Source organism: Scyliorhinus canicula, chromosome 1 (assembly GCF_902713615.1).
Source record: "Scyliorhinus canicula chromosome 1, sScyCan1.1, whole genome shotgun sequence".
NCBI classification, from domain to species: domain Eukaryota; kingdom Metazoa; phylum Chordata; class Chondrichthyes; order Carcharhiniformes; family Scyliorhinidae; genus Scyliorhinus; species Scyliorhinus canicula.
The window spans coordinates 295,138,777-295,715,492 of record NC_052146.1 but is presented as its reverse complement, the minus strand read 5'-3'; the positions used below and the strand labels follow the sequence as shown (position 1 = coordinate 295,715,492).

At 45.7% G+C, this 576,716-nt stretch overlaps 7 protein-coding genes across 18 annotated transcripts in view; 5 read left to right on the top strand and 2 right to left on the bottom strand.

Annotated features, from left to right (window-relative positions):
- tarbp1 (TAR (HIV-1) RNA binding protein 1) overlaps positions 1-230,412 on the bottom strand; it is a 243,973-nt gene extending 13,561 nt beyond the window's left edge. Inside the window, exons 1-30 of one of the 4 annotated variants that reach the window (XM_038815663.1) lie at positions 229,419-230,412; positions 216,239-216,336; positions 214,369-214,438; positions 205,435-205,583; positions 204,734-204,786; positions 204,548-204,645; positions 201,124-201,259; positions 195,554-195,650; positions 189,050-189,139; positions 175,884-176,022; positions 160,730-160,829; positions 157,731-157,909; positions 137,461-137,555; positions 127,418-127,579; positions 120,289-120,482; positions 117,892-118,153; positions 117,436-117,618; positions 98,388-98,587; positions 92,580-92,651; positions 87,841-87,961; positions 84,435-84,545; positions 83,360-83,509; positions 80,046-80,132; positions 74,873-75,075; positions 71,766-71,828; positions 70,294-70,375; positions 68,189-68,363; positions 50,136-50,330; positions 37,334-37,458; positions 26,791-26,927 (exon numbers count right to left, since the gene is read on the bottom strand). In XM_038815663.1, coding sequence (XP_038671591.1) covers positions 26,791-26,927; positions 37,334-37,458; positions 50,136-50,330; positions 68,189-68,363; positions 70,294-70,375; positions 71,766-71,828; positions 74,873-75,075; positions 80,046-80,132; positions 83,360-83,509; positions 84,435-84,545; positions 87,841-87,961; positions 92,580-92,651; positions 98,388-98,587; positions 117,436-117,618; positions 117,892-118,153; positions 120,289-120,482; positions 127,418-127,579; positions 137,461-137,555; positions 157,731-157,909; positions 160,730-160,829; positions 175,884-176,022; positions 189,050-189,139; positions 195,554-195,650; positions 201,124-201,259; positions 204,548-204,645; positions 204,734-204,786; positions 205,435-205,583; positions 214,369-214,438; positions 216,239-216,336; positions 229,419-230,388 — 4,796 coding nt within the window. In that variant the 5' untranslated portion in view covers positions 230,389-230,412. Of the gene's footprint in view, positions 1-26,790; positions 26,928-37,333; positions 37,459-50,135; positions 50,331-68,188; positions 68,364-70,285; positions 70,376-71,765; positions 71,829-74,872; positions 75,076-80,045; positions 80,133-83,359; positions 83,510-84,434; positions 84,546-87,840; positions 87,962-92,579; positions 92,652-98,387; positions 98,588-117,435; positions 117,619-117,891; positions 118,154-120,288; positions 120,483-127,417; positions 127,580-137,460; positions 137,556-157,730; positions 157,910-160,729; positions 160,830-175,883; positions 176,023-189,049; positions 189,140-195,553; positions 195,651-201,123; positions 201,260-204,547; positions 204,646-204,733; positions 204,787-205,434; positions 205,584-214,368; positions 214,439-216,238; positions 216,337-229,418 lie in introns of those variants that run through there. The other 3 variants (XM_038815672.1, XR_005462805.1, XM_038815680.1) reach the window with 3 other exon arrangements.
- A 35,479-nt stretch (positions 230,413-265,891) lies between these two features.
- Positions 265,892-311,267, top strand: c1h1orf198 (chromosome 1 C1orf198 homolog). 2 transcript variants are annotated; one of them, XM_038815649.1, is made up of 5 exons: positions 265,892-266,755; positions 274,786-274,902; positions 281,989-282,039; positions 307,094-307,684; positions 309,471-311,267. In XM_038815649.1, the coding sequence occupies exons 1-5, from the start codon at positions 266,429-266,431 to the stop codon at positions 309,525-309,527; spliced, it is 1,143 nt and encodes a 380-aa protein (XP_038671577.1). In that variant the 5' UTR covers positions 265,892-266,428; the 3' UTR covers positions 309,528-311,267. The 2 variants fall into 2 exon arrangements, with proteins under 2 accessions (XP_038671577.1, XP_038671580.1); XM_038815652.1 differs by lacking the exon at positions 274,786-274,902 and having other exon boundaries at positions 265,910-266,755.
- Positions 311,268-316,593: 5,326 nt separating this feature from the next.
- ttc13 (tetratricopeptide repeat domain 13) lies at positions 316,594-390,635 on the bottom strand. Of its 5 annotated transcripts, none has more exons than XM_038815590.1 (23): positions 390,408-390,635; positions 379,960-380,054; positions 378,009-378,084; positions 373,513-373,583; positions 373,077-373,142; positions 371,438-371,530; positions 371,191-371,307; positions 367,592-367,702; positions 365,887-365,969; positions 362,344-362,485; positions 358,481-358,655; positions 350,771-350,927; positions 349,944-350,074; positions 347,300-347,432; positions 345,609-345,701; positions 343,941-344,024; positions 342,259-342,358; positions 340,763-340,872; positions 337,788-337,923; positions 335,593-335,672; positions 334,409-334,487; positions 321,449-321,528; positions 316,594-318,084 (listed from the first exon to the last, which is right to left on the bottom strand). In XM_038815590.1, the coding sequence occupies exons 1-23, from the start codon at positions 390,595-390,597 to the stop codon at positions 317,970-317,972; spliced, it is 2,517 nt and encodes an 838-aa protein (XP_038671518.1). In that variant the 5' UTR covers positions 390,598-390,635; the 3' UTR covers positions 316,594-317,969. The 5 variants fall into 5 exon arrangements, with proteins under 5 accessions (XP_038671518.1, XP_038671526.1, XP_038671536.1 ...); XM_038815598.1 differs by having other exon boundaries at positions 340,763-340,869; XM_038815608.1 differs by having other exon boundaries at positions 342,274-342,358.
- A 111-nt stretch (positions 390,636-390,746) lies between these two features.
- Positions 390,747-410,655, top strand: arv1 (ARV1 homolog, fatty acid homeostasis modulator). The gene is made up of 5 exons (XM_038815637.1): positions 390,747-390,973; positions 404,982-405,101; positions 405,614-405,767; positions 407,501-407,725; positions 410,082-410,655. Exons 1-5 carry the CDS (start codon positions 390,878-390,880, stop codon positions 410,186-410,188), a joined length of 702 nt encoding a protein of 233 aa, XP_038671565.1. The 5' UTR covers positions 390,747-390,877; the 3' UTR covers positions 410,189-410,655.
- A 3,824-nt stretch (positions 410,656-414,479) lies between these two features.
- LOC119978144 (U6 snRNA-associated Sm-like protein LSm4) lies at positions 414,480-415,043 on the top strand. Its single transcript, XM_038819583.1, has one exon. It carries the CDS (start codon positions 414,506-414,508, stop codon positions 414,890-414,892), a length of 387 nt encoding a protein of 128 aa, XP_038675511.1. The 5' UTR covers positions 414,480-414,505; the 3' UTR covers positions 414,893-415,043.
- A 2,549-nt stretch (positions 415,044-417,592) lies between these two features.
- On the top strand, positions 417,593-451,741 carry LOC119978128 (synaptojanin-2-binding protein-like). Of its 4 annotated transcripts, none has more exons than XM_038819569.1 (5): positions 417,593-417,717; positions 439,765-439,901; positions 443,114-443,212; positions 445,694-445,755; positions 451,565-451,741. In XM_038819569.1, the coding sequence occupies exons 1-5, from the start codon at positions 417,639-417,641 to the stop codon at positions 451,572-451,574; spliced, it is 387 nt and encodes a 128-aa protein (XP_038675497.1). In that variant the 5' UTR covers positions 417,593-417,638; the 3' UTR covers positions 451,575-451,741. The 4 variants fall into 4 exon arrangements, with proteins under 4 accessions (XP_038675497.1, XP_038675469.1, XP_038675487.1 ...); XM_038819541.1 differs by having other exon boundaries at positions 445,694-445,759; XM_038819559.1 differs by lacking the exon at positions 443,114-443,212 and having other exon boundaries at positions 445,694-445,759.
- Positions 451,742-454,051: 2,310 nt separating this feature from the next.
- On the top strand, positions 454,052-538,337 carry desi2 (desumoylating isopeptidase 2). Its single transcript, XM_038815576.1, has 5 exons — positions 454,052-454,378; positions 502,726-502,798; positions 503,825-503,918; positions 507,566-507,707; positions 534,920-538,337. Exons 1-5 carry the CDS (start codon positions 454,340-454,342, stop codon positions 535,160-535,162), a joined length of 591 nt encoding a protein of 196 aa, XP_038671504.1. The 5' UTR covers positions 454,052-454,339; the 3' UTR covers positions 535,163-538,337.
- The last annotated feature ends 38,379 nt before the right edge of the window (positions 538,338-576,716 follow it).

The window sequence follows — 576,716 nt, the reverse complement described above, 5'->3', positions numbered from 1 at the left end:
AAAAGAGGGAATTTATGCATGGAGTTAGAGGAAATGAGTGAGCTTCTTAATGAGTACTTTGCATCGGTATTCACCAAGGAGAGGGAATGGATATTGAGGCTAGGGATGGATGTTTAAATACTCTAGGTCATGTCAGCATAAGGAAGGGGGAGGTTTTGGGTATTCTAAAAGGCATTAAGGTGAACAAGTCCCCAGGACCGGATGGGATCTATCCCACGTTACTGAGGGAAGCGAGGGACAAAATAGCTGGGGCCTTAACAGATACCTTTGCAGCATCCTTGAGCATGTGTGAGGTCCCGGAGGACTGAAGAATTGCTAATGTTGTCCCTGTTTAAGAAGGGTAGCAGGGATAATCCAGGGAATTATAGACCTGTGAGCTTGACGTCAGTGGTAGGCAAACTGTTGGAGAAGATACTGAAGGATAGGATCTATTCACATTTGGAAGAAAATAGACTTATCAGTGATGGGCAGCATGGTTTTGTGCAGGGAAGGTCATGTCTTACAAACCTAATAGAATTATTTGAGGAAGTGACAAAGTTAATTGATGAGGGAAGGGCTGTAGATGTCATATACATGGACTTCAGTAAAGCATTTGATAAAGTTTCCCATGGCAGGTTGATGGAAAAAGTAAAGTCGTATGGGGTTCAGGGTGTACTAGCTAGATGGATAAAGAACTGGCTGGGCAAAAGGAGACAGAGAGTCGTGGTGGAAGCGAGTGTCTCAAAATGGAGAAAGGTGACTGGTGATGTTCCACAGGGATCCGTGCTCGGAACACTGTTGTTTGTGATATACATAAATGATCTGGACGAAGGTATAAGTGGTCTGATGAGCAAGTTTGCAGATGATACTAAGATTGGTGGAGTTGCAGATAGCGAGGCGGACTGTCTGAGAATACAGCAAAATATAGATAGATTGGAGAGTTGGGCAGAGAAATGGCAGATGGAGTTCAATCCAGGCAAATGCGAGGTGATGCATTTTGGAAGATCTAACTCAAGAGCAGACTATATGGTCAATGGAAGAGTCCTGGGGAAAATTGATGTACAGAGAGATCTGGGAGTTCAGGTCCATTGTACCCTGAAGGTGGCAACGCAGGTCGATAGAGTGGCCAAGAAGGCATACAGCATGCTTGTCTTCATCAGACGGGGTATTGAGTACAAGAGTCGGCAGGTCATGTTACAGTTGTATAGGACTTTGGTTAGGCCACATTTGGAATACTGCGTGCAGTTCTGGTCGCCACATTACCAGAAGGGTGTGGATGCTTTAGAGAGGGTGCAGAGGAAATTTACAAGGATGTTTGCCTGGTATGGAGGGTGCTAGCTATGAAGAAAGATTGAGTAGATTAGGATTGTTTTCATTGGAAAGACGGAGGTTGCGGGGGGACCTGATTGAGGTCTACAAAATTATGAGAGGTATGGACAGGGTGGATAGCAACAAGCTTTTTCCAAGAGTGGGGGTGTCAATTACAAGGGGTCACGATTTCAAGGTGAGAGGGGAAAAGTTTAACGGAGATGTGCGTGGAAAGTTTTTTACGCAGAGGGTGGTGGGTGCCTGGAATGCTTTACCAGCAGAGGTGGTAGAGGCAGGTACGATAGCATCATTTAAGATGCATCTGGACAGATATATGAACGGGTGGGGAACAGAGAGAAGTAGACCTTGGAAAATAGGCAACAGGTTTACATAAAGGATCTGGATCGGCGCAGGCTGGGAGGGCCGAAGGGCCTGTTCCTGTGCTGTAATTTTCTTTATTCTCTTTGTTCTAAGCTCCGCTGTTTTAAACCTCTGTGCTCCCTAGTATCGCACCTCCAAAACACAATAGCAATATTACCCAATGCTGGAGATCGATGGCTGTTAATTGAAAAAGAACGTAAAGGCTTCACTTAAACAATCTGGTAAATATGGATATTTATTGTGCAAAAACATAAGAAATAAAACCTGGCATTTCAGACAAATTGAGGGCATTAAAAATAAATAAAGATCAGCATGATACAACACACCTTTACCGGTTTGGAAGCCTATTTTGTGGGAAAAGTGAAAAATTGACTTCTCAAAGGTTTACTAAACAGTGTGTTTGTAGGATAAATGGGGGAGTTGATAACTGCTGTTTGCATAACTAAAGCTTGCAGATGGTCCACATACATCTATTTTCTGGAAAGTCAAATTCCCCATTTTTATCCGCCTAATTAACCTCTTCCTTTTTCCATTGTACATGACGTACACATCGCCTGAACTCAAATTACCTTTCCAGTTTTCCATCCAGCAACGCTGTTTGTCCAGAGACTGCTGAGTCATAACCCTGCCAGCAAATATTGCTGAGGACAGCCAGGAGCAACTTAAGGCATGGGCTTAAAATTAGATTCATAAAAGGGGACAATACGATGGGGTTTAATTTCTCCCGTGCGCCATTTTTATCACATTGATTCATACCTCTGCTCGGTGAATATAATTTGTTCAACGAAAAGCATAAAATGCTGGTAAAACTCATTAGGTTAAGCAGCATGTAGAGCAACACAGGGGTTAGTGCCTCAGGTCGATGACCTGAGATAAGACCTAAAACTTCAATCTCTACTTTTCTGCTCTCTGCTGACTTGACCTGCCGAGTGTTTAATGATATGTAGGAGTCGCTGGCTGGGCTAGTGTTTATTGTCCATCCATGAGCGCATTTAAGAGTCAACTATATTGCTGTGGATCTAGAGTCAGATGTAGGTCAGGCCAGGTAAGGATGGCAGATTTCCTTCCCTGAAGGGTATTTGTGAACCAGATGGGTTTTAATGACAATCAACAATGTTTCATGGTCATCGTTAGACTTTTAATTCCAGATTTCAACTGAATTCAAATGTCACCATTTAGAATGGTGGGATTCAAATCCAGGCTCCCAGAGCATCACCTTGGGTCTTTGGATTATTAGCCCAATGACAATACCATTTGGCCACCACCTCCCCGGTTTTTTAAGCATTTTTTGTTTATATTTCAGATTTCCAGCATTTGCACTTTTTGTTTTCAAAATCTGTATAAAATAAAACAGGTGTTAATACAACATGTGTAAGAGTCAAACATACAAACTAGTGCACTAAAAATAGTGGAGATTCTTGTAAATCTGTTACGACGAAATTATGGATTTTGGCTCCGGCTCCAGTTCTCCTTGCTAATCAGGGCACCCCGAGGATAAAACTAGTGACCCACTAGCTCGCCCCAAATAATAAGCATCATGTTGTTGTATGCCAGACACCAATGTGCAGCTGAAATTGCAAAATAAAAGGTGGTTTTACTATGCTGTTGAGATCAGAGCTGTTGGTGTCAATTGACGAGATTTGAACTCACTGAAAGCCCATTCGCTTACACAGAGTAAAAATCGTGTCTCCTTCTGTGCAGCAGTGTCCCTAATTATTAGAGGTTTCTGCAAAAGTGGGTGTTCTGATCCAGAAAACCTGTGGGTGGATGATAGAACTGGGCCAACCTTTACACATTATTAGAATTATTTACAGAGTTATACATAACAAGCATATACCTCCAATGCCCCTATATTGCATTAATATTTCATTGGCTGTAAAGCACTTTTGAGACATCTGGTGCTCATGAAATGCACTATATTAATGCTCTCTTTCTAAATCCAACAACCAGAGTTTTTAGTCTGGGTCCATCTTTAAATCGGTGTTAAAATGAATATTAGTTAATGCCCACCGCCTACATACAAGTAATGGCCAATAAACAACAGGTTCAGCAGAATGGTTGCAAAAGGTTGGCGGAGTTTCTCAGGAAGGAATCAAACCAATCCATTCATTTAAAAACATCATGTGGGACAATGCACCATGACCCGTTTGCTTGGCAGTGGCATTCAAAATGTTGCCAAGTCATATAAATGTAGTTATTAACAAAAAAAAACATTGTTAATTTTATTTGTTCTGGAATTTCTTCAAAGACAATATTGTTATATTTCGGCCGCAAATGCGAAGGCTCTCGGTGCGAGTACAATTAGAGGACTCAAGTAGCCATGGAAGTATTGAGAAATTATTTTTATCAAGTGTCTGCCTTCTGAAACAAAATTCTTGCACTTATATATCATTTTTAGCCAAGGTGCAAAAACAGTAAAGAGACAGATGACTAGATAATCTGTTTTATTGGTGCTGGCTGAGGGATGAATGTTGGCTAGGACACTGCTATTGCTTGCTTGCTCTCTTGTTTTTTATTGGTGCCTTGGAATCTTTTAAATATACCGGAGACAGCAGATGTCTTAATTTAACATCTTGCCCAAAGGTTTGGCACCTCCTAAAGAGCAGCAAACCCTCAGTACTAAGTTTAACCACAGAGCAAACTGAAATAACTTTCTGACTCATGGAGAAATTAAGATTGTAAATTTTGAAAATACATTGCTTATACTCGTTTTATACACAATAAATATGTTCAGATATTTATAGCCTGTTCCATAGTCTGATTTTTAAAATATCTGTTCAAGGGATGTGACCGTCGCTGGCTAGGCCAGCATGTTGCCCATCTCTAATTGTCTTTGAGAAGGTAATGGTGAGTCACCTTCTTGAACCACTATAGTTCATCTGGTGTAGATATGTCTATAATGCTGTTAGCAAAGTGTTCCAGGTTTTTGAGCCAGTGACAGAGAATGACCAGCGCTGGAGTTCTATAATGATGTGTCCCAGACAAGAACCCAGACAAGAATTTGTAAAACTGTGAGGAAATGATATTGCATCACAGGAGTAATAATCCAGGTATATTTTGCATTAAAGCAAACTTTAATTTAAAACATAATTGACCACATTTACAACAGAGAAACAGTTTTACGGTCGGCAGTTACAACAGTCCTTAAGTAAAGGGAGAAACTTTAATAACTTACTTCCTAAATCAGCCTCTGTATTCCAATTAAGCAAACCAACATGATCCAAATACCACTCATGACTACTTGCTTTTCTCTGTGCAGAATCTTTGAAGAGAGTATCTTTCAGGACCAAAACTTAAACACTCTGTTCAGATTAAAATCCTAGGAAGAACTAACCTTTCAAATAGACCTGGCTCCTCCCTTTAATAACATAACTTGAACCCAAAGCCTAAGGTATCCTTTTGTCTCCTCCCACAAAATGTCCCATGACCTGTTCAGACAGGACCAAACACAATACCCCTCAAATTATCAACACCCCAGTTGTCCTTTAAACATGAACAATATTACATTAGCAGAACACTTCATCTGCAAAATCAAAGATTACCTCACTTTTATGATTCCTTTCTCACAAGGTTTAGCATACTGTCTATATGTATCTTAACGCAGGTTTTAATAACATTACTGCAAAAAAATATAAAATATAACAATTTCTTACATTCATCACACCCGGCGGGGAACTTGCAGATGAAGGTGTTGTTGCTATGTTTTTCTAGGTGGTACATCTGGCTTTTCAGGGTATTGTTGAAGGAAGCTTGGCAGGTTTCTGCAGTGTACTCTGTAGCTGGTACACATTGCTGCCACTGTGCGCTGGCAGTGGAGGGAGCTCTTATAACTACAGTATTACAGCATTTACCTGGCTGGTTCAATCAAGTTTCTGATAAATGGTAACACCTAGGATGTTGACATTGGGAGATTCAGCAATGGTAATGTTGTTGAACATCAAAGTTGAACATCAGGGGCTGGTTTAGTATAGTGAGCTAAACAGCTGGCTTGCAATGCAGAAAAATGCTAGCAGCGCGGGTTCAATTCCCGTACCGGCCTCTCCGAACAGGCGCCGGAATGTGGCGAATAGGGGCTTTTCACAGTAACTTCATTGAAGCCTACTCGTGACAATAAGCGATTATTATTAAGTCAGATGGGCAGAATCTTTTCTTTTTGGAGATGGTTATTATCTGGCATTCATGTGGTGCAAATATTTCTTGACACTTATTGGGGGTGCATGTGTGTGTGTGTGTGTGTGTGTGTGTGTGTGTGGGGGGGGGGGGGGGGGGGAGGGGTGGGGGTGATAACTCTCAGTAAATGTCCTGTAAAATCCTTCAGAATCTTGTGTGTTTTAATTAGGTTACCGAAAACCCAGACGGAGGCCTCTGATCATATGACAACCCTCTCATCCCAGGAACGCATTTAGTGAACCTTTGCTGTACCGCCTCCCATGCAAGTACATCTTTCCTTTGATATGGAGACCAAAACTCCACATTGTGTACTCCGGAGTGATCTCACTATAGCAAGACTCCCTGAATATTAACTTTAAGAAGTTGACTTGCTTTTACAAAATATTCTGCTTTTCTATTCTTTCAAATTGAAAAACCACACACTTGCCACATTATACTCCATCTGCCACCTTGTTGCCCACTCTCTTAACCTGTCTACAGCCCTAAATATTGGGCAAGAAAAGAAACATCCTGTTTCTGTACAAGACACAAGGTATGGTTATGAAAGTGGTTAAGGACTCCCAACTTAAAAAAATAATTCATGGGATGTAGGCGTTTATTACCAACCCCTAGTTACCCTTTAAGAAGGTGGTGGTGAGCTGCCTTCTTGAACCACTGGAGTCGCTGAGGTGTAGGTTGACCCACATGCTGTTAGGGAGGGAGTTTCAGGATTTTGCCCCAGTGACAATGATATATTTCCAAATTAGGGTGGTGAGTAACTTGAAGGAGAACTTCCAGCTGGTGGGTTTCCCAGGTATCTGCTGCTCTTGTCCTTCTAGATGGTGGCGATCATGGGGAAGAAGAATATCTTGTGCGAAGCCCAAAAATGCAACATAAGAATGAAAAAAGTATTGAACTATTTGCTTTTAAATTGTGATATTAAAGGATGACCCAACTAGTTCTGATCTGTCTGTTATAATCTCTGGAACACATTACTATAGCATAAATTAAATAAATTATTTGAGTTTTTAGACAAAATGACCCGAAGCATTTCTTCTAGTGAAATCTTGTTCAAATCAATTAACCTATGGAGCTTTCTGTACAGGAAGAATTACATTAAAGTGTCCTTTATTTTCCATTACACCATTGTTTAATTGGTGTTGAGGCATACCTTTAGTGGAAGTAATAAGTAACTGCAGGAGTGGATCCCAAAAAACTCTAAAGCACTACTGTGTGATACAAGATAGGGAACACTCCCAAATGAGCAGTATTACACTCCCATATTACATCATTGGTGTATTCACCTCCTTTCCTTACCTGCAAGAAGACCAAGACTATGATGATTTTACAGAAACAAGCCCCCCCCCCCCCCCGATCGCCATCCTGCACCAGATCAAGGACATTGACCACTTTCCCCTACCTAGTCAGCAACATCTTATGGGAGAGTGATGTAGAGATGGATGCCCACACAAGAATCAGCAAAGCAGCATTGGTCTTCCAATGGCTCTATACATGCTAAGCATTCAACACCGTCAAAATAGCCATGAAGCTGTGACTCCATATGTCCACAGTAGTACAAATGCAATCTAAGTGGTCAGACATGGTAGTAAACAGCAAAGGTCTCGTACAAGCTGCCCATCTAAGATCTTGCACATTACAACATTGCCAACAAGTGGACAGTGTGATGAAGAGAGGACTGAGGTTGGCATATTTCTCCAATTGGCATATGCAGTAGAATGGACATCACCAGATGGACGACGATGAGAGGGCTGGCCAAAAAAGACCGAGTGAAGAACATTTAAGGAGGACCTGGACTGGAGCAGAGGAGATTGCAATGGACCAGGGTGGAGTCTTGCTGTCCATTGTCCCATATGAGATCAGAAGAACAAAGGCCAAATAAGTAAGTAAGCCTTCTCTGGTTCAAATATCCACCGGCCCCGGGTGACCCTCCGTGTGGAGTTTGCACATTCTCTCAGTGTCTGCGTGGGTCTCATCCCCACAACCCTAAGATGTGCCACGCTAAATTGCCCCTTAATAGGGAAAAAACAATAATTGGGCGTAAAAACCCAAATATTCAGCTCAGCTATAAAACAAATGCAGTATAACTTCTATAAAAGAACACCATTAACCTGGGCTATTCCAGCTCTTAGATTCATATCTATGAATCTCCATTTTGTGAAAATGTATATGGGCAGTCCTTGACAAACTAAATAAAACTGGTTCAATTATCACAATAGATTTAAAGTATTCAATTCGCACATCTAGATTTGGCCTTTTCATTCAGCAACATATAACTGCTGAATAGTCATCTTCAGCTGAACCTTTCTGTTGCTTTGTTTCCAGCTCCTTATCTTCCCAGTTCCCCATCCTTGCTTACTTTAAAAAATTGCCAATGGTCAGAAGATTCAATAATTCTATTATTTCATGGGCCAGCATTTGTCGCCTATTGCCAATTGCCTTTGGACTGCTATGGATCTCGTGTCACACAGTGGATATGGATGGCAGATTGCCTTCTCTGTAGTTCAGTAGAGAAGCAGATGGGTTCTTAAGAATAATAAATGATAGTCATCATACTCACCATTACTGAGACTAGCTTTAGATTCCAGATTCAGTAATTAAATTTAAATTCCGCTAGCTGCCATGGTGGGATTTGAACCCATGTCCTCGAAGCATTAGCCTAGTCCTCTGCATTGCTAGTCCAGTGACATTGCCAATACACCACCATCTCCCCCTATTGATCTCACAGTGGTGCACTCACATGGAAAAGGTAAGAGGTAGAACCAAAATATTGCTTTAAATTAAATAGAGGCACGAGGTTCAACCTATTAAAATAAAAATTCAGGAGAAATCGGGAGGATCTTCACGGTGCAACTCATACAAGAATAGTAGAGCTAAAACCCTGAAATTGTTAAAGAAACAATCGCTACAATAGGGGGTACTTTCATTTTGGAGACAAAATAAGATGGGTTGAATGGCCTCACTCTATTGGTTATCTCCATGCATTTCAGATCCTGCCAATGAAGAACTGTCAGAGAAACTAGAACATGTCTTATATCGTTCACCCTGATGCACTGATCTATGAGATTATTGAAGTGAGGGTCCAGCGATTATACCTCTTAAAATTGAATAGCTAGGGTGCCACTAGAGTAGTTTTACATAAATTAGTTTATTAAGGACTGAGATGAATTATAGGAAGTGTACTGAGTAATCATCAACCATTAAACATGTATTTTTAGGGCATAGTAGAAATAAGTAATCAAATGGGATTTAGGATAGCTAACTTGACCATGCTTTATTACTAGTAAACACAAGTTGTTATCAAGTGGCCCTAATATCCTCTGGAAGTAAATGGACATCACTTCTAATATCCTGTCTTCCTGAAACAATCCATGGAGTAAAGAGAATGCCAGTTCTGCCATCCTGTTTCTCACAAACAATGAGTGCACAGGCTGCTGCGATTGTAAACACAGCTGACAGGACGAGGCTCAGTCATGGGTTGCTCGCAATTCTATTGTATAAGTTTAAACATGGCAGCTTCAGGGATTGGATCGCATTCAACTGGGATGGGCTATTGATTTTTGAAAGTTGTTCAGTGCTGTGTTTTTGTATTTGTTCAGCAGATCGATCTTGGCATTATTCAGGTCCATCTCCGTATACACGTAACCAAGCTTGGATTATTAAATAAACCATCTTGTCCAGATTGTTGATGTATCTTTTGCTCTCTGTACTGAGTTGAACCACAGGGAATAACCCCACGTGGAAGCTGACTCAATACACAGGTCTTGAAACCGCTCCCACAATTTACTGCTCCTACAATTATGCCTCCTCACCTCAGGCGGTGAAGGTGTTTGACTCAGAACAAGTGGGCACTAAAATCAGATAGCTGCATCATCAGAGTGGCAGCAGTTCACAGCAACCTTTTAGAAGAGTATGTTACAGAAACTTCTCTTTTGAGCCCTTCTATCCACTTCTCATTCAATACTTCCCAACTAAAGGGATGGGCAGCTAAACGTTTCACAGGCTCATGTCATTACAATTAGGTAGCCTACCACCAGGAGGTGTGTCGGAACAGACAGGCAGTTTTTGCCTTCCCTTGGAGACCATCTGAGACCAGGAATTCAATTTGACCAGGCTTGGTATGAGTTATAAGCAAATCGCATACTCTACTGCTCCATGGTGCCAGCACAATATTTTCATTTCTGCAGTGTGTTTAGTGTAGAGAAACGTTTCACGGTGTTTCACAGGGGGATAATAGAAAAGAAGATCGGTGACAACATATCTCCTTACACTTTGATCTGCATGTGTAATGTGCATCAATCTCTGCCAAAACAAAGATAATAAAATGTTGCTAATCACATTAATGTTCAATACCCAGGTCAGACTTTTTTTTAAAGCAGGCACAAGTAATTTTCCAGTGTTTGAAAATTTCAATTTGGGATTTGTGAAGATATTGATATTTCCTTCAGAAAATGTACATTACTCGAATCAATACTTCTTACACAAGGTCAGAAACTGTACACAGAAGCCCTCAAATTAAAATGATTAATCTATTTGATGTAACCAAAAATTTTATGATTTATTGCACCATATTTCTGAGACTTCCCCCGCCCTTTATATTAACTGAATATATAATTATTGGCCAAAATACTCTATGCACCATTAATAGGTTATTTTTCCCAGGTAGTAATCCACCATCTTTGAAAAAGCTTAGATACACCTCTGCTTCTGAAAACCCACTCTAGTTATTCCCCCCCCCTCCTATTCGGTCCATTGAGTCTGCTCCGCTATTCACTGAGACCATGACTGATCTGATGTGAAACTCCACTATAAGTACTTGTACATGTATCTCCCAACCCTTTTTTAAAATAAATTTAGACTACCCAATTATTTTTCCAATTAAGGGGCAATTTAGTGTGGCCAATCTACCTATCCTGCACATCTTTGGGTTGTGGGGGTGAAACCCATGTAGACACGGGGAGAATGTGCAAACTCCACACGGACAGTGATCCAGGGCCGGGATTCGAACCTGGGTCCTCAGCGTCGTAGGCAGCAATGCTAACCATTGTGCCACAGTGCTGCCCCTATGTATCTCCCAACCTTGAGCCCACCACCCCCAAGACTCTCCTTAATCCAGCCGCTTCTCACATTTCAAAGTCATAAATTACTTCCTTTACAGTACACCATCTTCCTTTAACTCTCTGTAGAATCATTCTGTGAGCAACAACTTACCTCTGGTCTAGAATTGACTGGCTAATATCTTAAAACTTCTACTAAACCAGAATTAATACTATATCCACAATGCGTTCTCAGTCCTAATATCAGTGTTTTGGAGAGCATGTAGAAGTTGTGACTCAACAAATGGAGAATCCTAAACAGTTTAAAATCACATAATTGGCCACTGCATTGAAAAGAAATACCTCTTCAGCTTTTGAAAAGTAGCTTTGAAGTATAATCATAAGGTGACCGAGTGCAAAAGATGTGGAACAGTTGTACTACATAAGCAGTTAACTGCAAGAGCCATTCAGCCCATTAAGCTATTATGGTTGACCTGTACCCCACCTTTCCTTTGGTTTTATGCCCAGACTTGAACATAGGGGACTTCCTGTGCGGATTTTTTTTATTGCGATACAGTCACTCTCCTCGATGCTCAGGCCTTGCATTTTTGCGATGGCCTGCACACTTTCTGCCTCGTGGGAGGCAACTTTTGCATTTTCTGCCGCCCTGATGCGGGAGTAGTGATTCCTGGCATGCTCATGGACAACGCACGTTTCGATGGTGACGGAGGGAGTCAGCTGTTTGATTTTGAGGAGCTGCTCCCGCAGGGAGTCGGACTGGACCCCGAAAACGATCTGATCCCAGATCATGGAATCAGCCGTCCAGTCATAATTGCTAGAATGCGGAGATGGGTCAAGAATTTCACAGAATTTACAGTGCAGAAGGAGGCCATTCAGCCCGAGTCTGCACCGGCTCTTGGAAAGAGCACCCTACCCAAGGTCAACAACTCCACCCTATCCCCATAACCCAGTAACCCCACCCTATCCCCATAACCCAGTAACCCCACCCAACACTAAGGGCAATTTTGGACACTAAGGGCAATTTATCATGGCCAATCCACCTAACCTGCACATCTTTGGACTGTGGGAGGAAACCAGAGCACCCGGAGGAAACCCACGCACACACGGGGAGGATGTGCAGACTCCGCACAGACAGTGACCCAAGCCGGAATCGAACCTGGGACCCTGGAGCTGTGAAGCGATTGTGCGATCCACAATGCTACAAAGGGCTGAAAAGGTTCATCCTTCCCCTGAAGCCTCTGTTGGTAGATGTACCGTTCAAAGCTCTCATTCACATCAATGTCGCAGTGGTTGTCGAATTTCAGCAGAACCGTCTTGAACTTCGTCTTGTCTTCGCCATCGGCAAACGTGAGCGAGTTATAGATGTGGATGGTGTGGTCCCCCCCCGCAGTTGGCAGGAACAGCGCGATCTTTCGGGCATCCGATGATGCCTCGAGGGCTCGATATAAAGGAGGAACTTCTGTTTGAAGACTTTCCAGTTGGCGCCGAGGTTGCCGGAGATCCGGAGTTGTGGAGGAGGTTGGATCTTTTGCATGCCGCTGAATGGCTGCTTGCTGGTCGTTGCAGATTCACTCGAGGTAGGTTCGTTAGAGTTAATAGCACTCTGGTACCATGATGTGTTATCTGTGTTGGTCTAACATCGACTGTAACTGGATGCAGTAAAATGAGAAACAGGCTTCTGACACAGGAGATGGTACAACACTTTTTATTGAACCTGTTGATTGCTGTACATAATCTGCTGTGGGTTGACACTCTATTATCCTAACTGATAACCTCCTACTGGCTTGACCAGACTAGCTCTCTATCACATGGTGATGATGTTCATCGACCTGCATACTGCGACTATCTCCCTAGCCGTGTCCTGTGAGAGAGGGAGAGCCTTAATGCCCTGTGGGCTTTATTGTGGTGGTGTCCTGTCTGGTGATTGGTTGTTCTGTGTCGTGTGCGTTCATTGGTTATCCTGTGTGTCAATCACTGCCTGCCTGCATCTCATGATATACATGAGTGGATATTATGACACTGTACCCCACGTTTACTTTGCTTTTATACCCAGACTTGAACACAAGGGACTTCCTGTGAGGATTTTTTTATTGAATTCATATTTTGCCATCTGCTGGGGTGAGATTTGAACCAGGGTTCCTCAGATCTTGCCCTGGGTCACTCATCCAATGACAATAACACCATGCCACTGCCTCCCCTGTCGGATAAGCGAGTACCTCAGGACTTCTCAGCTCACTAACAAGAAATCAGCGTGCTACAGTCAACAGCACATACACTCCTACACTTGAGACAACAGACAAGGCCAAGAAAAAATTCTACAAGGTCCTTGAGAACTCCCGAGGCTGAATCCCAGCTGGCGACAAACTCATCCTTCTCAGAGATGTCACACCAGAGTTGGGAAGGACGTGAATCTCTGGGAGGATGTGATTGACAAGGAGTCATCCTCCACCTGACGAAATGTGTAGAACTTGACCTTGCCATAACCAGCACCCGATTCAGCCAGTAACACAAGCAAAGATCTCATGGCAACACCCTTGGTCCAAACACTGGCACTTCGGCATATCAGCATTTGAGCAAGGAACCAGAGAGAGGTCCACATCGCCTGCATCTTGATGGGTACCGATGGCTGCTGGGCTGATCCTGACCGTATTATATCTACCATCTCCATCAGTATGGCCCCCTAACACTGGAGACAACAGAGGCAATTCTGCAAGAAAATTATCAAAATCCTCAAATGCCTCAGTTAGTGCCTCACTCCAAACAGAGGGTAGAGGGTGCCCATTGTGTCAAGTCTACCCTACAGTTCACCATAACAAGCATCTGTGAAGAGATCCTTGGTCTCCCTATCAGGACACATGGTGATTGGTTTGACAAAAACGAACATCAGCTACCGGAGCTAAGTGCATGCAAATGCAGAGCTTTTGCAGACTGGAAACCTCAACACACTTCAAGAGAAAGGCATCAGTCCTACAGTGGCTGAAGGTAGTGGCACAGCAAAAAACCCATGGCATGAAGGACTAATGGAGAACCAACAATTCCTGGACAGTAAAGGCATGCAAGGTTTCTTCAGCGTTGTCAAGATGATCTTTGGCCCAAGCATTCAAGGGCCCAACCCTTTTGAGAGCCCAGCAGAGAGGGGAGCTCATCAAGGACAGTGAGTGCTTGCTGGAGGGCCCATTTTAAAGAACTCCTGAACTGAGAGTCTGTCCTTGGCTTGAATGCACACAACTCCACTCCTCAAGAGCCGATCCGTCTACCTTGGCGCTACCCCAATCCACTGCAAAGTAGAAAAAGCCATTCAACAGCTGAGAAACAACAATGTCTCTGAAGCAGATGGAACCCCTGCCAAAATTCTGAAACAGAGATGCACTCCTGGCATGGCTGCAGCACCTCATATCCTCATGCAGGGCGATCTCAGTGACAATGTGATCACGACCAAATTCAACAAGGGAGACAAGTCCAATTATGGCACATCCTCCAACTCTCCTACTTTTGGTTGATCACCCATTTACATCTGTTTGAAGAATGATTTCAAGGCTTGAGCTGGCCTCTGCCAGGGACCCACGGTAATGGTCTTTGTTATACAGTAATTATTGGGGGGGGGGGGGGGGGGGGGGGGGGGTGTTACCCAATGACAGCTTGCTCAAGGAGACCAGTGATGCACTATGCACTCGTACTCTTCCTGGACCTCAAGGAATCGCGCAACAAATAACTACAAAAAGAAAAGTCACTTATTCTGGTCAAACCAGATCTCATTGATGGGTTTTGATGAGTTGCAGGCGTCCCACAATTTGAAGTTACAATCGCATTGTGGCAACAATGAAGCGACTGGGACATGACTTTCACACTTCAATTAGGCCCCTGCCTAATTCAGCAGCCTCTGTTCTGGCGTGTCCGCTGGGCTTTGTAGTCAGTCAAGTAATTTTAGATGTAGTGTTACACTTGAATTATATTTGTCAGCTGCAGTTAAACTTATTTTGTTTTCCGTCAACATTTCTTTTCAGTACATACTAATGACGCATTTATTAAGAATGCTGTATCTGCTGACTTCTCAGATCAAGTCGCTGTATGTTTCATAAGATGTTTGCTCAGAACTCCGCTAACCAAATGTGACATTTATCCGTTGCATGGATGCATCAAATCTCACATATGCCATCTGCTTCACTCTTCAGATTATATAGATAAAGGCATATTCACTTGCTACCAGGTTAATGGATTATCAATCTAGTTGTTTGCTATCCTTTATGACTTGCTGTAATTTCTAGTGTTAAAAATCAAAGTGAAGTGTAATTCGAAACTACAACATAGCAAGTATATCGTCACAAAAGCATTTTGTTTTTCAGTGGTTTCTTGTTAAGCATTCTGAAATGGATGCAACACACGTGGGTTTATTTACCTGTGATCAGTTTTCTTTCTCACTTAATAATATCAACCCCCAGCTCTTACGGTGTGCGTTCCAACAACCTCGGTCCTTCTACTTAACCTCTACACTCAATAAGTCCCAGTGTTGTCAAAAGTCAATGTGGTGACTTTTATATTGGTATGAACAAAATCTATTGATACCATAAAACCTATTCAAGCTAGACGTTAAAGGGAAAGTGCACCTTCATCTCACCTTTCTCTCTCTGCCAACATTTTTTCTATCCGTTTCAATTTACTGATCCACTGCAGTTGGCACTCCCCAGATTTTAAGTCTTTCTCTTCCCTACGTGGGTAGGCATGTCTTCTCTAACAGTGTTTGCACTGGGTCGAGAAATCACGGGATTAGCTTGAACCCCAGTCATTTGCCTCTTTGGATTCCAACGTCTGCCATTTTACCTCTTCTTCTGAGCTGGCAACAAGAACATTGCCCCAATGACAGCAGGCGTCGTCTTTAGATACACAGGCTGCGTCGCAATGACATCAACCGTTATTCGGTGAGCAATTCAATGAATTGGGATTGGAAGCAAATAAAATGGAGGCAAACGGCTGGATACTGCCGTCCCGCCCACCGCAAGATCGCCATGGATGAGACGCAGACAATAGAAAAGTCCATTGACCTCCGGTTGCCAGGCGGGCGCGGCCGGAGAATCCCGTCCAAAGTCAAAAAGATTATTTACATTTTTTTTGTTTACTTAAGAGTTCTCATCACCTGGAATGCACCGCTCCGAGGTCCCCATCTGCTTCAAGAACACCACCATCATACCGGTGCCAAAGAAGAGCCAGGCAACGTGCTTCAATGTCTACCGCCGGTGGCCCTGACATCAGTCGTAATGAAGTGCTTTGAGAGGTTGGTCATGAAGCGCATCACCTCCACACTCCCAGAACCCCTTGATCCACTGCAATTCATATACCACCGCAACTGATCCAGTTTCCCTTTCCAAAAGCACTTTTGTGAATCAGATGGGTTTTACAACAACTGATGTTAACTTCATGGTCACCATTAACTGAGACTAACTTTATATTCCAGATCAATTAATTGAATTTAAATTCCACCAGCTGCTGTAGTGGGATTTGAAACTATATCCACAGAGCATTATGGCTTGGGTCACTCGATTACTGGACCAATGACACTATGCTGCCATCTCGCCCATGCTCATTTTTTGATTGCTTATATAGGACTATTGTATATGGGTGGCACGGTAGTACAGTGGTTAGCACTGTGGCTTCACAGTTTGGTGGACCCAGGTTTGATTCCCGGCTTGGGTCACTGTCTGTGCAGAGTCTGCACGTACTCCCATCTGTGCGGAGTCTGCATGTTCTCCCATTGTCTGCGTGGATCTTCTCCGGGTGCTCCAGTTTCCTCCCACAAGTCCCGAAAGGCGTGCTGTTAGGTGAATTGGGCATTCTGAATTCCCCCCTCAGTGTACCCGAACAGGCGCCATAGTGTGACAACTAGCGGATGTTGGGGGGGGGGGAGGAGGAGAGAAGAAGAAGGAAGACAGAGAGAGAAGATGAGCACCGTTGCTTCTGCTGTGGTGGAGGGAGGTATCCCCTGATGCTTTTGGGGGGGGGGGGGCGTGCTCCTAACATTTATGGGGGGGGGGGGGGGGGGGGGGGGGGGGGGGGTGGCTTGTCAATTGTTTGCTGATTGGGGCACCCCTTAAAGATGGCACCCTGATTTGTGTGGCGTCTCTATTAGGCCCCACCCTGCCAGAATGATGGCACAAACCACGGCCACTTTTTTTTTTTTTTACTCAGAGCGAATCAAGTTATGGAGTGTACGGCTGGAGAACTACATGCTAGTTTTCAGTGTGAGCCTGACACTTTGGGAAAAAAAATATGGTAAGATTCCACACAAGAGAGTTGCTGGACTTTGGTACTCTGTGCCTCAGGAGGCGGCGGAAGCGGGTCACTGAATATTTTTAAGGCAGAGGTAGATAGGTTCTTGTTAGGCAAGGTAATCAAAGGTTATTGGGGTGTAGATGGGAATGTAGAACCCGAAACACAGACAGATCAGTCATGATCTAATTGAACATTGGAGCAGGCTTGAGGGGCCGAATGGCCTACTCCTGCTGCTAATCCGTATGTTCATAACCTCTATTACAGAAATGGTACCAAAATCAGTAAGAGCATAAACTGATTCATCAAGAAGATACTAGAAATGAGAAACCATGGTAATGCGAACAAAGCTGAGATACTGGGCAGAGAAGGTTAAATAGAGATCGAATCAAGATTTTAAAAATATTGTGGCAGGCTTTGAAGTCTATTTCCTCTCGCTGCAGAGGCTGTGACAAGTGACCAAAAATTAAAATAGAGGATGACAAGAAAGGGGGGGGGGGGGGGGGGGGGGGGAGGAATGCTCCATATGCAGAGGGATAAAACACCATGGTATATTTTACCATAATCGTTGAGGCAGAGGAAACGGAAGATAAACATTTGAAACAAAGGAATAAGACCAAGGGAGAGAATGCACTGCAGTGGGTTTAGTTTTGGATTGCTCTGACAAAGAGGTTGCACTGACACAGAATGGCCTTTTTCTTTACAGTAAATCTCTGCGGTATGATAGCATTATTACAGTAAATGGAAGATGATAATAGGCTGGATAAGTCAGTGCCTTTTTGACAGGTCAATTTCGCGTAGTACTTTCTCTCCAGATTTTCCAATCCCATCTCTCAACAAACCCATTGAATTGTTTCTTCAACCCAAATATACGGTTTGCTTTCACCACATCTCCTGGTGATATATTTCAGAATCCTGCATTCTCTAAATGGGAAAATACATTTTGGACGTTGCACTGTACGCTTGTATATTCCAGCAATTTGAAAGCAATGGTGCCTCCAGGAATAAATCCACTCTGCATTTATTACATGCCCAGGTAAGATACAGCAAATACTCTTAAATGCGACTTGGGGATTAGGAGCAGAAGTAGGCCATCCGGCCCCCGAACCTGCTTCGCCATTTAATAAAACCCAAAGGGGGTGGTAGTTGGGGGGTTTGGCCCTTCTGAACTTGTTATACTTGTGGCGACTGGGGGCTTTTCACAGTAACTTAATTGCAGTGTTAATGTAAGCCTACTTGTGACAATAATGATTTTTTATTTATTTATTTATACTATTACTGGGTGGCAAATGCAGAGAAGGTGCTGAGCTGGAGTAGGGAAATGGAGGCTTGTTGGGTGCGGATGGAGGCGGGTTCCTGTCAGGTGTCAGGGACATTGGCTAAGGCACTGCTACCTTCTGCCCTGTAAATTCTATCATTCTATGATACTGTTTGTCCCAGGGTAGCCCTGCTAGTAGGAGCCAGGCTGAACATTTGTAGGAAGTTCAGACAGCACTTTAAGTTGAGGGCAAGCTTGAGGGTAATGCTGATAAGAGGGAACCATGGGTTTGAGCCAGAGAGGATGAATGGAAGGCTCTGGAGAATAGAAGGAAAGAGGGATGAAGGATTTGATTTTAGAGGGGTGGTTCACAAGCTTGGAGGAATTGGGGATGAGGTTTGGGCTCCAGCGTGAGGAGGGCTTCAGATATCCGCAGATCCAGAACTTCGCGAGCAAGGTCTTCCCGATCGTTCCGGTGGCACCGTCCTGTTCGTTGCTGGAGGAGGTGATGTTGGTGATGGGGCTGGAGGATGGGGTTGATTCGGTGATTTACAGTGGGATCATACAGGATAAAGTTCCCATGGAAGAGATTGAGGCCAACTGGGAGCAGGAGCAGGGGATGGTGTTGGAGGAAGGATTATGGTGCGAGGTGCTGTAGAGGGTTAACGCCTAAACCTCGTGAGCGAGGCTGCGGTTGATTTAGTTAAAATTGGTGCACTTAACGAAGGTGAAAATGAGCCATTTGTTTGAGGGGGTAGAGGGTAGCTGCGAGTAGTGTGGGAGGGGCCCGGACAAACATGTTCATATTCCAGTCCTGCCCGACGTTGGAGAAATTTTGGGGGTTGTTTGTCAGCACCATGTCTGAGGTTCTGCACGTGGATGGAGCCTGGTCCCCTGGACACAATATTCGGGGTGTCAGACTGGTTGGGGTTGCAGACGGATGCAGGGGTGGATGTCTTAGCCTTTGCTTTGTTGATCGCTCGCAGACGAGTCCTGACGGGGTGGAGGTCAACCAGAGGATTGGGAATCCTTTTGAAAGAGAGCACAAAACAACTAAAAAAAGCTGTAAGTGGGGAATGGAGTGAGGTGGAAGACAGGAAATGTTTGGTCATTTAGCCTGACTTCGGTCATCATTTAGAGTCCATTATTAAAATGAGATTGCACAGTACTTGGTAAAATAGGACTGAGTCAGTACGGCTTCGTCAAAGGGAGGTCGTGTCTGACAAATCTGTTAGAGTTCTTTGAGGAGGTAACAAGCAAGTTAGACAAAGGAGTGGACATGATTTATTTAGATTTACAGAAGGCCTTTGACAAGGTGCCGTTTAGCAGAAGTTACTCCAACTATTTGGGTAGCGTACAAATTTATTTATTGAGATTGATTCATACTATTTAGTGAAAAGAGCAAAAGGGTGGCTCGACAAATCAAATTTCTCGCTATTTCTTCCCCTCAGTTACTGAAATTTCTAAGAGTTTTAACTTGACTAGAATGTAACAATGTTACTCACATGCATGATTAAACCTAACCCAAAGTTGCCCTGCAAGTCTGAATTATTTCACTGATATTCTTATTTGAAAGTTTCAGCCTCTCAAAAAAGCCAGGATAATACTTCGGAGTAGAGCTATCAGTTGGTTAACTTCAGGGAGGTGTCAAAATTGTCGGGTGGAATTTAATGTCCTCCATCATGACGACTTTGGTGGTGGTGGTGGGGGAGTAAATCAGTTGGGAGAGTGAGGACCCCGCTGCCTTCCCACCTCTGCCCTGATAACGTCAGTGGTGGTAAGGCCTGTAGACAGCAACTGAGGCACTTAAGTGACAATTATTGCCACCCCCTCTCGGTGACGCTGCTGAACAACAAAGACGCAGCAATTTTCCATGTGTGAAATTTCCACCCCGTAGCGCTCGATGCCAGGTGTAGGTCTCCTCCTGCCAGCCTCCAGCCATTGGTCGAGGCCTTGTGGCCTACATTAAATCCTGCCTGCAAAGTAGATGAGTACAATTTTCTATTCTGTATCAGGATTCTTTTTATTTGCTTATGGCAGGACTTTGGATTAACTTTCTTCCAAATAATTTCATAGTACAACGTGGTATAATTCTGCTCCCTTTGCGAATACTCACATTCTGCCATATGAACTGCTTAAATTTCACCCATAGAGGAAAACAGTAGCTGTCCATTCTGTCAGTTGTACTGCAACATTAAGCGACAATGTTTCATTTTTCTCAATCCAAAACCGTTTCAATTTAATTATAATGAAGAATCTGCATTTTCAGCCAAATAAGATCAATGTTGAGTTAAAACACTGGCTGGGATTTTATGGAGCGTCCCGCCCCCTCCCCAAGCAGACTTAATGATGAGCGGGTACATATAACATGGGAGACAGTGTGGCTCATTCCTTTTTTCAAATAAATTTAGAGTACCCAATTTTTTTTCCGAATTAAGGGGCAATTTAGAGTGGCCAATCCACCTACCCTGCACATCTTTGGGTTGTAGGGGTGAAACACATACAGACACGGGGAGAATGTGCAAACTCCACACGGACAGTGAGTGTGGCTCATTCCTGCTGGTGGGAAAACTGACACCCATTTAATTAGTGGTGGGAATGGACCAACGTGGGGAAGCTGTCTGCTGGCTAATTAGGTTCAGTATTGAGACACAAAGTCATTATTCCCAAGTCCACTGGGATTTCATAGTGGCTCAGGGATTCTCCAAAACTTGCATATACCCAGAGCCTCCTGAAGGCTGCCCAACAAACCCTCCTGCAACAGCCTGCTGGGGGTGGGGGAGGGTCCCACTTTTCATGGCGCTTCAGTGTCCAACCTGACATGGCAGTGGGGGAAAGGGAGGTGCCAGCCACTCCCTGCTTTTGCATTCGATCATCCTTCGCCCTGGGGACCCATTCTCCATGACCCCTAACCCACCTGCACTCGCTCTAGCAATGATCCCCGGTGAAGGCCTCACTGAATTACTCCTGGTGGTGTTATAGATAATATAGTGGTGTCAGTCTGATTTGCTGGTAGCACTTGGGACTGGATTTCCACCCTCTTTGGGACTCAATTCAGTGGGTGCCCCAAGGCTGCCCGCTAAAGTGACTGGTTGTATTCAAATAGCATTGGTTGCCCTTTGGGGAGTGAATACAGGTTTCCCAACACATCTCCCACATGTGAACTGAACCCGTGTCGCCTATGTTAATTTCAAACTATCGTTTCTTCATCAAGCTGTAGAATTGTTCCAACCCCCGACTAAAACTGGGTTGTCTGTGTGTAATGAGAGGCAGCCAGAAAAAAACATCTCTAAAAAAACAAACTGACCTATTTTTCACTTCAACTTCCTGACCAGTGGGTAAAACAATTTGTTGCATGATTAAAATGTCCTGGAGTAATATATTGAAGCCTTTTCACTTGTAGGACTCAACCTCTTTCAAAAGCCTGGAATTCAAGTTATCACCGCCACCGTTACCCACTTTCCCTAGAGGTAAAGGGTCGGCTGAAGAAAATGCCAAAAATGCCGCATTCAGTGTGTAATGTGCAAATTTTCATTTTTTAAAAATGATTTGAAAACAAGCAGCAAATTTTAACATTTGTGGTCAACTTAATAGAATGGTTACTGTTCGGAAGCAGGCCATTCAGCCTGTCATCTCCATGCCAGCTCTCTGCAAGAGCTGCTCAGCGTGTCCCAGGCCCCTTTCTTTTCCCCAGACCCCAGCAATTTTTCTTCTCTTCATGATCAGGTGCAAGGGCAATATCCCTGCTCCTTTTTACCATGTACCTGCAGTTCTCTTAACTCCCACTGCTCCTTCTCATTTACTTAATCAGATCAGTCCCTGTTTCTGGAAGCTGGTACTTTACAGGAAAAAAAAGCTTTGTGGTTAAAAATAGGGCCTTTTTAACCACTCTTTTTGTCATAAGCTCTAGCCATTCCCTTTAATGTTGAATTCTGATCCACTTTCGGTTAGCAAACCTAATTGACTTGGCAGCTATGAACAGCAAGCTCCATTCATGTTACCTTTAAGCATTCTGCGAGTTAGAGAAGTGTTATTTGTCGCGCATTCTCCTCGGCTGCACTTTGCAGTGTATAGAACAGTGCTTGATCACTTTGAAAACACTAGTGAGCACACATACACACGTGAGCATATACGCATGCGCGCACACGCATGCACGGGTACACATGCGCACGCTCAGACACACCAACAGAATACTTACCACCCTCCATACTCTGTTTCGATAGCATTAATTGCTTTGTGATTGCTTCATTCAATCTCGTTAAACGGATTCTTTTGACTGTAAGGTAACGTAATGATACCTCATCCCAACCAATTACATTCTGAAGACTCGTTGGCAGCAAGTTACTAATAAAAACATTATTCATTACGCAGCAAATAAAAGGAAGAAAGGGTTAATGGCTTGGCTCAAAATAGTTACAGAGGTGAAAGAAAGACACGGCAATTGATAATCCACTGGAATAGATAAATGTCCTGATAATTTTCGTTAAGAAGAACATTCCTCTGTTTTCTGAAGGTTCTAGGGTTATTTCAGCCAAACACATGTGCTGATGTAGCATCGAGGAACACTATTAGGAATCTCAGGCAAAAATCCAATTATCATAGTCTCTGCTGTGCAGAGAAATAAAGTTTAAATAATTCAAAAATTCTGAAAGTTGTGAAGCAAGCCAAAAGGAGTACACATTTTTGTGAACATATAACCTTCCCTGTCACCTGAAGGACTTTGATGCAACATTCTCTTAGTGACTGGGCCTGCAACTTTACCAGGCTTTCTCTGTAGCTATCTGTTAGTATATGCACAACATCTTAACCTCTGACCCTACGTTTAATAATAATAATAATAATAATCACTTATTGTCACAAATAGGCTTCAATGAAGTTACTGTGAAAAGCCCCTACGTTTAACTAGGTTTGTACAATGCTGGGGTAGCAAACTGCTCCAAGTCAATATGCTGTTACAGTCATCATTCACACAATTTATTATGATGGTCCTTAGCTTTCCCAATGACACAGGCCATGTTTCTTTTCCTCATCAACTATTTCTCCCTCATCCAGAACTCAAGGCAGCAACTCCCCTGCTGCATTGCTGCAGCATCAATGCAGAACCCAGGGCTGGGCTTTGGGAACAGGTTATTGCAGGGATTCACCACCTCCACACTGGGAACTCTAAGGGCCTGTTGCGTGGATACACCCAAGCGATGAGCTGGCTGAGGGTTAAAGCTCTGCTGTTTAACTTCCAGGCAGAGCCTTCCATAGAAATAGCACAAAACCAGTTTTCCTGTCAGCTTGGAGGTTAGAATCTGATTGGGCGGCAGTGCACTGGATGTCACTGTTTTGCATTGCCTCACAATAATAGGAGTTGGAATTTCTTACCCCTCAGTCGACGACATATTGTGGGGCTGATTTGTTTAAACACTAGGTTTCGACTCCAATTTTTTTTTAAAGAAAAGGCCACCACCCACTCACCCACAACATCTTGCTGCCTTTGGCGAACGCTTAGTTTGCCTTGTGGTAGCAATGGCACTGTAGGCGCAGTAACGGCCCAGGGCGGCACGGTGGCGCAGTGGTTAGCACTGGGACTGCGGTGCCGAAGACCCAGGATTGAATCCCGGCCCAGAGTCACTGTCCGTGTGGAGTTTGCACATTCTCCCCGTGTCTGTGTGGGTTTCACCTCCACAACTCAAAGATGTGCAGGTTGGGTGGATTGGCCACGCTAAATTGCCCCCTAAAAAATAATTGGGTACTCCAAATTTATTTTTTAAAAATACAACAACAGCCCAGATGTCCCTGCAATGAAATGAATGAAATGAAATGAAAATCGCTTGTCACGGGTAGGCTTCAAATGAAGTTACTGTGAAAAGCCCCTAGTCACCATGTTCCGGAGCCTGTTCGGGGTCGCTGGTACGGGAATTGAACCGTGCTGCTGGCCTGCCTGGGTCTGCTTTAAAAGCCAGCGATTTAGCCCAGTGTGCTAAACCAGGTGAGATTGGTAACATAATATAACAAATATCGCTGCTGCTAACTTGTTCCAGATCTTTCCAGCTATTCACATAAGAGTACATCACAGCAACACAGCAGTGAATCAGACTCTACCAGATGCAGGAAGTAAATTCTCAAAATATCCTATTCGTTCAATCCTTCCAATAGTCATGTTTTTAATTGGAAGATAAACTCAGCGTTAAGAACAATAAACTCTCACACTCTAAATGGCAGTGCTGCAAAACCTTGTTTGAATGCAAAAAATTGGGTATTAGATGGACAGGGCGATGATAATTCCTGTCTGTTTTCAGAGTGGTGCAGAAACCTCAGAAAAATATAGATCAGTGTAGCTCATGGCGTAAGTCATTTACTCCATAATTCCTTCTTTTGTTTTTTTTTACAAAATGGTTTTTAAAAATATTTTTTTTAATTTTTTTAATAAAAATTTAGTGTACCCAATCATTTTTCCAATTAAGGGGCAATTTAGCATGGCCAATCCACCTAGCTTGCACGTTTTTGGGTTGTAGGGGCGAAACCCACGCAGACACGGGGAGAATGTGCAAACTCCACACGGACAGTGACCCAGAGCCGGGATCGAACCTGGGACCTCAGCGCCGTGAGGCGGTTGTGCTAACCACTAGGCCACCGTGCTGCCCTACAAAATGTTTTTTATTGAGTTTTCATATTTTATATCCAAAAAATTACAAATTATTAGAGAGAGAAAAAACACGCAAAAATTAACATGTATATTTACAGGTAAGCATCTTCATAATAACAACTGTGGCCGCCCCCTTTAGCCGGCATACATATTTTACATTCCCCAATATGGCCGAGGCACATTTCCCCCGATTTCCGTCCATTTTCCCCTGATTCTTGGCCACCCGACTATTCTTCTTGTACGTTGACCGCCAGCCAAACAGGATTCTACGGCGGGCGATCAGGGAGGCAAAGGCAAGGGTGTCCGCCCTCCTCCCCAGGAATAGATATGGCTGGTCTGAAACCCTGAAGACCGCCACTATCGGGCATGGCTCCACCCTCACCCCACCACTTTGGACATAGTCTCGAAGAAGGCTGTCCAGTACTCCACAAGTCTGGGGCAAGACCAGAACATGTGGGCGTGGTTGGCCGGGCCTCTTTGGCACCGTTCACATCTGTCCTCCACCTCCGGGAAGAACCTACTCATACGGTTTCTTGTTAAGTGCCCTCTTTCTTTTGTGCTGTATAAACACCAGTGTACAGCCCCAGGAAAATCTGAGCAATTATCTTACCCAAGTGAATATCGTTCTGTTGTGTGCCTTGGGTGAGCGTATGCAGGCTTTTAGATGATATGAGAAAGAAAGGAGGCATCACAGTTGATCCCAATCTCAGCATAATCCAAATTTCCCATGTGAAAGCACGATTGTGATGAAGAATGAGGCCCTATGAAAGCACTGAGTAGTCTGTTTCAGAGCCCCTGTCACCGTGTAGCTGAGATTGACTAACCCAATCAAACCTTAAATCCAACTCAGCCATAAATTTGAAGTCACTTGGGGGCACCAATAATAAACTCTTTTATTATTGGCAGCACTAGCTGTGGTGGTAGTGGGGTGGAAGGGTTGTGGAAGAAGGCAAGCGCAAGGCCGAAACAAAAAGACACTGAAAATCAAGGTTCCATCCGAGCCAAAGTATCAAGAACCTCAGCCACCAACCTGTTGGGTATCATGCATCCTGTAGATTCCACATCTTTCCACACAGAGAAGCCAGCCCTGTACCTTTTTCAGTGGGTCCATGCCAGACCTTTGAGCTACACAGCCGAGGGTTTCACATCTGCTGGCCAGCTGGATGCAAACGCTTTATGCTGCCAACATACCAGCTGCTCAGCAGATCCCAGAGGGATGGGGAATCTCCTGGCCTGAGTGTCTGCCAGCCCTTTTGATGCACACTTGAGCCAGAGGGATGTTCTGCTGCAAACAGGGCACCCCTTAAACCCGCAGTAGGCGTCAGTACTTGGCTTATCGCGCTCCCATTCTAACCTGCTGAGTTTTTGTTGCACTCCCAACTTGACTCATGCGCTGCAAAGCATGGAAATTATCGGGACATCTACTTTGTCTTTTGCTAGTTCCATATCCAATAAGCCAAAACGCAGAAATCAGAAGTGAAATTGTCACTCAGTTATATGATTGATGAGGTACATTGGGCTGTTTTTAGATAGAAGAATAAAACATCCCTTTCACGTGAGAATGTGTATAACTGCAGCTCAATTATCTTTTGTAGCTTACCTTTGTTAGTGAATCACTGGTATATGAAAGGAGGGCACATTTAATCATTTCTGTTAAGTTCAACTAGTTATCAGTTCAAAAACATATCTCCTTGAAGCATGTTTGAGGGACCAGCTGCCAAGATTATTTTTAGTAAGTAACTCACCCTAGCAACAGCAGTGTTTTTTCTGGGAAGCTGTAGTGTGCAAGATTATGGCTGTTGGCTGTCTGTTCCACTCCAATTATTGTGTAACCTTCGGTTTTCTTTCGCTGCAGATACTCAACCAACTGAGCAGGTCTCACCTGTAAAATGAGGGGATTGAAGATGAGAGGAAACAAAGTAAATTTATTGCAATTTTAATATTGACACGGGGAGAATGTGCAAACTCCACACGGACAGTGAACCAGAGCCGGGATCGAACCTTGCAACCCGGCGCCGTGAGGCAGCAGTGCTAACCACTATGCCACTGTGCTGCCCCTGCACCCTCCTTTTGACTCAGTTCCTCAAATTAACAGATCCCAGTTTCAGCTAGTGCCAGAAAACTGCCAAGAAAAAGCTGTCTAAAAAAATTGTAGAATTTCCATGAGGGATATCAGTAAATGCTAAGATAAGCAACTGAATGCCTTTGCTATGCAAAATCAGCTATTTCCAACTATCTGATTACCCACGAACTCTGAAGCTGAGAGATCTAGCTAGCTTTACGAGTGTACATGGCACATATTCAGTGCATCTGGAACGGGTATCACAGAAGATTTATTTTAGTTCAAAGATGAATAATGAGAGTAAACCAACCATCTGGTGATACCATTGAGTCATCCCCGTTAGCTTTAGTACGGAAATATGTTCATCACCTCCATAGATTGGAGGCTGCATGATTGTCATAAAATGAGAAAATACATGAACAATTTTACATTGAAGCTTCCATTTTCCTATTTAAGTAAAAACAGTCTCAACCTCTCAGGACATGCGCTAAAAAATGTGTTTCTTTTATGCAGGGTTAAATTATATTTTGCTGACGAGAAAAGATAACTGCGCTCTTCAATGCTGGCCTTTTGCACATCCCCAACATTAATTGTGCCACCTTTGGCGGCTATGCTTTCAGCAGCTTAGGCCCCATATCTGGAATTCCTGTCCTCTTTCCGCCTTTAGCATGATCCTTAAAACCTACCTCTTTGACCCCTGTCTTCATATTTCTATACATCATTGGGTGCCATGTCTTTTGTTTTTCCTGTAAAACACCTTGGGATGTTTTGCTATGTTAAAGGCGCTATATAAATTTAAGTTGTATCGAGTTTCTCCTGTCAGATTTCAGATTTCCTCAGGGCCATACACCGGTTGCAGCTGAGTGCATGCCTGGCCTGCGTCAACAATGCTGTAAAATAGGCTGCAAGGCTGACTTTTCCCCCTTTTCCAGCTCTCTCTGTGACAAGGTAACCCGGCTGATTCACACAACAGAGGTCCGCAATGCTGCATTCGGGTTGGGAACATCATTGGCACAAACCTTTGTCCCCCACCCCCATCCACTCCTACCCAGATTGTATACACATTTAACAGTGACGCATCCCAACAGAGCTCATCTTTTATTTTTAAGTGAGCTGTAAAAACAAGGTGGTGTCACCAAAGGTGCCGCTTTGACAACCTTTAATTAAAAAGTCACGATGGGAAGTTTGAACTCCCAGTAGCCATATCTTTTGGCCCCTCGAGCAACACAAATCTGTGAAACAGAAAGAACTGCAAGTTTCAAGGTTCAGACAGTTCACTTAGCCTGAGGTTTTGTCATGGCTAGTTTGCATCAACCTTCCCCTGGAAAGACACATGGCAAGAATACAAAAGTAATGCGGGTTTGTTGGAACTGCATTTGCACGGGTATGATTAAGCATAATTTATTGCGTGTTGCTGAATCTTCCCAGCATGGCAGATTAAGTAATTGGAAACAGCACCATTGACATTGGAAGGGTTTCTGGAACATAAGCGGAAGGCAAGATCACCTATATTCTTTGTACTAGAAAATATTTTTACAAACTTCTTTTTGCTTGGGTGGAAGACGAAACAATAGATGCCAGCATCACTTCCATGTCAATTTCAAAGAGCAGTGACTGTAGATCAGTTTTGTATTCATGCATCTTGCTGTTTAATATATTAATGAATTTTTGTAAGCATTCATTTATTCTTTGTATAATTTCCAATGCACAGATCTCAATGCTGGCAAAAGTTGTAAACCCAGTCCATCACACAAACCCGCCTCCCATCCATTGACTCTGTCTACACCTGCCTTGAGAAAGACACATTCCACCCAGCTTATTCACTCTTCCAACTTCTTCCATTGGGCAGGAAATACAAAAGTCTGAGGACACGCACAAACAGATTCAAAAACAGCTCCTTCCCTTCTATTACCATACACCTAAATGATACTCTTATGGACTAGCTCTTCACACATCTTCTCTACTGAGTAGTACCACACTCCTGTATGCTTCAGCTGATGTCTGTGTCTATTTAAATTGTGTATTTTATGTTTGCCCCCACCCTATGTATTTTCTTTTCATGTATGGAATGATCTGTCCAACTGTACGCAGACAATACTTTTCACTGTACCTCGGGTACACGTGACAATAAACAAATCCAATCCAATTCAGCGAGACAATGATTCATTTCAAACGTTCTGTTTAACGGAGATAGGAAGAATCCAGCGGCTCCCAGACATCACTGCAGCTGGAAAGTTAATGCTCAGCAATGGAGTGACCAATTTCACAGCTCAAATTTCTTGAACATCATTCACCCCACAACATTAAATTGACTGTACAGTGTCATGATACATCTGCAATGAGGCCTCAAGCTGCAGATACTGAATGGATTGCCCGTCTTCCTCAAGGAACATTGACAGTGAGAGGTTTTTGTAGATTAAGGAAACTTTCGGAGAATGGAAACTGCAGCCTTGAGAGGGACCTTGATTTAAACGAATTAGTAAAGAGATCATGTTCATGACGAAAAAAGGTGCAATCCTTAAACCTGGTAAAAAAGCAAAATATTTGGCTGGGCGCTGTCTATCTTTGTAATAATAATAATCTTTATTGTCACAAGTTGGCTTACATTAACACTGCAATCAAGTTACTGTGAAAATCCCCCAGTCGCCACACTCCTGCGCCTGTTCGGGTACACAGAGGGAAACTTCAGACTGTCCAATTCACCTAACAAGCATGTCTTTCAGGGCTTGTGGGAGGAAACCGGAGCAACTGGAGGAAACCCACGCAGACACAGGGAGAAGGTGCAGACTCAGACAATGACCCAAACTGGGAATCGATCCTGGGATCCTGGCCTGTGAACCAGCAGTGCTAACCAATGTGCTTCCGTGCCGCCCGGCTGTGCTACTCGTATCCCAAAATGTATTGTATGCTTGTTTTATATCCCAACATAACAAGCTCCCTTGCACATGCCCCCTAATAAAGAAATGAAAGTCACCGTGCCAACATTTACATCTCTTTTCTTAATGCAATTTGATTGATATTATGAATGGAGCTGAGAGAAACATCTCCTCATTTGGTCACCAAATGTAACAACACATCAGAGGGATGTGCTTGGTTGCAACTAAAAAGCAGTTTTAAAGCATAAAAGACAACTACAAAAGACACTGGCAAATTTATTGGTATTTTCTAGTGGCCAGGTTCAGGAGCTTTCCTTCTTTATACACTATAGAGAGGCAAAGTTTAATGGTGAGGAGCCATTTATCTGCACAAATGTTTCTTCACTGGTCCTCTTTAAAAAGTAAGCCAATGAAAATGCTTGAAATAACTGGAATTTTAGAAACTAAAGCCAACGATAAACAAATTAATAAATAAAATTGATTTCCAACTGTTTCTGTTTATATTTCAATAATTAATGGATTTACTTGCAACTTGATTGCTGTTGGAATTCAAAATAATTTTTATCACCAATTTAACGCCACAAATAATGTGGTCCTCATAAGGTTAGTCAGTCAGGAAAGCAACATGATTTATGGGGAGTCCAAAGCTTCATCCGCTATATTAAACTACCAGAAAGTGGAGCTGGATTTTATTTTTACAGCCCCCTGCCAGGTGTGTCAAATATGAGGGGTGCCCAGTTTACCACCTTTCCCAACCACTCCAAAGCTCATCCCCATAAAACATTAGGTGGACGGGGCGCTGAAATTGGCAACAGGGTAATCAACACCCTGTGAAAAATTGAAGGGACATGTTGGCATCCTGGCAGCCCTGTGCCACTGTCTGTGTGGAGTTTGTGCAGTCTCCCCATGTCTGAGTAGGTCTCACCCCCACAACCCAAAAGTATGTGCAGGGCAGATGAATTGGCCATGTTACCCCTTAATTGAAAAAAAAAGAATTGGGTACTTTAAATTTACAAAAGAAAATTTCAAACACTCAAAAATTACAGTATCTTAATTGACCTGCACCAGATATAATACTACTCTCATAAATCTAATCCAACTTCCTTAGCAGCTGCCAGACATGCATTCCTAAAATAAAACACACCCTGTGGCAGATTTACATCGACTTCTCTCCTGGCGGTTACTCTTCAGGCATCCTTAATGTCGACACCTGCTCCAAAAGCCCTACTGCACCGGTATTTAAATTGCCAGAGTCAGACGAAGAATGAGCAGTTCAGTCTGCTGTTTCCTGAAGGAGGTGCTGCTAAGTGTCAGGAATGCCTTAATGTCTACATCAATAGCTATCTATATTATGGATGGGAAAACAGAATGTGCAGGTGAATGGTATTTTTACAAATTCCTACCCCCAGATCACCAGATTTACAGAGGACTTTAGTGAACACTTTTAAAATATATAATCTCCAGCAATACAGTTTGTTTTAGAATTGAAATGCGATGTTCCCAGATGGCATTTCCCAGTACTACAAAATAAAATTACTGCGATACGGAGCAAGAGCATCCATAGCTAATCACTTCAAATCTACAGTGCATCTTTGTGGGATTCAGTGAGGATATCAGAAGTCTCACTTCAGTGTGTTTAAAAAACTGAATTTTGGAAAGTTGTACTAACGTTTACTAAAATCAATAAAATAAACTCCAGAAGTTGTTTATTCCTATTTGGCACAAGTGTAGAAAGGGGGCTGTGACCAAACCATGGCTTATAAGGTAAATTAGAGATAGTATTAGATTCAAAGAAGAGGCATACAAATTAGCAAGAAAAAGCAATCGACCTGAGGATTGGGAACAGTTTATAATTCAGCAAAGGCAGACCAAGGGATTGATTAAGAAGGGGAAAATAAGGGCAGCACAGTGGCGCAGTGGTTAGCACTTCTGCCTCATGGCACCGAGATCCCAGGTTCGATCCTGGCTCTGGGTCACTGTCCATGTGGAGTTTGCACATTCTCCACGCGTTTGCGTGGGTTCCGCCCCCACAACCGAAAAAAATGTGCAGGGTAGGTGGATTGGCCACACTAAATTGTCCCTTAATTGGAAAAATGAATTGGGTACTCTAAATGTATTATTTTTTTTAAAAGAAGGGGAAAATATCAGAAGGGGAGGCAGTGGCGCCGTGGTAGTGTCGCTGGACTGGTAATCCAGAGACCAGAGTAATAATGCTCTGGGGACCTGGTTTTCAATCCCACCACGGCATATGGTGACATTTGAATTCAAGAAATATCTGGAATTAAAAATCTAAAGGTGACCATGAAACCATTGTTGCTTGTGGTAAAAACTTGAGCTGTTTCTGCAGTTTGAATTACAAATAAAATTATGTTTTTGTTTCTTTTTGAAATTTGTCATTCTTTTGGTCATGTCATTTTTAAAAAACATTTGCATGGGGGAACGTGGTGGCATAGTGGTATTGTCACTGGCCTAGTAAGCCAGAGACCCAGAGTCATGCCCAGGTTCAAATCCCGCCACTGCAGATGGTGAAATTTGAACTCAAATAAAAATCAGGAATTAAAAGCCTAATGATGGCCATGAAGCCATTGTCAATTGTTGTAAAAACCCATCTGGTTCATTAATGTCCTTCGGGAAGGGAATCTGCTGTCCTTACCCGGTCTGACCTACATGTAACTCCAGACCCACAGCAATGTAGTTGACTCTTAATTGCCCTCAGGGATAGGCAATAAATGCTGGCCCAGCCAGCGACATCCACATCCCACGGACAAATATTTTATTTTAAAGTAAACTAGCGGGGAACATAAAAACTGACTGTCAAGATTTATATGGTTATGTGAAAAGAAAAAGACGAATAAAAACTAATGTAGGCCCCCTTACAGTCAGAAATGGGGAATTCAAAATAGGGAGTAAAGAAATGGCTGAGGAACTAACTTCATACTTTGCTTCTGTCTTCACAAAGAAAGGAAGACATGAATAATGTCCCGGATGTTCTGATAAATACAAGCTTTAGTGAGGAGCTGAAGGAAATCAGTATTAGTAAAGAAATGGTTTGGGGGAAATTAATGGGATTAAAGGCAGACAAAACTCCAGAGCCTTATAATCGTCACCCCAGAGTACTTGCGGAAGTGGTCCTAGAAATAGTAAATCCATTGGTGGCCATTTTCCAAAATTCTTTGGTCTCTGGATTGATTCCTACAGATTGGAGAGTAGCGAATGTAACCCCGCTATTCAAAAAGGGAGATAAAGAGAAAAAAGGGAACTACAGACTATGAGCCTAACGTCGGTAGTAGGGACATGGCTGGAGTCAATTATGAAGAATTCATAACACAGTCTGGTGTAATCAGACAAAGTCATGATGGATTTACGAAAGGAAAAACATGCTCGACAGTTCTACTAGAATTCTTTGAAGATGTAACTAGTAGAGTTGACCAGGGAGAACCGATGGATATGGTTATTTAGACTTTCAGAAGGATTTTGACAAGGTCTCACATAGCACATTAATATGTAAGGTAAAAGCACATGGGATTACAGGTAGTGTCTTGAGATGGATAGAAAGCGGGTTAGCAGAAAGGAAGCAAAAAGTTGGAACAAATGGGTCTTTTCGGGTTACCGCAGGGATCTGTGCTCGGACCCCAACTGTTCACATTATATATTAATGATTTGGATGAGGAAACTAAATGTATGATTTCCAAATTTGCAAATGATACAAAGTTGGGTGGGAGGGTGAACTATGAGGAGGATGCAGAGATGATTCAGCGGGATTTGGAGAGGCTGAGTGAGCGGGCACATGCATGGCTGATGCACTATAATGTGGATAAATGTGAGGTTTTCCGTTTCGGTAGCAAAAATAGGAAAGCATGGGCGGGATTCTCCCCTACCCGGCGTGACGGAGGGTGCCGGCGTAGGGGAGTGGCGCCAACCACTCAGGGGTCGCGCCTCCTCCAAAGGTGGGGAATTCTCCCCACCTTTGGGGGTCAGCCCCGCGCCGGAGCAGTTTGCACCGGTAGACTGGCGCAAACACCCGGCGCAGTCGGTAGCGGGGCTGGCCGAAAGGCTTTCGGCGGTCGGCGCATGCGCCTGCAGTGACGTCAGCGGCAGCTGGCCGCTGACCTCACTGCCGGCGCATGCGCGATGCGGGGTTCTCCTCCGCGTCCGCCATGGCGGAGGCCGTGGCGGCGCGGAAGGAGAAAGAGTGCCCCCACGGCACTGCCCCGCGGAGTGAGCGGGGGGCCCTGATCGCGGGCCAGGCTTCCGTGGGGGCACCCCCCTGGGTCCGATCGCCCCCCGCCCCCCCCAGGACCCCGGGGGCCCGCTCGCGCCGCTGAGTCCGCCGTTTCTGAGGTGGTGTACACCTCGGCGGCGGGAGAAGGCCTCCCAGCGGCGGGACTTCGGCCCATCCGGGCCGGAGATTTAAAGGTGAGTTTAAAAAAAATGAAATCCCGCCGGCGCCAGCTGTTTTCACAGGCTGCCGGCGGGATTTGCACAACGCCGGTTTTTTACCGGCGGGAGAATTAGGAGACCTGCGGGAGCGGAAATCACGCCGCTTCCCGCCAATTCTCCGACCCTGCGTGGGGTCGGAGAATCCCGCCCCATATTTTTGTTTGAATGGGTGTAAATTGAGAGAGGTAGATACACAGCGAGAACTTGATGTCCTCGTGCATCAGTCGCTGAAAGTAAGTACGCAGGTAAGCAGGCAGTAAAGGCGGCAAATGGTATATTGGCCTTCATAGCGAGAGGATTTAAGCATAGGAATACTGCAATTGTATAGGGCATTGTTGAGGCTACACTTGGAGTACTGTGTGCAGTTTTGGTGTCCTTATCTGAGGAAGATATTCTTGTTACGGAGGGTGTGCAGCGAAGGTTTACCAGGCTGATTCCTGGGTTGGCGGGACTGACATATTAGGAGAGACTAAATCAGTTAGGATTATATTCATTGGAGTTTAGAGTGAGAGGACATCTCAGAAACTTACAACATGCTGACAGGATTAGACAGGGTAGATTCAGAAAGAATGTTCCCAATGTTGGAGAATCCAGAACTAGGGGTCATAGTTTGAGGATAAGGGGTAAACCTTTCAGGATTGAGCGGAGGAGAAATTTCTTCACCCAGAGAGTGGTAAATCTGTGGAATTCGCTATCACAGAAAGTAGTTGAGGCCAAAACATTGCGAATTTCAAGAAGGAAATAGATATAGCTCTTGTGGCGAAAAGGGATTAAGGGATATGGGGGAGGTTGTGTTCAGGGTATTGAACTTGATGATCAGCGATGATCATAATGAATGGTGGAGCAGGCTCGAAGGGCTGAATGGCCTCCTCCTGCTTCTATTTTCCATGTTTCTATATATCTACTTACCCTGGATGATGGCAGAGCGCCAGAATTCCTGAAATACCACAAGTAAACAACAGAGATTCAATATAAACGTAAACACTAACGATACCCAATAGAGCCCGAGCTACATATCTTGCCGTATAACTCAGTTCTGTGGATGGCTTACTTACTGGTTTTGATCGAAAGCCTGGAATGGGATCAACACGTAATTCAGACATTTTTTTATCAGACTATAATGAAGCGCCATAAACCCGGAGGCATTATATTCTTAGACAGTCACATTAAGTAATATGAGAAATAACTTGCTCTATATACATAGAGCGTGCCCTCCAAACCGTGATGTTATAGCCCTCAACTGTGTCTGTTCTACTTCGTCTACTCCTGTTCGGACCTCTTCCCATCCCTCCCAGAGCCTCGTTCCTCATTTCCTCGTTCTCACCTCCCACCCACCAAACTCTGTGATCAGTTGTGCTTTTTCTGTCACCTCCAGCATGTTTCCAGCTGCTCCCTCTTCTTTCAGCATTCATCAGCGATACCCCCGTCCAGTCTTCAGTCACCTCCAACATCCCCCTGCCTATCCTGCAACACCGTTCCAAGCAAGTGCACACTTTTCCAGGTAAATCGTGACTGTATACTTTTCAATTCAGTATACTGCATTCACTGTTCACAATGCGGTCTCCCCTTCATTGGGGAGACAAAGGAAAGACTGGGAGATTACTTTGTAGAATTCTGCATTTTAGTCTGCAAGTGTGACCCCAAACTTCCAACCACCTGTCATTTTAATCATCTACCCTACACTGACCTTTCTGTCCTGCTGTCGTGTTTGAGTGAAGCACAATGCAAGTCCAAGGGTTTCAATTGGACATTTTACAGCCCTCTGGGCTCAACACTAAGTTCAACAATTTTAAACCCTAACCTCTACCCCCAGTTTGTTCCAAATTTCTTTGTTTTTTTTTTTACCCTCTGTTGTTTCTCTCTTGCGTCATTTACTTTCAAATGGTAGCTATTCAGGGTCCTGCCACTTGTACATCCTCTGGACACATTTTTTTTAAAACTTGTTTTTATTTTTCCCATTATCACTCCATTTGGACTTGCACAATGAAACCTTTTGTCATTTAATCTCTCCTGTCCTCAAACCGGTCACAGACCTTCCCCTTCGTTCTTTTTCTCACCCTCCTCCCTTTCACTCGTTGAAAATGTATGACATTTCTAACTTTTCCCGGTTTTGACAAAAGGTCATGGAGCAGAAACATGAACTCAATTTTGCGCTCCACAGATGCTGCTGGATTTAAATATGAAACAAATCCTCACTCCGATCCTTTCATTGAAAGCTTCCATGTTAAACTCCCTAAATCGGCCTCTGTCGCAGTACAAAGCTGAACTCATGTGGCTCATTTCTTTGAGATTCGACTTAATTTACGTGCCACTTTAGATTGAAAAGAATAACTTGGGTATTCTCTGAACCACTGTGAGCTATGACCTTCTTGGTTGACAACAGAGATGCATGAAGTGCATTTCCTAAACATTATGGGCAGCACGGTAGCAATCACTGTGGCTTCACAGCGCCAGGGTCCCAGGTTTGGTTCCCGGCTAGCATCATTGTCTGTGCGGAATCTGCACGTTCTCCCCATATTTGCGTGGGTTTCCTCCGGATGCTCCGGTTTCCTACCACAAGTCCCAAAATACGTGCTTGTTAGGTGAATTGGACATTCTGAATTCTCCCTGTGTACCCGAACAGGCGCCGGAATGTGGCGACTTGGGGGCTTTCACAGTAACCTCATTGCAGTGTAAGCCTACTTGTGACAATAAAGATTATTATTATTATGAGTTGATCAGATCTTGTGAATCCTGTCTTGGTGCCTGCACCCTGAATAGACAGGATTCCACATAAGCTGTTGCAGGGATAATCAGCTGGCCTGCATCCCAAGTCCACTTCTCTGCCTGGAGTTTTGCAGTATGGGACCGCTCTTTCATTTCTATCTATGAAACCCAAAAGAGGACCAACACATTGCACCTTTCACCCACCTCAATGACTGGCAGCCACTGCTCAGCAGACACACTGAGGGCCTGAAACTGCTTGTCGTCCACACAATGCACATTGTTCACAACTAGTGCAGAAGCCCCAAATATCTCACTTGTCCGACACAAACCTGGAAAAAAAAAACACACATTAGGCTATCAAAGACAACACTGAATCAAAATAATGAACACCCAAGTATAGGGGGAAATTTAATTAACCGCTTTCAGCTCATCTCTATTAAACATGCATCAAAAATAAAAGCTCAAAGCGTTTTCACTCAAGATGAGCAGAAAACCTTGAGAGTCTAAAAAAGAAACTAAAAAATCAAACCTGTCAGTTGATTGCATTGCATTGAGTTCAAAGCTTCATGAAAGCTAATATGTGGTTCTCAAATTATTTCAGACATTTACACAGGCGGCACAATGCCCTGAAGCACCAACATTTAGTGCCAAAGGCAGAGTTTGATTCCTCATTTCACTGGGCTCCTGATCTCAAGCATGCTGTATGAGAAAATAAATAAATAACCTGTATTTACAAAGTGCTTTCCACAACCTCGGGCACTCCAAGGTGCCAAAGAAGTATTTTTGAAGTGTAGTCACTTTATATGTAAGAAATGTAGGAGCCAATTTGTGTACAGCAAGATCCTACAAACAGCAATACGGTAATGATCAGATTATTTGATTTAGTTCTCTTGTTTGAGGGATAGAGAGCAACCAGGGTGCAATTTCCTTGCTCTTCTTCAAAATGCTATCATGGGATTTTTTATATCCACCCAGAAGAGCAGATGGGTCCCCAGTTTAACAGCTCATCTGAAAGATTGTGGTACGCCTCGAGTGCTGCACTGGAATGCCTTCAACTGACAAGCTTCTTACTGAGAGGCATAAGTGAAAGATCAAACAGAGGACACATTCTCCATGGTTGGGATGTATTGCAAGTAGTTATCAGGCAGTTATTTGTGCACAGTTCAAGTGTGATGGAGCAATGGGAGCAGGTCTCCTCTCCTTCTTAACCACCTTCAGCAAATGGGATAGTAGACCTAAGCAGCTGGGAGTGAGGTGCAGGAGAAATAATGCACAAATATATTGCATGAGAACATTTTTAGCAGCCGGTGTGCTCCCAGAGTTGGGCATTTTTATTGCACTAGCCAATTTTCCTTCGCTCTTCCCAAGCCATCACACAGGCACCTAGTAAGTGAGCATTATGCAAGCAAGAGCTTTGACTGTGAGTGTCAGTACATCATTCCGTTCCACGGAGCATTCGAGCCAACACTAAAATTCACGTCCATCTTTCAACAGGGATGAGAAACTGGAACCTTCACCAACTTTCACTTGCATAACCAAGGGCAAGCAAGGACCATTGAAGCATTCCTACCATTGGTTTGGCTGGAATCAGATAAAGAAACACTGAAAAACAATGAAATCCTAACATTCCAAGTGTGCACGACTCAGCTACTCAATGGAAAACCCCACTGGGGGCTTCATTTCGAGAATGTGATGGCATTTTCAATGTTCAGGATATTATAACGTTACACTAGCACAATGTTGGCTGAGAGCAGAGGATTAGAAAAGTTGACATGAAATAATAAGATATATAAATGATAAATGATTTCAATGGTTCATTTGAGAAAACGAATGCAGGTCAAGTGTCCATAATAAAACAACACGACCTAAAATTTAATTAGGGTGATGATTGCTGAAATAATTGAATTCAACTCCATATTTCAACAGGTCAGTTTTTCATGACAGACATAGCTAAGCCAATAGATAAACCAATCGAGTGCACTCTCCATCAGATTTTAAAGTGGTCAGGACCTCCCTGGACTGCAACACCAATGACAATTCCTGTAAATGAACTGTAAAGCAATAGAATAATAGAAAAGCAAACCGCCACCTGCAGTGTTACCCAACACAAAAAAAATCAAATAAGCTACACATTGCTCAAATAATACTGCAGTCCTGAGAAATAAACATATAGTTTCACTCCTCTCCCCAGCTTACTCCTGGCAAATGTCCAAGCGATTGAGAACAAGCTGGATGACCTCAGCACTAGACTCACCTCCCAGAGTGAAGTAGAAACTGCTGTGTGCTCTGCTTCACCGAGACATAGCTCACTCCAGCCACACAAGATTGTGCCATCCAACCCGAGGGGTTTTTCAATCCATCGAATGGATCGCACGAAGACCTCAGGCAAGTCGAAAGGCGGGGGTGTTTGCCTCCTGATCAACACCTCCTGGTACTGTGATGTGGTGTCCCTCGCGTGCCATTGCTCCCCAGACCTAGAATACCTAACCGTGAAGTGTCACCCCTTCTACCTCCCACGTGAATTCATCTCTGTACTCATCACAGCAGTCTACATCCCACCCCAGGCAGAAGTGAAGAAAGCACTTGACGAACGACATTCCACCATCAATTTGATTTGGTTTATTATTGTCACATGTATTAGTATACAGTGAAAAGTATTGTTTTTTGCATGCTGTACAGACAATGCATACTGTACACCGGGAAGGAAGGAGGGACTGCAGAATATAATGTTACAGTTATAGCAACGCGTAGAGAAAAGATCAACTTAATACAATACGAGGTAGGTCCATTCAACAGTCTGATGGCAGTAGGGAAGAAGCTGTTCTTGAGTCGGTTGGTACGTGACCTCAAACTTTGGTACCTTTTTCCGAACGGAAGAAGGTGGAAAGGGAGTATATCCTGGGCGCGTGGGGTCCTTAATTATGCTGGTTGCCTTTCCGAGGCAGAGGAATTATAGACAGAGTCAATGGATGGGAGGCTGGTTTGCATGATGGACTGGGCTACATTCACAACCTTTTGTAGTTTCCTGCGGTCTTGGGCAGAGCAGGCTCCATACCAAGCTGTGATACAACCAGAAAGAATGCTTTCTATGGTGCATCTGTAGAAGTTGGTGAGGGTCGTAGCTGGCATGCCAAATTTTCTTAGTCTTCTGCGAAAGTAGAATCGTTGGTGGGCTTTCTTAACTATAGTGTCGGCATGGGGGTACCAGGACAGGTTGTTGGTTATCTCTACACCTAAAAACTCCATTCCCCGAACACACTTTGGCAAATCCGACTACAAGTCGATATTCCTAATTCTGGCTTACAAACAGCAACTCAAGCATGCTGAGCCAGTTAAGAAAACCATGCAGTGCTGCTCCAAGGAATCTGAGGACATCCTCCGCGACTGCTTGGAGACTGTGAACAGGTCCATATTCAAGGCCGCGGCAGCTAACCTGGACGAGTACGCAACCACCGTCACAGGCTTCATCAGTGTGTCGAGGACGGTGTACTAAAGAAGACAATATGGGTATTCCCCAATCGGAAACCCTGGCTCAACCAAAAGCTTCACTCCCTGCTGAAGCTCCGGACGGAGGCGTTCATGTTTGACGACCCTGACCTATATAAGAAATCCAGGTACAATGTACAGAAAGCCATCAGGGATGCAAAAAGACAATACCACATCAAACTAGATTCCCAGGCTAACGACACTAACACACGACGACTATGGCAGGGCCTACACAAGTTCACAGGCTATAAAGCAAGGCCAGGCTAGGGCTGGAGCATCCCTACCCGATGATCTGAACAAGTTCTATGCCTGCTTTGAGCAGTCAGCCAATGTATCAGTGCCACCCACCCCAACAGCCCCGGACACACCCATACCCACTATCACAGCCTCAGAGGTAAGACCTGCCTCTTGACAGTGAATCCGCAGAAAACGACGGGCCCCGACGGAGTTCCTGGGTGAGCACTCTGAACCTGCACAGACCAGCTGGCGAGTGTATTCACAGATATCTTCATCACCTCACTCCTCTGCTCTGAGGTCCCCACCTCCTTCAAGAAGGCCTCCATAATACCAGTACCAAAGAAGAACAAGGTAGCCTGCCTCAACAACTACCGACCGGTGGCCCTAACGTCTGTTATCATGAAATGCTTCAAGCAGCTAGTCATGAGACGGATCACTGCCAGCCTCCCAGACGGTCTTGATCCACTGCAGCTTGCCTATCACTGCAACCGGTCCACAGCAGATACTATCTCACTGGCTCTGCAATCAACACACAAACACCTCTACAACAAGGACACCGATATAAGACTGCTGTTCAAAGACTACAGCTCCACCTTCAACACCATTATCCCAATAAGACTAATAACCAAACTCCGCAATCTTGGACTTGACCCCTCCCTGAGCAGCTGGATCCTCGACTTCCTCACCAACAGACCGTAATCTGTCAGGATAGGCAACAGCATCTCCTCCACAATAGTCCTCAACACCGGAGCACCGCAAGGATGTGTGCTCAGTCCTCTACTGTACTCCCTGTACACACATGACTGTGTGACAAGATTGCGGATGATCAGACTGTGATGGACCGCATCTCAAACAACGACGAATCAGACTACAGGAGGGAGATAAATCACTTGGTTGCATGGTGTACCGAAAACAAACTCTCTCTAAATGTTGGAAAGACCAATGAACTGATCATCAACTTCAGGAAACGTAGCACGACACACTCCCGTCTGCATCAATGGCTCCGAAGTGGAGATGGTGGATAGCTTTAAGTTCCTGGGGGGTCACCATCACCAACAGTCTGTCCTGGTCCACTCACGTTGATGCAATAGTCAAGAAAGCCCAACAACATCTCTACTTCCTGTGGAAGCTAAAGAAATTTGGCATGTCTGCATCGACTCTCACAAACTTCTACACATGTGCCATAGGGAGCATCCTATCCGGCTGCATCACAGCTTGGTATGGCAACTGCTCGGCCCAAGATCGCAAGAAACTGCAGAGTGTGGTGAACTCAGCCCAATGCATCACACAAACTTGCCACCCCCACATTGATTCTGTCTACACCTCCCGCTGCCTCAGGAAGCAGACAGCATTATCAGAGACCCCTCCCACCCAGGCACTACCTTCTTCCAGACCCTTCCATCAGGCAGAAGGTACAGAAGTCTGAAAACTCACACATCCAGACATAGGAACAGCTTCTTTCCCACAGCTACAAGACTCCTCAACGACTCCCCCTCGGACTGATCTGTTCCCTGTAAGAACTCTATTCACGACGCCCAATGCTGCACTTGCTCATGTATTTGCTTTGTTTGACCCCTTGTTCCGCACTGTAACCAATCACTGTTTTGTCGATGTACCATTTGTCAATGTTCCCTGTTGATTATTCTGGTGTCTACTATGTACGTACTGTGTACGTTTCTCGGCCGCAGAAAAGTACTTTTCACTGAACTTCGGCACATGTGACAATCAAATCAAATAAAGTCCAAAGAAGTGCAGGTTAGGTGAATTGGCCATGCTAAATTGCCCCTTAAGTGTCCAAAAGGTTAGGTGCACTTACAGGGATAGGGTGGAAGCCTGGGCTTAAGTAGGGTGCTCTTTCCAAGGGCCGGTGCAGACTCGATGGCTGAATGGCCTTCTGGACTGTAGGGATTCTATTCTATCTACACCCCCATACTCTGATAAAGCAACCACCCCAAAAACTTCCAGAACTGCAAAGCTAATTTAATAACGATTTAATAATTTTCGAATGCCAAAGTCAGAATTGCCTGAATTTGACTAAATACAGAGTTTTTAATATTATATCAAGTAAATGAAAAGCTCACTGAACTGTGGTAGAACTATTGAGGCCTGCAAATTCAATTCAGTACCCTTTACAAGTGTTTCAATGATCAACTAGCTGCTGCAGCAGGGAGACATCATCTTTTCTTTTACCGGGAAATAGCACACATGATTTTAACCGTCTTGTGTTATGTATACAATCTGAAATAATGCTCACTCAATTTAAAAATGTAACGATTTTATATACATAACTGGACTTTTGATGCTTGTTTCATAATGGGGAGTAGTTAACTCATTAATGTAGCTTGTGGCATGAGGAATAAGATTAAAAGTGAAATTTAATACACGTAGATATTTTCTTAGTAGCTGCCTGTCCTTTTCCAGCGTTGCAGGCTGATGGGCATTTATTGCCCATCCCTAATCTCGAGGGTGCAGTTAAGAGTCACATATAGGCCAGATCGGGTAAGGACGGCAGATTTCCTTCCCTAAAGGACATCAGTGAACCAGATGGGTTTTTACGACAATTGACAATGACTTCATGGTCATCATTAGGCTTTTAATTCCTGATTTTTATTTGAGTTCAAATTTCACCATCTGCAGTGGCGGGATTTGAACCTGGGCATGACTCTGGGTCTCTGGCTTACTAGGCCAGTGACAATACCACTATGCCACCACGTTCCCCCATTTAAAAATGACATGACCAAAAGAATGACAAATTTCAAAAAGAAACAGAAACATAATTTTTTTTGCAATTCAAACTGCAGAAACAGCTCACATGTGAATAAGCTGCATGGTCTCTACCCCTCCTGCGGCATCTCCTGCAGATTTCTAGATCTTGCAGTTTCCTACCGTTTCCCTTACATTTTTCTGGACTCAAATCCAGAATCAGGTTTGAGGTTACATAGTTACATAGAACATACAGTGCAGAAGGAGGCCATTCGGCCCATTGAGTCTGCACCGACCCACTTAAACCCTCACTTCCACCCTATCCCGGTAACCCAATAACCCCTCCTAACCTCTTTTGTCACTAAGGGCAATTTATCATGGTCAATCCAACTAACCTGCACGTCTTTGGACTGTGGGAGGAAACCGGAGCACCCGGAGGAAACCCACGCAGACACGGGAGGAACGTGCAGACTCCGCACAGACAGTGACCCAGTGGGGAATCGAACCTGGGACTCTGGCGCTGTGAAGCCACAGTGCTATCCACTTGTGCTACCGTGCCGCCCGTGGCCAGGAACAGCTGTTTGTACTGGCTGTGCATTTCACTTGGAAGAAATGGCAGAGATGGGAGAGTCGGGAGACAGTGTTAGATATGAGAGCCCGAGCCCTTCCTGAACTTGCCTCATCCCCCGACTTACACCGCTACCCTGAGGGCTGCCGTGCAAAGCAAAAGACTGGAATGGAAAGTAAACAAAAATAGATACAGATAAATGTACCTTCTATTTCTGAGCGCAAAGGACGTCTAAGGGACGCCTAACTTTGCACACAAAGAACACCCTCTAGCTATTCCTTCCCTTTGGGAATAAAAGTTACATTAATCTATATCTATCTTGGCGTACTTTTTTTTCCACTTTTACTTTCTTAATTGAGAATTAGGGCACAAACTGGCAATCAGTACGAAATAGGGTGGCCAGAAGAAATGGGGCAGGATTCTGCAATAATGGGGCTATGTCCCCACGCACGCGAAAAACGCACACGAATCACTCTGGACTTACCTGGAGAAAGTCCAAAGTGATTCGCCGATTTGCAGGGGGCTAGTAGGGCCCCGGAGTAGTCCTCACAGCACTGGCTGCCGATATGGGGCCCTGTACGTCCGATCGGGGGTCCGCGCATGCGCACGGTGGCAGCCTGGGTCGGCCGCCCCGTGAGACATGGCCGACCCACACCGTAGACAGGCACCAAGAAGATGCCCCCCCAAGATGGCGCGCGCCCGCGGATCGGTGGCCCCAATGCCAACATCACCACTCGTGACTATTGAAAAATAGCATCCGAGAGAGAATTAGGCACCAAAATATAAAAGGCTGCAGGAGAAAATGGGATTGTAGCAGATAATACAGCTGGCAATAGTACAGGCACATTGGGCCAAAATTTCAAGGTAACACAACTAATTTGAGAAAGTAATATTCGATTATCCAGTCTCTTTAAGCATTTTGCTTTGTTTGCGAAGCCAGAGTTAAACTGAGCACGACAAAACCACTGAAGAGAAAGGACAGATGATGGACTTTATTGCCTTGTTGACACAGATTCGAAAGTTGGAGCCAACGAGTGGCAAGAGTTCCACATGTTGTTCATTTGGAATAAAGATAACACGGGGTCTGGGTTTGTCCTTGCGGGAAGTCGGAGCGAAATGAGTGGCCTGGGAGGGCGGGGCCTGCGGGCTTTTCAACAGCTTTCACAGCGGACCTTCAGCACTGCAGCCTGCAGACGAGTGGCGAACAAGGTTCCTGAGAAGCAAAAGATATTCCAGGCGGACAATGGGATGCCGGTCCATTTAAAAGGCGGTGTGATGGATGCACTGCTCTACAGGCTAACCATGGGCCTCACTGTTGCGGGTACAGTCTATGTTGTCTACGAACTCTTCACAATTGCCCTGCCCAAGAAGAAGTAACATCAGCTCTTGGACATGCCTAAATCTTCGTTTTATTCCAAAACCCTGTTATACTGTAAATTATCTGGGGACCTGACTGTTCACGGTTTATGTGAACAGTTGTTTATTTGATGATGAGACTTGTATAACAATAAATAGTGATTTATCACGGGGGAAAAAAGAATAAAGATAACACATCACAAAGGGCGGGCATCAGCAAATCGAGGGACCTGTTTATTGGCGGGAGGTTTGCGGGCCTGGGGGAACTGGAAGATAAATTTGGCCTTCCCCAAGGGAACATGTTCAGATACCTGCAGGTAAAGGCGTTTGCTAGGCGACAGGTAGAGGGATTCCCTTTGCTGCCCTCGCAGGGGACGATGGACAGAGTGCTTTCGGGGGTGTGGGTAGGAGAGGGGAAGGTGTCTGACATCGATAAGGTAATGCAGGAGGTGGAGGAGTTGTCAGTGGAGGAGCTGAAGGCTAAATGGGAGGAGGAACTCGGGGAGCAGATAGAGGACGGGACTTGGGCGGATGCCTTGGAGAGAGTCAACTCTTCCTCCTCATGTGCGAGGCTTAGTCTCATCCAATTTAAGGTGCTGCACCGGGCCCACATGTCCGGGACTAGGATGAGTAGGTTCTTCGGGGGTGAGGACAGGTGCACCAGATGTTCGGGGAGTCTTGCGAACCACGCCCATATGTTCTGGGCATGCCCAGCACTGGAAGAATTCTGGAAGGGGGTGGCGGGGACGGTGTCGAGGGTGGTTGGATCCAGGGTCAAACCAGGGTGGGGACTCATGATTTTTGGAGTTGCGGTAGAGCCGGGAGTGCAGGAGGCGAAAGAGGCCGGTGTCCTGGCCTTTGCGTCCCTAGTAGCCCGTCGAAGGATTCTGTTACAATGGAGGGATGCAAGGCCCCCAAGCGTGGAGACCTGGATCAGTGACATGGCGGGATTTATAAAATTGGAAAAGGTCAAATTTGCCCTGAGAGGATCAATACAAGGGTTCTATAAACGATGGCAGCCTTTTCTGGACTTCCTGGCTCAGAGATGCGTTGTTGTTAAAATGCTGGGTTGTTCATGGGGATGGGGCGAATGTATATGATTGTTAATATTATTGTTATTTTCGGTATTTTACTAAGGTGCGTCAATGTTGTATAAAATCAAAATTTTTCAATAAAAATTATTTTTAAAAAAAAGATAACACAACACAAATTTACCAGGTTTGCGATTATTTAGCAACAGCCGGATTGTCTGATTTATAATTTTAACTGGTCAGCTCCAACCCTGAGCATAAGCAAGGTAATGATCTGTTACATTCTACTGATCAGCTCCCGTGGCCACGATAAATCAAACCAGGTCATTTAGTGCAACATAATATTTGAAGCACTGAGAATAATGGCATCTTAATCTTCAAAAGAGTCTGATTTATTTTACTTGGATGCTGTTTGGCTATCAATTAAAATTGTTTTTAATTTGATTAAGATAAAATAGATGACCGAATAACTGTGGATTGCAATTATTAGCATGGAGAATTCTATTGGAAGATGGAGAGATGGGCTACATCTACATCTATTGAATCGAGTTCTTCTCTATGTAACAGAACTGAAAAGGGGGGAAAGAAAAACCCATCTCTGGCAAAGCTTTCGGTTACCTCCTTAATAACTTCATAAATGGTTCAATGTCAAATTGTGCTTGATAACACCGCTGTGAAACGCCTTAAGTCATTTCATTATGTTAAGTGCGTTTATATAAATGCAAGTTGCTGTTGTGCTCCATTCTTGCCTCCAATGGAAGAAGCATTAACAATGAAATGGCCACCTCAGAGCCCCCAACGGGGAAGGCTGGGATGAACCGGTTCCTTGATGGACTGGACATAAGGCTAGAAGACTGTGTACCTGAGGTGGTCACAGAGGACCAGACGGGCTTCGTCAAAGGTAGACAGCTCACCTCGAACATCAGGCGCCTGCTGAACGTGATAATGACCCCCTCCGGGGAGAGAACACAAGAGGTGATCGTCTCCCTGGACGCAGAAAAGGCCTTCGACAGAGTCGACAGAGTCGAATGGAAATACCTCATAGAGGTACTGGAGCGGTTCGGGCTTGGAACAGGGTTCGCCGCGTGGGTAAAGCTCCTATACAACGCCCCCATGGCGAGTGTACGGACCAACAATACCAACTCCCAATACTTCCAGCTGCACAGGGGCACCAGACAAGGATGCCCACTATCCCCGCTGCTGTTCGCACTAGCAATCGAACCGCTAGCAATTGCGCTCAGGGCAGCAAAAAATTGGAGGGGGATCCGAAGGGGAGGCAGAGAGCACAGAGTCTCACTCTATGCAGATGATCTGCTCCTCTACATCTCGGACCCACAAAGCAGCATGGACGGAATCATCGCGCTCCTGAAAGAGTTTGGAGCCTTCTCGGGCTGCCGTTCAAACAAGCCCGACATAAATTCCGCTACCTGGGGATCCAAATAGCCCATGACTGGAAAGGGATCCACAAATGGAACCTCACCAGCCTGGCGGAGGAAGTAAAAAAGGACCTGCAAAGATGGAACACACTCCCACTCTCCCTCGCGGGGAGAGTCCAGACGATCAAAATGAACGTATTGCCCAGGTTCCTCTTCCTGTTTAGATCCATTCCGATCTACATCCCCAAGGCCTTCTTCAAAGCGCTGGACAAACTTATCATGGCGTTCGTATGGGGGGGGGGGGGGGGGGGGGGTGAAAATCCTAGGATCCCAAAGAAGGTCCTACAGAAAACAAAATCCAGGGGGGGGGGCTAGCCCTCCCGAATCTACAATTCTACCACTGGGCGGCAACAGCCGAGCGAGTAAGGGGATGGATCCAGGAGCCAGAAGCTGAGTGGGTGCGTGCGGAGGAGGCCTCCTGCATGGGGACCTCCCTCCGGGCCCTCACCACGGCAGCACTCCCATCCCCACCCAAAAAACACTCCAGCAGCCCAGTGGTGACAGCCACCCTCCAATCCTGGAACCAACTGCGGCAGCAATTTGGCCTGAACAAAATGTCGGACAAGGCTCCCATCTGCAACAACCATAGGTTCAAACCAGCACTGACTGACGCCACCTTCAAAAGGTGGAGGCAGGACGGGGGGACACTGACAGTCAGGGACCTATACACGGACGGCAGGATCGCAACACTGGACGAACTGACAGAGAAATTTCGGCTAGCTGGGGGGAACGAGCTACGGTACCTGCAGCTCAAAAACATCCTACGAAAGGAGACAAGGACGTACCCACAACCGCCACGACAGACACTACTGGAAGACCTACTGGACGCAAGTATCCTAGAGAAAGGGAACTGTAGCGACATGTATGACCGACTGGTAGAAAGGGACGACACCGTACTGGACGCAACAAGAAGGAAATGGGAGGACGACTTGGGGATGGAGATAGGGTGGGGACTCTGGAGCGAAGCACTGCATAGGGTCAACTCCACCTCCACGTGCGCAAGGCTCAGCCTGACGCAACTAAAAGTGGTACATAGAGCCCACTTAACGAGAAACCGTATGAGTAGGTTCTTCCCGGAGGTGGAGGACAGATGTGAACAGTGCCAAAGAGGCCCGGCCAACCACGCCCACATGTTCTGGTCTTGCCCCAGACTTGTGGAGTACTGGACAGCCTTCTTCGAGGCTATGTCCAAAGTGGTGGGGGTGAGGGTGGAGCCATGCCCGATAGTGGCGGTCTTCGGGGTTTCAGACCAGCCAGATCTATTCCTGGGGAGGAGGGCGGACGCCCTTGCCTTTGCCTCCCTATTCGCCAGCCGTAGAATACTGTTTGGCTGGCGGTCAGCAGCACCACCCAGAGCTGCAGGCTGGCTGTCCGACCTCTCGGAATCTCTCCAAATGGAGAAAATCAAATTCGCCATCCGAGGGTCGGACGACGGCTTCCACAGAACGTGGGAGCCATTCGTGCAACTGTTCCGGGACCTGTTTGTGGCCAACGTACAAGAGGAAGAATAGTCGGGGGAAGGTAGCCGGGGGGGGGGGGGGGGGGGGGGGGGGGGGGAGGCCACAGTTATTACTACGAAGATGCTTACCTGTAAATATATATGTTAATTTTTGCGTGTTCTTTTTTTTTCTCTCTCTCTAACAATTTGTAATTTGTTCAATATAAAACATGAAAACTGAATAAAAAACATTTATATAAAAAAAAACAATGAAATGGCACTGCCTTCTTCAAAGGATAATAACAGAATAGAACCCCAAGACATGATCCCCCTACATATTTGGTATGGGCCTCCTTGATGCTCAAATGTGGTGTAATCTCCTCGTGCAAAAGAAAGAGCCTTCATCTGAATGGGGCCAAACAATGGCTGCTAAACAGGTAGTCTTGCCTTTTATGTCCTGGCATTGTTACTGAGACCTTTTACTAGCATGAGCATCGAGGAGTTAACAAAACAAAAAGTCCAAGCAGCCCATACATATGTAGATGGACAGGGTAGGTTTTCTCTTTGGCAGGCAATTTAACCCTCTTCCTCATGCGTTTCACCTCCCCCATTACAATGAATGCGCTCAAGTGGCAAAAGAGATGCAAGATGATCGGCAGCTTTGCGGCAATTGAAATCAAATTCACAGCTGGGAAATGCACCGAAATACTGCAAATATAAATACCCTTTTAAAACTCAAAACATTGCTTACCTCCCAGGTTAGTAGGCTTATCAATAAGTGATGCCACTATAATCAGGCTGCTGTTGGATGATTTTCCAAACATTGTGGTTCTTTCCTGACAGATCAGCTCCAGATCTTGGTCGGGAATGTTATTCTTCCATGGCATTATCTTCTTTTGTACGTCAGTCCACTCATTATCTTGATCTACTTCGGCAAGGCCATAACCTGTCAAACATTGGCAACCAACAATGAACTTAGGAAAGACCACTGATGTATTAAATATAGATACTGGACATAAAAGCTTTGTTTTGTGATCACTATTAATAGTTCTTTACCAAAACAAAAGATATAGGGTTAACTTGCTCCTTTGTTGGAAACCCCAGGTTGGCAGTTAAAAGAGAAATAAACTAAGTTCACATTTGAGGCATCGGTCTCTCTCAGCAGACAATGAATTGTGCCCAGGGAATATGTCACTTCTAGATTGAAAGGACACAGGGGTCGATCTAAACTCATAAACAATAGAAATACTGCCAACACTTCATTATTGAGATTAATGCTGAATAGTTACATTTTCTTCTACATTTTCCCAATACTTGCACTTCTTTTCAAGATTTCAGCCTCACGAGCAGCAAATAGCTTTTATATACAAATCTAACCTCCTAAGATTTATTATTGTATTTTAGTAAATCATAACACTTTCTAAAAGGTCAGAATCAGCTGGATTTTCATTTTACATGTCCCAATTATTCACGTGGGATTTATAGGCCATTATTTATTGGAGTTTGGTTTTTAAATTTCACTGTAAATCTTTCCCTCCATTAAAAGGGTAAATTGGGACCTAAAGTCACCAAATATGCCAACTAAAAACATTCAGGCTGTTTTATCTGAATAAAGGAGATTATTAGGTGATTTGAATGTGAAGGAATGGGAGAAGATGGATAGAACTGTTATAATTATTGATACTTATTGAAAGGTTCATTTGAAAGATTGAGTGCAAGAAATTTATGGAAAAAAAAACATAATTTTGTTTTTTAAATCTCAACTCCAAGGGTTGCAAAAGTTGTGGAATACAGTGTTGAAGTTGTGGTTAGATGGATGATTGACAAAAAGAGGAATGGTATGGGCACATGAGATCGGCACTTTTGCTTGTGGAGGCTAAAGATCAACAGAGACTCTTTGGGTTGAATAACCCATGATGTAATTCTATGTCAACCTGGACATTATACACCTGAGGGCATCGAGAGATGTTTGTGTGTAGATAGAAGTGCCAACATTTTTTTGCAATGGGACGTAGAAATGACTCACCAACATTTGGCCAGTATCAAAATCTAATCACCCACAAACCGCTATCCCGTGCTCCATTAGGTTTTTTGACACTATTTGCCTCCCTGAGCAAACATTTAGCATGTTCGCCTCCCATTGTGTGTAGAAGTCAAATCTAAATTGGCAGCGCACTTCTAATTGATCTCACCTCCCAATTCTAGAGTCTGAAGAAATCCTACACGTATCAGTAAAGGAATTGTACCAAAGAACTGAAGGGGCTACATATTCCATGAAATCTTACTGAAAGCCTCACATCCGAAGAAAGTGGTGATGTTCGCTGATGATTGCACCATGTTCAGCACCATTTGTGACTGAATACTGAAGCAGTCCATGTACACATGCAGCAAGTATCCAGGCTTGGGCTGAGAAGTGGCAAGTAATATTTGCACCACATAAGTACCAGGCAATGTCCATCTCCAACAAGAGAGAATCTAACCATCGTCCCATCGCATTCAATGGCATTGCCATTGTTGAAACCCTACCATCAACATCCTGGGGGTTACCATTAACCAGAAACTGACCGGATTAGCCACAGAAATACTGTGGCTAAAAAAGAGCAGGTCAGAGACTGCGAGTCCTGCATGAGTAACTCACTTCCTGACACCCCAAAATCACCATCTACAAAGCACAAGTGAGGAATATGGGGCGCGATTCTCCGCAAATGCGGCGAGTCGTAAAGGCTGCCGTGAAACTGGCCGTGTTACATGGCAGCCTCCGCGCCCCCTCCCGGGACCCGATTCTCCCACCTGGGCGGGGCTAGCAGCGGGGCCCCGTGAACCACGGCATCACGGCCTTAGCAACCGTCGCTAAGTCCGCGCGCCAAGCGTCACGCCGGCTGACGCGCACGATGACGTCAGCCGCGCATGCGCGGATTGGACGGCTCCAACCCGTGCATGCGCGGGGACGTCATCTCCCTCGGCCGCCCCGCGGACTGATCCTGCGGGGCGGCGGAGAGAAAGAGTGCGTCCGTTACGGACGCACTGCCCGCGATCGGTGGTACTGCAGTGCCAATCGGGGCCCTGGATGCCCAGAACGGGCATGTTGCTGCCGTTTTTACGACGGCAGCAAGCAGGTGTGTTTGCTGCCATAAAAACGGCCGTAAAGGCCTGGGGAGAATCGCTGTTCGCCGTAAAAAACGGCGAGCAGCAATTCGTGTCGTGGGGCGGCCGTGGGGGTGGGGGTGGGGGGGGGGGGGGAGAAATGTCGGGGATGCCGTCCCGCTATTCTCCGACCCGTCGTGGGCAGCGGAGTGTGTACCATCTACAAGATGCACTGCTGAAACTCACCAAAGCTGGGACTGGTTTAGCACGGTGGGCTAAACAGGTGACTTGTAAAGCAGAACAAGGCCAGCAGCACGGGTTCAATTCCCGTACCAGCCTCCCCAAACAGGCGCCAGAATGTGGCGACTAGGGGCTTTTCAAAGTAACTTCATTTGAAGCCTACTTGTGACAATAAATGATTTTTTATTTTTTTCAAAGCTCCTCAGGCAGCACAGTCAAACCCAAGACCACTGCCATCGAGAAGGACAAAGGCAGCAGACACATAGGAGCACCACCACCTGGAAGTCTCTCCCTAACAGCACCGTGACAACACCACATGGACTGCAGCAGTTCAAGAAAGTGGAGGCCAGCACGGTAGCACTGTGGTTAGCACAGTTGCTTCACAGCTCCAGGGTCCCAGGTTCGATTCCTGGCTTGGGTCACTTTCTGTGCAGAGTCTGCACGTTCTCCCAGTGTCTGAGTGGGTTTCCTTCCGGTGCTCTGGTTTCCTCCCACAATCCAAAGATATGTAGGTTAGGTGGATTGGCCACGCTAAATTGCCCTTAATGTAAAAAAAAAGGTTGGGTGGGGGTTACTGGGTTAGGGGATAGGATGGAGGTGTGGGCTTGGGTAGGGTGCTCTGTCCAAGGGCCGGTGCAGACTTGATGGGCCAAATGGCCTCCTGCTGCACTGTAAATTCTATGAAAGCAGCTCACCACCACCTTTTCAAAGGCAATTAAGGATGGACAATAAATGTGGGTCTGGCCTGCGACAGTCACATCCTGTACATGAATAATTTTAAAAAAGCAATGTAAGTGATATAATTTGTAACAAATTAAAAATGAGTGCCAGCGAAGAATAATTTGTAAAGGGATGGTCATGCTTTAATTATTCAATAAGCTGCAGGAGAAAAGCACTGAGTGAACAGACAAAAGGAATATAGTGGATGTGATGGATTTGAACTTTCAAAAAGTATTTTCGAAAATGTGATAGTAGAAACTTCTAAAGGTGCAGCTGGATGTGTTAAAAAGGTAAAGTGGTGCTGTGGAGACGGATGGCTGATGAAAAGAAATCACTGCAGCAGTCAAATGGATTTTTCTCTGCATCGGTAGTATGTAGCTAGTAGTGTGTTGTTGGGACTTTGTTTACCACATAAACATTGATAATAATAATCTTTATTGTCACAAGTAGGCCTACATTAACACTGCAATGAAGTTACAGTGAAAAGCCCCTAGTCGCCACATTCGGCCCCTGTTCGAGTACACAGAGGGAGAATTCAGAATGTCCAATTGATCTAACAGCACGTCTTTCGGGACTTGTGGGAGGAAACCGGAGCACCCGGAGGAAACCCATGCAGACACGGAAGAACGTGCAGACTCTGTACAGACAGTGACCCAAGAAGGAATCAAACATGGTACCCTGGAGCTGTGAAGCAACCATGCTACCCACTGTGCTGCCCTGATTTGGTCACAGGTATTGAAGAACTAATATTAGCCAAGGTGATCTGATGTACAATCATGAAAACATAGGAAACAGGAGCAGGAATAGACTGTTTGGTCTACGAGCCTTTTCCAGCACTTAATACAATTAAGCTTATTCTTCTACTACCTGACCGTCCCGCATTATCCCCATTTCTCTTACTACTCCCGAAAATGTCTGTCTTAAACCTAAGTTTCATAATAATCAATGCAAACCAGAAGAAAAGAATGCAAAAGAAAAAAAATCACAATCAAATATTAAGGTAAAACAAAACACAGACAGGCATCTGTATGATTCCATACATTTAATAACACAGAGGATTCTTAGGACATGTGATGCATTGTCATGTTGGTGTCCCTTTAAGAAAGATTTTGCTTTACCACATGGCTTGTAGCATGGCTTCAGTGATGTCATTTGTGGGTGGAGCTGGGCTGTGGCTGTCAGGTGAGAGGGGGTTTAGTGTTTTGGTTTCATTTTCGGTTTGCACTGCAGAAGAGATGCAGTGTTTCCCTGTTTTCTGTTTTAAATATTTTAAAGCTGTTCCAGTGATCTGAAAGCACATTGGGTGTGGCAAACTGCCTTGTTAACTTTAAAGATAGAGTTGCTTTCCGGAAGGAGTTTTGAATCTGCTGGTTGGAGGCTGGATCTCAGGGAAAGGACCAGTCCCATTCAAGTGAGAATACGGTGTGCTGGGCCACGCCCTTGAAAGGGGCTCTGGTTTTATTGGATTTTGTATTGAATTGGAACAGCTACTAAGGGGGATTCATTCAGAGTTATATACATAGATTAAGAACAAAGAACAAAACCGAACAGGCCCTTCGGCCCTCCAAGCCTGTACCGGTCATGATACCAACCTTTACCAAAAGCCTCAGCACTTCCTTGTGTAGTATCCCTCTATACCCATCCTATCCATGTGTTTGTCAAGATGCCTTTTGAACGCCTTTAATGTATCTGCTTCCACAACCTTCCCTGGCAATGTGTTCCAGGCACTCACCACCCTGTGTGTAAAAAACCTGCCTCACACATTTCCTCTAAACTTTGCCCCACAAACCTTAAATCTCTGCCCCCTGGTGTCTAACCCTTCCACCCTGGGAAAGAGTGCCTGTCCATCCACTCTATCCATGCCCCTCATAATCTAGTAGACCTCTAACAGGTCAGCACTCAACCTTGGATTTTCCAATAAAAACAGTGAGTCTATTCAGCCTCTCCACATAGCTACACCCTCGAGACCAGACTGTAGGTATTACTGTAGGTGTTGTGTGTTTTTTCATGTTTGTAATTGATCACAAACTCTTGATAAGAGTTTTATATATGTTAACTACATTCTTACAATAAACTTTGTTTTTGATAAAAGTGCCGAGGACGTCTGATGAATGACATCTAAAGTGAAGGCTCTTGTACTCATTCTAGCCAAATTCAACATAAAGGTTATAGGTCAGGTGAGCGTCAAAATACACTTTGGAGTTTCTAAGCCCTGGCCCATAACAGCATTGCCACAGGGAATGGTGGAGGATTTTTAAATGTTAAGCAAAAACTGAAGGAAGGTAGCAGAAGAATAAAGTGGCGTAGTGGGATTAATTTTACACTGCTCTAGTAAAGGTAAACAAAAGTAGTTTCTTTCTGTATAACCTTGTATGGTTTTGAAATTTATCCAACTTCGCTCTGCACAATGACAAATTTGACACAAAGCACACCTGACTGAAGAACCTAGAATCCATTTAATGTTCTTTACCAGATTTGTTTTAGGTCTGAAGTTCTGCATTTACTATTTGGATTTGGTGATTGTTGCCAGAACTGGATAAACTGAAATGTGTCTCCGACACAAATATTTTAATAGGCAGAACGGTCTTGTCAAAATAACCTGCTGCAGTGCTACCAAGTTCTATCTCCATGTTCCTATTTTGAGAGTTGATCTCTCTTTGCAATAAGGAAGCTGATTTGCATTTCACATTGTTTGATTCTTATATTGCTCGAAGACTACTAAAGCATGTCTTAGTCTGTATTTAGCATTTTGAATATTACAGCTCAGCGAGATCATATCAGCGGGAATGAAAAGTGAACACGCACTACTGAGCCTGGTAGGAAGTAAAATTACAATTTACAAAGTCGTCTTAAAACATCTAGCTATGTACAGAACATCAGTGAAGAGATTAAGCTGACATTCAAAGAAGCACAACAAAATCAAAGTTTAAACTAAGATATATATTTAAATGTTAAGGAATGGAATTTATTTCAAAAGAACGCAGCAGAAAATGTATTCAAGTCAAACTGATAATCGTCAAATATATCAAGCCGGAGTGAAATTGCAGAACGTTTCAGCATCCAAGGGTATTGGAGAGGTCAAACAGGACTCATCAGCAAAAAGGACTTTCATATTAACTCCATGGTTTCCCCCTCCACTGTTCCCTCTGGACGCCGACACAAGAATTTAAAAGAAAGCAATAATCAGCCCGATTTCTTGCTCCTGTTGGCCACCCTGCTGGAAAATGAGCATATGTGGCCCTGGGGAGGGTTTGGCCACACTTCCATCTCTCCACCCCATCCACCATTGGAATTAACAGTCAATACCTCGGGCCAGGAACGAGCATCAGGCAAGTTAATCAATGCTCATTGAACTGCACCACAACCACAGATAATGCTTCAAGAGAAGAGTGGGAGAAACCCGGGCGTAGAGAGGGGGGGAGGAATAAAATAGCTCTCCCATTATCAGCCATCATTTTAACTTAAGAGTAATTCTTGTGGGATAGAGAGAACTCCAATCACTCATTCTACAGCAGCCACATTTTGTGCTACTACATTCCCCCTCTCTGTAGTCATTTGTTTTAAAAGATTGAACTTCAAAATGTATTCAATGGTGTAAAACCTTGCTACATATTCATAGACTCAAAAGACTCTATAAATTTGGAGACAAAGAATTAGAAATATATTAGAATGCCTGAGCATACACCATCAAGTTCAAGGAGTGATAAGTTACTGGCGGTTGTACGACCTCAAATGGATGTCAACGGCCACACAGCTTTGGAAAATAAAATTCAGTTATCATGACACAGCAAATATCGCTGCTGAGAATCAAGTCGCCCTCTAACTACGCCTTTGCCAGAGAATTATGCTGGATAAGTTGGTGGAGTAACCCCATTTGCATTGCTTCTGTAACCTTATGAATCTTGGGACATTCAAGTTAATTTACCTGTACATTATTTATGTAACATTTATGTTCCAAGATAAGGAGGTTATTGGGCCCCTCGAGCCTGCTCTGCTATTTGATAAAGCCGTGGCGGATCTAATTGTGGGCTTTACTCAACTTTCAGCCTGTTCTCCATAAAGCTCAAATTCCATGTCCGCCCATCTAACTCAGCATTGACCCAGCCTTCACTGCTCTCTGTGGAAGAGAATTCCAAAGACTATCAACCCTCTGAAAGAAAAACATTCCTTCTCATCTCTGTCTTAAAGGGGAGATTCCTTATTTTTAAGCTATGCCCCCTAGTTCGAGATTCCCACGAGAGGAAACATCCTCCCACCATTTAGCCCTCCCAGTCACGTAGCACAGTGTTTAGCACTGTTGCATCACAGCGCCAGGGTCCCAGGTTCGATTCCCGGCTTGGGTCACTGTCTGTGCAGAGTCTGCACGTTCCCCCTGTGTCTGCGTGGGTTTGCTCTGGTTTCCTCCTACATGTTCTGAAAGACGTGCTGTCAGGTAAATTGGACATTCTGAATTCTTTCTCTGTGTACCCGACAGGTGCTGGAATGTGGCGACTAAGGGATTTTCACAGTAACGTCATTACAGTGTTAATGTAAGCCTATTTGTGACAATAATAATTATTATCTCCTCTCATTCTTCTAAATTCCAATGAGTATAGACCAACCTGCTCAACCGTTTCTCGTCGACAATCTCTTCATTTCAGGAATCAGTTGAGTGAATCCAAGATGCTTCCAATGCAAGTACATCTTGCCTTCATTCAAACTGTGCATATTACTTCAATTACTCCAACTGCAGTCTCACCAATGCTGTAGCAATTCTTCCCTACTTCCTCACAATAAAGTACATTCCATTCGCCTTTCTAATTACTTGCTGTTCCTGCATGCTAACCTTGTGTTCATATACAAGGACACCCAGATCCCACTGTACTGCAGTATTCTGCAGTCTCTCTCCATATCTTCTGATCCCTCATTATTCTCCCTCGGCTATTTTAGTTGCTTGCTCACTTAGATTTAGATTTGTCACATGTACTGAGGTACAGTGAAAAGTATTGTTCTGTATACAATCCAGGCAGATCGCTCCTTACATAAAAACATAGATCATATGATAAATACACAATGTAAATACATAAACATAGACATCGGGTGCAGCATACGGGGTATAAGCTACAACTGTAGTAAACATGCAGAGAGAGATCAGTTTCAGCCCATAAGAGGGCCATTCAGGAGTCTGGTAACAGCAGGAAGAAGTTGTTTTTGAACCTGTTAGTGCGTGTTCTCAGACTTTTGCATCTCCTGCCCGATGGAAGAGGTTGGAATAGAGAATAGCCTGGGTGGGACGGATCTTTGATTATGCTTCCCGCTTTCCCAAGGCAGCGTGAGGTATAGACAGAGTAATGGATGAGAGGTGGGTTTGCATGATATACTGAGCTGTGTTCACAACTCTCTGTAGTTTCTTATGGTCTTGGGCTGAGCAGTTGCCATACCAGGCTGTGATGCAGCCAGATAGGGTGCTTTCTATGGTGCATCTGTAAAAATTGGTAAGAGTCATTGTGGACATGCTGAATTTCCTCAAATTCCTGAAGAAGGCCTTTCTTAGTCATAGCGTCGATGTGGGTGGACCAGGACAGATAGGAATTTGAAGCTGTCAACCATCTCCACCTCCGCACCATTGATACAGACAGGGGTGTGTACGACACTTCGCTTCCTGAAGTTGATGACCAGCTCCTTAGCTTCACTGACATTCAGGGAGAGATTTTCTGTGCTGTACTGTTCTATGTTCTATGTTGTAATTGCACCACGAGGTTCCCTATCTCCCCACTGCACTCTGACTTATCGTTGTTCAAAATCCGACCCACTAGATGGGAGTTGGAGTCGAATTTTGCCACATAGGCTTGTGTATAAGGAGTATAGTAGGCGGCTAAGTACATGGGAATACCGCCACCTGGAGGTCCCCCTCCAAGTCACTAACCATCCTGACTTGGAAATATATTTCCATTTCTTCAATGTCGCTGGATCAAAATCCTGAAACTCACTCCCTAACAGCACTGTGGGTGTACCTACACCACAGGGACTGCAGCGGTTCAAGAAGGCAGCGCACCACCACCTTCTGAAGGGCAACGAGTGTACCTTTGTTTTGTATTACTGCCTTTCTTGTTGAGTGTTTTACCTGTTTTTAAACCTTATTTTCTTTGAGTAACTGCAAGACTGGACCTTTCCCTCACTGGGTTGCACATCTATCCTCACATTATATCAATTTGACAAAACACACACTTAAGAACCCATCTTCTCAGTTATCCTTCCGGATTTGGATACCCTCTCATCCAACGTCAGCAGGGTTTTTAATATCACCTCAGGGGCAATTAGGGACAGGCAATAAAAATGAGGGCCTAGCCAGCCAAGCCCACACCCCATGAAAGAATAAAATAAATACATTTTCTTTTGTATTTTTTTTTGTACAGAAAACTTTTTTTGAAAACTAGTTGCAATGGTTATCAAATGCTTTCAAAAGAATGACGTACCATATTTTGTTGCACTTCACCACATCTTAAAACTTCAACACCAGAACTGCCATCTTAGTAAGAGGTCCAGAATGGCTAATGCAAAATTAGCACCAATTGAACCATGCGTATTATTCCCCTGCATGGACTGCCCAAGAACTACCACATCGGTGACACTTTGCTGTGTATTTCAAGCATACTTCCCAATGCCTACTCTTTTGCTTCCGCTTAAATACTCATGTGCGACTGTCTGAAGGAACCTATACACGTTAAACTGAAGCAGTGCCAGGCTGGTGATTGTCCTTTGAAGGGATGGTTAGAGCTGTGATAAATTTAATTTCTTTACATTGAGAGGAGAAAAGGTGAATAACCTTACAAACTGTAAATACGCCAATATATGTTTCCCTCCAGTCTCTCACCATTGTTACTTAGTGAGAATATCGAGAGATCAACAGAATCAGTATAAAGTATGGACTTAACAGGTACAAAACATAGGTCATACCATGTAATATTTTGTGTCTTCAAGCATTCCGGGTTCTTGGAAAGAGGTCAAATGAGGTCTGTATTTGAAGTTGCGTAGTGTGCATCTACGACCTAGAGCATTTTAATATCACAGTGATTGTTTTGCTTCGATCCATCCAACTGCTCTAATAGGTTGCTACCTTCCAAGTTACTTTCTGCCACCCCCATGGCCCTGGTAATTGTGATCACTAGGTGATAATGTAAAAGTCACCAGGGTGAATCACAAGGCTTGGATCCTTCACCTCTATTTTTGAAATAGGAATTTGGCTATTTTAAAATTTATTCATCTGTGCTTTATGGACATTGCTGGCAAGGCCAGCATTTATTGCCTGTCAGCAATTGTCTTTTGAGAAGGTAATGGTGAGCTAAAGTTCACAATGGCAGCTGAGTGACTTGCTCAGCCATTTTCAGCAAGTCATTAAAAGTCAACCTCATTGTTGTGGGTCTGGAATCACGTATATATTAGACCGGGTAAGGGCAACATTTGTTGATCAGTTAGGCTTTTACGGCAGTCCTTCACTTTCATACTTATCTTTACTGATAAATAAATTGGAAATTAAAAGCTTGTTAATTAACCAGCTGGTGCGGCGTGATGCAAACTCATATTTCTAGAGTATTAGCCACTTAATGGCTAATCCACTAACAAAACCTACAATGCTACCATACAGTACCAGAGCAGTTGATCCTTTTATGAGTCCTGTTGCCAAATTCGCCTTTAAGGCCTGTACAAATTTTATTGCAGAAACAAAGCATAGAGTCGAAAAGCACCAGAATCCCGCAACAGCCAATTAAGCAGCAATGTTCTATTTAATGCAAAACCCAATGCATAAAATTAACACTGGCATTTGACTGCAGATATGTCATCAACCATCTGAAGTGTTACCGAATGTCATTTGTCTGGTCTACAAAATGTGACTGTGTTGTTCAACTCAAAATTAAATAAATTCAGAACAAAGAACAAAGAAAAGTACAGCACAGGAACAGGCCCTTCAGCCCTCCAAGCCCATACCGACCATGCTGCCCATCTAAACTAAAACCTTCTGCACTTCCGGGCTCTGTATCCTTCTATTCCCATCCTATTCATCTATTTGTCAAGATGCCCCTTAAATGTCACTATCGTCCCCGCTTCCACCACCTCCTCCGGCAGCGAGTTCCAGGCACCCACTGCCCTCTGTCTAAAAAGTGAACAATAATATCAAAAAGTAGCACAATTATAAGAAAATTACAAACGGGTATGAAAATGTCTCAATTTGCAACATGTTCACCGAGTATCTCAGTCAGAATAATTGCCAGGGCTTCACAAATCTCCAAACTTGTCTCTTAGCAATATGGAATAAATACCATCTAAATACAGGTGGGTTTAAAATAATGTGGCAAGGGGTTGGGAATCAGGACAGTAAGCCAGCAAGTGCAGAGACTGGTAATGAGCATGGTGCCAGGTCTGGAGTGCATCTGCTTCAATGCATGGAGTATAACAGGTAAGGCAGATGAACTTAGAGCTTTGATTCATGCATGGAACCTGGATGTGGTTGCGGTAATAGAGACTTTGTTTAAAAAAGGGGCAGAACTGGCAGCGAAATATTCCGGGATATAGGTGTTTCAGGCGAGACAGAGGGGAAGATAAAAGAGGTGGTGAAGTTTCAATACTGGTTCAAGAACATATCACAACTGTACAGAGGGAGGACATCATGGAAGAATCAAGTAATGAGACACTGTTGGTAGAACTCAGAAACAAGTAGGGGGCAGTTACTATGAAGCGGGTGTACTACAGGCCTCCCAACAGCCCACAGGAAGTTGAAGAACAGATACGTAAGCAGATTCTGGATAGTTGTAGAAATAATAGGGTTGTTGTTGTGGGAAATTTTCCTCATGTTGATTGGAAATGCCTTAGGGCTAGGGGTCGGGTGGTGAAGAACTTTTTAAGTGTGTCCACAAAGTTTTTTTGGAACAATATAATAATGATCTTTATTGTCACAAGTAGGCTTACATTAACACTGTGAAAAGCCCCTAGTCGTCACATTCGGGTACACGGAGGGAGAATTCAGAATATCCAATCCACCTAACAAGCATGTCTTTCAGGGTTGTTGGAGGAAACCGGAGCACCCAGAGGAAACACACGTAGACATAGGGAGAACATGCAGACTCCGCACAGACAGTGACCCAAGCTGGGATTAGAGAGGGACATACTGGACCTAGTACTAGGGAACAAGCCCAGCCAGGTCATCAAAGTCGCAGTGGGGAACCCTTCCAACCCTCCCCAGAGCAAACCGATGATTCTCACATATCAGACGGACAGTAACCACCATTCCTTAAGCTTTCAGATACTTTCGGATGGAAAAGGACGAGTGCTGTCCTAGGGTTAAGGTATTAAATTGGGTAGGATTTAGAGGCTGTTGTTTGGGAGAGGCTGTTTGAGGGTAAATCCACATTTGGCATGTGGGAGTCTTTTAAGGAGCAGTTGATGGGAGTGCAAGACAGGCATGTGCTGATGAAAAAGAAAGACATGAAAGGCAGGATTCAGGAACCATGGATGACAAGCAAAATTGGGAGTCTCGTCATCAAGAAAAAGTATGCATACATGAGGTCTAGGCAACTAAAACAGATGAAGCACTTGAAGAATGCAGGGAAAGTAGGAAAGAACTCAAACAGGGAGTTAGGAGGGCAAAAAGGGGTCACAAAATGTCCTTGACAGACAAGATTAAACCGTATCCCAAGGCATTTTATACGTATGTTCGGAACAAAAGGGGAGCTAGAGAAAGAGTTGGTCCACTCAAGGACAAAGGAGGGAAATTATGTGTATAACCAAAGGAAGTAGGTGAGATCCTTAATGAATACTTTGCATCGGTATTCACAAAGGAGAGGGACATGTTGATTAGTGGTGTCTCAGAGGATATGTAAACATTTTAGAACAAGGAGAAAGTGTGAGATGTGTTAAAAAGCATTAAGGTAGACAAATCCCCAGGGCCAGATGGCATCTATCCCAGATTACTGAGGGAGACAAGAGATGAAATCACTGGGCCTCTAACAGAAATCTTTGTTTCCTCATTGGCCACAGGTGAGGTCCCAGAGGATTGGAGAATAGCCAATATTGTCCCGTTATTTAAGAAGGGTAGCAAGGATAATCCGGGTAATTAAAAGCCAGTGAGCTTGACGTCAGTGATAATGAAATTGTTGAAAAAGATTCTCAACAATAGGAGCTATGCACATTTTGGAAGTGAATGGTCTTATTAGCGACAGGCATCATGGTTTTGTACGAGGGAAGTCATGTCTCATTAATTTGAGTTTTTTGAGGAGGTGATAAAAATGATCAATGAGGGAAGGGCTGTGGATGTTGTCTACATGGACTTTAGTAAAGCATTTGACAATGTCCCTCATGGCAGGCTGTTGCAAAAGATTACATCACATGGAGTCAGGGGTGAACTAGCTAGATGGATTCAGAACTGGCTTGTCCATAGAAGACAGAGGGTAGCAGTGGAAGGTGTTTTACTGAATGGAGGTCTGTAACTAGTGGTGTTCTGCAGGGATCAATACTGGGACCTCTGCTGTTTGTAAGACATATAAATTACTTGGAAGATAATGTAGCGGGGTCTGATTAGCAAGTTTGCGGCTGATACTAAGATTGCAGGAGTTGCGGATAGTGATGAAGATTGTCAAGAATATACAGAAGGATATAGATAGGCTGCAAAATTGAGCGGAGAAATGGCGGATGGAATTTAACCCGGACAAATGAGAGGTGACGCATTTTGGTAGATCCAATTCAGGTGGGAGCTATAAATTAAATGGCAGAACCATCAGGAGCATAGAGACAGAGATCTGGGCGTGCAGGTCCACAGATCCTTAAAAGAGGCAGCACAGATGGAAATGGTGGTAAAGAAAGCATATGGCATGCTTGCATTCATCGGACGGGGCATCGAGTATAAAAGTTCGCAAATTATGTTGCAGTTATATGAACGTTAGTTAGGTCACATTTGGAATACTGTGTCCAATTCTGGTCACCACACTACCAGAGGGACGTGGAGGCTTTGGAGAGAGTACAGAAAAGGTTTACCAAGATGTTGCCTGGTGTGGAGGGTATTAGCTATGAGGAGAGACTGAATAAACTGGGATTGCTCTCCCGAGAGAGATGTAGGCGGAGGGACGACCTGATAGAAGTTTATAAAATTATGAGGGGTGTTGATAGGGTGAACAGTTTAAGGCTTTTTCCCAGGGTGGAAATTACAAGGAGGCACAAGTCCAAGGTGAGGGGGGATAGGTTCAGTGGAGATGTGCGGGGAAAGTCTTTTACACAGAGGGTGGTGGTGGCCTGGAATGCACTGCCTAGTGAGGTGGTTAAGGCAGATACGTTAGCAACCTTAAAGACTTATCTGGTCACATGAACAGACGGGGTATAGATGGATACAGGTGGTTGGTCTAGATAAGACACGTGATCGGCGCAGACATGGAGGGTTGAAGGGCCTGTTCCTGTGCTGTATTGTTCTTGGTTCTTTATACCTAGTGATTATTTGTTTTGAGTCCGACCAACCTAAGATTTCAGATTTGCATTTATGTTACTTCAGAATTTTTTCTGACGTAAGAAAGATTTTCATTTCTTCGTTGATTGCCCTCTTACGTTGGTGGTAGTTAAAAATAATTAGAATGGATGTTTAACACCTGCTGCAATGCTTATAGATGTAAGTCTTTTCAACATTTAGATGATAATTCCGTTCTATGGACACACAATCAGAGCCACAAGCAGCTTGCAGTATGACAATTTTTCTAAAGAAGTGAGAGTCTGGCAATAGAAACAGATCCAAGGAAAGCCACTGGGACTGCGCAGATGGGCTGGAGTGGTATTTTTAAGATGCTATAAATTCTTATGCTTTTCATGACACAAGTATTTCCCAGCACAATCACTTCTGAAGCGAATCCAGTAGCTCATGACAGGAACTTATTAAAATCCAAAATGATCGACCAGGTATTTACATGTCATAGCAAGGGGAGCATATGTAGACTATTTCGACCACATCCATGGGAAAGAATCAGGTTATTTCATGTCAGATGCTCATTTAAGAGAAGAAAAAAGTGAGTTAAAATTTCTGAAAAGCCCAAGGTCATTGACAATCAACCTATTAAGGAATTGAATATAATTAAAGAATGTGTTCCTTTAATCTGGCCTACTTTTGAATCTGACCCAGAATTAGTTGATGAGCCAAACAGCGTCTGTCATTTTACTGATTTTTTTTGGTGAATGAAAGATTCTTCTGCCAAATGGAATGGCCTCAGATGAATGCAGTTAAGGATCATTGTGAGAGCATAAAATCTGGAAACAATTTTGTATCAATTCAATAACAGCCTCATTGCTGCCTTGGTAAGCTTTACACTCCATTATCCAACTGGCCTACTATTATCTGCCCTCCATAACCTTCAACCTGTCCAAACCTTGACTGGCTGCATCCTATCCTGCACCAAATCACACTCACCCATCAGTCCTATCCACCCTGACTTACACTGGAACTTTATTCCCCTTATCACTGACAATTGTACCTCTAGCTGCCTGGGCCCGGTACTCCGGTTCTCCTTGCTTAAATAATCAAGATGTAGGCAGGTAGTACCTGATGTTTACTAGAAGTGTGAAAAACAATGCAAAGTGACAACACATTGAACATAAGACACAGGAGCAGAATGAGGTCATTTGGCATCCCATTCATGATCTGCCAAATGATAAGATCATGGCTGATGTCTGTGGCCTTAACTCCACTTTCTTCCCATAACTCAACTCCCTTATAGATCAAAAATCTGACTAACTCAGTGTTGAACAATGGCCCAGCGTTCTCTGTTTGTTGTGAAGAGAATTCCAAAGACTAAATGACCCTCCGAGAGAAGAAATTCCTCCTCACCACCACCGTAAATCTAAGACCTCTTATTTTTTAACTGAGTTCTACATTCCCCCACAAGGGGGACATTCCTCTCAGCTTTCAGCCTGTCAACACCCCTCAGAATTTTATGTTTTAATAAAATCACCTCTCATTCTTCCAAATTCCAATGGGTGTAGACTCAACCCGCTTAACATTTCCTCATAAGACAACCCCTTCATCCCAAGAATCAACCTAGTTAACCTTCTCTGAACTACTTCCAATGCAACATCAAATCAACCATATCACATTGCAGATATATTCTATATGCCTCACAACTTGCTTTCCTAAATCAGCAGAAAATATGGCCACAATACAAGCAGTTCCTTCATCAAAGTCATTAATATAGATTGTAAATAGTTGGGACCCCAGCAATGATCTCTGTGGCATTCTACTAGTTAAATTTGCCAAGTTGAAAATGGCTCATTTATTCCAGCTGTTTCCTTTCAGTTAGTCAACATCTATCCATGCTAACATGTCACCCGTAACACGATAAGCTCTTACCCTGTGTAGTTCTCAGTGACAGGGAAATGCAATTCTTGGCCATTCTCAGGATACTGGAGCTAGCTCCCTGGTAAACCACCAGCAATGAGATGTATTCTGTGCCTCAATGATGGTTGTTATGGGCCAGGGTTTAAAAACTCCAACATGTATTTTGGAGTTCACCTGACCTACAACTTGTGTTGAATTTGGCTCAGGCGAGCACACGAGCTACCCTTAGGTGTTATTCAACAGTCTTGTTAGACGCTTTAATCAAAATAGCTTTATTCGAAGAACCTGGTTAACATATATATATATAACTAAACAGGAATAATTTTTATCCATTACAAACATAAAGATACCCCACAGCTACAGTAATCTATGTGTAACATTTAATGAATTCCCCCTTAACTGTTCCAATTCAAAAACAAAATCCCATAAACCAAAAACCTCTTTTCAAGGGCGTGGCCCAGCACTTGGCATTCTCACTTGAATAAGACTGGCTTTCCCTAAGATTCTGACCCTGTCTCACCAGCAGATTTAAACCCTTCTGGAAAGCAAACCGCATCTTCAAAACCACCACCAAGGTGATTTTTATTGGAACAGCTATTTAAAATGAAACAAGAGAGAGACAGGCCAAAACACGCCTTTCTCCTATCTGAGTCCACAGCAGTCAAATCTTAAAAAACCAAAAACAGCTCACAGAGCCACAGCCCAGCTCCACCACACAATGATATCACTGAATCCATGTGATAAGACAAACCTTTCTTAAAGGGATACTCACATGACATGGTAGCCACCAACACAGGCTAAATATTTTCTTTCGGAATAAGCGCAGCCTTTGGTAGCTCCATCCATATGAGGGGCAAGAATGTTGCCCTAATAAAGAAACACCACTGCATGCTGATGTGCTACCTACTGGTCTCGAAAGTGGTTTTGATGAGATCTGTCCTAGTGGCACTACAGTTGCAAAATCAGTGTCTTACACAGCCAACTGAAGTAAATTTGGGGGACTTTTTACAAATGGGCAACCATGAAACCCAATTTTTACCATGGCTGCCTCACTGCTAGTTTTGCTGAATCAATCCCAGCAAATTCACTTTCATGGTAAAGTTGGTCACGCAAGGCTCAGATAATAATAATAATCACTTATTGTCACAAGTAGGCTTCAATAAAGTTACTGTGAAAAGCCCCTAGTCGCCATATTTTGGCGCCTGTTCGGGGAGGCCAGTACGGGAATTGAACCCGCGCTGCTGCCTTGTTCTGCCAGCTATATAGCCCAGTGTGCTAAACCAGAAGCCATTAGTACAATGTGGAAGTCTCCTGGCTGCAAAAGGAAGTATAAATAGACTGCCCACTGGAACACACATACATATTCAGATTGAAAATATACTATTTATTATTAAAACTACAGCAGAGAAAATAAACTTTACCTTTGTCTCGTTGAATCCAGTCTGTTAGTTTCACATCACAAATCTGATTCCTGGGATTAAAAACATTAATTGAAGAACTGGAGGGGAGGAGATCCATAACTCGATTAAACTTCCAGGCAGGAATCCATTCATCTTCTATCACATCTGATAAGCTTGGAAAGATGTAAAATATTGTCTGTGAGAGAAAGAGAGAGAAATATGAACTATGAAAAGAAGATCAGCAACCAGGGTTGTAATATCATTTTTTTTAAATTACCAAGTTAAGCTATGGAATTGGAAATAATGAGAACTTTATCAATTAAAAAAAACTTATACTTTATTAATCTTAAAAAAAAATGTTGTAGTTTATCTTTGGTTAATTATCAGTGAAACATTGATTGCCAATTAATAGCCTTACTTTCCACCAACAGTAGAAGATGGCCTCAGTCAGCACTACTGACAGACTTCAATTTGTTGATTCTTCATAAACAAACCCAGAAGATATGCTTTTACTATTTGCAAAATTGAAATTAGGTACTTCCAATGATACTTGAGCATGCATTTTCTAAGAACATAAGAAATAGGGCAGGAGCAGGCCATTCAGCCCTTTGAGCTTGTTCTGCATTCAGCAAAGATCATAGTTGACCTCTATTTTACTCTACTCTCCTCACTAATTTTTATATGGAGGATTGAAAATGTATAACTATTTTCTTGTTGATTTGGACAGCACACTTTTTCTTCCTCTCAGCAATGTGATTATTTGATGTGATTCTGCAGCAGCTATAGTCTCCAAGTATGAGGGAGACAAAGTTCAAGTATGGATCATTCATGGTGAGCTTCTGCCTCTATCCAATTGTTTAAATCATTCCCATTGCATCCAGCAGACTAAAAAAAACACGCCAGCAAAGGAGGAGTAGTTTTAAAAAAGAAAGTAAAAAAAGGTAAAAATGCATGGACTGTAGTGTGCAGAAAAAAAATGGGGAGTTTGAAGCTATTATTTTATAAGAAGGTCGAGATTGATGTGCAGTGGTGTGCTGGAGGAGTGGGAAGGAACTCCAGGGGTGTTGCAGGTTGGGGGGAGGAGGGTTGAGGAGTTGGTTGACCGAAAACAGATAATCGTTGTTTGTGATGTTGATTGAGATATTGGCCACAATACTGGAGCTATTTCTCGAAATAGTGCCTCGAGATCTTTTGCATACATCAGAGAAAGCATATGGGGCCTCCGACAGTGCAGTACACCCTCAGTATTGCACTGGAATGTCAGCCTTAATCTTTGAGCTCAAGTCCTGGATTTTTATGCTGATGTCCTAGAGTGAGACTTAAAATCAGAACTTAAAAAAAAAATTCCAATGGAGGGCAGACGGTGGCGCAGTGAGTTAGCCCTGCTGCCTCACGGCGCCGGGGTCCCAGGTTCGATCTCGGCTCTGGGTCACGCCCCCACAACCCAAAGATGTGGATTGGCCACGCTAAATTGCCCCTTAATTGGTAAAAATGATTTGGGTATTCTAAGTTTTTTGTAAAATTCCAATTAAGAGGCAATTTAGCATGGCTAATCCACCTATCCTGCACATCTTTGGGTTGTGGGGATGAGACCCACGCAGACATGGGGAGAATGTGCAAACTCCATACGGACAGTGATCTGGAGCCAGAATCAAAACTAGGTCCTCGGCACCGTGAGGCAGCAGTGCTAACCACTGCGCCACCGTGCTGCCCCTGAAATCGGAACCTTCTAACTGAAGCGACAATGCTACCAACTGAGTCAAAGCTGACACTGACTCAATAGCAATGGATGAATGCCTTCTGATCTACCGGCTTGAACAACCTTACATGAAACACACTTGGACAGTATAAACTCAGGCAAAATTGAACAAAGAGAGCCCACTGTTGACTGAAACAGGGAAACTAGAATATATCAGAGTGGTACCATAGGAGGTGCCTGTTTTAAACTGAAGGCAAGACACATTTTTGAAGAAAAGCAGAGTAAGTCTTACTCTGCATTTAACTGGTGCTAAATTTAACCCAGTACTAATATATGCCGATTAAAATGACAAAGCCTCAACAAATGTTTTTGTTTTGCAAAAGATAGCTATTAAATAAAATCTGGAATATTTTCAGCACCTCTATACCTCCAAACTGTAGTCTTCTAGTGGTTGAAATTTTCCAAAAAAGAAATGGTCCTGAATCCTCTGCCAGTTCTTTCCAGCATTCCTTAACAGAAGAGAAAATAAAACATTTGAAAATCGTATTGTCACGAGTAGGCTTCAAATGACGTTACTGTGAAAAGCCCCTAGTCACCACATTCCGGCGCCTGTTCGGGGAGGTTGTTACGGGAATCAAACCGTGCTGCTGGCCTGCTTCGTCTGCTTTCAAAGCCAGCGATTTAGCCCTGTGCTAAACAGGCATTTGTCTCAAAGAGGAAATCTAAAACATTAATAAATCTGTTTAACCCTTCAAAGGACTCAGGACCTGAAATTGTCAAGACAACAGAATTAGAATTCAAAAATACACAGTTAATAGAAAAGGTAGAAAACATTTTATAGGCCATTCGGCCCGTTATGCCCGTGCCAGCCGATAACCAATCAGCATAATCCCACTTCCCAGTTCTTGGGTCATCGTTTTTTGTTTGTATTAAGAGAACTTTTTCAACGTAACAGTGTAAAAACCAGATTACACAACAAAATAAAATTACAATTCTAGATACATACACCAACTCTTCTTCACCCTGACAAAGAAAAACAGCCAAGACAAAAGCACAAACTGCCCCCCCCCCCCCCCCCCCCCCCCCCCCCCATGATGGTGACCAGCTGCCTGAAATCGGAAATGAAAGGCTGCCGCCTCGAATAGAACTATTCTGTTGAACCCCTCATGATATACTTGACCTTTTCGAGGTGGAAGGACTCCATAAGGTCACTTGACCGTAAGGAGGTGGAACCGGACTCGGGTGGAACCGGAGTCCTCAAGCCATGCAGAACTTACCTTTGGGCTATCAGTGAGGCGAAGGCCAGACCACCCCCTTTGCCAATGTCTGCAGCTCTGGCGAGTCTGAGACCCCAAAGAAGGCCTCCAAAGGACAAGACTCCTACTCAATCCCAATAATTCCTGACATAGTACTGAAGAAAGAGACCCAAAAGCTCACAAGCTTAGGGCAAGATCAGAACATGTGCGCATGATGCACTGGCCCCATGAACAATGCTCGCACCTAACCTCTACCTCCGGAAAAAAGCCACTCATCCGAGCCCTAGTCAGACATGTCCGATGAACCACCTTGAACTGAATCAAGCTGAGCCTTGAACACAAGGAGGTGGAGTTGACTCTGTGTGGAGCTTCACCCAGCACCCCCCAACCTCAAAATCCTGACCCAGCTCCCTCTCCCACTTCCCTTTGACCTCATCCAATGGGGCTTACTCCACCGACACCAGCTGACTATAGATTTCTGATATCTTCCCTTCCCCCCCAGCTCAAACATTGAAAGAACCCTATCCTTCAACGAGGGCGAGGTTGGCATGGGGACGGAAGGAATCTCCTTACACAAAATGTTACGCACTTGATAATACCGAAACAGATTAGTTCTTGGAAGTTGGAACTTGCCCAACCATACCTCCAAACCAGTGGACTTCCCTTCTTTAAACATGTCCCCAAAACGCTCCAACACCTCCTTGCCCTGTTATATTACAGAGATGTAATATATATATTACTCATTTGTCTTGCCGAGTTGTATTTAACTTGATGATAAACAGTCAAAGGCTTCCAGTTGATGACAAATTATTTATTGAGTAACAAAATAACATACTTGTGAGTTATTTTACTTTAATACTTTGACTAGTAATAGAATTAACTAAGATTAAATTAAATTAATAAGAAAGAGCGGAAAATTCCTTATATAGTTCCTGTTAGTGTTGCCATCGAATGATCATCTGACTGTATTGACTGCACATTAACTAATCTGTATTAACATATACAGAGATCACTACACTACCCAAAACAACAAGTCCAAGTTTGTTGGAATAAAACGGTGGTTACCGCAGAATGGGACTGACAGCGGCATGGCGCGCCCAGCATGAAATGTTGCCTAAACTGTCTCCATATTCTCAGAGTGGCCACAATCACCGGACTTGAAGTCCACTTTGCAGGGGAAAACAGAAGGGGAGCCGTAACCAAGGCCCTCAAACTATGCTTCCACATGCACTCCTCTCCATCTGACCCAACATGGAAGCCCTCCCATAAACCACCCCCTTACCGTCTCAATATTCGCCATCCAATAATTAAACAATAAATTGCGCCCCCCCCCCCCCCCCCCCCCCCGATTACCTTTCCCTCTGCAAAAACGCCCTGCGAATCCGTGGGGTCCTCTCTGCCCAAATAAAATATATTATTTCACAAAGAATGATTTGGGAAGTAGAAACCTTGGGAGAATATTCATTTTTACCGACTGCGCCCTGCCCGCCAGGAACAGAGGGAGGTGATCCCGCTTCCTCAAGTCAACCTTGACCTCATTTACCAGACCTACAAAATTTAGTTTGTGGAGCAAGGCCCAATCATGGACCACCCCGATTCCCAGATAATGGAAGCTGGACCTGGCCAGGTGAAAAGGCAACCTCCTCAGATCGGTTCCTCTCCTTGGGAGGTTCATCAGAAAACATTTGCATTTGCCCATGTTCAATTTATATCCCAAGAAGGAGCCAAAACTCTTAAGTAGCTTCCTTGTCCCCTCAACAATGGGGAGAGGGTTTGTCACATACAACAACAAATCATCCTATGCTCCCACCACCACCCCGACCCCTCCACCTCATAGATGACCTCAACGCTATGGCCAAAGACTCAATTGCCAAGACAAACAAGAGCAGAGACAATGGACACCCCTGCCTTGTGCCTCTCCCGTACCAGCTTCGCTGAACAGGTGCCGGATGTGGCGACTAGGGGCTTTTCACAGTAACTTCATTTGAAGCCTACTTGTGACAATAAGCGATTTTCATTTCATTTCTTCAGCTGGAAACGTTTCGAGCTCAAGGCATTAGTACGAATGCTCTCGGTGGGGGCCCTATATGGGAGCTGGATTCAAGATATAAATCTAGGTCCAAAACCAAACCAAGGATCTTCCAAGGATCTTAAACAGATATCACCACTCTGCCCTATTAAACACCCTTTCAGCATCCAATAAAATAATTACCCTGGCTCAGGAGCTGAAGAGGGGGACAGAACAACATTAAACAGTCACTGAATATTGGCCGACAACTGTCTACCCTTAACAAACCCAGTCTGTTGTTCCTATATAACCTCTGGAAGGCAGGGCTCCAAGTGCATTGCCAAAATATTCGGCAATAACTTCATATCTACATTCAATAATGAAATAGGGCGATATGACACACACTTTGTCGAATACTTATCTTTCTTTAAAATCAGAGAAATCGACGGCTATGCTAATGTGGCTGGCAACATCCCTCCAGACATAGAATTGATAAACATCTCTAACAATGATGAGACCAGCTGATCCACAAATTTCTTATAAAATTCGATCGAAATTCTGTTCAGGTCCAGCGCCTTACCCGACTGCATCAAGCCCATGCATTTCATGACCTCCTTCTGGGTCAGCGGGGTCTCCAATTCCTCCCTTCTCTCTTGTTCTACCACTGGGATAGACAAACTGTCCAAAAACTCCGACATAGACTTAAAAATTTTTTTAAAATGATTTTGTTTTCCAACTAAGGGGCAATTTAGCGTGGCCAATCCACCTACCCGGCACATCTTTGGGTTGAGACCCACGCAAACACGGGGAGAATGTACAAACGGACAGTGACCCAGGGCCAGATTGAGCCAGGGACCTCAGCACTGTAGGCAACAGTGCTAACCACTGTGCCACCATGCAGCCTTAAACTTTGACATAGACAACCCGTCCTCAGAGGCCTCCTGGTCCATAGTCTTGTCAGATAGGCACTTCAAAAGCTTAGCAAGTACTTTTAAATATTACGAGGGTTTCCACCTCTACCATCCTTCCAGACACTGAGTTCTAGATCCCCAGAGCTCTCTGGGTAAAAATAGATTTCTCTTGAATCACTTCTAAACCTCCTATCTCTTATCCTAAATCTTTGTTCCTGGTTACGGACTCTTCAATCAACGGTAATCAATCCTTGCTATCCACGTGATCTAGACCCCTCAATTTTATATATTCCAATCGGTCTCTCCTAAGCCTCCTGTTTCAAATAAAGAACTGCAGCCTACACAATCTTTCCTCATAACTAAAATTCTCCAGTCTAGACAACGTCCTCAGGAAACCTCCTCTATCCTCTCGCCAGTGCAAGAAAGAGTACATCAAAACTATAAAAGTGCCTAAGTGCGCTTGACCGTCCCTGGGCTTTTGTTAGCTCGCCGCCGAATGTGTGTACAGATAAACAATTCCTGCAAGTATTCATAATATGAGACAGCACAGGAGGCCATTCAGCCTCTTGTACCCATGTCTGTTCTCTGAAAGAGCTATCCAAATCCAGTTCCTTGCTCCACCTGTAAATACCTCCCCTTCATGTATCTATTTTGAAAGTGACTACTGAATCTGCTTCCTTTCAGGCAATGCATTCCAGAAAACTGTCTGCTGCGTAAAGAAATGTATCTTTTTGTTACCTCGAGACCAACAATGGATAATCCCTCAGAGCTTTTGAAACTAATGGCAAATAACTTTACTGAGAGTAAAATGTGCTTTTGCCTCATACTGACCCAGTGATCTGCTTGTGTCCAACTTGCTCCAGACAGGATTCAATAATTGGTGCCAAAAATTGCAGCTCCTTGCCCTCTAGCTTAGACACCAGACATGCCTCCCAGACTTGTTGTAAAGCAAGCAGGGCATATAGCCGTACACTGAAGTTGTGGTTTAAACACCATGGCAATATCACACTCAGTGCCTTCTTCAGGTATTGATCCTAGTTAATAAGACAGTAAAAAAAAACAAAGTCAACAGAATTTGGATCAGTCACCAACATATTACAGAATATAAATTTTAAGGAATGAATTATTTTAAACTAGTGGATAATCTGGAGTCTGGCCATGCTTCTGTTTTTAAAAACAATATTTATATCTGGTTTGTTGCGGTTTTAAATTTAAATATTTGTAAAAGAAAAATAAATTTAAAATTAAACCAACAGAATAATGCCAATAATTCTCTGCACATTTAAAAAAATTAGAAGTTGGGTACCAGGCACCCATCCAAGTCACCATTTTCAATGAGCAAATGCCAAAGACCAAAGTCTGCACTACCTACCCACTTCACCTTAGATCCAGTTTCCATAGCTAAAAGAATCACCTACTTCTCGTAAAGTCAGTCAGGACTGACAAACTTTTAAGAGGGCAATGCTCAAGCGGAGTCGGAAGGAGGGCGGGCTGGCACTGCCGAATGTCAGCAATTACTACTGGGCGGCTAACATCGTCATGGTGAGGAGCCGGCATGGGGGGGCATGTAGGTGGCTTCTTGTAAGGGCACAGCTCTGGGGGCGTTGGTAACGGTGCCTCTGCCTTTACCACCGGCACGGTACTCCACCAGCCCAGTGGTGGCGGCAGCCACGAGAGTCTGAGGGCAGTGGAGGAGACATGTGGGAGCAGAGGTGTGGTCCCCAATCTGCAAAAACCACCGGTTTGCCCCAGGGAGGATGGACAGGGGCGTTCCAACTTTGGCGGAGAGCGGGGATTGAGGGGATGGGGGACTTGTTTATAGAAGGAAACTTCCCGAGTAGGAGGGCGCTGGAGGAGAACTTTGCATTGGCAGGGGAAATTAATTCCGGTATTTACAGGTACGGGAATTTTTGTGGAAGCAGGTGCCAACCTTCCCACTCCTGCCGATAAAGGGGATTCAGGATATGGTGGTTTCTAGTGGATGGATAGGAGAGGGGAGCGTCTTGGACATATATAAAGAGCTTATGGGTTTGGAGGAGACGCAGACTGAGGAGCTGAAGCAAGTGGGAGGAGGAGCTGGGGGGAGAGATAGAGAGGGGTCTCTGGGCGGACGCGTTGGGTAGGGTAAATGAGACCGCAACATGTGCCAGGCTCAGCTTGATCCAATTTAAGGTTGGTCACCGGGCTCACATGATAGTGGCCCGGATGAGCAGATTCTTTGGGGTGGAGGATAGGTGTGCAAAGTGCGGAGGAGGGCCAGCGAACCATGTCCACATGTTCTGGGCATGTCCAAAACTGAGGGGTTTTGGCAGGGGTTTGCCGATGCCATGTCCACGGTATTAAATATGAGGGTGGCAATGAGTCCAGAGGTGACGATTTTTGGGGTGTCGTAGGATCCGGGAATCCAGGAGGAGAAAGAGGCGGACGTTCTGGCCTTTGCTTCCCTGGTAGCCCAGAGGCGCATATTACTAGCATGGAGGGACTCAAAGCCCCCGGAATTGGAGACCTGGCTTTCAGACATGGCAGGCTTCCTCTGCCTGGAGAAAATTAAGTTCACCATGAGAGGGTCTCTATTAGGGTCTGCCCGCAGGTGGCAACCATTCGTCGACTTCCTCACAGAGAATTAATCGTCAGCAGAAGAAGGGGGGGTTAGGTTCGCATAGATTAGGGGGTAAAGCAATGGTGGGACCTGTGGGAGAGGAGGTGGTATTTGCACCATGTTAATATTTTCCTTTTTATGTACATTCTTTATCTTGTTGCTGTCACAATGCCAAAGAAAAGCCTCAATAAAATGCTTATTTTAAAAAAAAGGACTAATGAACTTTTTAATGAAAAAATGTGCAAATGGGGTTTTCTGTAAGAGAGATAAGCCCTATTTTGCCAGGATTGCTATTTTAAAATTAAGGCTCCAAAATCAGCCTTACATCAAAATAAATATGTTATTAATACCTATGTTAATTTTTAAAAGTTAAATTGATATACTCATTCACTTTACCTGGGTTATACGGTGGTTGTTTTTAACCAGCGATCGGCTGATGGGCCTTTTGTGCTGTACACCTTTATGTCTCTATTTGCCTCTATGGGGGAAGTGAATTTAAGTGGGTAGGCACGCAATTGCGTGCTGCTGGCCGGCAGGCCAGTACCATCCCGGCCGTGGATCATTTTTCCAGAGGCAGGAATGGGGTAGACTGGCTATCCACCCACAAGTAGAGGTTGGCCTATTAAGCCAAGTGAAGGCCAATCGTCAAGGGCCGACATGAATGCTCTCATCAGTCTGTGTGGCCCTTGTAGTTATGGCAAAGCCATTAACAACATTACTTTGCAGATTTACTTCCAGGGTAAACCACTGAAACGAGAGCAGAGGGAGGAGACATGAAATTAGTCAAATGCCCAGTTCAAAAAATAGATTTTTGGAAAGTTTAAATGTAGGGACTCACGTAGCAAGTGGAAAATTATACAAAGGAAGCCCCACAATGTATGCGGTGGGGTGGGTGGAGGAAGATGTTGGAAGGCTCTGCTGGTGGTGGGAGAATCATAAAATTTACAGTGCAGAAGGAGGCCATTCAGCCCATCATGTCTGTACCGGCCCTTGGAAAGAGCACCCTACTTAAGCCCCACACTTCCACCCTGTCATCCCCTTTATCCCCGTAACTCAGTAACCCCACCTAACCTTTTTGGACACTAAGGGCAATTTAGCATGGCCAATCCACCTAACCTGCACATCTTTGGACTGAGAGAGGAAACCGGAGCACCCGGAGGAAACCCACGCACACACGGGGAGAACGTGCAGACTCCACACAGACAGTGACCCAAGCCGGGAATCGAACCTGGGACCCTGGAGCTGTGAAGCAAGTGCTAACCACCATGCTAACGTGCTGTATTAAATGAGCTGTGTGGAATGAACAGTAGACCAGAGTTAGAAGATACCATGGGCTGCACGCAGACAGCTCGTCCCCTCAAAGAAAAGACGGCTAGAAATTGACTCGTTCCATGCAAAACCTGCCCTAAAGCCTCAGCCTACTGCGGGTGGGCTAAACGGGATAATGGCGAGACATCCGCCCCTCATTGAGGAGGAAGCCCTGCCCTTTGGAGCTGTAGGCCAATTCAATTCACTGAGAAATCCCAAAGAGAAGGCTCAGTGGATTCAAGAGTGGGTTACGTCCAGGGTATCGGTCAGGGAGGGCTTGACTAGCTGAGGGAGAGAGGAGGGGGGAGCTAGAGGGGCGGCGACGGTTTTGAGAGCAAATGGGCAGCAAGAAAAGGGGGGGATGCTATCTTTGGGGGAGGGGAGGGGAGGGCTATGGCCCTGATGAGCAAAGAGCACTCTCTGAAGATAGTAACCATCACCACCCCTTCTTCCCACACTTTTAAAAACTTTTATAGAAAATCGGTCTGCAGTACCAAAAATATTATGGCATTTACGGCATACTATTGGGGTCAATTGGTTTCCCACCCACCTACCATGTTATGGGGGTGAGCTTGGGGGTGGCTGGAAAGATGGGGGCTGGACACTCACCCTACTTTACACACCTTCCTGTCAAAAACACCGAGCGGGGGCACATAAACCTATATGAGCAGGGACAAAATGCTGGCGGAAATTGCGAAGGATCAAGCAAAGCCAATGAGGTATTTATCAACAAAGGCAGAGGTGTTGAAATCAGCTTCTGTGGGATAGAGAGCTCCTGGGTGGCAATTGTAGAGGTAATAAATGGGTGGGAGATTTTGTACAGGATAGAATGCAAGAGGCAGAATTTGGAAGGATAATTATAATTAGCTATCGTCCATGAAGGACCATGGAACCAAACTGTGGGGCAAGGCAAGGAGGCAGGTATCCATAAACTACCGAAGAGGATTGAACCCGTGCTGTGCCACCACATTCTAGCCAGACAGCAAACAGAGCTAACCGATCCTCAGAGTTCTGAACAGACATATCTATCTAGAACAACGATTTTGTGACATCTTGCAGGAGAAAAAGAGACTGTGTGCAGCACATGGAATTCAAGTTCCCCAACAGAAACTTGTTTATTCCGATTTGATTATATAGATACATGCTAACACATTTGGCTACAAGAGGGTGCTAATACAGACTTTTAAATGGAATTTGAAAAGTTGAGGATCAGAACATTGTAAACATGGTGCCTGGAAGCCATGAAAGGGTGGATGGGGTATATTTGCCTTCTCCTTGGGCTGCTCAACTGCAAATGAAAGATCAGGTGGTTAATCCAGCCTAGTCTCACCAATTCATTTGTGTTCACTTGTTATATGGAGGTGCAAAACAACCCAGTAATTACACTCACTCTAACTTGTCCCTCTTACCCACTTTCTCAGATCGAGAAATGTCTATTTCTCTGCTCCCCAACATAAAGATCAGCAGAGATCGAAAAAGGTGAATGAACACAAATGTGCACATCATCTCTCTATGAAACTAATTTTTATAATATATTACACACACATACATGAGCATACATACAAGAGCGCACGCACACACCTAATCAGAGAATAGGGTTAGTGCAGAAAGGTGTAGTTGATTGAGGTAGGAGACCAATCAAGATCTCATTAAATGGCAGAGCAACCTCAAGAGGTCTAATGACTCACTCCTGCTCCTATTTACATGTTCCTCTAAGGCAATTAGACATATTCATTTTCGATTGACTGTCTTTGGGCTTTCAGCTATATACTCAAATGCTGGCTCCAGAATTACAAGTACATTCCTGTAGCTGCTGTTAATTTTTCATTCATAGCTTAATACATAGGGCCTTGACAACTTCTCTTTTGGGATTTACCGGTATGAATACATAAATGGTATAAGCTTTATGAGAGCACTTCTGGTTTTGTTTTTACAGTGAATGTAATTCCTCATGGCCACCAGGACAATGGACTCCGTCAGCATCATTCATCAAACACAATTAGGTAATGGCCACGGAGGTTTCGTGTAAATTCCAATAATTCCATATATTCCTTCTGAATATTTAACCTGGTCAGTTCTGAAAATAGAGATGCTTACCTGCTTTGAAACGCTCCGAAGGATCACGTTAATATGAACTAATACAGCCAGGAACGTACAGATACTGGTTTTTGTACTTTCTGGATTCTGCAGAAAAATTAACCAAAACGATTTATTCAATTCAATTTAACTGAGCAAATGAACTACAAATCCATATGTTAAAGATAGTTTGTAATCGCTCCAATGCTTGGGACAAAGTCATTTCTGGATTTTCACGGTTATAAAATGACATTAGAATGCCTAACCACAAATGTGAGCATTAGATATAAATACTTGAAGCATAAGATAATGATAAAACGTTATAAAGCAGTATTAAAAATTGTTTTACCTAGGTCTACCTTATTTTAGCGCCCAGAATACTGTACTAAAATTATGCTGAGGGTAGCTTGGGTACGCGCAAGAAATTTACAGACAAATGGTGTTTCTGAAAATAGATTTCCGGACTGGAGGGTTTATGGTGTACTTCATTATTTTCCACCAATTTATTTTCTCACAGCTGCCTTTCCCAATGGCACAGATTCCTTCTAATGATGTTATTCTGCTAGCAACCAGCATCCTCTGGTACACTGTCCAAAAGGTTTGAGCCTATACAGTGAGTAGCATAGTTTTTGTTTTGACTATTGGAGGTACCGGAACTAAATCAATCCTCATTCCCAAATGATCCACTCTCAAAGGACCATTGAGTAGCAATCTGCAATGGCAGCCAAGAAGACCAACATTTTTCCGTTCATAAGCCAGGTCACCGAGGCCAAATTGCAGGCCCATTAATACCACTCCATTGTGATCAGAAAAGTCGGAACAGTCTAGGGACTTCCAATGTGTAGCACAGCTTCTCAATCCTTTAACCAATTCAGCAACCAAGAAAACTTGAGGCCAGAACAGGCTGTTTTCACTGTATTCCTGATATAAAACATTAAGTGCTTTATACATCAGAGCAAAGTCCCCCAAAAAGTTAGCTCAAGCCTCCAAATATCATATTGTCTTCCATTAATTTGCTATGAAGAATAAACAGAAACTAAGCCTTAATTTTAAATTCCACTGAGGCAAATTTACACCTTTAGAAGTCATAATACGCTGCAATAAACAGCTGTTAATTTAAATAGGAAGGAGTGCTAATTCGGTCGCTCTGCTGAACTAGTCACGTAAATTAGGAATATTGCACCGAGTTTCAATTAACTATAAAAGGATTTTTACTTTGAGCCATAATTATAACTCTGGAGATTCTTTTTAAAGCTCTACTTACAAAACAATTCCCTACACAATGAGTCTACACTAATTAGAAAAAATAATGAAACTGTCCTTCCTTTTATGCAACCATCAATTTACCATTACTCATCGCATTCTATCATTTTGCTTTTAGGGCACATGATATTAGAGCAATTAATTCTGTTATAATGCAACATCTGCAGTAATGATCAACAGTAATGAAGGCTCAAGCATATCTTTAGCCAATTTCTGGGATGTAGCTTAAGTTTGAGGATTTAGAGTAAGGATAATGAAGAGGACAATTATTTGTCAATTGTTCTATATAAACTGAGATTCACAAAAGGCACTTTTACTCTGAGCAAATGCGTGCAACAGCAGGCTTGCTTCTCTTACTGTCCTTTGCCCTCGCCATCCATTCCATTGCTCGCCCCAGTAACTGTCCCAGTCTAAAACAGACTTCATAAACTCAGTGGCCTAGTCAATCCTGAGCTTCCAACCTCTTATCCTCTCAAACATCAAAACCATTTATTTCCATTTGCTAAACAGCTCTCAACTGCACCGTTGTCACTTCCAGCCACCGTTATTTTAATTCTTGCCTTTTGGTTTCCCATCCCTAATCTTCAGTTCATCCTGAACTCTGCTTTCTCATCCTTTTTTATAACATGTGCCACTTGCCCATCTATCCTGTCCTTGCTGGCCTACATTGACTACGTTTCCAGAGAGCTGAAATTTAAAATGTTCAATTTCCAATTTAAACCCCTTGCACGACCCCATCACTGTATCCTTCTCCAACAGCATAACCGAAAGCAAACTCTGACCCAAGCCTCTCGTGCACCCCATCTCCCTTCACACCATCACAGAAGACCATAACCTCTTGATGAAAAAGGCTATAAGCCAATTATTTAAGGTTTCCCCATAAAGTTGAACAAGGAAATTGGGACGGAAATGATTTGCCATCCTATTTACAATGACATCATTGTTGTGATCCCAGGTGATGTTACTACTGGACAAGTCAGATCCTAGAGTGGAACCTGGCTTAATCGATCCTAAATGTTATTATTTGTTTAGAGACATGGAGGGCTGTTACTAAACAGAGTCACAGAAACGGTTGATGAACGTTTAATAAAAGAATACAACATTTATTAAACAAGAGAAGATTAACTATAATACACTACTCCTTCACTCACAACTATACCTTTACAGATATATATATATATATATATATATATAGATATAGATATATATATATATATAGAGAGAGATTGGTAAGGACAACAGGAGTTACAAAGACTATCTTAACTCTAGTTTTCACAGTAAATGTAGAGTCCACATAAATCAATAGGTGAACCGTGGTCAGGCCCACCACACTTTGAGACCATGTGGCAGATGTCACCCTAAAAAACTTTGAATGGATTTCTTTCTCGATTCCTGAACCCCCAGATGTTTGTCACACTGGGCCAACGGGTCTCACTGGACACTGATTTTCACACGAAGGTCTCATCCACCCCACCCTATCTTTGTAACCCCAGAATCTAACCTGCGCATCCCTGAAGGGGCAATGTAGCATGGCGAATCCACCTAACTCGCACATCTTTGGATGGTGGGAGGAAACCGGAGCACCTGGAGGAAACCCACGCAGACACTGGGAGAACGTGTAGACTCCGCACAGACAGTGACCCAAGCCGGGAATCGAACCCGGGTCCCTAGTGCTGTGAGGCAGCAGTGCTAACCATTGTGCCACCGTGCTGCCCACATTTCTGCAGCAATTATTAAGACTTGATAAATGTCAGCCAAAGCGCATAGGGGCTGTTCTATTTTCTACACTTGATTTCTTCTGAAGGCACGTAATAAAGAGGATATTACAGAGGTGACAGTGATCATATTTAGCTTCAAGTACAATGGATCAATACTGGAATGCCATTGGTAAATGGAAATCCTACAGGAAAGTAAATTAATGACAGACATCTAAATTCTTGCAGTGGTGACATTTCGAGAGGTAATAATCTTACTGATGTCCCTTTACTCTTTGGTACATCTGAATGGATTTCCAAGAAGGGCACAAGACTATATGAGGAATGATTAGATTTAATTAATACTGTTTTACTCACGTAACTGAAGCATCGCCAGAAAGAATCAATAAATTCAGGACACTTCTGGAGTATCAAGATGATAAACCATTCAATTAAGTATTTTACAGATGCCTGATTATCGCTCAAACCAGACTGATAAACAGTTTCAATGATGCTGCTCAGGAAAACCTGTGGAATAGATTGACGCAGTTTTAGTGTAAACACATGAGCACTCCATCAATTAGAAGATGCCATTATTGTGCCGCAGGTGATTGCAACATGAAAACAAACCTGCTCACGAATATATGAATGAAGAACAGGAGTAGGCCATTCGGCCCCTCGAGCCTGATCCGGAAATCAATAAGATCATGGCTGATCTGATTGCAACCTCAACTCCACATTTCCTGCTGATCCCCGATGACCTTTCACCCCCTTGCTTATCAAGGATCTATCGACCTTTGCCTTAAAAATATTCAGAGACTCCTCTACCACCTTTTGAGGGAGAGAGTTCCAGAGACTTAGAACCTCATCTCTGTCTTAAATGGGCGACTCCTTGTTTTTAAACAGTGACCCCCCCCCCCCCCCCCCACCCCCTTGTTCTAGATTCTCACACAAGAGGAAACATCCTTTCCACAGCCACCTTATCAAGACCCCTCAGGATTGTATGTGTTTCAATCAAGTCGGCCCTTACTCTTCTAAACTCCAGCGGATACAAGCTGGGGAATCGCTGATGGATGGTGGAGAGGAAGAGCTGGTCGAAATGGGCTATAATCAGCCATTGATCCAAGTGAATCTCAATAGGTTTACTTTGAGATTATTTTTTAAATTCAGCAATCCTCCGATAAAGTATTCACAATGCATCACAATTACATTTTATCTTAACGTGCAAAAACCATACAATTATCTGTGCTATTATCTCCTCCAACAACCAGAACGACGAGAGAAAGAAATAGAAAATTCACATCAGAAAAGTGCTTTTCGAATGGCTACAGGAAAAATAAGAAATGTTGTTTTCAGATACTAACATTTGGAAAGATGAAAATGACTTCACGGCCAATTCGTTTTTGTGTCCTTGCGACTGTAAATTATAGTCAGCAACTTATAATATTTCTACCTGGTCCATTTGAGGAAGCAGTACAAGTAGCGTCTGCCAAATTCTGTTCTTTAGTCGATGCAGCATGGAGTTCACATAGTATCGGCCTTTCGAGTTCCTCAGCTCTTCATCCTGTGAATAGGTGAAATACTGATATGAGACAAGGTGTCAAAGAGGTTTAGATGAGGAATTCTAGAATTAAATCCCAAACAAGATAGGCAACACTACTTTTTGTGTAAATGCTTGGCTGAACATTGATGAAACACCCATTGTAAAAATAAAACCCCAAGTCTAAGAAGCATCAGTATTAACATTTTGGGCAGCTTTTATGATCAAGTCTCACTACTAAATTACAAGTTCTAAAAATACACAAGAGTTGGAAAGATTACATAATTCTCTGCAAAGTCATCCGGCAGCTGCTATTATAGAATTTTGGAATCCTACAGCGCAGGAGGACATTTGGCCCATCGAGTGCCCTGACCCTACGAAAGAGCACCCAACTCAGGCCCACTCCTCGCCCTATCCCCGTAATTATGAGATTGTCCACCTGCAAATACTTAAAGACTTTAAATAAATCCAACGACACTAACATCCATTCAATTGTCAATGAGAGGAATGGTAGAGGGAAACAAATGCTGCCAACATATCATCTAATAGTCAATCTCTTGCAGCACTCTCACGTAGAAATTCATGTCAGTTTCATTTTTAAAAATAATTTTAAAAGTGCCCAATTCTTTTTTTTTTCCAATTTAGGGGAAATATAGTGTGGCAAATCCACCTACCTGCACATCTTTGGGTTGTGGGGGGTGAGATACACACACAGACACGGGGAGAATGTGCAGGCTCCATACCGCCAGTGAACCAGGGTCGGGATCGAACTGGGTCTTCAGTGGCGTGTGGCAGTAGTGCTAACCACTGCACCACCTTGCTGCTCGTTTCATTTTTTAAATTGTTTTTCAGGTTTCCTATATACAAACAGGCCATTCAGTCCAAACGAGATTGATCTTCCCCATGAGCAAATATTATCACCTGCTCATATCCATTTATCCTCATTTCTTTCATACACCGTATCCAACCTTACCTTGACTGTTGCTATTGGTTATGCCTCAACTATCAAGCCTGGAAGTGAATTCTACAGCTTGACAACTCTCCTGCTGTACTAATCATCCTACTTTTGAACTTGGACTCTCATTCTAGGACCTTCAACTACTGGAAATGGTCTGCCTGTCTCCACCCTACCCCATCCTTTCAAAATTATTGTTTCAATGAAAGAAAACCACTTTTTTCACATTAATACTTATTCATTGTGCCTTCACTGAGGCCTAAAATTCTTCCTATAATGTGGAGCCAATGTAGTATTCAAACCATTATCATGACTTGCATAATCAATGGGCCTAAAAACTTGTTTCATCTGCAAGCCCTCACCATCGTTTTTTCCTGGCTTTAACGACAGGCTGTGTTTGCTGCCAATGCACACTCCGACTGTTTTACTCAATTACGTTACTAACAGGTGTGGTGCAGGCAGTGACCAGGTCCAATGATGGCGCTGCATCACAGCTGGGCAGCAGACTCTCACAGGGAGCAGTTAACTAAAATGTATTTCTTGTTGGCTTGCCGGGCTCAAACTAACATTCACACAGTCACATTTTCAAATTCAAAGATTCAGGTCATCAAAGTGCTGCAAAGGTCTTTTTCTTCCTATACCAGTTTAAGTTTTTCAAAGTTCCAGTCTTTAAAGAGTGGAAGCATCTAAGGCACTGAGGGATAGAAAAGGGTGGAAATACTGCTTTATTTCATGGAGTTACAAGCAAAGCTTGCAAAGAAAAAAAAAAGAAAAAAAAAGAAAAATGTCAATAACGGATTAAGGTGGTCACATTAAGGCAAACCTGTGACAGGCCATTCAGCTTTTTAGTCCTTGTCCGCAGAATAACTTCTTATTCTTTCACTTTACGCTGCCTCTTTTGGGGGGGGGGGGGAAACAGGGTGGAGAAGAAGGACAGGGTCATGGGGTGAGGAGATGGTAGAGGGTGAGGAGGAGTGGATGGGACATCCCATAAATAATGCCCAATGTTCCCCGATGGACATCCTGTGGGAACCGCCAAATTTTGAAATGCGCACCTGCACGCTCTTTTTACATCACCATGTCCTTGCCACCCGTAAACGTGCATGTGCAGACGTCTGCACAGGTCTAGAGTAATACTGCCAGGTTGGGCACAGCAGAATGACATCGCTAGGCTTCTGCACCTGTGTCGACCAATGCAGATGCCCAGGCCGCCATCCTGCATTAGTAGGAGACACAGTGTTAGCAAAAACGTCACACTTCCAGCGTTAAATGTGGATTCACATGTTGCCTACCACATTGGATGCTTTGACACTTGTAACAGTCAACGTATTTATGGGCCTGCCTCTATCTATGTGTGCTAGAGGTGCAAGCCTTCTGAATCTCAGTCTCAAGTGTAAAAAATTATCAATTACTTTTTAAATTGCCGACGGACAGATGGATAATTAGTTGGCTTCAAAATTCAAACTTGGGTGTTAAGTTAGTTCCTCTTTCTCACCCAATTCAATGTACTTAATGTTTACAGAAATCTAAATTGTATGCAATCAGAAGTCGTTTTTTCTCATTTTTAACAGGTAGTTTCCCTTCAAAAAAAGACTCAATAGAACAGTACTTCCTTTTGTTTGGAAATCAGTTGAATAAAGCTATAAATAGAAAGTGCTGGAATCTAAAGATATATCCATTAGTATAAGTAACTGAAGATATCTAATGCATCAGATAAATTAGCCATATTGCACAGGCTATTATTGAATAACCCAATATAGCACTGGGCAAAAACACAAAGGTTTTAGGAGTGGCCAGGTCCTGAAATAAAATCTGAATACATGAGTTGAAAGAAGTAAGCACAATTCAATGACTAAGTTTGACAGTATGGTTATAATTTCTTTTTAAATTGAGCGTAAGTCTATATTTTGAACATTACCAGTTTAGGTTGGGAGAAACAAAATGATGGATGAAAAAAATCTCAAAGCATTTGGAGTGATTGGTAAGAACTGCTGGCCAAACTAAGCAACCACAGGGTGATATATTCTCAATACAGAAAAGCAGACATTATGTGTCAACCATTATTAACATTTAAAAGCCCATCACAGCATCACCTATTGGAGTAACAGTTAGTTAAGTTTTTAAATGAAAGATGCATAACAGACACAAAATACGGATATAAAACTCAATTTTCTCAGCAGAGTAGTCACATGATCCTATGGTCAAGACAATTTCTGCTATTATGCTGAACATACTTTATTTCCTCGTGTGATCATAACAGTGTCAGAATTGATCCTACTCATTCAGTAATGAATGACCATAATGCGTACATAAATTATGCCAGTAGTACGTGTCCTCGGAAGCTATCAGAAGATAAATAATTACCTTCTCAAGGAGTTTGCTGACAACATTCTCGATGAATTTCTTGTGCAACAAATTCGACCCATTCAATTGACAAAGGAAGTTAATTGCCCAAATCCGCACAGATTGATCATCTCGGTTTTCACTACAAAGGTGGTCAAATGAAAAAAAAAATGAAAGTTACTAAGTGCCATCCAAAGAATGGCTCACAAGAACGTTACTATTTCAATAATCTGATTCCAGTCCTTACTTAAGGAATATAAAAAGTATTTATGGGTGACTTTATTCTGCATATGGATTGGGTGACTCAAATTAGTCATAGTAGGGGGCAGCACGGTGGCGCAGTGGATTAGCCCTGCAGCCTCACAGCGCCGAGGTCCAAGGTTCAATCCCAGCTCTGGGTCACTGTCCGTGTGGAGTTTGCACATTCTCCCCGTGTTTGCATGGGTTTTGCCCCCACAACCCAAAGATGTGCAGGCTAGATGGATTGGCCACGTGAAATTGCCCCTTAATTGGAAAAAATTAAGTGGGTACACTAAAAAAAATTTTTTTAATTAGTCATAGTACAATGGAGGAGGAATTTCTGGAGTTTATACGGGATGGTTTTCTGGACTAGTATCTTGAGGAACCAACAAGGGAACAGGCCATCTTGGGCTGGGTGTTGTGCAATGAGAAAGACAATCTGGTTGTGATAGAAGCCTTGGGGTTGACTGACCATAATATGGCAGAATTCTTTATCAAGGCGAATAGTGAGGTAGTTGATTCTGAGACCAGGGTCCTGAACTTCAATAAAGGTAATTATGATGGCATGAGCTGGCTAGGATGGACTGGGAAACATTACTGAAAGGAAGGACAGCGGATAGGCAATGGCAGGCATTCAAGGAACGAATAGGTGAACTCCAAAAGCGGGATTTGGACAGGCTGAGTGAGCGGGCACATGCATGGCAGATACAGTATAATGTGGATAAATGTGAGGTTATCCGCTTTGGTAGCAAAAATAGGAACGCAGATTATTATTTGAATGGGTGTAAATTGAGAGAGGTGGATAGTCAGCGAGACCTTGGTGTCCTCGTGCATCAGACGCTGAAAGTAAGCGAGCAGGTAGTAAAGAAGGCAAATGGTATGTTGGCCTTCATAGCAAGAGGATTTGAGTACAGGAATGGGGATGTTTGGGCAGCACGGTGGCGCAGTGGGTTAGCCCTGCTGCCTCACGGCACCGAGGTCCCATGTTCAATCCCGGCTCTGGGTCACTGTCCGTGGGTAGTTTGCACTTTATCCCCGTGTTTGCGTGGGTTTCGCCCCCACACCCCAAAGATGTGCAAGGTAGGTGGATTGAACACGCTAAATTGACCCTTAATTGGAAAAAATGAATTGGGTACACCAAATTTATTAAAAAAGGAATGGGGAGGCATGGAATAGGGCATTGGTGAAGTCACACCTGGAGTAGTGTATGTAATTTTGGTGTCCTTATCTGAGGAAGAATGTTCTTGCTATGGAGGGAGTGCAGTGAAGGTTGACCGGCTGATTCCTGGGATGGCGGCACTGTCATATGAGGAGAGACTAAATTGGTTAGGATTATATTCATTGGAATTTAGAAGAGTGAGAGGGGCTCTCAGAGGGGTTTATAAGTTCTAACAGGATTAGACAGGGTAGATTCGGAAAGAATGTTCCTGATGGTGGGGGAGTCCAGAACTAGGGGTCATAGTTTGACGATAAGAGGTAAATCTTTTAAGACTGAGCTGAGGAGAAATTTGTTCACCCAGAGTGTGGTGAATCTGTGGAATCTACTACCACAGAAAGTAGTTGAGGCCAAAACCTTGTGTAATTTCAAGAAGGAATTAAGTATAGCTCTTGGGGCTAAAAGGATCGAGGGATTTGAGGGGGAAGGTGGGATCAGGGTATTGAACTTGATGATCAGCCATGATCATAATGAATGGTGGAGCAGGCTCGAGGGCCTCCAACTGCTTCCATTTTCGATGTTTCTGAGAACTTTTACCAAGCAATTCCTGTTCACTATTTGTTTCTATGTGCCCTCCCCAGGTCAAACACCATCTATGCTAAAGGTGCCTTCTAACGTTGTTCTAACCCAGCTGTCATGAGGTATGCAAAAAAGGGTTCCATGTGCTCCCTGCTCTTTCATTCGATGCCTTCTGGCTACCAGTCAACTAAAACCACTGATCACGTGAACTTTTTCAGTGTGTTAAAATAACAGTTTAAGGAAAATAACACAAGCAATGACTGTGAAAATCATTCTCACAAAGATTTCAAGAAAACTTATAAGACTGTCGAAAACTGGTGCATACTCTAGCTTCTGAGTATGTATTTCTTTTAAAAAGAGCCAAAATGTCAAACTTGTAAAATACAACGACAGGCCACATGGCTGCACTGCCATTGCGGACAATTAACCATATTCTCAAACTTAAAAGTCACTGATACTCCTCTCATCCATATGAAACAGAGCAGCTAAATTTCCTCACAAGAACGTGGTCCTTCAGAATTTAGGAAAAATATATTTAAGGGGAAATAACAAAACCTAACAGTTCAGCTCCCTATTAAACACTGACTGGTTATATGGTTAACAACTACTTACGCATTAAGCATCATTTACAACTATCAAGTATCTCTGTTGTAAGGCAAACTACTTTTTCATGGAGCAAATTAACCAAGTTACGCTGGTTTTATGCGTTTCAGTCTTGCCTAACGTACTGGAACAAGCATATTTATTTTACCCTACGCTAGAAAGATAGGAGATGTAAATAAGACATTTCAGTAACAATTACAAATGATCCAGGTTTGGGCGTGGGGAAGGTGTCCTTGATGCAATATCCTTGGTGCAAGACAGATGATGCTGACCAACTGGGGAAGCATCTAATCCTATACAACATGGATGGGAAATTTTCTTGATTCAAATAAAATACCAGTAAGCGTTGATCAAGTTTGTCCACTCTATTCACTGGAAAGTGAGAGGATTTTAACATTGAGATTTCAACCTATTTTTAAAAAATGAATTTGAAGCAGGATCACAATCTACCAATCTAATGGACTCAAGTTAAGCACATGACATATTCCTTCAATCAGCATGATAGAATTGTCATTATCACAATCTGATTACCAGGAAAAGTGGTTTCCCCCAAACAAAGGGCTCACTGTGTGTTTTTTTAATATTATCCAGCCCGCCAGTTCATACAGAACAGGGCTTTACCCAAGTACAATCCTCCATTATTCCCGCTGACCTTCTGTCCAAAATGTTACCCCCATCCATCCCAAAACAATGCCATCCCAACCCTTCACTCGCAAGCCTCAACTGCTTCCAATTCTTTTGTTTGACCCTGCCTTCCTCCGCAATGCTCCCACCATCATTCCGAGAACCATCTCCATCCCATGGACATTAATTGTAAGGGTAGAGTTCTTTCTTTTCCAATGTTCTCCGAGTCAGTTTATTTCTTAGTTACATTAGTTCCCGAGCTCCCAGCCTCACAGGACACTATCCACATGTGATGCCTGCCGTTATTTTGCAACATGCCTTGAATCTTTAAAAAAAAAGCGTAAATCAAGGAAACATCTGTGACAAGTGGAAAGGTTGTTTATGAGATTTACAACAGAGGGAATACAAGGAACTTGCAGAAAGAGCAACTAACAGATGAAAACAAAGAGGTCCAGAGATGGCACAATGTACGAGAGGACCAAATAGAGAGAAAGTGGAAAGTAGAAGGACTGGTCAACTAGCAGGTCAGCTACCTGCTGGTGAATAAGCAGGAGACAGCAGGCCAGATCCCTAATCCCGGTGCATTGCCACATGCACTGCTGGGAGCTGCAGCCTGGCATTCTTTATTAGAGATAATACTAGGAATGTGGTAATGCCAAGAGTGTTAGTATCTCAAATCAACACACTTTCATGGTCCACCCCGGAAGGCACAGTGGTTAGTCCTGCTGCCTCACAGTGCCAGGGACTTGGGTTCAATTCCAGCCTTGGGTGACTGTCTGTATCTGCATGGGTTCCTCTGGGTGCTCTGGATTCCTCCCACAGTCCAACGGTATGCAGGTTAGGTGGGGTTATGGTGTTTACAGGGATGAGGCGGGAGCCTAAGTAGGGTTCTCTTTCAGTGGGTCGGTGCAGACTTGATAAGCCGAATGGCCTCTTTCTGCACTGTAGACATTCCATGATGCTATGGAAAGTTAGCATGGCTTTGTCAAGGGGAGATCATCTCGAACAAATTTGACCGCAACGTCAAACTTGAGAGAGATATGCTGGAACTTGAGCTTCAACAGTCCAGCCAGGTGCATCATAGGATTGGGGAATTTCCGTGAGATACTATGGGACTCTTGAGGTTTGAATACTTCCAATCCATCTGCAAGCAACATGCTAAATGGTTCTCGAAATAAATGTTACTGATCTTTTCTATTTGTGCTCTCAAGCTCAAGTTTCCTGTTGGCATATTGCGAAAACAGGATTTAAACAAATCCACAATTAGGAAATAGTCAAATGCATCAAACAACCAAGTCACATAAGGAGCAGATTTTAAAAAGGTGTAAATTCAGGCAGCAAGGTAGCGCAGTGGTTAGCACTGCTGCTTCACAGCACCGAGGCCCCGGGTTCGATCCCGGCCCTTGGTCACTGTCCATGTGGAGTTAGTACATTCACCCCGTAACTGCGCGAGTCTCACCCCCACAACCCAAAGATGTGCAGGGCATGAATCATTTCTCCACTCTCATCCAAATCAACTCTGCCCATTCCTGCAACTAATCCAGAATCCAGCTCTTACTATTCAGTCGCTCCGTTGGCTGCACATTCATCTCCCAGTAGCTCAATATGGATATGTACATCTTGAATTAGCCTGGACAAAAAGAAAAATAATTGACACTTCAATCCCTTTAAAAACCCACCAGAAATTTACAATACTTAATAAAAAAAACAGACCAACTTGTGGCAAAGTACAACAGAAATGTTTAAATTTACATTTGATACTACAACTGAAAAACAAATAACTTTTCATATTTCCAACAACTATCGGAAATAAGTACAAAGTTTGTAAAATGACAAAAGCGCAAGATTAAAACTGACATTATTTTTTTTAAATATACATTTTATTGAGGTATTTTTGGTATTATAACAATAACAAAATAAACAATGTACATGAAACTATAAACATAGTGCAAAAGCCCTCTCCCTTCCTTACAGATCCCACCTCTATTAACCCCCTACTCGAAGCTAAACTAAACCCCCCCCCCCCCCCCCCCCCCCCCCATTTTGCTGACGATTTATTTTCCGCAAAGGAGTTGACGAACGGTTGCCACCTCCGGGCGAACCCTAACAGTGACTCTCTCAAGGCGAACTTGATTTTCTCCAAACAAAGAAAGCTAGCCAGGTCTCCGACTTCGGGGGATTTGAGTCCCTCCAAGCTAATAGTATCCGTCTCCGGGCTGTCAGGGAAGCAAAGGCCAGAACGTCTGCCTCTTTCTCCTCCTGGATTCCCGGGTCTTCCGACACCCCGAAAATCGTCACCTCTGGACTCAATGCCACCCTTATTTTTAACACCGTGGACATGGCATCTGCAAACCCCTGCCAAAATCCCCTAAGCTTCAGACATGTCCAGAACATGTGGACATGGTTCGCTGGTCCTCCCGCACATTTTGCACACCTGTCTACCACCCCAAAGAATCTGCTCATCTGGGCCACTGTCATGTGAACCCGGTGAACGACCTTGAATTTTATCAGGCTGAACCTGGCACATGTTGCGGACACGTTGACTCTACTCAACGCGACTGCCCATAGACCATCCTCTATCACTCATCCCAGCTTCTCCTCCCACTTGCGCTTCAGCTCCTCGGTCTGCATCTCCTCTGACCCCATAAGTTCCTTATAAATGTCCGAGACGCTCCCTTCTCCTACCGACCCTCTGGAAACTACCCTGTCCTGAATCCCCCTTAGCGGTAGGGGCGCTGTCTACGTAGGAAGTCCCGCACCTGCAGATACCTGAATTTGTTTCCCCTCGCCAACACAAATTTCTCTTCCAGCGCCCTCATACTCCGAAAGCTCCCCTCTATAAACATATCCCCCATCCTCTCAATCCCTGCTCTCCGCCATATCCGGAACCCCCCATCCATACTTCCCGGGGCAAACCGGTGATTATTACAGATGCTCCATCTGCTCCCACATGTCTCCTCCATTGCCCCAGACTCTCAGGGGCTGGTGGAGTACCGTGCCGGCGAGAACGGCAGAGGCGCAGTTACCAACGCCCCCAGACTGGCGCCCTTGCATGAAGCCGCCTCCATACGCTCCCATGCCGACCCCTCCCCCACCACCCACATCCTGATCATGGCTATATTCGCTGGCCAGTAATAGTTGCTAAAATTTGGCAGCACCAGCCCGCCCTCTCCCCAACTCTGCTCAAGCATTACCGTCCTTACTCGCGGGGTCTTGCCCGCTCAAACGAAGCCAGTGATCACTTTGTTGACCCGTTTAAAAAAGGACCGCGGAATAAAAATGGGGAGAAACTGAAATACAAACAGGAATCTCGGGAGGACCGTCACCTTCACCGACTGCACCCTCCTAGCCAGTGACAACGGAAGCGCGTCCCATCTCCGAAAATCGTCCTTCATTTGGTCTACTAGTCGGGCCAGATTTAATTTATGCAGCCGGTCCCATTCCCGCGCCACTTGAATGCCTAGGTACCTAAAGCTTCCCCAATCGCCTCTCCTGTCCCCTCGCCTTGACCATAAACATCTCACTTTTCCCCATATTTAGCTTATACCCCGAAAACTGGCCAAATTCCCCGAGAATCCTCATGATTTCTTCCATCCCCGCTATTGGGTCCGATTAATACAGAAACAGGTTGTCTGCATAGAGCGAGACTCTGTGCTCCACCCCCCGCCGGACCAGCCCCTTGAGGTTCTCAGAGCAATTGCCGATGGCTCTATAGCTAGCGCGAACACCAGTGGGGAGAGGGGGCATCCCTGTCTCGTCCCCCGGTGCAGTCCAAAATAGCCTAACGTTGTCCTATTTGTCCGTACGCTTGCCACGCCCAAATCCGAACCGTTCCAGTACCTCCCAAAGATAATCCCATTCTACCCGATCAAAAGCCTTTTCTGCATCCATTGCGATCACTACCTCCACCTCCCTACCTCCCGGGTGCATCATGATCACGTTTAACAACCTTACATTGGCCATCAACTAGCTACCCTTAACAAACCCCGTCTGGTCCTCCCCAATAACATCCGGAACATAATCCTCAATCCTGGAGGTCAAAGTTTTGGCCAGAAATTTGGCATCCACATTCAACAGGGATATCGGCCTGTAGGACCCACACAGCTCCGGGTTCGTGTCCCGCTTCAGAATCAGCGAAATTGTGGCCTGTGACATCGTCGGGGGCAGCACCCCTCTTTCCCTTGCCTCATTGAACATCCTCATCAACACAGGCCCCAATATCCCAGATAACTTTTTATAAAACTCCACTGGGTACCCGTCCGCCCCCGAGGTTTTACCCGACTTCATGGCCTTCAGACCCTCCACTATCTCTTCCAACCTGATCGGGGCCCCCAGCCCTTCTACCAGCTCCCCGCCCACCTTTGGGAAATTCAGCCCCTCCAAGAAGTGCCTCATTCCCTCCATCCCCGTAGGGGACTCGGACCTGTACAGCCTACTGTATAAATCCCTAAATGCCTTATTCACCCCTGTTGAATCTCCAACCAGGTTCCCATCTCCGTCATTTAGTTTCCGTATCTCCCTGCCTGCCTCCCTCTTTCTAAGCTGCTGTGCAAGCGTTCTGCTAGCCTTCTCTCCATGCTCATAGATCGCCCCCCTCGCCTTTCTCAGCTGCTCCACCACCCACCCTGTAGTTAATAAGCCGAACACCGCCTGTAGCCTCCACCGTTCCCTTAAAAGCCCTGCCTCTGGGGTCTCCGCATACCTCCTATCGATCTGTAGTATCTCCTTTACCAGTCGGTCCGTCTCTGCCCTGTCCACCTTCTCCCGATGAGCCCAGATCGAGATCACCTCCCCTCTGACCACCGCCTTCAGTGCTTCGCAGACCAACGCTGCTGAAATTTCCTCCGTGTCGTTGACCTGCAGGTAGCTCTGAATACATTTCCTCAGCCGCTCACACACCCCTTCATCAGCCAAAATTCCCATATCTAACCTCCATTGCGTACGCTGGTTACTGTCTTTACTAACCTGCAGATCAACCCAGTGTGGAGCATGGTCTGAGATTGTTATTGCCGAGTCCCCAGTGTCCACTACCCCAGCCAGAAAGACCCTGCTCAAAATAAATCAATCAATCCGTGAGTACACTTTATGCACGTATGAGTAAAAGGAGAACTCCTTCACCCTCGGCTGCCCAAATCTCCATGGATCCACCCCCCCCCCCCCCCCACCATCTGCTCCATGAATCCTTTTAGTACCTTTGCCATTGCTGGCACCCTGCCCGTTTTCAAGCTTGACCGGTCCAAGCCAGGGTCAATAATTGTGTTGAAGTCCCCTCCCATGACCAAGTGCGAGTCCAGTTCCGGTATCTTCCCCAGCATCCTCTTTATAAACTCCACATCATCCCAATTTGGTGCATTCACTTTTACTAATACCACCTGCACCCCCTCCAGTTTCCCACTGACCATAATGTACCGACCTCCCACATCCGAGACCATTCTACCCGCTTCAAACGCTTATTGATCAGGATCGTGACCCCTCTAGTCTTTGAATCCAGTCCCGAGTGAAAGACCTGACTGACCCAGCCTTTCCTCAATCTAATCTGGTCAGTTACTCTGAGGTGCGTCTCCTGCAACACTACCACTTCCGCCTTCAGTCCCCTAAGATGCGCGAACACACGTGCCCTCTTGACCGGCCTATTTAACCCTCCAATATTCCAGGTGACCAGCCTGGTTGAGGGGCTCATTGCCCCCCACTTCACCAATCAGCCATCCCCTTTTTTGGGCCCGCCTCCAGCCCATGCTCCGCGCCTCCACCGGTCCGCCCCCAGGCAGCCTCCACCCCAAACCTCCTCTCTGTCCCTTAATCCAAGTCCCTCTCTCGTCAGCAGAACATTTAACCCCCCAGTAACAACACTCTGTAACCCAACCCCTTTAATAAACCGAATATATGCCCCCCCCCCCCCCACTGTGCTTCCGTGAGCTAGCCCGCCCAGCTAGCTTGGTGGGCCCCATCCCTGGTGCTGGATAGTCTCCCACCTATTGTTCCCTCCCCACTCCGCCCCACCGCTCATACAATCATACTCCAACATCAAACAATCCCCACACAATTACCCAACAGAAAAACACCAAGATCTAAACAAGCACACCTCCATCCCCCAACAGTTCAAATGAAAACTTTAACTCACTCAGCTCTAATCAATACAGAAGGCATTACAAACAGCTTCCACAAAACGAAAAAAGAGAAACTTCTTTTTTTTTAAAAAAAAGGACAGAAAAACAAAAAAAATCAAAACAAGAACATTGCAGCAAAGTTCAAAAGTTCTCAGTCCACTACCAGTCCTTTCCTTTTCGCGAAGTCCAGCGCATCCTCAGGCAACTCAAAATATAAGTACTGTTCCTCGTGCGTGATCCAGAGACGGGCCGGATACGACAGTCCGAACTTCACCTTTTTCTTAAAAAGGATCAACCTAATCTAGGTAAAGCCTGCTCTTCTCCTGGCCACCTCCACACTCAGGTCTTGGTAAACCCGCATGATACTGTTGTCCCACTTACAGCTCCGTGTCTGCTTGGCCCACTGTAAAATGCGCTCCTTATCCAAATACCTGTGGAATCTCACCACCATTGCCCTCGGGGGGTGGGGTCTCCCATTCGCAGCTTCCTCGCGAGCTCTCTGTGAGCCCTGTCCACCTCCCAACAGTCGGGAGAATGTCCCATCCCCCAGCAACTTCTCAAACATACCCGCTATGTATGCCCCAGCATCCACTCCTTCGGACCCCTCCAGGAGCCCAACGATTCTCAAGTTCTGCCGGTGGGACCTGTTCTCTAGGTCCTCCACCTTCTCCAGGAGCTTCTTCTGCTGGTCTCTCTGCATCCCCACCTCCAACTCCACCGCAGTTTGATGTTCCTCCTGCTCAGCCAGCGCCTTATCTACTTTCTGGGTCGTCCGATCTTGGGTGTCCAATCTAAGCTCCAGCCGCTCAATTGACTCTTTTATCGGGTCCAAACAGTCCCGTTTCTGCTTAGCAAAGCCTTCCTGAATAACTTGCATCAGCTGCTCCGTTGACCGCTGGGTCGACAAACCAGAGGTCCAGTCCTCCGCCATGCTGTCTCCGCCATGCTGTCTTCTGCTGCAGCTTCAGCCCAAGCCTTCTCTGTCTTACTGTTTATGCGTTTACGAGCACTTCTAGCCCTTCTCTCCATGCACCGATGTGGGAATTCAGTACACAATTGCCTCTGTCTTCAGTTTTACAATTCAAGTCCGGTAGAAAATCGGATGAAAAGGTCCAAAAGTCCGACCAGAGCGGGAGCCACCAAATGTGCGACTTACTCCTTCATAGCCACCACCGGAAAACCTTAAAACTGACTTTAATGTGAAGATACAGCATTAATTTTAAAAATTAAGCTTGTTAAAACATTTTACACCATTTTACCTTTGATCCTTCCTAAAAACAGGTCCAAATAGGCACGCCTCTACAAAAAGATCCACATGGTTTTCAGCACTTGCAAAAGAATCTGGTAGAAAATCTTTAGCAGCAGAAACAGTGGGCAACCATGTATGGCAGCAGTGAGTAATTAACACGTTGAAGACTCCCGTTTTGGTTTGCGACATTTCAAGCAGCTTGTTTGTAGCCTAGAAAACAAAACCAAGAATTCATTTACATTTTTGCAATATGTTTTTTTTACCTCCCAAAGCACTTCATAGTCAATCAAGATTTAGTCACTGCTGTAGAAAGCATAGCAACCAATTTGCACACAGCAAGGCCGCACAGTGAGCGAGATACATGACCGGGTAACCACTTTTTCCAATGAAGCTGGTTGAAGGATAAACATTAGCCAGGATACCAAGAGAACTCTGAAAACAAACTCTAAAAGCAGAAGTGCTGGACATACTCAGCAAGTCAGAACAAAGAACAAAAACCAAACAGCATAGGACCAGGCCCTTCGGCCCTCCAGGCCTGCGCCGATCACATGTCCTATCTAGACCAACCGCCTGGATCCTTCTACACTCCATCTGTTCATGTGTCTATCCAGATAAGTCTTAAAGGTCGCTAATGTATCTGCCTCAACCACCTCACTTGGCAATGCTTTCCGGGCCAACATCACCCGGTGTAAAATACTTCCCCTGCCCATCCCCACTGAACCTTTCCCCCCCTCACCTTGAACCAAGGCAGAACCAATGGAGCGAAACAAAAGGGCTTAAAACGTACTACATTTCTATCTTCGGTCCTGGTGCAAGGTCATTGATCTTGTGATACCCTGACAGGGCCTAGTTAACACGACTAAATTGGATATCTTAAAAGAATTTAACACTTTAAATTGCGGTAGCACAATGGTTAGCACTGTTGCTTCACAGCGGCAGGGACCTGGGCTTGATTCCCGGCTTGGGTCAGTGTTTGTGTGGAGTCTGCACGATCTCCCCATGTCTGCGTGGGTTTCTTCCGGGTGCTCTGGTTTCCTCCCACAACTCCTGAAAGATGTGCTTGTTAGGTGAATTGGACATTTTGAATTCTCCCTCAGTGTCCATAAACAGGTGCCATAGCGTGGCGATTTGGGGATTTTCGCAGTAACTTCATTGCGATGTTAATGTGACACTAATAAAGATTTTTTAAAAATTAAACTGCAGTCCAAATCTCAGGCAGGATCATGGGAATTCGGACTTGGCCAAAGTCAAATACACAACCCACAGACAAACTGCCAGAACATGTCTGGACCTGCCCCTGTCAATCACACATCAGGAAATCTTCGATCCTATTGGTATGCATCCATTTGAGCAAGACTCTGAGGCACAGAGTTCCTGCCGTTACCTATATGGCAACAGGTTATGTGCGACCAACACCACCGGAGATGGGGGTGGGCACCGGTGTCCTGTCAAGTGGACATCAAGAAATCCATTGGGTGCTGGGAACCCTTCCGGAGACCTTATTGGCCGGACGCCAGAGAAGTTTCTGGAAAGACGGGGAGGGAGGGGAATAAAGGTAGACGCTCAAGACACAACAACAACGAAGATTCCAAACAGAGGCAATCGAGACATCTTTTTAAAAATATTTTTATTCTCCTTTTTCACATTTTCACCAAAATTTATTCCCACCAACAATAAACAATAATCAGTAACAAATACAATGTCAATCCCCATATCAATAACAACGATCCCATCCTCCCACCAAACCCCTAACATTAGCGCGCATGTTAACATAAACAAATGACAAAAAGGAATCAGGAATCACCCATAGTCACCATTAACACACACAGCCCCCTTCCCCCCAACCCTCCCACCCACCCACCCCAATTAATGTTTGATGTTATCCAGTTCTTGAAAGTGCACAATGAATAACGCCCATGAATTGTAGAATCCCTCCGAGCTTCCCCTCAGTTCAAACTTAACATTCTCAAGAGTCAAGAATTCCAACAGGTCCCCCCGCCACGCCAGGGCACAGGGTGGAGAGGCTGCTCTCCATCCCAGCAGGATCCGCCTTCGGGCGATCAACGAGGCGAAGGCTACAATATCTGCCTCCGCACCCGTTTCCAACCCTGGCTGGTCCGACACCCCGAATATGGCCTCCCGGGGGCCCGGTTCCAGTTTCACGTGCACCACTTTAGAGATTATCCGAAAAAACTCCTTCCAGTAATCCTCCAGCTTTGGACAGGACAAAAACATATGAACGTGATTAGCGGGCCCACCCCCCACAACGTTCACAAACATCTTGTACTCCTTCAAAGAATCGGCTCATCCTCGCCCTCGTGAGGTGTGCTCTGTACACCACCTTCAGCTGTATCAGCCCCAACCTTGCGCACGAGGTGGAAGCATTCACTCTCCAAAGCACCTCACACCAGAACCCCGGCTCCATAGCCACTCCCAACTCTTCCTCCCACTTTGCTTTGATCCCTTCCAGTGGTATCTTCTCCTCTTCCGAAATAGCTCCGTAAACCGCTGACAATACCCCCTTCTCCAGTCCCCCTGTCGTCAGCACCTCCTTCAGCAATGTGGAGGCCGGCTCCTCCGGGAAGTTCTGTATCTCCTTTCTGGCAAAATCTCGAACCTGCATGTATCTCAACATTTCCCCCTTTCCCTAGCCCATACTTCGCTTCCAGCTCCTTCAATCCTGCAAACCGACCCCTAAGAAACAAATCTTTTAGTGTCTTAATCCCCTTCTCTTCCCATTTCCGAAAATTTCCATCCCACTTTCCTGGCTCAAATCTGTGGTTCCCCCGAATCGGCATTTCCCTTGACCCTGCCCCCAACCCGAAGTGTTGGTGAAACTGCCCCCAAATTCTCAATGAAGATATTATTACCGGACTCCCCGAGTATTTCCCCAGAGCTATCGGGAGCGGTGCTGTTGCTAGTGCTTTCAATCCTCAACTCCTGCACAAACTCTCCTCTATTCTGACCCACTGGGAATCAACCCTCTGACCCAGCTCCGCACCTTCTCCACATTCGCCGCCGAGTAGTAATACATCAGGTTCGGAAGACCCAAACTCCCTGCCTGCCTTCCCCTCTGTAGCAGCACCTTTCTAACTCTGGCCACCTTCCCTCCCCATATGAACGAAGTAATCATTCCCTCAATCGCTCTGAAAAAAGCCTTTGGCAGGAAAATTGGCAGGCATTGGAAAATAAACAGAAATCGCCGTAACACATTCATTTTAACCGCCTGTACCCGACCCGCCAGTGACAGAGGGAGACCATCCCACCTTGCCAGTTCAGCTTTCACTCTCCCCACCAAACTAGAAATGTTGTACCTGCGAAGCCCCCCCCCCCGGCAACCTGCACCCCCATGTACCTAAAGTGCGTCCCTGCAATACGGAATGGCAGCCCCTCCCCTGCCCCCACCCCCGGCTGAGACACCAGAAAATACTCACTCTTGTCTAAATTTAGTTTGTACCCCGAGAAAGACCCAAACACCCGAAGCAGCTCCAATATTCCCCCTATTGACACACTCGGTTCCGACACGTATAACAGCAAGTTATCGGCATATAAGGACATCCTATGCTCTATCCTCCCCCGCACTATTCCTTTCCATACCCCCGAACTTCTTAATGCGATGACCAATGGCTCAATCGCGGGTGCAAACAGCAAGGGGGACATAGGATATCCCTGCCTAGTCCCAAGGTGGAGAGAAAAGTATCTCGAGCTGGTATTGTTCATGCGGACACTCGGCCTCGGCTCCTTATATAGTAGCTTTACCCAGTTCACAAATATTGGTCCAATCCCAAACTGCACCAGAACTGCCATCAAGTACCCCCATTCTATCCGGTCAAATGCCTTCTTGGCATCCAGTGCCACAACCACCTCTGTTTCCTTCCCCTCCGCCGGTGTTCAATACCCTTCAATAACGACGTTCAATACCCTTCTAACATTTGAAAAGAGCTGCCTCCCTCTCATGAACCCCGTCTGATCTTCACCTATCACCTTCGGGAGGCACTCCTCCAGCCTACCCACCAGTACCTTCACCAATACTTTTGTGTCCACATTCAAAAGCGATATGGGCCTATATGACCCACACTCCGTCGGATCCTTATCCTTTTTTGCAACAGGGAAATCGATGCCTGCCCCAAAGTTTGTGGTAACACCCCCTTCTCTATCGCCTCTTCAAACATCCCCACCATGAGGGGTGCCAGCTTATTCTTGAATTTTTATAATATTCCACCGGAAACCCATCCGGCCCTGCCACCTTCCCCGACTGCCTCCTCACAATCGCATTTTTTATCTCCTGCTCCACTATCGCTAATTAAGACCATAAGACATAGGAGTGGAAGTAAGGCCATTCGGCCCATCGAGTCTACTCCGCCATTCAATCATGGCTGATGGGCATTTCAACTCCACCTACCAGCATTCTCCCCGTAGCCCTTAATTCCTCGCGACATCAAGAATTTATCTATCTCTGCCTTGAAGCCATTTAGCGTCCCGGCCTCCACTGCACTCCGCGGCAATGAATTCCACAGGCCCACCACTCTCTGGCTGAAGAAATGTCTCCGCATTTCTGTTCTGAATTTACCCCCTCTAATTCTAAGGCTGTGCCCACGGGTCCTCGTCTCCTCGCCTAACGGAAACAGTTTCTTTGCGTCCACCCTTTCTAAGCCATGTATTATCTTGTAAGTTTCTATTAGATCTCCCCTTAACCTTCTAAACTCCAATGAATACAATCCCAGGATCCTCAGCCGTTCATCATATGTTAGACCCGCCATTCCAGGGATCATCCGTGTGAATCTCCGCTGGACACGCTCCAGTGCCAGGATGTCCTTCCTGAGATGTGGGGCCCAAAACTGGACACAGTACTCCAAATGGGGCCTAACCAGAGCCTTATAAAGGCTCAGTAGCACATCGCTGCTTTTATATTCCAACCCTCTTGAGATAAATGACAACATTGCATTCGCTTTCTTAATCACAGATTCAATCTGCATGTTTACCTTTAGGGAATCCTCGACTAGCACTCCCAGATCCCTTTGTACTTTGGCATTATGAATTTTCTCACCGTTTAGAAAGTAGTCTATGCTTGGATTCTTTTTTCCAAAGTGCAAGACCTCACATTTTCTCACGTTGAATTGCATCAGCCATTTCCTGCACCACTCTCCCAAACTGTGTAGATCCTTCTGCAGCCTCCCCACTTCCTCAGCACTACCTGCCTGACCACCTAACTTTGTATCATTGGCAAACTTCGTTAGAGTGCCCCCAGTCCCTTCATCCAGATCATTAATATATATGGTGAACAGCTGCGGCCCCAACACTGAACCCTGTGGGACACCGCTGGTCACCGGCTGCCATTCCGAAAAATAACTTTTTATCCCAACTCTCTGCCTTCTGTCAGACAGCCAATCCTCAACCCATGCCAGTAGCTCACCTCGAACACCATGGGCCCTCACCTTACTCAGCAGCCTCCTGTGTGGCACCTTATCAAAGGCCTTTTGGAAATCCAGATAGACCACATCCACTGGGTTTCCCTGGTCTAACCTACTTGTCACCTCCTCAAAGAATTCTAACAGGTTCGTCAGGCACGACCTCCCCTTACTAAATCCATGTTGACTTGTTCTAATCCGACCCTGCTCTTCCAAGAATTTAGAGATCTCAGACTTAACGATCGATTCTAGAATTTTACCAACAACCGAGGTTAGGCTAATTGGCCTATAATTTTCCATCTTTTGTCTTGATCCTTTCTTGAACAAGGGGGTTACAACAGCGATCGTCCAATCGTTCGGGACTTTCCCTGACTCCAGTGATTTTTGAAAGATCTCAACCAACGCTTCCGCTATTTCTTCAGCCACCTCCCTCAGAACTCTAGGGTGTAGCCCATCGGGGCCAGGAGATTTGTCAATTTTAAGACCTTTTAGCTTTTTTAGCACCATCTCTTTTGTAATGGCAACCATACTCAACTCAGCCCCCTGACCCTCTATAATTTTTGGGATATTACTCATGTCTTCCACTGTGAAGACAGACGCAAAGTACTTATTAAGTTCTCCAGCCATTTCCTCGTCTCCCATCACTAGCCTTCCGGAATCAGTTTGAATTGGCCCAATGTCTACTTTGGCCTGTCGTTTGTTTCTTATGTATTGAAAGAAACTTTTACTATCATTTCTTATATTACTGGCTAGCCTGCTTTCATATTTGATCCTCTCCTTCCTTATTTCTCTCTTTGTTAACCTCTGTTTGATTTTGTAGCCTTCCCAATCTTCTGATTTCCCAGTGCTTTTGGCCACTTTATAGGATCTCTCTTTTTCTTTGATACATTTCCTGACCTCCTTTGTCAGCCATGGCTGTCTAATCCCTCCCCGGATAATCTTTCTTTGCTTGGGGATGAACCTCTGTACAGTGTCCTCAATTATGCATACAAACTCCTGCCATTTTTGCTCTGCTGTCTTCCCCACTAGGGTCTGCTTCCAGTCGATTTTCGCCAGTTCCTCTCTCATGCCCTCGTAATTACCTTTATTTAACTGTAACACCATTACATCCGATTTAATAATTCTAATGTAGGCCTGTCCCCCTCCCCTAACCTCGGGTACTCCAACCCATCACAAAATTCCTGCATCTCCTGGTCTCCCCCAGGTGGCTCTGACCTGTACAACCTCTCATAAAATTCCTCAAAAACCTTGTTAATCAGCTCCGGAGCCACCACCAACTTCCCTGCCCTATCCCTCACCTGAAGAATTTCCCTTACCGCTGCCTCCCTCCGGAGCTGACCTGCTAACATACTTATCTCCATGCTCGTAAACTGCACCCATGTTCATCTCAGTTGGCGCACCGCCTTCCTGGCATATAGTCGGTCAATGCTCGCCTGTAGTTCCTTCCTCTTTTCCAATTTCGCTGGGTCCCCATCTTCTGCATAACTCCTATCTACCTCCAGCATCTGATCTATTACCCTCTAACGCTCCAACCTCTCCTCTTTGTCCACCCTGGCCTTAAACAAGATCACCTCACTCCTCACCACCACCTTCAGAGTCTCCCAAATAATTGCCTTCGACACCATTGTTCCAATTGGGACCGTATGCACTTAACAGCGCCATTAACCTCCCCTCCAGGGCCCCTGTCACAATCATATATCTATCCCCCTGATCTGCCATCACATTTTTGCAGGCATCTGAGCTGAATATCCCATACTTGCTTTATGTTATTTTTGCGCACCCTTTTGCTGACCAGCACCGCTACTCCTCGAGCCCTTCCGTCAAATCCAGAGTGAAACACCTGACTAACCCAGCCCTTTTTAAGTCTCACCTGATCCTTCACCCTCAGGTGAGTCTCCTGCAGCATTGCTACATCGGCTTTCAAACTTTTAAGATGCGCAAGCACCCTTGATCTCTTGACCGGACCTCCTAGCCCTCTCACGTTCCACGTGACTATCCTAACTGGGGGTCTCTCACCCCCCCCACCTTTCTTATCCACCATCATCATACAACCGGCCCCTGCCCCATGAGCCTGGCCCACCACTATCCATTGTTACCATTGAACCCCTCCCCCTCCCCTCCCAAAACCACCCCCCCTACATTTCCTCTCGAAAAAATATTTCCCAGCATTGATCCCTTCCCCCCCACCTCGCTCGCCTCGTAGGCCCATCGAAACCTGCTAACCAGGCTCCAATGTCCGCAGCCCTCCTCTCACTTCACCTCCGTTCACTAGCCAACTTTAGTTAGCTAGGGCAATCAAAACATCTGAACAGAGGCAGAAGCAGGCACCCACCTTCAAAACGATAGACCTGAGAGACCCACAGCTCAACTGAAGTCATCTTTACAGGTAATAAAACAAATCTTGACAATCTTCAGTAAATATCATTGGGTTAATTTGAGGGTAAATATTGTTGTTGTTAAATAAAGTTGGTTTGATTTTATACTTGTGTTGTCTTTTGTTTGCCTCTTCAATAAAGACATCTGGGAAAAACTTTTGATGAATACACTGGTCGAAAGTATCTGAGATCTTACAGATACAACAGCCTGAAACATTAACTCTGTTTCTCTCGGGCAGCACGGTGGCGCAGTGGGTTAGCCCTGCTGCCTCACGGCGCCAAGGTCCCAGGTTCGATCCCGGCTCTGGGTCACTGTCCGTGTGGAGTTTGCACATTCTCCCCGTGTTTGCATGGGTTTCGCCCCCACAACCCAAAGATGTGCAGGGTAGGTGGATTGGTCATGCTAAATTGCCCCTTAATTGGAAAAAATGAATTGGGTACTCTAAATTAATTTAAAAAAAAAAAAAAACTCTGTTTCTCTCCACAGATACTGCCTGACATGTTGAGTATTTCCAGCACTTCCTTGTTTTTATTTCAGATTTCCAGCATCTGCAGTATTTTGCTTTTGTATCGGGGGAGCTCACTCCCTCTCCTTTGGATAGTGCCCCGCAATTCTTGACATCCACCAGAAATGGCTGACAGGGGCCTCTGTTTAATATCTGATCTGAAAGATGACTCCTCTCGACAGTGTAACATACTGCAATGAGATGTCAGGTTGTGTCTCCAGTGTGGGGCTTCCAGTTATTTGACTCAGTAATACATGTATCCATCATGAATGGAACACAAACAGCCTTTAAAAGAGGAAAGGAATAAAGGGGCAGACCGGCTGGTTTCCATGCTATAAAGGTCTATGAAATAATTACCACTCAGTGGGGATACCAATCTGAGTTATGCAGCATTCTGAATTAGCTGCACAATATCTTTTCAATGTATTTTTTGGACATCTTACTGTCTTGCACTATATTGCCCAAGTTCTACAGATCAATCAATTTTCTCAACTAGTCTTCTTTCCTGTCACTATTAGAAATTTCAGAACTACACATGGGTAAATATTTACTTTGAAGACGGTGCCAGCTCATTGTCAGGAAAATTAAAAACTGCAAGAACCTGTACCTACGTAGCTTTTGTTTGTTGAGCAGGGTAAAGGTTTTGACTTTCAAAGTTCCCCTTTGGCAATATAACTCAATTCACACAAGCCCAATGTCACTGTCGAATACATATAGCTTAATGTGCAGAACGTACATCTCCCATCTAAATGTTGCAGGTGAGTTATACATTGCTGCTACTATGCGTTGTGAAGGAGGGAGTAAATGTTTGTGGAAGGGGTGCCAATCAAGCAGACTGCATGGATCTGGATGGTGTCACGTTTTGTGAGTTGTTGGAGCTGCACTCATCCAGGAAAGTGGAGAGTATCCCACCACACTCCTGACTTGTGTCTTATAGGTGCTGGGCAGGCTTTGGGGAGTTAGGTGAGTTATTCGCCGCAGGATTCCTGGCCTCTGACGTCCTGTTGTAGCCTCAGCATTTATATGGCCAATCCAATTCAGTTTTTGGTCAATGGTAGCCCCCAGGATGTTGATAGTGGGTAGATTCGGTGATAGAAATGCCGTTGAACGTTAAAAGGTGATGGACAGATTGTGTCTCATTGGAGATGGTCATTCCCTGGCACTTGTGTGACAAGAATGTTACTTATCAGCCCAAGCCTGGATATTGTCCAGGTCTTGCTGCATTTGATCATGGACTACTTCGGCCCATTGAGTCTGTACCGACCCACTTAAGCCCTCACTTCCACCTTATCCCCGTAACCCAATAGCATCTCCTGACCATTTTGGTCACTAAGGGCAGTTTATCATGGCCAATCTACCTAACCTGCACGTCTTTGGACTGTGGGAGGAAACCCATGCAGACACAGGGAGAACGTGCAGACTCCGCACAGACAGTGACCCAGCGGGGAATCAAACCTGGGACCCTGGCGCTGTGAAGCCACAGTGCTATCCATTTGTGCTACCGTACTGCCCGGTAATGTCGTGGGAATGTCACTCAACATGAAAGATATACTCAATATGAAGAAGGTACTTTGTCAACACAAGGGCTGTGTGACAGTCACTCATAGCGATATGGTCATCGGCATCTGCGGCAGGTAGGTTGGCAAGGATGAGGTCAAGTATATTTTTCCCGGCCCTCGCCACGGCAGCATTCCCATCCCCACCCAAAAAACACTCCAGCAGCCCAGTGGTGACAGCCACCCTCCAATCCTGGAACCAACTGCGGCAGCAATTTGGCCTGACCAAAATGTCGGACAAGGCTCCCATCTGCAACAACCATAGGTTCACACCAGCACTGACTGACGCCACCTTCAAAAAGTGGAGGCAGGACGGGGGGACACTGACAGTCAGGGACCTATACACGGACGACAGGATCGCAACACTGGACGAACTGACAGAGAAATTTCAGCTAGCTGGGGGGAACGAGCTACGGTACCTGCAGCTCAAAAACTTCCTATGAAAGGAGACAAGGACGTACCCACAACCGCCACGACAGACACTACTGGAAGACCTACTGGACGCAAGTATCCTAGAGAAAGGGAACTGTAGTGACATGTATGACCGACTGGTAGAAAGGGACGACACCGTACTGGACGCAACAAGGAGGAAATGGGAGGACGACCTGGGGATGGAGATAGGGTGGGGACTCTGGAGCGAAGCACTGCATAGGGTCAACTCCACCTCCACGTGCGCAAGGCTCAGCCTGACGCAACTAAAAGTGGTACATAGAGCCCACTTAACGAGAAACCGTATGAGTAGGTTCTTCCCGGAGGTGGAGGACAGATGTGAACGGTGCCAAAGAGGCCTGGCCAACCACACCCACATGTTCTGGTCTTGCCCCAGACTTGTGTATTACTGGACAGCCTTCTTCGAGGCTATGTCCAAAGTGGTGGGGGTGAGGGTGGAGCCATGCCCGATAGTGGCGGTCTTCGGGGTTTCAGACCAGCCAGATCTATTCCTGGGGAGGAGGGCGGACGCCCTTGCCTTTGCCTCCCTGATCGCCCGCTGTAGAATCCAGTTTGGCTGGCGGTCAGCAGCACCGCCCAGAGCTGCAGACTGGCTGTCCGACCTCTCGGAATCTCTCCAAATGGAGAAAATCAAATTCGCCATCCGAGGGTCAGACGACAGCTTCCATAGAACGTGGGAGCCATTCATGCAATTGTTCATGGACCTGTTTGTGGCCAACGTACAAGAGGAAGAATAGTCGGGTGGCCAAGAATCAGGGGAAAATGGACGGGAATCGGGGGAAGGTAGCCGGGGGGGGGGGGGGGGTTACAGGTTCGTTATGGGGGTTTGATGGCAAGCTAAGGCCCAAAACCAAACTATAAATAAATAAATAAATAAATAAAACCAAACTATAAACATGTGCCACGGCCATATTGGGAAATGTAAAATATGTATGCCGGCTAAAGGGGGCGGCCACAATTGTTGTTATGAAGATGCTTACCTGTAAATATACATGTTAAATTTTTGTGTTTTCTTTTTTTCTCTCTAAAAATTTGTAATTTGTCATATATAAAATATGAAAACTCAATAAAAAACATTTATTAAAAAAAAGTTTATTTTTCCCTCTTGTTGGTTTCTTCATCATTTGCCGCAGACCCAATCTAGCAGGACTCGACCAGCTTGGTCAGTAGTGGTGCTAGATCAAGTGATGTTCAAATGCAGGAGCACTGATTCATTAGCTGAGTGTGGGGGGGGGGGGGACGGATGTGATTATCAGCGGGTGTCCTCACCCACGTTTGACCCTATGCCATGAGATTTTATGGGGTCCAGATGAGATGTTGAGGACTCCCAGGGCAACTCCCTCTTTACTGTATATCACTGTGCTGCTATCTCTGCTGGGTCTGTCCTGTTGGTGGGGCAAGGCATACCCAGGAACGGTGATGGTAGTGTCAGGAACATTGTCAGTAAGGTTTGATTCCGTGAGGATCACTATGTCGAGCTATTCCTTGATTATCCGTGGGAGAGTTCTCCCAATTTTGGCACTATCCCCCAGATGTTAGTAAGGAGGACCTTACAGGATTGACAGGGCTGAGTTTGCTGTTGTAGTTTCCGGTGCCTCGGTCAATGCTGGGTGGTTCATCCAGTTTCACTCCTTTTGAGGGGACCAGTGTAACATGACACAAACCAGACGGTGCACTGATGCGTCAAAGCAAGTTATTTGGAGGACTGTCCCTTTACGTTGTCGCCAACGTTTAAACATTTACATTCTAGAACAGCACACAAATTCTTATTCCTCAACATGGAGAACTGTGATTAGTGACATACTCGACACTTAATGGGCAACCTGGTTATTTGAACTAGGTTGCCTCCAGAAACTGCAGCAAGGTTAGCCCATTTCGTATCGAGTGGACGTGAATTTTGCATCGCCCCATCCACATGCAGGATTTTGTACGATTGCAAAATCCTGGGCTCTCTCACTTCTACATAAAGAGACTTTCACCTCTTTCCAAAAGGTCACCCACCAATCATCTTTTCAATCCCATTTGCAGGGAATAAAGTTAAGCTAGAACAGCTCCAGCCAGATACATTTGTATTGATTTCAATTGCTGCTTTAATTATTAGCACTCAAATCAATTTTATGTGCACCCTCTTCTTGACCTCAGAAATATCATTCCCTAACTAACTCTTTTATTTTATGAAATATCATTTTAGAATGCACAGAATCTGCTGGGGACCAGCTGTTAAATTATTTGGTTTTGGCACAGTAACAAAGCAGACTGGGAACTTGGTCCCAATTTCTGTACCTCCAAATGTTCCCAAAAATAGCTCAATTCTGAAGGTATACCCCTCACTGAATAAAGTATTTCCCATCATATATGTGAATACATTCTCTCGCTCTTAGCACAGTTCTTAACAGGTAAAATAAGCATAACAGTGCTACTTTCAATATCCATTGCCAAATAGTAAAATGGCCAGAAAACTCAGGTGGATCCTTTCAACTTATTTATTCGTGCCGTAAAATCTTAGTTCTGATCAGTTATAATGCCGATCAGTTTAAGAAAAACTTCAACCTTTAGTAGATCATTATGATTCCAGATCGTGATCTTCGTAATTTAATCCGCTCTGCTAGTCTATGACGAAGAATATGCTAAATAGTTGCCAAGTGGGATACAAGGTCAAAAAGGTGATGGTGGGGAGGGGGCAATCTAGAGCATGCACACTCCTCTGAAGTGATTGGTTATGAAGCAACATCAGTAGAGACCTGGGAGTAGGTGGCTCAACCATTCTCTTAGCTCATTAATCAATTAAATGACTGTGTCTCTACAATGGTGAATAATTCACAAATAACCTCCCAAAAAGAATCTGTAGTTACGTTTGTGGGTGTTTAATTAGAGTCAACAGACAGTATTTAATGGCGGCAATGGGGACCTTGCCTGCTGGCTGGAGAGCTTGTGAAATCCCCTCATTGTTTCTTTCCAAGAAGACCCATTACAACGTGCGAATCAATTAACTGGGCATGGCTTATCTTCCCTGGGATCAAGGACCCAAGGGGTGTGAGTCCTGCCTACCATGAACCGTTGGCCAATCAGAGGCCAGCACTTCTTTGTTGCTCGACAGCACCACTGACGAGGTAGTGGCTTCTGCTTGTACTGCACCCTCCTGAGGCCAAGGATCACCATGGACCCAGGTACAGGTGAGTGATGGTGGTAAGGGGATGGTGGGGGAGGGAGCAATCAGCAGCAAGGGCATGAGGTGGCTTTCAGCAGGCCCCCTCCTTCCCAATGCCAGGCCCCTCAATCAGGCAACAAGTATCTGACAATGCGGGACCTCCCCTGGAAACCCACAAGCAAATGTGCCAGGGTTTAGGTGCACATAATAGCTAGTCCGTAAATAGATGAAAGGAAAAGATGCTTCATTCTGACCACTGTCATGCACAAACAACCCATCAGTGTATGGAAATCTATGTTTATCCTGAAAGAAGAATAGGCTGCAAATTAGTCAAGAATAAATATTTAAGACACTAACTTTTTCAAATCAACTTTAAGTCTTAATGATTGTAGGCTCAATTAATACCAACAAGCTATTATATAAATTCTGACAGCATTACCTTAGCAATTATCTCAACATGTCATTTCCTAATAATCACTTGGTTTGAATTAGTTTCCCTTTGCTCAAAAGCCATCTTGTCTAATTTCATATCATTATACCTGACAACAAGCATGTTTCAACTAGACAACAGCTACTGAAATTAAAATTCAAGATATAATACTTGAGCTGTAGGAGAAAAAAATAATAATTTAAAGGAAATAATGTGAATTTTAATCTGTAGATTGAATATGCGGACTAAAGAATTGTTTATTTAATCCTGAATCTATCTAACAAACTGGCCTGGCATCCTTTGGATATCATACACTCTATATCCAAAGCAGAACAGAAATACCTTGCTTCACTTCTGAAATTAGCTGTTTCCACTGGATTCATTATTCTCCTATTAATGCAATCATGAATTTAAAAGGTTTGCATTTCCAACAGGTCTTCAAACATCAATGTCTGTTTTGACTTGCTGAGCATTAAAAACCAACTAAGACCGACAGCTTTGATCCATTACTTCCATTAAAATATGGATCTCTGCTTGTAACAAAATTGCGCACGGCTTTTGTTGCTGAATCTGATTTTTTCCAATGCTGAGCATTCATCTTGACAACTAAATGAGGTTCTGGGGCTGAATCACAATGTGTGTTTGCTGGCAATTTTTTTTTTTTAAGTTTTATGTCATTTGTTCTTCTTCACAGCCTCCTGGGAGATTAAATACCCAACCAGCAGGTGATAAATGCACATAACTTTCTGCTTATTGCTGCCAGAACATTGAGAGTATGATTAGATTCTTTCAAATTTGTGGGGTTTTTTTGCATTGCAATCTAATTACTAGCACTGCGCACCTCACAGCACCACTCACAAACTGAATATTAGATAAGAAAAATACTGCAGATGCTGGAATCTGAAACAAGAGCAGAGAATTCTGGAAAATCTCAGCAGGTCTGGCAGCATCGGAACATCAGATAGTCGGGAGTGAGCCATGAACGAGCTATGGTGCCAAAGAAGAACCTGGCAACGTGCCCCAATGACTACCGTCCGGTGACCCTGACTTCAGTCATAATGAAGTGCTTCGAGAGGTTGGTCATGAAGCGCATCACCTCCATCCTCCCAGAACCCCTTGATCCACTGCAATTCGCATACCGCCGTAACAGGTTCACAGCAGATGCCATCTCCCTGGCCCTACACTCATCTCTAGAGCATCTGGACAACAAGGACTCCTACATCAGACTCCTATTTATTAACTACATCTCCGCCTTCAACACCATAATCCCAGCCAAGCTCATATCAAAGCTCCAAAACCTAGGACTTGGCTCCTCACTCTGCAACTGCATCCTCGATTTTCTGACCAACTGACCACAATCAGTAGGAATGATCACCAACACCTCCTCCACAATAGTCCTCAATACCAGGGCCCCACAAAGCTGCGTACTTAGCCCCCTACTCTACTCCCTGTACACACACGACTGCATGGCAAAACTTGGTTCCAACTCCATCTACAAGTTTGTTGACGACACGACCATAGCGGGCCGGATCTCGAATAACGACGCATCAGAATACAGGAGGGAGATAGAGAACCTAGTGGAGTGGTGTAGCGACAACAATCTCTCCCTCAATGCCAGCAAAACTAAAGAGCTGGTCATTGATTTCAGGAAGCAAAGTACTGTCCACACTCCTGTCAGCATCAACGGGGCCGAGGTGGAGATGCTTAGCAGTTTCAAATTCCAAGGGGTGTACTGTCCTGGTCCACCCACGTCGACGCTACCACCAAGAAAGCACAACAGCGCCTATATTGCCTCAGGAAACTAAGGAAATTTGGCATGTCCACATTAACTCTAACCAACCTTTACAGATGCACTATAGAAAGCATCCTATCGGGCTGCATCACAGCCTGTTATGGCAACTGCTCGGCCCAGGACCGCAAGAAACTTCAGAGAGTTGTGAACACAGCACTGTCCATCACACGAACCTGCCTCCCATCCATTGACTCCATCTGCACCTCCCGCTGCCTGTGCAAAGTGGGCAGCATAATTAAAGACCCCTCCCGTACGGCTTACTCACTCCTCCAACTTCTTCGATCGGGCAGGAGATACAGACGTCTGAGAACACGCACTAACAGACTCAAAAACAGCTTCTTCCCCGCTGTTACCAGACTCCTAAATGACCCTCTTATGGACTGACCTTATTAACACTACACCCTGTATGCTTCATCCGATGCCGGTGCTTATGTAGTTACATTGTATACCTTGTCGCCCTATTGAGTATTTTCTTTTATTCCCTTTTCTTCCCATATACTTAATGATCTGTTGAGCTGCTCGCAGAAAAATAATTTTCACTGTACCTCGGTACACGTGACAATAAACAAATCCAATCCAATCCAACTGATAATCCAACCTGCAGCAACCGACAATAATCCAAAGTAAAGCTTAAGCGTGTGTTTAGATCAAAGCTTAGGTCACCCTCAAGTGTCGCTATGGTAGCTGCTATATGGAGGGAGAGACAGCTAGCATCACTGGTCACTGACTCTCCTTAGCGATAGTGAATAGTTCGAGCATGATGAGATAATCATTTCCCACTCTATCAGGCCGGTAAAGGGAACGGGGGCAACAAAATGTCTCCAGCTTGGAACATGATGGGTGAGAGGAAGAGAAAAGAACAGCAACCTGACAAACTGACGGTTATTTTTCAAAAGTAGAAACAAATCATACTCCAGCCAGAAATAAACTGAAAGCCATATTTAAAGCAAAGTTCATCGCTTCATCATATCAAACATTAGAATTAAATTACCATTAGTTAAAAATAACTCGAGGCCAGCATAGATTGGCAATGAAAAGAAATTATAATATAATGAAGATACCATTGCAACCAATCTGCAGAAAAATACATCTAAGCCTAAGACTGAGTAAATGAATAATTCACCAGCAGCAGAGAATTAGGTCATACCCAAAGCTAATTTGTGGAGAGATTGATAAACGCTCAAATATCCTCCAGTTATAGCAGATGGTTATAATCTGCTTTTAGAAATCTAAAACATGAAACGATAAACACTGTGAATCCAAAATCATATCTCAGATTACATCATCAAGCTTTTCTCAAGGTTACTTAAATCTAATTGCATAAACTTCAACATTCAATTTTAGTCATCTGGAAGGAGACAGCATTTTTAGAGATTAAATGTGCGGTGGGAAAATAAGCTTTCATTATTCAGCTGCTGAACAGTTTAATGCGCAAAATTAAAAACAACAGCAAGAGACCTTCAGTAACTGACATGTAACAAGAGGATGTCGGCTTCATCTCTTCTAATTATAATATGAAGTGATCGTATAACCCTTGGATCTTTCCTATCTACCTAATCCACATGGAAACACTTGCTCTGGAAAATTCTTCACCACCACAAACATTTTTCTTATATTTGTAGTGGAGGATGGGGAGTTCAACTTACTGCATTACTATCATTTTGCAATAGTTTCCCCTTCCTACAGGGAAACATCTGACCACAAATGGTTACCTGCTTATGGCTGGGACTGCTCAATCAAGGCAGTAATGCTTCCTAAAAGCATGCAATTTCAATTTTTACAATACTAATGATATATTTACAGCTTAAAATACAATTAAGAGTCAGGTCAACTGACTGAAAAGACAAGCTATCAGAGCACTGTGCTTATTTGCTAAGTGTACCAATTGACAGGCAGTCAATTCCAAACAGGTCTACAGCCAGCATAGAGTCACTAAAATATCTACTGACCCTTCCACCCAAAAGATGAGAGACATAGTGCTGGTTAACCAGGTTGTGTAATGATGAAAGAGTATGGTTGGCAAGGATGAACTATGAGTGTTATAACCACAACACAAGGGGGGGTGGGGGGGGGGGGGGGGGTGGAGGAGAGAGAGAGATAGAGAGAGAGAGAGAGAGAGAGAGAGAGAGAGAGAGCGAGCAAGCGAGAGAGAGAGAGAGAGAGAGAGAGAAAGAAGAAGAAAGAGACTGGCCATCCCACTGTGGCCATATTTGAGATTCAGTTCCACTCTGGCACTTAACTGGGCAGTGTCGGACTTCCTGTTGAATTAACTCTGGTGCATGGTGTAAATCCCACCCTAGAGAACTGCTGGTCAATCAAAGGCCATGAGTTCTGCAGTACTGGCTGCGCCACAGAGAGTGAAGGCCGCTGTCAGTACTGCTCTTGGGCCTTCAACAAGAATCACAGTTCGGGGTGCACAGGGTTGGGGGGGTGCAGGGGTTGGTCAACAGTAAGAACAAGGGTGCCCTTTTCTGGATGATTGGACCTATTAATTGGGCACAGAGTGCCTGAGAACGAGCCTGATCCCCAAAGGAGGATTTGCTTTGGTGTTCTTCCACATGACAAGTTTCTTGCCCGCCGCTGGTAGAATACCAGAGGTGGGGGATGAGGCCCTTGAGTGGCAACTTATGGGCCTCAAGTGACCTTAGTCATCCCACCCTTCCTGCCCCAGCTTGATCAGGTAGAGTCGGGGAGGCAGTGGGACCTTCACCCTGCACCCATCCACATGCCCCCTCAAACTCATCTAAGGGGATGGTTATTAAATTCCACCCCTCAAAAGCTTTTGATTTAAAATACCCATATGCCTTATGCCTTGGTGCTCGTCTATGGCTACATCCTGAAACTTTCCTTAGGTTGGAAGCTATATTTGATCCCAAGGAAAAACGGGATTATAGTTATTTATTCGCATACTTCTAATATCTTGTCTGGTACCAGGCTGATACAAAGCATGGGAATTATTTTGATGGTCAAAATTAAGAGGGATTTTGATAGGAATAAATGAGGATCAATTTCCACTGGCAAGAGAGTCAATAACCAGAAGAACACATCTTTAAAGTAATTGGCAAAAGAGTCAGAGGAGAAATAAGGAGACATGTTTTTATGGAGCGAGTGGTTATGCACTGGCACGTATTATATAAAAGGGTGGCGAAAGCAGATTCAGTAACAATTTTCAAACGGGAATTGGATATATACTTGAAAAGGAAAAACTTGCAGGGCCACGGGGAAGAATTGGGGAGTTGGACTCGTCAGATAGCTCTTCCAAACAGCCAGCATAAGATCCAAAGGGCCGACAACAGCACTCCTTCAGTGCTTCCATAATTATATGAATTATCTAACTGTAATAATTCACAAGAGTGGATCTCACTAAGTGGCAGATGCTAAAGCAAATCTTACCTCTTTCACTTTTATTCCAATGGCACATTCTCCAGTTATGCTAAGGAGCTGATGGTGAAAGGCAATCTTTATGTAAGCACTAAAAGTAGGCCAGAAATGTAGCTGGTTGCTGTTTAACTCCAGAACTGTTTTCCAAGCTAGATCAAGAGATTTCACGCACAAAGACTCTTCTGACCTGTAAAGCTGAATAAATCAACAAGTTATAATGCAGAGTGAAACATACTCAGATAAGATTATTAACATTTCATTACAGTTTACATATATTTTGTCACAAATTGGCAGGAGAATTTATAGACCTCCAAAGATTAAAAATACTACAGCTATAGTGATAAATATGTAACTTTTGGTCAGCGTTAGCACACAGGCTAGATTTTATATTTGCAAGAAAAAATTTGCAAAAGTATTTACTGCAGGAATAAATGAGAAATGTTTTAGGTTCCTACCAGTCCCGCTCACCTTAGGAACGAGAATCTTCATGCATTGCAGTATGGGAAGTACTCGGTCCGATGGAACAATGTTCAGCGCTTCTATACAGGCACCAAGAATGAGCGCTGGATTTTCTACAACAGGCAATGAAAGTTCACAACTCTTGAATGCTGCACTTTCAGATGACTGCTCAAATTTGTTCAAAATGAAATAGATGCAGGCCCACTGATCATGGACATACTGTGCTGAGATCTTTCCCCAGCCCTGAGCTGAAGATCCATCCTCTAAAAGACTGAACCAAAAAAAAAAGATTGTGCTTCTTTAAGCCAGTACAGCACTGACCCAACATTTTACAGCAGTATAAACAATGAAAGTGTAGTGAAATACAATGCCACCATACAAAAACATTCTGCTTCTTTCACCTTTAAGGTCCGGAAATGCCACACTGTTCACCCAAGAATCATAAACTGCCTCAGACCATCAAACTCATACAAGGAGTTTGAAGCACAGGTGCTTCAGTTGCAACTTTAATCATTAAATCACTAAATGCGGGATAACTGGACTATTCTGAAGAACTTTACTGTAAATACGCAAGGTTAGCATTTTTCCCTCATGACAAAACAATATGCTTTGGAGTTTCAACACCTAGAATTTGTTGTTCCCTTATTCTCAAAATGGCTGCTGGAGAAAGGTAAAATACTAATGGTTAAATATTTGACAGTCAGTAGAAAGCTTTTACTATAATGAACAAACGTTACTCCAAACCATTTCCAATCCTCAGGGAGCTTCGTGTCATAAAAAATATATTTTGATTTATTCAGTTACCATAAACTGGTGCACCCAAGGAGCTGAGGCGGATTAGGACTTGAGATTTTAACTGTTGTACAGTGTCACACACATGTGTACTTGTAAAATCAGCAGTGTTTATGCAGTAACAAATAATAAAGGCCTCATAATTATTAACCCTGGCTACCATTGCATCTGACTAAACGTCAGACCGCCTGGCTTACTCGCCCTTTGCTCCACTGTATCAAATTTGGTTCAACTACCAATTCTTCCTCAAGGTGTTGTAGTTCCTGACAGCTTTTTGTTATTAAAATTCCAGCTTTCTGATTGATGAAACTTTAAAAGAGGAAAAAAAGACGAATTTGCAGCAGATGGGATAATGCTTTGAAATGCATATGAAAGCTGCAGGCTTTAATGGCAAAAGCAGTCATTGTGTGATTATGTTAATTGCAAGCATACTCTTTGTTTATTAATAGATTGCATTTTTGTTGTTTAACAGAGCCATCCATTCTGGAGCGTGTTGTCGTGGTGGGTTGACAACTTGGCATATTTATTTCTGATAAGGTGAAATAAAGAGTTGTTGGCACGAACTCAGAGCTCACATGCAACTTAGTTGATTATTATGGGCAGAATAATATTGTTCCAGTAATGTTTAATTATATAAAAAGAACAGTGTTGACTTCATAGTCATGCGTGCTTTTACTATAACCTCAATTTCTGATTAGCTGGCAAATCACCAATTCAATTAACACCATCTGGTCTGCAGGTTGGTCAACACAAGAAGAAAGCAGAGAGAAAGCTTGTTCCCGATCCACTATTTATGCTGCCCATTGTCGAGCTGTCTGTTAGGATGGGTATGACCAGGTCTCAGGGAATCTCACTCACCAGTTTTCATATGGGAAAAGGAACTAGCCTTCACACGGCACTTCCCCAATATTAAGTCAGGTGTCTGACAACATTTGAACAATTTGCTCGAAATTCCTTAGAGACAGCAAGAAATTAGCCAGGCAGAAAAACAAACACGTGCTAAGATTGGCTATTTTTAATAGTATATGGACGGTTCTCCCAAACCATCATCTAGTTACAGTTCAGTTTTCTTTCCAAAACAACTACGGCTGTTACTTCAGTGTTTCAACTTGGACACTTCCCAAACAGAGCCAGAAAGGGTTTTTAATCCAAGCTGGACAACAGGGACAACAGTCGTTGTGTGATTATGTTATTGCAAGCATACTCTTTGTTTATTTATAGATTGCATTTTTTGTTGTTTAACACAGCCATCCATTCTGGAGCGTGTTGTCGTGGTGGGTTGACAACTTGGCATATTTATTTCTGATAAGGTAAGGGAGAACAGTGGCTTACATATAGCTGGTAGCTGGTGTCAGCTGAGCTGCTTTCTGAAGATCTGAAATTAGGATCTGGGAGAACAAAACTGCAAGTAAATATTAGGAGCTGTTTAGACTTTTGTTTGAAGCAGGTAGAATAATACTTCTTGGACGGACGAGTAAGTTAATACTGAAACTCCAGACCGCCTGGGAATTTTGAATCACATCTCTAATTTTCACTGAAAACTTTAATATTAAGATTGGACTTCCCTACACAATAGTTCCACATTTTAAATTGCAAATTGCTTGCATTACTTACCCATTGTCTTGCGTACTGCAGAATGGTTTCTCAAGATTCTGGTTGAAGGGACCAATTAAAACAGATCTAACCAGTGTCTTGACAGCTTCAAGGGAGTCAAGCTCCAGCTCTGGATACTGGGCAGTAATCTTGCAAACCCAAGCTAAAGAAGCGCGAGCAACCACCATTTGTATCTGTTGTCCTAGCTTCAGAACCTGTGAGACAAAACAAATCTGAATTTATGTACCTTCAGATTAACTCTACAGACATTCAGATTTCATAGTTTTGCATGTTGGATAACAGTGACAAATTTAAACATAGTGGCACTTTAAATTTCCATAGCTTTAGAAAGCAGAGATAGTGGTGCATTAGACACAGGGCATATAATCCAGAGACTCAAACTAATGCTCTGGAGACATGGGTTCAAATAACACCACAGCAGCTGGCGGAATTTAGAATTCATTGAATTATTTTCAAACTGGAATTAAAAGCCAGTCTCAGCTAATGGTGCCACAAAACAATGATTGATTAATGTAAAAACCCATCTGGCTCACTGTCTTTTAGGGAAGGAAATCTGCCACCCTTTCCTGGTCTGGCTTACACATGATTCCAGGTCCACAGGAATCTAGTTGACTCGGAACTGCCCTCTGCAATGGCCTCAGAAGTCACTCAGTTCAAGGGCACTGAAGAATGGACAAAATATGCAGGCGCAGCCCGTGACACCCAGGTCCCATGAAAGGATTAAAAAAACTAAGTTTGGCAAGTGCTTAAATAAAAATAACAATTTATATAAGTATACCATCCTTAAGATTAAAAAACACCAAGGTGGAAGCCCAAAACAATACTTTTGCCGTCCCCGTGTACAGTAGGGGGTGGTAACAATTTGGAAGTTGAGCGCTCAAATGGAACGGAATTTGATAAATCTGCTCATTATGTGTTAGCCAGATCACCAGAAAAAGCTGACCATGATCACTGATGAATATTAATTAAAAACTTAACTTGTTCACTTCAGGAAAAGCAATATGCTACCAAATTCCATCTGGCCTATAGGTGGCTCTAGTCCACACCATACAGTTGCTTCGAAATGCTCTCTGAAGTAGAGAAGTGAGCCACTCTGGTAGCTATTCAAGGTGAACCACCACATTTTCAGAATAACTACTTCTGTACAAGGGTCAGCGGAGTCAAAAGATAAATCTGTTTCTCTCTCTCCACAGATGCTGACACAGAATCATAGAAAAATAGTGCTGAAAAGGCCTTTCGGCCCATCGAGTCTGCACCGCCTCTGCCAATCCCGCTGAGTTAATCTAGCGTTTTCAGTTTCCATTTCAGATTTTCATCATCTGCAGTATTTTGATCTTATTATTATATCATTATAACTACAAATGGATATCACCATATCTCAAGAGCAATATTTTAAAATAGAAACGTTCAAGTTGTTTTCATGGAAGAAATGCAGAGTCAGAAGCGACATTTGCTAAGATTTTAAAAATAGATTTTATCGAATTTAATGGCGAACACTGGGTGAACTGGGTCATAATTATATCATGCACTAAGATGCTAGGAAACATTTTTGCCCCCCTCCAGAGAGCCCAAGGCAAATTATGAAAACATATTGCAAGTACAGATTTCCTACAATCCTTCCTAAAGGGAATAAGACAAGTTCCTGAGGAAGAAGATTTTAAGTTAGAAATGGTGGTTGCAAATAAGGTAGATATGTGAAGCACCATATTCGCTTGGAAGGTTACTTGATTGCATCCAGGGTCAGGGTGAAATGTCTTGGGAGATTTTTCCTACTAAACTGAGGTTTTTCAAAGTTGTGTTACAAATGATGCAGATCTAATAAAGCCAATTTAGTTGATTTAAAGAGGACGAGGATGAAGCCAAAAAGGTCAAGTGACATAAGCTGCTGGCTATACTTTAGATAAACGTGAAGCTATGGCCTCTGAATAAACTTGGGAGAAAATAATCCACGCAATTCTCACTGCCCACTGAAGGACAGCTCCAAAAATAACTTCACAGAAGTTGGAACAAAAACAAATTAATCTCAGGCATTTGAAGAGACCAGGTGATTGAGAAGCAGAATTTTTATGTGCAATAAGCAAAATATTTTTAGGAGAAACAAAAATAGGCCTGATTAAACCAAGATGTATAATGGGACTCACAGGAGGGAAGAGTGGAGGTATGATAACTGTCATGCCAGCTGGAAGAATACCAGTTACTTCACTGCTACAGGTAGAAAGGTCAGAGAAATAAATGTAACAGTTGAATCAAGCAAAGGCAGTAAAGAATTCTCAAAGGGCAACTCAGTTGGCTGACAGAGTCAAACAAGATGGTACTCAAGAGTGTGATTTGTTGGGTGGTATTTTGCAGGAGGCATCCAAGCAAGGGGGTTAAAAAGGGATTCAAAGTTAATAAAGGGGCAGCACGGTGGGGCAGTGGTTAGCACTGCTGCCTCACATCGCCGAGGTCCCAGGTTCGATCCCGGCTCTGGGTCACTGTCTGTGTGGTGTTTGCAAATTCTCCCCGTGTTTGCGTGGGTTTCGCCCCCACAACCCAAATGATGTGCAGGGTAGGTGGATTGGTCATGCTAAATTGCCCCTTAATTGGAAAAAATGAATTGGGTACTCTAAATTTATATTTTTAAAAAAGAGTTAATAAAAAAGACAAGGAAAATAACAAGGAGGTTAGCTGAAATAGCACGGCCTTCAGGATTATTGGCAGGACATTTTTAAAATAAAAATTCAAAGGCCTTTTGTGCAACAGTGAAAATTTTTAAAACGTAGTCATCCACCATAGCCCATCATTCCCAATCTTGGCTGTGTGCCAAGTAGAGATGCAGAGTGATGATAGGAGAAATGAGGGGGAAATTATCCCAAGCTTCACTTATGCTCCTCGCGCGTGTTAAGAACAGGATTCTCAGAGATCGGAAAATACTTCAATGCTCTCAGCTCAAATCTTGGCAAAGGTCAAAAAAGCTTCAGCTGAATTAAGAACATGTACAAAATGCTTGAAATATATGCATTTACGTATACAGACGTCATTTGATGAATTGCAAAGATATTGGGAAGTTCTTTACCATGAAAGGGCCACAGTCAAGGGATTTTTGAAATAATTTATTTTAAATAAAGAGGGCATGATATAATAAATCTGCAGTGGCAAACGACTGCCAAAATAAGGACCAAATAAATAATGCACGAATTATGCTTTGCAGAGTTCAATGAAACACTTAAATGTTTCTAGGTGTATTGTCCTTATTCTTTTGGACTACATCCAGCATGGTTTGTTTGCTGTCATTCTTCGAGGTTAAGATGAGTATGTCCATCATCTGAGGTGCTGGGGAGGGTTTTGGTGGGCAGATAGGTGAGTGTTAATAGAGACCTGCGCCCAGAAGGTTCTGCTGCAAACAGAGTTGTTTACTGCAGACGACTGAGTTTTGGATGGGTTGCTGGCTCAGGATTTTATTTCCTTAGGTTTTCTCTCTGCCGCTGATGTATGCTCTCTGGGAGGCTGCACCCTTTTTTATTTGGTTGCGTCAGGTGTAGCAACCCTGGGCGAGCTTCCGACAGAACTCTTGTCGATATCAAAGCTCCGAAGTAAAGCCTTCGCAGTGTCCTTGTTGTGCTTCTCTGAATGCCATTGAGAGTGCAACCCAGACACAAGGTCACCAGAGAAGATTCACTTTGGGATCAGGTATTCTGGCTGCATAACTAGCCAGAACTATTGTGACTGTCACAATACGGTGGTATAGATGCTTGATATGCCAGCTCGGGTGACACCTCATTGTTTTGTCCTGCCATCTAATCTGTTCCTGCACCATTTTAAATTTTTACCATTCCGTTTATATCTTTCTTCTCCTCATTCCTTGCACCAAAATATATCATTTCACACATTCCCTACTCTCCTACTCCAGCTCATCCTTTGTAAGGACCTCACTATTTAAAAATATTTAAAAATGGGAAGATCTTTACCATGAAGGGGTCACAGGCAAGGCTGTTTTGAAATTATTTACTTTGAAAAATGAGAGGGGATGATGGAATAAATTTGCAACGGAAAACTGAACAACTGCCAAATACAGGAGAGTTTGAGGTGTTTTTACATGTTTTTAGGTGTTTTGTTGGACTTCTAAACATAATTTTCTTACACTTACTTTATAATAATCATAATAATCTTTATTATCACAAGTAGGCTTACATTGCAATGAAGTTACTGTGTAAATCCCCTAGTCGCCACATTCCGGTGCCTATTCGGGTACACAGGGAGAATTCAGATTATCCAAATTAGCTAATAGCACGTCTTTCGGGACTTGTGGGAGGAAACCGGAGACCCGGAGGAAACCCACGCAGACACGTGGAGAACGCGCAGAGTCCGCACAGACAGTGACCCAGCCGGGAATCGAACCTGAGACCCTGGCACTGTGAAGCCACAGTGCTAACTGTGTTACCATGCTGCCCTACTTGTCCAAAGAGAATAATGTGTGTGTAACACAGTAGAAAAGGCAAAATTCTAACTCTGTTACAATGTCCTCCAGGAAGCCGCTTAAGCTTTCGTGTCAAAAGCTAGAATTTATCCACATTGTTTAAACAAAACTCTTGCCCCAATCCTTATTTAATCCTCATCAGCTTTCCCAGTAAGCAATGCCTTGATTTTAAAATTCTTGTCCTCATTTTCAAATTCCCCCCCATGGCCTCACCCCTCCCTATCTGTGTAATTTCCTCCAGACCCACAATGCTCCAAGATATCATTATTCCTCTCATTTTGGCCTCTTGAGCAACCTGATTTTAACTGCTCCATGGCTGGTGGCCATGCCTTCAGTTGTCAAGGTTCTATCTAAGTTCTGAATTCCCTTCCTAAACTTCATCGCCTCTTTATCTCTCCTGCCTCTTTCAGACCGTCTTTAAACCTACCTCCTGAACATGTTATTGGCCATCTGACCTAATGCATCTCTTCATGTGGTCTGGAGTCAAACTTTGCTCAGTCACACTGCTGAAAAGTACCTTGGGGAGTTTCATTATCTTAAAGATGCTACTTAAATACAAGCAAATTCAAAATCGCATAATCACTACTCTCTGATTTACCTCATCTTTTTTATCTTCTTCAATTTTTGTGGAGTCCTACACTACGGGGGCTTCATTGTTTATCATGATTTCACAAATAAGTAGTTAACAAAGAAGTAGTTAACCATAAAGAGTTAGATTGTAACCGTCTCCTCTTGTACATGTGCTGCTATGATCAATGGTTTAAATCATAGAATTTACAGGGCAGAAGGAGGCCATTCGGCCCATCAGGTCTACACCGGCCCCTGTAAGGGCACCCTACCGAAGCCCACCTACACCTCCATCCTAACCCCGTAACCCAGCAACCCCACCTAACTCTTGGACATTATGGGCAAGTTTTAGTGAACCAATACACCTGACTCGCACATCTTTGGACTGTGGGAGGAAACCAGAGCACCCGGAGGAGACCCATGCAGACACAGGGAGAAAGTACAAACTCCGCACAGACAGCGACACAAGCGGGAATCGAACTTGGGACCCTGGTGCTGTGAAGCAACAGTGCTAACCACTGTGCCACCGTGCCGCCCAGTCTGTTAAAATACTCATGATTGTGCACTGCATAAGATTAAAATAGTGGTTGGGTACAATGATCTGTTAAAGCAAAAATACTTGATGGGCAAAAACAATTACAGGCCATTAGCTAAAGGTGCAGGCGAGTGCAACTAACTGACAACCGACATAAGCCAAATAGCCTCCTTCCGTACTGCATCGAACTCCTAAATTTGTGCACCTGCCAATTATTTGTTGAAATGAATAAAGTTTGTAAAATTTATAAGTGAAATATTTGGAGGGGGTAATTTGGCTGCTCCAGACCTTCAAGGCTTTCATCAAACAATACCAGTTTTATTGTAGTGTGCAGTCAAGGTGTGCTCCAGAAATATCACTGAATTCTTGCACAAGGGAAAACAAAGGAGGGTGACAGATATCAAAATTAATTATGCAAAAGTAAATTAACATGGGAAGTTTAACCACAGCAAATACCCATACCAAAATAAAAACATCTGTGAATAAAAGTCAGTAAACGTTTGAAGTTAATACTATCAGTCCCAAACACATGGCATCTGCTGAATTTAAAAAAAATTTTTAATTTAAATTTTATTTTGAAATAGACTGTTAAATTGGAACTCTGCTGTGGCTTCTGGCGTCTGCCAATATTTGCAAAAATAAATAAATAAATTATTAAAATTACGTAAATGTATATGGAAAGGTCACATAGCTACTAACACCTTTTTTTGTAATAAACTGCTGAAAAAGTCTCGTTTTTTTTCCTCCTGTGTCTGCGTGGTTCTCACCCCCACAACCCAAAGATGTGCAGGGTAGGTGGGTTGGCCACGCCAAATTGCCCCTTAATTGGAATTTATTTTTCAAACTCTCATTTTTTTGGCAGAGGTATTTGAAATTGTTTTTATATTTTGAGTACATGAATATTATTTCCACGAGAAACTGTTTCCATTAACATGAAGGATGGTAACCAGAAGATACATATTGAAGAGAATCTGCAAAAAAGGAGGGCATGGGGATATTCTTCTCTCATGCATTGTATATGATCTGTAAAGTACAGTCTGAATTAATGGTGGAAGCTAATTTTCAACATTAACTTTCAGAAGTGAATTGGAAAGATTTAAAGGCTTTTACGGAAAGAGCAGGGGAAAGTGTGACCAATTGGTTAGCTTTTTCAAAGAAGGGCGACATGGCAGCTAGCACTGCCTCACAACACCAGGGGCCCAGGTTAAATTCTGACCTCAGGTCACTGTCTGTGTGGAGTCTGCACATTCTCCCGTGTCTGCGTGGGTTTTCTTCGGGTGCTCCGTTTTGTCCAACAGTCCAAACATGTGCAGGTTAGGTGGATTGGCCATGCTAAACTGCCCCATTGTGTCCAATGGTTAGGGGAGATGATGGGATGGAGCAGGGGAGTGGGCCTGGGTCAGTACAGACTTGATGGGCCGAATGGCCTCCTTCTGCACTGTCGGTATTTTATGATTCTATCAACTGGCATCAGAAGGATTCTGTTCGTAAGATGTGGCAGGGAAGGTGTGGTTGTGTAAAAGTGTTCTGATACATTAGATAATATACATTGGAATAGAATGCGAGAGTACCCCATTATCATTGGGTGCCTGAAGATATCGAATTGAAACCTGCGACAGGGAAGAGATGTAGCTCCAGATGCAGGAGCCTCTCATCCGGCCCTCTGTTGAAAGTGTCTTCACTATCTCATTCATCACAGCAAGGTAGAGTCGACATCTGTCAAGGTCCAAAACCTCAAATGAAGGAGAAACGTAATGGGTTTAGAACGACTGAGGGGAAAAAATGGATATCAACGTTTCCAAGTTCAAAGATCACTGCAGAGCACAATTAGACAATAATCATACCAAAAGAGTCTCTAATCATACTTTAAATTTTTTTTAAATCTTCAGACAGTGTGCATTTTAAAGGATTTCTGTGCTCACTAACCGAACAGAAGCTCACTAAACACGTGTTTATAATATCACCACAAAGTTGCTAACAGAAGGAATTATCTCGCAGTCCCAAACAATTGTTGCCCCTCCCTAAGTATCAACGCCAAGACAACACACAGGGAATCATGCAAGAAACTTGGCAGTATTTTTCAAATCAAAACATCTAGCTTGGGATTAAAATTTGGCAACAACCAGGTTTTCTGGAACCTTCTAGCTGCATTTTGAACCCCAGAGAACAATAATATCAGAGGGCACCATTTTTCCAAAACATGCTGCAAATGCCAAAGTGTGGCAACAGATTACAAAAACGTTTTATCGTTTGTCAGTGTTTATCAATTCTTTAAGAACTGATATTTTGATAGTTTTAAAACATACATACTTGCTGTCACTAAATAATTTTGAGGGAGATGATTAAAATATTGAGGCATGGCAAACCGTTTAAAAAGCCTCAACATCAGTTCACCAAGGATTCCAAATGTGGACGGTTATTCACATCTTTCTACCAGAGAATTGTATTTAGCTCAAATAAACCTAGTGGAAATTATATATTTTTACATTTTCCAATTAAGGGGCAGTTTAGCGTGGCCAATCCACCGAACCTGCACATTTTTGGATTGTGGGGGTGAAACCCACGCAGACACGGGGGGGGGGGGGGGGGGGGGGGGATGTGTCCATGGGGGGGATTCGAACCCGGGCCCTTGGCGCTGTGAGGTAACAGTGCTAACCACTGCACCACCGTACCGCCCAACCTAGTGGAAATTATTTGATTTTGTTTTCACTGGGGAAATTAATGTACACCCCGTTTATACCAACTTCTAGTGCCTTGGTAATTACATCTACAAGGTCCAATTAGATGGTGCTTTCATATGCACTACTGATTCTCAGCAGAGAACTTGTCTCGGCTTAATTATTTTATCGTTATGAATTTTACATTTTTCTTTAAATCATTGAACAGGCAGGACGCAAGGCACACTGGAGTGGAATTTTATTTTCAACAGCGAGCGCACATATCAAATGCTTTTTATAGAACTTGCATAATTTTCACTGCATTGAAGGGCCAACCTAATTAATCTGTTTAGACTTTGTAAGAATACAAGTAGTCCACTGAGCTCCTTAAACCATTCACTCAGATGAAGGCTGATCTTGGAAATTTAGTATCTACAGCCTTTGAGATTTCTACTACCCATTGTGAAAAATTGTTCCTGATTTTACTCTTAAACAGCCTAGCTTTAATTTTAAGCTTATTCCCCCGTGGTCTACCCTGCCAAATCCCTTTGTCAACATCTCGATTAGATACTCCTTAACTTCTAAATCAATACAAAACACATTTATTACACCCTGTCCTCAAAAGTTAACCTTTGGGACTCTGAAATTCTACTGAAACCGTGCTGTTCCCCTCTAATCTTTCCTGGGGTTAACTGACCAAAATCGGAGCTGTGGCTCAGGTCGATAGCACTCCCCTCTCTGTTCCAGAATGTCCAAGTTCAAGTCCCAGCTCCAGGGGTTCAAGTGCATACAAGATCCTCGCAATGTAACAGTGACTACACTTCAAGAGTACTTCACGGGTTGTAATGAATGCACTTTGGGACATCCTTTAAATACAAGTTTTTCCTTCTGGAGAGGTGCAAGGCATCAGTCATGATTCGGGCATCAAATTTTACTGCTTCATATATTATCTCCACATATATTAAAAGGGGGAAAGTGTAAGGCAGGGAAGCCATTGTCAAAAATCAAAAAGGACGACAGTACAAGGTACAGTGACTGAGGAGAGCTCAGTGAATAGGCCCAGTAATACTAAAAGGAATAAAACGGGAAGTAAAAACATAAATGGTAAGCGACACGGCAGGTTGTTACATGAAGATATGGGTTCAACAACAAGGAAAATTAGGAGAAAAGTTAAGAGGAAATATAACTTAGGAGAGGTTACTGATCGAGGTGTTAAGATTCAAAACAGAGGTATAAAAATCAACATAAGTGTACTTCAACTGAATGCTCGTAGTATTCGGAATAAGGTAAATGAGTTGATGCCGCAAATCATCGTGAATGACTATGATTTAGTGGCCATTACTGAAACAAAGGATGGTCACGACTGGGAGTTAAATATCCGAGGGTATCAAACTATTCGGAAGGACAGAGTGGATGGTAAGGGAGGTGGTGTTGCTCTGTTATTTAAGGATGACATCCGGGGCAGCACGGCGGCCTAGTGGTTAGCACATCCGCTTCACGGCGCTGAGGTCCCAGGTTCGATCCCGGCTCTGGGTCACTGTCCGTGTGGAGTTTGCACATTCTCCCCGTGTCTGCGTGGGTTTCGCCCCCACAACCCAAAAATGTGCAGAGTAGGTGGATTGGCCACGCTAAATTGCCCCTTAATTGGAAAAATAATTGGATAATCTAAATTTTAAAAAAAAAAGGATGACATCCGGGCAATAGTAAGGAATTACATTGGTGCTATGGAGGATAAGGTTGAATCCATTTGGGTGAAAATCAGGAATAGTAAGGCGAAAAAGTCACTGACAGGAGTAGTCTATAGGCCACCAAATAGTAACATCATGGTGGGGCAGGCAATAAACAAATAAATAACTGATGCATGTAGAAATGGTACAGCAGTTATCATGGGGGATTTTAATCTACATGTCGATTGGTTTAACCAGGTCGGTCAAGGCAGCCTTGAGGAGGAGTTTACAGCATGTATCCGCGATATTTCCCAGAACAGTATGTAATGGAACCTACAAGGGAACAAGTGGTTCTAGATCTGGTCCTGTGTAATGAGACAGGATTGATTAATGATCTCATAGTTAGGGATCCTCTCGGAAGGAGCAATCACAATATGGTGGAATTTAAAATACAGATGGGAGGGTGAGAAGGTAAAATCAAACACTAGTGTTTTGTACTGAAACAAAGGAGATTATAATGGGAAGAGAGAAGAACTAGCTAAGGTAGACTGGGAGCAAAGACTTTATGGTGAAACAGTTGAGGAACAGTGGAGAACCTTCCAAGCGATTTTTCACAGTGCTCAGCAAAGGTTTATACCAACAAAAAGGAAGGACGGTAGAAAGAGGGGAAATCGACCGTGGAAATCTAAGGAAATAAGGGAGAGTATCAAATTGAAGGAAAAAGGGATACAAAGTGGCAAACATTAGTGGGAGACTAGAGGACTGGGAAATCTTTCGGGGGCAACAGAAAGCTACTAAAAAAGCTATAAAGACGAGTAAGATAGATTATGAGAGTAAACTTGCTCAGAATATAAAAACAGATAGTAAAAGTTCCTACAAATATATAAAATAAACAAGAGTGGCTAAGGTAAATATTGGTCCTTTAGAGGATGAGAAGGGAGATTTAATAATGGGAGATGAGGAAATGGCTGAGGAACTGAACAGGTTTTTTGGGTCGGTCTTCACAGTGGAAGACACAAATTGCATGCCAGTGACTGATAGAAATGAGGCTATGATAGGTGAGGACCTTGAGATGACTGTTATCACTAAAGAGGTAGTAATGGGCAAGCTAATGGGGCTAAAGTTAGACAAGTCTCCTGGCCCTGATGGAATGCATCCCAGAGTGCTAAAAGAGATGGCTAGGGAAATTGCAAATGCACTAGTGATAATTTACCAAAATTCACTAGACTCTGGGGTGGTCCCGGCGGATTGGAAATTAGCAAACGTGACACCACTGTTTAAAAAAGGAGGTAGGCAGAAAGCGGGTAATTATAGGCCAGTGAGCTTAACTTCGGTAGTAGGAAAGATGCTGGAATCTATCATCAAGGAAGAAATAGCGAGTCATCTGGATGGAAATTGTCCCATTGGGCAGACGCAGCATGGGTTCATAAAGGGCAGGTCGTGCCTAACTAATTTAGTGACATTTTTTGAGGACATTACCAGTGCGGTAGATAACGGGGAGCCAATGGATGTGGTATATCTGGATTTCCAGAAAGCCTTTGACAAAGTGCCACACAAAAGGTTGCTGCATAAGATAAAGATGCATGGCATTAAAGGTAAAGTAGTAGCATGGATAGAGGATTGGTTAATTAATAGAAAGCAAAGAGTGGGGATTAATGGGTGTTTCTCTGGTTAGCAATCAGTAGCCAGTGGTGTCCCTCAGGGATCAGTGTTGGGCCCACAATTGTTCACAATTTATATAGATGATTTGGAGTTGGGGACCAAGGGCAATGTGTCCCAAGTTTGCAGACGACACTAAGATGAGTGGTAAAGCAAAAAGTGCAGAGGATACTGGAAGTCTGCAGAGGGATTTGGATAGGTTAAGTGAATGGGCTAGGGTCCAGCAGATGGAATATAATGTTGACAAATGTAAGGTTATCCATTTTGGTAGGAATAACAGCAAAAGGGATTATTATTTAAATGATAAAATATTAAAACATGCTGCTATGCAGAGAGAGATGGGTGTGCTAGTGCATGAGTTGCAAAAAGTTGCTTTACAGGTGCAACAGGTGATTAAGAAGACTAATGGAATGTTGTCCTTCATTGCTAGAGGAATGGAGTTTAAGACTAGGGAGGTTATGCTGCAATTGTATACGGTGTTAGTGAGGCCACACCTGGAGTAGTGTGTTCAGTTTTGGTCTCCTTACCTGAGAAAGGACGTACTGGAACTGGAGGGTGTGCAGAGGAGATTCACTAGGTTAATCCCAGAGCTGAAGGGTTTGGATTACGAAGAGAGGTTGAGTAGACTGGGACTGTACTCATTGGAATTTAGAAGGATGAGGGGAGATTTTATAGAAACATATAAAATCATGAAAGAAATAGATAGGATAGATGCGGGCAGGTTGTTTCCACTGGCGGGTGAAAGCAGAACTAGGGGGCATAGCCTCAAAATAAGGGGAAGTAGATTTAGGACTGAGTTTAGGAGGAACTTCTTCACCCAAAGGGTTGTGAATCTACGGAATTCCTTGCCCAGTGAAGCAGTTGAGGCTCTTTCATTAAATGTTTTTAAAATAAAGATAGATAGTTTTTTGAAGATAAAGGGATTAAGGGTTATTGTGTTCGGGCCGGAAAGTGGAGCTGTGTCCACAAAAGATCAGCCATGATCTCATTGAATGGCGGAGCAGGCTCGAGGGGCCAGATGGCCTACTCCTGCTCCTAGTTCTTATGTTCTTATTATCTTCACATTATATATTAAAAATAAAGAAAGACATACACTTCTGAAAATGGCCAAGCATCTACCAATCTACAATTTTTCTTCACCCACTGACTAACATCAGACTGTGTTTAAAAACAACAATGTGAGGGCAGGACGGTGGCGCAGTGGTTAGCACAGCTGCCTCACAGCGCCGAGGTTCCAGGTTTGATCCCGGCTCTGGGTCACTGTCCGTGTGGAGTTTGCACATTCTCCACGTGTCTGCGTGGGTCTCACCCTCACAACCCAAAGATGTGCAGGGTAGGTGGATTGGCCACGCTAAATTGCCCCTTAATTGGAAAAACTGAATTGGGTACTCTAAATTTAAAAAGAAATAGCAATGTGACTTTCTGGCCTTAAAGAAAAAGACAGTTTAAATACAAATTTGCCTGAGCAGCAGCAGAATATATTCTGCATTATATGGCATAACCCTGCTGTCTTTTCAAAACAATGTTACAAAACATTGTGCGATTTACTACGAGCTATATCATGGAAGATTGCTGGCATCCAACAAAATCCAAATCAATGTTGTGTGTTTAATTACCACTGCTAGAGTAACACAAGACGTTCTCATCAAATTCACAAGTGACTTCTCCTGTCACCGACACAAGGTAATTCCTCCCTCCCCATTCCTCTTACCTGTGTCTCCCTGGAAACAATCTGAGATTACGCCAATCCGTTTGCAACCTCGGTGTCACATTCGATCCCAAGATGACCTTCCGACCTCATATTTGTGCTCTCACTGAAACACTTATTTCGACCTTTGTAACATCTCTTGACTTTGCCCCCATCTCAGCTCATCTGATGCTGAAACCCTCAACCATGCCTTTGTTACCTCTCGTATCACGCCTCACAAACCTTATCGAGTTCTTTGAGAAGGTGACTGAACAGGTAGACGAGGGTAGAGCAGTTGATGTGGTGTATATGGATTTCAGTAAAGCGTTTGATAAGGTTCCCCACGGTCGGCTATTGCAGAAAATACGGAGGCTGGGGATTGAGGGTGATTTAGAGATGTGGATCAGAAATTGGCTAGTTGAAAGAAGACAGAGAGTGGTAGTTGATGGGAAATGTTCAGAATGGAGTTCAGTTACGAGTGGCGTACCACAAGGATCTGTTCTGGGGCCGTTGCTGTTTGTCATTTTTATAAATGACCTAGAGGAGGGCGCAGAAGGATGGGTGAGTAAATTTGCAGACGACACTAAAGTCGGTGGAGTTGTAGACAGTGCGGAAGGATGTTGCAGGTTACAGAGGGACATAGATAAGCTGCAGAGCTGGGCTGAGAGGTGGCAAATGGAGTTTAATGTGGAGAAGTGTGAGGTGATTCACTTTGGAAAGAATAACAGAAATGCGGAATATTTGGCTAATGGTAAAATTCTTGGTAGTGTGGATGAGCAGAGGGATCTCGGTGTCCATGTACATAGATCCCTGAAAGTTGCCACCCAGGTTGATAGGGTTGTGAAGAAGGCCTATGGTGTGTTGGCCTTTATTGGTAGAGGGATTGAGTTCCGGAGCCATGAGGTCATGTTGCAGTTGTACAAAACTCTAGTACGGCCGCATTTGGAGTATTGCGTACAGTTCTGGTCGCCTCATTATAGGAAGGACGTGGAAGCTTTGGAACGGGTGCAGAGGAGATTTACCAGGATGTTGCCTGGTATGGAGGGAAAATCTTATGAGGAAAGGCTGATGGACTTGAGGTTGTTTTCGTTAGAGAGAAGAAGGTTAAGAGGTGACTTAATAGAGGCATACAAAATGATCAGAGGGTTAGATAGGGTGGACAGCGAGAGCCTTCTCCCGCGGATGGAGGTGGCTAGCACGAGGGGACATAGCCTTAAATTGAGGGGTAATAGATATAGGACAGAGGTCAGAGGTGGGTTTTTTACGCAAAGAGTGGTGAGGCCGTGGAATGCCCTACCTGCAACAGTAGTGAACACGCCAACATTGAGGGCATTTAAAAATTTATTGGATAAGCATATGGATGATAAGGGCATAGTGTAGGTTAGATGGCCTTTAGATTTTTTCCATGTCGGTGCAACATCGAGGGCCGAAGGGCCTGTACTGCGCTGTATCGTTCTATGTTCTATGTATTGATTATTCCAATGCACTCCCAGTTGGTCTCCCACATTCTACCCGTCATAAACTTTAAGTCATACAAAGCCACACTCTACATCACTTAACTCAAACTAAACCCAGTTCCCCTAGCACCACGTGCTCACTACATTGGCTTCCGTCAAGCAACACCTGGATTTTAAGTTCCCTAACCTTGTTTTCAAATCTCTGCATGGCCTCCGCCTTCCCTATCTTTATCTCCTCCGCCAGCCCCACAAAGCTCCAAGATACCTGCGCTCCTCTAATTCTGACCTCTTGTGTATTCCTAATTTTTGTCGCTGCACCACTGGTGGTCGCACCCTTAGTTGCCTGGGCCCCAAGCTCTGGATTGCCCTCTCTACCTCGCTTTCCTCCTTTGATGTGACTTTAAACCTCCTGCTTTGTCCAGGCTTTTGGTCATCTGACCTAATATCTCTTTATGTGGCTTGGTGTCATTCTTTGTTTTATAATGCTTCTGTGGAGCATTTTGGACCATATCATTATAAGGTGATATATAAAAATAAATTGCTAATGTTGTGTTCATTTGTTGTTGCACCAATTTGCTTTTTGATGTTATTTGCATAACACTAGATACCAGTTGTTGCGATAGTAAAATGCTAATCACACATCAGTATGAATAGGGAGTTGGAGACAAATATTCTATATTGAGCCGAAACTCAATGACAGGAGCTGAATTTATATACTTAGAATTATAGAATGAATAATAGAATTGTTACAGCACAGGAGGCCTTTTGGCTCAATACATCTCTGCTGGCTCTCCAAAGAAATTCACCTTGTCGCCCTTCCCATTTCCATGCATTCGTCCTGTTCAGATAATAATGAAACTCCCCCTTGAACACCTCAATTATACCTCTATCCACCACACACCCAGCCAGTGACTTCCAGATCCTACCCACTCGCTGCGTGATAGAGCTTTTCCTCATATCGCAACTGTTTCTTTTGCCAATTACCTTAAATCCGTGCCTGGTTCTTGATCCTTCCACCAACTGTTCCTCCCTATCTACTCCCTGATCCCTCATTATTTTGAATACCTCTATCATACTCTCAACCTTCTCTTCTCAAGAACAGTCCCAAACTTCTCCAATCTTTCTAAAGAACCACACCTCCTCATCACTGAAACTATTCTCGTGAACCTTTTCTACATCCTCTCTAATGCCTTCATATCCTTCACAAAGTGTGGTGCCCAGAACATAGAATATACAGTGCAGAAGGAGGCCATTCGGCCCATCGAATCTGCACCGACCCACTTAAGCCCTCACTTCCACCCTATCCCCGTAACCCAATAACCCCTCCTAACCTTTTTGGACACTGAGGGCAATTTATCATGGCCAATCCACCTAACCTGCACGTCTTTGGACTGTGGGAGGAAACCAGAGTACCCGGAGGAAACCCACGCAGACACGGGGAGAACGTGCAGACTCCGCACAGACAGTGACCCAGCGGGGAATCAAACCTGGGACCCTGGAGCTGTGAAGCTACAGTGCTAATCACTTGTGCCACCGTGCTGCTCACGGTAGAACTGGACACAATCCTCTAGTTGAGGCCGAACCAATGTTTTGTACGGGTGACTCGACCTCCTTGCACTTGCATTCTATCCCCTTATTGATAAAATCCAGGAATGCCAAATACTGTTCTCTCATCATGACCTGACATCTTCCTTGATTTATGCAGATATACATCCCGGTACCTCTGTTCGTAAAGCACCTTAAGAGTTTTATCCATTATTTTATATTGTCTCTTTGCGTTCTTCCGACCAAAATGAATCACTTCACACTTCCCCACGTTAAATCTCACCTGCTACTTGTCCACCCGTTCCAACTACCTGTATACGTCTTTTTAATATTCCACACCATCTTCCTCAAAGTTTGCAACACTTACTAGTTTTGTACCATCTGCAAACGTTGAAATTTGCCCACTACATCAAGATCTACATCATTACTACACATCAGGAAGACCAAGGTTACCAACACTGACCCTTGGGGAACTCCAATATAAACCTTCCTGCAGTCTGAAAGCCAACATTAACCTCTATCTTCATTTCCTGTCACTCAATCAATTCGGTGTCCATGTTGCTACTGTCCCTTTTTTTCCCATGAGCTATACCGTCTCTCAGTCACTTTATCAAATGCTTTTTGAAAATCCATGTACAGCATTACCCTCATCAATCTTCCCCGTTACCTCATCAAAAAACTCAAAGCACAATTTTCCCTTAACAAATCCATTCTGGCTTTCCTTAATTAAACTACAATTGCCCAAGTGACTCTTCATTTTGTGCCAAATTATCGTTTCTAGAAGCTTCCCCACATCAAGGTTAAATTGGATGGCCTGTAGCTGTTGGGCACATCTTTACACCCTCTTTTGAACAAAGGTCTAACATGTGCGATTCGCTAGTCCTCTGGCACCACCCCATGTCTAAAGAAGTTTGGAAAATTAGAGCCAGTGCCTGCACTTACAGTTTGTAATTCACTTGTCAACCTCCTGAGTGTGTACTCCAAGACTTGCTCCACTGAAGACATGACACATTCGCGTAGTGCATTCAGTACCCTATCTACAGACAAAGATAACAAATGATTTACACAAGTTAATCCACCGGATGCAGGTTGTTTTCTGTTGTAATTCACTATTGGCCTAGTAACAAAAAAATTAGTAATCTAAAAAAAGGATTGATAATTGAGAAAATGTTCTCTAAATTGCTAAGCATGATATATTCTGAAAAGCAGGTAATCAGTGTCAACCTCATTTTGCAGAATGCTTGACAGCAACCAATTAACGTCAGACCCAGAAAGGCAATTACAAACGCAAATCTTTCAAGTCAGGCCTATTCAATACATTTTGCAGCTTCGATAACAAACTCTCTTAGTGCACTGCAAAATATACATTTGGGTGATTTTGTTTCCTGAAGTGGCGGAGGGCTTTTTACGAGTTGCAACCATGGTCTCACCTTACAAGTTATCAATTTCAGTCATGACATTGGGAAAAGATATTCAGTGGAAGTTTTCCCAAAGCCTTGGGGGGGGGAATTTCTCATTTACAAAGAGCCCCGTCACATTCTTAGAAGCATTCAAAAATTATGTGATTAACTGCTTCGAGGTAAAAATAACAAACATGCAAATAAATACAACACTCATTTTGTGCACAGTGAGGTCCCACAAGCAAATCAGGTGAATGACGACTTGATTTTTTGGGGGGGTTAAAGAAAGGACATCAGGAGAACCCGTGCAAAATGGTTTAGAAACTAGCATTTTGAATTTGGATTAGATTCTTGTAATTCAAAAGGAATGTGGAAAAAAAACCCAGCTCCAAGTAAACCCAACTTTTGAAGACGAGCTGTGGTAAATATTGTAAGGATTGTTTTGTTTCTCCCGGAGAGGACAGGAGGCTCGTATGGTTTAAACAGTAAGTGTCTATTGGTAACTCATAACTATATACATCTCCAAGGCACAGACAGCCCTGCTTGATGCTGTCTCCATATTAGCTTCTGTTCGACTACTGCTATACCCAGTCTACCATTGTGTGACTCTCCAAATAACTATGGCAGCAGTACTGTTTTCTCGGTGCCACATCAGCTCTTGCTCTGCCGAACACCCTTACACTACATCTTCCCCCAAGTCTTAAACCAAATATATTTACTCCACTTGCAACCTGTCTTCCCCCACCATCCCGCAGTGCAGAAAATCTAGAAATATTGCAATTCTTCTAGATCTTGTTTTAGTAGCATTCGGAAGGGTGGTAATCTCAGTTGCTTTGGGCTTTCTATGTTGGTTCAAAATTGAAATCATAGTATTTTGCATTTCCAGTACTTTTCAAATGTAACCATTTGAGTCACTTTTCTGCGCTGCTTCAAGTGGTTTGATTGGATTTGATTTATTGTCACATGTAACGAAGTGCAGTGAAGAGTATTTTTCTGCGGCCGAGGGAACGCACACAGTACGTACATAGTAGACACAAGAATAATCAACAGAGTACATTGACAAATGGTACATCGACAAACAGTGATTGGTTACAGTGCGTAACAAGGAGCCAAACAAGGCAAATACATGAGCAAGAGCAGCATAGGCCGTTGTGTTCTTACAGGGAGCAGATCAGTCCGAGGGGGAGTCGTTGAGGCGTCTTGTAGCTGTGGGGAAGAAGCTGTTCCTATGTCTGGGTGTGCGGGTCTTCAGACTTCTGTACTTTGTGCCTGATGGAAGGGTCTGGAAGTAGGCAATGCCTGGGTGGGAGGGGTCTCTGATTATGCTGTCGGCGGAAGGTGTATACAGAATCAATGTGAGGGTGGCAAGCTTGTTTGATGCGTTGGGCTGAGTTCACCACACTGCAGTTTCTTGCGATCTTGGGCCAAGCATTTGCCATACCAAGCTGTGATGCAGCTGGATAGGATGCTCTCTATGGCATATCTGTAGAAGTTTGTGAAAGTCGATGCAGACATGCCAAATTTCTTGAGCTTCCGTAGGAAGTAGAGACATTGTTGGGCTTTCTTGACTTGCATCAACATGAGTGGACCAGGACAGACTGTTGGTGATGGTCACCCCCAGGATCTTAAAGCTATCGACCATCTCCACTTCGGAGCCATTGATGCAGACGGGAGTGTTTGTCGTGCTGCACTTCCTGAAGTCGATAATCAGTTCCTTGGTCTTTCTGACATTTAGAGAGAGGCTGTTTTCATTACACCATGCAACCAAGTGATTTATCACCCTTCAGTAGTCCAATTCGTCGTTGTTTGAAATACGGCCCACCACAGTCGTTTCATCAGCAAACTTATAGATTGAGTTGGAGTTAAAACTTGCCACTGTCATGGGTGTTTAGGGAGTACAGTAGAGGAATGAGCACACATCCTTGCGGGGTCCCGGTGTTGAGGACTATTGTGGAGGAGGTGCTGTTGCCTATCCTGACAGATTGTGGTCTGTTGGTGAGGAAATCAAGGATCCAGCTTCACAGGGAGGGGTCAAGTCCAAGATTGCAGAGTTGTGTTGCTCTTTATCGACAACTTGGGAACAAAACAGCATAAAGATGATTGCTTGAGGTATGGTTTTGTTAATTGTGCCAATGCAAATAAGGATGCAAAGCCCATGTGAGTTATTGCATAATAATAATAATCACTTATTGTCACAAGGAGTCTTCAATGAAGTTACTGTGAAAAGTCCCTAGTCGCCACATTCCGCTGCCTGTTTGGAGAGGCCGGTACAGGAATTGAACCTGCGCTGCTGGCCTCGTTCTGCATTACAAGCCAGCTGTTTAGCCCATTGTGCTAAACCAGCCCCTGGGGGCTGCCTATAACAGGGCCAGCCGATCACAGGGAAGTACTGGCAAATCCAAAGAGAAGTTTCATATTTTGAAACAGAAGTGGTGGTTTAAAAACTCCTTTTGATGTTGAGAACCCAGAGTCAATTATAAACTTATAGCTGACTCCAAATTAAAAGACAATGCTGACCTGTGGTACCACATTAAAAACCCGCCAAAACCCCATGAAGCTGTCAGCATTCTGGAGTAGCATCGCCCAGGAGTATCCAATGCGGAACAAAACAAGCATTTTGTTGCCATTGCCCTTCAAGGTGACCTAGATATGCAAAGTTCGATTTTCCGTTTTCATAAAGATGAAAACGGCACAAAGGAACTGGTTGAAATCTGCACCTAATTTGCACATTGCCCGCTCCTCCTTTGAACCTGATTCAAGTGAGATAGTGAGGACCAAGCATGCTCTGCTTTCGCATTAAAGTGAACGTGGCGGGTGTCGCAAAGGTCGGCCGGCGTGGGTCCGGAAGTTCAGCTGGGTGGCAAAAGTGGGTCTTGGAAAAAAAAGTTTGAAAAACACTAGTTCAGAGTATTTGAAAAATGAAAATGAAATGAAAATCGCTTATTGTCACAAGTAGGCTTCAATGAGGTTACTGTGAAAAGCCCCTAGTCGCCACATTCCGGCGCCTGTTCGGGGAGGCTGGTACGGGATTTTTACCTAATTCCTGGAACGGCTGGGTTGCCTTATGAGGAAGGGTTGGACAGGCTAGACTTATATCCACTGGTGTTTAGAAAAGTAAGGGGCGATTTGCTTGAAACATTTAGGATCCTGAGGGGCCTTAACAGGGTGGATGTGGAGAGGATGCTTCCTCTTGTGAGAGAATCTAGAACTAGGGGTCACTGCTTAAAAATAAGGGGTAGTCCATTTAAAATGGAGATTAGGCCAAATTGTTTCACTCAGAGGGTGTGAGTGTTTGGAACTCTCTTCCTGAAAGGTGGTAGAAGCAGAGTCCTTGAATGGATTTAAGGCAGAGGTGGGATAGCTTCTTGGTAAGGTTATCAAGGGTTATCGGGGATAGGCGAGATGTGGATTTGAGGTTAGCTTTATAGATCGACCATAATCTTATTAAATGGCGGAGCAGGCTCGAGGGCTGAATAGCTTACTCCTGCTCTTTGTTCGTATGTTTATGTTACATCACTATGTAGGTGAGCCTGTTTCCCTAGTCCCTCATTTGCCCTTGATCTGTTGAACACCCTAAAACTACAGCAAACTATGTTGTTTTTAAAAGAAGCAGATAATTGCCATTCATGTATGGCTAGTTCTTTGCTAACTGGCATATTATTGCACTTAATACTGACTGAAATCTGGATTGAAATCCTCATGTGGGACCAATCCAATCAGACAGCTACAATCTGAAAGAATAAAAAACACTTTTGTGCGTGAAAGGTGCGGTGTACATGCATGTTTGTTCTTTACAACAGAGACAGAAGGGAGCCATTATATTTTCACACCACTGCATATTTAAACTGATAAATGTTACAACTAAAAACATATGAAGATTCATGCCAACTATTCAACTCCATTTCTAAAACTGCAGAACCAATGTCACAAGAGACTAAATAATCCACAAAATATCAAGTTCATTATAAAACTAATGGTTATTAATTTTTTTGTACATGCAGCGGCACGGTGATACAGTGGTTAACACTGCTGCCTACGGCGCTGAGAACCCGGGTTCGATCCCGGCCCCAAGTCACTGTCTGTGTGGAGTTTGGACATTCTCCCTGTGTCTGCATGGGCTTCACCCCCACAGCCCAAAGATGTGGAGGCTAGGTGGATTGGCCACGCCAAATTGATCCTCAATTGGAGAACAAAATAATTGGGCACTCTCAATTTATAAAAATTAAAAATGTTTTCTACATGGAACGTGAGCAGCAATAGCAAGAAAGAATAGCCGCTATCAACAATGATGCATGGTGATTGTGCTGTTCCTCATGCCTGAACAATAGAAACTTCAGAGATCAATAGTTACAGCGTGGAAAGAGTAGCCTCACAATCAAGGGGGAAATCTTTATGTCTGGGGCATGGGCAAACATTTAAAGCTTTGATCTGGAGTCTCTCCCTCTTTTTATTTGAACCCCACAGTAGAGCCTGTCTCCATCCCATGCCTATGTTGGAAGCTGGGTGCTTTACTATGACTGTCAGAGTTACGTTTCCACAGCTATTTCCAATTACTTTTGAAACTTGACGCAAACTGGAGGAACAACATCCCATCTTCCGGTTAGGCACACTACAGCCTTCCAGCCTGAACATCAAATTCAACAACTTCAGATGATCAGCTCTACCCCACCTGAACCCATGTGTTTTTATCCCATTTCATTTTAACTGTCTTTTACCATTTCTTTCTTTCTTAATATATATTTAATCCCCCCCAATCTTATCCAACTTTCCTTCACCTTTCTCCTCTTTGCTTCCTCCTTTCCTCGCCCCCCCCCCCCCCCCCCCCCCCCCACATCTACAGTTCATCCTCTGATGTTAGTTTCCCTGCTGTTTGACCTATCACATCTTTTGTCCTCTCTGGGGACTGCCATTAGCACTCTTTCCCCATGGTTTCTGTGGCCATTAGCACCAGGTTTCCCTGGGTTTCTGTGGCTATGACTCATCTTTCATTCTCACTCCTCAGTATAAATATTTCCCACTTTCTCTGTCTGTTAGCTTTGACAAAGAGTCATCGGACTCGAAACGTTAGCTCTTTTCTCTCCCTACAGATGCTGCAAGGCCTGCTGATATTTTCCAGCATTTTCTCTTTCGTTGCTTTTGAAACTTTGAGAGCAGGGACTTCAGTTGGGATTGTTTTAGAAAGCCAGGTGAGCTGTTTATATTCTGCGCTGAATCACTGAATGGTTTGAAAAGGATACACAGAGGTTAACTAGGTATTTCCCAAATAAAACACATCTCAATCACAATCATATCAACCTGCTGACAACTATAAATATTCTGATTTGTTTGGATTGGATGGCTATGAGTGAGCTCTCAGTCACAGAACCCTGTTAGTGAGCTATAGAACAACTGGTCTACTTGGAATTTGGCTGCAACAGGAGTATTCCAGGAGAAAACGGAAATGTTTCAGCGATGTCCTCAAAGCATCCCTGGAGAGGTCAAACGTCCTCGCCAACTCCAGAGAGCCTCTGGCATGGTTGAGAATGTGGGAACGTGCAACGGTAAAGTTGAGGCATCGGAGGGCGCGCAGCATGAAGTTTTTGGGAAGGAACTGTAAGATCAGGAACTATGAGTGTGCCTGCAGCGCAAGGACTCCAGAGGTTCAAGGTGGTAGCTCACCACCACCTTCTCAAGGCCAATAATGCTGATCTAGCAGATGACACCCACATCCCGTGAAAGAATAAAAAGATCTTCAGCAGCAGAACTGCACATGCTGTTAAAACAATGGATTCCTTTATTCTCTTTCCTGACTCTCCTGGGACATCTGTGTAGTAGCCTTAAGGGGGCAATGTGAACAATGCAATTCTCAATAAATTACACGCAGAAACTCCAGACACCTCTTCCAAACCACCCCCAAGCACTACCTTGTCCTGCATGAGGGGCTGGTTTAGCACACTAGGCTAAATAGCTGGCTTGTAATGCAGAACAAGACCAGCAGTGCGGGTTCAATTCCCGTACCAGCCTCCCCGAACAGGCGCCGGAATGTGGCGACTAGGGGCTTTTCACAGTAACTTCATTGAAGCCTACTCGTGACAATAAGCGATTATTATTATGTGACAGAGTTCACAGATCATATGGACATCAGTCATCTCAGAGCCCATTGAATTGGAGTGGAAGCAAGTCAGCCTCGATCCTGAAGGCTTGCCTAAGAAGATCAATCATATGCTTTCTGCCAGATCGATGTATTAAGCCACACAGCCACCATTCTGGTAACAGAGATACAACTGGCATGATACTGCAATTGCACTGCTATATGTCATCCAGTTGAGCAGTTCTTTACTGCACAATGTACTCAAGGTTCATTTTGATAACCAAGGTTATTTTGAATTTGATATTCTTTGCAAAGAGAAGCTATTCATAATTCTGTCTTACATGTTCTTTCTACATCTGTCTTTCAGGGTGTTGTGATTGTTTTCACCCTGATCGTTTCATTTTCTTCAATGTTGCTTTCATCTCTCTCACTAGCCCCACTCTAATATCTATCATCTACAAACCAGTTTAACGACTTTATGCTGCATTTATGGCTATTTCCCTACAGCTTCATAGCTGTCTGCTTAAATTTTATGAATGTTGTTTGTTTGTTTCTCTGGCTTTTTTTTTATGGCCACTTACTGGTCTCTGCTGTAATTCACTATCTTTTAACAACTGATCTCCAATCCCTTGGATGTCATGTTCCCATAAACGCTGTTCATGTTAGCAAATACAAGTCAAGGGTCACTATTGGCTGATCTGCCCAGTGAATGGCAGAAAACGCATTCCGAGTTTGCTCGAAGAAAAGTAAAACCATCCTTCGGTCTCAACTGATTTGGAGATTATGGAATTAAACAGACAGCTAAATTTGGGACCACATACCAGCCCCCTTCTGAAACATCTCACACTGGAGGTGACAATTTGGCGTGTTATGTGCATTTTTGAGCATTCGAGATGGGGAAGGATAATCATAAATGAATCATAGAAACATATAAAATAGGAGCAGGAGGAAGACATTTGGCCCTTCGAGCCTGCTCCGCCACTCATTATGATCATGTTTCATCATCCAATTAATCCCGCTTTCCCCCCCATATCCTTTGACCCCTTTTGCCCCAAGTGCTATATCTAACTGCTACTTGAAAACAGGCAATGTTTTGGCCAAAACTACGTCCCGTGGTAACGAATTCCACAGGCTCACCACTCTCTGCGGAAAGAAATGTCACCTCATCTCTGTCCTAAATGATCTAGCCCATATCCTCAGACTGTGAACCCTGGTTCTGGACACACCCACCATCGGGAAGACCTTCCTGCATCTACCCTGTCCAGTCTTGTTGGAATTTTATAGGTTTCTATGAGATCCCCTCTCATTCTTCTAAATTCCAACGAGCACAGTCCCAGTCTACTCAACCTCTCCTCGTAATCCAACCCCTTCAGCTCTGGGATTAACCTAGTGAATCTCCTCTGCACACCCTCCAGTGCCAGTACGTCCTTTCTCAAGTAAGGAGACCAAAACTGAACACAATACTCCAGGTGTGGCCTCACTAACACCTTATACAATTGATAAGGTTCCCCACGGTAGGCTATTGCAGAAAATACGGAAGCATGGGATTCAGGGTGATTTAGCAGTTTGGATCAGAAATTGGCTAGCTAGAAGAAGACAAAGGGTGGTGGTTGATGGGAAATGTTCAGACTGGAGTCCAGTTACTAGTGGTGTACCACAAGGATCTGTTTTGGGGCCACTGCTGTTTGGCATTTTTATAAATGACCTGGAGGAGGGCGTAGAAGGATGGGCGAGTAAATTTGCAGGTGACACTAAAGTCGGTGGAGTTGTGGACAGTGCGGAAGGATGTTACAAGTTACAGAGGGACATAGATAAGCTGCAGAGCTGGACTGACAGGTGGCAAATGGAGTTTAATGCAGAAAAGTGTGAGGTGATTCATTTTGGAAGGAATAACAGGAAGACAGAGTACTGGGCTAATGGTAAGATTCTTGGTAGTGTGAATGAGCAGAGAGATCTCGGTGTCCATGTACATAGATCCCTGAAAGTTGCCACCCAGGTTGAGAGGGTTGTTAAGAAGGCGTACGGTGTGTTAGCTTTTATTGGTAGAGGGATCGAGTTTCGGAGCCATGAGCTCATGTTGCAGATGTACAAAATTCTGGTGCGGCTGTATTTGGAGTATTGCGTGCAATTCTGGTCGCCGCATTATAGGAAGGATGTGGAAGCATTGGAAAGGGTGCAGAGGAGATTTACCACGATGTTGCCTGGTATGGAGGAAGATCTTATGAGGGAAGACTGAGGGACTTGAGGCTGTTTTCGTTAGAGAGAAGATTAACAGGTGACTTAAATTGAGGCATACAAGATGATCAGAGGATTAGATAGGGTGGACAGTGAGAGCCTTTTTCCTCGGATGGTGATGTCTAGCACAAGGGGCATAGCTTTAAATTGAGGGGAGATAGATACAGGACAGATGTCAGAGGTAGGTTCTTTACTCAGAAAGTAGTACGGGCATGGAATGCCCTGTCTGCAACCGTAATGGACTCGCCAACACTAAGGGCTTTCAAATGGTCATTGGATAGACATATGTATGATAAGGGAATAGTGTAGATGGGCTTTAGAGTGGTTTCACAGGTCGGCGCAACATAGAGGGCCAAAGGACCTGTACTGCGCTGTAATGTTCTATGTTTAACTAGCTGCTCCCGTTTTTGAGTCCATACTATATATTTTTTTATAAATTTAGAGTACCCAATTCATTTTTGCCAATTAAGGGGCAATTTAGCGTGGCCAATCCTCCTACCTTGCACATCTTTGAGTTGTGGGGGCGAAACCCACACAAACACGGGGAGAATGTGCAAACTCCACACGGACAGTGACCCAGAGCCAGGATCGAACCTATGACCTCGGCGCCGTGAGACTGCAGTGTTACCACTGCGCCACCGTGCTGCCCGAGTCCATATTATATTTTAAACTTTATTATTTTTATCTATTAAAGAAGTTTAACTTATAACACACTTTTAACTGCGTTTTTGTCGTTACCACACTCGCCATCCAAAGCACCAGACATTCCTTCCAGGTGAAACAGTGATTTACTTCATTCAATTTGGTACACTATGTTCTCTGCTCACAATATTGTCTCTTCTACTTTGGAGAGACTACAGTTACATTGGATGACTGCTTTGCAGGACACCTCTGTTCAGTTAATAAGCATGATCACGGGCTTCCTAATGCCTGTCACTTTAATTCTTAGCTCCATTCCCACTCTGACCTTGGCCTCCTGTGCTGTTCCAATGAAGCTCAACGTAAGGTCGAGGAACACTGCCTCATCATTCAGTTAGGCACTTTACACCCTTCTGGATTCCAGAGAGTTCAATATTTCAGATCCTGACCTGTGCCCCAACGTTGTTTTATCTGTTTTGGTTTCGGACAGCAGCTGTCAGTAATGATTCTGCTTTCCCATTTATATCTCCTCCAGGCAGGTCTTTTGTTTTACTTGTCCCAATAGCAAGCTTTTGCCTTGCACCATCATCCCTTTTATAGAACATAGAACAAACAGTGCAGAAGGATGCCATTCGGCCCATCGAGTCTGTACCGACCTACTTAAGCCCTCACTTCCACCCTATCCACATAACCCAATAACCCCTCCTAACCTTTTTGGACACTAAGGGCAATTTATCATGGCCAATCCAACTAACCTGCATGTCTTTGGACTGTGGGAGGAAACCGGAGCACCCAGAGGAAATCCGCGCAGACACGGGGAGAACGTGCAGACTCCGCACAGACAGTGACCCAGCGGAGAATCAAACATGGTACCCTGGCGCTGTGAAGCCACAGTGCTATCCACTTGTGCTACCAAATATTTTTACAAAATTCTAAATTTTGTCATTTAATCTGTTTTGTTCTATTCACGCCTTGCCCTTTCAATGCCTCTCTACTTGTTGTAAACTATTTAGATTGCTAATTTTTTCCAGCTCTGATGAAAGATCATCAACCTGAAATACCCAATTCTTTTTTTTCCCAATTAATGGTCAATTTAGCGTGGTCGATCCACCTACCCTACACATCTTTGGGTTGTGGGGGTGAGACCCACAGACATGGGGAGAATGTGCAAACTCCACACGAGCAGTGACCTGAGATTAGCACCATGAGATAGCAGTGCTAACCACTGCGCTATCATCACAAGCACTGGGCATGCCCCATCAACCTGAAATGACAGCTATGTTTCTCTCTCCACAGATGCTGCCCGACTTAATGAGTATTTCCAGCCAGCATTGCCTGTTTTTATTTCAGATTGAGTACCTGCAATACATGTCTCCCAGCGCTCTTTCATTTTCTGCACACATTTACATTTTTTCATTTAAGTAATAGTCACTTGACATAAGAGTTCTTTTGGCTGCGTGCGAAACACTTTGCAAATTTCATTTCAAAGTCCTCACTCTGTCCACTTATCATTCTGTTGTGCCAGAGCCCTGGGTTAAATTACGAGGGCCGAATTAAAATCAATTTCTGTGGCCCAGTGTCAATTCTTTTCTAATAATGCTCCTGTGAAGTGCCAAGGGAATTTGTTTTCTAACCATTTTAAAGGTAGTACATAAATACATGTTGTTGTGATTGTATAAACTTGGTTTATTGTCCATGATCATGGAAGAATGATCCAATTGAGAATTGTGAAATGTTAAAAGCATTTAAAAGGCTAGATACAGAGAAACTATTTTCTCTGATGGGGGGAAATCCAGAACAAGAGGGCACAAAAGTAGATTTCAGAAAGCATTACTTCCCTCACACAAAGTGTAGTCTAAATGTGAATTGCTCCCTCAGAATTTTATCCAAGTCAATCAAAATTTCTAAGACCGAGACTGCAAGATCTTTGTTAGGTATGGGTATTAAAAAGGATACAACCAAAAATATCTGAAAGGCTGTAGCTACTGGTGCTTCTTACTTCATGACATTCCAGAATTTTGCCCCAGCGACAGTGAAGGAACGGCGATATATTTCCAAGTATGGGGTGGTGAGTGACCTGGAGGGGAACTTCCAGGTGGTGGGGTTCCCAGGTATTTGCTGCCCATGTCCTTCTGGATGGCAGTGGTCGTGGGTTTGGAAGGTGCTGTCTAAGGAACCTCGGCGAGTTAGTGCAGTGCATCCTGTGATACACACGGCTGACATTGTTCGTCGGTGGTGGAGAGTTTGAATGTTTGTGGAAGGAGGAGCAATCAAGCAGGCTTCTTGAATGTTATTGGAGATGCACTTATCCAGGCAAATGGAGAGTATTCCATTATGCTCCTGATTTGTGCCTTGTAGATGGTGGACAGTCTCTGGGGGGTCAGGAGGTGAGCTACACGCTGTCGGATTCCTAGCCTTAGACCTGCTTTGGTAGTCACAGTATTAATATGGCTAGTCCAGTTCAGTTTCTGAGCAATGGTAACCCCCAGGATGTTGATTGTGGGGGATTCATCAACGGTAATCCCATTGAATGTCATGGGCGATGGTTAAATTCTTTCTTGTAGGAGATGGTCATTGCCTGGCACTTGTGTGCTGTGAATGTAACTTGCTACCTGTCAGCCCAAGCCTAGATATTGGCCACGTCGTTTGAACATGGACTGCTTCATTATCGAGGAGTCGCGAATGTTGCGGAACATTGTGCAGTCATCCGCAAACATCCCCACTTCAGACCTTATGATGGAAGGGTGGTCATTGATGAAGCAGCTGAAGATGGGTGGGCATAGGACACTACCCTGAAGAACCCCTGCAGCGATGTCCTGCAGCTGGAATAATTGACCTCCAACCACCACAACCATTTGCATTTGCGCTAGGTATGACTCCAACCTGAGTTTTCCCCCTGATTCCCATTGACCCCTGTTTAGCTCGGCCTCCTTGATGCCATACCCGGTCAAATGCTGCCTTGATGTTAAGGGCAGTCACTCTCACCTCAACTCTGGCCTTCAGCTCTTTTGTTCATGTTTGAACCAAGGCTGTAATGAGGTCAAGAACTGAGTGACCCTGGCAGAACCCAAACTGAGCGTCCGTGAGTAGGTTATTGCTGAGTAAGAGCCGGTTGATAGCACTGTGGATGACTCCTTCCATCACATTGCTGATGGAGAGTAGACAGATATGGCTGGGGTGGATTTGTCCTGTTTCTTGTGTACAGGACACACCTGGGCAATTTTACACATTGCCGGGTCGATGCCAGTGTTGTATCTGTACTGGAACAGCTTGGCTAGGATTGGTGTGTGTTTTGGAGGACAAGACTTCAGTACTATTGCCGGAATATTGTCAGGACCCATAGCCTTTGTAGTATCCAGTACCTTCAGCCATTTCTTCTTATCACGTGGAGTGAATCGTCTTGGCTGAAGACTGAAATCTGTCATCCACTCGGCACTTTTGGCTGAAGATTGTTGCAAATTCCACAGCCTCTTCTTTTGCACATATGTGCTGAGGTCCTCCATCATTGACGATGGGGATATTTGTGGAGCCTCCTCCACGAGTTGTTTAATTGTCCACCACCATTCACGGCTGGATGTGGCAGGACTGCAGAGCTTATATCTGATACGTTCATTGTGGAATCGCTTAGCTGTCTATTACTTGCTGCCAATGGTGTTTGGCGCACAAGTAGTCCGGTGTTGTAGCTTCACCAGGTTGACACCTCATTTTTCGATATGCCTGATATTGCTCCTGGCATGCTCTCCTGCACTCTTCATTGAACCTGGGTTGATCCCCTGGCTTGGTGGTAATGGTAGAGTGGGGGATATGCCAGGCTATGAGGTTGCAGATTTTGGTTGAATACAATTCTGCTGCTGCCGATGGTCCACAGTGCCTCATAGATACCTAGTCTTGAGCTGCTAGATGTGTTCAACACCTACCCATTTAGCACGGTGGTAGTGCCACACACGATGGAGGATATCCTCAATGTGAAGATGGGACTTTGTCTCCACAAGGACTTTGCAGTGGTTATTTCTACCGTTACTGTCATGGACTGATGCATCCGCATCAGGCAGATTGGTAATGATGAGGTCAAGTATGTTTTTTCCTCTTGTTGGTTCCCTCACCACCTGTTGCAGTCCCAGTCTAGCAGCTGTGTCCTTTTGGACCCGGCCAGCTCCGTCTGTGGTGGTATTTCCGAGCCACTCTTGGTGATGGATATTGAAGTCCTCACCCAGAGCATATTCTGTGCCCTTGCCACCCTCAGTGCTTCCTCCAATTGGTGTTCAGCTTGGAGGAGTACTGATTCATCAGCTGATGATATCCGGAGCGTGGTAATCAGCAGGAGGTTTCCTTGTCCATGTTTGACCTGAAGCCATGAGACTGCATGGGTACAGAGTAAATGCTGGGTAGTCCCAGGACAACTCCGTCCTGACTGTATACCACTGTGCAGCCACCTCTGTTGGGTCAGTCCTGCCGGTAAGACAGGGCATCCCAGGGATGGTACCCAGGAATGGTTATAGTAGTGTCTGGGACACTGACTGTAAGGTATGATACTGTGAGCATGACTATGTCAAGTTGTTGCTTGACTAGTCTATGAGACAGCTCCTGGGCCGATGACGAGTGGTCCTGCCATGGTGGGATTCGAACCCTGGCCCCCAGATCATTATCCTGAGTCTCTAGATTCCTGGTCCAGCAACAATACCAATACGCCACCACCTCCCCCTTCTTCTTTTATGTGCATGCAGCGATTTCACCAACATGAAGGAATATGGCAAACTGTGACGATTATTTGGACTGGTTTGACAAACATTCTGCAGCATAATAGAAATTGCTCTAGAAGATTTGTGGAACAGCCTCCATCTCTATTGCAAAAGAGGAACTTGTCAAGCTGGCGCCAAAATGTTTAGCAACGTTAATTTGGGGCTGCTACACTGATCAAGGTGCTGAAACATGGAGCCTGGATACATTCTTATTTGAAAAGTGCACTGGGTTCACTGCTGGCAAATCTCCTCTCCTGTTAAACATAGTGCCATGATGTAAATGTTATGGAAGCAAATCATGTTACTTCATCTTGATTTCACGATACTCCTGCCTTTCATCCTTCTCAGCAGTTTCCAAAATACATTTGGCAGGGGGGGGGGGGGTTAAACCAAACAGTGACATGGTTGATCACTTCATGTAAAAGGAACTCAGATTTCAGATGCACAGCCTAATGCTGTAATAATGTTAAGGAAAGTGAAATTCGGCAATAGGAAATCTTACACAGATTCCACATATTGCAACCAGGAGGAAAGGTGATTTACTCTGCTCCTTCAGCCATTAACTGTACTTAAAGCACATAGCAAATAATTAAGTACAAGAGTTCAACTGGCATCTGCCTGCTTATTAAACTGAACTATAATGGACAAAGCTACCTTTAAACATGGCTTGTGCAATTAATCCTGGTGGCTCAGTTGGTAAAGCCATTCAGCTATTCTCCCAATTGCCACCTCTTGTAAAAATTAGTGCATCAGAGTCCTGGATAAAGCCATGATCAGACGTGGCAACGTTTATTCCCTGATCCCTAATTATTTAAGGAGGAGCGAAAGCAACTGGATTCTTCAAATTGAGTTTAGCGTATCCCAAAAGTCAAATATGTTCCAATCTATTGGGTGTTGAGAGAGTTGGGGTGGACAGCGGTGAATGGAGAGAGAGAAAAAAAATGGGGGCCGAACAAAAAGCTAGATACCAAAATAAACCATATTTATATATTCTCATTTAAACTTCGAGAGAATTAATTGGGCTGCATTCATAAATGAGAAGCAGCCACATTAAAGTACATTTTTACATCTGTGGGTTCTGTAGGGTTTCATTAGATTTGAATAAGACTACTCACTCTTCAACACTGCCTGCAGTAAAATATTAACAGCTGCATTTTATACAAACTTTGCAATTCAAATGGCCTAGGAGTATAAAAGAAGCCTCTCAGCAGATTTCCTGCATCCGGTAACCTTTTATATCTGAACTCTTCCAAAAAAAAAAGCAAAACTTGATGAGTACAGTACCTTGAATTAGCATAATCTCTTTCTAGTGCAGGAAACAGCTAATGAGTCCATCTACAATTTAGCCTCTTAACAAATCAAATATAGAATCCCAACAATTATAGTTCCTTAAAATAGAAAGCATTACAATTATCCTTCCCTGCTTCATTAATACTTTGACCTCTCGTTAAATCACAAAGAAGAAGCGACTTCCCAACTGTTTGAAAAATTGGTATCCAGGGACAATAGCGAAAATGTAAAATGGATGAGTTAAGTATGCGGTGACAGTTATTTGCGTTATCTCCTGTCCACACATTTTAGGGGAGGGGCAGGATATTTAAGAATATTAAAACAACTTGTGAATTTTAAATAGCACAGTCCCAGAGGAAATATTAGTTCCGGGCATAATGGAAGAAATTTCGCCAAAGGCTGGGAAATGCTACTGGCAAGACAGGACTGGCTCTCTGGGAAACTTTGCTTCTTCTGTCAATACCCTTTTCATGCCACATTCTTATGTCTGCTGCAACTAAAATCTCTACATCTCTACCTCATGGAGACAGGGGCAAGGGCCATCTTCAGTGCGGTGCATGATACCAGAGATGATACTGGATGCTTTGTCACCCCGCACAAACCCACCCCAACTCTCGTCAGATGAGTGCAAGTGAAACAGTGGGAATAAGAATCTAAGAACGTAAGAAGTAGGAGGAGTGGGCCATTACGCCCTTTGTGCCCACTCTGTTAGACAATGTGCGTAGCTGACCATCTACTTCCACACCATTTTCTTGCACTATCCCCACATGGAAAGCAGTGGTATAATCAAAGAACAAAGAACAAAGAAAAATTACAGCACAGGAACAGGCCCTTCGGCCCTCCAAGCCTGCACCGATCCAGATCCTCTATCTAAAACTGTCGCCTATTTTCTCAGGATCTGTATCCCTCTGCTCCCTGCCCATTCATGTATCTGTCTAGATACATCTTAAATGACGCTATCGTGCCCGCCTCTACCACCTTCGCCGGCAATGCGTTCCAGGCACCCACCACCCTCTGCGTAAAGAACTTTCCATGCATATCTCCCTGAAACTTTATCCCTCTCACCTTGAACTCGTGACCCCTAGTAATTGAGTCCCACTCTGGGAAAAAGCTTCTTGCTATCCACCCTGTCTATACCCCTCATGATTTTGTAGACCTCAATGAGGTTCCCCCCTTAACCTCTGTCTTTCTAATGAAAATAATCCTAATCTACTCAACCTCTCTTCATAGCTAGCACCCTCCATACCAGGCAACATCCTGGTGAACCTCCTCTGCACTTTCTCCAAAGCATCCACATCCTTTTGGTAACGTGGCGACCAGAACTGTACGCAGTATTCCAAATGCGGCTGAACCAAAGTCTTATACAACTGTAACATGACCGGCCAACTCTTGTACTCAATACCCCTTCCGATGAAGGAAAGCATACCGTATGCCTTCTTGACCACTCTATCAACCTGCCCAGCCACCTTCAAGGTACAATGGACCTGAACACCCAGATCACTGTACATCAATTTTCCCCAGGGCTTTTTCATTTACCGTATAGTTCGCTCTTGAATTGGATCTTCCAAAATGCATCACCTTGCATTTGCCCGGATTGAACTCCATCTGCCATTTCCCCACCCAACTTTCCAATCTATCTATATTCTGCTGTAGTCTCTGAAAGTCCCGTTCACTATCTGCTACTCCACCAATCTTCGTGTCATCTGCAAACTTGCTAATCAGACCACCTATACCTTCCTCCAGATCATTTATGTATATCACAAACAACAGTGGTCCCAGCACGGATCCCTGTGGAGCACCACTGGTCACAGTTCTCCATTTTGAGAAACTCCCACGACTACTCTCTGTCTCCTGTTGCCCAGCCAGTTCTTTATCCATCTAGCTAGTACACCCTTGACCCCATGAGAGTTCACTTTCTCCATCAGCCTACCATGGGGAACCTTATCAAATGCCTTACTGAAGTCCATGTATATAACATCTACAGCCCTTCCCTCATCAATCAATTTTGTCACTTCCTCAAAGAATTCTATTAAGTTGGTAAGACATGACCTTCCCTGCACAAAATCATGTTGCCTATCACTGATAAGCCCATTTTCTTCCAAATGGGAATAAATCCTATCCCTCAGTATCTTCTCCAGCAGCTTCCCTACCACTGACGTCAGGCTCACTGGTCTATAATTACCTGGATTATACCTGCTACCCTTCTTAAACAAGGGGACAACATTAACAATTCTCCAGTCCTCCGGTACCTCACCTGTGTTCAAGGATGCTGCAAAGATATCTGTTAAGGCCCCAGCTATTTCCTCTCTCAATTCCCTCAGTAACCTGGATAGATCCCATCCGGACCTGGGAACTTTCCACCTTAATGCCTTCTAGAATTGCCAACACATCCGCCCTCCTTATGCCGACTTGACCTAGAGTAATCAAATATCTATCCCTAACCTCAACATCCGTCATGTGCCTCTCCTCGGTGAATACCAATGCAAAGTACTCGTTAAGAATCTCACCTATTTTCTCTGACTCCACGCATAACTTTCCTCCTTTGTCCTTGAGTGGGCCAACCTTTTCTTTCGTTACCCTCTTGCTCTTTATATATAAATAAAAGGCTTTGGGATTTTCCTTAACCCTGTATGCTAAAGATATATCATGACCCCTTTTAGCCCTCTTGATTCTTCATTTCAGATTGGTCCTACATTCCCGATATTCTTCCAAAGCTTCGTCTGTCTTCAGTCGCCTAGACCTTGTGTATGCTTCTTTTTCCTCTTAGCTAGTCTCACAATTTCACCTGTCATCCATGGTTCCCTAATCTTGCCATTTCTATACCTCATTTTCACAGGGACATGTCTGTCCTGCACTCTAATCAACCTCTCTTTAAAAGCCTCCTACATATCAAATGTGAATTTATCTTCGAACAGCTGCTCCCAATCCACATTCCCCAGCTCCTGACGAATTTTGGTATAGTGGGCCTTCCCCAAATTTAGCACACTTCCTTTAGGACCACTCTCGTCTTTGTCCATGAGTATTCTAAAACTTATGTAATTGTGATCACTATTCCCAAAGTAATCCCCGACTGAAACTTCAATCACCTGGCTGGGCTCATTCCCCAACACTAGGTCCAGTATGACCCCTTCCTGAGTTGGACTATTTACATACTGCTGTAGAAAACCCTCCTGGATGCTCCTTACAAATTCTGCTCCGTCTGTGCTGAGACCCCAAGTGTTCACATTATATTTAATGATTGGACGAGGGAACTAAATGTATGATCTCCAAATTTGCAGATGATACAAGTTGGGTGGGAGGGTGAGATTTGAGGAGGATGCAGAGATGCTTCAGGATTTGGATAGGCTGAGTGAGTGGGCACATGCATGGCAGTTGCAGTGTAACGTGGATAAATGTGAGGTTATCCACTTCGGTAGCAAAAATAGGAAGGCAGATTATTATCTGAATGGGTGTAAATTGAGGTGGATGCCCAGCGAGACCTTGGGTGTCCTCGTGAATCAGTCGCTGAAAGTAAGCATGCTGGTACAGCATGCCAGTAAAGAAGGTAAATGGTAAGTTGGCCTTCATAGCGAGAAGATTTGAGTATAGAATAGGGATGGTTTACTGCAATTGTATAGAACATTGATGAGGCCACATCTGGAGTAGTGTGTGCAGTTTTGGTGTCCTTATCTGAGGAAGGGTGTTCTTGCAATGGAGGGAGTGCAGCGAAGGTTTACCAGGCTGATTCTTATGGAGGAGAGACTAAGTCAGTTAAGGATTATATTCATTGGAGCTTAGAAGAGTGAGAGGGTATCTCATAGAAACTTATTAAATTCTAACAGGATTAGGCAGGGTGGTAGATTCCGAAAGAATGCTCCTGATGGTGGGGGAGTCCAGAACTAGGGGACAAAGTTTGAGGATAAGGGGATTAAGACTGAGGTATGGAAAAATGTCTTCACCCAGAGTGGTGAACTTGTGAGATTCACCGCCACAGAAGTAGTTGAGGCCAAAGTTGAGGTGTGTAATTTCAAGAAGGAATTAGATATAGCTCTTGGGGCTAAAGGGATATGGGGGTAGGTATTGAACATGGAAGATCTGTCATAATCATAATGAATGGCGGAGCAGACTCGAAGGGCCGAATGGACCCCTCCTGCTTCTATTTTCTATGTCTGTTTCTATATATCCAGATTTTTTTTTAATATGTAGAAATCGATTGATTTCAATCTTAAACATACTCAACGACAACCCCCACAGCCCTCTGGGAGAGAGAATCCCCAAGATTCACCGCCACCCTCTGACTGAAGGGATTCCTTTTCACAACAGTCCTAAATAAGAACACTGTCATGCACACATTCTGGCTCTGTCCCCAACTCCACTCCTGCACAGTGGTTCTGAAGATCAGCCAAATTTTACCATCCCAGCTTTGCCATAAGGACTGGACTGGGAAAGTCCCTTATTCAGTCAAGCCTTATACAGTGCTGAGTCTTCTGATTTCAGGCAGAATGGTGAGAGGACAACTACAAGTGCACCTTCAGGCTAAGGAACAGGTAGGAAAAAAAAAACAGCCAGACTCCAGCTCTTGCTTGCTAATTGCCAGTCTGTTGGAAATACACTTAGGTGGATGGCAGATGATGCAGGAACATGCTCTCGCATGAATCATGGTCACCTGCGAGCTATGGAAATGCAATCCAACAGGACAGCAAAACATTCATCAGAATGGGAGAAAGAGAAAGAATGTGTGAGAGAGAGAGAGAGCGCGAGCGAAGAAAAATGGCAAGGAAAGCACATTATTTGAAGTCAATGGAAACTGTTTATGTCTGCTAATGTAGCACAAGATTTTAAAGTAAGGGGTTAACCAACCTTCTGGTTTCTTTGTGCACTGTTTTGAGGAGGATGTCTCCAACAGCTTCAACAGCAATTGCAGGCTCTTGTCTGCTTTCAGTACAGGTAAGTAAGCATGAGTATTCAGTTTCCATAAAACATCTGTAAGGGGATGCAAGAAAGCAGACAAAGATTTCTGATCCCCGCTGTCAAAGACACTAAATTAAATGCAAAAAAAACCAATTAGGGTCATTAATAGGCATAGCAAGGAAAATCCCATTTCCGACAGTTTAACTACTTTCATGCACAAAACTTTCAAAAGTCAAAGACTTTACTCTAGCCTCTTATCCATCTTCTGTATTAGTTGTGCGACACTAAAAGTTTGAGAATTAAAGTTGTGTAGCAATCCCTCGACAAGTCACACAAATAGAAACATTGCTTTTGTTTTTACATTTCATTGCAAGGCATTTTTTCATTTTAAGACATGAAGACACAGTACAATAGAGGAATTTCTAGAGTGTATATGGGGTGGTTTTCTGGACCAATACGATGAGGAACATTGGGAACAGGCCATCTTGGACTGGGTGTTGTGCAATGAGAAAGACAATCGAATTGTGAGAGAACCCTTGGGGATCAGTGACCATAATATGGTAAAATTCTTTATCAAGGTGAATAGTGAGGTAGTTGATTCTGAGACCAGGGTCCTGCGCCTCAATAAAGCTAATTGTGATATATAAGGCATGACTTGGTTATGATGGACTGGAAAAATTACTGAAAGGAAGGACAGCGGATAGGCAATGGCAGGCACTCAAGGAATGGCAGGATCAGAAATCATTATCTCAGATAATGAACTCCAAAGGTTGTTTATTCCTATTTGGTGCAAGAGTCGAAAGGGAACTGTGGTCATACCATGGCTTATAAGGGAAATTAGAGATAGCATTAGATTCAAAGAAGAGGCATACAAATTAGCAAGAAAAAGCAATAGACCTGAGGATTGGGAACTGTTTAAAATTCAGCAAAGGCGGATTAAGGGATTGATTAAGAAAGGGGAAATACAATTTGAAACTAAACTAGTGGGGAACATAAAAACTGACTGTAAAATTTTCTACAGGTATGTAAAGAGAAAAAGATTGATAAAAACTAGGGGAGTTAATAACAGGGAACAATGAAATGGCTGAGGAACTAAATTCCTACTTTGCTTCTGTCTTCACAAAGGAACACATAAATAATGTATCAGAAGTTCTGAGAAACACAAGTTTTAGTGAGGAGCTGAAGGAAATTAGTATTAGTAAACCAATGGCTTTGGGGAAATTAATGGGATTGAAGGTGGACAAATCTCCTGGGCCTGATAATCTGCATCCCAGAGTACTTGAAGAAGTGGCCCTAGAAATAGTAGATCCATTGGTGGTCATTTTCCAAAATTCTTTGGGCCCTGGAATGGTTCCTACAGATTGGAGGGTAGTGAACTCTGCTATTCAAAAAGGGAGGTTGACAGAAAACAGAGAACTATAGACCTAGTGAGCCTACCGTTGGTAGTAGGGAAGTTGCTAGAGTCCATTATCAAGGATTTCATAGCACAGCATTTGGAAAGCAGTAGTGTAATGAAACAAAGTTAGCATGGATTTACGAAAGGAAAATCACACTTAACAAATCTACTAGAATTCTTTGAAAATATAACTAGTGGGATTGACTAGGGAGAACTAGTGGATATGGTTTATTTCGACTTTCAGAAGGCTTTCGGCAAGGTCTCACATTGCAGATTAATATGTAAAGTTAAAGCACAGGGATCGCATGTAGTGTCTTGAGATGGATAGAAAGTTGGTTAGGTAAAGATACTGTGAGATATGGAGTTAAGATACAAATCAGCCATGATCTAACTGAATGGTGGAGCAACCTGGAGGGGCTGTTTGGTCTCGCCCTGTCCATATGTTCTGAAATTTTAAAAAAATGAACCACCCTTGCTTCCCTTGAAAATGGTTTTCCCGAACCTCCAAATCCCTCCAACCAGTGCCTCTCTTTTCTCCTTTATTGCTCTCTCTGTACTTGCAGCATTTAAAAATTATATTTTTGTATTCCATTCTTTGGACTCTGGAATGGTTCCTACAGATTAGACGGTAGCGAATGTAACCCCTCTATTCAAAATGGTATTGCATTACATAAATATCTGATGTTTAACTACAGAATGACTATCAAGTTTAGCATGTCTTGTCTTGAGCTGGGGGTTGGCACAGAGGGTAAGGTGTAGAAAAGAAGCTAAGTACAATGGGAATGCAAGTGGGAAATGTCGCACAGACTGTTAGAATATAAAGCAATGGGCCACTTAAACTCCAACTATTTAACAATGTAATATTCACCTCATATGGTACGGTGAACAACCAAGATTTTTCCCTCCACTATATCCACCAAGATGAGGAGATGCCGGCGTTGGACAGGGGGTGGGCACAGTAAGATGTCTTACAACACCAGGTTAAAGTCCAACAGATTTGTTTGGAATCACTAGCTTTCGGAGCGCAGCTCCTTCTTCAGGTGAGTGATGAACAACCAAGAACCAAAATTCAGAATGATAATAATCTACAATTATGCTGCAGGGTGTATTTCACAGTTCAATTTGACACAAGGATGCATCAAACACTGCACTAATGGGGTGGCATGGTGGTTAGCACAGTTGCCTCATGGTGCCGAAGACCCGGGTTCAATCCCGAATCACTGTCTCTATGAAGTTTGCACATTCTCCCCGTGTCTGCATGGTTCTCACCCTCACAACCCAAAGATGTGCAGGGTTGGTGGATTGGCCACACGAAATTGCCCCTTAATTGGATTTTTTTTTTTTTTAAACACTGTACTAATACATTTTAATCACCAATGAGCTTTAATTCTACCTCCTCTCTGCAGCTGCCTAACTTAGCCTAATATCAGATTAATAAAATAAACTGAATACAAAAATTAAATACACAAATACAAAAATATTGAAATGGGTTTTGTTTTTGATTTGCGCTTCAGATTATTGCTAAATACACATTGAGAATAACAAACTCTACCCTTCAGTGCTATATTGTTCTTCAATGTCGGCAGCAAGGAGAATCATCCGAGCAACAAGCTGGGCTTCAAACCAGTCTGGCATGAAACTGGCATTTTCTCCTAGAAAGCACAGCAAATGGATGTTAATTGTAATGTCTGTTGTATGGAACATACCTGCAGCATTCAAATTGGTTGGTCAATAAGGTTCTATCTTCAAATAAAGCGTCCTGGTGGCTCACAGAACTTCCGACCACTCAGCTCTCATCCAATCGTGTCATTAAGTACCCATTTCGCATTTGTATCCATGCAGCCATCAGGGAAAAGGCCAAACTGTTGTCCCCCATGGAAAAGTAGCAATATAAATCAGGGCAAGCAAATGACATTCCACATCTGTAGTATCCCAGACTCTACAGATTGCACCCTATACAAATTTATGGTGCTGATATAGATCCTGTATTGACATTGGTCAAAAGAGGAAACCATGGGTTACAAAACGCTTGCCATTTCTGCTCTGTTTGCGTTGACTATGAGTTGAAACTCACATCTACAGGGACTACAAAGTGCTGTGCCTCAGGCTTAACAGTCCACCATTTGTTACAGTCTAACATTATGGGATCTCATTGTATACTACCGATTTCCCAGAGAGGCTGAAATGCACTTATTGTAGAAAATAATTATATAGAAACAAAAGTAAATTCACAGGACAGTAAAGTGCCCGAGGCTCTGACTCTTCAAGTGTACTCTTTTGATGAACTTCTGCAAATAAACCCATGTATCTTACTACGATCTCAGTAGAGATCAGAATTTTTTTTTGAATGAGGAAACACAAAATCCCAATTCTTGAATATAAGAATGAAACAAACAGATTCCACAGTTAAAAAAAGACTTTTCACTGTACAAGAGTCAAACAAAGCAAACATTAAATATTACCTTAGGTAACCCATACTCTAACATCCAGAATCAATGCAAGTTAAACATGAATAGGCAAATTGTGATTGAATATAAAACTATAAACTACACATTAAATTGCAGATACAACCAAGACAGATCTTATGAATTGACTGAGCAGTCAGTTCAGCATATAAACCATCAATCTTCGTCACAAAGACCTTCAAAACCTGGTCTTCCCCATGAAGAATTTCAGCTCTTCTCATAGAACTTAGCCCAATTCCTCACAGACAGCAGTGCACAACCAGAATTCCATGGGCATGGTCTTCACCAAAAATGGCACACATCTGCAGAACCTTCTCAAATCAGGCATAGATCCACCACTGTTATCTTTAAGTGACAGAAACAGCTAAAGCAACTTGTTCTTAGCTTCTGAATCTGGACTGTCTTCTTCAGTCTTGCCTCTTCTGCACCACTGGACTCATCTTTATATCTTTCAAACAGATTCCATTTGCTTTTGGTTTCCAAATCTCAGTTTGTCTTTGTTTTCTTAGAAACTGGGGGGGGGGGGGGGGGGGGGGGCGGGGGGGGGGGGGGGGGGGGGGGGGGGGGGGGGGGGGGGGGGGGGGGGGTGGGAATCTGTCTCCTTTTCTATTTCTTTTTTTCAGTTATGATCTACCTCAAAATATACAACAAACTTTAAAAGCACATATTCTCTGACAGTTTATACAATCATACTGCACAGAGCAGCCAGTCGGTCAACTATATCGGTGTTGCCCATTTGATATATAATTCCAAAATTAATAGCATGCCTTGGTTTCTCCACATGGCCACTTATCATCTGTTTCAAATATTTATCCAATTTTCGCTCAAAAGCTGTAATGATCTCTGCCTCAACCACTCTTTTTTCTTTCGATGGGGGTGTGTGATGGGGAGGGGGAGGCGGGTGCTTGGGACAGTTAGGAGAGGACCAGGTGATGAAACACCCAGGAATGCGTCCAATCATAGTTTTCTTTTGATGAATTTAGAGGACCCAATTTTTTTTTTTCCAATTAAGGGGCAATTTAGCGTGGCCAATCCACCTAACCTGCACATCTTTGGGTTGTGGGGATGAAACCGACGCAGACATGGGGAGAATGTGCAAACTCCACACAGACAGTGACCCAGGGCCGGGATTCGACCCCGGGTCTTCAGCGCCGCAGTCCCAGTGCTAACCACTGCGCCACATGCTGCTCCTGCCTTAACCACTCCTGTTGCAAAGGATCATGGAATGGTAGAACAGTTACAGCATTCAGGCCGTTCAGCCTGCCATGCCCATGTTGGCTTGCAAATCAGTACGTCCAATTCCGCCCTCTTTCCTCACAACCCTCCAATTATTATCCCTTAAGAGGCTTATCCAATTCCCTTTGAAAGCCATGATTGAACCCACCTCCACCAAACTTTCACGCAGATCACACCAGATCCAGCCACTTGTTGCATATTAACAAATTCCTCATGTCATTGTTGCTTTGTTTGCCAATCACGTTAAATTGGCGTCATCTGATTATCAATCTTTCAGCCAATAGAATGGTTTCTCCCTATCTTTCTGTCTGGACAGTTTACCATTTTTAACATCTCTAGCCATTCTCCACTCAACCATCTCCTCTCAGGGAAAACAATCCCAGCTTCTCCAATCTATCCATATAATGGAAGTCCCTCGTTCCTGCAGCCATACTCATGTATCTTTTCTGCAGTATCTAACGCCTTCATGTCCTTCCTAAAGTGTGGTGCCCAGAATTGGACACACTACTCCAGTTGAAGCCAAAGCAATGCGCATATACCCCCAGGTCTCTCTGTTCCCGCACCCCCTTAAGAATTACATCCTTTATTTTACATTGTCTCTTCTCGTTCTTCCTGCCAAATTATATTGTTTCAAACTTCTCTGTATTAAATTTAATCTGTTATGTGCCCACCCATTCCACTAACTGGTTTATGTCCTCCTCAAGGTCCACCATCATCTTCCTAGCAGATCACAATAGTTAGTCACCTGCATATTTTAAAATTGTGTCCTTTACATACAAGCCCAGGTCACTAATATATAAAGAAAAACAGTAGTCCCAGCACCGACTACATAACACACGTTCCTCCAGTTTGAACAACAACTGTTCACAACAACATTGTTTCCTGTCACTCAGCCAACTTTGTATCCATGATTCCTTATTTCATCGGCTTCAACTTTGCTGGCAAGCCCAGTCTGTGACGTTTATCAAACAATTTTGGAAGTCCATATACACCATATAAACTGCATTACTTTACAATCCTCTCTGTTACCTCATCAAAAAACTCCAGCAAATTGGTCAACCAAGAGTTACATTCAACATATCCTTCATAATCTGCCCTGGTCCAGGCAAAAGGAATGGAACTGATTAGTCTGCTCTACAAGGAGTCGGCATGGACTGAATCAACTGAATGGCCTGATTCTGTGCCATATTGACTCTATGACTATTAATTTATTCCTGGATTATTGTTTGTAAAAGGTTCTCCATCAGCACGGTTCCAACGACAGTCTAAATTTATTCCTCGGAATCTCTCCTCGGGCTGATGGCCTACTCCTGCTCCCATAGATAAGCAAGTGCAGGTGAATCTGCATTTTATACTCCCTATGACTTTTTAAATATCAATTCAGAGTACCCAATAATTGTTTTTTCCAATTAAGGGACAATTTAGCGTGGCCAATCCACCTAACCTGCACATCTTTAGGGTGTGGGGGTGAAACCCACGCAGTCACGGGGAGAATGTGCAAACTCCACACAGGCCGGGATCGAATCTGGGTCCTCAGCGCCGGAGGCAGCAGTGCTAACCACTGGGTCTCCGTGCCGCCCCTTTACTCCCTATGACTTTACCTTCTTTTCTATAATGTTCTGTCAAAACTGCATGTGGAACTCAAAATAAGGCCTCATTAAAGTTTTGGAAAAATCCATGTCATTTTTTTGCTACTTCACACGGTTAAATCATTTTAAATTGTCGGTTTAAATTGAATAGTCAGTACTAAAATCTAAGATTTTTTACATTTTATATGTAAAGATATTCCTTTTTCTCTCTATGATTTAATCCTCACAGGACATTGTTAAAAAAAAAATCCAACATCATTTCCAATTTTGGTTAATGCTCCCCTGCTGGTTCAGGTTATCGTCACAGCTCCCAGCCTCACCAGTCTGGCTGCAACTCCACTTGTTTCAGGTTATAATTAAAGAAAGCATACCTTGCTGGAATTCTTCACTATTTTCTTTTTTTTTAAAACATTGAGGGTATTTGTAGTTTTTATAATAATAATGATAACAGCAACATAAACATGGTACATAAAATATTTCCATCCCTGTCATATTCTTCGCACCCCCAACAATGAAACAATAGCCTAACTCCCCCCCCCCCCCCTTGATTTCTGCCTCTCCTGACATTTTAATTTTCTCCGAGAAAGTCGACGAACAGCTGCCACCTCCGGGAGAACCCCAACATTGACCCTCTTATGGAGAACGTTATTTCCTCGAGACTGAGAAACCCAGCCATGTCACTAACCCAGGTCTCTAATTTTGGGGGCTTCGAGCCCCTCCACATTAACAGTATCCGTCTCCGGGCTACCAGGGAGGCAAAGGCCAAAACGTCAGCCTCTCTCAACCCCTGGACCCCGGCTCTTCCGACACTCCAAAGATCGCCATCTCTGGATTCGGCATCACCCGTGTTTTAAGTATCGTTGACATAGCCGTAGCAAAACCCTGCCAAAACCCTCCAAGCTTCGGGCATGCCCAAAACATATGGGCATGGTTTGCTAGCCCTCCTGTGCACCTCGCATACCTGTCCTCTACCCCAAAAAGTTTGCTCATCCGGGCCACCATCAGGTGTGCCCAGTGGACTACCTTAAATTGTATCAGGCTAAGCCTGGCACATGATGAGGATGTGTTAACCCTGTTTAAGGCATCCACCCACAGACCCGCCTCTATCTCTCCCCCTAGCTTATCTTCCCACTTGCCCTTTAGTTCCTCTATCTGAGTTTCCACCGACTCCATAAGTTCTTTGTCGATATCTGATACCTTCCCCTCTCCCACCCATGTTCTGGAAACTACCCTGAACCGTATCCCGCGTAGTGGCAGGAGCGGGAAGGTCGGAACCTGCGTTCCCAAAAAATCCCGTACCTGCAACATCTAAACCCATTCCCTGCTGGCAGTTCAAATTTCTCCTCCAAATCCTTCAAGCTACGGAAGCTCCCGTCTATAAATAGATCTCCCATCCTCTCAATCCCTACTCTCTGCCATCTCCAAAACGATCCATCCAGTCTTCCCGGCACAAAATGATGGTTGTTGTAAATCGGGGCCCAGAAAGACGCTCCCTCCACTCTCCTATATTTCCTCTACTGCCCCCAGACTCTCAGAGCTGCCACTACCACCGGACTTGTGGAGTACCAGGCCGGCGAGAATGGCAGAGATGCAGTTATCAGTGCCCCCCACACTTGTGTACTTACACGATGCCACCTCTACTCGCTCCCCCCCCCCCCCCCCCCCCCCCCCCCCCCCCCCCCCCCCCCCCCAACAACATCCATCCCACACCCCCACCCACTTTCTGATCACGGCGATATTAGCCACCCAGTAGTAGTTACACAAGTTCGGCAGCGCCAACCCACCCTCCCCCTGACTATGCTCCAACAACACTTTCTTCACGCGGGGTTTTACCCGCCCAAAATCACCTTATTCACCTATTTAAAAAAGGCCCTCGGGATAAAGATGGGGAGGTACTGAAAAACGAACAGAAACCTGGGGAGGACAGTCATTTTCACGGTCTGTACCCTCCCCGCCAGTGGCAGCGGAAGCATGTCCCATCTCGTAAAGTCCTCCTTCATTTGTTCTACAAGCCGGGACAAGTTTAACTTGTTGTCTCCCATTCCCGTGCCATCTGGATTCCCAGATAGCGAAAGCTACTTCCTACCATTCTAAACGGCAGCTCACCCAGTCTCTTCTGCCCCCTCGCCTGGATCGTGAACATCTCGCTTTTCCCCTTATTCAATTTATACCCCGAAAGTTGGCCAAATTCCCCTAAGATCCGCATAATCTTCCCCATCCCTTCTAGCAGGTCCGAAATGTAGAGGAGCAGGTCATCCGCGTAAAGCGAGACCCGATGCTCCACCACCCCCCGGACCAGCCCTTTCCAGCTCTTGGAAGCTCTCAGCGCCGTAGCCAATGGCTCGATGGCCAGAGCAAACAACAGCTAGGACAGGGGACACCCTTGCCCTGTCCCTTGGTGCAGTTTAAAATAGCCCGACATCAGCCAATTCGTCCGCACACTTGCTACTGGTGCCTGATACATCAACCGCAACCACTCAATGAAGCCTTGACCAAACCCGAACCTTCCTCACACCTCCCACAAATAATTCCACTCTACCCGATCAAAGGTCTTCTCCGCATCCATCGCATTACTTCGCCTTCTTCATTATTTTCATTGCGAAGGAATAGCTTTTGTGACTTGTGGGCCCAACCTTTACACCCCCTTGACCTCCCAACCTCAGACTTCTCGGTCAGCTGAGGGTATCAACAAAGGGAAGCACGACTTCCGGTGGCGGCGATGACGTAGGAAGCCACACATTTGGGAGCTCCCGTTTTAAACTGACTTTTCGGCTCTTTTTAGAGCCCAAAACGGAAATTTTTCGACGTCTCCCGGTGGGAGAAGGTGTATTGATCGACTTTCCCCGCAGTCCATGACTCGAACTCGGAGTGGAAAGGGGGAAAAAACGGCAGCTGCTCCCCAGAAAAAATGGGGGAAGGAATCCAAGATGGCGGCCGGCGGAGCTCCAGAGGAGTGGAAGCAGTGGGCCCAGGAGCAACAAGCTGCTCTCCTGCGCTGTTTTACAGACTTCAAGGCTGAGGTACTGAGCTCTCTGCAGGAAACGAACAGAAGGCTGTCGGAGATTCAGACGACCCAGGGTGCTGCCATCAAGGAGTTGCAGACGCAGGCCACCGAACGAGAGGAGGAGGCCGGGATCCTCGTGAGTAAGGTGGAGGGACACGAGGCACTCCACAAGTGGCAGGAACGCTTCGAGGAGCTTGATCACCGCATGAGGCGGAAAAACCTGCGGATCTTGGGCCTTGTGGAGGGGTCGGACCTGACAACCTACGTGGCGACAATGCTGAACTCGCTAGTGGGGGCCGGGTCTTTCCATCTGCCCTTGGAGCTGGAGGGAGCACACAGAGTACTGGCCAGGAGGCCTAAGGAGAATGAAACCCCGCGTGCGGTGCTGGTGAGGTTCCACCGGTTCAGTGATCGGGAGTGTGTGCTACGCTGGGCCAAGAAGGTGAAGAGCAGCAATTGGGAGAATGGGGTAGTACGGATCTACCAGGATTGGAGTACGGAGGTGGCTAAGCGGCGGTCCGGATTTAATCGGACGAAAGAGGTGCTTTACAGGAAAAAGATAAAGTTTGGAATGTTGCAGCCCGCGCGCCTGTGGGTAACTTATTCGCACGATGATTCCCCGATGGCGTTCCCCGATATTCGCTGATTCCCCGATGGCGTTCGGTGGCCTGCGTCATGCCCGGAGGAGGCATGGGCCTTCGTGCGGACGGAGAAACTGGACTTGAACTAGGGGTTGGGGGTTGCGGGGTCGGTTGTAATGCTTTATTGCTGGTTTCTGCTGTTGCTGTGTTCTTTTTTTGTACTTTTGCAATTTTGACATGGTTATTTATGGGGGTGTTGTTCTGTTATGTTTTTTCTGCTATGGGGCATTGTTTGAGTTTTGTATCTTGCGGGGAGGGTTGGGGGGGTTTGTTGTATTCTATGTCAGGTTGGGGGTATGGAGTGGGGCTGGTATTTGGGAGCTGCGTCAGAAGGGTGTGGTGGGGCAGTGCGAAAGCGCGGGCTTTCCTCTGGTTTCCCGTGCTGCGGGGCTGGGGGGGCGGAGACGATGATGGGGGGAGGCGGGGCCTTAACTGGTTCTTCCCAGCGCTGGAGCGGTGCCTGGAGGAGGGATAGATTGGGGGATGATCCCACTTTGGGAGGGGTCGGGTTATTGCCGGGAGTTTCCGGGGTCAGCAGAAGTTAGCTGACCCACGGAAGTACAATGGAGGACAGTTCGCGGCTGGGAGGGTTCCTAGCCTGGGGGGGAAGGGAGGAGGGGAAAGGGGAATACCGGGTTGCTGCTGGTAGGGTCAGGAAGGAGCTGGTGGGGGCTGGGGGGACAGAGGTGAGGTGTTGTCGCTGTGGGGACTGGGTCGGGCAGGGGGTGCTGGCATGGGGCGGGCAGTCGACGGGCTATGGCTAGTCTACGGGGGAGGGGGGGCGGGACGCCCTCTGATTCGGTTGGTCACCTGGAATGCGAGAGGATTGAATGGGCCGGTGAAGCGGTCGAGGGTACTTCCTCATCTGAAGGGGCTAAAGGCAGATGTGGCAATGCTTCAGGAGACCCACCTGAAGGTGGCGGACCAGGTCCGCCTGAGGAAGGGATGGGTGGGGCAGGTTTTCCACTCTGGGTTAGATGTGAAGAACCGGGGAGTGGCGATTCTGGTGGGGAAAAATGTGCTGTTTGAGGCATCTGAGGTGGTGGCGGATAAGAGGGGTAGGTATGTTATGGTTAGGGGCAGGTTACAAGGAGAGAAGGTGGTACTTGCTAGTGTGTATGCCCCAAATTGGGACGATGCGGGCTTTATGAGGCGTATGTTGGGACGGGTCCCGGATCGGGAGGCGGGAGGTCTGATCATGGGGAGGGACTTCAAGACTGTGTTGGATCCTTCACTGGATCGGTCCAGCTCTAGGACGGGTAGGAGGCCGGCGGCGGCCAAGGTACTGAGAGGGTTTATGGACCAGATGGGTGGGGTGAATCCATGGAGGTTTGTGAGGCCGAGGGCACGCGAGTACTCTTCCTTCTCCCACGGACATAGGGTCTACTCTCGGATAGACTTCTTCGTGGTGAGTAGGGTACTGATTCCGAGAGTGGAGGAGGCCGAGTATTCGGCCATTGCAATCTCCGACCACGCTCCGCATTGGATAGAGTTGGAGATGGGGGAGGTGAGGGACCAGCGCCCGTTGTGGCGGTTGGATGTGGGGTTGTTGGCAGAGGAGGAGGTGTGTAGGAGGGTCCGGGCAAGTATTGAGGGGTACCTCGAGGTGAATGATACGGGGGAGGTTCAGGTGGGGATGGTCTGGGAAGCCCTGAAGGCAGTGATTCGTGGGGAGCTGATATCCATCTGGGCACACAGGGAGAGGAGCGAGAGGGATAGACTGGTGGGAAAGATGCTGGAGGTAGACAGGAGGTATGCAGAGGCACCAGAGGAGGGACTGTTGGGGGAGAGGCGTAGCCTACAGGCTAAATTTGATTTGCTGACCACTAGAAAGGCGGAGGCACAGTGGAGGAAGGCACAAGGGGCAGTGTACGAACATGGTGAAAAGGCGAGTAGGATGCTGGCTCATCAGCTCCGCAAGCGGGATGCGGCTAAGGAAATTGCTGGAGTGAGAGACAAGAGTGGGAATGTGGTGCGGAAGGGGGTAGAGGTGAATGAGGTCTTCAAGGACTTTTACGGGGAACTGTACCGGTCGGAGCCAACGGGGGAGAGGAGGGGAATGGAGAGGTTCCTCGACGGGCTTCCTTTCCCGAAGGTGCAGGAGGAGCAGGTGGAGGGGTTGGGTGTGCCGATTGTGCTGGAGGAGCTAGTTAAGGGGATCGGGCAGATGCAGTCAGGGAAGGCACCGGGGACGGATGGGTTCCCGGTGGAATTTTATAAAAAGTTTGTGGACCTAGTGGGCCCCTTGCTGGTGCGGACACTCAATGAAGCGTGGGAAGGGGGGACTTTGCCCCCGTCGATGACGCGGGCGCTGATCTCGTTAATTTTAAAGAGGGACAAGGGCCCCCAGCGGTGTGGTTCATACAGGCCCATATCTCTCCTCAACGTGGATGCCAAGGTGCTGGCAAAAATCCTGGCCACCAGGATAGAGGACGGTGTGCCAGGGGTTGTGCACGAGGACCAGACAGGTTTTGTGAAGGGAAGGTAGCTGAACACGAATGTGCGGAGATTGTTGAATGTCATCATGATTCCGGCGATTGAGGGGGAGGCAGAGATAGTGGTGGCGCTGGATGCGGAGAAGGCCTTCGATAGAGTGGAGTGGGGGTACTTATGGGAGGTGTTGGGGGAGGTTTGGATTTGGTGAAGGGTTCATTCGATGGGTAAGGCTGCTATATGAGGCCCCGATGGCGTGCGTGGCCACGAATAGGAGGAGGTCGGAGTACTTCCGGCTTTACTGAGGGACCAGGCAGGGTTGCCCCCTGTCCCCCTTGTTGTTTGCACTGGCAATCGAGCCGCTGGGGATGGCGTTGAGGGATTCAGAGAGGTGGAGAGGTTTGGTGCGAGGTGGGGAGGAACATAGGGTGTCGTTGTATGCCGATGACCTGTTACTGTATGTGGCGGACCCGGAAGAAGGGATGCCGGGGGTGATGGAGCTGCTAGCTGAGTTTGGGACCTTTTCAGGTTATAAATTAAATTTAGGCAAGAGTGAGGTGTTTGTGGTGCACCCTGAAGACCAGGAGGAAGGAATTGGTAGGCTCCCGCTTAGGCTGGCAGGGGAGAGCTTTAGGTACCTGGGGGTGCAGGTGGCCAGGGACTGGGGGACTCTTCACAAACATAATTTCACCAGACTTGTAGATCAGATGGAGGAGGAGTTCAAGAGGTGGGACATGCTGCCATTGTCGTTGGTGGGGAGGGTACAGTCCGTCAAAATGACGGTGCTTCCAAGATTCTTGTTCCTCTTTCAGTGCCTGCCAATCTTTATCCCCAGGGCCTTCTTTAGGAGAGTGACCGGCAGTATTCTGAGCTTTGTGTGGGCACATGGGACTCCGAGAGTGAGGAGGGTGTTCCTGGAGCGAGGAAGGGATAGAGGCGGGCTGGCGCTGCCCAACCTTCTGGGGTACTATTGGGCGGCCAACGTGTCAATGGTGCGGAAATGGGTGATGGAGGGGGGAGGGGTGGCGTGGAAAAGAATGGAGATGGCGCCATGTAGAGCTACGAGCCTGGGTGCCATGGTAACGGCGCCGTTGCCGCTCTCCCCTAAGAGGTTTACTACGAGCCCGGTGGTGGCGGCGACCCTAAGAATCTGGGGACAGTGGAGACGGCATCGGGGGGAAACAGGGGGCTCCACTGGGTGGCAATCATCGGTTCATCCCAGGGAACAAGGATGGGGGATTAGGGGGTGGCAAAGGGCGGGCATCAGTAAAATGAGGGACCTGTTATTGGCGGGAGGTTTGCGGGCCTGGGGGAACTGGAAGATAAATTTGGGCTTCCCCAAGGGAACATGTTCAGATACTTGCAGGTAAAGGCGTTTGCTAGGCAACAGGTAGATGGATTCCCTTTGCTGCCCTCGCGGGGGACGATGGAGAGTGCTTTCGGGGGTGTGGGTCGGAGAGGGGAAGGTGTCTGACATCTATAAGGTAATGCAGGAGGTGGAGGAGTAGTCAGTGGAGGAGCTGAAGGCTAAATGGGAGGAGGAACTCAGGGAGCAGATAGAGGACAGAACTTGGGCGGATGCCTTGGAGAGAGTCAACTCTTCCTCCTCATGTGCGAGGCTTAGTCTCATCCAATTTAAGGTGCTGCACCGGGCCCACATGTCCGGGACTAGGATGAGTAGATTCTTTGGGGGTGAGGACAGGTACACCAGATGTTCGGGGAGTCCAGCGAACCACGCCCATATGTTTTGGGCATGCCCAGCACTGGAAGAATTCTGGAAGGGGGTGGCGGGGACGGTGTCGAGGGTGGTTGGATCCAGGGTCAAACCAGGGTGGGGACTCGCGATTTTTGGAGTTGCGGTAGAGCCGGGAGTGCAGGAGCCGAAAGAGGCCGGTGTCCTGGCCTTTGCGTCCCTAGTAGCCCGACGAAGGATCTTGCTACAGTGGAAGGATGCGAGGCCCCCAAGTGTGGAGACCTGGATCAGTGACATGGCGGGATTTATAAAATTGGAAAGGGTCAAATTTGCCCTGAGAGGATCAATACAAGGGTTCTATAAATGATGGCAGCCTTTTCTGGACTTCCTGGCTCAAAGATAGATATCTTGGTCAATAGCAGCAGTAACCGTGTTCCTTATTGTAGTTTCTATTCTGTAACTTTATATTGTGTTAAATTGCGTTGTTGTTAAAATGCTGTGTTGTTCATGGAGGTGGGGCGAATGTTTATGATTGCTAATATTATTGTTATTTTTGGTATTTTACTATGGTGCATTATTGTTGTATAAATTCAAAATTTTTCAATAAAAATTATTTTTAAAAAAACAAAAACAAAGGGAAGTACGTGTTCGGTTGAAAAGCACACGTGCTGAAATGAACTGAAGTTGCAGCTTCAGGCCAGATTTGAGCTGGAATTGCCAGTCCCACAGAAGCTTGCTAGGGGTTAGTTACATATTTCCCAGCATGTTGAAAATACGTTGTTTTTAAATTAAGAATTACTTCACTTTTTTAAATAAGTACAGTTTGCATCTCTGGGAGAGTACTAACAATAAAAGAACTAATCCCCTTCCAACCATTAAGATCCATTTAGAATTTGGGCTCTTTTACGGTTGACTGGAGTAAGAAAAATGTCACAATGGTGCTCTTTCGAGACTGTAGCTCTGATCTATTGTTGAGGTTTCACTCTGCATCTGACTCATGCTAGATCTCACCTGGGAGTGCTCACTACTGACGTTAAATGCCCAAAATAGAAAAATGTTCCACTTTTCAACTTTGCCATCGCTTAGAGTTGAGGGAGAGAAAATCAGAATACACAAAACACTGCTGCCTGATGAATGTATCATGGCAGGTTTGGAAGGATATAGATTATGCATAAGCATAACCTCTAGATTAACGCAACAGGCTTATCCTGAAACAAATTTTCCTTCATACTTTATATGGCAGTGTGGTGCCTGGCCTCCAACGTTGCTGTACTTCATGGATGCCTGTGGCGATGAGATCCGAAGTAGAGTATAGAAATACTATTGGTCAGCGTTCCAGTCTCAAAAATGGAATACACATCACCATGTGGAAAGCGTCATATGATAATTAATTAAATTTGAAACAAGAACTGTGATATTTGCCACAGATTTAAATGCACAACCCAGTACTGGAGCCAAAAAGCAAAAGAGCGACGATGAAGGATATTCAGTACTTTATAGTGCAGGTGTGGCTTGGTATCGCTCAATGTGTTTGAATTGGTTAAGGTGCTCAAAATGGTGCCATTTGGATTCCAAGAAGCTTGGACGTGGTTACAAGAAGGTTGTGGGTACAAAGGTGAATAGTTTGGTCGGAGAGGGGTGAGGATTGGAAAGGTACTAGGAAGACATAAAACTATAAGAAATAGGAACAGGAGTAGGACATTCAGCCCTTTGAGCCTACTCCACCATTTAATAAGATCAAGGCTGCTCTTATACTCATTAAGTCCACTTTCCTTCCTTATCTCAGTAATGCTCGATTACCCACCTGAATGAAAGGCTATTGATTTCAGGCTTCAAAATGTACAAGGACTCGTTCTCTGCAGCTTCCTGGGGTATAGTCAAAGTGGCGAAGATACAGGTAATGGCAATCAGTAGTTTAAACAGGAATATCAGAAGGAAGCACAAAGTAACGGAAAGATATTGGATTTGAGTGTGGAAGCCAACAGAAGAGAATGGTAAAGGAGGAAATGGGATGCCATGGGAGAGAATGACATGATAGGCGGCATCAAGTGGAAGGGCACAAACAACTTGCCCAAAGGTTTACAGAAGGCCTTGTCCAGTGTCGAGCTTGGAAACCTGCTATTCAAAGCACCTTACAGCATTTGCATTTGATCTCACTCTTGCAGTGCTAAAGTGACAACAAAAGCACACGAGTATCTGAACAATTTAAATACATGTTTCCTCCAGACATCCTCCCAGAAGACATCCCAAAAGTTAGTAATTCCAAGGTACATTATTGGCTTGGCCAGGTGATGGGTTAGGACAGTAGATAATGAAGTGACTTCTGATGTCCCACTAGGATCTAAGCTGGGCCCTCAACTTATTACATAGACTTGGGTAACATATTACCAGACCCCAAAATGTTTCCCACTGACATACAATTGGTGATATAATATGTAGCGTAGACAAGAAGCATAGAATTATAAATATCGGATAAAGCCAAACGAAGTAGTTCACCAGAACATTACCGCGGTTCAAAAAGTCAGATTATGATGAGAAATCACAAACTTGGCTAGTCTTCCTTGAAATATGGCAGGTTAATGGATAATTTGAATGAGGTTTTTAGTTTTTTTTATTCATTCAAGTCATGTGGGCTTCACTGGCTAGGCCAACATTTATTGCCCATCCCTAATTGCCCTCGAGAAGGCGGTGGTGAACAGTCTTCTTGAACTGCTGCAGACCACGTGGTGTGATATTTTGAAATGAATTTTGACGAGTTAGAAAGAAGCTTCTTCCACGCGTTGGCGAGCCGAAGACGAGAGGATCTTAAAATCTGAGGCCAGGTCGTTCAGGACAGAAATGATAAAACATCAAATCTTTCACGCAAAGGATGGTAAAAGCGCATTGGGTAAATGGGTAAAAGCGATGGTAAAAGCGCATTGGGCTAAACAGCTGGCTTGTAATGCAGAACAAGGCCAGCAGCGCGGGTTCAATTCCCGTACCGGCCTCCCCGAACAGGCGCCGGAATGTGGCGACTAGGTGCTTTTCACAGTAACTTCATTTGAGCCTACTTGTGACAGTAAGCGATTATTATTAAGTCTTCCCCACAAAAAAAATCAAGTCAGTAGATTCTAGCTTAATTAATTTTAAATCTACAGTTTTGATTTGCCAGACAATGGTATGAAAGAGTGTGAAGCCAAGGTAGGTGGTTGCAGTTGATACAGGTCAGCCACTGTCTCATTAAATGGCGGAGCAGACTTGAGAAGCTGGTTCACCCTCTGGTGCATTGAACTATATATTTTAAAACATACCTGTATCTTTATTTCCTTCCCATGTCTAGTGGAACATAAGGCAGACAGAGCACGTGCTTATATCTGTTTACAAAACTTATTTTCCCGGAACAGAGACTTAGTAGGCACCCTCCACATCAATCATGGCTGACCAGGAGGCTCTCCCATCGAGCCTACTGGAAGGATTTACAGGTTGATACTCAACCTGTTTGGCCACATTATGAACGCTCGTTCGTTGGCCACCAAGTCCTCAATGGGACTCAAACCCAAAACACCTGGCTTAGAGGCAGGGACATTATCCACTGCGCCAAAAGGACTCCCATTAAAATACTGGAAACAAAATGCAATTCACAAACATACTCCAAGTAAGTTTTACCTTCAGTCGCTGGAACCTTCAGGTATTGTTCCACTAGATTCAGAATGTAGACACTTAAAGCAGATCTCTTCAGACACACTTCAGTGGCATCTTCTTCATTCCTAAAATTTCTGTCATTACTGTGTAACCACTTGCACAACTAAAATAAAAATTGACAAGAACCAAGAAATTAGATTCAAATTGGACAAATGATCTCAATGTATGCACCTGTAATATGAACAGATTTATCAAGAAATTACTTATTCAAGTTCAAACTTGGAGAGGTTGTTTTCACTTGTAGGAAAAACTAGAAGCAGAGGACACAATCCCAGACTAAAGGGACAATCTTTTAAAACAGAGATGAGGTGGAATTTCTTCAGCCAGAGGGTGGTGAATCTGTGGAACTCTTCGCCACAGAAGGCTGTGGAGGCCAATGAATTGAGTGTCTTTAAGACGGTGATAGATAGATTCTTGATTAATAGGGGGATCAGGGTTTATGGGGATAAGGCAGGAGAATGGGGAGGAGTAAAATATCAGCCATGATTGAACGGCGGAGCAGACTCGATAGGCCGAGTGGCCTAATTCTGCTCATCTGTCTTATTGTTTTATGTTTAAAAAGGTCCACCACTACCATCCCAAGTTAGAAAAAAGTAAAAAACAGGCTAAGTCCCTTCGCTTGATGGATCAGAGACCCGCTGGACAGTGAAAGATGTGGATGTCAGATGATGCAGGATTGGGCTCTACCACTCACCTTTCAGTTTCATGTATAAAGAACAAGCGCATTGACCAGGTATTAGAATGTTCCCAGTGACAATGTATCATTCTCCCACCACCAGCAGGGGAGGTGGGAAAAGAGCAAGAAATCAACAGAAGAAAATGGCAATTAAAGGTCCAAGTTCTTTACCAAAGCGGATAACTTCCCACCTCACTATATATGCCATCCGGCACCTTCTTACCAAACCACTTAATTGATCTACATTCCTTTCCAGCCTCTTTACATCCTTCTCACAGAATCCCTTCTCACCTAACTTTGCATGTCAGCAAACCAGAATATGTTTATTCAGTCCTTTCAGTCATTAATATAGATTGTAATAGGCGGTGTAGCACTGATGCCTATGGCGCTGAGGACCCGACTTCGATCCCAGCCCCGGGTCACTATCTGGATGGAGTTTGCACATTCTCCCCTTGTCTGCGGGTGTCTCACCCCCACCATCCAAAAATGTGCAGGGTAGGCAAATTGGCCACGCTAAATTGTCCCTTAATTGGAAAAAAAAATGAATTGGGCACTCTGAATTTATAAAAAATATATACATAGATTGTAATTTCTGAAGCCCAAGCACTGGTCCTTGAGGCACCCCACTAGTTACATTCCGCCATCCCTAAAATTACCAGTTTATCCTTACTGGTTTCTATTAACCATTCATGTCAATGTAGTGCCCCATCCTGGCTCCTAATCTTGTGTAACAACATTTTATGTTGCACCTCATTGCTTGCCTGCTGAAAAGTCAAATATGGAGCATCCCTCAAAAACTAAACAAATGGGCAGCACGGTGGCTAGCACTGCTGTCTCACAGCACCGAGGTCCCAGGTTCGATCCTGGCTCTGGGTCACTGACCGTGTGGAGTTTGCACATTCTCCCCGTGTTTGCGTGGGTTTCGCCACCACAACCCAAAGATGTGCAGGGTCGGAGGATTGGCCATGCTAAATTGCCCCTTAATTGGAAAAAACGAATTGGGTACTCAAAATGTATTTTAAAATTTTTTAAACTAAATTAATTTGTCAAACAAGATTTCCCTTTCACAAAACCATGGTGACTTTGCGTCATCATATTGATTTTCTAAGTACTTAAGCACTAAGTACTTCATAGGTCTGAGTATTTTGCTACTACTGATGTCAAACTAGCTGGTCTGTCGTTTGTTTTCTCTCTTCATCCTTTCTTGAATGCCAGGTTCCATTTGCTATTTTCCAGTCTCGGCAATTCTGCAAGTGAAAACCTATGCATCTGTCCTTTAGGATAGCTAAGCAATGGCTGAAGCCATTGAAAAGGACAATTCACAATTGGCATCAGCGTCAGAATAAAACACAACTTTTGCTTTCCTGCCAACAGGAAAAGCAATGCATCCTTGAGAGTTCAGTTCATCGAAAGAAAAGTCCCTTTGTGTCATTTAAGGGTCCCGCGTTTGAGTACCGCTTGGGTCACTGTCTGTCCGGACGGTCTGCACGTTCTCCCCGTGTCTGCGTAGGTTTCTTCCAGGTGCTCTGGTTTCCTCCCACAAATCCCAAAAGACGTGTTTGTGATGTGAATTGGACATTCTGAATTCTCCCTCAGTGTACCCGAACAGGCGCCGGAGTGTGGCGACTAGAAGCTTTTCACAGTAACTTCATTGCAGTGTTAATGTAAGTCTACTTGTGACACTTAGAAAGATTATTATTATTAATAGTAATATTTCAGCCTCTGCATTGGAAGGCCATGGGTTCAAATCTCATTCCAGAATCTTGAGCACGTAGTCTCCTGCAAGACCACTCCAGTACTGGAGGAATTCTGCATTGATGAAGGTGCTGTCCTTGTCTGAAATGTTAAAACAAAGCCCTGGATGGCCTCCACCAACAACATTTCTCACACACACAAGATATGAGAAAAAAAAAGAAACACAGGAAATGCTAAACGAAAAAAAAACACAATCTAACTAGTTCACCTTCTACTATCCTGGTAGTTAAACAAGGGCAGCAAACACATGTGAACACCACCATACAGAAGTTCCCCTCCAAGCCACTCCCCAACCTGACTTGGAAATATATCACCATCCTGTCACTGGGTCAAAATCCTGGAATGCCCTCCCTAACAGCACAGTGGATGTACCTACACCCCATGGACTGCAGCAGTTCAGGAAGACAACTCATTGCCACCTCCTCAAGGGCAATTAGGGATGGGCAATAAATGCTGGCCTGGCCATAGATCATAGAATTTACAGTGCAGGAGGCCACTCGGCCCATCGAGTCTGCACCGGCTCTTGGAAAGAGCACCCTACCCGAGGCCAACACCTCCACCCTATCCCCATAACCCAGTAACCCCACCCAACACTGACGGCAATTTTGGACACTAAGGGCAATTTATCATGGCCAATCCACCTAACCTGCAGATCTTTGGACTGTGGAAGGAAACCGGAGCACCCGGAGGAAACCCACGCACACACGGGGAGGATGTGCAGACTCCACACAGACAGTGACCCAAGCCGAAATCGAACCTGGGACCCTGGAGCTGTGAAGCAATTGTGCTATCCACAATGCTACCGTGATGCCCAAATCCCATTAAACAAATGATCATATTGGAGTTATTGACAAATCTTTGTTAATTAGCCTACAACAACATTTTGCACTCAAATAGCACCTTTAACACAGTAAAACATGTCAAAGAGTTTCACAGGAACATAATCACATGAATATTGACAGCTGGCCAAAGGACACATTATAACAGCTGAACAAAAACTTGCAACTCCTAGCTCCAATTATTAAACTTTACACCGATGGAAGCAAATCTGAGCATCACACCAGTTACATTTGTACCAAGTTACATTTTCCTGCCCTCTCTCCATATTTATTTCAAATATTTATGCACTTCCCTTTAAAAACTCCTACAGATTTAGCTTCCACCATTGTTTTTCATTGGTGTTTCGGATTTCAACAACCTTATGCACAAAAATATCATACTTGTCAGCTGGGGTTCAGTTGGTAGCACTCGCACCTGAGTTACAAGATTCTGGTTCAAGTTCCATTCCAGGACTTGGACACATAGCACAAGGTTGGCACTGTAGTGCAGTACTGAGAGTGTGCGGTGCTCTCTCTCTCTCTTTATATTTAAATAGTTATATTTAAATTAAGGCCATCACAATCCCATGGCCCTCGCTTTGCACTAACACGAGTAGCAGAAACAGCTCGTGCTTCGTAAAATCTGTGCAACAAGTTTTTTCTCCATTTTTTTTATTTTTCCAATTAAGGGGCAATTTTTAGCGTTGCCAATCCACCTATGCTGCACACCTTGGGGCTGTGGGGGTGAGACCCACGCAGACACAGGGAGACTGTGCCAACTCCACATGGACAGTGACTCGGGGCCGGGGTCAAACCCGGGTCCTTGGTGCCATGAGGCAGCAGTGCTAACCACTGCATCACTGTGTTGCCCATTGTCTCCATTTTTTTTTTAACTCCCTGCAGCCAGGGTCTTGCTCTGTTCTGTGCAGTCATTGTACTTTGATCTTGTTATTTCATTTGTCAATGCTCATGCACCCATGTTTGCAACCCAAACAGGATGTTGTCAACACCCAAACAGCGTATCGGTAACTTTTTCCTGTATAACCGTTTGCCAAACCTGATACAAAACATATGTGCACAAATGGACCACTGCATTTCCTACATTACAACAGCAACTACACTTCAAAAGTATTTCACTGGGCATATGGTGCTTTGAGGCCTCTGGTGTTTGTGAACAGCACTATATAAATGCAAGTTAAAAACAATAAATGCAGGAAAAACTCAGCCAGTCTGGCAGTACCTGTGGGGAGAGAAACAGAGTTAACGTTTCGAGTCCAATATAGCTCATGTTCGGAACTATTTCAAAGTCACTGCTGAAAACGCCGTGGGGAATGTGGAACATTCCCTGACCAGTCCTACTCCAGCCCCATCCCACAACTCTTTTATCGGTTCATTGATGACTGTTTTAGTGCTGCTTCATGCTCCTGTCTGGACCGGGAAAAATTTATTAAATTTGCTTCCAATTTCCACCCCTCTATCAGCTCCCCATTGTCCATCTCTGACATTTCCCTTCTCTTCCTTGATCTCTCTATCTCCATTTCTGAGGATCGCCTGTCCACTAGTATCCATTTCAAGCCCACCAAATTCTACAGCCACCTCTACTGCAGCTCTTCACGACCCACACCCTGTAAGGACTCCATCCCATTCTCGTAGTTCCTTTGCCTTGGTCGCATAAGGGGAGGCGGTGGCGTTGGGGTATTGTCACTGGACTAGTAAACCAGAGCCCCAGAGTAATGCTCTGGGGACCCAGGTTCAAATCCCACCACTGCAGATGGTGAAATATGAATTAAATAGAAACCTGGAATTAAAAGTCTAATGATGACCATGAAATCATTTTCGACTATCATAAAAAAAACCCCCATCTGGTTCATTAATCTCCTTTAGGAAAGGAAGTCTGCTGTCCTTACCCGGCCTGGCCTACATGCGTCTACAGACCCACAGACTCTTAACTGCCCCCTCAAGGACAATTAGCGATGGGCAACAAATGCTGGCACAGCGTGTGACACACAGCTCCCATGAACAAATAAAAATAAATCTTTTCTGATGATGCCACTTTCCTAAACCATGCTGCTGACATGTCTTAATTCTTCCTTAATCGTGGTTTCCCATCCGTGCCCGACCCATCTCCCACACCCCTGCTCTTACCCCTTCCCCTCCCTCCCAGAGCTAGCATAGGGCGCCCCTTATCCTCACTTTTCACCCCGTCAGTCTCCTCATTCAAAGAATCATCCTCCTCCAGTTCTGCCAATTCCAGCATGATGCCACCAACAAACGTATCTGCCCCTCACTCCCCCTGTCAGCATTGCAAAGGACTGTTCGCTCCGGGATATCCTGGTCCACTTCATCGCCAACATCTCACCCCCTTCCCACGGCACCTCCCCACGCAATCGTAGGTGTAACATCTGCATCTTTACCTCCTCCTTGCTCACCACCCAAAGGCCTAAACACACTCTTCAGGCGAGGCAGCACTTCACCTGTGGAGGGAGAAGGGAGCTAATATTTTGAGTCTGGATGACTCTTTGTCAAAGCTGAGAACTGGAAATAGGGAAATAGATGACCTCCTTCATCTGGTCTGTGGCATTCGCTGCTTCCAATGTGGTTCAACTGTGAACTCCCTCCTACACCTTCACCCCATTTTTATTTCTATCAATTCATTTCTTCCATCCATCCGTTTATTCCTCACCGTTGTCGTTCCCACACTCACCCCGGCCAGCTGTTTCTGCCATTAACACATCATCATTACTGGCTTAGAATATGTTACTATCAGCACCCTTCTTAACCTTGATCACTCCCATTTACATTCCCTTTGTCTTTCTGTCCACTACATCTTTGTCAATCTCCATCTACTGCTGGCCCTCGATCCAACCCCACGTCAACAGTATAAATCTGACCCTATTTCCAGTTCTCAGCTTTGACAAAGAGTCATCCAGACTCAAAACATTAGCTCCCTTCTCTCTCCACAGATGCTGTCGGACCTGCTGAGATTGTCCAGCATTTTCTGTTTTTGTTTCAGATTATAATTTGCTTTCATTTGAAAAAGTAGCTTCGTACTCGAAATGTTAAATCGTTTCTCTCAACATATTCTGCCAGATCTGAACTTTTCCAGCACTTTGTTTTATTTCAGGTTTCAGCATCCACAGTATTTTGCTTTTATCTAAATGCATGTCTTTTTTACTTGAATGTGTGTGATTTAGTCACCAGCAGAGTCGATTTTTCCCTCGCCGCTTTCTCAGAATACTGAACATCAAGAGTTGTAAACTCTCAGAAATCCATATATTTTGTATCAATACACTGCAGAGATTTATAATGCGGGGGCCACAATCTGCGAACTCCGACTAGGGGATTTTCACAGTAACTTCATTGCAGTGTTAACATAAGCCTATTTGTGACACTAATGAAGATTATTATTGTTATTATTTCAGACCTGCAGTACCATTCAGAACCTACTGGTGGTGTCACTAAGAATACTGATGCTCAGCAGGTCAGCAGCACCACCAGCAGGAATATAGTGGTACAATTGGTTTGTAAGCCACGTTAGGGATAATTCTGTTTTGCCAGGAGCAAGAGATAGATTGAATCTGCAAGCCATTTTCATTTGGAGTCTCGAACAGGCTAGCAATATGCTATCACATGCTTTGCCTTACCACCGAACACAGCAAGTTTAATCTTTTAGTGGTAGTGCTGGCAAAGGCTGTTTGTGTGACATGAGGTCAGTGTCCAGTGGCATACCATATCAGTGCTAGGTCCCTTATATAGGACATATAGGATGCAGATGAGAATATGGGGGGGGGGGGGGGGGGGGGGGGGGGGAGAGAAATGATAAGTAAGCTTGTGGATGACACGAAGATTGTAAGGGTGATTAATAGTAAGGAAGAAGGTCTTAGGTTGCAGGAAGATATAGACGGGTTGGTCAGATGGGCAGATCAGTGGCAGATGGAATTTAAGCCTGAAAAGAGCACGGCGATGCACTTTGGAAGGAGTACTCAATGAATGGCAGGACACTAGGAAGCTCAGATGAACAGAAGGATCTTGGGGTGCTTATCCACAGATCCCTGAAGGCGGCAGGACAGGTAGGGTAGTTAAGATGACATTCAGGATTTCTGATGGCGGCCATGAGTGAGTGGTCGCACACAGGGTGGCTAGTTTTGGTTTCTTCTACCCGAACTTGGATAATATCAGTGGAAAAAGTGCGCTGAGAGAAGAGGGGGATTAGTTCTATGGGTTACCAAACAGAAGGCAGCGCGAGCCCTGGCTAAAGAGTTGGAGGCGTCTTGTGGCTAAGGAGTTGGAGGAGGCTCACGATGCAGCATCAATTGCAAAAGTGGCAGAGGGGGAAGATCGTCACCGAAAAGCTGCCAATGGAGCAGTTGGTGAGCTTCATTAAGGATGAATTTCGGCAGCTGGGTAAACAAATGCAAAGTGACTGGTCAAAGGCAATTAAGGGGACAGCGGCACCTCTGCACGGGACTTTAAAACGGATGGAGAAGAACCTGGAGATGCAGGAAGTGACGGTCCAGGAAGAGGAGAAGGTGATGTGTGACCGGATTGTGACGCTGGAAGTGGAGATGGCGATCCTGGGGGACATGTTTAAGGTGCTGCAAGCAAAGGTGGAGGACCAGGAACACAGGTCCAGGCGGCAAAATCTGAGGATCACGGGCCTTCGAAGGGAGTGAAGGGAACCAGATTCGGTTTGAGGCGTTGTACCCAGCCAGACTTTGGGTCACTTTCAAGGGCCAAGAATATTACTTTGGGACACCGGTGGAGGAAAATGACTTTATTACGGAACATAAGCTGGGGGGAGGGCTGAAGAGGGAACGTGGGGAGAAAATCTATCTGTGTTAAATTTTATATGTTTCTGTTTACCGATTGGGAAAGGTTGTTATGGAATGGTTACACCCCCATTTTTGTGTATCTTTTTGTATTTCAGGTAAATTGCTGCTTTTTCATCGGGGGCCCTTCGGTGTTGGGGGTATAGTGCTTAAGTGTATTGCACTCTGTTGGCTATGCACTCTGCAGTGCGGAGTGCTGTGGTGTTTAGCCAGTATGGTAGGAGGGGGATGGGAGGAGGGAGGTATTTGACCGGGGGAAGAGAGAGAGAGAGAGAGAGAGAGAGAGAGACGCCGGGCCACGTTGCAATTATGGAAGGCGAGTTTGGTCATGGACGAGGCGGGGCCAATCTTGGGTGGGTTCCTCTGGGTGTTCCAATTTCCTCCCACAGTCCAAAGATATGCAGGTTAGGTGGATTGGCCTTGCTAAAATTGCTCCTTGGTGTCCCGGGATGTGTGTGTTGGGTGGCATTGTGAGGATAGGGTGAGGGAGTGGGCCTAGATAGAGTGCTCTTTCAGACGGTCAGCGCAGACTCAATGGGTCAAAGAGATTCTCTCTTCTGTACCATGTGACTAAAGGACAGATTTTCCTGAGACTTGCGCCAATGTCATGGCCGATCTGATATGGCACAAAAGAAAGTAAATTATGGTGCAAGTGACTTATGCCATGAATCACATTGTCCAATACTTTCCTGGGGCTTCTGCAGCATTCTGATGTTACCCACACAAAATAAGTTAGAAACTAATTGCAGCTGTGCCCCTATTAAAACCAATGATTATTATTTCCCTGCATGTAAGCTGGTTTTCATGCTGCTTCCAGTTGAATGTGAAGAGACATGTCGAAGTTTTTCGCCTGACACTGATCATGACACTTTGCAAGAATATCAGTATATTCTTGATGAGTGTAAGACGAAAAGCTTTGACACATCTCTTTTTTCAGCAATACTCAAGTTCTGTACTATCAAAGGACTATTAGATGTAAAAACAGCGCTGGAGATCTGGCAGTGGTGATTTCTAAGCGTATATTGGAGGGAACATAGGAACAGAAGTAGGCCATTCAGCCACTTCAGCTTGTTACAGCAGACATGGCTCAGCTCTACGTATCAACCTTGGTTCTGTAACTCCGAATAACCTTGCCTAACACAAAATTCACCACTTAGTTATAAAATTTCAAATTGATCTAACATCTACAACTTTTTAGAATCATAGAATCACAACAGTGCAGGAGGCCATTCAGCCATCGGGTCTGTAATGACCCTCTGAAAGAGCACCCTACCTAGGCCCACGCCCTCACCCTTTCCCCGTAATCCAATAACCCCATCTAACCATTTGGACACTGACGGGCAATTTACCATGGCCAATCCACCCAACCTGCACATCTTTGGACTGTGGGGGGAAACTGGAGCACCTGGAGGAAACCCATGCAGACACGGAGAGAAAATGCAAACTCCACACAGTCACCTGAGGCTGGAATTGAACCCGGGCCCCTGGTGCTGTGAGGCAGCAGTGCGAACCACTGTGCCACCGTGCCACCCTTTTAGGAGAGTTCCAGATGTCCACAATCCTGAGTGTGAAGAAGTGCTTTCTGACATCAGTCCCGAACAGCCGACCTCTAATTTTCAAGTTAAAGCCCCTTCGTTCTGAAACCTCCCACCAGAGGAAATAGCTTCGCTGTATCTACTCCAGCAGACCCTTTAAACATCTTAAGCAACTCAGTAGATCGCCCCTTAATTGATTTGATTTATTGTCACATGTACCAAAGTACAGTGAAAAGTATTTTTCTACGGCCGAGGAACGTACACAGTACCTACATAGTAGACAAAAGAATAATCAACAGGGAACATTGATAAATGGTACACCAACAAAACAGTGATTGGTTACAGTGCGGAACAAGGGGCCAAAAAAAGCAAACAAAGCAAATACATGAGCAAGAGCAGCATAGGGCGTCGTGAATAGTATTCTTACAGGGAACAGATCAGTCCGAGGGGGAGGTGTTGAGGAGTCCTGTAGCTGTGGGGAAGAAGCTGTTCCTCTGTCTGGATGTGCGAGTCTTCAGACTTCTGCACCTTCTACCTGATGGAAGGGTCTGGAAGAAGGCAATGCCTGGGTGGGAGTGGTCTCTGATAATGCTGTCTGCCTTGCTGAGGCAGCGAGAGGTGTATACAGATTTACAATTGATTTACAATTCTCTGATGGAATACAAAGTTGAAGGCGATTTTACTTCCCAGTGTTTGAGAGCCCTTGCCGAGCTTGGCAGAGGCCACACACAGGCTTTTGCCTTCTGAGCCAAATTAGCGACAATGGAACATTATTGAGAAATAATCTAATTTGGATCTTTCTCTTTGTCAACACAAAGCTGGAGATTTGAGAGGTTATCTTATCTTTTGTGAATTAGAGTCACTGACTTGACAAATCCAAAAAATTCTTGATCGCACAGGCATTTTTACACCAGTGACCATTTAAAACCCTGTCCTTAAAAAGACCTCAGGAGCAGCATTGTTACAGCAGCTTTCACGTAAAACAGCCCAAGGGAGCTGAATGCGCCGAAATGCAAACAGAAAGAAGTTAAGTGAAGGGGGCAGAAGTGTTCTCCAAAAGGTGGCCCATCATAAGGATCTAGAAGATGGAGGAACGAAGAAGGTTTCCAGAATTTGGGAGTGAGCGAACAAAATTTCTGCTTCCAACCATGAAGCAGCTTGTGAAGAAAGCACATAGTAGACCAAGGTGAAAGAGTGGAGGTTATAGTTGGAAATAAGTAGTTCAATGGAACGAGGAAATGGGTGGCAGCATTTTTTTTAGAAAAAAGCATTTTCAAATTGATGCACTATGGAAAAAAGGCAGATTAACACCGACATTGATAGGGGTGCAATACATGACACACAGAGAAAACTCAGGACAAGTTCAGCTGGATGTTCAACCGTCCACACAAGCAGCTCTTGATCTGAGCCAACCTGATTTGACATCAATGCCCTGCCAGCAAGAGAGTGAACAAAAAAAGAGGGGAAATAAAAGATAATAAATAGCATTATCCCATCCTTCCCACGGTTGGCTTAATGTTTACAGAAGCTTTGGAATATTCTCAGTTCTTAGCACGGGAAGGTGCATTGAGTGAAACAAATAGAAAAATATCCCTTTAAAAATAAAACTTCAAATCCACTGTGCATAAAATAACAACCTGCCTTCTGCATTGAGTGAAACAAATAGAAAAATATCCCTTTAAAAATAAAACTTCAAATCCACTGTGCATAAAACAACAACCTGCCTTCATAAAGCAGTTTTAACATGGTAAAATATCCTATGATATTTCACAGGAACATTATAAAACATAATTTGACGCAATGTCATTTAAGGACATTAGGACAGATCAGAGGAAGGTTTTAAGGAATGTCTTTAAGGAGGAAAAAGAGGTAGAGAGGCAGAGAGCTTTCATGAAAAAATTCCAGAGCTTAGAGTCTCAGCAGTTAAAGGCACCACAGTCAATAGAGTAGCAACTACAATCAATGTGCAAGAGGCCAGAATTGAGACTTTTAAAAACTGAGATGATGCTGAACCAGCGAACAGAGGGTTGAAGGATGGACGGGGCTCGCCGTATGAGAGAGGCTGGCCATGATTGCGTTGGAATGGTCAAGTCTAGACTCAACAAAGGCGTGAATGAGGGTTTCAGCAACGGATGAGCTGAGACAGGGATGGAGAACAACAACATTAGAAGATGAAATAGTGATACAGTAGTCCCCCGTTATACCGCGCTCCGCGATATATGGCGGGGGGGGAGGGGGCTTATGGACCCCAACTGTCAGTTTCCCTCTCCGGATCAAAGTGAGCCGGCCGCTGAAATTGACACTGCCGGCTGATTGGAGGGAGATTCAGTGAGAGAGGAGCAGCATTCCTGGTAAGTTTCTGTGGGTTTCCTAATATGAGCTAAGGGAACTAGGTGGTGGGTTATGCAGATTCTATTCATATAGTTTCAAGGACCAGGAGAAATTGATGCTGTCAGTTTATTATAGCAATCAAACCTGCAGCCACTGCTGCATATTGGCTCTGCAACTTGTTTTTTGGACCGGAAGCATTGGATAAAACCTTCGATCAGAGTTCTGATAAGAACTTACTTTAGTTGACTGCAGAATTATTACATTATGCTACCATAAGTTAAATATAAGTTAAAGTAAGAAAGTAGCACTTCTAAATTTATTTTAAAATCTATGCATGCGCTTCCCATTGAGAGTCTACGGGGGTCTGATCTCTCCCCCCGCCCCCCGTAGACTCACAATGGGAAGCGCATGCATAGATTTTAAAATAAATTTAGAAGTGCTACTTTCTTACTTTAACTTATATTTAACTTATGGTAGCATAATGTAAGTTAAAGTAAGAAAGTAGCACTTCTAAATTTATTTTAAAATCTATGCATGCGCTTCCCATTGTCAGTCTACGGGGGTCTGATCTCTCCCCCCGCCCCCGTAGACTCACAATGGGAAGCGCATGCACAGATTTTTAAATAAATTTAGAAGTGCTACTTTCTTACTTTAACTTATATTTAACTTATGGTAGCATAATGTAATAATTCTGCAGTCAACTAAAGTAAGTTCTTATCAGAACTCTGATCGAAGGTTTTATCCAATGCTTCCGGTCCAAAAAAAAAGTTGCAGAGCCAAAAAACCCCCATCGTGGATATCCGCGGCTCGGATGCAACGCGGGTGACTGTCTTGGACCCCAACACCCGCGTTATAACGGGGGACTACTGTACTAGTGACTGTGGTCAGAAGCTTATCTTGGTGTTAAATATGACACCAAAGTTGTGAAAACTCTGTTGCAGCCTCAGACATGTGCCAGGGAGAGGGGTGGAAGTAGATTAATCTCCCTCCTCCGGTTTAAGCAGCTACAGTAAAACTACCTAAATCTGAAGAATCTTTTTTTTTTAAACACTGCAGGGTTTAGTGACTTTGAAATGTTTTTTTTAAAAGTTGCCAGAAACTATATGGGCAGCTGAATCACTAATGCATGGTTTCTGCTCTTCACATGTGGATCTACCCCATAATCGGCTAAATGTTTTTCTCCTACCTCCATCCACAATTTTGTACCCCGTGATAAAGCCTCCTCAGTTCGAATGGAAGCCAGGAAATTTGAAATGTCAGACAGTGTCACTTTTTCCTAAGAGGATAAAAAAGCATTTGCTTGTTATTATTCACTGGCAGAAATACACTTGTGCAATATTACAGTGACAACAACTTACGAACTAAAGTAATTGCTTTCAACTGCAATCATTTCCAGATCTCACTTATCTCCTTAAAGGTGGAGAGGGTACTTGAGGAAAATTGAAGTGAGTATTGAAAATCAAAACAGATCAACAGAGGAGACAGAATTTCAACTAAAGATAAAAGAAAAAACTATGGGAAAACAATGAGCAGCTGACAAGAACAGAAAAATCTTCAGCTGCGCAATCTTTTCAGTTTCCAAATACGAAGCAGAGTAAAACATATAATAATAATCTTTATTGTCACAAGTAGGTTTACATTGACAGTGCAATTAAGTTACTGCGAAAAGTCCAGAGTCGCCACATTCTGGCGCCTGTTCGGGTACACTGAGGGAGAACTCAGAATGTCCAAATTACCTAACAGCACCTCTTTCGGGGCTTGTGGGAGGAAACCGGAGCATCCAGAGGAAACCCACACAGACACGGGGAGAATGTGCAGACTCCGCACAGACAGTGACCCAACCGGGAATCGAGCCTGGGACCTTGGTGCTGTGAAGCCACAGTGCTAACCACTGTGCCACCGTGCTGTCCTTTGAAGCTGAGCAAACACAAGCCAGTAACTCAACTGAGAATTCAACTTCTAATTTGGTTGTCTCATCTCATGGCACTTCTTCTGATGTGGAGATGCCGGCGTTGGACTGGGGTGAGCAACTTCTGATGACTGAGACAAACAAAATGGGGCCAGAAATTATGATCTGGAATTGCTAAAAGAGACATAGCAAAGCATTTCATCTTGCATACATCAGGACATTTTGCAAGAATAAGGGGAAACAACAAGTAATGCTATATGAGGCCCAAGATAGAGCAACCATTTATATGAGATGCGATTGAACAGATTGGTATTAGGGTACCAATTTACAACATGTCCTACGCTGTAGTTGGTCATTTTTCGAATTGAACCGCTTATGGCGCTATATTGCTTCAATAGATGACCACACCATAAATAGTACCTATTTGAAGCACATCAGCATTGCAAACTCGCTTGAGAAGCGGTTTGACAAGCGAATTAACGACGTCACTGTTGGCGGAAGAAATTGCTTTATGTGTGTCAGAATTGGTATAAGTAATAATAAAGTTTCTCAAGCATTATAACAGCACAAGTCAAGGGAAAAACCAGCAGGCAAGAGGTTAAAATGTTTAGAAGTCACCTGCACTGGAGATAATTCAATCATCTCACAGTGCATTAGCATAAGAAAGGGGAACCACGTCATGGCTTCAGCCTGTCTGTAAGGGATTCATTGTCCAGCCCAGTGCAGGGGATGAAAACACATTAACACCCCATCCAGAAGTTAAATATGTTGAACAGAATCCAGGGATTGTAAAGAAACACTGTATTAGCTGATCGTTTTCCCATTAAAAGGACCAGAAAATATGCATACTGATCACCTTGTATTGTTCCGACTGAATTAATGACATCAATGCCTACTTGTAAATCTGAAAGAACATTAAAATGAATGAAAATTGCTTATTGTCACGAGTAGGCTTCAATGAAGTTACTGTGAAAAGCCCCTAGTCGCCACATTCCGGCACCTGTCCGGGGAGGCTGGTACGGGAATCGAACCGTGCTGCTGGCCTGCTTGGTCTGCTTTAAAAGCCAGCGATTTAGCTGAGTGAGCTAAACCAGCCCTAGTATAATATATATGCATAATACGCATAAATATATATGCGTGTAATTCTGACTATGATCAGAGCTGACTTTTGCGAGCTAAGGCGAGCAGCAGAACTTGCCTCTCCTGTGTGCACACAGCAATACCGAATAGACCCAACTTTTACAACTCCACGCGGTCGAGAACAGACTCTGAGCTTTACTTCCATCCAGTCACTAAACACGTAACAAATTAGGGGCTGGTTAAGCACAGTGGGCTAAACAGCTGGCTTGTAATGCAGAACAAGGCCAGCAGTGTGGGTTCAATTCCCGTACCGGTCTCCCCAACAGGCTCCGGAATGTGGTGACCTGGGCTTTTCACAGTAACTTCATTGAAGCCTACTTCTGACAATAAGCAATTATTATTATTAATCTCTCTGACCACGTACTCTCATGTTTTCCCCTTATGTTGGTATTCTTGCAAAGTGTTCTGATGAGTGCAAGACGAAAATCTTTGACATGTCTCTTTCTTCAATAAGACTGAAGTCCTATAATACGAAATAGCTACTTGCTCAATTCAATGTTGATTCCAGAAGGCTTAAAGTGCCTAACTCAAAGATGTTCCTGAAGCTGATGTTCAGCTTCCCTAGAACAATGCAGTTGTTTGAGGGCAGAAATGCCAGTGTGAGAACAAGGAAAATTAAAATGACAGGCCAGGATAATTCATAGATTCATAAACATTTACAGCACAGGAGGTCATTCAGCCATCATGTGACACCGGTCAACAGAAATCTGACTGCACTAACTCATTTTCCAGCACTTGGCCCATAGCCTTGGGGGTTATGGCAGTGTCAGTGAATACCTAAATACATTGTAAATATTGCGAGGGTTTCTGACTCAACCACCCTTTCAGGCAGTGATTGGGTGAAAGGTTTCTCCTCAACTCTTTGCCTTCTACCTATTAGCTTAAATCTATGCCCGCTGGTCATTGACCCCTTTAATAATGGAAAGTGTCTTCCTATCCAGCCCTTCTATGTCCCTCATAACCTTGATGTGGAGATGCCGGCGTTGGACTGGGGTGAGCACAGTAAGAAGTCTTACAACACCAGGTTAAAGTCCAACAGGTTTGTTTCAAACACGAGCTTTCGGAGCACGGCTCCTTCTTCAGGTGAATGGAAAGGCTTGTTCCAGAAATGTTTATATAGACACAGTCAGAGATGCCCCGGAATGCGAGCACCTGCAGGCAATCAAATCATCAAAGATGCAGAGAGAGAGGTAACTCCAGGTTAAAGAGGTGTGAATTGTCCCAAGCCAGTTCAGTCGGTAGGCCTCTGCAAGTCCAGGCTTGTTGGTGGGGGCCGAATGTAATGCGACATGAATCCCAGATCCCGGTTGAGTCCGCATTCATGCGTGCGGAACTTAGCTATAAGTTTTTGCTCAGCAATTTTGCGTTGTCGCGTCTCCTGAAGGCCTCCTTGTAGAATGCTGACCCGGAGATCAGAGGCTGAATGTCCTTGACTGCTGAAGTGTTCCCCAACTGGAAGGGAACAGTCCTGCCTGTTGATAGTCGCACGATGCCCGTTTATTCGTTGTCGCAGTGTCTGCATGGTCTCGCCAATGTACCACGCTTCGGGACATCCTTTCCTGCAGCGTATGAGGTAGACTACATTGGTCGAGTCGCACGAGTATGCGCCGCGTACCTGGTGGGTGGTGTTTCCACGTGTAATGGTGGTGTCCATGTCGATGATCTGGCATGTCTTGCAGAGATTACCCTGGCAGGGTTTTGTGGTGTTGTGGTTGCTGTTCTGAAGGCTGGGTAATTTGCTGCAAACAATGGTTTGTTTGAGGTTGCGCGGTTGTTTGAAGGCCAGTAGTGGGGGTGTGGGGATGACCTTGGCAAGATGTCCATCCTCGCTGATGATGTGTTGGAGGCTGCGAAGAAGATGTCGTAGTTTCTCCGCCCCAGGAAAGTACTGGACGACGAAGGGTACTCTGTCAGTGGTGTCCCGTGTTTGTCTTCTGAGGAGGTCGGTGCGGTTTTTTGCTGTGGCGCGGTGGAACTGTCGATCAATGAGTCGAGCGCCATATCCCGTTCGTACGAGGGCATCTTTCAGCATCTGTAGGTGTCTGTTGCGCTCCTCCTTGTCTGAGCAGATCCTGTGTATACGGAGGGCTTGTCCATATGGGATGGCTTCTTTAATGTGTTTCGGGTGAAAGCTGGAGAAGTGGAGCATCGTGAGATTATCTGTGGGCTTGCGGTAAAGCGAGGTGCTGAGGTGACCGTCCTTGATGGAGACGAGTGTGTCCAAGAATGGAACTGAATTTGGAGAATAGTCCATGGTGAGTTTGATGGTGGGATGGAACTTATTGATGTCATCGTGTAGTCGTTTCAGTGATGTCTCGCCGTGGGTCCAAAGGAAAAAAATGTCATCGATGTATCTGGTGTATAACATCGGTTGAAAGTCCTGTGTGGTGAGGAAGTCCTGTTCAAACTTGTGCATGAAGATGTTGGCATATTGAGGTGCAAATTTGGTCCCCATGGCTGTTCCGTGCGTCTGGATGAAGAATTTGTTGTCGAAGGTGAAGACGTTGTGGTCTAGAATGAAACGGATGAGTTGCAGAATTGCGTCTGGAGATTGGCAGTTGTCGGTGTTGAGGACTGAGGCTGTTGCAGCAATGCCGTCGTCATGGGGGATGCTGGTGTAGAGTGCCGAGACATCCATTGTGACGAGGAATGTTCCTGGTTCAACTGGTCCATGGGTGCTGAGTTTCTGTAGGAAGTCCGTCGTGTCGCGACAGAAGCTGGGTGTACCTTGTACGATGGGTTTCAAGATGCCCTCGATGTGGCCAGAGAGGTTCTCACACAGGGTCCCATTGCCTGAAACGATAGGACGGCCTGGTGTGTTGGCCTTGTGTATTTTCGGGAGGCAGTAGAGATCTCCAATGCGGGGATTACGTGGGATGAGAGCACGTAGGGTGTTCTGAAGCAAAAAACCGCACCGACCTCCTCAGAAGACAAACACGGGACACCACTGACAGAGTACCCTTCGTCGTCCAGTACTTTCCTGGGGCGGAGAAACTACGACATCTTCTTCGCAGCCTCCAACACATCATCAGCGAGGATGGACATCTTGCCAAGGTCATCCCCACACCCCCACTACTGGCCTTCAAACAACCGCGCAACCTCAAACAAACCATTGTTTGCAGCAAATTACCCAGCCTTCAGAACAGCAACCACAACACCACAAAACCCTGCCAGGGTAATCTCTGCAAGACATGCCAGATCATCGACATGGACACCACCATTACACGTGGAAACACCACCCACCAGGTACGCGGCGCATACTCGTGCGACTCGACCAATGTAGTCTACCTCATACGCTGCAGGAAAGGATGTCCCGAAGCGTGGTACATTGGCGAGACCATGCAGACACTGCGACAACGAATAAACGGGCATCGTGCGACTATCAACAGGCAGGACTGTTCCCTTCCAGTTGGGGAACACTTCAGCAGTCAAGGACATTCAGCCTCTGATCTCCGGGTCAGCATTCTACAAGGAGGCCTTCAGGAGACGCGACAACGCAAAATTGCTGAGCAAAAACTTATAGCTAAGTTCCGCACGCATGAATGCGGACTCAACCGGGATCTGGGATTCATGTCGCATTACATTCGGCCCCCACCAACAAGCCTGGACTTGCAGAGGCCTACCGACTGAACTGGCTTGGGACAATTCACACCTCTTTAACCTGGAGTTACCTCTCTCTCTGCATCTTTGATGATTTGATTGCCTGCAGGTGCTCGCATTCCGGGGCATCTCTGACTGTGTCTATATAAACATTTCTGGAACAAGCCTTTCCATTCACCTGAAGAAGGAGCCGTGCTCCGAAAGCTCGTGTTTGAAACAAACCTGTTGGACTTTAACCTGGTGTTGTAAGACTTCTTACTGTCCTCATAACCTTATACACCTCTATCAGATTCTCTCTCAACATTTGCTGAACATTCCAAGGAAACAAACCTGACCTATCCAATCTCTCCTTATAGCTCTGACACTGCAGCCGAGACAGCATCTGGTAAATCGCCTCTGCACCCTCTCCAGTGCAAGCACATTCTTCCTATAAGATGGTGAAGAGAACTGCACGTACTTCTCCGGTTATGGCCGAACCACTGTAAATGTTGATGTGTAAACGGAGATATACCAGGAAGCGGTCACACCTTTAACTTTTCCCAGTTCTGATGAAAGATCACAGACCCGAAATGGTAACACTCTTTTTCTCCACACATGGTGCCATAATGGTGGCACAGTTGTTAGCACTGCTGCCTCACAGGGCAAGGGACCCGGGTTCAATTCTGGGTGACTGTCTGTGTGGAGTTTGCACATTCTCCCCGTGTGTGCGTGGGTTTCCTCCGGGTGCTCAGGTTTCCTCCCACAGTCCAAAGATGTGCAGGTTAGGTGGAATGGCCATGCTAAATTTCACTTTCCAAACGTTAGATGGGGTAATGGGAATAGGGTGGGGGAGTGGGTTTAGGTAGGGTGCTCTTTCGAAGGGTTAGTGCACACTCGGTGGTCCGAATGGCTTCCTTCTGCACTGGTTATTGAACCTGCTGAGTGTTTCCAGCATTTTCCGTTTCTACATCTACAGGTTAAGTTTCATTTAAGCTGCAGCACCAGCTGTTGCATGAAGAGATTCTTTACAAGTGTGAAGTTAAAGGAGTCATAATTTCTTACCACATTAGTCAGGTGCATTGCAGTCTGTAGAAGGTAACACTGAGCTGCTCCTCGCAGCAACACTTGGTGATTGGTCATAGTGCAGCGTATTACTTCTCTGTGATGCAACAGATATAAAAATAAAGGACAAATAAAGGACGGGTAAATAAAGGCTCTTAGTTAAAGATGATCCTTCACAGACAAACGGCACATTACAATGGTTTCATACTGTATTCTCGTTGCAAGTGTTAAGCACATTCTGCAACACAACAGAAGTCTTACATCATAAGTGTTCGCTGCAATGAAATAGTCTTGTGTATTGTTACAAGATCACGCACCAAAGTGCACCATTTTTCAGTAAGCTTCTGTCTTTTAAACCTTTGTTTAAAAGGACAAATAAGTCTCAGTCCAATCAGCCAATGTTGGCATTTACCCCATTATGTGAGCAAACATTTCTCATAACATTGACACACCCAGTTCCCTTCAGCCCTTTTTCATTCATCCAACTATTATATTCCAATCTTGACTTCCGGTTGCGGTGATGCGGAGCTAAGCCGCACGTTCAGTAGCTCCCGCTATTTTCGGTCTTTTGGGCTCTTTTAAGAGCCCGTAGCCGTACTGGTTGGACTTTTCCCCATGTGGGAACACTTCCTCTAAGATTCTCCACCGGTGGATGGCCTGGATCAGGAGCGGAGCGGTCAAAAAATTGGCTTTGGAGCAGAGAAAGGTGCGAGGCAGGAAAGGCAAGATGGCGGCGGGCGGGGAATCAGCAGCGTGGCGGCAGTGGGGGCGGGAGCAGCAGGAGCTGCTTCAGCGCTCCTTCAGGGAGCTGAAGGCAGAGATCCTGGAACCGCTTACGGCCTCCCTGGACAAGCTCATGGCGATCCAGACGGCTCAGGGTGCGGAGATCCAAGAGCTTCAGCAAAAGGCCTCGCAGAGCGAGGACTAACTCCTGGGCCTGGCAGTGAAGGTGGAGTAACACGAGGCGCTCCATAAGAAGTGGTCAGCGAGGATGGAGGAGATGGAAAACCGCGCCCGTCGGAAGAACCTGCGGATTCTAGGCCTCCCAGAGGGGCTGGAAGGTTCGGTTTTGGGGGCCTATGTGTCTATGATGCTGAACTCGCTAATGGGCGCGGGGTCGTTCCAGGGACCCTTGGAGCTGGAGGGTGCCATCGGGTGCTGCTGAGGAAACCCAGGCCAAATGAGCCGCCTCGGGCGGCGCTGGTCCGTTTTCACCGCTTTGTCGACCGTGAGTGTGTGCTGAGATGGGCAAAGGAGAGGAGTAGTAAGTGGGAGAATGCTGAGATCAGGATCTACCAGGACTGGAGTGCGGAGGTGGCAAAGAGAAGGGTTGGTTTTAATCGGACGAAGGCAGTGCTCCACAAGAAGGGGGTCAAGTTTGGCCTGTTACAGCCGGCACGCCTCTGGGTCACTTATAAGGACCACCAGGTCTACTTTGACTCTCCGGTGGAGGCCTGGGCTTTCGTCCAGGCAGAGAAGCTGGACTTGAACTGAGGACTGGGGGCTGGGGAACGGTGTACACAGCCCGGAGGCTTTGTCCTCCTTGGTATCCTTTCGCTTTTATCGGTTTTATTTGATGACGTCTTTTTGCTGTTCTGCTTTTGGGACTGTTATCTGTTTATTTGGGCGTTTTGTAACGTCTGTTTTTTTCATAGATTGAGAGTTTGGGAGTGGTTCGCGGTCCTGTTGGGTCATGTGCCCGTCTTTCCCCTCGTGTTGGGTCGGGGCTCGGGATGGAAGCGAGGGCTTCTCTCCCGCGCTGGAGGGGCAGTGGGCGGGGCCGGCATCTGGGGGGGGGGGGGGGGGGGGTGTTGAATTGGGGAGGGTCATTGGGGTGGCGAGAGCAGCCGGGAGTCGGCTGACTTACTGGAGTACAATGGAAAGGGTTACGCAGCTAGGGGGGGCCCTAGCTTTGGGGGGGGGGGGGACCGAGTTGCTGCTGGAATAGAACATAGAACAGTACAGCACAGAACAGGCCCTTCGGCCCTCGATGTTGTGCCGAGCAATGATCACCCTACTCAAACCCACGTATCCACCCTATACCCGTAACCCAACAACCCCCCCCTCACCCTTACTTTTTTAGGACACTACGGGCAATTTAGCATGGCCAATCCACCTAACCCGCACATCTTTGGACTGTGGGAGGAAACCGGAGCACCCGGAGGAAACCCACGCACACACGGGGAGGACGTGCAGACTCCGCAAAGACAGTGACCCAGCCGGGAACCGAACCTGGGACCCTGGAGCTGTGAAGCATTTATGCACCATGCTACCGTGCTGCCCCGAATGGCCAAGAAGGAGCTGGAGCATGTAGAGGGGGTCGGGATGGGGGTCTGTCGCCGTGGGGAACGGACTGAGTGGGGGACGCGGGCACATGGCGGACTGAGGAAGGGTAATGGCTAGTCGACGGCGGAGGAGGGCAGGTAGCCCCCTGATCCGACTGATAACCTGGAATGCGAGGGGACTGAGTGGGCCGGTCAAACGGGCCCGCGTGTTTGCGCACTTGAAGGAGCTGAAGGCGGATGTGGCTATGCTTCAGGAGACGCACCTGAAGGTGGCGGATCAGGTTAGATTGAGGAAGGGATGGGTAGGCCAAATGTTTCATTTGGGGCTGGATGCAAAAAATCGGGGGGTGGCGAACCTGGTGGGGAAGAGGGTGTCGTTTGAGGCGCGAATGTGGTGGCAGACGGCGGCGGGAGGTATGTGATGGTAAGCGGCAAGCTGCAGGGGGAGCGGGTGGTGCTAGTCAATGTATATGCCCCGAATTGGGATGATGCGGGTTTCATGCGGCGCATGTTGGGCCGGATTCCAGATTTGGAGGCGGGGGGGTCTGATAATGGGGGGGGGGGATTTCAACACGGTGCTGGATCCGCCACTGGATCGATCCAGATCCAGGACGGGTAGGAGGCCAGGTGTTTATGGACCAGATGGGAGGGGTGGATCCATGGAGGTTTGCGAGGCCGAGGGCCAGGGAATTTTCATACTTCTCCCATGTGCATAAGGCCTATTCTCGGATTGATTTTTTCATTATGAGTAGGGCGCTGATTGCGAGGGTGGAGGATGCGGAGTATTCGGCGATAGCCATTTCCGACCATGCCCCGCACTGGGTGGACCTCGAGCTGGGGGACAAGAGAGACCAGCACCCGCTTTGGCGCTTGGAGGTGGGGCTACTGGCGGACGAGGAGGTGGGTGGGCGGGTTCAAGGATGTATCGAGAGATACCTGGAGGCCAATGACAATGGGGAGGTCCAAGTGGGGACGGTCTGGGAGGCGCTGAAAGTGGTGGTTAGGGGGGAGTTGATCTCCATTCGAGCCCACAGGGAGAGGAGAGAGCAGAGAGAGAGGGAGAGACTGGTGGGGGAGATGGTGAGGGTGGACAGGAGATACGCGGAGGCTCCGGAGGTGGGATTGCTGAGGGATGGCGTAGTCTCCAGGCTGAGTTCGACTTGTTGACCACCAGAAAGGCGGAAGCTCAGTGGAGGAAGGCACGGGGAGTGGTGTGTGAATATGGGGAGAAGGCGAGCAGGATGCTGGCGCACCTGCTCCGCAAGCGGGATGCGGCCAGGGAGATTGGTGGAGTTAAGGATAGGGGAGGAAATGTGGTGCGAAGGGGGGTAGACATTAATGGGGTCTTCAGGGACTTTTATGAGGAACTGTATCAGTCCGAACCCCCAGCGGAGGAGGGGGGGATGGGGGCTTTTTGGACCGGCTGAGATTCCCAAGGGTGGAGGAGGGACAGGTGGAGGGACTGGGGGCGCTGGTTGAGCTGGAGGAGCTGGTCAAAGGGATAGGGAGCATGCAGTCGGGGAAGGCGCCGGGGCCGGATGGGTTCCCGGCCGAATTTTATAAGATGTATGCAGACCTGTTGGGCCCCCTGTTGGTTAGGACCTTCAAGGAGGCAAGGGAAGGGGGGCTCTGCCTCCGACGATGTCTCGGGCGCTGATTTCCTTGATCCTTAAGCAGGACAAGGATCCCCTGCAGTGTGGGTCATACAGGCCGATCTCACTCTTAAATGTAGACGCCAAGCTGTTGGCGAAGATTTTAGCCACGAGGATAGAGGACTGTGTGCCGCAGGTTATCCACGAGGATCAAACGGGGTTCGTGAAGGGGAGGCAGCTGAACACTAACATACGGAGGCTCTTGAATGTTATAATGATGCCGGCAGTAGAAGGGGAGGCGGAGATAGTGGTGGCGTTGGACGCGGAGAAGGCCTTCGAATGGGTTGAGTGGGGGTACTTGTGGGAGGTGCTGGAAAGGTTCAGATTTGGGGAGGGGTTTGTCAGGTGGGTGAGGCTGTTATATGAGGCCCCGATGGCGAGTGTGGCCACGAATAGGAGGAGGTCAGAGTATTTTCGGTTATACCGAGGGACGAGGCAGGGGTGTCCCTTGTCCCCCCTGCTTTTTGCGCTGGCAATTGAACCCCAGGCCATGGCGTTGAGGGAGTCGAGGAACTGGAGGGGGCTGCTGCAGGGTGGGGATGAACACCGAGTGTCGCTCTATGCGGATGACCTATTGTTATATGTGGCGGACCCGGTGGGGGGAATGCCGGAGGTGATGAGGATTCTCAGGGAATTTGGGGATGGATTTCTCAGGATACAAGCTCAACTTGGGGAAGAGCGAGCTGTTCGTTGTACACCCGGGGGACCAGGAGGGGGGGATTGGTAGGCTCCCACTAAAAAGGGCGGAGAGGAGCTTCAGGTACTTGGGGGTTCAGGTGGCCAGGAGCTGGGGGGCCTTGCATAAGCTTAACCTCACAAGGCTGGTGGAGCAAATGGAGGAGGAGTTCAAGAGATGGGACATGTTGCCACTGTCTCTAGCGGGTAGGGTGCAATCAGTCAAGATGACGGTGCTCCCGAGATTTCTGTTCCTGTTCCAGTGCCTCCCCATCCTTATCCCGAAGGCCTTTTTCAGGCAGGTTAACAGGAGCATTACGGGGTTTGTGTGGGCGCACGGGACCCCAAGGGTGAGAAGGGTGTTCTTGGAGCAGGGCAGGGATAGGGGGGGGCTGGCAATGCCCAACCTCTGTGGGTATTATTGGTGTGTAAAGGTTGCAGTGGAGCCGGGAGTGCAAGAGGCGAAAGAGGCCGGTGTTATGGCCTTTGCGTCCCTATTAACCCGGCGGAGGATTCTTCTTCAGTGGAAGGATGCGAGGCCCCCAAGCGTGGAGGCCTGGGTCAACGATATGGCGGGGTTTATTAAATTGGACAGGGTGAAATTTGCCCTGAGGAGATCAGTGCAGGGGTTCTTCAGGAGGTGGCAACCATTCCTAGATCTCCTGACAGAACGGTAGAAAAAGGCCAGCAGCAGCAGCAGCCCGGGGGGGACCGTCTCTTTGTTTTGGGCTGAAGGGACATGTATACATGTTCTTTGCTAATGACGGGCGTTAATTTATTTTTTATTTTTTGTATACATGGGGGTATTTTGTGAAAATTTGAATAAAAATTATTTTTAAAAAAAAAATTATATTCCAATCTCCAATGTTGACATAGCCTCAACCACGAACTCCATTCCGTGGAAAACAAGGAGTCTTTGTTGTCAAGAGAGACAAAATTAATCTGCAATAATCCTTACCGAAGAGCGTGAAGCCCCTCTACGCCCCATGTTTTGCGTGATGGGATGTGCACTAGAGCTTGAGAGATGAAGAGTATAGGGACTGCGCACCAGTGCTTGGCAGCCATGCTCTTAATCAACTTCATGAGAAAGTCACCTAATCAAAGGAAATAGGCATTTGTTTGGCTTTCAATACAAAGTAGTTCAAATGATGACAACAAGCAGCACCTCTGAAATAAACTGGAAATTATTTCCAGGCTCCAAGGTTTTGATCACAAACAAGGCAAGATATAATGCATTTATAGTAAAGAATTTCAATATACATTTGTACAGACACATATGGGGGATTCAAGAAATCTTTAAAAAGGGCGTTCAAAAGGGCAGCACGGTGGCCTAGTGGTTAGCACAACCGCCTCACGGCGCTGAGGTCCCAGGTTCGATCCCGGCTCTGGGTCACTGTCCGTGTGGAGTTTGCACATTCTCCCCGTGTCTGCGTGGGTTTCGCCCCCACAACCCAAAAAATGTGCAGAGTAGGTGGATTGGCCACGCTAAATTGCCCCTTAATTGGAAAAAATAATTGGGTAATTTAAATTTATTTTTAAAAAAGGGCGTTCAAGCAAATCACAACCAAGTCAAACTGAAAAACATTCGCAAACCATACTAATTTTTATACTAATAATCTAGCTATATAGTAACTACAGGTATTTATTTTATATTTAGCCGTAAAGTAATTACAATTGTTTCTTTCTATTCTTTCACAGGACATGGATGTCATTGGCTAGGCAAGCATTGTTTGTCTACCCTTGAGAAAGTGGCGGTCAGCCACCTTCTTGAACCGCTGCAGCCATGTGGTGTAGGTACACCCATAGTGCTGCTGGAGAGTCCCAGGATTTTGACCCAGCGACAGAGATGGAACGGCGATATATTTCCAAGTCAGTTTGGTGTGTGGGAGGGGAAACTGCGGGTGGTGATGGTGTTCCCATGCATCTGCTGTCTTCTAGGTGGTAGGGGTGGTGTGTTTGGAAACTGCTGAAAGAGGATGGAAGAGCTGCTGCAATGCATCTTGTAGATTGCATACATTGCTGTCATTGTGTATCAGTGGTGGAGGGAGTGCAAGTTTAAGGCGGTGGGTGGGGTGCCAATCGTAGAATCATCATAGAATTTACAGTGCAGAAGGGGGCCATTCGGCCCATCGAGTCTGCACTGGCTCTTGGAAAGAGCACCCTACCCAAGCCCACACCATCACTCTATCCCTGTAACCCAGTAACCCCACACAACCTTTTTTTTTGGACACGAAGGGCAATTTATCATGGCCAATCCACCTAACCTGCACACCTTTGGAATGTGTGAGGAAACCGGAGCACCCAGAGGAAACCCACGCAGACATGGGGAGAACATGCAGACTCCATACAGACAGTGACCCAAGCCGGGAATCGAACATGGGACCCAAGAGCTGTGAAGCAACTGTGATAACCACTATGCTACCGTGCTGCCCAACCCTCAAGCGAGTTGCTTTGGCCTGAACAGGTCAACAACCTTCTTGAGGTTGTTGGAGCTGCACTCATCCAGGCAACTGGGGAGTAGTCCCTCACACTCCTAACTTGTGCCTTGCAGATGATGGATGCTGTAGATACTCCTTACATACTAATTATACACTAATTATTTAAACAGTACCAAACAAACAGAGAAAACAAACAAGGGATTTTTAATTGCTCTGGTTGCAAAATAATTATATCCTGCTGATTTATCAAATTAAAGTGATGAATCATAGAATACCCTGGAATGGTCAAATCGGTAAATATGCTAGTATAAGGCAATGCATCGGCGAGAAAATTCACCAAGTTCAATCCTCAATTTGTGTCAATGCTGGATCACAGCTGAAATGTTAGTGGGAGTGAGATCAGGGAATAGTGGCAGGGAGGAAAGGAGAATACTGAAAGTCAGTGCGGGATTGCATTCCTGATGACTATCTGGTAACCTATTCATGGGTATCCGATGAAGACCAGGATCAATGCACAGCTGTCATGTTTTCCTTGGTTAAAAAAAACCTGCTTATATTCCTGCTAAAAAAGTACTAGACAACATTTGGAAAGTCTTACTCCAGCAAAAGCCATACAAGGACATGAGAAAGCTTGAGAAACCAATAACTGCAATAGGTTTTGGGTTAAGATTCATGTTCACAGGACCCTGATTATTATTCAAATTGTGCCACAAACATGATGAGCATGGCTCAGGTTATCATTTCAAAAAGCGATCACATTCATTGCAAAATGTTGCCTGTGCAGTACATCAGCAGCAATAGTATCACTTCCAATGGGGACCAGACATGCCTCTCTTCTATAAATAAGTGTTGCAGAATTTTCTGACTGGCATTTGGTTATGGATCGATATATGGCAACAGTCACGCAACTCCTGTACAACAGCTGTGGTAGCACAGTGGTTAGCACTGTTGCTTCACAGCTGCCAGGGTCCCAGGTTTGATTCCCGGTTTCAGTCACTCTCTGCGCAGAGACTACACGTTCTCCCTGTGTCTGCGTGGGTTTCCTCTGGGTGCTCCTGTTTCCTCCCACAAGACCCGAAAGATGTGCTGTTAGGTAATTTGGACATTCTGAATTCTCCCTCAGTGTACCCAAACAGGCGCAGGAATGTGGCGACTAGGGGCTTTTCACAGTAACTACAGAAGTCTGAGAACACGCACAAACAGACTCAAAAACAGCTTTTGCCCCACTATCACCATTCCTAAATAGCCCTCTTATGGACTGACCTCATTAAAACTACACCCTGTATGCTTCATCCGATGCCGGTGCTTATGTAGTTACATTGTATATCTTGTGTTGCCCTATTATGTATTTTCTTTTAGTCCCTTTTCTTCCCATGTACTTAATGATCTGTTCAGCTGCTCGCAGAAAAATACTTTCCACTGTACCTCGGTACACGTGACAATAAACAAATCCAATGCAATCCAATCCAACGTTAACGTAAGCCTACATGTGGGGCGGCACGTGGCACAGTGGTTAGCATTGCTGTCTATGGAGCCGAGGACCTGGGTTCGAATCCCAGTCCTGGGTCACTGTCCGTGTGGAGTTTGCACATTCTCCCCCGTGTCTGTGTGGGTTTCACCCCCACAACTCAAAGATGTGCAGGTAGGTGGATTGGCCAGGCTAAATTGAAAAAACAAATAATTCGGTACTTTAAAAAATTTTTTTTATAAATGTTAGCCTACTTGTGACAATAAAGATTATTATTATTATTATTATTATTAAGATTGCAGCTATTTTAGCAGATTAAATGTTTAGTTGTTTACTTCAGCCATAGAATGATGTAGATTATTATGGATCTAAATCAATAAAGCTTTGACTTTTTCACAAAAGGTAAGTTTAAATCGAATTACGATGGAGTTAAATCAATCTTTTACAGACAGGTTATCGGGATCACAAGAACCTACCTTTGAATTCTTCAGCCACATTTTCCACTAAATCAACAAAAAATGTCTGTAACTTCACAGCTAGAACAGGACAGCTGCCAATGACTTGATCTGGAGATCTTAAAAGTAGAAATGCAATTCCATATCAGAGCAGATAAAGATCAAATTGCACAAATGACTGTCAGATTAAGGAACTAAAGTATTTACCTGCTGTAAAATGTACTTTCAGAAATGGCATCCATCACTGGCCCACAGATAAACTTAAATTTTAAAAAAAAGCTTAATTAGTATAGTTTGAAACCCGAAAATAAATTGTTTGATTGGAAAGAAGAAAAGCAGAGAAATGAAAAAACGGGGAACAAAAGAAGAAAGTTGAGAAGACACGTCAGAAAGGATTAAAAGGTACATTTTTAATAGGAATACAGGATTGTTTGCATTCAAGTAAAATTATCCTTCATATTATAAATTAATTTATTATTATTAATAATAATAATAATCGCTTATAGTCACAAGTAGGCTTCAATTAAGTTACTGTGAAAAGCCCTAGTCGTCACTTTCCGGCGTCCGGGGAGGGTGGTACAGGAATTATTAAGAATATTAGCAAATCAAAGCAATTTCAAAGCTACCATATGGCAGCCATGTGACACCCTTATGTCACATAACATACTAAACAGCATTCTTGAATGTTGCTCACTGAAAATTTCAGTAGCAGGACATTCAGGCTTTGAAACAGGATGCCATTATCTAATGCTGACCCAGATCAAGAACCTTTATTGAAGCAACAACACCCAGCATCCCCCATCGTGACCAAACATGTGACCTTTCTCATTATTTTTGTTGTCGGCAAACCAGGAGACTGCTGCCGACTTGCTCTCGCTTGCCAAATGTAGCAAATTTCAGAAACCTACCTCGCACAGTTCCCGAGTTCTGAAAGGATATTTCATGACACCAAGATCCAGAAACTGGAACAGGCCTTCTTTCATTGCAGTTTTGTTTTCACTTTCAAACATTCGCTTATAAGCACAAAGGAGCCAAGATGTGTGGAAAGGTGCACGACCTAGGTGACATATAAATAATTCATTTAATCTCTGCTTTTCTTCCACAAATCTATTCCCCAAAATAAAACAACTATCTATTCGGAATCTAAAGCTAGATAACTCAATCCTCAATACATTTAAATATATGATGTTTCAAATTTGATTGAACGCTCTTCACTCCCATACCCCTTTCTGTCGCTATCAAATAGTCATCATTTCCACACTGTCCGAGGCGAAGACAGCCAGTTGAGTTTTGTATACTAGCGAATAATGAAACAGCTAATGACTTCCATTTGGGGGAAAGAAGTCTGCGAACAATTTGCTTGACTCACAAACATGGATGACAGTTTAACCCATTCAACAATTCCACCATTTAAGAGTTTGTTCTAAATTTGAAGCCCCATAATTGGGAGATTTTTTTCAGCTCAGATTTTCTTCAATACTCTTGTTGATTGACCCAAACTCAGTCAGACTGTTCAGATACACATACCTCCCCCTCCTACCAAGGGTGATTCAAAATAGTAAATTTAAAAAATAAATCAGACAAAAATGCATGTTCCAACGAGGTGACGTTTATTTTAATATAGAATAGAAGAAATGCCTGTTTTTCTCTGTATTTACAACATACCGAGTTTATTAAAGTGATTGATCTTTTAAGGCTTTGGTTATAAACAACAGAGCATGGATTAGCTCTTGCAGCGAGCAGAACTTATTGGTAATAGTCTATTTAGGAATAAACGACATGGAAGCAAGGGGTCTCGAAGTGCTTAAGAGCTTGGGTATATTGCCTGAGTTACGCACTTTTGAAAAGTTCGGTAAAGTTTGATGTGCTGCAGCCATTTTTTCCCTGCAGACCTTGTTTTAATATAACCGCAGGAATTTACACTTATATCAAACCTTTAATGTAGAAAAGCAGCCCAAAGCACTCTGCAGACTAAAAACTGATGCCCAACCAAAACAGGATCAAAAAGGGCCTCAACTGAGGGGAATGAGTAGAGATGTGGATGGATTAAAGAAGGGGAATACCAGTATGAAGCTTAATTCGCTCGGGCAGCATGGTAATGCATTAGTCAGCACTGCTGCTTCACGGTGGCGAGGACCCGGGTTCAATCTCGGCCCCGGGTCACTGTCGGTGTGGAGTTTGCACATTCTCCCCTTGTCTGCGTGGGTCTCACCCCCACAACCCAAAAAGATGTGCAGGGTAGGTGGATTGGCCATGCTAAATTGCTGCCTTAATTGGAAAAAAAAGAATAGGGTGCTCTAAAATTAAAAAGAAAGAACCTCACATAGCTGAGGCACAATCACTAATGGTGGGGCAAAGAGAGGGTACGATGTAGAAGGAGCCAAAAATCTAAGGAACAACGGTCATGTGGGGAAAGAGAGTGTGGTTGTAGGTGGGGAAGAGGGTGTTGGGGCTGAATAAGAATAGAGGCATAGGGGGGTAGGAGTACTAAAATTTAAAAAAATTTGAAATTTGAGGTTTTGAGGTCCAAAAGGTCAATGATGTTGAGTGAGGACTCGGGTTACGGTTGAGCAGTGCTATATACTATTACAGGCCAGAGTTTAGAGAACCCCAAAGTGTATCATGGAGTTCACCTGACCCACAACCTTGAATAGATTTTGGTTATGACCACAAGGACCTACTTTACAGGTGTGATGCAACAGAGATCGAAAGTACTTTTAAAACAAAACAATGTTTATTCTATGAATCCAGTTAACATTTTATAAACACACAGTAAACATTTCAACAACTATCAACTCAAATACTCCCCCCAAAGAATACAGTACTCTATAAGTAACCCTTAATCTTTCCTAGCAACATCCACAAGTCAAATACCCTCTTTAACAAAGACAGCAGATTTACATTATCTACTGAGAGCAGTTATCACTTTTAAATTAGCAAGTGATCTGAAGACATTCTTTTCATGCAGAGAGATCAAAATTACACCTTGTCTGGCTAGATGCAGCTCCAACTCTGAAAACTAAACTAAACACACACTGTAGCTGCCAGCTCAAAAACGAAAGTAGAAACAGACAGACAGCCCAGCTCCACTCACACTTTGACATCACTGCAGCTATTTGATAAACACCCATTTCTTAAAGGTACTCTCACATGACAATACAAGATAGAATATGGTGCCAGAGTTTTGAATGAGCTACAGTTTAAGAGAATGGAGGATGAAAGGATTGAAATAGTCGAGTCTGTGGAGCTGGATGAAGGTTTCAGTAGCAAATGGGATGAGGTGGAAACAGAAGTGTAGGTATATGGATTTGGGTTAAATAGGGCCCAGAGGTTGCAAAGAGTTTACATTCATCTATGACAGGAAGCAGAGGGAGGAATGCAATTTGCAGCAAAAGTATGCAGTTTGTGCAGCAGCTAAATATGGTCACCTCAGTCGTTCCATGTTTAACTGGAAGATTTTGTAGCTCAGACTAACACTGAATATCAGACAAGCAATCTGACAGAGGTGGTGATGATTCAAGCGAAGGGGTGGGACAGGATGCTAAAAGCAAATTACTGTGGATGCTGGAATCCGAAACAAAAACAGATAATACTGGATAATCTCAGCAGCTCTGACAGCATCGGTGGAGAGAAAAGGGAGCTGTGGTTAAGGTTTTGGATGACTCTTTGTCAAAGCTTTGGGGTTGCACCTAAACTAGAGAGGCACCAATATCCTGGGTGGGAGGTTTGCTAGAGCTCCTCGGGAGGGTTTAAACTAGTTTGGCAAGGGGATGGGAACCAGAGCTACGGATCAGAGGATAGGGTAGCTGTTGAATGGGCAGAAATAGTATGCAGCAAGTCTGTGAGCAAAGAAAAGTTGCACTCTCTGGGATGTGTTGTTTCAAGAATAAGGGAGATGAACTTAGAGCATGGATCAGTACTTGGAACTACAATGTTGTGGCCATTACGGAGACATGGATTTCACTGGGGCAGGTATGGTTGTTAGATGTTCCGGGTTTAAATGTTTTAAGAAGAATAGGGAGGGAGGTAAAAGAGGATGGGGAGTGGCACTGTTAATTCGAGAGTGCATCACAGCTGCAGAAAAGGAGGTAGTAGAGGAGGATTTGTCTACAGAATCAGTAAGGGTGGAAGTCAGAAACAAGAAAGGAGCAGGCACTTTAATGGGAGTTTTCTATAGACCCCCAAAAAGTAGCAGAGAGATGGAGGAACAGATTGGGCGGCAGATCTTGGAAAGGTGAGAAGTAACAGATGTGTTCTCATGGGTGACTTCAACTTCCCTAATATTGACTGGAACCTCCTTAATGCAAATGGTTTGGGTGGAGCAGATCTCGTCAGGCGTGTCCAGAAAGGATTCCTGACTCAATATGTAGATAGGCCGACTAGGGGGAGGCCATATTGAATTTGGTACTTGGCAACAAACCAGGCCGGGTGTCAGATGTATCGGTGGGAGAGCATTTCGGTGACAGTGCCCACAACTCCTTGAACTTTACCATAGTCATGGAGCGGGATAAGAACAGACAATATGGGAAGGTATTTAATTGGGGGAGGGGAAATCATACTGCTATTGGGCAGGAGCTGAGGAGCATAAATTGGGAACAAATGTTCTCAGGGGCATGCATGAAATGAATGAAAATCGCTTATTGTCACGAGTAGACTTCAAATGAAGTTACTGTGAAAAGCCCCTAGTCGCCACATTCCGGCGCCTGTTCGGGATAACAGTAATGGGGGGGGGGGGGTCGTTTGAGGAGCAATTGCTGTGAGTGCTGAATAGTTTTGTCCCACTGAGACAAGGAAGAAATGGTAAGGTGAAGGAGGCTTGGATGACAAGAGAAGTGGAGCTTCAAGTCAAGAGGAAGAAGGAAGCTTACGTAAGATTGAGGAAGCAAGGATCTGGCACGGCTCTAGAGGGTTACAAGGTAGCCAGGCAGGAACTTAAAAATTAACTTAGGAGAGTGAGAAGGGGGCATGAAAAATCCCTGGCGCGAAGGATTAGGGGAAACCCCAAGGAGCTGGTTTAGCTCACCGAGCTAAATCGCTGGCTTTTAAAGCAGACCAAGCAGGCCAGCAGCACGGTTCGATTCCCGTACCAGCCTCCCCGGACAGGCGCCGGAATGTGGCGACTAGGGGCTTATCACAGTAACTTCATTGAAGCCTACTCGTGACAATAAGCGATTTTCAAGGCATTCTACACTTATGTGAGAAATAAAAGGATGATCAGAGTGAGAGTAGGGCCGATCAGGGATAATGGAGGGAACTTGTGCCTAGAGTCTGAGGAGGTAGGGGAGGCCCTAAATGACTATTTTGCTTTAGTATTCACTAGAGAGAGGGACCTTGTTGCTCATGAGAACAGCATGAACCAGGTTAATAGTTTTGAACAGGTTGATATTAAGAAGGAGGATGTGCTGGAAATTTTTTAAAGCTTCAGGACAGATAAGTCCTCACGGTTATTACGGCATGTGAGGGAGGAGATTGCTGCGCCGTTGCCGATGATCTTTGCATCCTCACTCTCCACTGGAGTAATACGGGATGATTGGAGGGAGGCGAATATTGTTCCCCAGTTCAAGAAAGGGAACAGGGAAATCCCTGGGAATTACAGACCAATCAGTCTTATGTCTTTGATGAGCAAAATACTGGAAAGGATTCTGAGAGATAGGATTTATGATTATATAGAAAAACATAGTTTGCTTAAAGATAGTCATCATGGCTTTGTGAGGTGCAGGTCACGCCTCACAAGCCTCATTGAATTCTTTGAGGATGTGACGAGACACATTGATGAAGGTCGGGCAGTGGATGTGGTGTATATGGAATTCAGTAAGGCATTTAATAAGGTTCCCCATGGTAGACTCATTCAGAAAGTCAGGGGGCATGGGATACAGTGAAATTTGGCTGTCTGGATACAGAATTGGCTAGCCGAAAGACAGCAAGTGGTAGTGGATGGATAGTAATTCCACCTGGAGGGCGGTGACCAGTGGTGTCCCGCAAGGATCTGTTCTGGGACCTCTGCTCTCTGTGGTTTTTATAAATGACTTGGATGAGGAAGTGGAAGAATGGGTTAGTAAGTTTGACGATGACACGAAGGTTGCTGGAGTTGTAGATAGTTTTGAGGGCTGTTACAGGTTATAACAGAACATTGACAGAATGCAGAGCTGGGTTGAGAAGTGGCAGATGAGTTCAACCTAGAATAAATGTGAAGTGATTCATTTTGGAAGGTCGAATTTGAATGCTGAATACAGGGTGAAAGGCAGGATTCTTCGAAGTGTGGAGGAACAGAGGGATCTTGGGGTCCACATACATAGATCCCTCAAAGTTGCCACCCAGGTTGATAGGGTTGTTAAGAAGGCGTATGGTGTGTTGGCTTTCATTAACAGGGGGATTGAGTTTAGGAGCCGTGAGGTTTTGCTGCAGCTTTATAAAACCCTGGTTAGACTACACTTGGAATATTGTGTCCAATTCTGGTCGCCTCATTGTAGGAAGGATGTGGATGCTTTGGAGAGGGTGCAGAAGAGATTTATCAGAATGCTGCCTGGATTGGAGGGAATGTCTTATGAACAAAGATTGAGGGAGCTTAGGCTTTTCTCACTGGAGCGAAGAAGGAAAAGAGGTGACTTGATAGAGATGTACAAGGTGATGATAGGCATGGATAGAGTGGATAGCCAGAGACTTTTCCCCAGGGAGGAATGGCTGTCACGAGGGGACAATATTTTAAGGTGATTGGAGGAAGGTATAGGGGAGATGATAGGGGTCGGTTCTTTACACATAGAGTGGTGGGTGCGTGAAATGCACTGCCAGCAGAGGTGGTGGAGTCAGAGTCATTAGGGACATTTAAGCGACTCTTGGACAGGCACATGGACAGCGTAAATTGAAGGGGTGTACGCTAGGTTGATCTTAAATTAGGATAAATGGTCAGCACAACTGTTATAACCTGCCTGCTTACCAATGGCTGGGGACTAATGATAATCCCACAATCCTGTGGGAGGATGAGCTTCCCCAATGAGGGGGGGCGGAGAAATCATTAGCAGACTCCCTGCATAAATAGAGCTGGCCAGTTTGGAACCAGCAGAGAGAGAGAGGAGTGAAAACTCGTGCTGGATTCTTCGTGGCCCTCACAAAAACAACATTGTGGGCCGAAGGGCCTGTACTGTGCTGTACTATTCTATGTCTATGTTTGCTCCCTTTTCTCTCCAAGAATGCTGTTAGAACCTCCTGAGATCGTCCAGTATTTTCTGCTCTGGTTTTGGGACAGGATGGATTTCCTCTATGGGGAGCCAGCGTGGACTCGTTGGACCAAATGGCCTCCTCCTGATCCACAAATGACTCAGAGTTGAGTCATCACGCAAGTGAAAGTTGACCCCATATCTGGAAATAATTAAGTGCACTCTCAGAAAGTTCACACTTCCAAGCAAATCGTGCTAGTTGTAGAGAAAACAGCCAACCTCTGCCACCAAACCATCTTCCTTTAAAAGAATAATCTCAGGAACTGAATAGAGTAGCAATTGTGAATGGTTACCATACTGACACATCGAACGGCAACACAGCTTGGTGTTCAAAATAATTAACCATAACAATAAGTTGAGAGTTCTGAATCAGGATATTAGGTGCAACAGTTCTGATCAATGAAAGCATTTTTCTGAAGGGATATGAAAAAGCATGCACGAATACAGGGACCATAAACAATGACGAAAATTGCCCCCATTGCTGTTCAATTAGATTATTTTAGTCTATTGATGGCAACTAAAGAGTAATCCAAAATCAGTTGGGTGCCCCAGTTAAGACATATTTATAACAAGGAATCATGCAGGACAATTAACAGTCCATGAGTAGACTGATCCGATAACTCTCAAAGTTAGCAATTTACTATCATCCGCAACCTTAATGAATGACTTTAACCTATTAGTCTTCATCTGAAGAATCACAGACTCCAAATGTTAAACTCTCTTTTATCTCAAAGGATGCTGCCAGACCTGAGATTTTCCAATTTTTGTTTCAGGGTCCAGCATCCACAGTATTTTGCTTTTATTTTACTCTTCATCGTGTAATGAGAACATAAGAAAAAGGAGCAGGAGTCGGCCATCTGGCCCCTCGAGCCTGCTCCGCCATTCAATTAGATCATGGCTGATCTTTTGTGGACTCAGCTCCACTTTCCGGCCCGAACAACATAACCCTTAATACCTTTTTTCTTTAAAAAACTATCTATCTTTACCTTAAAAACATTTAATGAAGGAGCCTCAACTGCTTCACTGGGCAAGGAATTCCATAGATTCACAACCCTTTGGGTGAAGAATTTCCTCTTAAACTCAGTCCTAAATCTACTTCCCCTTATTTTGAGGCTATGCCCCCTAGTTCTGCTTTCACCCGCCAATGGAAACAACCTGCCCGCATCTATCCTATCTATTCCCTTCATAATTTTAAATGTTTCTATAAGATCCCCCCATATCCTTCTAAATTCCAACGAGTACAGTCCCAGTCTACTCAATCTCTCCTCATAATCCAACCCCTTCAGCTCTGGGATTAACCTCGTGAATCTCCTCTGCACGCTTTTTATGGGCAGCACGGTGGCACAGTAGTTAGCGCTGCTGAGGTCCCAGGTTCGATCCCGGCTCTGGGTCACTGTCCGTGTGGCGTTTGCACATTCTTCCCGTGTCTGCGTGGGTTTGGCCCCCACATCCCAAAGATGTGCTGGTTAGGTGGATTGGCCACGCTAAATTGTCCCTTAATTGGAAAAAATACATTGGGTACTCTAAATTTATTTTTAGCAACAAGCGAAGTCAGCTTTTTTTGCCAATCACTAATTGCTCAATGTGGTAGTGAGCCACCTTCTTGAACTGCTGTAGTCCGTGTGGTGAAAATACTCCCCCCACAGTTCTGTGAGGAAGGGAGTTTCAGATTTTTGGCCCAGCAACATTGAAGGAGGGGTGAAATATTACCAAGGTGTGAGATTTGGGAGGAAATTTGCAAGTGGTGGTGTTCCCATGTATCTGCTGCTGCTCGGCTTCTAGGTGATAGAGGTCTTGTATTTGGGAGGTGCTGTTGCAAGAGTTCATTTAGTTGCTGTAGTGCATTTTGTGATGCACACTGCTGCCATTGTGCGTGGGCAATAAAGGGAGTGAATATTTAAGGTGGTGGATGGGCGCCAATCAAGTGGATTACTTTGCCCTGGGTGTGTTGAGCTTCTCTCAAGTATTGTTGGGGCTGCATTCATCCAGGCAAGTGAAGGGTTTTCCATCACATTATGCCTTGTAGATGGTAAAAGTGCTTTGTTGAGTCAAGACGTGAGTCACTCCACACAGAATTATCAGCCTCTGACTTGCCCTTGCTGTATCAATATTAATATCCAGTTACATTTCTGGTCAATGGTGACACCAGGGATGTTTGTAGTGGGAGATGCAGCAATGATAATCCCATTGCATGTCACAGGGAGGTGATTGGACTCTTTTGAGATGGTCATCACCTGGCACCTACGTGGCAAAGTGTTACTTGCCATTTATCAGCCCAGGTCTGAATGGGCAAATGTTACCCTGGTTTTGCTGGATGCGGGCTTAGACTATTTAATTATCTGATGAGCAGTGATTGATACTGAACACATTATGCCTCATTAATTGATACTGGAAATGGTATTTCAAAAATTAGTAACAAGGACAAATGGATTGCAGCGTTTCCCCTTTCGCTGCTTTCAAACATTAGATATTGTGCGCTAGGAACTGTCATTAGTGTTCTGTAACTGGAGAGCATTAAGGGATGTGAAAACAACCTGTCAATACGTGTGAATGATTTCTTGTGTTCTGTATTAGAGGACTAGGTAAAACTAGTCAGGAAACAAAATTACACCAAAGTGTCATAATTACCTTGATCATTGCAAACAGTGGCATCCATTAAGCTCTTGAGCCGTGGAAAAATTGGCCTTATGACGTGAACCTAAAATACAAAACTACAAGGATTCATTTTTTATCTTACTCACGACGACCAGCCCCAGAAGAGGTTCCCAAAAAGTTGTTGATCTGGGCAAGACCACTCGATTTGTCACTGTCCGATGGGGATACCCCAAAACTGTACAAACCTGGGTGAGGAGGGATGACTGGCTCTGTGTCTTTCTTCAACACACTTTGTTGGTAGCAACAAAGGGTTAATCTAAAATGGTTGCCTTTCCAAACCCTTATGTTTAAAAAGGAGCCAAATTAACCAAGCTTTCTTGAGTCATGATACAGTAAGTTTATTAACTACTAAAAAGGTAAGTTTAGGAGTAAAGGAGTAAAAAACACACACGCAATCTCGGTGATTATACCCAGGATCTTTGGATGAGGTAGCCATTATGTTCCTTTGTCTTTCCCGGAGATGTTAATCAGTCTTTGGGTGATTTCACAAGTACCTTGCTTGGAAGTACAGGGAGGGGTTCCATTGCTCCTCAGAGAAGCACCCTGCAGCCATTCCTATCAGTGGCTCTGCTCTCTGTCCATTTTGAAAATATAAACCTCAGATCTTAAATCCAATATTTCTGTTTATAATTCCAGGACTTAGGGCAGCACGGTGGCCAAGTGGTTAGCATAACCGCCTCACGGCGCTGAGGTCCCAGGTTCGATCCCGGCTCTGGGTCACTGTCTGTGTGGAGTTTGCACATTCTCCCCGTGTCTGCGTGGGTTTCGCCCCCACAACCCAAAAATGTGCAGAGTAGGTTGATTGGCCACGCTAAATTGCCCCTTAATTGGAAAAAATAATTGGGTAATCTAAATTTATAAAAAAAAAAAATAATAATTCCAGGACTTTTCTTTCCTTCATCATCATAACAGTACGCAGTTATTCCTAAAAACCACAAACACTTAAGCATTGTGTCTAAAATTTTGGCTTGGCATTAGCTTAATTCTGTCACGACGCAAAGACAAGAACACAAAGAAAAGGGAAGAAAAGAACATCTGGTCCATTGGGCCCGCCTCATCCAGAAATGGGACTGCCAGGTACACCAGTCACTCACATATACACCCTCGTTTCCCAATCTCCTGGGAGAGTGAAAAGGACAAAGGAGGAAAAATTGGGACTTTTCCCTCCAACTCACAAAGGCAATTCAGTCAAGCTCCAGGAGACACAATAACCCATCAACCTTTCCATTTAATCTACAATTTATCTTCTATAAAGGGAAATTAACTCCCTGCACAGGAATTGTTGAAGAACTGCACATTTGCAGAATGAAGAAGAATTCATACTCGCCACATGCCTTGGCCGTGACTCGCTACTCAAGGTCATGTGTAATTGCAGGAGTTAATACTTATGATCCATATCATATTCATTCCAATTCATTCATCACTTTTCAAACCTTTATCATATTTCCACTAGACTCATGTTTCTCCACTGAAAATTACTCAAATGATATAGCTTATTGTGACGCCTAAAAGCCCAAAATCTAGCTATCATGTTGGCCATGGTCAAAAAGGAGCTGAAATTGCTTATGCATCTTTAATGGTTTATTCATAATGACCTCTGAGTGCAACTTTGCACAGTGGGTACCCGGTACTTACAGGGGAAGTGAAAATACTCTCAAGAGCTAAGATTCACTTATGAAAGTAGTCTGAAACACATACACGGAATCCTAAAGTTTCATCTTAAACATCAATTCCATTATTTAGCTCAGGGTGATGCTTGAGAATGGGACACTTATATCCATGATACTGATGTGGCAATTTTCAAAGGGACAGGTATATATAAAGTAGACATGGAACTACTCACTTGATTTTCTTCCAGTGTTTCCATTATTAAAATATAATTTTCCCATAACTGTATAAGTTGTTTGCCTTTTTCACCTGACCACCAGAAAAGGCACGTGTCTAAAATAAAAAGAAATTAAATTAGAATGGGACTAAGAAATTGGCATATTTTTATCAAACAGTTGTCAGGAAAATTCAAATGTTAAAATCTGCAACCCATTGACATACAAACTTTCGAAAAGGGAGTAAGCCATTCAGCCCATCATTTCACTGCCATTCAAACATATCATGGTTGATCAATTACATCTTATGCCATTTTCCTACTATTACCATACCTCCTGCTGTCATTTCATAGAATTTACAGTGCAGAAGGAGGCCATTCGGCCCATCGAGTCTGCACTGGCTCCTGGAAAGAGCACCCTACCCAAGGTCAACACCTCCACCCTATCCCCATAACCCAGTAACCCCACCCAACACTAAGGGCAATTTTGGACACTAAGGGCAATTTATCATGGCCGGGCAGCACGGTGGCGCAGTGGTTAGCATTGTTGCCTACGGCGCTGAGGACCTGGATTCGAATCCCGGCTCTGGGTCACTGTCCGTGAGGAGTTTGCACATTCTCCCCGTGTCTGCGTGGGTTTCACCCCCACAACCCAAAGATGTGCAGGATAGGTGGATTGGCCACGCTAAATTGCCCCTTAATTGGAAAGAATAATTGGGTACTCTAAATTTTTTTTTAAAATAAACATTTTAAAAAAAAATTTATCATGGCCAATCCACCTAACCTGCACATCTTTGGACCGTGGGAGGAAACCGGAGCACCCGGAGGAAACCCACGCACACACACGGGGAGGATGTGCAGACTCTGCAGACAGTGGCCCAAGCTGGAATCGAACCTGGGATCCTGGAGCTGTGAAGCAATTGTGCTATCCACAATGCTACCGTGCTGCCCTAAATTGTAGCCAGAAATCTATCCATTTGCGTCTTGAATGTGCTCAATGATTGAGCTTCCACAGCCTTCTAGGGTAGGGAATTCCAAAGATTCACCACCATCGGAGTGAAGGAATTCCTCCTCTTCTCAGTTTTAAATGGCATGTCCCTTATTCTGAGACTGTGTCCCCTGGTTCTACATTTAGCAGCTAGGAGAAACATCCCATCTACATCGACCCTGCCACACTCGATAAGAATTTGTTCAGGTTCAACAAGATCACCTCTCATTCTTTGTAACTCTCGAGAATGCAGGCCCAGTTTCCTCACTTGCTCCTCATCTCAGGGATTAGTTTGGTGAACCTCCATTGCACTTCCTCCATGGCAAATACATCCTCCCTTTGGGAAGATCAGAACTGTACACAATACTCTAGATGTGGTCTCACCAAGGCTCTATACAATTGCAGCAAGACATTTGTACTCCTGTACTCAAATCCCACTGTGATGAAGGCCAACATACCATTTGCCTTCCCAATTGCATGCTGCTCCTGCATGCTAGGTTTTAATGACCTCTAGTGACAAGGGTACCCAGATCCCTTGGGACATCAATACTTCCTGACCTTTTACAACATGCTCAGTCTCTCTGTTTTTTTCTACCAAAGTGGTAACTTCATACTTATTCACATTACATCCCATCTGCCATGTTCTTGCCCATTCACCAAGTCTGTCTACTTGAACCCTTCTTGCAACCTGCTGACAACTCACATTCCCAGCTAGTTTTGTCTCATCAGCAAATTTGGCAAGATTACATTTGGTCCCTACAGCCAAAGCATTGTTATAGATTGTGAATAGCTGTGGCCCCAGCCCTGATCCTTGCGGTACTCTACAAGCAACAGCCTGCCATCCTCAGAGTGACCCTTTTACTCCTACACCCTGTTTTCTGCCTGTTAACCAATTCTCAGTCCATCCTTTATATTAATCCCAATCCCATTGTTTACTGACCTCCTGTGTGGGAACTTTACAAAAGCCTTCTGAAAATCCAGATCCGCAACATCCATTGGTTCTCCTTTATCAGACTACAAGTAACATTTCAGAGAACTCATTTCAGAGAATGGAGCATCCTTTAGTTAAGAAAAGGGTAGCATTGTGGATAACGCAATGGCTTCACAGCTCCAGGGTCCCAGGTTCGATTCCGGCTTGGGACACTGTCTGTGCAGAGTCTGCACATCCTCCCCGTGTGTGCGTGGGGTTCCTCCGGGTGCTCCGGTTTCCTCCCACAGTCCAAAGATGTGCAGGTTAGGTGGATTGGCAATGATAAATTGCCCTTAGTGTCCAAAATTGCCCTTAGTGTTGGGTGGGGTTACTGGGTTATTGGGATAGGGTGGAGGTGTTGGCCTTTGGTAGGGTGCTCTTTCCAGGAGCCGGTGCAGACTCGATGGGCTGAATGGCCTCCTTCTGCACTGTAAATTCTATGATCTATGATCCTCAAAACACTTCCAACAGGTTTGTCAAACATGATTTCCCTTTCATAAATCCATGATGCCTCTGCCCAATCATATCATTATTTTCCAAGTATTATTATGGGCCAGGGTTTAGAGAACCCCAAAGTGTATCATGGAGTTCACCTGACCCACAACTTTTAATAGACTTTGGTTATGGGGAGCACAAGGGCCCACCCTACAGGTGTGATGCAACAGAGATCTAAAGTACTTTTTAAACAAAACAATGTTTATTCTATGAATCCAGTTAACATTTTATAAACACACAGTAAAATAGTAAATTAGCAACTATCAACTCAAATACTCTCCCCAAAGCATACAGTACTCTGTAAGTAACCCTTAATCTTTCCTAGCAACATCCATAAGACAAATACTCTCTTTAACAAAGACAGCAGGTTTAAATTCTCCACTGAGAGCAGTTATCACTTTTAAATTAGCAAGTGATCTGAAGACATTCTTTTCATGCAGAGAGATCAAAATTACACCTTGTTTGGCTGGATGCAGCTCCAACTCTGAAAACGAAACTAAACACACACTGTAGCTGCCAGCTCCACCCACACTCTGGACATCACTACAGCAATTTGATAAACACCCATTTCTTAAAGGTATTCTCACATGACAGTACCCAGTTATCACAACTTTTATAATAGATTCTAACATTTCCCTTCTTTGGATGTCAAACTAACAGATCTTTAGTTTTCAGTTTTCTCTTTCCCTCTCTTTTTAAATAGTTGGATTACATATGTTACTTTCCTGTCTATTTTTAAAGTCTGCCTTTATGTTACTTGCTATATCGCAGTCATATTCTTTTACCTTTCTTTATCAGTTTCTTGGGCATCCGTTGCTGGATTTTAAATTGTTCCCAAACCTCTGGCTTAACGCTATTCCTGGCAACCTTATAAGCCACTTCCTTTGATCCAAGTATTTTAACTTTTATGAATATTTAGCCTTTCCTATTATGTTTTGTGTCTTACAGGAATATATATATCCTGGAGGCCGTGTAATTACTTTTTATAAACACACAGGAATTAAAACACACCTTTTTAATTATTCGCCCCTGTCCGTCTACCATCAGGTGTATTTTCCCAATCTACTGCCATTATACCATCATAATTTCCTTTGTTTAGATTTAAGACCCTAGTTTTAGAATGAACCAAATAATTTTCAAACTTAATGTGAAATTATATATTATGATCATTATTTCCTAATCACTCCTTTACAGCAAGGTTATTAATTATCCCTTTATCATTAGATGATACCAAATCTAAAAATAACCCGATCCCTAGTTGGTTAATCCTTATGGACAAAGTGTTTTTAATAGTCTTCAAATCCAGGGCTTTCCTGTCACTGAATTTCTATCCTCAACTCCATTCTACAATTAGCCTCCGTTAATTTCCGTCTCCCACCTTCCTCACCTCCATCAAGACTTTCATAAACCCCCATCACTTTGATCAAAGCTTTCATCAGTCCTCCCTCTTTGGCTCAGCATTCATTTCCTTATGCCTCTACGAAACATCTTGGGATATTTTTCTAGGCTACAGACAATATAGATAAAGGGATAAAGAGAAATAGAACCAAAAAGTGTCATTCTAGCATTATTGACACAGTATATAACTTTAATTTCTTTGAGAATTAAAACCTACATGGCAAGTATGTTTATGACATAGGAGTAGTAGTTTCTGACCTGTGCTGAATTTAAGCCTCTCTGGTGTTGATTTTGCATAGTCTAATTTTCCTGCTGTTTGTCCATTATTTTGATATTCCACTTAAAAATGAACAAGTACGCTTTTAAATGCAGTAACCAAGCCAGCATCAATCATCACTTGTGGCAAAGTATTTTGATCACTCCAACTCAGTTTATCATCATCATAGATTATCATAGAATTTACATTGCAGAAGGAGGCCATTCGGCCCATCGAGTCTGCACCGGCTCTTGGAAAGAGCACCCTACCCAAGGTCAACACCTCCACCCTATCCCCATAACCCAGTAACCCCGCCCAACACGAAGGGCAATTTTGGACACTAAGGGCAATTTATCATGGCCAATCCACCTAACCTGCACATCTTTGGACTGAGAGAGGAAACCGGAGCACCCGGAGGAAACCCACGCACACACGGGGAGGATGTGCAGACTCCGCACCGACAGTGTTTTACTTGTCCCAATAGCCCCTGCTTTTGCCTTGCACCATCATCCCTTTTATAGAACATAGAACAAACAGTGCAGAAGGATGCCATTCGGCCCATCGAGTCTGTACCGACCTACTTAAGCCCTCACTTCCACCCTATCCACATAACCCAATAACCCCTCCTAACCTTTTTGGACACTAAGGGCAATTTATCATGGCCAATCCAACTAACCTGCATGTCTTTGGACTGTGGGAGGAAACCGGAGGACCCGGAGGAAACCCACGCACACGGGGAGGATGTGCAGACTCCGCACCGACAGTGACCCAAGCCGGAATCGAATCTGGGACCCTGGAGCTGTGAAGCAATTGTGCTATCCACAATGCTACCGTGCTGCCCTTAAGAACAAATTAATCTACACTCCATTATTCTACCGTAAACCATGTACCTATCCAATAGCCGCTTGAAGGTCCCTAATGCTTCCGACTACTTCCACAGGCAGTGCATTCCATGCCCCCACTACTCTCTGGGTAAAGAACCTACCTCTGACATCCCCCTATATCTTCCACCATTCACCTTAAATTTATGTTCCCTTGTAATGGTTTGTTCCACCTGGGGAAAATGTCTCTGACTGTCTACTCTATCTATTCCCCTGATCTTATAAACCTCTATCAAGTCGCCCCTCATCCTTCTCCGTTATTTCTATTTCCTTTTCCACGTACCTTGTACCTGCATTGGGACCTCTTCAATTTATGCCCCAATGCTTATCCTGTTTTTTCTCAGCATTTTGAACATATCTATTAAATCCTGCTTCAATCATCGCGTTATGAGAATACAAAGCGCTAAGCTTTATTCTAATTCCAGCTATTATTCTTGTAAATAGTCACTGCATGCTCACTGGGGCCATTCTATCCATCTTAGAGCAAGGCACCCAAAATCACGTAGAGTACTGTCGGTTTACTGCAAGCATCATTTCGGACATAGTTATCTTGACAGCTTTACTTTTGTGTTCACACATTCTCAATATAAGTCCTCAAATCTAACTTGCTTATGTTTCCATCTGCATCCTTTTTGCTTCATTAAACCATCAGACATAGGAGCAGAATTAGGCCATTCGGCCCATTGGGTCTGCTCCGCCATTCGATCATGACTGATACGTTTCTCATCCCCATTCTCCTGACTTCTCCCCATAACCCCCAATCCCTTTATTAATCAAGAACCTATCTATTTGTCTCTGTCTTGAAGATACTTCACACTCAAACACATTGAGGAATGTATTTAAGTTATACCTCTACCTTTTATTTTTGTTGACAATTGTAATTCCGTTCATTCCCCATATTGAACAGCGTGTGTTACTTATCTCCCCATTCTCCTCACCAGTTTACGTTCTGTTTTTCAATCTTTTCAGCATTTTGCTACCCTTCCCGCTTTGGTACCCACAAACTTTGAAAATTAACCTTTTATTGCCAAATAAAGATCATATACTGACTCTGTACACACACAAATCGGTCCAACACTGAGACACTTGTCAATTTTTTTTAGCTATATCTATCTGCATGGCCACTTTTGCAACAGAAGTCCTTTCACAGTATTTTATCTAATGTTTGCAAAGTCTGCATAAACCACATCCAACATATCCCCTAATTTATACATATAATGATTCACTCAAAACATCCTACAATTTCAGTCAAACAAAATCCTCTGCACAGTTAAGAATCTTGGAAAACTTTCCACTGGGTTTCCTTGCAAATTAACAAAGAAAAACTGCAGCTGGAGGCAGCACAGTGGTTAACACTGCTGTGTCATGGCGCTGAGGACCCGGGTTCGATCCTGGCTCACTGTCTGTGTAGAGTTTGCACATTCTCCTCATGTTTGCCTGGGTCTCATCCCGCAACCCAAAGTTGATTGATTGACCATGCTAAATTGTCCCTTCATTGGAAAAAAAATTGGGTACTTTGAAATTTATTTTTAAAATTAACAAATACTGCAGCTGGTTGTATTTTCTTTAATTTCATTTTTGTATTTGTGAATATAGGAAATTGTCATACTTTATAGTTTGTATTTTTGCAGTAATTTAAAACCTAGGTTAATATGCTTACAGACTGTATGTCTGCTGTGGTTGTGATTAAAAGTGAGATCATCAGTGATTTTTTGCAGGGGAGGTTTTTTGCTAATTAAATATTAAAAGCCATTTTACCTGTTTGCAGATAGAGAGCTAATGGAATGTTGTAACAGTTTGAGCCTGGCTAACAGATCAAGAAATATCTTGGAACAAAAGACAAAAAATGTTGTATGCTTTGAGTGCAGCTGGTGTAGCTAATGGGAGAGGCCAGGTCTGTCTCAACAAAGGAGTTGCTCCTTGAGCTCTCAGCTGAGCAGGTTTTCAGCTTGGTGCTAAAACAAGGTTGCTCTCTCCAAAGACTCTCACCAAGATAAGTAAAACCTGGTTGTTAACTGTATACATCCAGCAGAGGGCAGCAGAGCAGAGCTACTGATCAGCTGTTCTGGGGAAATTTGCATACGTGCAGTGCGGTCAGCCTAAGTTGAAGGTGGTTTGTGGAAGGGCTGTTGGCAACTGACAGTTAAACCCGAAACACTTTGTGAGTGTTTCCCACCCTACCTCCTCCTCTAACCAACCCCCCCACCCCACGGTGGTTGGGAAGCGGGAGCAGGGACCTGTCGTGAAGGTGAGTGAGTGCCTTTAAATTTGCTTAACTTTCAGCGGGAGCAGGGTTTGAGGTAATATCAGGTAAGCTCTTCCTTTCTTTTACTTTTTCTTGTTTTTTTTTTAATCTAGAGGTGATGTCAGGGAAGGCAGTACAATGCTCCTCCTGCAGAATGTTTGAGGTGAGGGACGCCGTCAGTGTCCCTGCTGATTTCATCTGTGGGAAGTGCACCCAACTCCAGCTCCTCAAAAACCGTGTTAGGGACCTGGAGCTTGAGCTGGATGAACTTCGGATCATTCGGGAGGCAGAGGGGGTCATAGATAGGAGCTTCAGGGAAGTAGTTACACCAAAGACTGGAGATAGATGGGTAACTGTAAGAGGGACTGGGAAGAAGCAGTCAGTGCAGGGACCCCCTGCAGTCGTTCCCCTGAGTAACAAGTATACCGTTTTGGATACTTGTGGGGGGGACGACTTACCAGGGGTAAGCCATGGGGTACGGGCCTTTGGCACGGAGTCTGTCCCTGTTGCTCAGAAGGGAAGGGGGGAAAGGAGTAGAACGTTAGTAATTGGGGACTCAATAGTCAGGGGCACAGATAGGAGATTTTGTGGGAGCGAGAGAGACTCACGTTTGGTATGTTGCCTCCCAGGTGCAAGGGTAAGTGATGTCTCGGATCGTGTTTTCCGGGTCCTTAAGGGGGAGGGGGAGCAGCCCCAAGTCGTAGTCCACATTGGCACTAACGACATAGGTAGGAAAGGGGACAAGGATGTCAGGCAGGCCTTTAGGGAGCTAGGATGGAAGCTCAGAGTGAGAACAAACAGAGTTGTTATCTCTGGGTTGTTGCCCGTGCCACGTGATAGTGAGATGAGGAATAGGGAGAGAGAGCAATTAAACACGTGGCTACAGGGATGGTGCAGGCGGGAGGGATTCAGATTTCTGGATAACTGGGGCTCTTTCTGGGGAAGGTGGGACCTCTATAGACAGGATGGTCTACATCTGAACCTGAGGGGCACCAATATCCTGGGGGGGAGATTTGTTAGTGCTCTTTGGGGGGGGTTTAAACTAATTCAGCAGGGGCATGGGAACCTGGATTGTAGTTTTGGGGTACGGGAGATTGAGAGTATAGAGGTCAGGAGCACAGATTTGACTTCGCAAGAGGGTGCCAGTGTTCAGGTAGGTGGTTTGAAGTGTGTCTACTTCAATGCCAGGAGTATACGAAATAAGGTAGGGGAACTGGCAGCATGGGTTGGTACCTGGGACTTCGATGTTGTGGCCATTTCAGAGACATGGATAGAGCATGGATAGAGAATGGTTGTTGCAGGTTCCGGGGTTTAGGTGTTTTAGTAAGCTCAGAGAAGGGGGCAAAAGAGGGGGAGGTGTGGCGCTGCTAGTCAAGGACAGTATTACGGTGGCGGAAAGGATGCTAGATGGGGACTCTTCTTCTGAGGTAGTATGGGCTGAGGTTAGAAACAGGAAAGGAGAGGTCACCCTGTTGGGAGTTTTCTATAGGCCACCTAATAGTTCTAGGGATGTAGAGGAAAGGATGGCGAAGATGATTCTGGAAAAGAGCGAAAGTAACAGGGTAGTTGTTATGGGAGACTTTAACTTTCCAAATATTGACTGGAAAAGATATAGTTCGAGTACATTAGATGGGTCATTCTTTGTACAATGTGTGCAGGAGGGTTTCCTGACACAATATGTTGACAGGCCAACAAGAGGCGAGGCCACATTGGATTTGGTTTTGGGTAATGAACCAGGCCAGGTGTTAGATCTGGAGGTAGGTGAGCACTTTGGAAACAGTGACCACAATTCGGTGACCTTTACATTAGTGATGGAAAGGGATAAGTATACCCCGCAGGGCAAGAGTTATAGCTGGGGGAAGGGCAATTATGATGCCATTAGACATGACTTAGGATGTGTTGGTTGGAGAAGTAGGCTGCAAGGGTTGGGCACACTGGATATGTGGAGCTTGTTCAAGGAACAGCTATTGCATGTTCTTGATAAGTACGTACCAGTCAGGCAGGGAGGAAGGGGTCGAGCGAGGGAACCGTGGTTTACCAAAGAAGTGGAATCTCTTGTTAAGAGGAAGAAGGAGGCCTATGTGAAGATGAGGCATGAAGTTTCAGTTGGGGCGTCTGATAGTTACAAGGAAGCGAGGAAGGATCTAAAGAGAGAGCTGAGACGAGCAAGGAGGGGACATGAGAAGTCTTTGGCAGGTAGGATCAAGGAAAACCTAAAAGCTTTCTATAGGTATGTCAGGAATAAAAGAATGACTAGGGTAAGAGTAGGGCCAGTCAAGGACAGTGGTGGGAAGTTGTGTGTGGAGGCTGAGGAGATAAGCGAGATACTAAATGAATACTTTTTGTCAGTATTCACTCAAGAAAAAGATAATATTGTGGAGGAGAATGCTGAGACCCAGGCTATTAGAATAGATGGCATTGAGGTGCGTAGGGAAGAAGTGTTGGCAATTCTGGACAAGGTGAAAATAGATAAGTCCCCGGGGCCGGATGGGATTTATCCTAGGATTCTCTGGGAAGCCAGGGAAGAGATTGCTGAGCCTTTGGCTTTGATTTTTAGGTCATCATTGGCTACAGGAATAGTGCCAGAGGACTGGAGGATAGCAAATGTGGTACCTTTGTTCAAGAAGGGGAGTAGAGATAACCCCAGTAACTATAGGCCGGTGAGCCTAACGTCTGTGGTGGGTAAAGTCTTGGAGAGGATTATAAAAGATACGATTTATAATCATCTAGATAGGAATAATATGATTAGGGATAGTCAGCATGGTTTTGTGAAGGGTAGGTCATGCCTCACAAACCTTATTGAGTTCTTTGAGAAGGTGACTGAACAAGTAGACGAGGGTAGAGCAGTTGATGTGGTGTATATGGATTTCAGTAAAGCGTTTGATAAGGTTCCCCACGGTCGGCTATTGCAGAAAATACGGAGGCTGGGGATTGAGGGTGATTTAGAGATGTGGATCAGAAATTGGCTAGTTGAAAGAAGACAGAGAGTGGTGGTTGATGGGAAATGTTCAGAATGGAGTTCAGTTACGAGTGGCGTACCACAAGGATCTGTTCTGGGGCCGTTGCTGTTTGTCATTTTTATAAATGACCTAGAGGAGGGCGCAGAAGGATGGGTGAGTAAATTTGCAGACGACACTAAAGTCGGTGGAGTTGTAGACAGTGCGGAAGGATGTTGCAGGTTACAGAGTGACATAGATAAGCTGCAGAGCTGGGCTGAGAGGTGGCAAATGGAGTTTAATGTGGAGAAGTGTGAGGTGATTCACTTTGGAAAGAATAACAGGAATGCGGAATATTTGGCTAATGGTAAAATTCTTGGTAGTGTGGATGAGCAGAGGGATCTCGGTGTCCATGTACATAGATCCTTGAAAGTTGCCACCCAGGTTGAAAAGGTTGTGAAGAAGGCCTATGGTGTGTTGGCCTTTATTGGTAGAGGGATTGAGTTCCGGAGCCATGAGGTCATGTTGCAGTTGTACAAAACTCTAGTACGGCCGCATTTGGAGTATTGCGTACAGTTCTGGTCGCCTCATTATAGGAAGGACGTGGAAGCCTTGGAACGGGTGCAGAGGAGATTTACCAGGATGTTGCCTGGTATGGAGGGAAAATCTTATGAGGAAAGGCTGATGGACTTGAGGTTGTTTTCGTTAGAGAGAAGAAGGTTAAGAGGTGACTTAATAGAGGCATACAAAATGATAAGAGGGTTAGATAGGGTGGACAGCGAGAGCCTTCCCCCGCGGATGGAGGTGGCTAGCACGAGGGGACATAGCCTTAAATTGAGGGGTAATAGGTATAGGTCAGAGGTGGGTTTTTTACGCAAAGAGTGGTGAGGCCGTGGAATGCCCTACCTGCAACAGTAGTGAACTCGCCAACATTGAGGGCATTTAAAAGTTTATTGGATAAGCATATGGATGATAAGGGCATAGTGTAGGTTAGATGGCCTTTAGTTTTTTTCCATGTCGGTGCAACATCGAGGGCCGAAGGGCCTGTACTGCGCTGTATCGTTCTATGTTCTATGTTCTATAAGTGGCATTTGAACTATATGGGTTGCTTGATTGGAATGTTGAGACAGGTTTCAGGAAGCAAGTTAAGGTGTTGTGCCTGTAAACTGTAAAGCTATTTTTTTTGTTGCTAATGTGCTCAATTGTGTGTTCAAATTAAAGTTTGTTTCAATACAAAAGCTATATTCCCAGGTTCGATTCCCGGCTGGGTCACTGTCTGTGTGGAGTCTGCACGTCCTCCCCCTGTGTGCGTGGGTTTCCTCCGGGTGCTCCGGTTTCCTCCCACAGTCCAAAGATGTGCGGGTTAGGTGGATTGGCCATGCTAAATTGCCCGTAGTGTCCTAATAAAAGTAAGGTTAAGGGGGGGTTGTTGGGTTACGGGTATAGGGTGGATACGTGGGTTTGAGTAGGGTGATCATGGCTCGGCACAACATTGAGGGCCGAAGGGCCTGTTCTGTGCTGTACTGTTCTATGTTCTATCTACTGGCCAATGTTGTCATTCCTGTGGTACAGTAAAATTCCCTCAAAGTTTTACCAAATGCAAATAGTTGGCTTCTTAACCAAAATTGGGGTTCTGGTCCGGACCCATAACAACCTGATCTGTTATAGAACTATTTTATTCCTGCATCTGATACACACTCGATAAAGACAACTAAGAGGTGACTCGATTTTCACAGTAACTTCACTGCAGTGTTAATGTAAGCCGACTTGTGACACTAATAAAGATTATTATTATAATGTACTAACTGTGATTTGGGCCTTCATTGTCCAAGTATTTGGGTTAAGCTAACCACTGTGCTGCCTCTAGCTGCAGTATGTTAGTTTTTTGTTAATTAGCAAGGAAACCCAGTAGAAAGAATTTCCAGGATTCTTAACAGAGTGCAAAGGATTGGGGGCTGGTTTAGCACAGTGGGCTAAACAGCTGGCTTGTAATGCAGAACAAGGCCAGCAGCGCTGGTTCAATTCGCGTACTGGCCTCCCTGAACAGGTGTCGAAATGTGGCGAATAGGGGCTTTTCACAGCAACTTAATTGAAGCCGACTTGTGACAATAAGCAATTATTACGTATTATTATTTGGGGCCCTGAAAGTTTGGAAAAGGGAATTGTGAAAAGGTAAACCAGCAGAAATCTAATCGTGTGTATGAACAGACAGCTAGCTGTGTGGGAACAAGGAGAGGAACTACAGTGTCGGATCTCAGAAGTCCAGATGCGAGTTAAAACTGAGACAGAATAACTGGCTGCCGGGGCCACCACATTGCCCTTATTTTGGCCAGCCACTCGTATTGGAATATTTAGGCGCTGATAGGTCTCAAGACGTGGGAAGACAGAGTTCCTGAGGGTTTTCCCAGGTTTGAGTGGACAGAGATGGTTCAATTACATTTATAATTAGAGCCTTCAAATAACAGCAAGGTAATGATTGGATTAAATTAGTCTCCATAGGCTTTGCATTTTACAGAAAATATGAGGCAATTTCCCAAGCACAGACAATCCAAAGCCATGTTGCACTGGTACCTGGGGCACGACCAGGGGTAGTAATGTGAAAAATGAAAATCGCTTATTGTCACGAGTAGGCTTCAATGAAGTTACTGTGAAAAGCCCCTAGTCGCCACATTCCGGAGCCTGTCCAGGGAGGCTGGTACGGGAACCGTGCTGCTGGCCTGCTTGGTCTGCTTTAAAAGCCAGCGATTTAGCTGAGTGAGCTAAACCAGCCCCAGTGAGCTAAACCAGCCCCTGGTAATCACGCTTCTACCTAGGGCCTAATGGTAATGCTGTTGTGGTTTGATACCACTGCTCAGACATTGCAGATGTCAAATCTTACTTATGCTGAATAAAATATAAACATTGTCATCAGTAACGGTTATCATTTCAGAGTTTAAGAGTGGATAAGTAGTTAATTGGCTCCTTTGTCTCCATCTCCGACAACAAATCACTATTGTCAATTCTTACAAGTGATTAAGAAATCTTCAACGCACCAGATTCAGCCTTGTACTCTGAGCAGATTTCACTCTGCAATGTGTTCGAAGCATCCACAGCTCTTTTCAAGAGGTACATTGCTCTCTTGCGCGACGTGTTATCCGGCTGCACCAGTCCCCTCTGCACCACCTCCCAAAACTCTGCGCTAGTTCGGAGGTCGAGGGTCTCGGACGGTGACTGGTCTCCGGTGCAAATAAGCAGATGATGAGGAAGCGAGCTCAGAAGCAGCAGGACTCTGGACACGGTGCCGGTCCTTTCCCAACGCTTCACTCGATCCCAGATGTCTTCGACGGTCGGGTACTTGTGGAGCGAGCTGCCCGGGTTCGGAAGCAGAGCCGGGATTAGCCCGGTGACCATCCTGGATGCCACGCTGTCCTCTCCCACCTTCACGGCAGTCAGAGTGAGCGACAGCAGCTCTTCTACCCCAATCCCTCCTTCCAGGAGCAGCGGCGCCAGCTTGACCAGCACCTCGATGGCCACCTGAATGTCCGACAGCTCCAGGCTTTGGGGCTCCTCTTCACCCTCGGCCGAGGCGACCCTGCCCCGCTCCTCGATGTACCTGCGCAGATCCCGCAGGGGAGCGCCGGCGATGTCCTGCAGCAGGGCCGGCGGGGCCTGCCGGCAGCAGGCGTGTAGCAGAGCGCAGAGGGAGTGCACCAACCTCCGACCCGGCTCCTGGAACTGGCCCCCCGGCCCTTCCAGCCGCAAACCCCGCAACAGCGGCAGGCACCAGCCGACGGCCAGGTCCCGTAGGCAGCTCGTCCGATCCGCCTGGCTGGCCCCGGCATCGCCCGGCTGGCCGCTGGGGCTCAGCTTCTCCACCAAGAGGCGCAGCATCTCCACTCGGCCGGCATCGGGCGGGCCCCGGTTCTCTCCCTCCCGGCACCAGCGGCACAATTCCCGCAAGGTGGTGGATGGCGGGCCGTGGCCGAGCCGCAACAGCAGGTCCGCCACCAGCAGCGGCTCCATGCTCCCTGTCACAACCCGGCACCAACCGCCGGACGGACCACTTCCGTGGAGGCGGCGTCACATCCTCAACCGTCCGTCGGAAACGCTTCCGGTCCCATTCTCTGTGGACAATAAACCACAGCGTTCAGAAATCCAGTGTCCTCGTCCATCACCTCCTCCTCTCCTCAGTACAAAATGAGGGGATGCAATCAATGTAATTAGTAGGTGAAAATGCTATGATAAAGATAAGGATCACAAAATAATGTAAAAGACTAGAAGTTTTACTTTGATTATGATTATTTAATTGAGGAAAGTGCACACCAGGCATATTGGTGAGGACTAAAAGAAAACAATGTAAGAATTATTTTCTAGGTTGAGTGCAAGCACAAATGAAAAGTAGAATATGAGTATTGATGCACCATCAATTGGACTTGAGTCGTGAAGAAGTTCCAAATATCAGGCTTTAATTAACTGGTTGTGTGCCGGGCAGTCGACTTACCAAGAAAGGCCGACCGCCGGCTTCTACGGGTTCTTATACCCCGCCTTGTAGGAGGGGCTACCGTCCTCTCGGCCAATCGGCGAGGAGTCACATGACTGACCAGCCAATTGGCAGAGACACATGACCTGCCTGAGTCAATGGGCAGCAAGTCCTCTGCACCAATGGCAGCACTACTCTGAGGTACGGTAAACCTCCTAGTCATACCACCACACGCATAAAACGATTCAAAATAGTTTCATAAAGCAAAGTGACTTGAGTCAATAAGAGAGCTTAGTCATTTTTTGGTTATCAGGAACCAACATATTCAGTTAGCTGGTATGAAAACATCTTGGTAATTGTGACCATATTACAAGTGAATTCTGTATTGGACTTGAACAGGGAACAATGTATTAGACTCAAAGCAGTACCTTTGAAGGGATGGGGTAGAAATTGACTCCAGTACGGTGCCATTAATTATTAATTCATCCATTGGAGAAAAGCTTTCCACTGTTGTTACTTGTAGTAAAATCATTAAGTTTATTTGAAAGCATTTATCAAACAGCAGAAATAGTTCATCTTCGGTATTTATGTTAAAATTTAAAAAAAATCAAGTCCCATATGACTTAGTCAAAATTCACGGTTCTTCAGAATAAAATTACATTCATTTTTTTAAATAATTTTTAATGAAAATTTTGAATTTATACAACAACAAACCATAATAACATACCAAAAATAACAATAATAATAGCAATCATAAACATTCGCCCCACCTCCATGAACAACACAGCATATTAACAACAACGCAAATTAACACAGTATTAAGTTACATAATAGAAACTACAATAAGGAACCCCCCCCACCCCCCGGCCCGGGTTGCTGCTGCTATTGACCAAGATACCTATCTTTGAGCCAGGAAGTCCAGAAAAGGCTGCCATCGTTTATAGAACCCTTGTATTGATCCTCTCAGGGCAAATTTGACCCTTTCCAATTTTATAAACCCCGCCATGTCACTGATCCAGGTCACCACTTGGGGGCCTCGCATCCTTCCACTGCAGCAAGATCCTTCGTAGGGCTACTAGGGACGCAAAGGCCAGGACACCGGTCTCTTTCGCCTCCTGCACTCCCGGCTCTACCGCAACTCCAAAAATCACGAGTCCCCACCCTGGTTTGACCCTGGATCCAACCACCCTCGACACCGTCCCCGCCACCCCCTTCCAGAATTCTTCCAGTGCTGGGCATGCCCAGAACATATGGGCGTGGTTCGCTGGACTCCCCGAACATCTGGTGCACCTGTCCTCACCCCCAAAGAACCTACTCATCCTAGTCCCGGACATGTGGGCCCGGTGCAGCACCGTAAATTGGATGAGACTAAGCCTCGCATATGAGGAGGAAGAGTTGACTCTCTCCAAGGCATCCGCCCAAGTCCCGTCCTCTATCTGCTCCCCAAGTTCCCCCTCCCATTTAGCCTTCAGCTCCTCCACTGACAATTCCTCCACCTCCTGCATTGCCTTATAGATGTCAGACACCTTCCCCTCTCCGACCCACACCCCCGAAAGAACTCTGTCCATCGTCCCCCGCAAGGGAAGCAAAGGGAATCCCTCTACCTGTCACCTAGCAAACGCCTTTACCTGCAAGTATCTGAACATGTTCCCTTGGGGAAGCCCAAATTTATCTTCCAGTTCCCCCAGGCCCGCAAACCTCCCACCAATAAACAGGTCCCTCAATTTACTGATGCCCACCCTTTGCCACGCCCTGAATCCCCCATCCTTGTTCCCCGAGATGAACCGATGATTGCCACCCAATGGAGCCTCCATCGAGCCCCCTGTTTCCCCCCCATGCCGTCTCCACTGTCCCCAGATTCTTAGGGTCGCCGCCACCACCGGGCTCGTGGTAAACCTCTTAGGTGAGAGCAGCAACGGCGCCGTTACCATGGCACCCAGGCTCGTACCTCTACATGACGCCATCTCCATTCTTTTCCACGCTGCCCCTCCATCACCCATTTACGCACCATTGACACATTGGCCGCCCAATAGTACCCCAAAAGGTTGGGCAGCGCCAGCCCGCCTCTATCCCTCCCTCGCTCCAGGAAAACCCTCTTCACTCTCGGAGTCCCATGTGCCCACACAAAGCTCAAGGTACTGCTAGTCACTCTCCTAAAGAAGGCCCTGGGGATAAAGATGGCCAGGCACTGAAAGAGGAACAAGAACCTCGGAAGCACCGTCATTTTGACGAGTGCACCCTCCCCGCCAACGACAATGGCAGCATGTCCCACCTCTTGAACTCCTCCTCCATCTGATCTACAAGTCTGGTGAAATTATGTTTGTGAAGAGTCCCCCAGTCCCTGGCCACCTGCACCCCCAGGTACCTAAAGCTCTCCCCTGCCCGCCTAAGCAGGAGCCTACTAATCCCTTCCTCCTGGTCTCCAGGGTGCACCACAAACACCTCACTCTTGCCTAAATGTAGTTTATAACCTGTAAAGGTCCCAAACTCAGCTAGCAGCTCCATCACCCCCGGCATCCCTCCCACCGGGTCCGCCACATACAGTAACAGGTCATCGGCATACAACGACACCCTATGTTCCTCCCCACCTCGCACCAAACCTCTCCACCTCTCTGAATCCCTCAACGCCATCGCCAGCGGCTCAATTGAGAGTGCGAACAACAAGGGGGGCAACCCTGCCTGGTCCCTCGGTAAAGCCGGAAGTACTCCGACCTCCTCCCATTCGTGGCCACGCACGCCATCGGGGCCTCATATAGCAGCCTCACCCATCTAATAAACCCTTCACCAAATCCAAACCTCCCCAACACCTCCCATAAGTACCCCCACTCCACTCTATCGAAGGCCTTCTCCGCATCCAGCGCCACCACTATCTCTGCCTCCCCCTCAATCGCCGGCATCATGATGACATTCAACAATCTCCACACATTCGTGTTCAGCTGCCTTCCCTTCACAAAACCTGACTGGTCCTCGTGTACAACCCCTGGCACACAGTCCTCTATCCTGGTGGCCAAGATTTTTGCCAGCACCTTGGCATCTACGTTGAGGAGAGATATGGGCCTGTATGAACCACACTGCTGGGGGTCCTTGTCCCTCTTTAGAATTAACGAGATCAGCGCCCGCGACATCGTCGGGGGCAAAGTCCCCCCTTCCCACGCTTCATTAACTATCCGCACCAACAAGGGGCCCAATAGGTCCACAAACGTTTTATAAAATTCCACCGGGAACCCATCCGGCCCCGGTGCCTTCCCTGACTGCATCTGCCCAATCCCCTTAACTAGGAGCTCCAGCTCAATCGGCGCACCCAACCCCTCCACCTGCTCCTCCTGCACCTTCGGGAAAGAAAGCCCGTCGAGGAACCTCTCCATTCCCCTCCTCTCCCCCGTTGGCTCCGAACGGTACAGTTCCCCGTAAAAGTCCTTGAAGAACTCATTCACCTCTACCCCCTTCCGCACCACATTCCCACTCTTGTCTCTCACTCCAGCAATTTCCTTAGCCGCATCCCGCTTGCAGAGCTGATGAGCCAGCATCCTACTCGCCTTTTCACCATGTTCGTACACTGCCCCTTGTGCCTTCCTCCACTGTGCCTCCGCCTTTCTAGTGGTCAGCAAATCAAATTTAGCCTGCAGGCTGCGCCTCTCCCCCAACAGTCCCTCCTCTGGTGCCTCTGCATACCTCCTACTACCTCCAGCATCTTTCCCACCAGTCTATCCCTCTCACTCCTCTCCCTGTGTGCCCGGATGGATATCAGCTCCCCATGAATCACTGCATTCAGGGCTTCCCAGACTACCCCCACCTGAACCTCCCCCGTATCATTCACCTCGAGGTACCCCTCAATACTTGCCCGGACCCTCCTACACACCTCCTCCTCCGCCAACAACCCCACATCCAACTGCCACAACGGGCGCTGGTCCCGCACCTCCCCCATCTCCAACTCTATCCAATGCGGAGCGTGGTCTGAGATTGCAATGGCCGAATACTCGGCCTCCTCCACTCTCGGAATCAGTCCCCTACTCACCACGAAGAAGTCTATCCGAGAGTAGACCCTATGTACGTGGGAGAAGAAAGAGTACTCCCTTGCCCTCGGCCTCACAAACCTCCATGGATCCACCCCACCCATCTGGTCCATAAACCCTCTCAGTACCTTGGCTGCCGCAGGCCTCCTACCCGTCCTAGAGCTGGACCGATCCAGTGAAGGATCCAACACCATATTGAAGTCACCCCCCATGATCAGACCTCCCGCCTCCAGATCCGGGACCCGTCCCAACATACGCCTCATAAAGCCCGCATCGTCCCAATTTGGGGCATACACACTAGCAAGTATCACCTTCTCTCCTTGTAGCCTGCCCCTAACCATGACATACCTACCCCCCTTATCCGCCACCACCTCCGATGCTTCAAACGACACATCTTTCCCCACCAGAATCGCCACTCCCCGGTTCTTCACATCCAACCCAGAGTGGAAAACCTGCCCCACCCATCCCTTCCTCAGATGTACCTGGTTTGCCACCTTCAGGTGGGTCTCCTGAAGCATTGCCACATCTGCCTTTAGCCCCCTCAGATGATCAAGTACCCTCGACCGCTTCACCGGCCCATTCAATCCTCTCGCGTTCCAGGTGACCAACCGAATCAGAGGGCGTCCCACCCCCCCCTCCCCCGTTGACTAGCCATAACCCGTCGACTGGCCGCCCCAGGCCAGCACCCCCTGCCCGACCCAGTCCCCACAGCGACAACACCTCACCTCTGTCCCCCCCTGGCCCCCATCAGCTCCTTCCTGACCCTACCAGCAGCAACCTGGTATTCCCCTTTCCCCCCCTCCCTCCCCCCCAGGCTAGGAAACCTCCTAGCTGCGAACCGTCCTCCATTGTACTTCCGTGGGTCAGCTAACTTCTGCTGACCCCGGAAACTCCCGCCAATAACTTGACCCCTCCCAAAGTGGGATCATCCCCCAATCTATCCCTCCTCCAGGCACAGCTCCAGCGCGGGGAAGAACCAGTTAAGGCCCCGCCTCCCCCCGTCATCGTCTCCGCCCCCCCAGCCCCGCAGTGCGGGAAACCATAGGAAAGCCCGCGCTTTCGCACTGCCCCACCACACCCTTCTGACGCAGCTCCCAAATACCAGCCCCAGTCCATACCTCCAACCCGACATAGAATACAACAAACCCCCCCAACCCTCCCCGCAAGATACAAAACTCAAACAATGCCCCACAGCAAAAAAACATAACAGAACAACACCCCCAAAAATAACCATAGCAAAATTGCAAAAGTACAGAAAGAGAACAGAGCCACAGCAGAATCCAGCAATAAAGTTGATGCGCCATCAATTGTACGAGAGACTAGTTGCTTTACAAAAGTTAGGCTTTAATAAACTAGAACTTTAGCCCTGCGGTCGTCTACAATAAAATGGACGACCGCCGGACGTTTCACTATTTATACCTCGGCAAGGAGGCGCAGTTAACTCAGCCTCTCGACCAATCGGTCGAGAGGCACATGACCGACCAGGGCCAATGGTAAGCCGGTGTTCTGCCACAATGGCAGACAGGTACGCAAATCATATCACCACATTCACCCCTTGTGGAGAAAGAAGCCGGGGTGGGGGGGGGGGGGGGAGAGAACTGGTGATATGAGTAGCAGCCGGGAGGACAAAAAATTTCTCTCCTTTTATCGAATTTGGGGGCTTCCCACTGGCCCAGACAATAAGCTATATTACACAAAAGTCCATGGAGCTGTCGAAATTTAGAACGATTCGATCAGTCTTTTTGTGGCCCGTGACATTCTGGCAGACCGCCGCAGTGGAGGAGGTGACGTCAGGTCGGCCGATGGTGGTGGTTCCGCTGATGTCCTGGAGTCCGGGAGCGATGGTCCTTGAACAGTCTCCGTCACCCGAGCTGGCTGTGAAGACGCCATGTATGGGGAGGGGGTACCCGAGTGGGGCGCTGGGGGGAAAAAAACGGGGGGGGGGGAGGGGTCTGTGGTGGAGGGGGGAAGGCCGCACGCCGGCGGGTGCCAGGTCCTGGAGGGAGACCGTCCTGCCGACCGTCGGGGTATTCCACATACGCATAATGCGGGTTAGCGTGGAGTAACTGGACTTGTTCCACCAACGGGTCGGACTTGTGTACCCACACATGCTTCCGGAGCAAGATGGGTCCGGGGGTGACCAGCCACGTCGGGAGAGGGCCAGTAGTATGGTCTTCCAGATGGTACCATTCTCCCGCTCGACCTGTCCGTTACCCCGGGGGTTATAGCTGGTCGTCCTGCTAGAGGCAATGCCCCTGTTGAGCAGGAATTGACGTAGCTCGTCGCTCATAAAGGAGGACCCCCGATCGCTGTGTATGTACGTGGGGTAGCCGAACAGGGAGAAGACGGAGAGGAGGGCCTTAATGACGGTCGATGTCGTCATGTCGGGGCAGGGAATGGCGAAGGGGAAGCGGGAGAATTCGTCAATTACCGCCAGGAAATAAATGTTGTGGTTGTTAGAGGGAAGAGGCCCCTTGAAGTCAATGCTGAGACGTTCGAAGGGGCGGGATGCTTTGATCAGGTGTGCGCGCTCGGGGCGGTAGAAGTGCGGTTTGCACTCTGCGCAGATGTGGCAGTCACGGGTTACTGACCTGACTTCCGCGATGGAGAAAGGCAGGTTGCGGGCCTTAATGAAATGGTAGAGGCGGGTCACCCCTGGATGGCAGAGGTCCGCGTGGAGGGAGCGGAGGCGGTCTATCTGCGCGCTGGCGCAGGGCATCAGGAGGCTCATTGAGCTTCCCAGGATGATACAAGATCTCATAGTTGTATGTGGACAACTCGATCCGCCACCGTAAGATCTTGTCATTCTTGATCTTGCCCCTTTGTGCATTATCAAACATGAAGGCTACTGACCGTTGGTCTGTGAGGAGGGTAAACCTCCTGCCGGCCAAATAGTGCCTCCAATGTCGCACCGCTTCGACTATGGCCTGGGCTTCCTTTTCCACAGAGGGGTGGCGGAGTTCGGAAGCCTGGAGAGTTCTGGAAAAGAAGGCCACGGTCTGCCCGCTTGGTTCAGGGTGGCCGCCAGAGCAACTTCTGATGCGTCGCTCTCGACCTGGAAGGGGAGGGACTCGTCGATGGCACGCATCGTAGCCTTTGCGATGTCCGCTTTGATGCGGCTAAAGGCCTGGCAGGCCTCTGTCGACGGCGGGAAGGTCGTGGTTTGAATGAGGGGACGGGCCTTGTCAGCGTAGTTGGGAACCCATTGGGCGTAGTATGCGAAGAACCCCAGGCAGCGTTTGAGGGATTTGGAGGTACTGGGGAGAGGGAGTTCCATTAGGGGGCGCATGCGTTCAGGGTCGGGGCCTATCACTCCTTTATGCACTACATAGCCGAGGATAGCTAGACGGTCGGTGCTAAACACGCACTTATCCTTATTGTATGTGAGGTTAAAGGGTTTTGCGGTTTGGAGGAATTGCTGGAGGTTGGCGTCATGGTCCTGCTGGTCGTGGCCGCAGATGGTGACATTATCAAGATACGGGAAGGTAGCCTGTAATTCGTACTTGTCGACCATTCGGTCCATCTCCCGTTGGAAGACCGAGACCCCATTTGTGACACCAAATAGAACCCTAAGGAAGTGGTAGAGGCGCCCATCTGCCTCAAACGCGGTGTATTTGCAGTCACTCGCGTGGATGGGGAGCTGGTGATAAGCGGACTTAAGGTCCACAGTGGAGAAGACTTTGTATTTAGCGATATCGTTTACCATGGTGGAAATACGGGGGAGAGGATACGCGTCCAGTTGCGTAAACCGGTTGATGGTCTGGCTATAGTCGATGACCATCCGGTTTTTCTCCCCAGTCCGGACCACCAGCACTTGGGCTCGCCAGGGACTGTTGCTGGCCTCGATGACCCCTTCCGTCAGCAGCCTCTGGACCTCGGAACTGATGAAGGACCGGTCCTGGGCGCTGTACCGTCTGCTCCGTGTCGCGACGGGTTTGCAATCGGGGGTGAGATTAGCAAACAAGGAGGGGGGGTCCACTTTGAGGGACGCGAGGCTGCAGACAGTGAGGTGGGGTATAGGGCTGCCGAATTGAAAGGTCAAGCTCTGCAGGTTGCATTGGATGTCCAGTCCTAGGAGTGCCGGTGCGCAAAGGTCAGGGAGGACAAGGAATTTATAATTTTTAAAAACCTTCCCCTGGACCGTGAGGTCCACGATGCAGCAGCCGGTGATGCAGACAGAGTGCGAACCTGAGGCTAACCCGATTTTGTGTTAGAACATAGAACATAGAACGATACAGCGCAGTACAGGCCCTTCGGCCCTCGATGTTGCACCGACATGGAAAAAACTAAAGGCCATCTAACCTACACTATGCCCTTATCATCCATATGCTTATCCAATAAACTTTTAAATGCCCTCAATATTGGCGAGTTCACTACTGTTGCAGGTAGGGCATTCCACGGCCTCACCACTCTTTGCGTAAAAAACCCACCTCTGACCTATATCTATTACCCCTCAATTTAAGGCTATGTCCCCTCGTGCTAGCCACCTCCATCCGCGGGGGAAGGCTCTCGCTGTCCACCCTATCTAACCCTCTGATCATTTTGTATGCCTCTATTAAGTCACCTCTTAACCTTCTTCTCTCTAACGAAAACAACCTCAAGTCCATCAGCCTTTCCTCATAAGATTTTCCCTCCATACCAGGCAACATCCTGGTAAATCTCCTCTGCACCCGTTCCAAAGCTTCCACGTCCTTCCTATAATGAGGCGACCAGAACTGTACGCAATACTCCAAATGCGGCCGTACTAGAGTTTTGTACAACTGCAACATGACCTCATGGCTCCGGAACTCAATCCCTCTACCAATAAAGGCCATCACACCATAGGCCTTCTTCACAACCCTATCAACCTGGGTGGCAACTTTCAGGGATCTATGTACATGGACACCGAGATCCCTCTGCTCATCCACACTACCAAGAATTTTACCATTAGCCCAAATATTCCGCATTCCTGTTATTCTTTCCAAAGTGAATCACCTCACACTTCTCTACATTAAACTCCATTTGCCACCTCTCAGCCCAGCTCTGCAGCTTATCTATGTCCATCTGTAACCTGCAACATCCTTCCGCACTGTCTACAACTCCACCAACTTTAATGTCGTCTGCAAATTTACTCACCCATCCTTCTGCGCCCTCCTCTAGGTCATTTATAAAAATGACAAAAAGCAACGGCCCCAGAACAGATCCTTGTGGTACGCCACTCGTAACTGAACTCCATTCTGAACATTTCCCATCAACCACCACTCTCTGTCTTCTTTCAACTAGCCAATTTCTGATCCACATCTCTAAATCACCCTCAATCCCCAGCCTCCGTATTTTCTGCAATAGCCGACCGTGGGGAACCTTATCAAACGCTTTACTGAAATCCATATACACCACATCAACTGCTCTACCCTCGTCCACCTGTTCAGTCACCTTCTCAAAGAACTTGATAAGGTTTGTGAGGCATGACCTACCATTCACAAAACCATGCTGACTATCCCTAATCATATTATTCCTATCTAGATGATTATAAATCGTATCTTTTATAATCCTCTCCAAGACTTTACCCACCACAGACGTTAGGCTCACCGGCCTATAGTTACCGGGGTTATCTCTACTCCCCTTCTTGAACAAAGGGACCACATTTGCTATCCTCCAGTCCTCTGGCACTATTCCTGTAGCCAATGATGACCTAAAAATCAAAGCCAAAGGCTCAGCAATCTCTTCCCTGGCTTCCCAGAGAATTCTAGGATAAATCCCATCAGGCCCCGGGGACTTATCTATTTTCACCTTGTCTAGAATTGCCAACACTTCTTCCCTACGCACCTCAATGCCATCTATTCTAATAGCCTGGGTCTCAGCATTCTCCTCCACAATATTATCTTTTTCCTGAGTGAATACTGACAAAAAGTATTCATTTAGTATCTCGCTTATCTCCTCAGCCTCCACACACAACTTCCCACCACTGTCCTTGACTGGCCCTACTCTTACCCTAGTCATTCTTTTATTCCTGACATACCTATAGAAAGCTTTTAGGTTTTCCTTGATCCTACCTGCCAAAGACTTCTCATGTCCCCTCCTTGCTCGTCTTAGCTCTCTCTTTAGATCCTTCCTCGCTTCCCTGTAACTATCAAGCGCCCCAACTGAAATTTCACGCCTCATGTTCACATAGGCCTCCTTTTTCCTCTTAACAAGAGATTCCACTTCTTTGGTAAACCACGGTTCCCTCGCTCTACCCTTTCCTCCCTGTCTGACTGGTACGTACTGATCAAGAACACGCAATAGCTGTTCCTTGAACAAGCTCCACATATCCAGTGTGCCCAACCCTTGCAGCCTACTTCTCCAACCTACACATCCTATGTCATGTCTAATGGCATCATAATTGCCCTTCCCCCAGCTATAACTCTTGCCCTGCAGGGTATACTTATCCCTTTCCATCACTAATGTAAAGGTCACCGAATTGTGGTCACTGTCTCCAAAGTGTTCACCTACCTCCAGATCTAACACCTGGCCTGGTTCATTACCCAAAACCAAATCCAATGTGGCCTCACCTCTTGTTGGCCTGTCAACATATTGTGTCAGAAAACCCTCCTGCACACATTGTACAAAGAACGACCCATCCAATGTACTCGAACTATATCTTTTCCAGTCAATATTAGGAAAGTTAAAGTCTCCCATAACAACTACCCTGTTACTTTCGCTCTTTTCCAGAATCATCTTCGCCATCCTTTCTTCCACATCTCTAGAACTATTAGGTGGCCTATAGAAAACTCCCAGCAGGGTGACCTCTCCTTTCCTGTTTCTAACCTCAGCCCATACTACCTCGGAAGAAGCGTCCCCATCTTGCATCCTTGCTGCCACCGTAATACTGTCCTTGACTAGCAGCGCCACACCTCCCCCTCTTTTGCCCCCTTCTCTGACCTTACTAAAACACCTAAACCCCGGAACCTGCAACAACCATTCCTGTCCCTGCTCTATCCATGTCTCTGAAATGGCCACAACATTGAAGTCCCAAGTACCAACCCATGCTGCCAGTTCCCCTACCTTATTTCGTATACTCCTGGCATTGAAATAGACACACTTCAAACCACCGACCTGAACACTGGCACCCTCCTGCGAAGTCAAATCTGTGCTCCTGACCTCTCTACTCTCAATCTCCCGTACCCCAAAACTACAATCCAGGTTCCCATGCCCCTGCTGAATTAGTTTAAACCCCCCCAAAGAGTACTAACAAATCTCCCCCCCAGGATATTGGTGCCCCTTAGGTTCAGATGTAGACCATCCTGTCTATAGAGGTCCCACCTTCCCCAGAAAGAGCCCCAGTTATCCAGAAATCTGAATCCCTCCCGCCTGCACCATCCCTGTCGCCACGTGTTTAATTGCTCTCTCTCCCTATTCCTCATCTCACTATCACGTGGCACGGGCAACAACCCAGAGATAACAACTCTGTTTGTTCTCACTCTGAGCTTCCATCCTAGCTCCCTAAAGGCCTGCCTGACATCCTTGTCCCCTTTCCTACCTATGTCGTTAGTGCCAATGTGGACTACGACTTGGGGCTGCACCCCTTCCCCCTTAAGGACCCTAAAAACACGATCCGAGACATCACTTACCCTTGCACCTGGGAGGCAACATACCAAACGTGAGTCTCTCTCGCTCCCACAAAATCTCCTATCTGTGCCCCTGACTATTGAGTCCCCAATTACTAATGCTCTGCTCCTCTCCCCCCTTCCCTTCTGAGCAACAGGGACAGACTCCGTGCTAGAGTCCCGTACCTCATGGCTTACCCCTGGTAAGTCCCCCCCCACAAGTATCCAAAACGGTATACTTGTTACTCAGGGGACGACCGCAGGGGGTCCCTGCACTGACTGCTTCTTCCCAGTCCCTCTTACAGTTACCCATCTATCTCCAGTCTTTGGTGTAACTACTTCCCTGAAGCTCCTATCTATGACCACCTCTGCCTCCCGAATGATCCGAAGTTCATCCAACTCCAGCTCCAGTACCATAACTCGGTCTTGTAGGAGCTGGAGCTGGCTGCACTTCCTGCAGGTAAAATCAGCAGGGACACTAACGGCATCCCTCACCTCAAACATCCTGCAGGAGGAACATTGCACTGCCTTCCCTGCCATCCCACTTAATTTCAACCAAGTTCTGGTAAACAAATATAAATAAATAAAAAATAATAATATAATATAGCACTTACCTGCTCACACCAATGGGTCTTATTATTAGGTTAGAGGAGGAGGGCGGGTGGGAGGCACTATACGTGTAGTGTCTAGGGTATCCTCTCCACCAGAATTTATTGGCTAGGAGAAAATCCTTCCCAGAAGTCCGTGGGTCGTACTTCCGGTTCCCGCCTTATATTATCTTTGCTCCCACTGGCACCCCGCCGCTCTCAATGTGTTCCCTCGCGCTCTTTCACTGACTCACCGCCGCTCTCCTCGCGCTCTTTTATCCTGTGTCCCTCTGAACTCCCGCTGCTTTATGGGCTCTCTGTCTCTGAACTCCCGCTGCTTTATGGGCTCTCTGTCTTTGAACTCCCGCCGCTTTCTGGGCTCTCTGTCTCTGAACTCCCGCTGCTTTATGGGCTCTCCCTCTGTCTCTGAACTCCCGCTGCTTTATGGGCTCTCTCTCTCTGAACTCCCGCTGCTTTATGGGCTCTCTCTCTGTCTCTGAACTCCCGCCGCTTTCTGGGCTCACTCTCTCTCTCTGAACTCCCGCCGCTTTCTGGGCTCTCTCTCTCTGAACTCCCGCTGCTTTATGGGCTCTCTCTGTCTCTGAACTCCCGCCGCTTTCTGGGCTCTCTCTCTCTCTCTGAACTCCCGCTGCTTTATGGGCTCTCTGTCTCTGAACTCCCGCTGCTTTATGGGCTCTCCCTCTGTTGTACAGGATGGACAGGGAGCGCGCAGCGTCTTACTGTGGCAGGGTGAACGAAGCTTTCCGTGCTCCCGGAGTCCAGCAGGCAGCCCGTCTCGTGGCCGTTGAGGTGGACCAGCGTTGTCGTTTTGGCGAGCGTGCGTGGGCGTGACTGGTCGAGCTGAATGGCCGCGAGCCGTGGAGAAAATCCATATTCGTCGTCACCGTCTGAGTAGCTGCTGGAAGAACCTTGTGTGCCAGTCCCGGAAGGCAGTGGCCAGGATCCGCACGTGGAGTCGGGATCCCAAGGTGGCAGCGCCCAGGACCCGCACGTGGAGTCGGGGCCCCAAGATGGCAGCGCCCAGGACCCGCACGTGGAGTCGGGGCCCCAAGATGGCGGCGCCCAGGACCCGCACGTGGAGTCGGCGTCCCAAGATGGCGGCGCCCAGGACCCGCAAGTGGAGTCGGCACCCCAAGATGGCGGCGCCCGTGGGGCCCTCGTGGTTGCTGGGGGCGGGGCTAGCGGTGCCGGCGAGCCGAGTGGAGCGGCTGCGAGCGGGGGCGGTGAGGAGCGCAGGCCAGGCGCGGGGGCCCGGGGGCGGGGGAGGGAGTGTTGCGCGGCGGTCAGGAAGGGACCGGGAGGGCCCGGAGAGGCGTGCAGGTCGGGCGCCGAGGCCCGGGGGTGGGGGGGGGATGACTCGCGCGGCGGATAGGAAGGGACCGGGAGGGCCCAGAGAGGCGTGCAGGTCGGGCGCCGGGGCCCGGGGGCGGGGGGGGAGACTCGCGCGGTGGGTAGGAAGGGACCGGGAGGGCGTGGAGAGGCTTGCAGGTCGGGCGCCGGGGGGCGGGGGGGAGACTCGGGCGGCGGTTAGGAGGGCTCCGGGGAGCTGGAGCGGCCCCAGAGGAGAGAGAGAGAGGCGAGCAGGCCAGGCGCGGGGGCCCGGGGGCTGGGGGAGAGAGTTGTGCTGCGTCTAGGAGGGGACCGAGAGGGCCCAGAGGAGAGAGAGAGGCGCACAGGCCCGGGGGCGGGGGGGGGAGAGTGTTGCGTGGCGTCGAGAAGAACCGCAGCCACTGTTTTGGCCTGGCAGACCGTGGAGAAGTGGCCCTTCTTCCCGCAGCTCTTACAGAGGGCGGAGCGGGCTGGGCAGCGCGGGCGAGGGTGTTTCGCGAACCCACAAAAGTAGCAGCGGGGCCCCGTGGACTTGTCAGGGCATCCCACGGCACAGGCCTGAGGGAGGTGGGGAGCGGCGGATGGCGGTGGGGAAGCGTGCCAGGAGGCCTGGCTGGGGTCATAGGCGCGGGCGTTTTGATCGGCGACCTCCAGGGAGGAGGAGAGAGTCCGTGCCTCAGTTAAGCTGAGGTCGTCTCTCTCCAGCATCCGCTGGCGGATAGCGGGGGGACTGCATCCCAGCCACGTAAGCGTCTCTGATCAGTAGTTCCATGTGCTCCGTAGCTGAGACTGCGACGCAGGAGCAATTCTTCCCCAGGATAGTGAGGGCCTGGTAAAATTGGTTTAGTGACTCACCGGGGAGCTGGCGTCTGGTGGCCAGCAGATGTCGGGCGGATACCCTGTTAACTGGTTTAATGAATTGTCCCTTTAGCTTTAGTATTGCTGCATCATAATCCGTTTCTTCTTTGATTATTGCTTAGGCGTCGATACCCATGCTGGAGTGCAGCTTCTGTGCCACGGTGGGGGGGGGGGGGGGGGGGGTTGTAGATGCAAGGTATCCTTCGAGGCATGTCAGCCAAAGTTGAAAAAGTTCTGCAGAGTTCGGAGTTTGCGGGCTGATGCGGAGGCATTTGGGCTTGAACCGGAACTCCATCTTCAAAATTGTAGTTGATTAAATTGATGCGCCATCAATTGTACGAGAGACGAGTTGCTTTACAAAAGTTAGCCTTTAATAAACTAGAACTTTAGCCCTGCGGTCGTCTACAATAAAATGGACGACCGCCGGATGTTTGACTATTTATACCTCGGCAAGGAGGCGCGGTTAACTCAGCCTCTCGACCAATCGGTCGAGAGGCACATGACCAACCAGGGCCAATGGTAAGCCGGTGTTCTGCCCCAATGGCAGACAGGTATGCAAATCATATCACCACAAAAGTATTACAACTGACCCCGCAACCCCCAACCCCTAGTTCAAGTCCAGTTTCTCCGTCCGCACGAAGGCCCACGCCTCCTCCGGGGAATCGAAATAATAATGCCGGTCCAAATAAGTTACCCACAGGCGCGCAGGCTGCAACATTCCGAACTTTATCTTTTTCTTGTAAAGCACCTCTTTCGTCCGATTAAACCCGGACCGCCGCTTAGCCACCTCTGCACTCCAATCCTGGTAGATCCGTACTACCCCATTCTCCCAATTGCTGCTCTTCACCTTCTTGGCCCAGCGCAGCACACACTCCCGATCACTGAACCGGTGGAACCTCACCAGCACCGCACGCGGGGGTTCATTCTCCTTAGGCCTCCTGGCCAGTACTCTGTGTGCTCCCTCCAGCTCCAAGGGCAGATGGAAAGACCCGGCCCCCACTAGCGAGTTCAGCATCGTGGCCACGTAGGTTGTCAGGTCCGACCCCTCCAGCCCCTCCGCAAGGCTCAAGATCCGCAGATTTTTCCGCCTCATGCGGTGATCAAGCTCCTCGAAGCGGTCCTGCCACTTCTTGTGGAGTGCCTCGTGCCCCTCCACCTTACTCACGAGGATCCCGGCCTCCTCCTCTCGTTCAGTGGCCTGCGTCTGCAACTCCTTGATGGCAGCACCCTGGGTCGTCTGAATCTCCGAGAGCCTTTTGTTCATTTCCTGCAGAGAGCTCAGTACCTCAGCCTTGAAGTCTGCAAAACAGCGCAGGAGAGCAGCTTGTTGCTCCAGGGCCCACTGCTTCCACTCCTCTGGAGCTCCGCCGGCCACCATCTTGGATTCCTTCCCCCGTTTTTTCTGGGGAGCTGCTGCCGTTTTTTCCCCCTTTCCACTCCGAGTTTGAGTCATGGACTGCGGGGAAAGTCGATCAGCACACCTTCTCCCACCGGGAGATGTTGAAAAATTTCCGTTTTGTGCTCTAAAAAGAGCCGAAAAGTCCGTTTAAAACGGGAGCTCCCAAATGTGCAGCTTCCTACGTCATCGCCGCCACCGGAAGTCTCCCAGAATTAAATTACATTCATAACTGCTTTTTGTTTGTTTATTAGTTTGTACAGTTACAAATTAAGGAACTATATTGCAGTTATTGACTACAGCCATCGCCTGCACTGTTCACATCAATGTTAGTATTCATGATTTTATAGTAATTGTTAACGTTAGGATTCAGGAAGAATTAATAATTTTGTGGGACTTGTCATTCATTTCAGTTCTTCATGATCTTATGTGGTGTACATTGTTTAAACCAGATATGACCATAGTTAGAACTACTTAATTTCAGGAAGTGGCAAACTGTGTCAGCTTGTCTCAGCTGCTAACGTTCATCTCAGTCAGAAGGTTGAGAGATAGAACATAAAAAGGAGCAGGAATAGGACATATAACCCTTGAGCCTGATCTGTCATTCAGGAGGATCTTGGCTGAACTTCTGCACTACCTCTAATTTCCCAATATTAATTGACTGGAGTATAAAATTCCAAAGATTTTCACAATTTTCTCCTCATCTCAATTCTAAGTGGCTGATCCCTGAAGCTGAGCAATGCTAACTAATCTAGCTATGATTATGCCCCCTAGTTCTAATAATAATAATGATCTTTATTGTCACAAGTAGGCTTATATTAACACTGCAATTATGTTACTATGACAATCCCCTAGTCAGCACATTCTGGCACCTGTTCAGGTACACAATGGGAGAATTCAGAATGTCCATATTACCTAATATGTAGCACATTTTTCAGGACTTGTGGGAGGAAACTAGAGCACCCGGAGGAAACCCACGCAGACACAGGGAGAACATGCAGACTCCACACAGACAGTGACCCAAGCCAGGAATCGAACCTGGGAGCCTGGCGTTGTGAAACCATAATGATACCCACTATGCTACCGTGCTGCTTCTAGACCCTTCAGCTGGGAAATAGCCTCTTAACCAGCTGGATTGAGAACACCTCATTCTTCTAACTTTCAAGGATTGTTGGATCATTAATAAGGACACGGGGCGTCCACATCGAATGAAATAAGAAGAATGTTATATTTTTTTAAAAATAAATTTAGATTACCCAATTATTTTTTCCAATTAAGGGGCAATTTAGCGTGGCCAATCCACCTACTCTGCACATTTTTGGGTTGTGGGCGTGAAACCCACGCAACACGGGGAGAATGTACAAACTCCACACGGACAGTGACCCAGAGCCGGGATCGAACCTAGGACCTCAGCGCCATGAGGCGGTTGTGCTAACCACTAGGCCACCGTGCTGCCCAAGAAGAATGTTATATTTACACAAACGATATATATACACTGTCCGGTAGATCCCTACTGGGTTCATCTCTGGTCGGTGCCTTACTAGCCAACCTTATATACATTGACTAATTGAGTTACCCTGCCACAGCGGGGGGCTCGGGGTTAAACTCCTCCAGGAGCACGGGGAAGACAAACATTCCCACCCCGTAGGTCCCAAGAGGGATATTAAAGGGTCATTCAGTCTCTACTTTCATGAGCAGCACACTAACACAGTGGTTAGCACAGTTGCTTCACAGCTCCAGAGTCCCAAGTTCGATTCCCGGCTTGGATCACTGTCCGTGCGGAGTCTGCACGTTCTTCCCGTGTCTGCGTGGGTTTCCTCCGGGTGCTCCGTTTTCCTTCCACAGTCCAAAGAAGAGCAGGTTAGGTGGCTTGGCCATGCTAAATTGCCCTTAGTGTCCAAAAAATGTTAGCTGGGGTTACTGAGTTGCGGGCTTAGGGTGGATGTGTGGGCTTGAGTCAGGTGCTCTTTCCAAGAGCCGGTGCAGACTCGAGGGGCTAGGTGGCCTCCTTCTGCACTGTAAATTCGATGATGACATTACTATCACTTCAGTCTAACAAACGATTATTGCACCCTGTCTATGGTAAGTATACCCTTCCTTCGGTTAAAGAGACCAAAACTGTACATAGTATATCCAGATGTGGCCTTATCAAAGTTCTAATTGTGGCAAAACCTCCACACTCTAAACATTTAAACTCTAAGCTGACACACCAGTGTAATACTGAAGGAGTACTGGGTAGTCAGAGGTGCCGACATTTGGAAGAGGTATTGTAAAGCTCAGGCATATTCAGCCTATTCAAGTTTGTTATCGATGCAAGGCACTATTTGATGCACTATCAATTACGACGAGACGAGAGGAGAGAGTAATCAAGGCTTTATTACGCAGAGATGTGGAGCCTCCCGCAGCTACTGCCGAAATGGCTGCAGCTCGGAGAGCCGACACATTTATAATCCGCCTACTGGGAGGAGCCAGCAGGCAGGGGTCTACCCCCATACATGTAGTACAGGGGCCTTATCGTAATACCCTCGTATGCAGGATACACAATACAACAGTGGTGAATACCACATTCACCCACTGTTAAAAAAGAGTCCAGCGGGCGTGGTGGAAAAGTATTTACATATAGGTTGTTTAAAATTTAAGCACGAGGTTACAAATTTAGACGATCGGGCACCTTGATCCGTCGTTGCGGGTGCCGCAGTTCTGGTGACGATTCAGGCGTCAGTTTGGTCGTCGGTGACTCCGGGAGCGTGTCGACCACATCTTCATCCCCAAGTGGGACCAAAGGGAGGGCGGATCTCCTGGAGCGGGGGCTGTGGTGAGGTGCGCCGGGGCAGGGAGGGTGGCGCCGGGGCAGAGGGGGGGGGGGGGGTGTTGGGACCCAGCTGGTGCCAGGTCCCTGAGGGAGACTGTCTTGGCAGCCGTCGGGGTACACTACATATGCGTACTGCGGGTTCGCACGGAGTAGCTGTACTCTCTCAACCAACGGGTCCGCCTTGTGGAACCGCATGTGCTTGCGGAGGAGAACGGGTCCTGGAGCTGCCAGCCATGTTGGGAGCAAAACCCCAGAGTGGACTTCCAGGGGAAGGCAAAGAGATGTTCATGGGCAGTTTCGTTAGTCGCAGTGCACAGGAGCGACCGAATGGAGTGAAGGGTAGTCAGGGAGGACCTCCTGCCAGCGGGAGGCCGGGAGATTTCTGGACCGTAGGGCCAGCTTGACGGCCTTCCAGACCGTCCCGTTCTTCCGCTCCACCTGCCCATTTCCCCGGGGGTTGTAGCTGGTCATCCTGCTTGAGGCAATGCCCTTGTTGAGCGGGTACTGGCGCAGCTCATCGCTCATAAATGAGGATCCCTGGTCGCTGTGGACGTAGGCGGGGAAACCAAACAGGGCGAAGATGGTGTTGAGGGCTTTGATGACGGTGGCAGATGTCATATCGGGGCAAAGGGGAATCTTGAATATTCGTCGACCACACTAAAAAAGTATGTGTTGCGGTCGGTGGAGGGGAGGGGCCCTTTGAAGTCCACGCTGAGGCGTTCAAAGGGGCGGGAGGCCTTCACCAGGCGCGCACGGTCTGGCCGGTAGAAGTGCGGTTTACACTCCGCGCAGACCTGGCAGTCTCTGGTAATAGCCCTGACTTCCTCGATGGAGTAGGGCAGATTGCGGGCCTTTATGAAATGATAAAAGCGAGTGACCCCTGGGTGACAGAGATCGTCATGCAGGGTGCGGAGTCGGTCCACTTGTGAGCTGGCACATGTACCTCAGGATAGGGTATCGGGGGGCTCGTTGAGCTTCCCGGGGCGATACAAAATCTTGTAATTGTAGGTGGAGAGTTCGATCCTCCACCTCAAGATCTTATCACTTTTGATCTTACCCCGCTGTGTGTTGTTAAACATGAAGGCAACCGACCGTTGGGCAGTGAGGAGAGTGAATCTCCTGCCGGCCAGGTAATGCCTCCAATGCCGCACAGCTTCAACGATAGCTTGGTCCTCCTTTTCAACAGAGGAGTGCTGAATTTCGGAGGCATGGAGGATGCGGGAAATGAATGCCACGGGCCTGCCCGTCTGGTTGAGGGTGGCGGCCAGAGTGACGTCTGATGCATCGCTCTCGACTTGGAAGGAGAGCGTCTCGTCAACCGCGTGCATCGTGGCCTTGGCGATGTCCGCCTTGATACAGGTGAAGGCCTGGTGAGCCTGGGCCTTCAGGGGAAAAACTGTGGAGTGGATGAGTGGGCGGGCCTTGTCCGCATAGTTAGGGACCCACTGGGCGTAGTACGAGAAGAGCCCAGGCATCGTTTAAGGGCCTTGGGGCAGTGGGGGAGGGGGAGTTCCATGAGGGGGCGCATGCGATCGGGGTCGGGCCCCAGAATTCCGTTCTGAACCACATAGCCGAGGATCGCTAATCGGTCCGTGCTGAACACGCACTTCTTGTTGTAGGTTAGGTTGAGGAGTTTGGCGGTGTGGAGGAATTTGGAAAGGTTAGCGTCATGGTCCTGCTGGCCGTGGCCGCAGATGGTGACGTTATCCAGGTACGGGAAAGTGGCCTGCAGTCCGTACCGGTTAACCATTCGGTCCATCTTCCGTTGAAAGACCGAGACCCCGTTAGTGACGCCGAAGGGACCCTAAGGAAGTGGTAAAGGCGGCCGTCCGCCTCAAACGCGGTGTACTGGCGGTCCGCCTTGTGAATGGGGAGCTGGTGGTAGGCAGATTTCAGGTCCACTGTCGAGAAAACCCAGTACTGGGACTTCCGGTGTGCATCATGGAGTGAGTGTGCACACAGAGGCAGCTCCTGCCTAAGGTTGCAGAAAAGAGCTCTTTTTTGGGCAGCACAGGTTGGAATTTCGATGAAAAGGCGTGGGTGAAGGTTCAAGGAGTATTTTCCCCCAGGAATAGGATGTTTCTTGGTTATCAGACCCTCAGAAACAGTGCAAGATTTGTCTGAACAGCAGCAAACAAAAGCCTCTGCAAGGATGCAAGCGGGGGAAGGGCCAGCTTATAGGTCTCAAGCTGACCTGAGGGCCTTTATGAAAGCTGAATTCTAGCAGCAGAGGGAAGAACTGTGAAAAGATCTCACCAAGGCCATTGAAGAAGCGGAGACGGACTTCCGGTAGCGGTGATGCGGAGCTAAGCCGCACGTTCAGTGGCTCCCACTATTTTCGGACTTTGGGGCTCTTTTAAGGGCTCGTAGTGGTGCTGTTTGGACTTTTCCCCGTGTGGGAACACTCCTTCTCAGATTCTCCACTGGTGGATGGCCTGGACTAGGAGTGGAGCGGTCAGAAAATCGGCTTTGCAGGTGCGGCAAGCCGCACCGCAGCTCCCGCTACTTAAGGACTTTTGGGCCGATTTGAGTGCCTCAAACGGCGTTGTCTCGACGAATCCCGGTGGGGGAAGGTGTCTAGAGGAGCATTCCCCATAATTTATGGTGCTCACCAGGAGTGGGGCAAAGGAAAAAGCTGCAGCAGCTCCCCAAGAAAAGCGGGGGAAGAAGGACAAAATAGCGGCCGGCGGAACACCCGAGGACTGGTGGAAGTGGGCGCAGGAGCAGCAGGCCTCTCTTCTGCGCTGTTTTGCAGAGCTGAAGGCTGAGTTGCTGGACTCCCTGAATGCGACTACCAACAAGCTGCTTGGGGCTCAGGCGGCTCAGGAGGTGTCCATTCGGGAGTTGCAGCAGCAGGCTGCTGAGCGGGAGGAGGAGGCCGTGGTCCTCGTGGGGAAAGTGGATTTGCACGAAGCACTTCACAAAAAGTGGCAAGACCACTTGGAGGAGCTGGACGTTCGCACGAGGAAAAAGAATTTGAGGATCCTGGACCTGGCGGAGGGGCTGGAAGGGTCGGATCTCCCGTTGTACGTGACCACGATGTTGAGCTCGTTGATGGGAGCGGGGTCCTTCCATTTGCCTCTGGAGCTTGAGGTAGCTCACAGAGTGCTGGCCAGGAGGCCTAAGGCAAATGAACCCCCGCGGGCGGTGCTGGTGCGGTTCCATCGATTTAGTGACCGGGAGTGTGTGCTGCGCTGGGCCAAGAAAGAGAAGAGCAGCAAGTGGGAGAATTCGGTAGTGCGAATCTACCAGGACTGGAGTGCGGAGGTGGCAAAGCGGCGGGCCGGGTTCAACCGGACGAAGGCGGTGCTGCATGCCAAGCAGGTCAGATTTGGAATGCTGCAGCCTGCGCGTCTGTGGGTGACATATAAGGACCGGCACCACTACTTCGAGTCCCTGGAGGAGGCGTGGGCCTTTGTACAGGCAGAGAAGCTGGACTCGAACTAGGGTCTGGGGACACACTATGGCCGTTGCTGCTTTTGCTGTTGCTGTTCTTCAATTTTGACACGTGTTTTTTTTATGCTGGTTTTCTTTTTGCTCTGTTTCCGGGTGGGTTTGTCTGTTGGGTATGGGTGTAGGGTATGTGGGGAACGTTGGGGGCATGTGCTTTATATGTTCTCTTCTGTACGGGGCTGGGGGTTGGGGTGAAACTGGATTTTGAGGAGCTGCGTCAGAAGGGTAGGGTGTGGCAGTGTGAAAGCGCGGGCTTTCCTCTGGTTGTCCGCGCTGCGGGGCGGAGCTGGAGGTGGGGGCGTGGCCTCTACTGGTTTTCTTTCCCGCGCTGAAGCGGTGCCAAGGAGGTGTGGCAAGAGGGGGATGACCCCATGCCGGGAGGAAATGGGTTTTGGCAGGAGCTGCCGGGTCAGCAGAAGTCAGCTGACTCACGGAAGTACCATGGAGGGTGCGTCGCGGCTAGGAGGGGTCCTAGCCTGGGGGGGTGGGGGGGGGGGGGATACCGAGTTGCTGCTGGAATGGCCAGGAAGGAGCTGGCGTGCGCCGGGGGGGGTAGAGGAGAGGCGTTATCGCCATGGGGAATGGGTCAGGTGGGGCGAGCTGGCCTGGGGCGAGCAGTCGATAAGCTATGGCTAGCCAGCGGGGGAGAGGGGCAGGTTGCCCTCTGATCCGGCTGATTACCTGGAACGTGAGGGGGCTGAATGGGCCGGTTAAGAGAACTAGGGTAATTTCTCATCTGAAGGGGCTGAAGGCGGACGTGGCTATGCTCCAGGAGACCCACTTGAAGGTGGCGGACCAGGTTCGTCTGAGGAAGGGGTGGGTGGGGCAGGTTTTTCACTCAGGATTGGACGCGAAGAACCGGGGGGTGGCGATTCTGGTGGGGAAGAGGGTGGCGTTCGAGGCGGCTGAGGTGGTGTCGGACAAGGAGGGCAGATATATTATGGTGAAGGGTAGGCTGCAGGGAGAGAAGGTGGTGCTGGTTAATGTATATGCCCCGAATTGCGATGATGCCGGCTTCATGAGGCGCTTGTTGGGCCGCATTCCGGACCTGGAGGCAGGGGGCCTGATCATGGGGTAGACTTTAACACAGTGCTGGATCCCACACTGGACCGGTCCAGTTCAAGGACGGGTAGGAGACCGGCGGCGGCCAAAGTACTGAGGGGGTTTATGGACCAGATGGGAGGGGTGAATCCCTGGAGGTTTGGGAGGCCGAGAGCGCGGGAGTATTCCTTTTTCTCCCATGTCCATAGGGTCTATTCCCGAATAGATTTTTTCATCCTGAGCAGGGGATTGATCCCGAAGGTGCAGGATGCAGAGTATTCGGCCATAGTAATTTCAGACCATGCTCCGCACTGGGTTGATCTGGAGATGGGGGAGGCGCGGGACCAGCGCCCGCTCTGGCGCCTGGATGTGGGGCTGCTGGCTGATGAGGAGGTGTGTAGGAGGGTCCGGGGAAGTATTGAGGGGTATCTTGATACCAACGACACGGGGGAGGTCCGGGTGGGGATGGTCTGGGAGGCTCTGAAAGCAGTGATCCGGGGGGAGCTGATCTCCATCCGGGCCCATAGGGAAAGGAGGGAGAGGAAGGAGAGGGAGAGACTGGTGGGGGAGCTCCTGGATGTGGACAGGAGGCACCGGAGGAGGGGTTGCTGGGGGAACGGCGTAGTTTGCAGGCCAAATTTGACTTGTTGACCACCAGAAAGGCGGAGATACAGTGGAGGAGGTCGCAGGGCACGGTATATGAGTATGGGGAGAAGGCGAGCAGGATGTTGGCGCATCAGCTCCGCAGGCAAGATGCGGCTAGGGAAATTGGTGGAGTGACGGATAGGGGTGGGAATGTAGTGCAGAAGGGGACAGAAGTAAATGGGGTCTTTAGGGACTTCTACGAGGAACTGTACCGGTCAGAACCTCCGATGGGGAGAGGGGGGATGGAGAGCTTCATGAACAGGCTATGGTTCCCAAGGGTTCAAGAGGGGCTGGGGGCGCCGATAGAGTTGGAGGAGCTAGTCAGGGGGATTGGACAAATGCAGTCAGGTAAGGCGCCGGGGCCGGACGGGTTCCCGGTGGAATTTTATAAAAAGTATGCGGATCTGATGGGCCCCCTGTTGGTGCGAGCCTTCAATGAGGCATGGGAGGGGGGGCTTTGCCCCCGACGATGTCGCGGGCACTGATCTCTCTGATCCTAAAGCGGGATAAGGACCACTTGCAGTGTGGATCATACAGGCCTATCTCGCTCCTCAATGTTGACGCTAAGTTGCTGGCGAAGATCCTGGCCACCAGGATAGAGGACTGTGTGCCAGGGTGATACACGAGGATCAGACAGGATTTGTCAAGGGACGGCAGCTCAACACGAATGTGCGGAGACTGCTAAATGTTATTATGATGCCGGCAGTGGAGGGGGAGGCGGAGATAGTGGTGGCGCTGGATGCGGAGAAAGCGTTTGATAGAGTTGAGTGGGGGTACCTGTGGGAGGTGCTGGAGCGGTTCGGATTTGGGGAGGGATTCATCAAATGGGTGAGGCTGCTCTACGCGGCTCCGATGGCAAGTGTAGTTACCAATGGAAGGAGATCGGAGTACTTTAGGCTCTACCGTGGGACCAGGCAGGGGTGCCCCCTGTCCCCCTTGCTCTTTGCACTGGCGATTGAACCTTTGGCTATGGCGTTGAGGGAGTCAGGGAGATGGAGGGGTCTGGTGCGGGGTGGGGAGGAACATCGTGTATCGCTGTATGCGGACGACCTGCTGTTGTATGTGGCGGATCCAGAAGGGGGAATGCCGGGGGTGATGGAGCTGTTAGCGGAATTTGGGGGCTTCTCGGGCTATAAGTTAAATTTAGGCAAGAGTGAGGTATTTGTAGTACACCCTGGTGATCAGGAGGAGGGAATTGGGAGACTCCCATTTAAGAGGGCAGTGAAGAGTTTCAGATACCTGGTGGTGCAGGTGGCCAGGAGTTGGGGGACTCTCCATAAGCTTAATTTTATCAGGCTGGTGGAACAGATGGAGGAGGAATTTAAAAGGTAGGACATGGTGCCGCTATCGTTGGCGGGTAGAGTGCAGTCCGTCAAAATGACAGTTCTCCCGAGGTTCTTGTTCCTTTTTCAGTGTTTGCCCATCTTTATCCCTAGGGCCTTTTTTAGAAGGGTGACTAGCAGCATCATGAGCTTTGTTTGGGCGCATGGGACCCCGAGGGTGAAGAGGGTCTTCTTGGAGCGGGGTAGAGATGGGGGGGGGGGGGGGGCCGGCGTTACCCAATCTCTCGGGGTATTATTGGGCGGCCAATGTGTCGATGGTGCGCAAGTGGGTAATGGAGGGGGAGGGGGCAGCATGGAAACGGATGGAGAGGGCGTCCTGTGGAGATACAAGCCTGGGGGCCCTGGTAACGGCGCCGTGGCCGCTCCCTCCTCCGAGGTATACCACGAGTCCGGTGGTGGCGGCTACCCTCAAGATTTGGGGGCAGTGGAGGCGACATAGGGGAGAAGTGGGGTGCTCGATGGAGGCTCCGTTAAGGGGGAACCATAGGTTCGTCCCGGGGAACATTGATGGGGGATTTCAGGGTTGGTACAGAGCGGGCATCAGACAGCTGAGGGACCTGTTTATTGATGGGAGGTTTGCGAGCCTGGGGGAGTTGGAGGAGAAATTTGGGCTCCCGCCGGGAAACATGTTTAGATGTCTGCAGGTAAAGGCATTTGCTAGACGGCAGGTGGAGGGATTCCCTGCGCTCCCCGCGAGGGGGGTGAGTGACAGGGTGCTCTCGGGGGTCTCGGACCCCTGGAGTTTCATGCACCCAAGGGAGAAGGAATTCTTCTTCTCCCAGGTACACAAGGTCGACACTAAGATCAGCTTCTTTGTAGTGGGAAAGTGGTGCTTCCAGGGATAGTAAGAGCAGAGTACTCCTCAATCATGATCTCCGACCACGTGACACACAATGTGGATGTGAGGATGGGCCGGGCACAACACACCCCCATGGAGACTGGACATGGTCTTCCTGACTGATAAGGCATTCTGTGAACAGATATCACAGGCCATAGACGGGTACAACCAGAATGGAGAGGTCTCATCCTCCACCTTCTAGGAGGCAGTGAAGGTGGTGATAAGGGGGAGATTATTGTGAGGCGAGCAAAGCTATGAAGGTGAGGGCAGTTAGGCAACAGCTGGTTGACTCCATACTGGAGGTGGATCGGTGGTACTCCACTGCCTCGACCATGGAACTCCTGGAAGAGAGGAAAAAGCTACAAATGGGCTTTGATCTGCTCTCCATGGGAAAAGAAGTGCACCAGCTCCGCCAGACACACTGGACCTTTTACAAGCATGGAGACAAAGTTAGTTGCCTGCTGGCCCAGCAGCTGAGAAAGTAGGCAACCACGAGGGAAATAGCCCAGGCAAAAGACAGGAACGGCAAACTAGTTGCAGCGCCAGAGCATGTTAATGAAGTCTTTGCAACCTTCAAACAGGAACTGTACACTTCCGAGCCCCACTGGGGACTCGAAGATTAAGTAGTTCCTCAACGAACTGGACATGCTGGTCTGGTGGGGCAGATAGGGGACGGGGCCTGGAAGCACCATTAGAACTGAGGGAAGTCATGGAGAGCGTTAACTCCATGCAGGCAGGGAAGGTGCCGGGGCCAGACAGATTCCCAGTGGACTTCTTTGAAAAATTTGCACCAGCACTGGCCTCGCCCCTGCAGGAGGTATTTGCAGTTTCACTTGCAAGGGGAACACTGCCACCAATGCTGGATCAAGTCTCAATATCGCTGGTCCCTAAAAGAGACAAAGACCCGATGGAGTGCAGGATTGACTGACCCATCTCACTCCTTATCACCAGTGCTAAGATCCTGGCAGCCCTGGCAAGGCAGCTGGAGAGCTGCTTGCGAGAGGTAGTCACGGAAGATCAGACAGGCTTTGTCAAGGGTATACAACTAACAGCAAACATCAGACGCCCCGGCTAGATACTCGAAATTCGCAGTGGTAGTAGCCACGCTCCAAATGTGGAATCAAATGAGGCAGCACTTAGGACTAACCAAAAATGTCTACCATGGCCCCCATCTGCAATAATCGCACGTTTACTCCTGCAACAATGGACACCTCCTTCAAGAGGTGGAGACAGGACGAGTGGACACTGACAGCTCGGGACTTGTACACGAACGGGAGAGAAGCGACCCGGGCAAAACGCACTGAGAAGTTTCAGCTCCTGAGAGAGCACGACCTGAGGTACATAGAGACCAAAAACCTCCTCGCAAGAAAACAACAATGTACTCCCAGATACCAGGACATTCACTATTAGAGAGACTCCTGAACCCGGTGACCTAGAGGAGGGGAACTGTGCGGACATGTATGGACAACTGTTAGAAGAGGTACGCTCACGCCTGGACGACACAAAGAAAAAGTGTGAGGAAGACCTAGGCAGAACGATGGGGGGAGGAGAGAGAGAGAGAAATACAGCACAGAACAGGCCCTTCGGCCCACGATGTTGCGCCAAACTTTTGTCCTAGGTTAATCATAGCATTTTGGACAATTTTTCATGGCCAATCCACCCAACCTGCACATCTTTGGACTGTGGGAGGAAACCGGAGTACCCGGAGGAAACCCACGCAGTCACGGGGAGGATGTGCAGACTCCACACAGACAGTGACCCAAGTCGAAATCGAACTTGGGACCCTGGAGCTGTGAAGCAATTGTGCTATCCACAATGCTACCATGCTGCCCTTAAGAAGTTAACCTACACTCCATTATTTTACCCTAATCCAAGTACCTATCCAATAGCCGCTTGAAGGTCCCTAACTTTTCCGACTAAACTACTCTGGATCGAAGCACTGCACAGGGCAAACTTCACCTCCACATGCGCAGGGCTTAGCTTAATGAGAACACGAATGAATAGGTTATTTCCGGAGGTGGAGGACAAATGTGAATGGTGCCAGGAAGGCCTGGCCATCTGCAACCACATATTCTGGGCGTGCCAGAGACTTGTCGGGTACTGGACGTCCTTCTTTGAGGCTATGTCCAGCATTATGAAAGTGAGGGCGGAGCTGTGCCCACTAACGGCAATCTTCGAGGTATCAGAGCAGCTAAATATCTTCGTGGGGAGGGGGACTGACCCACTTAGCCTTTGCCTCCCTGGTCACTTGCCGAGATCACTTGCCGAGACCTCTGCTGGGCTTGCAATCGGCTGCACCACCCAAGGGTACTGACTGGCTGTCTGACCTGGCGGATTTCTCAGGCTGGAGAAGATAAAGTTCACCATCTGTGAGTCAGAAGAAGGCTTTCACAGAACTTGTTTCAAGACCTGTTTGTGGCCAGCAACCAATAAAGTAGGGAGGGGGGACACACAGCAAGAGACGGAACAAGGAAGAGAAAGGGGGGGGCAAGGAGTTTGGGGAGGGGGGGAGGTGTTGGAGGGATGAATGCACCCAAGAGAAACATTAGCAGACAGGCAGAAGGGAGGGAATCTACAAGAGACCGGTTTGTCTTTGGGTTTATTGTCACATGTACCGAGGTACAATTAAAAGTATTGTTCTGCGTACAGTCCAGACAGATCGTTCCACACTTGAAAAACATAGGATATACGATAGACGCACTTTTTTATATATATAAATTTAGAACAACCAAATAATTTTTTTCCAATTAAGGGGCAATTTAGGGTGGCCAATCTACCCACGTTGCACATCTTTGGGTTTGTGGGGGTGAGACCCACGCAGTCACGGGGAGAATGTGCAAAGTCCGCACAGACAGTGACCCAGAGCCGGGATCGAACCCATGTACTCGGCGCTATGAGGCTGCAGGGTCTGGTTTAGCTCACTGGGCGAAATCGCTGGCTTTTAAAGCAGACCAAGCAGGCCAGCAGCACGGTTTGATTCCCGTACCAGCCTCCCCGGACAGGCGTCGGAATGTGGCGACTAGGGGCTTTTCACAGTAACTTAATTGAAGCCTACTCGTGACAATAAAGCGATTTTCATTTTTCATTTCATTTTCAGTGCTAATCACTGTGCCACCGTGCCAACCCCCCCCCCCCCCCCCCCCCCCCTCCCATACGATAGATACACAATGTAAGTACATAGAGATCGGGTGAAGCATACGGAGTGTAGTACTACTCAGGAGAGAAGATGCATGGAGATCAGATCTGTCCATAAGACCATAAGACATCGGAGCAGAATTAGGCCACTTGGCCCATCGAGTCTGCTCCGCCATTCAATCATGGCTGATATTTTCTCATCCTCATTCTCCTGCCTTCTCCACATAACCCCTGATCCCCTTATTAATCAAGAACCTATCTATCTCCGTCTTAAAGTCACGCAGTGATTTGGCCTCCACAGACTACTGCGGTAAAGAGTTCCACAGATTCACCACCCTCTGGTTGAAGAAATTCCTTCTCATCTCTGTTTTAAAGGATCCTCCCTTTAGTCTGAGGTGGTGTCTTCTGGTTCTAGTTTGTCCTACAAGTGTAATCATCCTCTCCATGTCCACTTTATCCAGGCCTCGCAGTATCCTGTAAGTTTCAATAAGATCCCCCCTCATCCTTCTAAACTCTGAACGAGTACAGACCCAGAGTTCTCAATCGTTCCTCATACGACAAGTTCTTCATTCCAGGAGAATTAGTCCATAGAGGATCATTCAAGAGTCTGGTAGCAGCGGGAAAGAAACTGTTTTTGAATCTGTTAATGCGTGTTCTCAGACTTTTAGATCTCCTGCCTGATGGAAGAGGTTGCTGGCAAATTAAGGCCTGAACAATGTAAATACATGTTTTGGCCATTCTGGCAACATAAAGTACGCAAGGGAAATATTTTTGTTAAGGGGGCTATTTTTACAGTTGTAGGTTAAAACCTCTTCATTTGCTGATGTTGGTCTAGTTTGGTCCTGTGAATTTGTGACATAAAATGTTAAAAGCCCAATAAAAGGATTTTAAAAAAATATAATAAGTTGATCCAAATGATCGTTAATTGGTTGAAGGGGCATTGGAAGATCGATCAAAAAGCAACATTTGTGAAAATGAATTGGCTAAATTCCCAAGGAGCATGACGAAATTGAGGGTTGCAAAGAAACCTGGCTACATTTAACAGCATGAGCTGCTGTTCTCAAAAAGATGAACAAACCTTGAGTATTATCATTTGACGGTGTTTTAGCACTTTCTGATTAAGGTATTGACCAGTTAGAATATGCCACAAACTGTCAGCATGACTTGATTCTTTTCAGATGGCGATAGGAAAACTTGTACAGGTAGCTACACTTATCTGGCAGTGCTTCAGTCAGTGAATGAGTATCTTGTATTTCAACCCACGACTATACTCAAGAGAATTACAACCTTGATTTTTGTTTGCTGGAATTGGTATAGCATCCTTCAATGGAAAAAGCATACCAATGCTCCTCCTCCAGGTACCATGCCTGAAGAGGGTGTTGGCAGCCATGAGCTTCCATTGGAATTACCCATTATGCTTGGTCAAGTGTTGCAGTGGTTTAAAAGCAAATTACTCACTCCCTCCCACGAGGTATACCACGAGTCCGGTGGTGGCGGCTACCCTCAAGATTTGGGGGCAGTGGAGGCGACATAGGGGAGAAGTGGGGGGCTCGATGGAGGCTCCGTTGGGGGGGAACCATAGGTTCGTCCCGGGGAACATGGATGGGGGATTTCGGGGATGGTACAGAGCGGGCATTAGACAGCTGAGGGACCTGTTTATCGATGGAAGGTTTGCGAGCCTGGGGGAGTTGGAGGAGAAATTGGGGCTCCCGCCGGGAAACATGTTTAGATATCTGCAGGTAAAGGCATTTGCTAGACGGCAGGTGGAGGAATTCCCTGCGCTCCCCGCGAGGGGGGTGAGTGACAGGGTGCTCTCGGGGGTCTGGGTCGGGGAGGGGAAGATATCCGATATCTACACGCTTATGCAGGAGGTGGAAGAGGCGTCAGTAGAGGAGCTGAAAACGAAGTGGGAGGGGGAACTGGGGGAACAGATCGAAGACGGGACATGGGCTGATGCCCTGGAGAGGGTAAATTCTTCCTCCTCGTGTGCGCGGCTTAGCCTCATCCAATTCAAGGTGCTGCATAGGGCCCACATGACTGGGACGAGGATGAGTAGGTTCTTTGGGGGTGAAGATAGGTGTGTCAGGTGCTCGGGGAGTCCAGCGAACCATGCCCATATGTTCTGGGCATGCCCGGCATTGGAGGAGTTCTGGAAGGGGGTGGCGAGGACGGTGTCAAGGGTGGTGGGATCCAGGGTCAAGCCAGGATGAGGACTCGCGATCTTTGGGGTTGGGGTAGAGCCAGGAGTGCAGGAGGCGAAAGAGGCCGGTGTGGAGACCTGGATCAATGACATGGCAGGCTTCATTAAGCTTGAGAAGGTTAAATTCGCCCTGAGAGGATCGGTGCAAGGGTTCTTTAAACGGTGGCAACCTTTCCTCGACTTTCTGGCTCAACGATAGGGTACTGGGACAGTAGCAGCAGCAACCCGGGGTGGGGGTGGGGGGGGGGGGGGGGGTGGGGGGGGGGTGGGGGGGGGGAGAGACGTTGATTATGTTTGCTTATTTTATTTAAATTTGATTTATTTAATTTTAATTTATGGTTAAGTTCTCTTGTTGGGGGTGGGGTGGGGGGAGTGTGATACATGTGATGTTACGGTATGGGGGGAATTGTGGGTGTTATGGGGCTGTTAGTTGCATATTACTGCTTGTTGATATACTTATTGTTATATTTTTATATTTTCTGTAAAAAATTCCAATAAAAATTATTTTAAAAAAAAAATAAAAGCAAATTACTGCGGCTGCTGGAATTGAAACGAAAGAGAAAATGCTGGAAAATCTCAGCAAGTCTGGCAGCATCTATAGGGAGAGAAAAGAGCTAACGTTTCGAGTCTGATAACTCTTTGTCCATTGGGAGTTTTGGAGAATGAGGCGATCTTATTGAAACATATAAGGTGCTGAGGGGAATTGACAAGGTGGATGATGAAAGAGTCCATTTATGGGCAAGATTAGAATTAGGGGGCAAAGTTGTAAAAATAATGGTCTCCCATTTAAGACGGTGATGGGGAGAATTTTTTTCTCAGATGGTTGCGAGTCTGTGGAACTCTTTTCCCGAGTTAGCAGCGTCATTGAATATTTTTTAAGGCACAGGCATATTGATTCTTGACCAAAAAAGCAGTCAAACAGACAGGAAAGACAAATTGAGGCCACACACAATATGGTCAGCCAAGCTCTTATTTGATGGTGGAGCCAGCTCGAGGGGCCTAATGACCTACACTTGCTCCTAATTCATATGCATCAACAGGACTACTTTAGAATGTATTTAAGTTGACACTGTCGCGCCAATCCTTAAAGTAAGCTGGAATAAGACTCGGGAAAGTTAATACGATTTGATTATTAGAGGAATGTTTTGAAGGGCAACTGAACATTTTGCATTGATGTGAAAGTTTTAGCTTTATACATGTGAACATAGAAATGTACAGAATTGGTTCCAAAAACTAATATCCTTCCATCACCCACTCCCTTTTAAATTGCAGTGCAAAACTACTGGGTAACTGAAGCCAAACCAGTCAGTTCAGATTTCCACATGGTATGTTACCACATGGAAGGGATTGTCTAACCTCACAAAACTTTATACAAACTGCAGTATAATAGCAACCAATCATTTTTAAACATCAACATTGAAGTTTGTAAGTTATAAATATCCAATTGACACTTCTTTAAATTTTAAAGTTAAAAACAGGGAATAGCTTCTGTACTGACATTTTCATTAGTTTTGAACACAAGTTAGTTTTCATAATGTAACGGGCTCTTCCTGCACCACATTAATTTGCAGGCCACAAAAGAATCCAAGCCATCTTTCCAAATTCCACGAATTACCAGGCTCAGACTAGTCAGCTGCAGGCCTCATTGAGTTATGTCTGTGAATATTTTTTTAAATTGCATAAGTGATTGTGGAATTAATTGATGAATGAGGCGTCCAATATAAAAGTGGGGTGAACATTTATAGATGACCATGTACATACTTCATTAGTGCTGAGTGAAATAGAACGCTTTTCAATTACAGTAAAACGTTTGAATCACAAAATTGTTATGCTGTATAACCAGGATATTCAGCCCATTGTGTCTGCACCTGCTCTCCAAATGAAACGAAATAAAATGAAATGAAAATCGCTTATTGTCACGAGTAGGCTTCAATGAAGTTACTATGAAAAGCCCCTAGTCGCCACATTCCGGCGCCTGTCCGGGGAGGCTGGTACGGGAATCGAACCGTGCTGCTGGTCTGCTTTAAAAGCCAGCGATTTAGCTCAGTGAGCTAAACCAGCAAGACTTGGTGCCATTCTTCTGCCCTAACCATCACAAAATGCCCTCTTGAATGCCTCGATTGAACCTGCCTCCACCACACTTCCAGGCCGTGCATTCCAGACTCGAACCACTTGCTGTGTAAGTAAGTTTTTTCTCACATCGGATTTGCTTCTTTTCCAAATCACTTGAAATCTGTGCCCTCTCATTCTTGATCCTTTTACGAGCAGTAACGGTTTCTCCATATCCACTCCGTACAGCCCGCTCATGATTTTGAACATCTGTATCAAATCTCCTCTTGGCCTTCTTCTGTCCAAGGAAAACAGTCACAACCTCTCCAATCCATCCTCATTGCTGAAGTGTCTCAATCCTGGAGCCATTCTTGTGAACCTCTTCTGTACCAAACCCAGTGCGTTCACATCCTTCCTATAGCGTGGAGCCCAGAACTGTTAATGCACAACTGGTTTATGCCTCAGTAAAATTGCGTTCGCATTCGCTTTGAAATATGCAATGTTTAGATTCCGCTTTTATCTGCCTGGTGGAAATGAAAAATCAGCAATGTGAGCCGCTGGAGTTTCAGTAAACTTAAATTTCAACGGAAGACTGGTTCCATTTTCAATACCGAGTTCAGTAATTGTCAGTTCTGAGTGCCAGTTTTGAATTTAACATCGTGTCCTGCCAACTTTGTGTGGCACTCTCGGTGAAAAGTCAGGAGAACCATTAATTGTTGCCTGACCACAAAAGTTTGAAAAAACGTCCAGAGCTGGAAAATTGTGCAATGACTCTTAGTTGCGGCTGGCGCGCAGCCGGTGAAGGAAGATAACATGACTTTACTGTTATGGAAGATTAGAAATGGTCCCTAATCTGCGCCCACTCTGTCTCTCCCTGACATGAAGCGGGGATGGAGGAAGCGCGCGCGCCATCAGTCTCCGGAGTGCGAGCTTCCCGCTGGGATAACGGTTCAGGGTGGGGGGAGGGAGGAGGCGGGGCTCAGTCTGCCCGATGAATGGCAGTTGGCGGGATGGGTCTCAGTGCTGACCAATGACCAACGGTCCGGGGCGGCTCGCGTGAGTGACAGGTAAAGGGGCGGGGTCCTGCTGAGTGACAGTGGGGGGGGGGGGGGGGGGGGGGGGGAAGCTCGCGCGCTCAACTGAGTGACGGTTGGGTGTGGCTCGAGTTGGCCAAGAAGTGGCTGCTGGCGGGGGCGGAGTCTGAGCTGACCAATTGAGTGACGCTTGAGGGAGGCTCGCACTGGCCAATGAGGGAAGGCTGAGGGAGGCTCACGCTGGCCAATGAGGGAGGGCTGAGGGAGGCTCGCGCTGGCTAATGAGTGACAGTTGACTGAGGCTCGCGCTGGCTAATGAGAGACGGCTGAGGGAGGCTCGCGATGGCCAATGAGTGACGGTTGAGGGAGGCTCGTGCTGGCCAATGAGTGACGGTTGAGGGAAGCTCCCGCTGGCCAATGAGTGACGGTTGAAGGAGGCTCGCGCTGGCCAATGAGTGACGGTTCAGAGAAGCTCGCGCTGGCCAATGAGTGACGGTTCAGAGAAGCTCGCGCTGGCCAATGAGTGACAGTTGAGGGAGGCTCGCGCTGGCCAATGAGTGACGGCTGAGGGAGGCTCGAGTTGGCCAAGAAGTGGCTGCTGGCGGGGGCGGAGTCTGAGCTGACCAATTGAGTGACGCTTGAGGGAGGCTCGCACTGGCCAATGAGGGAAGGCTGAGGGAGGCTCACGCTGGCCAATGAGGGAGGGCTGAGGGAGGCTCGCGCTGGCTAATGAGTGACAGTTGACTGAGGCTCGCGCTGGCTAATGAGAGACGGCTGAGGGAGGCTCGCGATGGCCAATGAGTGACGGTTGAGGGAGGCTCGTGCTGGCCAATGAGTGACGGTTGAGGGAAGCTCCCGCTGGCCAATGAGTGACGGTTGAGGGAGGCTCGCGCTGGCCAATGAGTGACGGTTCAGAGAAGCTCGCGCTGGCCAATGAGTGACGGTTCAGAGAAGCTCGCGCTGGCCAATGAGTGACGGTTCAGTGAAGCTCGCGCTGGCCAATGAGTGACGGTTGAGGGAGGCTCGCGCTGGCCAATGAGTGACAGTTGAGGGAGGCTCGCGCTGGCAAAGGAGTGACGAATGAGGGAGGCTCGCGCTGGCAAAGGAGTGACGGCTGAGGGAGGGACACGCTGGCCAATGAGTGACGGTTCAGGGAAGCTCGCGCTGGCCAATGAGTGACGGTTGAGGGAAGCTCGCGCTGGCCAATGAGTGACGGCTGAGGGAGGCTCGCGCTGCCGGAGGTCCCACTCCCCTCTTCGCATCCATGGCGTCCGCGGCGATGGTGATGAGTCGCGAGGTCGGCGAGGCCATGGTCGCCGCCGGGCTGGAACAAAGGAAGTTCGACTACTTCTCCTCCATCAGCCCTATGGCCCGGCGCATCATGCAGGAGAGGCAGAAGATCCGCGAGAAGTATGGGCCGCGCTGGGAGCGGCTGGAGCCCAGAGAGCAGGAGGAGATCATCGACAACTGGATGGTGGAGCCCCAGATCCGCAGCCGCTACAACCTGCACCGCAACCAGAGAGAGGAGACGGTCAGCTACCCCAGGCTGCAGCTGCAGACCGGCCAGAAGGTCGTACACTTCGGAGAGGAGGTGAGGCGGGGGGAGAGGAGGTGAGGCGGGGTGGAGAGGAGGTGAGGCGGGGTTGAGAGGAGGTGAGGCGGGGTTGAGAGGAGGTGAGGCGGGGTTGAGAGGAGGTGAGGCGGGGGGAGAGGAGGTGAGGCGGGGGGAGAGGAGGTGAGGCGGGGGGAGAGGAGGTGAGGCGGGGGGAGAGGAGGTGAGGCGGGGTTGAGAGGAGGTGAGGCGGGGTTGAGAGGAGGTGAGGCGGGGGGAGAGGAGGTGAGGCGGGGGGAGAGGAGGTGAGGCGGGGGGAGAGGAGTCCCTCAGCCCCCGGGGGGAGGGGGGGGAGAGAAAGAGCAGTCCCTCAGCCCCCGGGGGGGGGGGGGGGGGAGAAAGGGCAGTCCCTCAGCCCCCGGGGGGGGGGGGGAGGAGAAAGAGCAGTCCCTCAGCCCCGGGGGGGGAGAAAGAACAGCCCCTCAGCCCCCGGGGGGGGGGGGGGGGAGAAAGAGCAGTCCCTCAGCCCCCGGGGGGGGGGGGGGGGGGAGAAAGAGCAGTCCCTCAGCCCCCGGGGGGGGGGGGGAGAAAGCAGTCCCTCAGCCCCCGGGGGGGGGGGGGAGAGAAAGCAGTCCCTCAGCCCCCGGGGGGGGGGGGGGGGGAGAAAGAGCAGTCCCTCAGCCCCCGGGGGGGGGGGGGAGAGAAAGAGCAGTCCCTCAGCCCCCCAGCCCCCGGGGGGGGGGGGGGGGGGGGAGAGAAAGAGCAGTCCCTCAGCCCCCCAGCCCCCGGGGGCGGGGAGAGAAAGAGCAGTCCCTCAGCCACCGGGGGGGGGGGGGGGGGGGAGAGCAGTCCCTCAGCCCCCGGGAGGGAGGGGGGAGAAAGAGCAGTCCCTCAGCCCCCGGGGGGGGGGGGGGAGAAAGAGCAGTCCCTGAGCCCCCGGGGGGGGGGGAGAAAGAGCAGTCCCTGAGCCCCCGGGGGGGGGGAGGAGAAAGAGCAGTCCCTCAGCCCCCGGGGGGGGGGGGGGGGGGGAGAAAGAGCAGTCCCTCAGCCCCCGGGGGGGGGGGGGGGGGGGAAGAAAGAGCAGTCCCTCAGCCCCCGGGGGGGGGGGGGGGGGGAGAAAGAGCAGTCCCTCAGCCCCCGGGGGGGGGGGGGGAGAAAGAGCAGTCCCTCAGCCCCCGGGGGGGGGGGGGGGGGGGGGGGAGAACGAGCAGTCCCTCAGCCCCCGGGGGGGGGGGGGGGGAGAAAGAGCAGTCCCTCAGCCCCCCAGCCCCCGGGGGCGGGGGGAGAAAGAGCAGTCCCTCAGCCACCGGGGGGGGGGGGAGAAGAGCAGTCCCTCAGCCCCCGGGGGGAGAAAGAGCAGTCCCTCAGCCCCCGGGGGGAGAAAGAGCAGTCCCTCAGCCCCCGGGGGGGGGGGGGGGGGGGGGAGAGAGAAAGAGCAGTCCCTCAGCCCCCGGGGGGAGAAAGAGCAGTCCCTCAGCCCCCGGGGGGGGGGAGAAAGAGCAGTCCCTCAGCCCCCGGGGGGGGGGGGGGGAGATAGAGCAGTCCCTCAGCCCCCGGGGGAGGGGGGGGGGAGAGCAGTCCCTCAGCCCCCGGGGGGGGGGGGAGGGGGGGAGAAGAGCAGTCCCTCAGCCCCCGGGGGGGGGGGGGGGGGGGGGAGCAGTCCCTCAGCCCCCGGGGGGGGGGGGGAGAAGAGCAGTCCCTCAGCCCCCGGGGGGGGGGGGGGGGGGGGGAGCAGTCCCTCAGCCCCGGGGAGGGGGGCGGGGAAGAGAGCAATCCCTCAGCCCCGGGGGGGTGGGGGGAGAGCAATCCCTCAGCCCCCGGGGGGGGGGGGGGGGGGGGGGGGGAGAAAGAGCAGTCCCTCAGCCCCCGGGGGGGGGGGGGGGAGAAGAGCAGTCCCTCAGCCCCCGGGGGGGGGGGGGGGGGGGGGGAGCAGTCCCTCAGCCCCGGGGAGGGGGGCGGGGAAGAGAGCAATCCCTCAGCCCCGGGGGGGTGGGGGGAGAGCAATCCCTCAGCCCCCGGGGGGGGGGGGGGGGGGGGAGAGAGAGCAATCCCTCAGCCCCCGGAGGGGGGGGGGGGAGCAGTCCCTCAGCCCCAGGACGGGGAGAGAAGAGCAGTCCCTCAACCCCGCGGGAGAGGGGACAGCTCTTCCTCAGCCTCGGGACGGGGAGCTCTCCCTCAGCACCGGGGTTCGGGGAGCTCTGTGGCCAGACGCTGCGATCTTTCCAACCGATGTTTTTTAAAATGTCCCGCAGCGAAGGAAATGAAGATAGCAGAGGGACTGATAAAGCCTTTCACAACACACCAAAAAAAGGTCGCAGTTGTAAAATTAGCTGTCCTCGCAGTTCGTCCATTTGAGGGTTAATCCACATTTCATCATCTCCCCCAGTCCGCAGTATGTTAGGAATGTGCCCTGGATCTGTTACAATCAAACCTCTGCTGTGTTCTCCTGTTTCTCTTCCCTGCCTCCCTTAAAGTTTCTGTTTTGTATATAAACTATATAAGGCCATAAGTCATAGGAGCAGAATTAGGCCACTCGGCCCATCGAGTCTGCTCCGCCATTCAATCATGGCTGATTTTTTTCTCATCCCATTCACTTGCCTTCTCCCCATAACCCCTGATCCCCTTATTGATCAAGAACCTATGTATCTCTGTCTTAAATACACTCAGTGAATTGACCTCCACAGCTTTCTGCAGCAAAGAGTTCCACAGATTCACCACCCCCTGGCTGAAGAAATTCCTCCTCATCTCTGTTTTAAAGGATTGTCCCTATAGTCTAGGATTGTGCCCTCTGGTTCTAGTTTTTCCCGACAAGTGGAAACAACCTCTCCATGTCCACTCTTTCCAGGCCTCGCGGTATCCTGTAAGTTTCAATAAGATCCCCCCTCATCCTTCTAAACTCCAACAAATACAGACCCAGAGTCCTTAACCGTTCCTCATACAACAAGCTCTTCGTTCCAAGGATCATTCTTGTGAACTTCCTCGATCCTTTCGGAGGCCAGTATATCCTTATTTAACAGTCTTCTATGTGGCACCTTGTCAAAGGCCTTCTGGAAATCTAAATAAATCATGTCCACTGGTTCTTCTTTGTCTAACTTCCTTGTTACTTCCTCAAGGAACTCTGACAGTGTATATATATTTTTCTCACAATATATGTAGGAAATTACTGACAAGACTTTGCAACTTACAATTTAGTCATTATTGTAATTTTAAAAACTTTTTTTTAACTAAACAAAGTTGGAGTGAAATAAAACAGAAAATCATCGGAAATATTCGGCAGAGCACCTGGCAGCATTGTGGAAGGGGGAATAAGAGTTAACGTTCAGGTCCGTGCACTGTCTAGAATGAAAGACGTGGTCTACAAATTGGAGCCAAACACGTACGTGTGTGTGTGTGTGTGTGTGTGTGTGTGTGTGTTTATACTTGCAAAGACTGTTGGAAGTTTAGAACTTCGCTAATGACAATTGATACTGAATCAGTTGTACGTTTTAAATGTGGGATTGACAGATTTTTGGTGTTTAAGGGAAATGGGACTGGTGGAAGGCAGGTAAATAATCTTTATTATTGTCACAAGTATGCTTACATTAACACTGCAATGAAGTTACTGCGAAAATCCCCTAGTCGCCACATTCCGCTGCCTGTTCGGGTACATAGAGGGAGAATTCAATGTCCAATTCACCTAACAAGCACGTCTATCGGAACTTGTGGGAGGAAACCGGAGCACCCGGAGGCAACCCTCTCAGACATGGGGAGAACGTGCAGACTCCGCACAGACAGTGACCCAAGTGGGAATCAAACTTGGGACCCTGACCCTGCGAAGCAACCGTGCTAACCACTGTGCTACCGTGCTTTTAGAATGGATCATAGCTTAGCCATGATCTCATTGAATGACAGAATAGGCTCGAGGGGGCTAAATGGCTTTCTCCTGTTCCTCTGTTACATCACATTTCCAGCATCTGCAGAATTTGCATTAAAATTTCTTGGCTTGTCCCCCTTTCAACGGCCAGTATTTCTTGAGTTAGTAAGTTGTGGGTTTATGTCTCACTACAAAGATTTTCAGGACAAATGGTAGGTGGAATGCAAAGAATGACAATTTTAAAGTGATTGCATTGCAGTAGTAAGAATAGGTGAGTGATGATTCTGTAGTTGGGAATAGATTGGATCATGTTTATGAAATAAACTGATTTCTGAATGGTATATTGCTTCCCAGATGCTAGAGTTTGGAATGCTTTGAGTGAATGCAAATATTTCTGGAATGGGAGCGCAAGCAGCTAGAGGGTGTAGTTCACTTTGAAACCAGTGACGTAGATAAGTGGTGCCACAAAGGAACTAAATTATAGATTAAGGAGTAGAGCTTTTTGGGTAATAATTTCTGAGGTGCACACTGGGCTGGAAAAGTAAAGTTGCAGTTGTTAGCACCTTACTGGAAGGATTGTGGAGAAGGAAGAGTCTCCGATTTCTTGAATGCTGGGACCACTTTTCAGGCTGTACAGAGAGCGATTTCACCTTAACCAGAGAGACACCATTGCTTGTGGAAAGGGTAAATAGATCAGGAGAATGATTGAACTAGTTAGTCGGGTGAAAGGGGGAAATGCACACTGTCAAAAAAAAGGATTGGATGTGTGGACACGGTGGGGAGAGATACCTTAAATAAGATTTCTGTGCATAAATACAGCATGAAAAACAAATCTGTTCGAAGCGCATATTTGGTTCAAAGAGTAGCCTGAGGTTGATTGCATGAAATATAATGTAATATTTAGAATTTCTGGAAGGGATGGGAAGAGGAGGGTAAGTGTAGAAAATATTTGCAAGGCAGTGGGGACAGGGCTGGGGAATGGGATTCGGTGAGTCTTAAAAGACCCAACGTGGGGAAACATCGGGTCTCTTGTGCTGTAACCATAACATGATTCAATGTTGATGAAAGCAATCACTGCAGGAAAGAGGAATTTCAGTAAGTTATCTGACTAGATAGGTTATGGACAGAGTTTAGGAAATGCAAAGGATGCAAAACTCTGGCATAAATTGCTTACAACCTCTTGATAGTGAGATTAAGAAAACAAAAGAGCGTGGTTATATTGGGAGATTTTAATTTTCGCAGATTGGGAGAAACAAGAGTAGTAAAGCTAATGAATCTAGAATGTAGCTCGGATAGTATTCAAAGTATTTGTTAAACCCGATAGTACAGGCTGTACAATATTTAATGATGAATAATAAATCTGAATAAGTTAACAATCTTGCAACAAATTAACATCTTGCAATTGTTTCTGTAAGTTGATCCAATTTGATATTTGGAATTAGATAGAGAAATAAGAGTTGTGAACCAAGGTTTTAAATTTAAGTAGGAAAGCCTGCAACACATGAAAAATGATTTGACCCCAGTAAACTGGGCTGAAATGTTAATTGGTAATCTTACAAATAGAAAGTATTCAAGGAAATGTTTCCAAAGAAATGTCAAAATATCTGCATCATATCCCTAAAGCCTGTGCAGATAAGCAATAATAGTCAAGAAATGAGTTGAGACAGTTTTAGGCTGAAAGAAAAGACTTGCACAAATGTAGGGGTACGTGATACTCCACAGGAATCTCTACGGGACATCGTTTTTCCACATATTAATTGCTTGGATGAATGATTAAAGAAGTGTATATCCAAATTTGCAGATGACACAAAATGAGGAAGCACAGTAAGTTATGTGGGTGGAAGCTGGAAGATATAAATGGACTTGAGATTAATTGAGTGAGCAAAACTATAGTGAATCGAGTTCAGGTGGGGAAAATGAGGTAATCCATTTAGGAAAGACAAAAATAATTCTTAATACTGTAGTAAGAGTCTCCGAGCTATGGAGGAGAAAATGGGTAATTGTGTACATGATCAATAAACGTTTGCGCTGAGGGACTTCGGTAACGGGTATGGAGGAGTAGGTCGCACATTTAGTGGCTCCCGCCTGTAATGAACTTTTGGACCTTTTTCCCTCGGTTTTCATGGGATAAATCAGTGAAGAGTGAGACAGTAAGGAGAAATCCCCCTCCGGTGTATGGAGAATTGGTCCAGAAGTGGCCGTGTGAGACGACAAAGTCCTATAAGGGAGACGCAAGCAGAGCTGGTAACACGGGACAGCATGGCGGAAAGCAAGGGCTGCGGGGAGATGGCACAGTGGTTGATGGAGCAGCTGGTGAAGTTTTTCGAGGATTGCATCGCCAAGCTGAAGAAGGACACGCTGGACCCGATCAAGGCTTCGATTGATCAAGTGGAGAGCAACGGGAGAGCAATTCAGGAGGTCGAACAAAAGTTGTCCAAGCACGAGGAGTATATAACCGTGCTGGAAAGCAAGATGGGGTGTTGAGCGACCGCAAGAAAAGAACGCAAGAGAAGCTGGAGGACCTGGAGAATAAGTCCAGGAGACAGAATCTCAGAATTGGCCTCCCTGAAGGCAGTGAGGGATCGGATGCGAGGGCCTATGTGACGGACATGTTGGAGAAGTTGATGGGGGCTGGGGCGTTCCCTCGGCCGCTGGAATTGGACAGAGCGCACAGAGCCTTTGCGAGGAAGCCCCGAGCGAACGAGCCGCCGAGGGCCATGGTGGTACATTTTCACCGTTTCATGGACAAGGAACACGTTTTGCGGTGAGCCAAGAAAGAACGGAGCAGCAGGTGGGAGAACTGTGAGTTGCGCATCTATCAGGACCTGTGAGCAAATTTGGCCAAGAGGCGAGCTGGGTTCAATCGGCCAAAAAACGACTCCCTTTAAGAAGGGGGTGAAGTTCGGGATGCTGTACCCAGCCCGTCTGTGGGTCACACATGAGGAACGGGACTTCTACTTTGAAACACCAGACGTATGGACCTTTTTATTAAAGAAATGAAGCTGGAGGCAAATTAAAAGACACTTAAGCCTTGGAGAAGAACTGTGGCAGCGATTGTATAAATTTAAGTAGCTATATGTGAAATAATGGGCTGTGTGGATGGTTAAAGGTTGATCTGTCTAGCAGGGACCTTGTTGGGGGGGGGGGTGGGCTTTGAATTTAGTTCTACTTTTTGGGTGACTATTTTTCTAAAGTGACTGTTTCTTCACAGTTTTTTCTGTTGTTTGTTTACTGGGGAATGTGATGCTTTTAAAATGTTTATTCATGTAGGGGGGGGAGAGAGGAGAGTACAATAGGGAGACAGACTGCTTGGTGCCAGGGGCGGGAGCTATCGAGTCAGCATGGGTCACCTGACTCTAGGAAGTGCAGTGGGGGGTGAGCAGGTGTTGAGCTGGAGCTTGACTTGGGGGATTGGGTTTCTAGTGTTGTTGCTGGGGGGAGGTGGGGAAGCTGCTTTGCTGACAGGGCAGGAACTGTTACTAGGGGACAAATGGGAGGTCGGGAACGGCGACAACCCGAGTGGGGACTCGAGGAAGCGGAGGGTGCGAGCTCAAGGCTGGCCTAAAAAAGGTGATGGCTGGTCGGCAAGGGAGGGTGGTGGTGGAAGCCACCGTCCAGGCTGATCACTTGGAACGTGAGAGGACTGAACGGGCCGGTCAAGAGAGCTCGCGTGCTCGCGCATTTGAGGGAACTGAAGGCGAGCGTGGGAATGCTACAAGAGACACACCTAAAGGTTACAGATCAGACGAGATGGAGAAAGAGGTGGGTTAGCCAAATGTTCCACTCAGGACTGGATTCAAAGACCAGGGGGGTAGCGATCTTGATCAGCAAACGAATGGCATTCGAGGTAGGGAGAAACGTGTCAGACAATGGGGGTAGGTACATAATGGTGACTGTGAAGCTGGAAGGTTTGTGAGTGGTACTAGTGAACATATATGCTCCGAATTGGGACAACGTGGAATTTATGAGGTGGGTGTTAGGTAAGATCCCAGACTTCAAGTCACATAACCTGATCATGGGAGGGGACTTCAACACAGTCATTGATCCGGAATTGGACCGGTCAAAATCCAGGACAGGGAGGAGGCTTGGTGCGGCAAAGGAATTTAAGGGTTTTATGGAACAGTTTGGGGGGGGGGGGGGGGGGGGGGGGGTAGATCCATGGCGGTTTGCACGGCTGAGGACTAAGGAGTTTTCCTTTTTTTCACATGTCCACAAGGTATACTCTCGAATCGACTTTACTGTTCTGAGCAGGGCGCTAATACCGAAGGTGGTGGATACTGAGTATTTGGCAATTGCAGTGTCGGATCATGCCCCGCACTGGGTGGATCTACAGGTTAGTGTGGAGAGCGGGCCACGGCTGCTGTGGAGACTAGATGTGGGGTTGCTAGCGGACGAAGCGATCTGTGGGCGGGTTAACAAGTCCATCCAGAACTACCTGGAAACAAATGATACAGGGGAGGTCTCTGCAGCGATGGGCTGGGAAGCTTTGAAGGCAGTAGTCAGAGGGGAATTAATCTCGATACAGGCCCACAGAGAAAAGGTGGAAAGGGCTGAGAGGGATAGTTTAGTGGAGGAGATACTCCAGGTGGACAGGAGATACTCGGTGGCCCCGGACGCGGGGTTACTGAGGGAGCGGTAGAGGTTACAGGTGGAGTTTGGGCTGTTGACCACAGGGAAAGCAGTGGAACAGTTGAGGAAGGCAAGGGGGCGATCTATGAGTACGGGGAAAAGGCAAGCAGAATGTTGGTGCACCAGCTCAGGAAAAGAGAGGTGGGTAGGAAGATGGGTAAAGTAAAGAGTAGAGACGGTAAGACTGTCCTGGACCCAGCAGGGGTGAACTTTTACAGTACTTTTACAGTTTTTACAGTAAGGACTTTTACAGTAAATTATATAAGTCGGAACCCCCGTCTGGGGTGGACGGGATGAGGTAATTTCTGGATCAGTTGAGGTTCCCGAGGGTGGAGAAGGACCTGGTGGAGGGGCTGGGAGCACCAATTGAGATTGAGGAAATAATCAAGGGCTGGAGGGCATGCAGTTAGGCAAGGTCCTGGGGCCTGACAGCTACCCGGTGGAATTCTATAAGAAGTTTTGAGATATTGAGAGCCCATTGCTGGTGAGGACATTTGATGAAGCAAGAGAGAAGGGAGTCTTCCTCCCCAACAATGTCGCAGGCCTCGATTTCATTGCTCCTGAAATGGGAGAAGGATCCGGAGCAATGCGGGTTATACAGGCCGATTTCTCTACTGAATGTGGATGCCAAGCCTCTGGCTAAGTTACTGGCCACAAGGATAGAGGACTGTGTCCCGGAGGTGATAGGGGAAGATCAGACGGGATTTGTTAAGGGCAGGCAACTCAAGGCCAACGTTCGAAGGCTTCTAAATGTTAATATGATGCCCTCGGAAGGAGATGAGGCGGAGGTGGTGGTAGCGATGGATGCAGAGAAGGCTTTTGATCAGGTGGAGTGGAATTACCTGTGGGAGGCACTGGGAAGGTTTGCTGAGGGCTTTATTGACTGGGTGCGGTTGCTCTATCAGGCACCAGTAGCGCGTGTGCATACGAACCGGCTGAGGTCGGGGTATTTTGAACTACACTGAGGGACGAGGCAAGGGTGCCCCCTCTCCCCGTTACTGTTTGATCTGGCCATAGAGCCTCTAGGAACTGGAAAGGGCTGGTGGGTCTCGCTCTACGCAGATGAACTGCTCTTGTACATTTTGAATCCGTTGGAGGGAATAGGGAAAGTAATGCGAATCTTGGTGGAATTTGGCAGTTTTTCGGGGTATAAATTGAACATGGAGAAAAGTGAATTGTTTGCGATCCAGGCAAGAGGACAGGAGAAGAGACTGGGAGAGCTCCTGCTAAGAATGGTAGGGAAGAGCTTTCCATATTTGGGAATCCAGGTGGCCTGGAAATGGGAGATACTACACAAGTTAAACTATCCCGGTTGGTGGAACAAATGGAAGGGACTTTAGGAGATGGGACATGCAACCGCTATCACAGGCGGGGAGGGTCCAGACCTTGAAAATGACGACCCCCCCCCCCAGATTTCTGTTTGTCTTTCAGTGCCTCCCCATCGTCATCCCTAAAGCCGCCTTCAAGTGGGTGAATAAGGTTATTTTGGGCTTTGTGTGGGCGAGTAAAACCCCGCGAGTGAAAAAAGTGTTGCTGGAGGGCAGTCGGAGGGTGGGGCCGAGGATGGGTTGGCGCTGCCGAATTTCTGCAATTAGTACTGGCCGGCTAATATAGCAATGAGTAGATAGTGGGGGAGGGGTCGGCATGGGAGCAGACAGGCGGCGTCATGTAAAGACCCGATACTCCACAAGTCCGTTGGTAGTGGCGGCTCTGAGGACCTGGGGGCAATGAGGAGATATAAGAGAGTGGAGGAAGCATCGATTTGGACCCCGGTTTATAATAACCACAGGTTTGTACCGGGTAGGCTAGATGGCGGGTTCCGGAGTTGGCAGAGGGCAGGAATTAGAAGGACAGGGGATCTATTTATAGATGGGAGCTTTCCCAGCTTAAGAGCTTTGGAGGATAAATTTAAATTGCCAGCAAGGAATGGTTTTAGGTATTTGCAGGTGCAAGACTTCCTGAGAAAACAAGTGCCGGCCTTTCTGCTGCTGCCACCATGGGGGATACAGGATAGAGTAGTTTCCAGCACCTGGGTGGGTGAGGGGAAGGTATGAGATTTTTACCAGGAGCTTTCGGAGGGGGAGGAAACCCCGGTGGAGGAGCTTAAGGGCAAATGGGAGGACGAGCTAGGAGGAGAGATAGAGGCGGGGCTATGGGCGGATGCCCTAAGCAGGGTTAATACCTCCTCACCATGTGCCAGGCTCAGCCTGATACAATTTAAGGTAGTCCACCGGGCAGACATGACACTTCCTAGAGGATAGGTGCGCAGGATGCCCAGCAAATCATGTCCACATGTTTTGGGCATGCCCGAAGCTTAGAGGGTTTTGGCAGGATTTTGCTAAGGCAGTGTCCATGGCACTAAAAACACGGGTGGTGCTGAGTCTGGAGGTAGCGATCTTTGGAGTGTCGGAAGATCCGGGAGTTCAGGAGGCGAAAGAGGCCGACATCTTGGCCTTTGTTCCCTGGTGCCCGGAGACTGATCTTGTTAATGTGGAGGGATTCAAAGCCCCCCCCCCCCCCCCCCGAGTGTAAAGACCTGGGTTAGTGACATGGTTGGGTGTCTCAGTCTCGAGAAAATAAAGTTTGCCTTAAGAGGGTCAATGTTAGGCTTCTCCCAGAGGTGGTAGCTGTTCGTCGATTTTCTTGGAGAAAATTAAAATGTCAGCAGATGCAGTATTCCAAAGGGAGGGAGGGGGGTGGGAGGGCGAATTGTTATTGTATGGTTGAGGTGCGTGAAGATTGGGCTGGGGGGGTGGGGAAATGTTTATTATAACATGTTGATGTAATTGTTTATGATACTGTTATAAAAACACCATATTATTTTTTTTAAGTTTGTGCTGAGGTACACAAGTAATTTAAAAAGCTTGGAATGTTGGTCTTTGTTTCATGAGTTTGGAATACCAAAATTAAGGAATTTGTGCTTGCGTTGTACAGAGCCATGGTTAGATCCCATATGGAGAACTATTAAGCTTGGCATTAAAAGAGTACAGTACAGATTCACCAGAACAAAACCAGGGTTTATTGAAGACTTGCATGCCCTCCAGACATCCCAAGTGCTTTCTAATCAGCAAAGTACTTTTGAAATATTGTAGAAAAGGATGCAGCAGAGCAAATTACAGCTGGTAGTGGCAGTCATTGTCCAGTGGTAAATTATGAATGTTACCGGCAGGGGATATTAAGAGCTCAGGCTGCTAGTCCTGATTTTCACCTTTATATTTGATGTCATTTGTGACACCTGTTGCCACCACCCAGCTGAGATCAGAGCAGGGCAGCAAGTGCATCTGGTACCTTCCATTCTGTATGCTTCAGTACAACATTGAGTGGTGCTTTTATTCACTCATGGAGAGATGGCTCAAAAAGCACACGTGAAGACCATGAAAATTTAACTCCCAATTTACTTTTTGTTTCATATGTGTCATGCGTATAATTTAACTTGAGTTAAGTATTTGTTTCCATCACTTATCGGGTGTTTAAAAATAAAAAATAATTTCTCCATGTACACTAAATGATACCTGTAATAGGTGGCACAGTGGTTAGCACTGTTTCCTCACGGTGCCCAGGTTCGATCCCAGCCCTGGGTCACTGTCCGTGTGGAGTTTGCGTGGGTCTCACCCCCACAACCCAAACGTGTGCAGGGTAGGTGGATTGGCCACACTAAATTGCCTCTATGAAAAAATGAATTGGGTACTCTAAATATATAAAAATAAAATGATACCCGTAATAATGACTACTCCGTGACTGCAGATTAAATCATGTATCATGAGAAAAAGGTTTATTCACACACAATTGAATAATCTACCATACTCAAAACATATTAATGTTGATGTTGCCTTGCATGTGTGTCTTGCTGGTTTTTAAATTTTGGTTTTACCTGTGTGGTAGCTCTGGATATATTGATTTGATTTATTGTCACATGTACCGACTTACAGTGAAAAGTATTTTTCTGCGGCTAAGGGAACGCACACAGTACGCACGTAGTAATAGTGATATGAGATAAAAGAAAAGGGTCTGGGGGAGAGAGCTCCATGCTCCAATGACATCTTGATAAAGTACTTGCAGTTGGTAGGGCAGAGGGAATCCACCAGAGACATGGAGGAAACAATAGTTTCTTAGACATGTTTTAAGCATGAATCATGCTACCTGAACTGGTGTTGGATTTGAGCTTTGGAATTGCTTTTTGTGACTAATAATTGCTTTGTAGCATGTAGAATCTGTTCCAGCCCCCAGTTTGTTCTGCTAGAATACTGTCCAAATAAACAACTGCCAGTGCACACCAGGTCCTCGAGGTGTAATAATATTTCGTTGGCAGAGGAATAATATAATTAATACTTGCGAAGAATTGATCTGCAGTTTGTTGAACATTTTGTGAGCCCTGTACGTTGGTCAGATTTACTTACCATTGTGGCAAAATTACACAGCAGGAAACTTTAGTTACACGGGATAAGAAATGATCAAAAAAAGTACCAACAGAATTCTTGGCAGTTCTTTTTAGTATGGTTTCAAAAGGCAAGTTAAGTGGAAATGATACCTCATGGAGCACTATTAGACCTTGTGTGCCGTGTAGCAGAATAGTGAAGTAGGATTGTGGGAATGTTTGAGTTGAGGCATCTTTCCCATTATTCTGTCATTCTTGTGACTGAAATTAAACAATTAAACAATTTTTAACATAAAGGTGCTAAGGTTTGAGTTAAACCTAATGGTTTCTCTTTTTGATATCTAACAACTGAAAATGCAACTCGGATCTTGTTTGTGTACAAGCTATTCCTTTTGTTATTCAAAGACCCTTCAAAGACCCTTGTGAAATCAAAGGCTTGTAGAGTTTTGATTTAACCAACCATTAGTGTTGCAAAGAAAGATTTAAAACGTTTAAAACGTTATTTTTAAATATAAAATAATACAATGGTTGAGGTTATGAAATATGGTAAAATGAAGAGTAAAAGAGGCAAAATAAGAAAACAAATTGGATAAGCAGCAAAAGTTTTTTTTTTTAAAAACCTTTTTATTGGCATTTCCATTAACATTTTGGTTATCCCGAAATGTTGTGTCAGCTGGGTCCACGTTCTCAGCGTGGCCGCAACCACTGGGCTTGTTGAGGAGGATGGGAGTGCTGCTGTGGCCAGGGCCTGGAGGGTCGTTCCTTTACAGGATGCCTCGTCCTCCAATCTGTGCCGGGTTCTTGTACCCATCCCTCACTCTTTCTGCTGTTGCTGCCCAGTGTTGGTATTGTAGGTTTGTTAAGGCCAAGCCCCCTTTGATTTTCCTTCTTTGCAGTGTCTGTTTGGGAATTCTCGGGTTCTTACCTCCCACACAAACGCCATGATTAGACTGTCTACGTTTTGGAAAAAGGCCTTGGGGATGAAGATCGGGATGGATCTAAACAGGAAGAGACACCTTGACAGTACGTTCATCTTGATCGTCTGCACACTCCCAGCCAGTGAGAGTGAGACCTTTGAAGGTCTCTTCTTCCTCCAACAAGCTGATCAGGTTCCACTTGTGGATCTGTGTCCAGTCTCTGGCTATCTGGATCCCCATGTAACGGAATCTGTTCTGATTTTGAATGGGAGCCCCTCCAGCTCTCTTCCTCCCCCGTCGGGTTCACTGGGAGTGCCTTGCTTTTGCCCAGGTTAAGTTTGTAGCCTGAGAAGGTTCCAAACTATTTCAGTGTTTGCAAAATTGCCTTCAGTTCCTCCTGTGGCTTTGAGACATAGAGGAGCGGGTCATCTGCATGGAGTGAGACTCTGTGCTCTCTGTCTCCTCTCCGGATTCCCTTCCAGCTTTTCGCGTTCCGCAGGATTATCGCCAGGGGTTCGATGCAGCTGGAAGAATTCAGAGCTGGTGGTGTTAATTCGGACGCTTGCTTTGGGAGCGTTGCACAGGAGCCTCACCCAGGTGGTTAACCCCGCTCCCAGCCCAAACCGTTCCAGCACCTCAAGGTGTATTTCCATTCGACTCTGTCGAAGGCCTTTTCCGCGTCCAGGGAGACGATCACTTCTCGTGTTCTCTCCCCGGGGTGGGTCATTATTACGTTCGGCAGCCGCCTGATGTTTGCTGTGAGTTGCCTACCCTTGACAAAGCCCGTTTGGTCCTCTGCGATCACCTCTGAGCAGCAAAAGTTCTTGACGCTTACTTCAGACATTACTTGGTGTTTTTTTTTACATTTTTTCCAATTAAGGGGCAATTTACCGTGTTTAATCCACCTACCCTGCACATCTTTAAGTTGTGGGGGCGAAGCCCACGCAAACATGGGGAGAATGTGCAAACTCCACACGGACAGTGACCCAGAATCGGGATCGAACCTGGGACCTCAGTGCCGTGAGACTGCAGTGCTAACCACTGAGTCACCGTGCTGCCATGACATTATTTGGTGTTAGCCATGGCTCAGTGTACTGCATTCTCGACTTGAGACAGGAGGTTGGAAGCTTAAGCCCAAATGCAGAGATTTGATCATATAATCTAGAATGGATTTGACACTTTAGTGCAATATTGAGGGATTGTTGGTGCACAAGTGGTTAAATTGATGTCCTGTCTGCATTCTAGGGTAGACTTGACGGATTTATGAAACCATTCACCTGGCATCCTGACCAATATTATTCTCAATTATCTGATTGTTATCTCATTGCTGTTTGTATGACTTCACTTTGTGCAACTTCGCTAAGTATAAATTAGTTGCTGTATTTCCTCCCTGACAACAGTGACTGTGCTCTAAGAATTCTTAATTGGTTGTAAAGTACTTTGTGACATCCTGAGGCTATGAAACACATTTTATTAACTTTCTATTTTGCAATTTTAGGACATTACATGGCAAGATGAACACTCAGCTCCATTCTCTTGGGAAACTAAGGTAAGTCATACCAAGTCTTTGGTTGACATAGCAAAGATAGGTCACGTGTACATTTTAAACACAACAAAATCCTGTGCTATCTTTACTGCTTGCAAGGTCAATTTGACCTTTTTACTTTAGCCTTTTTTCGTGGAGGAACTTGCCGATATCAAAAAATAGTTTTTAAAAAGTATATGAAATCTGCATATCTGATTTGCATCTGGAAAAATCCCTAAATTTGAGGAATTTATCCAGCGAATAACTTGATCAATACCAATAAAGTACTTTTGAAGTGTAGTCATTGTTATCATTGGCAATCTAGTGCGTGACTGATGGATTTAACCATTCGGTTACCAGCAGCATTTTGCGATTACTGGAACTCAGTAGAATTTTGAGTTAAAACTTGTCAGGTGCAAATAAGAATTGTTTTATTTGTCTTCTATTGATTAATTTTAAAGTCCAGCCATCATATGGCTCACAAAGAGGCAATTTGTAGACAATGGAACTTTCAAACAATCACAGATGGAATTTTACTTGCTTAGGCAAGCAGCTCGACAATAACTTTAAAAGTCAAAGTCTGAAAATGAAATATGAATACAGGGAGACAGAGGGAAAATTCAGAATTTCCAAATTACCTAACAGCACGTCTTTCGGGACTTGTGGGAGGAAACCGGAGTACCCGGAGGAAACCCACACAGACACAGGGAGAATGTGCAGACTCCGCACGGATAGTGACCTAAGCCGGGAATCAAACCTGCCCTGGTGCTGTGAAGTGACAGTGCTAACCCCTGTGCTGCCGTCCTGCCAGGGGGAAAGCAGGATCAGGCTGTGAGTTGGATGATCTGCCATGATCATAATGAATAGCGGAGAGGGCTTGAAGAGCCGAATGGTCTCCTGCTATTTTTTTCTATGTTTCCATGTTGTAATGTAAGAACTGTGGCAGCCAATTTATGCAGAGGAAAAACTTCCACACGCAGCAATGTAATAATGACCAGGGACAGCACGGTAGCATTGTGGATAGCACAATCGCTTCACAGCTCCAGGGTCCCAGGTTCAATTCCGGCTTGGGTCACTGTCTTTGCGGAGTCTGCACATCCTCCCTGTGTGTGCGTGGGTTTCCTCCGGGTGCTCCGGTTTCCTCCCACAGTCCAAAGATGTGCAGGTTAGGTGGATTGGCCATGATAAATTGCCCTTAGTGTCCAAAATTGCCCTTAGTGTTGGGTGGGGTTACTGGGTTATGGGGATAGTGTTGACCTTGGGTAGGGTGCTCTTTCCAAGAGCCGGTGCAGACTCGATGGGCTAAATGGCCTCCTTCTGCACTGTAAATTCTATGAAATCTATAATCAATCTTCACGTCATAACTATTATTCGCGCTCGTCTTTTAATAATCATCTTTATGTTTGTCACAATTGGCTTACGTTAACACTGCAATGAAGTTCTTGTGAAAATCCCCTAGCCACCACACTCAGGCGCCTGTTCGGGTACAGGGAGAATTCAGAATGTCCAATTCACCTGCCAGCACGTTTTCGGGACTTGTGGGAGGAAACCGGAGCACCTGAGGAAACCCACACAGACACTGGGAGAACGTACGGACTCCACACAGACAGTGACCCAAGCTGGGAATCGAACCCGAGACCCTGGCGATGCGAAGAAACAGTGCTTTGAATGTTTGAGACCTTGTGCTCCACAGGCCCACAGAACTAACATGGCTTGCAAATCCCCAAAGTGTAGCCTTGTCTGATTGGTGGCAGCACCACTGTGAAATTGAACGTTTTGTCAATTCTAAATTAGCCTGTGGATGCTGTTGTGGAAGGTGTTGTTATTGCACATACCTGGTCTCCTAAAATCCATCTTCCTGGTTCAATTTTTTTCTCGGCACGCAGCAATTGTGCTGAAAATGCTCAGGGGAAAATCGCACTCTGTCAATCAGCCAATGCATTCCTTAAAGGGTTATATCCGTCCTTATCAAAATTCACACAACGTTCACTTTTAGTCCAGATAAAATTGTTGCTGCAAGCAGACAACACATCATAGCTATGCAATACTGGCAGATCCAACTGACTGTTTTAGAACATAAGAACTAGGAGCAGGAGTAGGCCATCTGGCCCCTCGAGCCTGCTCCGCCATTCAATTAGATCATGGCTGATCTTTTGTGGACTCAGCTCCACTTTCCGGCCCGAACACCATAACCCTTAATCCCTTTTTTCTTCAAAAAACTATCTATCTTTACCTTAAAAACATGTAATGAAGGAGCCTCAACTGCTTCACTGGGCAAGGAATTCCATAGATTCACAACCCTTTGGGTGAAGAAGTTCCTCCTAAACTCAGTCCTAAATCTACTTCCCCTTATTTTGAGGCTATGTCCCCTAGTTCTGCTTTCACCCGCCAGTGGAAACAACCTGCCCGCATCTATCCTATCTATTCCCTTCATAATTTTAAATGTTTCTATAAGATCCCCCCTCATCCTTCTAAATTCCAACGAGTACAGTCCCAGTCTACTCAACCTCTCCTCATAATCCAACCCCTTCAGCTCTGGGATTAACCTCGTGAATCTCCTCTGCACACCCTCCAGTGCCAGTACGTCCTTTCTCAAGTAAGGAGACCAAAACTGAACACAATACTCCAGGTGTGGTCGCACTAACACCTTATACAATTGCAACATAACCTCCCTAGTCTTAAACTCCATCCCTCTAGCAATGAAGGACAAAATTCCATTTGCCTTCTTAATCACCTGTTGCACTTGTAAACCAACCTTCTGTGACTCATGCACTAGCACACCCAAGTCTCTCTGAACAGCGGCATGCTTTAATATTTTATCGTTTAAATAATAATCCCGTTTGCTGTTATTCCTACCAAAATGGATAACCTCACATTTGTCAACATTGTATTCCATCTGCCAGACCCGAGCCCATTCACTTAACCTATCCAAATCCCTCTGCAGACTTCCAGTATCCTCTGCACTTTTCGCTTTACCACTCATCTTAGTGTCATCTGCAAACTTGGACACATTGCCCTTGGTCCCCAACTCCAAATCATCAATGTAAATTGTGAACAATTGTGGGCCCAACACGGATCCCTGAGGGACACCACTAGCTACTGATTGCCAACCAGAGAAACACCCATTTATCCCAACTCTTTGCTTTCTATTAATTAACCAATCCTCTATCCATGCTACTACTTTACCTTTAATGCCATGCATCTTTATCTTATGCAGCAACCTTTTGTGTGGCACCTTGTCAAAGGCTTTCTGGAAATCCAGATATACCACATCCATCGGCTCCCCGTTATCTACTGCACCGGTAATGTCCTCAAAAAATTCCACTAAATTAGTTAGGCATGACCTGCCTTTAACGAACCCATGCTGCGTCTGCCCAATGGGACAATTTCTATCCAGATGCCTCGCAATTTCTTCCTTGATGATAGATTCCAGCATCTTCCCTATTACCGAAGTTAAACTCACTGGCCTATAATTTCCTGCTTTCTGCCTACCTCCTTTTTTAAACAATGGCGTCACGTTTGCTAATTTCCAATCCACCGGGACCACCCCAGAGTCTAGTGAATTTCGGTAAATTATCACTAGTGCATCTGCAATTTCCCTAGCCATCTCTTTTAGCACTCTGGGATGCATTCCATCAGGGCCAGGAGACTTGTCTACCTTTAGCCCCATTAGCTTGCCCATCACTCCCTCCTTAGTGATAACAATCCTCTCAAGGTCCTCACCTGTCATAGCCTCATTTCTATCAGTCGCTGGCATGTTATTTGTGTCTTCCACTGTGAAGACCGACCCAAAAAACCTGTTCAGTTCCTCAGCCATTTCCTCATTTCCCATTATTAAAACTCCCTTCTCATCCTCTAAAGGACCAATATTTACCTTAGCCACTCTTTTTTGTCTTATATATTTGTAAAAACTTTTACTGTCTGTTTTTATATTCTGAGAAAGTTTACTCTCATACTCTATCTTACTATTCTTTATAGCTTTTTTAGTAGCTTTCTGTTGCCCCCTAAAGATTTCCCAGTCCTCTAATCTCCCAGCAATCTTTGCCACTTTATATGCCTTTTCCTTCAATTTGATACTCTCCCTTATTTCCTTAGATATCCACGGTCGATTTTCCCTCTTTCTTCCGTCCTTCCTTTTTGTTGGTATAAACCTTTGCTGAGCACTGTGAAAAATCGCTTGGAAGGTTCTCCACTGTTCCTCAACTGTTCCACCATAAAGTCTTAGCTCCCAGTCTACCTTAGCTAGTTCTTCTCTCATCCTCTTGTAATCTCCTTTGTTTAAACACAAAACACTAGTATTTGATTTTACTTGCTCACCCTCCATCTGTATTTTAAATTCCACCATATTGTGATCGCTCCTTCCGAGAGGATCCCTAACTATGAGATCATGAATCAATCCTGTCTCATTACACAGGACAAGATCTAGGACCGCTTGTTCCCTCGTAGGTTCCATTACACACTGTTCTAGGAAACTATCGCGGATACATTCTATAAACTCCTCCTCACGGTTGCCTTGACCGACCTGGTTAAACCAATCGACATGTAGATTAAAATCCCCCATGATAACTGCTGTACCATTTCTACATGCATCAGTTATTTCTTTGTTTATTGCCTGCCCCACCATATCGTTACTATTTGGTGGCCGATAGACTACTCCTATCAGTGACTTTTTCGCCTTACTATTCCTGATTTCCACCCAAATGGATTCAACCTTATCCTCCATAGCACCGATGTCATCCCTTACTATTGCCCGGATGTCATCCTTAAATAACAGAGCAACACCACCTCCCTTACCATCCACTCTGTCCTTCCGAATAGTTTGATACCCTCGGATATTTAACTCCCAGTCGTGACCATCCTTTAACCATGTTTCAGTAATGGCCACTAAATCATAGTCATTTACGATGATTTGTGCCACCAACTCATTTACTTTATTCCAAATACTACGAGCATTCAGGTAAAGTACACTTATGTTGGTTTTTTTACCTCTGTTTTGAATCTTAACATCTCCAGTTTTATTCCTTTTGTTATTACTGGGCCTATTCACTATGCTCCCCTCAGTCACTGTACCTTGTACTGTCGCCCTTATGGATTTCTGACTATGTCTTCTCTGCCTTGCACTTTTCCCCTTCCTTCCTTTTGTTTCTGTCCCTGTTTTACTACCTTCCAACTTCCAGCATTGGTTCCCATCCCCCTGCCACATTAGTTTAAACCCTCCCCAACAGCTCTAGCAAACACCCCCCCTAGGACATCGGTTCCAGTCCTGCCCAAGTGCAGACCGTCCGGTTTGTACTGGTCCCACCTCCCCCAGAACCGGTCCCAATGCCCCAGGAATTTGAATCCCTCCCTCTTGCACCATCTCTCGAGCCACGCATTCATCCTATCTATCCTGACATTCCTACTCTGACTAGCTCGTGACACTGGTAGCAATCCTGAGATTACTACCTTTGAGGTCCTACTTTTTAGTTTAACTCCTAACTCCCTGAATTCCGCTTGTAGGACCTCATCCCGTTTTTTACCTATATCGTTGGTGCCTATGTGCACCACGACAGCTGGCTGTTCACCCTCCCCCCCCCCCAGAATGTCCTGCAGCCGCTCCGAGACATCCTTAACCCTTGCACCAGGGAGGCAACATACCATCCTGGAGTCTCGATTGCGTCCACAGAACCGCCTGTCTATTCCCCTTACGATCGAGTCCCCTATCACTATAGCCCTGCCATTTTTCTTCCTGCCCTGCTGTGCAGCAGAGCCAGCCACGGTGCCATGAACCTGGCTGCTGCTGCCTTCCCCTGGTGAGCCATCTTCCTCAACAGTATCCAAAGCGGTATATCTGTTTTGCAGGGAGATGACCGCAGGGGACACCTGCACTGCCTTCCTACTCTTGCTCTTTCTTTTGGTCACCCATTTTCTATCTCCCTCAGTAACCTTCACCTGCGGTGTGACCAACTCGCTAAACGTGCTATCCACGACCTCCTCAGCATCGCGGATGCTCCAAAGTGAGTCCATCCGCAGCTCCAGAGCCGTCAAGCGGTCTAACAAGAGCTGCAACTGAACACACTTCTTGCACGTGAAGGAGCCAGGGACAGTGGACGTGTCCCTGAGCTCCCACATCGCACACGAGGAGCATGACACGGGTCTGGGATCTCCTGCCATGTATTAAACCCTTGGTAAACTTAAACAACTACAATTTCAAAATAAAAATAAATAAATTAGACAATGAAAAGAAAAAGAGAGACTACTTACCAGTCACTTACCAGGGTTAAAAAGCACCTCCTCACACTCTGCACCGAATTACCTCACTGCACCAAATTACAAAGTTTAAATCTCTCACTCTGTATGAGTCTCACTCCGGATGTGTCTCCTGGAAAAGTGCTCGCTTTCTTTTAGAATCTGCGTCTTCATAACCATGTCTGTCTCGGGAATAGATAATATTTGCAACATCACCTCTCCACACTGGATACTGACAGGGATGCAAAGACGTTTTTGTTTTTCATTCCAAGTCGGTTTCCCCCGGGTGCTCCGGTTTCCTCCCACAGTCTAAAAATGTGCTGGTTAGGTGGATTGGCCATGCTAAATTGCCCTTAGTTAGGTGGGGTTACGGGGATAGGGTGGAGGTGTGGGCTTAAGTAGGGTGCTCTTTCAAAAAACCAGTGCAGACCCGATGGGCCAAATGGCCTCCTTCTGTACTGTAAATTCTATGATTCAATGATTTCAAGATCATGACTACGGTAATGAACAGTTTATGTTCCTGTTTATTACTTTTACCGTTGGCGGAACACAAACTTATCTGGCCAGAAAAGTTTGAAAATATTAAGTGTTTTTGTTGTTTGAAACCTCTGTGTAAAGCTAGCACAAAGCTAGCCATTTGTCCCTTCAACTGTGATTAGTATTCCTGAAATGTTAATTGATATTATTATTACTTAATCAATCAACCCATTCGTTAAGGTAAAAATACTAGAGATCTGTTGGAAGTACCACAATTTTAAGAAGGTATGTACAATATTTGGTTCATAAAGTAGCTGGAATGCTCCCCATGGCTTGTGACTGAGGGGAGAGTGGGGAAATGGAACTGAAAAAAACGCAGCTTTTTTTTTTTTGCTAATCAGTTCCTCCTGATGGAATGTGTAGAACCCAAGTGAGGGCAGTACCGACTGCAAGGTTCTCCATGACTGACTGGCTGCCTTAAACTCACACATGATGAATGATTCATCCGCTGATGTCCTCGAGTGCTCGCAGTGTCTGCAAACTATTTCCCATTAGAATCAGCAGTCTCGATGGGCCGAATTACCTCCTCTGTTCCATAATGACTCCCATGACCTTCAGCAGAACTTTTGGGGGGGGGGGGGGGGGGGGGAGAGGAGAAGAGAGAGGGAGGAGGGAGAAGAGCGTGAATAAAAACTTTCTAAAGATTTCTCAGGTGCAGCACGGAGGTCCAGTGGTTAGCACTGCTGCCTCATGGCACCAAGGACCCAGGTTCCATCCTGACCCTGACTCACTGTCCACGTGGAGTATGCACATTTTCCCTGTGCCTGCGTGGATCTCAGCCCCACAACCCAAAGATGTGCAAGGATTGGCCATGTTAAATTGCCATTAATTGGGGAGGGGAAATGGAATTGGGCAGCAAGATTTCTGAATGTGCTAAATGTTTCCTCTCCGACAATTGAAAGTTTAAGATTTGACTTTGAGACTGTCTTCTGAATATTCTATCTTTCAATAAATTATTATCAATAGGTCATAAAATGTCAAAGAAAATAGCCATAATTTGACTTGGACTCCTATCTTATGAAAATGTATTTGCAGTTACAACTCCAAAGTTAAAATAGCTATTAGCACCTTGGTGAGGGAATTCCTGGGTAGCTTTATCTTCTGGGACAGCCTGTGCTCTGAATGCCATTGAATGACTACTGCTGTGCATGTGGTCCTTGTCTAGGGATAGGGCCGAGGCTTATGTGAAACATAACCAATTGGTTACAGTCATGGAAGATTACTGGCAGCTTGTAAGCACATACCTCAGCAGGACCAAGCATCTTCAGGGAAGGGGTTGGGGACTACAAACAGTAAAAAAAAACAAGGACTCCTATTCATTGACTACAGCTCTGCCTTCAATACAATAATCCCAGCCAAGTTGATATCAAAGCTCCAAAACCTAGGACTTGGCTCCACACTCTGCAACTGGATCCTCGACCTTCTGACCCATAGAGCACAATCAGTAAGAATAAACAACACCTCCTCCGCGATAGTCCTCAATACTGGGGCCACGCAAGGCTGCATACTTAGCTGCCTACTATACTCCATATACACACACACAAGACTGTGTGAAAAGATTTGGCTCCACTCCATCTACAAGTTCGCTGACGACACGACTGTAGTGGGTCGAATCTCGAATAACAATGAGTCAATACAGTGGGGGGAGATAGAGAACCTAGAGGAGTGGTGTAACAACAATCTCTCCCTCAGTGTCAGCAAAACTGAAGAGCTGGTAATTGACTTCAGGAAGCAAAGTATCCTACATACCAATGGGTCGAGGTGGAGATGGTTTGACATTTTCAAAATACTAGGTGTGCACATCACCAACAATCTGTCGTGGTCCACCCACGTCAATGCTACGACCAAGAAAGCACCACAACTTTCTCTGGAAACTAAGCAAATTCGGCATGTCCACATTGACCTGACCAACTTTGACAGATGCACCATAGAAAGCATTCTATCTGCTGCATCACAGCCTGGTAAATTGCGCATCTTCTCTACTCAGTAGCACTACACTCAAAGAACAAAGAAAAGTACAGCACAGGGCCTTCGGCCCTCCAAGCCTGCGCCGACCATGCTGCCCGTCCAAACTAAAATCTTCTACACTTCCGGGATCCGTATACCTCCAATCCCATCTTCTTCATGCATTTGTCAAGACACCCCTTAAACGTCACTATCGTCCCTGCTTCCACCACCTCCTCTGGCAGAGAGTTCCAAGCACCCACTACCCTCTTACATAAAAACTTGCCTCGTACATCTCCCCTAAACCTTGCCCCTCGCACCTTAAATCTATGCCCCCTACCCTGTAATTGACCCCTCTACCCTGGGAAAAAGCCTCTGAGTATCCACTCTGTCTATGCCCCTCATAATTTTGTAGACCTCTATCAGGTCACCACTCAACCTCCATCGTTCCAGTGAGAACAACAGAGTTTATTCAACCTCTCCTCATAGCTAATGCCCTCCATAACAGGCAACACCCTGGTAAATCTCTTCTGCACCCTCTTCAAAGCCTCCACATCCTTCTGGTAGTGTGGCGACCGGAATTGAACGCTATACTCCAAGTGTGGCCTAACTAAGGTTCTATACAGCTGCAACATGACTTGCCAATTTTTATACTCAATTGCCCAGCCAATGAAGGCAAGCATGCCGTATGCCTTCTTGACTACCTTCTCCACCTGTGTTGCCACTTTCAGTGACCTGTGAACCTGTACACCTAGATCTCTGACTGTCAATACTCTTGAGGGTTCTACCATTCACTCTATCTTCTCTACCTGCATTAGACCTTCCAAAATGCATTACCTCACATTTGTCCGGATTAAATTCCATCTCCCATTTCTCCGCCCAAGTCTCCAAAAGATCTAAATCCTGCTGTATCCTCTGACAGTCCTCATCGCTATCTGCAATTCCATCAACCTTTGTGTCGTCTGCAAACTTACTAATCATACCAGTTACATTTTCCTCCAAATCATTTATATATACTACGAACAGCAAAGGTCTCAGCACTGAACCCTACGGAACACCACTAGTCACAGCCCTCCAATCAGAAAAGCACTCTTCTATTGCTACTCTCTGCCTTCTATGACCTAGCCAGTTCTGTATCCATCTTGCCAGCTCACCTCTGATCCTGTGTGACTTCACCTTTTGTACCAGTCTGTCATGAGGGACCTTGTCAAAGGCCTTACTGAAGCCCATATAGATGGCATCCACTACCCTACCTGCATCAATCATCTTTATGACCTCCTCGAAAAACTCTTATCAAGTTAGTGAGACACAACCTCCCCTTCACAAAACTGTGCTGCCTCTCGCTAATACGTCCATCTGCTTCCAAATGGGATAGATCCTGTCTCGAAGAATTCTCTCCAGTAATTTCCCTACCACTGATCTAAGGCTCACCAGCCAGTAGTTCCCTGGATTATCCTTGCTATCCTTCTTAAACAAAGGAACAACATTGGCTATTCTCCAGTCCTCCGGGACATCACCTGAAGATAGTGAGGATCCAAAGATTTCTGTCAAGGTCTCAGCAATTTCCTCTCTAGCCTCCTTCAGTATTCTGCGGTAGATGTCATCAGGCCCTGAAGACTTATCCACCTTAATATTTTTCAAGACGCCCAACATCTCGTCCTTTTTGGATCTCAATGTGACCTAGGCTGTCTACACACCCTGCTCCAGACTCAGCATCCACCAATTTCTTCTCTTTGATGAATACTGCTGCAAAGTATTCATTTAGTACCTCGCCCATTTCCTCTGGCTCCACACATAGATTCCCTTGCCTATCTTGCCAATCGAGTGGTCAAGAAGGCATACAGCATGCTTGCCTTCATCGGACGGGGTATTGAGTACAAGAGTCGGCATGTCATGTTACAGTTGTATAGGACTTTGGTAAGGCCACATTTGGAATACTGCGTGCAGTTCTGGTCGCCACATCACCAGAAGGATGTGGATGCTTTGGAGAGGGTGCAGAGGAGGTTCACCAGGATGTTGCCTGGTATGGAGGGGGCAAGCTATGAAGAAAGGTTGAGTAGATTAGGATTGTTTTCATTGGAAAGACGGAGATTGAGGGGGGACCTAATTGAGGTCTACAAAATTGAGAGGTATGGACAGGGTGGATAGCAACAAGCTTTTTCCAAGAGTGGGGGTGTCAGTTACAAGGGGTCACGATTTCAAAGTGAGAGGGGGAAAGTTTAAGGGAGATGTGCGTGGAAAGTTTTTTACGCAGAGGGTGGTGGGTATATGGAACGCTTTACCAGCAGAGGTGGTAGAGGCGGGCACGATAGCATCGTTTAAGAAGCATCTAGACGGGTATATGAACAGAGGGAAGTAGACCTTGGAAAATAGGAGACAGGCTTAGATAAAGGATCTGGATCGGCGCAGGCTGGGAGGGCCAAAGGGCCTGTTCCTGTGCTGTAGTTCTTTGTTCTATCCTTCAGTGGACCAACCCTTTCCCTGGCTACTCTCTTGCTTTTTATGTACGTGTAAAAAGCCTTGGGATTTTTCCTTAACCCTCTTTGCCAATTACTTTGTGACCCTTTTTAGCTCTCCTGACTCCTTGCTTCAGTTCCTTCCTACTTTCCTTATATTCCACACAGGCTTTGTCTGTTCCCAGCCTTCTAGCCCTGACAAATGCCTCCTTTTTCTTTTTGACGAGGCCTGTAATATCTCTCGTTATCCAAGGTTCCCGAAATTTGCCATATTTATCCGACTCCCTCACAGGAACATGCCGGTCCTGAATTCCTTAAACTGACATTTGAAAGCCTCCCACATATCAGATGTTGATTTACCCTCAAACAACCGCCCCCAATCTAGGTTCTTCAGTTCCTGCCTAATGTTGTTATAATTAGCCTTCCCCCAATTTAGCATTCTTATCCTTGTCCACCAGCACTTTAAAACTTACTGATCTGTGGTCACTGTTCCCGAAATGCTCCCCTACTGAAACTTCTACCACCTGGCCGGGCCCATTCCCCAATACTAGGTCCAGTACAGCCCCTTCCCTAGTTGGACTATCCACACATTGTTTTAAGAAGCGCTCCTGGATGCTCCTTACAAACTCTGCCCTGTCCAAGCCCTTAGCACTACGTGAGTCCCAGTTAATATTGGGGAAGTTAAAGTCTCCCATCGCAACAACCCTGTTGCTTTGTCTTTTCCAAAATCTGTTTACCTATCTGCTCCTCTATCTCATGCTGGCTGTTGGGAGGCCTGTAGTAAACCCCCAACATTGTGACTGCACCCTTCTTATTCCTCATCTCTACCCATATAGCCTTTCTGCCCTCTTGAGGTGTCCTCCCACATTACAGCTATGATATTCTCCCTAAGCAGTAGCGCAACCCCTCCACCACTTTTACATCCCCCTCTATCCCGCCTGAAACATCTAAATCCTGGAACGTTTAGCTGCCAATCCTGTCCTTCCCTCAACCAGATCTCTGTAATGGCAACAACATCATGGTTCCAAGTATTAATCCAAGTTCATCTGCCTTACCTGTCATACTTCTTGCATTGAAACATATGCACTTCAGGCCACCAATCCCACTGCTTTCAACAATATCTCCCTGTCTGCTCTTCCGCAAAGCCATACTGGCCCTATTCCCTCATTCTCCCGCAATATTTTCACCTTTGACCTATTGCTCCGGTACCCAGCCCCCTGCATACTCCTGTATACTTAACCCGATGCCTGTGTTTGTGTATTTACAATGTGTATTTATGTTTGCCCTATGCATTTTTTTCACATATGGAATGATCTGTCTGAACTGTACGCAGTTCGGTACACATAGAACATAGAACATTACAGCGCAGTACGGGCCCTTCGGCCCTCGATGTTGCGCCGACCCGTGAAACCATCTGAAGCCTATCTGACCTACACTATTCCATTTTCATCCATATGTCTATCCAGTGACCACTTAAATGCCCTTAAAGTTGGCGAGTCTACTACTGTTGCAGGCAGGGCGTTCCACACCCCTACTACTCTCTGAGTAAAGAAACTGCCTCTGACATCTGTCCTATATCTACCACCCCTCAATTTAAAGCTATGTCCCTTCGTGTTGGTCATCGCCATCCGAGGAAAGAGATTCTCACTGTCCACCCTATCTAACCCTCTGACTATCTTATATGTCTCTATTAAGTCACCTCTCAGCCTTCTCCTCTCTAATGAAAACAACCTCAATTCCCTGAGCCTTTCCTTGTAAGACCTTCCCTCCATACCAGGCAACATCCTAGTAAATCTCCTCTGAACCCTTTCCAAAGCTTGCACATCCTTCCTATAATGTGGTGACCAGAACTGCACGCAGTACTCCAGGAGCGGCCGCACCAGAGTTATGTACAGCTGCAGCATGACCTTGTGGCTCCGAAACTCAATCCCCCTACTGATAAAGGCTAGCACACCATATGCGGGGGGGCTGATTTAGCTCACTGGGATAAATCGCTGGCTTTTAAAGCAGGCCAGCAGCACAGTTCGATTCCTGTATCAGCCTCCCTGGACAGGCGCCGGAATGTGGCGACTAGGGGCTTTTCACAGTAACTTCATTGAAGCCTACTCGTGACAATAAGTGATTTTAAGGGCTGGTTTAGCTCACTCAGCTAAATCGCTGGCTTTTAAAGCAGGCCAGCAGCACGGTTCGATTCCCGTACCAGCCTCCCCGGACAGGCGCCGGAATGTGGCGACTAGGGGATTTTCACAGTAACTTCATTGAAGCTTACTCGTGACAATAAGCGATTTTCATTTTTTCATGCCTTCTTAACAGCCCTATTAACCTGGGTGGCAACTTTCAGGGATTTATGTACCTGGATGCCGAGATCTCTCTGTTCATCTACACTACCAAGAATCTTGCCATTAGCCCAGTACTCTGCATTCCTGTTACTCCTTCCAAAATGAACCACTTCACACTTTTCCGCATTAAACTCCATCTGCCACCTCTCAGCCCAGCTCTGCAGCTTATCTATGTCCCTCTTTATCCTATAACATCCTTCAGCACTATCCACAACTCCACCAACCTTTGTGTCATCTGCAAATTTACTAACCCATTCTTCTACACCCTCTTCCGGGTCATTTATAAAAATGACAAACAGCAGTGGCCCCAAAACAGATCCTTGCGGTACACCACTAGTAACTGAACTCCAGGATGAACATTTGCCATCAACCACCACCCTCTGTCTTCTTACAGCTAGCCAATTACTGATCCAAACCGCTAAATCACCTTCAATCCCATACTTCCTTATTTTCTGCAATAGCCTACGGTGGGGAACCTTATCAAACGCCTTACTGAAATCCATATACACCACATCAACTGCTTTATCCTCATCCACCTGTTTGGTCACCTTCTCAAAAAACTCAATAAGGTTTGTGAGGCATGACCTACCCTTCACAAAACCGTGTTGACTATCGCTAATCAACTTGTTCTTTTCAAGATGATTATAAACCCTATCTCTTATAACCTTTTCCAACATTTTACCCACAACCGAAGTAAGGCTCACAGATCTATAATTACCAGGGTTGTCTCTACTCCCCTTCTTGAACAAGGGGACAACATTTGCTATCCTCGTCTTCCGGCACTATTCCTGTTGACAAAGATGACATAAAGATCAAGGACAAAGGCTCTGCAATCTCCTCCCTGGCTTCACAGAGTATCCTAGGATAAATCCCATCTGGCCCAGGGGACTTATCTATTTTTACACTTTCCAAAATTGCTAACACCTCCTCCTTGTGAACCTCAATTCCATCTAGCCTGGTCGACTGAACCTGAGTATTCTCCTCGACAACATTGTCTTTCTCCAGTGTAAACACTGATGAAAAATATCCATTTAACGCTTCCCCTATCTCCTCTGATTCCACACACAACTTTCCACTACTATCCTTGATTGGCCCTAATCTTACTCTAGTCATTCTTTTGTTCCTGATATACCTATAGAAAGCCTTAGGGTTTTCCTTGATCCTATCCGCCAACGACTTTTCGTGTCCTCTCCTCGCTCTTCTTAACTCTCCCTTTAGGTCCTTCCTGGCTAACTTGTAACTCTCAAGTGCCCTAACTGAGCCTTCATGTCTCATCCTAACATAAGCCTTCTTCTTCCTCTTGACAAGTGCTTCAACTTCCTTAGTAAACCACGGTTCCCTTGCTCGACAACTTCCTCCCTGCCTGACAGGTACATACTTATCAAGGACACGCAGTAGCTGTTCCTTGAAAAAGCTCCACATTTCGATTGTACCCATCCCCTGCAGTTTCCTTCCCCATCCTATACATCCTAAATCTTGCCGAATAGCATCATAATTGCCTTTCCCCCAGCTATAATTCTTGCCTTGCGGTATATACCTATCCCTGCCCATTGCTAAAGTAAACATAACCGAATTGTGATCACTATCACCAAAGTGCTCACCTACATCTAAATCTAACACCTGGCTGGGTTCATTACCCAGTACCAAATCCAATGTGGCCTCGTCCCTTGTTGGCCTGTCTGCATACTGTGTCAGAAAACCCTCCTGCACACACTGCACAAAAACTGACCCATCTATAGTACTCGAACTATAGTATTTCCAGTCAATATTTGGAAAGTTAAAGTCCCCCATAACAACTACCCTGTTACTCTCGCTCCTGTCGAGAATCACCTTTGCAATCCTTTCCTCTACATCTCTGGAACTATTCGGAGGTCTATAGACAACTCCCAACAGGGTGACCTCTCCTCTCCTGTTCCTAACCTCGACCCATACTACCTCAGTAGACGAGTCCTCAAACGTCCTTTCTGCCGCTGTAATACTTTCCTTGATTAACAATACCACACCCCCCCCCCCCCCCCCCCCCCCTCTTTTACCATCTTCTCTGTTTTTACAGAAACGTCTAAATCCTGGAACCTGCAACAACCAATCCTGTCCCTGCTCTACCCATGTCTCCGAAATCGCCACAACATCGAGATCCCAGGCACCAACCCATGTTGCAAGTTCACCCACCTTATTCCGGATGCTCCGGGCGTTGAAGTAGACACACTTCAAACCAGCGTCTTGCTTGCCGGTGCCCTCTTTCGAACTTTTTACCCTATCCCTGACCTCACTACTCTCAACATCCTGTACACTGGGACTACAATTTAGGTTCCCATCCCCCTGCTGAATTAGTTTAAACCCCCCCGAAGAGCACTAGCAAATCTCTTCCCCCCCCCCCCCAGGATATTGGCACCCCTCTGGTTCAGGTGAAGACCATCCTGTTTGTAGAGGTCCCACCTACCCCAGAATGAGCCCCAATTATCCAGGAAACCAAAACCCTCTCTCCTGCACCATCCTTGTAGCCACGTGTTCAACTCCTCTCTCTCCTTATTTCTCACTTCGCTAGCACGTGGCACGGGTAACAACCCAGAGATAACAACTCTGTTTGTTCTAGCTCTCAGCTTCCACCCTAGCTCCCTGAATTTCTGTCTCGAATCCCCATCTCTCTTCCTACCTATGTCGTTGGTACCTATGTGGACCACGACTTGGGGCTGCTCCCCCTTAAGGATCCCAAAAACACGATCAGAGACATCACGAACCCTAGCACCTGGGTGGCAACACACCAACCGTGAGTCTCTTTCGTTCCCACAGAACCTCCTGTCTGTTCATCTAACTATGGAGTCCCCAATGACAAGTGCTCTGTTCCTCTTCTCCTTTCCCTTCTGAGCAACAGGACAGACTCTGTGCCAGAGACCTGTGCCCCATTGCTTACCCCTGGTAAGTCATCCCCCGCAACAGTATCCAAAACGGTATACTTGTTATAGAGGGGAACGACCACAGGGGATCCCTGCACTGCCTGCCGGTTCCCCCTCCCTCCCCTGACGGTAACCCATCTACCTTCTTCTTTTACCTGAGGTGTGACTACCTCCCTATAACTCTTCTCAATAAGCCCCTCCGCCTCCCGAATGATCCAAAGTTCATCCAGCACCAGGTCCCTAACGCGGTTCTCGAGGAGCTGGAGTTGGGTGCACTTCCCGTAGATGTAGTCAGCAGGGACACTCGAGGTGACCCTTTCCTCCCACATTCTGCAGGAGGAACATTCAACTGCCCTAGCCTCCATTCCCACTGAACTAACTTCCCAACTACTGAAAACTAAAAAAAAAACCTTGTTAGTTTAGAAATCTGACGGACAGAACTTTTTTTTTAGTTAGAGGAGGAGGATGGGTGGGAGACACTACGTAAGTAGTGTTTCGGCTAAAGCTGTCACTCGAGAACAGCCCCTTCACAAACCACCTTCAACTTACGCTGACCGTACTGCACGTATGCAAATCTCCCCGGAACAGCCAATCAGAAGCTCTGCTCTGCTGCCCTCTGCTGGATGCTTGCCTTCACTCTAACTCCTCGGGTCACTTGCGCAGATACACCTTCAACTTACGCTGACCGCACTGCACGTATGTAAATCTCCCCGGAACAGCCAATCAGAAGCTCTGCTCTGCTGCCCTCTGCTGGATGCTTGCCTTCACTCAAACTCCTCGGGTCACTTGTGCAGGTACACCTTCAACTTAATCTGACCGCACTGCACGTAAGCAAATCTCCCCGGAACAGCCAATCAGAAGCTCTGCTCTGCTGCCCTCTGCTGGATGCTTGCCTTCACTCTAACTCCTCGGGTCACTTGCGCAGATACACCTTCAACTTACGCTGACCGCACTGCACGTATGTAAATCTCCCCGGAACAGCCAATCAGAAGCTCTGCTCTGCTGCCCTCTGCTGGATGCTTGCCTTCACTCAAACTCCTCGGGTCACTTGTGCAGGTACACCTTCAACTTAATCTGACCGCACTGCACGTATGCAAATCTCCCCGGAACTGCCAATCAGAAGCTCTGCTCTCCTGCCCTGACAATAAAGAAATCCACATCCAGTAACCCCACCTCACCTTTTAGACACTGAGGCAATTTAGCATGGCCAATCCACCTAACCTGCACATCTTTGGACTGTAGGGGGGGAAACTGGAGCACCCAGAGGAAACCCATGCGGACATGGAGACATGCAAACTCCACACAGTCACCCGAAGCTGGAATTGAACCCGGGTCCCTGGAGTTGTGAGGCAGCAGTGCTAGCCACTGTGCCTGGAGGATCCTTCGGATGAGACGTTAAACCGAGTCTGTCCCCTGAGTTGAGTGTAATAGATTTTATGGAGCTATTTATAAGAATAGGAGGGCATCCATGTCACAAAAACAGATTATCGGGTCATTATTATGTTGCTGTGTGTGAGAGTTTGCTGTCCATAAATTGGCTGCCACATTTACTACTTTACGGGGCAGCACGGTAGCATTGTGGATAGCATAATTGCTTCGCAGCTCCAGGGTCCCAGGTTCGGTCACTGTCTGTGCGGAGTCTGCACATCCTCCCCGTGCGTGCGTGGGTTTCCTCCGAGTGCTCCGGTTTCCTCCCACAGTCCAAAGGTGTGCAGGTTTGGTGGATTGGCCATGGTAAATTTCCCGTAGTGTCCAAAATTGCCCTTAGTGTTGGGTGGGGTTATGGGGATAGGGTGGAGGTGTTGACCTTGGGTCGGGTGCTCTTTCCAAGAGCCGGTGCAGACTCGATGGGCCGAATGGCCTCCTTCTGCAATGTAAAAAAAATTCTATGAATTTACAACAGTGACCACACTTCAAAAATATTTATTGGCTGTGTAGCACTTTTGGACATATGGTCACAAAAGGTGCAATGTAAATGCAAGTTTTTCCCTTGCAAAACAATTAAACTTTGTATAAAGTTGAATAAATGGGCTAAATGTTTTCCAGTGCTGTATTCTGGTGCAGCAAGGCCAATGTGATGCTGCTTCACCTGTTAATTGCATGTATGCACCAGCAGGGGTTTCTGGATGAAAATCAGGAGCAGGAATTCTTTCATTTGACTCTTCGAGCAGATGTTGCCATTCAACTTAGAATGGTTAACTAGACGTAGACCAGGATCTAACTGAGTAATTTGTGTTGGTGTCAGATTGGGTTAGTGTATTTCCCAGTGATTCATCAATGGAGGCCGATAGATTTCCCATCAACCCAGGAGTGCCTATACCACATCTGTCATTGTACCACAGTATCACAAGTGATTAGCACTGTGGCTTCACAGCGCCAGGGTCCCAGGTTCGATTCCCTGCTGGGTCACTGTCTGTGCGGAGTCTACACGTTCTCCCCGTGTCTGCGTGGGTTTCCTCCGGGTGCTCCGGTTTCCTCCCACAGTCCAAAGACGTGCAGGTTAGGTGGATTGGCCATGATAAATTGCCCTTAGTGACCAAAAAAGGTTAGGAGGGGTTACTGGGTTACGGGGATAGGGTGGAAGTGAGGGCTTAAGTGGGTCGGTGCAGACTCGATGGGACGAATGGCCTCCTTCTGCACTGTATGTTCTATGTAAACCTTGGCGTGGGCCCTGATGGTCAAATATTTGGAAAAAGTGGAACCTGGGAAAAAAAGTTTGAAAAGCACTGCTGTAGAGCATACAAATAACATCCCAAAAATAATTGTCAATCAGGAGGTGAGAGGGAGGAACTAAAACAATAGTTGCCCCCTGTCGTCTCCCCACCCCCTCCACATTTCAAATGCTGTCAGCTGTCTTTAATGGACACACCTCAATGCAGATACAAACTGAATGAAATCTGCTCAGAATTGCTTAGGCAGCAGTGGAAGAGAAACCAGAATGCAAACAAAATTGAAAAGATTGTTGAATTATATAATTTTTAAAAAATTATATATAAGTCGGACTTGGAATAAAAACTAAACGCTTCTAACCAATACAAAGTTGGATGTTTGTTCAGCTTAGTATCTGTATTGAGTTGTTTTCCCCTGAGGTAAATTCTAAGTCAATGAATGAAGATGGGGAAATTGCATCTCTTCTCTTTCTTCCTCTCTCCCCCCCCCCCCCCCCCCCCCCCCCCCCCCCCCCAAACTCCCCGAAGAAAGTGATTATCATAACGAGGAGACAACTCACCCACCCTTCACCATTGTAAAAGGCAATGGTGGATGGGTTTTAGTAAACTTAAAAGAAACAACAAATGGTAGTGTGAGGGAGTGGGGAAAGATTTGAGTATTGAAAACCACTTTGCCAAGGGTATTTCTGATGAGGGGCAGCACGGTAGCACAGTGGTTGGCACACTACCTCCACGCCGGGGACCCGGGTTCAATGGCCTTGGGCGATTGTGTGGAGTTTGCACGTCTCCCGTGTCTGTGTGGGTTTCCTCCAGGTGTACCGGTTTCTTCCCACAGTCCAAAGATGTCCAGGTTAGGTGGATTGGCCATGCTAAATTACCTCTAGTGTCAAAAAGGTTAGATGGGGTTACTGGGGTGGGGGCATTGGCCGAGGTGGGGTGCTCTTTCGGAGGGTCGGTGCAGAAGCGATGGGCTGAATAGCCTCCTGCACTGCAGGGATTCTCTTCTATGATTGGAGAAAGGTCACCAAGGGAATTATAGCAATGTGCTAATTTTGTATTACAAAAACATACCTGTATCTGAAGAAAGTCATGGTGTCATGGATTCTGGAACTAGTAGGTAGGACTTTAGATAGGAGACAGAAATGTAGTGGTAATGTCACACAATTGATCATCCACAGGCCCAGACTAATGCCCTGGACACAAAAGGGTCAAATCTCACCATGGCAGCTTTGTAATTTAATTTCAATTATTTATGAAAATTTGAAAGACAAATCTAGTCTTGGTAAAGGTTTACTATCATTGCTTGTCATAAAAACCCAATTGATTCACTAATGTCCTTCAGGGAAGAAAATCTGCTGACTATACCTGGTCTGACCTACATGTTACTCATGATACAGCAATGTGGTTGACTCCTAACTGCCCTGAAAAGGCCGAGCAAGTCACTCCAATCCAGACAGACCACCTGGCATGATTTAGGCACTCAAAACTACAATGGCCTACCCAATCCTGCAAAGACCTCCTTGCTAACATCTTGAGGCTCGTGCCAAAAATGGGAGAGCGAGCCACTGTCTAGTTAAGCAACAGCCTGACTGCCATACTCAAAGAATCAAACCTTACTGGCAATGTCCCAGGCAGTGCCATTGTCATCCCTGGGCATGTCCTGTCCCACGGGCAGGACAGATGCAACAGAGTCAATGGCACAGTGTTATACAGTTAGGAAGGAGTTGGCTTGCGAGTTCTCAACTTTGACTCTGAACTCCATGAAGTTTCATGGCATCAAGTCAAGTCAAACACGGACAAGGAAACCTACTGATTACAACAGACTGCCCTCACTCTTGATGAATCTGTGCTCCTTCGTGTTGAACACCATTTCTGAGGAAGCACTGAGGGTGGCAAAACAACCACGTACTCCACATCGGGAATGTCAGTGTCCATAACCTAAAGTGGCTCGGTAGCACCACTAGATAGGATGCAGAGCTGGGCTGAGAAGTGGCAGATGGAGTTTAACCCTGACAAGTGTGAGGCTGACCATTTTGGAAGGACAAATCTGAATGTGGAATACAGGGTTAACGGTAGGGTTCTTGGCAATGTAGAGGAGCAGAGAGATCTTGGGGTCTATGTTCATAGATCTTTGAAAGTTGCCACTCAAGTGGATAGAGATGTGAAGAAGACCTATGGTGTGCTAGCGTTCATTAGCAGAGGGATTGAATTTAAGAGCCGTGAGGTAATGATGCATCTGTACAAAACCTTGGTCAGGACACATTTGGAGTAGTGTGTGCAGTTCTGGTCACCTCATTTTAGGAAGGATGTGGAAGCTTTGGAAAAGGTGCAAAGGAGATTTACCAGGATGTTGCCTGGAATGGAGAGTAGGTCTTACAAGGAAAGGTTGAGGGTGCTGGGGCTTTTCTCATTAGAACGGAGAAGGATGAGGGGTGACTTGATAGAGGTTTATAAGATGATCAGGGGAATAGATAGAGTAGACAGTCAGAAACTTTTTCCCCGGGTGGAACAAACCATTACAAGGGGACATAAATTTAAGGTAAATGGTGGAAGATATAGGGGGTATGTCAGAGGTAGGTTCTTTACCCAGAGAGTAGTGGGGGCATGGAATGCACTGCCTGTGGAAGTAGTTGAGTCGGAAACGTTAGGGACCTTCAAGCGGCTATTGGATAGGTACATGGATTATGGTAGAATAATGGTGTAGATTAATTTGTTCTTAATGGCAGCATTGTGGATAGCACAATTGCTTCACAGCTCCAGGGTCCCAGGTTCGATTTCGGCTTGGGTCACTGTCTGTGTGGAGCCTGCACATCCTCCCTGTGTGTGCGTGGGTTTCCTCCGGGTGCTCCGGTTTCCTCCCACAGTCCAAAGATGTGCAGGTTGGGTGGATTGGCCATGCTAAATTGCCCTTAGTGTCCAAAATTCTATGATCTATGATTAACCTAGGACAAAGGTTCGGCACAACATCGTAGGCTGAAGGGCCTGTTCTGTGCTGTATTTCTCTATGTTCTATGTACTGACTGAGTCCTGAAGGATAAATCTGCCAGACTGGGCCTTTCACCAAGCTACTCCAATACAGCTACAACGTGGCATCTATCTAACAATGGAAAAGTGCTGAGATAGGCCCTTTCCACAATACGGACCAATCTGATCTGGCCACTTACTGCTCCTTCAGTCTATGTTCAGTCATTATCAGCAATGTGATGGCAGGTGTTGTCGACGCTGCTATTAGATGACACACAGCAGTAACCTGCTCCCTGATGCTCAGTTTGGGTCCCCTCAGGGCCATTTGGTACCTGAACTCATTAAGCCTTAATCCAAACATGAACAAAAAAAGTGAACTCCCAGGGAGGTGAGAGTGACTACCCTTGACATCAAGACAGCATTTCAACAAATGCGACATCTCAGAGCCGAAGGAAAACTGAAGTTAGTGGGAATCGAGGTGGTGGGGAGAGAATTCTCCATTGTTGGGAGTCCTACCTAACAAAGATGGCTGTGTTGGAGGTCAATCATCTCAGTCCCAGGGCATCGCTGTAAAAGTTAGAAGAATCATATAATTCCTACAGTGCAAAAGGAGGAGGCCATTTGAGGCTGCACCAACCCTCTGAAATAGCACCCTACCAAGGCCTGTAACCTCACCTAACCTACACCTCTTTAGACACCAAGGGGCAATTTAGCATGGCCAATCCACCTAACCCGCACATCTTTGGACTCTGGGTGGAAACTGAAGCACCTGGAGGAAGACACTGGGAGAACGTACAAACTCCACAGATAGTCGCCAATGGTCTGAATCGGACCGGGGTCCCTGGTGCTGTATGGCAGCAATGCTTGCCACCATGCTGCCGTTCCTTAGGGTAATATCGTAGTCCAAACAGTCTTCAGCTGCTTCATCAATGGCCTACCCTCCACCCTAAGATCATAAGTGGGGATGGTCATTACAGTGTTGAGCATTTACGACTTGGCTACTGAAGCAGTCCATGTCTATTTGAATCAAAGCCTGGACAACATTCAGGCTTGGACTGATAAGTGGCAAGTAACACAAGTGCCAGACAATGACTGTTTCTTGCTGGAGATAATCTAAGACATTCAGTGCCATTACCAGTGCTGAGTCCCTCACTATCTACATCCTGGGAGTTAACATTGACCAGAAACGGAACCAGCCATATGGATACCGTGTGGCAACAAGAGCATATAAGAGGCTGGGAATTCGGAGGCGAGTAGATCACCTCTTGACTCCCCAAAGTCTGTTCCTTATTGGTAAGGCACATGTTGGGAGTGTGATGGAATACTCTCTGCTTACCTGGATGAGTGCAGCTCTAGCAACACTTGAAGTATGACAGTTCAGAACAAAGCAGTCTGCTTTATCACCCCATTGACCAACTTAAACATTTGCGCACCACCAGCACGAACTCTGGCAGCAGTGTGTACTAACTAAAAGATGCACTGCAGCAACTCACCCAAGGTTCCTTCGATACCACCTTCCAAACCCATGATCTCACCACCTAGAAGCATAACACCACCTGCAAGCAGCCCTCCAAGTAACATACCAGCGTGACTTAGAACTATATTGCTGTTCCTTCACTATCCCTGGATCAAACCAATGGGATTCCCTTCCTCGCAATACAGTGGGAGTACCTGCATCAGATAGACTGCAGTGATTCATGAAGGCAGCTCACCACTTTAAAGGACAATTAGGGATGGGCAACAAATGCTGGCCAGTGACATCTAGCAGAGGGCAGCAGAGCAGAGCTACTGATCAGCTGTTCTGGGGAAATTTGCATACGCGCAGTGCGGTCAGCCTAATTTGAAGGTGGTTTGTGGAGGGCCTGTTGTCAAGTGACAGTTAAACCCGAAACACTTCGTCAGTGTTTCCCACCCTATCTCCTCCTCTAACCAAACCCCCCCCCCCCCCCCCCCCACGGTTGTTGGGAAGCGGTAGCAGGGGCCTGTCGTGAAGGTGAGTGAATGCCTTTAAATGTGCTTACCTTTCAGCGGGAGCAGAGTTTGAGGGGATATCAGGTAAGCTCTTCCTTTCTTTTTCTTTTTCTTGTTTTTTTTAATCTAGAGGTGATGTCAGGAAAGGCAGTACAATGCTCCTCCTGCAGAATGTTTGAGGTGAGGGACGCCGTCAGTGTCCCTGCTTATTTCATCTGTGGGAAGTGCACCCAACTCCAGCTCCTCAAAAACCGTGTTAGGGACCTGGAGCTTGAGCTGGATGAACTTCGGATCATTCGGGAGGCAGAGGGGGACATAGATAGGAGCTTCAGGGAAGTAGTTACACCAAAGACTGGAGATAGATGGGTAACTGTAAGAGGGACTGGGAAGAAGCAGTCAGTGCAGGGACCCCCTGCGGTCGTTCCCCTGAGTAACAAGTATACCGTTTTGGATACTTGTGGGAGGGGGACTTACCAGGGGTAAGCCATGGGGTACGGGCCTCTGGCACGGAGTCTGTCCCTGTTGCTCAGAAGGGAAGGGGGGAAAGGAGTAGAACATTAGTAATTGGGGACTCAATAGTCAGGGGCACAGATAGGAGATTTTGTGGGAGCGAGAGAGACTCACGTTTGGTATGTTGCCTCCCAGGTGCAAGGGTACGTGATGTCTCGGATCGTGTTTTCCGGGTCCGTTTGACGGAAATCTTGCCGTTTTCCCTGCTGGATCACTGGTGAACTATCAGAGAAGCATGCCTTTTATCTCAAATTGGCTGCATAGAAAACAAAAATGAGGTTGAGGCTTTGAATTTATTTGAGACCTGAGACACAACCTGGGAAATCACACTATAAAGGCTCAGAATGCAGAGTACCTAGCCAATAGCATGTTTCCTGTGGATGGACATCAAGAATGTTTTTCAGTTCATCAATGTTCACAATTCCGATTTTTTTCCATGCAGCAACTACAGAAAAATCTCTAAAACATTCTTATGAATATACATTTCTCTAACGTTAAACAAAAGGTATTTTACATTGGACTCTCCTTTTCCTTTTATATAAGTTTGAATAATTTATATATTACAGAGTCAGATGGAATTCAACTTTGCCTCCATGGCTGCTTCTGAACAAGGTGTTTCTGCACAAAGTGAACGCCAACCAGTCAAGGCAAGCCAAGCAAATCACCAACCTAAAACATCCCAGGGAGGGCAGCCAATCAAACCATTGCAGAATGGAAAGACACCAAGCCTAGATGGTCTTGCTCAAGTCAGAAAGGAGAAGTCGTCATCCTTTTGGAAACTGAGTACTGAAAGATCCAGGCTGGAGCGCGAACAGTCTGATTACCAATGCGTAACCCCAAGTCAGATCAAGTCAATGGAGAAAGGGGAAAAACCACTTCCCTCCTACATGAGGCAAGAATCACTGTCAAAGGAGAAGGATGAAAATAAATCTGAGAAACCTTGGATGAAGAAGCAGGAACGAATAATCAACACCAATGTCTCATCTGTGTTTATTGATTTGGACAGGCCTCGAACAAGCCAGCCTTCAGTCGGTGTACTTGATGATTTCACTCGTGGCCATTCTGAGAAATCTCCAGAAAAAAAAACTCTTTCAAAAGAATCTGAAGATGAAGAGCACGATGACTCCTGTGCATCTGATGCACCATTCTTCTCACAGGTAAAGTTTAATATGAATATATATAATACATATATGGGTTGCTGAGATTTTAATGAATGTTATCTGTGGAGAATGTCAGATTGAATAGTAATGTTTTGTCATTTTAAGTAACTGAAAATGATGCAATATTGCAATGCGAACCCCAGTTCCGATATTGGGAGAATGTAACTGTAAAGAGATCACACTTCATCAATCAGGGAAAATAATGGCCATAGAAGGATAAAAATATTGACAAACTTTTAAAGGCAAAATATATACAGATAGAAAGGCAATCCTTGCACAACAGTGACAGATAGGCATTTAGGAAAATTCTTAATTTTTAAAAAATATTGCATTGAATTTAAAATCCTTGTTGTCTTCGGAACCCACCAGGCTCGAGACACACCCTCTCTTTGGTCTTGTACACCTTAAATCCCTTCTGGAAATCTTCAGTCCTCTTCATTTTTTATGCGCTGCCCAGCTCTCTTTATTGCGCGGGCCCCTCCTGTTTTTTTATGTTCTCTAAGTCTTGTGCAATGGCTACCTCCAGAAATGCTTTGGAGATGTTTCAGTCCCAAATATTGAGTTGCAGCTTGGGAAACATTTGCTATCTCTTATTTAAAGCACTGTTTTGTGGAATATTTAAATCTATTTTACTTCTGTTTTAATGCCCTTCCTCTGAGGGTCAGACTTCTTTCCAGTACTTGTACCTTACCTCCAGCCTTGGAATGAGAATATTTCAGTTACAGACTGTAAATAGACAAGAGGGCCAGAGTAAACTGCACAGTCTGATCAATAGTGCAACTTAAAATATTTTTATCACTCCTCACTACTTTAAGACAATTATACATAGATTTTAAAGTCACAGGGTGGCACAGTGGTTAGCACTACTGCCTCACAGCGCCAGGGACCTGGATTCAATTCCAGCCTTGGGTGACCCTGTAGAGTTTGCAAGTTCTCCCCATGTCTGCATGGGTTTCCTCCCACAGTCCAAAGATGTGTGAGTGAGGTGGATTAGCTATGCTACATTTTCCCTTAAGTGTCCAAAGATGGAATCCCTTCAGTTCAGAAGGCCACCAGACCCATTGAGTCTGCAATGGCCCTCCCCCAATCCCTGTAACCCCAACCAACTGTTGGACACTAAGGGGCAATTGATCATGGCCAATCCACCTAAAGTACACATCTTTTGACTGTGGGAGGAAACCCACATAGACACTAGGAGAACGTGTAATCTCCACACAGTCACCCAAGGCCGGAATTGAACCCGGGTCACTGGTGCTGCAAGGCAGCAGTGCTAACTACTAAGCCACCATGCCGCCCTAAAGATGTGCAGATTAGGTAGGGTTATGGATATCGGGTGGGGAGTGGGCCTAGGTAGGGTGCTCTTTCGGAAGGTTGATGCAACCTTTTTCTTAAATAAATTTAGATTACCCAATTATTTCTTTTTCCAATTAAGGGGTAATTTAGCGTGGCCAATCAACCTAACCACATCTTTGGGTTGTGGAAGTTAAACCCATGCAGACACGGGAAGAATGCACACTCCACAAGGACAGTGACTCAGGGCTAGGATTCAAACCTGGGTCTTCAGCGCTAACCACTGCGCCACGTGCTGCCCTGGTTGATGCAGACTTGATGGGCCGAATGGCCTCCTGCACAGTAGGGATTCTATTCTATGGAGATGGTTGAAAGATCATTAAGTTCATTTAGATGTCCAAAAACAATGTTTATGAATGGTGTTTGTGCATGTGTGGGAAGGGCGATGACCACAAAGTTAGAACTGTAATAACTTTTCTTTTCCTTTTTACAGATTAATACAAGTAATTCTATTCTAAAGACTGGATTTGATTTCCTGGATAATTGGTAATTCCTCCTTCCTTCAACTCACCAAAACCCACCTTTTTGGCCAATGGTTATGAAAGTAACACTTCATTCAAAGTTCTGGAGCAGAGGTGGATGAAAGCGAAAATATTACTCAACTGACTTCAGCAGTCATCCTTCCAGTCAACCAACTAAGATAACACTACAGATTTGTACATTGTTGCACTAGCACTATGTGTGACATTTGAATTTTCTTTCTATAGATCGAAAATTAATCCCTTGAAGAATGATAATTCACGAGTAGGTGGACATTGAATTGAGTTAATTTACCCGTTAAAATACTCAGCAGTGAGATTCAATTGTAAATTTCAAACCAGGATGCCTGCTTTTGTTCATCATTCCATGGACATCTAAACCAGAATAGTATTGGTTGTCTTAATCAATATTTGACGAATGGTAACTTTAATCAAGAATCTAATCTAATCAGCAGAAGGAAAGAACGTAAATTTATCATGTTGAGACTTTCTAGTGTTGAATATGTAAGTCCAGGGTGGCACAGCGGTTACTGCAGCCTATGACACTGAGGACCCGGGTTTGAATCCTGATCACTGTCTGTGTGGAGTTTGCACATTTTCCCTGTGTCTGCATGGGTTTCACCCCCACAACCCAAAGATGTGCAAGATAGGTGGATTGGCTATGCTAAATTGCCCCTTAATTGGGAAAAATAATTGGGTACTCGAGATTTTTAAAAAAATAGATGCAAGTCCAGGCAAGTGTCTATCCAGTAAAATTGCTAGCTTCCAAATTGATGAATCGGGTTGCAACAGTTGAGTTTTTATATTTATGCTATATTACGATTCATGTATGCACACCTTGTATATAAAATAAATCTAAATATCAATTGTTTTTGAGGATTCCAAAGTAAGAAACAGTATCAATGGTGCTAAGAAGTTAGTGGCAAGATTCCTATACAAAGAATGACTTTCCAAGATCAGGTGATCAGAACTACATTTTAATAACATTTGTTGTAAAAAGTGGAATAGCTCCACTCGTATTGATTGATTATCAGCTACAATAGTGACATTTTACAGTCACCAGCATTCCTTATGATTCTGTGAAAACATGAGAGTCTGCTTTCCAGTCCAGTTTAAATGAGTGAATTCATAAATTGAAAATTACTTCATAACAGCAAGATTGGTTCATTACTTAAAATACCCCATGGAGTGCAGAAAGTAACATTCCAGGGTTTTGCATTTAAAATGGATAAGTATAATCCGTAGCATAAGAAAACATTCTTGAGTCAGCTTCTTGGGAACACATTTTAATGAATAATGCCACATTCATGTAAAAATATTACACTAAAGCAATAAGATCCTTCAATGTTGCTTGTATTTTCTCCATCACATCTGCTAGAATTGTAACTTATAGTACAGATTTAAACGCAAGAAATAACTAGCCACTTATTTTGTTAAATATTATGCGTATGACAACTACTAACCTCAATTATAACTAGTGATAAAGATAATTTAAAATGCTGCGGCTGTATAAGTGTAATAAATCATACTCCAGTAGTGAGCTTACTTGTCGTTCGGTTGTAAAAGCTGTAGACTAGATATTTGTCATGTTGCCGCGCCTTGCATCAGAGGATTCTTGTCTTCCACAGGGCTTTTCTGTAATATTGTCCATCCAATAAGCTATGCCAACCTCTTATGTAACTCTGAGCTGGCTTGATGTTCTTACTGATGTGAATTTATGTATGCTGCAGATAAATATTTGAAATACTGCACATAATTATCTTGAATTCATTTTCAACTCTGCACTCTACCCCCGACTGCAGGTATAGGCCTGCTGCACCCTGCCTAGTGCAACAGGCAAGTTTTGCCATTTTGTCAAAGTTGCTGGGGAAATCGCTCACGGGGCACACTTTCTAAAACAGCCAGCGCTGTCTGAAAAGTATCATTGCACTTGTGAAAGTTTGCCTAGGTTTTTTCTTTTTCAAATTAGAACTAATTTCAATGAAAATGTCAAAACAATAAACAAATTTTAGAGAGCCGGTCCATAAATAGAAAGCAAAACACTGTGGCAACTCTGAATCAAAATTACTCACCGGTTCGACAGGATCTATGGAAAGAGACATTTAGGATCGATGATGCCAGACCCAAGTATTCCATGCTTTGTTCCAATTGACTTATTCATCACTCAGCTAAGAGTGGCAGATGGAGTACAATGTTGGTAAATGTGTGAAATTTTGGTAGGAATAACAGCAAAATGGACTATTATTTAAATGGTAAAAAATTGCAGCATGCTGCTGTGCAGAGGGACCTGGGTGCCCTTGTGCATGAATTGCAAAATGCCGCAGGTAATTAAGGTGGCAAATCAAATTGTCCTTCATTGCTAGAGGGATGGAGTTTAAAAACAGGGAGGTTATGTTGCAGCTTTATAGGGTGTGGGTGAGACCATACCTGAAGTACTGTGTACCGTTTTGGTCTCCTTTGAAAACTGGCAGTGAAGGGAGTGCAGAGGAATCATAGAATTTACAGTACAGAAGGAGGCCATTCGGCTAATCGAGTCTGCACCGTCTCTTGGAAAGTGCACCCCACCCAGGCCCACATCTCCACCCTATCCCTATAACCCAGTAAACCCACCCAACACGAAGGGCAATTTTGGACACAAGGCAATTTAGCATTGCCAATTCACCTAACCTGCACATCTTGTGTAGCCATCTGGGATGGCCACTTCCAGAATACAAAATGGATGATCACAATGACTGTAGGGAAATATGGACAATGTTAAGATTGCAAGCAGGCACAGAGACTGTATGCGTATTGAGAAGGCAACTCCCAGACGAGACAGAAACTGTAGGTCAATTAACATATTGATGGCCCATCTCCGGGAACAAAGAAAAGACACTCAAGCAACCGATCGAGCTCCAGCCACCCCGGCCCCAGTTCCCCAAACCGAAAGCATAAACAAAGCAAGGCCAACGGCCACCTAGGACACGCCCAGCCATCAGGGCACCCACCCCTTTACTGGTCAAGATCAATACCAATGAACACTATGCGGCCCAATTAAGCAGGGCCAAGTTCAAGGCCTGCCCAAAAGCACACAAAGCCCCCGAGAGAGAATCGTTCTCTTGGACTCGGCTCTCGAAGTGGAGACACCCGTCCACCAGCTGCACCAGAAGCAAGTAAGTCCAAGGTCAACGCGCGCCATCAGACGGACGACCTTAGCTGTTCTCCTGTTACCTTTTTGTACCCAACAGCCTCCGATCCGAACAACGGCCATTGTTTCTCTGACTGAGTGGGCACCCGAAGTATAGGCATTAGCGTTAGAGATAGTTTAGTTTGTGGTATTTCGTGCATGAGTAGATATTCTGTGTAAATAAATAGTATTGACTTTGAACTAACTAACTGGTGTATTGGTTCTTTGATCAGTATTAGAGTTTGAACCTTGTGGCGGTATTGAAAGATACCTGGCGACTCTAGAGCAAACATAATTAGGATTAAGGAAGGCAACCATATTGACCGCTGTATTTAGAACCAGATAAATATAGCAACACTTTGGACTGTGGGAGGAAACCGGAGCACCCGGCGGAAACCCACGCACACATGGGGAGAACATGCAGACTCCTCGCAGAAAATGACCCAGCGGGGAATCGAACCTGGGAGCTATGAAGCAATTGTGCTAACCACTATGCTACCCAAATTCACTAGGTTGATACCGGAGTTGAGAGAATTGGTTTAAGGAGAGACTGAATGGACTGGACTATATTCATTGAAATTTAGAAGAATGAGGGGAGATCTTATAGAAACATACAAGATAAAAGTAGTTAGGTGAAACTAATAGCCTCAAAATAAGGGGGAGAAGATGTAGGACTGAGTTGAGGAGGAACTTCACCCAAAGGGTTGGGAATCGCTGGAATTCCCTGCCCAGTGAACAGCTGAGGCTACCTTGTTGAATGTTTTGAAAGCAAAGACAGATTTTTCAACAGTAATGAGATTAAGGGTTATGGTGAGGTGGGTAAGCGAAGCTGAATCCAAAAAGATGTCAATCTTATTGAATGGCAGAGCAGGCGCAAGGGGCCAGATGGCCTACTCCTGCTCGTTACGTTCTTATTAGGTAGAAAAGACTAGCTTCACTGAATTTAATCAACTGAAGAAAAATTAGAAATCCAGCAGCCTCCATCCAAATTAGCCAATGCTAAAAAATATCTGTGCCATACCTTATCTGTTTTCCTTTTTCTCATTTTAGTGAAGATGACAGTGAGTCAAGTGCTAATACTTCACATAATTCCACCATCCAGCAACACAGCCTTTGTTACACTTGAAGTGAGCAGCACGGTACTCCAGTGATTAGCAGTTGCTTCACAGATCCAGGGTCCCAGGTTCAATTCCCGGTTTGGGTCACGGTCTGTGCGGGTTTCCTCCCACAGTCCAAAGATTTGGTTAGGTAGATTGGCCGTTCTAAATTGCCCTTAGTGTCCAAAAATGTTAGGTGGGGTTACTGGGATAGGGTGAAGGGGTGGCCTTAAGTAAGGTGCTCTTTCCAAGAGCCAGTGCAGACTCGATGGGCTGAATGGTCTCCGCCTGCACTGTAAATTCTATGAAGACAGGAGTTGGCTCCAGCAGCCTTCCTGAAACCTTGAACCAGGCTAACACCTTTCAAAAGCTAGAGATCCACACTTGATAATGTCAGCATCATCAATGAAAGGTACCATACTGTACATGCAAACCCTTTACCACTTTATTCCTATGGGACTCGCTTCCTTTAGCATAGCAGCACCTATGCAAACTTGGAGCCTTAAGAGTTTATCAAAGCTGTCTCAAAAGGCATGAAGTCAGCTTCACCTCTGCCAGTCTTCTCCCATTATCAACAGGTTGCCGATAGTTCAGAGAAATGCTTTGATGTCCAGGAATTCAATGTGGCAATCTTTTGTTTAACACCAAAGCATTAGAAATTACACTGCCTTCAATCAGAAACCTTTGCTTTCTTGGTCTTGTCAATGATCAATGTCAAATCTATGCTTAACCTACCTTTCTGCACTATAAAGGACCCTGAAAATGGCTCATTATCCTGCCACTCAAAGTGGTCATTTAATGACAATGCAAAGACCACCTGCTGGATTAGTATTCAGCTTGAAATCTGACAAGATTGACAAAGATGATAGGAAAAGGAGACTTCCGGTGACGGTGGGCGGCAACAGAGGGCTCCTGTTCGGAAAGGCATTTTCAGGGCTTTAAGCCCGGCCCCAGGGTCTACAGAGGCACAGCAGAAGATGTCACGGGTCAGTAAGAAAACAGCCGTTAAAAAAGCAGCTTGAGGGCCCGTCGGGGAGTGGAGAGGTCACCAGGGAAAAAGTAGGCTGGAGCACCAGGGGAAGCCGCATTGCTTAAGGCTGAAGAAATAACCAAGGTGATGGCTGCAGAATTCGAAAGGCAGTTTACAAAGCACTTGGAGGTGATGAGGGAGGTTTTGTGTGCTGGTGGAGGAGGTGATTGCCCCGGTGACGACAGCGGTGGCGAGCGCAGTGGCGGAGGTGTGGGCAAAAGGGGAGGTACTGAAGGAAGCGGAGGAGACGGTGTTGCAGCATGGTGGTCAACTTACCGCGATGGGGAAGGAGATGCGGAAGGTGATGGAGGTGAACAAGGATCTGCGAGGAAAATTGGAAAACCTGGAAAACAGATCCAGGCGACAGAATTTGAGGATTGTGGGGCTGCCCGAAAGAGTATTTTGATGCTATGCTGGCGAAGCTATTGGGGCAGGTGGAGGATCCCTCCCGATATGAACTGGATCAGGCTCCTCGGTCATGGAGACCTGTACCAAAGGCGAGTGAGCCGCTAAGAGTAGTGACTTTGTGCTTCCGTAGGTACAGTGTGAAGGAGAAGGTCCTGTGCTGGGCCAAGCAGAAGCGGGTGGTGCAGTGGGCTGGAGCTGGCATACATGTATACCAGGACTTTACGGTGGAGCTGGCGAGGAGGCAGGCTGCTTTCAACCGGGTGAAGAGGGCACTGTACATTAGCACAGTGCAGTGCGGCATTGTATATCCAGCGAAGTTGAGGATGACTTATAAGCTCAAGGACGTTTATTTTGGAAGCAGTGGAGGAGTTTGCAAAGGCAGAAGGACTGTGGCAGAACTGAGAAATGGCCATATGCCGATGTAACCTCAGGACTGTATTTCCTTCTTTCTTGTCTCTTTTTTGTCTCACTGCGTGCGGGTGTACGGGCTAAAGGAGCCAATGGTGTGTATATTTGGACAAGGAAAGTGATGGGACTTCTAGAAGTGAGGGCTCTTTGGGGTGTAGGTGGATATGCAGGGTGTGCGCACTAAAAGGGGATTTCTGGGTTTTCCTAGGGCCGGGCAAGGGAATGGGAGTGAGGTGGGGGGAGGGGCTGCGGCCACCCGAGCCTGGCAGAACAGGGTCCGAGTGGTCCAGCCGGGGTGGAAAGCTGGGGGGAAGGAACTGAGGTTGGGGGGAGTTGTTTTGCAAGAGGCAGTGGGCGGGAGGAGTTGGAGGGGAGGGGGTAGGTTTACAAGTCTTGGGTCCCAGACTCCTTTTTTCCCCCGATTGTTTTATTGGATTCATTTATTGACAGGTGGGCCATTGTTTGGGATGGTTGTTATTGTTAAGGGGATTGATTTTGTATTTGTTACCGTTTACTGTTTGTGGGTGGGGTGTGAATTTTGGAGGAAAATGTGAAAATGGAGAATAAAAACTTTTTAAAAAAGATGATAGGAAAAACAAAAAATAAGTTGAGAAATACAAGATATTCAAATTTTGGAGATGACATACCCTCCTGGGGGGTCAGATCCTCTTTGCTGCTAGGGCGTAATCAGATCACTTTACCATATAGGGAGCATCTCCACCATTAGTTTAATAGATGTAATGTTTTGCATGGGGTCCTTCATCACATGATGACTTAAACAAAATATTATTTTGCAAGAAGCATGTTAACAGGCGAGCTGTACTAGAAATGTGAAATCGTACTCAGTTCTCTCTTCTCTCTCTCCCTCCCCCCCATGGAAATTGTATTTGATCTTAAAAGTGACTACATTTGGCAAACTGCAACCAGCCACCACTTCCATAGCTTTATTTGAGAATATATAAGGCAACTTGAGAATGATCAGCATCTTTAATATAGACAAAATTCATTTCCGTTACAAAATGTATTATGAACATGAATTTTAAGTAAACAAAACATACAAAATGCCACTGAAAGTTCTACTATAATGTAGAAGAAAAGAGTGTTTGTAATTAGACGTTTCTGCAAAACAGTTTAAGAAAATAGTGCAAATTTAAAACTGAATCTCAGTGGCATTGTGAAAAGAACCAAAGTTGAGTCAAGGGAAGGTTAGATGTTCTGGAACATGTTCACTTGACTCCATGGGGTAAATACAGTTCTCTTTAAGCAATTAATTTGTGACAGAAATCAAAAACTGTTCAGGTAATCAAATCCATGACAACCAATCTGGCTTTCCAGTAAAATAAATAATTTTTGGTTTGGGGTAGAAGCTTCTAACAATTACTTAGCTGTACATTTCCCATAGTGCAATGGCATCACTCCGTACTCATGTGAACATGTTCCAATTCACACAAACTGCAAGCAGAAATATGTGTTAAAGCTCACAGGTCTGCGTAAATTTTGAAATATCAAAAAGAGGTAAGGGACATTATAGCTAGATGGATGTGCCAAAAGGGTTAGCATCTGTCTGTTTCTGTGTATCTCATAAGCAGGCGAGAGATTACGTTTGTGTGACCCAAATTTAATTTTGAGTTTATGCCGATGAGAATGAATTGCTTTCAGATTAGTAAACCCCATTGCAGTGACAACTTTGAATCTCTGCAAGCTTCCTTACACAGCTCTTGGTGCCTCTATTTGCCAAACTGCTTTAGTTTGCGGGGTTCTAAAGTGGATAAATTCATACTAATTCAAGTCACAGATCTAACTCATGATGGTCTGAAGAAAATCCACCCAAAAATACAGTGAACCAAAACCTGACAAGCTCTGACTAAAATGCAGCAGCTTCAGTAATCCACAGGTGTTACTGGGAACTCTTTAATGATGAATGATCAGAGTCTGAAAAGCTACATGTAGAAAACACAACATTTAACATCCCTGCAGTATTGATACAGGAATTAGTTAACCAATATGCATGTTTGTAAAGACCTGATTTGAAGTAAATTGTTGTCAGCATTTTGATCACTGTTAAAATGACTTGCGTATCACAGTCAGGTAGTAGTCTGTTTATAAATTATCAACCCGTTCTTCAAGTACAGTACCTCCAAATCCAAAATAAACAATACCCATTCTTTTTTCATGAAGAAATCCAATGAAGAGGTTAAAGTTCTTTTCTTCCAAATATTAAATTAAACAATATCAAAAAGTACCAAAAATCAAAAGGACCCAATTCCTTTACATCTTTTTTTATTATAAAAATAACTTAATATTAAGCAAAGAAAGCTGTACTTTGTTCAGTCTTCAGGAGCTCCTATGAGTTTTTGGGACAATGAGAAGTGGAGTCTGTATTAAGTACTTCTAGCATTGTTCTTTTTGTTGGAAAAGTCTCCAATACAGCTGGAAGACTGGAGTACGATGCTGGTAGGCTAGGGTTGAAATAAATGAAAATATTATATCCTACATCAGTCAATTCATAATGTTTTCTAAAATACATCAACATTTAGAATGGCACTTTTTATTAAAATGCCAGTACCACTCTATCATAAACCTAATGATAATAATCTATTATTGTCACAAGTAGGCTTACATTAACACTGCAATGAAGTTACTGTGAAAAGCCCCTAGTTGCCACACACTGGCACCTGTTCAGGCACAATGAGGGAGAATTCAGAATGTCCAATTCATCTAACAGCACGTCTTTCAGGATTTATGGGAGGAAACCGGAGTGCCCAGAGGAAACCCACGCAGACACAAGGAGAATGTGCAGATTCCACACAGACAGTGACCCAAGCCGGGAATCAAACCTGGGACCCTGGCACTGTGAAGCAACAGTGCTAGCTACTGTGCCGTCCACTAAGGTCTTAAACGGTTATGGCAGACAACTACTCTAGCCATTCACCACCAGATCTGGCTAAAGCACACGAGTCCAGCCCGTCTGCTAAAACTGCTCATTATTCCAGGATCATCCTGGAATGTAATGCTAACCCCTAGCTTCTTTTCTCCACTACAGAACATCTTAAACCCCTCGCCCCATCATCCAACAGTAATGTGTCAGGAGTTCACAGACTTATTTGTCACAAAGGTACAACTGTCCCATCAGCTGCCTCTTCTATATCCCTCTCTTCCACTTGCTTACCAGGCCAAACTTCCTCTTAAAGCTTCCTCTGACCTAGTTCTAGTTTCTCTGCCATCTTCCCTCATGCCCTCTCTGGGTTCATTTTCATGAGGCCCACCTCCAGTCCCCTTAATTGTATTCCCACAAAACTGCTGATACAACCTCCCCTTCGGATCCCAACATTAAACTTTTTTTTTTAAATTTAGATTACGCAATTATTTTTTCCAATTAAGGGACAATTTAGCGTGGCCAATCCACCTACTCTGCACATTTTTTTTTTGGGTTGTGGGGGCGAAACCCACGCAAACGCGGGGAGAATGTGCAAACTCCACACGGACAGTGACCCAGAGCCGGGATCGAACCTGGGACCTCAGCGCCGTGAAGCAGCTGTGCTAACCACTAGGCCACCGTGCTGCCCAGGATCCTAACATTAGCCGCAATTGTAAAAAGCTCTGTCTAGTCAGGAGTTGATCCTCCCCTTGAGATTTGCGATCATTGCTCTCTCCAAAATTTCAACCCTTGACCCCGCTGGACTTGGAGACTTCTGTCCCATTTCCAATCTTCCAATGCTCTCCAAAGTCACCTTCCAGATCTATGTCAATCTTTCCCTGAACTCCCATGTTTAAATCCATCCAATCAGGTTTCCACCCTGCAACATTCAAGCAGCTTTTATTAAAGCCGCACATGGGGTGGCGCAGTGATTAGCACTGCTGCCTCATGGACCCGGGTTCGATCGCGGCCCCGGGTCACTGTCCGTATGGAGTTTGCACATTTTCCCGTGTCTGCGTAGGTCTCACCCCCACAGCGCAGGGTAGGTGAATTAGCCATATCTTTTTATTAAAACAATAAAAAATATATACAAGCCAAACAGTACAAACGCTAATTTTGTGTTGGAGAAACAGGGTACCCTCCCATCAGTACCTATGTGGTGGTGGGGGGGGGGGGGGGGAGCGAGAGGGTGGATACTCTGATTATTAAAACAGTTCACAACACATTTCTACAAAAAACAATTGGTAAAAGCACTAAACTTTGCGCTGGAGAGACCAGATACCCTCACCTCTGTATCAACAGAAGGAAAAGGAAGGGGTGTGGTGGAGCGGGGCCCAATAGGACACAGTCTGAACGATCTACAGAGGCAGAAGAACAAAAGAACGTTCAATTATGATGTGCCAGGTTCTGGGAGCCCCCCATGGGGGCGAGGGGCGACAGTGACAGGCACGAGTGAGATCTGCAGTGAGCCTCATGTGCACCCTCCGCTCCCGACACTGGGCGGCTGACAGCCTTCATGCTAAACTGCCCCTTAATTGGAAAAAAAAATAATTAGGTACTCTAAATTTATATTTAAAAAAGTAAAACCACACACAACATCCTGTGACTGACTAAGGTAAACTCTTCCTCTTCATCATTCTCAAATTGTCTGCAGCCTTTGACACGGTTGATCATATCACCCTCCTCCCAAAATGCCCTCACCTGGCTCCATTTTTATCTACCTAATTATAGCCAGAGAATCACTTTACCTCTGGTGTTGCTCAATGATCTATCCTTGGGCTCATCTATTTTTTTAATCTACATGCTGCCCCTCCTTGTCATCATCCAAAAGCATGGCATCAAATTTTCACGTTAACACTGATGACATCCACCTCTATCTCAAATCCTCTACTGTGTTAAACTACCAAACTGTATACCTGACATCCAATGCTGGATGAGAAGTGTACTCAATTATATATTGGGAAGACTGAAGCCATAATTTTCAATCCTTGCTCTAAGATCCTATTTCCTAGCTACTAACTCCAATCATTTCCCTCCAGAATTTCCTGCCCATACCGCTCCATCTCCTTAAACCCTACGTCTCTGACCAATCTTTTGGTGATCTGACCTAATATTTGCTGAAGTGGCTCAGTGTCATACTTTGTTTTATAAAGTTCCTGTGAGGCACCTTGGAAAAGCCTATTTTTATGCCCCATCTTTAATATAATAAGTTGTTAGAATGAACCAAACAACATTTCCATTGGTATTTGCAGTATTTAACAGTAAAAAGATTATAATCAATTCCTTCAGGCAAACAATTTTAACCAATGATCTGAATTTAGTAGTTTCCAACCACACAGTCACAGTACATTTATATGTAAAACAGATTTGCTGTTGCTTAAGCCTTAGAATGCTAGTCTTCAATTAAATAAACTAAAATGAAACATAGTAACTGGAGTGGTTTGGAACATAGTCATGTGCTACTGCTTGCAACATTAAAACATAATCCCATATCAGATTGTTATTAAAGTCAACCAGCACACACAAAGTATCATGTGAACTATAAACATACTCAAACAAAAATGCTGAGTTTTAACCTGGAATCCAAAAGCAAGCCTGTGCTACTTTAGCATCTGTCTCCTTACTGGGTTTAGGCACATTCTTTGTTTCAATTGAATGCCATTAAGTTTGACATGAGACTTTTCCTCTCAATGCTCATTATTCTCATGAGCTCAGCCAAAACCAGAAAGGGACACCTTGTTACTGAACTGCACTATCAAAATGCGTTTCAATTGAGAAACTACAAATTTTATTATAGATCAATGGAATAAAAGGATGCAAATGCAAATCCTGATTATTTTCATGGAATCGTGTTGTCATTAAATTCGAGACTTAGAACATTATCAACTTGTTCCGAAACTTCTTACCTTTTCAAATTCATCCAGCTTTTTCCTATTTTACTGAAAGCCTCTGGACTCGGTGTTGTCATAGCTTCAAAATCTACTAACTGAAATAATAAAACCATGATTAAAATTCTCATTGAAAAAGTTAGCTAACAAAGGATACATTTCAACAAATGTCAACAGTTTAATACATGGGTGCCCAAGCAATGCAACTCGCAAAGCTCAGACAATTAAAATTTGATTTTCTTCTGTGTTCCTCGTTATTTGAATTTTGTGAAATTTAGGAAAGGGCTGTTTCTTAGTGCTCGTACAAATCCTACAATAGAAATCTTCCATCTGCAGCTGGAGATAAATACATAAATGGGCACCGACTGCAAATTGATATTTGGCACTCAAAGTTCCCTGTTATCCACCTAAGCACTCCACGAGGTCAAAATATTAGATAAACTTGCTTCAACAAACATATTTGATCACCTTTTCTACTTCTTAGAACAAAAACGTAAGCAGCAAAATATCGATCATGTCAGGAGGTAAAACTAACGATAAGCTTTTCAACGTTGAGGTAGCACGGGGGTGAATTGACAATTATACAGAGACGATTCATAATGCTGTCATGTTTGATACATGGCTCACTTGCGAAGCAACAATATTGAATTATCAACTAGCCACTTTCAATAGTTTGGCTATTCAGACTCAAGTGAGGTAAAGCAAAAGAAAACCCACGTCATTGGGCTTCCCAAAGCTTTTCGGATCTTCACAGAAGCAGAATAGAAACATTAAAGCTAAAGTAGTTCTCTCTCAATACGCAAGTTGATAATTGGCACAGCATTGCGTTTTATTGCGGTCTACTGGAAAGTTGCAAGTTTTAATCTTCATTCCGTATTCAACAAGCTGGTCTCAGCTGGGGCTCTAACTGAATACAGCTGAGCATTCTGTAGTAAATGTGTGAGGAATTTGTGAGTAAAGTATATATTTTGAATTGTTTAAAGTCCTGTCAAGCTTTTCAGTTATGCAGATAGAAGGTGTGCTTCAGAGTATAATGAACAACTCGAGAACTTGCAGTGAGGGACAGATGCCTAAAAATCAGAGAAAACCACCACTATGGTATGCAAATTATGTGCTGTTATGAATATTTCAAATAAAAATGTTTTTTCTCATTTCTGTACTATTCATATGCTTCTTAGAAGTTTAATGTATTATAGTATCTACAAGTCTAAAAACAAGCCGAAGTAATTTTGTTTTGGAATGGGTCTGCCTCCTGCTTTCTCCTTCTACATCTGAAGTCGGGTATTCAGATCCTAATCTTTCTGTGAAATGTAAACAAAAATATATTTAGCACATGACAGACTACATTCCCCAAATTCTTACAACGCCAAAAAACAACGGTTGTAATAGTCAATTTTAAAATTCAGGAGTGCCACATTGAGGTGAGTTCAGCTGGACAGGATGATAAATGATTCATGAAGTCTGTATAATTGAAATGTGGGCAGAAACTCCTCAGTCTGATTCCTCAGAATGTGCACCTTTTTTTTCCTGCGCCCTACTTTTTCCATTCAAAGATGGATTGAGAAACCCAACTCCTTCGGGTAGAAACAGGTTTCTCATCCTTTATCTCCAGAATGTCTAATTATGATTCGTGGTAACGGTTTGGGATCATTTTCAGATCCTGCCAACTAAAAATGCTTTCGTCAAAAATTTGGTGCCCAATCTCGTTTCCGCACCTGTATTTCATTTTGCAATTATTTATATCCCTTCCCATCCACTGAGGATTCAGGTCAATTTGTTCTTGCTTTTCCTCTCCTCCCTTCTCTCCACTGACTATCCCGTCCATTGCCTAGCCAAGGTTCCTGACCATCTTAGAACCTGCGCATTAAACCTGGTGAACAACCAAGCAAGCTGGCATCCAGATGCAAGTTATGTCAATCATTTACCGTGTCAGGTGAACAACATCTGACTGTACTGGAGCATTTGTTTCTAAGGAAGGATGGACTGGAAAAGGAGAAACAAGCATAGAAAAAAATGACTTGCTCTCTGTTCATTGAATGGTGTCCTGTCAGATCACTGTGAAAATTAATAAGGAGAAAGCAGTCCACAGATGATCATTACCACTTCACTCTCAATTGTCAGATGTGGATGCTAAATGGAGCACTATGTAAGTGAAGGTGCTCCACCTTGAGTGACGTATTTTGACTTATTTTTAACTACACCATGAAGAAAATATATATATTATAAACATTTGGAATTAGATTTATGGATAAATTCACATCCGTTCTATCCTCATAGCTGAAAAGGGCTATATAGAGGAGAGACCCATATTTGATGCATTCCAATATTTAGATTGGCAAAGGTAACCTGGATGATGGGTTCATCTAGACACTTTCTTGGGTCAGGACATTTTGGCACCAAACAGACAGCAGGCTATATTAGATCTGGCAATGTGCAATAAGACAGGATTAATTAATTACCTCAGAGTGACCTCCAGTCATCATAATATGATTGAATTTCACATTCCGTTTTGGGGAGAGAGGAGGAGATCTAAGACAAATATTTTCAATTCAAATAAGGGTAATCATGCTGGCAAATTAGGTTAAGGAATAGGTCAGTAGAGATGGAGTGGCACACAATGAAGGAGATATTTCAGAATGCTAGCAAAAGATCCATTGCTGTGAAGAAAGAAAGACTCCAAAGGAAGGACGCAACATTCATGGCCGACTAAAGAAGTTAAAGACAGTATCAAATTGAACACATCATTTCACAAAGATAAGTGGCACGTCAGAAGTTTGGACAGAATATAAAGAAACGCAAAGAATGACTAAAAGATTAACAAGGAGGGAGAAATTAAAGTATGAGAGAAAGTAATATAAAAAAGTAAGAGTTGCTACAGGTATTTAAGGAAAAGAGTATTTAAAAAATAATTAATTAATGGGATGAGGGTGTCACCGGCTGGGTCATCATTTATCACTCATATCCAATCCCCTGGCTTGCTAGGCCATGTCAGAGGGCATTTTAAAAGAATTAACCACATTGCTGTGGGTCTGTAGTCACATACAGACCAGACCAAGAATGGCAGATTTCCTTCCCTAAAAGCCAAAGTGAGCTATGGTCCCATAGAATTAACAACGGAAAATAAGAAAATAATGGATGAACTGCGTAGATATTTTGTGTCTATCTTCACTGCATAACAGAGTGGGTCGCGGGCATGTGCCAGAGGTCACAGAATTAAGGGTTGTGGTGTTCCCGAAAGATCGAATTGCTTCTTGTTGTGTCTATCAGCCAATAACAGTACTGAGACCGAGCATCACTCCATAATCATCAGTGTCGACACCGACCACAAAGAGGCAAAAGTGAGTAGGGCAGGGTACTGGCTCACCTGAAGGGGCTAAAGGCAGATGTGGCAATGCTTCAGGAGACCCACCTGAGGGTGGCGACCAGGTCCGCCTGAGGAAGGAATGGGTGGGGCAGGTTTTCCACTCTGGGTTGGATGTGAAGAACCGGGGAGTGGCGATTGTGGTGGGGAAAAATGTGTTGTTTGAGGCATCGGAGGTGGTGGCGGATAAGAGGGGTAGGTGTGTTATGGTTAGGGGCAGGCTACAAGGAGAGAAGGTGGTACTGGCTAGTGTGTATGCCCCAAATTGGGACGATGCGGGCTTTATGAGGCGTATGTTGGGACGGATCCCGGATCTGGAGGCGGGAGGTCTGATCATAGGGGAGGGACTTTAATACGGTGTTGGATCCTTCACTGGATCGGTCCAGCTCTAGGACGGGTAGGAGGCCGGCGGCGGCCAAGGTACTGAGAGGGTTTATGGACCAGATGGGTGGAGTGGATCCATGGAGGTTTGTGAGGCCGAGGGCACGCGAGTACTCTTTCTTCTCCCACGTACATAGGGTCTACTCTCGGATAGATTTCTTCGTGGTGAGTAGGGGACTGATTCCGAGAGTGGAGGAGGCCGAGTATTCGGCCATTGCAATCTCCGACCACGCTCCGCGTTGGATAGAGTTGGAGATGGGGGAGGTGCAGGACCAGCGTCCGTTGTGGCGGTTGGATGTGGGGTTGTTGGCGGAGGAGGAGGTGTGTAGGAGGGTCCGGGCAAGTATTGAGGGGTACCTTGAGGTGAATGATACGGGGGGAGGTTCAGGTAGGGATGGTCTGGGAAGCCCTGAAGGCAGTAATTCGTGGGGAGCTGATATCCATCCGGGCACACAGGGAGAGGAGCGAGAGGAGTGAAAGGGATAGACTGGTGGGAAAGATGCTGGAGGTGGACAGGAGGTATGCAGAGGCACCAGAGGAGGGACTGTTGGGGGAGAGGCGCAGCCTGCAGGCTAAATTTGATTTGCTGACCACTAGAAAGGTGGAGGCACAGTGGAGGAAGGCACAAGGGGCAGTGTACGAACATGGTGAAAAGGCGAGTAGGATGCTGGCTCATCAGCTCCGTAAGCGGGATGCGGCTAAGGAGATTGCTGGAGTGAGAGACAAGAGTGGGAATGTGGTGCAGAAGGGGGTAGAGGTGAATGAGGTAGTCAAGGACTTTTACGGGGAACAGGACCGGTCGGAGCCAACGGGGGAGAGGAGGGGAATGGAGAGGTTCCTTGACAGGCTTTCTTTCCTGAAGGTGCAGGAGGGGCTGGGTAAGCCGATTGAGCTGGAGGAGCTAGTTAAGGGGATCAGGCAGATGCAGTCAGGGAAGGCACCGGGGCCGGATGGGTTCCCGGTGGAATTTTATATAAAGTTTGTGGAACTAGTGGGCCCCTTGCTGGTGCGGACACTCAACGAAACGTTGGGAAGGGGGGACTTTGCCCCCGACGATGTCGCGGGCGCTGATCTCGTTAATTTTAAAGAAGGACAAGGACCCCCAGCAGTGTGGTTCATACAGGCCCATATCTCTCCTCAACATGGATGCTAAGGTGCTGGCAAAAATCCTGGCCACCAGGATAGAGGACTGTGTGCCAGGGGTTGTGCACGAGGACCAGACAGGGTTTGTGAAGGGAAGGCAGCTGAACACGAATGTGCGGAGATTGCTGAATGTCATCATGATGCCGGCGATTGAGCGGGAGGCAGAGATAGTGGTGGCGCTGGATGCGGAGAAGGCCTTCGATAGAGTGGAGTGGGGGTACCTATGGGAGGTGTTGGGGAGGTTTGGATTTGGTGAAGGGTTCATTAGATGGGTAAGGCTGCTATATGAGGCCCCGATGGCTTTGCGTGGCCACGAATAGGAGGAGGTCGGAGTACGTCCGTCTTTACCGAGGGACCAGGCAGGGTTGCCCCCTGCCCCCCTTGTTGTTTGCACTGGCAATCGAGCCGTTGGCGATGGCGTTGAGAGATTCAGAGAGGTGGAGAGGCTTGGTGCGAGGTGGAGAGGAACATAGGGTGTTGTTGTATGCCGACGACCTGTTACTGTATGTGGCGGACCCGGTGGGAGGGATGCCAGGAGTGATAGAGTTGCTAGCCGAGTTTGGGACCTTTTCAGGTTATAAATTAAACTTAGGCAAGAGTGAGGTGTTTGTGGTGCACCCTGGAGACCAGGAGGAAGGAATTGGTAGGCTCCCGCTTAGGCGGGCAGGGGAGAGCTTTAGGTACCTGGGGGGTGCAGGTGGCCAGGGACTGGGGGACTCTTCACAAGCATAACTTCACCAGACTGGTAGATCAGATGGAGGAGGAGTTCAGGAGGTGGGACATGCTGCCATTGTCGTTGGCGGGGAGGGTACAGTCCGTTAAAAAGACGGTGCTTCCGAGGTTCTTGTTCCTTTTTCAGTGCCTGCCCATATTTATCCCCAGGGCATTCTTTAGGAGAGTGACCAGCAGTATTCTGAGCTTTGTGTGGGCACATGGGACTCCGAGAGTGAGGAGGGTGTTCCTGGAGCGAGGAAGGGATAGAGGCGGGCTGGCGCTGCCCAACCTTCTGGGGTACTATTGGGCAGCCAATGTGTCAATGGTGCGTAAATGGGTGATGGAAGGGGGAGGGGCGGCGTGGAAAAGAATGGAGATGGCGTCATGTAGAGGTACGAGCCTGGGGGCCATGGTAACGGCACCGTTGCCGCTCTCCCCTAAGAGGTTTACCACGAGCCCGGTGGTGGCGGCGACCCTAAGAATCTGGGGACAGTGGAGACGGCATCGGGGGAAACAGGGGGCTCGATGGAGGCTCCACTGGGTGGCAACCATTGGTTCATCCCGGGGAACACGGATGGGGGATTCAGGGGGTGGCAAAGGGCGGGCATCAGCAAATTGAGGGACCTGTTTATTGGCGGGAGGTTTGTGGGCCTGGGGGAACTGGAAGATAAATTTGGCCTTCCCCAAGGGAACATGTTCAGATACCTGCAGGTAAAGGCGTTTGCTAGGCGACAGGTAGAGGGATTCCCTTTGCTGCCCTCGCAGGGGACGATGGACAGAGTGCTTTCGGGGGTGTGGGTAGGAGAGGGGAAGGTATCTGACATCTATAAGGTAATGCAGGAGGTGGAGGAGTAGTCAGTGGAGGAGCTGAAGGCTAAATGGGAGGAGGAACTTGGGGAGCAGATAGAGGACGGGACTTGGGCGGAGGCCTTGGAGAGAATCAACTCTTCCTCCTCATGTGCGAGGTTTAGTCTCATCCAATTTAAGGTGCTGCACCGGGCTCACATGTCCGGGACTAGGATGAGTAGGTTCTTTGGGGGTGTGGACAGGTGCACCAGATGTTCGGGGAGTCCAGCGAACCACGCCCATATGTTCTGGGCATGCCCAGCACTGGAAGAATTCTGGAAGGGGGTGGCGGGGACGGTGTCGAGGGTGGTTGGATCCAGGGTCAAACCAGGGTGGGGACTCGCGCTTTTTGGAGTTGTGGTAGAGCCGGGAGTGCAGGAGGCGAAAGAGGCCGGTGTCCTGGCCTTTGCGCCCCTAGTAGCCCGTTGAAGGATTCTGTTACAGTGGAAGGATGCAAGGCCCCCAAGCGTGGAGACCTGGATCAGTGACATGGCGGGATTTATAAAATTGGAAAAGGTCAAATTTGCCCTGAGAGGATCAATACAGGGGTTCTATAAACGGTGGCAGCCTTTTCTGGACTTCCTGGCTCAGCGATAGGTAACTTGGTCAATAGCAGCTGCTTTCGGTATTTTACTAAGGTGCGTCAATGTTGTATAAAATCAAAATTTTTCAATAAAAATTATTTAAAAAAAAAAGATAAATTTAGAGTTTAGAGTACTCTATTCTTTTTTTTCCCCCATTAAGGAGCAATTTTAGCGTAGCCAATTCACCTACCCTGCACATCTTTTTGGGTTGTGGGGTTGGAACCCACACAGACACGGGGAGTATGTGCTGACTCCACACAGTGCCAGGGGGGCCAGGATCAAACCAGGCCCTCGGTGTCGTGAGGCAGCAGTACTAACCACTGTGCCACCATGCTGCCCAATGGAAATGCATCCTGATTAATGATAACAGTCACTCGCTGAATTTGTGATTTTGCTGAGTATTTAGAATTAAAGCTTATTTCTCGTTTAAGTTAGCACAGGAGTTTGCAATAAAACTAAACAAAAGTAGACATTTCAGATTGTGCAATTTTGCTAGTTTACTTTGGGTATGTTTAGTGCAATGAATTTGTTGAGGATTTGCTGTGCTGCTTGACATTACCAACCAGTACAACTGGCGCACAGATCTTGGAAGCATTGAATAGTCTTGTGGTTTGAAAGTGTTGGCTCGAAGGTGTTCATTGCAGAGCAGTTACAAGTGATGGAGCAACCCAAATGACTGGGGAAAAACAGCAGAGTAATAGGGAAGACGAAGGAGGGGGCTGGTCAGGACATTGTTTGGAATTATTGTTTTATTTACCATGATGGGGAGGCATTGACATCGAAAGGAATCCCATTCGATCTTGAAGTGGTGTTGAAAGGAACTGTGAAAGTTGTGAATTTCATTAAACACAACACAATCAATACCAGGTTTTACAAGGCTCTGTGTTCCGATATGGGGGCCGGGCACGTAGCCATCTGGGATGGCCACTTACAACTAGGGACAGAGAAACCGCAAAGCCTAGCAGGTAAAATGGACAAGGCAAGGCTCAGGCTGGCTCAGAGCCTGAAATGTATATTTGTCAGCAAGAAGTACAGACGATATCGAAACACCCAATTAGTGTGGTCCAAACTGAAGGACCACCCGAAAGAGCGCGAAAACCCCCAAGTATAAGAAGAGAATCCACCATGTTCGTCCTCTCTTGGACCTGGCGCCACGGCCACGACCATTTCCAAGTGCATCAACACCAGAAGCAAGTCCAAGTTCAACGCTCGCTACCAGACGGATGAGCCTAGCTGAGCAGCAGTTACTTCTCCAGACTCGATAGATCCAGAATTGGACAGCGGCCACTGTTCCTCTGACCTAAGCCGGGTGCCTGAAGTTAAGTACAGGTTGTCTTAGCTGATAGGCGGAGTGAACTAGCAGTGTTTATGTTGCATAATTGTGTGTAAATAAAGTACCTTGACCTTGAACTAACTGACTGGTGTTTGGCTCTTTGATTGATAGCCGGTTGAACCTTGCGGTGATATCATTTGATACCTGGCGACTCTGAGCATTAGAGCACAGATATCAAAAGAAAGGAGGGCAAACTCACTGATTGCCGTAATTGGAACAGAGCCACAGGAAAAGAAAACACAACAGGCACACGCATTTACTGTTCCACACAGAGGTATGTTGGCTGTCATGGGGTCGGGTGATTGGCAGAGTTTACAAACTGAGGTATGAAATCCACGCTTTTCTCTGAAAAATCATCTCTTCTGACTGATTTGTTTGGTGATGAAAGTTGGATGCTTGGTCCTATTGGTCTCACTGAATCATCATGTTGACATTTTTTTTCCAATTCTAAATGAACTGAAGCTCAAATTGCAAGGGAAGAATGATAATTGCTTTCGGCACGGTGAAGAATTAGATGCTTTCCGAAAGTAATTGAAACTTTGACAAGTGCGAGTACAAAACTACAACACGTTTCCCACACTGCTATGGCAGGTCGAAGAAAACAGTGTTAGTTAGGGAGCTGTGAATATACTGACAAGCCTTAGTCAAATCTGGCTGCGCTGAAGCACAGTTTTTGTCGCTACTTTGCAGAGGAGAACTTTCAGATTTTGAAAGAGAAGAGGTGGGTGAAAAATCCCTTTGGTTTTGGACCCCAGAGTCTGTTAACTTACAGCTGACTCCAAATGAGTCTGGGCTGCTATACTTGACCTGCGACTGCACATTAAAAATAAGCCACAAGTCCATGAGGTTGTCAGCATTCTGAATTAGCATCTTTTCCATCCTCACAAAGATGGGGGCGACACGGTGGCACAGTGGTGAGCATTGCTGCCTGACAAAACTCCAGAATTCCGGCCTCGGGTGACTCTCTGTGTGGAGTTTGCACTTTCTCCCCATGTCTGCGTTGGTTTCCTCCGGGTGCATCGGTTTCCTGCCACAGTCCAAAGATGTGCAGTTTAGGCAGATTGGCCATGCAAAATTGCCCTTTAGTGTCGAAAGATTAGGTGGGGTTACTGGGTTATGGTGGTGGTATGGGCTTAAGTAGGAAGCTCTTTCAAGGGCCAGTGTAGACTCGATGGGCCGAATGACCTCCTTCTGCACTGTAATTCTATGAGGATGGCACAAAGGAACCAGCTGAAATCGGCACTTGTTATGTGCATTGCCCTCGCCTCCTGTGAACCTGATTAGAGTGAGATCATAAGAACCAAGCAGGCTCACCGGTCACATTACAGGTAAGTGACCTTGGCGTGGGCCCTGAAGGTCAGATATTTGGAAAAAGTGGGACCTGGGAAAAAAAGTTTGAAAAGCACTGCTGTAGAGCATACAAATAACATCCCAAAAATAATTGTGAATCAGGAAGTGTCAGGGAGGAACTAAAACAATTACAATTACCAAGGATAGGGTACTTTGAAAACAACTAATGCTGACAAGTCCCCAGGTCCTGATGGACTTCATTCTTGGATCTTGAAGAAAATTGGATGATGAGAGAGTGAATGCTTTGGTCTTAATTTTCCAAAATTCCCTCGATTCAGGAAAGGTCCCAGCAGATTGGGAAATTGGGTAATTCCTCTATTCAAGAAGGAGACAAAAAGCAGAAAACTACAGGCCAGTTATCTTAACATGTCATAGGGAATTTGCTGGAATCTATAATGAAGGAGGTTGTAGCCGAACATTTAGAAAATCTCAATGCAGTCAGACAGAGTCAACATGATTTGTGAAAGGAAAATCCCATTTGAAGACTTTATTGGAATTCTTTGAAGAAGTAACAAGCAATGTCGATAAAGGGAACCTGTGAATGTGCTGTATTTAGTTTTCCCAGAGACATTTAACAAGGTGCCACATCAAAGGCAAAATAAGACCTCGTGGTGCAGAGATAGCAGATCATCATGGATTGAGGATTGCTTAGCCAACAGGAAACAGAATTGGCTGCTGAGATAGTGGATGCTTTGGTCTTAGTTTGCCAAAATTCCCTAGATTTAGGAAAGGTCCCATCAGATTGGGAAATAAGTGAATGTAACTCCTCTATTCAGGAAAGTAGGGAATCAGAAAGTAGGAAACTACAGGCCAGGTAACATCCATCATAGGGAAATTGATGGAATATTAAGGATGTTAAAGCATTCAGGTAGAGTCAACATGGTTTTGTGAAAGGAAAACCATGTTTGACTAATTTATTGGACTTCTTTTGAGGAAGTAACAAGCAATGTGGATAAAGGGGAACCTGTGGATGGACTGTACTTCGATCTCCAGAAGGCATCTGACAAGGTGCCACATCTAAGGTTACTATGCAAAATGAGAGCACGTGGTGGCGGGGGTAACTTTAGCATGGACAGAGGATTGGTTAGCTAGCAGGAAACAGAGCATAGGAATAAATGGATCTTTTTCAGGTCGGCTAAATGCGCCACAGGATCAGAGCTGGGGCCTCAACTATTTACAATTTATATCAATGATTTGGATGAGGGGATCAAATGTATGGTTGATAAATTTGCTGATGACACAATGATAGATAGGAAAGTAAATCCAAAGCAAACATAGTCTCTTTGCAAAATCCTAAGTGAGTGGGAAAAAATTTGGGAGATGAAAAATGTGAACTTGTCCACTCTGATAAAAATAGAAAAGCAGCATGTTATTTTAAGAGAGAGATAGCCAAGGTACAGAGGGGCCTGTGTGTTTTGATACATGAATCACAAAAAGTTTGTATGTAGGGTACAGCAAGTGATTAGAAAGGCATATGGAATATTGTCATTTATTGCAAGGGGAATGGAAGCAGGGATGTTTTCCTAGGGCCTTGAGAGGCCACATCTAGAGTACAGTGTTGGTCTCGTTGTTTAAGAAAGGATACAAATGTGGGAGAAGCAGTTCAGAGAACGTTCACTCATTATCCGTGTTTGGGGGGGGGGGGGGGGGGGGGGGGGGGATTGTCTTATTAAGAAAGGTTAGACAGGTTGGACCTGTATCCATTGGAGTTTAGAAGATTGAGACATGACCTTAATAAAACACCCACGTTCCTGAGGGGCTTGAGAGGGTAGATGCTGCATGGATGAATCCCTTGTGGGAGAGATTATAACCGGGGGGGGGGGGGGGGGGGCACATTTATAAATAAGGGTTTTCCCATTCAAGACGGAGATGAGAATAATTTTTTCGTTCATTGGGTTGTGAATCTTTGGAGCTCCCTTCCCCGAGTGGTGAAGGCAGGGTCAATGAATAGTTTTAAGATTGAGGTAGAAATTCTTTTTTAAAATATATTTTATTCCAAACGTGAGAAAAAAAAGCAACATATAAAAAAACACTCTCCACAACCTCTCAGTCCACAGTTTGTACAATTTTCCCTCTTTTTACCCATCCCCCCACGACGAACAGTTCCTCAAACATTGTCATGAAAACCCCCCACCGTGTTTCGAAGTCCTGCGCTGACCCCCTCAACTCAAATGTAATCTTTTCCAACTGGAGAAAATCGTACAAGTCCCCCAGCCAAAGCGCGGCACGGTGGCTCAGTGGTTAGCACTGCTATCTCATGGCACGAGGACCCGGGTTCAATCCCGGCTCTGGGTCACTGTCCGTGTGGAGTTTATACATTCCCCCAGTGTCTGCGTGGGTCTCACCCCCACAACCCAAAGATGTGCAGGATAGGTGGATTGGCCACGCTAAATTGCCCCTTAATTAGAAATATATAATTGGGGACTCTAAATTTATTTTTTGAAAAGTTCCCCAGCTAGGCCGCCACTACCGGCGGCTCATCCAACTTCCAATTTAGCAAGATCCTTCGCTGGGTAATTAGAAAGGCGAAGGCCACAACATCGGCCTCCTTCCCTTCCAGCAGCTCCGGCACTTCCACCCCAAAGATCTCCACCATTGGGTCTGGCCTAACCTCCACCCCCACAACCTTAGATATAGTCCCAAACACCGCTTCTCCGCATCTCTCCAGCTTCTCGCAACTCCAAAACATGTGTGCATGATTCGCCAGCCCTCGCCCACTTCTCACACGCATCGGCCACCCCTTGGAGGAACTCACTCATCTTCGTCTGGGTCATATGTACCCTGTGCAACCCCTTGAACTGAATCAAGCTCAGCCTCGCACAGGATGAGGTTGAATTCACCCTACGCATCGCCTCATACCACAGTTCCCAGCCTATTCCCTCCCAGCTCCTCCTCTCATTTGTTTTTGGTCCTCACCACCTGCATGCCCCGACCTGGTCCCCAACCACCAGTATATATCCTCAATCCTACCCTCTCCCAACTTATCAGGGAGCAGCAGTTGCTCCAATAAGGTGTACACTGGCAACCTGGGAAATGTCCTCCACTCCTTTCGCGCAAAGTCCTTCACCTGCATGTATCTTAATTCACTTCCTCATGGCAGCTCTAACCTCTCCCGCAACTCATGAGGGAGACTAACAAGGTTACCGGGAGTTGAGGCCACAATCAGATCAGTCAGAATCGTATTGAAGGGCGGGGCAGGCCCAAGGGGCCTAGTGGCATACTCTTGCACATAATTCATATGTTTGAATGTTCATATTCAGACTTACCTTTCCTTTGGGGATTCTCCCTGTGATCTCCTTCCCACTAGCCATTAATGCTCCCATGATTACTGAATATGCCACCACACTAGAAGATGAAGCACATTACAATACAGGAGTGATCAACGCGGTTTAAAGCAGAATGGAACTCTACAAGGTCATACAATAAATGTTAAGTATTTACAGCCCTGACTAATATCAGATAGCCTTTTTACCAATCCTTCTCTGCTGCAATATGTCCTCAAAAAGCAGCTCCAAACGTTACAATAGACACCTCATCCAGTTTGACAAATGGCCATTTTCCTAAAAAGAAACTCAAAGGAGATTTGCTTGGCTCATGCCCAGCAATGTTGGAGTGCAGCTGGCCTCTTTAAAGACCAATTGGAAATGATTTTCAGAAAAAATCTCTCCTGCTCCTCCCCCCGCTTTTAATAAATTGAAGCTCAACGGGAATTCAGTGGGACTATTTTGTTTCCGAAAATATGTTTCTGCTACTGCACCAGCTGCATCTCTGATAAGGCAGGGGTAGCAGCCACAAAGCACCACAACACAAATATTCAAACTGTTCAGGGGTAAATCGAGCATCCACCTGAAAGCTCCTTCAAGAACTTCTGGGAAGAAATGACAGACAAATCGAAAAACAAATCGCTACAAATTACTGAGCAAAACGCAAGGAAAAAGACTTGTAACTTTCATGATCTCAGGATAACTTAAAGCACTTTACAGCGAATGAAGTATATAATGAAGGAAACAGCAGCCAATTTTCATACACCAAGCTCCCACAAACAGCAATGTGAAAATGACCGATAATCTGCTTTAAGTGCTGTTGATGGGGGTTAAATATTGCCTGGATAATTTTTCATTTTCATAATGCCTCCCCTGCTTTTATTCAAAATAGCATTGTGTGATCTTCTAAATTCACAAGAGGGCTGACAGAGCCTCAGTTAGACGTCACATTCAAAAGACAGCACCTCTGACATTTTAGGGCTCTTTCAGTACTCCTGTGCTGGGTGCATCAGTCTAGATTTCTGTGCCCGAGTCATTGGAACAGCATTTGAATGCACCACATATTGACTCCAGAGGTGGAGCCCGATCAACTGACCAACACCGACACTTCTCATTCCCAAAGCACTTTTTTCAGAATTAATTTCTCCTTTAGCACATTTAACAGCAAAATGTTATACTCGACCAACCTGGATCCTCTGGAGAGAGGCATTAGATTGTAAAAGTAATACACCAAAGAAAGGATGAGGTTGCACACTGCATCAGCCTCCTGGTTCAAAGAGAAAATAAATCAAATATCATTCCTGAAAACAGCACAGTTTTTTGAGCAGTTAAGGAAAGAGAAGGCACAATACATTTCTCATGGGCAGAGAAGGTGGGCAACTTGCTTGTAGACCTCATTATTCAGTTTGCTGTTTAGAGCGATTTCAGAAGGGGCTTAAACTCCCTTTCCTCAACTTCCATTCAGCACATCCACAAAATAAGGCTGCATTGAGGAATAACGTGCAGTCTAATGTCAGATTTTAATATGCTTGCTGCCACTGTGCACTGATTCTCCCAATGGCCCACACTGATAAAGCTGCAAGTTTTTTAAAAACATTCCCATTTAACAAACTTTAATTCAATAGAAGAAACATGATCTAGGAGCAAACCTCAAATAAAACTAAACAGTGGCACTGTAAGAAAATAAAGAAAATTGCAAAGAGAAAATCGGTGGATAAAGCTGAAGAATCACCAAGATTTCACTTTTGTTGCTGTTAGAGATGCAAGGTTAGATTGTAGGCACTTGGTGTCTCGAATCCCCTTTAACACAGTATAATTTGATTAAGTGTGAGGTTATTCACTTTAGAAGCAAAAACAGGAAGGCTACCTGAATGGTTGTAAATTGGGAGAGTGGAGTGTGCAGCGGGACCTGGGTGTCCTTGTGCACCATTTGCTGAAGGTAAGCATGCAGGTGCAGCAGGCAGTAAAGAAGGCTTATGGTATGTTGGCCTTCATTGCAAGAGATTTCGAGTATAGAAGCAGGGATGTGTTGCTGCAATTGGACAGCGCCTTGGTGAGGCCACACTTGGGAGTATTGTGTGCAGTTTTGGTCTCCTTCTCTGAGGAAGGATCTCATAGAGACTTATAAAATTCTAACAGGACTAGACAGGGGAGATGCAGGGAAGATGTTACCAATGATGGGTGTGTCCAGAACCAGGGGTCTCAGCCTGAGGATTCAGGGTAAACCATTTTGGACAGAGATAAGGAAACATTTCTTCACACAAAGAATGGTGAGCCTGTTGAATTCATTACCACAGGAAGTAGTTGATGCTAAAACGTTGAATATATTCAAGAGGCGGCTGGATATAGTACTTGGGGAGGATGGGATCAAAGGCTATGGGGAGAAAGCAGGATTAGGCCACTGAGTTGGATGATCAGTCATGATCATGATGAATGGCAGAGCCGGCTCGAAGGGCCAAAAGGCCTTATCCTGCTCCTATTTTCCATGTATGTATGTAACACATAGTTCACACTTTTCTCCTGCTCATTGGCATTTCAAATTGAACGGATCCATCAAAAGAAATATTGGGCACTGGAGGGATGAATTTGTCATTACAGAATGGGATTCTTTATACACAACTCTAAACAACTTGGAAGCCTACAAGATATACTTTAGAGCGGAACGTTTTACATTGGTGAACAAGCTGGCATTAGACAGAAAAACTGCAACATTACTGCAACGTGTAGTCGGATGCTTAGCCTCAATCCTTACCATTCTGAGCCAAAGTAGCCCAGATAAATAGCCAGAGTCCACTCCACATTCGGAAAGCAGGCACTTCACATATCTAAATACCTTGGCTTGGAGATTATTTAGCAGTGACGGGTCTCCATATATATTTAATGTCTGATCAATAAAAGATTACAGCTAGGTACATATTCTTTATTATCCTCAAGTTCAACCTTTTAAGATGATTATTTTCAAGGGACTTCAAGTTTAGACAAGTTATCTTATACAAACTATAGTTCAAGGCAGTGGGGAAGTTACATCCATTTTCTTTAAATATAAATTTAGAGTACCCAATTAATTTTTCCAATTTAAGGAGCAATTTAGCACGGCCAATCCACCTACGCTGCACATCTTTGGGTTGTGGGGGTGAAACCCACACAAACACGGGGAGAATGTGCAAACTCCACATGGTCAGTGACCCAGAGCCGGGATCGAACCTGTGAGGCAGCAATGCTAACCACTGCGCCACCGGGATGCCCCTAGTTACATCCATCTTTTGTGCGTATATAATCACCCTCGCCACACCATTAAATAGAAATATTCTTTAAACCATCAGATCATATGCTATGTCTCCAAAAATTGTAATCTTAAAGAAAACACAGTGGTTGTTCTTACCCCAAGCTCAGTGGAAAGTATCAATGCTTTCCCTTTGCTGCTTAGGTCTTTATACAGTGCTTCTATTTCATCGTGGTATTGCTGAGTCCTCTCTTCTGTTGTTTGGGTTTCCACAGAAAAGAGCATGTTGCCAACTCTGGTGACAAATAAATGACATGGGGAGCATTGAAAGGAAAGTACTCAAAATGTATTGTATTTCTTAATCACTTTAGAGTATAAGTCAGTTAATAAACAAACATTGATTTAATTTTTAAAAACTCATATATGGGATGTAGGCGTCCCTGGGTAAGCCAGCACTTATTACCCATTCCTAGTTGCCCTTGAGAAGGTGGTGGTGTGCAGCCTTCTTGAACTGCTGCAGTCCCTGAGGTGTAGATACACCCACTGTGCGACTAGGGAAGGAATTCCAGGATTTTGTCCCAGCAACAGTGAAGGAATGGCGATATATGTCCAAGCCAGGAGTGAGTGACTTGTCAGGGAACCTCCAGGTGGTGGTGTTCCTATGTATCTGCTGCCCTTGTCCTTCTAGATGGTAGCGGTCATGGTTTTGGAAGGTGCTACCTACAGAACCATGTTGAACTCCTGCAATCCTATTCAAACATGGACAAAAGAGCTGAACTCCAGAGGCGAGGTGAGAGTGACTGCCCTCGACTGCCAGGCTGCATTTGACAGAGTGGCATCAAAGAGCCCTAGCTAAACTGGAGTCAATGGGAATCGGGGGGGAAACCCTCCGCTGGTTGAGCAACAAAGGAAAATGGTTGCGGTGATTGAAAGTCAATTGTCTCAGCACCAAGACATCAGTGCAGAGTGTCCTAGGTCCAACCATATTCAGCTTCTTCATCAATGACCTTCCTTCCATCATAATAATTTAATAATAATTATAAGGTCAGAAGTGGAGATGTTCACTGATGACTGCACAATGTTTAGCAACATTCACCACTCCTCAGATACTAAAGTAGCCCATGATCAAATGCAGCAAGACTTGGACAATAACCAAGCCTGGGCTGACAAGTGGTAACTAACATTCGGGCCACACAAGTGCCAGGCAATGATAATCTCAGCTATAGTGAGGTCAGCTGCTAAGTAACCTTGGCAGAACCCAAACAAAGCAGCAGTGAATAGGTTATTGCTGAGGAAGTGCCACTTGATAGCACTTTTGATACCTCTTCCATCACTTTACTGATGTTAGAGAGTAATCTGACGGGGCAGTAATTGGATTTGTGCTGTTTCTTGTGTACAGGACATAACTAGGCAATTTTCTACATCTTCAGTTAGATGGCAGTGTTGTAGCTGTACTGGAACAGCTTGGCTAAGGACACTAGCAAGTTCTAGAGTACAGGTCTTCAGTACTATTGCGGAATATTGTCAGGGCCTATCGCCTTTGCAGTATCCAGTGCCTTCAGCCATTTCTTGATATCACGTGAATCAAACTGGATGAAGACTTACATCTGCGATGCCGGGGACCTCTGGATGAAGCACAGTTGAATCATCTACCATCATGAGCCTCAACTATTGTGCTGGGCTCCTTGATGGAGGTATTTGTGGAGCCTCCTCCTCCAGTGAATTGCTTACTTGTCCAACACCATTCACGGCTTTATGTGGCAGGGCTGCAGAGCTTAAATCCGTTCTGTTGGTTGTGTAATTCTTAGCTCTATTCATTACTTGCTACTTGCGCTGTTTGGCACACAATTAGTCCTGTGTTGTAGCTTCACCAGGTTGACATCTCATATTTAGGTATGCCTTATGCTGTCCCTGGAATGCAGTCGTCATTGAACCAGGGTTGATCTCCTAGCTTGGTGGTAATGGTAGAGTGGGGGATATGCTGGGCCATGAGGTTGCAGATTGTGGCTGAGTACAATTCTGCTACTGCGGATGGCCCACAGCACCTCATGAATGCCCAAACTTGTGTAGCTAAACCTGTTCTGAATCTATCCCATTTAGCATGTTGTGCCACACAACACGTTGGGCAATATCCTCAATGTGAAGACGGGACTTGGTCGCTACAAGGACTGTGCAGTGGTCACTTCTACCGATACCGTCATGGACAGATGCATCGGTGGCAGACAAGTTGATGAGAATTAGGTCAAGTGGTTTTTCCCTCTTGTTGGTTTCCTCACCACCTGCCGCAGACCAGTCTAGCAGCTATGTCCATTTGGACCTGACCAACTCTGTCTGGGATGCTATCACTGAGCAACTCTTTGTGATGGACATTGAAGTCCCCCACCCAGAGTGCATTCTTACCACCCTCAGTGCTTCCGCAAGTGGGGTTCAACATGGAGGAGTACTGATTCATCAGCTGAATTGGGGGATGATATGTGATAATCAGCAGGTTTCCTTGCCCATGTTTGACCCAATGTCATGAGACTTGATGAAGTCCTGAGTCAATGTTGAGAACTCCAAGGCAATGTCCACCCGACTGCATACCACTGTGCTACCACCTCTGCAGGGTCTGTCCTGCTGGTGGGGCAGGGCATATCAAGGAATTTTGAGCAATATTACCGAACTAGGAACTGGCTAAACTTGTACATCGGTCACATACTGAAAGACGAGAAAGCAAGGGCAATTTTATTCATCAATCTTGCTGAATTGAACCCACGTTTCAATGGCCTAATCCTCAGACAGATCACCAAGGCACAAAATTCAGAGATGAAGAAAAGTGCATGGATTCTTCCATCATAAAATCTGATTGCCGTGTGGAGTTTGCACATTCTCCCAGTGTTTGAGTGGGCTTCACCCCCACAGCCCAAAGATGTGCAGGTTAGATGGATTGGCCACGCTAAATTGCCCCTTAATTGGAAAAAATTAATTGGGTACTCTAAATTTTTTTTAAAATAACATCTGATTGTATTTTCAATAACTCTATGTTCTTGCCTCACCTTTTTACATGTGCTATTCCTATTCAATTCTAACTACAACATGAATAAAAGACAAACTTTGCGCTAATTATATATTCACTTGTCAAGTGGTCAACCAACCTGTCGCCCGTTATGGTAATGGTGAATCCATCAAACTCCTTTCCTTGATTTTTTAAACTGGGCACCTTTGTGTTTACTGTGAAGCCATCCCTAGTTTTGCTGTTGAACTGCTTCCAAAAAAGAAAAGATGTCAACATTACCTTTGGTCATTTTCAAGTTGTGATCAAACTTTTTAAAACTTGCACCTTTCAAAGAATTCCTTGCCTCCTCAATAAGCTTCAAATTAGAATGAGGAGCAGGAATTGTCCCCATAGTCCCTCAAGCCTGTTCCACCATTCAATACAATTTTGGCTGATTTTCTGCCTCAAGTTCACTTTCCATCTGGTCCCCAGATCCCTTGATCAAAAATCTGTCTATCCCAGGCGTGAATACACTCAATGTTGGAGCAGCCATCTGGGCAGACAATTCCAAAGATTCACAACCCAAGTGAAGACATTTCTCAACTCAGTTCTGGCTGATTGACCTTTTATCCCTGCCACTATGTACCTGTTCGAATATATATCTGTTATCTCATACAAATAATATTAATTTCATGATGCACTGGTTACATCTGCAAAAAGCTGAGGTGTCTCAGTTGGTACATTTCACTAACATGGAATTTAACCATATTAATTTGATCAGTTGGAGATCTGATTTGCTGAAATTGCACAACGTTTAAGTGTTGGCTCTTTGCAGCTAATGAACGCAAGGATTACCAGTTGGTCAAACACCTTCCAATAATCCATCTTGGCAAATCACAGATTCACAGAACAAGCAAATTCATAGCAAAATATTGACTATTTGCATCTTCTTTGAGAGTTTAGCACATGTTAGAAAAAAAAGCTCAGTCTCCTCATAATTCGGAATTACTGGAAAGACAACTCTTGTGGAATTTCTCCTCCACCATCTACTGTTTCTCCCCAGAGTGGACTCGTAGTGTGAATGAAATTAAAAATTGCTTATTGTCACGAGTAGGCTTCAATGAAGTTACTGTGAAAAGCCCCTAGTCGCCACATTCCGGCGCCTGTTAGGGGAGGCTGGTATGGGAATTGAACCGTGCTGCTGGCCTGCCTTGGTCTGCTTTCAAAGCCAGCGATTTAGCCCAGTGTGCTAAACCAGCCCGTGTTCCCAGGCCTCAGCCTCATGATTTGATTGCTGTTCCCAAATTTCCAATTTTAATATTTTTGAAAGGGAGGTTGTAAAAACCAATGTGAACTCAGGTCTCTGCAGTGAGCTGGCAGTTGCTTTTAAATAAGCTGAAAGTCATTTTCAGATTCTAGGACATTGGCGTCTGTACTACGTCATTCCAGCTCCCTTATCCCAGCAGCAGGCTCATAGGTCCTGTTGGATGTTATATTGCAAAAGTTAAATGCCAGCTCATTGGACCTGAATTAAAATAAGGTCCAGAGTCATGCATCCTGCCATCAGGGACTCATTCAAACACATATCTTAAATGAAATGCAGTTGTCACATCAATATCTAATGTTCCAAGTCTCAAAAATAAAATAAAATAATACTTTTGACGAATTTACTTTCATAATTGGAAGGAGATCTTCAATTTTTTTCACTTTGTCCAGGGCATCTCTCACTTCGGAAAGGCCTTTGGGATTATTCGCACTGGAAGAGAAAAAGGAAAAGTTGCTTCCATTATAACTGGAGTCATTTCTCCTTGTCCTTTTCCTTATCCCAATCACTATGAACGACTCGGGCTAAAAAGTCAACGAGTGGGGATATTGGGTGAGGACAGGGTAGGGCTCAGTTGTGATATTCCTTTGGTAGGATAGCTTGTCAACACGCAACCATATATGCCCAGCAATCGCTAATGCATTCAAGCAAGGAAATGGGGAGAAATTTGGCAAAAAAGAAAATTTTAAGTATTAAATCAGTCAGGTTTAGCAGGCATGTTCAAAACCTTGGACCCATTATGGAAAAACATACCACATAAGCCTGAAAGTTGTTAGAGAACTGGTTGGGTTTTGACAATACCCCAACTGCCTTCATGGTCATTTTCGAGTGCCAGCCACAAATTACCAGACTTAATTAATTCAGTTTCATCACTGCCGTGGCGGGCCTTTCTCTGGGGTGCTAACCGTGTTCCCTGACCCTCCAGAATATAACTCTTGTATAAAGCTTTGAGTGGGGTTTGAACCCTTGGCCATCTCCACCACTCAACATTGGCTGTCTAAAAGCAGTTTGTTTACATATTGTGAGAGGAATCAAGAATTATTCCAAAAACAAGTAAAACCTTTACCACAGGATTATATAAATAATTGAAATGATAAAAGCTGGTTCCAAAAAGTCTAGCCTTGAAGTTGTTAACTCTCAAAAGTCCAACCAGTGTCATTAATAGGGAAAACAGCCAATAGAAAAATCAATGGACAAGTCTGAACGTCACCAAGATTTCACTTTTGCTTCTGTTAGAGATGCAAGATTAGATGAAAGGTACTTGGTGTCTTGAGTCCCCGTTAACACAAACTCAACAACTGCTTTACAGACAAGGGTGCAGAATCCAGAAACAAAATACTGTAAACCGAACATACCACTTTCCAAAACCTGGCACATCCATCAATCAGGTTCAAAATTACAGGACCTTTATCGTATTAAATATTTTATTTAAAAGCACTCCCTCAGAGAAGACGCTCAGGGGAAGAAGCAAACCTATGGGAATCTGCAGGTGATGCTGGACCAGCTGCTGCAATTCTGTGGAGAGTGGGCAGTGAAGTAAAACGGAGACATGGGGTTTTTGGTTGTGTCAAGAAGTTAAAGGGAGAGTATCTTTTCTATAGTTTAAAGTGCCAGTTGCCTACCAAATAGCTTTTAGACAACATTGCATTTTCTTTGTTAGTTAAGTCTTAAAACTTAAGATCTAGCCATGTGACCCTTTCAGTTGTTCACAGCGAATTTAAATCCCTTGTTAAAAGTTATCAATCTCCAGAGGAATCGGAACAATTGAAATAGCATTAATAACTCCTCCGCACTTACAAAATCGTAAAGTAAGATAAAGCACCCAACAGAGTTGCCATTATACTTATACTACTGTAAATCAAAAGCATCCACTGTAGTTACAGATCTCTGCAAACAGCCAGTGTTTTAGAAGTGCTGTTGTTAATCTTTTCTTTGATAATAGGATAACTCAGCATGAAAGATTAGCCTGCAATTCTTTAACCCAATCCAGCAAAAGAAAAGAGAAGTTAATTACCCGTGATAGACAAGAATTCTGTCTTTTATAAAATTAAGTGTCTTGTCGAAATATGCCAGGTATCGCATATTAATGATTTGACCCCTAAGAAAAAAAGAACACAATTATTTACTGTCAGTATAAACACTGCACAATAGGATCTGCAGAACACAAGAGTTTTAAATATTTCAACTGAGGTTATGTGAAATCAATAAATAGACAATCACGTAGAATCCTCACATAAGAGGTTTTGGAGGTTCCCAGGTACCAGGAAATCACTTTATCTGAAAGTAAGCCAAGAGGGCTAGATGATCTATTCTCGGTATTTAGATGGTGTACAAGAAGTACACCCATCTTAAATTTTCTGTCCTCGCACTCACTTGCTCTCATCATCAAATATGCCAGTCCTGGATCTCACCAAGTTGAGTACCACAGGAGCAAAATTGTATTCCATCATCCAGTGGTGCAAGCTGATTAATACAGACCAAGTTTTGTACACTAGTTTCGTGGGCCACACAAGTAATATACCTTGGTTGGGGACTAGCTGAATTTAAAATCAATGTTCCCATTCACATGCACATATCTGTGGTCACTGACACCGATAAATCTTGGTGTTCTGAATTTAGGAACTGTCGCCATCCAGCCATTTCTGTACCTTTGGGCTCACATTATTTAAATAAACTAGCGAACAAGAAACATAAACACAAGTGGGGCTGAGTTGACTTGGCTTCAAGGGTCGTAATGGAGTGTATATATAATTAATATGCCAGTCAGGAGACTCCGATTTAGTGAACCCAGTAGCTGTAGCAACAGATTGCTCCAAGGACAACAGGATGATTTCTACATCTGTCCCCCCTCTCACCTCCACTCGCTCCAAAGCAAGCAAGTAGGATTAATAAATTAAGACGACCTCAGAACAGAATACAAACATGTTACAAGTCAGTCTATTTTTTGAATCTACAAAGAACAGTACTTGGAAAAGTTTCAACAGTTACCATCCCTGCAACCCCACATTTTAACTCCTTCCCATCCTCAATAAGCCAATTCATCCGGCTGAGTATCACAGAAGCAAAACTGGGTTCTGCACTTCAATGGTGCATCAGTCTTGGCTCAATGCCAGCACTCATTTGAGCCAGAAGATTGCGAGTCCCTTCCAGTGTTGGAGGAACTATCTTTGAGATGAGACATTAGGACAGGTAGGACTTCAGTTTATCAGGAGAACATAAATATCCCTATAGTATTATTCAAAGAACATGGGAGCTCTTAGGTGTTTTGGCCAACATTTATCTTTAACCTATATCACTAAAAGTCTGGTCACTTATTTCACTGCTCCTTTTAGAGCTTGTGTGCTCATATTTGTAGCCATGTCTCCCAACATTACAATGAGTATACTTCAAAAGTACTTCACTGGCTGTGAAGCACTTTGGGAAACGCTGAAGTCATGAATGGCGCTATAAAATTGCAAGTTTTTTCTTTGTAGCTTCTATGAAGGGGAAACATTTTTATTTGTAACAAAGTGGTCTTTTGCTTTAAACTTCCATGCCATCCATTCACAATATGTTTTCATGGAGAAAATAAAGTCAAGAGAAAGTTACAGAAAGCAAAATAATTAGAAATGGTCAAAAACTGTTTAAAATTTCCATGATTTCAAACAGTCAATTTCACTGGTTTCATAAAATGAAGATGTACCTGATGAGGTTTATATGATTATTGAAGCCCCTGCTCAGGCTTTGAGCTGGCATCTGGTCCAACCATAGTACTGGTTGGTCAGGATCCGCAATCCTATGGTTGAAATGCAAAGAAAGGCGGAATTAACTTATGAAGTAAACCCAAATGGTCCACAATCAACCACTTATCGATATCGCCAGCTTCTTGCAGTGACATTAAGTGCAAAGTGAGACAATGTTTTCTGTAGCTGCAGCAACAAGAAGAGACGATTTACCTTCTTGAACGCAAAAGCACTGCCCAGCTGAGGGTTGGCAAGACAGTGAGGAACTGGAGGATTCCCAGCATGAACCAAATAGGCTTTTGACTCCAACATAACCCTGAAGATCAGTGACATTTAGATGCAGACAGCATTTAAGCAGTATCAAGATAGCAACAATTGAAGCTGGTAATGGTGTTTTCCAAGAATCCTTGGGACAGCAATGAAATCACATTCTTCATTCCCTCATGAAAACAGAATATCCCACTCAGCAAGGTGTCATGGCCACCCGTACCAAGTCATTACCTAACCTCACAAATGAAGAGTAATGTGCTACTAGACTATTGTTCAACGAGGTCATCACATCAAAGCCCAATCATGTCCTTAACCAACATCCACATACTTTAGCCACAAGTGTCACTCAATAGAAATCTGGAGCAGCAACAAGGAGATTTCTCTACTCCCACTCCCTCACCAGCTCTGCATTCTACATTTCAATTGTACCAGTTAGTTGATCATAGCTTTTCCTGATTGAACACGTGGGCTATAAGTTTACATTTGCTAATATCACGCAGATCCTGGATTAAATTTGGGAACTTACTGATTTTCTGGCCCAGGACATCATCTATGCACTGCATCATGAGGGAAACTCCAGTGAAACTATTCCACAGCTTCACGATCATGTCAATGGTTGGAAAAATGGATCAAAGGCACCATTTTGCGGGAAGATTCCAAGTTTTGACAATCAGTTTGAGTTTGCACTTAGTTTTACAAATATTTAAATTTCAAAACCCATGGTATAATCCACGATAGCAGTGGTTAGCACTGTTGCTTCAAAGCGCCAGGGTCCCAAGTTCTAATCTTGTCTTGGGTCACGATCTCCGTGTGTCTGCGAGGGTTTCCTCTGGGTGCTCCAGTTTCCTCCCACAAGTCCCGAAAGACATACTGTTAGGTAATTTGGACATTCTGAATTCTCCCTGTGTAACAGAACAGGTGCCGGAATGTGGTGCCTAGGGGCTTTTCACAGTAACTTCACTGCAGTGTTAATGTAAGCCTACTTGTGACAATAATAAAGATGATTAAAATCCTCATCTTAATGCATATCCCTACATGTGGTACAGGACTGATAAAATAAAGAGCTATAAAATAGGATTCCTTGAGCAAATCAAGAGCATTGCTATATTGTCCATCAAACGTGTAGAGCGATGACAACACCAAATGATAGAATTTGTATTATGGATTCGACATTTCATGCTAAAATTGGCCAATGTCCCAGAAACAGGCTTCCAGATTCAACTGTTGTTTGTATGTTTGGATTTTAACATAGTTCACGGCTATAGTTATTTAGTCACAAGTATATTTTGTTATGGGCAATGAGAAATATGTTGTGCTGGAAAGATTACAAAGGTACAACTCCCTTGTCATTTAAAATTCTATCATCTCAGTATGCCATTACCTCCTCCATTTCACAGCAATATCAAACATGTCCTTCCACTGCATCAATCTGGTTTTGCCATTCACACGGATTTTTGAATTTGACCATGCTCGATGCACAACCTGCATAATTTCTAATGTTGCAAGTCCCATAGCTGTAGAGACACAAAATAGTTGTAAATTAAAACAAAACACATTCTGTATAACTATTCACAGCTTTTTAAAATTGGTTTGTGTATTTTATTCCTTAGTTCCAAATCTTCTGCATTACACACCTTTCACATGTGAAGCTAAAATAACTATTCAACTGCAGGAGCCCTCCCATCCAAGTTTGATCTTAGTCCATCATCTCTCCTTTTTAAGCAATGGTCGTTTTTAAGCAATTGGAAACCCAGTGATTTCTTCCACATGACATCCTTTGCTCAAAAGTTCAAATGCAGCTACCTAAGTTGATATCAGTTATTGTATCAGATGGTGCACCAACCCGGGAACCCAGGTTAAGTCCGCCGTGCATTCTACACAATATTCAGTGATGTTCAGCAAGCTTCTTTCTTCGGTGTCTTCTGAAGATTCAACAAGAACTTGTGCTGTCACTTTGCAATACTTGATTGAGCATTCAGAAGGGATGCGTGCGTTTCCTCCGGGTGCTCCGGTTTCCTCCCACAGTCCAAAGATGTGCGGGTTAGGTGGATTGGCCATGCTAAATTGCCCGTAGTGTCCTAATAAAAGTAAGGTTAAGTGGGGGGGGGGGGGGTTGTTGGGTTACGGGTATAGGGTGGATACATGGGTTTGAGTAGGGTAATCATGGCTCGGCACAACATTGAGGGCCGAAGGGCCTGTTCTGTGCTGTACTGTTCTATGTTCTATGTCCACAATGGAGAGTACAATCACTGTAAACCAAAAGTTACACATTCTCTCTGCCACCATTAAACGAAGAATTATTAATCTTACAGAATTAAAACTCAAAACAGCCAAGGTCAGACCTTTGGTAAGAAAGCCAATCATAGATTGAAATCCAATTATGTGAAGACAAAATATTGTTGTTTTTTATTTTTAAACATATGAAATACACACAAAAAGAAATTAGTCTTTTTCAGATTTACAAAATTCATGATCGTAGGAACCGAAGAGGTCTTGATGACAAGGATTCAACAAAAAATACACTTTACCAGTAGGATGTTACTGCAAGTGTGGATGGTTAGAAACAAGACCAGACAGAATTTTGGGGCTAAATGGGTCTATCAAAATATTCTGTTCACAAACTGCAGAGAGTGCAATTGTGCATAAGTGTACCGTGATGTTAGGCACTGAAAACTGTTCATTAAAAAACACGAGACATTGACCACTCCTGTACACAGCAAACATTTTAATAAGTTTTCCTCTTTCCTGGGGCTGGTTTAGCTCACAAGGCTAAATCGCTGGCTTTTAAAGCAGACCAAGCAGGCCAGCAGCGCGGTTCGATTCCCGTACCAGCCTCCCCGGACAGGCGCCGGAGTGTGGCGACTAGGGGCTTTTCACAGTAACTTCATTGAAGCCTACTCGTGACAATAAGCGATTTTCATTTTCATTTCATTTTTTCATTTTCTTATTGCTGACATTGGGGAGGAGGAGATAGAAGCTGAGGTGATAGGGTCCACAGCCTGACCCACCAGGACACTAAGATTCACTACTGGAGCTGCTTCAAGAAGCAGTTAATCTTCCGGGGTGAGGAGACAATGGCCCAGGCCCTGCTGGCTGCCACCTTTAACATGCACAATAACACAGAGTTAACGGTGGGTACAAGTAAACCCAAACAGAAATCTGAGTGCAGTTCCATTAGGGGCCAGTATTTCATTCAAGCAAGCCCTTTCCAGCAACTCTTGCAATCGAATTAGGTATTGTTTGGGAGATTGGGGGGGGGGGGGGGGGGGGGGGGGGCGGGGGGAGCTCAGATGCTAGGCCTCTCAGCCTCCAAAAGTCATGCCTGGGCAATGCAGCAAATATATATAAAAAAGAAACTGGACTTGCTGCATGTCATCATCTTGCACATTTTGAAGGAGATGCTACAAATGAATACATGAATTTAACGGTCACTACTACGTGCAACTATTCACTCAAGTTGGAAGGTGGCAGGTGCTCATTAACATATTGCTTCATCAGCCTGACTGCCAACAAGTGTATTCCAGTGAGACAAAAAAAAGACTAGATGGTGAGCCTTTTCTACCAATGAAACTCAACGGCCCCACTATACCCACAGAATTTAAAAATTCCATCTTGCTTTTTTGCAGTTGACTGCAGCAACGAAGACTGAGATAAAGAAAAATGCCTTGACTGAGTTGGGAGCCTTTGGAATTTGCCACTCCAGGTAGTTGTTGATGCTCAGTCACATGCTCAGTCGTATACACAAGACAAGAGATTTTTGGTTACAAAGGAAATAAGGGATTAGAGATAATGCAAGAAAGTGGGTTTAAGGTTGGAGATCAGCTATGACCTTCTCGATTAGTGCAGCAGGATGAAACGGCCAAATGGCCACCTCCTGCATCTTTTGCTTTTGATGTTAAAGGGGTACAAAATGTTCAAGAGCTGGAGCAGATCCAAGTGCAAACGAGTGGGGTCCGACGTGGCTCAAAGAGCACGTCAGAATATTCTGAAACACACTTCCTCAGATCAAGCATCCTGCAGCTTACCTCTATGTATTCTTTTGTTTGGAAGAAAGCCAGGTGTGTCATATTGCATAAGAGAACCCAAGCGATCTGCTGTGCAAATTAGCTCTTGGACTTCTACACTATAGCTTTCAAACTTCTGAGGTAGAACATCCCTGTGAGTAACAAAAACACAACTTTGCAATCAAGCAGAGCACATACAGGGAGTTGATAAGTACAAAAACATCAACATAAATGAACTTTTGGGAATCGCAAGCGGTGATCAAAAGAGCCATTTTTTTCTTTCCTTTCACCAAATCAAATGATCCCCTCCCCTCACCGAGACATTGACAGCTTTCCAAAGTTCCAGCATCTGGGACAGCATATTTTATCAATACATTTTCTTTCCAAGTCAGGAATGCCAACATTATTTGTGTATTTACTCAGCACATTTGGAACATAGGATCTTCGGATTGGCAAAACTTCACTCTGCACTAACTCTCTTCATTGAGCATTCATGGAACGCCCTAAAAATCCGATTCTAAATAAGCTGCAATAAATCTATCCAGTCCACATTCATCTCCCTTCAAGCTGCACAACCTCAGTGCTCACAGCCTCCAGTTCAAATACTGAATCACTGCATCTTAATTTCCTTAGCATGTTTTGATGGTGCTCTAAAAATGTCTTTCAATTCTTCTAAGACACAAGTTATTAATTTATTTCAATCCCTTGCAATAGTTAGCCCCGTCACCCCAAACAACTCAACCCTTAAACATCATATACACCCAGTTCAAAGTCTGACTGAGGAAGCAGAAAAGAACCAATAGCTTGACAATACACAGCAGTAATTTTAGTTTTAAAATCAAACTCACTTTATGTGAGGCTGCAATCCTGGTTGTTCTTCATAGTCTTCTATAAGGAAGGGAAGGTTTTTGGCCCAGTGGTCCTTGAAATTCCCAGGAAGGTCAAAGTCTATACTGTACTCCGTCATCGACAGATCGAGATGTGCATGTAAGTAACGTGAATATTCTGCAAAGGGTTATGAGCAATATGCAAAGTGCTTAGAAAAACTTCCACGCCAATTCAAAACATGTTCAGATTTCCCACAAAATTCCAGCCCATATAATGCATTAATTGATGCATGACTGATTACTAAATGCCGCAACAGGCTTTGCTGAAACTTGTGTTCACACCCTCTACTGCAATTTCACCTGCAATGAAGAGCACCAGTGGAGTGGTAACTTTAACAGCACTCATGGCAATCCAACAAACTATGATGAGCACAGGCATGAGGGGCTGAACAGCTATCTTCTCTGCTGTGCTAGTCTATGATTCTATGATGAAGTAGGTTTGCACACACAGCAAGTTTAACCTCAGCTGTGTTGCTGTGCAGAAATATCAAACAAGTGCTTATCATAAAGGATGGAGTAGAGAGAAAAGAAAAGTCAGACAAACAACCACTGCTGTGTACGCTTGCACAGCTCATGGTATTAGCAGAGGCATGTCAGCCCTCTTCCGATCTCAGGGATCATGTGAGGCACAAAAAGGGACAAAGTCGGAGTAGGAGAAACAGCAGCAGCTATTATATGTTAAGAAGCAACAAAACACCACTACCCTGTCATGTGAGAGTACCTTTAAGAAATGGGTGTGTATATAAATATCTGTAGTGAGAGTGCCTTTAAGAAATGGGTGTTTACTACTGCAGTGATGTCAGAGAGAGTGGGTGGAGCTGGGCTGTCTGTCAGCTTTTTACTTTAGTTTTTGAGCAGGCAGCAGGATGTTTTATAGTTTTGTTTTCAGTGTTGGAGCTGAAGCCAGACAGAGCAGGTGTACTGCTGATCTCTCTGTCATCAAAAGATTATCTCTTGATCATTTGGTGAATTCAGAATTATAAATGTTCTCAATAGTGAATGTAAACCTAATGTGCTTCTGTTAAAAGGTGTTTCTTCTGTCTTCTGGTTGTTGTTTGAGAAGTTATTAAAGACTGCTTAGTGTTGTATACTTTAGGGTTCTCAAAGCACTGGCCCATAACAACCCTGATGGCGCAGCGATTTACATAGATCAAAAATGTCCCAAATTCAAGTAGGGTTTGCAATGGAAACTTTATCATTAATCTCAATACTCCAGGCTAAGAAAAAAAAAATCCAACAGGGTTCCTATTGCCATTGGCTCTCAAGCAACTCTTCGTGGAATTACATGTTTTTTAAAACTTCATTAATGCGGGTGTTGCTGGTTAGGCCAGCATTTATTGCCCATCCCTAGTTGCCCTTCAGAAGGTGGTGGCGAGCTGCTTTCTTAAACCATTGCTGTTCCTGAGGTGTAGGTACACACGCTGTGCTATTAGGGAGGGAGTTCCAGCATTTTGACCCAGCGACAATGAAGGAATGGGGATATATTTCCAAGTCGGGATGGTGAGTGACTTGGAGGGGAACCTCCAGGTGGTGTTCCCAGGTATCTGCTGCTCCTGTCCTTCTAGTTGCTGGCGCTCTTTGGTTTGGAGGGTGCTGCATAAGAAACTCTGGCTAGTTCATGCAGTGCATCTTGAAGAAGGTACACACGGCTACCACTGTTCTTCGGTATTTGTGGAGGGGGTAGCGATCAAGCAGGGCTGCTTAGTCCTGGATGGCGTCAAGCTTCTGGAGTGTTGTTGGAGCTGCACTCATCCAAGGCAAGTGGAGAGTATTCCATTACACTCCTGACTTGTGCCTTGTAGATGGTGGACAGGTTGGGGGTGGGGGGGGGTCAGGAAGTAATGCTACTGAATGTCAAGGGGGAATGGTTAGATCCTCTCTTATAGGAGATGATCATTGCCTCGCACTTGTGTGGCACAAATGTAACTTGCTACTCGTCAGCCCAAGCCTGGATATTGTTCAGGTCTTGCTGCATTTGGACATGGACTATCGGAGGAGTCACAAATGGTGCTGAACATTGTGCAATCATCTGTGAAAATCCCCACTTCTGATCTTATGGTGGAAGGGGTGTCATTTATGAAGCAGCTGGAGATGGTTGGGCCTAGGACACTACCCTGATGCGCTGCAGTCGAGATGATTGACCTCCAACCATCACCCTTTGTGCCAGGTATGACTCCAACCAACGGAGTTCCACTGATTCTCACTGACTCCAGTTTAGCTGGGGCCCCTTGATGCCTTACTCGTTCAAATGCCGCCTTGATGTCAAGGGCAGTCACTCTCACCTCATCTCTGGTATTCAGCTCTTTTGCCCATGTTTGAACCGAGGTTGTAATGAGGTCAGGAGCCGAGTGACCTGGTGGAGCACAAACTGAGTATCCGTGAGCAGGTTATTGCTGAGTAGGTGCTGTATGATAGCACCGTTGATGACTCCTTCTATCACATTGCTGATGATGGAGAGTAGACGGATAGGACGGTAGTTGGCTGGGTTGGATTTGTCCTGTTTCTTGTGTACAGGACACACCTAGGCAATTTTCCACATTGCCAAGGAGATGCCAGTGTTGTAGCTGTACTGGAACAGCTTGGCTAGGGGTGTGGCAAGTTCCGGAGCACAAGTCTTCAGTACTATTGCCGGAATATTGTCAGGACCCATAGCCGTTGAAGTATCCAGTGCCTTCAGCCATTTCTTGATATCACGTGGAGTGAATCGTATTGGCTGAAGACTGACATGCTGAGGGCCTGTGATAGATCATTCACTTGACACTTCTGGCTGAAGATGGTTGCGAATGTTTCAGCGTGGTCTTTTTCACAGATGTGCTGGGCTCCTCCATCACTGAGGATGGGTTTATTTATGGAGCCTCCTCCAGTGAGTTGTTTAATTGTGCATCACAATTCACGGCTGGATGTGGCAGGACTGCAGAGCTTAGATCTGATGCATTTGCTGTGGAGTCGCTGAGCTCTGTTTATTACTTGCTGCTTATGCTGTTTGGCACACAAGTAGTCCTGTCTTGTCGCATCACCAGGTTGACACCACATTTTTCGGTATGCCCGGTGTTGCTCCTGGCATGCTCTCCTGCACTCTTCATTGAAGTAGGATTGATCCCCTGGCTTGGTGGCAATGATAGAGTGGGGGATATGCCAGCTATGAGGTTGCAGATTGTAGTTAAATACAATTCTACTGCTGCTGATGGCGCACAACGCCTCATGGATGCCCAGTCTTGAGTTGCTAGAACTGTTCGAAGTCTATCCCATTTAGCACGGTGGTAGTGCTGCACAATGGAGGATACCCTCAGTGTGAAAACTGACTTTGTCTCCACAAGGACTGTGCGTTGGTCACTTCTACCAATACTGTCATGGACAGATGCATCTACAGCAGTCAGATTGGTGAAGATGAGGTCAAGTATGTTTTTCCCTCTTGTTGGTTCCCTCACCACCTGTTGCAGTCTCAGTCTAGCATCTATGTCCTTTAGGACCCGACCGGCTCGGTCTGTGGTGGTACTGCTGAGCATGACATGTGCCAACATTTATACATGATGGCCACCAGGGTGAATTACAGGATGGTAACTGACAGCCATGAAACTGCTTTCAGGAGAAAGGAGCAGCAAAAAACTGGCATAAACATTTGAGAAGAAATAAAGGATGAGAATTGAAAAAAAGTCAGGAGAGAACTTTGTAAACTAGCATTAAGTAGATCATTTAACTGAAATGAGAAGCTAATCTCGTATATTCAATGATCAGTCCACAGCTGACAATGTTCAATCTCCATCAAAAAGTGATGGAGGGGATAATTTGAAAGACAAAAAACAATTTCCCCTCTGCACATGATCAACAGCTACATAAGAAAATATAGAATGGTTACAGCCAACTCTCTGAAAAGAGCAATACAAAAGCAAGTTCTGCAGAGTCATATGGACTCGAAACATGAACTCTGTTTCTCTATCCACAGCTACTGCCAGACCTACTTAGCCTTTCCAGCATTTTCTGTTCCTATCTCTGAAAGAGCAACTTGGCTAGTCCCAGAGTCCTACAAATTGTCCCTCTTCAGCGGCTTATCCAATTCTCTTTTGAAAGCCAGACCTGCATTTGTCTCCACCACATTCTCAGGTAGTCCACTCCAGATCAATTGCTACATTAAAGAAACTTTTTCTTCATGGTGTTGGGTTTTTTTGCCAACCACCTTAAATGACTGTCCTCTGGTTCTTGAACATTCTGCCAGTGGGACCGTTTCTCTTTCTGCTCTATCTAGACTCATGCTTGTTAATCTCCCAATCAAGTTGTCTCTCAATTCTCCAAGCAGAGAGACCTACGTTTTTCCAACCCTACATACATAAAGCAGTCTCTCATTCCTGGAGCCATTCTCGTGACTATTTTCTGTACCCTCTCGAAAGCCTTCACAACCTTCCTAAAGTGTGGTGCCAAGAACTCCAACTGAAGCTGAACCAGAGATTGATCATCATAACTTCTCTGCTTTTGAACTCTATGCCTCCACTTAAAGAGCTTAAGATCCCATGTCTTTTTAAAAATATATATTCATCAGAATCTTACATTTTAGAACAAAGTTACAAAATAATACCGTAGCATTAAGAGGAAAGGAAAACAACTTGGCACACACGAGTACAGAATGAAACAGGAGAAACAACATCATAATTCGATATCGGTACAGACTTGAGGCAAAGCTAGATGCTCATATGCCCCCCACCAAGGACCGAGGGAAACAGGGATGCCCACAGCCATCATAAGTAGTCAGGATAGGTTTCCTGCAGCAAAATTGGACGCGCACCAACAGAAAATTCCCTCGGCCCCAGTAACACCACAGGTGCCAAGCCATCTCTTTCAGATATCAGACCCACCTGCACCCATCTAGAAGTCATGAGCGGATTCAACATACCCAAGCCTACAATAACAAAAGAAAATACACAAAAACCCCAGTTCTAAGGGGAGTACATGTATATTCCGTCACACAATCTAACCTGACCCAGAGCAGAAACAATATAATTCCATACAATTGAGAAGGGAGGTAGCAACATAGCCAACTTACTCTCAAACCGAGAGTCCCCTGTTTAAGAAGAGGAAGAAAGAAAGTCGAGAAGTACCAGAACTGACCCGACAGATAACAAGAGCTCAGGACCCAGCAGAGGCCCAAGCCACCGCAGCACCTTTGAAGCACCCACCAAGGGGAATAAGCCACTAGACTCACAAGGCGGCAACTCACCCTCCAGTGGAACCATAGGATACCCATCAAGCACAGGACTAGGATAAAGACAATCATTCCGGTCCCAGCAGAAAGAGGGCCCCGTCCAGAGAAGAGGAGGAATTTTGTGTCCTGGGAGGGAGGGCTAACTCCTTCCTTCGCGGCACCACCAGGGCGTCCACCCCATCAACTGAGCCTGACCAGGAAACAAGCCAGCACCAAGCTTGTTCGGATGAGAAGAAAAAAGAAAAGAAAAGAAAATCCCAGGGAAGGAACACCCAAACCAACGCCAAACGACCACCGTCGCAGGAGTACCCGAAGCAGTCCCACCCCGACGCAACCAGATCACCACTACCAATCCAACTTCACCATACGCCAACACCAAATTTCACGTTCCAGTAGTTTGAGGGAGAAGCAAAGAGAGAGAGACCCAGTGGAAGATTCAACCTTCAGGGCTGCCCAAAACGGAAGAAGAAGGAAGGGAAAACAAGAGGCATCAAAACTAACCCTTTGGTAATCGAAGGATCAAAATCCAAACCAAACCCCAAACCTCAGAGGCAACCTGCCAACACAAACCAATGAGGAGAACCAGCCACTCAATTAACAAAAGGGTGCCACATCCACCGCAGTGGGAAAACACAGACTATCTATCAAACACAGAACTCAGCACCTCCTCAAGTTCATTTCAACTTCATATCCATTTTGCAACTTCCCCTTCTATTCCATGGGCTTTAAGATTCAGCCAAATCTATTACATGGCACTTTATCAAATGCCTTTTGGTGTTAATATACACATCATTTACATTACCCTCATTAATCCTCTCTCTAACCTCACCAAGAAACTCTAATCAAGTTAATTAAGCACAATTTGCGATTAACAAATTAGTATTGGGTTTTCCTAATTAATCTACACCTATCAAAGTGATTGCAAATGTTGTCTCATATTATAGTTTTAAAAGCTCTCCCATCACTGGGGTTAAATTGACTGACTGCAGTTGCTGGGTTTATCCTTCCATCATTTTCTTAAAAAGGATGAGAAGCATATGCTATTTCCAGTCCTCTGGTTCCAACAGTGTCTCTGAGAAAGATCAGAAAGTTATGGACAGAGACTCCTCAATTTCCAGCCTAATTTCCCTGCATATCTTTAGATGTATCTAATCAAGAATGGACGAATATCAACTTTATGTACAGCCAGTCATCTAATAACCTCTTTTTACAAATTCTTCGTTCATTCAAATACTGACTCTTAGAACATAGAACAGTACAGCACAGAACAGGCCCTTCGGCCCTCAATGTTGTGCCGAGCCATGATCACCCTACTCAAACCCACGTATCCACCCTATACCCGTAACCTAACAACCCCCCCCCTTAACCTTACTTTTATTAGGACACTACGGGCAATTTAGCATGGCCAATCCACCTAACCCGCACATCTTTGGACTGTGGGAGGAAACCGGAGCACCCGGAGGAAACCCACGCACACAGGGGGAGGACGTGCAGACTCCACACAGACAGTGACCCAGCCGGGAATCGAACCTGGGACCCTGGAGCTGTGAAGCATTTATGCTAACCATCCTGCTACCCTGCTGCCTCTTTCACTGTGACTTTGGCAATCTCTCCTGGCTTGGTAAAGAAACATACAAAATACTCATCATGCCCTCTGCCACCAGGCATAGATCCTTCTTTTGGTCCATAATAAGCCCGTTTCCTCCTCTTTCTAACTTCTGCCATTGAAGGCTTTTGGGTTCCCTTTTATATTAGCTGCCAGCTCCTGCTCATTTTCCTGATACCTCACTTGTTTGATTTTCTAATTTCCCCTCTGAACTTTCTATATTTAACCCGGTCCTCACTTCGGTTATCAACCAGTCATTTGCCCCTGTTCCTGCCTCATCTCGCTCTCTATTACTTCCATCAATCAGGGAGTTTTCATGCAGATAAGAAAGGTCTGAAGAGGTTGTTAACATTTAACAGAATTATTTAAGGAAGTACCGCTCTTAAAGTATAAATAGCTTGTGTTTTGATTTGTAACAAATTCCTTAAGAACAATGGAATAAGCAAATTTTATAATGTAACAAATCTCAATGGACCAGTAATTAATTTAGTTAATTAATGCAGTAAGATTACAGAATACAGTACCTGTACTGCATTCCAATATGCTGGGAGAAATACCATCAAAATACCCAGAATGGTTTCAGTATGTAGGCCTTTGCATCAGAATATTAAATTAATGGGGCAATATGGTGGCTCAGTAGTTGGCACTGTGGCCTCTCGGCGCCAAGGACGGGTTTGATCCCGGCCCCGGGTTACTGCCCGTGAGGAGTTTGCACATTCTCCCCGTGGCTGTGTGGGTCTGACCCCCACAACCCAAAAGATGTGCAGGATAGGTGAATTGGTCATGCTAATTTGCCCTTTAATTGGAAAAAAAGAATTGGGTACTCTAAATTTATATTAAAAAGTATTAGAATTAAAGCATTGCAACTCACCTCTGAGATATTTCACTTTGAGATACTCCGAACTTGCCTTCTGACCTGGAAGTGGGTCATTTAACATCACTTTAGTCTGAGCTTTAATTCCCTCATAAAACTGGCCCATTGCAACGTGGCCCAGTCCTCTCATGTACTGGCAAACCTCATTGTAGGGTTCCAACTGCAGGCATCCCTACATTTTGTTTTTTAAAACAGGAACCAAGCATATTTGCTGAGTTAATTTCTTAAGTTCCATAAATTCTGTGGCAGTAATTGTAGAAATAGATACTTGAACAACATTAAACTGATCCCTAACCCCTTCACTGTACTTACACAAAGAAACTGGCAGTAGCAGTGTTGACAAAATGGAGGAGTTGGTAAAGCATGCATTAGCATGCAGGAGTTGGAAAGACATTAGCATGCAGGAGTTGGAAAGACATTCAAACCAAAGAAAATTTGTTACCAAGAAAGAAGGTTGGAATATATGCCAAGTGACATGTAGCCCCCAAAATTTAATGTTTCAGTTAACTTAATATGGCTTTTGGACATTACTATAGCATACAGTAGTGCTGCAAATGGTTTATGTTAATGTGTGGGCACCTAAACATACTTCATTCATGTATAACGTGGGGCTGGTAGAGTTACAGCATACATTTGTGAAGAAATGTAAGTGTTGTTGAGAAGGTCACCGGATGCAGAAAGTAGCAATGGAAGGAACAGAGAAGTAACCACTTAATATGCAAAATTCTTGATCAGCTAAAATAACTGAAAGGGGAAGGTGATTTATAGACTGACAATACGTTTTAATAAGGAGACAAGACGTAGACATGAATTAGTACAGTGAACTAAAACCAATTGAGCTGGTATAAACAGATAAAATATCTGAAGGAAAGACAAAATAGGTGACTAACAGCAGAATCAACAAACTATATGGATGGAGTGGCAGAGTCAGGAGAAATGAGTAGAGAAATATATCAAAGAGCCATCTTTAGCCAATGGATCAATTTCAGTTCCTATACTGGTGGCGGGGCAAGAAAGAAAAGAAGGGACAGGGAGAGTTGACAGTGGAAGAGTGGAGGGCATGCTACCAACTTAAGCAAACCTGACATTATGGATCTGTAGGCAGAACATGGTCACTTTGGAGCACAACCGGTTGTTCGAATACACAATCGGTTGTTAGAATAATTAGGTGCTGGAGATGGAATGCAACAGAAAGTGAAGATGAAAAATGTTATTCAACAAAGAGGAGATTGTGAAGGAGCAAATGCTTGGAAGAACAGAAGATAGATAGATCTATTGTTCTTCAATTCCTATTTTCATAAAGCTTTCACAGCTCTTGGGCAAGCAGACACTTCTGTCATGCTTCAACCTCAAGCCAGATATGGATCTGTGATCGGAGTTAATAAACATTTGAACACAGTGGAGCTGATGGTTTTTTTGTTAGAAAAACGTTTTAAGAGATGCAAAGAAAGCTGAAATATGCAGAGCACGCAACTGAATGCAAAGATAGACATGTGAGATGCCTACAGTGGAAATTAGATGTTCCAGATTTTCAGAAACATGAATATGAAGATTTTTAATGAGACTGGAATTGAGAAACGGAAGGGCTGATGCAATCATTAAGAGAGTTGAGGGTACAGCATAGAAAGCCTCACGGTACACAGCTAAGCATCACACTAACAATTCAGGGACAAACTGCTGTGCAGTGGTTTGGAGGGGGTTATACACTCTCAATTTCACCAGCTGGACTATTGTGGAGGCTAAAACCACACTGATACTCATACAACACTGGTTGAATGAGGAAGGAAGTAACCGTTTTTCCTGTTGGTGAGATGCATACAGACTGTGTGTTTAACACCAGACTTTAAATGCATTGTCAATCAGAATTTAAGACAAACAACATGTTTTCATTTAATCTCCAAACTGGAAAGCCGGTTTTCACTTTCCAACATATCGATAACAAATGGAGATTTAGTGCCTTTGATATTTACCAATGAATCTAAACTCTAGTAAAGTATTATGCGTTATGCCTCGTTCATAACCTTATGTTGACATCAATTTTGAATATAAACGTAGGGAGGCTATGCTTCAGTTGCACGGGACACTGGTGAGACCACAGTATTGGTCTCCTTATTTAAGGAAAGATGTAAATGCATTAGAAGCAGTTCAGAGAAGGTTTACCAGACTAATACCAGGAATTGGCAAGTTGGCTTTTGAGGAAAGGTTGGACAGGCTAGGCTTCTAGCTGCTGGAATTTAAGAAGAGGAAAAGGAAGCTTAATTGACACATTGACAGGATGGATGGAGAGAGGATGTTTTCTGTTGTGCAACAATCTAGACTTAGGGGTCACTGTTAAAAAATAATGGGTCACCCATTTAAGAGAGATGAGAATTTTCTCTCTCAGAAGGGTCGTGAGTCTTTGGAACTCGCTTCTTCAAAAGGCTGTGGAAGCAGAGTCTTTGGATGTTTATAAGGCAGAGCTAGATAGATTCTTGATAAATAAGAAGATGAAAGGTTATGAGGGATAGGTGAAAAGTTACAATCAGATCAGCCATGATCTTTTTCAGTAAGCCCATTCCTGCTCCTGAAACGTACATATGCTCGTAATCCATGATGAATATCATGCACCAAGGGGGAATAACAGCACAGACAATCGACATGGAACGAAACACCTCCACTCCCAAAATAGACTGGTCACAAAAGACCACAACTGCCAAAGAGGCAATTCAGTCTGCACCGGAAAGCTTTGGGAGATTTAAATAACAAATGCAGGCTGAGCTCAGTGTCTGGCATTGTCGAAACCTTGAGATGTGATGAGAGATTTGTAACCCACACGGAGATGTCATTACTCTGCTAATTTCCATATTCCCTTTTTAAAAGGAAAATTCTTCACCCAACCCCCCCCGCCCCACCTTCTGTCATTTAGAACATTGCAAAGTAAACTTGGTGCCAGATACAAGTCACATTTTTCACGTCAGTGCCATCCAGAAAAAGTATTTTGGCCAAATGACTACGACAATTCTTAAAAGAATGGTGAAATGTGTTTAAGTTTTTATTCATACTCAAACTTTGACCTTTTAGCCTCGACTGGGCTAGCCTTTTGCCTAAGATCAAGCGTAGGATCAAACCAAAGATCAGGTGTAATGTCTTTTCTTGTCAGCTTAGATCTAGTATGTCCCTCTTTGCCACAGAAGGCTGTGGAGGCCAAATCACTGAGTGTCTTTAAAACAGAGATAGATAGGTTTTTGATCATTAAGGGGATCAGGGTTATGGGGAGAAGGCAGGAGAATGGGGATGAGAAAAATATCAGCCATGATTGAATAGCAGAGCAGACTTGATGGGCCGAGTGGCCTAATTCTGTTCCTATATCTTATGGTCTGTGAGGACCATGAATTGGTTTGAACTTGAATTGTTTTTTGTAACAAGCAAGGAGATGAATTACAAGCTTGCCATGTCCACTCTGTCCTTTTGCTTTGTAACTCTGAGAAGGGATAATATTTTTAAAAATCAGAAAAAATTCCAATTCATGGCAACATGTTGAAGGGCCATTTGTTTTTTTTTTACATGGTAATTGTGGCCTTGGCTACGCTGTTGTGAAGTGCCAATGGGAAAGCACATTCACAGGAAGGAAAGAAAAACAAAATCAGATAGAGCAACGGTAATCCAGAACACTTTGTAAATATCAGCAGCAGCAACAAAGATAGAGCCATGAAATAAAGCCTTTGGAAATAAAACCTTCTGATCCCGTTGGCCCAGAGTACGCCATGCCAAAATAGTGAAGGGGGTAGGGATTGGGGAAACCAGAGTAGGAGGAGATGAAATGAATCGAAAACAACTTTACATCATTTGAAAAATGTACAATATCTTGAAATATCCTATACCTTAAAGTCCTTCAAGGCCTCTTGGAGACTACCGTGATGATAAAGCATCATTCCTCTCAACTGGAGAGACTGAATGTGGTTCTGATTCAATATTAAAGCCTTTTGGAAACTTTCCATAGCTGCTTCAAAGTCACCCAGCTCTCTACAGAAAAATGCAACATCACAACAGAATCACAACAGTTAGCCTTTAATGCTAACTTTTCCAATTATATATCCATTACCCACGAACTTGAAAAAGTTACCACTGTCATGAGTAACTTATGGCAATTAAGACGGTGGTCCAGTTATATCAAAAGACATTTGTTAGAACAAAATAGTTTTGACTATGAAGGACAAACCCTGAAGGTTAAATCAAGTATGAAGTTGTCCAAATAGCATTTAGACAGTAGGTGCTTCACCTCCATGCTGGCTAAAATTTATTTCCAACTGGCGCAAAAGTCCGAAATGATCCTTGAAAAGCTTCGAAGAGAATGTTAAAATGTCAGTAGTGAATCAGCAATTGCATACATGCACAGGGTCTTGGCTGAAGAGCAACAAGGAGCCAGGAATGTAACTCTTAATTTACTGTGCCTGCACCACTCAAAGGATTGCACAGAAACCAAAGCACAGCATCCTAATAATTCTTTACAGTTCAACAGACTTTATTTTTCTCTGGTATGATCTTAAACACTTAGGCTGAAATAGAGAGACCCATCCATATCATTCAATATCAGTAGAGAAGTAATCCCGTTACCTATCATGCTTCAGTTTTACCGGTGTATGTTAATTCAATATTCTGAACTTGTGGCACAGTCGTTTGCATTGCTGCCTCACAGCGCCAGGGACCCAGGTTCAACACCTGCCTTGGGTCACTGTGTAAAGTTTGCATGTTCTCCCAGTGTCCTCGTGGGTTTCCTCCGGGTGCTCCGGTCTCTTTCCACAGTCCAAAGGTGTGTGGGTCAGGTAGATTGGCCATGCTAAATTGCCCCTTGATGTGCAAGTTATGTTATGGGGTTACGGAGATAGGACAGGGGAGTGTAAATGGGTAGCTCATTCAAAAGGGTCGGTGCAGGCTCGATGGGCCGAATGGCCTCCTTCTGCGCTGTCGGGATTCTATTAAAGACTTTGTAATGGTTTTCCTGCCTAATTCACCTGGAGAACACCCAGACAATACAGTTGAAGAAAGCAGCTGTATGCTCCAGCTGAACTGGGGTCCAAACCTGTATCATAGAATCCTTGAGTTTGCACCAACCCTCCCAAGGAGCATCCTACCTAGGCCCAATCCCCTGCCCCTATCCCTGTAATACCATCTAACCTTTGGACACTTGGGGGCAATTTAGAATGGTCACCTAACCTGCACATCTTTGGACTGTGGGAGGAAATCGGAGCACCCGGAGGAAACCCATGTAGGCACAGCGAGAAAGTACAAACTCCACACACACAGTCACCTGAGGCTGGAATCAAACCCAGGTCCCTGGTGCTGTGAGGCAGCAGTGCTAACCACTGTGCCACCCAAAGGGTACTATGTACCCAAAGCACTCGGTGAAAGTGACAGATCTACATCCCTTGTACTTCTGTTAAGAAGGGAGCAGACAATGAGCAAATAATTAGTTCAATCTAATTCAACTTTTAATGAATATCATTGTTCTTTTATGCATAACTTGAACACAAGAATATTACAATACCATAGCTGTGGCCAGGCATATTAAAAAGAAAAAAAAAATTAAAATCATAGGCATGGTACTGCAAATTATTTTTCAAATTGAACTCTGGCGAGTGAAACATCAATGCTCTTAAGGACTATAAACAGCAATTCACCACTGAAAATAAATATTAATGTACTTTCTGTACTTCAGACAAGCAGTCCTGTGTTTCCCAATTTCCTTTTCTTTTCCACCTGTTTACCATCTAATTGGCTCATTAACCTTACATGCAAAGTTTGCACAACTAGTATCAAAGCTGTCAACATTTTCCAAATATCAAGAAGCTCAGAGGAAAGTTTAAGATCCATCACGGATGACAAGCCCAAGACTGAAAAACAGTTAAGAGATACATGATAGTTCAAGAAATGGTGATGAGGCAAGTTCAAACTTGTGGGCACTAAAGTCTAGGAGGTTGAAATGAAAATCACTTATTGTCACAAGTAGACTTCAAATGAAGTTACTGTGGAAAGTCCCTAGTCGCCACATTCCGGCACCTGTTCGGCGAGGCTGGAGGAAGACAGATTGAGGAAAAGTTTTTTAAATCCAGTTGCGGTTCCAGAAAAGAAGAAGTTAAAGTAGCAGATTATGAATTTTGATTTTAGCACAGGGAGGATTAACACATGAGATGCCCTATTTGGAGTTTAGAATTTTTAAAATATAAATTTAGAGTATCCAATTCATTTTTTTCCAATTAAGGGGCAATTTAGCATGGCCAATTCACCTACCCTGCACATCTTTTGGGCTGTGGGGCGAAACCCACGCAAACACGGGGAGAATGTGCAAACACCACACGGACAGTGACCCAGAGCTGGGATCGAACCTGGGACCTCGGCACCATGAAGCAGCAGGGCTAACCCACTGCGCCACTGTGCTGCCCGGAGTTTAGAATTTACTTCAATTGGAATAGCTGCTTAGAATATTGCTTTTATGAATATCACTTCCACTGAACTGGTTATTCATGATAATGCTCAAGCTGCACGTGTTCAGTGAGGTAAGGAAACCACAAGTACAACTGGACATGTTCCTTCAAATAGTGGGCCAGAGGATCTGAATCCACAAGACATGGTAAAAGAGGTTATGTTGCGGGAGTAGTAATCCGAAGAGTTGGACCAGTGATCCTGTGACAGGAGTTCAAGCCTCGGGAGACAACCAGGGAATTTTAATTCAATTCATCAAATAAATCTGGATTATAAAAGATGACCTTGCAACTACCAGATTATTGGAAAGTCCAACTCCAGACGCATAGCAATGTGATTAACTCTTAACTGTCCTCCAAAATGAATTAGGAAGCTACTCTGTTGTCAAGGAGGCGAGCCACCACCTTCTCAGGGCAATGAGGGATGAGCAGTAAATGCTGACTTTGCCCACATCCCGTGAGTATATCAAAAATACACTACCTGACAAAAACGACAATCAATAAAGGTGAACAGTCAACAGGATGGGTGACTCAAGCACTCATTTTTTTTTTAAACAAAGTAACTGTTACGATGGGAAGATATTAGATTAGCATTCTGTCAAAAGAGCTGAAGGGAATACGGAGTTGAGATTACAATCAGATCAGTCATAATCTTATTTAATGGCGGAGGAGGCTCGAGCAGCCAAGTGGTCTGCTGCTGCTCCTAATTTGTACATTCCAATGTAGGTCCAGCCAGAACTAAGCTTTTCTAAAAGGTACAAAAGTACTTTGATTTTGTTTAAACAGGACCGTAAAAAATATACAGATATCATGGAGGATTGACTGCGGATCAAACCAGTAATCTTCAGTTGCTGGCTTGGTGCCTTTGTATTTATTCTAACTTATTACCAGAAATAATCAATTACAATTTATTACTTCCCCTCCCAAATTTAAAATCAAACCAACCTGTAAGCTTGCCCTAGACTTCTATAAGCATCTGTAAAATCTGTTTTGAGTTTAACGGCTTCTTTGAAAGCATCAATTGCTTCCTACAAGATAAATAACAAAAGACTCTTCAGTTACTATCACATGAAACAAATACAAATCTGCCAATTTTTATCTTTACAGCAAAATTCTTCTCTAAATCATTATTTACACATATTAAGCAGATCACACACAAAGCACAATAATTTACACTATTAACTGAAGAGTGGAGGATACCCAAGGCAACTTTGTCCCTTTAAGAAATGTTTTGTCTTATCAAATGGCTTCAGTGATGTCATTGTGTGGGTGGAGCTGGGCTGTGGCTCTGAGTTTTACTTTTGTTTTTGAGCTGGGAGGTGTGTGGCTCTGAGTTTTACTGCTTTCATTTTCACATTTGGCTGCTGTATTCAGACAGACAAGGATCTTGGAGTCTCTGCATTTTAAAAGCTGTCTCCAGATCACGTGATATTTTAAAAGTGATAACTGTTTGTGGAAGGAATTCAAACCTACTGTTTGGTTAAAGGGTTTTCTGGTTTATGGGATCTTGTTATTAAATTGGAAACAGCTTAAGGGGGAAATGTATTAAGGGTCATACATAGAGTGCTGTAGCTGTGTGGGATATTTATGTTTGTAGTTGATAAAAATGCTTACTATGTGTTTACAAAAATGTTAACTAAATTCGGAGAATAAACTTTGTTTTTGATTAAAAGTGCTTAAGGCCTCTGTTGAATAACACATGAAAGGTAGGCCCTTGTACTTCCCGTAACCAAAATTAATAAACAGTTGTAGGTCAGGTGAACTCCATGATATACTTTGGAGTTTTCTAAACCCTGGCCCATAACACCAGTTTGAGCTGTGATCCTAAATGTGAACCTCCTGTATCAATCATAGGGATTGCACGGTGCTGAAGGAGAGTGTTGGGGAAATGCTCTAAGAATTGCACAAAATGTGCCCTTCAGATGCAGTCGGTACTGAATTCTAGGAAAGAAAAGAGCTCACGCTAATTAAACCAGGAAGGGTCAATACAACAAACCATGTTATACCAGGCATGGAGGCTCTGCCTTAAGTACACCTACGTGTAATCTCTTTCATAACAAAGACCTGCAAATTTATGGAGTAAACAAGGAATTTTGCACATCCAGGTGCTCGTACATAGTTGCTGAGGGATTATTTAGTTAGCATTCTTTTAGTTGTTTTATGGTAGTCTTCTCAGAAGCTATGGTGCCAAATGGGTGTAAAATGGCTTTGCAGCAAAATCCTAAAGGCATAGCTGACAGACACTGGTTCCAGAAATTAAAATTGTATAGCCATAACTCCCAGATATGAGTACATCACTTATAAGTTTCTCCAAGATCAAGGGAGAGGAGATTTAAGCTGGCTAGAAGTACAGAAACCAGCATGGATGGTGAATTGACCCAGGAGCTGAAATTCAGAAAGAACAGGTAGCAACACCTCTACAGGTCAACTCAATTCTCCCAAAGGTAAGTGAGACAACCAGTTAATCCACACCAGCTCATGATGTGGTCATACATGAAGTGCTGGAAACATTCATATAGATTTATTTTAACTTTAAATAATTTGTCAGCTGTCTAAAGAGTACAATCCAAAATTGATTCCTCTACAGTTTATCAGACATCTAAAGCAAACAAACAGATTGAAAATTTTTATTCTTGTTCACGACACTTACCTTCAGCATACCTCTGTGATAAAAGGTAAGACCTTTGTACAGCATTGCAATTGGCTGATATTTCTTCATTTCTAAGGACAGCTGGAAGTCTTCATGTGCTGCTGCATAATCCTAGGTGAAACAAAGTTAAAAACATACAGAAAAAACTTTCAAATTAAACTGGCAGAATTTTTAAAAAACTTGGGAACAGAGATAACTATTGTTCCAATTCTATTATGCCAATGCATCAAACTTAATATCTTCCTTATAATGGAGTTCAGCGTGATTGCGTGCCATTGTGCTGTCTTGTACATTAAGAGATTGAATCAGATATGCAATCAATGAGCACAGGTGGAAGAGGTAAGTGAAAAATATCCTGAGGTTCATTTACATCAATAAAATCTAAATTCTTCCAATATCTTATCTTTCATAATTGTATTTATTCACACACACAGGTCCCTATTCTCTCTTTTCCCTAAGAACACTAATCATTGCTGTGTTACAATTCTACATTTTCTTTAGCACTCCTTTACGCATCAACCCAGAGAATGTATCTGTAGGGTATTTATTCAGAGGGAGCCTGAACCTTAAGCAGCATGTATACCCCTGCATTATTAGTAAAAATAGCTGAATAGTAATCAGGGTGGCATCTCTGGCCAATTTTCCATTCACCAAGGGCACTGTATCAAATGGTATCAACATCCAGCTAAGAATGAATAATTTAACATAGACCTGTGATTATAATGGGAGCATGGCTACCCAAAAAAGGAAGGAAAAAAAGTGTGCAAGGGTATGTTGAAAAAAACTCTCTGCTTCAACCAGCTGATCCATCAAATTGGCCTGTCTTCAGATATGTTAGTGTTGCAGCAAGTTATATATAAAATTTATCTGCTCAAGAATTTAGCTTTAATGAGAATCTTGCTAACTGTCACTTACGGTCACAACTTTCTTTGCAGACCCTGAAACTGTAACCTGATTTATCTTTTCTATATCTTTCAATGTTTTAGATATTTCGGTGAGTTCTCCCTCCGCTGTGGGGGCTGGTGGACCCCATTGTGGTTCCCAATGAGCACGTCTGCAGTAAGTGTTGGCTGCTTGAGGAACTCCAGCTCAGACTTGATGAGCTGGAATCTGAGCTTCAGACACTGTGACACATCAGGGAGGGGGAGAGAAAACTGGACACTGTGTTCCAGGAGGCAGTCACACCCCTTAGATTAAAAACCCTGAATTCGGCAAGTGGTCAAGGACAGGAGGGTGTGGCTGCGAGTGAGGCAGGTACATGGGACCAGGAGGTAGGGTTGTAGGAGCCTCAGTCCCTGAACTTGTCCAACAGGTTCGAGATTCTTGCTCCCTGTGTGGGTGGGAACGGGGGCCGAAGGGAGGATGAGGAAATTGACCACTGCACTGTGGTACAGGGAGCCACAGAGAGAGAGAAAAAAAGAAAGTCGCAATTGGGAATAGTATAGTTAGGGGCTTTGACACTGTTCTGTGACCAGGATCATGGTGCTTGAGTTCGGGATATCTCATCTGGGCTGCAGAGGAACTTGGAGTGGGAGGGTAAAGATCTAGTCCACAGGAGGTACCAACGACATAGGTAGAAGAAGGGAGAATGAACAGCTAGGAGCTAAATTAAAAAGCAGAACCAAAAAGGTAATAATCTCTGGATTGCTACCTGAGCCATGAGCTAATTGGCACAGAGTCAATAAGATTAAGGAAGTAAATGCGTGGCTCAAAGAATGGTGTGGGAGAAATGGGTTTGAATTCATGGGACGTTGGCACCAGTACTGGGGAGAGGGGACCTGTTCTGAAAATTAAAGTTAAGGGAGAGGGTAGAAGTGCAGGTTAATGATGAGGACTTTCAACTAGTTAAAGGAGCCGAGTGGGCAGCACGGTAGCGCAGTGGGTTAGCCCTACAGCCTCACGGAGCCGAGGTCCCAGGTTCGATGCTGGCTCTGGGTCACTATCCGTGTGGAGTTTGCACATCTCCCCGTGTTTGCGTGGGTTTCACCCCCACAACCCAAAAAAAGATGTGCAGGCTAGGTGGATTGGCCATGCTAAATTGCCCCTTAATTGGAAAAAATGAATTGGGTACTCTGAATTAATTTTTTTTTTTTTAAATAAAGTTTCCAGAGGGCAGCACGGTGGCACAAGTGGTTAGCACAGTTGCCTCACTGTGCCGAGGTCCCAGGTTCGATCTCGGCTCTGGGTCACTGTCCGTGTGGGTTTCGGCCCCACAACCCAAAAGATACGCAGGGAAGGTGGATTGGTCACGCTAAATTGCCCCTTAATTGGAAAAAATGAATTGGATACTCTAAATTGTTTTTTAAACTTTCCAGACGGGCAGCACAATGACGCAGTGGTTAGCACTTCTGACTCATGGCGCCGAGGTCCCAGGTTCGACCCAGCTCTGGGTCACTGTCAGTGTAGAGTTTACACATTCTCCCCGTGTTTGCGTGGGTTTCGCCCCCACAATCCAAAGATGTGCAGGCTAGGTGGATTGGCCATACTAAATTGCCCCTCAATTGGCAAAAATTAATTGAGCACTCTAAATTTATTAAAAATATAAATAAATAAATAAATAAATAAAAGAAAGTTTCCAGACCACGTAACTAGAACAGAGTGTATAGAGAGTGGCAGGAATCTAACCTCAGACAGAGCAAAAAAGGTGACAAGTGTGAGAAGGGAGGTGGTCAGTGCAGGACTGAGGGTGTTGTGCCTAAATGCGCGCAGTATACTGTTGCGCATATTGAAATTGGCCGGTATGATGTTGTGGGCATCACAGAGACGTGGCTGCAAGGGGATCTAAATAGCCAAGGATATGTGTCCTACCGAAAGGACAGACAGATGTGCAAAAGGGGCAGGGTTGCATTGTTAGTAAGGAATGAAGTTAAATCGATAGCAAGAAGTGATATAGGATCAGAGGGCTAGAATACAAGACCAGGGATGTACTTATGAGGCTGTATAAGGCTCTGGTCAGACCCCATTTGGAATATTGTGAGCAGTTCTGGGCCCCATATCTAAGGAAGGATGAGGAGGTTCACACGAATGGTCCCTGGAATGAAGAACTTGTCGGATGAGGAACGGTTGAGGACTCTGGGTCTGTACTCGGAGTTTAGAAGGATGAGGGGTGATCTTATTGAAACTTACAGGATACTGCAAGGCCTGGACAGAGTGGACGTGGAGAGGATGTTTCCACTTGTAGGAAAAACTAGAACCAGAGGGCACAATCTCAGACTAAAGGGACAATCCTTTAAAACGGAGATGAGGAGGAATTTCTTCAGCCAGAGGGTAGTGAATCTGTGGAACTCTTTGCCGAAGAAGGCTGTGGAGGTCAAGTCACTGAGTGTCTTTAAGACAGAGATAGATAGATTCTTGATTAATAAGGGAATCAGGGGTTATGGACAGAAGGCAGCAGAATGGGGACGAGAAAAATATCAGCCATGATCGAATGGGCCGAGTGGCCTAATTCTGCTCCCATGTCTTCTGCCTCTGCTAATCTGCAGGGTTTAAATGAGTTATATTATTTATAACATTTCCAAAATTCAGTTTTTGTGGTTGACTTAGTTTGTTACCACAAAAACTCTTGATAATTACAGGAAGCATGTTCACCAATTACATACCTCAGATATAAAGTGAAGTGTGCCTCTATGCCTGTACAAACGTGCTGATGGGCGCAACTGAATGGCCCTGCTGAGATCATTTAACGCCTCACTAATTCGACCCAGTGGGGACAAAATCTGCAAAGTCAAAAAACAGAGCCACCATCCTCTATCATAGCGTGCATGTAAACCCTCCTAAATGATATCCACAACAACATTCAAGTCATCAGAAATAAATAAGTAGTTACTGAACAAAGACAAATCTTACCTCTGCTCTCTGCTCAAATACCTCGGGTGCATTTGGTTCTAAGGTTATAACTCTGTTCAGCTCAAAGAGGGCAAGCTCAGCATTTTTTATATCCTGAAACGCAAATGTCACTTTGAATACCAGTACTCCACAGTAACTTCAACAAAGATAAACATGAAGTAGTGCGTTTTGGTAGAAAGAGGAGATAGAACACTTATTGCTTGAAATATGCAAATTTTGATGGGGTAGATGCACAAAGGGTTTGGAGTACAAATACACCAATCACAGATGTTGTGCCACGGGTTAGCAAGGCTATAAAAATAAAGTAAACCAAACTAAACTAGAGGTCTTAATTCCAGAGAGATAGAATTGTAATGCAGGGAAGTTGTATTAAACCCATATCAAACCTTGGTGAGACCACACTTATTACAGTTTTGGTCACCTCCGGATGAGAGCAGAAATGCATGTGTATAAAAATGAGGAAGGAATCAACAGGCTGGGTCTTTTTTCCCATTAAAAAAGAAAGCTGAGACCATCAAAATTACAAAAGACTTTGATAAGAGTGGATAGAGAGAGAATGCTTCCTCTTGTGGGGAAGAGCATATCTAGAAGCCGTCAATATAAGATAGTCACCAAGAAATCCAACAGGGAATTCAGAATAATAGGCGCGATTCTCCGATCGCAGGACAGAGTGTCCGCACCATCGTGAAACGCTAAGCGGGCAGTAGCGATTCTGTCCCCCACAGGGGGCCAGCACGGCACTGGAGCAGTTCACGCCACTCCAGCCTTACTTCCTTACTTCCACTAGGGACGGCGCCAACCCACGCGTGCGCAGTGGCGACGCGTCAACCCACGTATGCGCAGTGGCCTTACTGAACGCTCCGGCCCCGACACATGGCACGGGACACCCCCCCCCCCCCACCCCAAACAGGCCGACCCCCCGACCCTTCGCGCAGAGTTCCCGCCGGCAGCGACCAGGTGTGGACGGCGCCAGCGGGACTCTGCTTTTTCTGCTCGGCCCATGCGGGCCGGAGAATAGGAGGCCCCACCGCGTACAGCGGCCCGCGACCGGTGCCGCACCAAACGCGCCAAGCTGATTCTCCATACCTCGGAGAATCGCGCGCCGGCATCGTGGTTGCGGCGGTTCGCCAGCCCGGCGTGGGGCTGGGAGAATTGCACCCAATGTTCTTTCCCCAAAAAGTGGCAAGAATGTGGAACTCGCAATTGAAAAGAATTGTATAGGTGTGTTTAAGTGGAAGCAAGACAAGCATATGAGTAGATTACAATAATAGATTTAGATGAGCAAAGATGGTAGGTTTGAGTGCAACATAAACACGGATATGGCCAGGTTGGGCTGAATGACCTGTTACTGTGCCAGATATCCCATGTATGGGTCATTTTCTTTTGGTCCCCTTCCCTTATGCTTACATGGACATTTGAGGCTAATGTGGGAGATGGTAGTCAATCATTAAGAAACATTCATTGGCTCAATAGATTTGTTCATAACGACCTTCACGATACAGATTAACTTATCGGGCTTGTATAAAAATAATTCTAAACTTATAAACAAAATGAAAGCTGACAACAAATTCAAAAAAAAAAATCACAAGCTTTCCCGCATCATACCATGGGCTTTAATTCAAACAGGAGAAATACTGACCTGCAAACCCTTCTTTCCATACGCAATTCCTCTCCCATAGATGGCACCCACGAGTTCTGGGTTTCCCTACTCTCAGATATAATAATAAAGGAAAGGCAAGTAGCAGAAATGCAGCTGCTTCAGACAAATTTCCATTGTAAAAAAGATGCTACACGTTGTGTCTTTATGACTGACCCCAATTGTATTTTACCACCTAATTATATGTTCAAACTGAATGTATCCTATCTAACTAAATTTTTTCCATTTAATTATCCAAGTCTTAAAAAAAGCAGAATGTATGAAATGCATATTACACTTAATTTTGGCTCATTCAACTACGCAGTCTCCACATTAAAAACTTGCTTTTCCAAAGGTAGGCACACACACAATAAGTATAAGAGTGTAAGCTGAAGCTATGTGTCACAGTTTTGTTGTAATTTGGATAAAATGTACATACTTGCAGCAATGCTGAAAAGTGTTTTATTGCTTCATCATACAAGCTGTTTCCAATCAGGACATAGCCAAATGCTAGGGAGAAACAAATATGGGGTAACATTAACTTATGAAGTATTTCAAATACTAAGTGAAGTTGCAATTAATTCCAAAGAGTTCTAAATATTATTTGTATTTTGTTTAACCTTTTTGTAATTTTTAAGCAATTGCACTGATGACATCAATTGGCCAGCTGAATGTAAGACTGAGGGAGATGGACTTAATGCATGTAAATTAAAGATCAGCACATTGATTAATAACTGAGTAAGTAATTATTAACAGTAACAAGTCACTAACTTGGGGTCAGCAATTTTCTTAATTCAACTCTATTTCAGCACTGGAATGACTGGTCTGAACATAGGCAACCCCTAATTGGGTCATCAATACTCACCAATATTTTTTTAACTCTTTATGGTCACAAGTAGGCTTACATTAACACTGGAATGAAGTTACTGTGAAAAGCCCCTAGTCGCCACATTCCGGCGCCTGTTCGGGTACACAGAGGGCGAATTCAGAATGTCCAATTCACCAAAAAGCACGTCTTTCAGGACTTGTGGGAGGAAACCGGAGCACCCAGAGGAAACCCATGCAGAAACGGGGAGAATGTGCAGGCCCACACAGAGTGACCCAAGCCGGGAATCGGTTTCGGAAAGGAGTAAAAGCAACAGGGTTGTGATGGGAGACTTCAACTTCCCCAATATTTACTGGGACTCACTGGGGCAGAGTTTGTAAGGAGCATCCAGGATGGCTTCTTAAAACAATATGTAGGGAAGGGGCTGTACTGGACCTGGTATTGGGGAATGGGCCCGGCCAGGTGGTAGAAGTTTCAGTAGGGGAGCATTTCGGGAACAGTGACTACAATTCAGCAAGTTTTAAAAGTGCTGGTGGACAAGGATAAGAGTGGTCCTAGGGTCAATGTGCTAAATTGGGGGAAGGCTAATTATAACAATATTAGGCAGGAACTGAAAAACCTAGATTGGGGGTGGATGTTTGAGGGTAAATCAACATCTGTCATGTGGGAGGCTTTCAAATGTCAGTTTAAGGAATTCAGGACCGGCATGTTCCTGTGAGGAAGTCGGATAAATATGGCAAATTTCAGGAACCTTGGATAACGACAGATATTGCAGGCCTCGTCAAAAAGAAAAAGGAGGCATATGTCAGGGCTAGAAGGCTGGGAACAGACGAAGCCTGTGTGGGATATAAGGAAAGTTGGAAGGAACTTAAGCAAGGAGTCAGGAGAGCTAAAAGGAGTCACGAAAAGTCATTGGCAAATAGGGTTAAGGAAAATCCCAAGGCTTTTTACACGTACATAAAAAGCAAGAGGGTAGCCAGGGAAAGGGTTGGTCCACTGAAAGATAGGCAAGGGAATCTATGTGTGGAGCCAGAGGAATTGGGTGAGGTACTAAATGAATACTTTGCATCAGTATTCACCAAAGAGACCAGCCCCCCCCAAAAAAATGTCAACCGCTCAGCCTGAACACCAGCCCATGTAGCGCTGGCCTGCCGTGGGCCCTCCCACGTAGGACACGACCCGCCTAATCGTTCGAGGTGGTGCAGAGACGTACGCCGCCGTATACAGAAGCAACGACTGGCCAACGCAGCGTGACCTCTCAAGTCCGAGAATCTTCATGGCCAACGCTTTCGGCGTTCGCACGACACTTGCAACCAGCCGGCATACGGCGCCCGACTTGTACTCAGGTTTCTGGGAATGCCCCGACATGTGTATCTCTAAATCCCGTCACCGTGACACATTTGAGTGCAACCCAAGGGAACCAGGCACTGGGAACGCCACCGCCCCGGAGCGCCTTAAAACAGACTTGGGCACCCCGCCACCTAGGTGTGCCTGAAAACAAGACAAGAGGTGCCCACCACAAAGGCAAAACCGCAACAGACTTTTTATTGTATTAGGATATATATCGTCTGTTCTTGAAAAAAGTGTATACATATATATATTGTGTCTTTGTTTTCTCGACAGTAAAATCTTTAAAGTGTTTCTCTCGCGCCCACCAGAACACATTGTATCAGAGTTACCGCCGGCTCGGACTCTGACCGATTTTTAGGCCGGCAACTGAGTTCGAAAAGTCCGTCAAAATGAAGGGGAGGTCGTGTCTCACTTAACTTGATAGAGTTTTTTGAGGAGGTCACAAAGATGATTGATGCAGGTAGGGCAGTGGATGTTGTCTATATGGACTTCAGCAAGGCCTTTGAAAAGATACCTCATGGCAGACTGGTACAAAAGGTGCAGTCACACGGGATCAGAGGTGAGCCGGCAAGATGGATATAGAACTGGCTAGGTCATAGAAGGCAGAGAGTAGCAATGGAAGTGTGCTTTTCTGATTGGAGGGCTGTGACTAGTGGCGTTCCGCAGGGATCAGTGCTGGGACCTTTGCTGTTTGCTATATAAATGATTTGGAGGAAAATGTAACTGGTCTGATTAGCAAGTTTGCGGACGACACAAAGGTTGGTGGAATAGTGACGAGGACAGTCAGAGGATACAGCAGGATTTAGATTGTTTGGAGGCATGAGCAAAGAGATGGCAGATGGAGTTTAATCCGGACAAATGTGAGGTGATGCATTTTGGAAGGTCTAATGCAGGTAGAGAATATACAGTGAATGGTAGAACCCTCAAGAGTATTGACAGTCAGAGAGATCTAGGTGTACAGGTCCACAGGTCACTGAAAGGGGCAACACAGGTGGAGAACGTAGTCAAGAAGGCATACGGCATGCTTGCCTTCATTGGCCGGGGCATTGAGTATAAAAATTGGCAAGTCATGATGCAGCTGTATAGAACCTTAGTTACGCTACATTTGGATTACAGTATTCAATTCTGGTTGCCACACTACCAGAAGGATGTGGAGGCTTTGGAGAGGGTGCAGAAGAGATTTACCAGCATGTTGTCTGGTATGGAGGGCATTAGCTATGAGGAGAGGTTGAAGAAACTTGCTTTGTTCTCACTGGAACGACGGAGGTTGAGGGGCAACCTGATAGAGGTCTACAAAATTATGAGGGGCATAGACAGAATGGGTAGTCAGAGACTTTTTCCCAGGGTAGAGGGGTCAATTACTAGGGGGCATAGGTTTAAGGTGCAAGGGGCAAAGTTTAGAGGAGATGGACAGGGCAAGTTTTTCTTTTTTACACAGAGGGTAGTGAGTGCCTGGAACTCGCTGCCGGAGGAGGTGGTAGAAGCAGGGACCATAGTGACGTTTAAGGATCATCTTGACAAATACATGAATAGGATGGGAATAGAGGGAGACGACCCTGGAGGTGTAGAAGATTTTAGTTTAGACGGGCAGCATGGTCGGCGCAGAATTGGACGGCCGAAGGGCCTGTTCCTGTGCTGTACTTTTCTTTGTTCTTTGTTCAAACCTGGGACCCTGGCTCTGTGAAGCAACAGTGCTAACCATTGTGGTACCATGCTGCCCACATTAAAACCAGCAAAGATACAGCAAAACAATGTTAAATTTACTGATGGTGATTTGTATCTGATTTTATTTGATTTCTTATTGTCACATGTATTAGTATACAATGAAAAGTATTGTTTCTTGCATGCTGTACAAACAATGCATATCATACATAGGGAAGGAAGGAGAGACTGCAGAAGATAATGTTACAGTTATAGCAACGTGTAGAGAAAAGAACAACTTAATACGAGGTAGGTCCATTCAAAAGTCTGATGGCACGAGGGAAGAAGCAAATCTGTCAAATCTAAAGAGATACTGAATGCAACATATAACAGGAAGGTCTAAGATTCAACACCCATCCTATGCTGGCTGCTGATCTAGAGCAACAACAGGCTCTGGTGCCCAAGTCAAGACAAAGAAAAACTGCTTCTTGCTCACTACCTAACAACCACCTAAAAGATGCATCAGTATTACGTCTGTCCATGATACTCCTCAAATCCATATAGCTAGACATGGTAGGGCTGTTGTGGTTCACACATTAAAAAAGGGCCATTTGGGACACGCATCAAAGGGTGCAATGTATTTATGGAACTCTCCTTCAGGAGGTTACAAGAAAATGTATTGTCGGAGTACAATGCAATATATCTAACTGTTTCATGGCTGCTGCAACTTTTTCTGTCATCAACAATTGTCCAAACGTTTTCCAGATAATTAACTCTGAATACAACTACCCAACTACAGCACAGCTGATGTCAAATGGGCTGTCGTTGCATTGCAGCAGCATCCAAGAACTGCTTAGGTTATTAGATTAGGTTTGTAGTATTTACATACCACTTCCCACAGTGGCAGATGCTAATGGAAGAGTGTGTCTCCTCTCGCAACTTTTCAGTCAATTCTGGAAAAAAATTGGTGGCTCTGTTCGGACACTCCATTACCATACCGCAGTTGAAATAGGATACAACCTAAAACAGTACAATACGTGTCCTGAATAAAACTTGTGGCTTTTCTTGGACTGGACAATCCAAATGAAAAATCACTGAACTCTCAAATTAATACATACCCAATTCCTCATTTGTATTTGCGTCGGTAGTAGAAAAAGGGAACCTCTTTTGTTCAGCCAATACTTTAGCCTGACTCTGAAATTGAGATACATAATGCATTGATGCAGAGCATACCAAGAAACTACAAAATATGTTGCTTGCATTGTTCAAAAGCTTGTTACACAGCATCACCCTCTCTAATCGTCAAGAATGCAACCCAGATGCTTTGCGGTATGTAACCGATCTTACAATATAGTCCGACTGAGGCCACTTCTGATGAAATCCTGCTGAACATTTCTTCCTCTTGTACAAATAAACCTCGGTCCACAATAAGAAAAATAATAGGTCTGGTTAATTTTCCACCAATTCCTGTTGAGAATCACTTTAAAGGCTGTTGTGATTTGTAAAATTTCTAAATTCTAAAGGGGCTGCAGGAGCAGAGGGATTAATGTGCATAATCATTGAAAGCAGCAGGGCAGGTTGAGAGTACAGTTTCAAAAATTATACAGGATCCTTGGTTTTATAAATAGGAGCATAGAGTACAAAAGCAAGGCCGTTTGATAAACTTATTGGTTTGGCCACAACTGGAGCATTACATCCAATTTTAGGTGCCACACTCAAGTAAGGATGTGAATGCATTATAGAGGGTGCAGAAAAGATTCATGAGAATGCTTCCTGGAGTGAGGAACTTCATTTATGTGAACAGATCGCAAAAGCTAGGGCTGAGAATAATAATGATAATCTTTATTAGTGTCACTTTACATTAACACTGCAATGAAGTTACTGTGAAAAGCCCCTAGTCTCCATATTCCAGCGCCTGTTCGGGTACACTGAGGGAGAATTCAGAATGTCCAATTCACCTAACAGCACGTCTTTCGGGACTTGTGGGAGAAAACTGGAGCACCCGGAGGAAACCCTCACAGACAGGGGGAGAACGTACATCCTCCGCACAGACAGTGATCCAAGTCAGGAATTGAACACGGGTCCCTATGCGGTGAAGCAACAGTTCTAACCATTGTGCTACTGTGCCACCCAAGGAAGGTTTGAGAGGAGATTTGATAGAGGTACTCAATATCATGAGGGGTCTGGGCAGAGTAGATAGGAATAAACTATTCTCACTGGTGCATTTGTGGAAGGATTATCAACAAGACGACACTGATTTAAGATGATCAGCAAAAGAACCAATGGCCTAATGGGGAAATTTTTTTTTTTTTTTTTACACAGCCAGTGGTTAGCATCGTGAATGCATTGCCTGAGAATGTGGTGGAGTAAGGTTCAGTCACCGCTTTCAAAAGAGAATTGGGTTCACTATCTGAAGAGGAAGAATTTGCAGGGCTGTGGGAGAAAAAGCGAAGCATGGCACAGGGGAATTGCTCTTGCAGAGAGCCAACACAGACACATGCCAAATGGCCTCCTTCTGTACTGTAACCATTCTATGATAACAATAATAATCTTGATTATTGTCACAAGTAGGCTTACGTTAACACTGCAACAAAGTTACTGTGAAAAGCCCCTACTCCATGATATTTATTACGAACAACAGTGTATGGCTCTTTTACATTATACCTCAAAAAACCATTAGGCTATTCCAAATTAATGATGCTAGACATCTGAAAAATCTAATTTTTAGGAGCAACGGCACAATAAATCAATGAAATCTCTGAATAATACTGATACTCACTGCATCCAATGCTACACATATCTTTCTGAATGATGTAAAACCTAGAAACCTATAGTCAAACACAGGGTTAGTTATAAAATTAACAGATCTTACAACTGGAGCACGTCCAGCTGATGCAATCCTATTCATTTGGCACTTTTCTGACTCATTACACTGCAAGTGTAAATTACAGGTACAAATTTGACCAGCATTTAAGATAATCCTGAATTAATCATTTAGTTCAAAACAGTAAGTAAATTCGGAATCATCAATGGGTTTGTTCTTTTCTTTGTAAAATAAACAGAACATACCAGAATTTTCTCTGTGTCAAGGGACAGCACTGGTTCACATGGTGGAGCTCCACTGGGCACGCAGTCAGTGTCTTCAGGATTCAGAAATGAAGACTCTGAAACATGAAGCAAAACAAACCTTTCACAAAGTCATTTAGCAATTTACCCGTTTCTCTTTATTTTTGCAATTTCGAGGTTATGGGTACATAACTGAAAAATCATAATCTGCCTTAATTTTATGAGTATTGGCCGATTTGCTGCATAATTCCAACATTATCTGTTTTCATTTTGAACTTTTGCTTTTAAAATCCCACGACATTTTAAATGTTTGTTCCGGGGTTACATAGATAATTAAAGATTCACAGGATCACTGGGATGATAAAACAAAATTGTGGCTATAAAAATATGAAGAAACCTGTTAAAGTCACAGATATAATAGGTATCTCATAGATATAACATATAACTTACATAGCATTTGATTAACAAAATCAGAGTTCATGGACCAGACCAACTGCCATATAGCACTTACTGCCAACTTCATCAGTAGACATTAGACAGAGGTCTCTTTGCCCCTGAATGTACATGTGGACATTAAAGATCCCATGGTACTAAATGAAGACTGGAGAGATCTAATTTCCCTCTTCAACCAATACTGCATTGCTACTTAGAGAGCGCTGTGGTACATAATGGATGCCATGTTTTTCTGCATAGAATCTGTCATTACAAAGCAATTAATTGTGTGGCGCAATTCAAGCTGTTTTATTCTGATAAGATGGTAGTGATGTAAACAGTAAGAAGTCTTACAACACCAGGTTAAGTCCAACAGGTTTGTTTCAAACACGAGCTTTCGGAGCACTGCTCCTTCCTCAGGCGAATGGAGAGGTATGTCTCTCCATTCACCTGAGGAAGGAGCTGCGCTCCGAAAGCTCGTGTTTGAAACAAACCTGTTGGACTTAACCTGGTGTTGTAAGACTTCTTACTGTGCTCACCCAAGTCCAACGCCGGCATCTCCACATCAGTGATGTAAAGACATTTTTAAGTATAGTCATAGGCTAAGTGCACACAGTAATACTGCTATTGTGCATATTTAAAGCAATGAACATACACTAAACAAACACTTCTAAAGACTGAGCCATAACATTTAAATATATTTGAAGATTTTTGCATTGGTGCATTGCCTTATTAAATTGTAAATATTTTCACGCATATGATGTGGAATTGTCACATTATGTGGAAAGACATTGCTGAAAATTAACTATCAAAGTGCAATGTCACATGTAATCATCGAATGGTAGATTTAGGTTTGTCAAGTGTACCGAGGTACTGTGCAAAGTATTGTTCTGCGTATAGTCCAAGCAGATAGTTCCATACATGAAAAAGATAGGGCATACAATAAATACACAATGTAAATACATAGACAGAAATCAAGTGAAGCACATGGAGTACACTGCTACACAGTAAAGAAGATGCGTAGAGAGATCAATTCAGTCCATAAGAGAGCCATTCAGGAGTCTGGTAAGAGCACAGAAGAAGCTGTTTTTGAACCTGTTAGTGCATGTTCGCAGACTTTTCTATCTTCTGCCCAATGGAAGGGGGTGGAAGAGACAATAACCCGGGTGGGAGGGGTCTTTGATTTTACCGTCCGCTTTTCCAAGGCAGCGGGAGGTGTAGATAGAGTCAATGGATAGGAGGCAAGTTCATGTGATGGGCTGAGCTGTATTCACGACTCTGTAGTTTCTTACGGTCTTGAGCCGAACAGATGCCATACCAGGCTATGATGCAGCCAGATAGAATGTTTCTATGGTGCATCTGTAAACATTGGTAAGAGTCAATGTGGAGATGCTGAATTTCCTTTGTTTCCTGAGGAAGTACAGCCGCTGTTGTGCTTCTTTGGTCGTAGCGTCGACGTGGGTGGACCACGACAGATTGTTGGTGATGTGTGCACCCAGGAAGGTAACAGCACAGTTCATGGCCAGCTCTCTGTTAGAGCTATCTACCTAGCCAGCTAATCCATATGTTTGTATATTCTTCCAGTGTCTGCATGGGTTTCCTCCGGGTGCTCCAGTTTCTTCCCACAGTCCAAAGATGTGCAGGTTAGGTGGATTGGCCATGATAAATTGTTCCACAGTGTATATGGATATGCAGGTTAGGGAACGGGAATGGGGGGGGGGGGAATGAATAGAGTGCTCATTTGAGGGGTCGGTGTAGACTTGATGGGCTGAATGGCCTCCTTCTGCACTGTAGAGATTCTATGATCCCACAATCTACCTGTTTACTGTTGCCCCCTGCATATTTTCCCTCTTAAGGTAATTAATTAATTCCCTTTGAAAGCCATGATTAAATCTGCCTTTACCACAATCTCAGGCAATGCATTCCTGATCTTAACCACCTGCTGTGTAAAAATGTTTTTCCTCATGTCAGCTCTGGTGCTTTTGGCAATCACCTTACATCTGTGGCCTTTGGATCACAACACTTCCGCTCTCCTCTCAACCCCCTGTTCTTCAAAGAGGACAGCCCAGCTTTTCCGATCTATCCACGTAACTGAAGTTTCTCATCCTTGGAACCATTTTCATATTATTTTCTCTCAAGCCTTCATTTCTATCCCACAGTGTAGTGCCCAGAATTGGACACAATACTTCATTTGAGGCTGAACTTGTGTCGTTGAAAGATTCAGCATAACTTCCTTTCCTGTGATGCTGTTGGAGTGTCATGCTGATTTAAGGTTGAAAAGGAGAGACTATTTATAACAGGACACTTAATAGCCCATTAACTCAAGAGTGTGATCCTTGCTGTAATGAAAGAAATGTGGCAGCCAATTTACACACAGCAGGATGTAACAAACAGCAGCGAGATACAATACTGGATAATTTGTTGTCGGAGGAAAAAATATTGGTCAGGACAGCAAGGAGAACGCTGTTTGCTACTGTTCTGAGTAGTTCCACCTACAGATATCTACACCCACATGACAAGGCAGAAATAACGCCTCCTCTGAAAGAGCAGTAATTGCACTGGGAGTGTCAGATTGTGTGCTCAGGTCTCAGAGTAGGACTTGAAGAATGCAGAACTACAGGTTTGAAGATAGTATGTATTATAGAACATAGAACATTACAGCGCTATTGACATAGTTTGTCTTCAGACTGCTGACAGTTATCTTTTGTAAATATATTTATTGAGGTTTTACAGTTTAGAGAGTAACACAAAAAAACTACAAAGCTACAAAAGAACCCATCACCATGAGCAAGAAGAAAATGTTCAACCTATGGAGTACAGAATGAAACAGGAGATCACAAATGGTTCGACAATCATTAGGCAAAACTCCTATGGCCCCACCAAAGGCCAAGGGAGGAGCAAGATAAAGTCATAAAGACATGATAAAACGGTGCAGACCTTCCAAGCCGCACAGGTCCACAATCCTGACAAGAAATCAGGATAAACTTCTTACGGGTGATCGGGCCTGCACCAACGTGCAACTCGCTCAACCCCAGCAGCACCAATGGCATCAGTGACCCATCACAGCCTCCTCTCCTCGAATATCAACCCATCTGCACCCGTGCAAGACCAAAGAACAAATTCATCACAGCCATTCTTGCACAAGAAACAAAAGAAAATCTGAACTGGAAGGTTACATATGTACATACCACACAACCCAACTTAACCCCCCCCCCCAATCCTGACCCAGAGCAAAACTAAATAATTCCATACAATTGTGGACAGAGGACCGGCAATAGCATATTCAGATCACAATCCAACCTACAGACCTCACATTAGGAGAAAAAAAAAGGAAAGAAGGACCAGAATTACCTCACCAGATAATGCACTAGTACCTAAGGAAGGAAGGAAGGAGAGATCCAATGGAAGATCAGACCTTCATGGCCTCCCAAAAGAGAAAAAGAACAAGAACTACCAGAACTAACCCACTGGATACCAAAAGAATCAGGACCCATCCCATATCTCATGCTTTCTTGGGATCCGCCAAGCACCTACCAAAGAGGAGAACAGACCGTTCAATCGACAAGAAGATGACCACACACCCCTCAGGGAGTAGCAGGATATCCATCAAGCACAGGGTTCGGCCAATCCCCAGGCCCCCGTGCATCCCGGAAGCAAAACCCAGCTATCCACAGGCATTCCAGAAAAAGGGCACCCCAGGGGCAGCAAGATGCTAGCCACAGAACGGGGCCTGGCCTAGCCCAGCACCACCCAAATCACAAGAAACTATATCCCCAGGACATCAAACGTACCCCAAAAACCTACACCCCAGCCGAGCCTGCACACTTCCCACACCATCTGATTCACTGCACTGTCCTATTCACACTCAAAAAGCCAGGATAATTGCTCCCGCCTTAGCCAAAGGGGGATCCAACCCAGGGAGAATAAGGACTGTCAAGACACCCAGCAATTGGGTACTTGGGAGGTAGGACCGATTCCCCCCTCCCCTGCACCTCCAGGAAAACTCCTCCCCAACCATCGGGCCACAGCAGGAGATAATCCAAAACAACGGTGACCAGCTGAAGAAGGGAAAAAGAACCCCCAAGGAGGAAACAACCAGACTAACTCAAAGCGACTGCCGTTGCAGAAAGGACACCCAGAGAAATTCTCCTGCCCAACAACCAACTATAACTACTGGTCCCACCTGCTCCAACAATACACATTGTGTTCCACTAGATCAAGAGAGGAGTAAGAGGAGCAAAGAGAGAGACCCAATCAGAGAGGGAGAACACCAAAAAAACTTCAAACCCAAAGATGAGTCAGAAAGAACCCAGTCCTCCCCAGGTCTGCTCAGGACATTGTCGGATAAAGACATGGATTCTTAAATTCAGTAACATAAATAAATAAAATTCATACAGATTAGCTATTATTGCGGGGCTATCCTTAATCTCAGTGAGGACAATCCAACGCTACCAACCCCAACCCTCCCCCGTCCCAGCTCCACTCATCCTCTCCAAAAGGAGTGAAATTAACAAATCACATTCCTTATAATTGGATAATCAATGACACCGGCCATGGTGCCAACATTTTGCACTCCCTTGCAGGAAAAAAGACAGCAACAGTATGATAAACAGGACATAACGCCCAGGATAACAGAAGAATAGCAGGGGAAAGTCCACAATAAGGACATCTTCCATGTTCGACAAAGCAAAAGATAAAGCAGGATCAACAAACACTCTTGTGAATCTATCATGGATTACAACAATCGAAGCATGAGACACCACCACTTCCACCAGTTCCTCTCACCAACACCCAGGAGGTCCACAGCCTAGGCCCCGGCCAGGTGGAATGACTCAACGGGTTCGACCACCTTAGAACATAGAACAGTACAGCACAGAACAGGCCCTTCGGCCCTCAATGTTGTGCCGAGCCATGATCACCCTACTCAAACCCACGTATCCACCCTATACCGGTAACCCAACAACCTCCCCCTTAACCCTACTTTTATTAGGACACTACGGGCAATTTAGCATGGCCAATCCACCTAACCCGCACATCTTTGGACCTTTCTCCCCCCCCCCCAACAAGAATAGAGAACCAGACAATATAGGACCAGTGATTGGTGGGTCCAGCCAACCCTTGGCCTCAAAGACAGGATAGGCTATGCACCATTGAATCTGATACATCCAGCCACCAAATCTAGATTACCAAAGCATGGTAGTCAATTTTCAAACTCAACCAGGAACTCACCTTCCATCTCTCGCCATGGATCAGGCTCCGCCCTGTCTCCATCTCCCAAACCTGTCAGGGTACATGACACACCATGCCACAGGATCTCGACAACACAGAGGAGGGCCCTCACCAAGGAAAGTGCGTATTTGATAACAAGAACCTTCATGTGTGCCTCCATCGCCCTCTTAAAAATACCCTGTGATTCTTTGAAGTGAGCTCTGACGATCTACACCGCAGAGCCGGGATTTTCAGCCAAAACTGCATTTTCGATGGTGGCCATCATCCAGGTGCACACAACATCGCCAAGGCGAGAGCCCACTCAACAACAACTGCTCCACTGCAAGCTGAGCAGCAACCCAAGCTGCTCCAACCGTCACGAGCAAACGAGGATACTAACTTTTCATCTCGGCTCTCCCTCACAAAAAATAAAACAAATCAAGAACTTCCAGGAACATAGCATAAGCCCTGTAGCCCAAAAAAAGACAAACATGAAACTTGCAACAGGATGAAAACGAATTAAAAGATGGTCGGAGCCGAAGCTATATAAAACGCAACTGTTCCCATGTGACACCAATGTCGCCCCCTAGCCTGCTGACAATTTGATAAAACGCAAACATACTATCCTAGTTCAAGAATTTCAAACAAACTACTGAGAAATCCACGCAGGTCTATGTCTGATTTTCTGCTGTCAGTACTGCAATAAGAATACAGGTGGGGTAGGCCATTCAGCCTGTCTAGCCTGCTCTGCCATTCAATACTATCATGGTTTATCATCTATCCCCAATGCCTTTTCCCAAACTATCCCCATATCCCTTTACGTCATTGACAGATGTTTAAATATCAATCGCGAGTTCTAACATCACTGAGCTTCCACAGCCCTCTGGGGTAAAGGATTCCAAAGGTTCACAACGCTGAGTAAAACATTTTCTCCCAATTGTGGTCCTAGTGTCTTTGCCCTTATTTTGAAATTGTGTCCTCTGGTTCTAGACACCCAACTAGGGGAAACACTTTTGCATCCTGAACCTTTAAGCATTTTGTAGATTTCAATGAGATCATCTCTCATTCTTTGAAACTCCACAGAACAAGTCCAGTTTTGCCAATCCCTTTTCACAAGATCGTCCTGCCATCTCAGGAACATCTGGTGAGCCTTCATTGTACTCCCTCTCTAGCAATATCATTCCTAAGGTAAGGGCCCAAAACTGTACACAGTGCTCTAGGTATGGTCATGATGTGGAGATGCCGGTGTTGGACTGGGCTGAGCACAGTAAGAAGTCTTACAACACCAGGTTAAAGTCCAACAGGTTAGTTTCAAACACGAGCTTTCGGAGCACTGCTCCTTCATCAGGTGAATGCTCCGAAAGCTCGTGTTTGAAACAAACCTGTTGGACTTTAACCTGGTGTTGTAAGACTGCTTACTGGGTATAGTCTAACCAAGGTTCCATGCAATTGAAGCAAAACTTCACTACTCGTGTACTTAAATCCACATGTGATAATAGGCTACTAAACCATTGGACTTTCTAATTGCCTGCAGCACCAGCATATTGGCCTTCAGTGACTTATTGATGAGGACATACAAGTCCCCTTGTACAGCGACACTTTCTAATCGCTTATCATTTAAGAAATACTCTGCACATCTGTCCCTCCTCCCAAAGTGGATAACCTCACAGTTTTCCACATTCTAATCCATCTTCCATGTTGCTGCCCACTCACTAGGTGTGTCCAAATCCTCCTGAAGCCACTTTGCATCCTCCTCACAACACACATTCCTGCCTAGATTTGTGTCATCTTCAAACTTGGAAATATTACATTTGGGTGGAATCTGTGTTTTTGAAGTTGTAGATTTTTCGAGCCGGCCCTTACTGCATCCAGGCAATTAGGGGTGGGCTGCAAATGCTAACAGTGCTACATTGCCAAATAATTACAGTATAAATTTGAGGTTGCTAAGGGGAGTGAGGACAATGGGACAAGCGCTCATCGGCAGTGAGTTAGATGAAGTGGTAATTCCTTGCTACTCTTGCACATCTCCTTTCAGCTCGATTCAGGAAGTAAAATCAAAACTGTAGAAAGGAGAAAATAAACTTTTCAACAGCATAACATAATAATAATCTTTATTATTGTCACAAGTAGGCTTACACTACAATGTGGTTACTACAGTATGAAAATCCTCTAGACGCCACACTCCTGTGCCTGTTTGGGTACACTGAGGGGGAATTCACAATATCCAATTCACCTAACAGTACGTCTTTTGGGACTTTAAAATTTTTTTATTTTTTTTTTAAAAAAGAGTACCCAATTCATTTTTTCCAATTAAGGGGCAATTTAGCGTGGCCAATCCACCTAGCCTGCACATCTTTGGGTTGTGGGGGCGAAACCCACACAGACACAGGGAGAATGTGCAAACTCCACACGGACAGTGACCCAGGGCCGGGATTCAAACCCGGGTCCTCAGCGCCGTAGGCAACAACGCTAACCACTGTGCCACCATGCTGCCCTACGTCTTTTGGGACTTGTGGGAGGAAACCGGAGCACCCGGAGGGAAAAAACAAAAAAGATCCCATGACACTATATGAAGTAAAGCAAAGGGGTCCTCCCTCACATTCTGGCCAATATTTATCCCTTAATCAATGTCACTGAAATAAATTATCTGGACATGGCAGTTTGTACACCTTGCTATGTACAAATTAGCTGCTGCAGTTCTAATATTAAAACAGTAACTACACTTCAAAAGTTAAAGTGCTCTGGGACATCCTGAGGTTGTGATAAGCACATTATAAATGCATGCCTTTCTTTTGTATGTTGATGCAGAAGGCTCCAAGATACTCCCTGCCACCATCAGTGAAGCAAGAACTAATTTCCCTCAACACTTTGGATTAGAGAAAGGAAAATGGTCTAAATTCCCCACCCCTCATGAACAAGGGTGAACTTGAACAACTGATCTATCAACACCTGGCAGACAAGAATCACACATCACACACAGAAATAGAAAAACAGCGGAACTGCACTTTTGAGAAAATGACCAAGAAAATAACATTCCATGGCAGTAAACAAGACCTGGCAATTCCTTTTATTTTACAACTGAAAAGGAACTTGGGAATTTGCATAAATGAGTTGGATCATAGAATCCCTACAGTGAATGAGGCCATTCGACCTATCAAGTCCTCATTGACCCTCCACCTTCAGACCCACTACCCACATCCTTTCCCAGTAGCCTGCGCATCAATCATGTCCAATCCAACTAACCTTCACATATTTGTGGGAGGAAACCCACGCAGAAAAGGGGAAAATATGCAAACTCCACAGTTACCCAGGGCCAGAATCGAACACCGGTCCCCTGGCGCTGTGAGGGGGTGGTTCCACCCTATCTTGCACTATCACTTTCAGAACAATGCAAGCAATTAAATGTGTTGCATTCCAATATCATTCGTATCTCATCATTGTACAAATGATAAATAGTTTGCTAACAATTTTCCATGAATCTGGTGCCTCTTTAAACAGGCACCACCAAACAGGTGGTGCCAGTCAATATCAATGCTTCACAATGGAGGAAGTAAATAAAATAAGAATAATAATCTTTATTGTCACAAGTAGGCTTCCATTAACACTGCAATGAAGTTACTGTGAAAAGCCCCTAGTCGCCACATTCCGGCACCTGTTCAGGTACAGAGGGAGAATGCAGAACACACAGTGCAGAAGGAGGCCATTCGACCTATGGAGTCTGCACCGACCCACTTCCACCCTATGCCAAATTACCTAACAGCACATGTTTTGGGACTTCTGGGAGGAAACCAGAGCACCTGGAAGAAATCCACACAGACGGGCAGCATGGTAGCATGGTGGTCAGCTTAAATGCTTCACAGCTCCAGGGTCCCAGGTTCGATTCCCGGCTGGGTCACTGTCTGTGCGGAGTCTGCACGTCCTCCCCGTGTGTGCGTGGGTTTCCTCCGGGTGCTCAGGTTTCCTCCCACAGTCCAAAGATGTGCGGGTTAGGTGGATTGGCCATGCTAAATTGCCCGTAGTGTCCTAAAAAGTAAGGTTATTACTTTACATTTTCAGTAAAGTAATAATAGTCACTTATCTTCTAATAAGACACTGGAGACAAATTTAACATTGAGGGCAAAATACATGTATCCTTCCTCATATTCAGAGTATGCACATGTCAACTCAAAATTTCCAGGATCAATACAACCGTTGGTCATATTCTAATACCATAAGAGCAGATATAGTCCCTTGTCAAAATAGTGTTTCTGAGAATTCCAATTGAACCTTGAAGCCATAAATGACTTTTCCTACCTATTATTTTTTTAAAATCTGACCTCACTTTAACACCCTCCGCCAATCCCTGCAGTTTCCTATTTCACTCCTCACCTTCAAAAGCCGTCACAAAACCTATTTGCCTCAGTTTTTGTTCACCTGCCATACCTTTCCTATTCTCCTGAAAGACCTTGACACGTTCACTGCATTAAGGGCTCGATCTGCTGTTGTTGCTCTTGCAAGGAATGAGGGAATAAAGAATGCAGTAAAATCAGATACTTTTTGAAGTCAGCCAGTCACTCACTCATTCACTTTAATGACTGTTGGTTATTGCGTACAAGAACATTGCAAATGTGTTATTAATGCCATTAGGTTTTTAAAGAAACTTCAGAGCACTCGGAATGCATGTTGAAGGAAGGAAATCCATAAATGTAACCCAATCGCCACAGTGACTGAGCAGCTACCTGTCCTAACCGCGGATGCGGAAATCAGGAAAAAGAATTCGCAATGGGCAAAAAAAGGACGTGGCAAAAAAAAATAAAAGTCCAGGCTCTCACCGCACTCCACGAAGTCTTCCGAGTTCCCAAATTCAGACTGAGTGACGCAGCCATGCTTCTGCAGCTGGTTATTGTTGCTAAAGGACAAGAGGGAAGAAAAGTACTCCGCCCAGGCCGAACGGCACAGCCAAAACAATAAAAGTTGAGCGACAATCGCTGCCGCCGCGACTCGCTGACTGGCAGCTGCCATTTTTCTTTTGCACCGCTGCTCGTTCGGAAACACAGAGTGGGTGGGGGGAGGAAGTGGCGGCATAGCCGCGGTTCCCTCTGGGAGGTGTAGTGCTCCTGGCTAGGACGCCAGCTTGCGCCATCAGAGGGGAGGACTACATCCCCCGTCAGGCATTGCGCGGCGCCCTGTCCAATGCCGCGAGCTGGTAACCACAGCAACGGCGAGGAGCTGGGGCGGGCGGAGGACGGTTGGCCCGGGCCTCGCGCTCTCCTTTTTGAAAGCGAACCGCCTTTCGCAGGTAATGGCGGCACCGTCTTACCGGTGCGTCGAATGCGGTGAGGAGGCGCCGGAGCTGCACAGGGACTACAGTCATGGCATCATCAAGATAACCATTTGTGTAAGTTCACAATGTCCCCCACCCCATCTCGAGAATCACACAATGGTTATAGCACAGAACGAGGCGGTTCGGCCTGTCGTCGCCGTGCTGGCCCACGGAACGAACACTTCACCCCCTTCTTTCTTCCTATAACCATCCACATTCTTACTTTTCAGATAACACTCCTAATTCTCTTCTGAATGCCTCGATTGAATCTGCCCCTACCACACCCTCAGGCCGCGCGGTCCATTCCAAATCCTACACGGTCTTCAACTTGATACAATAACAGAATCAAACTCGGGGGCAAATTAATAGGGGCACTGCCCAAAAATGGCAAAGAGCAATGGAAATTTATGAAAGATCAAATTCAAATGTCATAAGAAGGGTCGATAATGCAACCCAACTCCTGCGGTGCTCACTGGGCACGGGAGACCTCGGGGGTGTCTGTGGACACCGCACGCTCTCTCTCCAAATCCTAACCTCGCTGAATGAAAACGTTTTTCCTCATATCTCCATTACTTTCATAATCTTTATTAATAGTTTAATCATCTTTGTTGTCACAAGTAGGTTTACGTTAACACTGCAATGAAGTTACTGTGAAATTCCCCTAGTCGCCACAGTCCAGCGCCTGTTCAGGTACACAGAGGGAGAATTCAGAATGTCCAATTCACCTAAAAGCACGTCTTTTAATAATCTTTATTGTCAGAAGTAGGCTTACATCAACGCCTCAATTAAGTTTTACCAATCACATTAAATCTGTGCCCTCTGATTCTCAATCGTTCCACCATGGGAACAGTTTTTTTACGATTTTGTCTGCCCAGACCCCTCATGACATTAAATACCGTTATCAAATTCTCTCAACTTTCTCTTCTCCAAGAGAAACACTCCTAACTTCTCCAATTTATGTCTTTATTTTGCCCATTGTGATTTTTTATTTATTTCTGCATCAGTGGTGAGAACAGGTAGCTGCTAAGTCACTGTGGCTTAGACTCCTGTATATATCTCTTTTCAACCTCTCTGCTCTCCTCTCAGAAACAGCACTGATCCTTGCAGCACTGCACTAGTCACAGTCCACCAACTTGAAAATGCCTGTTCATGTCCACTCTTTGTTTCCTGCCTATTAACCAATTCTCTACCTATGCTAATATATTACCCCAACTGCCTATCTGGAATTGGCTTGCTGCCTGAAAGGTTAATGAAGGCAGAAACTCTCATCATTTTTTTTTATAAATTTAGATTACCCAATTATTTTTTCCAATTAAGGGGCAATTTAGCGTGGCCAATCCACCTACTCTGCACATTTTTGGGTTGTGGGGGCGAAACCCACGCAGACACTGGGAGAATGTGCAAACTCCACACGGACAGTGACCCAGAGCCGGAATCGAACCTGGGACCTCAGCGCCGTGAGGTCGTGCTAACCACTAGGCCACCGTGCTCAAACTCATCATTTTGAAAAATTCTTGGATCTGCACCTGGAAATGCTGTAATGCACAAGGGTGTGATCAAGAACTGGAAAGTGGGATTAGGCTGGAAAATTATAGAATCCCTACAGTGCAGAAGGAGGCCATTCGGCCCATTAAGTTTTCACCGACCCTCTATACGAACACTCTAGCCCCATGCCCCCCCCCCCCATCCCTAAGAAGCAATTTAGCATGGCCAATCCACCTAACCTGCACATCTTTCGATTGTGGGAATAAACTGGAGCACCCAGAGAAAGCCAACGCAGATATGGGAGAATGTGCAAACACCACACAGTCACCCAAGGCTGGAATAGTTCCTTGGGTTCCCGGCGCTGTGAGGCAGCAGGTCTTGCTGCTGTGCCACCATGGTTGGGAGGTGCAGACACAATGGGCTAAATGGCCTCTTTCCATGCTGTAAATGTCGATGATTTCAGACCTTTTTAATTATTTCATAGAGTGTAGGTGTCAGGAACAAAGAACAATACAGCAGAGGAACAGGCCATTTGGCCCTCCAAGCATGCGCCAACCATGGTACCTGCTGAAACAAAAAACGTATGCACTTATGGAGTCTGTATCCTTCCATTCCCACCCTATTCATATTGTCTAGATGTCCCTTGAATGCCGCTTTTATACCTGCTCCACCACCTCCCCAGGTAACGCGTTCCATAATGTTTGTATAAAAAAACTTGCCTCGCACATCTGTTCTAAACTTTCCCCCACGCACTTTAAACCAATAGAACAAAGAAAAGTACAGCACAGGAACAGACACTTCGGCCCTCCAAGCCCGTGCCGACCATGCTGCTTGTCTAAACTAAAATCTTTTACGCTTTCTGGGTCCGTATCCCTCTATTCTCATCCTATTCATGTATTTGTCCAGATGCCCCTTAAATGTCGCTATTGTCCCTGCTCCCACCATCTCCTCCGGCAGCGAGTTCCAGGCACCCACTACCCTCTGTGTAAAAAAAACTTGCCTCATGCATCTCCTCTAAACCTTGCCCCTCGCACCTTAAACCTATGCCCCCTAGTAATTGACCCCTCTACCCTGGGGAAAAGCCTCTGGGTATCCACTCTGTCTATGCCCCTCATAATTTTGTAGACCTCTATCAGGTTGCCCCTCAACCTCCGTTGTTCCAGTGAGAACAAACCGAGTTTATTCAACCGCTCCTCATAGCTAAAGCCCTCCATACGAGGCAACATCCTGGTAAATCTCTTCTGCACCCTCTCTAAAGCCTCCATATCCTTCTGGTACTGTGGCGACCAGAATTGAACACTATACTCCAAGTGTGGCCTAACTAAGGTTCTATACAGCTGCAACATGACTTGCCAATTCTTATACTCAATGCCCCGGCCAATGAAGGCAAGCATGCCGTATGCCTTCTTGGCTATCTTCTCCACCGTGTTGCCCCTTTCAGTGACTTGTGGACCTGTACACCTAGATCTCTCTGACTGTCAATACTCTTGAGGGTTCTACCATTCACTGTATATTCCCTACCTGCAGTAGACCTTCCAAAATGCATTACCTCACATTTGTCCGGATTAAACTCCATCTGCCATCTCTCCGCCCAAGTCTCCAAACAATCTAAATCCTGCTGTATCCTCTGACAGTCCTCATCGCTGTCCGCAATTCCACCAACCTTTGTGTCATCTGCAAACTTACTCATCAGACCAGTTACATTTTCCTCCAAATCATTTATATAGGCTATGAACAGCAAAGCTCCCAGCACTGATCCCTGCGGAACACGACTAGTCACAGCCCTCCAATTAGAAAAGCACCCTTCCATTGCTACACTCTGCCGTCTGTGACCTAGCCAGTTCTGTATCCACCTTGCCAGATAACCCCTGATCCTGTGTGACTTCACCTTTTGTACTTTACTGAAGTCCATATAGACAACATCCACTGCCCTACCTGCATCAATCATCTTTGTGACCTCTTCGAAAAACTCTTATCAAGTTTGTGAGATACGACCTCCCCTTCACAAAACCATGCGACTCTCACTAATACGTCCATTTGCTTCCAAATGGGAGTAGATCCTGTCTCGAAGAATTCTCTCCAGTAATTTCCCTACCACTGACGTAAGGCTCACCAGCCTGTAGTTCCCTGGATTATCCTTGCTACCCTTCTTAAACAATGGAACAACATTGGCTATTCTCCAGTCTTCCGGGATATCACCTGAAGACAGTGAGGATCCAAAGATTTCTGTCAAGGCCTCAGCAATATTCTCTCTAGCCTCCTTCAGTATTCTGGGGTAGATCCCATCAGGCCCTGGGGACTTATCTACCTTAATATTTTTCAAGACGCCCAACACTTTTTGGATCTCAATGTGACCCATGCTATCTACACCCTCTTCACCAGACTCAACATCCACCTTCTCTTTGGTGAATACTGATGCAAAGTATTCATTTAGTACCTCACCCATTTCCTCTGGCTCCACACATAGATTCCCTTGCCTATCCTTCAGTGGGCCAACCCTTTCCCTGGCTACCCTCTTGCTTTTTATGTATGTGTAAAAAGCCATGGGATTTTCCTTAACCCTATTTGCCAATGACTTTTCGTGACCCCTTCTATCCCTCCTGACTCCTTGCTTAAGTTCCTTCCTACTTTCCTTATATTCCACACAGGCTTCGTCTGTTCCCAACCTTCTAGCCCTGACAAATGCCTCCTTTTTCTTTTTGACGAGGCCTACAATAAAACGTATGCACTTCAGGCCACCAGACCCGCTGTTTTTAGCAACATCTCCCTGTCTGCTCTTCCTCAGAGCCATACTGGCCCTATTTCCTAGTTCTCCCTCAATGCTTTCACCTTCTGACCTATTGCTCCGGTACCCACCCCCCTGCCATACTAGTTTAAACCCTCCCGTGTGACACTAGCAAATCTCGCGGCCAGGATATTTATGCCTCTCCAGTTTAGATGCAACCTGTCCTTACACAGGTCACACCTGCCCCGGAAGAGCTCCCAGTGATCCAGATAACAGAAACCCTCCCTCCTACACTAGCTGTTTAGCGATGTGTTTAGCTGCTCCGTCTTCCTATTTCTAGCCTCACTGGCACATGGCACAGGGAGTAATCCCAAGATTACAACCCCAGAGGTCCTGTCTTTTAACTTTCTGCCTAGCTCCCTGAACTCCTGCTACAGGACCTCATGCCCCTTCCTGCCTATGTCGTTAGTACCAATATGTACAATGACCTCTGCCTGTTTGCCCTCCCCCTTCAGGATGCCTGCTACCTGTTCAGACACATCCTGGACACTGGCACCAGGGAGGCAACATACCATCCTGGAGTCTCTTTTGCGTCCACAGAAGCGCTTATCTGTGCCCCTGACTATAGAGTCCCCTATGACTATTGCTCTTCTGCGCTTTGACACACCCTGCTGAACATCAGAGCCAGCTGTGGTGCCACTGCTCTGGCTGCTGCTGTTTTCCCCTGATAGGGTAGGCTCCCCCCCCCACCCGACAGTATCCAAAGGGGTACACCTGTTCGAGAGGGGGACAACCACAGGGGATTCCTGCACTGACTGCCTGCCCCTTCTGGTGGTCACCCATTTCTCTGCCTGCACCTTGGGTGTGACCACATTTATACAACTGCTATCGATGACGCTTTCCGCCACCTGCATGCTCCTAAGTGCATCCAACTGCTGCTCCAACCTAACCATGCGGCCTGTGAGGAGCTCTAGTTGGGTGCACTTTCTTCAGATGAAGCCACCCGAGACGCTGGAAGCCTCCCGGACCTGCCACATCTCACAATCGGAGCACTGCACCCCTCTAATTGACATTGCGTCAATTAATTAGTAAATTAAATTTAAAAAAATTTTTTTTTTTTTCCAATGTCCCCTCATACTTGACTCTCCTACCCTAGGAAAAAGTATCTGACTATCCACTCTGTCCATGCCATTCATAATCTTGTAGACCTCTATCAGGTCACCTCTCAACCTCCATCGCTCCAGTGAGAACAGACCGAGTTTATCTAACCTCTCCTCATATCTAGTGCCCTCCATACCAGGCAACATCCCAGTAAACCGCTTCTGTATCCTCTCCAAAGCATTCACATCCTTCTGGTAGTGTGGCGACCAGAATTGTACGCAATATTCCAAATGAGGCCTAATTAAGGTCCTGTACAGCTGCAACATGACTTGCCAATTTTTATATTCAATGCCCCGACCGATCAAGGCCAGCATGCTGTATGCCTTCTTGATCACCTTATCCACAGGCATTGCCACTTTCAGTGATCGGTGGATATGCACGCCCCGATCTCTCTGCCTGTCAGTACTCGCAATAATTCTACCATTTAGAACATAGAATAGTACAGGCCCTTCGGCCCACGATATTGTGCCGACTATTTATCTTAATCTAAGATCAACCTAACCTACACCCCTTCAATTTACTGCTGTCCATGTGCCTGTCCAAGAGTCGCTTAAATGTCTCTAATGACTCTGACTCCACCACCTCTGCTGGCAGTGCATTCCACGCACCCACCACTCTCTGTGTAAAGAACCTACCTATAGGGATATCTCCCCTATACCTTCTTCCAATCACCTTAAAATTATGTCCTCTCATGACAGCCATTTCCGCCCTGGGGAAAAGTCTCTGGCTATCCACTCTATCCATGCCTCTCATCACCTTGTACACCTCTATCAAGTCTCCTCTCTTTCTTCCTTGCTCCAGTGAGAAACGCCTTAGCTCCCTCAGTCTTTCTTCATAAGACATGCCCTCCAGTCCAGGAAGCATCCTGGAAAATCTCCTCTGCACCCTCTCCAAAGCATCCACATCCTTCCCATAATGAGGCGACCAGAACTGGACACAATATTCCAAGTGTGGTCCAACCAGGGTTTTATAAAGCTGCAGCAAAACCTCATGGCTTTTAAACTCAATCCACCTGTTCATGAAAGCCAACACACCATACGCCTTCTTGACTACCCTATCAACCTGGGTGGCAACTTTGAGGGATCTATGTACGTGGACCCCAAGATCTCTCTGTTCCTCCACACTTCTAAGATTCCTGCCTTTCACCCTGTATTCAGCATTCAAATTCAAACTTTCAAAATGAATCACTTCTCATTTATCTAGGTTGAACAATATCCTGGGAGGGAAATTTGCTACTGCTCTTCGGGGGGTTTAAACAAATTTGTCAGGGGGATGGGAAAACAAGCAGTAGTCCAGAAACCAGTGTTGAGAGTAGTGAGGTATTGAGGAGGGTATCAAGGTCGCAGGAGTGTACCGGCAGACAGAAAGGTGGGTTGAAGTGTGTCTACTTCAATGCAAGGAGCATCCGGAATAAGGTAGGTGAACTTGGAACGTGGATTTGTACTGGGGACTACGATCAAAATATTCATGTGGCCATTACAGGGGCTGGTTTAGCACATTGGGCTAAATCGCTGGCTTTTAAAGAAGACCAAGCAGGCCAGCAGCACGGTTCGATTCCCGTACCAGCCTCCCCGGACAGGCGCCGGAATGTGGCGACTAGGGGCTTTTCACAGTAACTTCGTTGAAGCCTAGTCGTGACAATAAGTGATTTTCATTCATTCATTTTTCATTTCATTTTCATTACGGAGGCATGGTTAAAACAGGGACAGGAATGGTTGTTGGAAGTTCCGAGGTATAGATGTTTCAGTAAAGAGTAGGCAAGGTGGTAAAAGAGGTGGAGTAGCATTGTTAATCAAGGATAGTTTAACGGCTGCAGAAAGGCAGTTTGAAGGGGATCTGCCTACTGAGGTAATATGGGCCGAAGTTAGAACTAGGAAAGGAGTGGTCAAGTTGTTAGGAGTTTTCTGTAGGCCCCCAAATAGTAATAGAGATGTGGAGGAAGAAATTGCAAAACAGATTATAGATAGGTGTGGAGGTCTCAGGGTAGTTGTCATGGGTGACTTTAACTTTCCAAATAATGATTGGAACCTCTATAGGTCAAACTGTTCGGATGGGGCAGTTTTTGTACAGTGTGTGCAGGAGGGTTTCCTGACGCAATATGTGGATAGGCCGACAAGAGGGGGGGCCACATTGGATTTGGTACTGGGTAATGAACCGGGCCAAGTGTTAGATTTGTTTGTGGGAGAGCAGTTTGGAGATAGTGATCACAATTCAATGTCTTTCACTATTGCAATGGAGAGGGATAGGGCCATACGGCAGGGCAAGGTTTATAATTGGGGGAGGGGTAATTATGATGCGATTAGGCAAGAATTAGGGAGCATAAGATGGGAACAGAAATTGTCAGGGAAAGGCACAAATGAAAAGTGGAGCTTGTTCAAGGAACAAATACTGCGTGTCCTTGATAAGTATGTCCCTGTCAGGCAGGGAGGAAATGGCTGTGTGAGGGAACCATGGTTCACAAAAGAGGTTGAATGCCTTGTCAAGAGGAAAAGGAAGCGTATGTAAGGATGAGAAAACAAGGTTCAGTTGGGTCGATTGAGGGTTACAAGGTAGCAAGGAATGAGCTTAAAAAATGAGTTAAGGAGAGCTAGGAGGGGGCATGATAGATCCTTGGCGGGTCGGATCAAGGAAAACCCCAAGGCTTTTTACTCTTTTATGTGAGAAATAAAAGAATGACCAGGGTGAGATTAGGGCCGGTCAAGGACAGTAGTGGGAACTTGTGCATGTAGTCAGAAGAAATAGGAGAGGTGCTGAATGAATACTTTTCTTCAGTGTTCACCAAGGAGAGGGGCCATGTTTTTGAGGATGAGAATGTGATACAGGCGGGTAGGCTGGAGCAGATAGATGTTCTGAGGAAGGATGTATTAGCAATTTTGAAAAACCTTAGGGTCGACAAGTCCCCTGGGCCAGATGGGATATATCCAAGGATTCTTTGGAAGGCAAGGGATGAGATTGCAGAGCCTTTGGCTTTGATCTTTGGGTCCTCACTGTCCACGGGGATAGCGCCAGAGGACTGGAGAGTGACAAATGTTGTTCCTCTGTTCAAGAAAGAGAATAGGAATGACCCTGGTAATTATAGGCCGGTTAGTCTTACTTCGATGGTCGGTATGTTAATGGAAAAGGTCCTGAAGGATAGGATTTATGACCATTTGGAAAGATGCAGCTTAATCCGGGATGGTCAACACAGATTCGTGAAGGGTAAGTCTTGCCTCACAAATTTGATTGAATTCTTTGAGGAGGTAACTTTGAGAAGGTAGAGCAGTTGATGTCGTATACATGGATTTTAGTAAGGCATTTGATAAGGTTCCCCATGGTCGGCTAATGAAGAAAGTAAGAAGGTGTGGGATAGAGGGAAATTTGGCCAATTGGATAAGTAACTGGCTATCACATAAAAGACAGAGGGTGGTGGTGGATGGAAAATGTTCAGACTGGAGACCAGTTGCCAGCGGTGTACCACAGGGATCAGTGCTGGGTCCTCTGCTATTTGTGATTTTCATCATAGACTTGGAGGGGGCTGAAGGGTGGGTCAGTAAATTTGCTGATGACACCAAGATTGGTGGAGTAGTGGATGAGGTGGAGGGCTGTTGTAGGCTGCAAATCGACGTTGATAGGATGCAGAGCTGGGCCGAAAAATGGCAGATGGAGTTTAACCCTGATAAGTGCGAGGTGATTCATTTTGGTAGAAAAAATTTGAATGCGGATTACAGGGTTCTGAGGAATGTGGAGGAACAGAGAGATCTTGGGGTTCCTTTCCACAGATCTCTGAAGGTTGCCACTCAAGTGGATAGAGCCGTGAAGAAGGCTTATAGTGTGTTAGCGTTTATTAACAGGTGGCTTGAGTTTAAGAGCCGCGGGGTTATGCTGCAACTGTACATGACCCTGGTGAGACCACATTTGGAGTATTGTGTGCAGTTCTGGTCACCTCACTATAGAAAGGATGTGGAAGCATTGGAAAGGGTGCAAAGGAGATTTACCAGAGTGCTGCCTGGTTTGCACGATAGGTCTTATGAGGAAAGGTTGAGGGAGCTAGGGCTTTTCTCTTTGGAGCGGAGGAGGATGAGAGGCAACTTAATAGACGTTTATAAGATGATGAGGGGATCGATAGAGTGGACGTTCAAAGACTATTTCCTCGGGTGGTGTAGCTGTTACAAGGGAGCATAACTATAAGATTCAGGGTGGGAGATATAGGAGGGATGTCCAAGGTAAGTTCTTTACTCAGAGAGTGGTTAGGGTGTGGAATGGACTGCCTGCTGTGATAGTGGAGTCGGACACTTTAGGAACTTTCAAGCGGTTATTGGATAGGCACATGGAGCTCACCAGAATGACAGGGAGTGGGATAGCTTGATCTTGGTTTCGGACAATGTTCGGCACAACATCGAGGGCCAAAGGGCCTGTTCTGTGCTGTACTGTTCTATGTTCTAACTCCATCTGCTACTTCTCAGCCCAGCTCTGCATCCTGTCAGTGTCCTGTTGTAACCTGCAACAGCCCTCAACACTATCTACAACTCTACCAAACTTTGTGTCATCGGCAAACTTACAAACCCACCCTTTCACTTCCTCATCCAAGTCATTTATAAAAACCACAAAGAGCTGAGGTCCCAGAACAGATCCCTGTGGGACACCACTGGTCACCGACCTCCAGGTGGAATACTTTCTATCCACTGCCACTCGCAGTCTTTTTTTCCGCCAGGCAATTCTGTATCCAGACAGCCAAATTTCGCTGTATCCCATGCCCCCTAACTCTCTGAATGAACCTACCATGATGAACCTTATCAAATGCTTTACTGAAATCCATATACACCACATCCACTGCCCGACCTTCATCAATGTGTCTCGTCACATCTTCGAATGAGGCTTGTGAGGCATGACTTACCCATCACAAAGCTATGCTGAGTACCTTAAATCAAACTATGATTTTCTAAATAATCATAAATCCAATCTCTCAGAATCCTTTCCAATATTTTGCTCTCCTCAGACGTAAGACTGATTGGTCTATAATTCCCAAGGATTTTCCTATTCCCTTTCTTGAACAGGGGAACAACATTCGCCTCCCTCCAATCATCCGGTACTACTCCAGTGGAGAGTGAGGACACAAAGATCGTCGCCAACGGCGTAGCAATCTCCTCCCTTGCTTCCCGTAGTAACCTTGGACCAGGCCCGTCAGGCCCAGGGGACTTATCTATCCTGATGTTTTCAAAATTTCCAGCACATCCTCCTTAATATCAACCTATTTGGGTCTATTAACCTGGTTCATGCTGTTCTCATGAGCAACAAGGTCCCTCTCTCTGGTGAATACTGAAGCAAAATATTCATTTAGGGCCTCCCCTATCTCCTCAGACTCCTTAGGCACAAGTTCCCTCCACTATACCTGATCGGTGTGCTCTCACTCTGATCATCCTCTTATTTTTCACATGTGTAGAACTCCTTGGGGTTTTCCCTAATCCTTCCCACCAGGGCTTTTTCATGCCCCCTTCTAGCTCTCCTAAGTCCATTTTTGAGTTCCTTCCTGGCTACCTTGTAACCCTCTAGAGCCATGTCAGATCCTTGCTTCCTCAACCTTACGTAAGCTTCCTTTTTTATTGTGTAATTCCTACATGTGTTGGACCTTCCAAAGTGCATTACCTCACACTTGTCCGGATTAAACTCCCATCTGCCATTTCACCGCCCAAAACTCCAACCAGTTTATATCCTGCTGTATCCTCTGACAATCCTGTTCACGATCCGCAACTCCATCAATTTTTGTGTCGTCTGCGAACTTACTAATCAGACCAGCTACATTTACTTCCAAATCATTTATATACACCACAAACAACAAAGGCCCCAGAACTGATCCATGTGGAACGCCGCTAGTCACAGCCTTCATTCAGAAAAGCACCCATCTACTGCTACCCTCTGTCCTCTGTGCCCAAGCCAGTTCTGTATCCAACTTGCCAGCTCTCCTCTGATCCCATGTGATTTTACCTTTTGTACCAATCTACCATATGGTGTCGCTGGCTAGGTCAGCATTAACTGATGGTATGAATGCAAAACAAAATTCTCCCCACTGTTGTTTTGGAAACATTTAAAGTCATGCAGTTTTACCCCTTTGTTTTGGGGATCTTGTACCTAGATTTAACCATTGCTTATCTCTTTGACCTGAGAAGCTGGTGATGGACCATCTCCTTAAATGTTCAGAGTCCTTGTAATCATGGTGTTCTTACAACTGAAATTAAAATGAAATGAAAATCGCTTATTGTCACGAGTAGGCTTCAATGAAGTTACTGTGAAAAGCCCCTAGTCGCCACATTCCACATGTGTGGAGTCTGCACGTCCTCCCCCTGTGTGCGTGGGTTTCCTCCGGGTGCTCCGGTTTCCTCCCACAGTCCAAAGATGTGCGGGTTAGGTGGATTGGCCATGCTAAATTGCCCGTAGTGTCCTAATAAAAGTAAGGTTAAGGGGGGGGGGGGGTTGTTGGGTTACGGGTATAGGGTGGATACGTGGGTTTGAGTAGGGTGATCATGGCTCGGCACAACATTGAGGGCCGAAGGGCCTGTTCTGTGCTGTACTGTTCTATTCTATTCTATTCTATTCCGGCGCCTGTCCGGGGAGGCTGGTACGGGAATCGAACCGTGCTGCTGGCCTGCTTGGTCTGCTTTAAAAGCCAGCGATTTAGCCTGGTGAGCTAAACACTGTGTTCCAGAATACAGATCCAGCAACAGTGTCAGCTGTGGTTTAGTGGATAAACACTCTTGTCTCTTGAGTTGTGGGTCTTTGAGCACATAATTTAGGCTAACACTCCAGTACAGTACTGAGGAAGTGTTGCACTGTTGGAGGTGCCCTTTCTGGATAGACATCATGATGTAAAGGATCCACGGCACTGTTAAAAGTGGGGAGGAGAATTATCACCAGCTTCCAGGCCAAAATGTATCCTCAAACAACATAATAGATTATTTGGCCATATATTTTGTTTGTGGAATTTAGCTTTGTGAAAATTGGCTGCATGTTTTATACTTTTAGTTTGAGATTCACTTCTGAAAATTGTAATTGCTGTTAGATCACTTAATTTTAAAGTTGGGATTGATCATTTTTGTTAAGTTACCAAAGGATATGGGCAAAGATGGGTACATGGAGTTAAGTCACAGATCAGCCGTAATGAGTGACACCGGAACAGGCATGAGGGGTGAAATGGCCTACTCCTGTATCTAAGCTCTTATTCACAACAGTAACTACACTTCCAAAAAGTACTTTGCTGACTGTAATGCATTGTGGAGGACATGAAAGGCATTTGATGAATGCAGGTTGTATCTTTATCTAGGTCCAGGTCAGCAGTGATATGTGACTCAAATGATGGGGAGGTAGAGGCATATTCGGTTCAGCAGTTGGGACATTGATTATCCAGATTGGTTTGTCCAGAATGATTAAGTTTCTTGAGTGTTTTTTGCACCTGCACCATTCCAGGTGACTCGTGAGTATTCCATCAAATATCTATCATGACTCTTTAGGCAGTGGAAAAGCACTGAGCATCAGGAGGTAATCAATTTGTCACAGATTCTACCCCATTATTATAGCTACTTCATTGATATTGCTGGTCTAGTTAAGTAACCCACCCCCACCAGATGTTTTCAAAAGAAAGAAATTGCACTTATGTAACACCTTTCAAACTTCAAAATGCCCCAATGTGCTTCACAGCCAGGTTGTTCTATTTCTTTGAACAGCTAAGTGAGGAAAACTGACAGCCAATGCATGCACAGTAAGGTTCACAAACAACAGTGAGACAAATAAATAAAAATAAATAATTGCTTATTATCACTTAACTTCAATGAAGTTACTGTGAAAAGCCCCAAGTCGCCACATTCCGGCGCCTGTTTGGGGAGGCCGGCATGGGAATTGAACCCGCAATGCTGGCATTGTTCTGCATTGCAAGCCAGCGATTTAGCCCATTGTGCTAAACCAGCCCCTGGTAATCAGTTAATTTGAATTTTTATTGAAAAGCAAGTTGCTGTAGATGCTGGTAATCTGAACTAAAAACAGAAAATGAAAATAGACTCAGTAGGTCCGGCAGTATCTGTGGAGAGAGAAACATAGTTAATGCTTCGAGCCCAGGGTGACGACTCTTCAGAGTTGCTCTGAAGAGGAGTCATACTGGACTTGAAGCGTTAACTGTGTTTCTCTCTATGCAGATGCTGCCAGAACTGCTGAGCTTATCGGTTTCTAAGTCAGTTAATCTGGTTAGATGAAGTTGATTTAGGGTAAATCTTGACCCAGCTGCTGGGAGAACACTGATCTTTGTTATGGACAAGGCACATGGAGTGTTTCAGGTCTTCTGCAAAAAACAGCATCATAACACAGCATTCCCTTATGCCAGGAACTAGTTTTAAAAATAAACAGATTCCTTACCCCCCAAATGGAAGAGTGGCACGTAATTAAGATTTTGGCCTTTGTGTTGCATAAAAGTCCACATCCATTTTATTTTTCATGTGAAATAAGGTTACAACTTATTGCACAATGTTACATTTTTTAACTTTAGTAATTATCTACTCTTATGTCTTACATTTTTATGTTCTTAATTCATTTCATCAACATGCTTTTTGTCATGAATGGATGACATTATAGCTCTAGGGTCACAGTAGCACTCATAATTCTTCTTTCAATCCATAAATGTCATCCAGTAAATGTGAACCTAACAATTAATGATCAGCAGGACTGAAAAATAATTTTAACTTTTACTTCCAGAAATCATGCCAGAAACCGGTTGACAAGTACATTGAATATGACCCAGTGATTATTCTCATTGATGCAATCTTGTGTAAAGTTCAAGCTTATAGACATATAATCCTCAACACCAAGATTAATGTAAGTACCTTTAAATTGTAGTATTGCTTCACAATTAATTCCTTGGTAATTACAATACAATAAAATACAATACAAGTGTCCCTTTTGTGCATCATGCGACTGATACTTGCCAGAAAAAGGTGACTACTTTTTATAAAATTTAGAGTACCCAATCATTTTCCAATTAAGGGGCAATTTAGTGTAGCCAATCCACCCAGTCTGAACATCTTTGGGTTGCGGGGTGAGACCCACGCAGACACGGGGAGAATGTGCAAACTTCACACGGACAGTGACCCGGGGTTGGGATTGAACCTGTGTCCTCAGTGCCGGCATGCTGTTTTTTTTGCCTTCACAATTTTCGATCCTTTCCTCCTGAAGGCATTGACTCTACTGAGTTTGTGGTTAGAAGGCACCAAGTGCCCTCCAGCATCCTTCTTAGGTTTCCATTAGTCATGCATAATTCTTTTAGTTTCACCTTTTGCAATATTAGCATGGTTAATTCAATGTTTTTTTTTAACAACCTTTTCCTTCAGATTCATTGGAAGCTGTGTATATTCTGCTTGTTGTGTGAAGCATATCTTAGGTGGTCACAGCTACAAGATTCACAACAAACTATTGATCCTACAGATATAATTCGTTATGCCAAAGAATGGGACTTTTACCAAATGTTTGGATTAGCTAGTTTGGGTAAGATCACTTTTTGTTTTACTGTATAAGAAAAATCATCTTAAATGGTCATCTTTCTTGAGTGAAATAATATCTGTCATTTGGACTGGAAGGAACCATGTTTCTCTTGTATTGAGCAGATATAATGTGTGTTATATATACCCTATTTTTGTTTAATAAAATAAAGCCCAATTTGATTGAAGCAAATTGTGATACGTTCAGCTCTCATTTTCTCTTTGTCCCCATTTCATCATTTACATTCTCCCACACATCCCAAATAGAAAATGTACATTTGATCCTGCATGCTTTTGAATTACACAAACACTTTCCCATGCTTCTATAAGTGACAAAAAGTCAACGAGAACACAATTGCCTTCCTAACAGTGGGCTTTAAGCAACATTGTTGCAAACATGATATGCAGATCACCCACCCCAGCTTGACCATATTTAATGTGACTTGGACAAAGCAAGTGGACAATAAAAGAAAAACTACAACAATGTTGCTTTTCTCACACAAAAAAAATCTAAATTATTCACTAACTTGAATTAAGCTGTGCAAATAATTCAAAACAGGAATTGTCTCACAAAAATTCACATTATCAGATAATTTAAATGAGGAATAGACACTTTCAAAAGCTGAATTGAATCATGAGTTATACTTTGTAAGAGCTACACCTTAACCTGGCATTGCCGAACTATTCATAGCCAGATAATTACCTGTGTTTGCTTCTCTTCCTGCTCATTATTACCTCTGCAGCCCCACCCAAACTCTCATTTACTTATTACTTGGCGACATCGTCCAAAAACATCATAAAACGATGACTCTCAGCTCTACCTCCCGACTACATTTTTTGGCTCCTCCACTGTCTAATGTGTGTCTCAATTTTTCTGACATCCAATACCAGATGAGTATAAATTTCCTCCCCAAAATATTGAGTAGATTTAACTCATTGTCTTTAGTAACTGCCACATACTTCATTCCTTAGTCACTGATTCTATTCTTCAACCAGACCATTTTATTTGATGCTAAGCTTCCAATTACGAATCCACTCCATAATTAATGCTACCTCCTTCTACCACAATAACATTGGCCACCTCTGCCCCCAGCTTCAGCTCATCCACTGAACCCTTCATCCATGCCTTTGTTGCCTCTAGACTAGAAAGTTCCAATGCTCTCCTGGTTAGCTTCTTACCTTCCAGTCTCCATAAACTTGAGATCATCTAAAAATTTTCCTCCCTGTATCTGAATGCACAAAGTCGCATTCACCCATCACCCCTGTGCCAATATTGGCCCTGGTCCAACTTGATTTTCAAATTCTCAGTGTTGTTTACAAATCCCTTCATCGGCATGACCGTCCTCATTTCTGTAACCTCCTCCAATTCCACAAACATCTGAGATCCCTGCATTACTCCAATTTTGGCCACTTGTGCCTCCCAGATTTTAATCACTGCAACATTGACAGCAGTGCCTTCAGCTGTCTCAGTCCTAACCACTGGAATTTCCTTCCATAACCTTTCAACCCTCTCTCTCCGTTAAGACACAACTGAAAAGCTACCAAACATTTGGACGCCTGACCTATTATCTCCTGATGTGGCTCTGTGTTGAGTTTTAATTTGCTAATGCTCCTGTGAAGCAGCCTGGTATGTTTACAATGTTAAAAGCAGTATATAAGTGAAAGTTTTTTTTAAAAAAGAGAACAATTTGCAAAAGCCCTGCCACAAAAGATGTATGCTGTAATTGTTTTTATTTCTAGAGCTGGCAGCATTCCTGAGTGGAGCATTTCTTTTCTTGTGGTTAACGAAAGATGAGTTCATCCAGAAAAAATCAAATCGGAACACTTTACTCATAGCTTTAATATTGTCTGGTTACGGGAAACTCCTTGTGATTCCAGCAGTGATCTGGGAGCATGACTACTCACCACTATACATTAACCTCATCAAATTCTTTGTTCTTGCATCAAATGCACAAGCTGTCAGAGGTAACCTGCTCATATCAGATGAACTAATTAACATATTTTGAAGAAATGTCATAGTCTTCTGTGTTAACTTTCATTCTGTGAAATCCAATGAGCTTACAATGTAAAGATAAGTTTCCATAACTAAAGAACAAAGAAAAATGACAGCACAGGAACAGGCCCTTCAGCCCTCCAAGCCTGCACCGATCCAGATCCTCTATCTAAAACTGTCGCCTATTTTCTGAGGCTCTGTATCCCGCTGCTCCCTGTCCATTCATGTATCTGTCGAGATACATCTTAAATGACGCTATCGTGCCCGCCTCTACCACCTCCGCCGGCAATGCGTTCCAGCCACCCACCATCCTCTGCGTAAAGAACTTTCCACGCATATCTCCCTTAAACTTTTCCCCTCTCACCTTGAACGCGTGGCCCCTAGTAATTGAGTCCCCCAGTCTGGGAAAAGGCTTCTTGCTATCCACCCTGTCTATACCTCTCATGATTTTGTAGACCTCAATGTGGTCCCCCCTCAACCTCCGTCTTTCTAATGAAAATAATAGTTTCAAATTGTGTTAAATTTATCTGCAGATATTTTTATTTTACCATTTAAAATGAATGAAGGCAGTTGATATGAAAGCACTATTATTTTTTTTAATAGCATCCATCTCTGACTTATCCACCTCCCTGATCAACTTTTTAGGAAGATCTGGAATGCGGTAAATTTAATTTCTGTACAAAAATAATAATCTTTATTATTGTCACAAGCAGCCTTACATTAACACAACAATAAGAGGACAGCATGGAGGTGCAGTGGTTTGCACTGCTGCCTCATGGTGCTGAGGTGCCAGGTTCAATCCCGGCTCTGGATCACGGTCAGTCTTGAGTTTGCACATTCTCCCCGTGTTTGCGTGGGTTTTACCCCTACAACCCAAAGATGTGCAGGGTAGGTGGATTGGCCACTCTAAATTGTCCCTTAATTGCAAAAAATTAATTGGATACTCTAAAGTTTTTTTAAAATAAATAATAAACACCGCAGAAGTTACTGTGGAAGTCGCCACACTCCGGCGCCTGTTCGGTCATACAGAGGGAGAATTGAGAATGTCCAATTCCCCTTGTAGCACATCTTGCAGTTCATGCTTACTGTGAATTCAAAATTGTGATAGCAATAGATTTGTATTTACTGTAAATTACGTTAAATGGTTTTCAGGAACAGCTATCGGATAACTTGCATCATTAAAATCTAAGTGGAAAAACTGCAGGTTTATTTTTTTAAATCTATGAATATTTATGATTTGTGCAGAAATCAGATTTTCATTAGTCATTCCTTTCTAGTTTTGCAGTGCCTGAGTCTGACTTCAGGTTAGATTGTGGTACCCTTTTCCAAGCTTCAATTTTCATGTTGAAAAAATGTGTTCTGCATCTGCCTGCACTCAAAGGACAAAGAACTTGGATGAGTTTTTCATTAAAATATTTTGTACCTGGGGCGGCACATTCCTTCTTTCTATGTTTCTCATGTCAACAACTAATTTTTACCTTTACACCTTCCTATAATTTTTCTTTTATAAATTTAGAGTACCCAATTCATTTTTTCCAATTAAGGGGCAATTTATTGTGGCCAATCCACCTACATTGCACATCTTTGGGTTGTGGGGGCGAAACCCACGCAAACACGGGGAGAATGTGCAAACTCCACACGTACAGAGTGACCCAGGGCCAGGATCGTACCTGGGACCTTGGTGCCGTGAGGCAGCAGTGCTAACCACAATGCCACCATGCTGCCCTACACCTTCCTATAATAGTAAGAAGTCTTACAACACCAGGTTAAAGTCCAACATGTTTGTTTCAAACACTAGCTTTCGGAGCACTGCTCCTTCCTCAGGTGAATGAAGAGGTATGTTCCAGAAACATATATATAGACAAATTCAAAGATGCCGGACAATGCTTAGAATGCAAGCATTAGCAGGTGATTAAATCTTTACAGATCCGGAGAGAGGGGTAACCCCAGGTTAAAGAGGTGTGAAGTGCTCTGAAAGGTAGTGTTTGAAACAAACATGTTGGACTTTGACCTGGTGTAAGACTTCTTACTGTGCTCACCCCAGTCCAACGCCGGCGTCTCCACATCATGCCTTCCTATAATAACAGAGCACCATCTTTTAATTTTTGGCCACGCTAAAGTGCCCCTTGACTGGGGGGAAAAAAAGAATTGAATACTCTTAAATTTATAAAAAATTAAAAGAAATTACATGGGACCAACTAATTCAAATCCTAACTCTTCATTTAAGTTCAAGGTCCAATGTAACAATATACATGTCATTTGTTACATAGTTATGTTCCTGTCCTGTGTTTATTTTAATGTATTCTAACGGATTGTTTTCTCTTACAGTGGTGCTGAATAGCACCAGGAGGTTTGCATTGTCTGTCATTATCGTTGGATGGATGGTGGAACAGTTTACAGCCTGCATCTTTCAACAGCTCAAATTGAGTGCATAAGCATATGTTGCAAACATCTAAAAGCACAAGTACAGAATTGATAAACAACTGGTTCACAAGCCATCTGACATTGTTCTATCTGACAAAACTTTTGCGGTTTGCACTGACACACACTTTCCAGAACCAGCTCCTGAAAGATTTTAACAACTATCAGTAAATATGCAAGATGTGATGTATCTTTCTGATCATAAAGACAATCAAATGTAAACTTCAAAATCTGTATTGAACAACCACCTGTGTGCTGTTTATGGTCAAAATCATTCAGTGACTTCATGCATATCATGGGCAAGGTAGCACAGTGGTTCACACTGTTGCTTCACAGCAGCAGGGACCCGGGTTAGATTCCTGGCTTGGGATACTTTCTGTGCGGAGTCTGCACGTTCTACATGTGTCTGCGTGGGTTTCTTTCGGGGGCTCCGGTTTCCTCCCACAAGCCCAGAAAGACGTGCTGTTAGGTGAATTGGACATTCTGAATTCTCCGTCAGTGTATCCGAACAGGCGCCAGAATGTGACGACTAGGGGATTTTCACAGTAACTTCATTGCAATGTTAATGTAAGCCTACTTGTGACACTAATAAAGATTATTCTTATTACATAACATGAAGAATTACTGTCTTGCATTGTGTGAAGATAGAATTCAGATTTTGAAGAATAGCCAGGCGGCATGGTTGCACATTGGTTAGCACTACTGCCTGCGGCGCTGAGGACCCGGGTCACTTTGATCCCGGTCACTGCCTGTGTGGAGTTTGCAAATTCTCCCCATGTCTGCACGAGTTTCACCCCTCAATCTATAAATTTGCAGGGTATGTGGATTGGCCACAATAAATTGCCCCTTAATTGGAAAAAAAGAATTGGGCACTCTAAATTGTTTTGTTTTTTTTTTAAAAGATTTTGAAGAATAGCATGGCTTTTTGTACAAAATAATGAGCAGAATTCCCAATCATCGGCAGCCACAATGCCACAAGTTCAGCTATCCATTGTTTATTTCGAACAAATAAGATCAGGAATCTTGATCTGTTGATTTTTGTACTTAAGGGATATGATGATACAATAATTATTCGAACTCACCTTAAAATCATTTTACTATTTTGCCAGTTGTATTTACCAAAAAGGAAAAGTTTTTAAAATAAGCTTTTTGTCAGTAAGACTGGCACTGAGGGGGCGGCACAGTGGCACTGGGTTAGCACTGTTGCTTTGCGGCGCCAAGGACCCGGGTTTGATGCCGGCCCCGGGTCACTGACTGTGTGGAGTTTGCACATTCTCCCCATGTCTGATGAGTCTCGTCCCCACAACCCAAAGATGTGCGAAATTGCCCCTTAAAATAACATTTTTTAAAAAAAAGATAAGGGGCTGGATTCTCCACCGGTGGGATGCTCCATTTTGCCGGCAGCCCAGGGGTTTCCCGACGGCGTGGGGCTGCCCCACAATGGAAAAGGTGCAAAGGAGATTTACCAGGATGTTGCCTGGAATGGAGAGTAGGTCTTATGAGGAAAGGTTGAGGGTGCTAGGCCTTTTCTCATTAGAACGGAGAAGGATGAGGGGCGACTTGATAGAGGTTTATAAGATGATCAGGGGAATAGATAGAGTAGATAGTCAGAGACTTTTTCCCCGGGTGGAACACACCATTACAAGGGGACATAAATTTAAGATAAATGGTGGAAGATATAGAGGGGATGTCAGAGGTAGGTTCTTTACCCAGAGAGTAGTGGGGGCATGGAATGCACTGCCTGTGGTAGTAGTTGAGTCGGAAAATTTATGGACCTTCAAACGGCTATTGGATAGGTACTTGGATTAGGGTAGAATAAGGGAGTGTAGGTTAACTTCTTAAGGGCAGCACGGTAGCATTGTGGATAGCACAATTGCTTCACAGCTCCAGGGTCCCAAGTTCGATTTCGACTTGGGTCACTGTCTGTGTGGAGTCTGCACATCCTCCCCGTGACTGCGTGGGTTTCCTCCGGGTACTCCGGTTTCCTCCCACAGTCCAAAGATGTGCAGGTTGGGTGGATTGGCCATGACAAATTGTCCAAAATTCTATGATTAACCTAGGACAAAAGTTCGGCGCAACATCGTGGGCCGAAGGGCCTGTTCTGTGCTGTATTTCTCTATCTATCTATCTAATGGGAAACCCCATTGACCAGCCAGCGTAACGGAGCATCCCGCAGGTGGGATAAAACAAATGTGGTGCGGCGGGGCAGAGAATCTAAGGAGTCAGGAGTAATCTGTTGGCATTGATGGAGGATTAGTTAACAGATGAGAAGGCATTGGGCATTTTTAATGTGGTAGGCTGTGACTGCAGTGATGAAAGGATCAGTGCTGGGGCCTCGGCTATTTACAATCTATATTAATGATATGGATGTAGAGATAGGGAGTAATCTATTTAGGTGTGCTGACTAGATAAAGTTAGGTTGTAATGTGAGCTGCGAGGAGGACTCAAAAAAAAAGCTGCCGAGATATAGACAGGTTAAGTAGGCATTCAGGTGATAGATGTGGAGAGGCCTGAGGTTATTCATTTTGTTCATAAGAAAAGCAGAATGTTTTTAAAAGGTGTGAAACTTGTGAATATTAATGTTCAAAGGGACTTGGTGCAGCCATTCAAAGAAGACCAAGTTAGCATGCAGGTACAGCAAAAATTAGGAAAGCAAATGACATTTTGACTTTTATTGCAAGGTGATTGATATACAAGAATAAATTTGTCTTGCTACAATTGTACAGGGATCTGGAGTACTGTGTGCAGTTTTGGTTTCCAAATTTAAGGAAGGATATATTTGCAATGAAGGCAGTATATTGAAGGTTCACTAGATTGATCCATGAGATGAGAGGTTATATGATGAGAGGCTTATTAAATCAGATTGACATTCTCTAAAGTTTAGAAGAATGAGAGGTGATCTGACTGAAACACACAAGATTCTGAAGGGGCTTATCAGGGTGGACAGTAAAAAGTTTTTTCTTCTGGCTGAGGAATTTAGAAAATCGGGGTAGTCTCAGAATAACAGGCAAGTTATTTAAGGTTGAGTGGGTAATTTCTTCACTTGTGAATCATTGGAATTATCTACCCCAAAGGATTGTGGATGCTCCATTGTTGAACATATTTAATGATGTGGAGATGCCGGCGTTGGACTGGGGTGAGCACAGTAAGAAGTCTTACAACACCAGGTTAAAGTCCAACAGGTTTGTTTCAAACACGAGCTTTCGGAGCGCAGCTCCTTCCTCAGGTGAATGGAGAGACATACCTCTCCATTCACCTGAGGAAGGAGCTGCGCTCCGAAAGCTCGTGTTTGAAACAAACCTGTTGGACTTTAACCTGGTGTTGTAAGACTTCTTACTGAACATATTTAAGGCAAAGATAGAATTTTGGTTCCTCGGAATCAAGGAATTTGGGAGCCAGCAGGAAAGTGGTGTTGAAGTTGGAAATCAGCCATGGTTGATCATATTGAAGGCGAGGCAAGCCCAACAGGCTGCATGGTCCACTCAGGCTCCTATTTCTCATATTCCTCCACCCCATCTCCAGCTATATAAATTCATTACATTTCTATCTCTCTTCATTTCTGAAGAAGATTCACACAGACTCAAAACATTAACTGTGTCTCTCTCTTCACCGATGCTGCCAGACCAGAGTTTATCCAGCATTTTCTATTTTATTTTAGATTTTCAGCATTGCAGTATTTTGCTTTTTTATAGTAACATTTCCAAGTTTGCTGACAACACAAAACTTGGTGGGAATGTGAGTATTGAGGCAGATGTTAGAGACCTGCGGGCAATTTAGACAAGTTGAGTGAGTGGGCTATTACATGGCAGATGCAGTATAACATCGATAAATGTGCAGTTATTCACTTTGGTAGGAAAAGCAGAGTGGCAGAGTATTATTTAAATGGTGATAGATTTGATATGTTAATGTACAAATGTGCCCTTGTACACCAATCACTGAAGCGAGAATATCACACTCCAGCAATGTTCATTACATTAAGGGAAGGCGGTGGTGTCGTGGTATTGTCACTGGACTACTAGTCCAGAGACCCAAAGTTCACCACACGCTTCAAATCCCATCATTGCAAATGGTGAAATTTGAATTCAATAAAAAAAATCTGGAATTAAAAATCTAGTGATGACCATGAAACCATTGTCAATTGTTGTAAAAACCCACCTGGATCACTAATGTTCTTTAGGGAATGAAGTCTGCCATCCTTACTTGGTGTGTCCTATATGTAATTCAACACCCACAGCAATGTGGTTGACTCTTAACTGCCCCTTCAAGAGCAATTAGGGATGAGCAATAAATGCTGGCACAGCTCTCCAGCCCGGACGGCGCAAAATCATCCGATGCTTGTGGAGTTGAAGAATGGAGAAACCTACAATGGTCACCTGGTCAGCTGTGACAACTGGATGAATATTAACCTGCGAGAGGTCATTTGTACGTCCAGGGATGGGGACAAGTTCTGGAAGATGCCGGAATGTTACATTCGTGGCAGCACCATTAAATATCTGCGCATCACTGATGAAAACATTGATATGGTGAAAGAAGAGGTGGTGTCAAAGGGCAGAGGTCGTGGCCTCCAGCAACAGAAGCAGCAGCAACAACAGAAAGGGCGAGGAGCTGGTGGGGGTGCTGGCAGAGGTGTGTTTGGTGGGCGGGGCCGTGGAGTGGCCGGAGCAAACCGAGGACACGAGAAGAAGCTGGGAAAGTTATCGGGAGTAAAGAAACTGTGAAGAGAATCATGTCTGTGTGTTTGTGTGTGTGCGAGTGAGTCAGATTCTGAAAATCTTTCTTTTGTGTAAAGAAGTCACATTTGGGTTTAGTTGGAGATTCTGTCATTTATAAATAAATATTGTCAGAAGAAAAAAAAATCATTTCAAAAAATAAATAAATAAATGCTGGCACAGCCTACGACACCCTCGTTCCATGAACAAATTTTTAAAAAAATAAAGCTTGTTTTTCGTAGTTTCCAGGTAAAGCATTTTACAGACCTCCCATAGTTTATTGCGCTCAACGTGAATTCACCATGAGATCAGTGGTGTATACAGGGATTTTGTTTCATCCGTGCCCACAGCTGAGAACTGACGCTCTTGTAAAAATGTGGTTTTGTCCATCTCCATCTTCACATGGTCGGCATGACATTTGATAGGCTTTTAAATGGGTTGCTGAATTAATGCCTGTGCTTTACTTTTAATAAGAGATTAATTGAAGTGCAAGGATTATTTTTTAGCCTTGTGGACCAGCAGGGAGTATCACAACGCATTTAAATAAAATTTAATTCTGAAGCCTCTGGATAATTTTAAAGTTTGTGAACTGCACGCTGTCCACCCCTCAATTTTAAGATTTAACATGGAGGTGAGTCAAGAAAGGAAATATACCTCCTGAGTACAATTGGTCCAAAAGCCTCAGGTTATCTGAAGAAGATAGTCAACTGTCTTAACTTTGTTCATTAAAACAGGTCTGCAAGTCAAACTGCAGTGACGGTAGCACAGTGGTTAGCACTGTGGCTTCACAGAGCCAGCATCCCAGGTTCGATTGCCTGCTGGATCACTGTCTGTGCAGAGTCTGCACGTTCTCCCCATATCAGTGTGGGTTTCCTCCCGGTTCTCTGGTTTCTTCCCACAGTCCAAAGATGTGCAGTTTAGGTGGATTGGCTGTGCTAAATTACCCTTGGTGTCCAAAAAAGGTGTGGAGGGATTATTGGGTTCGGGGGATAGGGTCGAAGTGAGGGCTTAAGTGGGTTGGTGCAGCCTCGATGGGCCGAATGGCCTCCATCTGCACTGTATGTTCTATGTCTATGTACAGGTTAACTAGTACAGAAGGAAGTGTTTTGCAGGTGCATGTCTAATCTGCCTTTTGTCTCCCAGTGTAGAGGAAACCACACATAAATAACGATTACAATACATTCATTTAAAGGAAACTTACATAATCCTCTGACTCAACAGCATACGTTTTATGGGCTGAACCCCTATTCCAGAGTTGTACATGTAAACTCGGCTGACACTCTAGTGATGGACGAGAGAGTGCTGCACTGTCAAAGGTGCTATCCTTTATAAGAACATAAAAACTAGAAACAGGAGTAGGCCATCTGCCCCTCGAGCCTGCTCTGCCATTCAATAAGATCATGGCTGATCTTTTTGTGGATTCAGCTCCACTTACCCGCCCGCTGATCCTATCCTTTTATTCCTTTGCTGTTCAAAAATCTATTTACTTTTACCATAAAAACATTTAACGAGGTAGCCTCAACTTCTTCACTGGGCAGGGAATTCCACAGGCTATACTGAGGCCTTGTCTTGGAAGATTCCACTGTACTATTTGAGGAAAAGCAAAAGAACTCTCCCAGTGAACTGATCAATATTTATGTCTCAACTAACAACTAAAACAATATAATAAAAGCAAAATACCATGGTTGCTGGAAGTACATAGAACATACAGTGCAGAAGGAGGCCATTTGGCCCTTCGAGTCTGCACCGACCCCTTAAGCCCTCACTTTCACACTATCCCCATAACCCAATAACCCCTCCTAACCTTTTTGGACACTAAGGGCAATTTAGCATGGCCAATCTACCTAACCTGCACATCTTTGGACTGTGGGAGGAAACCAGAGCACTCGGAGAAAACCCACTCAGACACGGGGAGAATGTGCAGACACTGCACAGGCAGTGACCCAGCAGGGAATCGAACCTGGGACCCTGGCGCTGTGAAGCCACAGTGCTAGCCACTGGTGCTACCGTGCTGCCCAAAAGTCTGAAATAAAAACAAAATATTGGAAAAACTCAGCAGGTGGTGAGATGACCAGGTAACATTTTAAGTCAGTGTGCCTTACAGCTGAAACTAATAAGTCATTTATTTTATTGCAACCGTGACTGCATACCCAGGAGTAATTCATTGATTGTAAATCACTTTGCGATACATTAAGATGGTGAATGGTACTATATAAATGCAGGTTTTTTTAAATGTAGACTTTCAGCTTAACCGCCCAACAAATGAACACTGATGAATCGCAAGCAGTCCACAAGTTAGAGATATCTGTATTTGTTGATTAACATGAATGTGCAGCTTTCTCTCCAACCCCACCAGAAAAGTTCGAATCTCACGATTGCCCTATGTACACACCACACATTTATAAACCTAGTTTTTTTTAAATTAAACTGAGGCAATAAACGATTTTACCGAATACTTTTTCGGTATTCTTTTTGAACTCTCCCACTTGCAGTTTATCCCTCTTTTAAGGCTAATTCGCACAGTTACAATAAGTCAAACTCGGATCAGTTTCTCATTTGTGATTATGTACGGACCAAGTGGAAGAAAAGCATCAGAGCACCGAGAGGTGATTTTTGTTGTATTGTCTCGCCGTCATTTTGAGTCGGGCAGAAAAGCTGCTATGGCGATGAGTGCGTCAGAGAAGAGCCGCAATAAATGTGTGGGTGTGACTCAGTAACGGTGACAACACCAGTGGGGCTGGGTGGGACCAGCAACATGGTGACCAGGGGCAGGAAAGACAGTGCCCACCTGAAGACGGAATCTCATATCATTGTGTTGAAGAGAGGAAGTGCAGGTCAGCAGAGAAACTCTTTGGCATGGCATTCTCCCTGTTCAGCTGGGAAACGGGATGTAAACTCTGACACGGGACCAAGCCGGTCTGTATCTAGGATCAGCCGTGTTGGCGTTGCTAAAGTGCATCCAACATTTAAAAAATGGCATTTTTACAATATTTGAATTCTCACACCGGGATTCTGTCCTTACTGAGTGAAGGAAAATTGGTCTAACGATTAGAACTTGCATATTAATAGAGTATTTCCCCGAACCTCTTACAGTTAATAATGTACTTGTAGCTATTGCTGTAATGTAAGAAGAACATTGGATTGGATTTGTTTATTGTCACCTGTACCCAGGTACAGTGAAAAGTATTTTTCTGCGAGCAGCTGAACAGATCATTGGGTACATGGGAAGAAAGGGGAATAAAAGAAAATACATAATAGGGCAACACAACATAATGTAACTAGATAAGCACTGGCATCGGATGAAGCATACAGGGTGCAGTGTTAATAAGGTCAGTCCATAAGAGGGTAATTTAGAAGTCTGGTGACAGTGGGGAAGAAGCTGTTTTTGAGTCTGTGCGTGTTCTCAGACTTCTGTATCTCCTGCCCGATGGAAGAAGTTGTAAGCCGGGTGGGAGGGATCTTTGATTATGCTGCCCGCTTTCCCCAGGCAGCGGGAGGTGTAGATGGAGTCAATGGATGGGAGGCAGGTTCGTGTGATGGACTGGGCGGTGTTCACGACTCTCTGAAGTTTCTTGCGGTCCTGGTCCGAGCACTTGCCATACCAGGCTGTGATGCAGCCAGATAGGATGTTTTCTATCGTGCATCTGTAAAAGTTGGTCAGGGTTCATGTGGACATGCCGAATTTCCTTAGTTTCCTGAGGAAGTACAGGCGCTGTTGTGCTTTCTTGGTGATAGCGTCGACGTGGGAACATTCCACAAGTTGCAACAAAATAACGACTACTTAATGATTGAAGTTGTTTTGAGAGATAAATATTGACCAGGACACCAAGGAGAATAATCTCATGAATAAAATAAGCAAAATACTGCGGGCGCTGGAATCTGAAACAAGAACAGGGATCCTGGAAAGACTCAACTAGTCTGGCAGCAGATATTAGGAGAGAAAGAGTTAATGTCTCAAGTCCTCTGACTCTTCGTCAGAACTTAAGGGAGGGAGAATCTGTTTGAGGTGTAACAGATTGCAACAAAAGTTGTTGTGATGGAGGGGAGAACCAGGCTGTCACGAAGGGAGCTGTCCCTGTGGAATGCTGATGAGGGGAAGATATGTTTCATGGCAGCATCCTGGTGAAAATGGGGAGGATGATCTTTTGAATGCAGAGGCTGGCGGGGTGGAAAGTGAGGACAAGGTGGACCCGATCGAAGTTCAGGGAGGGAGAGGAAGGGATGAGGGCAAAGATGTGGGAAATGGATTGTACCCAGTTGAGGGTCTTGTTAACCAGCGGTGGGGGAAACCTCGGTTAAGGAAAAAAACAGACATGTTGGAAGCACATGTTCGAAGGTGACATCATCAGAACAGAGGCGGAGAAATTGGGATAATGGGATGGAGTCTTTACAGGGAGCGGGGTGTGAGCAGCTGTAGTTGAGGTAGCTGCAGGAGTTGATAGGTTCATAATAAATATTGGTCAGTGTGTCACTGGAAATGGAGACAGAGAGGTGAAGAAATGGATGTGAAATGCCAGAGACAGACCATGTGAAGGTGAGAGAAGGGTGGAAATCGGAAGCAAAATTGATTAATCTCTCCAGGTTCAGACGGGAGCATGAACCGGCACTGATACAACCATCGATGTAACGGAAAAAGAGAAAATATTTTGTGACGGAACAAGTTCAGCCAGGTGGAGGAGAGTGGTGGTGGACGATGATTGTTCGGGGCTTGGGGAAGAAACAGAGAACCCTCAGATCATCCTGGTGGGGGATGGAGGCGTAGAGGGACTTGGACATCCATTGTGAAGAGGAAGACGTTAGGACCAGGTAACTGGGAATTGCTGATATGTCGGGCATCAGATAAATTATGAATGTAGTCGGGAAGAGACTGGAGAAGGGGAGAGGATGGAGTCAAGAGAGGAAGAAATGAGTTCTGTGGGGCAGGAACAGGCTGATATGATGGGCCTACCAGGGCAGCCCTGTTTGTGGATTTTGAGAAGGAGGTAGGAGTGGGGTTGGAGGACTCTGAGTTTGGAGGCTGTGAAGATCACCAGAGGCGATGAGGTCAGTGACCATCCTGGAAACAATGGCTTGATTTTCAGCGATGGGATCATGGTCCAGGGGGAGGTAGGAGCAAGTGTCTGAGAGTTGGCACTCAGCCTCTGAGAGACAGAGGCCAGTACACCAGACAACAATGGCACCATCCTTGTCAGCAAGTTTGATCACAAGGTCAGAGTTGGAGAATGGAGTTCAGCAAGTTCCGAGGGAGACAAATCAGAGTGGCTGAAAAGGGCAGAGAAATTGAGGTGGCCATATAATCTCATGACATGATTTACCTCCACCTGAGAGATGGGACCTTGGTTTGATTTCTCATCTGAAACATCATCTTCTGCAGTGCAGCATTCCTTCAGTACTGAACTGAATTCCAGCCTGGATTACATGCTCAAGTCTCTGGAGTGATCTATATTACAGTCTATGAAAAGTAAGTCAGCACAATTCTGTAATAATAAGAACAGGTTCAAAAATATCCCAAATCTCTTTTGATCCTAAATCATAACCACAGCCTTAATTTTCTTTCTTTCTCAGAGTTGCTAAGTCAATGCACTGAGTGGATGGGGCACGTCCCTAATACCTCTCCTTGCTTGCTCCAAAAAACAGTTCAATTCATGGTCCCCAAATAAGGGACATACCAGATCCAAGCTGCCAAGAATAGGTATTACATCTGATCTCACCCTTGATCTTAAGCAAAAGACCGAGAAGTGATCCACACAGAGACTCTCCACAGTAAATTGAGCCAATCTTCAATAATTTTGTATTGCTGAAACTTTTGAGGTTTGATGCCCAGCCACTTTTGAATTGTGCTGGCCATTTTATTTTAGAAATCCTACACACCCAAGCAAAAGGGAAAGCTTTAGTTTCATGTACAAGGGATTTTTATGCAGCATCACAGTTGGACAATGCACTCTTTCATGATGAAAGGAATTATATATAATAGAACACAACAATGGTGCAAAGTATGCTAATAGTTACATCAGATAAAAGAGGTTGCAATTAAAAATCTTCACATAGTGTAGTTAGAATTTGAAAGATGCTGTCATGTACCAGTGTTGAAGCAGTACCTATAAAGTCTTGAAAAGCAATTAATTGTTTGAAAAAGAGGAACATTCAAGCAAATGGGAAGTTTACTCTCCATAAACCTGAGGTCATCTAAAGCTTGTTGCCTTTCTTTTTCTGTGGCTCTGCTGTAATTATGACAATCAGTGAGTTTGCCCTCCTTTCTTTTGATATCTATGTTCTAATGCTCAGAGTCGCCAGGTATTAAATGACACCACCACAAGGTTCAACCGGCTATCAATCAAAGAGCCAAACACCAGTTTGTTAGTTCAAGGTCAAGGTACTTTATTTACACACAATTAGTCATGCAACATAAACACTACTAGTTAACTACACCTATCGACTAAGACCACCTGTACTTAACTCCAAGCACCAGTGGAACAGTGGCCATTGTTCGATTCTGGATCTATCGAGTCTGGAGAAGTAACTGCTGATCAGCTAGGCTCATCCGTCTGGTAGCGAGCGTTGAACTTGGACTTGCTTCTGGAGTTGCTGCGATTGGAGATGGATGTGGCCGGGGCACCGGTCCAAAAGAGGACGAACATATGGCGGACTCTCTTCTTATACTTCTGGGTTTTCGCGCTCTTTCGAGCGGTCCTTCAGTTTGGACCCCACTAATTAGGTGATCTTTTTAATCACTCTGTTCGATTCCTAGCCAATAAATGGATGGGGGCCTGAATGGCTGGGCATGTCCCAAGCGGTCACTGACCCCATTGTTTACATTTCCCTTGAACAGGGAGTGGCGCCAAAATGTCTGGGACTGTACCGGTCACTCGAGTACCAGTCCTTTGTCTCGGTGAAGATGGGCCATCAAATGCTAATCAGCCAATCAAAATGCTAATTGGTTGGAGTTTCGATACCGTCTGGACCCCTTGCTTGCAAATATACATTTCAGGCCCTGAGCCTGCCTGAATCTCGCTTTGTCCATTTTACCCGCTAGGCTTTGCGAGTTTCTCTGTTTCTAGTTGTAAGTGGCCATCCCAGATGGCTATAAGCTTTACTCGTGCTAACTCTCACCAAGTTCACCCATCACTACTGTGGCTGCTGAACTGTATTAGCAACACATCATTTGCTAATTTCTTATCCTTGTTTTCAAACCCCTTCCCAGGTTTCATCCTCAGCAATTTCCTTCAGTGCGACAACTCTTCAAAATATCTGTGCCCCTCTGATTTTGCTTCTTGAGATCCATCATCGGCAGGCTTCAATTGCCAAGGCTTTAAGCATGTTATTCCCTTCCTAAAGTTCATCACTTCTCTGGCTCCCTTTCCTCCTTTAAGACACCGCCTCTTTAACCAAGCTTCATAGAATTTACAGTGCAGAAGGAGGCCATTTGGCCCATCGAATCTACACGGGCCCTTGGAAACAGCATCCTACCTAAGCCCACACCTCCACCCTATCCCTGTAACCCAGTAACCCCACCTGACCTTTTTGGACACTAAGGGCAATTTAGCGTGGCCAATCCACGTCAACTGCACATCTTTGGACTGTGGGAGGAAACCGGAGCGCCCGGAGGAAACCCATGCTTATAGGCCTAATATCTCTCTATTTGACTGAGTGTCTCACTTTGTTTGCTAACTCTCCTGTGAAGTGCCTTGGGATGTTTTACTACATTATAAGCACTATAAAAATACAAGTCATTGAATAGATATAACACCAGGTTCTGATGGACTGATTGGCCTGCCTCTAGATTAATAGTCTGGAAATCTTGAAGGAAAAACATTTTGTCAACATCATCAGAACAATGGAATGTAACTGCTTTGAAACAGAAGTAGGCCTACAAACTTATTTCATCATTTGTTAACCTCAATTCACTGCCCCTCAATAGTAAACGTCAATGCCCTTTCCCAGAAAGCACCTGTGTCGCTTTTAAAAGCCTCAAATCGATTTTGAAACTTAGGTTGTCCAGATCAATACATTCCACATTGTCACATTGTGTGAAAAAGTCTTCTCTTTGACTTAATTTTACCTTTAATTTTTAAGATGCTAAGTTATAAATCGAGTGAAAAGATAATAAGGCAGATTGCAAAACAGCTTGCCGATTGCTATCCCCGTCTTGGTACAATTGCCTAAAATAAATTTATACTCCTGTATCTCCAGAGTGTGATCTGTAATATATTGAAAAATGTGATTTATTTTGTCCACAATTACTGGTCAATTTTGTGGCTTCCTGGAAGGGTGCCAAGCAGACAGCAAAAGATGGGTGGCTACAGCTTGTAGCTCAGTTGTTAATTGTATTGTGTAAATGAGCCTTACAGATCCAAAGTTGCTTGTTTAATTCCTAGGCTGTGCAATGTTGGCTAATATCAGGTTTAAATGGCAGTTGTGTTCATGACCCCAGGTTTAAACAAGGAAATCCAGTGGTGGATCGCACTCCTTTTAACAGTCCCGTCACCACTGCCACAAAGTCTTTCGAAGTTGGGTGAAGGCAAAACTGAATTTCGTCATAATGCCTCTGCAGCAAACTAGCTTGCCAACACTCACTGTTTAGATTTCAGGGTGGCATGGTGGTGCAGTGATTAGCACTGCTGCCTGACGGTGATAAGGACCCGGGTTCGATCCCGTGGAGTTTGCACATTCTCCCCGTGTCTGCGTGGGTCTCACCCCCACAACCCAAAGATGTGCAGGGTAGGTAGATTGGCCGCACTAAATTGCCCCTTAATTGGAAAAAAGAATTGGGCATTCTAAATTTTTTTTTTTTAAACATTTCAAAGGAACAACAGCTGGTTTGGTATCTGAAAGTAACTTGTGCCCTTTAGAATGATGCAACGGATTCAAGGGGTAAAATCCAATTTTGGGCAACAAACAAGCGGTAGCAGATTGGCTGCCCATTATACACCCCACCCCATTTCCTTTCCAATAACCACCCCTCTCTGCATCCCTGTGTGGTAGTAACCACTGCTGTATATATTAGGGTATGTACGGTAAGGCCCTCTACTCCAGGTACGGGGGTAGTCCCTGCCTGCTGGCTCTGCCCAGTAGGCGGAGTATAAATATGTGTGCTCCTCGTACAGCAGCCATTTTGCCAGCTGCTGTAGGAGGCCACACATCTTAGTGTAATAAAGCCTCAGTTGTATTCAACACTCCTCGTTATGCAATTGATCGTGCATCACCCTGCTGAAGTCATGGTAGCACAGTGGTTAGCACTGTTGCTTCACAGCGCCAGGGTCCCAAATTTGATTCCCGCTTAGGTCACTGTCTGTGTGGAGTCTGCACGTTCTCTCCGTGTCTGCGTGGGTTTCCTCCGGGTGCTCTGGTTTCCTCCCACAAGTCCCAAAAGTCCCTTAGTGTACCCGAATAGGCGCCGGAATGTGGCGACTAGGCGATTTTCACAGTAACTTCATTGCAGTGTTAATGTAAGCCTACTTGTGACACTGATAAAAATTATTATAAGTTGAATTTCACCCCCAATGTCTTTAGAAGAGGGTAATGGGATAAATTATATCACAATATACTTTACTACTTGTTGGTAATGAACCCCCCAAGAGTACTGAACAAACATCCTTATTATATTGAAGAATTAAATGACAAGAAATGACTATTACTGTGCAATAGGTACAAACTTACAAAAACAAACATATAATAAAAAAGTTCTGCTGTTCAACAAATACTTCTAAGTCTTATCTTTTTGGTTAATTTTAAAGGGAGCACCCACTCACACACTCTCACCCAGCCTCACCCACACTTGCCTTACTGTTGGGTCTGTGCTCTTCTCGGACCACCCCAGCCTCATCCCTTCTCAGGGCCCCTCAGCCCTCGGCCGTTCTTGGGGGACCCCCAGCCTCAGCTCTTCTCGGGACAGCCCCCCTCCCGGCCAGACAGACTGATAGATGTCCCGCAGAACGCAGTTTGGGAGCCCATCATCGAGAAGGACAAGAACAAATCACTCACCATCCTGACTGGGAAATATATTACCGTTCCTTCACTGTCACCGGGTCAAAATCCTGGAACTCCCTCTCTAACAGCACTGTGGATGTACCTACACCATACAGACTGCAGCAGTTTGAGAAGGCAGTTAACCACCACCTTCACAAGGGCAACTCGGGATGGATGCCCACTGAGTTAGCCTGTCTAAATCCCCTTGAAGCCTCTTAACATCCTCCTCACAACTCCCAACTAATTTTGCGTTATCAGTAAACTTGGAAATATTACATTTGGTTCCCACATTCAAATAATTGATATAGATTGTAAATAGCTGGAGCACAAGCACTGATCCTTGCAGTCCCATGAGTCACAGCCTGCCAACCTGAGGATGACCCATTTGTTCTGACCAATCCTCAATCCAAGTCAATATATTACCCCATCCCATGTGCTCTAAGTTTGCTAACTAACCTCTTGTGTGCAACTTTATCAAAAGCCTTCTGAAAATCCAAATACACTATATCCACTGGTTCTCCCTTACCTATTTTACCAATGATATCCCCAGAAAACTCATAACAGGTTGGTCAAACATGATTTACCTTTCATAAATTCACATTGACTGTCCATTTCTACCATTTCTTTAAAGTGCCCAGTTAGCACATCGTTTGGAATAGATTCAAGCATTTTCCCTACAACTGATGTCAGGCCAGCAAGTCAGTGGTTACCCTATTTCATCCATCCCTCCTTTCCTAAAAAGTGAGTTTACATTTGCTACCCTCTAATATGCAGGAATTGTCCCAGAATCCATAGGATTTTTGAAAGATAGACGCCAATGTATCCACTATCTCAACAGCCATCTCCTTCAACACGCTGGGATGTAGATGATCAAGCCCCAGGAAGCTTATCAACTTTCAGTCTCATCAATTTCTCCTGTACTACTGTTTTTCTGATACTAATTGCTTTCAGGTCCTCAATCTCTCTAATTCCTCGGTTTTGTATTTCAGGAAGGTTTTTTTGTGTCCGCCTTCTTGAAGACCGACACAAAGTCTTCTTTAGTTTCTCTTGTTACAGACACCAGACCAGATCCCAACAGTGGCTACGATACTGGACCAGAACCGCAAAATATTTTTGTATTTTTAAGACAGTGCGGAAAGATCGATTCGCTCCGGGAGTGATTACTTGAGAAATAGGGCTTGTTTTTTTTAACAAACAAAACTTTATTTTAACAAAAGAATAATCTTTAAACTTCAAACCTAACAAGATCAGCGCACAGGTATCTCTTACCCCTACGCACGATTCCCCATTAAACAGCAGGTAAAATGAACATACACCTCTCAATTCCACTTACAAAGGCAGGCAAAAATTATACTTGCATTTACAGAACATACTCCTGCTGTTAGTGAAGCTCCTTCAGATCCTTTCTAAAAGTCTGTCTCTGTGGCAGTTTTGTCATAGTCTCTCTCGATCGCTCTCCAAATGCGTCTGCCCCCACCTGTTCGAACAGGATTATTTTATCTCTCTAAGCTGCGCGCAAAGATGGTTTTGTCATGACGTGTCTGGACTTGAACTCATCATCGCTATCTCAACTTATGATTATCCACTCACTTTTACACAAATGAACAGAGCCATGGTATGAATATGCAACCAACCTCCAAATTTACAGACAAACAAGGCATTCAGACTCTGTAATTGGCTAATGGCTGATCAGATCAGAGTGTCCCAGAGGACAATGGATCTTGAGTGATTGTCTGAACAGGGGTGTCCTGTTTATTCCTATTAACGAATGAGACAATGTAGCTCAGGCCAGGTGTGGGCGTATACCTCTCACTCAGTACTATCAGTTTTAACCTCAGGCTGTTACCCCCTAAATTGCCCACTACATCTTCGATACAATTTCCTAACATCTCCCAGGCATCCCTCCTAAAGAAAAAATGAATTTTCTGAATACTTTAAAAATTAAATTTAGAGTATCCAATTCTTTTTTTTTCCAATTAAGGGGCAATTTAGCGTGGCCAATCCGCCTACTCTGCACATCTTTGGGTTGTGGGGGTGAGACTCACGCAGACACGAGGAGAATGTGCAAACTCCACAGGGACAGTGGCCCGAGGTGGGGATTGAATCCGGGTCCTCAGCACTGTGATGCAGCAGTGCTAACCACTCACCAGCATGCTGTCCCTGCTGGCGCATTCTTTGTTCCAAATGGTATGACCTTAATTTGAATATAGACCATTGGGCTTCACAAAAGCTGAAACCTCCTTTGCCCTATCTGATAAAGGTACGTGCCAATATCCTTTTAGTAAGTCAAGTTTGGGGATAAAAAGTTTGTCCCACCTTTTCAATGCATCTTCCAAGCGGGGAATAGGGTACAAATCTGACTTTGTATCTGCGTTGATCGTTCTGTAGTCCACACACAATCGTTCTGTTCCATCTGGGTTTGGTACCATGACGATCGATGAACTCCAATCGCTGCAACTAACTTCAATTATATAATTTTTTTTATATAGAGGACCCACCCAATTTTTTTTTCCAATTGAGGGGCAATTTAGCGTGGCCAATCCACCTAGCCTGCACATCTTTGGGTTGTGGGGGCGAAACCAACGCAAACACGGGGAGAAAGTTCAAACTCCACATGGACAGTGACCCAGAGCCGGGATCGAACCTGGAACCTCGTCGCCGTGAGGCAGCAGTGCTAACCACTGCGCCATTGTGCTGCCCTATCAATTATATGATCTTTAAGCATGTTGTCAATCTCCTTTTCCACCTGTGTTAAGTTTAGTGAATTGAGCCTCGATGGGTTGTTTAATGGGAAAAGCATTTATGATATCTATGTCATGCAGAATTACTTTTGTAGGTCCCAAGTTAATCCCACACACAGCTCTATGTGACTGTAATAACTCTTTCAGATCATTTTCATTTTCTTTTTGGAAGGTAACTCAATAATTTATCCCAATTTTGGAATGCTTCCTCATTGTCCAATTTAATGGACAATTGGGAATGTCACATTCAGAAGTGTCTCGATTTATCTCTTCCTGAGTTATAACAACTAACACTTCCACCTTCTTTCCTTCTCTGTAAAATACCTTTTGAATATATTTACAGGACACACTCTGTGAGTCCCCGTTCTGTCAAATAATTCACTTCACTCACTTTCCTTTCTATCTGATAATGCCCACTAAATCTGGCTTTTAATGGTTCCCCTACCATTGGTAACATCACTAATATGTTCTCCTAACTTTCTCCCCACTAACAAATTTACAAATTTTTGATTTCTTATCTGCCTCTTCCTTAATCACTTGTTGTGACAATTTTAAAGTCTTTCTAGCCAACTCACCAGCCCTAATTAATCTCGCCCTAAAGTTTTACACATAGTCTGACCGCTGATTCACCAACTTCTCGTTGATCAATTTAAGTGGTCCTCTCACCTCATGACCACAAATCAATTCAAATGGATAGGATTCAGTTGATTCATTTGGTGCATCCTTAATTGCGAATAGTACAAATGATATTCCTTTATCCCAATCCTCTGGGTAATCCTGGCGGTAGGCCCCCAACATGGTCTTTAATGTTTGATGCCATCTTCCTAATGTCCCTTGTGATTCCGGATGACACGCCATTGAGTTAAATTGCTTTACTCCTAAGCTATCCATAACTTCCTTGAATAGTTTCAACAAAAAATTGGATCCCTGATCTGATTGAATGGTAGTCCTTACCTAGTAAAACATTTGGTTAGCTCCTCTACAACTCTCTTAGATGTCATGTTTCTCAGTGGAGTTGCCTCCGGATATCAAGTTGACACATCCATTATGGTTACCAGATACTGATTCTCACTTTTGGTTTTAGGCAGGGGTCCCATGCAATCAATTAAGACCCTCGTAAATGGTTCCTCGAATGCGGGAAAAGGTATTAAAGGTGTTGGTTTGATTACCGCCTGAGGTTTCCCTCCAACCTGACTTGTGTGACGAGTACGGCAAAATTCAACTACATTCTTATGCAGTCCAGGCCAATAAAAATGTCTTTGTATTTTTGCTTGAGTTTTTCTCACGCCTAAATGATCCCCTACTGGAACATCATGCGCTACCTGCCAAACTGCCTTTCTGAAACCCACCGGTAATACCACTTGATTATCTTCGGTCCATTTCTCATCTGCTTGAATATGTGATGGTCTCCATTTTCTCATGAACACATTATTCCTAATGTAACAACATTCTGATATACACTCAGATTCTGTTTCCATACATGCTTTCTGATATAACTGAATTGAATTTGATTTGTCATGTCTACCGAGGTACAGTAAAAAGTATTGTTTATGCGTACAATCCAGACAGATCGTTCCACACATGAAAAAACATAGGATGACGATAAATACACAACGTAAGTACATACACACAGGTATCAGGTGAAACATACACAGTGTAATACTACTTATTAGAGAAGATGTTTGAAGAGATCAGTTCAATCCATAAGAGGGTCATTCAGGAGTCTGGTAACAGCGGGGAAGAAGCTGTTTTTAAACCTGTCAGTGCATATTCTCAGACTTTTGCATCTACTGCCCAATGAAAGAGGTTGGAAGAGAGAATAGCCCAGGTGGGAGGGGTCTTTGATTATGCTGTTCGCTTTCCCAAGACAGCGGGAGCTGTAGACTGAGTCAATAGATGGGAGGTGGTTTCACGTGATGGACTGGGCTATGTTCACGACTCTCTGTAGTTTCTTACGGTCTTGGGCTGAGCAGTTGCCATACCAGGCTGTGATGCAGCCAGATAGGATGCTTTCTATGGTGCATCTGTAAAAATTGGTAAGAGTCAATGTGGACATGCCAAATTTCCTTAGTTTCCTGAGGAAGTATAGGCACACTTGTGCTTTCTTGGTCATAGCGTCGACGTGGGTGGACGAGGACAGATTGTTGGTGATGTGCACACCGAGGAATATGAAGCTGTCAACCATCTCCACCTTGACCATCTCCAGCAGGGGTGTGTATGATACTTCCCTTCCTGAAGTCAGTGACCATCTCCTTAGTTTTGCAGACGTTGGGAGAGCGATTGTTGTCATTACACTACGCTACTGGGTTATCTATCTCCCTCCTGTACTCTGACTCAATGTTATTCGAGATCCAACCCACTACGGTCGTATCATCAGCAAACTTGTAGATGGAGTTGGAGCTAAATTTTCCCACTCAGTCTTGTGTGCATAGGGAGTAGAGTAGGGAGCTAAGTACGCAGCCTTGTAGAGCCCAGCAATTGAGGACTATCGTGGAGGATGCGTTGTTGTTTATCCTTACTGATTGTGGTCTATGGGTCAGGAAGTCGAGGATTCAGTTGCAAAGGGAGGAGCCAAGTCCTTAGTTTTGAAGTTTTGATATGAGCTTGGCTGGGATTATGGTGTTGAAGGCGACGCTGTAGTCAATGATTAGGAGTCTGATGTCGGAGTCCTTGTTGTCGCGATGCTCCAGGATTGAGTGTAGGGCCAGGGAGATGGCATCTACTGTGGAAAGGTTGTGGCGGTACGCGAATTGCAGTGGAACAAAGCATTCTGGGAGAATGAAGTTGATATGTCTCATGACCAACCTCTCGAAGCACTTCAATAATAATAATCTTTATTATTGTCACAGGTAGGCTTACATTAACACTGCAATGAAGTTACTGTGAAAATCCCCTAGTCACCACACTCCAGCGCCAGTTCGGGTACACCGAGGGAGAAATCAGAATGTCCAATTCACCTAACCTGCACGTCTTTGGACTGTGGAAGGAAACCGGAGCACCCGGAGGAAACCCCCGCAGACACGGGGAGAACGTGCAGACTCCACATAGACAGTGACGTAAGCCGGGAATCAAACCCTGGTCCCTGGCGTTCTGAAGCAGCAGTGCCAACCACTGTGCTACCGTGCTGCCATACATAATGATAGATGTAAAGGACAGTTGTCATTGAGGCACATTGCCTGGTTATTCTTTGGCACTGGTATGATGATGGTCTTCTTGATGCAGGTGGGAATCTTGGACCGGAGTAGGGAGAGGTTGAAGATGTCCACGAACACACCCGCCCGTTGGTCCATGCAGGGTATGAATGCACAACAGAGACTCTGTCAGGACCCGTTGCTTTCCGAGGATTCACTCAAGAAGGGTGAATTGGACATTTTGAATTATCCCTCAGTGTACCCGAACAGGCGAAGGAGTGTGGCAACCAGCAGCTTTTTATTGTAACCTCATTGCAGGGTTAATGTAAGCCTACTTGTGACACTAATAAAGGTTATTATTATTATCTGACTTTGGAAGCTGTGATGGTATGTATGGGTGTGGCCGAGGCTGCTGGGCAGTTGACAGCAGTTTGATGCTCGAAACAAGCATAGAGTTCATTGGGGAGGGGTGCGCTGCTGCTGCAGATTCTACTCGGCTTTGCTTTGTAGCCCATTATGTTGATTAAGCCTTGCCACAACCGGCGGGAGTCTGTGTCATTAGTTTGTGACTCTAGATTAGTTTGGTATTGTCTCTTGGCAGCCCTGATGGCTTCGCAGAGGACGTACCTGGATTTCTTGTGTAGGTCAGGGTCACCTGTCTTGAACACCTCAGACCTGGCCTTCAGTAGGGAGTGAATCTCCCAGTTAAACCATGGTTTCCGGTTGGGGAACGTACCTACTATCTTCTTTGGCACGCAATCTTCTATACACTACTGGTGAAGTCTGTGACGTGGTGGCATACCTGTGGAGGTTGGCCGCTAAGTTCTTGAATATGGACCAGTCCACTGACTCCAAGCAGTCATGTAGGAGCTCTTCTGATGCCTCAGACCAGCATTGCACGACCTTCTTAACCAGATTCTCCCACTTAAGTTTCTGCTTGTATGCCGGGAGAAGGAGCACCGTCTTATGGTCCAATTTTCCGAAGTGCGGTCGGATGGATCGGTAGGTGCCCTTGATGGTTGTGTCGCAGTGGTTAAGGATGTTGGCATCCCCGGTCGGACAGGAGATGTGTTGGTGGAATTTTGGCAGTGCACTGTTTTATCTCTGAATCTTTCTGTTGTAATTCAGCCAACTTGCTTCAACTAAAGATATCTGCTTCATCCACTACCTGCTCTAGCTCTTGACTACCCATCTGATCAAACATGTTTTCTGACCATTGAACCTCAGCCAGCCTATGGGCATTCCTCAAGTTCTCTTCCTCCTTTCTCAACCTGTGGCTTTGTGATCGAATTACCACACAATCAGGAAGCACACCCGGATATACTTCTTACAACATCTCAGTTGTTTGACTTTCCACATGTTTTTGAACCACAGTGGGTGGCACTCCCACCTGTGACCCAACCGTATCATTACCCAGGATAAATTGTACCGATTACTTGTTCACCATTTCTCACCAAACTCTCTAAACTTACCTTACATCATGGCACACTGCTACTCTCACCACTAATCCCACATATTACCACCTTTCCGACAATGTTCCCTCCAAACCACATACTCCTTATCTCTCACCGTTAAATATTGACTGCTCCTTTATCCCGTAAGATCTTAATCTCCTTACTTACTCCACCGTTTGCACAACTTTATCCTCACAAATAAAATCCTTAAAAAGCCCTGGTACCTGCTTATCCACCAACCTCTGACCAGGCTTTACACTCTGTTGCACCTCTTCCACTGGGACAATGGTTTTTCCGCCACTTTAATAAAGCCCACTGTTTTATTCTGTTTTACCCAATCTGTCTTCCCAGGACCATTCTTTAGCCACCAACACTGTGACTTCACATGTCCAGCTTTAGTACACTTGCATTTTCTTATCTCTCTACCACTATCATTGGTTTCCTATTTATACTGAGGCACTCGCTCCTTCATGTCACCAACTGCACCTCCTTTGCATTGACCACCTGTGAACTTCTCAGTTCCCCAGTTACTATCCTTCACAGATTGAAATTGATGTTGATTACCATACGTTGCTTTATGAACCAATTCAAAATTGTTTGCCATTTCTGCCTCTCTAACCGTTTTAACTCTTTGCTCTTCTCACTACTGCGGGAAGTGAATCTTTAAATTCCTCCAAAATAATTATCTCCTAAAGAGCCTCATGCGTTTGGTTTATTTTTAGTGGTCTATCCAGCTATCAAAATTAGTTTGTTTAATTCTTGCGAATTCTATATAGGTCTGACCAGGTGCTTTTCTTAGATTTCTAAACTACTGTCTGAAGGCTTCTGGCTCTAGTTCTTTGACTTGCTTGAGGGTTGGACAGCACGGTAGCATGGTGGTTAGCACAATTGCTTCACAGCTCCAGGGTCCCAGGTTCGATTCCAGCTTGGGTCACTGTCTGTGCGGAGTCTGCACATCCTCCCCGTGTGTGCGTGGATTTCCTCCGGTTTCCTCCCACAGTCCAAAGATGTGCAGGTTAGGTGGATTGGCCATGACAAATTGCCCTTAGTGTCCAAAATTGCCCTTAGTGTTGGGTGAGGTTACTGGGTTATGGGGATAGGGTGGAGGTGTTGACCTTGGGTAGGGTGCTTTTTCCAAGAGCCGGTGCAGACTCGATGGGCCAAATGGCCTCCTTCTGCACTGTAAATTCTATGACACTAATATGGCTTTCTTCACCACATCATATTCCCCAGATACCTCCTCTGATAGTGAGGCAAACACATCACTGGCTCTACCTACCAACTTTGTTTGAACCAACACCACTCACATGGTCTTTGGCCAATTCAATTGTTTAGCTAATATCTCAAATGAAATGAAATACGCTTCCACGTCCTGCTCATCGAATCTTGGCAAGGTTTGCATGCTTAAATATACCACGACAAAACTTTTGACTTTTTGAGGGAGTATTTCTTCTTCCTCTAGACCTTCCTCAACTCCTGCCTTTATCTCCAACACTATTAGTCGGTGTTCTCCTTACAATGCCCATTTCTAAAGTTCAAATTCTCTTTCTTTTTCCTTTGCTTCTGCAATTGCCAATCTCTCATCCTTTGCTAATATTTCTCCTTACATTTCCCTTTGAAAGGCCCTCTCTTCTCGAGCTATGGCTTGTATTATCTCTGCCTTCTTTGTCCCTTTAGGCAGGGCTAACTGCAGTTTCTCCGCCAAATTCGAAAGCTTTGTTTTAGACCTCCCTTGTAAATCATCCCGAGTAATTTCTTCCACACCCAGAAAATCTTTTGCAACTGAAAGAGCCATCTCCAGGCACTCCCTATTCAAATACCAAACCTGGGAGAATACAATCCTTACACACACACTCACTGTCTTTAGGTTTGATGACCCCAAGCCAAACAAGGAATTGTAAATAAGAATCCCAGCAATGAATCCACAATTTTGTTATGGGCGCCAGACTAGATCCCAACAGTGGCTCAGACACGAGACCAGAACCGCAACGTATTTTTTTATTTTTAAGATTTTGTGGAAAGATTAATTCGCTCTGGGATTGACTGCATGAGGAAGGAAGTTTGGTTATTTTTACAAACAAAACTTTATTATAACAAAAGAAAAACAATATTTAAACCTGTAAACTTCAAACCTAAAAAGAACAGCTTACATGTATCTCTTAACCCTAACACACAATTTCCCATTAAACAGCATGTAAAATGAATATACAGCTCTCAACTCCACTTACACATGAGAGGCACAACATGATACGTGCATTTACAGAACACATTCCTGCTTTTAGTTTCAGACTCTTTCCGAAAGTCTGTCTCTGTGGCAGTTTCTTCAGGGCCTCCCTCGATCACCGTCCAAATCCTTCTACCCCCGCCTTTCCAAACAGGATTCTTTTATCTCTCTAAGCTCCACCAAGTCCCTCAAAGATGGTTCTGTCCAGGCATGTCAAGACTTGAACTCATCATTGCTATCTGGGCCTTTGATTATCCATTGCCCTTTTATACAAAAGAACCAGGGTCAAACTATGAAATGCAACTAACCTCCAATTTATGGACAAAAGAGGCCATCAGACACTGTAATGGGCTAATGGTTGGTCAGGCAAGAGTGTCCCGAAGGACAATGGATATTGAGTGAATCACCCCAGCTGAACAGGGGTGTCCTGTTTATTCACATTAGCGAGTTTACGTCTAAATAGGACAATGTATCTCAGGCCAGGTGTGAGTGTATACCCCTAATTCAGTGCTAGCAGTTTGAGCCTCAGGCTGTTAACCCCTAATTGCCCACTACATCTTTAATCCAATTTCCTAATATCTCCCAGGTGCCACACTCTACCATTTCTTATTCCTCATTATAAATTCTCCTGTCTAGGGCAGCACGGTGGTGCAGTGGTTAGCATTGCTGCCTCATGGCGCCGAAGTCCCAGGTTCGATCCCAGCCCTGGGTCACTGTCCGTGTGGAGTTTGCACATTCTCCCTGTGTTTGCATGGGTTTTGCCCCCACAACCCAAAGATGTGCAGGTTAGGTGGATTGGCCACGCTAAACTGCACCTTAATTGGAAAAATGAATTGGGTGCTCAAATTTCTAAAAAAATAAAATTCTCCTATCTCTCTAATGGGCCCACATTTGTCTTTCCAATCTTAGGTTCCTTTTTACATACGTCTTAAAGCTTTTATGTTTCTCACTTCTTTTTCTTTGTCATTTCTTGGTTCTCCTTTGCTGAATTCTAGAATTCTCCAAATTCTCAGCCTAATTGCTATTTTGGCAACCTTATAAACCCCTTCCTTTGATCTAAGATAATCCTTAACTTTTCATGATAGCCATGGTTCGATTACTTTTCCTGAGGAGTTTTTGCACTTTAAAGGAATGTAACTTTGTTTTAAAAAATTTTTAATCTTTAAATGCTCGCCAATGCCTGTCTACTCAGACCTTCTAATGTAGTTTCCTGATCTATTACATCCAACTCGTCCTTCATAGCTTCCTTTATTTAGATTAGGAACCTAATTTCCAATTAGGAACATAGGAACAGGGGTAAGCCGTTCAACCCCTCGAGCCTGTCCCACCACTCAATGAGATCATGGCTGATCTATGACCTACTCCATCTATCTGCCTTTGGCCCATATCCCTCAATATCTTTACTTACCAAAATAATCTATCTCAGATGTAAAATTAACAACTGATCCAGTTTCAACTGCTGTTTCACGGGTCAAACATCCGAACCCTCTCGTTGGATTTGGGGGTTAACCAATCGATGCGCCAGGAAATCCCTCCTGGAAGTTGCCAGGTCAGTATTTTCACAGGAATTGCCCAGAAATGCTAACTTCCTCTGGACATTTGCCCTGCCCCTGGGAACCATCCAGAAATGTGATTTGGATCGCAAATTCCGGATCGTTCCACCAGAGTTTCACCAATAATTACCCAGAAAATGTTAGAAGAATTAATTGTATAATTTTTTTACAGTGCTAACTTCTGGGTAACTATTGTAAACATCCAGACCGACACCAATGGTTCCCCCCCCACCCCCATGTCCCGACTACCTGATGGTATTCACCCCCACCAAGGATTCCCTCCTCTGCAGGCCCCCACCCCCCCCTCCCACAACCTCCAATCGACCCCGCGAACACAACCTGACCCCGCTGAAGTCCAAACCCCTACTCCCCCAATCACCCTGACCTCCCCCAAACAAACCCTATCCACAACCTAGACCACACCTTCTTCCTGGTGTATCCATTTCACTGGGCCCTTTCAACTAACCTGCTGTACAGCAGCTAGTGCAGGAGGGAAAGGGGGCATGGGCTTCCTTAATCCACCAGGGCTGGACTGTACCGGGGCTTGTGAGGAGTCTTTTGATGCAGGACCCAAGCAGCACCGGTGATCCGAAGTGTCAGTATAATTGTCATGAGCAGGTTAAGTATGTATTTATTTATTTCAATTCCTGCGGGCCATCTCTTTTTAATTTTCTTTTCCAATTAAGGGGCAATTTAGCGTGGCCATTCCACCTAGCCTGCACATCTTTGGGTTGTGGGGGTGAAACCCACGCAGACACGGGGAGAATGTGCAAACTCCACATGGACAGTGACCCAAGGCCGGGATCGAAACTGGGACCTTGGCACCGTGAGGCAGCAGTGCTAACCACCGTGCCACCCAAGGGGTGGGGGGGGGGGGGGTGGGGGGAGGCATCTCTTTCTGACTCTACTCGGAATTTAATCAATTTGTTTGCTTCTACTTCTGTCATCAATTAGTCTTCCTTACTGCGAATGTTGTGTGCATTCGTTTACAATACCTTCACTTCTCTTTTCATTATTTTCGCAACCTCTAGCCTTATCTGCTGCCGCACTCTGATGTTTGTATGCACTTCCTCTTCCTGCCACTCTTTGATTACCATTTCCCTTAGTACTCTCTTTCCTCTCTTTTCGAGGTTATTTTTGGTGTGAGACCACAAATAACCCTTCTCCTGCATCCCAGCTGCTTATTTCCTGGCAGCGGGATGTGGCGCGGCGTTCGATGGCAGCGGGATTCTCGGCTCCCGCCGCTGCCAATGGGATTTCCACCCCACGCCGCCGGGAAACCCGCAGGCTGGGCTGCCGGTTGGACCAGAGAATCCCACTGCTAGCGAACAACCAGAGAATTCTGGCGCAGTTTTATTGAATTAAGTCTGACATGTGGAATTTTAAATCATGACCTTCTGGGTTTGAATGTAGCAGTGGCACACTTTTAAAGTAATTCATTTGTTGCGAGACACTTGGAAACATCTTGAGGTAGCGGTAAGGTGCTAAAAGGGCGATAGTAGTTAGCACTGCTACCTTACAGCGCCAGGGACCCAGGTTAGATTCCGACATCGGGTGACTGTCTGTGCTGAGTTTTCACGTGCTGCCCGCGTCAGCGTGGGTTTCCTCCGGGTGCTCCAGTTTCCTCCCACAGTCCAAAGATGTAAAGGTTAGGTGGTTTGGCCATGATAAATTTCCCCTTAGTGTCCCAAAGATGTGCAGGTTAGATGGGGTTACGGTGATTGGGTGGGGGAGTGGACTTAGATGTACATTGCTCTTTCAAAGGGTTGGTGCAGAATCGATGGGCCAAATGACCTCTTTCTATACTGTAGGGATTCTAAATAAATGCACTCTTTTTTCTAATAATAGAACAGAAGATGCATGACAACATAAGACAAAATGCATGCATGATGACGTATGTAATTGTGAATTAGTTGTTGAATGGTAGCCAGCATTTTAATCTGGACAAATTCGATACAGCATTAGTGAACTGAGTGCCTGTGTTCTGAGTAAAATATCCAGCTGGAAACTTCCTTCAGTGTTAAATGGGGGAAGAGGAACAGAAAAGCAGCACTTCAAATCACGGTAAGTAGTGTTTAAAACTGAAGTACAGAGATGAGTGAAATGTTCTGCAGCTGACCAAAGATATAGTATCCAGTCCAGCTGCCCACAAATATCGCTGTTTGCAATGTTGTTATCACACCCTGGGCTAGCGCACGGTCAATTCCAGCCCCACATGCCCTGGGGTCACAACACAAGTGAATTAACCAATACTTCTTATAAAAATACCCAAAGTCTTTGACCCTTGGCTGTCCAATGATCACAGTCTCCAAGTTTGTAAACGTCAACACAATCACTGTTTATGTATAACAAGAACTACAATGTAACATGCAGCAAATACAACTGGTTAACTGTAAGCTAATTCTTAATCCCCACTTTAACCTGCCCCCACCGTCTACACATGCTCACACAAGACAGACAAACACAGAGGGGTGGGAAGGGGTAAAAATCACAAGTGAAAGGAAGAAAGAGTCTTTGTTGCAGATGATGGTTTTTAGCACACCTTTCTTCACAATAAACTTGCAGATTAGAGTCTTTGTTTATATATGGGAATGGTCTTCTCTGTAGATTCATTCATTCATTCAAGTTCTGTGTAATTTAGAAATGTAGTATTCAGAAGCCTTCTGGCGAGATATAGCAGGTTCTGGACTTTGCTTGTACAGCCTGTAATGGTTCTCATATAAATAGATTCATCCAGGCTCCCTGACAATTCAAAAACACAGCCTTTCTGGAGAAAAACATAGAGATTCTTGCCTTTCTGCTGCCAGGAGTCACACTGAAACCATGGGACACTGAAAACTATCTCAGTGGGATATGATCCAATCACCACCTGTTGCTGGGCAGAGCACAGCCCTTTGGGCCAATTCATTGGCCACCAGCCAAATCAATCAAACAATGTCCCAGCCCATCTCTCTCACTGGTCCCAACCAGTCTGCAACTCCAGTTTAAACCAGCACAGCCTTCTGGATTCTTCTGCTCGAATTAAAGATACAGGCTGCTTGCATTAAAGACGTGGGTCCATTAATCATCTATGGATCAAAAATGCAACGTCAAAAATAAAAGGAAAGGGAAATAAGGGAATAAAGAGGAAATAAATGTGCATATCAGTCATTATCTGACTGATTGGTGGAACAGGTTGAATAGCCTGCCCCTGTTCAATTGTTCCATTCCACCTCCTAATGCCCTGTGTTTGCACCATTTGCCCGAGATCAGACAGCCACATTCAGAATTTCCCAGCAAGTCTTTCAATCACCTTTGGAAAGTGGCTGTTGCTAGAAAGGCTGGGAGTTACTTTGCCCATCGCTAGTTGACCTCACTGAGGGACTGTTTAGAGGGTCGTTATTTTTGACCACGTTGGCATGGGACTTGAGTCACTTGATTAAGGACAGCAGATTTCCTTCCCGAAGGGACATTAGTAAACAAGCTAAGTTTTTGCCTCAAGCCGACAATTTGATGATCAGTTTTACTGACCAGATTTCAACTGAAATCAAATACTCAAAGTGCCACAGTGACATTTGCAATGACATTCCTTGGATTATTAATTCAAGCCTCTGCATTATTAGCTGAGTAACAAACACCACAATACCCAATAACTGCCCCACGATTTTCTTCGCAGTTTCAATTCACTTGCTTGAATGATTCGATCTGCTATAAATGGATGATAAATAGCTGCCTCCAGCGCAGGCAAGATTATTATTGAAGAGCTCTATTTTACCTAACATTACAATTCAATGGCATTTTGATTTACCTTCATGCTTGGTGCTCATTTACAGGGTTTGGGTTTAACATCTTGGGAGGAGTGGATAAACCCTGTTTTCCTGGAAATTCGGGAATCTATGTCGCTAAAATAAGAGAAAACGAAGCAGCAGCTCTTGATGGAAGACTTAAAGAGGGTGACAAGGTCTTGGAGGTATGTTCCTGTAATTGTTTTGATTTAAATATGATTTTTTCCCCCCTGGAATTATGAAGAAATAAAAACTGCAAAATCGAGCAGCGTCTGAGAACGTAGATTAATATTCAGTATATAAATTTTCTCAGAACAATGAAAATTGGACAAGTGAGGCAGTTAAATGGTCAGCTAACAAGTTTTAGTTTGTTCATATAATGTGTACACCATGTGGTAGTGGGTATTAGGGGTATTACGGTACCTAGGTTGGAGGTACCTGATGCTGTAAGATCATTGGTGTTGGAGGTACCGGATGCTGTAAGATCATTGGTGAAGCCTGCCTGCTGGTTCCGCCCAGTAAGGCGGAGTATAAGAGTCTGTGTTTCCCTAGCTGCTGCATTCTGCACCTGCGCTGCTGGGGGAAACATCTAGTTCAATAAAACCTTCAATTGTCCTACAATCTCGCTTTGGGAGTTATTGAACGTGCATCACACCACAGGCATGGCAGGTCCCATCCCAAATTGCCCTTGAGAAGGTTTTCGCGGACAGCTGTAGACCATGTGGTATAGGTACAGTGTTGCCAAGGAGGAAGTTGCAGGATGTTGGCCCAGTGGCAGTGAAGGAATAGTAATTTATTTTCAAGTGATGATGGTGTGTGATTGGAGGGGAAACTTGCAGGTGGTGGTGTTCCCATGTGCTTGCTCCTCTGGTTATGACAGATAGTAGAGGTTGTGGGTTTAGAGTATCATGCTCAGTACAAAGCATGAAAATATTGGATTCTACAGACTGTAAGTTCATACTTTGTGAAAATGGCCACAAACTCTGATGAGGGGCGGGATTCTCCGGCCCCCTGCTGGACTGGAGAATCACTGGGGGAGTGCGGCGTGAATCCCGCCCCACCAGTTGGGGGTTGTTGGCAGCGCCCCCCCCCCCCCCCACCCCACGATGGGCTGAGTGGCCGGCCGTTTTCGTCCGGTCGCGCCGGCGTAAATTAGACCAGGTCCTTACCGGCGGGACCTGCCTCTGCGGGTGGCCTGCAATCGGGGCCCACCGATCGGCGGGTGGGCCTGTGCCATGGGGGCACTCATTCACTCCGCACCGGCCGGTGTAACGGTCCGCCATGGCCGGCGCGGGGAAGAACCCCCCCCTGCACATGCGCTGGGATGACGCCAGTACACGCTAGCACTCCCGCACATGCGTCAACTCACGCTGGCCGGCAGAGGCCCTTCGGCTCCGGTTGGCACGGCGCCAACCCCGCCGATGCCAACCCTGCTGGCCTAGCCCCTGAAGGTAGCGGAGAATCCCGGCCGAGGTGTCTGCAACTTAATGTGCGACTATAAGCATTTAAACTGTGGATTGGGTTTGATTCTGTGGCCAACATTTAGTTAAATATGAATCTGAATAAGGGTACATTACAGCCACCTGTGAATCTAAACATCTCATTGTTTGAGGATGAACCAGCATTTGAGGAATATTGGATCGCTGGACTGTTGGTCTCCAAGTGCCGTATTGAAAAAAGGAGACAATTTGAGCTCAGGTTGGGGCAGAGTGAGTGACCACTGTCAATTGCTATCGTATGTTTTGGACTCCAGAAGTGTTAACCCTGCAGTCATGTGACTGAAACTAACTTTCAGGGACTGCCGTAAAATACAACCTGTGCAAAGCAAATCTGGCAGCAAATCTTAAACATCAGGAAGCAGCTGAACCATCTCAGCTGAATGTCTTCTAATGGAACCAAAGTACTGTATTTCTTTCTGTTTCCAAGTCCACCTGAGAACCAATCTGCTGGCTATTTGTCAACAAGAGGCTTCACAGCTTCATTTGTTTCTGAACGGCCATCACTCCAACAAAAGTATCAACTCAACTTAGAAGATATCAGACCTGCGTCGACATAGACACTGAATTAGAAATTCAATTTTTATAATTATGGCTTTAACTTCATCTGCATCTAACCTGTGTGTATGTGATAGACTGAATGGGAAGTGTGATTGAGATGTTTCATTTCAAAAGTGGAGCAAGTGTGTGATAATAACTTACTTCATTTTTAAAACCATCAAAAAACCTGCTGCTGGGATTTATTTTAAAATAGAAAAAAGTTCAACCTAAAGTTAGGAAATACACCTGACAGACAAACATCCTGATTATGGACTGGAAGGGACCAGACAAATTCTGTCCGTACCAGAAGGTGCTATCGAAGGAGCGTTGGCGAGTTGTTGGTGTGCATCTTGTAGATGGTGTACACTGTAGCCAAGGAGTACCAATGGTGGAGGGAGTGGATGTTTAACAAGTGCTTAGCCACAGTATATTCCTGTCTGGGCTGCTTTTGAATTTGCATTCTAAATGTGAAAGGAGAGTGTGCTAAGCATTAGTATAAGTATTTGTGCTGGTGAAAATTAACTTTTGTCAGTGGCGCAATTATGGGGCTTTTTAAAAAACTATAGTCACCTCTAAGCTTATCTGCAACGATGCCACCTCCAGAATATGAGGGGTGTTCAAATTACCTAACAGCACGTCTTTCGGGACTTGTGGGAGGAAACCGGAGCACCCGGAGGAAACCCACGCAGACACGGGGAGAACGTGCAGACTCCACATAGACAGTGACCCAAGCTGAGAATCAAACCCGGGACCCTGGCGCTGTGAAGCAAAAGTGCTAGCCACTGTGTTACCGTGCCTTGCGTGGAAGGCATTTGATTGTCATTTTCAGCTCAACCATCACGATATGACACAACCAAGATGGAAGATATGAAAAGACAAGTTGAATAATGTACTGTTTTGATGAGTGTTTAATGTTGAAAATTGTGGGAGAAACTAGAAGGTAAAGATTCTCACAGTTTTGAAGATTGAGTTATGAAACTGTGCGGTGAAGCTTAATTTGAACACGTTCAGTGGGGGAAGAGGAAAAGTGTACAGACAGAAAATAAACTTTTGTCTTTCAAGGAGGAATTACAGATAGCTCTTGGGGCTAAATGGATCAAGGGATATTGAGGGAAGGCAGGATCAGGGTATGAACTTGATGATCAGCGATGATCATAATGAATGGTGGAGCAGGCTCGAAGGGCTGAATGGCCTCCTCCAGCTTCTATTTTCTATGTCTGGTCTGCTTTTGAATCCACGTTCTAAATGTGAAAGGACAGCATGCTTAACAATCTAGTCTCCACCCAATACTTTCATTATATATAGATCACTCCCAACTACACCACTACTTCATTGTATCTCTCTTGATCTCCTGTCTTTAGGCTGGTGGAGTTTCACTTGTTAATATACAGCATGAGGAAGCAGCAGACGTATTTAGGAACGTGACCAATAATGAGTTAGTGTTACAAATTGAGAGGCAGGTAAGGGACAATTCAAAGCACATGAAATCATTGTTTGCTATAGGATTTTGTGGATAGCTGGAGCGACTGATGTTTGGCAGCACCCTAACACACCCCAGTTAAAGAAGATAAATAAACACATTACGCCCCATCCCACCCAGGGAAAGCAGAGTTTACACAAACCACTTCTTTGTCAGGCCAGGGTAGGTTAGCCCTGAACACTCTGCTCCTCTAAACCAATAGATTAATTGAATAAATATATGGCACCTTCACCAACATATAATCGAATTTCTAATTCTGTGTACATTAAAAAAAAATGTACAATGGAACTCTTTATTTTTGCTCAGGCAGTTTTAGGAATAATGTGCAGCACGTCTTTTACAAAACATTCATAAAGAAACAGTTTAGAGTCAGATTTGGGGATTTTTGGTTTCTGCTTTTCCTGAACCACTGATTTCTATCTATTCTCCATTATAGAATCATAGAATTTACAGTGCAGAAGGATGCCATTCGGTCCATCGAGTCTGCACCTGCCCTTACAAAGAGCACCCTACTGAAGCCCACGTATCTACCCTATTCCCATAACCCAGTAACACTTAACATTTTTTGGACATTAAAGGCAATTTAGCACGGCCAATCCACCCAACCCGCACATCTTTGGACTGCGGAGCACCCGGAGGAAACCCACGCAGACACGGGGAGAACGTGCTAACTCCGCACAGACTGTGACCCAGCCGGGAATCGAACCTGGGACTCTGGAGCTGTGAAGCAACCGTGCTAACCACTATGCTACTGTGCTGCTCTCTATGCTATCGTGCTGCCTTACTATGCTACCATCTGCCCAAATTATATTGTGTTTAAGCAAAGCAGGTACATTGCCTACACGGTGACAGGACAACATACCATGTTCCTGGAATATTCTAGAAGCAAAATCAATGGACTTAACGGAGAGAAAGGAAACATTTTCTTTTGTCGATGGTCAATTTCCTTTTCTTTCCTACAATTTATTTTTGGAATTCGGAGTTCATACCACATACCATTCGATCTCGGCGGAGGGTGAGCAGTTGGTATACTCTATGCACTGAAATCAGGAACAAGGGACTGGATTTTATGGTCACCCGTTGGGTTTCTTTTCACCAGGGGGGTTGGGTGTAAAATATGAGGGGTTCCCAGCCACCCGACCCCTCAGTCTGGCAGCCCACCTCCATGTTTAAATAAATAATTACATGTCAGTTGAACTTATTATCAAGCCAGTTGACCATACAATATATTGCCCATGGCGTATTATACTTGGCATTGATAGGCAGGCAAGCAGGAGTGGGCAAGTGTTGATAAGGCAGGTAGAGAGGGGTGCGTCCCCTGTGTGCGCCATGCCAAATGTTTAATGCATGCGCCTGGCCTTCAAAACCAGCTCCCTACCTTCCTGAGAACCCAGCACCACCACCTCCTGGGCTGCCTGACCCCAAAAAGGCCCAACATCAAAAAGGCCCCACGTATGTAGCTCCAGTGCCTCTTCCTCATGGGCTTGTTTGTGCTCCCAGTAACACAAACTACTGAGCCGTGGCACTGGCATTCCGATTGGCTGGCAATTCTCAAGGGTGGGACGCCATCCAACTAAACTATCACCCAGTTTAGCCCACCTGCTTTGGCACAGGCTACCAGCCAACTTGCTTTCCTGGGGTTCAGCAGTCTGGTTCCCCCATAAATTCCAGCCCAAGGAGCCTTCTGACAGCAATCTGAGGAGACTGATTGTTCTTTGCGACTGCATCTGCTCATCTAGCCCAGTGGTTAGCACTGTTGCTTCACAGCGCCAGGGTCCCAGGTTCGACTCCCAGCTTGGGTCACTGTCTGTGTGGAGTCCACACGTTCTCCCCGTGTCTGCGTGGGCTTCCTCCGGGCGCTCCGGTTTCCTCCAACACGTCTTGTTAGCTGAATTGGACATTCTGAATTCTCCCTCTGTGCACCCGAACAGACGCCGGAATGGGGCCACTTGGGGCTTTTCACAGTAACATTGCAGTGTTACTGTGAGCCAACTTGTGACAATACAGATTATTATTATTATCAATTTTCTTCAACAGCATGGGTGATACTGAAAATTATGTGCATATTTCTGGGGCTGAACCTTATCCCATCGGTTGCCAGCAGCAGGTTCAGGTTTTGAAACATATTTATCTGAATATGGAATTAGTGAAAGCAGAACTTCTGTTCCTGCCTCCAGCCACCAACTTCCCTGCCATTGTCACTGGGTCACTGCTCCCTCTACTTCCTCCCCCCGCCCTCTCTCGTGCCCTTTCCACGTTAGCTGAGGGTCATTACGGTGCCAGCAGGGGCCTGATCGCCCGTTGCACTGGTCTGTTGCTCTCAGCAGCTCCGTGGATGAGAGTCGATCGGCCCGTGATCAGGGAATGCCTCGGCCCTCACCCTGTAGACGTGCTCACATTTCTCAGCCGCCATGTCACACGAAGCATACATTTACAGGACTATTCATGTGATGTTTTTCAGGTTGGATGTGAGCATGACAATGAGGCCCGTTCAACAGTCGAATGGAAGCCGCCACATCTCTGGCAGGTCGTTTCAATGTCTCCTCCCCCCCCTGTATTAAAACACTGTGGTATAGATCTCATAATGTACAGCTTCCCCTTGGGTTCAACAACAAAAACTTTCATTTATGTAGTGCCTTTAATATAATAAAATATCTCGAAGCTGCTTCACAGGGACGTACAAAATATGACACCGAGAGACATGAGATTTTAGGGCAGGTTGGTTTTAAGGACTGTCTTAAACGAGAAAGGAAATGCAGAAGAGACTTGCTGGCGTGGGGGTGGGGGAGGGAGGGGGGTGGGGGGGGGGGTGACGGGACGGGAGAAATTCTGGAGGTTCTCGTCTAAGTACTAAAAACTGACCATACAGAAATTGCTCTCCAGACTCTATTGCAATTGCAAGCAAGTCTGAGGAAAAAAGAGCTAGCTACATGATAGGTGGTCCTGTCTTGGAGCCAGGAATGACCACCATAATTTTTAAAGTTCCCCGACCAAGCTACAATTAACCTGAGTGATTTGACCTCGTATTTACTGAAGAAGTGGATTTTATTGCTTGAAAGAGACACGGATGCTGCCCAGCAGAATAATACTTCATATTTTGCTTTGAATAAACTTCCCATTCTGAAAAGCAGCACATCCTCTGGCTTACCATGAACAGTAACACAGGCAGTATTTTGGTCCTTAAAATTGGCACATGTGCATCCCGATCAGAATGATGGCTGGACTCAGATGCTTAAATTACGATCAAAACTTGGCTTGCATTCCCTTAATTAGAGTATATTGGCGGCTGAAATCTGATTGACGTGTTCCAGACGTTAAAAGGATTCGATAGGGTGGACGAAGTGAAACTATTTCATCTGTTGGGTGAATCCAGGATGGGGAAATACAAAACGCAGCCAAAATCTGGAATTCTCGCTCCCAAAAGGGTGTGAACGCTGGGACAACTCGAGTTTTCAAGACTAACATTGACAGACTCTTTGCCAGATTCAAGGGGCTGGATTTTCCGATTCTGAGGCTATGTCCCCACGCCGGCGTGGGGATTGGTGGCATTTTACGCCAGAACAAATGGCCACCGATTCTCCATTTTGCTCAGGGCTAGCAGGGCAACAGCGGAGAGCACCCAGCTCTAGCTGCCGATAGGGCCTGTAGAATTGCTGGGTCCGTGGCCGCGCATGTGCAAGGGGGCGGCCTGCAGTGGCCACGGCGTGCTACATGGCGGTGGGCGCTCGTAGACCCGGCCCACAAAAATAGCGCCCCCCCCCCCCTCTTTGGCTGTCTCACGTGCCCTGGACCACTCCCCTACAGTGCCCCCAGCCTCTAATAAAGTCCCCCCTGCCCGCGGATCAGCCCTCCCCCGACTGTGGCGGCGCTGGACTGAATCCGCAGCCGCCACACCGAGTTCCCAACGGGTAAGAGCCCCACGTTGTCGGGAACTTGGCCGGTCAGGGGCGGAGCATCCGGGTGGTGCGGGCCTCAGGCAATGTTCTGAGGCCGTTGATACGTGGCGCAGTGTACTGGAGGGTGCGGAGCATCACGAAAGCAGCACCGACCCGATTTGGTCGGTAACTGTGATTCTCCGGCCGATCGTCGAACGCAATTTCGTCGTCGCCGACCAGCGAATCCAGCCCAGGAGCTTTGACAAAGGGTCATCCGGACCCAAAACGTTAGCTCTTTCCTCTCCCTACAGATGCTGCCAGACTTGCTGAGGTTTTCCAGCATTTTCTCTTGGTTGACAGATTCTTGTTAGGTTGAAGTACCAAGGAATGTGGGGTTGAGGTACAGATTAGCCGCGATAACATGATTTGCTGGCACTGGTTTGGAAATTGAATTGTTTACTCCCGTCCCTTTGTTAGGTTTGCAGAGAAAGCTGTTCCTGGTTGTTCTTAAAACATGCACTAATCTGAAAGGAGGTGCGAAATCCCATGGAATATAAAGAAGGAAGGTTAAATCGAGGAGCAGCAATGCATTCTCACCACAGAAATTACTGCATAAACTCAGCAGGTCTGGCAACATCTGTGAAGAGAGGAACAGAATTAACGCCAAGTCAAACTGATGTCTTCTTCAGAACCTGACAGACTAGTTTCTGCTTATATAAGGTTCTATTGGTGCTGATTGCCTCAGTAAATCTTCAAGGGTGGGCAAAGGGAAATATTAGCACAAAGCCAGTGATCGTGTATCAGCATTCTCACCGTTGAGTTTAATGATAAAGGAAATAGGTGGAGTGTAAAATTTGCTACTACTCCAGGTAACTTGCACCCCCTTCACATCTAAACCTAGACACCGCCTCTCTGGAACAACTGGGCATCACAGTCAACCCCTCACATTAACAAAAGCAAAATACCACGGACAGTGGAAATAAACACAGAGAACGCTGGAAACACTCAGCTGGTCGAACAGCATCTGCGGAGACAGATAAACAGTTACCGTCTCAGGTCAAGGACCTTGCTTCAGAACTGAAGGGAGATTAAAATGTAGTTGTATTTGAGCTTGTGAAAGGGGGAGGGTGGAGGAGAAGGAAAAATAACAAAAGGGAAGGTCTGTGATGGGGTGGATGACGGGAGAGATTAACTGGCAGAAAGATTATTGGTACAAAAAGCAAAAGGAGCAGTAATGGTTAAAGAACAAAGAACATCACAGCACAGGAACAGGCCCTTTGGCCCACCAAGCCTGCGCCAATCCAGATTCCTTATTTAGACCTACTGCTTATGGCCCAAATGATCTGTATCCCTCCATTACCCGCTCATTCATGTGCCTATCAAGATACATCTTAAACGTTGTTATCGTGCCTGCCTCCACCACCTCCACTGGCAATGTGTTCCAGGCACCCTCCACCCTCTGCGTGAAAAAGTTCCCCCGCACATCTCCCCTAAACTTCCCCCTCTCACCTTGAACTTGTGCCCCTTGTAATTGAGTCTTCCACCTTGGGGAAAAAGCTTCTGACTATCCACCCTGTCTATACGCCATGCAATTTTGTAGACCTCAATCAGGTCTCCCCTCAGCCTCCATCTTTCCAACGAAAACAATCTGAGTTTATTCAACCTTTCCTCATAGCTAACACCCTCCTGACCAGGCAACATCCTGGTAAACCTTCTTGCCACTCTCTCCAAAGCATCCACGTCCTTCTGGTAATGTGGCAACCAGAACTGCACGCAATATTCCAAATGTGGCCTAACTAAAGTTTTATACAACTGTAGCATGACCTGCCAACTCTTGTACTCAATGCTCCGGCCTATAAAGGCAAGCATGCCGTATGCCTTCTTGACCACCTTAACCACCTCCATTGCCACTTTCATGGAACTAAGGACCTGAACACCCAGATCCCTCTGTACATACATGGTCCTTAGGGTTCTCCCATTTACTGTATAATTCACACCTGAATTAGATCTTCCAAAATGCATCACCTCGCATTTGTCTGAATTGAACTCCATCTGCCATTTCTCGGCCCAGCTCTCCAGTATACATATATTCTGCTGTATTCTGATAGTCCCCTTCGCTCTCTGCAACTCCACCTATCTTTGTGTCATCTGCAAACTTGCTAATCAGACCATCTACATTTTCCTCCAGAAAATTTATATATATTACAAATAACAGTTGTCGTAAAGAAACAAAATATATGCCCAGAATGGTTGTGAGTGGCAGAATAATGAACAGCTGTGTCCAAAAGCAAAGACGTAGAAAATAAAACATTGGTGGTGGTGGTGGGGGGGGGGGGGGGGGGGGGGGGGGGGGCAGTCGGACAGGGCAGGGTGGCTACAGCGATTATGATCTGAAATTGATGAACCCTCTGTATAGTGTCCAGAAGTGGCAAATTGAATTCTGAGGTGCATTATTTGAGCTCCATTGGAACAATGCCGCAGGCCTTGGTCAGAGATGTCTTCTTGGGAGAAAGATGGAGAATTAAAATGCAAGGCACTGGTAGCTCAGGGTTGCACTTGCAGACTGAGAGGAGGTGTTCTGCAAAGTGGACACCCGATTTGCATTGGATGTCCCCAATGTAGAGGAGACCACATTGTGAGCAGTGCATGTAAACCACTGTTTCACCCAGAAGTAGTATCTGGAACCTTGCACAATGTGAGAGGAGGTCCAGGGGCAAGTGTTGCGCCTCCCGTGTTTGCATGAGAGGTGCCATGGGAGAGAAATGAAGGGTTGGGCATAATTGAGAAATGGAGCAAGGTGTTGTAGAAGCAACAGTGCTTTCAGAATAACGAATATTATTTTTAAAACTATCAGCTTTATCAACTAATATTCATTATTAGCCCACTGATTCTCACAGATACTTTGGCTACAGTTCCTCACACCTTGCTTCCTTTAAGAACTCCAATCCATTCTCCCAGCTTCCCTGTCATATCTGTTCTGATGATCTAACCTTCTACAACATTCCGACATGCCTTCCTTGTTCCTCGTTCCTTAACCCAAACTCTTTCCACTATGGTTGACAACGTCCTCAATGGTATCCAACACATTGTACGCATTTCTGTTCTCATCCTGCCCCCTACATCCAGAACAGCAGAAGGGTTTCCCTAGTCCTCACCTTCCACCACACCAGTCTCTGCATCAATAGATTATCCTCCGTCATTCCCGCGACCTCCTGTATAATGTAACCAAACATATCTTCCCCTTGCCTCTCCTGGGAAGGACCATTCCCTCTCTGACATCCTGATGCACTCCTCATCCGCTTCCCAATCCTAAATTGGTCAGTCAGGCTCACAGTGTGGTGCATTTGTGTATACTGGAAGCTACATATATTACACAGGACACTGTTCTTTGCAGACAGAAAGAACATGTGCACACATTGTGCCTGTTTCAGCTAAGCAAAATAAGTGACAGCCATTTGCTGACTTATTCCTCAGGGCAATGCCTTGACCAATCAGGGTCAAGATGCCTGCTTGATTTTCTAACAGCCCTAGTCAGTTAACTGCCAATCACCATCAACTGGTGCATTCTCCATGGCAATGCCTCGAGCAGTGAGAGGCCCCTGCTGACCAATCAGCACTATCTTCTCATACAATAGAAATTTTTGTTTTCCTCTTATATTGGCAAAGTGTCCTGATGAAGGCAAGACGAAAAGCTTCGATATGTCTACTTTTTTTTTACAGCAGTATTCAAGTTCCATACTGCCAAATAACTATTTGCCTTCTTTGATTCTATATTAAACTAGTAGCCAAAGTCCTCTTCAGGTGCCCATGGTAGGGTGTCAGCAATCAGAAATAAACAGTGACACGTAAAACGTTTCCTACTGATGTCCGAGCAATTAATCATCTCCAAAAGCTTCACAGATCCATAAAAGAAATGGGTAGTGGCAGAAAATGAACCAAGAACTATGAATAAATATCAACAATGCGCTCAGAATTTTGTGCTATGGGTGGAAGGCTGCGGCATAAGAGACCGGATGAATGGTGACAACTTTTACTGTCTGACCCATCTGCCAGCCTTCTGTTTCCTGCCTGCGGTGAGTATTCAGGCAGCTGATCTGGTATATCCTGCACATTCCTGCCCTTGTCCAACAGTCGTACAACTGACTGCCACACCGATTGCACAATTAACTCCCAAACGCTATGAAACCACAGCAAATCATTTTTGCCACAAATCAGTTCTAATTAAAAGCAAAATACTGTGGATGCTGGAATATATGAAATAAAAAACAAAATTCTGGGTAAACTCAGCAGGTTTGGCAACATCTGTGGAGAGAGAAATGGGGTTACTGTTTTGAGTCCACATAACTTCTGCCGAACCCTTCGAAATTCTTGACCACTATTTAGTTCTAGTTTATGTAATAACAATAAAGCAACGTTTTGTTTGCTGATCCTCTAACTTTGTCTTTTATTCATGGCAGCACTCTGTAAAGAAACCTAAAAAAAAACGGCACAGTTCAAGGACATTTAACAACGGTAGATTGCCATGGATCGTTCTAGCAACCTCTCTAATGACTATAGTCATCGTGATGGGGGCATTGAAACTGACAGCTGTAAAGAAATGAAATAAAACCCCACTTTTTCAATGTAATAACCTATATGATTGCCAGTATCTTTATTCTTTTGTTACAACAAATGACAGCCATTTCAAACTATAAGTGATGAGGAAAGGTGGCACAAAATGGAAATATGGTTTAAAAATGCAGCTTCTGGGAATCTGAAACATCAGAGATAATACCTAAACGCACAACGAGATCGGTCAACATTTGTAATAGGAAGAATCATAGGAGGCCATTTGGCCCATTACGTCCGCACTGACCCTCCAAAACAGCACCCCATCCCTGTCACTCCCCCTAACCTTTGAGCACAGAGGGAAAATTTAGCATGGCCATGGCCAATCCACCACCTAACCTGTACTTCTTTGATGTGGAGATGCCAGCGTTGGACTGGGGTGAGTACAGTAAGAAGTCTGATAACACCAGGTTAAAGTCCAACAGGTTTGTTTCAAACACGAGCTTTCGGAGCACTGCTCCTTCCTCAGGTGAATGGAGAGGTATGTTCCAGAAACATTTATATAGACAAAGTCAGAGATGCCAGACAATGCTTGGAATGCGAGCATTTGCGGGTAATCAAATCATTACAGATCCAGAGATATGGGGTAATCCCAGATTAAAGAGGTGTGAATTGTCTCAAGGCAGGACAATTGGTAGGATTTTGCAAGCCCGGGCCAGATGGTGGGGGGTGGCTGTAATGCGACATGAATCCAAGATCACGGTTGAGGCCGCACTCATGCGTGCGGAACTTAGCTATAAGTTTTTGCTCGGCAATTCTGCGTTGTCGTCTGTCCTGAAGACCGCCTTGGAGAACGCTTACCCGGAGATCAGAGGCTGAATGCCCTTGACTGCTGAAGTGTTCCCCGACTGGAAGGGAACATTCCTGCCTGGTGATTGTCGCACGATGCCCGTTCATTCTTGTCGCAGTGTCAGCATGGTCTCATTGGTCGAGTCGCAGGAGTATGTGCCGCGTACCTGGTGGGTGGTGTTACCACGTGTAATGGTGGTATCCATGTCGATGATCTGGCATGTCTTGCAGAGATTGCCCTGGCAGGGTTGTGTGGTGTCGTGGTCGCTGTTCTGAAGACTGGGTAATTTGCTGCAAACAATGACTTGTTTGAGGTTGCGCGGTTGTTTGAAGGCAAGTAGTGGGGGTGTGAGGATGACCTTGGCAAGATGTTCATCTTCATTGATGATGTGTTGAAGGCTGCGAAGAAGATGTTGTAGTTTCTCCGGCCCAGGAAAGTACTGGACGATGAACGGTACTCTGTCAGTTGTGAGGGCGAAACCCACACAAACACAGGGAGAATGTGCAAACTCCACACGGACAGTGACCCAGAGCCGGGATCGAACCTGGGACCTCGGCGCCGTGAGGCAGCAGGGCTAATCCACTGAGCGCTGTGCTGCCCCTAATGGTTTACTTTAAGAAAGTCTCCATTTGCTGTGGCTGACACCTCTTTGGTACATCTAGAGTGAAGGCAGGGAGAAAAAAATAACTTCAATTATATATACCTGATTCATCTTCAACTTTCAATAGACATTTGGTTGCAGTGGAAATATTTCTATTTGGCCATGTAAGCTATTGTGAAAATGAATGATAATTGTAATGTTAGCTGAGCATGTCTCCATTGTCACCCCTGGATCCGAGCTGCAATGAGGGGGGTTATTGATCCTCCTCCATTACTTCTCCCTAACTGAGGAAGCATGCACATGACCTTCCGTGGGGCGGCCGCTGGGTGTCGCTGCGAGTCGCAGCCGCTCCCTCCACCACGTCCTTCTGCACCGGCGCCCCCGGGTGGTGAGGAGGACTGGATTTCCACCACCGCCGCCGCCTTCTGAGGCTGCAGCGCCCCCGGGCGGTGAGGAGGACTGGATTTCCACCACCACCGCCGCCTTCTAGGGCTGCAGCGCCCCCGGGCGGTGAGGAGGACTGGATTTCCACCACCGCCGCCGCCTTCTAGGGCTGCAGCGCCCCCGGGCGGTGGGGAGGACTGAATGTCCACCACCAGCACCGCTTTCTGAGGCTGCAGCGCCCCCGGGCGGTGAGGAGGACTGGATTTCCACCACCAGCACCGCTTTCTGAGGCTGTACGTCCCCGGGCGGTGGGGAGGACTGAATGTCCACCACCAGCACCGCTTTCTGAGGCTGTAGCGCCCCCGGGCGGTGGGGAGGACTGAATGTCCACCACCAGCACCGCTTTCTGAGGCTGTAGCGCCCCCGGGCGGGTGGGGAGGGACTGAATGTCCACCACCAGCTCCGCTTTCTGAGGCTGCAGCGCCCCAGGGCGGTGGGGAGGACTGAATGTCCACCACCAGCTCCGCTTTCTGAGGCTGCAGCGCCCCAGGGCGGTGGGGAGGACTGAGGTGCGGCTTCGCCTTTTGTCCGCCGACGATGGGGACGGGGGCAGAGTGGATGCCGTGAGAGACGAGTTGGCGCGCCCGCCCTTGCTGGAGGAGCGGCCGTTGGGGGCGGCGTCTGGCCCGGTGAGACGGAGGGTGCCAGGATTGGGCTGGGCGGCGCCGGGGGGAGGGGGAAGCCGGTGAGGATCGCCCCGGGTCGGGGCTGAGGGAGGAGGAGGAGGGGAAGCCCAGCTAGCGCTCCCTGTCCATCCGCCGGCCGGCCGGCTGGAGCGACCGCCTGAGAATGGCCAACGAGCTGGTGATCCTCAATGTGTACGACATGGTGAGTGAGCGGCAATTCAACCCTCAATACAACTTATAGTAACTCACATTAGCTCAGAGGCTGTGTGTAAATAACTATAAATTACCGCTCAGCCTGCTTCAAGGTTCTATTGCTGCCAATGTAAACTCAGGAAATTTAGGACCAAAAAAGTGAAGCAGGTCTCAACCCCGGCTCCAAACCCACCCACCCCAACCCCGGCTCCAAACCCACCCACCCCCAACCCCGGCTCCAAACCCACCCACCCCCAACCCCGGCTCCAAACCCACCCACCCCCAACCCCGGCTCCAAACCCACCCACCCACCCCCAACCCCGGCTCCAAACCCACCCCCCCACCCCCAACCCCGGCTCCAAACCCACCCCCCACCCCCAACCCCGGCTCCAAACCCACCCCCCCACCCCCAACCCCGGCTCCAAACCCACCCCCCCACCCCCAACCCCGCTCCAAACCCACCCCCCCCACCCCCGTTCCAAACCCACCCCACCCCCCCCCCCCCCAACCCCGGTTCCAAACCCCCCCCAACCCCGGTTCCAAACCCACCCCACCCCCCCCCCCCCCCCAACCCCGGTTCCAAACCCACCCCACCCCCCCCCCCCCCCCCCCAACCCCCCCACCCCACCCCCCCCCCCCCCCCCCAACCCCGTTCCAAACCCCCCCACCCCCCCCCCCCCCAACCCCGGTTCCAAACCCACCCCACCCCCCCCCCCCCCCCCAACCCCCAAACCCACCCCACCCCCCCCCCCCCCCCAACCCCCCAAACCCACCCCACCCCCCCCCCCCCCCAACCCCCCAAACCCCCCCACCCCCCCCCCCCCCCAACCCCCCAAACCCACCCCACCCCCCCCCCCCCCAACCCCCCCACCCCACCACCCCCCCCCCCCCCAACCCCCAAACCCACCCCACCCCCCCCCCCCCCCCAAACCCCGGTTCCAAACCCCCCCCCCCCCCCCCCCCCCCCCAACCCCGGTTCCAAACCCACCCCACCCCCCCCCCCCCAACCCCGGTTCCAAACCCACCCCACCCCCCCCCCCCCCACCCCGGTTCCAAACCCACCCCACCCCCCCCCCCCCCCCAACCCCGGTTCCAAACCCACCCCACCCCCCCCCCCCCCCAACCCCGTTCCAAACCCACCCCACCCCCCCCCCCCAACCCCGTTCCAACCCACCCCACCCCCCCCCCCCAACCCCGTTCCAAACCCACCCCACCCCCCCCCCCCAACCCCCCAAACCCACCCCACCCCCCCCCCCCCAACCCCGCCAACACCCCACCCCCCCCCCCCCCCCCAACCCCGTTCCAAACCCACCCCACCCCCCCCCCCCAACCCCGGTTCCAAACCCACCCCACCCCCCCCCCAACCCCGGTTCCAAACCCACCCCACCCCCCCCCCCCAACCCCGTTCCAAACCCACCCCACCCCCCCCCCCCCAACCCCGGTTCCAACCCCCCCACCCCCCCCCCCCCAACCCCCGGTTCCAAACCCACCCCACCCCCCCCCCAACCCCGCTCCAAACCCCCCCCCCAACCCCGGCTCAACCCCCGGCTAAACCCCCCCCCCAACCCCGGCTCAACCCCCCCCCCCCAACCCCGGCTCAACCCCCCCCCCCCCAAACCCCGGCTCAACCCCCGGCTAAACCCCCCCCCAACCCCGGCTCAACCCCCCCCCCCAACCCCGCTCAACCCCCCCCCCCCCCCCAACCCCGGCTCAACCCCCCCCCCCCCCAACCCCGGCTCAACCCCCCCCCCAACCCCGGCTCACCCCCCCCCCCAACCCCGGCTCAACCCCCCCCCCCCCCCAACCCCGGCTCAACCCCCCCCCCCCCCAACCCCGGCCCAACCCCCCCCCCAACCCCGGCTCAACCCCCCCCCCCCCCAACCCCGGCTCAACCCCCCCCCCACCCCGGCTCAACCCCCCCCCCCCAACCCCGGCTCAACCCCCCCCCCCCAACCCCGGCTCAACCCCCCCCCCCCCAACCCCGGCTCAAACCCCCCCCCCCCAACCCCGGCTCAACCCCCCCGTCTCAACCCCCCCCCCCAACCCCGGCTCAACCCAACCCCGGCTCAACCCCCCCCCAACCCGGCTCCACCCCCCCCCCAACCCGGCTCCACCCCCCCCCTGGCTCCACCCCCCCCCCCCCCGCTCCACCCCCCCCCCCGCTCCACCCCCCCCCGCTCCAGCCCCCCCCGACCCCGCCTCCACCCCCCCCCCCGACCCCTCCTCCACCCCCCCCCGACCCCGCCTCCACCCCCCCCGACCCCGCCTCCACCCCCCCCCCCCCCGACCCCGGCTCCACCCCCCCCAACCCCGGCTCCACCCCCCCCCCCAACCCCGGCTCCACCCCCCCCCAACCCCGGCTCCACCCCCCCCCCCCCAACCCCGGCTCCACCCCCCCCCCAACCCCGGCTCCACCCCCCCCCAACCCCGGCTCCAACCCACCCAGACCCCCGGCTCCAACCCACCCCCCAACCCCGGGTCCAAACCCACCCCCCAACCCCGGGTCCAAACCCCGGCTCCAACCCACCCCCCAACCCCGGGTCCAAACCCACCCCCCAACCCCGGGTCCAAACCCACCCCCCAACCCCGGGTCCAAACCCACCCCCCAACCCCGGCTCCAAACCCACGCTCCAAACCCAACCCCCAATCCCGGCTCAAAACCCACCCCCCAACCCCGGGTCAAAACCCACTCAAACACACTTCTCATCCATTCAAACCTTTAAAAAAAAAAAAATTCATTGTTTCCAATTGAGGGGCAATTTAGCATGGCCAATCAACCTACCCTGCACATCTTTGGGTTGTGGGGTGGGTGGGTGGGTGGGGGGGGGGGGGGGGCACGCGAAACCCACGCAAACAGAGAGAGAATGTGCAAACTCCACATGGACAGTGACCCAGTGCTGGGATCGAACCTGCGACCTCAGCCCTGTGAGGCAGCAGTGCTACCCACTGCGCCACTCATCCATTCAGTCCTAGTATAAATGTAATTATATACACACACACACACACACACACACACACACACACACGCACGTATACGTGTATATAATTGCACTTTTGAACCAAGAAGAATCTAATTTGCCTTAAGCAAATAAGTCAAATTCAGTTTTGTCACATTTGTGATGTTTTTAAAAATCTGGGGTTATTCCTATTGTTTCTTAAACCAATGTCTTAGTAATTGGCTGATCTTATTGCTTACATTATAGCTTGGTGATTTGGTTCAAAAAAAGAATAAATTAACTTTTTAAACAGTAAAGATATTTGTTGCATTTTGGTGATTCACGAAATGGTTTCTGTGATAAAAGTCACTAAATTCAGCTGAAGTGGAACCTTTCAAAACAGAAACCTTGCTTGAAGCTGACTGGCACTTTTTGTTGCAAATTAAAGTGTTTCTTTGAAATTATTACTGACAGCGCACCTGTTTGTTTAACTTCCCAAAAATGAGATTCAGCCGGACCACTTTGTGTCAAGATAATTTTAGTTCTTGTTGAATAACTTGAATCAGATGCATTTACAAAGTTTGCAGTTTACTCTTTGTGAATTTTGAGTGAGACTCAAATAAACTAACCCTGTGGGATTACAAATGTATGTAGAACTCCACAACGTTGTCAACTTTAATGGCCCAACAGATGGTGGCACAGTGGTAATGTCGTATGGTACTGGACTGGCAATCCAGAGACTCAGACTGCTGGGTTCAAATCCACTGTGTGAGCTATTGGAACTGGATTTAAGATTTTTTAAAAACAGTGACGGCAACCAGTTCGCTAATATTCTTTCAGGAAGGTATTCTTCTATCCTTACCCAGCCTGGCCTACTTGTGACACCAGGCCCACAGCAATGTGGTTGACTCTTGGATTGCCCTCCGACATGACCAAGCAAACCATTCTGTTTAAGACCAATTTGGGGTGGTTAGCAAGATGCCCAAATCACATTATCTGTCTTGTTAGCATGTAAAACTCAAGGGAAAAGATTCACAAAGTGTCCCACTCCCACCTAACCCCTGAATGGAATCAGTTCAATTGATGCAACATGGGGTTCCCCTCACACAGGTTAGTGAACCTGAGGAAGGAGTTGCGCTCCAGAAGCTAGTGATTCGAAACAAACCTGTTGGACTTTAACCTGGTGTTTAAGATTTCTTACTGTGCCCACCCTAGTCAAACGCTGGCACCTCCACATTTTGTCAAGTAAGCTTTGGGAAAGGATTGCTCTGGTTGCCTGCGTTTAGCAACATTGTAAATGCAATTGAAAAATGCATGAGGAGCAGAGGAACCAATCTACCACCAAGATTAGCTTAAGTTTTAAAAGTTTTAAAAAAAATTTAGAGTACCCAATTCATTTTTTCGAATTAAGGGGCAATTTAGCGTGGCCAATCCACCTAGACTGCACATCTTTGGGTTGTGGATGCGAAACCCACGCAAACACTGGGAGAATGTGCAAACTCCACACGGACAGTGACCCAGAGCCGGAATCGAACCTGGGACCTCGGCGCCGTGAGGCAGCAATGCTAACCAAGTTTTTAAAAGTTAATATTCATCAAGATGTTTTTCATCCTTATATGTTTAATGGGATTATTCCAAAGTGAAGGGGTTCAGAGACATGTCTTAGCAGTTTCTAAACACCCACAACGGGATTCTCCGTCGGCAGGATCCTCCACGCTGCCGGCAGCACACCCGCATCTGCGCGTTTCCCGATGGCCTGGGGTGGCCCACACTGGGAACTCCAATTGGCCGGCTGCGGGAATGGAGAATCCCGCTACCGGTGGGGGCACGCCCCGCCGAAAAATGGGGCTGGCGGGATGAAGAATCCTGCCCCTCGTTTATCTTCTAACAATTCTCTTGTGAGTTGCTGGTTGGGTGCAGTATCGAAGAAGATGAACAATGTGTTCACACAAAGTTTTCATTATGATTTGGGTAGCAGCGTGAACTTTGTAGTTTGAGGTAATTGCCAGTGTTTCGAGCTCTGATGGAATGGCTTTACTTGCTGTGTTACCCCACATACAATATATTTTCTCTTCCAGACCCAGAAAGACAGTATTGCGTTTATACCACACTTTTTATAACTATTGAAGATCTAGAAGCTCTTTATAGCCAACCAATTAAATACATTTTGTTAACTGTAGCCATTCTTGTAATGCAGGAAATGCATCAGTCAATTTACGCACAGCAAGGGCAGCACGGTGGCACAGTGGTTAGCATTGCTGCCTCCGGCGCTGAGGACCCGGGTTCGAATCCCGGCTCCGGGTCACTGTCCGTGAAGAGTTTGCACATTCTCCCCATGTCTGCGTGGGTTTCACCCCCACAACCCAAAAGATGTGCAGGGTAGGTGGATTGGCCACGCTAAATTGCCCTTAATTGGAAAAAATAATTGGGTACTCTAAATTTTTTTTTTAAATTTACGCACAGCATGCTCCCACAGACATCAATGTATCATAGAATTCACAATGCAGAAGGAGGCCATTCGGCCCATCGAGTCTGTATCGACCCTTGGAAAGAGCACCCTACTAAAGCTCACACCTCTACCCTATCCCAGTAACCCCACCTAACCTTTTTCGACACTAAGGGGCAATTTATCATGGCCAATCCACTGAACCTGCACATCTTTGGACTGTGGGAGGAAACCGGAGTACCCGGAGGAAAGCCATGCAGACACAGGGAGAACGTGCAAAGATTGGGAGTGAGAGAGTGAGATTTCAGAATTACCTGTACTTAGTTGGGCACCTGTGCGATTTCAAGTAGCTTCTTATCCAATTTCATGCATTAATTTCCAATATTGAATTTTTTGAAAATTCATTTTTACGCGATGTGGGCGTCGCTGGCTGGACATAGAATTTACAGTGCAGAAGGAGGCCATTCGGCCGATCGAATCTGCAACAGCCCTTGGAAAGAGCACCCCACTTAAGCCGACACCTCCATCCAATACCCGTAACCCAGCAACCCCACCCAACACCTTTGGACACTAACGGCAATTTATCATGGCCAATCCACCTACTCTGCACATTTTTGGGTTGTGGGGGCGAAACCCACGCAGACACGGGGAGAACGTGAAAACTCCACACGGACAGTGACCCAGAGCCGGGATCGAACCTGGGACCTCAGCGCCGTGAGGCAGTTGTGCTAACCACCAGGCCACTGTGCTGCCCTAGAAGCGACAATGCTAACCACCAGTGCTAGGCCAGCATTTGTTGTCCATTCCTAATTGCCCTCGAGAAGGTGGTGGTGAGCTGCCTTCTTGAACCCGCTGTAGTTCATGTGGTGGTCCACTGCGCTATTCAGAAGGGTTCCCCAGTGACAGTGAAGGAACGGGGATATATTTCTAAGTCAGGTTGGTGAGTGACTCGCAGATGGTAAGGTTCCCATATATCAGCTACCCTTGTCCTTCCAAGATGGTGGTGGTTGTGGGTTTGTAATGTTATGCCTAAGCAGCCTTGGTGCGTTCCTGCAGTGCATCTTATAGAAGGTACACACTGTGCGTCGGTGGTGGAGGGAGTGAATATTTGTGGAAAGGGTGCCAATCAGGCGGGCTGTTTTGTCCTGGATGGTATCGAGCTTCTTGAGTGTTGTTGGAGTTGCACTTATCCAGGCAAGTGTGGAAGTATTTCACCACGTTCCTGACCTGTGCCTCATAGGTAGTGGACAGGCTAAGGCGAGTCAGGAGATGAGTTACTTGCCACAAGACTCTGAGCCTCTGACCTGCCCTTGTCACCACAGTATTTATTTATATGGCTAGTCCAGTTCAGCTTCTGGTCAATAGTAATCCCCAAGATGTTGATATCTAGTAACCACCGCAAGTATTTGGATTGGAAAGCAACATTATAGTGCAGTACAGTGCTGCATTGGTGCAGTGCAGCACCTGAATATTTATCTGTCTCACTCACCATTGTATTCCCGTGCTCTGAGTGATCCTTGACTCCACCCGACCGAGTTTGGCTTGAACACCCAACCCAAAATACGGCTAGATCCTAAATCTGGCACAGCCTCAATCCGGAGGTTGTCCTCTGGTACAGGTCACACTGTGCTGTAGCACCATATATTAATCATTTTGTTACTGGGTTGCATGGCAGCACAGTGGTTAGCACTATTGTTTCACAGCGCCAGGGTCGCAGGTTCAGTTCCCACTTTGCTCACTGTCTGTGCGGAGTCTGCACGTTCTCCCCGTGTTTGTGTGGGTTTCCTCCAGGTGCTCCAGTTTCCTCCCACAAGTCCCGAATGACGTGCTGTTGGGTAATTTGGACATTCTGAATTCTCCCTCTGTACCCGAACAAGCGTCGCAATGTGGCGACTCGGGACTTTTCACAGGAACTTCATTGCAGTGTTAATGTAAGTTAATAATAAAGATTATTATGATTATTATAGTAAAATCAGTTGCGAATTAAAACTGAAACCACTTTTACAAAATCTAATGGAATATATTTTGCATGTACTTTGCAAATCAAAATTACCATTGTGTTAATGAGTAATGGCTGTGCAGTAGCAAGAGTTTGTTTACCTTAAATGTTTATGAATATTTTGGTGCTTGAATCACTCATTTGTTCCATGAGAATTTTTTTCAAAGCTTGTTATGAGTTTTGCTGAATACAAGAAGGATCCATCTTTAATCGTTGTGGGTAAAAGACTGTGCATGGGGAGATGGTGGCGTAGTTACTGGATTAGTAATACAGAGGCACATGTAATGCTCTGGGGATATGGATTCAACTCCCACCATGGCAGCTGGTGGAATTTAAATTCAGTTAATAAAGTTGGGAATTGAAAGCATAATTGATTTGTGTAAAACCCCATCTGGTTCACTAATGTCCTTTCGGAACAGAAACCTGCCATCCTTACATGGTCTGGTCTACATGTGACTCCAGATCCATAACAATGTGGTTGGCCTTGAGACCTTGGAGTCAAGGATCTGAAATGGGCAGCACGGTAGTACAGTGGTTAGCATTGTTACTTCACATTGTTGCCAGGATCCCAGGTTCAATTCCCGGCTTGGGTCACATTCAGTGCGGAGTCTGTACGTTCTCCCTGTGTCTGCTTGTGTTTCCTCCGGGTGCTCCGGTTTCCTCCCACAGTCCAAAAATGTGCAGATTAGGTGGATTGGCCATGCTAAATTGCCCCTCAGTGTCCAAAAGATTAGCTGTGGTTACGGGGATCGGGTGAAGGCGTGGGCTTATGTAGGGTGCTCTTTCTAAGGGCTGGGACAGACTCAATGGGCCCTATGGCCTCCTTCCGCACTGAAATTCTATGATTCACACCTGAAGTATTGTGTGCAGTTTTGGTGTCCTTATGAGGAAGGATGTTCTTGCTATGGAGGGAGTGCAGCAAAGGCTTGTGTGATTCAACTTATGAAGTGAGGCATAGTTGTGGGCCACCTGGACCCCCAGATAACCAAAGTTTGTATTAGAGAAGCAACTTCATAATGCCCTCGATGGAGGGAGTTGGGTCTGTAATATAAAGAAGTAGGTCATCCGCATAGAGAGACACGATACTCCACCCCAACTCAACTAATACCCCTCCATTCACTAGAGGACCTCAACGCTATAGAGAGCAGCTCTATCGCCAGGGCGAACAAGAGTGGAGAAAGTGCACAGCCCTGTCTAGTGCCCCTATTCAAGGGAAAATAATAGCATAAAGCATTCATATGAACTGGCCGTAAGGGTATTATATAACAGGCGAATCCGAGAAATATTTATGACCGAATCCAATTCTCCAGAGAATCTCAAATACTCCCATTGCAGTCTGTCAAATGCCTTTTCCACATCCAGAGATGCTATCACCTCCTGTTTGGGTACTGGGGAAGGAGAACGGGTGACATCTAAGGCGTCGTCACAAAGCCTATTTGAATCTCCAAAATTATATTTAGAAGGCAAGGCTCCAACCGGAGTGCCAGAACCTTAGCTAGCAGTTGATATCCGCATTCAAAAAAGAGATAGGACTGTTCAAACCACACTGTCGGATCTTTGTCCCTCTTAAGGAGCCAGGAAATAGAGGCTTGTGTGAGGGTTGGAGGCAGTTACCCCCAGGATAGGGAATCATTGAACATGTCCAATGATAAAGGTACAATCTGCTCTGAGAACATCTTGGAAAATTCAATCAGAAAGCCATCCGGACCGGTGTCCTTGCTAGACTGCATCAGCGAATACATTTCAAAATCCTGTCGGGGCGTAACAGGGAGTCCAACTCACTACCCTTATCCGCCTCGACAACTAGGAAGGGTAGCTGGGTAGACAGATTGGGCGGCATGGTAGCACAGTGGTTAGCACTGTTGCTTCACAGCGCTAGGGTCCCAGGTTTGATTCCTGGCTTGGGTCACCTGTCTGTGTGGAGTCTTCACGTTCTCCCTGTGTCTGTGGGTTTCCTCCGGGTGCTCCGGTTGCCTCCCACAAGTCCTGAAAGACGTGCCTCTTGGGAGAATGGACATTCTGAATTCTCCCTCTGTGTCCCCGGACAGGCGCCAGAATGTGGCGACTCGGGGCTTTTCACTGTAGCTTCATTGCAGTGTTAATGTAAGACTACTTGTGAGAATAAAGATTATTATAGACTGTTCAGAAGTCAGATGTGGCTGAATGATCGGCAGGGGTCTCCGACCTATGACGATTGAGGTCAAAGAATTCAAAAGCTGCATTGATGTGGGGAGGGGCAGAAACGAGGTTGCCGCACAGAGTAAGTATCTGAGGGATCTCACAGAAGGTCGCTTCATGTTTACGTTGGTGAGCCAGGAGATGACAGCCTTCTCCCCATAATCACATAAAGTGCCTCTGGAGCATTGTAGCTGACGTACCATCCTGCTCGGAGGCAGTAGCTTGAACTGGGTCTGTAATGTTTTCCTATTTGCCAATAGCTCTGGAGTAGGATTAAACGAGTACTGGTGATCTACCTCTAGAATGGAATCTACCAGTCTCTGCTGCTCCAACGTCATTGTCTTCAACATATATGCTCTGTAAGAGATCATTTTCCCCCTAAGGACTGCCTTAAGAGCCTCCCACAGCTTGGGAGCTGAGATCAGGCCTGGTTGACTTTATATGGAGGTGAACAAACACTCAACATTTTTTTTATCCGCCAACAATGTAGTATCTAATCTCCAGGGTGGGCGTTGGGTGGGGCCAGGCTCGAGCAACAAATCAATAAAGTGTGTGGCATGGAAAAGAGATCTCGATTTGGAATGATCCAATCTCGGGTCCAAAACACAGTTCTGGTCGCCACGTAAAATAAGCTGATGCGAGTCGAAGTCGGGGAGGGAGGCTAACAGGGATAAAATTTGTTAATAAAATTTGTATCGTCCCAGTTGGGGACATAAACATTGACCATGAATGTCAGGGTGTTTGACAGGGAACCACAAACAATAATATATCGCCCAATGGGAGCCGCCTATAGTCTTCGAGAAGGAAAACTGAACTATTTTATTAATGAAAATCGCTGTACCCCTGGCCCTACCATTACAACTGGAATGGAAAACCTGCCCAACCTCCCCCTTGTAAAACCAGGCCTGATCCCTGATACACAAGTGCGTTTCCATCCGAGTTTAAGCTCTTAAGATGGGCCATTCAAGCCTCCCCATCCCAAAGACGCCATCAACATTGAATGCAACCATACCCTAAAGCAAATAAAATCGTGGCAAATGAAGACTTATCTTAATCCTAAAACCTACATATAACAAAACCCCACCAAACAAAAAAATCTAGCTCTTTTTCTAAAAACTATCATAATGAGCTGCAGCGAAAACTCCAAAACCACTCCCTTTAATTAACTCCCGCGTTAGCCACAAGGTCCCCAACAGAAGAATTAAAAAAAAAAATAAAGCCCCATTTAACTTGCACTTCCCCACTAGTGGCTAAATGTTGCGCCAAACAACAATGTTGAAAAAAAAGGGAACAATGTGTTTGTGTAAAAAGAAAAGTATTGGAGAATCCTCAATCTAATCAGAGGTATTGAAAACACAACCCAGCCAAAAACGAAAAATACAAGCCGTACAAAATGCCTGTCAACGGAACCACAGACCAAGTTCACATTGCACAAATTGTGTCTTTTAACAAAAGAGTCCGCACCTCCTGGCATGTCCAAAAAATAGTCTTTTCATTCAAACTTGATTCTTAAGGCAAGCTGGATCGACTATCCCGAGCCTGACTCCCCTCTTCTATAGCCGGCCTTTACTCCGTTAAACGCGGCTCTTTTCTTTGCTAATTCCACGTGTGTCCTGATACAGCCTAATGGAGTGGCCTTGCCACTTGAGATCGCGTTGCTCCCTTGCCCAAGAACGAACCCTTTCTTTTTCTATAAAATTGTGTATTACGTTCACCACACGGGATGGATCTTCAGAACAAAGCTTTGGTCGAAATGAGTGATGGGCCCGGTCTAATTCAGGCAGGCATGCAAATCCACCCTCACCCACCATTTTAAGGAACATGTCCAATAAATAGTCCGTGGGTTTATAGCCCTCGATCTCCCCAGGTTTTGACTCCTGAACCTGTTTTCCAGGCCATTCAGTTTGGTTCTGAACGATTTATTGGTTTCAACCCCAAAATCAGATCAGCCTCCAATGCGGCAATCCGATCGCTGTGATCCAATAATGAAGTCTCTATGCTCTTAACCGTTACTCCATGGACTTCGGCTGCCTTATTCGTTTTTTCCAGAACTACACAAATGGGGGACAAGGGCTCTTAAATTAACCTTTTTAAGATCCACTGACACATTTTGTCGATGTTTCTCGAACTTCTTCGCCAAAAACAAGAAATACAAGCAGTACAAAACGGCTGCCAACAGAGCCACAAAGTTCCACATCGCACAAATTATGCCTTTTAACATAAGAATCTGCATCTCCTGGCATGACAAAAATAGTCTTTTCATTCAAGTGTGAGAGCCTCTGCTTTTGTGGAGTGGACAGAGAAGAAGAAGCCGACTCCGCCATCTTACTCCCGTTGAGTCTTGAGAGGCTTTCGACTCGGCGAGTTTCTGCTCAAAATATCCTTGCTTTTTTTTCCCATGGACATCTCAGCAGAGAGAGAGTTCTACTCCGTTCACTTTCATAGGTTTCCAAGGAGTAAACGACCCATGGTGCCAAGAAAAGGGGCAAAAAGATTTCTTCTCCCGCGGGAGCCACCTTGTGCACGTCTTCCCATACATTGCGGCATCGGAAGTCCCAGCATCCCTGGTTTTAATCAGGTGGCCATGCCTTCAGCTGCCTCGGCCCCAAGTTCTGAAATTCCATCCCAGTACCTCTCTCTTGCTTTCCTCTTTTAAGACTCTCTTTTAAAACTTACCCTCTGACCAAGCTTTTTGTCACTTAAACAAAAGATGGAGCTACCAGAAATGTATTTACAATAGAGAATTAAGCCTCGGGCCACCCGGATAAGAATACATTTCATTCATCCGTACCTCTGTATTGCTCGCCTTACGAGACTCCAATGTGCTCAAGAATCGAGAATAATATCTGGTAAGATTTAGAGAAACCTCCCAGTATCATTAATAGACAGATAACATCTCCGTGTATGATCCTGTGCCATATTTTGTTTTGCAGTGATCCTGTGAGGCTCCTTGGGATATTTTAATTGCTTTAAAAGTGCTACATCAATATAAATTATTGGAGCAATGAAGTGTGAGGACATTTGGGATAGACAAGCTAAAGAAATTGCACAAACCAGAGATGTACTGAAGGTTTTGCAAAAAAGTATTAATATAGATACTGAGCTTGTATTTTTATGATCTTGTAAGACTGGAAAAAAATCTTCTGTTCCAAGATTGACAGTGTGGTATAACAAGTCATTCGCCATTATTAACATGCAGTGGGAGATTGGCTACAATTTAGCTTTGGTTGTGTTTTGAAAATAAAGTTGGTTGAGACTGAATCTGATGGTGATTAAAATGAATCCCTTTGCTGATTTGTAATTCTTCCCTGATTATGAGTGAATTTGTCAAATTTGGTATTTTTCCCAAATGATAGTGATTTACTCCCTCCTTGCTACCTCCTGCTCTTAAGTCATTTCTCTATCCATGCAGTGATGTTTCCTTTCAAATAAGTAGCCTTTGACCTTCATAATATCCACAGAGCTTTGGGTTGCTCTGTCGTACTGTGCTACCTCATATCTACATGATTGTTCAAGTCTAGGCACTTGTTTTTGTGTATGTTAGACGTAGCTGGTCGTGGTATGAGGGGGAGTTCTCAGACAGTAATGTTGGATCTAAAGTAATGAATTATTTGTCCTATATGTGACTCCGGTCCCACAAATTGTTAATGGTTACAAACAAATGCTCCTGAGTTCTTACATGTGTGGTAGCTCATGAGGGGCTGGTTTAGCTCACTCAGCTAAATCGCTGGCTTTTAAAGCAGACCAAGCAGGCCAGCAGCACGGTTCGATTCCCGTACCAGCCTCCCCGGACAGGTGCTGGAGTGTGGCGACTAGGGGCTTTTCACAGTAACTTAATTTGAAGCCTACTTGTGACAATAAGCAATTTTCATTTCATTTTCATTACAGTCATATGGTATAGCTACACCCACAGTGTTGTTGGGAAGAACTCTCATTCTAAACTTCACTTTCAATTGGCAATGTTTTTCTACCTCTGTGGGCTTCCACATCACCCTTCCTTCCCTTATTATAGAGGATTTGAAATTGTGGACAAGGTAAAAGCTGAGTTGCCAATTTTTTCCCTTCAATTATTTTCCCCAGAAGAGCTCAGTCCTATCATACAGCTCTCTTCAGCTGATAAGGTGGAATGTACTACAGCATATTGCTTGCTGTTAAGATGATGCTTCTCCTATTTTCTCCCCTTTCCCATGATAATCTGGACTCTCTTCATTTCAGCTGAACCTGCTAACCGGGATTTAAAATATACCGTGTTGCTGAGACATGCATATGTCTGGCCGTGGAGGCACCACTGTGAACTCTGAATCAACGTGTCGCACTGGTTGAAATTTTATCTACTAACAGAATTCTGTGTACATGAGATCCAAAAACATGCATGCATAAACCTTAACTATACATTTTGCTTTCAACGTGATGTGTTTTCCGATTTGGTAACCAGTGCCAGATCCTATTATTTGACTGGAACTATGAGAATCCTAATGGTAAAGAGATTGTTGGAATTTATGTTTTGTGTCAAAGAAGAAGGAATTGAAATATATGTGGTTATTGTCATTAAATTGAGTAATGTTGAGAAATGTTACTGGAGAGGAAATAAGAGTGTTTTTCTACAAAATTAATCAACATGGTGACTTTGTAATGGGAAAACCTGGGCTGTCTGAGAAATTACCAACATTGCTTGTCATAGCAGTCTGCTGCCATAGAAACCATATGTATGTGTAACCCTGTGCTAAATCTGTCCACATGTTATTTCCTGCATTGAATCTGTAGCCCATCATTAATGGACAAGACCGCTTGGAAACAATGAGAGTAGCAACGGATGGTATTTCCCATCGTCTTAGACTGGGGTCTCTATATCACACTGTCTGCATTAGATTTACCATCAAAACTTCAAAAATCCCAAATATTCCAGCTATTTGAAATTGAACACTGCAATTCAGACACTGACTCATGCTTTCTTAGGCTACTTCTCTTCTATGTGCCAATTGTTCCCTCCTCTTTATGTGCCTTTGGAAACTGAAATGTGTTTTATAAGAATTGTTTTTCAATCATGAACTCTTAAGCGCGCAGTATTTTTTTCAAATGTATGTTTTATACCAAAGTATATTACAAACATTCAGATGATCCAAGGATTAAATTGCTTATGACTGTAATTTGAATCTTGTGGTTAAATTACAGTTTCAATCTCGCTTTCTACCATGTAGCACGTCTATAAAGTAATCTGAATAAATTAAAACTGTTTATGCAATAACAACTTGCATTCATATTGTGAGTTAAACATAGAGACATACCAAGCCTAATCACAAACATGGGTTCCAATTCAAACAAGATATTAGACAGGTGATCTGAACTCAAATAGGTTTTAAGATGGAGAGACAGAGCACTTTATGGAGGAAATTCCATAGTCTTAGGCCAAGGTGGCTGACTGAATCGGCAACATCAGTTAATCATAGTATTTACAGTGTGGAAGGAGGCCATTCAGCCCATTGAGTCTGCACTGGTCCGTGGAAAGAGCACCCTATTTAAGCCCACACCTCCACCCTATCCCGGTAACCCAGTAACCCCACCTAAACCTTTTTTGCACGCGAAGGGCAATTTAGCATGGCCAATCCACCTAACATATTTTGTCTGGAAAGGGTGGTGTTTCCCATTGTCTTGGACTGTGGTCTCTATGTTACAACTGTCTGCTTTAGATTTTCCTTCAAAACTTTAAAAATGCCAAATATCCCAACTACTTGAATATTACATGATATAACAGGGCTCCTGTTATAATCAGAGGAACAAAGTTCTTGGGGGGGGGGAGGGGGGGGGGATGGCGGTGAATGGTTCAGGGCTGTTGAGCTAAAGGTTACAGTGTAAGCAGAAGGATGACATGAAGGAATTTGAGCACAAAAAGGAGAATTTTGAATTGGAGGTATTGGAAACCAGTATAGGTAGGTCAGTGAAAATAGGATATCAAAGCAGAATTTTGAATTAGTTGAAGCTTAGAATGTAGAGGGTGTAAGGCTGACCAGAAGAACAGGCCAATTATTGAACCTAGAAAATAGTCTAATAATCTAATTTATAATCTTTTATTATTGTCACAAGTAGGCTTACATTAACACTGCAATGAAGTTGCTGTGAAATTCCCTAGTCGCCACATTCTGGCGCCTTTTCGGGTCAACAGGGAGAATTCAGAATGTCCAATTCACCTAACAGCACGTCTTTTGGGACTAGTGGGAGGAAACCGGAGTGCCCGGAGGAAACCCACGCAGACATGGGGAGAATGTTCAGAAACCCACGCAGACAATGACCCAAGCGGGAATCGAATCTGGGACCCTGCCGCTGTGAAGCAACAGTGCTAACCACTGTTACCGTGCCGCCTAAATTATCAAAGACATAGGTGATAATTTCAACAGCAGATGGGCTGAGTGTGGGCGGAAGTGGATAATATTATGGAGATGGAAAAATGGCCTTAAATGGTAAGAAGTATATGGGTCGGATGCTCATCCTTGGGCGAAATAAACTCAAAGTTGAGAATAGTTTGCTTTAACATGGATCGTCGCCAAGGAGAGAGATACAATTGATGGCAAGCAAAGGCTAATGCTAGTTCTAAAAATAACGATAAATAGTTGTTAGGTGCTGAAGTGACATTGATTAAACATTGTGAGCAATCTGATGGCATTGGAAGGCAAAATGGTTTCATAATTAATAGGAAACATGAATACAGAAAATAATGGTTTCCAAAAAGTATTTGCAAAATGGTCATCTTATTGAGGATTTTGTTTCTATAAGCAATTCAGGAACCAACTTGCAGAAAATAAGGATCTGAATCCTGCTCACTAAGTTGTTTCTGTTTGTGGAAACTTAGAGTTGCTGATGTGCTTTCTGTTTACATAATAGTACACTGGTAACTCAAAGTCATTTTGTGTTTGGACAACAAAAATCACAAGCAGTGCAAACGAAAGGTTCTTTATAAGCGGCACAAGAGGCCGATTGTTACATGGTTTTAGTTTGAACAAAGAGAACTGGGCTACATAGCTTATACGAGTTCTCATTAATATTTCAAACTGTTTTATTTCAATGCGTTTCACACACAAAGTGTAAAGTGTACCATGTGTGGTGGAATTAGGTTATGCAGTTAGAAAACTTTGTCAGGAAACACCATATTGTATATTTCTTGCACAGATGATCTGTTCCAGTAAGGATTCTCTCCAACCCATTCGGCCTTCTGAGGAAATGTTTCTCCGCTGTCTCTCCAAAATGTTTCCACTCAGAAATGTTAAATTGAGCGAAAGTGAATCGGACAATTTTTACTGATTGCCATCTGTGGCCATTATTGCTCACAAAACATTTATATTCCATGTGTGATGAATGTAAGAAATGATATATTATATTTCATGTTTTATTGTAATGTTATTAAAAATCATGGGTCCAAATATATACAGGCAGTATGACTGCTAAACCTGTGATTTAAGGAGTCGTAAAAGGTGAGGTTCTAATTGATTTGAGCTATTTACTTGTTTACAGAGAGGTGGTGAATGAAACATTGTTTTAATTGATGGAGAGTCCCTGGAGTGTAGATAATTTGAGGAATTGTGTTTAGTCCAAGCTAAGCAGGTCATGGGGCATCTTAATGGGATACAGATGATTTGATTGATGGGAGGAGCCAGGTCTGTCAGTAGCTTTGGCAGTTGGCCATAGGATTCTAGCTGTTAAGACGGAACAATTTTCAGTTTGTTCCTGAAAGGGTCTCTCCAAAGGTCTCCACAGAGAAAAGCAAGCAACCCTAATTTGATGACTTTATTTATGAGTGGATTTTGAACTGTATTGGGTTGCTTAGTTTGAAAATGTAGAGTAGCAGCTGCAGGTAGTGAGATTAAGTTTTCTTTTATTTAAGAACTGTTTAACTGTTAATCGTAGAGCTATTTCTTTGATAATGTGGTTAATTCTGTCTAAATTAAACCTTGTTTTAACATCAAATTGGGGACTCGCCCAGTATCCTAACACACGGCGTATTCAATTACCCTAATCCGTACACCTTTTAAACCTAAACCTTGCTCCTAACTAGGTATTCTTTTAGATTTTATCAATTGATAATTCTGAAAACGGTTGCATTAACAGTTTGAAGGCTGGAGTCTTATTTGTAGCGCACCAAAGTATAGTGGAAATAAAATACAGGTATATTAGAGGAAGGAACAGAGCAGTTATCAGATCATCAGGCTGCTAAAGATGATTAGAGATGAAGTGTCGCCAATTCAAGTCCCAATTTATAAATTCTGTTAATATATGCAAATTGAGTTTGATTGGAAAATAGGCAGTACAGCAGGTTTGTTCAAGAATGGAGGAAAGGATAAACTAGGTAACTTAAATTACTGGGTTGACTTTTAGTCCGCATTTAAAAATACATGGATTGATCAATGACAGCCAACACAGATTGATTTTTTTTCCATGTGGAAGAGGCTCATTGCATAAATCAAGAAAATGCAATAGATTTAGTTTATGTAGGTTCTTGCGAAACATTCTATAAGGTTTCAGGAAACCTGTTAGAAAATATTGGGTCTAAGGTCTGAGGGAATGTGGTACCATGGATAAAGCAAAGTAGAATGACATTACAGAGTTGATCATAAACAGAGAGGATTGCTGGGTTCCTACGCATAGCATTTTAGGTTTGGATGATTTATGCAGGTGACAAAATATTTTTGATGTAGTGCGAATGAAGTGTCAATATTATCAAATAAGAACTTGAGAAGTGTAAACATTGAATATGTTTTTGAGACAATGTAATGCTAACATTTCCATTGAATGAACCCATATGCATTGATCTAAGCTGCAACAGATTATGAACATCCTGCTCAGTTGTTTGAGGTGGGTGCCTTTCTATCACTAATTATTTCTGAGCCCGGTAATGGAAGAGAATAAAAGCAAATTGCTGTGGATGGTGGAATGGAAGAGAATAGTCAGGCCTGCCATAATCTATGTACAAGATTGTGGTTTTGCAGTTCACCACAAGATATTAGTCTGACATCACACCCTTCAATCTATACTTACTTTAATGCTGATCAGTTAGCAGATAAATATAGGGAAAACTGAAATTGTTTTCTTTGGTTCCTGCCACTATCTCCATTCCCAAGCCATCAAATCCATTCCTCTCTTTGGCAACTGTGCAGTTGAAGCAGTTTATTGACAACGTTGGTGTGATATTTGACCCTGGGATGAACGTCTGACGACACAAACAAGACTGTGTATTCCACTCCCATCACATGTGGCATTTCCAAGACTGTGTATTCCACTCCCATCACACATGGCATTGCCAAGACCGTGTATTCCACTTGCATCACACATGCTGTTGCTAAAATTGTGTATCCCACTTCCATCACATATGGCATTGCCAAGACCATGTATTCCATTTCCATCACACATGCTGTTACCAAAAAAGAAGTGTATCCCACTTCCATAACATTACCCAATTTTGCTCATGCCTGAGTTGATCTATTACTGAAACCCCATAAATCATGAACTCCAAAATTGTTTAACTCTAGCATCCTGGTGCAATAAAATCAATCTAATAGGTTGTACAAAATAAAATGAAGGATTTTGGGTTTCTATAGTGACTAGTAAAAACGATCACGTCATCTCAATTTCACCCTTTGACCACCCACGTTTAGAATATTCTTTTGGAATCGAAATACCGATACCTCACTTTTAAAGTATTTGGTTAAATTTCACGAGTTTTATGAGTTGTAATTTTGGTTAGATTGAATATAGCTATGTTTGTTTTACGTTGAGTTTCATTACCGTTGTACAAATTTTCACTGCATACTTGGGCATTCTCATGGCATGGTTGAAAACCACTGTCCTCTATGTACGGGTGATATATACATAAGTACTTGTATTTTGTTAGTTGAAAAAAAATGTTGTGTGTGGGAGATTGCATATGATGATCAGAGATGATATGGTCCAGAAATATCTCCTCATAATTCTTCTCCCCCAAAAAGTGCCACACGACAAGGAAGGAATCTATTAACAAAAATCTTATTTTGTGAAAGAATTGTATTTTTAACGCAACTGAGAATCCACAATCAATTTTCAGTTCAACACTGTGCAGTCCGGGCAAATCCACTCATGAATGGTGTTGGACAATTAACAGCAAGTGGAGGCTCCATGTCCTCATAGATTCCAAGCTAGTTGCAGAAGTCAAAACACAGAGCTTTTCTTTATTGGTAGAGTTTATTGCCATTGTTCAATCTCATGGCTTCCTTACCTACTACATCCGCACAGACAGTGACCCAAGCCGGGAATCGAACTTGGGACCCTGGAGCTGTGAAGTAACTGTGCTGACCATTGTGCTACCGTGCTGGCCTCAGTGCTGCCGTTTTCCCCATGTGCTTAAAATACTTAATTGAACAATGACCTTTATCTGTGAATCTTGATATAATTGACATAAGATCATAAGGCATAGGAGCAGAATTAGGCTATTTGGCCCATCGAGTCTGCTCCTCCATTCAATCATGGCTGATAGTTTCTCATCCCCATTCTTCTGCCTTCTCCCTATAACCCCTGATCCCCTTATTAATCAAGAACCTATCTATCTCTGTCTTAAAGACACTTGATGATTTGGCCTCCACAGCCTTCTGCGGCAAAGAGTACCACAGATTCACCACCCTCTGGATGAAGAAATTCCTCATTTCAGTTTTAACGGATCGTCCCTTCAGTCTGAGGCTGTGCCCTCGAGTTCTAGATGTGTAATGCAAAACAAGGCCAGCAGTGCGGCTTCAATTCCTGTACCGGCTCATTACCCGAACAGGCGCTGGAATGTGATGACTAGGGGCTTTTCATAGTAACTTCATTGCAGTGTTAATGTAAATCTGCTTGTGACAATAAAAGATTATTATTATTAGATTTTCCTATTAGTGGAACACCCTCTCCACGGCCGCTCTATCCAGGCCTCTCGGTATTCTGTAAGTTTCAATAAGATCCCCCCTCATCCTTCTACACCCGTAAGTACAGACCCAGAGTCCTCAACCGCTCCTCATATGATAAGTTCCTCATTTCAGGGATCAGTTTTGCAAGGCCAGCACATCCATCTTAGATATGCGGTCCCACAATACTCCAAATGGGGTCTGACCAGAGCCGTATACACCCTCAGAAGTACATCCCTGCTCTTGTATTCTAGCCCTCTTGACATGAATGCTAACATTGCATTTGCCTTCCTAACTGCTGACTGAACCTGCACGTTAACCTGAAAAGAACCTTGAACTAGGACTCCTTTGTTTATTTTTTGAAATATTTTTATTGAAGTTTACATTCTTACACTGTACATAGAAATAGATGAGACACTTGCGTTTTACATGTTCCTTTTCGGCAACCCCCACTACCCCTCTTTTGCCATTTCCGGGTCTTATCCTAAGCCTATTATTTCACGTGGGTGGTTGTTTGGCGTTTGTCTGTGGGCAGCGCCCTCCTCCCTGTCGCTTGGTCTCCCCTCCCTTTTTCCCCCCGCTCTTCCTTTCCCCGCTCTTCCCCGTCTGCTTGTCTATTGGGAGTTCTTTTTCATGCGGCCTTTGTTGAGACCTCTGGTCCCTATGTCGGTCTCTGTATGCCCCCCAGCCCGCCTGTTGGTTTCCCCCCCTGTTGCGCCCCCCCCCCCCCCCATCTGCTTTCAGTGGTCCCGGTGGGCCCCCCCAAAATCAGTTGTTGGCTTCGAGCAGGTCTTGGAACAGGTTGATGAATGGCCCCCACGTTTTGTGAAAGCCATCTTCAGACTCTTGGATATGCACTTAATCTTCTCCAGGTGGAGAAATTCCGATAGGTCTGCCAATGGCTTTAGGTGGTGCTGCCAATCGCCAGCTGAGCAGGATTCTCCGGCGGGTGATTAAGAAAGCAAAGGCAAGGGTGTCAGCTCTCTTCCTCAAGTTCTGGCTGGTCCGATACCCCAAAGGCTGCCATTCTGGGGTATAGCTCCAGCCTCACCCCCACAACTTTGGACATTGTCTCAAAGAAGGCTGTCCCGAACCCAATAAGTCTAGGGCAGGCCCAGAACATAGAGGCGTGGTTTGGCATCTTTCACATTTATCCTCCACCTCCCAGGAAGAACCTGCTCATTCGGCTTCTTGTCAGGTGCTCTGTGCACCACCTTCAGCTGCATGAGGCTTAGCCTTGCGCAGGAGGAGGTGGAGTTGGCCCTGTTCAGTGCTTCGCTCCAGAGTCATCGCCCTGCTTCTGTCTCTAGCTCTTTTCCCCCCCTCCCCCCCCCCCTTTTTTCTCTTTAGTTCAGTGGGAATCGAGTCCTTTCTAAAGGTCATCCGTATATGTCCTGCAGATCCCCTTATCCCTTTCGTACACTCTGGCCAGTTCCTCATCCAACATCGAGTCTCTCAGGGCCCTTGGATACCTTGTCGTCCAATTGCAGAGAATGTTTTTGACTTGCAGATGTCGGACTTCATGTCCGTTCGCTAGTTCCAGACTCTCCGTCTGCTCTTCTAGGGTCGCCAGTCTGTCCCCTGTGTAATAGTCCCTAATCGTCAGAGACCCCCAGTTCTGTCTCCACCTCTTAAAGGTGACTTCTAGCATGGCTGGTGGAAACCAGTGGCTGCTTCAGATGGGGGCCATGATGGACTCCTCGGTTAGACCGAAGTGCTGCCTCATCTGGTTCCAGGTTCTTAGTATTGCTACGACCACCGGGCTGGTTGAGTGTTTTGTTGGCAGGGATGGGAGTGCTGTCGAGGCAAGGGCCTGGAGAGTCATTCCTGTGCAGGAGGACTCCTCCATCCCTCACTCTCTTGGCTGTAGCTGCCCAGTGATAATAATGCAAATTTGGGAGGTCCAGGTCTCCCATGCTCCTGTGGATCCGTGACAACTACCTGATCCCCAGGTAGTGGAATTTATTTTGGGCTATTTTAAATGGCAGAGCTTCCAGCTCTGCTCCTCCCACTCTCTGATTCATCGGGACAACATTGCTTTTGCCCAGTGCGTTTGTAGCCTGAGAAAGTTCCGACCTCTCCCAGAAGCTTTGTGATTTTGTTCATGCCGTTTTCCGGGTCCAAGTTGTAGAGGAGCAGATCATCTGCATAGAGTGAGACTCTTTGCTCTCTGCCTCCTCTTTGGATTCCCCTCCAACATCTCGCAGGGTGATCGCCAGTGGCTCAATTGTCAGGGTGAACAGGAGTGAGGACAGCGGCATCCCTGCCTTGTTCCTCTGCAACTGTAAGTATTCAGAGCTGGTGGTGTTGGTCCGAACGCTCACCTTGGGGGGGGGGGGGGGGGGGGGGGTGTTGTACAGGAGTTTCACCCGTGAGGTGAACCCTGTCCCTAGCCCAAACCGCTCCAGTACCTCAATGAGGTCCTTCCACTTGACTCTGTCAAAGGCCTTTTCCGCATCCAGGGAGGCAATCACTTCTGGTGTTCTCTCCCAGGATGGGGTCAGTATCATATTCAGCCGCCGTCTGATGTTCACAGTTGGCTGTCTACCTTTAACAAAGCCTGTCTGGTCATCTGCGACCACCTATGGTATGCAATTCTCCAGTCTCTTGGCCAGGACTTTTGTGAGTATTTTCGCTTCCACATTGAGCACGTATGATCCACATTCCATTGGGTGTTTGTCTTTTAGGGGTATCAGTGATATGGTGGCCTGTATTAGCATTGGAGGCAGGGTGTCCCTCGCCAGTGAGCCTGCGAACATCTTCCGCAGGTGCGGGACAAGGGCTGATACAAATTTTTGTGGCAATCCACTGGGAACTAGTTGAGTTCCGGCTCCTTTCCCGTCTGCATGGAGTTGATGCTCTCTCAGTTCTATTGGTGCTTCCAGGGAAGCTGTCCCTTCCAACCAAATTGCCCAGCATCTGGGCCACGTTGAGTCTCTGCTCTCGATCCCCTCTGGCAGACCCACTATTCGTATATTCTGTCGCCTGGATCGGTTCTCTTGGTCCTCGACCTTCCCATTCAGGCTCCCTTGGGTCACCACCAACTTTTTTTATCTCGACCTCCAGGGCAACAATCCGGTTGCTCTGATCCGTCGATGCCTGTTCAAGATCTTCGATCATTCTCCTCTGGGCCTCCAGCTTCTTTCCCATCCCATCAAGCATCGTCTGTATTGCGGCCAGTGCCTCCGCCACCGCTAGCCTAACCGCCACCTGGATCTCTGTTTTGATCTCCTCTTTCATCGTGGTGAGTTCCTTAGTTAGGAATGTCCTCCTTCCCTATACAGGTGGTGGGGGGGGGGGGGGGGGGGGGGCGCAGTCTGGGTCTCCGGTCTCCTCTCTCGGGGGTGGCCAGGGACCCCTTGGCGAGTGGGTCCACCGACCAAGCTCGCTCGCTGCTCTTGCCCTTTTCCACCGTTTCTGGCTTCCCTGCAGCCTCTCGAGCTACTGCTTCCTGGTATACTTTTCTTCTTCCTTATCTTTATAGTTGAGGAGATGAATGAGTCTGGATTTTCGTGCTAAATTCGGCCAAAAGTGCCTATTTTGTTGTGTTCTGGAGGAGCCACCTGATGTGCGACTGCTCAGCACATTCCCGTCACCAGAGGCCTCTCCTAAGTCCCTTTGTGCTTCTGATTTCCTCAGCCTTTTCCCATTTAGAAAATAGTCTATGCCTACATTTTTCCTACCAACGTGCATAACCTCACATTGTATTCCATCTGCCACTTATTTGCCCATTCTCCTAGCCTTTCCAAGTCCTTCTGCAGCCCCCCTGCTTCCTCAATACTACCTGTCCTGAATATCTTTATATCATCTGCAAACTTAGCAGCAGTGCCCTCCATTCCACCTTCCAGATCATTAGTGTATATTGTGAAAAGTTGTGGTCCCAACACCGATCCCTATCAACACCATGAACATTCCCATCCTGAATGAGAGGGAGACCAGAACAAGTGGCAAAAGACAAGGCCGAAGCATTTGCAGCCAACTGCAACCAGAAGTGCCAAGAAAATGATCTATCACAGCCTCCTCCTGAGGAGGACTCCACCATCACAGATCTCAGACCTCTGCCAGTTAGATTCACTGCATATGATATAACTAAGTAGCTGATTCACTGCATATGATACAACTAAGTAGCTGAATGCACTGGACGCAGAAAAGAACTTGGCAATGGTTCTGAACACTTGGTCTCCAGAGTTGGCTGCACTCTAGCCTAGCTGTTCCAGTGAAGCTACAGCTCCAACACTGACCCAGCAAAATGGAAAATGCTTATGTTATCGCCTTTTCACAAGAAACAGGACAAATACAATCTAGCCAACTTCCATCAATTCTCGATTGTCAAAAAAAAAGTGGTCGCAGACATCATCAACAGTGGTGTCAAGTGACACTTACCAACTTATTTGTTTTTTCATGGGAGGTGGGCATTGCTGGTAAGGCCACCATTTGTTACCAGCCTTGTTTTCCCTTGAACCAAGTGGTTTGCTTGACCATTTTAGAGGGCAGTTAAAATTCAACTACATTGCTGTAGGTCTGGAGTGACATGTCGTCTAAGAATGACAGATTCCCTAAAGGACATTGTTGAACCAAATGGATTTTTGCAAGAATTGATGATATTTGTCATGGCCACCATTATTGAGACTGGTTTTATATTCCATATTTATTAATTAAATGTAAAATCCACCGGCTTCTGTGATTTAAACCTATGTCCATACAGCATTAGCCAAGGCCTCTGGATTACTGGTCCAAATTACACTACCAATACACCACCCTCCTCCACTGCAAAATGCATTTACAAATGTTACTTAAAATCCTGTGTTATCCTGAATAAAAGCAAAAATCATGCGTTTATGTCAGTGACTTATCTTTAATTTGAGGAAAATAAGCTTCATGTGACAGCGGAAGATCCAGCCAAAATGCTAGTTTGAAAATTGGATGCTATATAGAGTGGAATAAAATATGTATCTCCATTTGCAAATGTGGGGAATTTTATTTAAGAACACTCCAGGTTTCCTTTCCCTTTCAGCTACGATTGCTTCAAACTGAAGTATTTAACATGATGATTATACAGTAGTTATGTGGCTGGGAGTTGGTCTATATTTAAACTTCTGCTAACTGCATTATGAGTACAGTACTGTACAGAACATCTTGATTATGTTTGCAACATTGTGGTCTGTTTGGCAACAGCATGACGAGTGCAGTACAAGAGGAAAATACTGCTGATGCTGGAAATGTGTAAAAAAAAACAAATGGAGGAAATATTGAAAGGAAAATCACATTTGACAAACCTACTGGAGCTTTTTGAGGAAGTAACTTATAGAATAGATTAGGGAGAACCAGTGGATGTGGTGTATTTGGCTTTTCAAAAAGCCTTTCCTAAAGTCCCACACAAGAGATTAGTGTGCAAATTTAAAGCACATGGGATAGAGGGTAATATACTGGCATGGATTGAGAATTGGTTAGCCAACGGAAAATAGAGTAGGAATAAATAGATATTTTTTGAAGTGGCAACAGTAACTATTGGGGTCCTGCAGGGATCAGTGCTTGGGCCCCAACTATTCACCAAACACATCAATGATTTGGAAACTTAAGTAACATTTCCAAGTTTGCTGATAGCACCAACACTTGGTGGGAATGTGAGTAGTGAGGAGGATGTTAAGAAGCTTCAAGGTAAGTGGGAAAATACATGGCAGCTTTAGTACAATGTGGATGAATGTAAAGTTACCCACTCCAATTGGAGAAACAGAGTGGCAGAGTATTATTTAAATAGCGATCGATTGGGAAATGTTGACGTACAAACGGAAACTGGGCAGCTTTGTACATCAGTCACAGAAAGCAAGCATGCAGGTACAGCAAGCAGTTCGGAAGGCAAATGCTATGATGACCTTCATTGCAAGAGGACTTCAGGAGCAAGGGTATCTTACTGCAGCTCGACAGGGCCTTGGTGAGACCACACCAGGAGTACTGTGTCCAGTTTTCGTTGTGCGTAAACAAGGGCACAGGTGATAGCTTGAACAGTTTATTAACTGAAGAACTACTACTTTTAAAAAAAAATTATAGTGCCCAATTATTTTTTCCAATTAAGGGGCAATTTAACGTGGCCAATCCACCTATCCTGCACATTTTTTGGGTTGTGGAGGTGAAACCCACGGCGAGAATGTGCAAACTCCTCACGGACAGTGACCCAGGGCCAGGATTCAAACCCGGATCCTCAGCTCTGTAGGCAGCAATGCTAACCACTGTGCCACCGTGCTGTCCGAACTCTACTACTTTTACATGCTGTCTCTGCAGCCATGTGGGAGTGTCCTTCCAGCCCCTCCCACAATCTGACCACATAAGAAAATAAACGAATAGGACTGAAAATGGCAGTAAAAAAACAATGGAGAACTTGAATATGAACCTGGGCTAAAGCTGACACCAAACCCAAATGTGCCCCATCCCCACTTTTTCACATTTTTAATAAAATATTTTTTTAAGAGAGGAGAGTGGGAGGAAGAAGCATATTTTATACAAAGAGCAAAGAAAAGTACAGCACAGGAACAGGCCCTTCGGCCCTCCAAGCCTGTGACAATCATGATGCCCTAACAGCAGAGAATGAATTTAACAAGACATAATAGGATGCAAGGTGTCCAACAACAGGTAGTAATCTTCCCACAGCGGATGATTCAAAGTAGCCATTATTCAAAAGGCCAAGTGAGATACATCACTCCCAGTAATGTGTTTAGAAGGCAGTTTCGATAAGAATCCAATGGTAATGGCTTATGAGGAGGAACAGTTTACATTGATTATTGGAGAAGATTAATGAGGTGTACATATGTTAATGTCTAGAGTCAAGGAAGTTGATAGGTGTACGCAGCCAAATATACAAGGCATAATTTAAGAAGAACAAATATATAATTGGCCTGTGCCTCTGAATCATGAGAGACCAGTTAACATCTAGCAGGCCCAGGAAGTAGACAAGCCAGGTTTACAGCTAACAGTATCAAAGTCTTAGAGCCAAGGCAATGCAGAAAACCTTCGTAAAGGCAGTTTAAATATCTTCACTGGACCAGCAAAAGATGTTTCCCAGACTTCATTATCATCCCTGTATTGTGTGGTAAAAATTAAGCTGGTGTAACTTTGGATGTTGTTTGAGGAAACAGGGTACACTTAAGGGATTGTGGTTATATTTTGGAACAAGTGGTATGTTCTTCATAAGCTGTGTGTGTTCCTATACCTTAATTGTCGTAGGGTGGTCCTGAGTCATGTGTATTTGTCTTTCTTTCCTTTAATAAAAGTCTTTAATAATTGTTACACAACAACTGGGCTACTTATTTCCACTAGGGTTTCACTTGTCTCTTCACACCATTACAAATGTAAAATAATACACCCCCATGAATGAACCAGTGACCCAAATTGGAATACCCTTGCAGATAACATCAGTGTGCCTCGTGACTGGAACCTCAAGGAGATAACGCTGGTTCCTGACATACATGGTATGCTCAGCCAAGCCATTCAATGTGAATAAAGGGAGCTGCTGATAACGTGTTTGAAGTCCCGTGTGGGCACAAAGTCCTCAAAACTCCCTGCACACAAACTGCCTGGCATTGTCCATCATTAGCTGTTGTGGAATAGCATGCACAGCTTCTGGACTACCGTCGTGCTCATCATGTCAGGTAAGTAATCAACTTCAAACACCCTGAAAATGAATCAACAAGGACAAGATACTGTTTCTCATTCCAGTCAAATACATGCTCAGTGGTGCGCTGGTGAAACCTTGAAAGGGCATCCACTAATTCCAGCTCCTTACCATGCTTGTATATCACACTGAGGCTGGAGCATGAGCATCAGTATCTGCAGGACTAGTGAAGCAGTATGAAGGGGCTTTTTGAGGATAATGATGAGGAGCTGGTGATCAGTTTCAACAGTGGCCGGGCAGCCGTAAATGAAATTGAAATTTCAGACAAGCAAAGAATAGTTCTTTCTCGATATGGGCATAGCGAGTTTCAGTGTCAATGAGGGTTCTCGATGCAAAAGCCACTGGCCTGCCATTCTGGATGGCACAGTGGTTAGCACTGCTGCCTCTCAGCACCATGGACCCAGGTTCAATTCCAGCCGTGGGTGACTGTCGACTTTACATGCTTTTCCTATGTATGCATTGGTTTCCTCCGGGTGCTCCAGTTACCTCCTACATCCCAAAGATGTGCAGGTAAGGTGGATTGGCCATAATGAACTGCCCCTTAGTACCCTGAGATGTGCAGGTTAGGTGGCGATAGGGCAGGAAGTGGCTTTAGGTAGGGTGCTCTTTCAGAGGTTTAGTGCAGACTAGCTTGTCTAATAGCCCTCCTTCAGCACCCTAGGGATTCTGTAATTCTATGGATGCACACTGCTCCAAGCTTGTGCCTAGACCTATTTGCTGACACTATAGGTTTTCGGACATCAAAGTGTTGTAACACTGGTGGGGCTGAAAGCAAATCCTTGAGTCTGTTGAATGCACTTGTGGTGCTCGTGCCAGCACCATTCCGCATCAACGTGTAGAAGTTACCACAGGGATGCAGTCACTTCAGGGCAGCAGTGGTTAGCACTGCTGCCTCATGGTGCTGAGGACTTGGTTCGATCTCATAGAATTTTAGATTAACATAGAATTTACAGTGCAGAAGGAGGCCATTCAGCCCATCGAGTCTGCACCGGCTCTTGGAAAGAGCACCCTACCCAAGGTCAACACCTCCACCCTATCCCCATAACCCAGTAACCCCACCCAACACTAAGGGCAATTTTGGACACTAAGGGCAATTTATCATGGCCAATTCACCTAACCTGCACATCTTTGGACTGTGGGAGGAAACCGGAGCACCCGGAGGAACCCTACGCAGACACGGGGAGGATGTGTAGACTCCACACAGACAGTGACCCAAGCCGGAATCGAACCTGGGACCCTGGAGCTGTTAAACAATTGTGCTATCCACAATGCTACCATGCTCCCCTACGCTACTCGGCCCCGGGTCACAATGTGTGGAGTTAGCACATTCTCCCCATGTCTGCCCCCCCCCCTCCCCCAACCCAAAAGGTTGTGCAGGGTGGGTGAATTGGTCACACTAAATTACCCCTTAATTGGAAAATAAAGAATTGGGTACTCTAAAAAAAATTTAAACTTCACTGCAGCATGGGATAAATTTTGATTGGTAATTTGTTCTGCTGAGGAAACCCTGCAGTGCATATTTGAAATCCAGAATGAACATCTGTATTATGGCCTTTGTCTTGTCTGGTCTGGCTTCATACAATCGGCAGTCAACAGGTGGCCCACATATGGGTCCTCACTAATTCTGAACTTACATTTAGCAGAGTTGAGTTTCAAATGAATGGTTCTTATTCTGTCAAGGATGTCATCAATGATGATTTGCACGGTTGCCCTGTGAAGAGCTGTTCCAATTACCTTTGGAAGACCTCACTGCCAGTAGAAATATCGTGGCATTTGCAAGGATCTGTATCTGCCTTCTGGAGACATGAACATCATAAACTTCGAGGCTTCTTCATCGAGAGGAATTTTGCACCCACGATGCTGAAGACCTTGGTCTTGCGCATATCTCCTATGACCTCTTTAACTGCCTTCATTGGATGGTGAAGTGCATTGTGAAGGGGAACTGGGTGGATACAGATTCTGACTCTTGTCATCTTTGTTCACTGCAGCTTCTATGGCAGAGATCCATTCGGTGGCTTCATCCACATGGAGATAACACCCAATCTTGTCATTCCGTCTAGTCTGTCTGTTAACTTCTGTTTCATGGTAAGGTGCTCAGGCAATGGGTGGCACTGAATCTCCAGCCTCATGTGATAGGTAACAGGCAACTTCCCAATAACATTACAGACAAACAGGTCTCTGTGTTGCTGCAGCTCTGGTGATTGTTGCTGTAAGGCATGCATACCCAGCCCAAAGTGGATTGGTCCTTGTGCAGTACTGTCAGGGTGACCCAGGAGTAGTTTGACATCTTGGTCGGCGACCTGGAATTGAAACTTACTCTGCATGAAGTCCAGGGTGACTGTCTGCTATCCCGATAGTCTGTCCACCATATGCAACAGGGTTCACTTTGTTGGTAGAGTCGAGTGAAGCACAGGGCTCGATTTTCTTCAGATTCATCAAAATATTACTCTTTGCTCCAGTATCAATTTTGACTTTAAGTTTGGCATTGTTGTGAGTGAATATTTCACGCTTTTTAGTGATGAGGTCAACACTTCCACAGTAGAATGCTTCCAGAGACTCAAAAGTTTTTTAAAATCTCCAGCTCATTCACTTTACTTATGTGCAGAGCTTTGGGGAGATAGCTGGCTGCAGCATGCCTTGTGACAATAGCTGGTTGATATGTCTGTCACTGCCGGTCTGCTTATCTACAACAATTGGCAGTTGTTGCAGTGCTTGTTAAATGCAAAGCATTTGTTTTTCTCTGCTGGGTGCTGGCCGCTTCTGTTTGAGCAGGGTGTGTTGTGTACTAAAAAGACTTCAACTTCTCTTAGTTCTTTAATGCTCCTCTCGGACTGTTCATTCAAGATGCAGACATTCATGGCAGATTCCAACATTAAGTTTTTACACGGAACAGCTGCTTGCACACATTGTCGCTGTGTATTCCCCACACTACACAGTAACAAGTTTGTCAGTGAGAGCAGGAAATGCGTCATCCGTGTAAAAACTTAATGTTGGAATCTGCGTCATTTTTACTGGAATTTTCAGTGTTGGGACGTACTTCTGTGTGAATTCATCAGGCTTCTGACTAAGTGTTGAAAGCGTGTCTATGCACTATTGGTTTTTTACAGGTTCTCAGATTTGTTAATATTTCTTCATAGTACCTCAAACTTCTCTTTGTCTTTCACCTGGAACGCAAAAGGTTCTGATTTTAAATAGTCTCCGGGCCCACCAGGTTCAGCAACGTGTAGGCTGGGACTTTCTTTGACTTAATGGGAAGACCAGCGCAATAGACCCACCATTCCTTCTCTGTTTCTAGTTGTCAATGATCGAAAATAAGTGGGTTGGTGCACCAGCATCCTGTACCATCTTGGTCAGTTCCTGTCACCAAGTTGCATGGTTGTGTGTGAATCAAGGACGCAGGTGAAACCGTGAACAGTTTGTTAATCAAAGTTATCTATTGTTTTTACCTGCTGTGTCTAGAGCCATGTGGGAGTGTGCTTTCAGCTCCTCCCCCACATCCCATATCGCTACTGGTTGCTTGGAATGCAAATGAATGCACATTCTTCCCCAGTACTGCTTGTACCAATCCAACTGTTGCCCAGCTACTGCCTAAACCTCTTATTTTTGTTTTCAACGTTTCAATAACACCCTTTATGACTTTTTCTACCTTCGCTCCCATCTTTAAGAATCCAAGTCATGCATCCTCTGCCCTCCATTCTACTAAGAGTATTTACCATTTTCCTCCCAATGTACTCAGCAGGTCAGACAGTATCTGTGGAGAAAATTAACGTTTCAGGTTGAAGGCCTTTCATCAGGGCTGGGAAAAGTTAGAAGTGTAACAAGGTTTAAGTAAAGTACAGAGGTAGGGAAAGGGAAGGCAGCTGGAAGAAGAAAGGGTAGCTCTGTGGTTGGGTGGAAGGCAGGATAAATTAAATGGCAGAAGGGATGATGGTGAAAAGCAAAATGAAATGAAAATCGCTTATTGTCACGAGTAGGCTTCAATGAAGTTACTGCGAAAAGCCCCTAGTCGCCACATTCTGGCGCCTGTCCGGGGAGGCTGGTACGGGAAGGTGGTAATGAAACAAATAAATGATACAAAAAAAAACCAAAAGGTGGGTATAGAGGAGGTGTAAATGGGCATGGCTGAATCATTACTAAATAGAAGCAGAGTCCTTAAGGCTGTAAAGAGCCTGACTGAAAGTTGGGGCACTCTTTTCTGGTTTAATTTTGTGCAACATCGAAACACTGTAGAAGGGTGAAGCTAGTGGGAGTGGGACTGATTTCCGTATTCTTTCTGTTTTGTGCTGCTTAGTTTGATATCAAGAAACACTGTAGAAGGGTGAAGCTAGTGGGAGTGGGACTGATTTCCGTATTCTTTCTGTTTTTGTGCTGCTTAGTTTGATATCAAGAAACACAAGTAATTGGGGGCATGCTACTGTCAACAATCCATCAATCTGAAAAATATCCACTTATCCCACCCTCTCCTTTCTGTTCTCTTAACCGTGCAGCTGATTTACCTTTAATGCCATGTGTCTTTCACAATGCTTCCATATGGCACCTTTTCAAATTTCTGTTTCCACTTGATGGTGTGTTCCCCTTCAAACACATTCTCATGCAATTCAATTAATTCAACGCAGCCTACCACCTACAAATCCATGCTGACTCACCCCGGTCTTGTTTTGACTATTTTCTAGAATTCGGATGGTAAATGCCAAGTTGTTCAAACCTCAGAAGGGAAACTTGGCAACAACTATCCTGAACTGTGTTTGTAATTTGTATAGCTTGAGGAGAGGTTTGAAATTCAGACGGTAATGCCCCTGATTCTTTGTGATGATTTTAATAAAGTAAATGTTTATTAAGAAGTAGAAGAAAAAACAATAAAGTAGACCAGAAGTATACTTAACTAAAACAATGGCTTTATGCAGCATCACTACTTTAAACAGTTCCAAGCAATCTTAACTATATTCAGCGCTAACTCTTCCCATTCTTTTCCATAATACCGTTTGCATTTTAAGATCTGTAAAAACTTAGTAACTTTTCTCACTTTTTTTTACATCTCTTGGGGCTGCTTTTGAAGTAAAAGGAGCTTGCTTTTCAAACCAGGCTTCCTTCCTGCTTCCTGGGAGTTAAATAGATATTCCTGTTGGCTGATATCCACAAAGCAGCTTCCCCACATAGTTTGCAGTATCCCCTTATATACGTGTTTTTACTTTGATCTCTCACTTATCTGACCTAATCTTTTCAGAACTGTACTCTCCCAGACTTAAATACCGTAATCTCTCTATTTTAGCTTTTAGAGTTTAAAAGTAAAGCAGACTCACTTTATGCACCTTCCCTATGACCTTGCATCTCTTCCATTGAATCGTTAACAACCTATTCACATTCTGTATCCATTTTTACTAAATTACCTCAGGTAAACATCTGTTTGCATGTTACTATGCTCATTAACATATTAATGTGCCATCATTTATAACAAAGACGAGTTGTGGAACGAAACTGTGGCTTTAATAAGCTAAACAAGAACCTGCTGGCAACTGATCCCGAACTGGGGCAGGGCCAGAGGTCGGCCACCTTTATACTGAGCCTGAGGGGAGGAGCCACAGCCGGAGCCAGCAGAGACAAACAATATATACAATACAGTAACAGTGGTTTACCACGATATATATAATACAGTAACAGTGGATACCACAATATATATAATACAGTAACAGTGGTTTACCACGATATATATAATACAGTAACACAGTGGTTTACCACATTCAACCCCTGTTTAAAAAAGAGTCCGGCGGGGGTGAAGTGGAGTTAAAGATAGAGTCTGTCGGGGGCTTTGACCTTCCGCCATGAACGCCTCAGTCCCAGCTGTGCTGTGGGCACTGGTGTCGAGATCTGCGCATCCGAGAGCGTGTCGTCTCCTCCCTCGTCCAGTAGTTGAGTTGGTGGAGAGGGAGACGGTGTATGGGCGGGGGTAGTGGTGATGGTTGTTGGGGAACCTGCAGGTGCCAAATCCCGAAGGGAGACTGTGTCCTGTCGCCCGTCATGATGTGCCACGTAGGCATATTGTGAATTGGCATGGAGGAGCAGGACTTTCTCGACGAGGGGATCTGAGTTATGACTCCTCGCATGCTTCCGGAGGAGGACGGGCCCTGGGACTGTCAGCCAGGACGAGAGCGAGACCCAAGAGGTGGACTTCCTGGGGAAAGAGAACATACGTTCATGAGGGGTCTCATTGGTGGCAGTGCACAGGAGCGACTGGATGGAGTGGAGCGCATCGGGAGACTGGGAGACCTCTAGACCGTAGGGCCAGGAGGACGACCTTCCAGACCGCCGCGTTCTCCCTCTCCACCTATCCATTTCCCCGGGGGTTGTAGCTGGTAGTCCTGCTTGAGGCGATGCCCTTGCTAAGCAGGAACTGACGCAACTTGTCACTCATGAAAGAGGGACCCCAATCGCTATGGATGTAGATGGGGAAACCGAATAAGGTGAAGAGACTGTGCAGGGCCTTAATGACCGTGGCTGAGGTCATGTCGGGGCATGGGATGACAAAAGGGAAACGTGAGTACTCGTCAATAATGTTGAGGAAGTACACGTTACGGTCAGTGGAGGGGAGGGGCCCTTTGAAGTTGATGCTGAGGCGCCCAAAGGGGCGGGAAGCCTTTACCAGATGCGCTCTGTCTGGCCGATAGAAGTGTGGTTTGCACTCCGCACAGACTTGGCAGTCCCTGGTCATGGTCCTGACATCCTCGGTGGAGTAAGGCAGGTTGCGGGCCTTGACGAAATGAAAAAAACGGGTGACCCCCGGGTGACAGAGGTCTTGTGGAGGGCCCAAAGTCGGTCTACTTGTGCGCTAGCACATGTACTGCGGGATAGGGCATCTGGGGGCTCATTGAGCTTCCCAGGTTGATACAAGATATCGTAATTGTAGGTGGAGAGCTTGATCTTCCACCTCAGGATCTTGTCATTCTTGAACTTGCCCCGCTGTATGTTATTAAACATGAAGGCAACTGACCGTTGGTCAGTGAGAGAAGTGAATCGCCTGCCGGCCAGGTAATGCCTCGAATGCCGCACAGCTTCCACAATGGCTTGGGCTACCTTTACGACGGAGGCCTGGACAGTACAGAAGAAGAAAGCCACGGGCCTCCCCGCCTGGTTGAGGGTAACGGCCTGGGCAAAGTCAGACTGATCGCTCTGCACCTGGAACAAGATGGACTTGTCTACTGTGTGCATTGCGGCTTTGGCAATATCTGCCTTGATGTGGTTGAAGGCCAGGTGGGCCTCAGCTGTCAGGGGAAAAATGGTAGATTTAATGAGTGGGTGGGCCTTGTCCGCATAATTGGCGACCCACTGGGCATAATAGGAGAACCCCAGGCATCTCTTCAGGGCCTTGGGGTAGTGGGGGAGGGGAAGTTCCAGGAGGGGGTGCATGCGGTCGAGGTCGGGCCCTAGGACCCCGTTTTCCACCACGTAGCCAAGGATGGCTAGGCGGTTGTGCAGTAAATGCATTTCTCCTTATTATATGTGAGGTTAAGGAGCTTAGTGGTGTAGAGGAAATATCCGAGGTTAGCGTCATGGTCCTGTTGGTCATGGCCGCAGATGGTGACATTATCCAGATACGGGAACGTGGCCGGCAGCCTGTACTGGTCAACCATTCGGTCCATCACTCGTTGGAAGACCGAGACACCATTGGTGATGCAAAGGGGACCTTGAGGAAGTGGTAGAGGTGGCCATCTGCCTCAAAGGCAGTGTATTGGCGGTCCTCCGGGCGGATAGGGAGCTGGTGGTATGCAGACTTCAAGTCAACTGTGGAGAAGACTCGGTACTGCGCAACCTGATTGACTATATCAGATATGTGGGGAAGGGGTTACACATCGAGCTGCGTGTATCGGTGACTGTAGTCGATGACCATCCGGTGCTTCTCCCCAGTCTTGACCACCACTTATGTCCTCCAGGGACTGGTACTGGCCTCTATGATCCCTTCCCGCAGGAGTCGCTCAACCTCTTACCTGATAAAGGCCTTGTCCCGGGCACTGTATCGTCTGCTCCTAGTGGCTACGGGCTTACAGTCCGGGTGAGGTTAGCGAAGAGCAAGGGTGGAGCGACCTTAAGGGTCGTGACGCTACAGACAGTGAGGGGGGCAGGAGTCTACTGAACTTCAAGGTAAGGCTTTGGAGGTGGCACTGAAAATCAAGACCCAGTAATAGGGCAGCGCAGCGATGAGGGGGATGTAGAGCTTGAAATTAGCGTACTCTACGTCCTGCACCGAAAGGGTTGCGACACAGTACCCCTGGATATCCACGGAATGTGAACCGGAAGCCAGGGAGATTTTCTGGATCACGGATAAAATTGGGAGGGAGCAGCGCCTTTCTGTATCTGGGTGGATGAAGCTGTCAGTGCTCCCGGAGTTGAAAACGCAGGCCGTCTCATGCCCGTTGATCCGGACCGCCATCATGGATTTAGTGAGGTGATGAGGTCGAGACTGGTCGATGGTGATGGAGGCGAGCTTCGGAAGGTGGGTGGGCTGGTCGAGAGTAGCGGAGGCCAGCGTACGACTGGCTGAGGAGGGGTTCAGGGAGGAGGTGGGGCGATTCCAAGATGGAAGTCACCATGTGGCGGGTGGTGCCGAAGGTGGCGGCCCCCACGGGTTGCGGGTGGCGTCAAAGATGGCGGCCCCCCATGGGTCGCACGTGGCGGATGGCGTGGCAGATGGGGGCAGTCCTGACAGGCAACATGCAGCGCTGCTGCTGCTGGGTCTGGAAACTTTAGGAACAGGTCAGGCCCGGCAGACATTGGCAAAGTGGCCCTTTCTGCACCCGTTGCAGATCGTGCTCCGTGCTGGGCAGTGTTGTCTGGGGTGCTTAACCTGGCCACAGAAGTAGCATCCCAGGCCTCCGGAGTTGACAGATTGATGCTCGGCACAGGCTTACGATGCACCCGGGTCGGGTGATGGCGGCGCCCACGCCGCGTGGTCGGAGGTGAAGGCATCCATGTTATGGAAGGCCACTTCCAGCGAATTTGAGAGCTACACTCTCTCTTGGAGGCCGACTGTACCCCCTTCTAGCAGGCGCTGGCGGATGTAGTTAGATTTTATGTCAACGACACAGGCGTCCCTGATCAGCAGCTCCGTGTGCTGGACAGCCGATACCGCCTGACAACTACAGTTCCGGCTGAGTACCCGCAAGGCGCACAGGAATTCGGCCTGCGATTCTCCGGGGCGTTGACGCCTTGTGGCAAGGAGATGCCTAGCGTACACCTCATTTACTGCCTTTACATACTGCCCCTTCAGCAGCGTTATCGCCTCCGCATACGAGGCAGCGTCCCTGATAAGGAGGAAAACCTGCGGGCTTACCCGGGCGTTGAGGACTCTAAGCTTGTGGATGTCGGCGTCGGCGGCAGATTCGATGTAAGCTTCGAAGCAGCTTAGCCAGTGCTTGAATGTCACCGTGGCGTCGGCTGCTTGGGAGTCCAGTTCCAGGCGATCAGGCTTGAGTGATGCATCCTTCTTAATCGTTTAGCTTATTAAATTGATGTGCCATCATTTATAACAAAGACGAGTTGTGGAACGAAACTGTGGCTTTAATAAGCTAAATGAGAACCTGCTGGCAACTGATCCCGAACTGGGGCAGGGCCAGAGGTCGGCCACCTTTATACAGAGCCTATGGGGAGGAGCCACAGGCGGAGCCAGCAGAGACAAACAATATATACAATACAGTAACAGTGGTTTACCACAATATATATATAATACAGTAACAGTGGTTTACCACACATATCAAATGCACCTATTCCATTTACAGTCATTCTGTCCCTGCCTTAATTACCTTACTTACATGTTCCCACAGTTTAAAATATATGGCCAGGACAGAACTCTTGAGCATATTCCTGATATTTTCATGGCACATCCTAATTGGTGCAATTATTTCACTGACTTGCTTTCTAATATTTGTCTGTAAATACCACAATACTGGCCAATCCCATTTTTATAAGAAAAAATAGAGTTTAGATTTGAACAGCACAGTGCCTTAAAAAGTGTTTTTTTTTTAATGGAGTACTATTGGAGCCTAATCACTATTGCAGGCAAATACAGTGCCTAATTTGCACGCACCGAGGTCCCACAAAGGGCAGAGAGATAAATAAAGAAAAAAAATACTGGAAGCACATTGCAGTCCAGAGGAGAGAAACAGAGTTGCTAGTTCAGGTTGATGACATTTCATCAGAACTGGAAGATGTTGGAGCTTGAGATAAATTGCCGTACCCATTTTCCATTTTCGTGATTTCTCCCTGGGCATCTCTGTTTAAACTGCCTCCCGCAGCCCTACCTATTCTTGGTGCCAAGTTTATTTTGCATGAAGTCCATCTTTCCGATAGAGACAGCTGTTCCACGACCGGCTCTAACACCCACAAAATTGAAATTTTCCTTCCGCCATGACTCCCCATGCCCTCTGCTGTATCTTTTGTCGAGACGTGCATAGGTTGTGCTTTCTGAGAATTTTGATTGTAGCCCTTTTTAGTTTTCTTGCAAGCTCCATATATTCAGTGAGCATAGCCCTGGTCTCCGAAAATAGATTCCACATGGGATTAGATTTGTGTCATGCCTTCTGTGTCATCCCAAAGTACTTTGCAAGTCATTGTTGTAATGTATGAAAACATGGCAACTAATTTTTACACAGCAAGGTCGTACACTCTGCAATGAAATAAATAGCCAGGTAATTTAATTTAATTTAATTTAATTTAATTTAATGATGGTGGTTATGAGATAAATATTGGCCAGGACTTGAAAAGAATTCTCTGCTGCCATCTAATTTTGCCATGGATTATTTTCCATTCACCTGAGAGACTAGACATTTAACTTCTCACCCAAAAGACAGCATCTCAAATAATGCAGGTCTCCTTCAGCACTGCACTAAAGTGTCATCTGAAGTCCTGTAGCGATTTTTGAACACAGTACCTAACTTGGGTGAGATCCTTGAATTCCCGCCCCAGACTGGTGAGACAGTGCTTAATTTTCACCTCGAGTAGTGACCACCCTGATTGCATACCTTCCAATTACACCTTTTGGTCATTGTTCTCTACGCTGTTGTCTTGACCCTACTTCTTTAGCACATGGTGGATGTGGAAAATAAGTTTCCTCTTGTGGGAGAATCGAGAAGTAGGGGCCACTGTTTAAACATTAGAGGTTGGGTGGCACAGTGGTTAGCACTGGGACTGCGGTGCTGAGGACCCGGGTTTGAATCCCGGCCCTGGGTCACTCACTGCCCGTGTGGAGTTTGCACATTCTCCCTGTATCTGCTTGGGTTTCACCCCACAACCCAAAGATGTGCAGGTTAGGTGCATTGGCCATGCTAAATTGCCCCTTAATTGGAAAAAAAATTATTGGGTACAATAAAAAAAATTTAAATAAAAAAAAATAATAAGAGGTCACCCATTTAAGACAGATGGGGGAAAATGTTTTCTCTCTGGATCATGAGTCTTTAGAACTCTTCCTCAAAAGGCAGTGGAGGCAGAGTCTATGAATATTTTTAAGGCAGAGCTAGATAGATTCTTGGTAACAAGGGGTTGAAAGGTAACCGGGGGTAGGTGGTAATGTGGAGCTGAGGTTACAATCAGATCAGCCATGATCTTTTAGAATGGTGGAGCAGGCTTGAGGGACCAATGGCCTACTCCTAATTCATATGTTCATTTGCCCTTTTCTTCCTTATCTTGTCCAGGTGCATCTAATAATAATAGTCTTTAATTAGTGTCACAAGTAGACTTGCATTAGCACTGCAATGAAGTTACTGTGAAAATCCCCTAGTCGCCACATTAAGGCGCGTGTTTGGGTTCACTGATTCACCCAACAAGGATGTCTTTTGGGACTTGTGGGAGGAAACCGGAGCACCCGGAGGAAACCCACGCAGACACGGGGAGAACGTGCAGACTCCGCACAGACAGTGACCCAAGCCGGGAATCGAACCCGGGTCCCTGACACTGTGAAGCGACCCCGAGTCACTGGCACTGTGAAGCAACCGTGATAACCACTGTGCTACCGTGCCGCCTATGCTGTGGTGCTTCAAGCTTATTGTGCTGTCTAATCTATTAAAATACTTCTCAATTTCAACAATACATTGCTCAAATATAATGGCTCAGTCATAGAATCATAGGAAGAAACAGCACAGAAGGTGGCCATTTGGTCCAATGTGTCTATGCCAGCACATTGAAAGAGCTATCCTATTTATTTAATTAATTTGTTCTAAAATCAAAAACTAAACATGATTTTAATGAGGGACTGATGTGCAATAACTAGCTTTAGCCAAGGTACGTCTCACAGCGCAAACGTCCCAAGAAATTGAGGTGTAAACCATGGCATAATTCCCTTACATCATATTTTCTTCGAATATTTACAACATAATGGCATCCGCTGCCATTTTGTTCTTTCAAAACGCACCCTCCTGCTTTGCTGACACATCTTGGCAAATATGTCAAGAAATTGTAACTATTGGTCCAGAATTTATTGAAATCCTGCGCTATGATACATCTACAGCAGGGGTGGGCAAACTTTTCCGTGCAAGGGCCACATTCAGAAATTCACAATTTTAAAGGGCCGCATAGTATATTAAGTAAAATAATTACTTCACCCGGTTATGATTCTGGGCGCCTCATATAGAACATAGAACAGTACAGCACAGAACAGGCCCTTCGGCCCTCGACGTTGTGCCGAGCAATGATCACCCTACTCAAGTCAACGTATCCACCCTATACCAGTAAGTAACCCAACAGCCCCACCCCCATTAACCTTAAAAAAAAATTTAAAATTTTTTTTTTAAATTAAAAAAATTTTTTTTTTTTTAATGACCTGGTGGGCCGCATAAAGACCTTTGGCCCGCGGGCCGTAGTTTGCCCACCCCTGATCTACAGTATACGTCACTATTGTGATGAGTTTGCATTTACTGAATTAGAGCCGCTGTGATCATCACAGACATCCCATAACTGAATAATGATGCTGGGCTCAGTATGTTTGATGCAATGGCAAGAATCATAGTTTCTTTTTGAAAATCAAGGATTTAGTTTAGGTGCTGTTTGCTTTCAGTATGACAGTTCTGACTGTATCTTGAAATGAAATGAAAATGAAATGAAAATCGCTTTCAAGTAGGCTTCAAGTGAAGTTACTGGTTGCCACATTCTGGCGCCTGTTCAGGGAGGCTATACGGGAATTGAACCCACGCTGCTGGCCTGCCTTGATCTGCTTTAAAAGCCAGCTATTTAGCCCTGTGCTAAGCCAGCCCCTATCTTGGGTCACTCACTGGTACAAAAATGCAAAACAACAGTCTTTATATGAATCTGTCAAGAGCACTGGCATCGATTTTTGTCCCCCTCCCCCCAAAACTTTGCTTTCAGTCGGGAAACAGGTTGCAGATTGATAGCCTTGGGCGGCACCGTGACGCAATGGTTAGCAATGCTGCCTCACAGCGCCAAGGACCCGGGTTCAATCCCGGCCTCGGGTCATTGTCTGTGTGGAGATTGTACATTCTCCCCGGGTCCCCCGTAACCCAAAGATGTGCAGGGTCGCTGGATTGGCCATGCTAAACTGCCCCTTATTGAAAAAAAAAGAATTGTGTACTCTAAATTTATTTTTAAAAATTATTCATAACCTTAAACTACTATCTGAATGTGACCTTTGTCATGGGAATGTCACTTTAAGAAATGTTTGTCTTCTCAAGTGGCTGCAGTGTTGTCAGCGTGTGGGTGGAGCTGAGCTCTGGTTCTGCTTTTTACTTTCGTTTTGAGCTGGAAGCTGTTTTTGGCTCTGAGTTTTAGTTTTGTTAGTAGTTGGAGAGCTGCATTCAAACCAAGGAGGTGTATTTTGATCTCTCTCTCTGCTTGCTGAAGAATGTCTCCAGATCACTTGATGATTTCAAAGTAATACCTGTTTCTGTAAAGAATGTAAACCTACTTTCTTTGTCTAAAAGGGTCTTTGACTTATGGATGTTGTTAGGAAAGTTACTAAGGATTACCTATAGAAGAATTAGAACAGTACAGCACAGAACAGGCCCTTCGGCCCTCGATGTTGTGCCGAGCAATGATCACCCTACTCAAACTCACGTATCCACTCTATACCCGTAACCCAACAACTCCCCCTTAAATAAGTTATTAGAACATAGAGTACTGTATCTTTGTGGGGGGATATCAATGTTGATAGTTGATAAGATGCTTACTGTGTGTTTATAAAGTGTGAACTGGATTTATAGAATAAAAATTGTTTTTGTTTTCAAATACTTTAGATCTCTGTTGCATCACACCTGTAAAGTGGGCCCTTGTGTTCACCATAACCAAAATCTATTAAAAGTTGTGGGTGAGGTGAACTCCAAGATATACTTTGGTGTTCTCTAAACCCTGGCCCATAATACTGTTTACTTTCTGACGGTGACCTTTTTAAAAATATGTAGTTTAGATAATTAATCTATGTCGTAAATATGATTGTTAGTGGTAACAACATGCCCAATTACATGCAATTTCACCAACTGATATTTGTACCTTGTATAAGTGGTCATCATTCACCACAAACCATAACAAGGGGTGGTGTTCTGCTATTTGACGTCAATGGGAAATACAGGCAAGTTAAATCCTGTTTTCACTAGATATATGTAGAGCTTGTTGGCTTACAATCAGGAGTAAGAATGCTCTCTGTTTTATCCCCTCCCTGCCAAGACATTGCAGCCAGATGTAGCTCTCATCATCAGCTAATTGGACCAATTAGGCATGTACTTCTACACTCCTCTAAATCAGGGTTAACCCCCTTGGCTATATGGTGACCAGGTAGAATAAGCAATGTGCCAGGCCATAAAGTAAAAGTTTCTGTTGGTTATATAATTTTGTTGCTACAAATTGCCCACTTTGCTTGAAGGATACCTTGTTTTGAGCTGCTGGATCTGTTCTGAATCTGTCCCTTTTAGCACTGCAGTCATGCTACACAGCATTGTGGAGGATATCCTTGGTGTGAAGACAGTACCCACAAGGACTATTCAGTTGTTGCTCCTACCCGTAATTATAATAATCTTTGAGTGTAACAAGTAGGCTTACATTAAAACTGCCGTGAAGTTACTGTGAAATCCTGTGGTCGCCACACTCTGGCACCCAATTCGGGTACACAGAGGGAGAATTCAGAATGTCCAATTCACCTAAACAAGCACGTCTTTCGGGACTTGTGGGAGGAAACCGGAGCACCCGCAGGAAACCCACACAGACACGGGGAGAACATGCAGATTCCGCACAGACAGTGATCCAAGCCAGGAATCAAACTCTGGTCCCTGGTGCTGTGACGCAACAGTGCTAACCACTGTGCTACCATTCCACCCAGTGCATTCATGGACAGCTGCATCTGCGACAAATACATTGGTGAGGTTGAGTAGGCTTATCATTCCTGTTGATTCTCTTGCCACCTTCCGCAGGTCAGTGTGGCAGCTGTGTCCATCAATGCTCCATCAATTCAACCAATAATGGTGCTACTGGGACATTGATGTTCCCAAGCCAGAGTATGGTCTGACTCCTTGTTACCCCAAGATGTAATTTCCTGACTAACAGGATTAGACAGAATAGATTCAGGAAGAATCCTCTCAATGATGGGGGAGATCAGAACTCCGGGTCGTAGATTGAGGATAAGGATAGCCTTTGTAGGACTGAGGTGAGGAGAAATTTCTTCACCCAGAGAGTGGTGAGTCTGTGGCATCCAGTATCACAAAAATTAGTTGGGCAGGCATGTGGCGCAGTGGTTAGCATTGGGACTGTAGCGCTGAGGACCCGGCCCTGGGTCACTGTCCATGTTCTCCCATATCTGCGTGGGTTTCACCCTCACAACCCAAAGGTGGATTGGCCACGCTAAATTCCTCCTTAATTGGAAAAGAAAAATAATTGGCTAGTCTAAATTTAGAAAAAGATTTTTAAAAATTAGTCGAGGCCAAAATAATTTCAAGAAGGAAGTAGATATAGCTCTTGGGGCTAAAGGGATATGGGGGAAGGTGGGATTCTCCGGAGAATTGGTAGCGCCGGCGCGGTTGCCCACGTGTCCCGCCGCCATTGTTCACGTCTGGATCCTACCTGGCGGGACCGTGGCATTCTGGCTGCGGGGGCAGTTCTGGTGGGGAGGATCCGACTCTGGGGGGGGGGCTCCACAGTGGCCAGGGCTGTGATCGGGGCTACCAATCGGCAGGCGGCCTAATTCCAGGGTGGGGGGGAGCCTATGTTCCTCCGCGCTGGGCCCCTCTAGGGCTCCGCCATGTGTGGGGGCCGGTGCGGAGACGGCAACCCACGTGCATGCGTGGACCTGCGCCGTCCGTGCTTGGGCCCATATTGGCTGCTGGAGCTGTGTGAAGTACTCCATTGCCGTGCTGGCCACCTGTGGGCTGGGGGATCGCTGTCGTAAAACGCTCCGCCGTTTACTACGGCATCAACACTCTGCCGCTAAAACGGAGAATCCCACCCCATATGTTTGGTTAGGATTCTGTCCCCCAGCTGATCCTTGTCGCAGGCTGAATCCGGCTGTTCACAACTTGAATGTACTGATCAGCTGTGATCCGAGTTTCTAACCCCATACCATCATCTTAAAGATCTTCTCACTCCATCTCAACGTTTACCCCTTCCTCAGTCTATTCCTTCTGAAGCACTTCCCCATGCCTTTGTTATCACAAAACCCAACTCTTCCATTGTCGCTGATGGCCATCTTCCGTCCTTTTCCCTTCATAAATGTAATTAATTGAAAGTTCTACTTCTGTATCCTATCCCATACCAAGTGCAGCTCACCGATCACATGTCCTTGTTGGTCTATATTGCATCCATGGATAGCACTCCTTTCATTTTCATTCATTTCAAATGCTTCACAGCTCCAGGGTCCCAGGTTTGATTCTGGCTTGGGTAACTGTCTGTGCAGAGTCTGAACATCCTCCCCGTGTGTGCGTGGGTTTCCTCCGGGTGCTCCGGTTTCCTCCCACAGTCCAAAGATGTGCAGGTTAGGTGGATTGGCCATGATAAATTGCCCTTAGCGTCCAAAATTGCCCATAGTGTTGGGTGGGGTTACTGGGTTATGGGAATAGGGTGGAGGTGTTGACCTTGGGTAGGGTGGAGGTGTTGACCTTGGGTAGGGTACTCTTTCCAAGAGCCGGTGCAGACTCGATGGGCCAAATGGCCTCCTTCTGCACTGTAATCTCTATGATAAATTCTATGATAAATCCTACTTTTGAAGCTCTCTGCCTTGTGTCTAAGTAAAGCCATGGTCATAACTCTTTTCTAGACCTACAATTCTTCTCATCCTCCAAACCCACTACCTCTGACTTTTTTTGTCTCACCATTGACAACTGTTCCTGCAGCCATCTTAGCCTATCATTCCTAAGCATCACTGTCCACCTCCCTCAAATTCTTTAAGAGCCCCCTAAAAGCCCATCATTTTGGCCATGTGTTTCTACATTAAGGCTAGATATAAATGCAGCGGAGTGCCTTGTGCTAATGTTTTTATAATTCCACAGCTACACATTTACCTCTGAAGGGTAATTGACTTGAAGCATTAACTCTGTTTCCCTTTACAGGTGCTGCCTGATCTGTTGAGTATTTTTTGTTTTTATGCCATCTGCCTCAACTTTGTGGTGGCCTGTAAACAAATTCCAAACACAGCTTTCTCTCCTATCTCCCAGATCCATTCAAAATTCCCAGTTACTTCCTCTCAATGTGCCTTCAATAATTAATTTCTTTATGCATCCTCCTGTTCCACCTATCGTACTGCAGGCATATTCCCTATTCAGCCTCCTAATTTAGACAATGCAGTAGTAATTGAATATGTATCTTGTAGGAAATTGTTATATTTCAGATTTTGTTGTAATGTTAGTTAAAAAATCCCTAGGTTCAAATATATACTGGCAGCATGTCTAATAAAGCTGAAATTAAGGTGTCGTAAAAGGTGAGGTAATATTTGATTTTAACCATTTATTTGTTTATATATAGATGGCTACCAGAATATTGTTTATAAAATGGAGGTTCTCTGGGGTGTAGATAATTGAGGGATTGTGTTTAGTCGTAGCTAAGCAGATCATGGGACACGTTAGTGGGATACAGATAATGTCATTAATGGGCGGAGCCAGGTCCGTCTGTAGATTTTGGCGGTTTGTTATAGGATTTCAGTCTGACAAGATAGAAAGATTTTCCGGCTATTCCTGAAAGGATCTCTCTCCAGAGGTCCCCAAAAAGCACAACAAGTAAACCCTGATTTGTTAACTTTATTCATTAGTGGATTTTTATTGTGTTGCTTAGTTAGACTATATATAGTGACAGGTGTTGGTGAATTAAAGTTTTTCATTTTATGTAAGAACTGTTTAATTGTTAAATGTAAAGCTATTTCTTTGATAAGGTTAATCCTGTGTTTCAATTAAAGATTGTTTTAACATAAAAGATAGCCATTGGTCAGAGTCATCACTCCTAGGCGAAGAATACTTTCCTCACAATTTTACAAATTGCAAATTAGGGGTTTTCGTTCGGTATCTGAACAAAGACTGGGGTCTAGTCCGGTATCCTAACAATTAATATAAACCATTCATTTAATTTTTCTTCAGCATTGATGTAAATATATCTTGATTCATTTTGAGTCTTGCTATATTTTCCGATACCTTCCTTACTGTTGTATCTGATCCATGCCACCCACTCTTCAAATTTAAATTTGTTCCCACTGTTAAATTTGTCCTTTACAAAACACATAGCTCTTCCTCTTCAAATCGAAGTTTTGGCAAAATGCTTTTCCATTAAATTATTGCCTCAGGACTGAAAAGGAAATTGACCTTGGCCATTGTCAACAATCCACAGATACAAATGTTATAATATAGTAAAGCAGCTTATCAACTGTGAAAAATGTAGTCACCTTTTTTATTCTGGGTTGGTTTTCCTATACCTTTTTATGTTTTTGCCTGTGTTCCATTAATACACTATGTGTTATGAACACTTGGTAAGCAGATTAACCACATGTACCATTGTGATTGTCTTGAATGAAGTATCATAGTATTGATCATTGTTCAGAAATGTTTTAGAAAGAGGGGCCGCTTCCTCCATGACACCCTGATCCATCCATCTATCACCCCCAATTCCTTATCCCCTTCCCATGGCGCCTTCCTTTGCAATCGCAGAAGGCAAAACACCTGCACCAATACCTCTTTGTTCCCCACGGTTCAAGGCCCGAAACATTCCTTTCAGGTGAAACATCATTTCACTTGTACCTCCCTCAATTTGGTCCACTGTATTCACTGCTCCCAATGTGGTTTCTTCTACATTGGGGAGACTAAACGCACACCACTTTGCAGAACATCTTCGTTCAGCCCACAGGCATGACTCCGATCTTCCTGTCGCCATTTAAACTCAGCATTTTGCTCTCATGCCCACATATCCATCCTTGGCCTGCTGCAATGCCCCAGTTGAGCCTATCACAAACTGGAGATGCAGCACCTCATCTTAGGCACGTTACAGCCCTCAGGTCTCAGCATTAAGTTCAACAACTTTAGACTGTGACCTTTCTCCTCCATTTTGAGCTTTTTAAAAAAAAAAGTTTTTGTCCCAACGTGCCATCTGTCACTTGTTCTTAAGTTTTGCTTTCACTGAGCACTGACCTTTATCCTTCCATTAACACATTCTGATATCTTATCTTAATGCAACTACCAGCACTTTCTACTGCCATTAATGCTTCCTCTATCTAGTGGCCAACACATCTCTGTTACGATCCCTCTGAGTTTTTCCAGCATTTTGTGTTTTTTCTTTAAATCTTTTAATTCTCCATATTTTCACCATATTGATCAATAAACAACCAAAGAAAAAGCAAACAAAAACATATATAATAACAACCCCCCCCCCCCCCCCCCCCCCCCCCCCCCCCCAACACACAAACTGCACCCCGCTCAATATACAAACCATAACATCCACACGTACATTCCAGGTAAAAAAATTAACAGTCGACCTGTAAACAGTGTAACCAAAGACAACAATACCGCCAACTCTGCCCCCCCCCCCCCCCAATGTTCAATGGTAACCAATTCGCGGAAGTGCATAATAAGCCCCCCCCCCCCATGAATTGTGAAAACCTTCCTTCACCCCCTTCAGCTGAGGTTTCACCTTCCCGAGAGTCAAAGAAATTCAAGTCGGTCCACCCACCAAGCCGTGCCACAGGGTGGAGAAGCTAACATCCACCCCAACAGGACCCGCCTCCAAGATGTCATTGATTGATATTTATCATTTCTCTGAATCTTTTTTTGCTTGTTTTGCGTTTCTAGTACTGGATTAATGAATACACATCATCACTGGGAATTGGGGTCTTCCACTCAGGCATTGAAGTATATGGCAGAGGTAAGGATTAAACAAAATAAAGACTGCATGAGTTTTACTAAATTATTTACTTTTTGTTTGGATTAAGTGCTTCTGATCAAATGCTTATACGTTTCTGTTAGACATCCCTTTAGTCAAATGGTTGACTTTATCTCTAAGTTTGTGGTGAGACTCGGTTTACTGCAATCCCTACTGCCATGCCAACTGCATTACCTCATAGGGGCTGGTTTAGCACACTGGGCTAAATCGCTGGCTTTTAAGGCAGGCCAGCAGCACGGTTCAATTCCCGTACCAGCCTCCCCGAACAGGCGCTGGAATGTGGCGACTAGGGGCTTTTCACAGTAACTTCATTGAAGCCTAATTGTGACAATAAGCGATTTCATTTCATTTCATTGAGGGACAGTACGGAGTGTCAATTTCTACTTAACTGCTTCCATTGCTGCTTTGTAATTCCTCCTGCTTCTACAAATGCCTGTGCCTGCTCTGTACAAGTCCACTATTCTGCCTGTCTCCTTCCTGAGAGGGAAAAAAGATATCTGAGGACACGGATATTTAAAACCCACACTTCAACACAACGATAAAAGCAAATTACTGCGGATGCTGGAATCTGAATCAAAAACAGAAAATAGTGGACAATCTCAGCAGGTCTGACAGCATCTGGGGAGAGAGAAGGGAGCTAACGTTTCCAGTCTGGATGGGAGTTGCTTTTGAATCACTCTGAATGAATGTGCAGATTGCAATTCATACCGCAACCGGTCTCTGCAAAATGTTGATTTTAATTTTGTCTCAGTTCTACGCTATAGTAGATGTTGTAATTGAGAACGTCCAATGTAAGTGGCAGCGTTCACAAATCGTGGAGAATTGCTAAACTTCCCCCTTTCGTACCTCAAAACGGAGTTTGTTTGCAACTTGTCCTGTTGCTGAGTGCTTCAAATTTCATCACGTTATATAGAGAATGTTGGTCTGATAGGTCTAGGTTAGTGTTATTGCAAAGCAAAATATATGTTAAAATTAAATCTGTTGTTAAAGGTGGTTTATTTTCTGCAGAGTTTGCCTATGGTGGCCATCCTTATCCATTTTCAGGGATATTCGAGATCAGTCCTGGAGACTCAACAGAACTAGGAGACACATTCAAATTTAAGTAAGTCACGTATGCAAGAATTATTATATTTCGGATGCTTCTGAAAGTCCAATAATCTGTCTTCATTAAGAGTCCGCCATACTCCTAGGAGGAAAGCTGGTTTGATGGACTTGGGGAAAGCAAATATAAAGCATGCACAAAATTAGTAGTGTAGTTACTGATGGGCAGTGACATCTATTCTCCCTGTGTAACTAAAAGCACAGGACACACCAATTGTTTCTCCTCCCCCGTCCCCCAACTATTTGTATTATTTGGCCATAACCAGAGGAATATCAATACAAAGTGATTTTATGGGATTTTCAGAGGGCAGAGCTGGGGGCACCAAAAGGTCAGCCTTCACAGATACTTTAGGAGCTGTTGGGGAGCAACTTGTAATCGGGACCAGAGTGCACGAAAACGTGTGTGCTGAAACGTATAGTTGAAGATGGGGTGGAATGGAATTTAACGGGTGGAGATCAAGATCTTCAAATTGAAGCCCTTGAAGTTTGACACTGATTGGGGTGATGACTGCAAATTGCTTCATTTATTATTGGGATGAGAGCAACGCTGGCAAACTGCAGTTATTGGCTATAGCTAATGCCTCTGAGAAAGTGGTGCCCTTGGAACGCGGCAGTCTTTTGCTTGTGTTATCCAAAGAGTTCCAGGGCATTGATTTATGACGATACTTAGCTTCAAAGAATCAATGCCTGAAAATAATATACAGCCTGAGACAAAATGCCTGTTTGGTGCAATTTGCCCATGTCGAATTATGGTTGCTTATGTAGCAATTCTGTGATTTGCACGAGCACGCTACAGAATGAATCTCAAATTAGTTCCAAGTCAAGATAATTTCACACAACATCTGCAGAAGGGACTAAACCATTTTCAATTCCGTTCAATTGAAGTGAAGTTTCCAGTATTTTTGATCACTGTTGCTCCATTTGGAATACTACAGAACATACAAATCCAAAAATTTATTCCCACCTATTTTATGTGGATTAACCATGCTAAATTGCTCCTTCGTGTCCAAAAGGTTAGGCGGGGTTACTGGCTTATGGGCATATGGTGGGAGCGTGGGTCTAGGTAGGGTGCTCTTTCAGAGTGTTGGCGCAGACTCGATGGGCTGAATGGCCTCCTGCACTGTAGAGATTCTGAGTGACTCCAGAATTGTGACGAAAAGATTAGGAAAAAAGTTTGTATTTATTTACTTATTTTTTATTTTTTTGTTATTTAAAAAAAAATTGAGTACCCAATTATTTTTTTTCCAATTAAGGAGCAATTTAGCGTTGCCAATCCACCTACCCTGCACATCTTTCGATTGTGGGGGTGAGACCCACGCAGAGACGGGGAGAATGAGTAAACTCCACACAGACAGTGACCCGGGGCCGGGATCGAACCCGTTTCCTCAGCACCGTAGGCAGCAGTGCTAACCATTGTGCCATCGTGCGACCCTACAATATTTATTTACTGTTATCAAATAATCCTTAGGCAGCATGGTGGTGCAGTGATTAGCATTGCTGCCTCATGGCGCCGAGGTCCCAGCTTCGATCCCGGCTCTGGGTCACTGTGTGGAGTTTGCACATTCTCCCCGTGTTTGCGTGGGTTTCGCCCCCACAACCCAAAAGATGTGCAGGGTAGGTGGATTGCCCCTTAATTGGAGAAAATGAATTGGGTAATCTAAATTTATTTTAAAAAGACAAAATCAAAAAGAAAACACAGTTTATAAAATAATCCTTGTTCAAAAAAGACTCTATGGATAACCTCAGCAATCACATGCAGTCAGTTTAATATCAGTAGTGGATAAGCTTATAGAAAAATTATTCAGAACAGAATTAGCAGTAACATGAAATTGTGGGTCGATTGGGAAGAGCCAGCGGGGATTTCTAATGGGAAAATTGTGTTTAACAAACGTGCTGGTGTTTCCTGAGGGGGTAACAGAAGGTGTTGATGAGGATAATGCTGTTGATATGTGTACATGGACTTTCAGAAGGCATTTGATACATTGTCGCACAACAGATTTGCGAGGCAAGTTAAAGCTCAAGGAATAAAAGTGACATCACAACGTGGATACAAAATTAACTGAATAACAGGAAGCAGAGAATGATGTTCAATGGATAGTTTTCAGGCTGAAAGATTTGTAGTGGTGTTCCCTGGGGGCCTGCTTTTCCTGATTATATATTAATGGTCTAGATCTTGGTGTGCAAGAGACAATTTCAAAGTTTGCGTAAGACGAAATTTGGAAGTATTGTAAACTGTGAAGAGGAATGTGTAGAACCTCGAAAGGACATAGCCATGTTGTTGGAGTGGGCAGATAGGTGGCAGGTAAAGTTCAATGTGGAGAAGTGTGAGGTGATGTATTTTTGTAGGAAGAACATAGACTATATAAAATAGGGGAGGGGGTAAAATTCTCAAGGAGGCACAGGACAGAGGGACCTGGGTGTATTTGTGCAGAGTGGAGGTGGCAGAACAGGTGGAGAGAATAGTTAACAAACCATATGGTATTCTGGGCTTTATTATTAGGGGCATAGAGTACAAGTAAGGAGGTTATGCTGAAATTATACAAGACAATTGTTCACCTCAGCTGCAGTATTGCGTACAGTACTGGGTGCCACTCATTTGGAAGGATGTGAATGCATTGGAGAATGCAGAAAAGGTTCATAAGAATGGTTTATGGGATGAGAAACTTCAGGTTGGGACTGTTCTCCCTGGAGAGAAGAACAGAAGAGGAGATTTGATAAAGATGTTCAAAATCATGAGGGGACTGGATAGAGTAGATAAGGAGAAACTGTTCCTGCTTGTAAAAATATTAAGAACAAGAGGGCACAGATTTAGTGATTTTCAAAGGAAGCAGATGTGATATGAGAAAAAATGTTTTCACACAGTGACTGGTTGGGGTCTGGAATGACGGCCTGGAAGTGTGGTGGAGGCAGGTTCAATTGAGGCATTCAAGAGGGCATTCGGTGATCACTTGAATAGAAACAATGAGCAGGGCTACGGGGAAAAGGCAGGGGAATGGCATTAAGTAACGTTGCTTGTTTGGAGCGCCAGTGCAGATACGATGGACCGAATGACCACCTCCTGCACCAAAGCCATTCTGTGATTCTGTGGAACATTAGATAATGTATAATATTTAGATGACGCAGTGGTTAGCACTGCTGCCTCACGACCGAGGGCCGGGTTCGATCCCGGCCCCGGGTCACTGCACGTGTGGAGTTTGCACATTATCCCCGTGTCTGCGTGGGTTTCGCCCCCCACAACCCAAAGATGTGCAGGATAGGTAGATTGGCCATGCTAAATTGCCCCTTAATTGGAAAAAGTTAAAAATATATGTTTAAGATCATGTGTAATATTTATGACTGGAAAATACATACCAGTAAAGCAACTCTGCACAATTTTTGGTGAAGTTATATGTACATGTTTGGCTCGGATGAGTTGTGGATAAGATCATTTTTACAGATAAGTTCACTTTCTACCATGGTAACTTCTAAATCCAAGAAAACTAGGCTAGTATGGAGAACAGAATATTTCTGATAATTCTGGAACCATCTAGGGAACTTAAGCCAATTAAGCATCTCCAGTAAAATAAGGATTTATGAAATAAATGGAACTCCGTGTCATAGAATTTGTTGCACAAGATTGAGTTCACGTAACCTGTTTGTGTTCCATAGGGAAGCAATTGTGATGGGTAGCACTGATTTTACAGAGGATGATGTGGAGCGCATTGTGGAGGAGCTTGGAAAGGAATACAAAGGAAATGCATATCATTTAATGCACAAAAACTGCAACCATTTTTCTTCAGCTATATCTGAGGCAAGTATATTGCAATTTACAGAACCAGCACACACGGGTTAATTTCATTTGAGTTTTGTTTGAATTGGCGATTGCATTTGAAAGTCACATTGTCAGCAGGAATAACTCAGATTTTTTTTTGTTGAGCTCTTGCTCTTTTCTATCTCTCTTTCTCCCAACACCCAACTTAATTTACCCACCACTTGCGTAATTCAGATGGTGACACCAATATCGGTGTTCTCGTTCTCCTTTTTGAAACAGTTAATGTGACTCAAGAATGAATCTTCTCCCACTTTGGTTGATAAACAAGACCTTAGAAATGTTTTTGTGAAGATGTTCAGCCTTTAGAAAAATAATGTGGAGAGATATTTGTATACAATAATTTCAAAAAGCTTTACGTTAATCATAGATTTTAAGGGAGTGTTATAGATTATGTCATGTTTCTGGAACAGAACTGTAGAGCCCTTATTGTTTTAAGTTTTGAAAATTTTGTATGAGCAAGGTGTTTAGTTTAAGTCCTTTCCTGACACACGGATGTAATGTAATTTTTTAAAAAGGTGTTTGTTTTCCTCTCAAACTTTATTTCAGTCCAGAAGTAGAGGGCTCAATTATTGAGCATTGGCAGTATTGCAAATAATGGTTGTCCTCTCCTCCCCACCTCTTGATTCAACAAACACTACAATCAGGACCAGTACTGAACTAGGCAGTGGCTCAGAGCAGCAAAATTGGAGGGGTGTGGGGGTTGGTGATTAAAAACTGAATGAACTATTCCTGAAACGTCATAAGTAAACAAACGGCCTTCAACAGTCAGACTGAAAGGTCCTGATCTATTGATGTCCATTCACAAATACTGACAAATGCAGAATTTCTAATCATACTAAACAAGTTAATTGTGGCGGTCGACTCAAGTCTTAAGGACATCTAATATTCTTGCACTAGCTCTGGCTACAGTGGTTATTTGATGGTGAGCAGGAAAACCCGGTCTATTTTGGTTTTCTTAACACCACAGTGCTGAAAAATTGTATTCTCCCTAGCTTTATTTCTATTATTTTTTCATGGGATGTAGATGTCACTAGTAATACTAACATTTGTTGCCTATCCCTAATTGTCCTTGAGAAGGTGATGGTGAGTTCTTGAACCGCTGCAGTCACCTGGTTCAGGTGTACCTACAGTGCTGTTAGAAAGGGAGTTCCAGGATTTTGAGCCAGCAGCAGTAAAGGAACGGTAATATGAATTCAAGGCGTGTGAACGGAGGAGAAAATGCAGGTTGTGGTGATGCCCTTTGCAATTGCCCTTGTCCTTTGAGGTGGTTGGTAGAGATCATAGGTTTGGAAGGTGCTGCGGGAGGAGCATTGGTGAATTGCAACAAAGCATCTTGTATATAGTATACTCTGCTTGACACCATGTTGGTAGCGGAGGAAATGCATGTTGGTGGAAGCTGGTGGAAGGAATGCCAATCAAGTGGACTGCTTTGACTTGGAGTCATAAATGATGCTGAATATTGTGCAATCGTCAGCGTACATTCCTACTTCTGACCTTATGATAGAGGAACAGTCATTGATGAAGTAGCTTACGGTGGTTGAGCCTAGGCTGCTACCTGGGACTGAGATGATTAACCTCCAACAACCACAATCATAGTGTGTGTGGAGGAGGGGGGGGGGGGGGGGGGGGGGGGGTGTATGACTCCAGCCAGTAAAGGGTTTCCCCCCTGATGCCCATTGACTTCAGTTTTGCTTGTTGCACTACTACCCTAAGATGCCTTGACCTCACTGTTCCTAAACTCCTGTCCTGAATAAGCAGAAATTTCCCCACCTAAATACGGGTAAAATTGAATCCATTGTCTTTGGTCTCGGCCACTAAATCTATTCCCTAATGACTGATTCCATCCCTCTCTATGTCTGCAATTGAACCAGACTGTTGTCATATTTGATCCAGTGATGAGCTTCCAATCGTGTATTCGCACCATTATTGAGGCATCCTATTATTATCTCTGTAATGTTGCCGTACTCAGCCCCTGTCTCAGCTCATCTGATGCTGAAACCTTTGTTCACTTTGTCTTTGTTACCTCTGTACTCGGCAATTACAATGCTTTCCTGGCCAGCCTCCCACATTCTTAACTCTGTAAACTTAAAGGTCATCCAATCTTTTGCTGCCTGGATTCAAAAACTTTCCAGGACCTCTTCATTCATCGACCATGTGCTGAAAGACCTACATTAACTTCCATTTAAACAATGACCCCATTTTCAGCTACTCATCCTTTTCAAGTCCCTCCATGGCCACTCCCTTCCCCATCTTCTCCAACCACACAATTCTGAAGATTCCTGCACTCTTCTAATTCTAATCATTTGAGCATCTCCAATTTTAAACGCTCCATCACTGGCGGCCAAGGCCTAAGCTTTGGAATTTTCTCACTAAACCTCTCTACCTTTCTTAAAATTTAAAATGTTACACCTACCTGTTTCTGCTCTATCATCACTTTGTGGCTTGGGGACAAATTTCTGTTTTGTGATTTATAACATAGAAGGAGGCCATTCAGCCCATCGTTCCCACACTAGCTCCAAAAAGAGCTACCCAGCTAGTTCCATTCCCCAGCTCTATCTCCGTAGCCCTCTAAATTAATCACTTTCAAATATATATCCAGCTCTTTTGAAACCTCCGATGGAATCCAACTCCACCACTCTCCCAGGCAATACATTCCAAACCCCAACACGTCTCAGTAAAGACGTTTCTCCTCATCTCACTCCTACCTCTCTTGCTGACCATCTTGAAATTGTGACCCCCCCCCCCCTAGTCACTGACTACCAGCTGGTGGAAACAGAATATCCTTCTTTACACTGTCAAAATTGTTCAGAATTTTGAACACTTCATTAAGGTCACCTCTCAGTCTTGTCTGATCAAAGGAGAACAAGCCCAATTTCTCCATCTTTCCTTGTATCTAAAATTCCTCATTCCTGGTATCTATCTAGGAAATCTTCTCTGAACTTTCTCCAGGAAACTTCCTTAAATAAGATGCCAAGAACTGAACACGATACTCCAAATGTGTTCTGACCAATGATTTGTAGAGATGTAGGACACTTCCTTGCTTTTATACTCGACGCCTTTTTTATGAACCCAAGGATCATATAAGCCTTTTTAACAATTGTTTCAACTTGCTTGGCCACCTTCAGAGAATTATGCACTTGAATCCTGAGGCCCCTCTGCTCCTGTACTCCCCTCAAAGTTGTATCATTGACCGGGCGGCACGTGGCACAGTGATTAGTGTTGCTGCCTACGGCGCTGAGGACCCGGGTTCGAATCCCTCCCCTGGGTCACTGTCCGTGTGGAGTTTGCACATTCTCCCCATGTCTGTGTGGGTTTCACCCCCACAACCCAAAGATGCAGGGTAGTGGATTGGCCACGCTAAAATTGCCCCTCGATGGGGAAAAAAAAATAATTGGGTACTCTAAGTTTATAAAAAGAATAGTTGTATCATTGAGCCTATATTGTCTCCCCATGTTTCTTCTACTAAATGCATTACCTCACATTTCGCTGCATTGAAGTTCATCTACCAGGTGTCTACCCATTTGGCCAACTTGTCAATTGGGTCAATGTCCAATTTGGTCAATGTCCCTCTGAAGTCGCTCAGCGTCATCTTCACTATTCTCCTTAGCTTAGTGTCATCTGCAAATTTAGAGATTTTGCCCTCGACACCCACTTCTAAATCATTTATATAAATTGTTAAAAGCAAGGGTCCCAACACTGAGTCCTGGGAACATCATTTTCAACTCGTCTCCAGTCTGAGAAATGCCCATCTATACCTACTCTCTGTTTCCTATCTCTCAGCCAACTTCTAATCCTTGCAGCCAAGGTCCCACCAATCCTAAATGTTTTTAATTTGTTAACCAACCTGCCGTGTGGCACCATATCAAATGTTTTCTGAAAGTCCAAATATACAACATCCATGGCACTAACTTCATCCACTGCCTGTGTCACCTCGTCAAAGAACTCAATTAAATTTCTCACAGATGACCTGCCTTTGACAAAGCTATGTTTACTGTCTAGTATTAACTTATTTTTTTTCTAAGCGTATATATATATCTCATCCCGTACTATGGCCTCCATCAGTTTCCCCATTATTGATGTCAAGCTGACAGGCCTGTAGTTTCCTGGGTTATCCTTTGCCCCTTAAACATCGGCGTCACATTTGCAATCCTTCAGTTCCCTGGGGCTAACCCTGTGTTCAGAGAGGCCTGGAAAATTTCAGTCAGTGGCTCTGCAGTATGTCCCCTTATTCTCTCAGCAATCTAGGATGCATCCCATCCGGGCCTGGTGATTTTGCAACCTGGAGTGGTGCCAGCCTTTTTAGCACCTTTACTTTATCATTATAATGCTTAGTTGCTCAAAATCCACATTTTGAACTGGGCCATTGCCACCATCTTCTAATTTGGTAAAGACCGAAGTAAAATACTCATTTAGTACCACTGCCATAAGCTCCGCTTCAGTGACCAGTTTACCCTGCTTGTCCCTTATGGGCCCCACTCTTTCCTTCCCGAATCACATGCATCAATACATTAATATGTTTGAAGAATGTTTTGCTTTAGCACAGCCTGCCATCCTTTCCTCATGCTTCTTCTTAGCCTTCCTTATTCCAACCTTAGCCTCTCTCCTGCTTTGTCTTCCTGATTTCTATTGCTATTATTATTCCGGCATACATTGTATGACTTTTTTTCTCTTCCTTATTTTATCATCAATATCCTTCGTCATCCAGGGTTCTTTAGCTTTTGGTACCCTGTATTTATTTCTCATGGGTATATACCTAGCTTGCACCCTATTCATCTCTCCTTTGAAAGTCTCCCATTTTTCATCCACTGTTTCATTGACCAAAATATATTGCCAATCAACCAAGCCCTGCCTCATTTCCTAGGACCAGATCCAGCACAGTTTGCTCCCTGGTAGTACTGGAAATGTACTGTTCCAGAAAGTTTCACCTCACACTGCAGAAATGTCTCCCCTTCCATGCCCAACACTCTACCCTTTTCCCTGTCTACCTGCGGGTAATTGAAATCCCCATCTATTACAACCCTACTGGCTCTGTTGGTTTCCATAATCTGCCGACAAATGCTCTCTTCCACTGCCTCCCCATTATTGAATGAAATGAAAATGAAAATCGTTTATTGTCACGAGTAAGCTTCAATAAAAGTACTGTGAAAAGCCCCTAGTCGCCACATTCCGGCACCTATCCGGGGAGGCTGGTACAGGAATCGAACCGTGCTGCTGGCCTGCTTGGTCTGCTTTAAAAGCCAGCGATTTAGCCCAGTGAGCTAAACCAGCCCCGTATTATTTGGAGGTCTATAATAAATACCAAATAAGGTCACCACTCCCTATCTCTTTCTTACCTCCAACCATCTAGATTCTAATTCAGGAATTGCATCTTGTTGAAGAGCTATGATACTATCTTTGACCAAGACTGCTAGACCTCCTTTCTATTTACCCTCCCTCTTCCTACTAAAAGCCTTATAACCCGGGATGTTGGTATTCAGCCCTGTTCTGGCTTGAGCCACATTTCTGTCAATGCTACTATGTCAAATGCCCCGAGAGAAATTTCCAGTTCCCCAATTTTCTTCACTACACTCTGTGTATTTATGTACATACAGTTTAACCCTGCCCTGCCCTTTTTTGCCTCTTTGGAGACGACCATTTCTTTGTTCACTGTCAGCACTCAAGCCTCCCATCACTTCCTTTTCCCTGATCCCAATCTTCTCTCTTTTGCTCTCACTGGTACTTCTAAATCTATGTCCATTAGTCAATCCACTCCCCCTGCCTTACAAGTTTAAATCCACCCCCACTTGTATAGCACAGTGGGCTAAACAGCTGGCTTGTAATACAGAACAAGGCCAGCAGTGCAGGTTCAATTCCCGTACCAGCCTCCCCGAACAGGCGCCGGAATGTGGTAACTAGGGGCTTTTCACAGTAACTTAATTGAAGCCTACCTGTGACAATAAGCGATTATTATTACTACACTATTTACTCTCTCATCTAAGTGATTGGTTCCATTTCGGCTCAGATGATAATGCTCCTTTGAAGTGTCTTGGAATGTTTTATTTCATTAAAGGTGCCATATAAATGCAAGTTGTTGTTAGGTTAACTAACTCAGCATTGGTGGCCATCAAGCTTGGGATCCTTTTGACCTACTTACTGCAATAATGCAGCATTAATGATTTTAATGTTATATTGATCTACATACATACAAATTTCAGAGGTTTAACCGCACTGTGGATGATAAAATGGAATATGTTGAGCATTAAAGAAGGTGAATTTTACTGCATTCTTGGTACCATTAAAAGCTTCAATGCATTCTACAAACAAATAATTAAAGTATGGGTTTGTTTAGCTTCAATGCAGAAAGAACACCAGGTTAAAGACCAATAGGTTTATTTGAAATCACAAGCCTTCGGAGCGCTGCTCATTCATTAGGTGAAGTGGAGGCAGGTTCAATCATAGCATATGAATCACAGTTTACCCAAAGATTGGAGGCTGAATGCCCTTGACTGCTGAAGTGTTCCCTGACTGGAAGGGAACACTCCCGCGTGCCGATTGTTGCGCAGTGTCCATTCTGCCGGAACATTCTCCAAGGCAGCTTTCAAGACTCACAACAACGCAGAATCACCGAGCTGAAGCTGGTAGCCAAGTTCTGCACACATGATGACAGCCTCCACCGGGATCTCGGGTTCGTGCTGCATTACATGTAACCCCCATCATACTGCCTGAGTTTGCAGAATCCTACTAACTGTCCTGGCTTGTGACAATTCACACCTCGATTACCTATGATTATCACTCTCTCCACTCACACTGTTTGTTCCTGTAAAGACTCTCAATCCAACCATTCTTCACATTCCAATCTGTAATTATCTTGCAATTGTGTCTCTCCTATATATTCTGTGATTGTGAACCTGCCTTCACCTGATGGAGGAGCTGCGCTCTGAAAGTTTGTGATTTCAAATAAACCTGTTGGTCTTTAACCTGGTGTTGTGAGACTCCTTACTGTGCCCACCCCAGTCCAACGCCAGCATCTCCACATCATAGCTTCAATGTATTCTACAAACAAATAATTAAAGTATGGGTTTGATCGGTCAAATAATTTGTTCAGAAAGATGTCAGAAATTGTCGCTTTTGCTCACCCCACACCTCATGAATAATTGTTTAGTCACATAATCATGTCTGTCATAATCAATTATATTATTTGCAAAATTGTCAATTTGTTAATGCTACTTCAGTCAGATGCAAAGCACATTTTATTCCGTCCGTTTTTTATTGGATGCGGAACAGTGCGTCCATACTCCAGCGAACTATGCCAAAGGGAATAAATTTTGATGTGCAGCAAATTCCTCATCTCTGTTGTGCTGTTAATAACTTCTCTAGAGTGAAAGAAAATAATGGATGAGTTTTCCATGCTTGTGTATTTCTTGGTGGTTGGTTGAAGAGCAGCTCTGGCTCCTGTCAACAAGGAGGTTACCTACTTGGCTGAGAGAATAGTATGTGCTGTGCTCAAACCAGATATGCAAATGACAAATTGGAATCTGGAAAATGTTTGCTTAATTAAATAATACTGCATCTGCCTGTTATATTTTAGACCAAATAGCGGCTGTCTCTGGCACTCTCATTCAAAAGGCAGTGGGAGCAGAATCTTTGAATATTTTTTAGGCAGAGCTGGATAGATTCTTGATTAGCAAGAGGGTGAAAGGTTATCGGGGTAGGCAGGAGTGTGGGGTTGAGATTACAATCAGATCATCAATGATCCTATTGAATGGCAGAGCAGACTCGAGGGGCCGAGTGGGCCTACTCCTAATTCATATGTTGCTGTATTTGGGAAGTATTGTCAGACTCCCAAAATACACGTCGAAGTAAGTCCGAGAGGACTCGTCCATTCTTCTTTTTTTAAAAATTTCTTTATCAGAGTTACAAAGCCAGAGCTCCGAGTGTAGACAGCGGCAGATCCAGTTCCTTGCCTGCTCCAAAAACCAATTCAAATTGAATCCAATACATGGTCCCCACAAGAGAGACATACCAGATCCAGGCATTACACCTGACCTCACGCTCATCTTAGCCAAAGGGCTGAGAAGCGATGACTTGTCCATTCTTGCTGAGAAATTAATGCTGGAGAAAGATCTTGTTATCTTTAGTGGAACAATCTGCACAGTTGAGCTAGTACAAACAGCCCCTGGCTAGAGCCCATCATATTTACTGTCAAGTTTTATTTTTGTTTATAGTTTGATCCTCTTTTTGAAATCCTACCCATACCTAGGAGATTTTTCATGTAAAATTCATAGAATCGTAGAATTTACAGTACAGGAGGCCTTTCGGCCCATCGAGTCTGCACTGGCTCTTGGAAAGAGCACCCCCCACTTAAGCCCACGCCTCCACCCTATCCCCCTAACCTAGTAACCTCACCTAACCTTTTTGGACATGAAGGGAAATTCATCATGGCCAATCCGCCTAACCTGCACATCTTTAGACTGTGGGAAGAAACCGGAGCACCCAGAGGAAACCCACGCAGACACGGGGAGAACGTGCAGACTCCACACAGACAGTGACCCAAGCCGGGAATCAAGCCTGCGACCCTGGAGCTGTGAGGCAACTGTGATAACCACTGTGCTACCGCGCTGCTCTTGTTGCAATATATGAATTGTTACAATATAGGAATAAAAGTGATTGCACTGTTAGATAAAAGTTGATTTACTACTCCAGAGGTGCTAGCAATCTATTGAAAAGAGGGATGTTTTGGAAATTGTTCGGTGCCAACACTGATTTCAAAGTTGAGTATATCGGTGTCAGGTCTCTGTTATACCCAGTTACAAATATATATGTTTTTTAATGTTTTGATGGAAGATGCACACTTCAGCACTTAGGAATGAGGCACAGGGAAGATTCAATGTTTGTCTATCGTGAATGTGACTGTTTTTTTTTTTTTCTTTTTTTTAAAATTTAGATTACCCAATTATTTTTTCTATTAAGGGGCAATTTAGCGTGGCCAATCCACCTACTCTGCACATTTTTGGGTTGTGGGGGCGAAACCCACGCAGACACGGGGAGAATGTGCAAACTCCACACGGACAGTGACCCAGAGCCGGGATCGAACCTGGGACCTCAGCGCCGTGAGGCGGTTATGCTAACCACTAGGCCACCGTGCTGCCCTGTGAATGTGACTGTTAACTGCTTTTCTCGTCTTGCAAATTTCAAAATAAAAACAAAAAGGTAACATTTTATTCCCCCCAAAACCAATATAGATAGTTTAGACTCATAATGCAGAACATCATCATGCATCAAAGAGATGGGGCGATATTGATTGTCATCCCAAAACCTGGGTTTAAAAGCCTGAAGTTTGCAGAAGGACGATGATGGATTTAGGTATTTCACAGTAGATATTTTCCTTGATTTCATTGTCACAAGTTCCTCTCCTGAACTGACCTGGCAGATTTTGCAAAGCAAACTATGTCTTTGCTTGCACTTGGGTCTATCCATGTCTTGTAAAGGAGTTGCATCTGAGTAATATTACTTCCATTCTTTTGCAATCCTTGATGTGGAGATGCAGGCGTTGGACTGGGGTGAGCACAGTAAGAAGTCTTACAACACCAGGTTAAAGTCCAACATGTTTGTTTCAAACACTAGCTTTCGGAGCACTGCTCCTTCCTCAGGTGAATGAAGAGGTATGTTCCAGAAACATATTCAAAGATGCCAGACAATGCTTAGAATGTGAGCATTTGAAGGTAATTGAATCTTTACAGATCCAGAGATAGGCGTAACCCCAGGTTAAAGAGGTGTGAATTGCCTCAAGCCAGGACAGTTGGTAGGATTTGCAAGCCCAGGCCAGATGGTGGGGGAATGAATGTAATGCAACATGAATCCCAGGTCCTGGTTGAGGCCGCACTCATGTGTGTGGAACTTGGCTATAAGTTTCTGCTCGGCGATTCTGCGTTGTCGTGCATCCTGAAGGCCGCCTTGGAGAACGCTTACCCGGAGATCAGAGGCTGAATGCCCTTGACTGCTGAAGTGTTCCCTGGCTTGAAGGGAACATTCCTGCCTGGTGACTGTCGCATGATGTCCGTTCGTTCGTTGTCACAGCGTCTGCATGGTCTCGCCAATATGCCACGCTTCGGGACATCCTTTCCTGCAGCGTATGAGGTAGGCAACGTTGGCAGAGACGCACAAGTGTGTACCGTGTACCTGATGGGTGGTGTTCTCACTTGTAATGGTGGTACCCATGTCGATGATCTGGCACGTCTTGCAGAGATTGCCATGGCAGGGTTGTGTGGTGTCGTGGTCGCTGTTTTGAAGGCTGGGTAGTTAGCCTCAAACAATGGTTTGTTTGAGGTTGCGCGATTGTTTGAAGGTTTGAACCATTATTTGCAGCAATTTGGCCCGGGCTTGCTAAATCCTACCAACTGTTCTGGCTTGAGACAATTCACACCTCTTTAACCTGGGGTTACCCCTGATGTGGAGATGCCGGCCTTGGACTGGGGTGAACACAGTAAGAAGTCTTACAACACCAGGTTAAAGTCCAACAGGTTTGTTTCAAACACTAGCTTTCGGAGGACTGCTCCTTCCTCTGGTGAATGAAGAAGGAGGAAGGAGCAGTGCTCCGAAAGCTAGTGTTTGAAACAAACCTGTTGGACTTTAACCTGGTGTTGTAAGACTTCTTACTGGGGTTACCCCTATCTCTGGATCTGTAAAGATTCAATTACCTGCCAATGCTCGCATTCTAAGTGTTGTCTGGCATCTTTGAATTTGTCTATATATATGTTTCTGGAACAAACCTCTTGATTCGCCTGAGGAAGGAGCAGTGCTCCGATAGCTAGTGTTTGAAACAAACATGTTGGACTTTAACCTGGTGTTGTAAGACTTATTACTGTTTGCAATCCTTGGCAGCTATTGAGCACCAGGCTATTTTGCATGGAAATAGGAAATACAGACATTTAAATTACCTTCTTTCAAAGTTATTGCAACTTCTTGGCGCACTCTGCCCTTTCTAAGTAGAAGCATAGAAAATAGAAGCTGAAGTTGGCCATTCAGTCCTTCAAGCCTGTTCCTCTGTTCGATAGAATCATTCAACTCAATAACCTGTTGCTGCTTTCCCTCCATATCCTTTGGTCCCTTTAGCCCCAGAAGCTATACCTGACTCCTTGAAAACGTACAAGTTGTTGGCCTCAACTGCTTGTGGTAGCAACTGTTTTATCTCATGAAGCAGTTCTCATAACAAGATGAGGATTAACTTCTACCTTTATGTAAACCATGCTTTTAGTAATCATAAGACTTTTCCTTTGCTGCACTACTGCCAAGATCATCTTTGGTGCAATCATAAAGCTTTTAAATAAGTCTTCATCTCAGCTAATCAGGGTGTCAATGAAACATTTGAAAAATAACTGGTTATACTTTCAAGTGTATAAACAATTTTTCTTCAGATCTCCATTTTGTGACATATTTTAAATATCCTGGCAGTTTGCCAAAATACCAGACTTTTAAAAAATAATCATGAAGGGTTATCTTTGAACCAGTTTTTTAAAAATACCTGTTTTGTAAGTCTTGAGCGCAAGAGGTCATAGATAGCCACATGCCGGTTAAACTTAACTCAAAATATTTATTTTATTCCACAAAACTGAACAACCTTTAAAAACACTTAACCTGCTGAGGTTGCATTGAACTCTAAAGATCCAACATTAAAAAAATAGACAAATGAAATGTACATGCAAAACATGTTACATTCTTTCCCGCAGGGTATATTCAAATCAAGACTCCTTCTCATGGTGTGGGTGTTGCTGGCAAGGCTGGCATTTGTTGCCCATTCCTCATTGTACTTAAACATGGAAGATAGGAACAGGAGTGCACCATTTGGTCCATCAAGCTTTCTCTGCTATTCAATGTAATCATGGCCGATCCTCTATCTCAATGCCGTGCTCCCACTCTCTCCCCGTACCCTTTAAAATCCATTGAATACAGGCCCAGTTGACTTAATCTTCCCTCATACGGCAATCCAGCCACCCCAGCAATCACTCTGGTGAGCCTTCACTGCACTCCCTCTATGGCAAGGATATATTTTCGCAGGTAAGGAGACCAAAATGCACATAGTACCCCCGGGGTGTAGTCTCACCAAGGCCCTGTACAGCTTCAGTAAGACATCGAGGTGATGATGAGCCGCCACCTTGAACCACCGAGCTCCTGTGTGATGAAGAAATACGCAAAATACTGTTGGATAGGGAGTTACTAAATTTTAACTTGGCACTAATGAAGGAACAGTAATTATTTGTCCATGTCAGTGTTGTATATGCCTTGGAGATGGTGATGCTCACATGTATCTGCTGCTCTTCTCCTTCTGGGCAATGGAGATCTTGGGTTTGGCAGATGCTGCTCAAAGTTAAGCAGAGCCGTGGCTAAAGAGTGGTGTTTCATTTTAGCAGGGAGGGTAGTGTACAGTCAGCAGGCACTGTTTAGTGGCTGATTAGATCAGAAAATTTTGACCAAAACATGCATTTTGTTAGGAAAATCCAAGCTGAATTTAACTGAAATTTTGTTCGGTTTATCTTTATAGATTAATTTTATTTGTTGTAATGATTTACAAGGTAGGCACTCTCCTTGGGCTCAACATTACTGTCCGCGCTTTTAAGCGGATCTAGTGTCGTATCGTCCAGACGGTGCCTATATGTGACCATATTTAGCATAACATAGGACTCAGGCAGAGAGCCCTTGTGCTGAATTTTGGTTTACTCATTCACATATGTCATGTGCCACCATGCGACCTTTACAACTCCAAAACGGCAGAAGAGTGATGTGTTATGTACTCTGGGATAACACAGGCTTTGACCAAAAGATTCTCCAGACTTTGCAGTAAGTTCAATGTGATTTATTGAACCATTAGCACAGTTCTCTGAGTTCGACTCTCCTGCTAATCTAGCTATAGTAACTCAGTCTAACTAGCCTGTCTGCTCTAAGCCACGTGGTGGGTGTGCTGCTTCTGATCTGCCCCGTCCTACTCTCTAAGTGTCTGTCTGTGGAAAGAGACAGAGCATTTGTGCCCTGTCCTTTTATATGTGTTGTGTAATGCCCCCTTGTGGCAGTGTCACCTCTGGGTGTCCTGACTGTTCATTGGTTGTGTCCTATTCTAAGTGTTCATTAGCTGTATGTCTGCATGTCATGACATCTCCGGTGCTCCCTCTAGTGTTTACTTAGTTGTAGTGTATTTACATTAACCCCTTGTGTATTTACAGTGATGCATATCACTACAAAGAGTAAACCCTGTTGTGCTGTGTTTTAGGCTACAAACCAACACAGATTAATTGACCATTAAACAGATAAATGAACAATAGTCATGCAGTTGTTTAATCATTTATAGTAATTAAGTTTCCTCTCCTAAATGTTAAGACTACAGTCCGGTCTCAACCTTAAACCAAAAGCTGACCTTTGAATCAATGGGGTAACTCAATCTTTTAAAGTGGTGATGCTCTCTGGTTATCCCTGTCACTACGGGCTCTAGAGCTCCTCGGCTGCAATTCAGCAATGACATCATCTCAAAGCTCTTGGGAGATATCCCAGAAAAAAAGGAATTATAAACGGTGAAGCAAAAAGCTTGAAATCGGAAACATAAAATTAAAACACTGGAAGCAATTAGCATGTGAAACAGCATCCAATGGGATTGCGGCGCTGAGGACCCGGGTTCGAATCCTGGCCCTGGATCACTGTCCGTGTGGAGTTTGCACATTCTCCCCGTGCCTGCGTGGATTTCACCCCCACAACCCAAAGATGTGCAGGTTAGGTGGATTGGCCACGCTAAATTGCCCCTCAATTGGAAATAAATAAATAAATATTTGGGTACTCTAAATTTAAAAAAAAAAAAAATTTTAAACTGCATCTATATAGAGCGTAAGATGAGGTTAACGTTTTAAATCTTGTGTAGAACTTGCAACATGGAAACGGGTCACTTTGGCTCTGCATGAGCCTTTTCTTTCACCTAATCCAGCAACAAATCCTTCTATTTCTTGCTCCCTTATTTACGTAGCTGACTTCCCCATAAATGCATCTGTATTCTTTGCCCCACCCACTCCATCGAGTGGCAAAAACCAATTCTGGTTCAGGATAATGAAACCACAGATGCTTACCCTTCCCAAACCAAAATGCTGGAAAATCTCAGAAGGTCTGGCAGCATCTGTAAGGAGAGAAAAGAACTAACGTTTTGAGTCTAGGTGACCCTTTGTCAAAGCTAAATGGCATCGAAAGTGGGAGATATTTATACTGTAGGGTGAGGGAATGAAAGATCAGTCATAGCCACAGAAACCTAGGGAAAAGAGAGCTAATGGCAGTCCCCAGAGAGAATAAAAGGTGTGAAAGGCCAAACAGCAGAGAAACTAACATCAGAGGGTGAGCTGTGACAGATGTAGATGTGGGGTGAGGGGTGACATGGGTGGGAGAGAGGTAAAATGAGAAAAAGGGATAAGGGAGAAGCAAAGGGGAGAAAAGGTAAGGAAAGGGGGATAAGATAGGGGGAAAGAGTGGGGGGGGGGAGAAATATATATTAAGAAAGATATAAAAGGCAGTTAAAATGAAATTTGCTGCCAGACCTGCTGAGATTTTCCAGCATTTTCTCTTTTGGTTTCAGATTCCAGCATCCGCAATAATTTGCTTTTATCCAGTGCTTGCCCTTCCCTCAGCTCTCCACCACCTGACCAGCTGAGTGTTTCCATTCCTTTCTGCTTTTAATTAAATACTGTGCTACCTTTAGCTGCATTAGATTGTTTGCCCGCACTTTATCAGCATTTCTCAGTTGATTGGCATGTCAAGCTGGCACAATTGTCACCTCAGCGGAAGGCAGCAAAGATATTTCTTGGGAACAGTGCATTTCAAGTGACCATTTTGCACCCCACACTATAATGTCTAATCTGCAGCCCGAAACTGGATCTGAATTTAAGCTCGTGTGCAAGGTAGCCAGAAAATAATTAAACCATCATGGGCAAAAAATAATTCACTTTTGTGAGATAATATATAATCAGGTTTGAGTTGATCATCCCTTCTTGGTGGCCTCCCTTCTGGCATCACAGAATGAGAGTTGTTTTCGACAACTGTACAAATATATACTTTTGCTAAGCTTTTACTTTGCCTTGTAATTATTATAGCATTGGAATTTTAAACTGGAAGTTGCTACACTAACTTCATAACACTGCATAACACTAGCAATTGAGACACAGCTGGGTTTGCAAAAAGAATTTCAAAGTCTTGTGTAACCAAAATAAATCCCTTGCAGTCTTTTGTTCCACAACAGAATCTTGAGGATTGAAATGTGGCTTGGCTCCAGATGAAAAGCCAGAAAACAGTGCATTCTTTAAGGTTTTGGAAAATAACTGGCAATATATTTATACTTGGTAATTTACATTTTCAAACTGAGGGTCATAGACGGGTGTCGGGAAGGTCGCGGAGCGATCGGTCGTGGGAAGAAGTGCCCGGCAGCTGCAACCGACTTTTAAAAATGCTGTCGCGACCGCCTTTCGAGAATGTCGCCATGCGTACCCCCTCAGCCAGATCTAGGAGTGGGTAGGCCCGGAGCCTAGTGGGGCATACCACTGCCTCCTGACGTCAGCACGCTATCCCAGGGCCTTGGTTTGGTTTTAAATGATGGATTCTTCCTGCTAGAAGCGGCGATAGAGAGCAGGTCACACACCCCGTACACTGACGTCACGTGCTCTGGGTTCGCAATCACAGAGCAGAGATTCCTCCACTTTGTACCTTGCAGCGAGCAAGCAACAGGACTGTGTGAAGAACTGAAGATGGATCATTTTTAATTAAAAGGAAAAAGGGCCAGAGACCCAAAGAGACCAGGATCTCACAACTGAATCAGCTCAAGGGAGCTTCCTCAGGCGAGTCTATGGCAGACAAAGTAGTGAAGGTGTGCGCTGTATCCAGAGCTCCAGTGCCTCTGGTGAACCAACCAATAAGAAACTGAAATCGGGAACAAGGCGGCATAAAGATTTATTGCGGTACGGCATGGTTAATTTTGCCGATGCAAAACCCATGTGTGTTAAATGCAGCAAGTACTGGAAAATGAAAGTTTAAAACCCTCAAAACTTCAAAGGCATTTGAAGACCAAACATGGCGAGATTGAGGACAAACCTCGTGATTTCTTTTCGAAGGCTGAAGCGAGAACGTAAATCGTCAGTTGAAGTTCTTAGCAGAAATGTAACATTGAAAGTAAGTGAGATCGTGAGGAGCAAGCATGCCCACCTGTTGCATTAAAGGTAAGAAGTAATAGTGAGTCGTGAAGATCGGCCGGCATGGGTCGCGAAACATCAGCTGGTTGGTAAAAGTGGGTTCCGGGAAAAAGGATTTTGAAAAACACTGATTTACCCTGTTTTTATGTAGCTCTGCATGGAGTAGGCACGCAGCTCTTCTAGACTGCTTTGTCAATTTGTACCCGATTGGTACATTTGTAATCCCCTTTTCTCTTTTTTTTTGTAATGCAAGTATTATCTTGGCTCAGTTGGTGGCTTGCCCAGGAATGGTGCAAAAATTAGACTGACGTTACAGCATCAATTTGCTTTTGCACAGCATTTCGAGCAAGACATTCCAAAACACCTGACCAGTCAAGTGATGTAGAGAGAGTTTTCCGGAATGTAGCGTCAAAACAGTTGTAGGCCTTGAAGCTGAATGTGGAGTTGAAAGAAGGATGCAAAGGAGTCTAAAATCGGTGCAATTTTGATTGAATGCTATATTGGCTTTTAGATGAGATGTTAAATTGAACCTTTATCTGCCTCTTGAGTTGGGTATTAAAGTATCCATGACACTATTCAAAGTATTTTGGCGAAAATCCTTCCCTCAACTAACATGAAATCCTGTTGGACCTTGTGTTCGGATTAGCTGCTGCATTTCCCCCCCAGGAATAACAGTGATTGTACTTTTAAGGTGATTATTATCTATCAGCCACTTGGAACATCCTGAAGATCTGTATAAATGCAAGTTATGTGTGTTTTCCTTTATGCAATCCATGATTTCAGATAATTAAATCCCAATGGCAAATATCTGGTGTCAGCTTTGCTGATGTTGGCGTGTGTTACTATCACTCGAATAATGTGACTTGTGCCTACAGAGTCTTTGAATCTGGTCATTGAAAGAGCCGTAAATTAGGCATTCTCTTCCGTGGGAAGGCAATCACGTTAGGCTACACTTAGCTCCTGGTAAATGGTTGAAAACAATGGCTTTATTGATACCCAGGGGGACAATGATCAGGCAATGGTGTGTCAAATACCAAAAACCTATTAAAATAATTCTTTTTTTTTAAAAATAATTTTTATTGAAATTAAATTGCAAAATAGAATACAAAATCTAAACATCTTAGCTCTATTACCATACAACCGCGGTAACACCCCATGAACAATACCCCCCCAGCTTCAATAGCAACTTCAAACAAAAAGAAAAAACAACAAAGAAAGAAAAAGAAAAGGAGTGAAAAAAACAAACAAGAGGGAGATAGCACCCTCCACAAACCCATGTGCACAGTTCTCCCTCCCCCCAATCCTCCCCCCCCCCCCCCCCCCCCGGGCTGCTGCTGCTGTCGGCCTATTTCCCTACCGTTCCACCAGGAAGTCCAGAAACGAATGCCACCACCTGAAAAACCCTTGTACTGATCCCCTCAGGGCAAATTTCACCCTCTCCAAGTTAATGAACCCCGCCATATCCGAGATCCAGGCCTCCACGCTTGGGGGCCTCGCATCCTTCCATTGAAGCAAGATCCTCCGCCGGGCTACTAGAGACGCAAAGGCCAGGACCCCGGCCTCTATCGCCTCCTGCACTCCCGGCTCCACTGCCACCCCAAAAATTGCGAGTCCCCAGCCTGGCTCGACCCTGGACCCCACCACCCTCGACACCGTCTTTGCTACCCCCTTCCAAAACTCCCCCAACGCTGGGCATGCCCAAAACATATGGGCGTGGTTCGCTGGGCTCCCCGAGCACCTAGCACACCTGTCCTCGCCCCCGAAGAACCTACTCATCCTTGTCCCCGTCATGTGGGCCCTATGCAGCACCTTGAACTGTATGAGGCTAAGCCTCGCACAGGAGGAGGAGGAATTCACTCTCTCCAGGGCATCCGCCCATGTCCCCTCCTCAATCTCCTCACCCAGCTCCTCTTCCCATTTCCCCTTCAGTTCCTCCACCGAGGCCTCGTCTACCTCCAGCATTACCTGGTATATGTCCAAAATCCTCCCTCCTCCAACCCACACCCCCGAGAGCACCCTATCCCGCACCCCCCGTGGGGGCAGCAAGGGGAACCCCTCCACCTGCTGCCTGGCAAACGCCCTCACCTGGATGTACCTAAACCTGCTCCCCGGGGGAGCCCAAACTTCCCCTCTAACTCCCCCAAGCTCGCGAACCCCTGCCCTGTGCCAGCTCAGAAATCCGCCATCAATGCTCCCTGGGACGAACCGATGGTTCCCCCGTATCGGGGCCTCCATCGAGCCCCCATTTCTCCTCTGTGCCGTCTCCACTGCCCCCAAATTTTGAGGGTAGCCGCCACCACCGGGCTCGTGGCATACCTCGTTGGAGGGAGCGGCAACGGCGCCGTTACCAGCGCCTCCAGGCTCGTGCCCACACAAGACGCCACCTCTATCCTCTTCCATGCTGCCCCTTCCTCGTCCATTACCCACTTACGCACCATCGCTGCGTTGGCTGCCCAGTAGTACCCACAGAGGTTGGGCAATGCCAGCCCCCCCCCCCCCCTATCCCTGCCTCGTTCCAGGAACACTCTTCGAACCCTTGGAGTCCCATGCGCCCACACAAATCCCGTAATACTGCTGTTGACCCTCCTAAAAAAGGCCTTTGGGATAAAGATGGGGAGGCACTGGAACAAGAACAAGAACCTCGGGAGCACTGTCATCTTGACGGACTGCACCCTCCCCGCCAGTGACAGCGGTAACATATCCCACCTCTTAAACTCCTCCTGCATCTGCTCCACCAACCTTGTGAGGTTGAGCTTGTGCAGGGCCCCCCAACTCCCAGCCACCTGGACCCCTAGGTACCTGAAGCTCTTCCCTGCCTGCTTCAGTGGGAGCCTACCAATCCCCTCCTCTTGATCCCCCGGGTGCACCACAAACACCTCGCTCTTGCCCAGGTTCAACTTATACCCCGAGAAACCCCGAATTCCCCAAGGATCCTCATCACCTCCGGCATCCCCCCCCCACCGGGTCCGCCACATATAGCAGCAGGTCGTCCGCGTACAGTGACACTCGATGCTCCTCCCCACCTCGCACCAGGCCCCTCCAGTTCCCTGACTCCCTCAATGCCATGGCCAGGGGCTCAATTGCCAACGCGAAGAACAAGGGGGACAGGGGGCACCCCTGTCTCGTCCCCTGATGCAGCCGAAAGTACTCCGACCTCCTCCTATTCGTGGCTACACTTGACATCGGGGCCTCATAAAGCAGCCTCATCCACCGAATAAACCCCACCCCAAACCCGAACCTCTCCAACACCTCCCACAAGTACTCCCACTCCACCCTATCGAAGGCCTTCTCCGCGTCCAACGCCACCACTATCTCCGCCTCCCCTTCCACCGCCGGCATCATAATGACATTGAGGAGTCTTCGCACATTTGTGTTCAGCTGCCTTCCCTTCACAAACCCCGTCTGGTCCTCATGTATGACCCCCGGCACACAATCCTCTATTCTAGTGGCCAGGATCTTTGCCAGCAGCTTAGCGTCGGCGTTCAGCAACAAAATCGGCCTCTATGATCCACACTGCATAGGGTCCTTGTTCCGCTTCAGGATCAAGGAAATCAGCGCCCGCGACATAGTTGGTGGCAAGGCCCCCCGGACCAACAGAGGGCCCAACAGGTCCAAATACTTTTTATAGAATTCCGCCGGAAACCCGTCCGGCCCCGGTGCCTTCCCCGACTGCATGCTCCCTGTCCCTTTGACCACCTCCTCCAACTCGATCGGCGCCCCTAGTCCCTCCACCTGCTCCTCTTCCACCCTCGGGAAACGCAACCTGTCCAGGAAGCGCCCCATTCCACCCTCCTCCACCGGGGGCTCAGACCGGTACAGTTCCCCATAGAAGTCCCTGAAGACCCCATTGACCTCTACCCCCCTCCGCACCACCTTCCCGGCACTATCCCTCACTCCCCCAATCTCCCTGGCCGCGTCTCGCTTCCGGAGCTGGTGCGTCAGCATCCTGCTCGCCTTCTCCCCGTGTTCATACACCGCCCCCTGTGCTTTCCTCCACTGAGCTTCCGCCTTTCTAGTCGTCAGTAGGTCAAATCTGGCCTGAAGGCTACGCCTCTCCCCCAGCAATCCCTCCTCTGGGGCCTCCGCATATCTCCTATCCACCTGCACCATCTCCCCTATCAGTCTTTCCCTTTCCCTCTGCTCCCCCCTCTCCCTATGGGTTCGGATGGAGATCAATTCCCCCCTCATCACCGCCTTCAATGCCTCCCAGACCGTCCCCACTCGAACCTCCCCGTTATCATTGGCCTCGAGGTATCTCTCAATACACCCCCGGACCCTCCCGGCCACCTCCTCCTCTGCCAGCAGCCCCACCTCCATGCGCCAGAGCGGACGTTGGTCCCTCTCTTCCCCCAGCCCGAGGTCCATCCAGTGCGGGTCATGATCCGAAATGGCAATGGCGGAGTATTCCACTTCCTCCACCCTTGTCACCAGCCCCCTGCTCAGGACAAAAAAGTCAATCCTCGAGTAGGCCTTATGTACAACGGAGAAAAATGAGTATTCCCTGGCCCTTGGCCTCGCAAGCCTCCAAGGGTCCACCCCCCCAATCTGGTCCATAAATCTCCTTAGCCGCCGCCGACCTCCTACCCGTCCGGGACTTGGATCGATCCAGTGGGGGATCCAGCACAGTGTTAAAGTCTCCCACCATGATCAGGCCCCCCGCCTCCAGGTCCGGAATGCGGCCCAGCATACGCCACATGAACCCCGTCGTCCCAATTTGGGGCATAAACATTCACCAACACTACCCGCTTCCCCTGCAGCTTGCCACTCACCATCACGTACCTCCCGCCACTGTCAGCCACCACCTTCAACGCCTCAAACGACACCACCTTCCCCACCAGGATCGCCACCCCCTTCTTCTTCTCGTCCAGCCCTGAGTGGAATACCTGGCCCACCCACCCCTTTCTCAGCCGGACCTGGTCCACCATTCTCAGGTGTGTCTCCTGGAGCATGGCCACATCCACCTTCAGCCCCTTCAGGTGCGCAACTACTCGGGCCCTCTTGACCGGCCCATTCAGCCCCCTCACATTCCAGGTTATCAGCCGGATCCGCGGGCTCCCTGCCCCCTTCCCCTGCCGGTTAGCCATACCCCCTCCCTTGCCCACCCCCGGCCAGCGTCCCACGCTCTTCCAGTTTCCCACGGCGGCACCGCCCCCCCTCCAGCACCCCCCGCATCCTCCAGCTCCTTCTTGACCGTTTCAGCAGCAACCCGGTAACCCCCCCCCCCAAGGCTAGGGCCCCTCCTAGCCGCGCCCCCCCACTCTACAGCACTCCCGTGAGCCAGCTATCTTCTGCTGACCCCGGCGGCTCCCGCCCTGCTTTCGGCTCCTCCCAACTTGGGACTGCCCATCCTCCAAAGTGCCCATCAACCAGTCCACCCTCCCCCGCTCCTGCGCGAGAGAAGCAGACCCCGCCCCCTCCCTCTCCCAGCACGGGACCCCGCAGAAAGCCCGCGCTTTCGCCCTGCCGGGCCTCACCTCCTCCAGGGCCACTCCCATTATCAGTCCCCCCCACCAGCTCCCCAAACACCCCGTTTACCCCTCAGTCCAAACCCGTCCACCCAGCTCCTGCTAGAAAACCCTTAAAGAAAACACCCGTACGGCCTCACCCCACCCACCCTATGGCCACCCCACCTCATACCCTAAACCCCGCAAATACACATACAGTATAAATAAATACAGTATTCTACAGCATCCCCCCCTCCGGGGACCCTCAGTTTGTGTCCAGTTTCTCGGCTTGCACGAAGGCCCACGCCTCCTCCGGGGACTCAAAATAGTGGTGCCGATCCTTGTAGGTGACCCACAGACGCGCCGGCTGCAGCATTCCAAATTTCACCTTCCGACTGTGGAGCACCGCCTTCGTCCGGTTAAACCCGGCCCTCCGCCTCGCCACCTCCGCACTCCAGTCCTGGAAGATCCGCACCTCCGTGTTTTCCCTTCTTGGCCCACCGGAGCACACACTCACGATCCACGAACCGGTGGAACCTCACCAACACCGCCCGCGGCGGCTCGTTCGGCTTGGGCCTCCTAGCCAGAATTCTGTGGGCCTCCTCCAACTCCAGGGGCCCCTGGAAGGACCCAGCCCCCATCAACGTGTTCAGCATCGTCACCACATAGGCCGCTAGGTCCGACCCCTCCAGCCCCTCCGTGAGGCCCAGGATCCGTAAATCCTTCCTCCTCGACCGGTTGTCCAACTCCTCGAACCGCTCCTGCCATTTTTTATGAAGCGCCTCGTGCACCTCCACCTTCCCCACCACGGCCGCGACCTCGTCCTCCCTCTCGGCGGCTTGCTGCTGCAGCTCCCGGATCGCAGCCCCCTGGGCTGCCTGGGTCTCCATCAGTTCCCTGTTGGTTACCTTGATGGACTCCAGCAGCTCCACTTTCATCTCCTGGAAGCAGCGCAGCAGAGTCGTCTCGACCCACTTCTTCAACTCTTCAAAACTTTCGCCGGCCGCCATTTTGTTTTTCGGGTCCCGATTTTTTTTCTGGGTGTTTTTTCCGTCGACTCTCTCCCTGCCCCGCTCCTGGTCTCCACCATGGGACCTCTAGGGCGACTCCTGGCCTCTTCCCACGCCGGGATTCGCCTCACAAGCTCCGTTGGGGGCCTTTAAGAAAAGCCCCAAAGTCCGTTTTCTCCGGGAGCCTCCGAACGTGCGGCTCAGCTGTTCATTGCCGCTACCGGAAGTCTAAAATAATTCTAACACATATATCAGGAATACTGCGTCCCAACAAAGATTTATTTGATGTACTGACTAAAATAACGCAGTTCAGCTTGAGATGTAAAAATAATTATTGCTTTGCTATTTCACCTGAAAACTATCTAAAGACTAGCTTGTTGATTAGTCTTTTCCACCACACACATTATTGTGTCTGTGCTGGCGCATGCTGCAGCAAGCACTATAATGACTAAGCATCCGGTAGTTCTTGGCTTGAAGCCTTTTCCCCCAGTATGAATCACTGTTTGAACACACAACTTTTCTGAAGCCAAGTTTGCGTTGGATCAGTCAGATGCAAATTGGAGTTTGTTGCTGCCAATAGTAAAGATTTGTGACTAACGTGTTCTTAAGGTAGCTGCTTGAGCCCATGACCATCTGACTGCAGCAAGCTAGCATTTGAGGAAAAGCAGATGGAGGGGATAATTGTGCTGGGTCGCTGTCCTACCTCAATATCTAGAAGTCCTATTTTAAGTTTACTTTATTCTGTTGAAGCCTACCTGTCTGAGGCTGAAGAGCTTTGGCTCATTCCTGTAACACTTGTAGCCACCTGGGGTGGCCACGTCCCGATTCAAAATGGACGCTCGCAAGGAGTGCAGGGAAAAACGGACAACACCAGAGAAAACAAGCAGGTGCAAGGTTTCCTGTGTATTAAGATTTGCAGAACCCAGACAGAACTGAAACCAATATCCATTAACATATTAATGAGCTATCTCCAGGAACAAAAATAAACATTGAAACAATCGAGACCAGGACAGACTCCCCGGCGCCAGTGGGAGCTAAAACAAAGCAGGCCAACGGCCACATAGGGCCCGCCCAACGATCAGGGAACACCTCCGGTATTGGAGAAAATCAATAGGAACAATTGGGACGTGGTCCAATTAATTGGGACCAAGTCCGGGGTCCGCCCAGAAGGGCACGAAACTCCTGGGGACTATAAGATAGCGTCGCCAAGTTCAGTTCGCAGACAATTGATGTCAGGCTACCTGTGGTTCCCTATTTTGCCCCTCCCTCATTTCTTGAACAGCAGGGTTACATTTCCTACCTTGCAATCCAGGGGGGCCATTCTAGAATCTAGGAAGTTGTGGAAGATCAAACAAATGCATCCTCTATCCCTGCTGCCACTTCTTTTAAAATCCATGGGTGTAGGCTATCAAGTCTTTGGGACTTGTCAGCTTTTAGTTCCATTAATGTTTTCTTTATTAATAACTGCTTTGCTTTCTCACTCTGACTAGCCCCATGATTTCCCCACAATTTTGAACATGTTCTTTGTATTCTCTAATGTGAAGGCAGACCCATACCATTTGTTGAATATCTGTCATTTCTTTATTCGCTATTATTTTATCCTGACCCTGCCCCTATGGGATCCACCTTTACTTTCACTAATCCAGTCTTTTTTCCATACATGTAAATGTGGTCACAATTTGTTTTTGTGTTTCTTACTAGTTTATATTCATTGTATTTTCTTATTCCATTAATTTATTTAGATTATCCTCTGTTGACCTTTTGAAAGAATACTCAGACTTGCAACTCTTGGAAGAGTTTTGCAGTACAGAAAGATGTCCTTCGGGCCATTGATCCACGCCGGCCATTAAGCACTTATCTATTCTAACTCCATTTTCCAGCACTTGTTCTGTAGCCTTGCGTGCTGTGGCGTTTAAAGTGCTCATCTAAATGCTTCTTAAATGTTGTGAGGTTTCCCCCCTCTTTCACCCTTTCAGGCTGTGAGAGTATTGCAAGATTCTTTTCATCTAATACTATCCTTAACTTCTGTTGGTAGCCATGGCTGTGCCACTTTGCCAGTTGAGATTTATGCCTCAAGGGAATTTTTATTTGTGGAATTTATTTTAATATTTGTCATTACTTATTTATTGGCATATCTGCCTTAACCAACTCTCCCTCATACCACCATGTTTGCTTATATTCTACACTCTCCTATTTTACACTTAACCATGTTACCCTCAAACTTAATATGAAATTCAACCATATTATGATCACTTTTCCCCAGAGGTTCCTTCACCATAAGGTTACTAATTCATCCTTTCTCTAGATCTACCAGATCTACGAAGGCACTGCTCAGATCCAGAGACTGATTATTGCACGGGAGCATATCGAGAAGTACAAGCAGTGAAGGAGCCGCACGTTCAAGAGTCCAGCGCTAATTTTGTAATCTAATTACGTATCATTCAATGGTTGACAATGCAATTCCAATGCAGTTTGCCACTCCACACAGCCCTCCTTCTCTTTCTATGCAACGGGGAAATGGGTCAAAGCATTAAAACCCATTGCCACCCAATTGAAGTTTACTTTTCCCGAGAACAAAGCCTTTTTTAATATCGACTAACGTTTTCTCCCAACAGTCTGAAGATATGCAGCTTTGGTGGATAGGCCCTGCTAAATTGCCCCTTTGAGTCCAAAAGGTTAGGTGGGGTTGCTGCGTTACAGGGGTAGGGTGGAGGTGTGGGTTTGGGTAGGGTGCTCTTTCAGGGGCCGGTGTAGACTCGATGGGCTGAATGGCTTCCTTCTGCACTGTAAATTCTATTCTATGATTACACAATACTAGATCTTAAATAGTCTGTTTTCTACTTGGTTTCTCGTCGTATTGTTCTAGAAAACTTTTGGCAATTCATTCCATGAACTCATCCTCCAAGCTACTTTTGTTAATTTGGTTTGCAGGGTCTGTATGAAATCCCCCGCAATCCTTGCATTACACCGAGGGGGGGGGGGGGGGGGGGGGGGGCAGTCGCACAGTGGTATTTTCACTGGACTTAGTAATCCTGAGAACCAGGATAATGTTCTAGGGATCAGGGTTCACGAAACCATCGTCGTGGAAAACCCATCTGAGTTCAGTAATGTCCTTTAGCGAAGGAAATCTGCCATCCTTACCTGGTCTAGGTTACATGTGACTCCAGACCTACAGCAATGTGGTTGACTCTGAACTGCCCTCTGCAATGGCCTAGCAAGCCACTCAGTGCAAGGGCAATTAGGGATGGGCAATTAGGGATGGGCAAAAATGCTGGCCCAGCCAGTGACGCCCACATCCCATGAATGAATTTTAAAATTTACACGCGCTCTAACCGCCTATAAATGTTTTCCGCCCTTGTTACTCCATAGCATCCTTCCTTTCGGTACCTAATATCCTTTCTATCTCATGCCTTTATCTCATCCTTTATTATTGGGACTACCTCTTTTTTTCCATTTTGTACATTTTCCTCTAAATGCCCTGTGTATTGAAATATTTAATTCCCAACCTTGGTCACCCTGAAGCCACTTCATGTAATGCCTGCTAGATCAAACCCATTTATCTCCATTTGTGCCATTAATTTTTCTATCCTATTTTGACTGTTTTGTGCATACGGATAAACTCTAATGCCGTTAATGTTTACTTATTTTTCCCTGCTGTGACCTTCATTGCGAATGGCCCAGTAACTGTTATTAAACTGAACAATATGTGCTGAAGTCTCTGTGTGGGGCTTTAGCTTGAAAACTTGTGATACAGAACCAAGAGTGCTGGCACAGAGCCGAGGTCAACATAAGTTCCTGGTTATGTAATTCAGCCACGATTTTTAGCACATGTCTTGATAATTACAATAATATAAATAGATAGGCATATAATGCCTGTACAAAGATAATAAGATCCTTTGAGCATAATTGCTAGTTAGTTGACCTGAACTGGGTTTAATTAAATATTGATGTAGCTCCGCGATGGCACTATTAGCGAGTGCACTGCCCACTGCAGAAACCCAGAATATTCCATGTTTCATCCTAGACTACTGGATTCGCTGATCTCATCCTGCGTCGCAGCAGAAGCACTACAGCAGCAGAGGAAAAGAGGCGCTGGATTTCTACTCCTGATTGCTCTCTGCCAACCCACACAGCAAGTGCCTGTGGCTGAAGCACAGCATCAGACTTGGATGTGATACACCCCATAATGAACTCGACATCTGTAGTCATTCAATGCTACAGAGCTCTCGCGTCCCTTTTTCGTGCTTAAGGTCCACACCAGTGGGCTAACGAGCGCAAGCTGACTCTGCTCTTTCCCTTTACCTTGAAATATTCCTCTCTACGTTACATGGGAAGACTAATTACTTGAGCATTGGCGCAGGCAGGGGCAGCCGCGTATTTTTCAGAAAGTTAGGTGGAGTAGAACATTTGCGGGACAAAAGCATTTGTCTCAGTTCTCAACCTAACCTGAGAAGACTTTGCATTTGTCCCTGGAATTAAACCAAATTTGTTACAGTCAAGAAAATTTAATTTGGAATCTACTGAAAAATAACGTTCTATTTTTCTTTTTCCGACAGATCCTCTGTGGAAAAGAGATTCCTCGCTGGGTTAACCGGCTGGCTCACTTCAGTTCCTGTATTCCATTTCTCCAGAGTTGCTTGCCGAAAGAATGGCTGACCCCTGCGGCACTGCAGACCAGCGTAAGCCAGGAGTTGCAGGATGGGCTTGGGGAGGGGGAAGATGCAGCAGCTTCAACCTCTGCTTCAGCATCGAACTCTAGGTCTACTTTGCCCACCTCGGGCCACCACACCAAATTATGATCCTCCGCAGAGACTTGAGACTGACTTTGTAGACATACAACTGAGTTTTTTTTTAAGTTTTAAAAAAAAGAGTAATTATCACAATCATTAGAAACTGCTCTGCAGGGTGCTGAACATTCTAAATCCTAGTTTCTCATTTTGATTTCCTTTTTAATACTTTACCTGATGTTTGTTCCATGCTCAAAGTTACGTTTTGTAGTTGATATTCCATGTTATTTTTTCCTTCTCTGATGGCTTGAAGGGGGTCACTGTGAAGAACTTCTTTTAAAAGCTATATATATCTACACACATACACATGCACACACATAAATATATATATATATATATATATAAAAATATATATATTTATATATATATATATACACACACACAGTATTTTGGATAATTGTTTACAAATACCCTTAACTGGGATCTGTGCTTAACAACCTGTTGTAATGATAATACTGGTCATTTTCTGTTTTTTAAAGCACTCTAACTGTTGTAGACCAGTACAGTAACGGAGCCGCATTTCGCTGGTGCAATCTTAACTCCACATTCCCCATTCCCTCAACCCCCCACCACCCCCTGATTGATTATAATACACAGTTAACAGACTTTCACATTATTTAATAATCCTTTCAGTTGAGTTTTTCTAAGAATGCATTAGTGACAAAATCTATTTTTTGCATGCTTCCAAAACTGTACCAGTCTGCAACATCTGAAGTTAAAATGCTATTACTGTACACAGACAGAGTACAAAACATCCAAGTGAGCAATAATCCTTTCACCAGCATTCTCAATGAACAGTGAGTGAGTTTGTAATAGTGAAATAATTAGTGACTCTGTTCTCGAGGCAGAGAATCAAAGACCTCTTCAGCTGCATAGGCCGGTAAATGAAACAAACCCTACTACCAACTCGTACTGTTCAGGATGCCTCATTCTGCTAATTTTGTACGTAGTCTGTTTAAAACTTCAGCGGCGAGAGTTTCTCCTTGAGGAATTTTGAAACCTGTAGGAACTCTTGTCCAATCTTTTCTAACTGAATTATGTTGTAGGAGGGATTAGCACTTTAAAATGTACACTTAGACTATTGTGAATCATGAAATTTGGGATAAAATGTTCAATGTCATTTTCTAATTATGAAATCCCTTTGACAATGTTGGGAATCCATTATGGGAGTTTTACTTTTCAGAAACGATTGACAGTATTCTAAGGAAATGGTATTTTGATCATGTGCTTATCCACCCGCTCTGAGGATGAATTATGTAACTGTCCCAGGCTTGTGCAAACCCTCATTCCTTGCCTTTCCGTGTTTAAAAAAAAATGAAAACCACTATATGTTTCAGCAACCCGTTAGCAGGTTGTCTACGCGGTTGACACTCTGCGCTGTTGTGTGCCTTAGAGAGTTTGTAAATGGGGTATTACAGACTATCCTAAACTTATAAAGGTGACTTAAAAGGGACATTGTGTTTCTGTGCTTGGCAATCATGTGTACACGAATCCTCCTTGGGTACCACCATGCCAAACAGATCTTTCTAGCCAGCCCATAAGAGTTCTTTTGCAAAAAGAGGGTAATATTTATTAAAACTGCTTGACGGTTAAAATACACTTGATAAAAGAGTTGCCACTCAAGAATGTATGGTTGGAGGAGTTACTTGGCAAAGTTGCCAAATATTCCCATCTTCCGATGTTAACGGTGTGTCATTGTTTGAATTTGTCTAATTCTGACCGAGACTGACAGAGTTGTGTTGCTATGCAATAGTATTCCTAACACTGCCTAACTTTTGTCAAGCAATGCAACTGTTGTCAACTTCACTGGCTATTGTCCAGTGGCTAACCATACTCAAGAGTTCCCTATCTCTGCTGTTTCTACCTGAGTATTAACTGAGTGGCAGGCAGAGCAAAATGGGAGACTAACTCAGCTGAAGTTCAGCTACCAGACCTCCTACTGACAGGTTTGTTAGAGGTACACTTGCCTACTGACTCAGTGATGGAATGGAGTGTAAGGAAATGTTTTGGCAGGGTGTATCATAGGAGAAAGATAAACAATATGAGGCTGGTTCTTGGTTAATTTTTACTAAGAAAAGAAGTTTGTAATTGCCTTACACCAGGTGTTAGTCCTGCATATGCTTTTAACCCTTTGAGGACCAGTAGTGCACTATCCAAAGGCCATTCTAATTGAACTGGGTACAAACTTTGGCGATGACACCACCAACTTTATAACTCTAAATTTGATATCCATCTCCACCGAACTGCGCTATCTTGAGCACAATTCCGCCTATGCAGGTGACCTATCCAAGTGAATTATGGGCTCCTGAGAACCAGGGCTTTTTCAGACTCCCCTGCACTCTAGAACTGAACTGTTGGTGATAGTCTGGTTTCAAAGCAGTGTTGAGATGGGGATCCTCCCACTTCATTATTGTGTTTCCTTGATCTGCATAGTGAGAGGATCTGCCATGATATTTCAGGCCACTTGGGTGAGGGAGGGGTCGTGACTGAGCAACACCAGGAGGAAGCAAAACCTGATGTCTACCAGATAAATGGATAAGAGCAATGCAGCTGCAAAAGCATCACTGGTGCCAGGAAAAGTGGCCTCTGCCTAAGACTGGTTGGGCCCCACGTTAAAGTGGTCCAAATTGGTAATAGCTACATGTCCAGAAAATTATTTTGGGATTATTTATGTGATGTGGTAAGAATATAATTGGGTCTTTAGAAGAATGCACAAAGACGTGTGTAAATTTGAACGCTGGACTGAATGGGTTAAGTACATGTGCAGCATGCTCTGAATGTTGCTTCTGGCCTTGTATAGCGCTACTTCACTGAGTGAGACCCGCAGGCACAGTATGCCTCTGATTGTATCTTGTGTAAAAGTTGCACATGTTCACACAGCACTGCCTCCTAGATGGTACAGAATAATTTACGTACCCAATCGCCAGGGTACTTCTGTGAGGTGCCTTTTAATTGTGACACAGGGACCTATTGATGATCCAGGTCAATTCATCCAAAATACCTCGTAACATTTTCCACTCCAGTAGCTGTATGTAATATTATGTCATGTTGTATCTAATTTAAGCAAAGGGTAGGCAGCTGTTCCTTTACTATCACTGACTTTGCAAACTTTGAAAGTAGTTCTTGTACTTTATTTTTTTGAACAAAATGTGATGGCAGCATTAAAAAAAACCTGTTTGTTCTAAAACTTGGTGGCTTTTGAACTTGTTTTATTGTAAAGACTTCAATTTCTGGAGTGAACAACCCACGTTAACTGCAACTTTCTTGCTTACAATGGAGTGTATAGTGAAAGGAGACAATTATTGCAAGAACTGCTCAGGGCACTATTGCACCTCAGCACATGGATTCCGGTCACTTTCTTTTGGAATATCTGTTGGGTTTAGATATCTTTAATTTTGACTTTATTTGTCACAATTCCAGGTTGTGCACTACTGCAACAGTTGTTCGCTGATTCCCATAGCTCGAAGGTGTTGCAGTTCAGCTTTTCTCGCAGGTCCTTTGCATGCAGAAGGTGAAATAAGGTGTGCAATCAACTGGATAGATCTTGTTCTAACCCACCATAGAGCAGGAGGTTCCAGAATCTGTGCCCAACTTGTGCATGTTAGCTGATCTCTGTTGGGGTGGCAAAAAGGTATTATAATTATTTCACCTTAACCTCACACAGGGTAGGAGGCGGACATCAGAATTGCTAGGTGAGCACTTTGAGGAAGCAACAAGCTGGGTAGATAAAGGAGAACCTGTAGATGTGTATTTGAATTTTCAAACAGCATTTGATACAGTCCACATTAAAAGTTATTACACAAAATAAGGTCTCATGGTGTAGAGATAACATATTAGCATGCATAAAGGATTGACTTGCTAACAGGAAGCAGAGAGTAGGGATAAATGGGTATTTTTTGGATTGGCAAGCTGTAACCAGTGGAGTTCCACGGGGATCAATGCTAGGTCCTCCGCTATTTGCCATCTATATCAATGACTGTGCTGTGTGCTGAAGGGACCAAAGGTATGGCAGCTAAATTTGCTGATGACTCCTAGATGGCAAATAAGTTATCGAGAGGAGGTAAAGAGTCTACAAAGCAATGTAACTAGGTTATGTGAGTGGGCAAAAAATTGGCAGATGGAGAATAATGTGGAAAAATATGAACTTGTCCACTGGCAGGAATAATAGGAAAGCAATATATTATTTAAATGGAGGAAGATTGCAGCACCTGGTGCAGAAGGAGCTGGGTGTCCTGGTACATGAATCTCAAAATGTTTGTAGGCAGGTGTACAGCAAGTTATTAGGAATGCAAATGGGAAGTTGGTGCTTGTTGCAAAGGGAATGGAAGTTTTGCTACAGTTGAACAGGGCATGGATGGGACCACATCTGGAGTACCCTGTACAGTTTTGATCTCCTTGGCTAGGATTTTCCATTCCAGGCCTAAGTTCCGGGGTAGAAACCGGGGGTGTTCCCCATTGCGGAGCCCAGTAGGAATTTGCACGATTCTGGGATCATTAATTATGCAGTGGGGGATTTCCAGAAACATTGCAATCACAGAATTCACAGTGCAGAAGGAGGCCATTTGGCCCATCGAGTGCACCGGCCCTTGGAAAGAGCACCCCACTTAAGCCCAGACCTCCAACCTTTTCCCGTAACCCCAGCTAATCTTTTTGGACACTAAGGGCAATTTAGCATGGCCAGTCCACCTAACCTGCACATCTTTGGACTGTGGGAGGAAACCGGAGCACCCGGAGGAAATCCACACAGACATGGGGAGAATGTGCAGACTCCACACAGATAGTGACCCAAGCGGGAATCGAACCTGGGACCCTGGAGCTGTGAAAGTAACAATTCTAACCACTGCCACGTGCCACCCGCAAGGCGGGCTGATTGACACGTGCCCCGCCGTCATATCCGGGTGCCTTTTACATCAACACTGTCATGAACCCAACATGGAAGCAGATGGCCTGATGACAGCAGGGAGCTCAGGTCCCCAGATTCAGTAACCTTTCCCTTGATGTGCTGCTACATGTAGTTGAGGTCAGGAGGGCCATCCTGTACCCCGAGGTTGGAAGGAGGAGGTCGATCCTTCTGATCAGTCCAGCATGGGAGATCAGATATAGCATCAGAATTAGGCCATTCAGCCCATCGAGTCTGCTCTGCCATTCTATCATGGCTGATACATCCCTCATCTGTTACCTACAATGTTACAGACCAAGAGCTGGATTGCAAAATCAGCTAGATCATCGCCCTAGAACACATGATCTAGGAGCAGGAGTCGTTAATTAGCCTGCCGAGCCTTCAGTGTGATAATGGCTGATTCTATCCTAGCCTCAACTCTACTGTCCTGCCTGTTCTCCATAACCCTTCAATGAAATATCTGTATAACTCCTTGAATTTACTCACTGTCCCAGCATCCACCACACTCTGGGGTAGCAAATTCCACAGATTCACACTCATTGGGAGAAATAGTTTCTCCTCAATTCTTTTAAATTTGCTTCCTCTTATTCTAAGATTATGACCTCTCGTTTTAGAAAGCCCCACAAGAGGAAGCATCTGCTCCACATCTACTTTATCCAGACCTTTTAGCATCTTGGTATACCTCGATTCGATCTCCCCTCATTCTTCTATGCTCTAGAGTGTATAGGCCTAAACTGTTCAATCTCTCCTCGTACGACAAATGCTTCATCTCTGGAATCAATCGGGTGAACCTCCTCTGAACTGCCTTCAATGCCACTACATCTTTCCTCAAATATGGGGACCAAAAATATGCACAATACTCCAGGTGCAGTCTCACCAATGCCTTGTACAGTCGCAAAAACACTTCCTTACCTTTATACTCAATTCATTTGTTATAAATGGCAACATTCTATTTTCATTCCTTATTATCTGCTGGACCTGCATGCTCGCTTTCTGTGACTTGTGCATGAGAATACCCAGATCCCTCTGCACCGGAGCACCCTGAAGTCTCTCCCCATTTAGATAAGTTGCCTTCCCATTTTTTCGGCCAAAATGCATGACCTCCCACTTATACACGTTAAACTCCATTTGCCACATGTTGGCCCACTCTCCTATCTATATCCATTTGTAAGATTCCTATTTCCTCATTGCAACTTACTGTCCCACCTATTTTTGTGTCATCTGCCAATTTAGCTAGAGAACCTTCTATCCCTGTATCAAAGTCATTAATATAGATTGTAAATAGCTGGGGCCCAAGGACCGAACCCTGTGGCACCCCACTAGTTACATCTTGCCGCCCAGATAACCCATTTATCTCGACTCTCTCTCGTCCATCAGCCAGTCTTCTATCCAAGCTAAGAAGTTACCCCGAATCCCATGTGATCTCTGCTTGTGAATTAACCTTCTGTCCGGCACCTTATCAAACGCCTTCTGGAAGTCCAGATATACTACATCTACAGGATCCCCATTATCCACTCTCTTTTTTACATCTTTGAAGAACTCAAGAAAATTAGTCAAACATGATTTGCCCTTCATAAAACCGTGCTGACTCTGATGGATAGCGCTTTGGCTTTCCAAATGCCCTGATATTACTTGATAATTAATTCTAACAATTTTCCAACAACAGGTGTTACACTAACTGGTCTATTATTTCCCACATTCTAGCTCCCTTTTTGGATAAGGGCATTACGTTAGAATTTTTCCAATCCACTGGAACCTTTCCTGTGTCCATGGAATTTTGGAATATTATAACCAATGGATCTACTATCTCTGCTGCCACTTCTTTTAACACCCTAGGATGTAGGCCATCAGGCCTTGGGGACTTGTCTGCCCTCAATCCCAAGAGTTTGTTGAGTACTGATTCCCTATTGATGCTGATTATTCCAAGTTCCAGCCTTTCTATTACCTCTGAATTGCCTGTTCCTATTGAAATGGTACTCGTGTTCTCCACCGTGAAACCTGAGGCAAAGTATTGATTTAGCATCTCTACCATTTCTGTGTTCCCCACTATTTACTCACCAGCTTCATTTTCCAAGGGACCAACATTCACCTTAGCGACTCTTCCCTTTTATGTACCTGTACAAGCTTTTGCTATCCTTTTTGATATTTTGCTAGTTTTTTTTTTTCGTAATTTACCTTAGCTATTTTTATTATTTTTTTTAGTATCCCTTTGTTTATGTTTGAAAGATTCCCACTCTTCCAGTCTTCCACTGGCCTTTGCAATATGATATAACTTAGTTTTTGCTTTTACAATGTCCTTGGCTCCTCCTTGTTTAGCCATGGATGGTTTTCAGCCCTCTTCCCATTTTTTTTCCTCACTGGGATATATTTTAGATGTGAGGAATTGAGGATCTCCTTAAACAACTGTCGCTGGTCAGCAGCTGTCCCACCTTTTAGCCTTCCTCCCCAATCTATACGGGCCAAATCATTTCCTTTCTTTAAATCCAGGGCACTAGTGTGGGACTCCACTTTCTCGCCCCCAAACTGATTCTTGAATTCTACCAAACTATGCTCACTGCTCTCTAGTGGATCTTTAACTATGCGGTCATTAATTAATCCCTCCTCGTTACAGAATACCAATTCGAGAATAGCCTCCTCCCTGGTTGGTTCCTCAACATACTGTTCCAGGAAACATCTCTCAAAATTCATTGAACTCTGCCTCTAGGCTACCCTTGCCAATTTGATTCCTCCAGTCTATGTGCATATTAAAATCATCCAGTATTATTACCGTACCTTTCTTGCAAGCCCCCAATATTTCCTGGTGGTATACTCTGTCCCACTGTAGAACTACTGTTTGGGGATCTATAGATTACTCCTACCAAGAACTTCTTCCCTTTGTTGTTTCTTATATCTATTCCAGACTGATTTGACATCTTGATCTCCAGTACTCATGTCATTTCTCCTTACAGCACTGATTCCTTTCCTCACCAGCAGGGCTGCGCCCTCCTTTTCCTTTCACCCTATCTTTCCGGAATACTGTGTACCGTTGGATATTCAATTCCCAGACTGGTCTCCCTGTAACCATGCTTCAGTAATCCCCACCAAGTCAATGTTTCTATTTGCGCCGTTAGCTCATTAAGTTTTTTACAAATGCTTCTTGAATTTAGATGCAAAGATTTTAAATTTGTTTTAATGTTAGCTGCAAAGAGACATAGATAGGTTGCAGAGCTGGGCTGAGAAGTGGCAGATGGAGTTTAACTCTTGAAAAGTGTGAGGTTGTCCATTTTGGAAGGACAAATATGAATGCGGAATACAGGGTTAACGGTGGGGTTCTTGGCAATGTGGAGGAGCAGAGAAATCTTCATAGATCTGAAAGTTGCCACTCAAGTGGATAGAGCTGTGAAGAAGGCCTATGGTGTGCTAGCGTTCATTAGCAGAGGGATTGAATTTAAGAGCCTTGAGGTGATGATGCAGCTGTACAAAATCTTGGTGTGGCCACATTTGGAGTACTGTGTGCAGTTCTGGTCGCCTCAGTTTAGGAAGGATGTGGAAGCTTTGGAAAAGGTGAAAAGGAGATTTACCAGGATGTTGCATGGAATGGAGAGTAGGTCTTACGAGGAAAGGTTGAGGGTGCTAGGCCTTTTCTCATTAGAATGGAGAAGGATGAGGGGCGACTTGATAGAGGTTTATAAGATGATCAGGAGAATAGATAGAGTAGACATTCAGAGACCTTTTCCCCGGGTGGAGCAAACCATTACAAGGGGACATAAATTTAAGGTGAATGGTGGAAGATACAGGGGGGGATATCAGAGGTAGGTTCTTTACCCAGAGAGTGGATTACGGTAGAATGTTGGGGTATAGATTCATTTGTTCTTAATCTAGGACAAAAATTCGGCACAACATCGTGGGCCAAAGGGCCTTTTCTGTGCTGTATTTTGTATGTTTTCTATGTTAGATTTCCCTTCTATAATCCCTTTGTGCATGAAGACATTCACCAGTTCTGTCCCTCACTTTTATTTTCTGGTAACCATCCACCACATTGCTCACCTGCAGTCTTGCCTCCTCCTTTGAATTGGGTTTTCTAGTTTCCCCTATACTGAACCCCCCCCCCCCCCCCCCCCCCAAAAAACCCAATTTAGTTTAAAGCCCTAGCTACAGCCCTAGTTGGGTGATTCGCTAGGACTCTGGTCCCAGCATGATTCAGATAAAGACCATCCCTTCGGAACAGGTCCCCTCTTCCTCAGTACTGGTGCCAGGAAGTCACCAGGGTGGTCAGTGCCCACGGCCTCCACTGGAGGACTGCCCTGCAGTGGCAGAAACTAATGAATGACCTCATCCGCGCTGCCAGGGTAAATGAACCCTCAACTGCTCACGCGCGCCTCATTGAATGGGGCATGGGCCTCCATGGCATTGGCACTATCCGTGCATCAATGTGATAAGTCATCCCTCGGAGCCCTATTGTCCATCTAATCTAAAGAGGGCGTAGTGGGCCGCTGACCCTTCTACATCGAGAGCTCAGATGCTATTGGTGAGGGGGAGCAAGGAAGGGAATTGGGCTTTGAGGACACCAGTAAGTACTGCTAAAGATGCGCCTTAGAGTCTTAATAAATTTAGAGTACTGTACCCATTTATTTTTTTTCAATTTAGCGTGGCTAATCCACATAACCGGCACATCTTTGGTTTGTGGGGTGAGACTTACGCAGACATGGGAAAACATAGAACATACAGTGCAGAAGGAGGCCATTCGGCCCATCAAATCTAATATGCAAACTCCACACAAAGTGACCCGGGGCCAGGATCGCACCTGGGTCCTCAGTGCCGTGAGGCAGCAGTGTGAACCACTGTGCCACCATGCTGCCCCTGCCTCTGTGAGCCATGTCCCTCTATCTGCATAAAATAAATAAATAATCTTTATTGTCACCGGTAGGCTTTCATTAACACTGCAATGACGTTACTGTGAAAAGCCCCCAGTCGCCACATTCCGGCGCCTGTCCGGATACACAGAGGCAGAATTCAGAATTCTCAGCTGGTACGGGAATTGAACCCGTGCTGCTGGCCCACTTTTAGCCATGCTAAACCAGCATAGGTTCACTGCGCTGGAGGGGGACTTCCCCAAAATCCTAGTAGACAACCTGCAGTGCCTCAATCAGATGGCACATGATCTAGTTAGTTATCTGTAAGACTGGAAGCTTGAGAAAGAAACCTGAAACCGAATTAATCTCAATCTCATCTTGGCCGTGCAGGAAAGATGATGGCAAAAACAGGAGAGAGAAGCTGGGACGGTGCCCGTCTGAACTAAGAAGCCTTAGAGTTTGAGGAGGGGGCAGCAGAGCTGACAGGAGGATCCAGACCCAGCCTGTGTAGGTGGAGAGGTCAACGGGTAGCATTCATTTTGAAGGATCCATGCATGATGTAGTCACAGAGAAACCTACAGGTCCGGCATCCTCCCATGTTGGAGGAAGCTAAGGGCCATGCATCCTCCCATGATGGAGGAAGCTAAGGGCCATGCCTCCTCCCATGTTGGAGGAAGCTAAGGGCCATGCATCCTCCAATGATGGAGGAAGCTAAGGGCCATGCATCCTCCAATGATGGAGGAAGCTAAGGGCCATGCATCCTCCCATGTTGGAGGAAGCTAAGGGCCATGCATCCTCCCATGTTGGAGGAAGCTAAGGGCCATGCGTCCTCCCATGTTGGAGGAAGCTAAGGGCCATGCATCCTCCCATGTTGGAGGAAGCTAAGGGCCATGAATCCTCCCATGTTAGAGGAAACTAAGGGCCATGCGTCCTCCCATGTTGGAGGAAGCTAAGGGCCATGCATCCTCCCATGTTGGAGGAAGCTAAGGGCCATGCGTCCTCCCATGTTGGAGGAAGCTAAGGGCCATGCATCCGCCCATGTTGGAGGAAGCTAAGGGCCATGCGTTCTCCCATGTTGGAGGAAGCTAAGGGCCATGCATCCTCCCGTGTTGGAGGAAACTAAGGGCCATGCATCCTCCCGTGTTGGAGGAAACTAAGGGCCATGCATCCTCCCATGTTGGAGGAAGCTAAGGGCCATGCATCCGCCCATGTTGGAGGAAGCTAAGGGCCATGCGTCCTCCCATGTTGAAGGAAGCTAAGGGCCATGCGTTCTCCCATGTTGGAGGAAGCTAAGGGCCATGCGTCCTCCCATGTTGGAGGAAGTACATGCAGCCACTTGCTCTCTCACTTAATGAGTGCCATCAGGAAGAGGGGAAGGCTAGAAGAGAGAGCCCTGTGGAATGGTGCCTAGCCCACAGAGGACTGAGGACACTGCTGGGCACCTGTAGTACCATCATAGCAGTCACCTGCCTGCCACCCCAGAGGGGCACCTCTGTGGATACTAGTCTGGTTCAGGCAGGCCTACACATTTTGTTGATCACCGCATGGACACATGTCCACAGCAAGAAGGGGCAGGGCTCTTCCAAGCTCACCAGCACTCTGAGCACCGGGCTGGGGAAGCGGCATCTGTAATGTGCGAGTTAGCTAACGGGACTCTGGGATTGGCCCTGCAAGAGATGCTGAGAGAGGAAGGGGAATATCGGGCAGAGCTGTCGGAGGCCCTCAACAGAGTGGCACATGAGGTGGAGAAGTCCATCCGCCTGCTCACTAATGAAGTGGTTCCAACCTGTTTGCACATGGAGGTTCCCACGGGGCAGATGGTGAAAGTCATGGAGAACCTCATCCAACAGAACGCTAAGCTTCTATTGGTGATGCGTACAAACCCGCACTCCTGCTGTAACCATACGTGAGATCTTGATGTGGTCGAGCAGAAGGTGGAATGGGCTCCTGGACCTCACTCTAGGTTCTCCTTTTCAAGGAGTCAGGATGGGCACCCAATGAGAGGGGTGCCAGCTGTGGACCCCTGAGGGTGTCCGACCCTTCAGAATCTCCCTTGTCTGTGATCCCTTCAGCTTCATTCTCTGTGGCCTCAGAGGGAGCACCTACCCCACAGCAGGACAGCGAAAGTAAGCCGGGTCCCACCAGGCTTCGAGTCGCCAGAGGATGCCCACCACGGTGATCACGACAAACTGGTCAGCAGGCTGCCTCCATCCCTGTTGCAGATTTTGAGGGAGCAACTGGAAGAGGTGAGAGGGAATGAAAGATTAAGTTATGATTTCACATGTGTTTGCGTGAGGGCACTGTAATTGTCAGTGACTTTTGTAAATAGACTATGTTTGCAGCTCAATGTGGTCTGATGTGGTAGCATGGTGGATAGCACAATTGCTTCACAGCTCCGGGGTCCCAGGTTCGATTCCTGGCTTGGGTCACTGCCTGTGTGGAGTCTGCACGTTCTCCCCGTGTGTGCGTGGGTTTCCTCCCACAGTCCAAAGATGTGCACGCTAGGTGGATTGGCCATGATAAATTGCCCTTAGTGTCCAAAATTGTCCTTCGTGTTGGGTGGGGTTACTGGGTTATGGGGATAGGGTGGAGGTGTGGACTTGGGTAGAGTGCTCTTTCAAAGAGCTGGTGCAGACTCGATGGGCCGAATGGCCTCCTTCTCCACTGTATATTCTATGTTACTTACCGTCCCCTTCATGGGAACTATCTCCGCACGAGCCCCAATTCATTATGATTGCGGATGAGATACCCCCAAATTGTTATGCCCCCAGGTGATGAGAAATGAACTGGATCCCTTTCTTTATTCAACCCTCTCGGTTGGTTGCAACAAAGTTCTTTTTAAAAGGATCCCTTCCTTTGCGGATACCTTTTCCAACGTCCATTCACACTCCTCCAAAGCCTTTTCCCATTCCATGACCCCCCCCCCCCCAGCCTACTTGTGACAATAAGCAATTTATTATTATTATTATTATAACAAGAAGTTTAATCCCTGCCCTGGTCCTGGACAAGAACCATGCGAATTTCAAAAATCATCACACTATATTAACTTCCTCTGCTTTCACTGTCCTCAATTAGCGTAATGTTGAAGCCATTTTTATCCACATCTATCATTATATCAACATTTCAGGAGATTATAGATGTTAAAGGTTAGGAATTTTTAAACTGGCAGGTTTGCATGCTATTAGATGGCCGCAAAGGACTAAATTAATTAACTCTTGTTCTGTGCCTTTCCTGCATGCAATACAGTGGCATGGTAGCGCAATGGTTAGCACTGCGCCAGGGTCCCAGGTTCAATTCCAGCCTTAGATGTGTGGAGTCTACACGTCCTCCCTGTGTCTGCGTGGGTTTCCTCCAGGTGCTCTGGTTTACTCCCACAGTCCAAAGACGTGCGTGCTAATTTGTCCCTTAGTGACTTGGGATGTTTAGCACATGGCTAAATCGCTGGCTTTGAAAGCAGACCAAAGCAGGCCAGCTGCACGGTTCAATTCCCGTACCAGCCTCCCGAACAGGCGCCGGAATGGGGCTTTTCACAGTAACTTCATTTGAAGCCTACTTGTGACAACAAGCGATTTTCATTTCATTACCATGTGCAGGTTGGGTGGGGTTAAGGTAGGGGAGTTGGCCGAGGTAGGGTTCTCTTTCAGAGGGTTGGTGCAGACTCAGTGGGCTGAAAGGCCTCCTTCTGCACTGTCAGGATTCTATGATTATTCCTACCAATCCCCAATGAAAAGTAAGACTTGCAGTTAGATACACAGCAGCAAGTCTCAAGTCCTTTACAGATACTGACCCGAACCCTGACCCTTGAAACATAGTCACTGTAGTAATGTGTTATGTGCCAGGGTTTAGAGAACCCTAAAGTGTATCATGGAGTTCACCTGACCCACAACTTTTACTAGATTATGGTATGGGAAGCACATGACCCATTCTACAGGTGTGGTAGAGCAGAAATGGAAAAGTATTTTTTAAAACAAAACAATGTTTATTCTATGAACTCAATTTAACCTTTTTAAAACATACAGTGAACATCTTGGCAACCATCAATTCAAATACAACCCCCAAAGAATACAACACAGAAGCACATTAGGTTTACATTCACGACTGAGAACATTTAGAATTCTGAATTCACCAAATGATCAAGAGATAGTCTTTTGATGGCAGAGAGAATAACAGTACACCTGCTCTGTCTGACTTCAGCTCCAACACTGAAAACGAAACTAAAACACACCCTGCCGCAAACAGCCTAAAACAAAAGTAAAAAGCTGACAGACAGCCCAGCTCCACCCACACTCTGACATCACTGATAAACACCCATTTCTTAAAGGTACGTTTCTTCAACACTCATTTCTTAAAGGTACTCACATGACAAATGTAGGAAATGGAACAGCCATTTTGTGCACAGAAAGGTCCCACAAACAGTCATGTGATCATGACCACATCATCTGTATTTCTTGTGATGTTGGTTGACTGATGAATATTGGCTAGGGCACTGGGGATAATCCCCCAAACCCCCTGCTCATCTTCAAAATAGTGCCATAGGGATTTTTATCGCCATCTGAGACCATAATGTTTGTGCTCAAGTCCTGACGTGGGACTTGAACCCACACAGGCGCGAGTGCTGCCTCACTGAGCCGCAGCTGATTGAGACACCGCAGAAACCCAGCCATGACCTAGCTATCTGGTAGGCCATGCTGATGATAACTAATGTCAAGGACATTTGACAACATACAGTGATAGTAATCTCCTTTGCGCCTTTCGATTATCACAGAATAATTGGATTTATATAATCGTCTTCATCCTAAATTCAGCCTTCAGCCAGTAAGATTTCTTTTTATGCCAGGTGAAGTTCAGAGTGAATCGTTAATGGAATAGGCTGCTACATCCTATAAAGACAATAATCTGTCCAGCCCATTGCATAAGTTAAAATGTTCTGGGCCTCGCTGTGCAACATTTTGGCTAATGAGGTTGGAGCTGCAGAGGAACCTCTCTGATATTTTCTTCCAGTGGTTGTTCATCCTGTTAACGAGCGGGCAGTTGAGAGCCAGCTGCTTAACCACAGGTGATTGTGGGGTGGAGGGTTTTGCAGCTGGACCTGACCGTACCCTCAATTGCCAGGGATAGGTATGGTGCGGCTGTTCGTCAAGGAGACAGAGAACCTCGTGGAATGGTGCAACAACAATCTCCCTCAATCTCAGCAAAACTAAGGAGCTCGTCATCGACTTCTGGAAGCGAAGTATCGTACACACCCCTGTCTGCATCAACGGGGCCGAGGTGGAGATGGTTGACAGCTTCAAACATCACCAACAATCTGTCCTGATCCACCCACGTCGATGCTACAACCAAGAAAGCACAACAGCGCCTATACATCCTCAGGACACTAAGGAAATTCGGCATGTCCACATTCACTCTTACCAACTTTTACAGATGCACCATAGAAAGCATCCCATCTGGCTGCATCACAGATTGGTATGGCAACTGCTCGGCCCAAGAGTGTAAGAAACTTCAGAGAGTCGTGAACACAGCCCAGTCCATCACGCGAATCCGCCTCCCATCCATTGACTCTGTCCACACCTCCCGCTGCCTTGGGAAAGGGGGCAGCATAATCAAAGGCCCTTCCCACCCGGGTTATTCTCTCTTCCAACCTCTTCCATCAGGCAGGACATACAAAAATCTGAGAACACGCACAAACAGATTTAAAAACAGCTCCTTCCCCTCTGTTACCGGACTCCTAAATGACCCTCTTATGGACAGATCTGATCTCTCCACACATCTTCACTACTGAGTAGTACTGCACTCCGATGTCTATGTATTTACATTGTGTATTTATCATGTGTCCTATGTTTTTTCATGTATGGAACAATCTGCCTGGTCTGTACGCAGAAGAATACTTTTCTCTACCTCGGTACATGTGACAAATCTAAATCTAAATATTTAGGATTGTTCTGCAGTCCAAGAGCAGAGAGCTCTTTACCATTGTTCATCTGACTTCCTTTAACTTAAAGATTGATAGAGTAACTAACCTGTCACACCATAGAGGTTTACAGAGGGATTACATTGCTATTGGGCTGTGGCAATACTGTCACTTCAGAGACAGAGGGACATGTACTCATTTCCCTTCAGAACCTTACTGAAATAACCTAGACTGGCACTTCAGCACTGACAGAGTGCTGTGCTGCTGGGGGTGATTTGCGTACCTGGTCCACAGCTTCTGGTATCCCATCCTTCAGAACTATGGTTAACAACCTCTCACTTCACCCCACTGAACTCCCACGTGCCATTTTCCTGCCCACACAATAAGTGAGGTATTGAAAGACGTTTTTATTTAAATACAATTTGAGCTTTACGGATTCAGCGCACAATGGAATTCCTCCGGTGCAGAAGGAGGCCATTCAGCCCATCGTGTTTACACCGACACTCTGAAAGAGCACCCTACCTAGGCCCACTCCCCCGTAACCCCACCTGACCTTTGGACACTAAAGGGGCAATTGATCGTGGCCAATCCACCTCACCTGCACATCTTTGGGCCATGGGAGGAAACTGGAAGCACCCGGAGGAAACCCACACAGACGCAGGGGGAAAGTGCAAACTCCTCTGATGGCTACTGCGCCGGTACTGTGCTGCAAGCAGATAAGCTGCGGATTCAATGCCTAAGAGAAGAGAATCTGGACATTTTGGGTGCTGCGTTCAGTCGTTATCGTCATGAACCGTAGTTTGATTCGAAGCTCCGCACATGGCTGGCTGACTGAACACCAAATGATTATAATGGAGCTAATCTACAGCCCTGAATCTTGGTGAGCAGCGCCCTCAGGGGGTGGAATTGTGGTAAAACAACTGCACCAGTCAATCAAAGGAAAATAATGATTCCTCGGAAATGATCGTGAGTAATACTGTGCAGTCAGTAAACAGTGAGTCTTGGGCACTTCCCTTCGCGTTTCTTCCGCATTTGTGTTCGCAGCCAAGAGGTAAATGCAGCCATCCCGTCTTAGCACCAAAACTCCAGAAAATGTCATTGACCTCCGCCCTCTGCCTCTTGATAGGGCTCCAGAATCCCTGCTTCCATTCTCTGTGTTGTAGCTGAACACCATGATAACAATATTGACCTGAAGTGGGGAGCAGAAGTAGCCTTGGGCAGATGCTGCGCTGCTTCCACACAGCCATTTAGCAATGGGTAGAGCCCATCGAGACAAAGTAGCATCCTCACCTCCTCTGAACTCCGAGCCCACTGTTACCAAGTGGGCTCCCTGATGTACCATCAATTAACACAAGACGAGTAGTGAACGAAACTGAGACTTTAATAAGCTAAACAGAAAGCCTCCTGGCCTCTGATCCTGAACTGGGGCAGGGGCGGAGGTCAGCCACCTTTATACCGAGCCCGGGGGGAGGCGGAGCCATCAGGCAGTGGTTTACCACAATACATATAATACATTAACAATGGTTTACCACACTCCCTCCAGGTGTTTATTCGTAAGGAAGAAAGGCTTACGTTTAGGTAGTGCCCTCATAACCTCAGCACATGCTACAGAGCTCTATAGCCAGTGAAGTGCTTCCTGAAGTGCAGTCACTGTTGTAATGTAGGAAACACAGCAGCCAATTTGCGCACAGCGAGATCCCACAAGCAGCCCGGTGATAATGATCGTGGATCATCTGTGTTTTTAAAAATAAATTTGGAGTACCCAATTCATTTTTATTTTTAATTAAGGGGCAATTTAGCGTGGCCAATCCATCTACCCTGCACATCATTGGGTTGTGGGGGTGAAACCCATGTAGACACTGGGAGAATGTGCAAACTCCACACGGACAGTGACCAGGAGCCAGGATCGAACCTGGGTCCTTGGCGCCATGAGGCAGCAGTGCTAATCACCGTGCCGCCCAATAATCTGTTTTAGTGATGTTTTTTAAGGATAAATATTGGCCAGGACACATGCTCCCCTCCTGCTCTTCTTCAAAATAGTGCCATGGGATCTTCCATATCCACGTGTGAGAGCAATTGGAGCATTGGTTTAGCATCTCATCGAAAAGACAGCCGCTCAGGGCAGCACGGTGGCACAGTGGTTAGCATTGCTGCCTACGGCGCTGAGGACCCGGATTCGAATCCCGGCCCTGGGTGATTGTCCGTGTGGAGTTGGCACATTCTCCCCGTGTTTGCGTGGGTTTTGCCCCCACAACCCAAAGCTGTGCAGGGTAGGTGGATTGGCCACGCTAAAATTGCCCCTTAATTGGAAAAAATATTTGGGTACGCTAAATTTTTTTAAAAAAGAAATGAAAAGACAGCCACTCTGATAGCATAGCATTCCCTCCACTACTATCCAGATTTCCGTGTTCACCTTTTGGGACGTCCCTTTCAACTCAAAGCCTTCTGACTTGGGCAAGATTACAAACAACTGCTGATAGGGTAAAGCGAGTGCTTTATGCAAACTGAAAATGAACGGGATGTGCAAACGGTTTAGATCCAGACCTGCACTTCGGTCTCCTCAGCGGACCATAAAATACTCAGGCCAAACAATGAGGGTTAAACAGATCGACGTGGGTTCAAGTAGATCATTCGAAGAGGCAGCAAGTAGCGTACGGACCAACAATACCAACTCCCAATACTTCCAGCTGCACAGGGGCACCAGACAAGGATACCCACTGTCCCCGCTGCTGTTCGCACTAGCAATTGAACCGCTAGCAATCTCACTCAGGGCAGCAAAAAAATTGGAGGGGGATCCGAAGGGGAGGCAGAGAGCACAGAGTCTCACTCTATGCGGATGATCTGCTCCTCTATATCTCGGACCCACAAAGCAGCATGGACGGAATCATCGCGCTCCTGAAAGAGTTTGGAGCCTTCTCGGGCTACAAACTCAACATGAGCAAAAGTGAGATCTTCCCAGTACACCCACAAGAGGGGAGGGGGGAAGGGGAGGGAGGGAGGGGGGGGGGGGGGGGGGGAGGGAGGGGGAAGGGGAGGGAGGGAGGGGGGGGGGGGAGGGAGGGATGGGGGGGGGAGGGAGGGATGGGGGGGGGAGGGAGGGATGGGGGGGGGGGAGGGAGGGAGGGAGGGATGGGGGGGGGGGGGAGGGAGGGATGGGGGGGGGGGGGGAGGGAGGAGGTGGGGGGAGGGAGGGGAGGGGGGGAGGGAGGGGAGGGGGGGGAGGGAGGGGAGGGGGGGGAGGGAGGGGAGGGGGGGGAGGGGGGGAGGGGGGGGGAGGGGGGGAGGGGGGGGAGGGAGGGGAGGGGGGGGGAGGGAGGGGAGGGGGGGGGGAGGGAGGGGAGGGGGGGGGGGGGGAGGGAGGGGAGGGGGGGGGGGGGGGGAGGGAGGGAGGGGAGGGGGGGGGGAGGGGGGGAGGGGGGGGGAGGGAGGGGAGGGGGGGAGGGAGGGGGGGAGGGAGGGAGGGGAGGGGGGGAGGGGAGGGGGGGAGGGGGGGGGGGAGGGGGGGGAGGGGAGGGGGGGGGGGGGAGGGGGGGGGGGGGAGGGGGGGGAGGGAGGGAGGGAGGGGAGGGAGGGAGGGAGGGGAGGGAGGGAGGGAGGGGAGGGGGGGAGGGAGGGAGGGGAGGGGGGGAGGGGAGGGGGGGAGGGGAGGGGGAGGGGAGGGGGGGAGGGAGGGGAGGGGGGGAGGGAGGGGAGGGGGGGAGGGGAGGGGGGGAGGGAGGGGGAGGGAGGGGAGGGGGGGGGGGAGGGAGGGGGAGGGAGGGGAGGGGGGGGAGGGAGGGGAGGGAGGGGGGGAGGGAGGGGGGGGAGGGAGGGGAGGGGGGGAGGGAGGGGAGGGGGGGAGGGAGGGGGGGGGAGGGGGGGGGGGGGAGGGAGGGGAGGGGGGGAGGGAGGGGGAGGGAGGGGAGGGGGGGGGAGGGAGGGGAGGGGGGGGGAGGGGAGGGAGGGAGGGGGGGAGGGGAGGGAGGGGGGGAGGGAGGGGGGAGGGAGGGGAGGGGGGGAGGGAGGGGAGGGGGGGAGGGAGGGGAGGGGGGAGGGAGGGGAGGGGGAGGGAGGGGGAGGGAGGGGGGGGAGGGGGGGGGAGGGAGGGGAGGGGGGGGGAGGGAGGGGAGGGGGGGGGGAGGGGGGGGAGGGGGGGGAGGGGGGGGAGGGAGGGGAGGGGGGGGGAGGGAGGGGAGGGGGGGGGAGGGAGGGGAGGGGAGGGAGGGGGAGGGAGGGGGGGGAGGGGGGGGAGGGAGGGGGGGGAGGGGGGGGGGGGGGGGGGGGGGGGGGAGGGGGGGGGGGGGGGGAGGGGGGGGGGGGAGGGAGGGGGGGGAGGGGGGGAGGGAGGGGGGGAGGGAGGGGGGGGAGGGGGGGGGGGGAGGGGGGGAGGGAGGGAGGGGGGGGGAGGGAGGGGAGGGGAGGGGGGGCAGGGCAGCACTAAAGGGGCTGCCGTTCAAACAAGCCCGACACAAATTCCGCTACCTGGGGATCCAAATAGCCCATGACTGGAAAGGGATCCACAAATGGAACCTCACCAGCCTGACGGAGGAAGTAAAAAAGGACCTGCAAAGATGGAACACACTCCCACTCTCCCTCGCGGGGAGAGTCCAGACGATCAAAATGAACGTACTGCCCAGGTTCCTCTTCCTGTTTAGATCCATTCCGATCTACATCCCCAAGGCCTTTTTCAAAGCGCTGGGGAAACTTATCATGAAATCCAGGGGGGTGCTAGCCCTTCCAAACCTACAATTCTGCCATTGGCGGCAACAGCCGAGCGAATAAGGAGATGGATCCAGGAGCCAGAAGCCGAGTGGGTGCGTGTGGAGGAGGCCTCCTGCATGGGGACCTCCCTCCGGGCCCTCGCCACGGCAGCACTCCCATCCCCACCCAAAAAACACTCCAGCAGCCCAGTGGTGACAGCCACCCTCCAATCCTGGAACCAACTGCGGCAGCAATTTGGCCTGACCAAAATGTAGGACAAGGCTCCCATCTGCAACAACCATAGGTTCACACCAGCACTGACTGACGCCACCTTCAAAAGGTGGAGGGAGGACGGAGGGACACTGACAGTCAGGGACCTATACACGGACGGCAGGATCGCAACACTGGACGAACTGACAGAGAAATTTTGGCTAGCCAGGGGGAACGAGCTACGGTACCTGCAGCTCAAAAACTTCTTACGAAAGGAGACAAGGACGTACCCACAGCTGCCACAACAGACACTACTGGAAGACCTACTGGACGCAAGTATCCTAGAGAAAGGGAACTGTAGCGACAAGAAAGAAATGGGAGGAGGACCTGGTGATTGAGGTAGGGTGGGGACTCTGGAGCGATGCACTGCATAGGGTCAACTCCACCTCCACGTGCGCAAAGCTCAGCCTGACACAACTAAAAGTGGTACATAGAGCCCACTTAACGAGAAACCTTATGAGTAGGTTCTTCCCGGAGGTGGAGGACAGATGTGAACGGTGCCAAAGAGGCCCGGCCAACCACGCCCACATGTTCTGGTCTTGCCCCAGACTTGTGGAGTACTGGACAGCCTTCTTCGAGGCTATGTCCAAAGGGGTGAGGGTGGAGCCATGCCCGATAGTGGCGGTCTTCGGGGTTTCAGACCAGCCAGATCTATTCCTGGGGAGGAGGGCAGATGCCCTTGCCTTTGCCTCCCTGATCGCCCGCCGTAGAATCCTGTTTGGCTGGCGGTCAGCAGCACCACCCAGAGCTGTAGACTGGCTGTCCGACCTCTCGGAATCTCTCCAAATGGAGAAAATCAAATTCGCCATCCGAGGGTAAGACGACGGCTTCCACAGAACGCAATTGCTCCGGGACCTGTTTGTGGCCAACGAACAAGAGGAAGAATAGTCGGGTGGCCAAGAATCAGGGGAAAATGGACGGGAATCAGGGGAAGGTAGCCGGGGGGGGGGGGGGTTGTGGAGGGCTACGGGTTCGTTATGGGGGTTTGTTCGCTTATTTATTTTTCTTGTTAATTTATTGTTTTTGTATTGGAGGGGAGGGGTTACTGTTTTTCTCTGTTGTGATAAAATTTGTTGTTGAAAACTTGAATAAAAATTATTCCAAAAAAAAGGAAGGACAAAGCCGCAAGCGACAGCCTGATGGCAAGCTAAGGCCCAAAACCAAATTGTAAATAAATGCCTACAAACATGTGCCTCGGCCATATTGGGGAATGTAAAATATGTATGCCGGTTAAAGGGTGCGGCCACAGTTATTATTATGAAGATGCTTACCTGTAAATATACATGTTAATTTTTGCGTTTTTTTTCTAATAATTTGTAATTTGTTGGATATAATATATGAAAACTCAATAAAAAACATTTCCAAAAAAAAGAAGAGGCAGCAAGTGAGCATCATGCCACCAGAAAGGGGGTAAGAGCATTCTGGAGTTTATAAATAGGATCGTACAGTGCAACCGCTAAATGATAATGATACATTAGGACAAGGCAATAGCTAGGCCGTACATTTGACTTGGGCATGTAAGGCCTGACTTTAACTCGGGTAGTTGGGTGGACTTTGACTGAGTTAAAATCTCGCTCTATATAATCATTGTTCATTCATCATCGCTGGGTCAAAGCACTGGAACATCCTACTTCACACCGCCGTGAGTTTACCTTCTGCAGATGAAGAATGCTCACCAGCACCTACTCAAAGACAACTAGGGATGGCCTGACCTCTCAGCCGATGACCAGGCCCGAAGTGTTCATTAATAAAAGTTGAAGATAATTATTAACGACGGAGGTTATTTGACCATCCACCCAGACTTGGTGCTCACAACATTTGTGAGGCACTAGAGAACAGCAGGATATCGAGGTCTGGGTTTTATTAATTTTGGGAAACCAAGGCAGAAGGCCAGAGTTCATGGTGAGGGCCATAACGAGGTTGAAAGGCCAGACAACAAATTAAGTAAGTATCAGGAAGCGCTGAAACTTAACAGGTTGGAGGAGAGTGGGGGGGGGGGGGGGGGGGGGGGGTGCAGGTTAGGTAGGGGGGGTGCAGGTTAGGTGGATTGCCCATGATAAATTGCCGCTTAGTGTCCAAAAGGTTAGGTGAGGTCACTGGGTTACGTGGATAGGTTGGAAGTGTGGGCTTAAGTAGGGTGCTCTTTCCAAGGGCCGGTGCAGACTCGATGGGCCGAATGGACTCCTTTGGTGCTGTAAATGCCATGATTCTATGATTCAGGAGAGAATGATGGGGCTTTATTCTTTGGAGTTCAGAAGATTAAGAGGTGATGCCATTGAAACTTGCCAGATTCTGAAGGGGTTTGATAGGGTGGACTCTGAGAGATTGGTTCCGCTGGTCAAGGAGTCTAAAGCACGGGGGCAAAGTCTCGGGATCAAGCGGCCCAATCATTCAGGACTGAGATGAGGGGAAATTAATGCACTCAAAGGGTTGTGAATCTTTGGAATCCCGACCCCGAAGGCTCCCCGAATGCTCCATCATTGAATACATTTCAGGCTGGGACAGGTGGAGTTTTGGTCTCTCGGGGAATCAAGGGATGTGGGAGTGGGGGAGTAAAATTGAGCTGAAGCTCAAGATCAGACAAGATCATACTGAATGGCAGAGTGAGCGTGAGGGGCTAATGGTCTATTCCTGCTCCTAATTCTGGAGAGAAGTTTGGAAATGCAGCTTCACTCAAAGGCTGGTCGGAGTGCCGAACTCAGGTTATAACTTTAAGTCTGAGATCAGCAGTTGATTGCTGGACAAGTAGAAGGGGGCATGGGGCCAAGATGGGTGGATAGAGTTTAGAGTGCCCAATTCTTTTTTTCCAATTAAGGGGCAATTTAACCTAGCCTGTGCATCTTTGGGTTGTGGGGGTGAAACCCAAGCAAACACGGGGAGAATGTGCAAACTCCACACGTACAGTGACCCAGAGCCGGGATCGAACCTGGGACCTCGGCGCCGTGAGACAGCAGTGCTAACCACTGTGCCACCGTGCTGCCCTCCGAGTTAAAGGACGGGTAAGCCGTGACTTTGTTAAAGAGCAGAACAGGCTCAATAGGAACATAGGACTTTGAAACAGGGGTAGGCCATTCAGCCCTTCCAACCTGCTACACCATTCAGTAAGATCATGACCAGTCTGGTTCCGGTCTCAGCTGCACTTTGCCACCTGCTCCCCATAATCCTTGACTCCCTTGTCTAACTCAGCCTTGAATTAATTCTCCACTGTTTACTGGGGAAGAAAGTCCCGCACACCATCCAGAAGGAAAACAACAGTAAAATGGGGAAAGGGAAGAAAGAATACAAGGCCAAACTGGTTTTTCCCTTCTGGGTAGATTTCATAGAATTTACAGTGCAGAAGGAGGCCATTCGGCCCATCGTGTCTGAACCGACCCTTGGAAAGAAACCCGACTTAAGCCCACCCCTCCACCCCATCCCCATATCCCCATCTAACCTTTCAGGACACGAAGGGCAATTTAGCGTGGCCAATCCACCTAACCTGCACGTCTTTGGACTGTGGGAGGAAACCGGAGCGCCCGGAGCAAACCCACGCAGACATGGGGAAGAACGTGCAGACTCCACACTGACAGGGACCCAAGCCGCGAATCGAACCTGGGACCCTGGAGCTGTGACGCAACAGCGCTAACCACTGCGCTACCGTGCCGCCCAGAAACAATGCTTTGAGGGATGAAATCCAAGAGGCTGAATGGCCCGCTCTTAATTCAGAGAGTGGCAGAGAGTGAGAGAGGAAGGGACAGGTGGAGAGAGATTTAAAACAGGCTTCCAACTCCGGAAAGAATTTGGAATATCCTGGAGGTACTTAAGGAGTGCAGATACGTTTTGGTAGAACAAATGTGGAGAGATTATATAAAATAAAGACAAAATAAAATAAAATTCTAACGCGAGTGCAGGAGCAGAGAGACTTGAGTCTATGTCTATAAGTCATTGGAGGTGGCAGTATACATTGAGAGGACCGTTTATAAAACGTACGGCGTCTGAGACTTTATTGCTGGGGGCATAGAGTACAAAAGCAATGCTAAACTTGGATGGAAGATCGGTCTGCCTTCAGCTGCAGTACTGTGTCCAGTTATGGATACCAGACTTAAGGACAATGAGAAGGCATTGGAGAGGGTTTTGAAAAGATTCATGCAAATGCTTCCCAGCCGTGAGGAACTATAGTTACGTAGATAGATTGGAGAAGTTGGGACTGTTTTCTTCCTCGGCGGAGAGGAGGCTGCAAGGAGACCTTTTGAAGGTATGAAGCTCCTGGACGGAAAGGAAAGGGCAGATCTGTTCCCAATGGCGGAAGGATCAAGAATCAGAGGGCACAGGTTAAATGAAGCAATGGCGACAGGAAAGGAAACGTTTTCACACCGCGAGTGGTTCGAATCTGGATTGCAGTGCCTGAGAATTTGGTGGAGGCATTCAAGAGAAAATGGGATTAATGTCCAAAAAGGAAGAATGTACAGGGCAATGGGGAGAAGGTTGGGGAGCGGCACTTCCTCCAGCAGGACAACACAGGCACCATGGGCTGAATGGCCTCTTCATGTGCTGTAACAATTCTGTGATGAGGCGTGGTGATCGTCTTTCTTTGGGCAATTCAAGTTCTAACACCTAAATTCACAAGAGAAGCTCGGTTTATAAAGAGCCCATGACTTTATGCCAGTTTTTGCGCAGTTCTGTGGGAGAGACATTAATAACCGTTTATTTTAATGTAAATGTCACTCACTGCAGGGGCAGGTCCATTATCTACCCTGCAGGAGCCAATTCCATCCTCTCAAAAACTGTTGAATGACTTAAAATCGACAATAACGGCATAAAATGATTCATGTCCCCTGGTGCAAAGCCATTGCTGGTCAGAAGTGATGGATAATTAGTGAATACTGTTTCAAATGAAAAATAATGTTCATTTCAGGAATGGCTTGTTATTTGTTAGATGTTGCTGAGACAAACTGACACATTTGCTGGAGTGAATGTACATTTCTCCACTTCCGTCACTGTGGTGACAAGAGAGATCTAGACTTGTGATAGCACTGATGTCTGTAAGTGATGCCAAAATGACCAAACCTGACACAAAGTACAGATGTCTGTGCCCAACACCGTCGTTATACTGCCTGGGAAGTGGGTGGCTCTTAGCTACAGAGCATGAGTCGCAGGCAACTAGAGCAAAGTTATACTGTGGGCTGTGGTTCTCTGCTCCAGCTCCCAGAACAGCATCTACTCAATCGTAGAGCTCGGCCTATAAACCTCATACAGAACTCTGCTAACCCCTTCTGTCCCCTGCTCTGAGACCTGTACAGCCATCACTGCTGTGATCATTGACTCCTGCTCCTCCATAAATTTAAAAATCTCATCCTCGTGGTTAAATCCGTTTGTAGCCTTACCCTCCCCTGGGTTCTGTGACCTCCTCCAGCCCTACAACCTTCCACAAACTCTCTGTTTCCCCAACTCTAGTCTCCTGTATCCCCAGGCCCCACCCCTAGCACACCTCACCCCATCATTCCACCGTCTCGAAACCTTCCTTGTCCAGATCAGCTAGGATTTTATTGAATGACGGAACTGGCTTGATGGGCTGAATGGCCCACTCCTGTTTCTTGATATCTCATGGTTCTTCCGATCTTTTGATCACCGCTCCTATTATTCCCTTCTGTGGTGTGACGTTCGCGTCTGACATGCGTTAGCTACGTGGCTCAGTTGGTACTGCTTGTGTTTCTGAATTACAAGGTTCTGGGTTCAAGACTCACTACAGGGCTCGAGTGCAAAACTCAATGCTGATGTTTCAGTGCAGTTATGAGGGAGTGCTGCACAGGCGGAGGTGCTGGTTTCTCGAATGAGATGTTAAATTGTCTGCTGGGATGGATCTAAAAGCTTCCATGGCAACATCTTGAAGAGTAGGGGAGTTGTCCCCGGGGTTCTGGCCAATATTTGTCCCTCAATCCAACATCATTAAACAGATTACATGGTCGTTATCACATTGCGGTGTGTGGGATCTTGCTATGTACAACAGTGACTACATCTCATCAATTCACCTACCCTGCACATCTTTGGGTTGTGGGGGTGAGATCCACGCAAACACGGGGAGAATGTGAAAACTCCACACGGACAGTGACCCAGAGCCGGGATCGAACCTGGGTCCTTGGCGCCGTGAGGCAGCAGGGCTAACCCACTGCACCACTGTGCCACCCGTTATAAATGTAAGTCAAAATGGATCTTGGAAGGTGCCCATTCAATGTTTTGACTGTACGACAAGACATAGCAAGATTCACAAACGTCCACTTCAGTTAATAACTTGATCAGGACTCAGGGTAGCCTTGAGTACTTTAGAATCCCAGGTTTCACCTGGGGGTTACACTCCACACCATCAAACCCGAGCAGAGTGAAAATATCATAGAAACATAGAATCCCTACAGTGCAGAAGGAAGCCATTCGGCCCATCGGATCTGCACCGGCCCTTGGAAAGGGCCCACATCTCCACCCTATCCCCGTAACCCTTCTAACTTTTTGGAAACTAAGGGGCAATTTATCATGGTCGATCCACCCAACCTGCACATCTTTGGACTGTGGGAGGAAACCGGAGCACCCGGAGGAAACCCACGCAGACACGGGGAGAACGTGCAGACTCCGCACAGACAGTGACCCGAGGCCAGAATTGAACCCGGGTCCCTGGAGCTGTGAGGCAGCAGTGCTAACCACTGTGCCACCGTGCCACTGTCCCCCCCCCCCCCCCCCAGGGTACTATACTTGATGCTTGCTGGGGGTGAAGTGGAGGGTGGAGGGGTAATACTGTGCAACCTGCAAGTAGAGAGTGTCATGAATGTAACATATGACTGCGCATTAAGCGGCGACATTGTCTGACAGCGCAAGAGAGAGAAAAAAATTCAATCGTTGAAAATAAATCTTTCCAGCAGTTTGGTACAATGTGGAAAGTGTGCGGCAATATATACATAAAGGATGTACAAGTGGTGAGAGTGAGTTACAGCAATTTATTCACAGCCATGACAAGTACATAACTCATGGACATGGCAGTTATTAAGAATGAATTATTATTTTCAAACACTCGGCGTAAAACAGAAGCAGGAACATTGAAAGTGAGATTAATGACTGGGGGCAGGCTGATTTGGAGCCCATTTGACCATTACTAAGAGACATCAATATAGACCATTTATTTTAATTCTGTTTTCACCCCGAGCTACAACTGCCTCTGAGACATTATGTTTGTGCGATGGGAATGCAACAGTGCCTTTGCCATGTGACAACACAAGTCAATTATCATTAGGCAATCCACTCCCCAAAGCAATAGTTTCAGCTGTTTCCAGCTTTTCTTTTACAAATGTATAATGGTATCTGATAATGAGACAACTCCTTTATATACAAAAGCTAATGGTCTGTGAACTATGCGGAGAGTACGCTCCATCTAGTGCTCAGTGACACCACTTCATATTGAACTATAGGACATAGGTCAAAGGTGCAGGGTTACATGCTGGCCCTTGACGAGTCACCACTTGGCTGCTGCCCAGTGAAGATGAGAGGATAATTACATTTTAAATATCGCAGCAAAAGAAAAGTTGGAAGAAGGCTGAAGTATAAAATTAATACTTACTCTGAAATTAAAAAGGTTTACGGAATGGAATCTCTGGAAAGCTGGCCAACTGGATTGAAGCTCATACTGGGCACCCTAGCGAGGAGCTACCGAAAGACATGACAAAATGAGGAGTGTGTAACCTACATTGTACATCCACATGTCAAATTTTCAGTGGGGAAAGAGCAGAGTCCTGGGGTGAAGTAAATAATTTTTTTCACGGAGCCAGAACAGTCACCATGAGCCAAGTGGCCTCCATCTGTGAACAAAGAACAATACAGCACAGGAACAGGCCCTTCGGCCCCCCAACCCTATACTGGCCATGATGCCACCCCTGGCCAAAGCCCTCAGCACTTCCGCGTGCTGTATCCCTCTATACCCATCCTATTCATGTATTTGTTGAGGTGCCTTATGAACGCCGTTAATGTATCTGCTTCCACAACCTGCCTTGGCAACGCGTTCCAGGCATTCGTCACCCTTTGTGTAAAAAACCTGCCTCGCCCATCTCCTCTAAACCTTGCCCCACGGACCTTAAACCTATGTCCCCCTGGTGACTGACCCTTCCACCCTGGGAAAGAATGCCTGCCCATCCACACTATCCATGTCCCTCATAATCTTGTAGACCTCTAACAGGTCGCCCCTCAATCTCCGTCGGTCTAATGAAAACAGTCCGAGTCTATTCAGCCTCTCCGCATAGCTAACACCCTCCAGGCCAGGCAACATTCTGGTAAACCTCCTCTGCACCCTCTCCAAAGCCTCCGCATCCTTCTGGTAGTGTGGCGACCAGAATTGTGCACAATTCTGCTCACCACACTACCAGAAGGATGTGGAGGCTTTGGAGAGGGTGCAGAGGAGGTTTACCAGAATGTTGCTGTGCAAATCTATGATTCTGTAATATGTAGACTCAAGGCACGCTGACTTGATTAAATCAAGTTTAATGACATATCTATACGATAAATTGTAGTATTATTTATAGTTCAATAGTATATTGGGAAGGAAGGTAGTTGAACAGGTTGATACACAACATTGTCTCTGGGATAGTAGATGAGGGACTAGAGTGTAGCTACACTGCCACTACTGGCAGCACCCAGTCAGATGTAGAGTAAAGTTCCCTCTATGCTGGCTGTAACGGTGATAAGGAATAAAATTCCCTCTAGGTTGGCCAGCCTTCATCTGTAACTTCTGAAGAGCAACTCCCCTGCTCCTTCTCCACAAGGATGCCATTTACCACAGCCATCCTCTGACCTTTGGTGGGGGGGGGGGGGGGGGGGGGGGGGGGGGGGGATTGCAAACGAATGCTAATGCTGAATTATTTTTTTAAATATAAATTTAGAGTACCCAATTATTTTTTTTTCCAATTAAGGGGCATTTTAGCGTGGCCAATCCACCTACCCTGCACGTCTTTGGGTTGTGGGGGGTGAGACCCACGCGCAGACACGGGGAGAATGTGCGAACTCCACACGGACAGTGACCCAGGGCCGGGATCGAACCTGGGACCTCAGCACCGTAGTCCCAGTGCTAACCACTGCACCACCGTGCTGCCGCTAATACTGAATTTGATGGGTATCTTTGTGTGACGGCCCTGTGCCCATCAGGAGCTGGCCTGAGCAGGCCGCACCTCATTTCATTTGGGGACCACATGCATTCAGCAGTTTACAAATCAAAACTGAACATTTCCTGGCCAGCCAGCCATGTCATTATTATAATAAAAGCAGAAAGAGCTGGAAAAACTCAGCAGGTCTGGCAGCATCTGTAGAGAGAGAAACAGAGTTAACGTTTGGAATCCAATGTGACTTTTCTTCAAAGCTTAAAGAAGATTATTAGAATTCTATTGCATTTGGACATTGTTTATTTTGTTAGTTATTTTAGTTAGTGCGTCATTTAATTATTGTATTTAGGGACAAGTGAGTGCCAGGATTTAATAAACAGGAACTGCTAATAGACGTTCAAGGGGCGGCACTGTGACACAGTGGTTATCACTGGGCTGCTACCTCAAAGCACCAGGGACCCAGGTTCGATTCCGGCCTTGGGTGACTGTGTGGAGTTTGCACTTTCTCCCCATTTCCCTCGGGTCCTCTGGTTTCAGCCCGCAGTCCAAAGGTGTGCAGCTTAGGTGGGGATTGGGGGGGGGGGGGGGGGGGGGGGGGGGCTAGGTACGGTATTCTTTTGGTGAGCCGGTGCAGACTCGATGGGCTGAATGGCCTCCTTCTGCACTGTGTAGGGATTCCATGAGCTTCCATTCCATGAGACGTCATATCCACACTTCAGGACTGCCGAGATTAAAACCACAGCCAATCCTGCAGATTCAGTTGGCAGTTAGGAAGGCAAATGCAATGTTAGCATTCATATCGAGAGGGCTGGAATACAAGAGCAGGGATGTACTTCTGAGGCTGTATAAGGCTCTGGTCATACCCCATTTGGAGTATTGTGAGCAGTTATGGTTCCCATATCTCAGGAAGGATGTGTTGGCCTTGGAGAGGGTCCAGAGGAGGTTCCCAAGAATGATCCCTGGAATGAAGAGCTTGTCGTATGAGGAACGGTTGAGGACTCTGGGTCTGTACTCGTTGGAGTTTAGAAGGATGAGGTGGGGGATCATATTGAAACTAGCAGAATACGGAGAGGACTGGATAGAGTGGATGTGGAGAGGATGTTTCCACTTGTAGGAAAAACTAGAACCATCTCAGTGGGCAGCAGGGTAGCGTAGTGGTTAGCACGATTGCTTCACAGCTCCAGGGTCCCAGGTTCGATTCCCGGCTTGGGTCACTGTCTGTGCAGAGTCTGCACATTCTCCCCGTGTGTGCGTGGGTTTCCTCCGGGTACTCCGGTTTCCTCCCACAGTCCAAAGATGCGCAGGTTAGGTGGATAGGCCATGCGAAATTGCCCTTAGTGTCCAAAATTGCCCTTGGTGTCGGGTGGGGTTACTGGGTTATGGAGATAGGGTGGAGGTGTGGGCTTGGGTAGGATGCTCTTTCCAAGAGCCGGTGCAGACTCCATGGGCCGAATGGCCTCCTTCTACACTGTAAATTCAATGACTAAAGGGATGATCCTTTCAAACAGAGATGAGGAGGAATTTCTTCAGCCAGAGGGTGGTGAATCTGTGGAACTCTTTGCCGCAGAAGGCTGTGGAGGCCAAATCACTGAGTGTCTTTAAGACAGAGATAGATAGGTTCTTGATTAATAAGGGGATCAGGGAGAAGGCAGGAGAATGGGGATGAGAAAATATCAGCCATGATTGAATGGCGATGCAGACTTGATGGGCCGAGTGGCCTAATTCTGCTCTTATGGTCTTATGGTCTTGTGCTTTTATTGTACTTGGTGTTTCAAAAGTAAATGATGTGGAATTCCTTGTTTGGCTAATTCTTGCTGCGTTACAGTTCCCCAGATATCTCCCACTGAGCCAACACCTGATGTGGCCCATGTGCGGAAAGGAAGGTTTGATTTCAGTATTCCTGCACCAATTGGGCCGGCTTTATTGTATGTGGCTCAGTGGATCGAGCTCTTACCGTTAAGTCAGAAGGTGATGTGTTCAAGCCCCACTCGAGAGACGTAGCATCGAGGCTGACAGTGGGGTGCAGTGCTGAGGAAGTGCTACACTGTCAGATTTTTCAGATACAATGGTAAACCATCAATCTGCCTCCTCGGGTAAATGTAAAAGATCCATGACACTAATTCAAAAGTTAGCAGGGGAGTCCTCCTCAATATCCTGAGCTTTATTTATCCTTTGTAGCCATCCCTATTACTCCTGCGTAACCTGACCTTCAGTGGCTCCCAGTCAAGCAAAGTCTTGATTTTAAAAGGCTCATCCTTATTTTCAAATCCCTCCGTGGCCTTGCCCTTCCTGTCGCTGTAACATCCTCCAGCCCCCATGACCCTCCAAGATATCGGCCTGCTTGTAATTCTGGTCTCATAAACGTCCCGGTTTTGATTCCTCCACCACTGAGTGGCTCGTCTTTATTGCCTGGGCCTTAATCATAGAATTTACAGTGCAGAAGGAGGCCATTCAGCCCATCGAGTCTGCACCGGCTCTTGGAAAGAGCACCCTACCCAAGGTCAACACCTCCACCCTATCCCCATAACCCAGTAACCCCACCCAACTCTAAGGACAATTTTTGGACACTAAGGGCAATTTATCATGGCCAATCCACCTAACCTGCACATCTTTGGACTGTGGGAGGAAACCGGAGCACCCGGAGGAAACCCACGCAGACACGGGGAGGATGTGCAGACCCAAGCCGGAATCGAACCAGGGACCCTGGAGCTGTGAAGCGATTGTGCTATCCACAATGCTACCGTGCTGCCTTAAGTTCTGCAACTCCCTCCCTGCACCTCACCACCTCATGTTCTTCTTTTACAACACTCTTTAAAACCTACCTCTTTGATCCAAGCTTTGGGTCACTTGCCTTCATATCTCCTTAATTGGGTCGGTGTCATACTTCGCTTTATAACCCTCCTGTGCGGTGCCCAGGAATGTATCCTTATGTTAAAGACATTGAGGAAATGTGAGTTGTTCTTATTATCATTCCTCATCAATGGATTTCTGCATTTTCTTGATGACTGTTGTCAGGTCAACTGGTCTGCAGTCCCATCCTCTTCCCCTCTCTTTTCTTCAATAGCAGGGATACATTTACCACTTCCAATCCACAGGAACCGTTCCAAGAATCTATGGATTTCTGGGAAATGCACTGGTTAAAAATCCTGGGAATGCCATGCAGCAATGATGGAATTTCATTGCACCAACGAAAAGCTGTGAGTTCCTCACATTGTCCTGTTGCACACACCTGAAGACATTACCAATCAAATATTGCTGATCGCGTAGAGGTAAACAAACCAAACACAATAAATGAATAAATGTTTATTAAATCATTTGGTGAAACATTATTGCATTTTTGTTGGAACACTAAATGCAACCACTTTAAATACCATGTGACATTAACATAAATAAATAATCATAAACATCTATTAATATCTGTGTATTAAAAACTCCTCATCATTCAGGAATTCAATTTCATCCGTTAACCCTTTGAGGGCTGCAGATTTGGTGTCAAACAAGCTCCAAATTATTCAGCTTTCCATCATCCAAATTATTTTTCTTACCCTAAAAAAACCTTCAGGAAATTAATCTTATGGCTGGTATAGAAAACGCTCTATAAATTAGTTTGAAAACTGCAAAGGGATTTGCAGAACTCGAAGAGGTTAATTTAAAAAATCAATACTTTTGCATTGAGAAGTTTGAAGTTCAGGGTTTTCTAAGGCTTTGACGTCAGTACCTCAGTAACAGATTGTGTGGCTTCTCCCAAGAAGCTGTAAGTTGCTAATGCTGGCCTCCTTGCCCTCTCTGTGGAACAGATCACTGATAGGAGTCGCAGGTGACAGCCAAAGTCCTTTAAGAAGGGATTTGGAGGGCAGCACGGTGGTACAGTGGTAAGCATTGCTGCCTACGGCGCTGAGGACCCGGGTTTGAATCCTGGCCCTGGGTCACTGTCCGTGTGGAGTTTGCACATTCTCCCCGTGTCTGCGTGGGTTTCACCCCCACAACCCAAAGATGTGCAGGATAGGTAGATTGAACACTCTAAATTGCCCCTTAATTGGAAAAAATAATTGGGTACTCTAAATTTATTTAAAAAAAAAAAAAAAAATTTTTAAAAAGGGATTTGGCCAGCTTTTGAGAGGAGGGAGCATTGGTAGGGAGGGGGGTGAATTGACCTTTTGTTAACTCCCGAAGAATTAACGCTGCTACCTGGTATGGGAGGAGTGCATTTTGATATGGGATCTTGCTGACTGTCATTCATGTTGCTACTTTAATACGCTGGCTGTCTCAGGCCAGGTTCCGTGCGGTATCTGCAACCGTGCCTCTGATACATGTGGTGTCTATTTGACTTCCCCCACCCAGCTGTGGGAAGCTCCTTCTTCAGTTCTCTGCCCTAAGGCAGGTCTTTGGCCATTATTTGCCAAAACATTGCAAAGTGTGGTGAATTTTTAAAAAATAAATTTAGAGTACCCAATTATTATTTTCCAATGAAGGGGCAATTTAGCATGGCCAATCCACCTAACCTGCACATCTTTGGGTTGTGGGGGGAAATCCACGCAGACGCGGGGAGAGCGTGCAAACTCCACACGGACAGTGACCCAGGGCCGGGATTCGATCCCGGGTCCTCACCACCATAGTCCCAGTGCTAACCACTGTACCACCCTAAGTGTGGATGACTTTTACTAGGGGGAGGGTGAGGAGGCCTCGAATCTACCTCGGCCACAATGGGGATCAAACCCTGCGCTGTTGGCACTAATATGACCCACACGCCCGCCATCCAGCCAGCTGGGGTGAACGGCCCCACCCACGTTGCAGGCAGCTAAGGGATAGACATGCATCTTTGGCAACAACACAGGACGGGCGGGTGATGCATGAGTGCACGATACACTCTGCCCCATATGCAGCCTCATGCATAACTGCACCCTGGTACAAATCAGTATTCTTAGGATAAGAAAGGGTGGGGTGGTGGTGGGGGGGGGGGGGGGGGGGGGGGGGCGATGTGTTAGATTTTAAAAATGGGGTGAGATAGCTAAGGCACAGACCCTTTACAAAAGCAAATTACTGTGGATGCTGGAAGTCTGAAATTAAATCCCAAATAAATGCTGAAAATATTCAAACTGAAATGAACTTTGTTTCTCTCCACAACTCCCACGGGCTCTTTACTGTGGGAGAAGCAGGCTTATTGGAAAATAAACTGACTTTTTAACACAAGAGGGCAAATGTAATCACTGATAATTTGATTTCTAGTGTTAGCAAATGTCCCAGTGATATCCGATTTGTTCCACATGTATTATTACAGGGAGACACCATTCCTGATTTAAAATGCTGGATTTAGTCAAGCTTTTCAGTAAAGTAGAATAAAGAGTTGGCTACGGCAGGGGTGGGGTATCGTAGAATCATAGAATTTACAGTGCAGAAGGAGGCCATTTGGCCCATCGAGTCTGCCCAGCCCGTGGAATAAATAACATAAATAATGGAAATCGAACATTGCAGAAATTGCCGGGCATTCAGTATGCTTCTTTTGAAAAGACATTCTCGAAACGTTAACCCTTAATTGATTAACTTTTGGTGTATTTACTGTAGTTCCTGTTTGAGTGCTCTGGTGGTCACCAATGATCTGCTGGATACTTCCACTAAGATACACAGACCACGCCATCACAGCTTTGATTTGCACTGAATTAGATAAGGAACTTGCATTCATTTAGCACCTTTTGTGACTTCAGAAGCACGTCACGACTAATGAAATGTGGGCGGGAATTCTCTAGCCATTGGGATCTCTGTTCCCCACGGATTTCCTGGCAGTGTGGGGTGTCTGCAATGGGAAATCCCATTGACCAGGGGCAGGGGCAGAGGATCTCGCCGCCGGCCAATGGCACGCCGCTGAGAAACACGAGGGGGGAGGGGGGGGGAACAGGAGATCCAGCCCGTGATGTAGGAAACAGGGCAGTTCATACAAATTGCCAAGTGGTAACGATCAGGTAATCTACTTTAGTGATGTTGGCTGAAGGGGAATAATGCCATGGGATCATGAGAGGTCAAGGGCCTTGGTTCAATGCCTCATTTAAAACACAGCGTCTCTGACAGTGCAGCACTTCCCCTGCATTACGTGTGGAATTTGTGCTCGAATCTCTGCTGTGGGGCTTGAACCGCAACGTTCTGACTCCAATGTGAGAGTGTTTACTCACTGAGTCTCAGCTGACATTAGCTGCTCCCCATTGGGCTCAGCATCCCATAACTGGGGTATATAAAGGCTCTTAACTGCTCCCTAGCAACTAATATCTCCATCCCGCTGGCATGTGTACTCATGTAAACGCTAGGTGACGGTGAGGAACAGAGGTCAGGGGTCAAATAACCTGCTGTCATTCACCAAGTGTGCAGGTCTCGTGACGCATTGGGTAGCACCCATGCCTCTGCGCCAGAAGCTTGCCGTTCATTTCCCACCCTAGGACTTGGCTGAGCATGTTGATTATCAATCTGTATACCCTGCCCACGCCAATGGCAGGCAGTTCATCAGCCATGTGGTGGAAAAGGGAGTTGGAGCCTCTCGACTCTCATAGCTCCAGATTCCAACGTACATGTTGCCACAACAACCTGAATGAACTGTGACACACTTTCACCTCTCACTGTGTATGAAGACAAAGCACAGTTTCATCATATAGGAGCGGGGGGGGGGGGGGGGGGGGGGGGGGGGGGGGAAAGGGAGAAAATTAGGATTGTGCCAAAAATGATGAAATTAGAGAGGTGCAGGCTTCCCCGTGATACTAAGGTGCAACATCTGGCTGAGTTTTATAGCTAGGCAATTCTTTGAAGGCTGCTGTTTCCTATATCTTCTGAATACAATCAGGGGAACTGCGCTGTGGGCCTTGTCTGGGAAAACGTATCATGCTGGAAATGCTCAAATTGCTCTCAAGTTTTTTTTTAAAATTTGGATTGCCCAAATTCATTTTTTCCAATAAGGGGCAATCTGGCTGGCCCGATCCACCTACCCTGCACATCTTTGGGTTGTGGGGGTGAAACCCACGCAAACACGGGGAGAATGTGCAAACGCCACACGGACAGTGACCAGAGCCGGGATCGAACCTCGGAGCCTCGAGTTTGTATAGCCTCGCGAGATCACTCAATCCCATTGCCTGCGAAGCGACTGATTGAATGATGGCTGAGGGGTAGGGAATTGGGGGGGGGGATGGCGCTGACTGAGGATGCAGCTGAGAGCAGTTGCCCCGGTGACCCTTAGTATCTCTCATGGGGCTACATTATCTGCCCTCTTCAACTCTGAACCCAGAGGGTGAAAGGTGAGGAGTCAGACTGGTGAAGCGCCACCTTGAAAAAGAACAGTATTTGCAGTATGTTGCTCAAACAGAAAGTCTTGAATGTTCTTTCATCCAGTTCCTTTGCTTATTTGTTTCTTGGCTCAGGCTCAGTGAATCTCACTGCCTTTGGTTTAATCCTTGTTAACAAGGCGCCTGCCGTTATATTGACTTGATTTCCTCTTTGATCTGTCCAATCAGCATGCGCGACAGTACAATTCCTCCAATCTAAATGACAGATGAGAGAAATATTAACTTTCCTTAAATATCAGAATCTGCACTACTTCATGCATTTAATCCAAGCCTTCTGCATGCACTCTCATTGTAATTCACTTGATGCTGTGGATGACGGTTTTCGCCTTGTGCATACTTTCTTTTAAGGGTAAACATAGGTCACCTCACTATATACCATTAATGGCAGCTTTGCGACCATCACCCTCTCGCTGTCCAGGTCATTCAACCTCACTCTGTACCGGGGAGAGGGTCCTGGGGCTCCAGGGGTTTCCTGTGGCTTTGGAAGTTTCTTCAGGTCTCATGAGTTTCCTTGGGAGTGTGAGAGTTTCCCGGCAGTTCACGGGTTTCCTGAGGTGTGATTTGAGAGTTCCTTGGAGGTTAGAGAGTTCCCTGGAGGTTAGAGAGTTCCTTGGAGGTTGACTTCAATGTATGTTTGAAAGTTCCCTGGAGTTTTAGGAGTTTCCTGGAGATTCAGTGTTATCTGGGGTCTGAGCATTTACTTGGGGTGTGGGAGTTTCCCACAGAGTTTGATATTATACCAGGAATTCAATAGCATCCTGGGAGATGGAGAAGTTCCTGATGGTTTAGGGGTTTGGGACTTTCTAGTGATGGTTTGGAAGTTCCTGGAGTTGGAAAGTTTCCTGATAGTTTGGGATTTTCCTGGGGTTCAGGCTTTCTTGGGGGTTTTGGAATTTCCTAATAGTCCAGGAGTTTTCCAGGGGGTTTCGGAATTTCTCCTGATGGTTCGGGAATTTTCCCAGGGGTTTGGGAGTTTCCTGGGGGGGGGGGGGGGGGGGTTGTAGTTACCTGGGGATTCGGGGTTTGGTGTTTTCTGATGGTTCAGGAGTGTCCTGTGATGGTTTGGGAATTCCATGAGGGTTTGAAATCCGCCATGAGCTTGGCACATCATCCAATATCCTTCTAGCTGCTGTCTAAACAGATCTCTTGTTACCCACTCTCATCATTCCATTCCCCATCCTCCACCATTGTCCTCGGCAAAAAAAAATCTCCCAAGCCTGTTCTCAGTAAGAATATTTCATAGATATCATAGAATTTACAGTGCAGGAGGAGCCATTCGGCCCATCAAGTCTTCACCGGCTCTTGGAAAGAGCACCCTACCCAAGCCCATACCTCCATCCTATCCCCATAACCCAGTAACCCCACCCAACACTAAGGGCAATTTTTGGACGCTAAGGGCAATTTATCATGGCCAATCCACCTAACCTGCACATCTTTTGGACTGTGGGAGGAAACCGGAGCACCCGGGAGGAAACCCACGCAGACACGGGGAGGATGTGCAGACTCCACACAGACAGTGACCCAAGCCAGAATCGACCTGGGACCCTGGAGCTGTGAAGCAATTGTGCTATCCACAATGCTACCGTGCTGCCCTTAATCCATGTTGGTTTTCCTCAATTAACTCCAATTGTCCATATGACTAATGATTTGTCCCAAATTATTGCTTCGTAACAGTTTCCGGCCACCGAAGGTTGTTGTTTTTATTAAATTTAGAATACCCATTCATTTATCCAATTAAGGGGCAATTTAGCATGGCCAATCCACCTACCCTGCACATCTTTGGGTTGTGGGGGTGAAACCCACGCAAACGGGGGAGACTGTGCAAACTCCAAACGGAAAAGTGACCCAGAGCTGGGATCGAACCTGGGACCTCGGCGCCGTGAGGCTGCAGGGCTAACCCACTGCGCCAGCGTGCTGCCCCCACGGGCTGCTCTCTGAAACAATTTGTACCTGGAGCAGTCATGGCTTCGGTATAGGCAGAGAATACTGACACAGACAGACTGATGCGCACAGACACATGCACCTATGCATGGGCAGACTCACTTCCGGTTGATGGCGGGTGGGAGGTGGCGCGCAAAGGAGGGCTCCCGTTCGGAAGGGCATTTTCGGGGCTTAAGCCCGGTCCCCGGGTCCACGGAGGCGGCAAAGGCACAGAGAAGGCGCAGAGGAGGCACAGCAGAAGAAGATGTCAAGGGTCAGTAAGCAAACGGCCGGTTTAAAAAAACAGCTGAGGGCCCATCAGGGGGAGGAGAGGTCACCACGGGGTCGCCAGGGAAAAAGGAGGCTGGAGCACCAGGGGAGGCCGCATTGCTTAAGGCTGAAGAAATAACCAAGGTAATGGCTGCAGAATTCGAAAGGCAGTTTACAAAACACTTGGAGGCGATGAGGGAGGAGATGAGGGAGGTTTTGAGTTTGCTGGTGGAGGAGGCGATTTCCCCGGTGACGACGGCGATGGCGAGTGCAATGCGGGGGTGTGGGCGCAAGGGGAGGCGCTGGAGGAAGCGGAGGAGACGGTGGCGCAGCACAGTGATCAACTTACCTCGATGGGGAAGGAGACGAGGAAGGTGATGGAGGTGATCAGGATCTGCGAGGGAAAATGGAAGACCTGGAAAACAGATCCAGGCGACAGAATTTGAGGATTGTGGGCTGCCCGAAGGAGTTGAAGGGCCGAGGCCGACGGAGTATTTTGCCGCTATGTTGGCGAATCTATTGGGGCTGAGGGAGGATCCCTCCCGATATGAACTGGATCGGGCTCATCGGTCGTGGAGACCTGTACCAAAGGCGGGTAGAGCTGCAAGGGTAGTGACTTTGTACTTTCCGTAGGTACAGTGTAAAGGAGAAGGTCCTGTGCTGGGCCAAGCAGAAGCGGGTGGTGCAGTGGGCTGGAGCTGGTATACGTGTATACCAGGACTTACAGTGGAGCTGGCGAGGAGGCGGGCTGCTTTCAATCCGGGTGAAGAGGGCACTGTACATTGCAAGGTGCAGTGCGGCATTGTATATCCAGCAAGCTGAGGTGACTTTAAGCTCAGGACTTTATTTTGAACAGCCAGAAGCAGCGGAGGAGTTTGCGAAGGCAGAAGGACTGTGGCAGAACTGAGAAAGGCCTGTGCCGATGTAACCTCAGGACGTTATTTCTTCTTTTTTTGTCTTTTCTTTTTTGTTTCACTGCGTGAAATGTATATATTTGGACAAGGGAAGTGGGGGGACTTGCACTCGAAATGAGGACTCTTTGGGGTGTAGGTGGATATGCGGGGTGTGTGTGTGCTAAAAGGGGATTTCTGGGCTTTCCTGGGCCGGGCAAGGGGGAAAGGGACCCGGGTGGGGCCTCCACGCTGGCCGGTTTAAAACCCTGCCAGTGAACGGAGTGAGATGGGGGGAGGGGCTGCGGCCACCCGAGCCGGCAGAACAGGGTCCGAGTGGTCTAGCCGGGGTGGAAAGTTGGGGGGAAGGAACTGAGGTTGGGGGGAGGAGTTTTACATGAGGCAGTGGATGGGAGGAGTGGGGGGGGGGGGGGTTACAACTCTTGGGTATCACGTACGGCACTCTTTCAGAGGTCTGACGGCGTTGAGTGGGTGGGGGGGGGGGGGGGGGGGGGGGGGGAAGCGGACTCTATGGTGACCATGGGCGGTCCCGGACTCCTTTTTTCTTTTTTTCCTTTGTTTTTTGTTTCCAGCGTGGGAGGGTTTGCTTTATTGGATGCATATCTGACAGGTGGGCCGTGTTTGGGGTGGTGGGAGGATGGAGGGTGTATTGTTAAGAGGATGATTTTGTATTTGTTACTGTTTGGGGGGTGGGGTGTGAATTTTGGAGGAAAATGTGAAAATGGAGAATAAAATATATATTTTTTAAATGCATGAGCAGACTGATCCACACCAAGGCTGCCTACCTGTGGAAAGGTGCCAACCCAAGGACCACGCCCCCCCCACCAGCAACAGATGATTCTCTATCCAGCTGCTGCTTGTTGGCACAACCCGCCGGGTGCAGAACTTCGAGGCTTCCAGTTGGTTTAGTGACTGCTTCCCGAATCCACACATTTTGTTGATCCCCGACTGGAGGGAGAGGGAGAGGAGCAGAAACAATGAAACATTGAACTTGAACATTGACATTGAACTCTGGTCTTAATTCACAAACTAACAGCAGCTGAGGCATTGCAGAGCTGTAAGACACCAACAGACTCGTACTCTGGCAACACTCACTACCCTGAGAAGAGGTAAAAGTTTGTTACAAAATAAACTTTTTTAAAGATCGCAGTTTTGTCGGACAGCTTACCTCGCCATGTACCAGTGTACAGCACGGAATAAGGCCCACCACAGCGCTCAGGGCTGGGGTTCTCAGGGGTACAGTTGAATACATGTTCTTTTGACCAATCTTTGTAGGTGATCCAACCACAGCACTGAACTACATGAAGGTTAAAGGAAGAAAAGGGTTTACAGAGTGTATACCCTACATTAAGATCATCATTAACTATAACTAAAGTCTTGTGTGTCTATATTGTTTTTATATATATATACATACTTAGTCGCTTTGTAATACAGAACTTTGAGTATTGC

What these genes read in the sequence shown, in the direction of transcription:
- arv1 (XM_038815637.1), top strand. Translation starts at nt 390,878, where the DNA reads ATGGCGGCACCGTCTTACCGGTGCGTCGAATGCGGTGAGGAGGCGCCG. An exon ending in TCATCAAGATAACCATTTGT is followed by an intron (nt 390,974 to 404,981) that starts GTAAGTTCACAA and finishes TTTTACTTCCAG; the next exon opens with AAATCATGCCAGAAACCGGT. An exon ending in TCCTCAACACCAAGATTAAT is followed by an intron (nt 405,102 to 405,613) that starts GTAAGTACCTTT and finishes CTTTTCCTTCAG; the next exon opens with ATTCATTGGAAGCTGTGTAT.
- c1h1orf198 (XM_038815649.1), top strand. Translation starts at nt 266,429, where the DNA reads ATGGCGTCCGCGGCGATGGTGATGAGTCGCGAGGTCGGCGAGGCCATG. An exon ending in TCGTACACTTCGGAGAGGAG is followed by an intron (nt 266,756 to 274,785) that starts GTGAGGCGGGGG and finishes CATGTCCACAAG; the next exon opens with GTATACTCTCGAATCGACTT. An exon ending in CGCACTGGGTGGATCTACAG is followed by an intron (nt 274,903 to 281,988) that starts GTTAGTGTGGAG and finishes TTGCAATTTTAG; the next exon opens with GACATTACATGGCAAGATGA.
- LOC119978144 (XM_038819583.1), top strand. Translation starts at nt 414,506, where the DNA reads ATGCTTGTGGAGTTGAAGAATGGAGAAACCTACAATGGTCACCTGGTC.
- ttc13 (XM_038815590.1), bottom strand. Translation starts at nt 390,597, where the DNA reads ATGGCAGCTGCCAGTCAGCGAGTCGCGGCGGCAGCGATTGTCGCTCAA. An exon ending in GGATTGCAGCCTCACATAAA is followed by an intron (nt 350,075 to 350,770) that starts GTGAGTTTGATT and finishes TGTTACTCACAG; the next exon opens with GGATGTTCTACCTCAGAAGT. An exon ending in ATTACCATAACGGGCGACAG is followed by an intron (nt 337,924 to 340,762) that starts GTTGGTTGACCA and finishes ATTTGTCACCAG; the next exon opens with AGTTGGCAACATGCTCTTTT.
- LOC119978128 (XM_038819541.1), top strand. Translation starts at nt 417,639, where the DNA reads ATGGTGACCAGGGGCAGGAAAGACAGTGCCCACCTGAAGACGGAATCT. An exon ending in GTTGAAGAGAGGAAGTGCAG is followed by an intron (nt 417,718 to 439,764) that starts GTCAGCAGAGAA and finishes GCTCATTTACAG; the next exon opens with GGTTTGGGTTTAACATCTTG. An exon ending in AGGGTGACAAGGTCTTGGAG is followed by an intron (nt 439,902 to 443,113) that starts GTATGTTCCTGT and finishes TCCTGTCTTTAG; the next exon opens with GCTGGTGGAGTTTCACTTGT.
- desi2 (XM_038815576.1), top strand. Translation starts at nt 454,340, where the DNA reads ATGGCCAACGAGCTGGTGATCCTCAATGTGTACGACATG. An exon ending in CATTGAAGTATATGGCAGAG is followed by an intron (nt 502,799 to 503,824) that starts GTAAGGATTAAA and finishes TATTTTCTGCAG; the next exon opens with AGTTTGCCTATGGTGGCCAT. An exon ending in GGAGACACATTCAAATTTAA is followed by an intron (nt 503,919 to 507,565) that starts GTAAGTCACGTA and finishes TGTGTTCCATAG; the next exon opens with GGAAGCAATTGTGATGGGTA.